We start from the raw sequence: 480,463 nt of genomic DNA on the forward strand, positions 1-480,463 counted from the left end.
CCACATCCAGGATGGTTAACTCTTCACAGCCCAGAAACATCACTGTGTCTGTCAAAAAACCCAAGACCTCAAATGTCAAAGTGTTTTTTTTGTAATAACTTCTCATTGTATCGTGTTAAATGATGTAAAGACAGTGACTATTTATCCTAAACTCCCATACTGTATATCAAAGTGCTGCTTGCAGAAGTCTGTCTAATTCAGAAAGTTTTAAGACGAATATGGTGAACTCTGATTAATCAATGTTTTGGCTAATTGTGTGTCCGTGACTATTTACATTTTCAACCCATCCATTCCTCCTGCCTGCTCTGTTATAGTTCTCTTTCTGCTGCTTATTTAAATTCTTTGTCTCCTTCTCATAGTAAAATTCAACATTTCCTGTACTTTATCTCCACCTTTCTATTCTCGGTATTTCTCTGTCTTTCTCTTCTCTCCATACCTCTATCTCAATCTTTCTAGGGATGGCTATGTCTTTCATCCCACTACATATTGCTTTCTGTCTTTCTGCATCTTTCTACCTCTCCCCCAGTCTCTCTCTCTGTTAGCTGTCTGTCTGTCTGTCTCTCTCTCTCTCTCTGTCTCTTGTTCTGTCCCAGTTGAAATGAAGATTCCTGTGCTGTGCCAATAAGCTGCAATGCTTCCCTTGTGTAACACCCCTACCCCCTACCCTTCTCCAGAGATGTCCTTATTCCCCATTATTCTGATTCCCCATGTCCCCTATCCACTATACCTGTCTCTTTAATGTCCCAATCCCCTCAATGCCCCAAAACCCCAATACTCTGAGTCCCCCAGTGAGCCATTCCCACAATTCCCTGTCCTCATTCTCTGCAATGCTTTTCTATTCTTTCCATTGTCCCTCAATCCCCACATTCCCTTCTCACTCTCCCAGTGCTGTCCCCAGCCACAGTGTTGGATTTGACAGAGATATTTGGCAGGGCAGAGAGAAAAGCTGCAGATAAACACCTGAAAACTGTTTCCTCATGATCTCAACATCTGTCAGAACAACATTTGAAAAATACAAGCTTCAAATTCCCATGTTTTCCACGAAAGATTTCAGAATTGAAAGTTTGTGGTTAGATTTGTAGCTTGGGTGCTCGTTGTTGTGGTTCTGTTCGCCAAGCTTGGAATTTGTGTTGCAGATGTTTCGTATCCTGTCTAGGTGACATCCTCAGTGCTTGGGAGCCTCCTGTGAAGCGCTTCTGTGATGTTTCCTCCGGCATTTATAGTGGTTTGTCTCTGCCGCTTCCGGTTGTCAGTTCCAGCTGTCCGCTGTAGTGGCCGGTATGTTGGGTCCAGGTCGATGTGTTTGTTGATAGAATCTGTGGATGAGTGCCATGCCTCTAGGAATTCCCTGGCTGTTCTCTGTTTGGCTTGCCCTATAATGGTAGTGTTGTTGTCCCAGTCGAACTCATGTTGCCTGTCATATGCGTGCGTGGCTACTAAGGATAGCTGGTCGTGTCATTTCGTGGCTAGTTGGTGTTCATGAATACGGATCATTAGCTGTCTGCCTGTTTGTCCTATGTAGTGTTTGTACAGTCCTTGCATGGGATTTTGTAGAGTACACGACCAGCTATCCTTAGTAGCCACACATGCAGATGACAAGCAACATGAGTGCGACTGGGACAACACTACTATTATAGGACAAGCCAAACAGAGAACAGCCAGGGAATTCCTAGAGGCATGGCACTCATCCACAGACTCTATCAACAAACACATCGACCTGGACCCAATATACCGGCCACTGTAGCGGACAGCTGGAACTGACAACCGGAAGTGGCAGAGACAGGCCACTATAAATGCCGGAGGAAACATCACAGAAGTGCTTCACAGGAGGCTCCCAAGCACTGAGGATGTCAAGTAGATAGGGGACAAAACATCTGCAAAACAAATTCCCAGCTCGGTGAACAGAACCACAACAAGATTTCAGAATCTTTTAAAATAGGCAATAGGCCTTTTTTTGAAAAATTAAATAAATGGTATATTTTCAAACACAAAGCATGATAACCTTATCACCAGCCAGAAGGAGCTGAGAGTGACAGGAAATAACATCCCACATTTCCTGCTCTTCATCTCTACCTTCCTCACACCCTCACCCCTCCCATACATCCTCACCCCGCCCTCACACCCTCATTGTACCCTCACACCCCTCACCTCTCCGTCACACCCTCACCCCTCCCTCAAACCCCTCACACATCCCTCACACCCTCACCCATCCCTCGCACCCTCACACCTCATCCCTCCTTCACACCCCTCATCACTCCCTCACACATCACCCCTCCCATATACTCTCACCCCTCCCACTCATCCTTATCCCTCCCTCACACCCTCATCGCACCCTCACACCCCTCACCTCTCCCTCACACACTCATCCCTCCTTCAAACACCTCATACATCCCTCACACCCTCACCCATCCCTCGCACCCTCACCCAACCCTCACACCCTCATCCCTCCTTCACACCCCTCACCTGTCCCTCACAGCCTCACCCCTCCCTCAAACCCTTCACACATCCCCCAGACCCTCACCCCTCCCTCAAATGCCTCACACATCCCTTACACCCTCACCCCTCCATCACACCCCTCACCACTCCCTCACACTCTCACCCTTCCTCACATCCCACACTCTTCCTTCACAACCTCATCCATCCATCGCACCCTCACTGCTCCCTCATACTCTCATCCCTCCCTCATACTCTCATCCCTCCCTCACACCCCTCACACCCTCACACATCCCTCACACCCTCACCCATCTCTCACACCCACACTGCTCCCTCACCCCCTTATCCCTCCCTCACACCCCTCACACATCCCTCACGCCCTTGCCCCTCCCACACACCCTCACCCCTCCCTCACACCCTCATTCCTACCTCACACCCTCATCCCTTCCTCACACCCCTCACTTCTGCAGTTTTTTGTCTCTGCCTTCACTCCCAGTCACATCTCCCTGCCTGCCCTCCAAACCCACCCCGCTTCATCCCCTAAATTGTTTGTTGCAATTATACAACAGCAAAGTCCCTTTAAATGTGTCACTCTGTTTGCTCTATGTGAGAGTTTGTTAATGACTCCCTAGTCACTGTGGAATGATCCAATGGATCCAAGGTTCTGGAGCTGTCTGCCTTTTGTGTTGAGAGAAACACTGTGAAAGCAGCGAGATGTGAAGGAAAGACAGCATGGCACTTAATAGACCTCATAATTCAACACTGAGTTCAACAACTTCAGAGCAATGAACATTGTCCTCCATTTTGATTACAACACGTACATGGGTTTCCTCTCAGCAGAAGTGACCAAGCTTCTACTCTTCATGCCTATCATTAACACCTATTCTGTGTCTATATAACTCCTTTGCTACCATCACCACTCCCTTTGCCTTTTGGTCTGGCACCTTTGCTGTCATTTCCACTTGACCTGCCTCTTCCTCATTAACAGCACTAAAACCATTATCTTGCAGATCCCTTTGCTTCCAAAGAAGAGTAATATTAAATATGAAAGACTATCGCTGTCTCTCTCTCTCTCTCTCTCTAGTTGCTGCCAGACTTGCCAAATTTCTGCAACAGTTTCTGCTTCTATCTAAGTAGTCAAGGGAGATGGAAATGAAGATTGAGGAGCAAGGAGTAGAAAAAGCAACTTTAGCACTGAGGCAACACCATTCCCAATCCATACCTTCATTAATGATTCACATGTACACTGTTTTAATCAGACACAATCCACTCACTAATTGCATTACAAAAACTGACCCTATTCCAAAGGGGTAGAACTTTATTTCATTCTCTTGCAATAAGATGCTGAACATCAGAGTGAAGAATAGATCTATGTTAATATTATATAGAACATAGAAGAAAACAGCGCAGTACAGGCCCTTTGGTCCTCGATGTTGCGCCGATCCAATCCGATATTAGAAGGAAGAATCTTCTAAATGAACATTTTGAAATGTTGTTGAAGATGGAAAATGTGTCTGTTGAAATTCAGTCTCAAAATTGAATCAATTACAGAGCTCACCCATTTTTATTCATTTTAAGGGAAAGTACATATCAGGGCTAACACATTTATTGCTGTAGCAGATATTTCACAGGAAACTGCATGGGGGAGTGATACCACCAACTGATTTCATAGGGACTTACTTAACAATATATCTTGCTGTAAGAAAAAATCATATTCTAGATCATATTCAAGTCCCGCTGGAAGCTGCATGCATTTCAATGTGTTTATTTGTTTCTCAGTTAAAAGGACAGTGAAATGTCGCAGGCTGTGACAGCAGGTCTTTAGAGAATGTACACAGGACCTTTTAGCAGTTTGTAAAAGCCACTGATGCTTGGTTATGAATTCAAAGAAGAGTTTAATCTCTTGAGTTTTATTTTCACATTGCATAATTATCCTTAACAGCAATAGATTTAAAATATCCTTTGTCTGCATCTACTTATCGAAAATCAGAAGGAGGTGTTTCTATGAAGAAGGCCAGTTACATTTATATAGTGCCCACAGGACATGCCAAAGCACTTTACAAGCAAAGAAGTGCAAAGTCGTGACTGGAGTGATGTTGGAAATGTGACATGCAATTGGCACATAGCAAGATCCCACATCCTCCAATGTGATAACAACTAGATATTCTGAGTTCTTAAATAAAGCAAGGAATACATTGAACAACAGTGAGAACCAAATAGTTTTGGCAAACTCGTTCGAAAGAGTCAAAGAAAGTGCTACACTTTCAAAGTAAAGAAAAATTATGTAAAATAAAACGCAAAACTGGAAATTCTGGAAACAAAAACAGAAATTGCTGGAGGAACTCAGCAGGTCTGGCAGCATCTGCGGAGAGAGAAAGTAGAGTCAACGTTTCAGCTCCAGTCACCCTTAATCAAAGAAACAATGAGGCATTTTGTCCACACTCTGCTTTACACAGAGTAATTAATTCGCCAACAGTTCAAGAAGGCAGCCCTGCACCACCTTTCCCAGGACAATTAGGGATGGCCAATAAATGCTGGATGCCCACATCCCATAAATTAATTTTTAAAAAATCATTAACTTGTGCAGTCTCCGTGGCAACACCTCTAAAGGATCCAGTTGCAAGCCAATCAATGCTCGCTTCCCATTCAGTATAAATGTTGCTTTCTGTTCTAGTTAGTATTTTTTGTGTATTGTCCTAATGACTGCAAACTTTGACAAAATGTGTTTTTTACTCAACAATAATTCCATTTTCTCAATGGAATAGATTATACATGAAAGTCTTTTGTTGTAGAATGACATTGTTACAGAAAAGAACACAACGTGGACTGCGTCTTCAAAATACCTTATGATTGTTATAAATTAGAGAATAAAAGGAAAAGGCTGATTTATGATGGGATGGAAACCATTAATCATGTTAATGTGAAGAATGAGTATACTTCATAAGCATATTGGGTATACCAGCTGTCCTGCATATTACAGGTCAGTGCTGCACTTCTGCACACACTTCCAGTCCTAATGTGCGCCTTATTCTGTTTCATCAAAACCATCTGTGGAGATTTGAGTCCTCATGTCAGCTCCATTTTGCCACATCTCTGAGATGTCTGTATTAATTGCATGAAATCAGCACATATCATCTCACATCAACCAGCCTTCATCTATTTAAACCACACATGGGAATGGCAATAAATTTCATGCTGAACCAAGCACAATAAAAGCTAGGGCAAAGTGAAAAGATCATGCAAACAAAATGCAATAAACCGCTGTTGGTGAGAATCAGAAAATAAAATGATCAGTCAGCAGTAACGTAGAGGACACATGCATTAGCCCATGCTGCTGGCAGCAGACCTGATAGCTGTTTTTTATGGGATGATAGTGTCACTGGCTAGGCCAGCATTTAATGCTCATATCAAATTGACCTAGTGAAGGTTGTAGTGAGGTGAGGTGCTGCAGAGCATATGATGTGCGATACATTCACAATGTTGCTTGGGTGTAATAGCAGGATCTTGAGCCAGCGATATATTTCCAAGTCAAGATGGTGTGCGGCTTGAAGGGGAACTTGCAAAGAGTGGTATTCCCATGTCTCTGCTACCTATAACTTTCTAAGTGATAACGGTTGTGGATTTGGAAAGGGCTGTCAAAGTAAGTTGTTGGAGTGTGTCTCGTAGTTTGTGTTCACTGCAACAACTGTGTGTCAGTGATGAAGGGAGTGAATGTTAAGGGTCGATGGGATGTCAACCAAATGGTCTGCTGTATCCCGAATGGTTTAAAACTTCATGTGTTTTCTGGGAGCTGCATTCATCCCCATCACACTCCTGACTTGTGCTTCTTTGGTGGTGGATAGCTTTGGGAAGTTAGTGGGGGGAGGTTACTCAGTTCTGAATTCTGAGCCTCTGACCTGCTCTTGTACCCACAGTATTTTATACTGCTGCAGTTGAGTTTTCTTGTCTCTGTACAGATGCTGCCGAAAAATTGGCCCATAGTAAAAAACCCAAGCTGGTGATAGCCCAAATGAATGTTTATAAATCTCTAGAGTTGCACTCATGAGCCTCTGACTGAAAACACACACTTATGTTAATTGCCTAACAATCAGGAAAGTCTTTCAGATGCCAACAGACATTTACAAGTGGCAGCAGCACTTTATTGCATTTCTGACATTTAGACTTGTGATGTGGACATTCCAATATGTCACGGACATGCACTGAGAAAAGATTCAGTTAGATTGATAATCCATAATCTGTTCATGTTTTCTGTTGCTGAAAAATCAGCTCTTCTCCAGAGGAACACGTTCTAAAGTCGTACCATACCAACTCGCGATAACCCAGGGAAAGCAAATAAGCAATACAAGAATGCAAAATTCTGAGTAGTTTGTGTCAGACATGATGTTGGAGCAGGTCTGACCCTCTAGGCGTGATTCAATCTATACACATGTTGAGTGCCACTTTAACTGGTGCCAATTTTACAGCAGTAACGATTCTGCAGTTGGGCGATGGTGTTGTTTGGATGACCATCCATAATCAGCTGAATATCCTCCAACGTATTCACTAACCAAGAGATCAAATGACTCCTGCTGCTCTTCACACCTACACACAAATTCATACAAGCAATGGAGAAGGCGCACAATGAGAAAACAGGTCATCAGCTGTAGATAGTGGCTGCGACCTTCACTTTAATGCAGGGCTGCAGAAGGTGTTTTTATTTCACATGAACCAAAGGCCTCAGATAGACCTGAATGATCCCATCACACTATTAGAAGAATAGTATGGGAGTTTTTTTTTTCTATATTCATCCCAAGGGATGAGGGTACCAACAGCTAAGCAGCATTTATTGCCAATCCCTAATTCCCCAGAGGGCCGTTCAGAGTCAATCATATTGCTGTGGATCTGGAGTCACGTTTAGGCCAGACTGGGTATGGATGGCAGTTTCCTTCCCTAAAGTACATTAGTGAACCAGATGGGTTTTTCCAGCAATCAACAATGACTTCATGGTTGTCATTTGATTCTTAATTTTCTTTTTTTATTGAATTCAACTTCCACCATCTGCCGAACTCAGGTCCCCAGAACATTCGCTGAGGCTCTGGATTAACAGTCCAGCAATAATAAGACTAGGCCATCACCTCGCCCTAAACAAATCATCAAAGTATATTACCTTGTGATTTATTTCTCTGCTGTTGGAGCTGGCCGTGCACAAATTGGTTGATGAATTTCCCACAGTACACTGTTAATGACTCTTCAAAAAAAGGCACTTGATTAGCATCGACCATCCTTTGGCACTCTGGAGTTGTGAGAGTTGACATGGAGCCAGACTTTAGAAAATGGGAGGGCCTATCAGAACCCGGGCAGATCCTGTGGAGGGGAATTGATGTAGGTGAGAATGGGGTGTTGAGATTGACAGGACAGGAGAAGGGAAAATACAGAATTCGGAATACCTTGGGTTCGGAGCAGGCTTTCCACGTGTCACAAGGGTTCAGTTCCTCCTCTTTCCCAGGAATTAGCAAAGCTGAAGCAAGGGTAGGCATTAAGAATGGTGACCCTGAAGGCAATTTGCAAAGCTAAGCTCCAAGCATTTCTTTCCTTTTGTGACAATTATTCTTGATCATTTTTTAATTCTACAAGGATTAATCCTTGCATTTCTCTGAAAAGCAACAAGTTAATGTCCTGATTCTTTCCTTCTCCTAGTTTATTTTTAATATGCTCTGTCCTAATCAGGTTGCTAAATTAATTCCAACCAGTACCAATTTTATTTCAGTATTGTAATCACTGAGCATCATTTATCTGGGGACGGGATGCCCTCTTATTGTCCTTACAAAACTGTGATCATCATATTGACTTCTCTCTTATATCTGTAATTAGGAGTTGGCATAAATCAATTACAACAGATCAAGATGAAGACTTCTACTGGGACAGACGAGGTCACTTTTCCAGGTCAATTCTGCTCTTTCATAGTATTACATGGTTTTTTTTTAAAATTCCCAATTTCTTCCTGATTTGTCTCCCTGAAGAAATTGCAAGTCTCTGTAAAAATACCAATGGAAGTAAAGTTAAAGGATATCCCTACCATTTGTAGTTCAGGGTTGGAAAATCAAGCCATAAGCCCTTGATCAGTAAATATACTTTCAATCATTTATGAATTTTGTTACTACATACTCGGAATATTCTGAACCATATTCTTAACGATGGCAAATGTGTTAAATTAGTTATGTTGTTGTTGTCCCAATTCAGAGAAATTATTGGATCTAGCATTAGTGCAGAGCTTCTTTTCCCAGTTTCTACTGTTTACCTCTCTCACATCAACACTTTGTGGAGGGACAAATTTTCAACTTGCTACTGACTGATTTAAATGGATAGGAAATGTGGCCATTCCCATAATGCCCTCTGCACTGGTAATATCAGTTTTATATTGAATAATAAGTTGAAAATGACCCCATGTTGATATTTTCTCATCAACTTGCTCAAGGATGTTATTACATACTTGGCCTCTTGGCTCAGAGATAGGGATAATACCATTCTACCACAAGAGACTGATTATCTCATGTCTTCCTGCATTAAGTAGTGTGCTAATTTACATTCATTGCCAATGGAAACCAGATTATCTTGTCGAATATCAAGTAAAATGCAAATATGGGTAGTCAGTTGTTCAGAACTATTCCCAGTGATGAAGGTTTAAGGTGCAGAATAGGTTTACCAGAATTACAGGCCATGAGCTCTAGGAGAGAGTAGAAAAGCTCAGTTGGTTTTCTCTGGAGCAGCAGAGGCTAAGGGATGACTTGATAGAAGTCTATAAAATTATGAGATGTATAGCTAGGGTTGACAGTCAGAATCTTTAAGGTAAAAACAATGACTGCAGATGCTGAAAATCAAATACTGGATTAGTGGTGCTGGAAGAGCACAGCAGTTCAGGCCTGAATGAAGGGCTTTTGCCCGAAACGTTGATTTCGCTGCTCGTTGGATGCTGCCTGAACTGCTGTGCTCTTCCAGCACCACTAATCCAGTCAGAATCTTTAGCCCTGAGTTGAAATATTTAATATTAGGGGGCATGCATTTAAGGTGAGAGGGGGAAAGTTCAAAGGAGATGTGAGGGGCAAGTTTATTTTACACAGCAAGTGGAAGGTGTCTGGAATGTGCTGCCAGGGGTGATGATGGAGGTAAATAGGATAGGGGCCTTTAAGGGGCTTTTATTTAAGTACATGAATATGGAAGGAATGGAGGGAAATGGATGAAGGACAGACAGAAGGGATTAGTTTAATTTAGCATCATGTTCAGTACAACATCACAGGCCGAAGGGTCCGTTCCTGTGCTGTACTGTCCTATATTATATGATGGAAGGTGATTAACCAAGAAACAGTCCCTGCTTTAACCCATCGCCCAGTGGGACAACTTATTTCCGTGTGGCAGCCCATCCCAAACTTCCCAAAGTCATGGTAACAGGTTGGATTATTGCAGCTCCCACATCAGAGGAAGCCAAGCAATTATCAGATTGAGTCAGATGTAGCTCAAAACAAAGCTGTTACCATTGCAAAAATCTGCAGAATGAAAGATCAAAATGGCTGTTTTCTTTGACCTAGCAATGGAATCGAACAGTGAAGTCTGAAGCAAGTGTAAATTGTAAATCCTGCTTCTTTGGCACATCGGGCATTTCTGTTGATGAAGAAATGCGTGTTACCTGCAGATTTAACTACAGGGAGCTACTGCAAAAAGAAAACTCTGGACTTAGACAAAAGCAATTATGATTTGACTTGCCCACGGGGACTAGAACGCAGTTCACAGAAATCCCATCCTGTGAGTGATTTGAGAATGTGAGATGATTTAATTCTCACTTCACATCACAGTGTCGGTAGATTTAACTTGGAACCATCATGGTTTCCTTTATATCTGTGTTAGTGTCAAACCAAACTCCTTGAAAATCTTTCTCAAGGTCATATGGAAGGAGAAAGTGAGGACTGCAGATGCTGGAGATCAGAGTTGAGAATGTGGTGCTTGAAAAGTACAGCAGGTCAGGCAGCATCCAAGGAATAGGAGAATCAACGTTCTGGGTATAAGCCCTTCATCAGGAATCCTGATGAAGGGCTTGTGCCCGAAACATTGATTTTCCTACTCCTCGGATGCTGCCTGACCTGCTGTGCTTTTCCAGGACCACACTTTCAACTCAATGTCATATGGGTTTTGTTGAAAGATCATTGACCTGAAACATTATCTTATTTCTCTCTTTCTGTCTGTCTTTCTGAGACATTTATTTTCAGAATCCAAAGAACAAAAAGAATGATGATGTCCATTCTAATCAAACTCCGAATAGTGTGCAGCCAGCAATTAATAGGATTCATGTAAAACTGTATTAGAGATTAGTGAGTACCTGAAAAGAAATGTTAATGTTAAGAATATATTAAAAATATTCAAAATGGCGTTCAACAATAAAGAAACACCACAAAAAGATTGAGACTCATTAAAGGGGTAGGGATGGTAATGTGATGCTAATCCCCACTTCTCACAATATCGGATCTAAGTCAGAGACCCAGTTGAGTACAATGCAACACAATGCAGTCAGACAGTGTGAAGGACGTTAATAGCCTGTGTTCAAACTGTGTGAATGACTCATTCATTAAACTGTGAGTGGTATTGAGGGGGGTCTCCCTGTCATGTGACTGAAGCATTGCAGCTGGAAGGGGATCTCTGACTTTGGGGGCAGCACAGTGACTCAGTGGTAAGTGCTGCTGCCTCACAGCACCAGGGACCCAGGGTCGAATCCTGCCTTGGACGACTGTCTGTGTGGAGTTTGCACGTTTTCCCTGTGTCTACATGGGTTTTCTCCAGGTGCTCTGGTTTCCTCCCACAATCCAAAGATGTGCAGGTCAGGTGAATTGGCCATGCTAAATTTCCTATAGTGTAGGTTATTAGTCAGGGATAAATGTAAGGGAATGGGTCTGGGTGGGTTACTCTTCAAAGGATTGGTGTGGATTTGTAGATCTGAAGGGCCTGTTTCCACACTGTAGGGAATCTAATTAATTTTAAAAAAAGACTCTTTCATTCGCAGCCAGTTCAGGTCTTTACAGCTAACAAACCTAAACGCTAGCTTTACATCAGTGCTGAATACGTGGGATGCCAATGTCCCATTATACCCAGTAGTTTAATCAACCACGACTGCTAAAGTCAAATTCTCAATTTCATCTCATTTTTTGTGCGCAAATAATTAACATGGTTCCATAATTTGCTGGAGTAAGGATCTTACAGTGTTTCCAATTCATAATCATTTTTATTTTTCTTATCCTTTAGGTTTTTGGCTCCTCAAATTTCACAAAGGGTGGAATCCAAAGCACCTGAGACCTGGGTGAACATCAGGACCAACAACCTATCTCCTCAATTAACAAGATTTACACAGTGAGATGGCAACAAAGCAAGATAGAGAAGAAAATGAGGTGAATTAGACTCAAATCAGAGCAGGGAGAGATATTAAAAGTAGTAAATAAATATTGGATCAAGCGAAGTTGGTGAGGGATCAAAAGGAAAAGTAAGAAGTAATTTTTATAGTTATTTTATCATTCAGAAAGAAATCTCTACAAACAATTTACAACCTGTATAAGTGAGTCTCTACACACATCTAAATAAAAACTGAAAGAACTGCGGATGCTGTAAATCAGAATCGAAAATAGAAGCTGCTGGAAATACTCAGCAGGTCTGGCAGCATCTGTGGAGAGAAATCAGAGTTAACATTATGGATTGAGTGACCCTTCCTCAGAACTGCTCTGAGAAATGTTAACCCAAAACGTTAACTCTGATTTCTCTCCAGGGATGCTGCCAGACCTGCTGAGCTTTTCCAGCAATTTCCACTTTTGTCTCTACATTTATCGTCTCCCATGCAAGTGTTCTAAAGATCTTAACCACCAGTAGTACATTTTTTGAGTTCAATGTTGTTGGCTGGGAAAGTGAGCAATGTCTTGAAACTAACAAGAAAGTTGTCAGCATTTTATGAGACCAATACCAACCACAGTGGAGCGAATCAATGTGAAATTTTTGGCGATTTGTCACTCCAGTAATATCTCTTCCTCACAGCAATTTGCAGGGTTATTTACACATGGATAACAATTCATATAATAAATTCATCGCAATTTTCCTAGTACATTCTGGCCTTATTTTAACAATTACTGTAGTCAGTACTCTGTATTGTCTGTTTCACTCGAGAACAGGAACATAAAGACAGGATGAGTTTTATATATTTAACACCATTCTCTCCTGATACCATCTCTACGCTTAGAGACTATTCATTTTAGCAACCTAATGTAAAATACTTGAAAGTTTGAAAGTTCCTGAGGTAACAGCACCTCCAGCACATGTTGAGAAATAATGGCTAAAATTTTGATCTGTGAATATCTTATGAAACCAAGGGATAGTATGGAATTGCATAGAGTTATTAATTATTTTATTTGTTTTACTTCCTCTAATTTGGGTCCTGGGATTATATTTTTTACAATCCCTCATTTCGCAAAATTGTTAAACAGAGCTATCAATGTCGTGTCTCTGACCTACAAGTGCAAATCTTTTCTGATTTCCTCCTGAGCTTCAGGATTGACAATTCCAACATCCTTCTGCCTCCTCCCAATTCCCTCTGCTGCATTCAAGGTTTGTTGCACTTCAATAATACTTTAAAACTGGATAAAGCCATCTGGTGGTTATAAAGACCACATCCTCAACGAACAAGCCTGACATTTTCAATAAACATTTGAAATGAGCTTCAGTGGGTCACCTGACAATTGCTGTCAAAGAGGTCACAAACCTTCAGATGGTGTTGGAACTATAATTAATGGAAAATTTAACAAACTTCAAACTAAAGGTAGATCAGAATGGAGGGACAGCATTTAAATGTAGGTACGCGTGGTAAGAGAGATGTAGAACATAGAACATAGAACATAGAACAATACAGCACAGAACAGGCCCTTCGGCCCACGATGTTGTTCTATCCTAGATTAAGCACCTATCCATGTACCTATCCAAATGCTGCTTAAAGGTCGCCAATGATTCTGACTCTACCACTCCCATAGCAGCGCATTCCATGTCCCCACCACTCTCTGGGTAAAGAACCCACCCCTGACATCTCCCCTATACCTTCCTCCCTTCACCTTAAATTTATGTCCCCTTGTAACACTCTGTTGTACCCGGGGAAAAAGTTTCTGACTGTCTACTCTATCTATTCCCCTGATCATCTTATAAACCTTTATCAAGTCACCCCTCATCCTTCGCCGTTCCAACGAGAAAAGACCGAGAACTCTCAACCTATCCTCGTACGACCTATTCTCCATTCCAGGCAACATCCTGGTAAATCTTCTCTGCACCCTCTCCAAAGCTTCCACATCTTTCCTAAAGTGAGGCGACCAGAACTGCACACAGTACTCCAAATGTGGCCTAACCAAAGTCCTGTACAGCTGCAACATCACTTCACGACTCTTGAATTCAATCCCTCTGCTAATGAACGATAATACACCATAGGCCTTCTTACAAACTCTATCCACCCGAGTGGCAACTTTCAAAGATCTATGTACATAGACCCCAAGATCCCTCTGTTCCTCCACCTGACTAAGAACCCTACCATTAACCCTGTATTCCACATTCTTATTTGTTCTTCCAAAATGGACAACCTCACACTTGGCAGGGTTGCCATCTGCCACTCCTCAGCCCAGCTCTGCATCATATCTAAGTCCCTTTGCAAATGACAAATGCCCTCCTCACTGTCCACAACTCCACCTATCTTCGTATCATCTGCAAATTTACTGACCCACCCTTCGACTCCCTCATCCAAGTCATTAATAAAAATTACAAACAGCCGAGGACCCAGAACTGATCCCTGCGGAACTCCACTTGTAACTGGGCTCCGGCTGAATATTTACCATCTACCACCACTCTCTGACTTCGACCGGTTAGCCAATTTTCTATCCAATTGGCCAAATTTCCCTCTATCCCATGCCTCCTGACTTTCCACATAAGCCTACCATGGGGAACCTTATCAAATGCCTTACTAAAATCCATGTACACTTCATCCACTGCTCTACCCTCATCCACATGCTTGGTCACCTCCTCGAAGAATTCAATAAGACTTGTAAGGCAAGACCTACCCTTCACAAATCCGTGCTGGCTGTCCCTAATCAAGCAGTGTCTTTCCAGATACTCGGAAATCCTATCCCTCAGTACCCTTTCCATTACTTTGCCTACCACAGAAGTAAGACTAACTGGCCTGTAATTCCCAGGGTTATCCCTATTCCCTTTTTTGAACAGGGGCACAACATTCGCTACTCTCCAGTCCCCTGGTATCACCCCCGTTGACAGTGAAGATGAGAAGATCATTGCCAACGGTACTGCAATTTCCTCTCGACATGTACAGTCGACACGTGTGAGGCAAGGAAGAAATTTTTTTAAATCGATGAACAGGATACGGGGAACACTGGCTAGGCCAGCATTTATTGCCCATCCCTAATTGCACAGAGAGCAGTTAAGAGTCAACCACATAGCTATGGGTCTGAAGTCATATGTAGGCCAGACCAGGTAAGGATGGCAGTTTCCTTCCCTAAAGGACATCAGTGAACCAGATGGATTGTCTCCCAACAATATTAGAAGAATTAGACTCTTAATTCTAGATTTTTAAAATTGGGTTCACGTTCCACCATCTGTCATGGCAGGATTCAAACCCGAGCCCCCAGACCATTACCTGGCTCTCTAGATTAATACTCTATCTCTAGGCCATTCCGCAAGACAATGTGTATGAAATGTTTCTGAATGCCGAATGTGAGGATGCAGCTGAAGTTATTGCTGAAAAGGTCTGACATAATAGAAGAACATGTAGTTAAAAAAAACTATCTGCATATCATCACATTTTAAAATAATTTCTAAATAAGACATTGGATGGAATCTTATGGGATATGGAGAGAAGTGTGGCAAATTGTACAAGGAGCCCATCTCTGTGACAGGAGCATCTTGGTCCATTTTTTATGCTTTTAACAAGTGAAGCAGCAAGTTTCCCCCCGAGGCAGCAGTGAGTTGCCAATTAAGGGGGATTATTGTTTGTTAAATGCCTTACTAACTGCCCAACTCACCTCACTATTAAACTTGTCAAACAAGTTAGATGTCGGGAAAACCCAGCACGGAAACCAGAGTAGGTACGTGGCGAACTTTGCTTGCTGCCTACCCTTCCAAGGCATATTCCAAAATAACTACCATGGTAACACTCCAACACACTGGCAGGGCACTCTGGGAGCACGAGCTTGCATTGCAGGACACATCAATAACTGGTATTGGAAGACTGTAGCAGGGACACATTGTATATATGGTCAGAGACCCAGCTCATGGATTGAACCAGGCTGCATCTCAGCTTCTTGCTTGCTCTGTTAGTGCCCTATCACTCACACCACCCATGCTTTACATTGCCTTGCCCATTACTTTGCCAATTAGCACAGCCACACACAACTAAGCAGCATGCCTTGCTGTACAGCTGTCCTCAGTCAAGTGGGTGTGCATCTTTCTGAACAGCAGTGTGTTATGTCAATCTCACATCTGTAACATGCACTGACAACTTACACAGCAAGCACATGGTATGTTCAGCAGCTGTGTCTCAAATGTCTTAGGGAGGTATCCCTCACCCAAGTCCATACAGGCACCAATCAGTCAGCTGTTGTTGGAGGATCAGGGCCCTAGATGTCTCCGCAGCACCCATTATTCTCTGTACACCTTGTTCCTTGTGTTTCCAGATGATGTAGCAAGCTCTCACCTCCTCCTCCGTCCATGGGACATGCCATGTGGCCATGAATGTATGCTTCCCACAGGATCAAGGACATTTGGGGCGACCCAGGGAGACAAGCATCCACGGAGACAATGACACTTACAAAAATGTGAAAATACAATCTACTACATTGACACCCATGACACCAAAGTGCCCTCAATAAGTTTCCTTCTTCCTCTCCCTCCCATTATGTACTACAGGGTTCTCTAGCTGGGGTGAAGCCAAACCATTGGCAGTCCCCAGTGTGGGCTGGAGATTGGGGGGAGGGGTATCCAAACTGGGCCTCAGGCCAGATTCCAATTAATCCTCCATCCTCCCCAATGTAAACGTCCAAACGTTGGAAAAGGGCAACAAGTTGGAGTTGGAGGGCTCGGCCATCTCTGGACTGTCCTGAGAGGGGTGGTTCCTCCTCCAGCTCGGTGCCCTTTGGCACTGCCCTGTCTCCCACTGAGGAAGGAGCGCCTAGAGTTTGCACCAGGTTCCCCATCCACCTGCCACCATTCCCTAGTCCTGAGGACCAGTAGCTAAGGTGTCGAAATGTAGGTGTGTGCACCTCTGCACCAGACCCTGTGGTTGCTGGACCTGTGTCTCCATGGCACTGCCAACCTGTTCATGGAGACAGCCAGTGCACTACCGGCCAATGAGGGGCATTGCATACCAGATGCCTGTCTGCTGCTCCAGTTCATCCCTGTGCGTGTGGATGAAGTACCTCATTGGCAATCCCTCTCCTGCCTGGGGCTGGGCAGGTGCCTGGTCTCCAACAGTGTTACGAACACCAGGAACCTGGGGAGTTTGTTCCTCACCCAGCCTCACTGGCACAGTGAGCTCCTCACCAGACTGTCCTCCCAAACTATCTCAGCCTGACTGAGCTGCCTGTACTTAATCTGGTAGCGGGTATAGGAGGCAGCCTTGTTATTGATAACTCGGAGACCTCAGCACTCTCATCCTCAAACGTGGAGGAGATGGTTTCTGGGGAGAGTTAGTGGGGAAATTGGCGGTACATGCAAGAAACAAAAGAGAAAAGATAACCCAGCAAGTAATTAGAAATGGCATGCAATCAGTGAGACTGACAGTAAGGTTACTGGGTGATTGAGAACAACGGTGCTGACTCTGTTGGTAGGACATAGACGTCTCACAGGACCAGCCCTGGGAGTCTCCAGTGAGGGACAGGTGTCTACTGACACCAATGATACAATGATAAATGCTGCTCACCTCCATCCTTTCAGGCCACACACATAAAATGTAAAGCAGATTTATTAGATATGATTCAATTCGATTCCCTACAATGTGGAAATAGGCCATTCGGCCCGACACCGACCCTCCAAAGAGTAACCCATCTCCCTACATTTATCCTTGACTCATGCACCTAACATTATGGGCAATTTAGCATGGCCAATTCACCTGACCTGCACATCTTTGGATTGTGGGAGGACACTGAGCACCCAGAAGAAACCCACACAGACACGGGGAGAATGTGCAAACTCCACACAGACAGTCACCCGAGGCGGGAATTGAACCCAGGTTCCTGGTGCTGTGAGGCAGCAGGGCTAACCACAGAGCCACCATACCACCCTATCTTTTATCTTATTAAATTCTACTTTATTAGTATTTTTTCACTTCAATTTACACTGTCTTTTTGTTTTACATTTTTAGGTGTTTAACAATCCTTATTTCAATTTAATTCAGTGATTTCGCTGTGACTGCTCGTACTTCTGTGTGTCAGCAAACACAGCTTTCTCTCCCTGTATGGGGTGAGGAGTCTATTGGCGGGCTCACTCTGCCCCTGCTTTTTGCTGTTTTCTCCTGGAATGAGAGAAAAGGAGGGATTGAGTTAGTCAGAAGGAGGTGTTGGTGTAGGTGGGAGAAAGATGGTGAGGTGCCCTGTATAGTGAGGGAACAGCACAGAGGGCCTGCAGAGTTAGCGATGTCGGGTGTGGGTGACAATGAGTGAGGGAAGACAGTGAATGCACCAGTGAGAGTGGCATAGCATGAGTCTTGGTAGCTGATGGGTGCAATCACAGTGATAGAGTGTGAGGTAGCCGAGAGAGAGGGAGAGAGAGAGAGAGAGAGAAAGAGAGGGAGAGCGACATTGAACTTTGCAGAGCAGTGAGGGTCATTACTTTTCTAATGATACTATTGACCAGTCCTCTGCATCCTGGAGTTGGCATGAACTCAGACCAAGATGGCAGAGTCTGACAGTCTCCTCTAACAGTCCCCAGGAAGCGAACACCCCTACTTTGCAATTACCCAGTTCACTAGGAATTCCAGGTTCGTGATGCCATCTTCCCATTCTCCAACATCTTGGATTCTGTCTGATAACAAACAGGGTGGTTTCAGATTGAGTGCCTTTGTGCACAGTGACCTTTTAAAGATGGCATGGCCGCAGGTAATTTCTGGGATATCCGTTGAATGTTGAGTTGTTCCGAGAATAAGGTGTTTTAAAGATGGGATTAGAATCTGATGACAGGAGAGGTAGTTAATGAGGTGAGTTTGGTAAAATATTTGAGAAAACTCATGACCTCACAATGGGAATCCTTCTAAAAACCCAGATGCATCTGGGACTCGTCTGAAAAAACATAAGATTCAGCACATGGTTAAATTTGTGATAGATCTGTGAAAAAGGAGAGACCTTGAAAGTTTAACAAAGTCATCAACAAACCAGTTAAATAACAGTTCTGCTTTGTATAACCAACAATCGTATTCAAATCAAATCATTCCCTGAAAAGAATGCATGGAGGGATATTTTTTACAAGGGGACATTGAGTAGATTTGGACCTGCACTCATTGGAACTTGGAAGCAGGAGAGGAGACCTTACTGAAACATGGAAGATAAAGATAGCCTCCCACTCTAGGGCCAGAGAGCATCATATCAGAATAAGGACTAACCTATGTAAGACAGAGATAAGAAGGACTTTCTCCTCTCAGACGGTGAAGAGCCTGTGGAAATCTTTACCAGGAAGGGTTGTGAAAACTGGGTTGTTCAAAGTTTATTTAAGACTGAGATAGATATGTTTCTAATCAGTAAGGGAATCAAAGGTTGTAGGGATGAAACAGGAATGTGGAGTTAGGGATTATCAGGTCGGTCATGATTACATTGAATGGTGGAACAGATTGGATGGGCCAATCCTCCTACATCTTAAGGTAGTAAATGTGGATCCTAGCTGTGTTCAAGAAGGCAAAAGCGAGATTAGAAACGAGAGTGTGGTCCTTGAAATGTCACAGGTTGGAAATACTCGCACTGGGCTGAATTTTCCCACTGTTTTGGCAAAGTATTTTTCTCAAGTGATATTCAAGATAGCCAGTCTGCCACGGACTGTCTTGACTTTTCTCAAGTAATCCCCCACTCTTCATCTCATTAATTATACATTCTGCCTTTTCGGAGCCTGTCTTGTGGCAGAGGTAAGGGGGAGGTGCTGGTCTTTTCCAGGATCCCACGTTGCTATCCCAAAAGAAATGGATCAGAAATTGAAGTTAGCTCCTCAGATTTCCCACAGGGACCTGTAGATGTCAGTGGTGGGAAGGAGGGGAGAATGAGGGCAGTGCAGTTTCCTGCTGATTGACAAAGATGGGCATGGACCAAGTTAGAGGCCAGGGTCAGCGTAGTGTCCTGGGTGAAACACAATGTACAGCAGCATGGGGAGAAGGTTAACATCCTTCCTACACTCTATAAGAGGGACATGTCACCACCTTCTCTCTGTTACTTCACACTCATCATCCAAGAACATTGAGGAGATGAGGCTGAAGAGTCAAAATCGGATTGAGTGTTGGCTTTGTGAGTCCTCTCCATCACCCTCACCCAGCCCATCCTCCCAAACTGCTGATCCTTGCTCATCTCTACAATTAATACTCACTCAAAGGGGACAGCTCAGCACCTCTCTTGCTCATGCAGCAGCAGTAACTGTTCTTCCATCACACTGATTATCTCCCTTTGTCTCTCACTGCAAGACAAGGTGGCCCAGCTTCTGGACTGATGCCTCCACACCATTCTGACTGACAGACCTCTAACCCCCAGACTGGATCTGACCTGAAGGACTTGCATTGGAGTTAGACAAACCACTTGCCTGACAGTCACAGCACCCTCTGTCTGCCCATAGTTCCCCACAACAGCACTAAGGACTGATCCTCACTGACTTTCAGAAATGGCCATTTGATTGAAGTACATGCAGTGTGTTGGTTAGATAAGCTGCTAACGCTTTCTGCAGGTACAACATTGACATAGCACAGTGCTGTACAGCAATACAGCACTTCCTTCACTATTCAGTATACAACACACTGCCTGCATTTCCCTTTGTGTTAGAAACCAATGTCTGCTATAAATGTCAGTGCGAGTGAGTGAGAGTTAGGAAAGTGAGCTAACAGCCGTGAGATGCATGGGATGCAGGTGTGGCCCCTGCACACAAAGTGACCTGTCAGAAGCATGCAAAGCTTAAGTGTTTCTCAGCTACAAAGTGAAGAACCTATGAGCTGGTCTGATAGTAACCTTATTTGAGGAAAGATGTAGTGGCATTGAAGGCAGTTCACTAGATTGATCCCAGAGATGAGGGGTTTGTCATATGAAGAGATATTGAACAGTTTAGTCCTTTATTCTGTGGAATTTAGAAGAATGAGGGGAGATCACATTGAGATATTCAAGATGGTCAAAGGTGGGGATAAAATAGATGTGGAGTGAATGCTTCCTCTTGTGGGACATTCTCCGACAAGAGGTCATTGCCTTAGGATGAGAGGTAGCAAATTTAAAACAGAGTTAAGGAGAAACTAATTCTCCCGATGGGTTGTGAATCTGTGGAATTCGCTGTCCCAAAGAGCAATGGATGCTGGGGCAGTAGTAAATTTAAGGAGGAGTTAGACCGATTTTTAACTGATAATGGGTTGAAGGATGTGGAGAGAAAGCAGGAAAATGGGGGTGAGAAGCATATCAGCCATGTTTGAATGGGCCGAATGGCATAATTCTGCTCCTATATCTTATGAAATACAAGGCTGATAATTTGGGGATACCCACAACCATGACCAAGGAGGAAGAAGATGCTGACAGTGGGGCATGAAAGTGGTGACATTGGAGTTGGATAAAGACCTGGAGAAACAAGTGGCGAGCTCTGACAGCAGGTACCCGCTCTGACTTCCAGCTCGGAAACTGACACTATCTAGTTTCTTGGGGAAGGAGAAGAAAGTTAGGAGCTGTGTAGAAATGAGGTGAGATAAGCTCATACTGAGATGCAAATGTTTGGGAACAAATTAGTCACCATTCATTAGCGAGATTCAGAGCTTGTTGTTTAAACCCTAACGGGGATATCAGAATTCTTTTCCTCAATACCAAGAATCTGGTTTTTCTCTTTTGCTGCATTTTCCCAACTTTCTTGCCAATGCCCACGCTGCCAATGGCACTGGAACATTCTGCCTCTCCACAGATGCTATCTGTCTGATTATTCCTGTTTTTAGTGCAGATTTTCGTCATCCACAATATTTTGCTTTTGTCTTGATTTAAAATTCTTTGAGTTGAATGAAAAGTTGATGGTCAGAAAATACAGCAAAATCACACAGCCTTGAGAACCTTCTAACATTGTTAACTGAAAGCATTTTCTTAACATTCATGATTGAAACATTTAACAATCGCTATTTCTAAACCTCACTAGCTCTGTTGGTCACAGAACAAAACACTGTGGAGACCTGACAATTCGCCCTAATCCAGCCATTCAAAATTACGTAGAGGGTAATGGTATGAAAACTAACCTGAAACTGTTCTCTCACCAGCTGAAATAGGATTAGTGACAGTATCCAAAAGCTCACAATTCCTAAACAACTGCTCATCAATGGGTTCTTACTTCAAGATGAAACCTGTACATACTCCTCAAGGGGATACCATTCCTCTTAACTGAAATTTAACTTGTTAAAACAGGTTTAGGTCGTCTATTCTTTGGGGAATATAATCAGTGGGCACTATTGAATGGGAGTTATATCATCAACTCAGGACTGAGATGCATTATCATTTTTCTTTGGAAACAATATCAACCTGAGTTTCTTAACATAAGCTCAATTTTAGGATGAAGGCATGGATGAATCATCAGGAAGACTGCAGAGTTTTCATTCACTTCTTCAAAAGACTATGACTCACCTAGGAAGTTCTGTACAGACAGTGCAGTGTTCTCTGGAGGAGATTCTGTAAGGACTGCAGAAACTATCTCTATAGATGTTCCAAATCTTTGTGTACAAGAAGGCAATATGTGGTAAAGATAGAGTCACAGAGTCATAGAGTTGTACGGCCGTAAAGCAGACCCTTCAGCCCAACTCGTTCATGATGATAAGATATCCCAACTTCATCTAGTCCTATTTGCCAGCATTTGCCTCATATCCCTCCAAACCCTTCCTATTAAAATACCCATCCAGGTGCCTTCTAAATGCTGTCATTGTACCAGCCTCCACCACTTCCTCTGGCAGCTGATTCCATAAACACAGCACCCTCTGTGTGAAAATGTTGCCCCTAGGTCTCTTTTAAATCTTTCCCCTCTCACCTTAAACCTATGCCTTCTAGGTTTGGACTTGTCTACCCTGGGGAAAAGACCTTGTCTATTTATCTTATCCATATCCCTCCTGATTTTATAAACCTGTACAAGGTCACCCCTCAACCTCTCATGCTGTAGGAAAAAAAGCCCCAGTCTATTCAGCCTCTCGCTATAGCTCAAGCCCGCCAACCCTGGCAACATCCTTGTAAATCTCTTCTGTACCCTTTAGAGTTTAACAACATCTGTTCTATGGCAGGGAGACCAAAATTGAATACGATATCCAAAAGTGGCCCAACCAATGAACTGTACAGTTGCAACATGACCTCCCACCTTCAATGAGAAAGTGAGTACTGCAGATGCTAGAGATTAGTCAAGAGTGTGGTGCTGGAAAAGCACAGCATGTCAGGCAGTATCTGAGGAGCAGGAAAATCGGCATTTCATCAAGGGTTTTTACCCGAAATGTTGATTTTTCTGCTCCTCGGATGCTGCCTGACCTGCTGTGCTTTTCCACCACCACACTCTTCACTCCCAACTTCTATACTCAATGCACTGACCAACAAAGGCAAGCATACCAACAGCCTTCTTCACCATCCTGTCTACCTGGGATTCCATTTACAAGGAACTATGTACACCTCTGAAACCTAGATGAGAACAAAGAATCTTCTGGACTCCCAATTCCAAAGTGGGAGAAGTTCCTATTATAGATGGATGCCTCTCCTGCATGAGCAGAACATGCTGCTCCCTGTGAGCCTGTGAACTTTACTTGAGCCTGCTTCAGGGTCAAACTACTCATTGCCTGTTGAATGATCATTGTGAACCTTTTGTACAACTGAAGAGTTGAGCACTTTGAGCACAACTTCTGTCACTGTTGCTGCATCCAGGAGAGACCTAAGATTGTTCCTTAGTGGAGGCAGTGCTGTTTGTTCAAGATTCTCACTGTGGGACTTCACAGCCCTTTGGCAGCACAGTCAGGGTGTAGTCAGGTAGGAACAGATCTGCGGAAAGCTAACATGCTGTCTGTTTGCAGGAGACCTCCCTTTCCACCTTCAATGATATCCTCAATTTTTCTAGAGTTTGCTGAAGAATTTCTTTCCTCATGAGTCCAAAGAGTCTTCTCAGGATTTTTACCTTGTGGTTGCTCAGTGATGCCTCATAGTCATTCCAAGGTTGTTTGGAAAACATCACTTATACAGGATGTGTGTCTCCAATTTTATCACCATGTTTTAGTGTGGGTTTCATGGATCTTCACACATGCTCAGGCTTCATAAATCTTACAGGACAGAAGAGGCTCTTCAGCCCATCAAGTCTGTACTGCTGAAAATATGCTACAATCCTAGACTCACCCACTTTCCCACACTAGCCCATAACCTTGGATGTCATGACACTTCAACTGCTCCACAAAGTAGGTTTTAAAAGTTGTGAGGTTTTTTCCCCCTCAATTACCCTCCCAGGCAGTACGTATCAGACCCCTCCCACCCCATCTTCTGGGTGAAAAATGTATTTTCTCAAATCCCCTCTAAACCTCCTGCCTTTCACTTTACGCCCCCCCTTGTTATTGACCCTTTGACGAAGGGGAACAACTGCTTTTTATTGAACCCGTCCACTCATCTTATACACCCCTTGTCAGGTTCCCCACGATCTCTCTCCTCCAAAGCAAACAACCCAAGTTTATCCATCCTCTCTCCACCGCTGAAATGCTCTATCCTAGGCGACGGTCTGGTGAATCTCGTCCGCACCTCCTCCAGAGCAATCACATCCTTCCTGTTGTAGTGGCGACCAGATCTGTACACACTACACCAGCTGTGACAGAACCAACATTCTTTACAGCTCCAACATAACCTCCCTGCTCTTATAATCTATGCCTTGATGAATAACATCCATCATCTTGTATGCATTCCTAACCTATCCTGTCACCTTCAGAGATCTGAAACTTGTCTTTACTGCTGGGAACAACCTGAGGGCAAAATTATTAAGATATGACTCCTGAGGTTACACCATTGCTTCCCTCAAAGTTTATCCACATATTTATCAAAACTTATCATTGCACAAGTCACAAATGAGAAACCGGAACTTTTAATAATTAAATACCAAACAACTCACTTGATATCCGCTTGTTCTCTCCCACACTCTTCATAAAGTCCCCCAATTTCCAAAACTCTGCCAAGTCCTAATTAAATAAGACATAAATTAACATTTCAGCAAGCAAATAAGAGATTGTAATGTTGTTGGCTCAGCCAGCCTAACAAAACATATGTTGGTAAATGTATAATAAATTCACTAAGAAACATAATAAAGGCAAAAATAGTGAGGATGCCGAGAATCCGAAACAAGCACAGAGAATGCTGGAGAAGTTCAGCAGGTCTGACAGCATCTGTGAAAAGAGAAACAGAGTTCAAATATGGTCTATGACTCCTTTACAGAATGGAATTGGACAGGAAGTGAAAGATTCATAAGGAGAATAAGGTTTGGTTTGCTTAAGGCCAAACAAGCTAATACCCTCCGTGAACCACAGAAGCACAGTAAGGAACAGACAATGGAAATACTGGCAGACAGAGGTTTATAACCACTTGCGGGGTGTGGGTATCACTGGCTGGGCCAGCATTTATTGCCGGCCTCTAGTTGCCCCTGGGAAGGTGGTAGTGAGCTGCACTCTTGAACCATTGCAATCCACCTGCTGTGAGTTGACCCACACTGCCACTGGGAAGGGAATTCCAGGATTTTGACCCTGTGACAGTGAAGGAATGGCAATATATTTCCAAGTCAGGATGGTGAGTGGCTTAGAAAGGAACTTGAAGGTGGTGGCATTCCCATGCAACAATTGCCCTTATCCTTCTAAATCGAAGTAGTCATGGCTTCGGAAAGTGCTGTCTGGGAATCTTTGGAGAATTTCTGCAATGCATCTTGTAGATAGAAATGGTGTGGAGGTGCTGAAGTGGACAAAGTTAAAAATCACACAACACTAAGTTATAGTCCAACAGGTTTATTTGGGAGCACTAGCTTTCGGAGCACTGCTCCTTCATCAGGTATCGAATGGGGCAGGATCATAAGACACAGAATTTATAGCAAAAGATCACAGTGTCATACAATTAAAATGATATATTGTTTTAATTGCATGGCACTGTGATCTCTTGCTAGAAATTCTGTGTCTTATGATCCTGCCCCACTAGTTACATGATGAAGGAACAGTGCTCCGAAAGCGAGTACCTCCAAATAAACCTGTTGGTCTATAACCTAGTGTTGCATGATTTTTAACTTTGCAGACTGCCGCTATTGAGCATCAATAGTGGAGGGATTGGATGCTTGTGGGTGTAGTGCTATTCAAGTATGAATAAATATACTTGAATTTTATTAAATAAAATAAACACATGCATTTATATAGCATCTTTCAGAACCTTTAACATTAAAGGAATTTCACAGTATCTCTTAATAGTAAACAACAACTGGGCAAGACTGAGCACTTCATTGTTTACAATGTCTGCTAGGAGGAGTTATAAAGTGTGAGTATCTGAACAATATTAATGATAAACAGTTTTTGCTGCATAGAAGCCACAATACTATGAACCATTTTGGCCCTAATGGAGGCAGTACAGAGACGGTTCACTTGGTTAATTCCAGGAGTGGAGGGATTTCTTACGAGGAGAGGCTGAGTAAAATAGACCTATATTCACTGGAGTTCAGAACAATAAGATGTGACTTCATGGAAACATATAAGGTTCTTAGGAAGCTTGACAGGCTGAATGTGGAGAGGTTGCTTCCCCTTGTTAGAGAATCTAGGATCAAATAGGATAATCTCACACTAAAGGGTCACCACTAAAAACACAATTGAGGAGAAATTTCTTCTCTCAGAATGTAATGAAGCTATGGAATCTTTAACCACAGATTTTCAGGGCTGGGTCATTATGAATATTCACAACTGAGATAGATTTTTAATCAGTGAGGGAATCAAAGGTGTGAGGGAAAGGATGGAAAGTGGAGTTGAGGATTATCAGATCAAACAGCACTCCATTGAATGATTCAGCCGACTTAATAAGCTAAATGACCACATTCTACTCCGACATCTTACGGGCTACTAAGTAATGAAAAAAACAAAAGAACATTAATGGTCTGCTAACAATTTCTGCACACTAAAATTTTGATTGCACTTCCATTGGGAAAGGTTCCTAACTCAAAGCAAAATATTGGAAAACTATTTTGTTTTAAGTTTCATGAATCATGAGAAGTAGGATTGAATTCTGGGTTTCAGAGAAAAAAATGCAACATTTCCTGAAAGAATTATGTAATGACAAAGAACTGAAATAACCATTGAAAGTAAGCATACAGGTGCAGAAAGCAGCGAAGAAGGCTAATGGCATTTTGGCCTTTATAGTTGCAGCATTCAGTTCAGGAGCAGGGATGTCTGCTGCAATTCTACAGGGCTTTGGTGAGACCATGCATGCAGTATTGTGTGAAGTTTTGGTCTCCTTATCTGAGGAAGGATGTTCTAGCTACGGAGGGAGTGCAAATGAAAGTTTGTCAGACTGATTGCTGGGACAGGTGGACGGATGTATGAACAGAGGCTGGATTGGTTAGGACTACATTTGCTGAAGTTTAGAGGAAGGGTGTGGGATTTCATAGAAACCCATAAACTTTTAATGGGACTAGATGGCTAAATGCAGGAAGGCTGTTACTGACGACTGGGAGGGACCAGAACCAGTTTTAATCTAAGGATGTGGGGTAAGTCATTTAGGTCACTGAGATAAGGAGAAATTTCTTCACTCAGACAGTGGGGAGCCTGCAGAATTCTCTGCTACAGAAAGCAGTTGAGGCCAAAACATTGGACGCTTTCATTGAGGAATTGGATATAGTTCCTAGAGCTAAAGGGACCAAAGGATGTGGGGAAAAAATAGGAACATTGTCCTGAGTTGGATGATCACATTGAATGGCAGAACCAGGCTTGAAGGGCTGAATGGCCTACAAATACTCCTATTTTTCATGATTCTAACAGAGAGAGCCATTGGGTTGGTTGTGCTGTGTGAGCTCTCTGAACGAGCTCTGCGATTAGACCACTATTATTGACAACAATGTGTCCATTAGCTTCAGAATGGGATAAAAAGGAAGCTCATACAGATACCATTACACTTCACAAGTCAACCTCACTATCAAATCAGCTCTGAAATGACAGCCCATTATTCAAAGCAATTTAATTTTCTCTTCAGATAAAGGAATTAAATGTGAAAAAAATGGCTGAATTGCTGTTGTTACTTTATACGAGGAAAGAGGGCCTTATAATCACAATCATAATTTATAGAAGACCTTATGACTGTTTGAAAATTTATGTAATTATTTGTCATCAAATATTTATTGTATCCAGAAGCGCATTAGTGCTTGCTTATTCATTAATACAATTTTGTTCTGCTTATTTATGGCATAGAATTAACTGTTGGATGAAATATGGCAAGACTTTTAGTTTCACTTTGCGATAGGTGCCATGGGAAGGAGCGAGTAGAGGAAAGCACACAACAATCAGCTTTCAGATTTGTCAGGACAATGATTTGGAGATGATGGTGTTGGACTGGGGTGTACAAAGCTAAAACTCACACAACACCAGGTTATAGTCCAACAGGTTTAATTGGAAGCACTGGCTTTCGGAGCACTGCTCCTTCATCATCACCTGATAAAGGAGCAGCGCTGCAAGAGCCAGTGCTTCCAATTAAACCTGTTGGACTATAACCTGGTGTTGTGTGATTTTCAGCTTTATCAGGGCAACATTTGCAACTTGCAAAATCAAATGCAATACTATTTCTCCTTACAATAGGATTTCATAGCACGCAGACCTGACACAGTTACATTTCTATCACAAACAGCTTCAATTCCCCCCACCACCACCTTGATGCTGCATTCGCTGACCTCAAACAGTGCAACACGTTGGGTAGAACTGGCCAAGGATTTCCTGAGGTAAAAACAATGAGGTAAAAACAATGACTGCAGGTGCTGGAAAGCAAATACTGGATTAGTGGTGCTGGAAGAGCACAGCAGTTCAGGCAGCATCCAACGAGCAGCGAAATCGATGTTTCGGGCAAAAGCCCTTCATCAGGAAGGATTTCCTGAGTCTGGGCAAGGGAAATTGGCTGAGATTTTCACCCTGATTGCAATATGAAGGAAAATGCCTTATGAGAAATACATGACAGCCACGCTGTCTTTCACAGTGGAGTTAACTGATGGCACTCCCTGCCAAGGCTCACATATAGAAATGACAATTCGGGCAAGATTTCAGGGGGCCACTGATACTGACAATTCTATGTCATTGTAGTACAAACACCTTGAGTCAGAGAAGGCAGTGACGGAAGTTGAATAAAAGAAAATGAAGGAGCAGTTGGAAATTAACAAGTCACTGCCAATTACCCATTTAAATCAGAATGCTTCCCAACAATTTGATTTTTGATACAAGCAAGCAAATGAAGAGAGATGTTTAATTTACAGAGTTTTGGAAGAGCACAGGAGTTGAAAAAACAATTTAGAACAATTTAAAGGTAATCACCAGTAAAAATCATATCAGTAATGGGCAGCATGGTTTTGTGCGGGGAAGGTCATGTCTTACAAACCTAATAGAATTCTTTCAGGAGGTGACAAAGTTGATTGATGGAGAAAGGGCTGTAGATGTTATACACGTGGACTTTAATAAGGCATTTGTTAAGGTTCCAAATGGTAAGCTGACGGAGAAGGTGAAGTCACATCAGATCCAGGATGTTCTAGCTAGATGGATAGAGAATTGGCTGGGCAAAAGGAGACAGAGAGTATTGTGGAAGGGAGTTTCTCAAAATGGAGACCTGAGACCAGTGGCGTTCCACAGGGATCCGTGCTGGGACCACTGTTGTACAAGTTTGCAGATGACAGTAAGATTGGTGGAGTAGCAGATAGTGAAGGGGACTGTCAGAGAATACAGCAGATTATAGATAGATTGGAGAGATGGGCAGAGAAATGGCAGATGGAGTTCAATCCAGGCAAATGTGAGTGATACATTTTGGAAGATCCTATCCAAGAGTGAACTGTACAGTAAATGGAAAAGTCCTGGGGAAAATTGACGTGCAGGTATTCAGGTGCATTGTTCCCTGAACAAGGTGGTAATGCAGGTCAGTGAAGTGGTCAAGAAAGCAAATGTCATGCTTTCTTTCATTGGACAGGGTATTGAGTACAAGAATTGGCAGGTCATGTCACAGTTGTATAAGACTTTGGTTCAGCCGCATTTGGAATACTGAGTACAGTTCTGGTCGCCACATTACCAAAAGGATGTGGATGCTTTGGAGAGGATGCAGAGGAGGTTCACCAGGATGTTGCCTGGTATGGAGAGAGATATACAGCATGGAAACACACCCTCTGGTCCAACCCGTCCATGCAGACCAGATATTCCAACCCAATCTAGTTCCACTTGCCAGCACCCGGCCCAGATCCCTCCAAACCTTTCCTATTCATATACCTATGAAGGGAGATTGAAAAGATTAGGATTATTTTCATTAGAAAGATGGAAGTTGAGGGGTCCTGACTGAGGTCTACAAACTCATGAGAGGCATAGACAGGGTGGATAGCAAGAAGCTTTTTCCCAGAGTGAGAGGGGAAAGGTTTAGGGGAGATATGCGTGGAAATTCTTTACGCAGAGGGTGGTGGGGGCCAGGCATTGCCAGCGGAGGTGGTAGAGGCAGGGACAATAGTGTCATTTAAGATGTATCTAGACAGATACATGAATGGGCAGGGAGCAAAGGGATACAGATCTTTAGAAAATAGGCGACAGATTTAGATAGAGGATCTGGATCAACCCAGGCTTGGAGGGCTCAAGGGCCTGTTCCTGTGCTGTCATTTTCTTTGTTCTTTGTTGTTTTCTTCCAACTTGTTCCTGTTTATATTCAATATTTCCTTTGGAAGAAAACTTCAGGAGGATTGTTTGAATTCTCAAAGAAGACTCATTAGTATTTTGGATGGTTTATGTTGTCAATGTTTTACTAATTTAAAGTAATACTTTGACAGTATTTTGGGATCAGTCATAGTTCTCAAAAACCTTAAGTTCCCATTCAATTTCAGTGCCAGGCCCAGGTAAAACGGGCATCCATATAAGAAAACCATACAATCATATAAACGCAGGTCAGGTAAAATGTGATACAGCAAAATTACAAAAAATCGAAACCTCCTAAACAGAATTGTTCAGATCAGAATGCAGCATCAAGACACGTTGTATAGTTCTGTCTGTAACATACATACACTTGGCACTAGTGACAGCTTCCTCTCTTGCTGTATCCAGCATCAACAGATTTCCTTCAACATACTTAACAGGCATAAAGACTTGACGGCCAGGATGAACTTTAGTTTTACAATACATACTACATACTTGCTCGAATCACATAGTGGACTCTATTCAAAACAAATAGAGTCATAGAGTCAGAGAGATATACAGCACGGAAACACACCCTTCGGTCCAACCCGTCTATGCCGACCAGATATTCCAACCCAATCTCGTCCCACCTGCCAGCACCCGGCCCATATCCCTCCAAACCTTTCCGATTCATATATCCATCCAAGTGCCTTTTAAAAGTTGCAATTGTACCAGCCTCCTCCACGTCCTCTGGTAGCTCATTCCATATATGTACTACCCTCTGCGTGAAAAAGTTGCCCCTTAGGTCCCTTTTATATCTTTCCCCTCTCACCCTAAACCTATGCCCTCTAGTTCTGGACTCCCCCAACCCCAGGGAAAAGACTTTGTCTATTTATCCTATCCATGCCCCTCATAATTTTGTAAACCTGCATAAGGTCACCCCTTAGCCTCCAACACTCCAGGGAAAACAGCCCCAGCCTGTTCAGCCTCTCCCTATAGCTCAAATCCTCCAACCTTGGCAACATCCTTGTAAAGCTTTTCTGAACCCTTTCAAGTTTCACAACATCTTTCCAATAGGAAGGAGACCAAAATTGCACACAATATTCCAACAGTGGCCTAACCAATGTCCTGTACAGCCATAACATGACCTCCCAACTCCTGTACTCAATACTCTGTCCGCTAAAGGAAAGCATACCAAACGCCTTCTTCACTATCCTATCTACATGCGACTCCACTTTCAAGGAGTTATGAACCCACACTCCAAGGTCACTTTGTTCAGCAACACTCCCTAGGACCTTACCATTAAGTGTATACGTTCTGCCAAGATTTGCTTTCCCAAAATGCAGCACCTCGCATTTATCTGAATTAAACTCCATTTGCCACTTCTCAACCCATTGGCCCATCTGATCAAGATCCTGTTGTAATCTGACGTAATCTTCTTCACAGTCCACTACACCTCCAATTTTGGTGTCATCTGCAAACTTACTAACTGCTCGCATCCAAATCATTTATATAAATGATGAAAAGTAGAGGACTAGCACCGATCCTTGTGGCACTCCACTGGTCACAGGCCTCCAATTTGGAAAAAAACCCTCCACCACCACCCTCCGTCTTCTACATTTGAGCCAGTTCTGTATCCAATTGGCTAGATCTCCCTGTATTCCATGAGATCTAACCTTGCTAACCAGTCTCCCATGGGAAACCTTGTCGAACACCTGACTGAAGTCCATATAGATCACATCTACTGCTCTGCCCTCATCAATCCTTTCTGTTCCTTCTTCAAAAAACTCAATCAAGTTTGTGAGACATTATTTCCCACGCACAAAGCCATGTTGACTATCCCGAATCAGTCCTTGCCTTTCCAAATACATGTACATCCTGTCTCTCAGGATTCCCTCCAACAACATGCCCACCACTGACATCAGGCTCACTGGTCTACAGTTCCCTGGCTTGTCCTTATCACCTTTCTTAAACAGTGGCACCGCATTAGCCAACCTCCAGTCTTCCGGTACCTTAGCTGTGACTATCAATGATACAAATATCTCAGCATGAGGCCCAGCAATCACTTCTCTAGCTTCCCACAGAGTTCTCGGGTACACCTGATCAGGTCCTGGGGATTTATCCACATTTATGCATTTCAAGACATCCATCACTTCCTCCTCTGTAATCTGAACATTTTTCAAGATGTCACCATCTATTTCCCTACAGTCTATATCTTCCATATACTTTTCCACAGTAAATACTGATACAAAATACTCGTTTAGTATCTTCCCCATTTTCTGCGGCTCCACACAAAGGCTGCCGTGCTGATCTTTGAGGGGCCCTATTCTCTCCCTAGTTACCCTTTTGTCCTTAATGTCTTTGTAAAACCCTTTGGATTCTCCTTAATTCTATTTGCCAAAGCTATCTCATGTCCCCTTTTTGCCCTCCTGATTTCCCTCTTAAGTATACTCCTACTGCCTTTTGTACTCTTCTAAGGATTCACTCAATGCATCCTGTCTATACCTGACATATGCTTCCTTCTTTTTCTTAACCAAACCCTCAATTCCTTAGGTCATCCAGTATTCCCTATACCTACCAGCCTTCCCTTTCACCCTGACAGGAATATACTTTCTCTGGACTCTCGTTATCTCATTTCTGAAGGCTTCCCATTTTCCAGCCGTCCCTTTACCTGTGAACATCTGCCTCCAATCGGCTTTTGAAAGTTCTTGCCTAATACCATCAAAATTGGCCTTTCTCCAATTTAGAACTTCAACTTTTAGATCTGGTTTATCCTTTTCCATCACTATTTTAAATTTAATAGAATTATGGTCGCTGGCCCCAAAGTGCTCCCGAACTGACACCTCAGTCACCTGCCTGCCTTATTTCCCAAGAGTAGGCCAAGTTTTGTACATTCTCTAGTAGGTACATCCACATACTGAATCAGAAAATTTTCTTGTACACACTTAACAAATTCCTCTCCATCTAAACCCTTAACACTATGTAGTCCCAGTCTATGTTTGGAAAGTTAAAATCCCCTACCATAACCACCCTATTAATCTTACGGATAGCTGAGATCACCTTACAAATTTATTTCTCAATTTCCCTTTGACTATTAGGGGGTGTATAATACAATCCCAATAAGATGATCATTCCTTCGTTATTTCTCAGTTCCACCCAAGTAACTTCCCTGGATGTATTTCCGGGAATATCCTCCCTCTGTACAGCTGTAATGCTATCCCTTATCAAAAATGTCACTCCCCCTCCTCTTTTGCCTCCCTTTCTATCCTTCTGTAGCATTTGTATCCTGGAACATTGAACTGCAAATCCTGTCCATCCCTGAGCCATGTTTCTGTAATTGTATGATATCCCAGTCCCATGTTCCTAACCATGCCCTGAGTTTATCTTCTTCCCTGTTAGGCCCTCGCATTGAAATAAATGCAGTTTAATTTATTAGTCCTACCTTGTCCCTGCCTGCCCTTACTGTTTGACTCATTTCTGTTCTCAACTGTACCCATCTCAGATTGATCTCTTTCCTCACTATCTCCCTGGGTCCCACCCCCACCCCCCCACCTTACTAGTTTAAATCCTCCCGAGCAGCTCTCGTAAATTTCCCTGCCAGTATATTAGTCCCCTTCCAATTTAGGTGCAATCCGTCCTTCTTGTACAGGTCACTTCTACACCAAAAGAAATTCCAATGATCCAAAAATGTGAATCCTTCTCCCATACACCAGCTCCTCAGCTATGCATTCATCTGCTCTATCCTCCTATTCCTGCCCGCACTAGCTCGTAGCACCAGGAGTAATCCAGATATTACTACTCTGGATTTTTAAAATTCCTGCTTAACTCTCTGTCATCTCCCTTCAGAATTTCAACCTTTTCCCTTCCTATGTCTTTGGTTCCAATGTGGACAATGACCTCTTGTTGGCCCCTCTCCCCCGTGAGAACATTCTGCACCCTCTCTGAGACACCCTTGATCCTGGCACCAGGGAAGCAACATACCATTTTGATTTCTCGCTGCTGACCACAGAAACGTCTGTCTGTACCTCGGACTAGAGAGTCCCCTAATGCAATTGATCTCTTGGAATCCAACGTACCCCTCATTGCATTACAGCCAGTCTCAATACCAGAAACCTGGCTGTCCATGCTACGTTCCCCTGAGAATCCATCACCCCCTACATTTTCCAAAACAGCGTACTTGTTTGAAATGGGGATAGCCACAGAAGACACCTGCACTAACTGCCTACTTCTCTTACCTTTCCTGGAGTTAACCCATCTATGTGACTGTATCTGCGACTTTTCCCCCTTCCTATAACTGTCATTCATCACATACAATTGCTGTTGTAAATTCTTTATTGCCTCTAAATGTTTCTCCAACCGATCTATTCAATCTGATCGGATTTGCAACTAACAGCACTTATTGCAGATATAATTCACAGTAATCCGTAAACTCACCTTAAACTTCCACATCTGACAAGAAGTGCATATCACTCTACGAAAGGCCATTTTTGCCCCTTCATAATCTACAGACCCAGAAAATAATACCATCCTATTCCTCTACAAAACACTGCTCCAGATTAAATTAATACTTATGGCTTATATTTTCAGGTTAATCAAGAGACCTATCACAAAAAACATATAATCAAGAAAGAACCCACTCTACTCACTACTGCAGAATTTCTGTAGGTCATAATTAAAACTATTCACTTATCTGATTCTGTGCTGTGATTTCACCCAAATAGTTCCTCCATGATCAGTTGTGAAGTTCATTGTTTTTTAATTTTTGCAGATGCACTCTGATGTCCAGCGATACATGAATTCAAACAGCAAAGTCAGTAACTGTACAGGTTCAGTGAGGTGTCAGTTTCTTTCTCTCTCTCTCTCTCTCTCTCTCCTGTGCTGACTTCACTATGTGCTTCCTTTGTCTGTTCTTCTCCCTTTTTAAACTGCTGTGTTTTGACTTTTTTTTCCAAAGTTCCAAAGCAATGCAACGGCATATAAAACAGTAATTGCTTCTCCTGAAATTCGAGGAAATCACCTCCAACACCTAAAATACCTCAAAAAAGGAGCAACGGTTACAGCCAGAAATTTTTCCCATCCTCCATCTTGGATTATCCAGAATATGTTTTCCACAGACACTCATTAAGAACTTCTTTTGAAAATGCCCAGGAGAATGTTCACTGTTCTGATCATCATTGTCAGAATTTGCTGGTAAGAACTATAATGTTTAGAAATCAACAATTGACTAGGATGTTATGGTTGTGACGTCTGCTCACATGACATTGATAGGATACAAAACCAGAAATTGCTGGAAAAGCTCAACAGGTCTGGCAACATCTTGGAGAGATAGTAGAGTCAATGTTTCACATCCAGTGACTCTTCTTCAGAACACTTATATTTTGAGTCTGAAACAACTTCTTCAGAACAGAAAGATGTTGTAAACCAAATATTTTGTCAAAAGTATAATGTACAAAAAAGAATCTGTTTTCTATCCCCTTTCAGATTCAAAGAAAAGTCATTTCAGACTTGAAACGTTAACTCTGTTTCTCTCTCCACACATGCTGCCAGACCTATTGAGTTTCTCCAGCATTCTCTGTATTTGTTTCAAATTTCCAGTCTCTGCAGTATTTTGCAGAGAATTGATTCTTTTCCAGGATTTTTTTTTGCAAAGTGGCTATTTTATTCCCTTTATTGGTGACCACTGTGAGAGCACAATCACCACAATCAACCTTAGTGTTTCAAAGAAGCCAGCATTAGCATCTCGAGGCATCGAGGAATGGGCAACTGTAAGGTTTTTCCAGCATTACCTATATCCTGGGAACAACAAAAATCAAAAACAAAGACTAAATAATTACTGTAAATTCAAACTGTACACCAGTACAGTGACTCAGTGGTTAGCACTGCTGCCTCATAGCGTTAGGAACCCAGATTTGATTCCAGTCTCAGGTGACTGTCTGTGTGGAGGTTACTTGTTCTCCCGTGTCTGCGTGCGCTTCCTCCAAATGCTCCAATTTCCTCCCATAGTCCATAGATATGCAGGTTAGGTGGATTGGCCATGCTAACTTGCCCTGTAAGGTCCAGGGATTTGCAGGTGGAATAGCTATGGGAAATGCAGGTGTAGAGTAGGGGGGTGAGGTTGGGTTAGATGCTCTTCAGTCCAACCAGTCTACGCGGACCATGTAAACTAGTGCATGGTCCATATCCATCCAAACCTTTCCTATTTATGCACTTATCCAAATGCCTTTTAAACATTGTAGCTGTACCTGCATCCACCATTTTTTCTGACAGCTCATTCCAAATACGAAACACTGTCCGTGTAAAAACATTGCCCCTTGTGTCCTTTTTAAAGCTTTCTCCTCTCACCTTAAAAATATGACTCTAGTTTTGAAGCCCACACCCTAGGGAAAAGACCCCAATTATTCACCTTGTCCATGCCCCTCATGATTCTATAAAACCTCAATACAGGCACTCCCCAACTTCCTATACTCCAGCGAAAAAAGTCCAAGCCTTTCCAGTCTATCCCAAACCCTCTATTCCTAGAAACATCCTGGTAAGTCTTTTCTGAGCCCTCTCCAGCTTAATGATATCCTTCCCATAACAGGGAGACTACAAATGGACACTCCAGAGGAGGCCTCACCAACATCCTCAGGCCTGAAGGGTTACATCCGAAATGCTGACTTCTCCACCTCCTGCTGCTGCCTGACTTGCTGTGTTCTTCCAACCTCCTGCTTGTCTACTTTGGATTCCAGCATCTCCAGTTTTTTTTTGTCTCTTCTTGACCACCCTATCTACCTGTAATGCAAATTTCAAAGAATTATATACCTGTGCCCCTAGATTTCTCTATTCAATAACACTATGCAAGGCCCTCCTATTAATTGTATAAGCCTTGTTTTTGTTTATATTCCCAAAATTTAATACCCCGCACTTATCCAAATTAAACTCCATCTGCCAATCCTCAGCCCCATTGACCCAATTGATTAAGATCTCTTTGGGGTTTAGTGGCTAGCTAGTGTTTGTGGATGCGGATTGCCAGTTGTCTGCCTGTTTGTCCTACATAGTGTTATGTGCAGTCTTTGCATGGAATCTTGCAAATTACATTAGCCACTAAACGCCATGACCAGCTGCCCCTAGTAGCCACACAAACAGGTGACAAGGGCCACAAATTTGACTGGGACAACACAACGATCATAGGACAAGCCAACCATAGGACAGTCAGAGAATTCCTAGAAGCACGGCACTCATCCACAGACTCCATCAACAAACACATTGACCTCGACCCAATATAGCGGCCACTACACCGAACAACCGGAACCAGCAACCAGAAGCAGCAGAAATGCAACCAAATAAATTCCAGAAGACACAATACAGTAGGAAGCTCCAAAGCACTGAAGATGTCACCTAGACAGGGGACAAAACGCCTGCAAATCAACTTCCCAGCTCGACGAACATACCCACAACTATGACACAAAACCCATTTTGGATCCATTTGGCAAGTTCTCCCTGAATCCTATGTGATCCAGTTTTACTCATTAGTCTATCACGCAGAACCTGTTCAAAGTAGCTTGGTAACCACCTTTCAGTATACATCAGACACCTTACACCCCCGGAGAATAATAACCAGCACTGCCTTCATAAGATCCTGCAAATACTAACAGAATAGGCATCTTCTCCCAGGTCAGTTTCCCCGCAGAGTCAATGATCACACACAGTGATGGGTGGGCCACATTGCCCACATGCCTGACCCCAGACTCACTACAGCAAGTGTTCTATTCTGATCTCCACAATGGCAAGTGATCACTAGGAGGGCAGAAGAAATACTACAAGGACACCATGACAGCATCTTTGAACAAATGCAGCACCCCCAGTGGTATGTGGGAGTGCTTGCACGGGAGAAGTGTCCATTTCAAGCATCACCAAGTGGAGCCAGTGGAGGACAAGCACAAGATTGCACAGAACCCAGAGCGTTCCAACCAACCGTCTTTCAAATACAACCAGCCCCACCCGTGGCCTCGTCTGTGGCTCCAGGAGTATGGTCACCTGGAGTTCACAACACTCCGGACAGCTCAGCACCTGCCTGCTAACTTTGAGGAATTCAAAACATTCACTGTCACCCATCTTGCACTAAAGCCAAAGACCAATTTTATTGCCAGCAAAATGAAGAACTTGTATTTATCATAGAATCATAGAATCCTTACAGTGTGGAAGCTGGCCACTTGGCCGAACAAGTTCACAATGACTCTCTGAAGAGTAACACACCCAGGCACATTCCTCTACCCTATTACTCTAACGTTTACCCCTGACTAGTGCATCTAACCTACACATCTCTGAACACTGTGGGCAATTTAGCATGGCCAATTCACCTAACCTGCACATCTTTAGATTTATACAGCAACTTGTATGATCTTAGACTATTCCAAAGCTTCAGAAACATTAAAACACCTTTAAACATTAGAGTTGTTGAATAGGTGATAAATGCAGAGAGAATATGAACTGGAGCAAGCCCTCACACACAGCAATGGGGTATTCTATGAGTAGGGTTTCCATTCATGACCTCCCTGTCCCATTCCTCGCTGAAAAATGCAAAGGTTCTGTGAAATTTTAATTAAACATAAGACAGACCATCTTCCTACGGACAAATAGGATGATGCTGAGGTCGCAGAGTGAGCTATTCCCTGACGTTAACAGCAGAAACCATCTAAGAATGTGAAAGAAACACGTTCTTCGCCCAGCAGAGGCTGAACACTGCAATTGCTGACGTGTGTGCAATGGGGAGGGGGTAAAACGTGCAGACGCTGAATTCGACTACCTTGTGTAAAAAAAACAAATTCTACGAACAGTGAAGAGTGTAGTGCATCGGGATAACAAATTAAAAGATGGTTAAAGTTTGATAACTACTACTGGAAATGAAAATTCTGACACCAAGCAGTGAAAGAGAAGCTGACGCGTTCACTCACAGCAATCAGAGCTTAGGTAATATTTTTAACTCTCAATCGGCTTGAAAATCGAGACTGCTGTTCATCATTTGATATTTAACTTGAGTTGTCCTGATTTTGGCTCCATGTTATCATTGCCAGTTTGAATGTGAAAGCAGAGAGAGAGAGAGAGAGAGAAAAGGAGTCAGAGAAAGTTGCATACGTCATTCATCGCCAATTTCCTCGTCAGAATAGTGAGCAGTGGGGGCAAAGGGCTGGATGGTGCAGTATTGACAACCCCCTATATAAGGAGCAGGAGGAACAGGCATTGCACAGTGTTGCAGGCAGAACTGACAGCAGCAAGATGAACTTCAGCTGGGATTCTGTGGGGATGTCCCCCCATCGGAAGGTGTACACAGACCCTCAGGCTCGGACCCTGAGTTACTCCGTCCCTCCCTTGCGCGCCCAGAACTGGTCCAGGACAAGCGGCCGCGTTAGCTCCGCCGGCAAGGGGGCGAGTGGCCGGGGCTTCAGCTCGGCAGCTCACAGATCCTCGGAGGCGCTGGAACTCAGTCAGACTCCCCTGTTCGCGAGTGAAGGCAAGGCGCGGGGCGCCAATGAGAAGGAGCAGATGCAGGGGCTGAATGACCGCTTCGCCGGCTACATCGACAAGGTCCGCCAGCTGGAACAGCACAACAAGGGTCTGGAGGCGGAAATCACCGAGTTGAGGCAAAGGCAGACCTCCTCCAGCCGCCTGGCCAGCATCTACGAGCCGGAGATCAGGGAACTCCGCCAGCTCATCCAGGAGATAGAGAACCAGAAGGGCCAGGTCCTGCTGGAGAGGGAGCACCTGGGGGAAGACCTGCAGCAGCTGCAGGCCAAGCTAGAGGAGGAGACGCGGGTTCGAGACGAGCTCCAGGCTAGCATCGACATGTGCAAGAAAGACACGGACGCTGCTCACTTGGTCAAACTGGAGCTGGAGAAGAAAGCCCAGGCTCTGGCGGATGAGATCGAGTTCCTGAAGAGCAACCACGAGGAAGAGGTGGCCGAGCTCTTCGCTCAGATCCAAGCCTCCCAGGTCGGGCTGGAAATGAAAGATTTCCTGAAGCCGGACCTGACTGGGGCCCTGAGAGAGATCCGGGCGCAGCTGGAAGGCTACACCAATGTCAACCTGCAGCAGGCAGAGCAGTGGTTCCGCTCCAAAGTGGCTAAACTCAACCAAGCCGCAGAAATGAATAATGAGGCCATCCAGACTACCAGGCAAGAGATTAATGAGTACCGCAAGCAGCTCCAAACCAAGAGCATTGAGCTGGAGACGGTCAGGGGCACCAAAGAATCCCTGGAAAAGCAGCTCAGCGACATTGAGGAAAGGCACGATGCAGAGTTAGTTCACTACCAGGTAAGGAGCCTATCAGTGCGGCCCCGCTGTGCGTTCCCCTTGTAATCTCTGAAAGTACAGGGTTTTTTTTTGTCTTTTTTTTAAAAAAAACAGGATACCATTCAACAATTGGAAAACGAGCTGAGAAACACCAAGTGGGAGATGAGTCTCCACCTGAGGGAATATGAAGATTTGCTGAATGTCAAAATGGCTTTGGATGTGGAGATCGCCTCCTACAGGTAAGGCGGTTTATAACATGCAGCATCACCTTCCCTGGGACTCAACAGAGTTGGGACCTTGAGGACGTCACACATTGCGTGGTCGCAGAATTCAAAGGGTGAATATTAAAACCTTAGAAGATCAAACATTTTTATTTCTCTTTGAAAACGTGCATGGTAAGCTGTCGCAAGGGTTAAATTCTTTGTGTCAGTGACTGGGTACCTCTGCTAGCCCCACTCAATTCGTTCAAGGATGTTATTGCACACATCTGGAGAGGTTGGAATAAAGCCCACAGCCTCCTAGCTTAAAGGGAGGACACTACCACTGCACCATTGCTGTGCATGATCAGACTGACATTAACACTGCAAAGTTCACTCACGGCAGTGGCCTCAACACGTGTAGTGAGCAGTAAAGAATGAATATTTTTCAGGGCTGATTGTTGATCTGTCTGGCCAGGAAAACTGAACAACTCGTTTTCCCGGTAAATGTCTACATTTTTTGGACATGAATCCCACTAAAATAATGGGAATATGAAAAGGCGTTCAAACTGCAGTAATCCTGAGAGGGAAAACAAACTCGAGAGCAAAACTGTACATCATTCACGTCAAATACCTTTAATACCCCTCAACAAATCAGTGGAGAACCAAGCTGTGAGAATATTTCACTTGGGTAGTCCTGCACCAAAAATCACAGCAAGATCTTTTGTACCAAGAACCATGTCGATGAAGTCTCACACAGGTTTGTAATTATGAAATATCCCGCATGCAGATTATTCCCATAACAGCGTCTCTATTGATATTCTCAAAGTCACAAAGGACAGTCAGCGCTGAAGGGGTTAAAGGAGATGTCTAAAGATGTTCGCATCTCAGTCAATTAATCATTCCAACTTTGATGACCCTAGGCTGATACCCGGGCGCTGTAAGAGACAGGCAGGTTGCAAATGTCTTGCGAGGCAAGGCTGTCTGAAAGAAAATGATAATCAAAGGAAAACAATATAGTATCAGAGAGTGCTGGAGGAACTCAGCAAGTCTTTCTGTGAGTGGCTGGAGAGAGAGAAAAACTGAGCGTAAGCTGATAGTATTAAAGGAGCGCCTTGTTTCTTCACTGTAACCTTGACAGGTGACTGTGAGCTGTGCAGGGGAAAACACGATGCGGTGCTGGGATGCTGCAGTTTGGGAGGGGGAGGGGAGGACCAGGCTGAGGGCAGAATAGCAGTAAACTGTGGTTAGCGCTAGCGCGCCTTCTACTGGCGACGCTGTGCAGTGTTCTATAGCCCAGTCTGCACCAATTTGACATGATCAGTCCCTCAGAAACATGGTGGGGCGAGGGAAGGTAACATTTTCTTTAAATATTCACTTCCAATCCTCACGTTCGGCTTTCCACGGAAAGAATCCGGGAAGTGATTGGGAGAGGTAGGTGAAATCTTTTGATGCATTTTAGATTTACTTCAGTTGTATTAGAACACAAACCTTTTCTTCAAATTCAAGAAGTTTTATAATTCTTCTAAGAAATGTCAAAGTGAGATTGAATTTTCTTAATCTCACTACTGCAACCCCCATCAAAAATATAACAAGAACAAAAGCCACATTACTGAGGGTGTTCTACATTTTTGTAGGTATGTGTGAGCCGTGCCCATTGCCAATGGAGGTTAATTGATCAATTCACAATATAGTCCAACTAAGAAAACCCTCGAGTAATTAATAGGAAATGCTGAAGAATTTAGCAGGTCTGGCCACATGTATGATTTTGACTCTAATATGGTTCTCCTTTGCAATTAAAACAAATTGGATTACAATCATCTGCAATTAAACTGCACTTGTATTTTATGTTGTATTCTGTATTCAGTATCAAAATGTACAGATATCTGAAGGAAGTCCGTCAGGTTGCTATGTTACATTAATTCATTCACATTTTAAAATAAAGTGTTTCAAGGTCAGTGCAACAGGGCTTTCTCAAATAAATGAGTTAATGTAATGAGATTTTAAAATATCTTAATCTGGAGCTGACTGCAGCTGAAGAACATCTGGACTCTGGTCGGCTTGGATTTTTCTATGATTCCACTTTCAATCAAATAGTTTGTTTTGTGCCCTTCAGACCCTCTAACCTTCTCTACCAGTCACCTAGATCAGGATTTATCTGCACTTCACTCCCACACCCCCTCTAAAAAGACTTGCATTTATATAGCATTCTTCACAATCGCAAAAGCACTTGACACCAAATTTAAATGCTCTTTTGAGCATTGTTGCTAATGGTACACTAATGGTGCTAATGGTGTACTATTGTTAGAATTCAGCAAACTCCCACAAATAACAGTGTGATCCATCTTCTCAAGGGTACTGAAAGATGGGCAATATACAATGACCTTGCCAGAACCATGCATGTCCCAAGAACAAATAAGAAGAAAACAGGTTTTTAGGGTGGTGTTGTGGGGCAAATGCCAGGCAATTCACCAGAGTTAACTCTTCTCCATGTAGTGTCAGGGGCTCTTTTATGTTCACCTGAGAGAGCAAACATGGCAGCAGTTTAATGCATCATCTGAAAAACAGTATCTCTGTCTTGGTGCCATGCTAAAATGTTAGCTCTGATATTTGTCTTTAGTTGGTGAGGTAGGACCTGAATCCATAACATTGGGACTTAGAGACAAGAACACTACCAACTGGGAATAGAAGTGATAGACTTTTAAATTTCAGATTTGAGTCGATTATTCTTCATAGAACTCCACAGCATGGAAGCAGGCCATTCAGCCCATCAAGTCCACACTGACCTGCTGAGCATCCCACCCAGACTCACCTCATTCCTGTAGCCATGCATTTCCCATGGTTCTTCCACCTAACCTATGCATCCCTGGGCACTACAAACAAGTTAGCATGGCCAATCCACCTAACCTGCAAACCTTTGTAGGAGGAAACCAGAGCTCCCCTGAGGAAACCCATGCAGACACAGGGAGAATGTGCAAACTCAAGGCAGATAGTTGCCCAAGGGTAGAATTGAACCCAGGTTCCTGGCACTGTGAGGCAGCAGTGCTAACCACTGAGCCATCCATGTTACACACAACTGACCACAGTGATATTGTTGAGGGGAATCTCCATGTATTGTGCAAAGGCCTAATGCTTTTATAAAATTAGGATAAGGAAAAGGAGACCGAGCCACTCCATATTACTTTCCTTCATGGACACCGAGCATGTGCAGCAAGGACAAGAGTCATGGGGCAGATCACTAGCTCGACTTGATGGTGCTTAGTGTGAAGGATGTACAGACAGGGAGTAATACTAACTTGGTAAAAGTGAGAGAAAAGGAAATCATTTATTCATACCAAACTATCCACTGCACCATTAGCATCATCAAGCATTGTTTAATTTGTGCACTCAGTAGTGTCATTCATCTTATAAGCACATAACGATGTTCCCTTTTCTTTAATCAGGAAACTGCTTGAAGGTGAAGAGACGAGATTTGGCTCAATTACAGGTAGCTACACTCCTCCTTCATATGCGTACAGACAAGTACAACCCATGGCACATTCAGTTTATGTTACAACAAAGGGCAAAGGCACCCCCACAAAGGCTGCCCCTCAATACAAATTTGTGGAAGAAATTATAAGTGAAACAACAAAGGAGGTTGACATAGCTGAGCTGGAAGACACCATCCAAACAGCTATCTCTGACGATGGTTCCGGTGAAAAATTTGACGAGGATGATCAAACCAAGCAGGAAGATGAAGAAGACAAAGATGAAGCAACAACAGCTGAAGCTTCAGATGAAGAGGAGGCTGAGAGGGAGAGCGAAACTAAAGAAGAGAGTGCAGAGGAAGAAGCTATAGAGGGCAAAGAAACTGAAGAGGATGGAACAATGACAACAGAAGAATCTGAAGAGAAAGAAAGTGCTGAAACAAAAGAAAGTAATGGAGAAGAGACAACAGAAATAAAAGGTAAAGATGAATCTACAAAAACAAAAGAAACTGAAGGGCAAGATGCTGCTGAAATGAAAGATAATGTTGAAGAAGAAACTGCCGATTCTAGAGACGAGGAAGAGAATACAGAAGCAAATGAACCTGAAGAACCAGAAACTACAGAAACAAAAGGCAAGGCTGGGCAGCAAGAAGTTAAAGACATTGCAGAGGAAAAAGCTCCTGAAAGAAAACAGGGCAAAGAAGACAGCACAGAGAGAAAAGAGTCTGCAACACAAGCAATAGCAGAAACGAAAGCAGATGCTGAACAGGAAAAAACTGCCGGTACAAAAGAGAAAGCCGAAAATGAGAAGCAAGCAGCTACTGAGGAAGATCAGACTGAACCAAGTGATGCCACAGACAAAAGAAATGGCAAGGAAAAGGAGGAAGACCATGTGACTCAGCAAAAGGAGGAGTCAAAAGGAACAACCACAAATCAAAAAGATGAGCCCCACCCTGTGGCTGAAGAAATTGCAGAAGAAAGTAAAGATACAAAGAAACCAGATAAACCAGAGCTAGAGTCAGATAAAGTAAAAGAAAAGGCAAAAACAGATGCAAAAGAAGCTGCTTTTCAGGAATTAGCAAAAGAAAGTGAAAAACAGACAGTTAAAGTTGAGAAAGTGCAAGTAAGTGAAGTAACAAAGGTGTCAGAAACTTCAGAGCAAACAAAAAAGTCTATAGAACAACCAAAGGAAGAAAAAGTCAAAGACAAAACAACTGATGTCCCTAAGAAGGAGGAGAAAGAAACAAGCAAAGACAACACTGTAACATTGGAAGAAATGCAAACTGACAAAGATAGCAGCAAAAAGCAGTCTAGTAAGGAAACTGAAGAAAAAATGGTGAAAGCCTCAGAAGCAGAGAAAGTGCAAGAAAAAGTTGCAAGTGACACTTCTGAAAGCAAGAGCACACAATCTATAGACAGAACAGCAGAGGCCATCATAAATGGCTTGGATATCAAAATAGATAAAGAAGATATAGAAGTTGAAACTGATAAGAAAACTACAAAAGTCTCAACACAGGTTGTGCAGAAAGTTGCAGAGGAAACCATTAAAAGCAAAGAAGAGATTGTGAAAATCACAATGACCAGCACAATGAAAAAAGAAGTGATTGATGAAACAAAAAAGGAAGAAAAATCCATGTCAGCTTCATCATATACTCAAAGTGAAGCCAAAGGAAGTATATGAGTGCCAGAAATAGTGATAGATCAGACAGTTAAAAAATGCATGTTACATAGTAAAGGTCTGGCACTTCAGCAATTTAAGAACATAGAAATGAAATGTATGTTTCTGCAATAGGAAGTATGGGATTTTCTCAGGGGAATAATTTCAATTTTAATTTGTTGCTGCATGAATAATTGCACAATTAAACATTGCCATTGCCATGGGGTGCTTAATCTTTGACTTTGAGAAATAGTTTTGATGTCAATGGAATCAATACAACAGAAAAAGCCTTAATTTTCCTGTTGATTTTAATATATTTAAATACATGCGCATTGCGTTTTAAAATTCAGACATTTTTGAGTCCTCAATGACACTTGTAATTGCTACGAGCATAATCAACTAACAAGTAGCAATCAATATACCATTCACAAATAAATGCACTTTGTCAAAGAATCTGTGTCAATACAAATTTATTTTGGGATGTTTTGTCTGCTTAGAAAAACTTGGGACTTATATTGTACATCTAAAACATTTTCCAAAGTATGACAAGCCAGCCAATTTTTTTTTTAAGTGTGGCCAATGCTAAAGCAAAAACAGCAGACAATTTGCTACAGCAAACTCTCTTAGACTCAGTGTGAGTGATTCTTCCTCCTCCTCCTCCTCCTCCATGATGCTGAGATTCTGCAGATCACAAACATTTGGACATCAAAATGATGCTTAATGCATTTCTAATTTCAAAATATATTTGCTTAGCTCAAGTACCATTAAACACCAACAATCAGCCTAAAAAAAAGACTCAGAAGATAAGAAGGAATGGAATGATATAGAATGAAGCTAATTTCCACCAGAGACAAAGTCACATAGTCATACAGCATGAAAACAGACCCTTCGGTCCAACTGTTCCATGCTGAACATAATCCCAAACTAAACCAGTCCCACCTGACTGCTCCTGACCCATATCCCTCCAAACCTTTCCTATTCCTGTACTGATTTAACACATAATCTATTCCATTAGGAGTTTATTCCATTAGGAGTCTATTCATTTACTGAATCATTTGAAGAAAAGAACAGAGAAACAAAATGTGTCCCTTTAAACATTCGATTTTATTAAGGGAATTTATTTCTTTGATCACTGGCCACAATCCAACTTCAAATCCAACACCTGAAATTCCTTTGCGAAGAACAATTTGTCCATTTTTAAATTTACTTGCTGACTCTCAGATGAGACAGTAAATGCTGCAACTTAAGGCACTTATTGAAAGAAAAGTGGGTTAGATGTCACCTTAAAGACTTCATCCCCACTTGTCTGAAAGTAAATTGTAAGATGCTACTTTTGAGCAACTGTAGTTTAATTCCTGCCTTAATGACATAAAATTAGCAGAATAACTCCAGAACATGGTTCTAAGCTGAAGTCTAAGGAGAACGCTGTGGGAATACCCTAAGCAGGTGCACCCCATTCCTCTCAGACTCGACAATACAGGAATATTGATTGTCCTCTGGCTAATGCCTTGGAGTCAAGGTTAATGCAACAACTTCCTACTCATCTGTGTCTGATGGACATTTTCTGAGTGCTCAGAATATCCTGAAACCTCCAATCTTTAAACAACATGAATGGCACATCAAACTGCCTGAAACTCAAATAATGACAACCTGGGTGACGGTTATATCCAAAGGGATCCCTCAGTGAGGCAGTCACCTAGAGAAAGTTGGGTCAGGAAGGAAGGGGGGATGGCCCATTCAGCATGGATGTGCAGGTTCATGAAAGGAGGCTGTTAGCTGTTAGCTATCAGACCTGCCACAAGAGAGGGTTTCATTTAGTGTAACACACAGGAGTAATGGAAAGGAGGTTTTCTGCTAATGGTTGGCATTGAAAATTCAGGTCAGAGCAAAGACATGAGCTGAACCCTGAAATGCATCTGGTTCCTGCAATGGCCCTGCATACTGCACACATTCACTGGTTAGCACTGTAGTTATGCACAGAGGTATATAGAAAAGAGGGCTCCCTAAAGTATGAAAACTGCTTTTACAGTCAGGCAGTGTAAGAACAGCTTGTTCTGTTGGCTTCAAATCAAACCAGTACTCTCCCTGACATCTGTAAATGGTGACCACCCAATACTTTGCAGCCAATATCCTAATTTGCATCAAGCCCCATGTTCATTGGCTCACACAAGCTCCTGGTTCAGCTGTTTTTCAAATTCTCACCCTGATCTTCAAACCCCTGTCCTTGAATCTTACTGTGTGGCTCATTGCTAAATCTTACTTAGCAATGCTTATGCAGCAGCTTGCATTTACCATGATAAAGATTACATATAAATTTAAGTTGTTGTTCAAGATGCACTAACCTGAGATATGCCAGCCAGAATACAGTACAGTGGTGTGAAGCTGTATTTGATGAGATTTTGTCAGGTGCTTTGCCGCCATCACCCAGTGTGTGGCCTTTCCATTACTGAAAGCAGCACTGTAATAAAGAGCAGGGCAGCTGTCCAAGAGTGTGGTGCTGGAAAAGCACAGCAGGTCAGGCAGCATCGGAGGAGCAGAAGAGTCAACATTTCGAGCATAAGCTCTTCATCAGGAATGTCAATGTTTCGAGCATGAGTTCACCTGCTCCCTGGATGTTGCCTGACCGGCCGTGCTTTCTCAGCACCACACACTTCGAGTCTGATCTCCAGCATCTGCAGTCCTCACGTTTTCCACAGGGCAGATATGACAAAACACTGGCCTCCTCACCAGCCAGTCTTCCTGAATTTGCCAGATTCTGGGCCTTCAGCTCATGGTACAGAAACATTGTAAAACTTACCTGTCCCTCAGAACCACAAGAGCCCACTGTACAAACTGGGCTTCATTTAGCGATTGCCAGCTAAGTGCAAGTGGGGACAACATCTGATCACCATCAACCTCAGACAGCACACCTTAAGAAGATGCATATTTTATTGGTATAAACTCTAGTGCATTTTTGAATGTGTGGACTTCGCCTTTAATTCTGAATTCATTACCGCCCAGGTTTTGTTTTCTCTTCGCTTTCCGTCAATGCTTGCTGCACCATGACTCAGCAGTTAAAGATGTTTGAACCCAATTTGTATTCCACAGCACCATCTACTGACAAGAACCCCAAGTATCATTCTAAGCATTTATTGTGATCACTGAACATGCACAACAGTTTTAATAATAAATTACTGTTGCCAAACATTCCACATTCACAGTTATCTGATATCTGTAACAGAGTTGTCCGAGACACAATTAGAATGAGGCGACAGCATGACTGACTTCACAAGTTGATCGCTTAAGTGAGGTCTTTGCTGACAGAAACTAAAGGATGCTGGTGGCTGATTAACAGAAGGGCAGCATGATCTGAATGTAACTGAACTGCAGCACATATGACCTTGACAAAACCTAGTGACTAAACTAATGTCTGTCTTTCTCTGAATTCAAATATATGCAACATATCATTTGAGACAATGGCCCTGATTTTAACTCAATCCTCTGGGTTGGAGCAGGATATGCAATTAAAATTGCAAACATGGGTTGACTGCCTCAAACACCCTTTAACCAATATTTTAAAGCCAGAGTGGGTTTACTTGGGCTTGTTCTGGCTGACTTTGGCATTGCATCAACCATCTTCTGTTATTACTTGTCCCAAATAGACAAAGTTATTGGCTCATTTTACCATAACTACTGTTTTAGACTTTTTGATGTTCATATGAACATAATTGAAGTGAATGGTGTGACATTGGAACAAGCCAATAACTTTGTCTATTTAGAATAAATGATAACAGAAATTGGCAGAGATGCTGCTGAATTTAAAGTAGGGGTAGCATCATCCAGAAATTATTTTGTGAGGACAAATTTTGTGCTAACAAACTAAAAAGCCCAACCTTGTGATAAAGAAAAGCTTCATTTTATGCGACATGATATCCATTTTCTTGCATTCCTCAGAAACCTGGACAATTACCAAAGGGCTGTGGAAGAAACTTAATGCTAAGAATGCTGAGTTTTTTGAATGCCGTCATGGGAAATAGAAATTTACTGTAAATCTTGTAGCCATGAACTTGTGTGGTAAGAATCTGGCTGTCGTGCCTCTGAGTCGAGAGTGTGGTGCTGGGAAAGCACAGCAGGTCAGGCAGCATCCGAGGAGCAGGAGTATCAACGCTTTGGGCAAAAGCCCTTCATCAGGAATGAGGCTATGGCCCGAGGAGGTAGTGAGATAAATGGGGGGGGGAGGTGGGGCAGGGGGGAGGTAGCTTAGAGTGTGATAGGTAAATGAAGGTGGGGGTAATGGTGATAGGTTGGTATAGGAGATTGAATTGGATAGATGGGAAGGAAGATGGATAGGTGGGACAGGTCATGAGGATGGTGCCGAGTTGGAAGGTTGGATCTGGGATAAGGTGGCGGGAGGGAAAATGAGAAAACTGGTGAAATCCACATTGATGCCCTGGAGTTGGAGGGTCCCAAGGTGAAAGATGAAGCATTCTTCGTCCAGGCATCAGGTAGTGAGGGAGTGGCGGTGGAGGAGGCCCAGGACCTACATATCCTTGGTGGAGTGGGAGGTGAAGTTGAAGTGTTCGGCTACGGGGCAAGTGTGGTTGGTTGGTGCGGGTGTCCCGAAGATCTTCTCTGAAGCATTCTGTAAGTAGGCGCTCTTCCTCCCCCAGTGTAGAGGATACCGCATCGGGAGCAACAGATACAGTAAATGACATGTGTGGAAGTGCAGGTAAAACTCTGATGCTAGCCTCTGAGGTTACCCACGTTCTCCAAGTAAACCTCATTGTGCCTTGTCCTGAGAAACCACTCCAGGAGGCTTGGGGTCTTATTGCAAATAATTGCTGAGTGGACAGGCAGGAGGCTGGAAGAACACAGCAAGCCATGCAGCATCAGAAGGCGGAGAAGTCAACATTTCAGGTGTAACCCTTCTTCAGGACTGCCAGGATTTACAGACTCCTGTCTACCTTGGAATCCAGCATCTGCAGTTTTCTTGTCTCTAACTAATAATTGCTAGACAAGCTTCCTTCTATATTGATATGTTGACATGAAAAGTACACTCTCAGAAATACTTCAGGCCTTCACACCAATTTCACACAAATCTTACAGAGTGTAAGTTTCAAGTATCGAATGATACTTTTACTGTATTGGAATCTGCAACTGCAACTCTAAACACCTTAACACACCTTATTGGACTATATCCTTCATTCAAATTCACTTACAAATGAAGCAGTCAAACAAGCATTTTCTTGACATATTATTTGAGAAATCTGCTAATGGGTTCACTGCTACTGAACACTACACTCCCAATGGTCAATACACATGTCGGGATTCCTACAATTCCATGCACTGTGGGATTGATCTTATTGGCAACATGATCAGCCACCTCATAAACAGGATCAAGTCATTTGTTGACCACTTGTTCACAATTTGCTCATATTACATGATTGATGCCGAAGTATGGTATGAGACAATGGTAATCCAAGCCAGATCATTTTTCGATGTATGTTGTGTCAACTCCTTCAGAAGGGACAGCGAAGTCAAAACATTCACTTTTTCCCCTCCACAGATGTTGCCAGACCTTCTGAATTTCTCCAGCAATTTCTGTTTAAGTATGTTTCAAAGCTTGCGGTCTTAGAGGTATAGGGAGACAGGCTGACTCTAACCACTGCCATAAGCTGAGAAAGCAGCATTTAGCATTTACAGTGGGATCAAGTCACAAGAAAATAAAAGGCTTTTCTTAGCAGTTTTTACATAGGTATGATGGATTCTTCTTCTGAAGAAGACTCGTCTAATCCTAACCATGTATTGTAAATTTCAAAACAAGTCTGAACTGTCAAGAGGCACTTATTGTGCAGTGTGCAGTCCATACCTTTGGTCAAGATACTTAGATGATCAGTAAAGTGGCCCAAGCTGTACCTCATTGGAACCAATTCTGGAAAATGTTCCTGTTCTCTTAAGAGACTGAACTCAGAGCAATCACCAGAAGTTTGGAATAAATTTCAACACAGTCACAGTTTTGAGTAATAGCCTAAGGTTATCTTAGGCCTATACATTATAATAGATACTACAGCCTTGTAGATCCAGAGCTGTTCCAGACACAACAAGAGTAATGCACAGAATCACATTATTACAGTGCAGAAGAAAGCTATTCAGCCCACTATGTACGCACTATCTCTCTGAATGAGCTTCATGGCTTAGAGTCATCCTTACACTTTTGATCCGTAATCCTATACATTATTTATAATTAAATAATCATCTTCAAAGTCCTTCTGAAAGATTCAATTGAACCCATCTCCATGTCACAATTGGGCAGTGCATTCCAGACCAGAACCACATTTGTTTTCACATATGTGAAGATGTGGTCACTTTAAAAAGGTTATTTGGCCCTTGGTTTTTATTTTGAAGAGAGATCATAATGGCAGAGATGCTGAAGGGCCTAGTTTAACAATGCAAAGGGAGTGGCCAGTTCTCCTAGTTCTGGATTTTTCTAGTTTGTTTTTAGCTGTAGCAGTCACAAGATATGAGAGTCCAGGGGAGTTCTAAGCTTCAGTAAAGAATTTCTCTGACTTTTTTCTGAAATCTCTCTTTGGATGTTGTCCCCTTCTGCCCGTAAGAATCTGTGTTTGAATATACCTTTATGGGATGTTACTGTATTGGAACAGTTAGTTAGCAATAGTTACTGTATCAGGTTGGTTAAGTTTTCTAATAGTTAAGTGATTTTAAATTCTGTTTTCTTTTGTTTATGTTTTAAATGTAGTGTTTAAATAAATTCTGCTTTGCTGAAAGCGGAGTGATTTGACAAGTTGCATCACACCTGGAACATTCATTCACATCTGCCTTTAAAATAAGAAAATGTTAGTATCTAGGCTACCTTCTTTAATTATTTTGAGGGGTTCTGGCCTGGACCATAACACATAACATTAACTTATTTTGAAAATCACCTTAAATCCATGCCTTCTTGTTCTCGAACAATTCTGAGAGAGAACAGTTTCTCCATATCTACTCTGTCATATTTGAAAGCTTTAACCTCCTCTTCCCTCCAAAGTAAAAGGTCCCAGCTTCTCAAATCTATCCTCATGACTGAAGGGATTCATTTTTCTTCTAAATCTTTTCTGCACGTTCTCTAATGCATTCACAAGCTTCTTTTAGAGTGGTGCCCAGAACTATACGCCATACTCGAACTGAGATCCAACTGGTTATAGAATCATAGAGTCATACAGCACTGAAACAGGCCCTTTGGTCCAACCATGCCAAACATAAGCCCAAACTAAGCTAATCCCACCTGCCTGCTCCTGGCCCATTTCCCTCCATACCTTTCCTATTTCTGCACTTAACCAAATGTTATTTAAATGTTGTAATTGTGCCCACATCCATCACTTCCTCAGGATGTTCATTCCAGCCTCTGTGTAAAGCATTTGCACCTCATGTCTCTCTTCTCTCACCTTAGAAATATGCCCCCAATCTTGAAATTCCCCATCCTAGGGGAAAGACAACTGCCATTAACCCATTCTATACCCCTCATGATTTTATAAACTTCAATAAGGCCACCTCTCAACCTCCTATGCTTCAGTGAAAAATGTCCCAGCTCTCTTTATCATTCAAACCCTCCATACCCAGCAACATTCTGGTAAGTCTCTTCTAAGCCCATTCCAGCTTAATATCCTTCCTATAGCTGGGTGACCAGAACTGGCCTGTCCTATGCAGGTTCATCATAATCTCTTTGCTCTTTACTAGGATAATCTCTTTACTAGGATACAGTATCCTAGTAATGAAGCCTAGGATACTGTTCACTTCACTGACTGGTCTCTCTACACCTGTCCGGCCACCTTTAATAACTTTAATGGCATGTTTGACCAGAAGTATCACCTCACACTTTACAACATTGAACTTCATCCGTAAGCTACCTACTCACTCCCACTGGTTTTTTAACATCCTTGTGAAGTTCTCAAATCTCATCCTTACTACAGCCCTTCTAAGTTTTCTATCAAATGCAAACTTTGAAATTGCCCCTGCATATTAAGGTCTAGGTTATTTATGTGTATCAGAAAAGCGGGGGTGCTAGTACTGACCCCTAAAGATAAAAACAGAACATGGCAGAGAAACTCAGCAGATCTTGTAGCATCTGTGGAGAGAGAAACAGAATTAATACATTGAGTCCAAAGATGGCTTCTCATTCCAATGCTGCTGAGTTTCCCCAGCACTTTGTCTCAGGTTTCCGCATCGATAGTATTTTGCAGCTATCTGACTCCTGAGAAACTCAACTACAAACTTTCTTCAGCCCAATAAGTATCCATTACCCATTTTTCACTGTTTCTTATCAGTCAGCAAATCTCGTACCCACGTGTCCTCTTTATTCCACGTGTTATATCATTTTTCACAAGTCTGTTTTGTGATACAACTTTTGGAAGCACAGGTACACAACACCAACAGCATTAACATCATTAACCGTCTCTGTTACCTCTTCACAGAACTCCAGCATGACATAAAGGGTAATTGTTTTACACAGAGACTGGCTCATGCGTGGAATGAACTTCCAGAGGAAGAGGCAGATGCAGGTACAGTTACAATGTTTAAAATATATTTAGATAGGTAAATGAATGTTTGGAGGGATATGGGCCAAGTGCAGGCGGGGGGGACTAGTTTAGTTTGGGATTATGGTCAACATGGACTGATTGGACCGAAGGCTCTGCTTCTGCTTCTCTGCTATGACTCTATATTCATTAAACCTGATTTCTCCTTAAGAAATCCTTGCTGGCTCTCCCTACCAGATTTATGGTCTGAACCTGTGATTAGTAATTCTAACTCAAATTATTGCTTCTGGAAGTTTCCCAATACCAAAGTGAAACTGTGTCAGTAATTTCTGGGCTCATTCTTACAACCCTTTGTGAACAAGAGGGTAAATATCCTGGAAGGGTATTCAGCATTTATAAATTGGAGAATTGTTTTCTGCAAAAGTATTTTTATTGAAAACCAATAATATTGATGTTTTTCCTAATTGAATCACACTGTTACCAAAGCAAAGAAACCAAATTTATCGAGACATTTAGCGTCACTCTTTGAATTGCTGAGCAGAATTGGAGTACAGCATTAACATTCCCCTTCAGTAAGCGAAGCAACGATTTTGCACAGTCACCAGCAGCTCTCCTTATATAAGGCAGTGAGCGACTGAGAGCTGTAGCTGTCCTCTGGCGCTGTCCAGCTGCTGAAAGATGAGTTCGAGCAGGCAGTCTGTGAGCAGCTCTCCTTTTAGGAGAGTGTACTCAATCACCTCTCGGAGATCGAGTCGGAGTCTGGCCTCTCAGATCCCAACATTCAGCTCCCGGGAGTGGTCCAGAGACACTTCCCACAGACAGGGAGGTCTGGCGGCGAGCCGAGACACCAGGCTGCGGGGAAATGTTGGGATCAGCCTGGGATTTGACCAAGTGCTGGGCGCCAACGAGAAGGAGCTGCTGCAGGGGCTCAATGACCGCTTCGCCAGCTTCATCGACAAGGTCCGTCATCTGGAACAAAGCAACAAGGCTCTAGAGGCAGAAATCACCGAGTTAAGGGCCAGCCAAATCTCCCAAACTGACCTCGCTAATGTCTATGAGCCAGAAATGACCGAGCTCCGGAACCTCATCCAAGAAAGTGAGAAGCAGAAGCTGGGTTTCCACTTGGACCGGGATCACCTGGAGGAAGATCTCCGCCGGTTGCAGAGGAAATACGAGGAAGAGAGACAGATCCGACAAGAGGCTGAAGCCACTCTCCAGGCTTTGAAGAAAGACACAGAGAGTGTGCTCATGACCAAACTGGAGCTGGAGAAGAAAGCCCAGGCTCTGGCGGATGAGATCGAGTTCCTGAAGAGCAACCACGAGGAAGAGGTGGCCGAGCTCTTCTCTCAGATCCAAGCCTCCCAGGTCGGGGTGGAAATGAAAGATTTCCTGAAGCCGGACCTGACTGGGGCCCTGAGAGAGATCCGGGCGCAGCTGGAAGGCTGTACCAATGTCAACCTGCAGCAGGCAGAGCAGTGGTTCACAGCGAGAGTGGCCAAGCTCAATGATGCAGCAGCGAGCAACAGGGAGACTCTGCAGAAGACACGGCAGGACATCAGTGAGTACAATCGCCAGCTCCAGTCCAAGAACCTGCAGCTGGAGACAGTCAGAGGAAGGAAGGAGTCTTTGGAGAAACAGTTGGATGAGGTTGGAAGCAGACACCGCGCTGAATTAATGCGGTACCAGGTGAGGATACCATAGGAAGCTAATGGACTCTGTCCCACTGACTCTATTATTTAGTTATAATGTGTGTGTATGATTTGTTGTTTGTTTTCCAGAACACCGTTCAACAATTAGAGAACGAGCTGAGACACACCAAACAGGAGATGGCTCATCAGCTCAGGGAATATCAAGATCTGCTCAATGTCAAACTGGCCCTAGATGTGGAGATCACCTCCTACAGGTGAGTTCCCCAGGGTCGCTGTACCGGCTTTGAGTTGTGGCTAACACTTCAAAAGCATTCGATTGCGGTCATTAAGCCCGTGCAGCTTAAATATTTCTTTTTGAACATTTAGACAATACTAATTGATATAATCAAGTTCATGTGACTCTTCTAATGACATCGAGCTGATTAAACATTGTAGAAGTGTTTGAAATTAATGAAAGGTTTAACATAGTCCCGACCAATAGAGCGTCAGATTGCTAGATGTTGCTAAGCAGAATTATGTGAACTGAAAGCTTTAAATTTTTCTTTCAGTTATTCCCCAGATCAACGTTGAAGAGAGTAATCTCCTTCCAAAAGCCAGTTATTTATCAATGATATTTCCAAAGAAGAAAGTGTTTATGTCTTACTGTTCACGTCCCTGGGGCATTTCCACAGCCAACAGGACATGTTAGAACATATAGATAGAACATAGAACATTACAGCGCAGTACAGGCCCTTCAGCCCTCGATGTTACACTGACCTAAGAAACCAATCTGAAGCCCATCTAACCTACACTATTCCATGTACATCCATATGCCTTGTCCAATGAGGACTAAAATGTCCTTCAAGTTGGCGAATCTACTACCATTGCAGGCAAAGCATTCTACTCTCTGAGTAAAGAAACTACCTCTGACATCTGTCCTATACCTATCCTCCTCAATTTAAAGCTATGCCCCCTTGTGCTCGCCATCACCATATTTGGAAAAAGGCTCTCCCTGTCCACCCTATCTAACCCTCTGATTATCTTCTATGTCTCAACCTTCTTCTTTCTAACAAAAACAGCCTCAAGTCCCTCAGCCTTTCCTCATAGACCTTCCCTCCATACCAGGCAACATCCTAGTAAATTTCCTCTGCACCCTTTCCAAAGCTTCCACATCCTTCTTATAATGTGGTTACCAGAACTGTACACAATACTCCAAGTGCGGCCGCACCAGAGTTTTGTACAGCTGCAGCATAACCTCATGGTTCTGGAATCGATCCCTCTATTAATAAAAGCTAAAACACTGTATGCCTTCTTAACAACCCTGTCAACCTGGGTGGCAACTTTCAAGGATCTGTGTACATGGACACCGAGATCTCTCTGCTCATCCACACTACCAAGAATCTTACCATTAGCCCAGTACTTTGCATTCCGGTTACTCCGACCAAAGTGAATCACCTCACACTTGTCCGCATTAAACTCCATTTGCCACCTCTCAGCCCAGCTCTGCAGCTTATCTATGTCTCTCTGTAACCTACAACATCCTTCGTCACTATCCACAACTTAATGTATTATGGTTGTCACTGCTGTAATGTTGCTTGCCTGTATGAGTGCAAGTTTAACAACACTCAAGAAGTGTGACATCATCACAGGACAAAGCAGCCTGCTTGCCTGACACCACATCTACAAACATTCACTCCTTCTACAACTGTCCCATCTACAAGCTGCACTGCAGAACTTCACCAAGGTTCTGTACACAGCATCTTCCACACCCATGCCCACTGTCATCTAGCAGGACAAGGGCAGCGGATACATGAAAACGCTACTACCTGCAAGTTCCCCTCCAAGCCACTCACCACCCTGACTTGGAGATGTATCATAGTTCTTTCAATATCACTGGGTCAAAACCCTGGAATTCTTTCCCATTGGTATTATGGGTCTACCTACAAGGAAAGGACAACAGTGATTCAAGAAGGCAGCTTGCCACCACCTTCCCAGGGGCAACTAGTGACAGGGAATAAATGCTGGTCAGCCAGTGACACCCACATTCCATGGATTAATTTTTTAAAAGGCAGTTAACCTGTGCATAGCAATATCCAATTAATGTCAATGATACAAATAATGGAAACATCAGTTGGTTGAGGAATAGATATTGCCCAGGACACCTCTGGCTGGGAAATGGTTAAAGCTCCAATCTTTCTAAAATAGCTGCATGGTTACCTTTTTAATTTATTTGAACAGTTCCAACGTATCACAGTAACACACCAGCAAACAATCAGGCCGTGATCATATATTTTATCTGTCTTACCAATAAAAATCTATTTGCATTTGTTCTGATGCAGTGCTGTGCTGCTGCAGTCATCCTGCAGTGGGCAGGCACATCCAGCAATACACCAGACTGGTATGGGCAATGGATCCTTCCTTTTTTGCTAATTTCATTGAAACAGGAGTAGCTCATTCCGGAGCATTCCGTCACCGCCGCTCCCTCACCACCAGACGCCTGGAGGAAGAACGCTTCATCTTCCGCCTCGGAACACTTCAACCCCAGGGCATCAATGTGGACTTCAACAGTTTCCTCATTTCCCCTTCCCCCACCTCACCCTAGTTCTAAACTTCCAGATCAGTAACTGTCCCCATGACTTGTCCGGACTTGTCCTACCTGCCTATCTCCTTTTCCACCTATCCACTCCACCCTCTCCTCCTTGACCTATCACCTTCATTCCCTCCCCCACTCACCCATTGTACTCTATGCCACTTTCTCCCCACCCCCACCCTCCTCTATCTTATCTCTCCACGCTTCAGGCTCACTGCCTTTATTCCTGATGATTTCGAAGCTACTTGGATGCTGCCTGAACTGCTGTGCTCTTCCAGCACCACTAATCCAGAATCTGGTTTCCAGTATCTGCAGTCATTGTTTTTACCTAATTACATCATGGCTGTTCTATATTCTAATCCCATCCATCTGCCTTTGATCAAGAATTTCTTAATAATCTTGCCTCTTTATTTCAGTTTCACACTTCCAGTTGACCTTCAAGCCTCTTTGTGGAAGAAAGTTCTGGACCCACATGAACTTTGCACATGAAAGAAGTCTTTGTTATTTCTAGATTAACATATTTAGGATCTGAAAATTGGCCTGAAATGCTGACCTTCTGTTCTCTCCACAGATACTGCTATGATGGAGTAATTTTTGATTCAAGTTTCTGATTACCAATATCCGCAACACTTTATAGTTGAGAATTTAATTTTCCATTAGCCATTTTAGTAGTAGCCACTAATATCCATACATAAGCTTTCACAGTGAAAAGTCAGCTGACTATACCAATTGTCAGGACAAAACAGACACTATAATTGCCCAAGTATGTCTGCATGAGGTTATATCTCCTACTTTCCAGTCCAATGAACCTTTCCTGAATCAAGGGAATTTCAAAACATTAACGCCAATGCTTCTACTAGCCAATGAGCAACCTCTTTTAAGAGCCTGGGATGAAACCCATCCGGACCCCAAGAGTTGTCAGCCCACAACTCCATCAGTTGCTCAGCACTACCTCTCTCATGTCTGTAATTTCATTAAGTTCCTCTATCCTTTCCATATTCAAGTTCAAACCTGAGCGTTAAGCAGGGTATTCCAGTTGGAGTTCTCACATCCATCACTTCTCTACTGGAAAGCACTTGTACTTTATGGAGACATTGCATGAATACAATGGGAGAACTCTCCATGATTCTGCTACAATCACCATCTAGCATCCTACATGAACAGCAATCAAATTGTCTGAGATATAGAAGGACCTTTAGCATCTGTGAATCCCACGGAAATCACAAGGTGACAAAAGAAGTTTATGGAGGCCTAGTCCTGCATTGTACCTCAAATGATGATAGTGTATCATTCCCAGTTACTTCAAAACATTTGCCTGCAAAATTTATATCCACTGCTGTTTCAGTAGACAATGTCTAAAGACAAGTGGAATCCAAAATAACAGCACTTTTTGTTGCAGAGCATTTAAACGGTAATGATTGGCTCTTACTGCTTGCAACTGTATGAAGAGAATCTCCAATACAACTATTGTGATGAATCCCATCTCACACACTTGCCTTTTTGATTTTTTTAAGGGGAAACACAGAAAACTACTGACCCCACCCCCCTCCAGTGCAGCCTGTCCAAACTTTCTCCATAAGAAAACCCACTCATTCCAGGTATCAATTGAAAAAACTTCCTCCAAAGCAATTACATCCTTCCTTAAATAAGAAAACCAAACATGTACACTGTATTCTAAATGTGGTCTCACCAATCCCCTAGCAGAAACTAAAGCAAAACATTCTTTCTTTTTATGTTCAATTCCTCTTGTAATACAGGATAGCATCCTACTACCCTTCTTGATTACATGTGCCTGCAAGTTAATGGTTTGTGACTCATACTAGAACACCTAAATCCTTCTGCATCTTGGAATTCTGCAGTGGTTTTCCATTTAAGTAACACTCTACATTTTTAATCTTCTTGCTAATTTGAACACCTTCACATTTTCACACATTGTACTCCATCTGTCAGATTGGTGCACACTCGTTCAACCTCTCCAAATCTGTGACTTCTTTATGTCTTTCTCATAACATACATTCTTACAGATCTTCATGTCATTTGCAAATTTAATGACAATGCTTTGGATCCCCGCATCTAAATCAATGATGTAAATTATAACAAGTTGAGGCCTCAGTACAGACCCTGGTGGGATTCATTGTCACATCTTGCCAATCAGATAAAAGTCCATTTATGCATACCAGCTGTTTTCTGGCAGCTAGCAAATCTTCTGTCCACACTAATATGTTACTCTCTATGTTACTCTCTATTCATTCCTCACAATAGCCTTTCACATGATATCTTATCAAATGTCATCCAGATATCCATGTATTTTAGGCTTCCCTTTATCCACAGCACATGTTAATCGTTGAAAGAATTCCAATAGATTGGTTAAATATGATTATCCTTTGCTGAAACCATGTTGATTCTTCCCAATTAACTTGTGTTTTTCTAAATGCACAGTTATAATCTCTTTAATAATCAATTTTAACTCACTCCCCTCAGTAGACATCAAGCTCCTCACTGGCCGATAAGTTCCTGTTTCCTGCCTCCCTTTTGAATTGAGAGGTTATTTGTCCAACATTCTGGTCCAATGAACCTTTCCTGAATCAAGAGAATTTCAGAACATTAACACCAATGCTTCTACTACCCAATGAGCAAACTCTTTTAAGAGCCTGGGATGAAATCCATCTGGACCCAGAGAGTTGTCAGCCCACAATTCCATCAGTTGCTCAGCATCAATTCTCTCATGTCTGTAATTTTGCTAAGTTCCTCTCTCCCTTGTATATACAAATTTAAATCTATTACTGAAATGATTTTGTATCCTCTATAGTGAAGACCATTTCTTCATTTCATCTGTCTTTTTTAAATTCACTCATGGGATGTAGGCATTGCTGGCTGGGCCTAATTGACCTTGAGAAGGTGGTGGTAAGCTGCTTTCTTGAACTGCTGCAGTCCATGTGCTGTAAGTAGACCCACAATGCCATTTGGGAGAGAATTCCAAAATTTCAACCTAGTGATAGTGAAGGGATCAAGTCAGGGTGATGAGTGTCTTGGAGGGGAGTTTGCAGGTCATGGTATTCCCATATATGTGCTACCGTTTCCAGATGAAAATTGGCATGGGCTTGGAAGGTGCATCTATGGATCTTGGGTGAACTTTGGAGACGCATCATGTAGATAGTACACAACATGCACTGCATAAATTTGCCAAAGGTCCTTAGGCAGCACCTTCCAAAATGAGATTGCCTTAATATATACTAATAACTCTCCATTCTCACACAATGGAGGACTAACACTTACCTTACTTAGTCTGTTTCTTTGAAAATATCTGTAGAAATCTTTGCTCTCCATTTTTTACATTCCTGGCTAGCTTCCTTACATATACTAATTCTTCCTGCTGATTAACTTTTCAGTCATTTTCTGCTATTCTTTAGATTTGGACCAATCATCTGACCTGCCATTCATCTTTGTGCAGTCATATGTTTTTACCTTGAGTCCACAGCTTTCGCTAATGACTTTAGCTAATAATAGATAGTAAGTCCTACCTTTAGACATTTTCCTTTATTAGTAGGATATACTTATTGAGTATTTTGAAATATCCCCTTACATGTCTGTCTCTGCATCTTCATTGATCTATTTCTTAGCCTAGTATGCCAATTCACTTCAGCTAGCTCACTTTCCGCATACATGCCTTTATTTAGGTTTGAAAAATTAGCCCTAGACCTAGTCATCTTCCTGGATTTAAAATTGAACAAGCCAGTGTGTAAGACGTTGGAGAAGAACCACCTTGATGCAATGAAGGAACAGATTAGGGTATTGGCAACAGCGAGAGACCTAGGCAAGAAAACAAACAGTTCCCTTAAAAGGAAATATCTTTTTCATTGATATGATCTCAGCTCAGCAATGAACACAACCGCATCTTGGATTAGACCTCTGAATCAAAGGATCAATATGTAGCGTACATATCTGACTGGAGCAAGTAAAGTTACTTCCAGTGCAGTTAGGCCACAGGAAATATCAATGGATTCCACTGACGCATTTAGTAAATGCTAGAGTCAATGAGAACAGACGCTGAAAATATAATGCACTCTTGAAATAAGACAATAATTGGATCATTGAAATGAAAGCTAGGTCATAATTGTTACTTGGGTATTGAGGAATCTTCGGATCAGTTGGAATAAAATTCTCTCACTCAATTGATATCTTGAGAAAGTGGTGCAAAAGGGATAAACACATTTGGTGAGGGTGAAATTGACCAACAGTGACAATGTGTATTGGGCTGGTAATGGATCAGCAGCCTGTTAAACATCGAAGCAGTTTTTCCAAAATATTACCAGGACTTTAGTGAACAGAAAAGTGATAGTGAGATTAGAAAAGTGAGTCCAAAAAAAATTTGAACTCTTATTCTATGCACCTCAGTGGAAAGAATAGATGTGGTAAGTAAATTAGTTGTCAATTTGCTACACATCCATTTTGTCCTCTTAATAAAGACCAGTTTCATTTTCTTTGTCTTCCCTAATCAATGATTTCAATAGCATCCAATGTAATACATTTATATTATCTTACTTTGCAACACTTGTGGAAATTCATTTAGAAATAATTTTGTTAATCTTACTTTAAAGAAATGTCTATTTGGGAAATTTATCTTGGCGTTTAATCATTTTTTAATGAAATGACAGATAAAAATTGCTTCTTTTATAGTATCTATTGTTCTCTGTTTCCGTGGGACAATCTTAAAATTGAGACTAATCATACTTTTCTTTGTTCAGGAAACTCTTGGAAGGTGAGGAGGCAAGATTTGGTTCAGATACTGATCACTTCAGTCTGTTATCCTCGACATGCAAGGAACCTCAAAGTATGACGCAATTGTTTCATGTCTCAACTAAGACAAAGGCTACCCCTGAGTTCAGGTTTGTTGAAGAGATTGTAAGTGAGGCGGCAAAGGAAATTGACCTGGCAGAGCTTGAAGATGCTTATATGAAAATGAAACCTGGCCAACTCTACAATGAAGGATTTGAGGAAAATAAATCAACGACAGAAGAGGAGGCAGGAGAAAGTGAAGAAGGGTTATCAGCTCCAGACATAGGTGTGGGAAGAACCACTGATACAAAAGACAAGGCAGGAGGAGAATCAAAAGGACTTAAAGAAACGTCAACCACTGAAGCAAAGGATGAAGAGAAAGGGGTTGAGGCCAAAGAAGGAGAAGAAGGTACTGAAGCCAAAAAGAAGGAAGAACTAAAGGATGTTGTTCAGGCAAAAGAAAAAGCTAGTGAAGGAGAGACTGTTCAGGCAAAAGCAGAAGCTGTGAAAGGAGCAGCTGCTACAGCCAAAGAGGAAGACATTGGGGAGAAAGGTGTTGAGTCAAAACCAAGTGAAATGGAAGGAAAAGCTGGTGAGACAAAGGAAGAGGCTGTGGAGGAAGGAACCATGAAGGCTGGTGGTAATAAAGAAGCACAACTTCAGGAACAGACAAAAGGCCACAAAGCTTTGAAGACAAAAGAAAAAGAAAGTAAGAAAGATGAAGAAAAGGAAAGCAAAGAAAATGAAAAATGAATTACATTCTTTAAGAGAAAGATAATTAAAGAATTTCTGTAAATGAAGGAAGAAAATGAAACCAATCATCCAGTCCACTGATCCAAACAAACTCTGAAGCCATTATGAATGGTTTGATCATAAATTGAATGAAATAAATTGAAACTGAAGGAAAATTCAGACAGCCTTCCTGCCAAATAATGTTGAAAGTCTGTTGTAATGATGGTGACAAGAGAAAACAAGACACAATGGCAATGCATGGTGAAAAACAAAGCAAAAATACAAACTGGCCATTACCATAAGACCAGGCAGAGACAAAATGATAAATGAATGAGAATGCTTAATAATGTTGAGAAGACAAGCTGTAGCCAGTTGTCTATGTATCTTGTCATCAGCATGGGAATGGGTTCTGACCCTCAAAATGAACCAAGCCTGAGACTAGAGTGAGTGACTGCTGGCCAATCCACCCCATTGGTTAGAGGAGTGTGTTAAAATCTGCTCTAAGCTATGTAAATGTGTGGTAATACAGAAAAGGTAATCAGACTACTAAGTAGGTAATTCAGTAATTGTCTTCCAGATGCAAAGTCAATAATCTAATTTCTTGTTCACAATTAAAATCACTGTTAAAAGGAAATCTGTTCAGCTGCCAATTATTTTAAATTGTTTCAAGTTATTTACTCTAAAGACTTTGAAATATATCAAATTGTGTCACACAATAAGCTATCCCCATAGCTTTTTAAGGCAATCATTTTCATGTAGTAAACAAGAGATTCTAATGAATCCTCTATCACCACAACCAAGCAAGTGACTCATTATCTGATGTTCAACCACAAGAGTCATCACAGCCCTACCCATATCTATGTTCATCCAACATGCACAATCCACCACATCTCAACAATATTTTACCATCCTTCTCCAGAGACAGAAAGGATAATTCGGGGTCTAAATGATTTGGATTTGCTTCCTGATACTGGAATTGTGAATAGTCCCACTCACCACTGGCGGCCTGACTCTCTCTGACTTGAATATACTGTATCATTCTTTATTTCAGATTGGGTTGAACATAGACTATTATCATAATCTCTAATCATTCAACCAAATCTAAAGCTGTGTTGGATTCAAAGAAACTTTCAATAAATTCTGTGAGTAGCAGCTGATGTGTTATTCCTATATATTCTGTTAAATATCCATGAAAGCGTTCCATTTATCTCCAGTATGGACCATTCAAAATAAATGTCCTGCTCTTTAGGTATGAGATATGACACACACACACACACACACTCCGAAGTGAAGGTAACAGAGTGGGAGCAACTCCAACAAACACCAAGAAACTCCCAGTTATGTTTCCTGGTGGAGCAAGGAGTCACCTAGTATTTTGTCAGTGCGCTGTGAGTGGATAAGAGATGTGTCACAAGAACACTTAGAGGTTGGCACTTGTTAAGATGCCAATGTTCATATACATGGGGCTTAAGTGTATAGTGCCCATGGAGCATTCTTTGAGATGTTGGTGCCTGGTGACCAAAATGGAAGCCCTTTAGAGCAAGCAGCTGAAATCATCAGGTGCCTGTTCCGATTGCCTTGTTAAGAATTCTAGACGTTGAGCTTGAACAGTGCAGTCGGTAAAAAAGGAAACTGAATATTGATGAACCAAGTTGTGGTGTTAATGCAGCATTGAACAAGCTACAATCCCCCTTGATCGGCAGCCCATTGCTGCTAAGTGACAATCTCACAGCCGTTTGGCAGATGTATAGAAGGATGCAGTGTGTTACTACTAACATTGAGATAAGCTTCACTAGACTTCGAGGGGTTATTTTTCTTGGAGCATTGGAGGCTGAGGGGCAGCCTTTTTGAGGTTTATAAAATCATGAGAGTCATGGATAGGGTGACTAGCCAAAGTCTTTTTCCCAGGATAGGGGAGTCCAGAACTAGAGGGCATAGGTTTAAGGTGAGAGGGGAAAGATTTAAAAGGGACCTAAGGGGCAACTTTTTCATGCAGAGGGTGGTCCGTATATGGAATGAGCTGCTCAAAGGAGGTGATGGGCTGGTACAATTAAAATATTTCAAAGGCATCTGGATGAATAGGAAGGGTTTAGATTAGTTTCCCTACAGTATGGAACAGGCCCTTCAGCTCAACAATTCCCCACTGACCCTCTAAAGAGTAACCCACTCAGATCCATTCCCCTACATATACCGCTGACTAATGCACCTAACCTACACATCCTTGAACACTATGGGTACTTTAGCATGGCCAATTCACCTGACCTGCACATCTTTGGTTTGGGAGGAAGCCTACACAAACACAGGGAAAATGTGCAAACCCCACACAGACAGTCACCAGAGGCTGGAATCAAACCCGGCTCACTGGTGCTGTGAGGCAGCAGTGCTAACCACTGAGCCACCGGGCTACCCTAAAGGGATAAGGGCCAAATGCTGGCAAATGGGACTAGATTAATGTAGGATATCTGGCCAGCATGGACAAGTTGCAATGAAGAGTCTGTTTCCATGCTGCACATCTCTATGACTCTATGACTCTAAATCTCATATCATTCAGATCCCTATTGGATTGAGCCTATAGATTTCACCTTACTTTGGCTATGGATGGATACAGTGTGAAATTTCCTTAGTAAATGTCATAGCTTCACCAACATCTGTCTTTAATGGGTCCACATCGCCCCTTTACCACCTTCCGTTAATTTACTATTAATAAAAATATGAACTTTGCTCTTCCATCTTTTTTTCAATTTTGCACTTTGCATTTGTCAGTGCTTTCCTTTGGTGCTTTGTGTTTGGTTTCTCCAGTTTACTGGGTTCTGACAAACAGTAATTGCTGGAGAAGTCAGCAGGTCTGGCTGCATCTGTGGAGAGTTAATGTTTCAAGTCCAGTGACCCATCTTAGGAACTCTTGTATCTCCCCAGTTTTATAACACAAATGTCCTTTTGCAGATATTCTCATCTTATTGTTTTATGTGGAACTTATTTTATAACAGTTAGACTCCTCATGACCTTCCTGACCCCATTTACAGTTTAGCCGATTCCAGATTTTATGGTTCTTTCCGGGTCTGAAAGTTGACTTTGCAATGCCTTTTATTGGCATCAATGTCAAGTCATTTATTCAGTGACCTTAGCTCCAAGTAGATTGAATTATCAAACTGCAACACCATCTATTGGCTCAAACTGTCATTAAATCAATCCTTTGAATCACTGAGGCACAATATCATCTGTTAGCTATTTACAGTGATGGATGAATAAGATTTCGAGTATATTCCATTCTGCAAATTTCTGATGTGGAATATTATACAATGCTGCAAGTGTGTGCCCTGGGCAGCCAAAGTTAAAGAGGATTTCTGATTTGATGTCTGGATCTAATCTGATAAAAATCTGGAAGTGATCCAGTTTCTTGAAACACTCTAAAATAGAAAATCGCTTTATTTTTATTACCGTCTCTCTATATTGTTGGCAGATGTCTTTCTGGCCTGTCTGAATTAGTCATGCAGATAAAACCTAAGAAGTGCCCCTTATCAAACAGTGACAGATACTAATGGAATAGGGTCTTCATTGGTTACAGATTTCGAAAGACCTTTTCTGTGTATCAAATGTTAGCTATATCACCATCATAGATAGTTTGCATCGTACAATTTAACATATTCATGTTTTTTTATGAGTGATCTGCAATATTTTGTTCTAAATGCAATTTATGTCAATCAATGTGGCCTGTTTGTGGATTATTTTAACATTTCTGTGATCCCTGCTGACTCCCCATATTAAAAACTTGCAATGACATTTAGTCACGAAAGCTCAGCATTCCTTTCACAATTAATGAGTTGCATTTTCCTGTTGTGTCATCTACATTCCAAGACTGGGAATTCTGACAGGCATCCCATTTAAATTTATATCTAGATTTTCTTTTAAGGCACTGGACGCAGAATCCTTAAATAATTTTAAGACAGAGATAGGTAGATTCATGATTATCAAAGCAATGAAAGGTTGTCAGGAAAATGCAGGAATGTAGAGTTGAGGTTAAAATCCAATCAGCTTTGACCTTATTGAATGATGGAGCAGGCTCAGAAGGCCAAGAGGCTTCCTCTTGTTCCTTGTTCGTATTTCCCCTTTGATTTCCCCTGCCTGTGTGCATTCTGCTTGTATGCCAATGTCACTATGATAATGGATGATAAAAGGAACTTTTCGATCCTGCTTGGGACAGTGAGCTCAGCCAGCTAGGCTGAGTGAGAAGGAAAGCTTTGTGTGCAGTGAATGCTTAAAGGGGCAAAGGCTCATTTGTCTTTGAGGTTTCATTGCATACAGTGGCTTTTTGGAGCACTGTACTGTTACATGGAACAGTCAGCCTGACATAACTGTGGGTCTTCTGATCGGCCATCCTTAATAGGGCAGAGACTGCAGAAGCAGCAATGTAGGAGGCTGCCTCCCAGACAGTTGGGCCACGGGGTCTATAGTGATTGAAACAAGGTCAGCTAGGTGGACCTCATAGAATCTGAGTTCCCTGATTGGGGCTGTTAACCTGGTCCAATCAGGGAGCCCTGGCTGACAGATATAAACAGGAGTGCCCCAGGTTCGATTCCAGCCTAGGGCGACTGTCTATATGGAGTTTCCACGTTCTCCCCGTGTCTGCGTGGGTTCCCTCCAGGTGCTCTGGTTTCCTCACACAGTCCAAAAATGTGCAGGTCACGTGAATTGGCCATACTAAATTGTCCATAGTGTTGGGTGCATTAGTCAGAGGGAAATGGGTCTGGGTGGGTTGCTCTTCAGAGAGTCGGTGTGGAGTTATGAAAATAAAAAAAAGAAAAAGAAAAAAAAGGAATGTCAGGGGTTCTAGCAATGAGGAGAAAGTAAGGGCTGCAGATGCTGAAGAATCAGAGTTGAAAAGCATAATGCTGCAAAAGCACAGCAGGTCAGGCAGTATCCGAGGAGCAGGAGACTCAACGTTTTGGGCATAAGCTCTTAATCAGGAATTTTGGGGAGTGGAAAGGGGGCTGAGAGATAAATACAAGTGGGGTTGGGCTGGGGGGAAGGTGGCTGGGAAGGTCGTAGGTAGATGCAGGTGGGAGTGATGGTGATAGGTTGGAGTGGAGGGTGGAGGGGATAGGTGGAAAGGAAGATGGACAAGTGGGACAGTTCAAGAGGGCAGTGCTTAGTTGGAGGGTTGGATCTGGGATAAGGTGGGAAGAGGGGAGATGATGAAACTGGTGAAATCAACATCGATGCCATGTGGTTGGAGGGTCCCAAGGCAAAAGATGAGGTAGTTTTCCTCCAGGCATTGGGTAGCTAGGATTTGGCGGTGGAGGCGGCCCAGGACTTGCATGTCCTTGGCGGAGTGGGACAGGAGTTGAAGTGGTCAGCCACAGGGCGGTGGGGCTGTTTGGTGCCTGTGTCCCAGAGATATTCTCTGAAACATCCTGCAAGTTGGCATCCTGTCTCCCCATTGTAGAGGAGACCACATTGTCAGCAGTGGACACAGCAGATGAGGTGTTTGAATGTGCAGGAAAATCTCTACCGGATGTGGAAGGATCCTGTGGTGCCTTGGATGGAGGGAGGGAGGTGTGGGCACAGATTTTACACCTGTCAGAGATTCTGTTCACTCGCTGAGCTGCCTCTGAGGAAGCTGGGCCGGTGTCAAGTTCTATGCATGTGTAAATAAAGGGTGACTTTAGTGATGGGATACCAGCCTCAGTGGGAGTTTTTCCAGGGTGCTTGGCTGGCCAAGTGGCATGGGCAAGCTTGGGAGTCCCACACATGCCAATGTTGGGATTTGGTCAGCCAGGAGTATTGGCAGCATGGCAGTTATATTACTGCCCAGTAATTGAGAGAAATGGATTTAAAGAAAAATACTTCAAATCCCTCCAAAGCAGCTATTCAATCTAAATCCAATTGATTTGATAAATCTGGAATTAAATGAAATCAAAATAAAAGCTACCATTTTGTGAAGATCTGCCTGATTGATAGCGTTTTGTTTTGGGAAAGAAATGTTTAACTCCATATTTAACTGCAGACCACAGCAATGCAGTTAACTCTTAACTACATTCTGAAGTGACCTCGAAAACCACTCAGATATATTCAAGGAGGCAGCTCCCCATCACCTTCTCAAGGATAATTCATGGTGGGTAAAATGCAGTTTCCTCATCTGAGCAACTAATCCAATCAAATAATCTGTGCTGTTTTCTCTGTTGATGGTTTCAAGAGTTTTCCCATCAGCACCATCCAATCCAGATTATGCATTCATCCATTTTTCTAAATATATTCTCAAATGGTATATGTTCTCAAAAGATATGTTAACATAAATGTTTTTAAATTATCTTTACAAGAAGATAATCTTCCATTACTCTGCATGTGGATATTGTAATATGGAGATGTATGGATTGATGTATGACATACTTTGACAAGACAAAGTTGATGATAGAATTGTAGTACAGCCGAAAAGCAGGTTCTTTACCTACTAGAGAATCATGCTGGCTCTCCACGCAAGCAATTTAGCTTCTCCTATTCCTTTCCCAATAACCTTGTAACTTTATTTCTTCTGATGCTAATTGCATTCCGTTTTGTAACCATCATTGCATAAAAAAAGTTTTCTCCTTTGTTTTTGGCTGTTTTTCGCTAAGTACGAGATCATTCATTATATTCTATATCTCCCTTTTTTTACCGGCAGTATGAAGGGAAGACCTTCCCAAATGTCACAATGGCGGCTGGGTCTTTAACACAATGATTTCAAATGAATGCCCAGCAGATGAAAAAAGGCAGCATATGGAGCTACTTCACAATGTCTCTGATTGGATGGACAACGGAATCTTCTGTCAACAGTGGAGATTGTAAGGAAGATGAGGATATTTAACAGAGAGACAGACAAAGCAGACTGGCCGACTTGCATGTTGCAATATCGCTGCAGCTAAATGAGAAGAACACAGAACGAGCGAGGTCTAGGTGGCATTTCTTTAATTTTCTCATCAGCTTGTTTAGAAATATTATTACACACCTCCCAAGCAGGTAGGACTTGAACCCAGGCCTGCTGCTCAGAGATAGCAATATTACTACTGCATCACAACAGCCCTTAGGTAGGCATTGTGACTCAGCTATATTTGCCAATCAGTTTCATTGAGAGGCTGAACTGGAAGGCAGGCACCACTGAGATTGCTTTAAAAAGGAGGTTGATGGTGTGTACTGCCCCAGGAGGTGAAAACACAGAAGTCAATAGATCAAAGTTCTAACAAAACAGTCGACTGCAATCTTGCAGAAACATCACCAATATAATGAAATACCTGAATTTAATCTAGACAAAAGCAATTTTCCAAAGTTTCTATGTTTATATTCTATTATGTTCTTAAATTGATGTGTTAAGAAAAAAATCTTAGTATAAAGTCATTTTTAGAAATTTTTACAGAAAGACAATGGCCATTTAATCAAAAACAATTATTTAAGTGACTGCTTTGTGAAACTTATACTGATATAAATGCAAATTAACTGCTCCGTTTCTAATGCACCAGTTACTGTGGTCTAGCAACAATAAAACTGTTGGCTTTAACACAACAGGAACCACAATCCATTTTTTCTCAAATATGTGTAAAAAAAGTCCTAAGATTCTACAACTCAGTTACAACATTAATTTGCCCCATAGATCATTTAATCACACACCAAGGAAATTTGAAAACACTTGCCTTCCCTCCAAAACTTAGATCTGTGACTGGACCCAGAATAACAATTAATGAAATTTGAGATTTCCCCTCATTATTGTCTAGAACAGTTGTTACCAATACAAACCCTGAAGTCACATAGTCATAAAAAGGTATGGAAACAGACCATTTGGTCCAAATATTCCCTACTTGCGGAACAGTTGGCCTGGGTTGAAGTCTCAGTCTACCTTAGAGGAATGTATTAACCTCTCTGACCAGGGTTGGTTAGAAAATATCTAAGCCTTGCTTTTATGAACCTGTTCAGAGATGCTACGACACTCCTCTAAGGAATCATCACAAGTTAAAATCACTAAACAAATATCCTTTCCTTAGAATTTAGCATGGTCCCAATGTTTATTTCTGCCACCAATAATTTAACTTCTGAATAACAAAACAAACTGTCAGAAAGAATTTGGAGGTGCCGGTGTAGGTTTGGGGTGGGCAGGATTAAAAATCAGACAACACAAGATTATAGTCCAACCGGTTTATTTGGAAGTACTAGCTATCAGAGCACCATTCCTTGAATGAGCAGTGCTCCGAAAGCTAGTGCTTCCAAATAAACCTGTTGGACTATAACCTAGTATTGTATGATGTTTGACCTTGTCAGGAATAATGTATATCATAAGGCCACACTGAGGTAATGCTTATTTCAGTCTGTGACGTGAGAAAATCAATTCAATGGAATGTCTGTCCAAGGTTTAAGGACAACTTAGTGCACGTTTGTTTTTGCAACCACACTAAAGCCATTCTAATAGTTTTTAAAAACAATGTATCTCTGTCCTCATCGTTAGTTGTCACTAACCATTGATTATAGTGTGTGTGTGTATGTGTGTGTGTGTGTGAGAGAGAGAGAGAGAGAGAGGGGGGGGGTGTGGGTGTTGATGGCTTAATGGTAATATCATTGGACTAGTAATATAGAACCCCATGCTAATATTCTGGGGAGCAAGTTACTGCAGATGCTGGAGTCTGTACTGAAAACAGAAAATGCTGGAAATCACAGCAGGCAGCATCCATGGAGAGAGAGAGTGAGACAGTGAGAGAGAGAGAGAGAGAGACCATTTTGAGTCTAGATGACACTTCAGAGCTAACATGAAGTGAATATTCTGTACACATGTACTCAAATCCCACCCATAACAGCTAATAAGGTGATTTTTAAAATGAAAAATCTGGAATCCAGAGCTAGTCTAAGGGCAGATAGTCACTGTTGATTGTTGTAAAAACACCCATCTGATTCACTAATGCATTTTAGAGAAGGAAGCCTCCCCTTCATTCTCAAGATCCACAGCAATACTATTGATTCTTAGGGATGGGCAATAAATGCTGGCCTAGCCAGAGATATCCACTTCAATTTTTAAAAAGCAGCTAGAATTTATTTCAAGTGTATAATGTTGTAGCAAAGGCTATTTAAGACACTTCACGTCAGCATAAATAAAAAAAGAATAGATGACAAAAGAAGAGATATTCATGAAGATTATGAGTGCTTAGTTTTATGGAGCCTCTGAGAGAAGTGTTTTGAAATGTTTAGACAGACTATTCCAGTGCTTAGGCCCATCAGATTTGAAGGTATGGCCACCAATGGTGAAATGAAAGAGGTAAGAGGTATCAGTAAAATGGATTGCAACACCAAATTACTTAATTTAACTACAATTTGGGCTTTTTAAAAGAAAGGCATACAGGCGAGAAGATAGCTGATGTTGTAAATTCACTGATTGTCTAAAATCTCTTCCCAACAAGCACACACCAGAGGAAAGGATGATAACTCAGTGTCCAGCAGGTAGGCATATTGGCGGATGGCTATAAAACCCCAGTTTCAGAAGAGACCCTTCCCTAGTCACCCCCAACCCAGTGGAAAAGATTGAGATGGAGAGAGCGATGGGAGACTGAGCACCTGAGTCTAAGACCGGGGAAAGAGAGGGATGCTGGGAGCCCTCCCCAGGATACAAATGATGGTGTTCAGAAAAGTGAAGCCAAGTAACTGTGTGTTTACACAGCTGAAAGGAAGGGCATGTGCTGGAGGCTTCAGGATAAGCCAGTGTGATTTATTGAAGCCCGTACAGTAGACAATGGGAGACATTCAGAGGGTTTAGCAGACCAGGCTAAGGCTCTGACTGCAATTGTGAATCCCTGAGAGTATAGATGAAGTTAAACAAATACCGAAAGGATTTTGTATCTAAAGGAAGGATGGCCACAATCTCCAAAAGTGATGCACGGAAGACTGCAGTGATACTGAGGGGTATTAGGGCCAGGAAAACTCGAACGCTGGGAAAAGTGTAATCTCCCCCAGAGAGTGCGGTAAGTGCAAAGATGCTGAGAGAAAGAATTAAGGATGTTACATGCCCATTCCCCTTTACCAGTTTAATCTGAAGTGCAGCCTTGTATCAGGATGAGTAACAGTTGAGTTGTCCCTTGTTTACCTGTTCCTCAGCAATAATCTGGCAAGATCAACAATAATAACAGTCCAGTGAGGTCAGGGTAAGCAAATAGCCGCAGGAGAAAGTATGTGGCATTTTCCTGACTATGGCCAAAGTGGAGGCTGAGGTGGTACCAAAAACAAGGGACACTCTGGTCTAGTAATCAGAAACCTTTTACAGAAGTCTAGAAAACCCACAGGACATCATAAATACATTTCCCTTGGTAGTGGCCCAACAAGCTGTCCTGCTGTTAACAACATTAGCTCAGGTGTCACACACTGACTGAAGTAGTCCCTGACCACTACTACATTAAAGATGAGGTGATGTTGAGGAAATGGAGACCCATTCACTGACTGCAATCTCAGGTTGCACAGGTAGGGGCGCCACTGAGTACCATAAGGAAATGTTATTGCTCAGTCAAAAAATCCCGATAAAACCAAAAGAACTGAGGATGCTGGAAATCAGAAACAAAAACAGAAATTGCTGGAAAAGCTCAACAGCAATGTGGGCGGCACGGTGGCACAGTGGTTAGCACTGCTGCCTCACAGCGCCAGAGACCGGGGTTCAATTCCCGCCTCAGGCGACCGACTGTGTGGAGTTTGCACGTTCTCCCCGTGTCTGCGTGGGTTTCCTCTGGGTGCTCCGGTTTCCTCCCACAGTCCAAAGACGTGCAGGTCAGGTGAATTGGCCATGCTAAATTGCCCGTAGTGTTAGGTAAGGGGTAGATGTAGGGGTATGGATGGGTTGCGCTTTGGCGGGGCGGTGTGGACTTGTTGAGCCGAAGGGCCTGTTTCCACACTGTAAGTAATCTAATCTAATCTAATCATCTAATCTAATCTAAGCAACTGTGGAGAGAAATCAGAGTTAACATTTCGGATTCAGTGACCCTTCCTCAGAACAAAATTCCAATGGCTAGGCATGTTGTTACTTGCCCACAGCACTCAACACTTTTTACAAGCCACACACATCCATAACTGCTAGACTCTGGGAAAACCCCAAACACCATAAGATCAGCACACTATACATTACCTCCAGGGAATGTTTCAGCAAGACCCTTGTGGACTATGTGAGTCCTCTGACTGAATCAAAAGGGGGTTACCAGAATATCTCTTTACCATCATGGATGTGGCTTCTTGCTTCCCAGAATCTGTTTCCTGGAAAACCAGATCTGCCGTGATAATGGTGGGGAATTGACCCAGTTCTTCAGCAGGTCTGGCCTGGCTACAGAAATCCAATTGGATCAGGGCTCAAATTTGAGGTATAAAATATTTCAGCAAGTCATGTTTAACCTGGAAGGGAACCAGCTCAACTCTTCAACATACTACCTTTAGGTGGAGAGAGCACTAGAATGGTATGCCACCTCATGCTCCCATGAATATCCTCATGACTGAGATAAAGCACTAGACTTTCTTCTGTTTGCCAATAGGAAAGGGTTTCAAAAAAATTTATAAGGATATTGCCGGGGTTGGAGAATTTGAGCATAAGGCGAAGTGAATAGGCTGGGGCTGTTTTCCCTGGAGCATCGGAGGCTGAGGGGTGGCCTTATAGAGGTTTATAACATCATGAGAAGCATGGATAGGATAAATAGACAAAGTCTTTTCCCTGGGGTGGCAGAGTCCAGAACTAGAGGGCATAGGTTTAGTGAGAGGGGAAAGACATAAAAGGGACTGAAAGGACAGATTTTTCATACAGAGGGTGGTGCGTGTATGGAATGAGCTGCCACAGGAAGTGGTGGAGACTGGTTCAATTGCAGCATTTAAAAGGCATCTGGATGGGTATATGAATAGGAAGTGTTGAAGGGATGTGGGCCAAGTGCTGGCAGGTGGGACTAGATTGGATTAGGAGATCTGGTCTGTATGGACGAGTTGGGCCGAAGAGTCTGTTTCCGTGCTGAACATTTCAATGACTCTATGAACTCACCCATGAGTCTTCCAGTTTGACTCCATTTGAATGACCTTACAGGCAGCAACTGTGAGGGCTGCTAAAACTAATCAAGGAGAGGTGTTTAGAACAGAATGAGGAAGTCTCCACGCTCAACCACATGGCAGAGTTCCAAAAATGCCCCAGGAGAACCTCATGTGGCCCAAAAGCAGTTGAAAATATTTCAGGCTATTAGAAAACAAGCCAACAAACATGCAGAGCCTTCAACTTTCAGACAAGAGACAATGTATTTGTGCTCCTACTGTAACCAAGTGAACCCTTAGACATCTAGTTAGTGGCCTGTAAAGAGTAACAAAATAGTTTATGCAATTTGAGACACCAGAGCAGAGGAAAAGCAGCAGCTGTATCATGTCAACACGATAAAACAGGACCATGGCCAGGGAAGGGAGAAGCAGCTGCCCCGTTCTTACCCATTTGAAGCAGCAAGGATGAAGCAGAGGGAAATGTGGGTGAGGCCCACATCGATCCCTGGCTATCCAAATAACCAACACTGAGATACTCACAAACCGTGACTCCTCACTCACCCAGCTAGGTGCAGAACAGTGAGTGGATGTAACGAGGCTATATATAAGGCTTGTGCAGAGACGTGCCAGGATCCACCATCCTCACCCAACATGAAATAGATGTGGGAGAAGCGACATTGCAATCCAAAAGGTTCTGCATTGATGCCCTAGAAGTTAATGCAGTGACCCAGACCCCTCTCCTACCTGATACCCCAGCTGGGAAATGGTGTAGATAGAGTTAGTAAAGCACTCTGCTTCTCAAAGATCAACTTACTCAATTAGTATTGGCTGGTTTCCTTAAAGAAACTTTAACTTTCATAACACTGGGAAGTTTATACCAATGTCAAACCGTACCATTTGGACTCTGAAATGCCCTAGCCACCTTCACTCATGACGAACAAGATAGTGGCTGGCTTGTTTAATCATGTGGTGTACCTAGATGATCTTCTGTTGTACAGCAACTGGGAAACACACTTCGAGTAACTGAGGATCTCACTAAGAGCAAATTTGCAAAAGCTCATGTGATCAATCCAGGAGATATAGTGGGTCAAGGACTAGTAACTGCTGAGGCCTTCAAAGGTACAAGTGGTATCACATTTACAATCCTCACAAAAACACAGGAAATCACCATGTTCTTGGGAAGTGTGGAATCCACTGAAAATGTGTCCCAAATGTCAGTAAAACAACTGCCTTACTGAGAAAGCTGTTCGAGAAAAAAGCAAAGGTAGTATGGACTGAGAAATGCCTGAAAGGATGTTGAAAGGATGAAGGTCATTTTAATAAGAGAGCTTGTGCTTGCAGCTCTAAACTTTAACCAAACATTTAAACAAGCCAAGAGTGGAAGGAACGTCAGGAGTGGGGCTGTCCTTGTTCAAGAGGAAGAAACTGGAATGGAGAGACCAATAGGAACTTTCTCCAAAAATCTAAACAATCATCAGAAATGGTGCCGGCTCTCAAAGACTTTGAGGTAAATCTCTGAAATGGACACAGAGAAACCACAGTCTATATTGTCAACCATTTGTTAACTTCTACAGAAAAGTTAAAGGCCCAGAATGTTAAATTATTCCCTTGGAGTTTGTTCCTCCAACCATACCACCTAAAAATCAGCCACATTGATGGGAAGTTAAACGTAATGGCAGAAACCCTGTTGAGAACTACAAGAGACCCAGCTAGAGCTGAAAAGGTAAGACTGGAAGACTGCGCCACACAATAGCGCTACCTTGTATATCACAATGTATAAACTCTCAACACTACCCAAAAAATGTGATCTCCTGGGTGAGGCAAAAAATACAGGCCAATTAGGGAGAAAAGAAATCTGGAAAATTCTTCCTTGTCACTACACCTCACCCTCCTCTCCAATGCAATGGACACTGGTCCATGAGATTGCTCTAGCCCTGATGATTCCCTGTCAAACCTATTTCTTGTATGAGGTGATATCTGGCCAAGCCAAAAACAGGCTTAAATGTCTCTTGAAGAAATTCAATGAAATAGTGTTCAACCATACAAGTCAGTATCTTGCTACAGAAGTCTAGTATTCACTGGAGATTCCTGCTGGTCCTTTAGAGCCTATCTCATGGGAAGAAAATGTCACTTCAAATACAACCAATTCCATTAACAATCTTGCAAATTTCTATTAGATCATCTAAATCTAAAGTTTCTCTAAAGTGTAGAGTCCCAACTTTGTCTATAGAGTCATAGAGTTATTTGAAACATATCCTTCAATTCAGTTAATCCACACGAACCATTTTTCCATTGGTCTGCATTTTGCCCACATCCTTCCAAATCTTTCTTATTCATGTACTTACTCAAATCTCTTTTAAGTGTTGTTACTATATCTGCATCCATCACTTCCTCTGGCAGTTCATTCCACATTCGAACCACTGTCTGTGTAAAAAAGACCTCATCTGTTTTTTAAAATCTTTCTTCTTTCACCTTCATTTTGAACTCCCCCACCCTAGGTAAAAGACTCTTGCTTTTCACCTTATCAATGCCCCTCATGACTTTGGCAACCTCCATAAAGTCACCCCTCAACTTTCTAAGCTCCATTGAAAAATGTCTCAACCTCTCCAACCAATCTTTATTACTCGAACTTGCCAACAACATCCTGGTAAATCTTGCTGAACCCTCTACAGTTTAATATCCTTCCTAAACTAGGAATTAGTCTAGTAACTCTCAACACTACCCAAAAAATGTGATCTCCTGGGTGAGGCAAAAAATACAGGCCAATTAGGGAGAAAAGAAATCTGGAAAATTCTTCCTTGTCACTACACCTCACCCTCCTCTCCAATGCAATGGAATTTGGCTGCACCCTTTTCAATCCTCAATATCACCCACCATGTATTGAGATGAAATTTGAACACTTCATTCCAAATGAGGCCTGACCAAGACCTTCGGTGCTTTGTTTCATGTTCAGTTAACTTATAAATACACACCTATACCCTGTTTACTCAAGTTATCATTTTATGGAAATGTTCACAAGTCTTTCGGGATGCAAGCATTAGAACACCCAGATCAATTTCTTTTTCAACCATCTTTAATGGGTTTCTTTTCAGGATGCATGTCTATTGAGCATGCAATCTGCTCACATGTCTAATGCCTCACTTTTCCAAATTCAACACCATCTGCTGGTCACAAGCCTACTTTGTATGAGGAACTGACTATAAAGTCAAACATTCGCCAAAGGCTTTATATACCCACACAGAGTTAGAACCAGCTGCAAATTTGCAGATTGTGTTCAACATACCAACATCTGATCATCAACAATGTATTAAAGTCCAATGGTTCCAACACCAATCCCTGTTGAACATCATTTGTAATTGGACTTCAAGTAATCATATACTAGTTCCCTCATGATTTCCTTAAACATCATTCCTATAATTGACATCACATGCACGAGTATATAATAAACTCGGTCAATCATGTCTCCTTTTTCAGACATCAGGTGATTGTTAGCATTGAAAGGAGAGAATTGAGTTGAACAAACCTGGTATTTTCTTAAGCGCACTTCCACTTTTACTTTTAAGACTGGAGGCCCTGTTGTGTTCTGCAGGGACAGGTGCTGGGTTCACTTTTGTTTGTCATTTATATAAATGATTTAGATGAGAATATAGAAGGCATAGTTATTAAGTTTGTGGATAACACTAAAATTGGTGTTATCGTGGACAGTGAAGAAGGTTATCTAAGATTACAAAGAGATCTTGACCAATTAGGACAATGAGCAGAGGAGTGGCAGATGGAGTTTAATTTGGATAAGTGTGTGATATTGCATTTTGGTAAAACAAGCAAAGGCAGGACTTACACAATTAATGGTAGGGCCTTGGATAGTGCTGTAGAATGGAGAAACCTAGGGGTTCAGGTACATAATTCTTTGATGCCTGCATCATATGTCGATAGGTTGATTAAGAAGGTGTTTAGCACACTTGCCTTCATTGCTCAGACCTCTGGGTATAGGAGTTGGGATATCATGTTGAGGTTGTACAATTACAACACTTAAAAGACATTTGGATAAGTACATGAATAAAAAAATGTTTGTAGAGATATGGGCCACATGTAGACAGATGGGACGGGTTTAATTTGGGATTATGGTCAGCCTATCTGGTTGGATCAAAGGGTTTGTTTCTGTGCTGTATGATTGTATGACTCAATGACACTACTACCTTGCTTGTAAAGAAATTGAGTACTTCTAATGTTTGTCTCTATAGTCAGCAATTTCTGTCTCTTTTTTTCTTCCTCTTTCACTTTTTGTCTCGTTATTACTGGATATCTGATTTCTGCTTGCCTTGCTGTTTTTGTCATTGCATTTCACTATCCTTTTTCTATTCACTTTTTACATGTTGAACAACCCTTGGTTCAAACTGCACATTGCTATAATTTTATTTTCTGTTTGCTACAGCTCTTGTTAGCTGTTCCTCAGCCACACAAGCATAAACTACTGCTCAATCTGAGGCTCTGTTGGATTTGTGCCACTGGGCAAGTTGTCAATCAGGAACAAAAATGCTGAGTCCTATGTGTCAGTATTGAGCAGTCATAGATCAATTGAAATGTTAGCACAACGCACATTTTAGATATCTCTTAATATAATAGTGAAAATCTCCTTTAAAGAATGGCTATCTCTCCCAGTTCCACAGAATGAACGTAATGTATCTACTCTTCAAAGTCTCTCTAGGCTTTCCATGATCTGTCAGGACTAGAATACATGCATTATTCCAATCAGCATAATAGTTGCTCTTGGAAAGCTTACTTCTTACTTCTAAACCTCTGTGCAAACTCTGATTGGTCAAATACAAATCTATTAACTGATTGTATAGAGTGTTTCTTGATTGGCTATGTTTGTCCTCCCTTTGTCACTGTGTAGAAATTCCTTCACTGTGTAGAAATGTCTGAAGTAAATATTTTCACTGGAGTGCTGAGACACATACAGTCAATTAGACACTTCACAAAGACTGCAGGAGGAAACTTGCATATGCCCATATTCCAGAAAGCTTCAATTGTAATTTGGCTACTGAGAAAGAAATATATCAAGATAAAGGAAAATGAAATAAATATTTGAAAGTATTTTTTTACCTCCAAGGGAGAGGCATGAATAGGGTAAATAGACAAAGTCTTTTCTCCAGGGTGGGGGAGTCCAGAACTAGAAGGCATAGTTTAGGGTGAGAGGGCAACTTCTACACACAGAGGATTGTGTGTATATAGAATGAGCTGCCTGAGGAAGTGGTGGAGGCTGGTACAGTTACAGCATTTGAAAGGCATCTGGATGGATATATGAATAGGAAAGTTTAGAGGGATATGGGCCAAATGCTGGAAAGGGGGATTAGATTAATTTAGGATATCTGGTCAGCATGGACGAGTTGGACCGAAGGGTCTGTTTCTGTACTGTATATCTCTATAACTCTAAATATGTAAATGTAGTAATGAAGATAATCAAAATCTCATAAAGCAGACTTAAAGTGATTAGTTTTCCCCACACAATTTCTATCCAAATAATCATCTGTTTCCCTGTTGAATGCCTCAATTGTGGGAAGACAATGGCTTTGTGGTATTATCACTAGAAGATTATTAATCCAGAGACCCAGGTAATGCCCTGGAGACCTGGGATCAAATCCTGCCATGGTGGAATTTGAGTTCAATTAAAAGAAATCTGGAATTAAGGGTTTAGTGATGAACAGGTAGAAAGTGAGAACTGCAGATGCTGGAGATCAGAGTCGAGAGTGTGGTGCTGGAAAAGCACAACCAGTCAGGCAGCATCTGAGGAGCAGGAGAGTCAACATTTCGGGCATAAGCCCTTCATCAGGAATGAGGCTTGTGGGTCGGGGGGCTCAGGGAGGGAGTGGCCAAGATGGTTCAGGTGAATTAGAGGTTGGAGTGAAAGGTGTTGGTGAAGCTGATGAACTGGGAGCACGAGGTGGCGCCGATGCAGGTTGGGGGGTGGTGCTGGTATAACTGCGGAAGATGGACTTTTCCACATACCTGACAAAAAGGCAGGCATAGCTGGGTCCATGTGGTGCCCATGGCTACTCCTTTGGTTTGGAGGAAGTGAGAGGATTGGAAGGAGAAGTTATTAAGGGTGAGGACCAGTTCAGCCAGGCAGATGAGGGTGTCAGTATCAGGCTACTGGCTGGGACAGTGTGAGAGGAAGAAACGGAGGGCTTGGAGACCTTTGTTGTGATGGATCGATGTGTACAGGGACTGGATGTCTGTGGTGAAGATGAGGCACTGGGGGCCGGGAAAACAAAAATCGTGGAGGAGATGAAGGGTAGTAGTAGTCCTGAACATATGTGGGGAGTTCCTAGACTAAGAGGGACAGGACGGTGTCAAGGTATGTAGAGATGAGTTCAGTGGGACAGAAGCAGGCTGAGACAATGGGTTGACCAGGGAGTCAGGTTTGGTAGGAGGTAAAAATGGGTGATGTGGGGTTCACGGACAATGGGGTTGGAGGCTGTGGATGGGAGATCCCAGAAGTAATGAGGTTGTGGATGGTCTGGGAGATGATAGTTGGTAATGGGGGCAGTAGGAGGAAGTGTCTGTGAGTTGCCGTTTTGCTTCAGCGTTGCAGAGGCCAGTGTGCCAAACTACCACTGCGCCCCCTTGTCTGCAGGTTTGATGGTGAGGTTGGGGTTGGAGCTGAGGGTGTGGAGGGCTGCGTTTTGTGAGGGTGGGAGTTGGAGTGGGTGAGAGGGCAGGACAGGTTGAGGCGTTTGATGTCCCGGTGGCATTAGAAATAAAGAGATTGAGGGCAGTTAACAGGATAGTACAGGGTGCCCAGGAGGATGGGGTGTGTTGGAGGCAAGAGAAGGGGTTCTCGGTGGATGGGCGGGAGTCTTGGTTGAAAAAGTGGGCTGGGAGTTGGAGGTGGAGGTGGCAGAAATGTTCAAGGTGGCGATGTTGTTGAACTTATCAATCTGGGAGTGTTGGGGGGGCGGTGAAGGTGAGGCCTTTGCTGAGGAGGGTTCGTCCTCAGTGATGTGGAGGCCTGGGGGAATAGTAAACACATGGCAGGGTTGGGAGCTGGATGGAGCAGGAGCTTGGCTGAACTGGTCCTCACCCTCAACAACTCCTCCTTCCAATCCTCCCACTTCCTCCAAACCATGGGCACCCACATGGGACCCAGCTATGCCTGCCTCTTTGTCAGGTACATGGAACAGTCCATGTTCCACAATTACACCAGCACTAACCCCCACCTGTTCCTCCGCTACATCAATAACTGTATTGGCACCACCTCCTGCTCCCAAGGGGGATTGAACAGTTCATCAACTTCACCAATACCATTCACCCCAACCTCAAATTCACCTAGAACATCTTGGACTCCTCCGTCTCCTTCCTGGAGTTCTCCATCTCCATCTCCGGTGACCAACTAACCACAGACATCTTCTACAAACCCAATGACTCCCATCACTACCTGGACTACACCTCCTCCCACCCTACCCCCTTTAAAAATGCCATCCCTTATTCTCAATACCTTCGCCACATCTGTTCCCAGGAAGACCAATTCCAACGTAGAAAATCCCAGATGGCTCCTTCTTCCAAGATTGAAATTTGCCTTCCCATGTGGTCAAGGCATCTCCGTCACTTCCTGCACCACCACCCTTGAACCCCACCCCTCCCAACACAACAAAGACAGAACCCCCCCCCAGTCCTCCCCTTCCACCCCACAAAGCTCCGCACACATCGCATTATCCTCCGCCACTACCACCACCTACAAACAGACTCCACCACCAGAGATATATTTCCCTCCCCATCCCAAGCAGCATTCCAGAGAGATCATTCCCTCTCCGACTCCCTCGTCAGGTCCACACCCCCCACCAGATCACACCTCATTCCCAGCATCTTTTCCCTGCCACTGCAGGAAGTGTAAAACCTGCGCCCACACCACTCCCCTCACCTCCGTCCAAGGCCCTAAAATGTCCTTCCACACTGGATAGAAATTTACCTGTACTTCCACACATGTCATCTACTGCATCTGTTGCACCCGATGTAGTCCCCTCTACATTGGGGAGACAGGATGCCAATTTGCAGATCGTTTCAGAGAACATCTCTGAGACACCTGCACCAACTAACCCCACTGCCCCGTGGCTAAACACTTCAACTCCCTTTCCCACTCCATCTAGGACATGCGGATCCTGGGCCACCTCCATCGCTAGACCCTTGCTACCCAACGCCTGGAGGAAGCACGCCTCACATTTCTGAGTTGGGATCCTGCAACCACACGGGATCAATGTGGATTTCACCAGTTTCCTCATTTCCCCTCCCCTCAACATTATCCCAATCCCAAGCCTCCAACTCAGCACTGCCCTCCTGACCTGTCCATCACCTTTCCCATCTAACTGCTCCACCCCCTTCCCTGACCTATCATCTTCTCCCTCACCTTCATCTGCCTATCACATTCCCAGCTACCTTCCCTCCCCCAACTCCACCCCCCCTTCCCATTTATGTCTCAGCACCTCCTGGCACACAAGCCTCATTCCTGATGAAGGGCTTATGCCCGAAACATCGATTCTCCTGCTCCTTGAATACTGCCTGACTTGCTGTGCTGTCACAGTGCCACACTCTCAATTTTAGTGATGAACATCCAACTATTGCTGATTATTGAGAAAAATCCATCTGGTTGACTAATGTCTTCAGGGAAGGTAATCTGCCATCCTCACCTGATCTGACCTACTTGTGACTCCAGACCACAGTAATGTGGTCAACTCTTAACTATTTGAGGACAGTAAATACTGGCCCGGCTGTCAAAGTCCACATTCTGTGAATGAATAAATTTAAAAATTGAACATACCCCCCATCACATTTCCAGGCAGTGCATTCCACACCCTAAGTACCCACTGTTTCAAAAGGTTTCTTTCCTTCATATCATCTTTGCTTCATTTGCCAATTACTTTACATCAACAGCCTCTCATTGTTGTTCCTTTAATGACCAGAACACACAGAGATAAGATGGTGAAAAGCAACTCATCACTCATTGTGATATCCGTCTGACCTTGCAGCAATGAGAGTTATGCCAAAAACTACCTGTCTCAGTCCCAGGACTGTTGCATTGATGCGATTTGGAAATACAAGTCCTGTGCTTCCATAAGGGAACCCAATAGCATTGCAACCTGGATGAAGGCGATTCTCCAATTCATTCCTGTCTTAAAATAAATTTCTCCGTCTCATCAGCAATCATAAAAACACCCTGACAGATATGTTGGTGTTAGTCTGTGGGCATTATTGTCTAGCCCATCATCTGCAAGTAACAAAACAAATGCCTCATGCTTCTGCAAACATCTGCTCCTTTCTGTCTAACAGAATGCGTTTTTAACCTTTTATTTGATTACATTCATTTTACTTAATTTATCAGTATTCTGTAAATACACAAGCATGTAAATGTAGCAAAACTGGCTTCCAGTGTTTCACCAACTCTGCTGCTCAGACACACAATTCCAGCTCCTGCTGCAAAAGATGCCGATGGTAGGAGAATGAGAACTGCATATGACTCAGCAAGGCAGACATCCATCTCATCAATGCAGTAAGGGAAGATTGAGTTATTCTATCTCAAGAGCTCTTAAAGGGGATAGGCTTCCTCTGCTTTCCTGATTGCTTAATTCATTTCCTCACAATAATGAAATTAATGGTTCATAATTGGTCTGCAAAATGCCGTAAAAACACAAGAAGCTCCCTAAAATGTTCTGAAGTAATGTCCAACCTCATGTTAAAGTACATTAATAGGGTCAAGGGAAGTAGGGTGGGTGGACACAAGAGTGGGCTAAAACACCCATCATTGACCATTTGGGTAAAGTAGCCTATTTCAATAACCCATCTATAGACAATCCATCATCACCCCATAACTGCTCAGAAGCTGCCTCTTTTTAATGCTATTTCAAAATGTTTCCTTAATCAACGTAATCTTGCTTTTGATCAGGAATTAGATGTGTTTTCTCATTGAGGTCTGTAACATGACTGTGGCTAAATTGTCCTGCCCCTTGGAGAACCTGATGCCTAAAAATGCCCGAACAGCAAATGGTCTCAGTAGATCCTGAGGTCAATCTTGAGTTTAATTGCTATTTGGTGAAGAGGTTAAAAGATTGCCAACAGCTTGTCCATTTCTGTCTTTTCCTCAATGTCCAATAAATTCCACATTTAGGAAAGTCTTTTTCACTTTGGGATGAGATTTGACAGAGGTTCTGAAAATGTTTCTTTTTCCCCATAAGTAGATTTTTGAATTCAATTTGTCGAGAACAGTATAAGAAGTCGATCTGATTCTCTGGTGTGAATAAGTATCTTCTCTGGTCAGCCCCTAGGGAGGGAGAGGGAACCCTGTATTAATCCACCTCCAGGCTCTTAACTGCAAGGAATTATGAGGCACATTGCCTCCTCAATAAGACAGACTTCAGGACATGACCACAGTGTTACTCTGGCCTGCATCTGTCCACTCTCTGTGTCAGCTTGGATCCCTGGGACACTATAAATACTTCCCTTGTCAACATACTCAGTGATGTTATCCAACATGAAAAAAAACAGAGCTTGCTGGAGAAACCCAGCAGGTCTGGCACTTTCTGTATTCTGAAGAAAGGTTGTTGGACCCTGAATGGTAACTCTGCCTCTTGTCCACAGATGTTGCCAGACTTTCTGAATTTCACCAGCAATTTCTAGTTTTGTTTCCGATCAGCAGCATTTTCACACTACTTTGTTCCCCGGAGATGCTTTTAAATACCTCTGGGTCTTGAACCCGGGTTTCCTGGCTCAGAGGTAGGGACCCTACCACTGTAACTCACCACACTATGACTCTTAGTGATGCCCTGGTAACACACAGGCTAATCCATAATGGGATTGACCAAAAATTAATTCCACTCTCATGTGACCGTGCAGAGTTTGCACATTCTCCCTGTGTCTGTGTGGGTTTCCTCCTGGTGCTCAAGTTTCCTCCCACAGTCCAACGATGTGCAGGTGGATTGGCCATGGGAAATGGGGGGGTTACAGGGATAGGGTGGGAGCGCGCTTAGTTTGGGCGTGATGCTCTTCGGAGGATCAGCGTGGTACTTGATGGGCTGAATGGCCTAATTCCACACTGTAGAAAGAAGGCAGTTTCGGTCGGTAAGAACACTGAAGATGTGTTAAAACAGGAAAATAAATTTGAAAGACAATAATTTGCTGCAAATACCGCTTGAACTCTGTTGTAACTTGAGTCTTTGAACCGGTATGGAGGGGTGGGAACAAATGCATGCAACACATCAAACGTGCATTGCCAATTTAAATGCAAAGCATCACAATTTTTTTTCTTGGGAGAATCAAATTAGCAGCGTCAGCAGCCGGTTTCCCAATAAAAGGCTGGGAGACCGAAGAGGCTGCTCACTGTTTCAGACAGTCCTGCAGCAGTAGAGATGAATTACACCTGGGATATACACGATGCCTTTTCCCCCAGGAAGCTTCGCTCGGACCCTTCCAGGAATCTGACCCAGGACATGGTCTTTCGTACCCCCAGCTGGTCCAGGGGAACTGCCTCTTCTGTCAAGCACAGCAGCCTGTCTGTGAGCCGGGGCTACAGCTCCCCCGCTCTCAGATCCTCAGACAGTGTGCAGTTCTACCAGTCCGGAGTTTTCAATGGTGACACTAAAGCCAACGAGAAGGAGCTGCTGCAGGGGCTCAATGACCGCTTCGCCAGCTTCATCGACAAGGTCCGTCATCTGGAACAAAGCAACAAGGCTCTAGAGGCAGAAATCACCGAGTTAAGGGCCAGCCAAATCTCCCAAACTGACCTCGCTAATGTCTATGAGCCAGAAATGACCGAGCTCCGGAACCTCATCCAAGAAAGTGAGAAGCAGAAGCTGGGTTTCCACTTGGACCGGGATCACCTGGAGGAAGATCTCCGCCGGTTGCAGAGGAAATACGAGGAAGAGAGACAGATCCGACAAGAGGCTGAAGCCACTCTCCAGGCTTTGAAGAAAGACACAGAGAGTGTGCTCATGACCAAACTGGAGCTGGAGAAGAAAGCCCAGGCTCTGGCGGATGAGATCGAGTTCCTGAAGAGCAACCACGAGGAAGAGGTGGCCGAGCTCTTCTCTCAGATCCAAGCCTCCCAGGTCGGGGTGGAAATGAAAGATTTCCTGAAGCCGGACCTGACTGGGGCCCTGAGAGAGATCCGGGCGCAGCTGGAAGGCTGTACCAATGTCAACCTGCAGCAGGCAGAGCAGTGGTTCACAGCGAGAGTGGCCAAGCTCAATGATGCAGCAGCGAGCAACAGGGAGACTCTGCAGAAGACACGGCAGGACATCAGTGAGTACAATCGCCAGCTCCAGTCCAAGAACCTGCAGCTGGAGACAGTCAGAGGGAGGAAGGAGTCTTTGGAGAAACAGTTGGATGAGGTTGGAAGCAGACACCGTGCTGAATTAATGCGGTACCAGGTGAGGACACCATAGGAAGCTAATGGACTCTGTCCCACTGACTCTATTATTTAGTTATAATGTGTGTGTATGATTTGTTGTTTGTTTTCCAGGACACCGTTCAACAATTAGAGAACGAGCTGAGACACACCAAACAGGAGATGGCTCATCAGCTCAGGGAATATCAAGATCTGCTCAATGTCAAACTGGCCCTAGATGTGGAGATCACCTCCTACAGGTGAGTTCAGTTGGCTTGACTTTCAAGTCAGAGTGATCGAATCTTTCCAATGTAACACGTTATCTAAAATGAACACTATTATGGTTGCAAGAAAATTGTGTGACATACTCCATCAGAATCTAATAACTGACATAAAGCGCTTAATTCCTGTGTTGGAAGCAGTTTTAATGCATTTTGTGTTACACCCTGACTGAAAAGATTTAATTGAAGCCTCGATCATAATCTTATCTACTGCAGTGAACTAGGTCATAGAATCAGTGAAATCATTAGAATCCTGCAGCATGGAAAGAGCTATCCAACCTTTCATACCCTCCCATACTTGTCATCCACTTCCCAGCTGTCAATCTGTGTCCTGGTCAATTACAGCACCAAGTACAGCTACCTTTTATACATTTAGAGGCTTCCTGCCTCTACTGCTCTTTCAGACAATGTTCCAGAATCTCATAATTGACTTGGTAAAACCACCGCCTCCTCTGACCGAAGTCGATGCCCCTTATTGTGCATTCTTATATCGAGGTGAATAGAACCTTCTAGTTCACTCCAACCCAAATCATCATTATTCCAGACACTTGTTAGTTCTCCTCAGTTGTTCCAAAGAAAATAGCCCTGACCTATTCAATCTTCTCTCCTTACTAAAATTCTCCAGTCCAAGATATAAAGCAAACTGTTATAAAAGCAGAAACTACTGGAGAAACACATCCAATCTGGTAGTATTGGTGGAGAGAAAAAGGTTTAACATTTTGAGCCCAGTGACTCTTCAGAACAGAGGAGATATTTATATATTTGAGTCGAGTTAATACTGAGATACATTTATTGAGCATAATGTAATGTTGCTTTATGATTATCACCTTTTGGTCAATGACTGTCATGCCCTGTCTGCATGGGCTAAAACATGGCTGATCATTTTGTTGGGTAATTACAATTGCACCAATTCCAAATTAAGAAATTTTGTCCAAAATCCCCTGATTGTTAGTGCCAAAGATAGATCCTGCGCACACTCACCTCCCCCAGAGTTTGCAAAGTCAATTAGGGGCCAATTTCTTCATCTGGAAACACTAGATATAGGTGCTAATTTCAGTGTACCTCCATTGGCTGTTTGTACTGACTCAGACATCAAAACTTCACCCCAGATCAGACCCTCCTTGCTCCATACACCTCGCACCACCAACCCCACCCCCTCAACCACTCCCCACCCACTCCTGGCAAAATCACCTCAGTAACCATTACCTCAGCTTCTTGCTAAGGGGGCAATCAATCAAAAGAAATTTACCGTCAACGTGTGAAGACTTTCCTTGTTAGACAGGCTCCTGAACGAGCTAAAGAGCAGAGGTTCTCTCAGTAAAGAATCCCTGCCTGTGGCCACGTGGACAAGATGAAAGGAGGTTCCTTCATTTCAAACATTATGTTTAGGGCAACTGGTGTAAACTGCAGAGATCTGGATTTCCCAGCAACCCCTAAGGTTCTTACCAGTCTCCCATCAAACCTTTTTTTACCCACTCATGAGGTGCTATGGTTGCTGACAATGCCATTTTTGTCATCCCCAATTGCCCTTAAGAAGGTGGTGGTGAGCAGCCTTCCTGAACTACTGCAATCCCTGTGGTGTGGGCAGATATAACCACAGTGCTGTTAGGTAGGGAGTTCCAGGATTCCGACGCAGTGACAACCTAAATGATATAGTTCCAGATTGTGAATGGTTTGCAAAGGTAACTCGCAAGTGACAGTATTTGAAAGCGTCTGCTGCCTTTGTCTATCTAGGTTGCAGATGTTACAGGTGTGAAAGGAAGAAAGAGCCATGGCAAGTTGCTGCAGTGCAGCTTGTATATGGTTCACACTGCAGCCACTGTATGCCAGTAACAGAGAATGTTACTGCTAGAAACCATCAATAAACCCCTCTCCCCACCAGTTTAAAAACCTCTTCAATACCCCTTGAAAAGGGTTAAAATTGCAGTATTCCCAAACACTATCTTCCCTTGCTCTTTAAGGGACACACATATAATTGTGAAGGAGAATCAATAAATTAACTCCCTGCCAAATGAAATGACTGCAGAAATAATTTATCTTGGAAAGCTGCAGTGGAGCTGCAGGAAAGTGAGCACGTCAGCAGAAAAAACAGTTTTGCTTAGATTAGTGTGGTTTCAGCTTTTGTTCAGCCCTGCTGAGGTTTATTTAGATTACCTCCATTTAATTTAACTCTGCTCCATTTAATTTAGTGAGTTTATATGTAAGAAGGTATCCTATGATGCTGTTAGCTTAACGAATGTTAACCAACACTCTATATACTAAATTAGAAATGCATAGATAATTATTGCTTTTTGCTAATTTTATTTAATTTATATGATGCATTTTGAAATCTGAAACCGCAACTGATATTGAAACAAAAGGAAATTAATATATCAAAAAAGAAAAGTAAACAGAACAATGCAGAGGATTAATATGATCTAGTCCCACTTTTTTTGCAAATATAGTATAAATGTTTGCAAGGAATTAGAGTCATACAGCACTGAAACAGACCCTTCAGTCTCACCCATCCATGCTGACCAGATATACTAAATGAATCTAACTTATTTGGCCCATATTCCTCTAAACCCTTCCTATTCATGTACCCATCCAGATGCCTGTTAAATACTGTAAATGTACCAGCCTCCTCCATTTTCTCTGGCAATTCATTCCATACACACACCACCCTCTGCGTAAAAAAGATGCCCCTCCGGTGCCTTTTAAATCTTTCCCTGCTCACCTTAAACCTATACTCTCTAGTTTTGGACACCCTTACCCTGGGGAAAAATAGCTTGGCTGGTCACCCTATCCATGCCCCTCAGATTTTATAAAACCTCTAAAAAGGTCACCACTCCAGGGAAAATAGCCTATTCAGCCTCTCCTTATAGCTCAAACCTTCCAACCCCAGCAACATCCTTTTCTGCACCCTTTCAAGTTTAAAGACTACTTTCCTATGGCAGGGAGTCCAGAATTGAACACAGTATTCAAAATTACTGAATTATTTAAATTGAAATATAAATCCGCAATCTGTCCAATTCACATAGCACAGAATGTTCTAATGCAAATAACCCAACAACACAAATGAATTGAAGACCTATTACCAATATTGTGTCCTCCATTTGTTGACAAATTGACAAAGTGATCTGGCATCATTTCGATCTCGGTAAGGAATGTTGAAAATCCAGTGTTGGTTGGAGAGGGAGAAGGCGGAGGTGTGTGGGTAGCAGGGGGTTCAGGGACAGGGTGACCTTTGCTTCAAGAATAGCTTTCAGAGCACAACAAAACTTCACACACATTTACATTCTCATGTATTGCTGAATGAATTATAAGCACAGCCAAGAGCAGGAATTCAACACCACTGCTCTTTGGCCTCATACCTGACCTGTGTTGAATCCATTGAACATGGATAGGCAATACTGGGGCACCATATTTGGCTTCAGTAAATGTGGCCTAAACATAACGGGGAAGAAAACATGGTCAAGTTAACGCGGCAAATTTGGATAATTCTCCTTGGAACACAGAATGTTAAGAGTAGGTTTATCAGGGTATAAAAATCATGAAGGGTTTAGCTACAGTAAATATAAACTGTTTCCAATGGCAATAATCAGGGGCCACAGATACAAGAGTGGTAAAAGAACTAATGATATCTTTTTTGTATTCTGAATAGTTGGTTTTTAGAATACAAAGGCTGTTAGGATGGTGAATACAGATTCAGTGCTAACTTTCCAAAAGAAAATTTAGCTGACTACCTGAAAGAGAAAGTATTGCAGGGACATGAGAAAGAGCAGAGGGGAGTGGAGCTAACTGGATTATTCATTGAAAGAGCTGTCACAGGCTTGTGGGTCCAGTGGATTCTGTTTATGTTGCATTATTCTATGGCTCTACAGTCACAACCCAGTAACTCCTGTTGTAAATTACACCAGACAACCATTATTGCTTTTCTGCCTTCCGTGCTTGAGATTTTTGTGCTTTATGTTCATCTTCCAGACAATCCTTATTTACTTAAAGCTGGCAGCATCCCCACTAGTTTCAGTAACTAGGGAATCTGCTGCAATACACTCAGGATATTGAACAGGATAAAACCCTTGCTAAGGTTTGTATTAGCTACTAGAATAAACCTGTCATTTGCAAGAATTAGTTTCTTGCATTCAGGAAGTAATGGGGTATCACAGCATCAGACGTCAAGTATATCAGCAATACAAAATGTCTATGCTTACAGTGGAATATTTAGCTCCTGAAAATGAATTTAGTTTTATACTTTTTAAGCATGTCAGAACTTGATTCTCACAAAGTTCTAAGTGAATTTGTTCTGCATTTCTGTGGAGCCCAATGTAACATAAATATTTCTCCAACTAGTATGGTTTGAACCACCAATATTCACACTCAGACAGAATGGGGAATATCTCAGTGAATCAGTTGGGTTTCTCACCTCCAATCTAATGTTTGAAAACCAATTTGATCAGTCCTTGCAATATGTGTATGAATTCAGACTGCATTCTAACTGCAGCTGGATGAAACCCCTTTCATGTGTTGTGTGTGCACTTAGTGAGATAGTCAGTCGTCCACAACCAGTCAAATATAGTTTGTCACAACTGAGATCAGGATCTGCTCCAGTCCAGATGAAATAGCTCTGCTGGACAGCCTTTAGCGGATTTGCCTTTTTACTTCTCCTTGTTTGAAATGAATACGGCACAAGGAAATTCTGATGGGCAACTGCACAGCTGGACAAAGCCTGACAGATATTTCATCCATTCATTTAACGCAGAGACAGGGTGAAATAAAACAATACGCACCTCCAAATTGCCCGTAGTGTTAGGTGCATTAGTCAGGGATAAATGTAGGGGAATAGGTCTAGTTGGTTTGCTCTTCAGAGGGTCGGTGTAGACTTGTTGGGCCAAAGGGCCTGCTTCCACACTAAGGAATCTAATCTAATCCAATCTATGTTGATCCCATCAAGTGTGGGTCAAATTTTCCAATCCAGGATTTCAATCTAATTACTTAAACCAACAATTCATAAAGTGAATGTGTAATGATTAGAAAATCAATTGGCAAAGACTGGACATTTAAATACAACTGCTTTGTATTGACAGCTTTAGCTGGTTGATACCACTTCACAATCTAGCAATGTTACAAGTGTCACTTTACCTGTAGACTTATTGCTCTGCAGTGGAGCATGTTTGTTAGTTATACATTGCAGCATGTAGCACAGTTCAAGGGTATTAGTTGATGCACTGAATTAGCACATGGTCCTGTTACTCCTGGAAACTAGACTAATTCATCCTAGCTTAATAAGCTAGACATTCTTCTTTGTTAACTGCAAGCATTTTGTCTTGAATATAAAGACTGAACCAAGCATATAGAATACACAATACATAATCACCTATAATTTGCAGTTTCTGCATTGGAGACATTAAGAATGGCTAGTTTGAGGACCACAAAAACAGCCTTTCTTTTGAAAGGAGTTTAGTGGAAGGAAAAATTAATCACTGTGCAGTTGAAGTGTAAATTGAACAGTATAGCAATTTATAAGTGCTTGACACTTGTATTTTATTCCATATGTCAGGACAGTGAGAAATAAGCCAGAATTTCTTGATCTGAACATGAGATGACAAAATTGGACAAATGAGCCTATTCCCTTGCACCTACACCCTTTACCTCAATGAACACAAAAACCATTCATCATAATCAAAAATAAAGTGTTGGATCAGAATATATGAAGCAATAGTTTGCCTGTTTTCACTAAGATATTTGGAACATTTTTCTGCCATCCATAATGCTCTCTTCCTCTCAGGCAATTCTTAATTCCCTATTGCTTTGGCAGCATCTTGTTGTTAGTTTTTTTTTCCCAGTCTCAGCCACAGAGTGGGATCTTGCCAACATTAGATTTGAACATGAATTGGGACAAATCCTCTATGGTCCACTCTCCTGTTCAGTCCTTCTTGGAGACAGCCATTTATAATGTTACCTCCAAGCAGAAGCAACCTTTGAAGACTATAAAAGAGTATGGCCACAGCTACCAGGACCTTTATAAGGAATGGGATGCTCCTGATTGTGACCCACTGCTGGATCAGCTCAGGGGTGGAGAATGGGAGGTAAAGGAGACCTTTCTGGCTCCTGGGCCTGCTGCAGAGAGTCTTCAATCTCGCCTGGGCACCATTCTGGCAGTGTCAGTAAAACTGTACCCCCAAGTGCCTATTTAATTGCCATAAATAGCTGCCCATTGCTGCTGGGTGGGTTGCCAGTCCAGCATGACCTTGCCATCTGCAAGTAGGATTGTGTCAGGGAGCTATCTATTCCTTCTCCTTTCTCATCTCCTGCCAGCCATCCCCTAAACCATCTCTGCATGGCCAGTGGTGAGGTTTCTCCTGGCCTTATTTCAATTAGGAGCCTTAGAACAGCCAGAAAAAGGAGTCTACAACCCAACAGAGATTGCTGTGATTCCCATTTCACAAAGGCGGAAGGGCAGGAGGATGATATATTGCATTAACAGTATTACATGAAAATGATCATCATTCAGTTGGTTCAATGAAGCAAGTAACTGATTTATTTCACCTGAATTTAATATTAATCTTAATTACAAACATAAATTCATGATTATAGACTTTCATAATTCTGCATATCCCTTGATTCATTAACATATCAATAGTATGTATTTTAACAAAGTGCTAATGTTATTTACATTCTATTCAAAGGAAACTCCTTGAAGGTGAAGAAACAAGATTTGGTGGCTTTGATTCCCTGTCACTTTCATACAAACCACAGCCTTTAGTAAGTGCAACCTCTGCGATAACTGAGACCAAAGCCATCCCTACAAAGGTGATGCCTCAGTATAGGTTTGTAGAAGAAATTATCAGTGCAACGACAAAGGAAGTTGATATGGCAGAGCTGGAAGCTCCTGAAAAGGAAGAAGAGGCTGTAGAGAAAGAAGAGGCGGAGGAGGAGGAGGAGGAGGAGGAGAAAGCAGAAGAGGAAGAGGCTGCTGAATCCCAAGAGGCAGAAGAGAAGGAGGAAGAGAAGGTAGAAGAAGAGGAGAAGGAGGAAGAAGAGAAAGCTGAGGAGGAGGCTGCTGAACCTCAAGAGGTGGAAGAGGGAAAGGTAGAGGAGGAGAAGGTGGAAGAGGAGAAGGTAGAAGAGAAAGCTGAAGAGGCTGCTGAACCTCAAGAGGCAGAGGAAGAGAAGGTGGAGGAAGAGAAGGTGGAGGAGAAGGTGGAGGAAGAGAAGGTGGAAGAGGAGGAAGAGAAGGTGGAAGAGGAAAAAGCAGAAGAGAAAAAGGAAGAGAAAGCTGAGGAGGAGGGAGCTGCTGAACCTGAAGAGGAGAAGAAGGAAGAGGAAAAGGAGAAGGAAACTGCTGAGTCACAAGAGGCTGAAGAGAAGGCAGTTCCTGAATCAGAGGAAAAAGTTGAAGAGAAAGATGTTCCTAAACTAGAAAAGAAGGATGAAGAAGAGAAGGATGAAGAGAAGGAGGTTCCTAAATCTGAAGAGGCTGAAAAGGATGAAGAGAAGGTGGAAGAACAAAAGACTAAGGAAGAAAAGGCTGGAGAAAAAGAAACTGTCCAACCTCAAGAGGCTGAAGAAAAAAAGGATAAAGAGGTCAAAAAAACAGAATCACAAGAAGCTGAAGGGAAACCAGTTGTAGAAAAGAAGGCTGAAGAGAAGGAAGTTCCTAAATCGGAAGAGGCTGCCGAAAAGAAAGCAGCTGAACCAAAGGGGACCTCCGAGGAGAAGGCTGCTGATGCAAAGGTAGAGGATAAGAAACAAGATGTGGCCGAGGGAAAAGAAAAGGGGGAAGAGTTAAAAACCACTGGAACAAAAAAGGTTGAAAAGGAAGTTGCTGAGAAAACCGAAACTGGCACTGCAGAGAAGGAGCCAAAATAAAGGAAAAGGAAAGTTATGAAAGTGAACTTCAACCAGCAGCGAAAGCCGAGCCGTAAAGATAATCAGCTATTGGCTAAGCAAGAGAAAGGCTAGCTGCAAATATTGCCAAATGTCGAATAAGAATAATCATTGAACGGTATAATGAGAAATGCATGTTAATGGTCCATAAGGTCTGTGACTTCAGCAGTCTGAGAGATTAATGATAAAAGTATCTGTTTACAAAATAGAAAATGAGGTATTCTCAGGGCAATAATTTGTTGCTGCATGTACAATTGCACTATTAAATACTGCAGGCGTAAACAAACAGCATATGTTTGACTGTGAACTGAAATATCCCAAGATTCAATGTATATAATACATGCTAATAAAATAAACTTCAATCCATTATTTTGCTCACAGGTTAATTTTGAAATTTTCATGTTTAGCAAACAAATATATCATTTCTCAAAACAGCAGCAATTACTTGCATTTACATGGTGCCTTTGGTGTAAAGAATGGTCCTAAATTGTTTCACCACAAGGTAATGAATACAGATTTCAAAGAGCAATTTGAACAGGACCAAAAGGTTGAGACATATTTAAAACAAGGCAAAAATGAAAGGATAAAAAAATCAGAGATTTAAGGGGGTAAGTAAGATGTCTTTGAGTCAATTAGGGAAGAGGAGGAAAACATAAATCTCCTCTACACATGGATTCCATGAGCAAAGAGGAGGTGTACATGGAAGTTGGTTAGGAAATGCAAAATTGGGTGAATGAGCAATTCTTGGATGGTCATTCATGGCACTGAAGGGAGTTTGATGCAGTAAAAGAGAGCAGAATCTAGGTGGAATTTAAATACTTATTCCTTGCCAAACAGTACACAACAAGAAATCTCATTGTTTAGAGGACTTGTTGCAGCTGGTGGATAGAAGGAACCCAAAAGTCCTCCTGAGTGAAGGGCCTCATCAGTTTGAAAGACATTCAAACTGTACAGTTTGAGGTAGTGGTGCAACTCAATGCAATATTCCATCCCATCATTCCAGGAAGAAAATTACATGGTATTGGAATTGCTAAGGTAAGGGTACCCACATCTCCACTCTAATGGCTAATCGAGTATCAATATCAGTTTCTGTGCTGCAAAATAAGAAGGGGAGAGTGCCACATTTTTGTTGAAAGTAAAGGGAGCAAAAGTGAAAGTACACACTAACAAGGAGCACATATTGGTTAAAATGGTTTTGTCACAAAAACATACATGTCACAATAACAAACAAAATGCACAATCATCATTGCTACTATATCTCCATTGCTCATCAAGTGCAATTTTGCGTCCATATATAGTTCCTCAAATATATCAACTGTCTGTGTGGAGTTTGCTCATTCACCCAGTGTCTGTGTGGGTTTCCTCTGGCTGCTCCAGTTTCCTCCCACAATCCAAAGATGTGCAGATTAGGTGAATTGGCCATTGCCTGTCGTGTTCAGGGACGTGTAGGTTAGGTGCATTAGTCAGGGATACATAGAGTAATGGGTTTGGGTGGGAGACTGTTCGGAGGGTCAGTGTCGACTCATTGGGCCGAAGGGCCTGTTTCGACACTATAGGGATTCTAAGATGCATTTCCATGTCAACCCAAATCGTTATTGAGCTTGTGCCTGATGATGTCACTTCCCTGTTAAAAGATGTCGCCCTGTTAAAATGACCATTCACTATTTCCATTGGACAAGGGAATGATTTAGTTACATGTGGAGAAACAGTTAATTTAATCAGCAGTTCAATCAGAGTCTAAGAGTATCAGTGTTTAAGATTGTACAAGACTACAGCCTTGCTGAAAAATTCTGTGTTGTAAAAATTTGAGTTTATAACAGTTATTACATAACAACATAGTTCAAATGTAATGCAATTAATGTACATAACATTTCAAATCATGAAAAGGGATTTGAAGAATAGTTCACACAGAGCTGCTTTAATCCTTTTGATCTTGTTTTCAGAAAATACTAGTATTCCACTCACACAGTGCACATTTTAACAGCAGCCTACCACATTGACATGATTTCAAAACAAGGTATCTTACCCCCTGAAATCTGGCCGTATTCTAAAATATTAGAAGATCTGCTGTGATCTTCTGAATAATGGGCAGCACGGTGGCACAGTGGTTAGCACGGCTGCCTCACAGCGCCAGAGACCAGGGTTCAATTCCTGCCTCAAGACGACTCTCTGTGTGGAGTTTGCACATTGTCTGCGTGGGTTTCTTCCGGGTGCTCCGGTTTCCTCCCACAATCCAAAAATGTGCAGGCTAGGTGAATTGGCTGTGCTAACTTTCCCGTAGTGTTAGGTGAAGGGGTAAATGTAAGGGAATGAGTCTGGGTGGGTTACGCTTCAGTCGGTCGGTGTGGACTTGTTGGGCCGAAGGGCCTGTTTTCACAGTCTAAGTAATCTAATGCGAGACAAACCCCTTAATCACACACCACTTATCACAATTTGAAGTAGTTGGCATACGCACAATCATTCAGTTATTTTTTTCACCAGACTCGGTGTTGAAATGATATACAAATCAAAACTGCAGTTAAACAAAATCTAGTAAATGTCCTCCAGTCCATTTTTAAGTTAAAAAATATTCACGTATACTTAACATCAGAGAAACTTCATCTCCATTAAACAACAGCCTCTGAGAGTGAAGGTACCTGCATATACCTCATGGTCTAAGCTGGAGATAATAAGGATTCAGCAAATTCACACTCATTGTTGGTTAAAGTATGAAAGGGGAAAATATTCTAAGAAAAATGGTTGGCCGTGAGCAGGAATATTTCAAATATGGATATTATAATTTTACTAGCTAGTATCGCCTTAACAATATGCAATTCAAAGGCCCCACTTCCTGCCAGTAGACTCACTGCAGTAATGCATATGCCTCAGACTCAGGAGTAATTGTCAAAAAGGAAGGGAAAAGCATTGTACTAACACAAGACAAGAATAATGTCAGAATACCTGAAATAAAGTCTATGATACTAATTTAAAGACAAACTAAGTAAACTCCTCTAAGTAAGCAAAGGGGGCAATTGAAAGTGTCATTTCTGATCTCCTCCACATCCATAATATGTAGCTGCATGTATTTTCCCTACTGGCAGTGCTGCAGCCTGGTGAACTGCAGCTAGAATTCAAGATTTCAGGAACAGCTCACTGCCTTCACTTGGACTAACACACCAGACTGAAATACTTTGAAAAGCAAATGCCTCCAACATGCTCGGGGGGTGGGGGGGTGATTGCCATCTGCAGAGATTTTAAAGTCAGCTTAATTCATAAACTTCAGCAACTGCACAAGAACCTCGAAACAGAGAGCAGAACACGAAGTCAAAAACAAAGTTCTCTCCCCTCCGAGTTCAGACGCCATGAAGCCAGAAATGGCCAATCTGCAGGGTTATCTTTATTCACACGGAGGATGTGGGTGAAGAAGTATTTATTGCCCGTCCCTAACTGCATTTGAGAAGGTGGTGGTGAGTTACCTTCTTGAACAGCGACAGGCCTTTTGGTGTAGGTTGACCCACAATATTTTAAGATACCTAGAGACACTGAAAGAATGGCGATATATTTCCAAGTCAAAATGGTGAGTGGCATGGAGGTATACTTGAGGGTGGTGGTTTTCCAATGTAACCACCACCCCCTGTCCTAAAGATGGCAGTGGTATGGAAGTTGAATCTCTGCAGTGCATCCTATAGAAGATTATATATTATCTTATTTGAAAAGCTTTTGGTCCAGAAAAAAACCTCAAGTGAAAGAATGAAAGGAAATGCACTGCACCTGAGAGTCAGAAATTTTTAAAAAACATACAAATTATGGGAAATACTCATCATTCTCGGAGGGTTGGTGTGGACTTGTTGGGCCAAAAAGCCTGTTTCCACACTGTAGGGAATCTAGTCTAATCTAAAATTGAGCTTGAGAGATTGGCACACGTAGCTCAATTCATATTTCCTATATAGTTATAGGGAAGCCTGGCTGTTGGGTTCTCTCACATCCAGACTTCCCAGGTTAATGTTGAAATGAAAGATTTCATGGAGCCTGATCTGGCAGCATCTCTGGAGAAGAAATAATAATTAATGTTTCGAGCTGATGACCTCTTGTTATCTCCAGACAATCTCCAATAACTGAGGAAGTTCTCCAGTTGAGAGTGAAGCAACTATCATTAGACCATACTCAAAATGATTCAACAGGTTCGATTCCAGTCTCAAGTGACTGTCTGTGTGGAGTTTTCACATTCTCCCTGTGTTTGCGTTGGTTTCCTCTGTGTGCTCCGGTTTCCTCCCACAGTCCAAAGATATGTAAGTTAGGTGAATTGGCCATGCTATTTGTCCATAGTGTTAGGTGCATTAGTTGGAGGGAAATGGGTCTGGGTGGGTTACTCTTCGGAGGGTTGGTGTGGACTTGTTGGGCCAAAGGGCCTGTTTCCACACTGTAGGGAATCTAATCTAATCTAATCTAAACTTGAGCTTGAAAGATTGGCACACATACATCAATTCATATTTCTTATATAGTTATAGGGAAGCCTGGCTGATGGGTTCTCTCACATCCAGACTTGCCAGGTTAATGTTGAAATGAAAGATTTCATGAAGCCTGATATGACAGAGATTTGAGGTTAGGTGCAAGGTTCCACCCATGTTAATATGAAGCAAGCAGAGAAATGCTTCACACGGGGTGTCCAAACTAAAGAAATCCACATATTCAACAGCTTTCATGTCAAAGTAACCAGAAGTTAGAAAAACAATTTTTTGTTTGTTCAATGGGATGCACATCTGGCTAGCAAGACCAGCATTTGTTGCCCATTCCTAATTACTCTTGAACATTTAAGAGGGAGGTTAAGAGTCATTCACATTGTTATGGGACCAGAGTCACGTACAGACCACATCAGGTAAGGATGACAGATTTCCTTCAGTCATAAAGACAGTTTTTTAAAATTCTTCTGCACATGCAGTTCCAGGATTCTGGAGTCTGTTCACAAGTTTATTTGTCTGCAAGTCAGAATACAGTGCAGGACAACGTAAAGGAGCATTTCATAAATACAAGAAATGTTCATATGTCAGGTCTTTAAAATTGTGCCCTGGTATGAGATTCCGTTTGTAACTACATGCGTTCATAAGTAGGATGTTTATAATTTCAGGACTCCCTGTATTTTTGATTGTGGACTGAAATTAATCCCGTTTTCAAAACCAAGGACTGTGGAAATGATGACTAAATATTTAAAAAGCAAGTAACCTGACGCTTGTAACTTAATAGTGCTGCTTGTTCAAGTAGTGGGGAAGGTTACTCCAGATGAGCTGGAACTAGTGGGTGTGTATAGAGGGAGATGTGGCCAGCAACAAATAGCTAATTGGTCTCAGTAAAAGTGACCCATTGTTGATGGCAAGGGTATTCTATGCCAACAATATGTCAAAACCCTTGTTTTATTTATGAATATGAGAAGCTCCCAAGGCCAAGATTGTCAAACAATGTAAATTTCCATCCATTCATATACTTTGTGTACCATTGTAACTTCTTGCTATCTACATCTTCACATTAGTCTTCCTTCTAATAAATGGATCAGGGGCAATGAATCAGATGACTGTCTATTCATATTTGAATTCCGAACTCATAATCATACATGGCAATCCATACAACATGGTAACTTTGAGGTAATGGCCTCATAAGGATAACCCTCTTAAGAATCCAGTTAAATACATGAATCTTATCCCAGGTCTGTAATTACACTGTTTATTTTTATTCATTCACAGGAGGAGAGGTGATAGGGATATTGTTGCTGGTTTAGTAATCCAGATAGCCAGGTGACCCAGAAGAACCTAAATGGTCGAGTTCATGAGTCACAAAATGTTAATGTACAGGTACAGCACATAATCAGGAAGGCTAATGGGATGCTAGCATTTGTGACAAGAAAAATTAAGCATAAAAGTAAGAATCTAAAACAGAAAAGCTCAGTAGGTCTGGCAGGTAAGATGGTAAGCTTTTCCAGAAATTTCTACTTTTGTTTCTGAATTACAGCATTCGCAGTCCTTCCAATTTTTAAAGAAGATGTTATGCTTCAGTTACACAGGGCATTGGTTAAAAATCACAGTTCAAGTATGGTGTATAGTTTTGGTCTTCTTATTTAAAGAAGATGCAAATGCATTGAAGGTGGTTCAGAGGAGGTTTATTTGATTGACAAAGGAATGATCAGGTTGTCTTAAGATAGAAGAAGATTGGTCTTGTTTCCACTCGAACACCAGAAGAGCAAAGCGTGATTTGCTTGAAGTCTATAGATCCTGAATAGTCTTGACAAGGCAGACATGGAAAGCATGATCAGGATCTTGTGAGCAAATGCAGAACTAGAAGGCACTGTTTTAAAATTATGTGATGTCTTTTTAGGACAGAGATAATGGGAAATTTCTCCTAGAGTGTTGTATGACTTTGAAACTCCACCTCAGTGGAAGCAGGATCATTAATTATTTTAAAGTTGAAGTAGGTAGGTTCTTGTTAGACACAGGAATCAAAGACTATCAGGGATAAATGGGATGTGAAATTTGGAACATAAAGTGATCAGCTATGATCTTACTGAATGGTGAAGCAGACTTGAAGGACCTATTTTGGCTTTTAGTCTTTATTAAAGTTGGTAGGTTTCCTTCCCTAAAGGACATTAATGAACTACTGAAAAGAAAAGAATTTGCATTTCTATACTTTATTTATATATTATACACGTTTCATGATGTTTCAAAACATTTCAGTCTTTTGAAACGTATTTGCTGTTTTAACATCAGAAGGTCAGTAGCCAATTTTGAGTAAGCAGACTCCCATGAAAAGTAATGTACCGGTGAATCTATTCTTGTGATATTGATTGTGTGATAACTCCTCTGTTCTTCACAATAGTGCCTTGGGATTATTTTCATATGCACCCAAGCTACCAAATGGGTCCTAGGTTTAACGATGATAGGTGCCTCCAATTGTCCAGCGCTTCCTCAGAATCAGCAGAGACTTTTGTGCTCAAGTTCTGCGGTGAGTAGATTTTAATTCATTTACTACTCTTTTTTTAAGCTTATTGATATTTACTTGGTCCTTTACAGATTCTTAAATTCGAACATACTGTATAGTAATTCCTGTTATGTTTAGTTGTTCCTGTTGGAAATCCAGTCATGTGTGTGAGGTGATGTTTTATGTAAAATGGTTAAATGCATTACCTTATAAGGCACCAAACCTTGAGACTCCGTTTAATGCCCTTCTGAGCTGCTGGAAGGGCAACTTTCACGTAGAACTATTGCAACTCACCACTGAGGAGTGGTCTGAAGTGTCAGCGAGCACTGGGATTCTCACTGTCTAATAGAGGATCTCATGGATGTAAAAAGATAGAGAGCAACTAATTCATATAAGAATGATTTCCCTTCTTAAAACTAAATCAATTGACTGCAAGAAAAGCGATTGTTGCACTAAATGTAAAAAAAAATCCAGTAATACAGCTTTTAGTCGACTGGTACATTTCTAGAGAGATTTTATTATGCACTTACTTATAGATCAAAGAACCAGATATATTGCAGCAAAGAATAGCTCATTTGATTGTTCATGTCTGTGCCAGCTGTTATGGACCAGGCGAGACCACCTCAAAACTTTTCAATAAAGTAGCCTGGACCCGAAATTTGCTATTTGTTTCAAGTAGGTGTATGGCGGATATTCCAGGAGTGATGCAGCTGGCCCAACGACTTAGTTTCAAACAAAACAGAATTTATTTGCAAGATTACCGAATGAAACACAAACAAAAGAGAACCGAATATAGAATAACTTAACCGATCCTAAAAACCCAGCAGATTATCCCAACTTAATGATGTTGTTCCAAATTCCTGCAACAATACTCATAAGCACCCCTTGGAAAAGAAAGCAAAATCAAACACATGGTTTTACAGGAGTGATGTCAGAGAGAGAGAGATGGCAGAGAGATTCAGCATGGAACACCTTCTTCCATGTAACTGTTTCTCTGACCAGCAGCCTCAAAACTAACTGACTGCTTGCTCTGAACAGCCAGGCTGCTCAAACCAAACTAAACTAGAGAAAAGCTGATCTGGAAGAACTAGCTGCTCCATTTCCATTGTACAAAAGTGTTTGATTTTAACTTAAAAGCTTCTTCAAGTAGATCAAGACAGACATTTCAGCAATCTCTGCTTCATGCAACACTTTTGAAAAACAAAACAAGGACAACACAACCTTGTTAAAGGAGCAGCATCGTCACACAGCTCTTTACTAGAAAAACCCAAGATTAATTTCACTGTCTTGCACAGAGGTAAGAGCTGCAGCTCCACAGGCCTATTGTAACTAAAGGCATTTGAACATCAGACATGGTTAGAGACTAAGAATCTGTCCTGAGGAAGGGTTAATACCCAAAACATTGACTACTCCACCTCCTGATGCTGCCTGGCTTGCTGTCTTCTTCCAGCCTCCTGTTTGTCTACTTTGAATCTCAGACTTGAGCGACTGTGGCAAAAATATTTCCATTATGCCTGCCAACAACGTTGAGTGACAGAACTGCTTCTCAAAGTGAAGCATGCAGCAGTCACTACTAATGTACTGCATCACAATATTCTGGACCTCATATGACCTTTAGCATCTAAGAAGCCTGCAGCAGCTCCCCGGCGTCATCTCTACCATCAGGATCATCGTACCTATAGTAATCTGAGTCTCATTGACTTGGCCTGACCACTCAATAAGAGCACAGTGGGCACTCCAAGATGGACAAAAGAACAAATTGCACAAGAAAGACAAAATATACACAAGCATGAGTGCATTTCATGTAACGAATGCGATTGTTTAACATCTGTTTTCTTGGTTTCATGCATTTTCTTTAATTATTATCCAATCCCTAGTGATTATTTTCTCACCTGTAACATAATTACAGTTTCGCTCCAAACCTTCCCTTCTCATTCAATTCCCTACAACTTGGCTTCCTGTTCATCAATGGTATTGAGATTACACTGATCACGCTCCCAAACAGGACTTTGTGTCATTGAAATTATGGCTCATTGCATCGAATCATTCTCTTGGATACCTCTATCATTGACACTTCTCTGACCTCCAATAAAGTAATGCCTGCCTCCAACCAAACAGTTCGATCTCCTGACCTCCCATATCAATTACAAGGTCAGCTGCCTGTTTACCTACCCTCTGGAGGCCCCAAACCATTCCTGTGACTCCTACTACGAGCTCTTTTCATCCAGCTATGTATCCATCAATTTTCCCAGTTGTCACCTTTGACAGATAATGGGAGGTGTTTTCAAACCTCCTGTTTGTTCTGCTTCATTACCCATATCGGACTCATTACAATCTCTTCATATCAGCTAACATTGCCCATATTTTTGTCTCACTGATTCCAAAACCTTGATTTATCTGTTGTGACAGTACTGTGCTTTTAAGAGAGATGTGTTCTGTGTTGTTTGTCTTACAGCGGGGGTTGCCACAGTTAGCGGAAATATCTCCTTGAGACAGGCAGTTGGTAAACAGCTTTTTGAAGAATTATGAATGGGTGAGGTCAGGGTTAACACAGTCCCAGGAAGGCTTTTAGTTTTGCTTTCAGTCAGTTGAGAAGGTTTCTGCTGACTGCTGAGCTGAAAGCATGAGTTCCCAGCTGGGACAGTGAAGTCTTAGACTGCAAGGCTTCCTCTTTGAAATCCAAAGGGTAGATTGTTTCTTTCTTCTGGTCTAGAGAGAGACCACAGATGAGAATCAGAACTGTTTGCCAAAGGGTGTGTGGGATGCTGCCTATACTGAAACAGTTATGCAACTGTGGTTACATAATTTTAACTCTATTGAAATACTTAACAAGTATTATGTCTTTTTTTGCATTTTAACTGTGTCCTAAGAATAAAGTGTGTCTTGATTAAAGCCTAATGGTGGACCCATCAAATCACATATGGAACACAATACCTTATACTTGCCTTTAAATAAGTATAAAAGTTAGGGTCTAGGCTATCTCCTTACAATAACTTGCAGGCAGATCTTGTCCATAACACAGTTTATCTCCTTGAGGTGTTACCCTAACTATCAGAAATTATAATTCATTCAGAATGCTTTAACAAGCATTCTCACACACATTAAGCCCCATGGACTTCCCATTGCCACTCATTTCACTTGCTGCAGTAAAACTTCATTAACTTCAAACAACCTCAAGGCTCATCTATGCCAACTGATGAAATTCATCCAGCTGTATATCCAGGTGCAAAGTCTCATTCACTGATTCACTAACAATTGTTCTCCCACACAATATGAAACTATCATTTGGAAGGACTGATCAGCCCTCTCTTCAAGACTGCTTTCACTTTGTTCCACCTCCACTCTGCTTGGTCTGTACCTTCCCCTTAGTCTCTGCGTTTGGACTTCGATGTTGTGGTCTTTTCAGAGACATGGAAAAAGCAGTGATCGGAATGGTTGCTGCAAGTTCCAGGGTTTAGATGTTTCAGTAAGAACAGAAAAGTGGTAAGAGAGGGGGAGGTGTGACATTGTTAGTCAAGGACAGTATTACAGTGGCAGAAAGGACTTTTATTGAGGACTCATCTACTGAGGTGGCTTGGACTGAGGTTAGACATAGGAAAGGAGAGGTTACCCTGTTGGGAGTTTTCTACAGGCCTCCGAAACGTTCCACAGATGGAGAGGGAGGATTGCAAAGATGATTCTGGATAGGAGCGAAAGTAATAGGGTAATTGTTATGGGGGACCTTAACTTTCTAAATATTGACTGGAAATGCTATAGTTTGAGTATATTAGATGGGTCAGTTTTTGTCCTATGAGTGCAGGAGGGTTTCCTGACACAGTATGTAGACAGGCCAACAACAGGCGAGACCACATTGGATTTGGTACTGGGTAATGAACCAGTGTTAGATTTGGAGATAGATGAGCACTTTAGTGATGGAAAGGGACAGGTATATACTGCAGGGCAAAAGTTATAGCTGGGGGAAAGTAAATCATGATGTGATTAGGCAAGATTTAGAATGCATAGGATGGGGGAGGAAAACTGCAGAAGATGGGCACAGTTGAAATGTGGAGCTTATTCAAGCAATAGCTACTGTGCGTTCTTGATAAGTATGTACCTGTCAGGCAGGGGGGGGGGGGGGTGGAGCGGAAAGTGGTCAAGCGAGGGAACTGTAGTTTACTAAAGAAGCTAGATCTCCTGTCAATAGGAAGAAGGAGGCTTATATAAAGATGAGACATGAAGGCTCAGTTCAGGCGCTTGTTACAAGTTAGCCAGGAAAGACTAAAGAGAGAGCTAAGAGGTGCCAGGAGGGGATCAAGAAAAGCCCTAAGGCTTTCTATAGGTATGTCAAGAATGAAAGAATGATTAGAGTAAGAGTAGGGTCTGTCAAGGACAGTATTGGGAAGTTGTGCGTGGAGTCCAAAGAGATAGGAGAGGCACTAAATGAATATTTTTCATCAGTAATCACACAGAAAAAAAGGTAATGTTGAGGAGAATACTGAGATACAGGCTAAGGAGGAGGTGTTAGCAATTCTGGAGTGTGAGCAAATAGAGAATTTCCCTGGACTGGATGGGATTTATCCTATGATTCTCTAGGAATCTAGGGAGGAGATTATAAGACCATAAGACATAGGAGTGGAAGTAAGGCCATTCGGCCCATCAAGTCCACTCCGCCATTCAATCATGGCTGATGGACATTTCAGCTCCACTTACCAGCGTTCTCCCCGTAGCCCTTAATTCCTCTAGACAACAAGAATCTATCAATCTCGGCCTTGAAGACATTTAGCGTCCCGGCTTCCACTGCACTCCGTGGCAATGAATTCCACAGGCCCACCACTCTCTGGCTGAAGAAATGTCTCCGCATTTCTGTTCTGAAATGACCACCTCTAATTGCAGAGCCTTTGGCTTTAATCTATATGTTATTATTGTCTACAGGAATAGTGCCAGAAGACTGGGGGATAGCAAATGTCCCCTTGTTCAAGAAGGGGAGTAGAGACACCCCTGGCAATTATAGACCAATAAGCCTTACTTCGGCTGGGGTTAAAGTGTTGGAAAGGATTATAACAGATAGGATTCATAATCATTCTGAAAGGAATATTTTGTTTAGGGATAGTTAACACGGTTTTATGAAGGGTAGGTCGTGCCTCACAAACCTTACTGAGTTCTTTGAGAAGGTGATGTAACAGGTGGATGAGGGTAAAGCGGTTGGTGTGGTGTATATGGATTTCAGTAAAACATTTGGATAAGGTTCCCCACGGTAGGCTGTTGCAGAAAATATGGAGGAATGGCAGTGAGGGCGATTTAGCAGTTTGGATCAGAAATTGGCTAGCTGAAAGAAGACATAGGGTGGTGGTTGATGGGGAATGTTCATCCTAGATTTCAGTTGCGAGTGGTGTACCACAAAGATCAGTTTTGGGGCCACTGCTATTTGTCATTTTTATGAGCTGGATGAGGGCGTAGAAGGATGGGTTAGTAAATTGAATGTAGGTTTGCTCGCTGAGCTGCAAGGTTCATTTCCAGGCATTTCATTATCTTACTAGGTAACAGCTTCAGTGAGCTTGAGGCGAAGCAATGCTGAAAATTCAATATGATCATGGCTGATCATCCTTAATCAGTATCCTGTTCCTGCCTTATCGCCATAACCCTTGATTCCACTATCCTTGAGAGCTCTATCCAACTCTTTCTTAAATGAATCCAGAGACTGGGCCGCCACTGCCCTCTGGGGCAGAACATTCCACACAGCCACCACTTTCTGGGTGAAGAAGTTTCTCCTCATCTCTGTCATAAATGGTCTACCCCATAAGAGTAACAGGAAGAGAGAGTACTGGGCTCATGGTAAGATTCTTGGTAGCGTGGATGAACAGAGATCTCTGTGTTTGTGTGTATAGATCCCTGAAAGCTGCTACCTAGGTTGATATGGTTGTTAAGAAGGGATTGAGTTTCTGAGGTCATGTTACAGCTGTACAAAACTGGTGCAGCTACACTTGGGAGTATTGCATATAGTTCTAGTCACCAGATTATAGGAAGGACATGGAAGCATTGGAAAGGATGCAGATATTTCCCAGAATGTTGCCTGGTCTGTTGGGAAGGCTGAGGGATTTGAGGCTATTTTCATTTGAGAGAAGGCTAAAAGGTGACTTAGAGACATACAAGATGATCAGAGGATTAGATAGGCTCTCACTGTCCACCCTTTCTCCTCAGATGGCGATAGCTAGCATAACAGGACATAGTTATAGGACAGATGTCAGAGGTAGGTTCTTTACTCAGTACTAAGAGTATGGAAGTGTTGCCTGCAACAATAGTAGGCTCACCAACTTTAAAAGGTCATTGGATAAATATATGGATGATAATGGAATAGTGTAGGTTAGATGGATTTTCAGATTGATTTTACAGATCAGTACAATAGAGGGTCAAAAGGGCCTATACAGCACTATAATCTGCTATGTTCTATTCTTCTGACCTTGAACCACCTATGTAACAAATGTATATATTCATATAGGGGCAAAAGTTAACATAATTGATGAAAGAATTGGATACATTTAATTATGGCTAATCATTTTCTGTATCACAAAACTAATTGTTACACAAAGCTAGATTGCTTTCAGTGCCTGTGAACCCAAGATTTAGTGATTTGTGTATGCAAGGGAAGTTCTGAATGGAGTTGCAGTACCTAGTTCAGAACTAGAGTGTAACAGGTCCATAAGCCTCAAGAAAACAAAACAAACCAAACACTATTTAAATAGATCGTCAGTCAATGTCAAACTGCTGTGGGAGTTAGCTTTACTGGTGCTTTGCCAAGTAATATTAATTTATTTGTTCAGAGAATGGGAAGCATTGGCAAGGTCAGCATTTGTTACCAGTCCCCTAAAGTGTTGGTGGTTGGGAGCTGCTTATTTAAACCAGAGGAATCCATCTGGTTAAGGCACATCAATAGTGCTATTAGGAAGTTCCAATGTTTTGACCCAGAGACAAAATGAACACTTCGAAATATATTTCCAAGTCAGCCAGCATCACAGAGAGGTAGGCAAAAGAAGGACCAAACACAGACAGAAACATCACCTAAAAGGAGATGATAGAAGGTCCAAGACAGGGTTTTGCGTGGCCATAATACAGACTTGTGCCTTGTAGACAGTGACAGACCTGAGGGATATCAGATGACTTACCACAGAATTCTCAGCCATTAGCCTTCTCACGTAGCCACTTGTACTGCAGTTAAGTTGCTGGTCAATGGTAGACCAAGATGGCGGCAGCAAGAAACTCAACCATGGTAAAGCAATTACATGTCAAGGGCAGATGGTTAGGTACATCAGTCTCCCAGCTTGACAGCAATGATAGTGAGGTTATGTGCTGGTCATGTTAAGCTTGCGGCAGAACGATTTCATTGTCAACAATCAACAGGACACCATGCATATGCAGTGATCACCTTTTAGATCCACCACAAATCTACCCCTTGTATCATGGTGATAGTCCCACACAATACAATCAAGAGTGCCATTGTGAAGACAGGGCTACATCTCCACGAAGACTCAGTCACATCCAACAACATGATCACAGACAGATGCATGTCAGGGTGAGATTCAAGACAACATCACATTCTTTTGTTGATTCCATCAGCACCAGTCACATGCCAACTGCAACACTTGTACAGTGTGTTCAACAGAGGAGCACTAATTTAATCAGCTGAAGATTGCAGATAGCAAGCAACATCGTGAAAAGTGAATGCACAAATGATATCTACTACTGAATTTCCACCATCTGGTGAGTCAAATACACATGAGTGACTTTCAGCAGCATGTTGCCTGATCTGACCACAGTTAAGTCTTGCTGTTATTTCAAAATATGAAATTTTGTTTGGGATTTTATTTTTTCCACTTCACAATAGCACTGAATATTCATTGAAAAACTGGATTTCTATCATTCCTGATACCTAAACTTCAAGAAAAAATCCTGATCTTTCAGATGACACATTAAACCAAAACTTTCAGATCCCAGACTTCACAGTACTGCTGAAGAACAAAACGCATCCTGGCAACATTAAATTTTGCTGAGGTGTACATCAAATCAAATGCAGAGGTAATTAGTTTTATGAAAATGTGAACTGCGCAGGTTTTCTAGTATAATTAAAATTCAGATAGAAGCATGCAAAAGGTGTTCAAACTTTAATTATTCTGCTTAAACTTTAACTCCAAGTGTATTTATCTTACTGGAATAAAACCCTAATTATACTATCTAACACACTTGACAAGATGCAGTGCAATAGATTTCATAACTTTATTGGCATGTTTGTTCCACAGAAATCCAAAACCATGTTATCTTGCACATTAAGCACATAGCATTATATGCATACTTCAGGCTTATTACATTCATCCATTTCAACTGAAAGTTCAAATCAGACAAGTCTGTGGATTCCTGCAGATATCACACCACCCAGTGATGCTTTGCTAGGTTGCTCCTGTGGGGCACAGTGATCCAAGAGCTTCAACTTTTAAAATGGCACTTCACATCAACAACTCCCATCTAAGTCTAGGGCTAGACTTACTTCATCACTTAAGAGTACTTCTAAGTGAGAGAATAAAGTTTAGCTTTAAGATCTCTCAATAGGAGTCCCTTTAGTACTAGGAAGGTCAGGTAATTCATAAAGGGGGTTAAACATCTAAAAACAAGAAATATTCCTAAAGCACAAGACAGTCACATAATTAGAAGTATCTAACATTAAAATAGTCCATCCTGAAATGAAAAGACAGGTTTTTCGGCTCTTCCTCAGTATTGCTCTCCCTTGCTGTCACACATTGCATCAAAATGATTAAAACAGTTTTCAAAATATTCAATCACATCTTGATATGAAATAATTGCTATCTTGCACCATCATCCCAATTCCACATTCATAACCATTGTGGGGATTTAAATATATTTCCATTAAACATGTGCACAATCAACATGTGCAAGTAACAGTTTAAACTAAATTTAAATTATCCTTTCTGGTTTTATTATTCAAATTTCAATTCAGAGATGGAGATGGAACAATTAAATCTGATTTTAGGGCCATTTATCTGGAGTCAAAATTGATGCTGATAAGATTTGCATTTTCTGCTGTAGGTGAATCAAGACAAGCACAATTCTTTTGAAGTTTCTGTCTAGCATTAAAGACTACCAAAATGCAGCCAAATTAGATCTTCAGAATACCAAAATGTAAATTTACAAAATTTAAATAGCCTGGAATTTTTTTAAAATAACCCCTGGCTGTCACGTTGCTTCACACAAGGGGATGCATCCATTTTACCCACCTGCTTGGAATCCAAGATGAGATGGGATAGACAAAAATAGTAAGGATCACATTTTAAAAAAAAAGAGAAAAATGATATAAGGAGGACTACCGTTATCTACCAAAATGTTAGGATTGGAATCACTGCTGACATGCATGAAAGTGGAGAAATGCAGTTGAAGGAGCACGTGAATTGTATGACTTTTAGAAATTAACCCAAGAACAAAACTTACTGTATCACATGACAGAATGAAACATGTCACGGTTTTGATTGGTTTGTCACTGAACGCTACATCACACTAGCAAGGCACCCTATTCAACAAATTTTAAAACTACAAATTCTAAATAACTGATCTTTCAGCTCTGAAAATATTCACCAATTTATTACCATTCCTAAGTTACTTAAGGTAGGAGGGTGTAGCTACACTACAACCTCAAAAAGATAAATAATTACAGCAGTTGTAAAATTGAGCACCTGAACGCAATGTCTATTACCTACTGCCTATTTCAAAATAAAGTTACCACCTCCCTTAAATGATGGGATCAGAAATGGAACAAAAAGTCAAATTAGGATTAAAAAAGTAAAATCAATACCAGGCAAGTAATAGTTTTCATTTGATATTGCCATATCTTTTCTATTTCATGACGACTCAGCTTAACCACTAATCATTGTTATAGAACCTTATCCCACTGATCTAGAATCTTGAACCCAACAATTTTTTTAAAAACGTGACTTTGTAAAACTCATCCACCTAAGTATAGCAGTCATAATGAGTTATCATAAAATTATGTCCAGGCATTGAGTCTCAAGTTATGCAATTAAGCGAAGACAATCCAATTTCCTCAACTTAGTGAAGTGATAAAATTCAGTTAAACCTTCATTAAAGTTTGCACATACCTGGAATAGTGTAGGAGGGATGGGCTTCAGATTAGTATGACAGGGCGGTGCAACATAGAGGGCCGAAGGGCCTGTACTGCGCTGCAATGTTCTATGCACCCAGTTAACACACCAAGAAAGATGTCTGACACCAGAATGCTAAAACTAATTTGACCAGTTTCTCCTCTTAAACTTAAAGCCAGTGCAGATTAGAAGACACAAATGATGCATGTTAAAAAAGGTTATCTGCACATTTATCACTTCAGTTTTCTGACCCTGGCCTAAGTGTACCTCTGAAAAATGTGTTGCTGGAATAACGCAGCAACACATTTTTCAGCTGATCTCCAGCATCTGCAGTCCTCACTTTCTCCTAGGTGTACCTCTCCCACACTATTGGTGAAACAGTCTTCAGTAGTCAGCCATACACAGAACTTTCAGTCCAGAGTTATCAAGTCTTTTAAAAACCTCTCCCAGATTCCTAGTTATTTCTTAACATGCCTCAATTCCTGACAAATCCTGAAGCATCTGAAAATGCTTTTCTATATAAAAGCAAGATATTGCTGCATTTGTAGTGTCCATTCTATTCAGACAATATAATCTTGCACCGGTCCCCTAGAAACAATAGAGATGCCAGGCAGTCTGTGTGTAAGTGTGACATGCACTCAGGTAAGCAAAAGCAAAAAAGGAAAATAAAACCCAAGTCCACAAATGCTGGCCATCTTTTACAGCCACCATGAAGTTCACCAGCTAACCATTGCTCCTTTCCAGGAGAAGCATGCATGATGGTACCAAATTCAACATGTCACAAAGAGGAAAGGGATAAAACAACACACTGTAATTGAGATTTTTATTCAGCATTAAGTTTATGGGTTTGGGATAACGAAAATAGTTGAGTTTTTTTGCTATACACAGATTCCATAAAATTTAATTGCAACTTGGATAATTTCAATTTATCCAAACTTTTGGCGAACTGACACAGCACAACGTCTCAAAATAGACATTAAACCGGGAAACATGCAGTCACGGCTTAAGTTTTGTAAAGGCCTATCCCATTATTAGGACTGCTGTAATAACAGTTAAATACATTTTTAATTTATGTATAAATGAGTGACATATGACTTCTGTATCACCTAGATAACCAATTGCACTCAAAAAAACAATTACAGTTTTGAAGTACTAAAAATACAGGTACGTGGTTGATTTGAAACTTCCTTTCCAGAAAAGCCCACTGGTCAAGTTGGAATTAAACGTAATGGCCAAATGCTGCTTTCTTCCGAAATCCCTTTGTTGTTGAAGATAAAAAGGTGCACATTTTAAGCTTCCAATTCAAGACCTAGGCCAAGTTTGTGACCGCCAGAATTGATGCTCTTTCCATCAATTAGGGTACACAGAGTGAGTTTGATACCTGTAGGATGATTAAACCATGTGGTTACAAAAAAGGTCATACAGGATTTCCTATATCTTAACATGCAATTTTAGCAAAAATCAAATCACCAGTAGAATTTTAAGCAGGAACCAGAGTAAAATCAGTGACAGATTTAGAACAGGGTCTTAAATGGTTTTAAAATTGACAATTAATACAAAATCTGAAAGCAGTTAAATTTTGATCAGGCCAATGAAGCACCTGAAAACATAGTAATAATCTGGTTTGAGCCCTTCTCCAATCTTTTTCTACTTTAAAGGGCAAATTCAAAATGAGGCAGCGACCAACTACTTTTACTTTTGTCCAGCAGCACAGCGACAGGGACTCTTGCCTGGCCTCCAGGCCTGTGGCAGAGCACTTAACATAGAAACATGGAAAATAGGTGCAGGCCTTCAAGCCTACACCACTATTCAATACGACCACAGTTGATCATGCAATTTCAGTAGCCTATTCCTGTTTTCTCTCCACACATCTTGATCCCTTTAGCTGCAAGTGTCAAGTCCAGCTCCCTCTTTAATATATCTAACAAACTGGCCCAACAACTTCATGTTGTAGAGAATGCCACTGGTTCACAGGTCTAGTGAACAAATTCATCATTTCAGTCCTAAGTGGCTTACCCCTTGTTCTTAGACTGTGACCCCTAGGTCTGGGCTTCCCCCAACGTCAGGAACATTCTTCTCCCATCCAGCCTGTCTAGTCCTATCAGCATTTGATAGGTCTTTGAGATTCTCCCCCTCATTTCTTCTAAAATTCCAGTGAGTACAAGCTCAGCTGATCCAGTCCTTCATATGTCAGTCCTGCCATCCCAGAAACCAGTCTGGTTACCGGACTATAAAGTTGAACACTTGTTCTGTATTTCTTCATTTTTCTGCCTTTATTCTCTTTTGGCTTTTTGTGTTTTAACACTGTGCCAGAGTAACAACACTAAACACTTTTCACTGTATTTTGTTACAAAATACATATGACAAAATGAAATCAAAATTAAATATACAAAACAAATCTGAATTCATAGGTTATAGTAGATATCAACAGTTGGAAACATGGAACTACAGCATCTGGGATGAGTCTTTTGCTGTTTAGTAGTCTCATTTAATCACAACCAGATACAACTGCGGCACAAATGTTTCCTTTTCAATTTGAAATATCCAGTGATATTCAGAACCCAGATTTCTGAAAAAGTAGCATTCTATTGTAGTAAAACCTTAGCTGATTCAGGGACATTGCATATACAAAGCTGTAGGCAACAATTTTCCTGCTATCAGCCAAACTCAAATGTTTAGATTGCGAAGTTTAATTCCACAAACTAGAAACACCCACTTTTACATAAGTCTTGCAAGGAGTCAGATTTCCCAGCTCTGCTTCTGCCTAATGTCAGATTAATAGTGGCATTGGGATGAGAAATATAAACTGGGGAGCACAATATCACAATCTAAAAGAGAACCTATATTCGGAGTCTAGTAGAAAATGTAAGGTTTCAATCAGCGTCAAACGAAATTCTACACCAGTTCATATTCGAATTAACTATCAAAGTGTTTAAATAAGGAAACAAACAGAAACGTACCTGGCCTAAGAATCTGGCTGTAACCTATTCCAATTAGGCTGGAGTTATTGACTTTTGCCTGAAACACATTTGTAGACATCAGTAACAAGGAAACAAAGAAAAATTAAACATGTAGAAACAGAACAGAGCAAAGAAAAATCATACTTACAGAAATGGAAGCAGTAGAGTCAAGCTGGTACTTCGCAGCAATGCCAAAGCGAGTACTATTGTTACCTGCAGTCCAGGCAAGATTTACAGCAGTATCCAGGTTATCGCTCACCTTCTGGTAAATGGAACCTCCAAATTCCGCACCATCATTACTACACAGATTTAAACCACAAAATTAAAATAAACATTCGGTTTCGGTGCCTCAAGACAACAGCCTGATCCAAACCAGTGAAATAAAAATTCTCAACTACAGGTAGTTGTTCTATAATGTGATGATTGTATTCTTGTGCAACCCCACATTACAGAACAAAAAAACACCACACTTTAGAAACAGCGCTCAGAGTGCTGGCAATCTATTTGAGTTACAGCCAAGTCTTAAAAGTTTGCATTTTCCAAAGTATCCCCAATTCAAATGTATGACAGCGAAGACACATTGACAAAACATGCATTACAGCAGAATGACCTGCATTAGAAGTGTATCTGTTACACAGCCGAAGCCTATTGATTACTTCTAATACGAGCTTTAGTGCTATACAAGGGAAAATAAACCAACTTAATAAGCAAGAGGTTGCGAGCTCATAGTAAAAGCAGAACTTACACATTAGTGTGCAACTGGAAATCACCAGTTTTGTAGCCGACTGCAAAATTGTTCTGGGTCAGCTTTGACTTGGCTGTGTCAAAGGACATTTGATAACCAGCAAGCCATCCTTCATAACCAGCAACAGCTGATGCATGAATCGCAGGGCCTGCAAAGTCAAAATCTACATCACAGCCCAGGTTGATATATTCACGCTTGTAGGCAGTCTTTACTCTGCCACTCTTCTTGCTGAAGACAGAAAATTGGGAGAATTTAGTATCTAATACACAAGACAACTCAGTAAAAAAAAACTGCCCCGTATTTAATTACTATAATTACCCAGTGTTAGGTGAAAAGGTGGTGTCAAATGTCAACTTCAGACCTTTGGCAAGCTAGTAAAAGGAAAAAGATAATGGTGTTTCAATACATTATTCTATACTAAAGATGCTATTCCTTTCAGAGTTAAGGTAACCACATCAAATTCTTATTCTCATTTAACATAAAAGTTGCTTTAAAAAAAAACTAAAGGCAGATTGTTGTGCAATTTTTCACTTGGGACAATCGAACACCGACACCTAGAAGAGCCATAATGCTGATTTGCACATTGGCACAAGATATTTTCACAACCTTGCTTTCCTCATCTGTTTCCACCACAAACCAGCATAAACTAAAGCCAACACTAGATTTAGATCGTTCGCTCAAGTTGTTACCTGGTCTTCAATTGCGATCTCTGTGCCCAAAGTGTTGTCAGTGTTCCATTTCTCTGTAAACGTGAGGCCATATTCAGACCATTTATACTTTGTTTCCAAGCTTCCAGATACTTTACCACTTTCAGTGTTGGATGAACCCGAAGTTGTAAATTCCTGCCAATTTAGTTGAGAAGCAAAAGAGTGAGAGAGAAAATTAGTCCTCTATTTACCGGTCAATGTAAATAGTGATCTAGTCACCTTTAAACAGACCAATATAACAAAGATTATAAATAGATATAATTTTATCATTTATAGCTAGCTATTAGGTACAGAGCCAGTTATTTTTGTAATAAATTCACATCTGGTTATGCAATAAAATAATTGCCCTGGGGACAAATACTGACTTTTATTCAATGCAACACCTCAACATATGTAACATTCCAAAGCAGTTTGGAAAAACAAATTGGGAAGGCCCTTATCTCGGCTATGTTCACCAATCTTAGCTTGGAGAGCTTCAGGAACATGTCAATCAGATGGTACCTTCAGGTGGTTGGATGACAGGGCCCCCAAATTGTGGCTCCCAAAGCCTGCCCAGTCCAATGACATCTACAATATGTCTATGAACAGGAGTCACTACTTCAAAAATGGTTGGCATACACAGCAACTGGAAGCACATGTGTCACCAACGTTGGGAGACAGGATGTAAAGTGTGATGGAGAAAAACAACCTGAGAGTACAATAACTAAAGGCCAAAACCAGTTCCAGAAGGTTCCATACATCTTACTCAATATTTCAATAGGTAAGTACTATTAGGAGTAAATTCTATCACAGCCCCAAAAATTCCATTCAATTCAATATTGCAAAGCACAACTTTCAAAAATTCCATCTCTTTTCTAGTATTTTAGACTCATTATTTTGATAGGCTGAGAGGGGGGGGGGGGGGGGGGGGGGGGGGGGGGAAGTATGATGACTGGACTCAGCTTTTTAAAAAATTCACCTGTGGAATGTGGGCATAACTGGCTGGGAAAGCATTTACTGCCTGTCCCACGCCACCTTTGAGGGGGTGGGGATGGTGAGTTTGGTAGACATATTAAGCCTGAATGGCCTTATTTGGTGACATAAAACTACGGATTTCTATGAAAGAGAGGGACATCAATGAAGAAAGTGGTTGAAAACTGCAAGAATCTTGATTTATAGAGTATGGCAAGGTCCAAGCAATTTCTATAAACTATGAATTCAAGGCAAGATAAACAGGGGGCACGCACAGACCAGAGGGACCTGGGTATATGTGCACAGATTGCTTAAGGTGACAGTTTTATTAATAGGGGTATAGAATACAAGAGCAAGGATGTGATATTGAACATGCACAAGATATCTGTCAGGCCTCAGCTAGAGTATTGTGCACAATTATGGGTGCTAGATTATCAAGGAAGATGTGAACTGCATTGGAGTGTATGCAGAAGCAGTTTTTAATGAATGATCCCAAGGATAAGGAACTTCAGTTATGAAGATAGACTGGAGGTGGGGACTATTCTCTTTGAACAAAGGCAGCTAAAGGGAGATCTGATAAAAGGTTTTCAAAGTCATGAACAAGCTAAATAGTAGACAGGAATAGTGCCTTAAAAGGAACAAGAGCAACAGCACAGATGTGAAAGGATTTGCAAAGAAAGCAAGAAAAAAAAAACTCTCACTCTGAACAATTAGGGTATGGAATGCATTGTCTGGAAGTGTAGTGGAGGTATGTTCAATTGAGGTATTCAAGAGGGCACCGGACAATAATGTGAATAAAAATAAAGTGCAAGGGTATGGGAAGAAGACAGAATTTCAGCACAGGGCAATGATGACCACTTTAACAAGCCAGTACTGGCACAATGGGCTGAATGGCCATTTCTTGCAACTGTAACTGATTCTGACCAGCTTCAACTAGGTGAAAACGGTATCACAGATTAGACAAAGAATCCATCATGATTGAAAATGTAGTCATTTAAAGCATCTCAGTCTGCATACCTCCTTCCAACATTGAGGAATAGACAGAAACATCAAGTATTAAAAGTATAAACATCAAATACATACACACTTTAATATTATCACAATTGCCCTGAACCAGCCTACAAAAAGTATTTGTTCAAAGGACGTTGGCATCATTCCCTGGGCTAGAATTTACTGCCCATCCCTAATCACTCGAGGTGGTTGTGGCAGTGAGCTGCCTTCTTGAAGGGGTGAGAGGGCACCTGCACTGCTTTGAGTGGAGGTCAAAAATTTTAACTTGGCTACAACAAAGGAACCACTACACAGTTCCAAGTCAGGATGGTGAGTGGCTTGCCTTGTGAGGAAATGTGTTTAAAAGAGTAAGAAACAACTTCAATGAAACGTACAAGATCCTGAGGGGAGTTCACAGGGTCCACAAGGAAAGGACATTTCCTATTGTGGGAAGATATGAAACTAGGAGTCACTGTTTTAAAAATAAGTGATTACTCATTTAAAACAGAGACAGATTTCGCCCTCAGAGGGTAAAGATCTTTGGAATTCTGCTTCCACCACCTTTTGAATATTTCACGCAAAGGCGGATAGATTCTTGTAATTAAGGGAGTGAAAGGTTCTCAGAGATAGACTTAATGTGGAGTCATCAGTTCAGCTGTGATATTACTGAATGGCAACGCAGGCTTGAGGAATACTCTCAAACTGTACATTTGTATGTTAACCACCTTAAATGTGTGTTCGCTGGCTTTCCACCTTTCCACTAATGAGAATGGTTTCTCATTACTCATTCTGTCCAGATCCCTTGGTATTCAAAGCACACCTGCTGAACAGTACCTCTGGATGTGGTTCAGCAAAATATCCACAGTATGGATCAACAGTATTGATCCATTAAAACTGCATGGAAAACATATGAAATGGAGTACAAATAAAAGTGAACTGATCTTACCACTCCACTTTGTGATTTGGTTTTCACTTCAAGCTTTATCAAACCAAAACCTGGAAAACAGAAGAATCACATCACCAAGGTCACTGAAATTCTAAGGTACATCTGCACTCTGTAGAGCAGATCAGTCATCAGTTGAAATTAACAAATTCTTTACACAGTGGTATTGTGAGTAGCACTGGTGCCTGACAATGCCAGGTACCCAGGTTAGATTCCAGCCTCTGGTGAGTGCACATTCTCTGTATCGGCATGCGTTTCCTCCAGGTGCTCCGGTTTCCTCCCACAATCCAAAGACGTGCAGGTTAGATGGATTGGCCAAGCTAAATTTCCCCATGTTGTCCAGGGATGTGCAGGCTCGATGGGTTAGCCATGGGAAATGCAAGATCGCAGAGTTAGGGTAGAGTGTAGATCTGGATGGAATGCTCGGAGAGTCAGCATTGACTCAATGGGCCAAATAGCTTGCTTCCACACTGTCGGGATTCTATTCTAAAATAATAAATTTTTAAAAAATCATTTATGCATGTGGACATTGCTGGCTGGACCAACATTTGCCATCAAGGTGGTGGCAGCGAGCTGCCTTCTGAACTTTACAGTACATTTAGTGTAAGTAAATGTAAAACATCATTAAGACAAGAGTCCCAGGGTTTTGAATTAGTGGTGCTGGAAGAGCACAGCAGTTCAGGCAGCATCCAAGTAGCTGCCTGAACTGCTGTGCTCTTCCAGCACCACTAATCCAGAATTTGGTTTCCAGCATCTGCAGTCATTGTTTTTACCCCAGGGTTTTGAGCCAACAACGCTGAAGGAATGGAGATATACTCAGGATGGTCAAAAGCTTGGTGGGGAATTTGCAGGTAATGGTGTTGCAAATCTCTGCTGCACTTGTCCTTTCAGATGTATGCAGTCACATGACCTGGAGGATTTATGCCCAAAATGTCAACTCTCCTGCTCCTCATGATGCCTGACCCACTGTGTTTTTCCTAGTGCCACACTTTGACTCTATGTGGTCATGGGTTTGGAAAAGTGCTACTGAAGCAGCTTTCATGAATTTCTGCGGTCTGTATAGATGGTACATACTGCTGTTACTGTGCTTATTGGTGGAGGTGGGAGTGAATATTTGATAACGCGGCGCCAAGACAGTTGCTATGTCCTGACTGTGATAAGTCTGTCAAGTGTTGGAGCTGCATCCATCTGGGCAAGTGGGAATATTTCATATCATCTCTGACTGGTGCTTTAAAGAGTTAACTGCTGCAAGATTCCTAGCTTGTAATCTGCTCTTGTAGCCAGAATATTTATGAAGATATTAGGTAAATGCTAATTTTAATTCACAGTAGCAGCTTTAACACCAAGTATAAATGATTCAAGTAAAAAAAACAGAAACTTTAAATCTGGAATGGACCAAAACTGAAAGCTTGTATCATTGTCATGCTGCTCAAATAACCAGCTTTGAGACATACAACATTAAATGCCAGCTTGATTATCAATTCCAGGTGTCTCAGAATTACATTGTCCAATAAGCAATATTTTTAATCTGATATCAGTCTGTCCACTTACCAGTGGTTACTTCTTCCATGTTACAAATTCCAGAAGTGTGGTTTCAGTAAAATGGCAGGCTGATTGCATATGAGGGACTAAACAAGCCTATGAATCAGCCATTAGCTGGCTGGCAGACAGCACTGTTCCACTAGTATACATGTGGAGAATGACCAACTGTTATGTTGTCAGAACTGCTAGTCTGGGTTTGTCAGTGACTAAAGACTAGTAAAAGCTTTAATGCTGGATGCACAATTGCATCACCAGCCGTCCCCCTTCATCTTTTCTGGTGTATACAGACAATAATTCTGCAGTGTAAATTAAGTGCCATGGTCCAGGCAGATGCTGAAGACAATATTTTTTTGTGGAAATCTGGTATCTAACTGAAATTTGACTCCAGACGTACATAATTTAGTAGATAAGTGTGTGATCTGCCAGTTGGTGCAGCCTTTACTTGTCCAGTAATGTGCTAGTCATTTCTAACTCTCTAGTTTCACCATTTTAGGCAAAGGTACTAATTTTAACAATACATCTTTCTTACACTTACAATACAGGGCAATACTGCACTTGTACATATTTAAACATTTAGCACAAGGAAGCAAAACAAAAAAAGAATAAGTTGAAGTTATCATCTCAACAAAAAAAACCCCATAAACATTCATGTTTGTATGTGAGAATTCATCGCAAATTCCCAAAGTCAACATCCGGATGTGACCAACATATTGAAAACTGATCTTGCAGTACAAAGTCCACACTATTCAAGTCCCACAACTTCACTTTTGTTCTGATCAAAACATGGTAAAGTTGAGACCTTAATTCTACTATTAATAGAATAGTTCTTTGTCAATTTCATTGTGCCAAAAGCAGTGAACAAGTTAGTCACTTCTGACTCAAAGCCAACCACTCTTCATATCGGCAGAGTCAAAACCAGCAAAAAACATAAGATCGATCCTAACCAAATAAGAGAACAAAAAACCAAGTTATGAAGAAAAGCTTGAAATATATGGAGTTTGGGTGCAGAATTGTAAAAGTAAATTCAAAATGATTGAGAGGATAAATAACCTTAGACTGCTTTTTCACTGTAACAAGCAACTTGTAAAAGCAAAATACAAGAATTCCTGAACATCTGGAAAGTTGAGAAAAATGAGTACTATGGAATATTTTACCCGAAGTGGCTGAGAGACAGAGACACCGAAATTGTACAATACATCCAATTTCTTTCTAAAATACAAAGTGGAAACTGGTACAAAAATAAATTACAATCAAAAAGTCAGAGATAGATTTCACATCAGCTAGTGACACTGTAGCTTTAACTGGACACCATAAAAAATGGCAATAAGGAGAAAGCTAGAAATTAAGCTAATATTTTGTAAATATGCCAAATATAAAAATATCATACCATAGCCTTTGTTGAAAATATCTCTGGCTGCCTTGCCAAGGTCTGCATATGATGGAGGTACAGCCATTCTACCTGAAGAGAAAAATGGAATAAATTGACTGAAGTGTCACAGGGCTTCAATTTGTCCTCTCCAACCCCTCTTCCCCTTTACACTTCCTCAAAACCTCCTTTTCCATCTTCAGCTTTTTCCAGTTGTCAGCAAAGGTATCTGATCTGAAATGTCAACTGTTTCACTCTTCACAAACGTGGCCAACTTAGCTGATTTCCAGACTCCTGTTTTAAGCCAAATGATTTACCACCCAAAAACAAACTACGTGATTACTGACCTGAACAGCCCTGTTTAGGAACTCCCCCAGGAAATTACTCAGATTGTAACTACTACTTCAATTCATACGACTGTAATGAGACTGCTCCAAAGTTGAAAACTAAGCCTTGCATTAGGTGACTATGTGCAATCAACAACGGTTTAACTGCACAACCTGAAAAGGAAAAGCACAACAGGCATCTGGAGGGTTACGCAGGGGTGCGTAGATCAGGCATCTATTCTCTAAGACAGAAGATTCAAGGGTCATCTAATGGAGATTTTTATGATTGAATTTTTCTCCAATGACAGCCCAGAACAAGGAAAATAAAATCAGAGGTAGGCCATTCAAAAGATCAACATCAGGAAGCCCTTAATATAAAAAAAAGCCAAATGCAAACAAAGGGGAGGCACAAATCATCTATTTAAAAGAACAAGTTCACATAGCTGAATGGCCTAGCCCTAGTCCTAAGGCCCTATCTACAGCAGAGAGTTTGAAAACAACTTCTACAATTGGGAATGCAGCAAATAGCGGCAACACAAGAACTTTAAACATTAGGTTTATTCGTTGAAAATAGCTCTTAAATCAGTTTAACTATTTAGAGGAAATTAGTGATAGTTACATGGGATTAGTTTAGATAAACCTAAACAAAAGGGCCAAATTGTTTCCATTAACATTTGAAACATTTCTAATCTAAGGAAAACACTGTCTGCTTATAAGCACTATATTACATATCCAGTGAATAAAACTCAGCACCACCCATAACCAAAATTTTAAAAAAGGCGTAAAAGCCAAACCTAACTCCGAAACTAGTTGGGGCAAAGTAGAAAGATCCATTAGGATTAAGTGATAAACCTTTCAAGTTCAATGAGGATTATCAGCAAGAAAACTGTCAACATTCCCTGCAATGCAAGAAATTAAGTTCTATGTGAAATAAAGTGGCCTAATGTTAGCTATTTAAATTTTGACCAAATGATACCGGAGATTTCCTGCAGAAAGTATCTACCAGTAGCTCAATGCACTAAAATACTGTCCTTCAACCATTAAGCAGTAGCATAAAGCTATACAGTGCAATTCTATTATGTCTCATCACTAGGCAAATAACATTGAAATATGTAATCCAGTCATACAGCCTTAAAGGCAATTAGTAATTGGATCATAAACCCTCTAGTCACAAGGCTTCATAAACACTTACATGCTTGATATAAAACCAACAGCATACACCCCTACAAGACTTTTGGTCAAAAAGGACAGATAGATGATCAAACCTCAATCACCAGGCCAGAATTAAATAGTACTTACTTTAAAATTTTAAAAACCCACAACGGTTTCTAATTTCTCTATCAATCCAAGTTTGTTGTTGCAGGCAGTGGGATCCTGGTCTGTCAAAGGATAAATATTGAAAGCTTGCCAGGTACCCCTAAATATTTCACCATATTATTCTGCAATGCTCATTGGCTTTATTTGAAAATATTGCTGAAAAAGGACTTAACGTTCCCTGCAATCTCATCTATTCCGTTCTTCAGAGCCATCCCTCCCCCAAATAAGGTAAATCACATGCTACTTAAAAACATTGCAAGGGGGAGATGGCCTACTTCAGTTCTCCTCACTTGAGCCAGCTACTCCAAGGATCACAACAGTGTGAAGCAGTTTAATTCATTTCAGCAACCTCGCTGAACTTAAATATAGTACATGGAAATAAACGCAGCAATGCACAAATAGTGCACTGATTCTGGTTACTGACAATGAATAGACACATTCATTCAATCTTAAATAAATATCCTTGCCCTTCACTACACAGCAAGAACACACTTGTCAATTCTGCTTATGATCTTGAAATACATTAAAAATTTCAGCAAGTGCATCTTTCAGCAAATATCAAAGGACTTAGAAAGTGTGTGTTCTCTTCCTCCTCCCCTCTCCAATTCCTATATCCCCACCCCAGTTTTTTCAGTTGTAGACATTTATCAAAAAACATCTAAAACAGGGAAGATCGATTATATTTCATGAAATCTGTCATTTTATAATGCTTTCCTTCAGCTGTGCATGACCCCAGCAATGGAGCAAGGCAATCCCAGACACAGGCGACAGGAGTGAGAACACAGAGGTTAAACCATCCAGGGAGATGAGGGCCATAAACAGAAGGGATGAGAATGGGTGAAAACGCCAGGATTGAAATTAAGGAACCTCCAACATTTAGCAGGACTGTGGTGATATGGGTAAAGTTAAACAATGCACTAAGTCTTCACTTGTAAACCAGATCAAAAAAATGACAAGGTATTTAAAACAAATATGATCTTGAAACTGGTTCCCTGGAGTTCAGTTGCCACGAACATTGCAAAAGCAAGAATGTAGAATAAGATATACTGACCAAGCTAATCTATTGTGATAAACGATACCACTGACAAACGAAAGTAGAATATTTTCTGAAAGATGTACCAGATTTTGCTTTCAGTAAAGATCCTATCTTCTCAGACAGGATAAAGTAAATGCTTCGCTTGATAGCCAAGTTTTCTGGCACTAGTGCCATAAGCATTTTATTTCTTCTTTCCTCCCCACACAACCTCGTTTGTTTCTAATTTAATTATGTGGCCTATGCTAATCTGAGTTTAAATTCACAAGAAATTCCAATTTTACCATTCTGCACCTGTTATCCAGACATCAATACCACGTCCTCTCCCCTAGATTAGATGTACTTACTTTCCTCAGTTGTCCTTCCTGAACACACCTCAAGCTTTTAAATCTCAAAGCTGGCACTGCCCAGTTATTTGCACCCACCCCCCCAACTGTCCTGCATTATGCTTCCCAACTAACTCACATCAAGAATGATTCAGCTAATACAACATAGTAGGTAACAGAAAATTAAAGATACTTGCTACATTTGCAAAATATAGAAAGAGAAAACACAGCAGCAAGTCTTTACATTTACCGTACGCTAATCTCAAGAGATTTACAGCATGGAAACAGACCCTTTGGTCCAACTCATCCACGGACCAGATATCGTAAACTAATCGAGGCCCAAATCACTCCAAGCCCTTCCTATTTGTATACCCATCCAGATGCCTTTTGAAATGTTTAATTGTACCACCCTCCTCTGGCAGCTCATTTCATACATGCACCACCCTCCAAGTGAAAATGTTGTCCCATTAGGTCCCTCTTAAATCTTTCCCCCTCACCCTAAACCTAAGCGCTCTTGTTCTGAACTCCCAACCCAGGGAAAAGACCCTATCTATAATCCATGCCCCCCCCATGATTTTATAAACCTCTAAGGTCACTCCACAGCCTCTGACGCTCCAAGGAAAACAGCCCCAGTCTATTCAGCCTCTGCCTATAGTTCAAACCCTTCAACCCTGGCAACATCTATGATAATATTGACTGAAATCATTGCAGCTTCAACACGGATGGCAAATCTAAGCAGCTTAAGAAAGAATATTGCCAAGAGCATCACATGCTGAAATGTGAGTATTGTTATTTTGCATTTGGTGTCAATTACACAAGATCACACTTTTGTGCAATGCTAGTAGTCTTCTAGTTTAGGGATGACAGATTTGAAAAGTACTCACATGGGTTATCATTTAACTGTGGTGCAGCTATGACATCATTGGTGGAAACTAATTTTTAAAACCTGATCACAGTAGTTAGACAGAGTACCAAACATGGATTTATCTGCCAATGACATCCTTCAGAATAGCAACACTCTTGCTGGTTGCACCATATCTTTCTACCCAACCCCTATCCCCACCACCAACTCAGAACAAACTACTTTGGCCTCACAGCTTCCATTCTTGGTCATTAATAATGAGTAAAAAGAGAATCAGAGGATAAACTGGAAATATTATTTGTCACAAGAAAATGTAATTAGACCAATAACATTTTTGTTTTCAAAATTGTAATACCCTGTACTTGGCTTATGCCACAATGGTATTTGCAAGATGCATGATGTGAAAATAGAATTTTTTGAATGCAAAGATTAAGGACACTGTCTGTTATATGACATCAAAATCAAGAGTTTAGATGCTTCTTTCATAGTGGCAAGTGTGACTTATTGCTTCATTTAAGCAATACTAAAATGCCAGCCATGCAAACACAGGAAATGCGAAAAGGAGCCATTCAACACAATCGCCCAACTCAGCACCCTTTTACTGTTTTCACCAACTACCCTTTAATTCCACCCCACCCCCCAAAGTGACATCGAACTACTTTATGTTTCAGCTTCAACTACTCACCACTCAAAAAATTTGTCCTCAAAATGAACCCTAAATGTCATATCCTTAGACTATGATCACTAACTCTGTACTCCCTACTTATCAGAGCATACTTCCTGCATTTCCCCTGTCTAAACCGGTTAGAATTAGACAGATACCACCTCATTTTTCTTAACTCCAGTGAATATAATCTTAATTGATCTACAGTCTCTTCATAGGTCAGTCTTGCCATCCCATGAATCATTACGGTAAATCTTAGCTAAACCTTCTATGGTCAGAACACCCTCTCTCACGAGAAGATCAAAACACCATGTAACATGCCAGATGTGGTCTCACCAAGGCCCAGTACAACTGCTGCCAGACATCCCTGCTCCTGTACTCAAAGCTTATTGACTTGAAGGTCACCAGCTATAACTGCACACTCACTTTCAGCAACTGGTGTACAAAGTATCAGGTAGTATTGCATCCAGACCCCCTTTTCCAATCACAATTCAGACAATCGTCAATCTTCAATCTTCCTGTTTTTACTACCAAAGAGGATAACCTTATATTTAACCCACATTATGTTCATTTGCCATGCCCTTAGAATCATAGAGATGTACAGCACCGAACCAGACCCTTCGGTCCAACTTGTCCATGCCAACCAGATATCCCAACCCAATCTAGTCCTACCTGACAGCTCCCAGCTCATATCTCTCCAAATCCTTCCTCTTCATATACCCATCCAAATGCCTTTTAAACGTTGCAATTGTACAAGCCTTCACCACTTCATCTGGCAGCCCACTCCACACATGCACCACCTTCTGCTTGAAAAATTTGCCCCTTAAGTCTCTTTTCTATGTTTCCCCTCTCGCCCTAAATCTATGCCTTCTAGTTCTAGACTCCCCACCCCAGGGAAAAGACCTTGGCTATTTATCCTATCCATGCCCCACATGATTTCATAAACTTCTACAAGAGTACCCCTCAGCCTCCAACACTCCAGGGAAAATAGCCCAGCCTGTTCAAACTCTCCCTATATCCTCCAACCCTGGCAACATCCATGTAAATCTTTTCTGAAGCCTTTCAAGTTTCACAATATCCTTCCGAAAGGCAGGAAACCAGAATTGCAGGCAATATTCCAAAAGTGGCCTAACCAATGCCCTGTACAGCCACAATATGACCTCCCAACTCCTGTGCTCAATACTCTGACTGATAGAGAGCATAACAAACACCATCTTCACTATCCGAGCTACCTGCAACTCTACTTTCAAGGAGCTATGGACCTGCACACCAAGGTCTCTTTATTCAACAACACTCCCTAGGACCTGATCATTAAGTGTATAAGTTCTGCTAAGATTTGCTTTCCCAAAATGCAGCACCTTGCATTTATCGAAATTAAACTCCATCTGCCACTCCTCAGCCCATTGGCCCAACTGATCAAGATCCCATTGTAATTAGAGGTATCCTTATTCGCTGTCCACTACGTCTCCAATTTGATGTCATTGACAAACTTACTAACTATACCTCTTAAGCTCACATTCAAATCATTCATACAAGTGACAAAAATAGTGGATCCAGCACCGATCCTTGTGGCACTCCACTGGTCACAGGCCTCCGGTCTAAAGAACAACCCTCCACCACCACCACCCTCTGTCTTCTACCTTTGAGCCAGCTCTTTATCTAAATGGCTAGTTCTTCCTGTATTCTATGAGCTCTAACCTTGCGCACTAGGCTCCCACAGGGAAACTTGAACACCTTACTGATTGCTCACTCAAGTTATCTAAACCATATTGATGCACCTTCCTCTCAGCTCACCCTCCCAAATAGCTTCGCTTCCCAATTTGGAGACATTACATTTTGTTCCTGTAGTGTATTTACATGTTGCAAATAGCTAGTGTCCAAGCACTGACTGCAACATACCATACTAACCATTGTCTGCCACTCAAAAAAGAACCTTTTATTTCTTCTTTGTTCCTGTATGCCAACCAGCTTTCTATCCATGTCAGCACACCAGCACCAATCCCAGGTGATTTAATTGTACATGCTAATCTTTTATATGGAACTAAATCAAAAGCCTTAACTTCCAGGTAAACGACATCCCCCTTATCAACTCTACAGTTACAACATTGGAAACTTCCAGCAGATTAGTCAAGTTTTGTAAGTCAATGCTGACTTAGTCCAATCCTGTCACTGCCTTCAAAGTCTTCCGCTGTCAAATTTTATTCATAATGAACTCTAGCATTTTTTCGATTACTGCTCTCAGGCATACCAGTCTACGATTCCGTTTCCTCTATCTCCTTTTTATAAGAAGTTGGGTTACGTTAGCTACCTTCCAATCCATAACTGTTCCAAAGTCTATAACATCTTGAAAAATAACCAATGCATCAACTACTTCGAGGGCCATTTCCCAAACTCTAGAAAGTAGATTACCAGTCTCTGGATATTTATTGATGTTATTCCAATCAATTTCACCAACCTTTGTTGCCCACTAATACTGATTTCCTTCAATTCTTCCATCTCAATATGGCCTGTGTTTTGGGATGTATTTGTGCCCTTCTTTGTGAAGGAGGAACTAAAACATTCATTTTATTAGTCTACCATCTTTGCTCCATATTAAAAGTGCCAGTTTCTGACTGCAAGATACCTACATCTGTCTTCCGTAATTCTTTCCCTTCACATACCTGTGGAAGATTTTACAATTAGTTTCTATGTTCCCTGCAAACTTAGTTTCAGAGTCTATTTCCACCTCTTAAATCAACTCCTTTTCTGAAATCTAATTTGCTCCCAAATCCTTGAGTCTGTTGCTTTTCTTGACCATTTTGTACACTGTTACATGGATCTAAAACTCTAATTTCAAATCAGGCCACCTTTCCAGTTTTAATTTTGCATCTGATAATTTCTATCAATTACTGTAGTTCTTCCATGCACTCTTCAATCCTTCCTTTTTTGTATTCAAATTTTGATAACACTACATACTTAATGGGTTGCCACTTTTTGTTTTACACTTAGAAATCATTGAAATAAAAGTGTAAAAGTATCAATTAAATACATAAAAACAATGAAATCTTAACTTACAGCACTTATAGCAGGTCATTCAACTCAATAGTTTGCTAGTTAAAAATGTCACTTGATCAGCAATAACTGTCAATATAATTCACCTTTCACAACAAGTGATTTTTGTAGCTAAAGCTTTACCCATTGACTCATTAAAACAGGACCTAGTTCGCAAAGTTATATGCCAAAGGATCAGCATTTCCTTATTATAAATAAGTGATTTCAGAACCTTTAAATTAACATTTTAAAAATTATCCACAATTTTGAAACAAAACCAGCTGCTTCAAAAATCAAAGGTTTTACCAAAGAGAAATTGAATTAATTTGGCTACAGCTAATGGAAATACTTCTAAAGGGCTGGGTTGATTCCAGGGCAGATAAATTCCAGTGAAGGGAATGAGACACATTCAAGTTAAATCAAAATATGGACATGAATTTAAATTTAGTTTATCCCATTTCCCAACCCCTAGACTATGTACATACACAATCCATGCAAAAAAAAAATTCATATGAATTCAGTATCTAAATTTGAGATGAAAGCTACACAGATTATGCAGCCATCGTAAATAACCAGATAAGACTGACATGAACATGCTCAAAGGCATACCTACATAGTCATCTCCAGCAGCCTGTAAAACAAGTACTGTGAGCTAACAAATTCTTGATCTTTAGAAATGGAAGTAGAACTCGCAATTTTAGACTAATTTATTCTCAAGTAAATACATTAGGATTGGTGACAAAAATAGAAATTGCTGGAAAAACTCAGATCAGGCTGCATCTGCTGAGAGAAGTAGTTAACGCTTCAGTGGAGTGACCCTTCCTCAGTTCTGCCAGATGCTACCAGACCTGCTGAGCTTTTCCAGCTATTTCTATTTTTGTCTCTGATTTGCAACCGCCACAGTCATTTTGGTTTTTTATATTAGTGCCGGTGCTCGCTTTTAAATAGAATGGCAACTGGAGTGAAAAACGTTACCAATTCAACGAAAAAGCTTAAATATTTACTCTAGTCCCACTGCCTAATAACGAAACTGAAACAGCATGTTCATTTTTTTGTAAAGAAAGTCACTAGCACACTGTTAATGTAACAGAGACAAATCCAATGGACTGTGCAAGACAGACATCACCACATCATCGACGTAAAGGCGTGACCCAATAGAAACGCATGACATTCAGCCTCCCAAACGCACATGTCATCCTACCTTGCAATGCAGCAATATTACAATATTAACCCCTTAGGGAAAAATACCTCATTCTTGGGATTTTCCAGGCTTGATAGCGAGGCGAACATTCGGCACGTGGCAAAATTAAATATTACACGGAGGACAATGCAAATTCGGTGAGAGAGTGGTGTGGGTGGGGAAGAAGGTTTAATTGAAATCCAAAGGATGAAATACCCAGACATTGATCGTCAGGCCCAGTAGGATGCTGCTGAGGTCAAAGCGATCACCTTGACTCAATGGGAGGCGGCTGCTACTACTCTGGGCCCTGCAAACAGCAGCAGCAGGATATCGGCCTGGAAAGACCTCAGTTCCGTCCACCCCATTCCTGGCCCTGACAACCCAAACCAGGCGCCCAGACACAGCCACCGGCGCCATCTTATATGCTTGAGTTTTTAAACCGGAGTCCGGACTCCTCCCCGCCTGGTTAAGGTGCCGATCGCCAAAATACCCCCGCCCTCCCAAAGGATCCTTGGTATCGAGACTGCACTCCCCTGCCCGGAAACAACAATCACTGTGGGGTTTACTCACGCTTGCGGCATGTATTACCTGGCTCTTTGCTGGGCCTCTAGAGCTCTCACCGGCTTTAAGGGCGAAGTGAAGGAGACAGCGCCCGCGCCTGCGCACTGTCAAATAGTCTGTGCGGGAGGTGGGGCTGGAGCGACCGCGCCTGCGCGTCGCCAAAGTGCCCATTGGGAAGCGGGTGGGGCAAAAGCTTTTGCGTCTGCGCACTGTTAAAGTGCCGCGAGTTGGGGGGGGCAGAAAACTCCCGCGCCTGCGTATTGTCGAAGAGTCGCGGAGAGAGGCGGAATCAGTTCGGCGCCTGCGCAGTGCCAAAATGCCGTGAGAGGCGGTGTGGCCACGCCGGCGCCTGCGCATTGTCAAAACGCCGGTTTGGGTGGTAGGGGGATTGTTCCAGCGCCTGCACCTTGCCAATGTGCTGGTTAGGGCAGCAGGGAATACCCAGAGAGGGGTGGGGCGGCGTAAAGGAGAGCTTTAAAAATACAGTAACCGAATCTATGCACTGTTCACTAGCGGACGGGGCTGTCAAGTTACAAAACCTGTCTTCGTGTACCATAGGTGGATGAACCAAATCAACAACCTCAATGTCAAAAATAATACATCGCGATTGCTCCTTTCCCTTTAAGTGCATACCAGAATTTCAGGGTGTGGAGGACTTAGCCATCACTCAGGTGGCGTTGGGGAAGCTGAATCATCTGAAGGTGGTTAACTCACCCAGACCAGATAGATTAACACCACAGAGTTCTGAAGCAGATAGCTCAGAAGATTGTGGAGGCATCTTTCAGGAATTACTCGATTCAGGGAGGGTTCCAGAGGACTGGAAAATAGCTAATGCAACACTCCTGTTTAAGAAGGGAGGGAGGCAGAAGATAGGAAGCGAGAACTTAATTTGACTACATCGTTAGTAAGATTTCAGAGTCCATTATTAAAGATAAGTTACAGAATAATTGCAAGTCCATCGTAAATCATGCTGAATCAGCATGACTCTAACAAAGAGAAGCTATGTCTGAATTCTTTGAGGTTGTAATGAGCACATTAGACAAAGAAGGCAGTGGATATATTATTTGGATTTCCAGGTGAGGCACCACCGAGGAGGCTGCTAAATAAGATAAGAGCCCATGGTTAGGGGGAAAAGTACTGGTACAGATAGAGGATTAGCTAAGCTGCAGAAGACAGACAGTAGGGATAAAGGGGTCCTTTTCAGGATGATGACTAGTGAAGTTCCACAGGCATCAGTGTTGCGACAACTATTCATCTTCTACATCAACAATCTAGCCGAAGGAATTGAGGGCATTGTGTCATTTGCAAATTTAGCAGCAAAGATAAGTGGAGGAGCCTATAGTATTGAGAAAGCAGGGAAGCTGCAGAAGGAATCAGACAGGTAAAAGTGGGCAAAGTAGTGGCAGATGAAATGTAATAAAGTATGAAGTTATGCACTTTTGGTAGGAAGAATAGAGCCTATTCCTTAGTAGGGAAAGTCTTTGGAAAGCTGAAGCACAAGGGACTTGGGAGTCCTACGTCAGGATTCTCTTAACTGACAATGGAACCTGAATGTTATCCTTAAGAAGACAAAATGCAATGTTTAGAGGGCTAGAATTTAAAAGTTGAAATGCACGGCTAAGGCAGTATACGGTTCTGGTCAGACCATGTTTGGAAATATTGTGAGCAGTTTTATTCAAGGAAGGATGAGCTGCTGCTGGAGGGATTACAGAGGTTCATAATAATGATCCATGGGATGAAGGGCTTATTGTATGTAATGAGAGGACCCTATGTATGTACTCAGTGGAGTTTAGAAGGATGAGGGGGGGGGGGGTATCTAATTGAAACTTACCGCTAACCGAGAGGCTAAAATAGAGTGAACATGGAGAAGTCTCCACCAGTAGAAGAAACTGGGACCTGAGCATAGACCTCAGTGTGGAGAGAAAATCCTTTAGAACTTAGATGAGGAGGATTTGTTCCAGCTAGAAGGTGGTTAATCATTGCCATAAATAATTGAGTGTATTTGAGATAGGGAGAGAAGTTCTTGACTGGCAAATGAATCATGGGTTACAGGGAGAAGGCAGGAAAATGAAGTTGGGAAACATATCTGCAATGATCAAAAGAGAAGTCTCATTGGGCCAAATGGACTAATTCTGCTCCCTTGTTTGATGGTCTTATGCTAAAGTAATAGCCCAGATTGTGAAGGAAGGAAGCAACAACCCAGAGGTCACCTTGCTTGAAGATACCCAGAGATTTGTTGCTGAGAATTGTCAAAAAATAATTTACATTTATATAGCAATTTTCATGATCCCGAGCCTCCTCAAAGCACTATACTATTGAAGCTTTTTTCAAGTGTAATCACTGGTTGTAATGTAGGAAGCACAAATGCAAAATCGCACAGTGATGTGGCAACAAACTGATAATAATTCAAATGGTCAATTACTTACCATATTTTGTGTACCAAATTGGTTCTCTGCCTAACTACATATTAAGTTCAAAATTTTTCTCATTGCATTCAAGCTTCTCAATGTACTTGTCAGTTGTCCCGAAATTCGAGTTTGCAATTTTCTGCCACAGGTCTAGTGATTGATCAGGCCAACTTTTAATCAACAGATCTTAGGACCTGTGAGGCAGGACATCAAACGAGGTAGTGAGATCCAGAGTGGAGGAATTGCTTCTTATTTCCTTCTCTTCCACTGTACTGAATCATTAAAATGTTGGGAATCAAAATATGATGAAGATTGATGGGCAGCTGCTGAGCTTCAGAATATCTTTGAAGCACTTTATTTTTCCTCCCTTGGAACACTGGCCATTTGCGAGTTGACAGCACAGGACCTAACTGGAATGATGGATTTCAAACCCGTGGACCAATCTATCAAAGATGATTATGCAGGAATTTTGCCTGAATGTTTGTTGACCTGGCTATAGACAATACATAAGCATTTAATTCAGTTGCAGAATGAAAGGATCATTTGAGATGTCATACAGATCTCAGAATGAAATATTTGTATTGCAAGACATCTTTCACAATTCAATCTTATTTAATGTGCTATCTATTCTCATCATTTTTGCTATTATTTTATTGATATCTATTAAAAATACTCTTACATTATGTAAATTTGACAGAATATACAGAAAGTAAATATTATTTGTCCAGTAAAATATCAAAGCTCCAAAATAATGCTCTGTATGGGACCACTTCCAAAGCAAATAGATTTAAGTGTGGACTCTTTTATGTAGCCAGATATGACAGCCAATTTGCACACAATGGGTTGAATTTTCTCAACCCCTGAATGGTGAGGGAATAGCAAGTCAGTTGGAAAAAATTGTGACTTTGATTCTAGGACTTAATGGAAAAAAAATGTCACACCCTACAAAGTTTTCATTGGCAAGCTGAGACTCTTGCTAATGTTCAGTGAGAATCTAATTTACAAGTATTTTTGTGTTATTTGTATCTAATCTCATTGATATGCAGTTTCCATGCACCAGAGAGAAACTAAACAGCAACAAGTCCCAAAATCAAAAGTCAAAGATGGTACCTGGCAGCTCCAGCTCACTGTTGTTCCTCAGTGAGCAATTAAGGAAATGGACATTACTGTATGGCACCATTTTACAAAGTTCCACTCACACGATGTGCTTCCACTTTATGACTAAGGGGAGTAGTCCTCAGCTAAATCAAGGGTGGATTGTCATCAGTCAGGAGGTTCTGCCACATCTAGTTAAGCCTAGTGTCTGATCTGAGTCAAAGAGCTTGAACATAGTCTGTCAGCTACTTGAGGCAGTCAGGATTTGGGATTCTGTATCTCTATAATCCAGGGAATGGGGCATGGTCAGTCCTGAGGGTCTACTCAGTAAAAGTTATCAGGGAGTTTATCAGAAGCCACTGCTGTCATAAGGAACTTGGGGAAGTCAAATTGTGAGGATTGGAAGCACTCTCAGCCTAGTTAGGACAGGTAAGAGGAATGGAAGAGAGATAAAACAAAAATATTGATAATCATCAAGTAGAGAACAAATTTATTCAAAGTTGAACTCAAAAACATTATGGATTCTTACTAAATGCCAGAAAGAAAAGACACCAGTATAGAGATATAACCACACTGAGCTGATGCACAGGAATCTGCAAAACATTAGTTTCATTTAGTTCACTTTATTAATTTTAGTAGGACAAACAATGTAAATGTAAACATTACATACCTCTGATCTGAACTTGTTAAATAACATTTAATACTGAACAGCATTTAAACTCAAATGAAAACAGCCTATTAAGTTACTTTACATTTAGTGTTTCATTTTAAATATATACCTGTATAGTTTATAAAAATGAAAATAATTGGGTGCTTGGGACAAATAATGTACAGACAAATTTTGTTTCTTTTATAATGTTGTCGTTGGTTCACATAAAATACTTCTGTATTGCACAATCATACACAAGACCCAAAGACCAGCTAAATTGAACTTTTTTTTGGAATTTTTGACATTGAATACTTATTTTAAAAATTTATAATCTTATAATGAAGATAATTTAGGGCATGCAGGAAGACCAACTTTCCACTCTGCCTCACATAACTATCCATGTCCTTGCAGCACCAAGTTCAGATTCACTCAGAATAAGTGCTACATAAGCTTGTGTTTTGCACAAATATAAATAGCTTTTGTTGTTGTATTGGCACAGTTCCTTTGCTTCAATCCTCTTAGGTTTATTTATCCCTTTTTTCCCAGGTTGCATCAACAATTCCTACAATGAATTCATGCAAAAATAACATCGCAAGATGATGTCCCATTCAGGATTATGGAGTGTGGGTTTTGTGAGTTGAGAAAAGGTACCGAAAGTACCAAGGTACAAAGCACGAGTAGTCACCAAAACCCAAGTAATAAAGATTGGAAAATAATGTTTATCGTTTTAGAATAATTCATATAATTTTCAAACTTTCCCATTTTGAATTTTATCGACACTAATGATTCCTGTTTTCCTTGGTAATTATTATGACTCAATCTTTTGGTGTGCAATGGCATCAAGGTGCTATCTGGTAGAAGTTAATATGCCATGAAACTATTTTCCAACAAAACGTACTCTGGCCTTTTCTAGTTGCTCAGATTACTAGAGAAAGAAAGTTCCTGTGGCAATGTGGTCCTCCATTACACTCCTAAAGGTACAAAATTTATTAAGCTGCCTTAACTTTGGAAATGGCTGATGTGGTGTATTGCTACAGATTCACACACTCAATCAATCTTTTCACTGGGTGAATGACCATAATGAACTAGTCAGAATACACCCATGCCATTAGCAGCTCTAAGATCCAACTCAGTAAGATCATTGGGAAAGGCTTGGGAACAGTTTAGTAGCTCATTATCTTGAAATGGAGATGGCACATAACACAAGGCAGGAGGAAAAAAAATTTGGTTGGATAAAAGTAATGCATGCAATATCATTGCAACAATATTAGAACCCGACAAACTTGTGAATACCACAAACATTACAAAGTTCAAGGGAACCCCAAGAATATGCACAAAACATTATAACAGATTTTAAAAGGTCACTGACCCTCTCAGCACTTTTTTCCTGCAAGACAACAAGCAACAGATATTCTGCGTAATAGTCTGTTCTGCATTTCAATTTGATTCTTGTAGCATTGTGGAGTTAATTGTGAGCAGCAGTGCCCAGCCACAATATCCTCGTGTGCAGATTTACCTGCATTACATGCAGAAAATGGGCATAAAGACTTCTACCCAATAAATATCAGTCACTAATACATAATTCAAGAAAAGAATAAATCAGGATTGAGTGAAAAATAAGCTTATCTCTGGATTCCACGACCTGCAAACATTTCCTGACCTAACCCTTTCCTGGCAATAGTTGTCACAGCTTTTCAAGCAATTGCAAGTTTCTAATGCTTACAATTATAGAACTAAAGGAAATAAAACAGCCAATTTTACCCATAACCATTTGGAATTTGGCGATGCATGAGAAACTGGGGCTGGTCACTTTATTCTTTCACAATTAAACCAAAAATTTATGTCTATTTCACATAGGGATTGTTACTTAAACATTGCATCAGACATGCCTGTTGTGACAAGGCAACGACAATGTGAAATTTTTGATAAAAATAGTTAATGAGTGAAAGGCACTTAATGGAACAACATAGGATAAAAGTGAAACAATTCTTTCCAAAAATGGTCATTATCAGACTGTCTGCAACTCTGCTTTGAAAACGAGTTTAAAAATTAGCTGCAGAAAGGGGTGCATGAAACAGGCAATTTTGCAATGTCAGTCAAGAACTTCAAAATATTACTTACCATTTTGCAATATACAGGGAGGAAATATGATTTATCCCTTGCAAAGCCATAGAGACCTTCATTTTTGAATTTAACTTGGAAACTGAAATTGTTGATTCAGGAAGACCAGGAAAATAACATTCAATATCAAAAATATTTAGCAGGGTTTGGAGATGACCACAGACATTTTTGTTAGTCTAGCCATGTGATAACACAACTTTTTATTAAGAATTTGCCTTTTTATGTCTGTTGTCTTCAAGAATATTATTTTTTCCAAAATGTTTTCAGTGCATGCAAAAAACATTCATTCATATATATCTCATCATTTTAAAGCTAAAATTCTGGTAGATCTGCTATAAAGATTTGTTACATATAGTTCAGGGGAATAACATTAAAGTTGAGTAGAATTGAATTCGCATCATTAAACAGCTATCAATTAACAGGAATGGAATGTAAACAATCAATTACTGACAACTAGTTGTGAGCATGGGAGAATCACTTCATTCAGATTCAGTGCTATAGGTCATTTTTTCATATACAGGAGATGTATACAAGAAATCATACATGCAGTGAAATGCTTCACTTTTCAGTTTAATACCGAGGTAACTGGCATATGCTCTGGACAAACGCAGCCAAATCTGTACATGCTGATGTTGTTGAGTATAAAGGTAACATATTACTGTGTGAGACACCCATATTTAAACAGGCAGTGATAAATTCTTGGTGACAATTTAGAGAATGAACATTTGAACAAAAGAACTGCAAAACACTTCAAATAACAACCTAATATTGGCAGGTGTTGCCTCAATGTCAACTAATATTGATTTTAGTTATTACTCACTGCAAGACATAAATTAGAATACTTTAAACTAATTGTGATTTCCAACCAGTGAACAAAACACTTCAAGGAGCTGCAGAGCCAGTGATGAGCAGTTCCCATGAAAGGTTTTAATTGGTCATTTGCATTGCTGATGCCACTCAGTTTCCAACAAAATAACGATCAGCACCAAGAGACATACATGTGCTTAAAAAAAATCTATAAGTGACAAAAAGAACTTGACAAATATATAAAATGTCAGCCACTTATGTCTAAATCTGTAAACTCTCCCAATAGCTGTTCAAAGGTTGTTTTCTGATAATTATCAGAGGGTAATTATTTGCACTGAAATACAGTGGAATTCTGCTGAAGATATACATTATAACTGTCTGTTTCAATTATACATTGATAACGGCTAATTGAAGAAAACTAAAATCATAATGCTATTTTAATTTCTTTATGTAAGTGTCGAAATATATTCACTCATTTTTAGATCAGTAATGTGTGCCTGGTGTCTTTTAACCACTAAGGTATGACTCCACAAAAGTTTTAAACCCAGGCAAAATAAATCAAGTCAATATGTAAAAGGCTCTCATGACAGGCCATTAGACCATCACAATACCTACAACATTACAGAAGAAATTCTACGGACCAGAAATAAATTCTGCACTATTCACTGGTATCAATGCGAAATACCATTTAAAAATTAACTACTTAACTTTATAGAATTGTGCCTAATTATATCTTAATCATTCAAACAGTTGTTCATTGCAAATAGTGTAATCTAATAAATTCTAGGTACCTATGTAAACAGATTATAAGAGGTTCTTTGAGTTTTTGTCTACACATGCATTGTAAGGACCAATTTCCAGGAGTTACATTACACAGTTAACAGTGCATGTAAAGATTTCAGCTCTGTAAAGAGACGAAGTGAAGCTATAACTAACAGCTAAACGCCTTAAAACAAAAATGATTAAGACTAATATCAGATGTATCCCACAAAGGGACAGAATCGAACAAAAATTTTTTTATTGCTTGAAGAACAGATACCTCGAGTAATTTTTGGTTAAATGCCCACGTGGTATTCAAGAGGATACTGACAATGCCACATAATGAAAACACTTTCATTGGCTTTTTATACTTTTTTTTCAGGTTTCTGTTATGCTTTTGTAGTGTTTCCTTTAGCAAGTATGAAAGCACATTTCCCTGAAATAAAACATTAGGAAAAAAACTCCAAAAGTGGATTCTTCTTAAAGGAAATATTCTTAAAAACTTGCCACTATGAAAAATTCTTTCAAACATGTCAGATGTCAACTCTCTGAAAAATCCCAGAGTCTCACTGACTTAAAAAAGGTTAACCTTCCTCTTCAGGATAACACAACTTTTTTTGTAGCCTTACTCTATGGGATTCCACTGCGTTTTCATTACCAAAACCAAGGCTGGATATTTCATGGTCCATCAGGTACACTGTTGCTCCTGGGTGAAATGTTTGCCTGTTCAAAACGCACACGTTGCATAAGGCCAACAAATGGAGCAAGAATTCCCAAGTTAAGACACTTTGATTTATTTGGGGGGGATAAAAAGTATATTTCCAATTTGGTGGACTAATCATGAATCAATCTAACCACCAATTAATTTGTATCAAAGTCTCCTTTCCCTTTCATGTTCACACCTGGCTTAATACAAGCCATCGTAGTAACCTTGGGTGTAAAACCAACTATTGCCCCATTAATAATGTCTTTGTCCAACAAATGTAAGATAACTCATTTGTGTGGACTACATCTTATCCAATTAGGGCTTTCAACAATCTCGGTCTAGAAAGTGGCCAACTATATTCATTTGGTACAGGGCCATTGACATTACATTCAAAGAATGAAAACATTGGGAACCAAATCCGTGCTCTTCGGCTTTGCTGATAGGCTCGAGTATTGGCTAGTGTGTGGTAATACAAAAAGAGTCTCGTGGTAATATAAAATGCGATGAAGACATCAATTGAATAATGTTCATGTGCAGCAAGGATAAAGAAGATCCCGAACAGGTTCAACACCCAAGACAAGGTGTGCAAGAAGTTCCAGCTTCTTGGAGTATCTAATTCACAGTTTGAAAAAGAACACAAAGAATTATATTCACATTTCTATTTCAGCCCAGTTACCAACACAAGCATAAAATGAAAACAAGAATAGAATTAAAAAGTATCATAGAATCCCTACAATGAAGAGAGAGATCATTTGGCCCTTTGAGTCTGCACCAACACCCTGAACAGCATCACACTCAGCCCCCTACTCCATCCGTGTAATCCTATATTTACCATAGCTAATCCACCTAGCTTGTAAATCCCTAGTCAATACAGACAATTTAGCATGGTCAATCCACCTAACCTGCATATATTTGGACAATGGGAGAAAACCGGAGCTCCATGTGGAAATGCATGCAGACATGGGGAGAATGTGCAGACTCCACACAGAAGTCACCCAAGGTTGGAATTGAACCAATGTCCCTGGAGCTGAGAGGCAGCAGCTAACCACTATACCATTATGGGCCCCGATGCAAGATTGATCTTGAGCAATCATATTACAGCCAAAATCTGCTGCCATTATCTTTACCTAGATTCTCAGAACAGCAGAGAAAGATTTAGCTTGTACCTTATCTTTGAAGTAGCCTTCCAATTAGACTCAATTCCTTACCCTGGAAATCTTTCCCTTTCGACTATGTGCTCAATTTCTTTTTGAAAGTGGTTATTGAATCTGCTCCATAAAAAGTTTATTTAATAGATTCAAACACACCAAATAAGAGCATGAGTAAGTCATTCAGCTATCAAGCCTGTTCCACCTCAACTTCACTTTCCTGCTTACCCACTTTGTTTGTCTTGTTAGTAAACCATTTGTCTGCCTCTGCTTTCATATATTCAATTACCATGCCTCCAGCTTATCCACTGTTATTTTTTGTCGATACTTTAAAATTTGTGTTTTCTGGTTATTGACCTTTCTGTTCAACTGCTCCATCAAACTGGTTCATAGCTTTGAGCACCTCTATTACGTTTGCCTATAACTTTTTCTTTTCGAAAGATAATATCCCATTTTCTCTAGTCACTCTACAAAAACAAGGTTCTACGTCTCTTGTGTCCAGTTGAGTCCAATATCAAACATAGTCACTCATCCATCACTCTTGTAGAACACTATCACGATAGAATCAAGAAAAATCCCTGCAAGTATATGCAGACCCAAATGTATTAAATGAAGAACAAATAAATTGCAGTTTTAAGTTAAAGCCTAATTTGAATTTATAGTCTCAAGAGTTAATGCATGGTCCTTAACACTATAACTAAAAGTTGCTATTCTGGTTTAGAGATGCAGAACGTTCTTTGTATGTAAATTATTACTGATAACAAATTTAAGGACAGATCCAACTCAAATGGAAACCACTAAAATCAATTTGTTCCTTAATGATCAATTAAGCTAAAGGGGTTTTGCAATTCGGAGAAATTGAGTTTTTTGAAGTAGTAACAAAGAAGATTGACGAGGACAGAGCGGTAGATGTGATCTACATGGACTTCAGTAAGGCATTTGACAAGGTACCCCACGGGACACTAATTAGCAAGGTTAGATCTCATGAAATACAGGGAGAACTAGCCATTTGGATACAGAACTGGCTCAAAGGTAGAAGACAGAGGGTGGTGGTGGAGGGTTGTTTTTCAGACTGGAAGCCGGTGACCAGTGGAGTGCCACAAGGATCGGTGCTGGGTCCTCTACTTTTTGTCATTTACATAAATGATTTGGATGCGAGCATAAGAGGTACAGTTAGTAAGTTTGCAGATGACACCAAAATTGGAGGTGTCGTGGACAGCGAACAGGGTTACCTCAGATTACAACAGGATCTGGACCAGATGGGACAATGGGCTGAGAAGTGGCAGATGGAGTTTAATTCAGATAAACGCGAGGTGCTGCATTTTGGGAAAGCAAATCTTAGCAGGACGTATACACTTAATGGTAAGGTCCTAGGGAGAGTTGCTGAACAAGGAGACCTTGGAGTGCAGGTTCACAGTTCCTTGAAAGTGGAATCACAGGTAGATAGGATAGTGAAGGCAGCATTTGGTATGCTTTCACTTATTGGTCAGAGTATTGAGTACAGGAGTTGGGAGGTCATGTTACAGCTGTACAGGACATTGGTTAGGCCACTGTTGGAATATTGCATGCAATTCTGGTCTCCTGCCTATCAGAAAGATGTTGTGAAACTTGAAAGGGTTCAGAAAAGATTTACAAGTATGTTGCCAGGATTGGAGGATTTGAGCTATAGTAAGAGGCTGAATAGGCCGGGGCTGTTTTCCCTGGAGCGTCGGAGGCTGAGGGGTGACCTTATAGAAGTTTACAAAATTATGAGGGGCATGGATAGGGTAAATAGGCAAAATCATTTCCCTGGGATGGGGGAGTCCAGAATTAGAGGGCATAGGTTTAGGGTGAGAGGGGAAAGATATAAAAGAGACCTACAGGGCAACTTTTTTACAGAGATTGGTACGTGTATGGAATGAGCTGCCAGAGGACGTGGTGGAGGCTGGCACAACTGCATCAGTTAAGAGGCATTTGGATGGGTATATGAATAGGAAGGGTTTGGAGGGATATGGGCCGGGTGCTGGCAGGTGGGACTAGATTGGGTTGGGATATCTGGTCGGCATGGACAGAAGGGTCTGTTTCCATGCTGAGCATCTCTATGACTCTACAACACTTCTTCCCTATGACTCTATAACATCTCTATCCTGTACATTTTCTGTGGCTCAGGCCAAGGCTGGTCAAGTGCTGATTGGTGTCTAGGTTATGAATGGCTGAATGCCCTGAAAGTCTGCAAAATCTGACAGAGATATGGAGATTCTCATGCTGGATACTGTCCATGATAACATCCATACTAGAGAGTAATGGATGGGCACAGAAACAGTTTCTGCATCATAATTTGAGGAAAGAGAAAAAAAGTATTTCCATTTATATAGTGTTTTTCACAACTACCAGATATTTCAAAGCATTTTACAGAGCTTAGACAGTGAAGTGATTACGTTAAAGCTCTGTGCAGAGGCTGTGTGTTATGGGCAGTGTTAGGAAAATTGGTGAAGTTCTTTATTTTCTTTCGATCAAACAAACTCAAACTTAATTTTAAAATCTTTGCTTCTGTCCATTTATATTTACAACAGCCTACATCAGAAAAATGTTTTATACCAAATAAGTGCAAGACTTATAAATCAACTATTTACAGGTAACAGTGAAAGTATTACCTTTAATATTTTCCTATTTGCCTTTGAATCTACTTTTAGTGCAAAGTTTGTGTACTTGTCAAATACGTAAGCTTTTAAACTGAAACCATTGGCTTACAGGCTCAGTTCATTAAGAAGGTAAGATCTCATAGGAGAGACTGAGATCAGCTGGGCTGGCAGAAAGCCTGGGAAGGACAGGGTACAGGAACCACCCCATGAGCAGCTGAGATCCATAAGACCATAAGACATAGGAGTGGAAGTAAGGCCATTCAGCCCATCGAGTCCACTCCGCCATTCAATCATGGCTGCTGGGCACTTCAACTCCACTTACCCGCATTCTCCCCGTAGCCCTTAATTCCCCGAGACAACAAGAATCTATCAATCTCTGCCTTGAAGACATTTAGCGTCCCGGCCTCCACTGCACTCTGCGGCAATGAATTCCACAGGCCCACTACTCTCTGGCTGAAGAAATGTCTCCGCATTTCTGTTCTGAATTTACCCCCTCTAATTCTAAGGCTGAGTCCACGGATCCTAGTCTCCTCACCTAACAGAAACAATTTCCTAGCATCCACCTTTTCCAAGCCATGTATTATCTTGTATGTCTCTATTAAGTCTCCCCTTAATCTTCTAAACTCCAATGAATACAATCCCAGGATCCTCAGCTGTTCCTCATATGTTAGACCTACCATTCCAGGGATCATCCGTGTGAATCTCCGCTGGACACGTTCCAGTGCCAGTATGTCCTTCCTGAGGTGTGGGGACCAAAACTGGACACAGTACTCCAAATGGAGCCTAACCATCTGGAGGGGAATGACTATCAGTGATGCAGTAGATCAGAAGACAAACTCAATGAACAAGGGATGATCCTCACTGTTATGGGGATGAGCAACCATGATATCAACCACCATTCCAAATGGTTAGTGAGAGACAGGCATTAATTTTGAAGGTGTATATATTTAAATATAGGATGTGATCTTGTGTGAAGTGTATTAAAGACACTATGTTAAGACATTGAAGCTCACAAACAAGGCTTAGACTTGAAATATGTGTAGTTGGCTGAGGTACCTAGGCAATTATCCTCATGAAGAAAGTGAGGACTGCAGATGCTGGAAATCAGAGCTGAAAATGTGTCATCTCTGCATACCTCAACACGGTCCTGTCCCCCTTAGTCCAAGAACTCCCCACCTACACCACCCACGCCCTCCACTTCCTCCATGATTTTCGCTTCTCCGGTCCCCAACACCTTATCTTCACCATGGACATCCAGTCCCTGTACACCTCCATCCCCCATCACAAAGGACTCAAAGCCCTCCGCTTCTTCCTTTCCCACTGTACCAACCAGTACCCTTCCACGGACACCCTCCTTCGACAGACTGAACTGATCCTCACTCTAAACAACTTCTCTTTCCAATCCTCCCACTTCCTCCAAACCAAAGGAGTAGCCATGGGCACCCGTATAGGCCCCAGCTATGCCTGCCTCTTCGTAGGATATGTGGAACAGGCCATCGTCCGCAGCTACACTGGCACCACCCCCCAACTTTTCCTCCGCTACATCGATGACTGTATCGGCGCTGCCTCGTGCTCCCAAAAGGAGGTTGAACAGTTCATCCACTTTACCAACACCTTCCAACCCGACCTCAAATTTACCTGGACCGTCTCAGACTCCTCCCTCCCCTTCCTAGACCTCTCCATTTCTATCTCGGGTGACCGGATCAACACGGACATTTGCTATAAACCAACCGACTCCCACAGCTACCTCGACTACAACTCCTCCCACCCTGCTCCCTGTAAAAACGCCATCCCATATTCCCAATTCCTTCGTCTCCGCCGCATCTGCTCCCAGGAGGACCAGTTGCAATACCGAACAACCCAGATGGCCTCCTTCTTCAAAGACCGCAATTTCCCCCCAGACGTGGTCGACGATATTCTCCACCGCATCTCCTCCACTTCCCGCTCCTCCGCCCTTGAGCCCCGCCCCTCCAATCGCCACCAGGACAGAACCCCATTGGTCCTCACCTACCACCCCAACAACCTCCATATACATCGTATCATCCATCATCATTTCCGCCACCTCCAAATAGACCCCACCACCAGGGATATATTTCCCTCCCCTCCCCTATCAGCGTTCTGAAAAGACCACTCCCTCAGTGACTCCCTTGTCAGGTCCACACCCCCCACCAACCCAACGTCCACTCCTGGCACCTTCCCCTGCAACCGCAAGAAATGCAAAACTTGCGCCCACACCTCCCCCCTTACTTCCCTCCAAGGCCCCAAGGGATCCTGCACCTGCACCTCCACACACATCATTTACTGCATCCGCTGCACCCGATGTGGCCTCCTCTATATTGGGGAGACAGGCCGCCTACTTGCGGAACGTTTCAGAGAACACCTCTGGGACACCTGGACAAACCAACCCAACCACCCCATGGCTCAACACTTCAACTCCCCCTCACTCCACCAAGGACATGCAAGTCCTTGGACTCCTCCATCGCCAGACCATAGCAACACGACGTCTGGAGGAAGAGCGCCTCATCTTCCGCCTAGGAACCCTCCAACCAGAAGGGATGAACTCAGATTTCTCCAGTTTCATTTCCCCTCCCCCCACCTTGTCTCAGTCCCAACCCTCGAACTCAGCACCACCTTCCTAACCTGCAATCTTCTCTCTGACCTCTCCACCCCCACCCCCACTCCGGCCTATCACCCTCACCTTGACCTCCTTCCACCTATCGCATTTTCAACGCCCCTCCCCCAAGTCCCTCCTCCCTACCTTTTATCTTAGCCTGCCTGGCACACCTTCCTCATTCCTGAAGAAAGGCTCATGCCCGAAACGTCAATTCTCCTGCTCCTTGGATGCTGCCTGACCTGATGCGCTTTTCCAGCAACACATTTTCAGCACTTATCCTCATGGAACCATACTCAAACGATCACTATCCAAACAAGAGTTGGGACTTTATTATTTAGAAATGGGACATGGATTTCACTGGCTGGGCCAGCAAGCCTAGCTGTCCTTGAGAAGATTGTGATGGGTTGCATTCATTTGGCACAGGTACACCAATAATGCTGTAAGGGAGCGAATTCCAGAACTTTTACCCAGCCACACTGAAGGAAAGGTGCTATAATTCCAAGTCAGCATGATGACTAACAGATATGGGAGCAAATACAAATTCAAATAATCTGCATCAAAGAATGGGGGAACTCTCGGAAAATCCAGATTATGTGTGAAACAAATATTCGAAACAATATTTTACCTGTGGGGAAGCTTACAGTTAAAGCATCTGTCGCAGGAACCTCTCTATTCTCCATAGTAATTGCCTAACCTGTTGAGCGCCTTCAGCATTTTGCTGCACTTCAGATTACTAGCTTCATAAAGACCAGGACACAGCCCTGCAAACGAGTCGACGTCTTTCTCAAATTTAACAACAGTTGACAGCGACTAGCTTCAGCAGTTATTCTGGTTTTTGTTTACATCAGAGGGCGCTCTTGTGTCAGAGCTCCGGCAGTACAAGACTAGTTTCCGAAATTATTTCACGGTACTTTCATTAGGTTTCGTGATGATTTCAGTCAGTTTTTGACATGAAAGACAGATACAAATTCAGGAATGCTAGTTTGTGCGCTCATGCATTTACACTGCAACTTCGCAATCACTGCACTTTCCACTCTACAACGCAAAGACTAGAACCAAATCCAGGTCTGACACCAGCGGCACAGGGAGACACATATTTCTCAATGTCTCACTGCTGGGTTAGGCACCGCACAAAATATAATTGCAGGGCAGTGTCACATTTGGGCGTTAAAACGTATGCTGTACACACCCCTCCTGACATTCTGTGCTATCAACTTAATTATTGGGTGCAGAGTTGAACTCACTGATGGGTTTTCATCGACTTTGTGATCAAGAATATTTGATGTTTGTCAGTTTAAGGATTAAAGATGCCTTAATGAAACTGGATTGTTCAAATAAGTTGGAACAAAATAATCTTACTACTGCAAAATCTAAATTACATGCAGGTCATAATACAGAAATACATCATTCTAGTTCAACTGGTCTACGTACTGAGCCCCACCCACTTCTACTTCATCTCACCCTATCAATGTATCTAATCCTCTCTTGTACATACTGTACTTACCTGGAACCTCAGAAAACAAAAATAGTTTGTTAGGAGTTAACAGTAAGAAATTAATCTAATAAACATATCTAACACAATCATATTTTTGTTTGGACATCAGAAGACATTTTTCCTTCAAAACGAAACAAAATCAAGTTACTTAAAATGCCTGACCTACATGTGACTTCAGACAACAACAGCAATATGGGGACCCTAGACCATGCTTGGAAATGGCCCAATAAGCTTCTCAGTTCAAGAGAAACTAGGGATGGACAACAAATGCTGGCCTTTCCAGTGATACCCACGTCCCAAGAAAGAAGAAATGGTATTCAACAATTGTATCAGGCCTTCTTTAAATATGAGACTCAAATAGGAACATTTGATATTTACTGATTCACAATAAATCCATTTTATGAATCTTCAAACAATGAAACCCTTCAAATATTTATTTCCAAGATCTGACTCACCAAACACATTTGTTTGAGTCACTGCATTAACATCATCATTGCTGGCAAGTCAATGCCTTTTCTTAATAAAGGTCAATACCCCATTATGGTACTAATGACAGACAAGTGTGTTTTATACCTACATTCTGTGACAAAGAAGTTAAGCATGGTAATAACAACTGTGTGGCCACTGAACATGTAGTCTCCACAAGTATGCACGCCTGTTAGAGTCATTCCAAAACCACTCCAAATTGCAAGTGCCCGTTGAAACTTGGCCCATACATCTCCATACAACTGAAAAAGAAAATATACATTGTTGAGTAACTACTCCACAGTTTTTTATTGAGACATCTAGTTGTTGATTTACAACTTCTTCAAAACTGCAGGAGATTAGACAATGCTTGTATTATTACGATATGGACGGCGCCTGTCTGGGCTCGGGTGACCCTACACAATGCTTTAAAAAATTCAAGTGAATTCTCACAGTGTTCCATTTACTGATACAATAAGTTGCTTTGTATCTTTGTCACTGCAAGGTTGACTATAAAGGGCAAAGTTTGTGTATTTGAACCTGAAATGGTGTAGAAATTTGATGTGGTCACTTTTCTTTTAATAACTTATCATCTCAAACTAAACTTGTGCAAACTAAAGGCCAATTATTTAATTAACCATGAAGAACTCTTGCAATAAATTTATTTTTAACATTACAACCATGAGCCATCTTATTGTCCAACTAATTGTTTGCTCAGCATGGTTTAGACAAACTTACTTTTCCAGAACACTGCAGATGATGGCCAGGCACAGAAAGTGAGGTAACAAACATAGTAACACAACGCAATAGGAACACTGTTCCCATCAGGCTGCACATGCGACGAAATAAGATAGACCTATAGTGTCATGAAGAAAAACAGCCAAAAATACAGTTAATAAGCAATGCAGTTCAGTCCACAATTCTAACTTCACTAATATTCATTTTTATCATTACATTCAAAACATATTTATATTTCCCTGATGAAATCCAAAATCCACAATCACCTGATGAAGGAGCGTCACTCCGAAAGCTAGTGTGTTTCCAATTAAACCTGTTGGACTACAACCTGGTGTTGTGTGATTTTTAACTTTGTACACCCCAATCCAACACCAGCATCTCCAAATTACATTTCCCAATCCTCTCAGAAGAGACTCACTTTCCCTTGACCTGCTACCAAAACACTGAATACTATTGATTTTATGCATTGTTCCTGTCCAGTTTTACTGGTAGTATTGATCACAGTAGATCCTCAGCATCAATAACATCACCTAACTTTTTTAAAAAATATTAAAATATGTTGTCTTTAAAGCTGTTTCCCCATCTGTGGTGGTCTCTCTCTATCCTATTAACTAAGAGTAAGTTAGTTTGCAACTCATGAAGACCCTGCATACTCTATCAGAACATAAATGATACCTCCCAATTTGAAAATATTTATTTGAATACATCATTAATTTGGCACTGCAGCACAGGCAAGGTCACAAGCTCACTCCAACTGCAGGTGTGAACTCATAACAGGATAGCTAATATCAGAGCATTTAATTTTCTTTTCCCTGAACTAGAAAACCTAAGAAGTTTAACAAATTCTTTCAAAACTATCGGATTTTTGCTTTTGATTGTTGATTTCTTTTGGGGAATGAAAGTGAGATGGGTAAATTATTTCACTTTTGATGTTATCACTGAACAGATGGGGAGCAAAGATCCCCTCTGTGGCTCCAATAAACTTGTCAAAAATCAACTGAAAAGCATTCCTACTTCCGTTTCCTTTACTGGTCAGCCTCATGATCAGGATAAGGAGTTGTCCATTTAAAACAGACATTAGGAGTTTTTTTTTCTGAGGTTTACGGGTCTTTGGAATTTTTTCCTTGGAAAGGTGGTAGAAGAAGAATCCTTGAACATTTTTAAGGCAGAGGTTGTTAAATTCTTGCTATGCAAGAGGGTGAAAGGTTATCAAGGATAGGCAGGAATGTAAAGTTGACATTACATTCAGATCAGCCATTATTGTACTGAACAGCATAGTAAACTAAAGGGACTGAATGGCCTACTCCTGCTTCCAATTCGCATGTCTGTAACACTAAGTAAGTTTCTATAGTATTTCTGCAGCCAAATAGAAGTTTCAGTGAAACATTAGTCTAATTATGGTATCAGTAATGGTTGCTGATTGCAAATCCATACATTATGCAAGTAACCATTTTCAAAATGTTCACATTCTTGTTCCAACTGAATGATTATGATGCAATTTATTCCAGAGTAAGCCAACTTAGGCTGTTACTTCCCGCACAGTATATTCTCAACTCAGTCATATGTTTCTCCCACAGAATTAAATCAGATTGACTGCTTTTATTTAGAAATTCAATATTCCAGCTGAGATGCTTTGAAACTTTGGATTATCCAGGTGATAAAGAAGTCAGCAGTTGCGCAGAGAACTGAGATAGCCAAGCATCTGTCACCCAGGGAGAACGCATGCAAATAGCTTTCGTAACACATCAGTTCATCATATAATGTCTACCGAAATATGGGGCATAAAAGTCATTATGCTATATTCCTGGAAGGACATCATATGAATTAAAACACCATGTGCACTTCTCTTGACGTTTTAACATCTTATCTTATAAACTGCTCCTTTTTACTTCAATCACTCTCCCAAAAAATGAATGACTTCTAAAATGTGAGAGCTTAAAGGCAAAGTCTTCACATACAAGCTACATAGTTGGAGTTACTAGTGATGAAGGTGATATGATGGGGAGTGGAAACAATAGAACTATAATCCTAATGTAAATCCCAACATGTTTTCACTCCATGTTCACACACTGAAGCCACTCCAATGGAAAGACATTAGTATGGGATGCCTCATAATTTAATACTAATAATTACTAACTGCCATGCATGGCTTGAACCTATTTAGTTTATGATAGGGAATCAAATTGGGACCTTCCTGATTTGGCTGGTCATTGCCACATCACAAGATCAAATTTGTTTTTCTTTCAGGCAAAAGATTAGCTTTAAACTATTACAGCTATAATATAAATACTGTATTAACTACTGTCCATTCTAAAATTGTATTTTTCAAAAGTTAATTGTTGAAATTATTTTACATATTTTAAAACTATTTCAAAATACTAATCTGTCAGTTGTGATTTCATGCTTCATTGTTTGGCAGCAAAGAATATTTTTAAAAATACAGATTGACATATTGTTGAATACTTTGGAAGGAAACTAATCTGACCATGAAACTGAAAAAAAAAATTACCTGCTGAGAAGGGCAATTTGGAAAGGTTACAGACAGTAACTTGCAATTTAAAAAGTGCTCACCAATCCTATTGCAAGTTCTGAGAAAAAGTTTATTTTCTCCAATTTTGCAGAGCAGGTAAAGATCATGAAAGATCATTGCACTAAACTAGCAAATGGCAACAATTTTCAGGAAAGGGGTGTAGGACTCAATTTTTCAGAACATAGCTTTGTTGTCTTTTTAACAAATACAATGGATTGCTTCAGAAAGAATTATTGATGTATCTTAAACATCCTGAGTCTCAAAAAGCAATTAAACACAGATTTGCATGGTCAATTCCTCACAGTTAATCACCTGCATTGGTATGCTTTCAGAATGGAACGAGAAGTTCTTTGACATGCTTTTCTCCTACTTCTCTGCTTTTTCTTTGGCCAGCTCCGAAGATCCACAGTAAAAATCAAGATTTCAACATTTAAGTTGAAAAACATGCTTGTAATAATCAAAACCCAATATAAGGAAGCCTGAAACTTACCGATGCTTATGAAGCAGCAACAGCAACAACCAAATGGTGCAGAGCACAACACCGCAGACTTCAGCCATTGCGAAAGCCCAGGGTATTCTAGGGACACTGCCAACAAAAACAGCAAAATAAAAATAATGTATATTTGGGAATATATTTAATTTAGGAAAGTATTTTCTTTTATTTTTAGGAATTGATAAATTGCATGGTATGATCAGTCTCAACAAAAACAAATTTTAGAAGTTTAAAGACCATTCAACATAAAGGGTTATTCACCATCATTCTCCATTTTTCCACCAGTAATCAGTACAAAAATGTAAGACAAGAGAAGCTCAGAACATAACTCTATTTTGTCAGAGAAACAGTTGCTTCAATTAAATAGAAGCATGATTTGCAGCAGAAGCGGCACAGTGGCACAGTAGTTATCACTGCTGCCTCACAGCGCCAGAGACCCAGGTTCAATTCCTGCCTCAGGCGACTGACTGTGTGGAGTTTGCACATTCTCCCTGTGTCTGCGTGGGTTTCCTCCCACAGTCCAAAGATGTGCAGGTCAGGTGAAATGGCCATGCTAAATTGTCCCTAGTGTTAGGTAAGGGGTAAATGTAGGGTTATGGGTGGGTTGCGCTTCGGCGGGTCGGTGTGGACTTGTTGGGCCGAAGGGCCTGTTTCCACACTGTAAAGTAATCTAATCTAATCTAAAAGCCAAATGAAGCAGAAGCACTATCTTGACTTCAGGATCTTAGGTAATGGTCTGCCTAAAACCAGTTGAAATTTACCTTAAAAACGTTCATTTGCTTGTATTCATGACCGCTAAGAATGGTGATCAAATTCTACAATGAAATTTGGAATTTTTAAGGCATTGTTCCTAAATATAGCAAATTCATCTTGCTTCTGACTCATGATTAATATAAAACAGTCAATAGTTTGTGTCCATCTAGGAAATAGCATTAGGACAAAAGATTAAAATAAATATTTTCTCAATTAACTTGTATTAAAAATGGAGCCCCTTGAAAGCAGAAACAAATTCCACCAACAGCAAAATTTATTACCAACTAAAGGAAGAAAATTATACAAGAAAAACATTATTGCTACATTAACTGAAGATGCCCAGTAACTGGAGAATTTATTGGAGAGAGGGGCACACCATTCTACTGAAATAAATGCCACGGCCTCTGCTTTGTTTATGGAATGAACTATTAAATCATCATCAACAAAGGTCAAGTACTTTTACAGTTGAGTATATCAACAACTTTTATTTATATAATACCAACATGGGAGGAAAAAAAATCTCATGACATTTCAGGGACAACTGTACTACAAAAAGAGGTGAATGCTCAGACAAAAATCAACACTAAGCCAAAAAACACTCTTGATTACGACATCTGGAATTGGCTGAAAGAAGTGGCCTTTACAGAGGGCCTTATAAAAAAATAAGAGAGGCAAAAATATTTCCAAGTTTAAGACTGGATTGTTGAACACAGCATTGAGGTTCAGTCAAAGCAGCCACAGATGCAAAAGAGAGCAGGTTTGGAGGATCACTAAGTACTTGGAGAATTATCAGATGAGGGAAGGTTATAGATATGAGAAATGGCCACATAGCACGTTTAGTAACCACAGTAAGATCAAAGGTAGACTGTGAATCACAGGTGAAAAGTAACCTTCATGGTCAAATAAAATCTGGTCATTTTCTATCCAGCTGGTCAAGAAAAGTTCAAGCAATGACTGCTTCATTGCATCTTTATTGGTTCACTGATTATGTTCCCCCAGATGGATTTAACATTTCAGTCTTAGCACTTTGAACAAAATTCACTGATTGATGGAAAATAGCTCTCACTGTCAACTAAGATTGTTCTGGTCAAACTTTAATAATATTGAGTGATAACCTGCCTCCATTCACACCTGAAATGTTTTGTCATTTTAGTGATAATATCAATAAGTCAGAGAGAAAGTTTCAACAGGCAACAGATTGGAATTTGTGGAAGTGAAAAATGAACAGTCTCCCTCTCATCTCTTCAGTATGAAACCAATTCCCTCGTGAAAATGAGGGAACGCTTGCAAATGCTGAAGACTGAGCTCTTCATTCAGATTAGAATCAGTGTTCACATTTTATTTTTGCTATACATTGTCCCAACATATTTGTTTTTTTATAGAATGGACACACAAAACCCTTCACTTACCTTTACAATACTTTTCAATAATACTTTTGGAACCCTAATATTTAAATAAATCATAGTTCACATTGCTTATAATCCAAAATATGACCGAGTCTCTTTTTGCTTGCAAGCTTGAATGCCCAAGTAAGTCTTAAAAACCATTAAAGCAAATTCACAGAAGCAGGCAATTCAAATGAAAGAGTCCACCATAACCCATGCTAGGTAGCATGAATCTTAAATAGACTGCAAGCAAATAATATATTCTCTGTCATACAAGTAACAGCATTGAATTCAAACAAAGCCTGCAAAAAATGAAGAATTTTATTTTGCCCTAGGGCAAGGTTGGCTCAATAATAGACCCAAATGTTTCCCAAATCTAAAGATGATGCAACTTGAATGCCTACAGTGTGAAAACAGGCCCTTCGGCCCAACTGTCGTCCTGTTTCTCCCCTCAGTCGAAGCAAAATGCTCAGAGACACAGTATAGTTTTACCTCCTTCATCTTTATTCTGGGCCCTGGAGGGAGAGAGAACAATCACCCATGTGTACAGAGACATGAGTTCTCAGTCTTCTCTCTCAAGCAGCAGTTTCTCAATGAATTATGTAGTGATTTTACAAGGAAAAGCATCCAGATAAGGCAACATACATATTGATTGGATGACTGTTACAATCAGTGAGTGTCAATAATAATGATTAAGCCATATAATGCTACACAATGAATAATTGGCTTCACAAAATGAAGGCTTTTCACCTTTTTAAACTGACCTTACATACTGAATGCTTCTAATATTGTTAAATATCTCTACATAATGAATGATTTCCCACCTTGTTAACCTATTACCCTTGCCTCCATCACCTCATTGTTAACTGCCATTTCTTATCTGATCTGAGTCATGCTCAGCTGAATCTCTTGTTTCACAAAACTCAGAACTTGCTGAGATATTTGTATCATCCACAGTCACAGGTGAGGTGCCAGAAGACTGGAGGTTGCCAAATGTGGTGCCACTATTTAAGAAGGGTGGTAAGGACAAGCCAGGGAATTATAGACCAGTGAGCCTGACGTCGGTGGTGGGCAAGTTGTTGGAGGAATCCCGAGGGACAGGATTTACATGTGTTTGGAAAGGCAAGGACTGATTATGGATAGTCAACATGGCTTTGTGTGTGGGAAATCACGTCTCTCAAACTTGATTGAGTTTTTTGAAGTACCAAGGAGGATTGATGAGGACAGAGCGGTAGATGTGATCTATATGGACTTCAGTAAGGCGTTCAACAAGGTTCCCCATGGGAGACTGATTAGCAAGGTTAGATCTCATGGAATACAGGGAGAACTAGCCATTTGGATACAGAACTGGCTCAAAGGTAGAAGACAGAGGGTGGTGGTGGACGGTTGTTTTTCAGACTGGAGGCCTGTGACCAGTGGAGTGCCACAAGGATCGGTGCTGGGTCCTCTACTTTTTGTCATTTACATAAATGATTTGAATGCGAGCATAAGAGGTACAGTTAGTAAGTTTGCAGATGACACCAAATTGGAGGTGTTGTGGACAGCGAACAGGGTTACCTCAGATTACAACAGGATCTTGACCAGATGGGCCAATTGGCTGAGGAGTTGCAGATGGAGTTTAATTCAGATAAGTGTGAGGTGCTACATTTTGGGAAAGCAAATCTTAGAAGGACGTATACACTTAACGGTAAGGTCCTAGGGTGTGTTGCTGAACAAAGAGACCTTGGAGTGCAGGTTCACAGTTCCTTGAAAGTGGAGTCGCAGGTAGATAGGATAGTGAAAGCGGCATTTGGTATGCTTTCCTTTATTGGTCAGAGTACTGAGTACAGGAATTGGGAGGTCATGCTGCGGCTGTACATGACATAGGTTAAGCCACTGTTGGAATATTGTGTGCAATTCTGGTCTCCTTCCTATCGGAAAGATGTTGTGAAACTTGAAAGGGTTCAGAAAAGATTTACAAGGATGTTGCCAGGGTTGGAGGATTTGAGCTGTAGGGAGAGGCTGAACAGGCTGGAGCTGTTTTCCCTGGAGTGTCGGAGGCTGAGGGGTGACCTTATAGAGGTTTACAAAATTATGAGGGGCATGGATTGGGTAAATAGGCAAAGTATTTTCCATGGAGTGGGGGAGTCCAGAACTAGAGGGCATAGGTTTAGGGTGAAAGGGGAAAGATATAAAAGAGACCTAAGGAGCTACATTTTCAGACAGAGGGTGGTACGTGTATGAATGAGCTGCCAGAGGAAGTGGTGGAGGCTGGTACAATTGCAACAGTTAAAAGGCATTTGGATGGGTATATGAATAGGAAGGGTTTGGAGGGAAATGGCCGGGTGCTGGCAGGTGGGACTAGATTGGGTTGGGATATCTGGTCGGCATGGACGAGTTGGACTGAAGGGTCTGTTTCCACGCTGTACATCTCTAGGACTCTATAACTTAACTCTTTTCCTACCTGCTTATACCCTATATACACATTCTCACAACAAGTCCACACCGACCCTCCGAAGAGTAAACCACCCAGACCCATTCCTCTATTCTATATTTTTACCCCTGAACACTATGGGCAATTTAGCATGGCCAATTCACCTAACCCGCACATCTTTAGAATGTGGGAGGAAACCGGAGCACTTGGAGGAAACCCACGCAGACACGGGGAGAATGTGCAAACTCCACATAGACAGTCGCCCGAGGCTGGAATCGAACCCAGGTCCATGGCGCTGGGAGGCAGCAGTACTAAGCACTGAGCCACCGTGCCGCTTGATTAAAAATGGAAAACCAAAAATGAAATTAAATTCAGAACTTGTCACTAATTATATCCATCAATTTTGTGCCAATTCTAAATAAGTAATCAAAATAGACAAGAGTGAAAAATCTACTTTAATTCACTGTGGAGATGTGGGCTTTGCTGGCTGGCTGATCATTGCTCTTTAGATAGTGGCGAACTGCCTTTCTGAGCTGCGGCAGTCCATTTGATGGAGGCATATCACAGTGCTGTTAGGGAGCGAGCTCCAGGATTTTGACCCAGAGATACAGAGAACGTTAAGTCAGGGTAATAAATGGCTTGGAGAGGAACTTGCCATGTATGTGGTGCTCTTGTCTTTAGTGATCACAGTGCTAACAGGTTTGTATGTTGCTGTTTAAGGAGGCTTAGTGAATTTCCAAAGTGCATTTTGTAGATGGTTCACAATGTTGCTACTGAGCACTGATCATGGCAGGAATAAATATTTGTAGAAGTGGTGCGAATCAAGTGGGCTACTTTGTCCTGGATGGTGTCAAACTTCGAGTGCTGTTGGAGCTGCACTAAACCAGGCAAGTGGAGAGTATTCCATCACATTCCTGATCTGTGCCTTGTAAATGGTGGATATGTTTGGGGGAGTCATTCATTGCAGGATTCATAGCCTCTGACCTCCTCTTGCAGCCACAGTATTTATACAGTTCAGTTTTTGTGAATGTTAACACTGTGTTGACAGTGGGGGATTCACAGTGGTAATGCAAGGGGCAATAGTTAGCTTATCTCCGTTGAAGATGGTCATTGCCTGACACTTGTGTTAGCATTAATATTATTTGCCATTTGTCAACCCAAGTCTGGATACTGCCCAGGTCTTCTGCACTTGAGCAGAGTCTGCTTCAGATCTGAGGAGTCGCAAATGGTGCTGAATATTGTGCAATCATCAGTGAACATCCCCACTTTTGACCTTATGACAGAGGAGGAAGGAGCTGAAGATGGCTGGGCCAGTGTCATTACCCTGAGGAACTCCTGCAGCGATATCTTGGAGCTAAGATGGCTGACTCCCAAAAACTACAACCAACTTCCTTTGTGCTGGGTACGATTCCAACTGACATGATGCATTGTAAAATTGCACCTTGTTTTTGTTCAAATCCTTTCCTCATTCTCTGGCTTCTTGTATATTCTGAAATCCTTTGTCTTGATTCAAAACCTCCGAGTTGGAACAGCAGAAGTGAAAATCAACATACGTAAAAAAAAATTCACTTACAATATAGGGAAATGGCCCAAGATACTTCATGTCAACAATTATGTACAAACATTTCTCCTCAAGCCTAATATGAGAATGTTAGGACTAAAACCTTCAACAAATAGGCAGGTTTTAAGGCAGGACTTACTGGAAGGGAGCAAGGTAAAAAGATAGAGGTGTTCAGGTAGGGAATTCTAGGGCTTAGAATTTAGGCAACTGAGGACACACTGTCAATGTTAGAGCAATTACATTTAGAAGATGGGCAAAGAGCCAGAATGGAAGACTGCAGAGATCTCAAAAGTTTATATTGCTACAGGAAGATACAGACATAAGAAGTGAGGCCATGGGAGCATTTAAAAATTGATATGAGCATTTTTTAAAAATTGACACAATGTCAGCACAAAATCTATTGCAGTTGAGTGAAAACAGAATATTGGGTGAACAGAACTTGGTGCTAGTCAGGATATGCAGAGTTTTGGAGAAGGTCTCATTTATAGAGGGTGGAAGATGTGAGGTGGTCAATTCTCAACGTAAAAAAAGCATGGATGAGGATTTTAACTTTTGCAGGGATGGAATCAAGTGGTGTTGTGGAAGTGAAAGTAGGTGGTCCTGATGCTGGAACAGACATAAGATTGAAAGCTCACTTTCACACTAAAAATAACAGGCTGACAAATGACCCGGTTCAGCTTCAGACAGCTTTCAGGGGCACTAAAGGATTTGATGTTTTTCAACAGTGTGATAATCACAGACAGTGGAGAAGCCACAAATGGTTTTGAGGTTTAGCTGAGTTTTGTCAATGTATACATGCAACCCAACATTGTGTTGACAAGTGATATCATAAAAGGGGTAGATAATAGATGAGAGAAACAGGGAGATGGCAATATACATCTTCCGATCTTGAGTAACAGCAGCAGGAATAGAAGTCATTGCAGCCGAGTCCCTATTTCAAACATAGAAGAAAGGATAGAATCTGGTAAGGAAAATCCTATAGAGATGGCCAATGGACCGGCACCTTCATACAATGGAGGAAAATTATTCAAAAATAGTCAATGTTGTCAAAGGCACAGAGTGTGTTAGAAGGACAAGCAGGCATACTTTATCATGGTTACATGGGATGTCATTTATGACTTTGAGAAGACATGTTTCAGTATAGTGATAGCATAGAGTGATTTAAATATAAAACTCTGAGAAAGCTGAATATTGATTTGGGAGGTAACAAATATTCACAGACTTTGGAGAGGAACAGGAAGTTGGACATCAACATGTTGTAATTTAAAGGACAGTGGTAACCAGGGTGGTGTTTTTATTTTTGAAAAGGGGTAGAAACAATTGATTGAAGGATGGGGACAACTAGCTCTAAAGAGGAAACCATTAACCGCCAGGAAAGGGAAGCTAACATGGTCAGCAATTTCGTAGGATTAGGGATAGAGGGTGCCAATTTTAGTGGATAGATGAGTTTTAAGAGGACATGGGGAAATAGGAGTTAACTGAGAAAAATACAAGCTCAGCTCTTGGGCAGAGGAAAACCTTTGCAGGACTCTGGCCCAACGAGATAGGATATGTAGGAAGCAGCAGAGGGATCTAAGTGAATTAAATGACCTGGACCACATCAATGATTACTCAGTCCTCCTCCCATCTTTCTAAATTACTCATTCATCCACACCATCCTGGAGTGTAATGATAACTCCTGACTTCTCTTTTCGCTGCAAACTATGAAAGTCAGCCCATCGTCCCTGGCTGCTCCATCTTCACCACCCACAAGAAACGGTGTTCATGGATGACTGCATCACAAAGTTGGATAGACGAGTTACAGTGGGATACAATATTCCTCAGCAGCTTCAACCAGCCAGCTGGATGCTTTCCAGTCCTGTACACTTCCATCCCAAACCAGCGCTTTACTGTTCTCAGCACAGAACTGTATAGAGACTAAAACTGATTTGATAACCACAAACATTTTCTAGATATTCACCCTCTCCACACCTCTTCATAATGGACTCATGCAATACTATTCTGAGTGTTTAGCAAGAACAATACTAACATTTGGAAACAAGGTGCAGAGTTTTGCTAGAGTTATGGAAAATATTTGCAAAGCCCATCATCATAGGCTTAAGGTACAAAATTATGAAGTGACACTTCAGGTAAGACCTTTCTAGCTTACATTTTCACTTGGCAAGATGTTAAGGTGTGTGGCACAAAGTAGAGTTGGGAGAATAAAGAGAGAAAAAGAATACAGATGATGCTTATTCCTTAAGCAGAATGCATGGTTCAAAACAGAATTCACAGCTGCATATACTGAACGCTGAACCTTTCATTTGCATTCAGGTCATCTGAGATTTCAACTATGCGTAATTGTCAATCTCACACACACACAAACTATTTAAAATGATACGGTCAGCTTCACTCTTGAGACCCTTGTCAAATGATCATCCAAGGTAATGGGAAAAGCTCTCCATTGACAGGTCTGAAAAAATCCAATAGTCAAGAATCACAAGAAAAAAATGTTGTGAAGACCCCAGGCTTCAAACTTTAGTCAACTAGCAATAGATATACCGTAGGAGCAAAATACTGCAGATGCTGGAATCTGTACGGAAAACAAAAAAATAAGTGCTGGAAATCACAGCGAGTCAGGCAGCATCCATGGAGAAAACAAGCTAACGTTTGAAGTTTAGATGACTCCTAGAGCTGAGCTTGTATTTTTCTCAGTTATCTTCTATTTCCCTTATGTCCTCTTAAAACTCATCTATCCACTGTAAGCAGCACCCTCCATCCCTAATCCTCCGAAATCGCTGACCATTTTAGCTTCCCTTCCTGGCCTGCACATAAGTTCAGACTTGGTCAATGAAAAGTTGACTCAAATGCCAGACAATGGCCATCTCTTATAATAAATTAACTATCACACCCTTAACATTCAAGGCATTTATAATTGCTGAATCCCACACTCTCGACATTCCAGGGTTACTGTTCACCAGAAACTGGACTAGCCATATAAATGATCTGGCTGTATGAGTAGTTCAGAGGTGCGAAATCCTGCAGCAAGTGACTCACCTCCTGACTATCCAAAGCCTGTCCATTATTAACAAGACACAAGTCAGGAGTGTGATGGAATACCTCCCATTGGTCTGGATGAGTGGAATGATTTGCCACCATGAGAACAAAGCAACCTGATTGACTGGCACCTCATTCACTTCGTCCCTCACTGTCACTCTGGAACAGCAGTGTGTACCATCCGCAACATGCACTACAGACATTCACCAAGAATCCTTCACAGCACCTTCCAAACACTCAACCATTCGATTGAGAAGGCAAAGGCAGCAGATACATGCCAACACCACATGCAAGTTTCCTCCAAGTCACTCACCAACCAGCCCTGAAAATATATCACTGTTTTTTTCAGTGTCACTGGGTCAAAATCCTGGACCTCCCTCCATAACAGCATTACCTATACCAGATGGACTGCAGTGGTTCAAGAAGGCAGCTCACCACTAATGTCTTATGGAAACCAAGGATGGGCAATAAATTTTGATCTCTCCAGAAATGCCCACATCTAAGAATGATTAAAACTTTTACACTGTCTACATTTGCAAACTCAGGATAATCCCAAACCGGATATGAAACTACAAGCAAGAATGAGCTTTTCTGCACATATCAAATCTCCATGAAAATAACTAACCATTTTAAAAAAAAAGAGATGTGTTTTCTTCAAGTACAATTTAATCCAAATGAATTTCAAATTGGATACTTTTCACTAATAAGTACACACTGTACATAGCCAAGAAAGACCCCAATCATATCCAACACATCCATATTCTACTAAATTTACGTGGCTGAGGTGAGGGTGGAATTAGAGATCATGCAAATAGTAAATAGTAAAAACAAAGTTCAGAGCAAAGCTGGGTAGCAAAAGAAAGAATTACCAATATCTATGGTCTTCTCCACTATGATCACTCTCACTCAATGTTCAAATTTATTAAATTCTGTGTGGGGACAATATTTATTTTAACAGAATTGGTAATTGCCTATTTTATTCCAGTTTATCGCTTGAATCTGGGATAAACAACTGGTTATCACTTTGACACCACTCTTTTCACAGACTAAGTCTGTGTCAAATAATCAACTTATACCACATGTGGATATGTGAGAATTTGCTTTACAAAATTGCTTTCAGAATGTTGCACTGTACTTAGTACTTCTAAAAGTATTTCTTTCTAACTGCAGTGTGGGCCAAAATTTAAAGTGAAGACAACTTCAAGATCGATTGGACTCATTTCCTGATCAGAGATTTTAGTCATATTTTGAAAGTCTCTCCTTCTAGTCAGCAATTAAGCATTTGGACCTGACTACCGTGCCCTTTCTAGTTACAGAAGTAGAAACAACTTGACATTACAGTAGAAATCCAAAATTGCAACACTTTATCGCTCTCAATCTGTTTGCACTTGACTGAATTTAAGTGTGTACAGTGCTTAAATTTCCAAACTATAATTAAATCTTTGAAAAGGTATTTTATAACACTATTGAACAGCAGATTGTTTATGGTTTCAGAGATTTTAAAAACTGCATTTAGGAGAATCATACTAATATATGTACAAACACATTACATCAGCATAGGAACTCAGACAGTCTTGTACCAGACTGTGAAACAGAAGAAGAAAAGTGATAGCAGTGAAGAAGAATTCGGTGGATGCTCCACATGAACATGATGTTACGGTTTCAGTTTGCAAATTAATTTCTTTTATAAAGTATTGTTTACAATGTTTGCAAACATAACAGACCAGCTAATACTACTTCTGATGTTGTTAATTATTGGTCAGGACATGAAGCAAATCCCTGATCATATTTGAAAAATGCCTTGTGATCTTTTACTTCCAGATACGATTTGATCAATACTGATAGCAATAGTAAACAAATTGTGGTGAATATAGTTGAAGATGATGCAAAAGCCCACAAAGCCATATAATAAGCATTGAAAGAATAATGGCCATAATTCAGTGTCTTCCTTGACATTGTCACAATTCATCTGTAAGTTGTATCCTAGTCACAAACAATGTTGATTCAAAACAATTAAATGACTTACAGGAATGTAATTACTTTCGTCTTTAAACAACAGATCATAAATACCGAGTTTAATTCAAAAGTCTTCATTTGGTAAGCATTAATTGGTAATTTTTTCAATTATAATTTTTAAAAGTTAGGTGTTATAGAGTAGATGAAAGAAGCCTGACCAGAATTGAATGCAGAATTCCAAAAGTGACCTAACCAACGTCCTGTACAGTTGCAACATGACAACCAGTAATCAAAAAAGGAAGAGAAATTACCTGGAAAGTCTCACACAAGTTCACAGTATGCATTATTCAGAGAACCACTTTTTGGCTTACAAAACAATTCTGTCCATTATGAACAGAGCTGAAGAGGAATAATACAATTTATCCAAAACTTTTAAAAACTACTGAAGCCTGCATATTCAAATAATGCTTTTTGTCTGAGTAAATACTAGTAAAAAGTTATGACATTAATTAAATTTCCATCTCCTGAATGATAAATAATAATTGAAGATAGGAGGTGATACAAGATGATGTAATTTGTACATTTTATTGCTTATTTTAGAATTTATATTTTGAACTAGTGGTATATGGGTTTTGGTCTGTGTATGAGGAGGTTTAATGATTAACCTGTAAGTATTTTTGGAACCATAATTTTTTTAAAATGAATATGAGGGATATGATGGTGGAAATTGTTTGCATTGGAACTGTTTTACAAGCAGACAGCATAAACATTGAAGAGTATTAGAATATTAAAGGCTTTGGGAGTGATAATTGACAGAAGTTTGCCCACAGTATTGCAGATGTCAGAACTCTGAAATAAAAGCAGAAGATTGGGGGTAGATGTTCACAGGTAAAGGGACAGCTGGAAAATGGGAAGACTTCAAAAATGAGATAATGAGAGTCCAGAGACAGTATATTCCTATTAGGGTGAAAGGAAACACTGGTAAGTGTAGGGAAAGCTGGATGACTATTCAGGTTGATGAGAAATTGAGGTATTGGTTAAGACAAAGAAGCAAGCATATATCTGGGATAGACAGTAGAGATCAAATGAATTCTTAGAAGTGTATAAAGGTAGTAGGAGTATACATAAGAGGGAAATCAGGAGGGCAAAAAGAGGACATGAGATAGCTTTGGCAAATAGAGTTAAGAAGAATCCAAAGGGTTTTATAAATACATTAAGGACAAAAGGGTAACTAGGGAGCAAATAGTGCCCCTCTAAGACCAGCAAGGCAGCCCATGTGTGGAGCTGCAGGAGATGGGGAGATACTAAACAACTATTTTGCATCAGTGTTTACTGTGGAGAAGGACGTGAAAGATATAGAATTTGGGGAAATAGATGGTGACATCTTGAAAAATGTACATATTACAAAGGAGGTGGTGCTGGATGTCCTGAAACGCATAAAAGTGGATAAATTCCCACAGCCTGGTCAGGTGGGAAGAATTCTGTGGGAAGCTAGGGAAATGATTGCTGGGCCCCTTGCTGAGATATTTGTATCAGTGATAATCACAGGTGAGGTGCCAGAAGACTGGAGATTGGCTAATGTGGTGCCACTATTTAAGAAAGGTAGTAAGGAAAAGCCAAGGAATTATAGACCAGTGAGCCTGACATTGGTGGTGGGCAAGGTGCTGGACGGAATCCTGAGGGACAGGATTTACATATATTTGGAAAGGCAAGGACTGATTAGGTATAGTCAACATAGCTTTGTGTTTGGGAAATCAGGTCTCACAAACTTGGTTGAGTTTTTTGAAGAAGTAACAAAGAGGATTGATGAGGGCAGAGTGGTAGATATGATCTACCACTCAGTGAGGCATTCGGCAAGGTTATTCATGGGAGTCTGGTTAGCAAGGTTAGATCTCATGGAATACAGGGAGAACTAGCCTTTTGGATACAGAACTGACTCAAAGGTACAAAACAGCGGATGGTGATGGAGGGTTTTATTTCAGACTGGAGGCCTGTGACCAGTGGTGTATCACAAGGATAAATGCCGAGTCCACTACTTTTCGTCTTTTACATAAACGATTTGGATGTGAACATTGGAGATAAAGTTAGTAAGTTGGCAGATGACACCAAAATTAGAGGTGTAGTGGACTCGGAAGAAGGTTACCTCAGAGTACAATGGGATCTTGAACAGATGGGCCAAGAGGCTGCGGAGTGGCAGACAGAGTTTAATTTAGATAAATGCGAGGTACTGTATTTTGGAAAAGCAAATCAGACCAGGACATATACACTTAATGGTAAGGTGCTGGGGAGTGTTGCTGAACATAGAAAACTTAGAGTGCAGGAAGATAGGATAGTGAAGTAGGTGTTTGGTATGTTTTCCTTTATTGGTCAGAGCATTGAGTATAGGCGATGGGAGGTCATGTTGTGGCTGTACAGGACATTGGTTAGGCCACTTTTGGAATATTGCACGCAATTCTGGTTTCCTTCCTATCTGATGGATGTTGTGAAACTTGAAATGGTTCAGAAAAGATTTACAAGGATGTCGCCAGGATTGGAGGATTTGAGCTATAGGGAGAGGATGAATAGGCTGGGGCTGTTTCCCCTGGAGCATCGGAGGCTGAGGGGTGATCTTATAGAGATTTATAAAATCATGAGGGGCATGGATAGGATAAATAGACAAGGCTAATTCCCTGGGGTATGGGAGTCCAGAATTGGAGGGCATAGGTGAGACGGGATAGATGTAAAAGGGACCTAAGGGGCAACGCTTTCACACAGAGCGTGCTAAGTGTATGGAATGAGCTGCCAAAGGAAGTGGTGGAGGCTGGTGCAATTACCGCATTTAAAAGCCATCTGGATGGGTACATGGACCAAAGTGTTGGCAAATGGGACTAGATTAGTTTAGGATATCTGGTCAGTGTGGATGAGTTGACCGAAGGGTCTGTTTCCATGCTATACACCTCTATGACTCTATGATTCTATGTTGGAAACTCAGCAGGTTTGGCAGCATCTATGGAAAGTGAAACACGAAAGGCCGCAAACCTGAAACGTTAACTCTCTTTTGTCACTGATGCTACCAGACTGCTCAGTGTCTCCTGAGAACTGCCCTGGACAGTTCAGAAGAGTAGACCAACACAAATTAGAGTTACAAAAATAGTTTCACAGGTTTGAAAAAGCAGCTGCACCCCAATGTCTCTAAACTCTAAAGTCAAAATACTTTCAAAATAGAAAATAAAACCATGTTATCTTAGTACTTACCTATCCAGGAATATGTCTGGTAGGGGTGGGTACGTTTGCATGTCAGGCACACGTTCATGAACTACTACCATGACAATCGATGTAAACCCAAAGACTATGAATACATAAACAGAACTCAGAGCTGTCTTCCAAAACTCTGGGTCAAGTCTTCGTGTTTGATATTTGAAGTATTTGCCATTCTGATATTGTTCAACCCTTAAGTCTCCACCAGAAACACTAGTGTCCCTGGAATGTTCCACACCATTACACTGACAGTCTCTGCTTTGTGATGAGTTACTAGCATGTGCAACAGTGCCAGCAAGGCATTCATCGCTGGCATAGCCCATCTCTACCAAAATGTCTTTGTGCTGCTTTTGTAGCTTCCGAATAGATACCATAAGCCTTTTAATATCACCCAACACTTTTAGTTCTAAAGGTGGGCAACGTAAATCATATTCAGTCAAAGTTAACAAGGCAATACCATCTAGTCTGTGCTTATTACAAAGAAGATCAACATATTCACTGAAGCCTTCATCCTTTAGCCACTTGGCCACGTGTTTGCTGGTCCAGCGCCTGATATTAAATTGGCTTCCCATCGTATTTCAACTGCAAAATAAAAACACAGAAAAAGTCATATCACTGGGTGAAACTACATATTTTATTCGGCATAATATCAGGTCCTGTATAAAACATTTTACTGTTGTACTGGAGAACATTTCTATGAATGAAGTATCCTCACTTTATTTGGGCATTTCAATGCAAGATATTTCCTGCTCCAAAATTCTACACCACTCAAAGTCAGAAAACCCTATAACAAACCAAAAAAAAAACTGTAGATACCATTCCTTGGGCCAAGAAACAAGTAAATATAAAGGGTCTGTAAGTCAGTTTTTTCTTGTACGGATTTTGATGCAGGCTTCAAGCCCATCAATTCAGATGTCCCTCAAAGCAAAATCCAAACAGAAATTCATTAACATTCAGAAATGTTTTTAATCCAAGTCCAAAATTTCATTGGAATTAGTGAAACCATTCTTATTACAGAAAAATACTAGATGGAGTTAACAATACACAACTGTGTTTCACTGAACATTTTACATAGAGCCATAGAATCATAGAGCTGTACAGCATGGAAACAGACCCTCAGTCCAACTCATCCATGCTGACCAGATATCCTAAATTAATCTAGTCCCATTTGCTAGCATTTGGCCCTGATCCTTCGAAGCTCTTCCTATTCATATCTGGCAGCTCATTCTGTACACGCACCAGCTGCCCATTAGGTCCCTTTTAAATCTTTCCCGTCTCACCTTAAACCTATGCCCTCTACTTTTAGACTCCTCTAATCTTGGGCAAAGACCTGGCCATTCATCCTATCCATGCCCCTCATGATTTTATAAACCTCTAATAAGGTCACCCCTCGGTCTCTGACAGTCCAGGCAAAATAGCCCTGGCCTATTCTGCCTCTCCCAATAGCTCAAATCCTCCAACCCTGGCAACATCTTTGTAAATCTTCTCTGAACCCTTTCAAGTTTCAAAAAATCCTTCCTATATTAGGGAGACCAGGATTCCAAAAAAGGCCTAACCAACCTTCCATCCCCGATACTCAATGCACTGACCAATCAAGGCAAACGTACGATGTTTACTGTGACTCCACTTTCAAGGAACTATGAACCTGCACCCCAAGGTTGAAATTTACTTTTGGACATAATCTTTTTTTGTTAGGAACATAACTGAGTTGAAAGTGGTTAACCATGCACAAAAATATCCCAAGAGACCAAATGATTAAGCTTGTCAAAGGTTAATGGTAAACTTCCACATCTGAGTACATTGCACAAGAGTATCAACCTCTTGGATTGTTGTTTTTGCTCATTGTGACTCACACTTTCAGCCCAAGTCTGCATGATAAGCAAACCCTGGATACAAAATATACAAGAAGTATTTCAAATATTGTTACTAATGCTGAATAAGTGCCTTAAAGTTTTCATTTCAATCTTGGTGTTATCCTGTCACCACAGGAGATGTAAAAGAGCATGAGAAGAGCTCATCAAACAATTAAGTGTGCTCCAGGATATTCAAGAGACAATTTAAAGCAGGGAAGGAAGCCAAATCTGTCACATCAAATTGCAACAAATATCCTTCCACAAGTAACATAAGGTGCTGGGATTATCAATATAACACTATTAACAGGGTTAAAAATAATTCTTTACCTTTATGTGTGCTTTTAAGTTCAATACTACATTTGATTTATTCCACAGGCATCCAATATATCTAACTTGAGAGATAATTAAAACTCCACTTTTCAAAAAAAAAGTGCAAAAGGTGTACATGTTGGAGTTTGGAATGGGGTGATCTCACGAAAGATAGAAGATTCTTAAGGGAGGCTTGACAGGGTCTTGACCTCACCTCCCATCACCAAACCATCATCTCCCAGACAGTGCACAACCTCATCATTTCAGGCGATCTCCCTCCCACAGCCTCCAACCACCTACCCAAACTTCACAAACCTGACTGCCCCAGCCGACTGATCGTCTCGGCCTGCTCCTGTCCCACTGAACTCATCTCCACATACCTTGATACAGTCCTATTCCAGGTCCAAGAACACCCCACCTACGTTCAGGACAACACCCAAATCCTCCATCTCTTCCATTTTAATTCTCTGACCCCCAATGCCTTACCTTCACCTTGGACATCCAGTCCCTATACACATCTATCCACCATAACGAAGGCCTCCAAGCCTTCTGTTTCTTCCTTTCCTGTTGTCCCCACCAGTACCCTTCCAGTGACATTCTCATTCGTTGGGCTGAACAGGTCCTCACCATTGATAATTTCTTCTTTGAATCCTCCCACTTATTCCAGACCAAAGGGGTAGCCCATGGGCACATGCATGGGCCCCAGCTATGCCTGTCTCTTCGGGTACATGGAACAGTCCAGCTTCCACAGCTACACCGGCACTATTCCCCACCTTTGCCTCTGCTACACTGATTACTGTATCAGTGCCATCTCGCGCTCCCACGAGGAGTTTGAACAGCTCATAAACTTCACCAACACGTTCCACCCCAACCATAAGTTCACCTGGACCACCTCAGACACTTCCCTCCCCTTTCCCAGACTTCTCCATCTCCAATAACGGTGACCGACTCAACACTGGCATCTATTACAAACCCACTGACTCCCACAACTACCTCCTCCCATCCTACCTCCTGTAAAAGCACTATCCCTCCTTCCCTCTGCCTCTGCCGCATCTGCTCCCAGGAGGACCAATTCCATCACAGAACATACCAGATGGTCTCCTTCTTCAAAAACTGTAATTTTCCCTCCTATGTGATCAATGATGCCCTCCAGCGCATCTTGTCCACTTCTCGCACCTCCACCCTCCGACCCCATCCCTCCAAGTAAAACAAAGGCAGAATCACCCTGGCCCTCACCTTCTATGCACCAACCTCAGGATACATCGCATCACCCTCCGCAGTTTCCGCTACCTACAAACAGCGGCCACCACCAGGGATATATTTCCCTCCCCACTCCTATCCGCATTCCGTAAAGACCATTCCCTCCTCGACTCTCTTGTCAGGTCCGCACCCCCCACCAGCTCACCCACCACTCCCAGCACCTTCTTCTGCCATTGCAAGAATTGCAAAACCTGCACCCACACCTCCCTGCTTACCTCCGTCCCGAAAGAAGCCTTCCACATCCGTCAGAGATTTGCACAAGTCATTTACTGTATCCATTGGTCCTAAGGTGATCTCCTCTACACTGGGGAGACAGGACGCCTACTTGCACAACACTTCAAAGAACATCTCTGGAATACATGCATGAAACAACCCCACCACCCCGTGGTTAAACATTAACTCCGTCTCCCACTCCCCCAAGGATATGCAGGTCTTAAGGCCTCCTCCATTGCCAAACCCTTTCCACCTGACCCCTGGAGGAAGAACCCCTCATCTTCTACCTTGGCACCTTCCAACCACATGGGATCAATGTGGATTTCACTAGTTTCGTCATTTCCCCTCCACCCCACACCACCTTATCCCAGATCCAAACTTCCAACTCGGCAGTGCCCTCTTGACCTGTCCTACTTGTCCATCTTCCTTCCCACCTCTCCATTCCACCTTCATCTACTTATCGCAATCTCGGTTACCATCCCCTCCCACAACACCCGCAGCCCCAGCCGCAACGCCTCACATTTTCTCTCAATCCCCTTGGGCCATTAGCTTCATTCCTGATGAAGGGCTTATGCCCGAAACATTGATTCTCCTGCTCCTCAGCTGCTGCCTGACCTGCTGTGCTTTTCCAGCACCACACTCTCGACTCGGATCTCCAACATCTGCAATCCTCACTTCCTCCTAGTGGATTAGCAATGTGTCTATCTACTTCTGAAGCACTTTTTCTACAACATGGGGACTAGATAAATACTAATTATTGTTCCTAAGAATAAAGAATCATTAATTTAACCAACACAAACAGAATAAATTTAGCACAATTACAACAAACATGTTCAACACAACACAGCATAAGCTAATGCACTACAGCCCTACTGGAATACAGAGAATATAGCGCTGTGGTAATATTTTTAGCTTATATAATCAGTAGTTAAATTGAACTAATTATCCTCTTCAAGTTTACGTTTTTACCTCCCAAATAATCAGATTGCCACATGAAAATATGTTAAATTCATGCTGCAATACATGGTCCCAGCCTCTCTTGTCTCATGATGCACTGTTTCTGGGATCCAAGTAATGTAATCAGGACTTTTTAACCTGATTTTAGCAACGTACTCTGAACGTCCTTGAAGGTGAGGATAGTGTATTTGTAGCTATCATAATTATCAAACATAATCGGTCGGTCAACCTTGTCATGAGCACAATCTAACTATTCTGCAGGAATCTGACTTTGACAAAATTCTTCTGAATTAATATTAATTGAAAATTCAACTGAAACTCAAAACCATATGGCTCTCCTTCACAATAGTTGTTGTGATATGTAATCCATGGTTGATACCCTTTGGCAATAAAACAACATCCAACAAAGTAATAGATTTACAGTCACTGTGATTCTTAATCTTCTGTGACATATAATGTCTTCTTTTATAACAATAACCAAGTCTCAGGGAAGCAAGTATGTTGCCTTCCCCTTCATCTGCTCAGAGTAGAGACATTCTGTGTAAACAAGCTACAGAATGTGTTGTGTATGTGCAAACCAGCTGTGTCACATCATTTTCAAATAGCATATTTGCAAGTTGATTTCATGGTACTACATCATGACAACATTACAGGGAGTCAAATGGTTGTCAATACAATTTACAGAAGAACAGCAGACTTGCAGCGGTGGTGAATTTCAGTCTAAAAGTAAAAAGAGATTTACATCCTCAATCTTAAATCTGCCCAGTGTACTTTCTGCTGGTTGCACAAGACAAGCAAACCAGCAGTCAGCATCACAAGGGCAAGATAAAAGCAGCTTAATGTTTCAACATCTCAACAAAAATGTTCTACTGATTTGCAGATGATGATGCAAGCCTTTTATTTCAGTGCTTGAATGACTAATCAATAATAAATGACATGAATAAACTGTGAGAATGTTAAGGTACATGACAGAACTTTCACTGCAGGAAATTTACTTTCATTTTGAGAACCAATTTACATTATGTTCTCCATTAACAGTCAAGCAATTGCAAGCAGTAAGAAAATGTCCTCTCCTCATGGCTTTAGATGTTCGAAGTGAGCTTATACAGCATTCACTACTTTGCTTTTGGAAAGTACTCATCTCCTGTACAAAAAAGTTCTGTATTTCTTTCGAACATTTTGGCCTCAATAGTATTTACTCAGCAAGCAAAAATGAGGACTGCAGATGCTGGAAACCAGAGTTTAGATCAGAGTGGTGCTGGAAAAGCACAGCAGGTCAGGCAGCATCCGAGGAGCAGGAAAATTGACGTTTCGGGCAAAAGCCCTTCATCAGGAATGAAGGGGGGAGGAATAAGCAAATCCAAACATAAATCCTGAAGTGACTCCAGAGATAACATCCCAGGGAAGGAAGAGACTTGTTGCTTGTGACAATGGTCTCACTTTACAAAGGTTTTTTTTGGAGAGGGGTTTGCAAGGTAGAGGTGCCAAAGGCTCTAGGTTTTAGGAGATCTTTGTATTTTTTTTAAACAGTTTAACAATGGAAGTTCTCCCAGTTCAGGCTTTGTGGTTTTTTGTTTAGCTGTAGCAATTACAAGATGTGTGAGCCCAGAAGAGTTGCAAGCTTCAGTAAAGAATTACACTGACATTCTCTGAAATCTCTCTCTGGATGTTGCTCCCTCCTGCATGTAAGAACCTGTGTTTCAATTTACTTTTTTGCCAAGGGATGTGTTTATGGGATCGTGATTTGGAGATGCTGGTGTTGGACTAGGGTGTCCAAAGTTGAAAATCACAATACACCAGGTTATAGTCCAACAGGTTTAATTGGAAGCACTAGCTTTCGGAGTGCTGCTCCTTTATCAGGTGGTTGTGCAACATGGTGTTGTGTGATTTTTAACTATGTTTATGGGATGCTGTTGTATTGGAACAGTTAATTAGGAATAGTTACTGTATTGCATCAATTAATTTTTCCAATAGTTAAGTTACTCTAAATTCCATTTTCCTTTGTTCGTGTTTCAACTGTAGCGTTTAAACAAATTCTGTTTTGCTTAAAGTCGTGCGCTTTGACCAGCAGCATCACACCTGGAATACCCACTTCACACGTGCCTTTAAAATAAGAAAAAATTAGGGCTAGGCTACCTTGGTGAAATTTTTGAGGGGAGTCTGGTCTGATCCATAACATGCTTGAATAGGCAAAGTTGTAACAGACTGCACTCGAAGAGCATGAATATACAAGGCTATAGCGGAGGTCAATGGAAGCTTTGATTCAGAACTTTTCAGTTTTGTAACAGAAACAATAAAACTGGTTGAAGAGTTTCATTTGTGATTCATCGTCCAACCCAACTGTTGCTCAAGTAAAAGCTCTTTTTCTCCAGCTACTGTCCCATGACTCAAAACGTACTTCTCCCAGAATAATCTTAGAGCTACATATTTAACTTTTTACTCTTACTTAACTTTGGCCAATTTATTCATGGCCCAAGTAGTAATTCAGAGATTGTTACTTTTAAGGTTCTGCTTTTTAATTTGTCCCTAGCTGCTCAGACTCCCTCAGCAGAGCCTCTTGCTTAGTCTTACCTTGCTTGCACCCACATGGTTCACATCAACTGTAATGTTCCACTCCTTCTCCAAGGATCTCACCAGCCCTGAGATGTTCTTTACCTCGTCACAGGCAGGCACAAAGCCTTCTGGACTTGTGAGCTCCGATGCAGAAGAAAAAGTGACGATTGCCTTAACTATATCTGTTCCCTACTACTACATTCCTTTCTGCTCCCTCCATCTCAATGAATGGGGGGGGGGGGGGGGGGGGGGCAGAGTAGGCTATGATCAGCTTGCTCTTCCTTACTGCAGTCCCTGCTCTTCCATACAAAAGCTGGAAGTAGTTTCAATTCTGCTGGACAATTGCAAAGGGTGAGTCTCTTCCATTGCTACCTTCTGCAACTCCATATCTTACTATCTCACCCTCATATCCATGAACTCAGATCAGATCTGATATACATAGCCCAAGGGGTAAAGTGCCTTCTTGAATGGAGTGTCCAGATAATTTGCCCCCTACTCAACGCATTGCAGAGTCTAAAGATTATTCAGGCTCGTTAATACTGAGATGAAGTTCCTCAAGCTGCAAACTTACTGTTGATAAAATGGCTGTGAAATATACTCGTGTTCATCAGTTTCCTTGCACTACAGCTGCAACACATCACCTGTACTGGTAACTCTAGTTAGGTAGCACTTAACTAATTTGATTTTAAGCTTAGAATACCACTTAACAGTTATTTGTAATCATGTTTTGAGAAGTTCAGATTGAGGTTCTGGATAGGTTTGCTTGCTCAGCTGGAAGGTTCATTTTCAGATGTTTCGTCACCATACGAGGTAACAGCATCAGTGAGCCTCCAGATGAAGCACTGGTGTCATGGCCCACTTTCTACTTATGTGTTTAGGTTTCCCTGGGTTGGTGATGTCATTTCCTGTTCTTTTTCTCAGGGTATGGTAAATGGTATCCAAGTCAATGTGTTTGTTGATAGAGTTCTGGTTGGAATGCCATGCTTCTAGGAATTCTCGTGCGTGTCTTTGTTTGGCTTGTCCTAGGATGGATGTGTTGTCCCAGTCGAAGTGGTGTCCTTCCTCATCTGTATGTAAGGATACTAGTGAGAGTGGACCATGTGGATAGAATAAATAGACAAACTCTTTTCCCTGGGGTTGGGGAGTCCAGAACTAGAGGACATAGGTTTAGAATGAGAGGGGAAAGATATAAAAGGGTCCTAAGGGACAATTTTTTCACACAGAGGGTGGTATGTGCAAGAATGAGCTGCCAGAGGAAGTGGTGGAGGCTGGTACAATTACAACATTTAAAAGGCATTTGGATGGGTATATGAATAGGAAAGACTAAAACACTTGATAGTAGACTCACGCCACTCCATCCACTCGACCCAAGAATTCCTGAAGGCCATCAAGGACACCAAGATAGAAGAGGATGAAATACTGGTCTCCTTTGACATAACAGCCCTGTTCACATCCATCAACATTAACCTGGCCAAGGAAACACTGTCTACACTATTAGAAGAAGCAAAGACACATCCACCAAATGCCACCAACTTCATCAGCAAGGATAATGTCATCAAGCTAGTGGACCTATGTCTTACCACCCACTTCACCTTCAACAACAAAAGCTACAGACAAACCAACGGAACACACATGGGATCTCAGATATCAGATTTCATTGCAGAGGCAGTAATGCATAGCCACGGACAGACAGCTCTGCCAACCATCCAACCCAAACGTTGGGTCCGCTACGTGGATGACACCTTTGTCATCACTAAACAAGTTAGAGGAAACCTTCAAGACCATCAATAATACCCTTACTGGCATAAAATTCACTAAAGAGGAGGAAAACAACAACAAACTGCCATTCCTAGATGCCATAGCAGAGCGAACAGCCAATGGGGAACTTCAAATCTGCATCTACAGAAAAACACATATGGACCAAATACTGAACTACAGAAGCAATCATCCCAATACTCACAAACAAAGCTGCATCAGAACATTATTTCAACGAGCCACATCACACTGCAGCACAGAGGAACTATACAGAGCAAAGTCAACCATATAGTGTATTCAAAAAAGAACGGGTACCCAATGAACACAGTCCACCAATTTCTCAGCAACAAACCCCAAAGAGCAGTCAAAACACATTCAGAAACCCTAGCCACTCTCCCCTACATCAAAGCCATCTCAGAAATGACGGCCAGACTACTCAGACCTCTTGGCATCATGGTAGCCCACAAACCTACCAACACATTAAAACGGCAGCTAATGAACTTGAAAGACCCTATACAGACACAAGCAAAACTTATGTCATTTACAAAATACCTTGCAAGAACTGTAACAAACAGTGCATTGGACAAACAGGCAGAAAACGAACCACCAGGATACATGAACATCAACTAGCCACAAAAAGACATGACCCACCCTCATAGTATCCTTACATACAGATGAGGAAGGACACCACTTCGACTGGGACAACACACCCATCAGACAAGCCAAACAGAGACATGCACGAGAATTCCTAGAAGCATTGCATTCTAATTGGAACTCTTACACAAACACATTGACTTGGATACCATTTACTACCCTCGAAAAAAGAACAGGAAATGACATCACCAACCCAAGGAAACCTAAACACATAAATAGAAAGTGGGCCATGCCACCAGTACTTCATCCGGAGCCTCATTGATGATGTTACCTAGTATGATGATGAAACGTCTGAAAATGAACCTTGCAGCTCAGCGAGCAAACCTTCATCCAGTTATTCGTATTTTTATTGTTAAGTACAACTAGTTATGCTATAAATTTAATAAATTACCTATACCTCCCCAGTTTGGAAGGTAAAATTTAAAACTCACCAGTCACCCAGCTGCACACCAAAATCATCCGCCTTTGCTTCAGCTTTCAGTCTCAATCTCTCTGGCTCCCTCTTTTTAGGCAACAAATCCCCTGACTTTTGAAATTTCTGGACTTAAGCGATCATTCTCACAGCACTCAGTCCAATGGCATCTTTCTGTGACTTATTCTGGTTCTTGATGCTTCCGCCATTGGAATAGTTTTCCTCTATCTATTTTGTCCAGATCCTTCAGGGTTTGAATACCTCCACCACATCTCTTCTCACTTACTATTGTCCAGAACAATACTCCAGCTACACAACTGAACACCCTCATCAGAAAAGAGGACAAAGGAAAACAGGAGAGAAACTGGAGAAAGACAAAGGCTTAAGGAAATTCCTTGAAGTTGGTTGATACATTGGGCAAGGAATAACAGAGCTACAGTGGAGGAAATGAACAGATAATCTTGATAAACAAAAAAATGCACATGAGCTCTTTGCATACGAGGGTGCGGAAGAAGTATAAATTTGACAGACAGATAAAGAAAAGTTAGAGACTATCCTTACTCTTCATGATGGTCCTAGAATACTGATCGATTTGGCCAATGCATGAATATGCCTACTGCAGCCAAAATCAACATTCATGAACTACAAACACTGTGTTCACAACACTAAACCATCAGAATTCCACAAGTAGTTGGGAAGGGCGTCAGTTTTTACTGTGGAGAAAGAAATAGAGACTAAAGAACTCAAGGAAATAAATATTGATGTTTTGAAAACAATTCACAATACAAAAAAGAGGAAGTGCTGACGGTCGTAGAAAATATAAAGGTGGATAAATCTCTGAGACCTGATCTAACGGATCCCAGGACATTGTGGGAAGTCATGGAGGAAATTGTGGGGCCCCTTGCAGAAATATTTGTACCATCTATAACTACGGATAAGGTGCCAGATGACTGGAGAGTGGCTAATGTTGTGCCTTTGTTTAAGAAGTGGTGTAAGGAATAGCCTGGAGACAGAGTCTGACCTTGGTTGTGGGTAAGTTGTTGGAGGGGATTCTGAAAGACAGGATTTATATGCAGTTTGACAGGCAAAAGATGATTAGGGATAATCAACAGGGCTTTGTGTAAAGAAAATCGTATCTCACAAATTTGATTGTGTTTTTTGAGGAAGCAACCAAGACGACTGATGAGGGTAGAGTTGTTTACCTGGACTTTAGTAAAGCATTTGACAAGATTCCATATTGTAGACAAATTAGTAAAATTAGATCACATGAGGTTCAGGGAGAGCTTGCCAATTGGATACAAAGTTGGCTTAATGGTAGGAGATAGGGATTGATGGTGATGGGTAGCTTTTTGGACTTGAGGCCTGTGACCTGTGGTGTTTCACAGAGATCGGTGTTGGGTCCACTTTTGTTAGTTATTTATATAGGAGAAAATGAGGACTGCAGATGCTGGAGATCAGAGCTGAAAAATGTGTTGCTGGAAAAGCGCAGCAGGTCAGGCAGCATCCAAGGAGCAGGAGAATCGACGTTTCGGGCATGAGCCCTCTTCAGGAATGAGGAAAGGGTGCCAAGCAGGCTAAGATAAAAGGTAGGGAGGAGGGACTTGGGGGAGGGGCGTTGGGAATGCGATAGGTGGAAGGAGGTTAAGGTGAGGGTGATAGGCCGGAGAGGGGGTGGGGGCGGAGAGGTCAGGAAGATGATTGCAGGTCAAGAAGGCGGTGCTGAGTCCGACTCAACCGCCCCGTGGCTGAACACTTTAACTCCCCCTCCCACTCAACCAAGGACATGCAGGTCCTTTGCCTCCTCCATCGCCAGACCATGGCAACACGACGCCTCGAGGAAGAGCGCCTCATCTTCCATCTAGGAACCCTCCAACCACAAGGGATGAATGCAGATTTCTCTAGCTTCCGCATTTCCCCTCCCCCCACCTTATCTCAGTCCCAACCCCAGGACTCAGCACCGCCTTCTTGACCTGCAATCTTCTTCCTGACCTCTCTGCCCCCACCCCCTCTCCGGCCTATCACCCTCACCTTAACCTCCTTTCATCTATCACATTCCCAACGCCCCTCCCCCAAGTTCCTCCTCCCTACCTTTTATCTTAGCTTGCTTGGCACACCTTCCTCATTCCTGAAGAAGGGCTTATACCCGAAACGTCGATTCTCCTGCGCCTTGGATGCTGCCTGACCTGCTGCGCTTTTCCAGCAACACATTTTTCAGCTTTGTTATTTATACAAATGATTTAGAGGAGAGTAGGGATAGCATGGTTAGTAAGTTTGCGAATGATGCTAAAGTTGATGGTTATAGTGGATAGTGAAGAAGGTTATCTATAATTACAAGAAGATCTTGATCAATTGGGATAATGGGCTGCACAGTGACAGATGGGAACTTAATTTGGATAAATGTGAGCTACTGCATTCTGGTAAGACACACAAGCACAGGACATATACAATTAAAAATTAGGGCCTTGGGTAATGTCGTAGAACAGACAAGGACCCCTTCCTCATTCCTGAAGAGGTTTGTGTCACATATAGATAGAGGAGTTAAGAAGCATGCTTGCCTTCAGTGCTCACACCTCGAGTATAAGGAGTTGGGACATTATATTGAGGTTGCATAGGATATTGGCGAGGCCTCTTCTGAAGTATTGTATTCAGTCTAGGTGCCGTGTTATAGGAAGGATACTATTAAGCTGGAGAGGGTTCAGAAGAGATTTACCAGGATGTTGCTGGGAATAGAGGGTTTAAGTTAAAAAGGAGACGCTGAGACTTTTTCACTGGAGCATAGGAGATTGAGGGGCGATCTTATACAGGTTGATAAACTCATGAGGGGTTTAGACAAGATGAAAGGTAGGTGTCCTTTCCCTAGATTTCAAGACTGGGGGCATATTTTTAAGGTGAGAGGAGAAAGATTTTTAAAAGATTATGGGGGAAATTTTTTTTAAAAACACAGAGTGGTGGATGTTTGGAATGAACTTCCAGAGGATGCAGGAACAGTTACAACATTTAAAAGACATTTGGGTAAGTTCATGATTAAGAAATATTTTGAGGGATATGGGCCAAGAACAGGTAGATGTGCTAGTTTAGTTTGGGATTATGGTCGGCATAATTGGACTGAAGGGTCTGATTCTGTGCTGTGATTCCATGACTTGACAACACAACAGGGATAAATTGCAGGTTGAAGCCACTAGCCTTATTTTATTAGGTCTCACAGAGTGGAATTCCACACATTTTGTACTAACAGTATATTAACACAATAAATCACTTTAAGAAGGTGAACCAGCAACTCTGATGACAGCTCTTTGCTCTAATTTTAAAGATTGAACAAAAGCACTTCTAATTTGTTCCATTTTTATGATTTTGGAACGTGCCGTTCAACATATGCCATGTTGGCAGAGTTATCCAAAGACTTTCTAGTTGAATTTGTACATTACTTATAGGATTTGACATTTCAAAGTTAGCTTAAATTGGTACAGAGTCACAACTTTGGCAAATATCGTATTTAATTTTTTTTCAAATTAGAGTTACTGTAACTTCCCAAAGCATTTACTAACAGCCTCACAACTTGCTTCACTGGACACAGTCAGAACTTGAAGCCTTGCTAATAGGTAATGGTTGCTATTGATTAATAATGGTAAATCAAAAGGATTAGGAGCAGGCGTATGTTATTTAGCCTGTTAATAAGATTATGGCTAATCTGGTTGCAGCCTTAGTTTCACTATCCTGTCTGTTCCTCACATCGCTGAACTTCCTTGCAGATGAAAATATTGTCGAACTTAACTTTGAATGTATTAAATGATCCTGCCTCTACCACTCTCTGTAGAAAAGAATTCCTAACATGAACAACCTTGAGAGAAGAAATTTCTCCCGATCTTCTTATTTTTCAATGGTGACCCGAAGTTCTAGATTTCCCATGAGGGAAGATCCTCTCAGGATCTACCTAGTCAAGCTTCCTGAGAATCTCACATGTTTCAATAAAATCACCTCTCATTCTTCTGTACTCTAATGATTATAGACTCAATGTGCTTAACCTCTCCTTTCAAAACAATACCTCCATCCCAAGAATCACCCGAGTGTGCTGGTACACAGACTTGCACAGAAGTAGAACTAGTACAATATATCATAGTCCACAACAATTATTATTTCTGCACTAAGCATAAACTAAAACACAAAAGGAAAGCATTAATTTCCTCGACTCAACAGTATTGATCTGCTTGTACTGCATGCAAAACGTTTTCACTGTATCTAGGTACATGTGACAATAATAAATCAAATCAATCAAATTTAAACAGGCACAGGCAGCAGGTATAATTTAGCAATAATTGTTTATTTTCAAACAATATTGACATTCACATATATATATTTCTGTATACAAAAAGCTATCACACTAAATTGCTTTCTATAGACTCATGAGATCACAGCTAAACAAGTTCATGTGTCTGTAATGAAGTGACTACACCTTAAGTTACAAAAACATGTTTTAAAGTATAACAAATACCTTGGGTATTGTTTTAGAACAGAGGGAGCTAAGGGTGCAAGTAAATACTTCTTCGAAATTTGCGTCACATATAGACAGGGTGGTTAAAAAGGCGTTTGGCATGCTTGCCTTCATTGCTCAATCCTTTGAGATGTCAAGTTGAGGTTGTATAGGACATTGGTGAGGCCTTTTCTGGAATACTGTGTCTAGTTCTGGTCGCCCTTTTATAGGAAGGATATTATTAAGCTGGAGAGGGTTCAGCAGAGACTTACCAGGATGTTGCCAGGTGTGCAAGGTTTGAATTATAACGAAAGGCTGGATAGGCTGGGAGTTTTGTCACTGGAGCGCAGGATGTTGAGAGGTGACCTGATAGAAGTTTATAAAATAATGAGGGGTTGTCTTTTCCTTAGGATGGGGGACTTCGAGACTTGGGAGCACACTTTTAAGGTGAGAGAGACATTTTAAAAAAAAGAGATGAGGGGCAAATTATTTTTACACAGAGGATGGTTTGCATGTGGAATGAACTTCCTGAGCAAGTGGTGGATTTGGATACAATTACAATGTTTAAAAGACAACTGGATAGGTACATGAATAGGAAAGGTTTGGAGGGATGTGGGCCTGGAGCAGGCAGATGGGACTAGTTTTGTTTGGGATTACATTCGGCATGGACTTGTTGGACTAAAGAGTCTGTCTCCATGCTGTATGACTCTATGATTCTATGTTAGGTGCCATGCTAAATTGCCTGTAGCATCCAGGGATGTGCTGGCTAGGTGAATTAGCCACGGAAAATGCAGGATTACAGGGATAGGATAGGGTGTGGGTCTGGATAGGATGCTCTTCAGAGGATTGGTGTGAACTCAATGAGCGGAATGACCTGCTTCCACAATGTAGGGATTCTATGGTACTAAGAATCTTCTGTCTGCCGCTTCCAGTGAATGTATATCCCTTTTTAAGTAAGGAGATTGACGATGCACAATACTCTAGTTCTGATCTCACTGATGCTTAGCATAGCTGCAGCAAAACTTCCCTACTTTTGCACTACATCCTACTCTAATGAATGCCAACATCCCATTTTCCTTCCAAATTATTTCAGTACCTATTCTAATCTTTTTGAGATTGATTAAAGTAACATACTTTTAATATGTCCAAGAACAAAACCATGGAACGCTTGTATAGATTAAAAAAAAGACTGCACTTCCTTTAATTAAAAGGAAATGCCTTTAAAAAATATTACTTTACTTGCCAATCCCTTTTCATGTGCAACCATGCATTTCAAGATAGATACTGCTCTGTACCTAGAACTAACAGCATTTCATCAAACAAAAAAGCATATTGTACAGGTTGTATTTCCTCTTCTCAAACACTGGAGCTCTTCATGACAGCTGACTGCTCAAGTAAATTTAAACAGTATTTAACTAATTAATTTAAAAACACAACCTCTGGCTATTAGTTCGTAAAGGATTTAAACCCTCAGGCAAAAGAGGAGTTTGTTGTTCTCTTGGTCGCAGGCCCAGGTTGACATAGTGGATTATAATAATTTTTTTTTAATACAGTGTACAGTGTATATGACTGGAAAAGGTTGATAAAGGTTGATGAACGCAGGTCACTTTGACCAAACATTTACCGCAAACATTAGGAATTTAACAGAAACACAAGACTCTTTCCTTGGCAAACAACCAAATGGACTTGACTTAAAATCTTTCAGGCCCAATGTATACACAATATCCGACTACATTGGCTTTTCCAACACACTTACCCAGCAATAATTTTTCACAAAAAATGAATGTATTCAGAAATAACATTCTACGCATACTCCATTCACCTCTCAAGATAAGCTTTAAGGAAACCCCAAAGATGGAAGAGGATTTTGAAATCCTTGTTTCAAAATAACTTCAATTTTCTCCAACTTACAGCCAAGCACAAACCTTCTGCCTAACAATTCCCGATTCACAGATCACTTGTGCCCTCTCTAGTACTGGTTAATGAGCTCCACCACATCACTAAGCATAGAATGGGTACAAGCCATCAATACAAGTTATGGTAGCTTCAATTAACACCTTAAAGAGTGATTGGACACCAGTCTTCAACAAGAGAAATGGGTCCAGCTATTCCAGTTCTGGAAGGTGCTCACATCATCAATTAATAAAAATATGGACACATTCCATTCCGTACAGGTGTAATGTCGACATTCATAAAGATTTTAAGAAACTAGATTAATCACAAACATCACAAGGATTTGGTTCAGTGAAATTAGCTAAGCATCTAATCACAAACATCACAAGTCCAAATAAATCAATTTTGCAACAGAACAAATTACCCTCATTGTGACATTGCTGATTACCTATCTCAATAATGTCTCCTGGAGTGTAAGTCAGTACTTTGACAGTCACACCTGTTCCAGGGGTGTGTCATAACATGTATGAACAGGTATATGAATATCTATAGTGCAGACAGTGCATGGCATTAAGGAAGGAAAAAGTTACCTGATTACTTCAATGCAGGTGCCAGTCACTCCCCTGAGTCAAGTGCTGATGGAGCAGGTACATTAGAATGTGACTGAGAATCATGCTGATAGGGAAATCTCAGGTACAATGCTAGAGAACCCTCAGCAGTTGCCTTTATTCAATAGGTATAAGATTCTTACTACCTGCACAGATCAGGGAAAAATCTGAAGGATGGATGACAGAATGGCCATGTGGTGAAGAAGGCCATACATGGAGTGAAAAGGAATGTGTTACGCTAGGAGACCGCAAGGTCAAGGGAATAGTTACAGTATTCTGCCATGATTGAACAGTTCTCAGGGTTGCGTAGTCTGTCCAGTCTCAGGACCAAGAACATCTCCTCGTGGATGAAATATTTGAAGAGAGACAGGAAGGATTCAGTTCTCAAGACCCAAGCAGGAGGCAATGACAGTGAGTAGAAAAAGGTCTCTGAAGTTGTGTCAAAATTAAAGCAAAGAACCTCACAGGTAATAATCTTTAAAATGTTACCTAAACCATGTGCAAACTAGCAAAGATTCAGTTTAATGTGGTTCACAGGATTTTCAAATCCTGCTGAACTGAGGAAAGATTAATCTGTTCAATTAATATGGACCACTTAAACTGGAATGGCATCAAAGAAGGGGTAATGGAGTATTCAAGAAGGGCAAATTCAAAATGCTGAGAGAAATGTCAAGGCAACAGGGCAGAGTTATGGTTTTGTTAAATATAAACAATAGGTCAGGAAGCTGAACAAAGGTAATAATGGTACTAGCAATGAAGGTGACATCATGGGAAAACAAAAAAATTTAAGTTAACAGTGCCATACGCATTGCACGAAGCACTCAAAATAAAAGAATCAAGAGCACAGATAGAAGTAAAAGGATTTAATCTGTTCATTGTTTCAGAGACATGGTTTTAGAATGAGTGCTGATTAGTGTTAAATATTCAAGTCAAAAAGTGTGGTGCTGGAAAAGCACAGCCACTCAAGCAGCATCTGAGGAGCAGGATAATCAAGGTTTCAGGCATGAGTTCTTCATAAGGCTCATTACTGATTGAAGAGATCATGGTCGAAATGTCATCTCCCCTGCTCCTCAGATGCTGCCTGATCGGCTGTGCTTTTCCAGCACCACATTTTTCGACTCTGATGTCCAGCACCTGCAGTCCTCATTTTCTCCTGTTAAATATTGCCGGAAACTTATTTTTTGTAAAAGGAGGGATAGGTAAAACTGGCGAAGTAACAATGAGGGTAGCCTGATAATAAAAGATAATCTTAGCTTTGTAAAACAAAATGTAGAATCAATTTGAGGTGGTATTGAGAGAGAAAACAAGTGCCAGAAAGCACTATTGGAAGTAGTCCAAAAGCACCCCAACAATAGTTTTAGGTCAGCTAAAGCATAAATTGGAAAATTGAGATGCGTGTATCAGACATTACACTGTACAGTAATCATGAACATATTTAATTTTTATACAGATTCAACAAAATAGAAGTTTATTGTGCAAACAAAATCAAAATAAGCTTTCTCAATATAAAACAGGTTGAGAGATTTTGAAGCACAGAGCAAAGCATAATCCCATATATTCCCCAATATCATCACTTTCCAGTTACTCAAAGCAGAGACACTTTTCCCCATCAAATCTATAGAATTTAACTGCTTCTTTTCAGTTCCAGTCCTGTGGGTTATTTCTTTTGGCAAGTGACATCAGACTTTGACTTTCTTAGTCTTTTCATAATCTGCAGAGATCTAACTAAATAGTTCTGGCACAAAAGTTTCAAAACCTCATCCTTTCACTGAAGTACCTTATTTAATTAATTACTCTGCACAGTCTCCTTTTCTAGGAGAGATTATACTTGCATCAGACATTTTTTATTCTTTCTTAGGATGCGAATGTCACTTGCAGAACCAGCATTTATTGCCCATCCCTAAGTGCCCTGCAGAAGAGGAGGTCAACTGTCTTCTTGAATGGCTGGAGTTCACTTGCCGTCAGTACCTCTAGAATGCTGTTAGGGAGGGAAGTCCAGCATTTTAATAACAATGAAAGAATGGCAATATATTTCCAAGTCAGAATAGCGACTGGCTTGGAAAGGAGCTTGCAGATGATGGTGTTCCGATGTATCTGAAGCCCTTGCCGTTCTACACAGCAGTGGTTATGGGTTTGGAATTCGCTGTTGAAGCGGCTCTAATGAATTCCTGCTGTGTATCTTGTAAATGTACAAGCTGCTACTGAGCACTGGTCATAGAAGGAGTGAGTGTTTGTGATGGTGGTGCCAATCAAGGGGGTTGTTTTGTTCTGGATGGTGTCAAGTTGCAACTGTTGAAGCTGCACCCATCCAGACAAGTGGGGAACATTCAATCATACTCCTGACTTGTATCTTGTGGATGATTACTCAATGAAGGATTTCTAGCCTTTGACCTGCTTTGCAGGTGGGTTTTTACAATAACTGACAATAGTTTCATAGTCATCATTAGAATTTTAATTCCAGATTTCATTGCATTCGAATGACATCATATACTGCAGTGGGATTTGAACCCAGGTTCCTAGAATATTACTTGAAACATTCCATCTAAGAAGCCAGGAGGCTCCATGCACCAATTGCAGTCACATAAGGACTTCAGAGGTCTGCATAGCAGAAAAGAAATTAAAGGGAATGTTGATTGCCCAAGTATCTGGTGACCTTGTCCAATATCACTATGCCATTTCATCTCCACCATGAGGTCTCACTCAGGTCCCACTGAACTACCCAAAAGGTTTTGAACTATTTCTTTTAGAACTTGCTCATTCTCACATCTGCCAAGGTCTTAATATTTTCTCTCTCCAGTCAAACTCCCACAGTTCAAAAAAATCCCACATTGCGTACAAACTTCCTTTAACACTCCAGGAGTCATGGTTCCATAAAGTCTGACCTAATTATATTTTAAACCCCTTCATAAAAACAGAAGAACACTCATATGCCATTCGTCTGAAATCTGAACCATTAAAAAAGTCTAATATAAATCTCTCACATCTTTCATTACAATATCAAGGCAGAGATAGATTGAATTAAGTTTAAGGCTAAGGTCTTAAATCAGAAAAAATGGAAACAATGTAGGTAGAAAGGACAGGTCAGCTACAACAGCTTGGGAAACATTTGCAGGGCTTGGGTGTCACTGGCTGGCTAGCATTGATAGCTCATTCCCTATTTTCCCTTGAGAAGTGGTGGTGAGCTGCCTTCTTGAATCATTGCAGTCCACTTGCTGTGTGGTTATCCACAATGCCAGTAGGAAGGGAATTCCAGGATTTTGAGCCAACAACTGTGAAGGAATTGCAGTATATGTCCAAGTCAGGACGGTGAGTGGCTTGGAGGGGAACTTGCTGGTGGTGGTGTTCCCAAGTACCTGCTGCACCTGTCTTTCTAGATGGAAGTGATCATGGGTTTGGAAAGTGCTGTCAAAGGATCTTTGGTGAATTTCTGCAATACATCTTGTAGATAGTACACACAGCTACTACTGAGCGCCAGTGGTGGAGGGATTGAATATTTGTAGATGTGGTGCTGGTTAAGCAGGTAGCTTTGTCCTGGATGGTGTCAAGCTCCTTGAGTGTTGTTGGAGCTGCACCCATCAAGGCAAATGCTAGTATTCCATCTGACTCCTGACTTGTGCCTTGTAGATGGTGGACAGACTTTGGGGCGTCAGGAGGTGAGCTACTCACCGCAGTATCCCTAGTGTCTGACCTGCTCTTGTAGACACTGTGTTTATGTGGTAAGTCTAGTTGAATGTCTAATCAATGGTAACCCCAAGGATGTTGACAGTGGGGGATTCAGTGATCGCAATACCGCTGAATGTTAAGGGGCGGTGGTTCGAGTGTCTCTGGTCATTGTCTGGCGTTTGTGTGGCACCAATGTTACTTACCACTTGTCAGCCCAAATCCTGGATATTGTCCAGATCTTGTTGGATTTGATATACGGACTGCTTCAGTATCTGAGAAGTCGCAAATGGTGTTGAACACTGTACAATCATCAGCGAACATCCCCACTTCTGATCTTATGACAGAGGGAGGTCATTGATAAAGCAGCTGAAGTTGTTGTGCCTAGGACACTACCCCCAAGGGACTCCTGCAGAGATGTCCTGGAGCCGAGATGACTGACCATCTACAACCACAACCACTTCCTTTGTGCCAGATATGACTCTAACCAGTGCAGTGTTTGCCCCCATTGATTCCAGTTTTGCCAGAGCTCCTTGATGCCATACTCAGTCAATTGTCCAGGGATGTCACTCTCACCTCACCTCTGGAATTCAGCTCTTTTGTCCAGTTAAAGAAATAATTTAATATTTACAATGAACTTACATACAATTAATGAATAAAATCCCTTCAGTCAAAAAGTGATTCAACTGTGGCCGAAAACCTAAGATAGCAATATTATAAGGAAAAGCTTTGCAATATTATCAGAAAAATAATAAACTTAAGGATTTAGAGAATTCCAGAATTCAGCAATAAATTGATTAAAAGAAACAAATATGAGTAAACTAGTGAGAGACAAAGAAAATTATGATAGCTTGTGTAAGCATATTAAAAAGGTATAGATCAGCAAAAGTAACCATGTGTCCCCTATAAGGAAAGTGAGGAGAAATCAGAACGGAAATAAAGAAAGAACAGAGACATTAGGCATACACTTTGCACGCAACTTCACAGTAAAAATCCGAATATGATAGAGCCATTGATTCTCCTCTGTCTGTCCTCTAATTACAAGCTCAGAAACCTCAAGTTGATCGGTCAAACACCATTTCAACATTCTAGAAAAGTGGGAACCAAGAGTCAGGTGAGAATGAGGAACTGACAGAATTAATATTAGAACAAAGTAAGTATTGGAGAAATTAATTGGACTAAAATCAACTGGATCTCTGATTGCCTTTATCCTACAATTTTAAAAGAAATGGCTACACAGAGTGGATGCAGTAGTCTTGATCATTGAGCATTCACCGAATTTTATAATAGGCTAAGTTAACTGTAACTAGTCACTCACAGTAGAAGAGACCATACAGTTCATGAACCCTCACACATTACATACCTAGAGTTTGCCTTACATACTCAATATCTTTCCACCCATGGATAGAAAGGTAGCAAGCCTAAGAACAGATAGAAAATAGGGAGCTATAGATCAATTGGTATGACATAAGTAACAGGGAAAATACTAGTCGCTATTATGAATAAGGAAGGCACTTATAAAATCATAAATCTGCTACAGCCTACATGGACTTATTATAAGAAAATCATGCTTGAGGAATTTGAGTGAGGCTGTGACATTTTAATTAGCAGAATGGATGAAGGAGAACCAATGAATTTTGATTTTTAGAAAGTGCTTGAAAAGGTACCAAACAACTTGTACTTCTATAGCGCATTCAATATAGTCCAACATCCCAATGTGTTTCTCTGGAGAATAAGAATCATTTGAACTGAGTCACATACTCCTGTTGTAAGCTGCAATTCCACCATAGCTCAAGGTGGAATTCAGTACAATTGCAAGATGGTGAGTGCATTCAGGGCATTGCTAAAACTTTTGACGACAAATTTCAGTATCAACAATATTTAGCAATCTGGTCCAAAGTCCCTGGAAGAGTCCTCTAATCTCCCAAATGTTGACTTCCATTTTCAAAAGTTCAACTGAACAGAACAAAGAAGTAACAATCTTTCCATTCCACAAATCAAATTGTACAAGTTGGACTTATTGAACCTCTTAGCTAATTAATAAAAGTTCTATAGTATAACTTAGCCTGTGAAGTAGTTTACATCAGTAAAGCCTATCAGACTATTTGGAGATCTGCCCATTCTCTCTCTTTGCCTTTGACTGGATTCAGTTACTGCAATCTGTGGAAATAGTGCAAATTTATTAACAGGCTAAGTTAACTGTAACTAGTCACTCACAGCAGAAGAGACCATACTGTTCACAAGCCCTCACACATTACATACCTAGAGTTTGCCTTTACATACTCAATATCTGAGTCACTAAGTCCAGCAATAAACAAATTTGTGTACTTTGACTTCTAATAATTCCTTGCCTGAGAAATGACAAAGTTAAAAATGTAGTTACCGTATTGATTTATTAACAGATTATTGTTTATTACAATTAGAAAAGTACACAGAAGCAAATGATAATTAGATACACAGAATTTAGCTTCTACATCTTAGAATACAGGTATAAAGAATACACTACACTAACTGTAATAAAATGTTACATTCAGGCGCAGCAAACTATTAGGAATATTTAACAGGGGATACAATTTAACAGGGGATACAATTTAAAAATAAATGAACCTTACCATTATTTTATTTGAGGAGAACAGGATCTTGCTGACTTTTGCTTTGTCTTTCTGCTAGCTCTAGAACAATAGCTGAATTGGATATACTTTTCAATTTCAATCATATTTTCTAATCACTTTGAAGCTCACCAAGCAAGCATTAAGTATTTCCCCTGTTTGCATCAAGCTCCCCTAACATCCACAGGTCAACAGGTAATATCTGTATTCTCGGAAAATGTCTGCAAGGTGCTAACTCAGGAAGTTCAAATGGCTTCTTCCTGTGCAATTGCAACTGAACAGCTGGACTGTTACTTAGTTGCTCCAGGTCTTTGGAACTAATAGGACATCAATCTTGAACCTTTACTCTTTCGTCCCCTGTAATTCTGTACAGCAACAAACACAAGGTATGCCTGCATTTTAATTGATAATAAATGTTTTGTTTTTATTTATAAACAATATATTTTTCCCAGGAGTAACAGTTCAAATCTACTACTAGTGTGGCTGAGCAGTCTAAGGTTCAGTGACTCATTGACAAGGACATCCTTTGTACTTTCCAACCTTTAACCATTTAAGAAGTACTCTGCATATCTGTTTCTCCTACCAAAGTGGATAACTACCCTATTGATCTCTGCCTGAGCTTCTCATCTGTGATGTGACCAGTTACCTATCTGTAGAGCTGTCTTCCTTGTGGATGTATAATAGTGACTCCAGTTGCTGTTCAAGTTGGTTTCAGGTTCCAGTGTTTTTGGAGGCATGGGTTTGAATGCCATTTTGCTAGTAGACTGTCATTCATTGGCCTTCTCGTCTTGCTGAGTAAGCTGCACAGAGTGAGGGAGACTTCACTGGAGTGGGACTGAGACAGATCGCCAGAGCGAGATGTGAGCAGCAGGGGAAATAAAGCATTGATCAAGAGGTTTACCTGTACTGAGATCAATGGTGGTGTGACCTAACGAATGCAGAGAAATCAATTGATTGGAGAATAGATTTGGTCAATAGCTCCCATCTTTAAAGTAAAAGTTGGGTATTTAGTGTGTCTTTAAGTTTGTAGACTTTTTCTGTTTTTTGGAGAAATTGCTTGTTGAATTTTCATAATAAGTCTATACTTCCTTGAAAGGCAACAATTAGTTTTTTTTAAGATTTGCAAGATGGCAGGTCAGAAGAGCCAAGTAGAGAGCATATCCTGCGGTACGTTTGAAGTCAAGGACATTCTATGCGCCCCAGACAAACAAATCTGCAGGAAGTGTCACCAGACACATGAGCTTAAGCTCCAGGTTTCAGAGCTTGAACAGCAACTGGAGTCACTATTATACATCCACAAGGAAGACAGCTATACAGATAGAGAACTGGTCACATCACAGATGAGAAGCTCAGGCAGAGATCAATAGGGTAGTTATCCACTTTGGTAGGAGAAACAGATATGCAGAGTACGTCTTAAATGGTAAAAGGTTGGAAAGTACATCTGTACAAAGGATGTCCTTGTCAATGAGTCACAGAAAGCGAACATTCAGGTGCAGCAAGCTATTAGGAATACTTAATAGAGGGTACAATTTAAAAATAAAGAGAATGCCATTTGGTCCAAGATGAGGAATTATTTTTAAACTCAGAGTTGCAAATCTTTGGAATTCTCTAGCACAGAGGATTATGGAAGCTCAGTCCTTCAGTATGTTTAAGGTAGAGATCATTAGCTTTCTGATTACCAGTGGTGTGCAGAGTTACGGGAATGGAGTGGGTAAAAGGCACTGAAGTGTTTGACTAGCCATATTGTATTGAATAGCAAGACAGGCTCAATGACCTACTCCTGTTCCTATATTCCTAAAACAAAATATTAAACAATGAGAACCAATTTGAAGTAATTGAAGGAAACTGAACTTTATTTTTAAAGGACCACACAGGATAAAAGAACTCTGGAGTAAATGATAAATCAGTCCCCAGTCAAGGTTATAGTGCAGTGAATTTCCCCAGCTCCCCACCCTAATCTTGTCATTCGTCCTTATCACTCAACGAAAAATCCCTCAAAATCTTATTTATAGTCTTCATAAAATTCCTATTTTCTGAATGTGAAAACTGGAAGAAATTGAAATAAGCACTAAATTAGTTAAATAAAAGCAAAATACTGCAGATGCTAGATATGGAGTCATAGAGTCATAGAGATGTACAGCATGGAAACAGACCCTTTGGTCCAACTCTCTGAAACAAACAGAGAGCTGGTGAAACTCAGCAGATTAAGAGTCATCATACCAGACTTGAAATGTTAACCATTACTTTCGCCATAAATGCTGCCAAACCGGAGTTTCTCTAGCATTCTTTCTCTTTGTTTAATCATATCAAAGAATCTCTCCAGTATGGAAGCAGGCCATTCGGCCCACTGAGACCACATTAACCCTCCAAAAAGCATCCCACTCAGACCCATCCTTCTCCCCTATTCCTCCAACCTTACATTTCTCATGGCTAATCCAACTAGCTTTGCACATCAATGGACTCAATGGGCAATTTAGCATGGCCAATCAACCTAAACTGCACATCAATGGACTAAGTTAAAAATCACACAACACCAGGTTATGGTCCAACAGCTTTATATGGAAGACCTAGTTTTCGGAACACTGCTCCTTCATCAGGTAGCTCATGGGGCAGGATCATAAGACACAGAACTAATAGCACAAGATCATAGTGTGTCAAGCAACTGATACAATATGTTGAATAAACCTAGATTGCTGTTAAGACTTTTAATCTTTTAAAATGGGTTACAGGTTTCAATGAGAGGAAGCCGGAGCACCCAGAGGAAACCCTTGCGGACGTGAGTAGAATATGCAAACTCCACACAGTCACCCAAGGTGGAATCAAACCCAGATCCCTGGCACTGCCAAGCAGCAGCACTAACCACTGAGCCATTGTACTGCCCAAAGTTAATTAACTATTTGTAACAGACACCATTTCGCATAAGCATGACTGAGAAGGCTGGAGAAAGCACAGCAAAGTTTGTTAGACTGATTCACAGAGTAACAGGGTTCTGATGGTGGAAGTTTGAGTAAACTAGGTCTATATTTTCAGAAGTGAGAAGAGTGTAAAGCTCATTCAAAGATTTGACAGGGAAAGAATCAAAGACACTGAAAGGTTATTTCCTGTACTGTGGAAATTGGAAAGGGGACACAGATTGAGGATAAGGAACTGAGATAAAGAGATTTTTTTTCACTCAAAGGATGGTGATTTTATTATAATTCCCAGCCCCAGGGACTTGACGATGCTCTATTGTTAAACTGTGCTCAGTTTTGAAGGAAGATCACTGAACCTGAAACATTAACTCTGTTTTCTCTCCATAGATGCTGCCAGATGTGTTCAGTCTTCCAGCAATTTCTGTTTGTGTTTCAGTCCACTGAGTACAGTTTTGGTCTCCTTATTTAAGGAAGAATTGGAAGCAATTCAGAAGAGGTATATTAGATTGATAAATGGATTATCTTATGAGGAAAGGTTTTAAAGACTGCTACTTTCACTGGAGTGTAGAAGAGTGAGGGGATGACTTAATTGAATTACATAAGATCCAAATCAGTCTTGACAAGGAGACATGGAACTGCTGAAAACTAATGGTCCTCTTTAAGAGCTAGGGTCAGGAGAATTTTATTCTTTCAGAGGTTTGTGCACTTTGGAAATCTCTGCATCAAGTTTTTTTATTCTGGCCAGGCCAGTATTATTTCCAACTATATTTGTGAAAAGAGTATTGTTATGGGTCTGGAGTCACATGTAGGCCAGACCTGATGAGGATGTCAGTTTCCATCCCAAAAGGACATTAGTGAACCAGACAGGTTTTTCTGAAAATCAACAATTGTTTCATGTCATCATTAGACCCTAATTCCAGATTTTATTTGCTGAAAGCCCAATTTTAATAAGTGTATATCTTTACAACATGCTCAAAAGATTATTTTATGTGGATAAACGCACTTAGACAAATAGAACATGGAATGGAGGTAGCCATGGAGTTGTGCAGTCTTCTTAATAATAGGCAGAATTTCTGTCTTCTGGACTTTCGTCCACTATTGCGTTCATTGACATTTCTCTTTCTCAGTATTAAAAAGGCCACCCTCCTAGTGTTTGGGTCTATGCAGCTGCTTCTTCTTGAAGTAGGAGTTAGTCAGGTGTGTGGAAATTTTTACTCCTGACAGTTGAATCTTTATAGATGTTGCAATGACAAATTTCTAGTGAACTCTCTGCAGTGGGGCATGGTTGAGAGCCAGAGGACCAGTAACAAGCAATAGGGCACAATTAAACTGCTTCAGAAAAATCACTCACTTGCACCTATGGAAAGCAGTAAGCATACAGTCCCTGGATGACGGATACATGAAGGTGCCTTTCGTGCTGTCTGAAAGGTTTGTTATCATAGCTACTCCTTTTGTAAAGGACATCTTCAGAGTGGTTACGGTGTGGCATTTTGACGATTTTCATGACATGATTACCTCCATTTTTGGTAATGTACAAGCTTGGTAATTGAAAAAGGGGTATTTTCCTTCAACATCTTCTCACTGACCTAGGAGCTCTGTATTTTTACTTGGGCATGGCTCTCCTTGCATACACGGCAGAGTGGAAATATCTACCATGGTCCTAAGCCACAGGGTGACTTGGTTTCTTTCGTTTCTTTGTCTTTTCCACCAGCGGTTCCTTCTCTCCTTCACCTGTCACTGAATTCAAATTCCACTAACTCCCATGGTGGGATTCAAATCCAGGTACCCAGAACATTCCCTGGGTCTCTGGTGTTGAAAACAGCGTCATTGAATGTTTTCAAAACAGAAGTATATCCTCGGCATGGACGAAGTGGACCAAGAGGTCTGCTTCTGTGCTGTACATCGCTATGACTCTGTCTTGTGAGGTAAGTGATTCAAAAGTAATTTGGGGGTGCACAGGAATATGGAATCCCAAATGCAAACAGATCAGCCATAATTTTCTGAATAGCAGGGTGGCAGGGTCAAGGGACCAAATAGCCTACATCTTCTTCCAACTTCTATGTCTGTGTCTATTTAATGCTAGTGGGAATATCTACCATGGTCCCATGGTACCATGTCTATTTAATGCTAGATAGACAGATTAATGTCTGTTAGGGAATTAAGGAACACGGAGAGTGGACAAGAAACTGGAGTTGAAGTTGAAGGTCACCTATAATCAGAGAGTCATAGCATCATAGAGATGTACAGCACGGAAACAGACCCTTTGGTCCAACTCATCCATGCCAACCAGATATCCCAACCTAATCCATTTGCCAGCACTTGGTGCATATCCCTCTAAACCGTTCCTATCCATACACCCATCCAGACACCTTTTAAATGTTGTAATTGTACCAGCCTCTACAACTTCCTCTGGCAGCTCATTCCATAAATGTACTACCCTCTAGTGAAAAGGTTGCTCCTTAGGTCCCTTTTATATCTTTCCCCTCTCACCCTAAACCTATGCCCTCTCCTTCTGGATTCCCCCATCCCAGGGAAAAGACATTGTCTATTTATCCTATCCATGCCCCTCACGATTTTATAAACTTCAATGAGGTCAGCCCTCAGCCTTTGATGCTCCAGGGAAAACAGTCCCAGTCTATTCAGCCCCTCCTTATAGCTCAAATCCTCCAACCCTGGCAACATCTTTGTAAATATTTTTGGAACCCTTTCAGGTTTCACAACATTGGCGACCAGAATTGCACGCAATATTCCAACATGAACTCCCAACTCCTACACTCAATGCTCTGACCAATAAAGGAAAGCATACCAAACGCCGCCTTCACTATCCTATCTACCTGTAACTCTGCTTTCAAGGAGCTATGAACCTGCACTCCAAGGTCTCTTTGTTCAGCAACACTCCCTAGGACCTTATCATTAAGTGTGTAAGTCCTGCTAAGATTTGCTTTCCCAAAATGTACCACCTTGCGTTTATCTGAATTAAACTCCATCTGCCACTCCTCAGCCCATTGGCCCATCTGATCAAGATCCCATTGTACTCTGAAGTAACTTTCTTCCCTGTCCACCACACCTCCAATTTTAGTATCCTCTGCAAACTTACTAACTATACCTCCTTTGTTCACATCCAAATCATTTATATAAATGATAAACAGTAGTGGACCCAGAGTGATCCTTGTGGCACACCACTGGTCACAGGCCTCCAGTCTGAAAAGCAACCCTCCACCATCCTCTGCCTTCTACCTTTGAGCCAGCTCTGTAACCAAATGGCTAGTTCTCCCTGTATTCCATGAGATCTAACCTTGCCAACCAGTCTTCCATGGGGAACCTTGTTGACCGTCTTACTAAAGTTTCATATAGATCATACCCACTGCTCTGCCCTCATCAATCCTTTTTGTTACTTTTTCAAAAAACTCAATCAAGTTCGTGAGACATGATTTCCCACACACAAAGCCATGTTGACTGTCTCTAAGTCCTTGCCTTTCCAAAAAGGTGTAAAACCTGTCCCTCAGGACTCCCTCCAACAACTTGCCCACCATCGACATCAGGCTCACCAGTCTATAGTTCCCTGGCTTGTCCTTACCACCATTCTTAAATAATGGTATCACATTAGCAAACCTCCAGTCTTCTGGCACCTCACCTGTGACTATCGATGATACAAATGTCTCAGCAAGAGGCCCAGCAATCACTTCCCTAGCTTCCCACAAAATTCTGGGTTACACTTGATCAGGTCCTGGGGATTTATCCATCTTTATGCGTTTCAAGACATCCAGCATTTCCTCCTCTGTAATATGGACATTTTTCAAGACGTCACCATTTATTTCCCTGCATTCTATATCTTCCATGTCCTTCTCCACAGTAAACACTGATGCAAAATACTTATTTAGTATTTCCCCATCTCCTGTGGCTCCACACAAAGGTCGCCTTGCTGATCTTTGAGGGGTCTTATTCTCTCCCTCGTTACCCTTTTGTCCTTAGTGTATTTATAAAAACCCTGTGGATTGTCCTTAACCCTATTTGCCAAAGCTATCGCATATCCCCTTTTTGCTGTCCTGATTTCCCTCTTACATATACTCCTACTTCCTTTATACTCTAAGGATTCACTCTATCTATTCTGTCTATACCTGACATTGCCTTCTTCTTTTTCTTAACCAAACCCTCAATTTCTTCAGTCATCCAGCATTCCCTATACCTATCAAACTTACCTTTCACCCTAAAAGGAACATACTGTCTCTGGACTCTTGTTATCTCATTTCTGAAGGCTTCCCATTTTCCAGCCATCTCTTTACCTGCGAACATCTGCCCCCAATCAGCTTTTGAAAGTTCTTGTGTAATACTGTCAAAATTAGCCTTCCTCCAATTTAGAACTTCAACTGTTCGATCTGGTCTATCCTTTTCCATCATTATTTTAAAACTAATAGAATTACGGTCGCTGGCCCCAAAGTGCTTCCCCACTAACACCTCAGTCACCTGCCCTGCCTCATTTTCCAAGAGTATGTCAAGTTTTGCACCTTCTATAGTAAGTATATGCACATACTGAATCAGAAAATTTTCTTGTGCACGCTTAACAAATTCCTCTCCGTTTAAACCCTTAACACTATGGCAGTCCCAGTCTATCTTTCAAAAGTTAAAATCCCCTACCATAACCACCCTTTTATTCTTACAGATAACTGAAATCTCCTTAAAAATTTGTTTCTCAATTTCCCACTGACTATAAGGGGGACTATAATACAATCCCAATAAGGTGATCATCCCTTTCTTATTTCTCCGTTTCACTCAAATAACTTCCCTGGATGTATTCTGGGAATATCCTCCCTCATTACTGCTGTAATACTATCCCTTATCAAAAACACCACTTCCCCATATGTCTTGCCTCCCTTTCTATCCCTCTTATAGCATTTGTATCCCGGAACATGAGACTGCTAGTCCTGTCCATCCCTGAGCCATATTTCTATAATTGCTATGATATTGCAGTGCCATGTTCCTAACCATGCCCTCTCTGTTAGGCCTCATGCATTGAAATAAATGCAGTTTAATTTATCAGTCCTACCTTGATCTCTGCTTTGTTCTTGCCTGCCCTGACTGTTTGACTCTTTTCTTTTCTCAACTGTACCAGACTCAGATTGATCTCTTTCCTCAGTATCTCGCTGGGTCCCACCCCTCCTCCTTACTAGTTTAAATCCTCCTGAGCAGTTCTAGCAAATCTCCCTGCCAGTATATTAGTCCCCTTCCAATTCAAGTACAATCCGTCCTTCTGTACAGGTCACTTCTACCCCAAAAGAGATTCCAATGATCCAAAAATGTGAATCCTTCTCCCATACACCAGCTCTTCAGCCATGCATTCATCTGCTCTACCCTCCTATTCCTATTCTCACTAGCTCACAGCACCGGGAGTAATCCAGCTATTTCAATCCTCGAGGACCTCCTTTTTAAAATTCCTACTTAACTCTCTACATTCTCCCTTCAGAATCTCATCCATTTCCTTTCCTATGTCGTTGGTTCCAATGTGTACAATGACGTCCTGCTGGCCCCTCTCCCCTTTGAGAAAAGTTTGCACCCTCTCTGAGACATCCTTGATCCTGGCACCAGGGAGGCAACACACCATTCTGATTTTTCGCTGCTGGCCACAGAAATGTCTGTCTGTACTTTGGACTAGAGAGTTCCCTATCACAATCGATCGCTTGCAACCCGATATACCCGATGTACATTAGAGCCAGTCTTGATACCAGAAATTTGATTGTTTGTGCTACATTCCCCTAAAAGTCCATCACCCCCTACATTTTCCAAATCAACATACTTGTTTGAAATGGAGAAAGACACAGAAGACTCCTGTACTACCCTCCTACCTTTCTTGAAGGTAACCCATCTACCTAACTGTATCGGCAGCTTTTCTCCCTTCCTATAACTGCTATCCATCACACTCCCAGCTCTTGTAAATTCCTTATTGCCTCTAATTGTCGTTCTAACCGATATTGAATAGCAAATAGGCAGATTGTCTTCTCCTGCTCCTCTTATTTCTTATATTATTGTACTTCTTATTTTCTTATATATTATTGTACATTCAAAATCAATCCCAAAATCAGCAGTAAGTTCACTCCCTATTTATTTTGCTTCACTGTTTCTAGTTCTTTGTATCCAATTTAATTATTCCTATGGAGCTCCCACTAATTGACAAATTACAGACAAAAAACACATGACAGTAAGATGCAATTATTGGTAATGTTGCTCCTAAACTAATAAGTGTTTTATTACAGATTTCTCTTGTTCAAATGCATGTTTTGCAAACAATCAAAATATGGCACTGTCTTCGCCATTCTTGTTTCGCTCCTGGTGCTCACTATTTTAGAAGTCCAGAATCAATTGTTTTTAGAATATCCCATCAATTGGAGGAAACTTTGTTACATTTATTCATTTACACAGCAGGACTGGAAAGTGTAAATTAAGAATATAAAGTACAAGTTGTGCAACCTCTCGGCATTCTACCTGCCCATGGCGTACACATCTCTGCAAGTAATTTTGGAGAGCCGGGATGTAAGAAAGGTTAGAGAAGCAAGAGAGAATGGAGTGTTTTCTTCAATGATCTGTCACATTTGCATACATGCAGCTAGTTCACTTTCAATATGGTACTAGCTTAATCGCTCCAGAGTCAACTGACAAAGGAAGCTTAGTACAAACTTCTTGCAGCTGCTGAGATTGATTCATTGCTTTGCAACTTCAGGAAATTATTTTTCAAAAATATTATTTCTCAAAGCTGTAAAATGTCTCAACAATATTTTCATAATACTGGTCAGCTTGGGTAGAGACAGCCACATTTGGTTGTGGCCAATCTACTCGAGTACATGATCATGATGAAAGATCTAAAGTAAGTATGTCATTCACACATCACAAGCCTTAAGTCATGATCATGAGTCAGAATGAGGAAGCTCATGACGAGGCTTCTTTAGGAATGAAACACACCATTACTTGACATTGATCAAAATGTTGGGCCTCCACTGCCTAAGAACCCTGGCCAATTTGCTGATAAAATGGTATTATGATGCTGGTTCTCTGTTTGTCATAACTCTACTGTTGAATCTTTTTTTTCAATGATAGACTGTTAACACGAATATATATTAGCAACTCTAAATTACTGCATCATAAAGTTAGTCATTCTATAGGGCATTCAAGTTTTTTTGTCCTTGTAGGTGACTGAGATTTGTACCTTTTGAGCATCATGTCCCAACGATTAAATGGCTTAAAAGTGCAACTTTAGAGAAACTGAGTGAACTTTCCCAGTGTGGTGGCCCAATCAGACTTACCCCTGACTCCAGCTCATTTTGTGATTTCAGCACACGTACATTATTGTGACAAGTGTGTCTGCCTGAAGTAAGGTAGAGATTGGAGATCTCCAGTAGTCTTACAGTATAACACTGTGAGAAACCTCAGCAGGATGGGCTGCATAATTCAAGAGGGCTGAATGAATATCTGAATAGGGACGTAACACCTGTTGTGACATATAGTGTTTCCTGTATTCCATGATTAGTCAGATAGACTGCATTGGTCTTGTTCATTCTGATGTAAACTAAGAACCGTACCAGAATCCTTCCAACAGACTGTATTGTTAGGCCCAGGAAGAAATAGAAAATATAAAAAATACCTGGATTTGACCACATGAGAGTTTACCCATGTCATATTTAAGTACTGTTGGAATATGAATTTCAGTAAGAAATGCTCAAATAGTCTACGAAATGGGGATTGGTCACAAACAATAAAGTGAAATCTAACACTGGAAAATGTGAACTTTCTGACATTACACAACTTCATATGATTTAATTTTCAAAAGTGTGTCTGTAAGTGACTCTGCCAATCCAATTCAAATCAAAAACCAAACTTGCCAAACACTATTAAGAACTGCCTGATCTAGGCTACTGCATTGTAACAATAACAAAGCTACCATTTCACACAATACACAATTAGATTGCTTTTTATGTCTGGCATATGAGAGAGAGAGAGATGGATCAATTCAGATCCAGAAATCCATCTACTGTCTGGAACCAGATCAAATGGGAACAGATCCTAAAACTTGTTTGCTCATCGGTGTAGTATTTTATCTGTTAGGTTTCACTGATCTTCAGCTAGATATATTCAACGGAATCAACTGTCCTGATCTCTCAGTGATCTATTTCCCATAGAACATAAAGTGGGGTTTTTTTTTCGGTAAAGGTTTGTCAGCAAACAGACAGTATCATTCAGGGGGAACAGTACAGACAGCGATGGAGCTCTGGCTCTGGGGTCTGGGGTCTGGCTGTAGCCCTGAGGACCCTCACAGCTGGGCCTTGATAACAGTCCCACTCACACCGGCTTAAAACACAGCTGTTACTTACCCCCACAGACACGCTCCGTGTCAGGAGCATATACTGCTTCTTCTGTTAATGCCGGAGCCCGGCCCCCATGTCAGATGAACACCAAGAGAAAAACTCCACCTCATCGTCGGCTTCCCACACACACAACATTACACAGCGTCCCCTGCAGCCCCGCTCAACTCGGAGAGTGGACTCCACGCACACTGCCACCTGCAGCAGTGGAGGGACATGACACACCGCACAACAACCCAGCGTGAACTCCACACACACTGCCACCTGCAGCAGCGGAGGGACATTAAACACCGCACAACACCCAGAGTGAACTCCACACACACTGCCAGCTACAGCAGCGGAGGGACATTAAACACCGCACAACACCGAGTGTGAACTCCACACACACTGCCACCTACAGCAGCGGAGGGACATTAAACACCGCGCAACACCCAGAGTGAACTCCACACACACTGCCACCTACAGCAGCGGAGGGACATTAAACACCGCGCAACACCCAGAGTGAACTCCACACACACTGCCACCTACAGCGGCGGAGGGACATTAAACACCGCACAACAACCCAGCGTGAACTCCACACACACTGCCACCTACAGCAGCGGAGGGACATTAAACACCGCACAACACCTAGTGTGAACTCCACACACACTGCCACCTACAGCAGCGGAGGGACATTAAACACCGCACAACACCCAGAGTGAACTCCACGCACATTGCCACCTACAGCAGCGGAGGGACATTAAACACCGCACAACACCCAGTGTGAACCCCACATACAGCGCCACCTGCAGCATTGCAGGGACAACAAGTCCCACACAGCGCGAATCACGGAATTCCAGTCGCAGCGCCACCTGCAGAACCGAAGGGACAACAAACCCTGAGAGAGCTGCAAGTTTAACAGAAGTACGTACACATTGACAAGTTAAGCCGATGATCAGGAGTTTGATTGCAAAGTTGTGTTACCTCGTGTGTTTTGCAGTAACCGTAGGACCACCGAGGGAGCTGCGAGAGGAGAGTTTGAATGACAAAGGGGTTAGTTTTACAGAGCCAAAGGGAAAGGTGATGCAGAAAGAAAAGAAACAGAGACTAGTAATCAGCAAGTGATCTTTGCTCTTCTTCAAATCGTGTATAAAAGTACCTAATATCCAGCCACTTAAAAAGCAAAGAAGCTTCAGGTTGTAACTGAAGGAGTACCACTTTACAGTGTGAGCTTGCATTGCATTCCGTTGGAAGGCAGGATTTCCCTGTAAGTATATATTATGCAAAATGGTGGGGATTGAGGGTTGCCAGTGTAATATCACTGATTCAGATAGGAGGTGGGGATAAACTGCCTAACTAGAAATAGTTATTTGTGGCAGACTGTCAGACACCAAATTTAACCCTGTCTTATTGAATAGAGTTAAAAATCAAACAATATTTGGAAATACGAGCTTTCGGAGCACTGTCAAAAGGATAATGGAATCTTGTCTAGAAAGTTGTCAGTGAGCAAGCTGTGATGTTGTCATTGAAGGAATAAAACATTGATCTTGCACCCAAAAAAATGATGGGAAAGGGTTTCAGTCCAGAAACATGGAATTCTTCAGATGCTGTGTGGTCTAACAATGCAGAATAAGGCTTATTGTTCTGATAGGATCTGTCCTAAAGAAAACCAGATCAATAGACTTGGCTTCCAGTCAAGATCAGAGTGGTGCTGGAAAAGCACATCAGGTCAGGCAGCATCCGAGGAACAGGAAAATCGACGTTTCGGGCAAAAGCCTTTCATCAGGAATGAGGCTGGGAGCCTCCGGGATGAAGAGATAAATGCGAGGGGGGTAGGGGTGGGGCTGGGGAGAAGGTAGCTAAGAAGATAGGTGGATGGAGGTAGGGTTGGAGGTGATAGGTCGGAGAGGATAGGTGGGAAGGAAGATTGGCAGGTAGGACAGATCATGAGGATGGTGCTGAGTTGCTGTGTTGGAACTGGGGTAAGGTGGGCAGAGGGGAAATGAGGAAACTGGTGAAGTCCACATTGATGCCCTGGATTGAAGTGTTCCAAGACAGAAAATGAGGCGTTCTTCCTCCAGGTGGTGAGGGAGTGGCAGTGGAGGAGGCCCAGGACCTGCATGTCCTCGGCAAAATGGGAGGGGGAGTTGAAATGTTTGGCCACGGGGAGGTGTGGTTGGTTGGGGCGGGTGTCCCGGAGATGTTCCCTAAAGCGCTCTGTGAGAAAGCGTCCAGTCTCCCCAATGTAAAGGAGACCACATCGGGTGCAACGGGCATAATAAATAACATTTGTGAATGTGCAGACTTGGCTTCCATTCAGATGGAGGGGGCAGGACAGAGCTGCAAGTAGAGAGTCTGCAGTTCATAGTTACTTTGAGCCAACTGCATGCTCTATTTATGGCCTGAGAGAGGGCCTGATCCAATTTGGGATGTGTCTGATCTCTGAACTACAGAGGAGGGAAATGTTGTAAGATTAATATTCGTTCACCATATATTTGCTGCCACGATCCTGTTTTCTGGTAGGAATCAACGGAGCCTGTTTGGTTGAATGAGAAGAGCCTTTTGTCATATGCAAGGTATAGTTTATTTCATAATAGCAGCTTAGTACAAGTTACATTGGTATTCTTACTGAGTGTATGAGAGGGATCTCAATGTTAGGTCTTACTCCTTCAAAATCCAAAGTTGATCCCCTGCCTGCATCCATGTGACATCATATTGGGCGTTGCTTAATGTGTATCTCAGCATTAACCTATCCAGACATTTACACCTTTGCACAACATTTCCCCCAAGACTTTCCCCTGTATACATTATATTATACATTTGTGCACACATTATATTTAGTTCTACTGTTTCTCCTCTCAACTCTCTGACTTCACAAAATCAGGTGATCTGCAAGTTACATCATTCTGCCAGAATGCATTCTCCTTGACTCAGACAATTGGTAGGCCTCTGGATTAAAAACTGTTATCTTTGATTCTGTTCTTAGTGTGGGGTTTGTAACTCCCTTTACACTGGAAGACATTTTCATAGAATACCTACAGTGTGGAAGCAGGCCATTTGGACCAACGAATCCACATTGACCCTCCAAACAGCATCCCACCCAGACCCAAGCCTCTACCGTATCGCTGTAACCCTGCATTTGCCATGGCTAATCCACCTAGCCTGTACGTCCTTGGACTCTTTGAACACTTTATCTCTTGGATTCCCTTCACTCAGGACATCTTGTTTGCTGAAACACGAGTTGCTCTTATAATGATTGTAATGAAGTTGGCCAGGTGGATCTCATAGAATATGAGTTCCTTGATTGTTGCTGTTATTCTGGTCCAATCGGGGAGCCTTGGCTGGCAGACAATAGCAAGAGTGTCAGACATCCAGCTCACTCTGAGAGCTGGCTCTGATGGAGCTGGATCAGTGTCAAGGACTCTCCACAAATAAGTAAAGGGTGACTTGGTGACAGGATACTCACCTCTGTGGAGTTATTTAAGCTTCATAGTAATATATAGAAGATATTTAATCACATGATTTCCTTTGCAGAGGACAACTGTCCAGTTCAAACAGGTTCTTTCTTTTTTGCAATATCTTGGATCTCTGAACTAAATACTTTTCATTTTTTGATAGTATCCTGGTTCTCTGAACCAAGCAATTTCTTTTGACCATGTCCTACATCTGTGGGTGTTGGTTATCTGATCTCAGTGGAAACTTCCATGAAATTGTATACACCACCTCTTCAATCTGTCTTTTTAAAATTCATTTATGGTATATGGGCATCATTGGCTAGGTCAGCATTAATTTCCCATTCCTAATTGCCCAGAGGGCAGTTAAGAGTCAACCACATTACTGTGGGTTTGGAGTCACTTGTAAGCCAGACCAGGTAAGGACAGCAGATTTCCTTCCCTCAAGGACATTAGTGAACCAGTTGGGTTTTTCTAGCAATCAACAATGGATTCATGGTCATCATGAGACTCTTAACTCCACATTTTCATTACATTCAAATTCCACCTCCTGTCATGGCGGGATTCAAATCCAAATTCCCAGTACATTACCTGGTCTCTAGATTCAGTGATTCAGTTCAGTGATAATATCACTTGGCCATCACCTTCCCTGTGTGTGCCAACGTTTATTCACAATTTGCCAGTAAATCTGTGTTGAAATTTATAGACTTTTTACTTCAACTGAGAATTAGCTTGGACACTTTTGTTGACTTACAGTAATTGCATTTCTGGTGAAACCAACATTTGTTTTTCAGTCATACTCCTTGAGGATTATTTCTTGCTTGGCATGATGTCTGTCACAGGTACTAAGCATTTTTCCTAGGAAGTGACAGGAATAAAATGTTTTTTTTATTTTAGATTCCCTACAGTGTGGAAACAGGCCCTTCGGCCCAACAAGTCCACACCGACCCTCCAAAGAATAACCCACCCAGTCCCATTTCCCTTTGACTAATTACCTAACACTGTGGTCAATTCACCTGACCTGCACATCTTTGGACTGTGGAAGGAAACCGGAGTACACAGAGGAAACCCACGCAGGCATGGGGAGAATGTGCAAACTCCACACAGACAGTCACTCAAGGCTGGATTCGAACCTGGGACCCTGCTACTGTGAGGCAACAGTGCTAACCACTGAGCCACCGTGGCACCCACATTTGCTTGAACTTGCATCTTCTCAGCATCTGACGCAAGGTTCACGTCAGTCATCACTATATCTGTTGCAGTCTGAATAATACCAGTTGAGGAATCATGAATGAGCTCAGTGGTGTAGACTGCTGTTTTATTATCTCATCATTTGTGCATCAAGACGTAGCTTGGCTGGTGATGAGAGTGGCATTACCTGTGAGATCCTTCATGTACGCCCGGACTCTCTGTGCCACTACACTTTGCCCTTGAAGTGGCAGGGACGTTGATGATGGAGAGAGTGTCACACATCTCCTTCTGAAATGTCCCTATGCAAAAAAGGTCTCGAGAGATGCATTGGATTTAGTCAAGGTTTGTCCCAAGCAATGCCATGCCTCAGGACTCTGTGTTCTACAGTCTGTTCCCCAAGACTGTACTTGGCTGACCATCAACTTGGTGAAAGACACTCTTTGGTCTGCCTAGAACTTGCTTGTCTTCCAAAACAAGGAGTTGACCTCCACCGAGTGTTGTAGACTAGCACATTCCAAGGTGCAAGACTACATGTTGAGGGATGCACTAAAGCTTGGAGTAGCTGGCGGGAAAGATCCTTCTGCCAAAATACATCAAAGTTTGTTCAGTTATCTGACCCTCTTTTTGCCTTAAATGTATGTAAGTAGTGCCTGTGCGTGTAGGAAATGCTGAAGACAAATGTCAAATTACAATCCTTTTTCTTTACATGCAAAGACTATACAGAACTGCTTTCGTACCTGTGTATGTACAGAAAGATAATTTTTATGAATAAAATATGTTTTTGCAATACAAAACATTTGTGTTTCTTCACAAGCTTTGCTGATTAAATGTTGCCTTATTCAAGTGGGCAGAAGATTACTGGACACCTCAGCACCATGGGTGCATGTCAGGGGACATTTGCACAGATCCAGACATTTGATTGGCTTCTATGCCAGTATTTAGTTGTGCATACTCAGGAGAACTCAACATAATAAAAATTTCTTGATTGGATCCTGGGCAAATGGCTATTGTTTTGTTTGGACAATACAGCAGTAACAGCCAGCCCACGATGCAGAAAACATCTCTCTGTCTCCCTTTAGAGTCAGAGAGATGTCAGCATGGAAACAGGCCTTTCGGTCCAACCTGTCAATGCTGACCAGATATCCCAACCCAATCTACTCCCACCTGCCAGCAACCGGCCCATATCCCTACAAACCCTTCCTATTCATTAACTCATCTAAATGCCTCTTAAATGTTGCAGTTTTATCAGCCTACACCAAATCCTCTGGCAGCTTATTCCATACACTTACCACCCTCTGTGAGAAAATGTTGCCCTTTAGGTCTCTTTTATATCTTTCCCTTTTCACCCTAAACCCTCTAGTTCTGGACATCCCCACCCCCAGGAAAAGACTTTGTCTATTTATCCTATCCATGCCCCTCATAATTTTGGAAACTTCTATCAGCCTCCAATGTTCCAGGGAAAACAGCCCCAGCCTGTTCAGCCTTTCCCTATAGCTCAAATCCTCCAGCCCTGGCAACATCCTTGTAAATCTTTTCTGAATCCTTTCAAGTTTCCGATCTTTCCGATAGGAAGGAGACCAGAATTGCACACACTATTCCAACAGTGGCCTGACCAATGTCCTGTTATAGCTGCAAACATGACCTCCCAACTCCTGTACTCAGTACTCTGACCAATAAAATAAAGCATACCAATGCCTTCCTCACTATCCTATCTACCTGCGACTCCACTTTCAAGGAGCTATGAACCTGCACTCCAAGGTCTCTTTGTTCAGCAACACCCTTGGACCTTACCATTCAGTGTATATGTCCTGCTAAGATTTGCTTTCCCAAAATACAGCACCTCGCATTTATCTGAATTAAACTCTATCTGCAACTTCTCAGCCCATTGGCCTATCTGGTCAAGATCCTGTTGTAATCTGAGGTAACCCTCTTCGTTGTCCACTACACCTCCAAGTTTGGTGTCATCTGCAAACTTACTAACTGTACCTCTTATGCCCGCATCCATATCATTTATGTAAATGACAAAAAGTAGAGGATCCTGCACTGATCCTTATGGCACTCCACTGGTCACAGGCCTCCAGTCTGAAAAACAACCCTCCACCACCACCCATTGTCTTCTACCTTTGAGCCAGTTCTGTATCCAAATGGCTAGTTCTCCCTGTATTCCATGAGATCTAACCTTGCTAATCAGTCTCCCATAAGGAACCTTGTCGAACACCTTACTGAAGTCCATATAGATTACATCTACCACTCTGTCCTCATCAATCCTCTTTGTTACTTCTTCAAAAAACTCAATCAAGTTTGTGAGACATGATTTCCCACACACAAAGCCATGTTCACTATCCCGAATCAGTCCTTGCCTTTCCAAATACATGTATATCCTGTCCCTCAGGATTCCCTCCAACAACTTGCCCACCACCGACGTCAGGCTCACTGGTCTATAGTTCCCTGGCTTGTCCTTACCACCCTTCTTAAACAGTGGCACCACGTTTGCCAACCTCCAGTCTTCTGGCACTTCACCTGTGACTATCGATGATATATATATCTCAGCAAGAGGCCCAGCAATCACTTCTCTAGTTTCCCACAGAGTTCTAGGGTACACCTGATCAGGTCCTGGGGATTTATCCAACTTTATGCATTTCAAGACATCCAGCACTTCCTCCTCTGTAATTTGTGCATTTTGCAAGGTGTCGCCATCTATTTCCCTACAGTCTATATCTTCCATATCTTTTTCCACAGTAAATACTGATGCAAAATACTCGTTTAGTATCTTTCCCATTTTCTGCGGCTCCACACAGAGGCTGCCTTGCTGATCTTTGAGGGGCCCTGTTCTCTCCCTAGTTACCCTTTTGTCCTTAATGTATTTGTAAATTCTCCTTAATTCTATTTGCCAAAGCTATCTCATGCCCCCTTTTTGCCCTCCTGATTTCCCTCTTTAGTATACTCCTACTGCCTTTATACTCTAAGGATTCCCTCGATCCATCCTGTCTATACCTTACATATACTTCCTTCTTTTTCTTAACCAAACTCTCAATTTCTTTAGTCATCTAGCATTCCCTATACCTACCAGCCTTCCCTTTCACCCTGACAGGAATATACTTTCTCTGGATTCTCGTTATCTCATTTCTGAAGGCTTCCCATTTCCAGCCGTCCCTTTACCTGCGAACATTTGTCCCCAATCAGCTTTTGAAATTTCTTGCCTAATTGGCCTTTCTCCAATTTAGAACTTCAACTTTTAGATCTGGTCTATCCTTTTCCATCACTATTTTAAATCTAATGGAATTATGTTCGCTGGCCCCAAAGTGCTCCCCCACTGACACCTCAGTCACCTGCCCTGTCTTATTTCCCAAGAATAGGTCAAGTTTTGCATCCTCTCTAGTAGGTACGTCCACATACTGAAACAGAAAATTTTCTTGTACACACTTAAGAAATTCCTCTCCATCTAAACTCTTAACACTATGGCAGTCCCAGTGTGTTTGGAAAGTTAAAATCCCCTACCATAATCACCCTATTCTTACAGATAACTGAGATCTCCTTACAAATTTGTTTCTCAATTTCCCTCTGACTATTAGGAGGTCTATAATACAATCCCAATAATGTGATCATCCCTTTCTTGTTTCTCAGCTCCACCCAAATAACTTCCCTGGATGTATTTCCAGGAGTATCCTCCCTCAGCACAGCTATAATGCTATCCCTTATCAAAAATGTCATTTCCCCTCCTCTCTTGCCTCCCTTTCTATCCTTTCTATAGCAGTTATATTCTGGAACATTAAACTGCCAGTCCTGCCTATCCCTGAACCATGTTTCCATTATTGCTATGATATCCCAGTCCCATGTTCCTAACCATGCCCTGAGTTCATCTGCCTTCCCTGCTGGGCCCCTTGCATTGAAATAAATGCAGTTTAATTTATTAGTCCTACCTTGTCCCTGCCTGCCCTGACTGTTTGACTCGCTTCTGTTCTTAACTGTATTAGTCTCAGATTGACCTCTTTCCTTACACCCCCCCCCCCCCACCTTACTAGTTTAAATCCTCCTAAGCAGTTCTAGCAAATTTCCCTGCCAATATATCAGTCCCCTTCAATTTAGGTGCAATCCCTCCTTCTTGTACAGGTCACTTCTACCCCAGAAGAGATTCCAAATATCCAAAAATATGAATCCTTCTCCAATATACCAGCTCTTCAGCCATGCATTCATCTGCTCTATCCTTCTATTCCTGCCCTCACTAGCTCGTAGCACCGGGAGTAATCCAGATATTACTACCCTTGAGGACCTCCTTTTTAAATTCCTGTCTAACTCTCTGTAATCTCCCTTCAGACTCTCAACCTTTTCCCTTCCTATATTGTTGGTTCGAATGTGAACAATGACCTCCTGCTGGTCCCTCTCCCCCATGAGAACATTCTGCACCCTCTCTGAGACATCCTTGATCCTGGCACCAGGGAAGCAACACACCATTCTGCTTTTTCACTGCTGGCCACAGAAACATCTGTCTATACCTCAGGCTAGAGAATCCCCGAACACAATTGATCTCTTTGAACCCGACGTACCCCCCCGTTGCATTAAAGCCAGTCTCAATACCAGAAACTTGGCTATTCGTGCTACGTTCCCCTGAGAATCCATCACCCCCTACATTTTCCAAAACAGCATACTTGTTTGAAATGGGTATATCCACAAACTAGCTGCCTACCTCACCTACCTTTCCTGGAGTTAACCCATCTATGTGACTGTATCTGAAACTTCCCCCTTTTTTATAACTGCTATCCATCACATACTGTTGTTGCAAATTCCTCATTGCTTCTAACTGTCTCTCCAACTGATTCATTCAATCTGATAAGATTTGCAACCAACAGCATTTATGGCAGATATAATCCGCTGCAACCCTTAAACTCTCTTTAAACTCCCACATCTGACAAGAAGTGCATATCACTCTACTAAAGGCCATTTTTGCTTTTTCACAACCTACAGACCCAGAAAATAATATTGCTTATTCCTCTACAAACACTGCCCCAGGTTAAATTAATAGTTAGGGCTTATATTTTAAGTTTAATCAAGAGACATATCTCCAAAAACATATAATCAAGAAAGAACCCAGACTACTCACTACTGCAGACTTTCCGTAGGTCACACTTAAAACAATAATACACTTATCTGCTTCTGTGCTGTGAACTTCACCCAACGGTTCCTCCAAGATCAGTTGTGAATTTCACTGTTTGTTAATTTTCCCAGACGCACTCCGATGTCCAGCGATACGTGAATTCAAACAGCAAAGGCAGTGTCAGTTTCTTTCTTTCTTTCTCTCTCTCCTGCACTGACCTAACCATGTGCTTTCTTTGTCTGTTCTTCTCCCTTTTAAAACTGCTGTTGCTTTGACTTTTTTTTCCCGAAGTTCCAAAACAATGCAACAGTATATAAAACAGTAATTGCTGCTCCTGGAATGCGAGGAAATCACCTCCAACACCTAAAATACCTCAAAAAATGAGCAGCTGTTACTGCCAAAAAAGTTTCCCGTCCTCCATCTTGGATTACCCAGAATCCTTTCTTTTCTCTGAGTGGAGAAATGAAAAAAAACATTCCAAGCAGGTAGCTAATCTTGTTTTTCTTACAAATTAGCCTCTTGAAAGCAAAAGGGGAAAAAAAAAACTTCAGGGATTCTGAGAGGGTAAATCCTTAATGGCAAGTTGAAAATAATGGTGTTCTCAACCCCATGTTGAGTTGAAAGGAACCAAAAGGAAATTGAAGGAAAACATCTCAGTGATACCTGGAATCTGGTCTGGTACCAGATCTATATCTAACATCTTCCCCACCTGAAATATTTCTGTCTTGTATGTGTGCAGGTGTGAATGAAATGGCTGCTGCAATCACCAGAGGCTGAGGAATGATGAGTGACTCTGGTCAAGTCACGACAAGGTTTTCACAGGGTGAGAGTCACGGGGATTGGGGTTGTGTCATGGTCGGCTCTCATCTGTCCCATCACCCCACCCTCACTTCTTGATAGTGGGCCCCCTCAATCAGTCAGTGGGTACCTTTGATGAGCAAGTCCGCCAGGTATCACAGGCACCTTGCACAGTTTTTCTAGTTGTGCATGCCACATTGCGGGATGCCAACTTGCTACTGGATAAATACCAGCAGCAGTATAGCAATAAGGCCCTTACAGTGCTCATTAATTGTTGACTTAACAGTCCCATTTGGCAGTCATTGGGAATTCCGATGACAGGCTTTCCTGATGCAAATTTCATTTTGATGGAAGTGGGAACTCACAGGGAAGCTGATTAAATCCCTGCCTCCAAACATGCCACCAGAATGCAATTCCTTTCCCTAGATCTCAGAGTACTTTGCACCAATGTTTTATAATATGGGAAATACAAGCTTCTTGTTAAAAATTGTAGACTTCAATTTGACTTTCATTGTCTTCTCAGTGGTGTTTTACTTTGGTACCTGTAAGATCGGTTGAGCTACTGAATTAAAATATATCATTGCTCAGCGGAATTGGTATGTGCACCTGCTCTTAGGCGTCACACCATCTGGAGATGGTCCAAAAACTTGGCAGGGAGTGACTCCACACAGTCAACCGGGAGTAGTCTTTCAGAACTACAGAGGTAACTATTCAATCTGATATCGTAATGTCAAAGGAGGCAACTCAATCCAGTGGCAATCCCAATTTTTCTATAAATTCCAGCGCAAATGCCAACACACCCACAGTCATGGAGCTGGAGGAAATCTTACGTCAGAACAGGGTTCCGCTCAGTCGGATTGACGAGGTCTGGCCTAACCTATACATAGGAGATATGTAAGTACTCCTTCAAACAGCAGAACTACTGATGGCAAGGTCAGTAGCATTGATTATACAAAGATATGTGAGGTGGGCAGGAGAAAGAAGTTAAAATCACTCCAGCTTGACAAGTCTTTCATTAAGCTGTTTGGTTGTATTCTGGGGGAGGGGGGTGTCATTTAAGTTCTCTTGAGGTTTCTGAGTTCTCACCGTGGGGCTGACGTAATCTTGTAGTAAATTGTCCAATCCTCACACAAGCTTTTTATGAACTTTTATTGCGGGCTAAAACGGAATGCAAACAAAAGATTTTAAAACTTCATCACTTCAAATAAGCTCTGATGAAAAGTCATTCCAGCACGGAAACAGACCCTTTGGTCCAACTTGTCCATTCAACCAGATATCCTGAATTAATCTCGTTCCATTTCCCAGCATTAGGCCCATATCCCTCTAAAGCCTTCCTCTTCATATACCCATTGTTACGACATGGAGGTGAACCCCTCTGTTACTTAAACCAAACACCCAGAAGAGCTCACCTTGTCTCATAACCTGTTAAAATATGAGTGACAGAGAACTCCTAAATTCCACTATTTAAAGAAAATAACATCAATTTATTCTTTAACCCTCAAAGTGAACATTAAACAACAACTATTCACAACTTTAAGATGCCCTTTCTCTTGAACTGCTTATTACCTGCTCCAACGCTGTTCCAAAAAGAGATTTACTAAAATCACATCAATTTAGTTTCAAAATCACACAGCAGTTATTGTCTGCGGTGTCTTTCTTCTTCCGGCTGAAGATCTCCCTGGGTCATCTTCTTTCTTTTTACTGCGAATATGTTTCATACGAAAACGTGCCTTTGATAGAGAATGTTCCCTAAATTCATGGGTCTCTCTCTCGATGGCAGTTGCTCTGTCTCCAGTTTTCAAAATGTCTGCATTTTTATATCCCTAATGTCAGATCGTCTCATTGGTTCAATGTTGGCAAAACAATACATTCAAATTTGATTGGGTTTGAGTATCCTAGGGCATAAATTAAACTGATTGGTTAAATTCGAATTGTTGTCAAAACAGCAACTAACTCAAGTATCCATTTCACAGACAAATGTTACATATTTTTAATTTTCCAATATACTCTGTGACTGCCATCTAGTCATATCACACGGGCGCTTGTAATCTCTCAGTTGAGAACAGTGTTTACATTCTCTTAAAGGTACAGTACACACCTTCAACTTCATCACACCCATCCAGGTGCCATTTAACTGTAATTGTACCAGCCTCTACCACTTCCTCTGTCAGCTCATTCCATACATGCTCCACCCTCTGCATGAAAAAGTTGCCTCTTAGATCCCTTTTAAATCTTTGCCCTCTCAATTTAAACCTATGCCCTCTAGTTTTAGATTCCCCATAATGGGGAAAAGACCTTTTCTATTTACCCTATCCATCCCCCTCATGATTTTATAAACCTCTATAAGGCCACCTCTCAGCCTCCGATGCTCCAGGGGAAACAGCCCCAGCCTATTCAGTCTCTTCCATAGCTCAAATCCTCTAATCCTGGCAACATGCTTGTAAATCTTTTCTGAACCCTTTCAAGTTTCATAACATCCTTCCTATAACAGATAGACAAGAATTGCATGCAGAAAATGCATCCAGCAAAAGGCATGACAGGAATGTAGAGGTTATTTAGGGAGTGCTGGCTGACGGTGCTGGATAGATTTGTCGAACTGAGGCAAGGAAGAGGTGGTCTGGTGAAGGAATATTGGGTGACAAGGGGAATAATGAAGCTTACTTAAGTTTGAGGAGGCAAGGATCAGACAGTGCTCTAAAGGATTACATGGTAGCCTGGAAGGAACTGAAAAATGTACTTAGGAGAGCTAGAAGGGGGCATGAAAAGCTTTAGTGGGTAGGATTAAGAAAAATCCTAAGGCATTCTGTACTTATGTAAGGAACAAGAGGATGGCCAGAGTGGGATGAGGGCCAATCAGGTATAGTGGAGGGAATTTGTGCTTGAAGTCAGAGGAGATAGGGAAGGTCCTCAATGAATACATTGCTTCAGTACTCACTACTGAGAGGAACCTTGTCATTTGTGAGGACAGCATGAAACAGGCTGTTACGCTCAAACAGGTTGACGATAAGAAAGAGGATGTGCTAAAAAATTTGAAAAACCTAAGAATAGATAAGCCCCTTGAGACAGATGGGATATACCTAAGGTTTGCAGAGGAAGTCATGGAAGAGTTTGCTGCACCTTTGGCAATGATCTTTGCATCCTCAATGTTCACTGGAGTAGGCCAGATGATTGGAAGGTGGCAAATGTTATTCCATAAAGAAAGGCATAGGGATAATCCTGGGAATTATAGACTAGTCAGTCTTACATCTGTGTTGCGCAAATTATTGGAGAGGATTCTGAAAGAGAGGATTTATAATTAGTTGGAAAACCATAGTTTGATTAGAGATAGTCTGCATGGCTTTGTGAAGAGCAGGTCATGCCTCACAAGCATTGTTGAATGATTTGAGGATGTGACGTAACACATTAATGAAGGTAGAGAAGTGAATGTGGTGTACATGGATTGTAGCAAGACATTTAATAAGGTTCCGAATTGAGAGTGTGGTGCTGGAAAAGCACAGCAGGTTAGGCAGCATCCAAGGAGCAGGAGAATCAACGTTTCGGGCATAAGCCCTTCATCAGGAATGCCCGAAACATCAACTCTCCCCTCCTTGGATGCTGCCTGACCTGCTGTGCTTTTCCAGCACCACACTCTCAACTCTGATCTCCAGCATTTGCAGTCATCACTTTCTCCTAGTTTGATAATGTTCCCTGGTACACTCATTCAGAAAGTAAGGAGGCACAGGATACAGGCAAAGCTGGATGTCTGGAAACAGAGTTGTCTGGCCCATAGAAGACAAAGGGTGGTAGTGAATGGAAAGTATTCAGCCTGGAGCTCAGTGACCATGGTATTCTACAGGAGTCTGTTCTGGGACCTCTGATATCTGTGATTTTTATGAATGACTTGGATGAGGAAGTGAAAAGGTGGTTTAGTAAATTTGCTGATAATGTGAAGGTTGGTTGAGTGGTGGATAGTGTGGAGGGCTGTTGTAGGTTGTAGGATGTAGAACTGGGCTGATAAGTGGCTAATGGAGTTCACCTGGAAAAGTGTGAAATTATTCATTTCGGAAGGTCGAATTTGAATGCTAAATACAGGGTTAAAGGCATTTGCTGTGTGGAGTAACTGAGAGATCTTGGGTTGCATGTCCATAGAATCCCCAAAGTTGCCACCCACATTGATAGGGTTGTTAAGAAGGCATGTAGTGTGTTGGCTTTCATAAGCAGTGGGATTGAGTTAAGGAGTCGAGGGGTTATGGACTGGAGGGCATGTCTTATGAAGAAATGCTGAGGGAGCTAAGCTTTACTCATTGGAGCGAAGAAGGATGAGAGGTGACTTGATTGAGGTGTACAATATGATGAAAGGCTTAGACAGAGTGGATAGTCAGAGACTTTTTCCCTGAGGGAAAATGATCATCACAATGAGGCATAATTTTAAGGTAATTGGAGGAAGGTTTAGGGAGATGTCAGAGGTCAGTTCTTTACACAGAGAGTGGTAGATGCATAGAATGCATTGCCAGTGGTAGTAGTAGAGACAGATATATTAGGGACAGTTAAGTGATTCCTATCATAGATGATAATAAATTGAAGAGTATCTAGGTTAGTTTGATCTTAGAGTAGGATAAAAGGTCGGCACAACATCAATGACCGAAGGGCCTGTACTGTGCTGTACTGTTCTATGTTCTATGTTCTAGTATTCCAAAAGTGGCCTAACCAATGTCCTGTATGCCATAATATGACATCTCAACTCCTATACTCAATGCACTGACCAATAAATACAAGCATACCAAACCCCTTCTTCACTATCCTATCTACCTGTGATTCCGTTTTCAAAGAACTATGAACCTGCACTCCAAGGTCTCTTTGTTCAGCAACATCCAGCACCTTACCATTAAGTGTGTAAGTCTGCCCTGATTTGCCTTTCCAAAATGCAACACCTCACATTTACTTGAATTAAACTCCATCTGCCACTCTTCAGCCCATCTGATCAAGATCCTTTGAGGTAACCTTCTTTGCTAACCACTACACCTCCAATTTTGGTGTTATCTGCAAACTTACTAACCATGCCTCCTATTTTCACATCCAAATCATTTCTATAAATGACAAAAAGCAATGGACCCAGCACCAATTCTTGTGACACACCGCTGGTCACAGCCTCCACTTTGCAGAGCAACCCCCCACCACCACCCTCTGTCTTCCAACTTCAAGCCAATGCTGTGTTCAAATAGCTAGTTCTCCCTGGATTCCATGTGGTCTAACTCTGCTAACCAGTCTATCATGAGGAACTTTGTCGAACGCCTTACTGAAGTCCATATAGATCACATCCACATCTCTGCCTTCATCAATCCTCTTTGCTACTTCTTGAAAATAATCAAGCTCATGAGACACAATTTTCCATACACAAAGCCATGTTGCCTATCCTTAATCAGTTCTTGCCTTTCCAAATACATGTAAATCATTTCCCTCAGGATTCCCTCCCACAACCTGCCTATCACTGATGTCATCCAGACTCAAAATGTTAGCTTGCTCTCTCTCTGTAGGTGGGGCGAAAGGGTGCTGCCTGACCCATTGTGATTTCCAGCATTTTTTGGTTTCAGTACAGATTCCAGCATCTACTGTAATTTGATGCTAAAAGATTTTAAGATCCGTTTCTGTTCAGCTTAATGTGATGGCCAGAGTGGCTTTCCATAGGGGGCCCCAGTTACAAGGCAATCATTTTCCTGCCAACATTTTAACATCACATGGTCTGCAGAGTACCTCAGCTGCTGGTTCAATCAATGCATTCAAAATCAGAGATGGCAAGAATGGAATAAGGAGTGAAACCTTCCCATTTTACCTACCCAGCAAATCCCTTCCCACTCGCAGGGCAAGTTAAACACCCTTTCGCCCCACCTACAGAATCAGATGATCAGCTGAAGCTGGTAGGATGAAGGAAGAAAAAAGATGAGGTGAGGATGTGACCAAACATTTTTGTATAACTCTCAATGTTATCTGTGTGCTTCAATGGAGTTACATTTCAGGATTTTTGTTTCTTAACCAGGAGTCTGAGAGATAAGTTGATTAATGATTCCCCGAGGTTCCTCAAGTAATTACTAGCGTGTTGTTATAATTAATGTATGTCAAAAAGAGTAAGGGAACACAGGCTATGAAAGTAACAATAAATACAATGACAGATGGGAAGTGTCTGGTTTGCTGCTTAACCAATGAACCACAACCTGCAAACTTATGTTTCAACAAAGTAGCAGTACCATGGGTTATAGAGATCTGAAACATTACACAAAACACTTTGAATCATATATTGGGCATGAGAACAAACTAGGACAGTTGTTTTAGCTCCAAGACTTGAATTGATTCAAACTAGATTGATGTGTTGATAGCTTGACATTTTTAAAATGGTTCCCTTTTGGATGTGGAGACTTTAAAACCAGTTGACATTCCTTCAAAGAGTCTGCAAAAATGATGATACAGAAATATACAGTTATTACAGCACAGAAAGATGCCATTGGGCCCATCTAGTCTATGCAAGCTTTCCATACAACAATCCAGTAGGTTCCATTCCTCATTCCATCCCTGTAGCGAATTCCCTTCAAGAGCCCATCCAACTTCCTTTTATAATCATTTGTCATCTCTGCTCATGGATCGCAAGTTCCAGGCTATTACACTGACTGAGTAAAAAGAGTTTTTCCTTACCTCCCTCCCCACACAAAACATTTAACCTGTAACCCATTGTCCTTGCATCATCATTGCAGGAATGGTCTTCCTTGTCTACCTTATCTAAGCCTGTAATCATCTCTGGACACCATTGTCAAAGAACTTGTCCACAGCATATCTTTTATCTTTTGTGCACCACGCAGAACAATCTCACCTTCTCTAATCTCACCTCCATTCAAGCTAAAACCTCTCACTGTAAAGTCATTCTGGTAAATCTCCACTTCATCCTCAGAAAAATCCTGAGGTACACAAAAGAATGTTTTGTATTGTGGTCTAGTGAGAATAAAAGGAATATTATTTTTGGAAATACCATACCTGCCTGTTTGATGCTGACACTATTGTGTCAAAATTGGGAAAACTGAACCATTTTCATAAGTGGCTTCCCTCACCTTGACAAGTACAATTCTTCACTGACTGTTCAGAAAAGGATACTCTAATAACATTGTAAACATGTTTGTGCATTCTTGAAGTATTTTCTAATATCTCTTGCTTCATTAGGACAATAGCTCATGACAGATTTCGCCTTTGGAAGTTGGGTATCACTCATGTGTTAAACACTGCACACAAGATGGTTGCGTCTAGTGGATGCCAAGATTTCTATGGTACCAGTATGGATTATTATGGTATAGCTGCTCATGACGTACCAAATTTTGACATTGCTGCCTATTTCTATTCTGCAAGTGACTATATACATAAGGCACTGGATATATTGGGAGGTAAGAGACCATTCTCACATGTCAAATAGTCCTAAAAGCTGTCTTCATTCTGAATTACATTACAAAGATAAAAGATATGCTGTGGATAATGATCTTCAGTAATTCAGCTGATTAAGTTACTCGAGTCATAGAGTTCATAGAACAAAGTAAAAACAATTGACATTGATTTTGCAGTAACCAACTCTCAGAGTTTTGTCAGATGGCACCAGGAATGAAATTTGCTCATAGCCTCTTTTGTGTATCTCACTCAAAAGTAATGTGTAAATCAAACAGGGTTAACACCAACCAGGCATAGTGTCCTTGGTTGAAAACATTTCTTCTCTCAATAGTGAGCTGAATAAGCCACCCATAGATATTCTTCTCATGCCATCACCCATAGATGGACAATGAATGACCATTTAAGGGCTGCCAGAGGTATTAACCTAGTTGCTGTGAAACCAACGTGTTACCTCCTTGGTGCGATGCAGTGGTTATAAATCAAAGGCACTTAGTGCCATTAGGCTAGGGGGCACCTGCAGAGAGCTCCATTTCCTTTGGGTTTTTTGGGGTTTTTTTACCCCCACACTACCACCTAACTGCGGTAGTGCTTATTTTTTTCACCAGCACCTATGTTGTGTGTGCACGCAGGTGTGAGACACAGTGAAAGACACAAGGTGACCATTCCCTTTGTTAATATAAGCAAATATTTAAGCAGCTGATTGGGGTTAATTGATTAATTGACTGGGTCAACTGAAGGAGGAACTGATGGGATTGGAAGGAGCTGTAAGAGTGAGTAGTTAGTAAGCTCTATCCACAAAGCAAAGTGGCCTGGGTCTCACCAACTGGCCTGGGTCCATTTGGACATTTGGCAGCAGGGGATAATTAACAAAAGAAGAAGATTGGAAACCAGGAGTTCTTTTCAGACAGAGTATCATAATTGGAGTTTCTTTTAAGAAGAATGGCTGAAACCAAATGTAAAATGATGGGATATACTTACCCAGTATGTGAAGATGAACCTTAGGATCAATGGAAAAGGAAGTGGATAAATTTACATGGGTTATATATTCTTATAAAAGAAACAAATGAGGTCTGGCCTTGCCACTGTGATTTCCTACTAGTATTCTCAGAGCTAGGGGCTCAAGAATTGGACACTGAGGAAGGTTTAGATAATCTATTAACATTTAAGGACTAAATCTATATGCAAGATGATCTGTTAAATGCATGGTCAGACGTTGATTAATTTAGATTAATATATAATCGACTATATTCAAGATTGGAAAACTTTATTTAGAGATTAACAACTAAGTGTTTTTCTTTAAATTGTTGGACTGTGCTAAGACATCAAACATTGATAGACTTAGGAATAGCTGAAGTTAGATTTCCAGAAAGAAACGCACCTTCAGGGCAGATGTCAGAAGCCTTAAAAAGATTCCCAGGAAAACATTAATTCCCAGTGTTCTTCATGTCTCTAAGGGAATTCAGCAACAACAGAAAGAACAAACAATCCAATGGTAATGGAATTGAAAGATAATCCAGGTACAGGCAGGCAACATCAATGCAAAAGGAGAATGATAAATAAAAGAAACAAGGATGGAGATACCTCTGACAGTTCTAACAGGAAACAGCAGCTGGAGAACTAAACAGACAACTGAATATCAGGAATTGCAGGGGTATGGTCAGGTGGAATGGATTGGAAAAAATGTTCCCTAGATTCTTTTAAGACCAAAGACTGAAGTAAGGTTAACAAATTTGAGAACTTTACTTACTTCAAGTTTGGGAAGAGCAACGTCCTGAAATGACTAAAAGGATTGGTGATTCCTTGTCACATCGCTGGAGTAAACCACTTTATCAGGACAGGCACAGTGTATCAAGTGTCAGGAAACAAAGTTGGGTCAGATGGTGTAGAATCTGTGTGGATAGAATTGAGGAATCGCAAAGGTAAAAAAAAAACATAGTTGGAGTTATGTACAGGCCTCCAAATAGTAGTCAGAAGTTAAGCACAAAATACACCAGGAGATAGAGATCATGTGTTAGAAAGACAGTTACAGTGATAATGGGAGATTTCAATATTCAGGTGGACTAGGAAAATCACATTGGTAGTGGATTGCAAGAAAAGGAATTTATGGAATGTCTACAATATGGCTTTTTAGAGCAACTTGTAGTGGAGCCCACTAGGAAACAGGCAATACTGGATTTAGTGATGTGCAATGAAGCAGACTTGATAATGAAACTTAAGGTGAAGGAACTCTGAGGAGGCTGTGATCATAATATGATTGAATTCACTCTGCAATTTGAGAGGGAGAATCAGAGGTAATGGTATTACATCTGTATAAATGCAACTACAGAGGCATAAGGGAGGAGCTGGGTAGAATTGACTGGGAGAGGAGCCTAGCAGGAAAGACAGTGGAACAGCAATGGCAGGAGTTTCTGGGAGTAATTCAGGAGACACAGCAGAGATTCATCCTAAGGAAAACGAAGCATGGTACAGAGGGGGGATGAGGCAACCATGGCTGACTAGGGAAGTCAGGATAGCATAAAAACAAAAGAGAAAACATATAATGTGGTGAAAGGCATTGGGAAGCTTTCAAAGACCAATAGAGGGCAACAAAAAATGAAATAAGAAGGGAGAAAATGAAATATGAAGGTAAGCTAGCCATTAATATAAAGGAAGACTGCTGGAAAATGACACGGGAGAGCTGGTAGTGGGAGCAAGGAAATGGCTGAGGAACTGAATAATTACTCTACATCAGTCATCACGGTGGAAGATATGAGCAATATCCCAAAAATTCAGGAGTGAGGGGACAGAGCTGAGTATGGTGGCCATCACCTAGGAGAAGGTGCGAGAAAAACTGAACGGCCTGAAGGTAGATAAGTCATCTGGACCAGATGGACTACACCCCAGAGTTCTAAGAGAGTTAGCTGAAGAGATAGTGGAGGCGTTAGCGATGATCTTTCAGGAATCCCTAGAATCAGGGAGGGTCTCAGAGGACTGGAAAATCACTAACATAACACCCCGGTTAAAAGGGGAGTAATGCAAAAATGGAAAATTACAGATTGATTAGCCTAACCCCGGTTGTGAGTAAGATCCTGGAATCTATTGTGACGGATGAGATTTCCGAATACTTGGAAGTATATGGTAAAATAGGGCAAAGTCAGCATGGTTTCATCAAGGGGAGATCATGCCTGTCAAAACTGCTGGGATTCTTTGAGGAAGTAACAAGCAGGTTAGACCAAGGGGAGCCAATGGATGTCACCTACCTGGACTTCAAGAAGGCCTTTGACTAGATGCTGCACATGAGGCTACTGAGTAAGATTAGGACCCATGGTGTCAGAGATAAGGTGCTAGCATGGATAGAAGTTTGGCTGTCTGGCAGAAAGCAGAGAGTGGGGATAAAAGGGTCCTTCTCAGGATGGCAGCTGATGACATGTGATGTTCTGCAAAGCTCAGTGTTGGGACCATATCTTTTCACTTTATACATTAACAATCTAGATGAAGGAACAGAGACCATTCTGGCTAAGTTTGCAGATGATACAAAGCTAGGTAAAGGACCAGTTAGCATGAGAAGGTGGGGGGAGGCTGCAGAAGGATTTGTACAGGTTAGGAGAGCAGGCAAAGAAGTGGCAGATGGAATACAATGTAGAAAAGAGTGAGGTCATGCACTTTGGTAGGAAGAATAGAAGCATTGACTATTTTCTAAATGGGGAGAAATTTCAGTGGTCTGAAATGCAAAGGGACTTAGGAGGTTCTAGTCCAGGATTCTCTCAAAGTAAACTTGCAGATTGAGTCAATAGTTAGGAAGGCAAATGTAATAATGATATTAATTTTGACAGGACTTGAATATAAAAGCAGAGGTGTCCTTCTGAGGCTCAATAATGCTCTGATCAGATCACATGGAGTATTGGAAGGGAGGAGTCAGAGATGGATCAGATGGAAGTCCATTTCATCTGGTAATCTCTATACTGCTTGCTTCTACCTCCTTCCGAAAATCCACAAACAGGACTGCCCCAGTAGACCCATCATTTCTGCCTGCCCCTGCCCCAGAACTTATCTCTTCCTACCTTGACATGGTCTTTTCTCCCCTGATCCAGTCCCTGCCTACTTACACCTGCGATTCCACTGATGCTTTACGCCAGTTTCAGAATTTCCAGTGTGCAGGCTGCAGCCACCTCCTTTTAACAATCCCTTTACACATCCATCCCCATCAAAATGGTCTAAAGGCTCTCCAATTCTTCCTGGAACAAAGGCCTAAACTGTCCCAGCCTACCACTACCCTCTTCCTCCTGGCTGAGTTCATCCTCATCCTCAACAACTTTTCTTTTATCTCTTCTCATTTTCTTCAGGGCAGAGGGTTGGCCGTGGGGACCCTAGTTATGCCTGTCTCTTTGTGGGCTACATGGAACGTTACTTGTTCCAGTCCTATCCCAGCCCCCACTCACAACTCTTTCTCCGATATATTGATGATACCATTGGTGCTGCTTCCCTCTCTTATCCAGAATTGAAAAGGTTCATCAATTTCGCTTCCAATTTTCACCTCACCCTCACTTTCACCTGGTCCATCTCTGACTTTTCCCTTCCCTTCCTCGACATCTCTATTTCTATTTCTGGGCATAGACTGGCCATTAATATCCACCATAAACCCACTGAGTCCCACACTTACCTAAACTATACATTCTCACACCTGCTTCCTGTATAGACTCTATTCTCCTAGTTCCTCCGTCTCCATTGCATATGTTCCAATGAGGCCACCTTCAACAAGGGAACCTCTGAAATGCCCACCTTCTTCCTCAATTGAGCGTTCCCCAGCACCGTTGTTGACAGGGCCCTCAACCAGGTCTGACTGATCTCCTGGCCTCACCCCTTCTCATCCTTCCTGCAACAGCACTAGGGTGCCCCTTGTCCTTACCTACCATCCCACCAGCATCCACATCCAGAAGATCATTAGCCACCATTTCCACTACCTCCAGCAAGATACCGCCACCAGACACATATTCTCCTATCCTACCTTGTCCACCTTCTGCAGAGACCATTCCCTCCAGGGCACCTTGGTCCACTCTTCCTTCACTCCCAACACACCCCACAGCCCCATGGCACCTCCCCCTGCAATCACTGACAGTGTAAAACCTGCCCATTTACTTTTCCTCTCCTCCATGTCCAAGGGCCCAAATATACCTTCCAGGTGAAGCAGCACTTTACCTGCATTTCTCATAATCTAGTCTACTGCATTTGCTGCTCACAATGTGGTCTCCACTACATTGGGGAATCTAAGTGTCAACTGGGTGACCACTTCACAGAACATCTATGTTCTGTCTGCAAAAATGACCTTGAGCTTCCAGTTACCTGCCACTTCAACACACCACCCTGTTCCCTGAGGGTGATTTAAGAAATAGATAAGACTGAGTAGTGAATAAACTTTATCTACCAAAACAGCTGCCTTGGTTTCTCTCTCTCCTGCAGGCCTGGATACATGTTGACATTGCAGCAGATCCATCTGAACCCTTTTGCTTGTGAGCTCCACACCACAAACCCCGCCCCCCGACCCCAGTATTTCAAAAGAGCTGCCAGTCCCTGACTAACTGGTGACCCTCAGTAGGTAAGACTTTCACCCCCAAGGGGGTGCCTTCCACTGCTTAATTGTCTGTAGTTTGGTGAACCTTCCCAAATAGAGACAGTGTGAGTCTCCAGCTGGCATGCAAAATCCTGAACATCTCAACAAGATTCCGCCTGCTATTTAGTTTTTTTGGAGTTTATTTCAAGCTACAAAAGCTAATATTAACAAATGTATTTTAATTTTAACAGGAGCTTTGTTAATCTCAGCAGACTCTGTTTTGATTCAATGAACAGAAAGAAATGTATAAACTTCACAAAAGATCAAGTAATACACTCACAACTAATTAATCAAAGCTGCATAATTCTACATACAAAGTTAAAAAGTCAAGTTTGTGTTTTATCCGTGGGATTAAACCTTACTCTCTGTAGAATGAGCTGGTTGTGAATTTTAGTGCAGCGATGCAAATGGTGAAGCTGTGACATTTAAGATTGTGAGTGTAGGCATTACACATTGTTAAGCTACAGCATTTACAAAGGTTTTGGGATGTGTCAATCTCGCTGCACTATTATCTATTCGGTAGGTATCACAGCTCCAAAAAGGGAACGGTATTAATAAAGGAAATAAAATAGTTATTCTGCCTAGAAAGTTCCACCCAAAAGACCACAGCATCAAACTGATTTTAGTAACCAGTAAATTAGATCCCAAAACAAACCTGACTCCTGCAGTTGAAGGTATGATTAACAACAATCAAATCTAATGGCTTTCAGGAAGGGTCAGCAATTAGTTGTTGTGTATTTCCAGGAACACTCAGGTTTTGTTTTAAAATGTTTGACTACTCTTGTCGTAAGGCACAAAGTAGCCGACCTCTCCTAGTGAAATTGTGAGACTTGAATATAGTCTCATTCTGAACTAGAAAACAGTGCACAACAGGGTCAACAAAGGGCAGATGGGAGTGCAGGATGGAAGTGAAGTTCTATCCACCAAGGAAGATGAAAAAGCCCCAAAAAATTAAACCATTGTCTGTCAAAATTAACAACATGAACGGCAATTTCAGAGGGGACTTTTTTAGGAAATATATTAAATTAAGGTTCACCTGCCTGTTCAGGGATAAAAGATCACATGGCTCAAATTGAAAAAAAGAGAACAGACATTCTCCCAGTATCCCACAACAACCTCAACGTTTCTCAGTTACAGTGAATCCATAAAGTGCTGAATCTGTGGAATTCCCAACAAAGGGAATCCCAACCCACAAGACCACCCAGAAGATTTGACTCTACTTTGGGATTGTTGTGGAAGAATCACTCAATATTCTGTAGGATTTTACATGCAGATCCTGGCCTAGATACAGCTATCGTGTCGCACTTGTATGTCAGAATAATCATGATTTTCAGGACCAAACTTTTAAAAACATATATTGATCACTAAAGGTTCGAAGTACGGTAATTGAAATGTGACTGTTAATCAACCAATGGTCAGCAGGGGGAGTACTAAAGCAACATTCACAGAATTTCACAGACGAGATCCTGATCCAATATAATGAAACTCAGGGCTATAAATTGTTGGAAATCTGAAACAAAAACAGAAGTTGCTAGAAAAACTCAGTCGGTCTCACTGTATCTGTCAGGGGAAAACCCTCTGCTGAGGTTTTCCAGCAATTTCTGTTTTTGCTTCAGATCCTGATCCACTTCCGTGTAATCTTTCCCCAACTCCATTCTTTCCCTCCTCTGACCGGGCATAGTTTCACAAGTGCCAGCTGCTCCTGGTATGTTGTCCATATGGCCATTCCTAATGGGCGAGTCCTGGAGCTGGAGGAAGGAAAGCAAAGTTAACTGCCCCTTTGCTGTTTCAAGTGTGAGCTGGTAATTTAGGGAGGAGCTGGTGTCGCGGTAATGTTGTTGGACATATAATCCAGAATCCTAAACTAATGTCCAAGGGAGGTGGGCTCAGTCACAGCAGATATTTGAGTTGAATGAAATGATCTGTAGGTTTTTTTTAAAACTAGCCCAATGGCAATCACATAACCAGAGTCAGTTGGTTGGTAAAAACTCATCTGGTTCCCTAATACTATTTAGGGAATGGAAATAGGCCATCCTTACCTGGTCTGGCCTATGTGTGATTCCTGACCCACAGCAATGTGGTTGACTCTTAACTGTCCTCTTGGCAATTAGGGATGGGCAATAATTGCTACCCCAGCCAGCAATACCCACATCCTACAAACAGGTTTAAAAAAACTGTGTCCACTGGTTATATTCACCCAGGCTGTTCCATTTATAAAGCAGTTCACTGGGCACATACCGCCTGAATTTAATGGGTCAATCTACAGGAAGTATTCAATTTCGAGCCATATAACTGCAAGTTGATCTTCTGTATTTTAAACATTGGAGAGAGTGAGGATTGCAGATGCTGAAGATCACAGTCAAAAGGTGTGATGCTGGAAAAGCACAGCCAGTCAGGCAGCATTCGAGGAGTAGGAGAGTCGACATTTTGAGCATTAGCTCTTCCTGATGAAGAGCTTACGCTCGAAACGTTGACTCTCCCGCTCCTCGGATGCTGCCTGACCAGCTGTGCTTTTCCAACACCACACCTTTTGACTCTGTAATTTAAACATTGTCACTTATGTAACGAAACCAAATGAAAATCATGAGACATATTCCATCTGTTGAGATTGGTTAACAGTGCCCGTGGCTTGCCTACATCAATGTCTAATTACCAAGTGGTTTTGTTCCGTCATTTTCAAGATTGTACACAGTGTTACAAATGACAAAAGACAATGTGCAAAATGATGCATTATGTCCAGTCAGTTAAAACAGTGTTTTGTTGCTTTCTCGTCCTCAGGGAAGATCTTTGTCCACTGTGCTTTTGGATACAGCAGGTCAGCCTCCTTAGTACTGGCCTACCTAATGATTTATCATCACCTTTCTCTGCTCGATGCAGTGAAAACAGTAGCTTCTCGACGACAGATATTTCCCAATCGAGGTTTTTTAAAGCAGTTATGGAGGTTCGACATAAAATTACAGCAAGAAAGAAATGTTTGAGTTTTTTCCATCTATTGAAACCGAAATGTGGCTTTTTTGATAATGATAATATTTATCAATATCTTTGTACAGTATGGTTCACGCTCACTATTATAACCCTGATTTGTGCACCAGCAGCTAGAAGAGTTTGAAATCACACCACATTATCGGCAAAGATACCACAATTAGATTCTTATCTCAGTCAAAATGAACTTGTAACTGATTTGTAAATGTTTCTGCTTTTTATTTCATCACTACCTGAGCAACACAACACAAAATGGCCTGTGTCAACATCAATTTTGCAGCATTATCATATCCAAGACCTTTTAGTTATACAGGCCCCCATCATAAACTGATTCTTTAATATTCTATTTGAATGTAATCAGCGATTTTCTATTGCTTTTCAAAAAAAGATAAATAAATATTCAACTTATCATATGGACTGTCACATTCTATTTGGGATATTGCCATTCATAGTAATGAAGCTAGGTTACTTGGTGAATGTTTTATGTGTTTAATCCAGTGGCTCAATTTCACAATGGTTTGTTGTCACCTTGTGATTCAAACCATTTGTTTTAATTAAGACCTTTCTTTAAGGCTCAGACACTGACCTAATGACCTAAAGTCTTTGAGGGTTGACTTGAAAGCTTGTGGGCGCAACATTCATCTTAAAGACTCAAGCACTTCACCTATTCCTTCCCTGTAATTAATTAAACATTTAATTTTCAGTTGAAAATAAAAGATCTTGTGGCCCTATCAAAGAGGGCAGAGGAGTTTCACTGATGGGCAACATTTATCCCTCGGTAAAAACAAGGACTGCAGATACACATTTATCCCTCACCTAATGACATAGTCCATGTATCTCATAGCTGTTTGTCGGGATCTTTGGGTGCAAATTCATTGACGTGTTTGTCTATATATGTGATAGTGACTGGACTTCCAAAGTGATTCATTGCTTTGAAGCCCATTCTGAGAAAAGGAAGTGGGGGGGAGCCTGGATGGGCCGTTTGCTCTCCCAGGAGCTGGGACACTATTACCATTTTAGGCCACAGCTGAGCCCTGATCCTCTTTTATTTGGGTTTTGTTTTCTGCCAATTTTTAAATGGACCAGACCAACCGATCCACGTCAGGTGCCATATGACTTGCCCTTCATCTCTCCCTAGAACATCTTGACACCAAGAACAGCCATGTTGAAGGCTGACTACAGTTCAGACTTCAACACTATTATCCCATCGAGACTGATTACTAAACTTAGAGATCTCAGACTAAGCCCCACTGTATGCAACTGGATCCTCAGTTTCCTGACCCACAGGCCACAATCAGGGAAGATTGGGGACAATATTTCATCCTCACTAACACTCAACACTGGAGCACCCTAGGGGGTGCATACTCAGCCCCAACTGTACTCACTGTGCACCCATGACTGGGTCACCAAATACCAGACTAATGCCATTTACAAGTTCGCTGATGACACCACCATAGTCGGTTGAATCTCCAATGGTGATGAAACAGACTACAGACAGGAGGTGGAAGAGCTGGAAAAACGCTGTACAGAGAGCAACCTAGTTCTCAAAGCCGGCAAAACCAAGGAACTCATTATTGACTTTCGGCGGGATGTTACTCATGCCCTCCCTACACATTAACAGCACAGAGGTGAAACGAGTGGAGAGTGTCAAGCTCCTGGGAATGGTTATTCACAACAAGCTTTCTTGGATTCTTCATGTGAACACACTGGCTACAAAGGCCCAACAATGTCTCGTCTTCTTCAGGCACCTGAGGAAATTTGGCATGATGGCAAATACACTTGCCAACTTTTATTAATGCGTCTTCGAGAGCATTCTTTCTGGATGTATCACTACCTATGGCAACTGTACCACTCAAGATGAGACGGTTATGGAGAGTGGTGAACTCGGCCCAGACAATCGCAAAGGCCAACCTCCCATCTATAGAATCTATCTACCAGGCCCGCTGTCAAGGAAAGGCCACCAGCATTCTCAAAGATCCATCCTACCCTGGCAATGTTTTTCTACAACCTCTACCATTGGAGTTTGCACATTCTCCCTGTGTCTGTGTGCATTTCCTCCGGGTGCTCTGGTTTCCTCCTGCAGTCCAAAGATGTGCAAGTTAGGTGAATTGGCCTTGCTAAATTGCCTATAGTGCTAAGTACATTTGACAGAGGGAAATGGGTCTGGGTAGGTTACTCTTCAGAGGGTCGGTATGGATTGGTTGGCCAAAGGGCCTGTTTCCACACTGTAGGGAATCTAATCTAATCTAATCTAATCAATTCTAATCTAATCAGGGAGAAGGTACAGAAGCCTGAACACACGCACCAGCTGGTTTCGTAACAGTTTCTACCCTACTGTTGTTAGAATACTGAATGTACCCACAAACTCTTAACATTCACCTGTACCTGTGTTTTTGTCTTTGCCACTGTTTACTTATTATTTACTTATCTATACTACTTAACTCTGTGATTTGCCTGTATTGCTCGCAAGACAAAGCTTTTTGCTGTGCCTCAGTACACGTGACAATAAATTAAATTAAATTCAAATGGTTCTGCCACTATAGGTGCTCAGAATCTCTTTGTCTTCAGTTAAGACTTGAAACAAGTCCTTGGGTGGATTCATAAGATCCTGTGGCACTCATTCCACTAAAGAGTAGTGTGGAGTTCTGGTGCATATTTATTCTTCAACGAATATGACTAAAAACAAAAATTAAAGAGTTTGAAAACACATTGAAATGCATGATACTTCCTCCATTGATGTATTTTGAATTGGAGACAGCCATTCCAATTAAGCTATTGCCATCAAAGACAAACTCAGTTCCTGTTGAAGTATTGTTAAAGTGGCTGTACAGATAATCTAACATCTGCACACATCAGCAATTCCTCTACCACTATCTAGCAGAGCAGAGATTGAGAATAAAGGATTTTCCTTTATTCTTCCAAGAAATGTGAATGTCATAGGCAAGACCAGCATTATGTGCCCTTTGCTAATAGCTGAGTGGCTTGCTAGACCATATCTGGAGGCAGTTTAATAGTTACCTATGTTGCCCACACATAGGCTAGACCAGGTAAGGATGCCAGATTAGTGAACTAAATAAAAATCTAAAGAACTGTGAATGCTGAAAATCAGAAACAGGAACAGAAGTTGCTGGAAAAACTCAGCAGGTCTGGCAGCATCTGTGCAGAGAAATCAAAGTTAATGTTTTGTCTGGTGACTTTTCCTCAGAACTAGGATAATGTTGGTTTACATGCAAAAGATAGGGTGGGGGAGGGGGTAAGGAGTGAATGATTGGTAGAGATTGAGCCCAAAGAGAGAGAGGAACAGTTGGACAGACAAAGGAGTCAATAATGATCTAGCTGGGAGAGTGAACAGCTGTTAATGGAGACTAATAGTGGTTAACAATAAATAGTGTGTACTGGCAGACTATATGATAACAAGGCCTGATGTGTGGGGATGGGGGCTAGGACATGGGGAAGTTCAGGCCCTAAAATTGTTGAACTCGATATTGTGTCCAGATGTGGTGTTCTTCCAGCTTGCACTGAGCTTTGCTGGAGCACTGCAGAAAGCCTGAGACACAGATGTTGACCAGGGAACAGGGTGGTGTGTTAAAGTGGCAGGCAACTGGAAGCTCAGGGTCTTTGCAGGCAGAAAGTAGATGTTCCGTGGAGCGCTCACCCAGCCTACACTTCATTTCCCCACACTGTGAGCAGAGAATCCGGTCGACTAGAAAGTAGGATGTGCAGGTAAAGTGTTGCTTCACATGGAAGGTATGTTCAGACCCTTGGATACTGAGGAGGGAGAAGGTAAATGGGCAGCTGTTACACTTTCAGCGGTTTCAGGGGAAGGTGCCTGGGGCTGTGGGGAGGGGAGGTGGCGGGATGTTGGGAGTGAAGGAAGAGTGGTCCAGGGTGTCCTGGAGGGAACGGTTCCTGCGGAAGACAGACAATGGAGAGTGGGGAATATGTGTCTAGTAGTGGTATCTTGCAGGAGGTTGCACAAATGGCAACTGATGATCTTCTGGATGTAGTTGCTGGTGGGATGGTAGGTAAGGACAAGGGGAACCCTATCACTGTTGCCAGAGAGAAAAGAGGGGGTGAGGACAGAAGTGTGGGAGATGGGTCAGATTAGCTACCATCAGTTGTGAGGGAGGGTCAGAATCCAAAACATTAACTTTGATTTCTCTTCACAGATGCTGCCAGACGTGCTGAGCTTTTCCAGCAACTTCTGCTTTTGTTTTACGTTAATGAACTGTATCGGTTTTTACAACAAGCAATAATAATTGTTGTGCCATCATTACTGAGAAAGGTTTTATATTCCAGATTTATTAATCAAACTAAAACTGGCCATGTTGGGAGTTGAATCCATATCCGTAGAGCATTAACTTGAACCACTAAATGACTAACCCAGCAACATGACTACTTCACCCACATCTCTCCCAGAGGGTGGGGTGTAGGTCAATTAACCTCTTGAGCCTGGTCCCTTATTCAATAAAAGCATGGCTGATCTGATGTGGTCTTAACTCCACTTTCCTGCTTGCTTCTTATAGCCTTGATTCCCTTGTAGATCAAATATCAATCTAACTTGACTTTGGACACATTCAATGACCAAGTTTTCACTGCTGGCTAAGGTCAGAGATCACAAACACTACCAACTTTCTGAGGGAACTTTCTCCTTGTCTCCGACCTGTGTATTGCTCAATGCTGTTGTTAGTTGTTGGTTCAAGACTCAAGGCAACTCCAGAGTTTCAGGTCCTCATCGAAATTTCCTTCAAGTTTCTCAAGATACATCTATGAGGCACTGGACTTTAATTTCACACATCTCAAGAAAATGTTTATTAACTGTGGCATACTCATTTTCTGCTGACGCAAGATAATTTATTCCCACAGGTGTACCTTCTGTCTAGAATCTGCAATCTCCGTATCTCACTCCAATCGGGTTTCATTAAAATGCGCATTATATATTAAATACATAATTAGAGACAACATTTCCTAAAGCACCACTGCCAGTTTGTCTAATTACTGGCACTGCTCTGGGCAGCTGGCACTTCACAACTCAAAGAGAAAAGCTTTGACTCAAATTACTTTTTCCCTTCATAAACAATGACATGCAAACCAGCCCCTCTGCCACCATGATTCAGTCTCCTGCAGCCTAGCCTTCACGTGAAGTCTGCTTTTAACTACAGAATCTCTCCACTGTACATCATACTGAGGTTACCTTTCATTTCTCTGCCTTATCAAAGACAAACGCATGCACCGAGGCAGACAACAAACCCAATCTAGAGAAACATTTCCTTTCTGCCTCTAAGGCAGAAAGAAAGCAGAAACAATAGCTTAAAGCCCATAAATATATTCAATCCATAAACAAAACCTATAAACTACTTTAAATGTGGGTTTTGTTTTAAAATAGCAAACTAAATACATATTAATTTCGAAAAAGGCTTTTTCCATTCGTGAGAAGAGTAGAGCCATTACATCAAAGCAAATCATTTAATATAAAACCTTAAAATGTAAATGATAGGTAATAATAATTAATTAAAAGATTGCAGGTATCCCCTGTCAATCAAGGTACACCCATATTCAATCACAGATATACCTGATATCTTGTATTTTGCCTCATGTTCTCATCCACACAGTGTCAAGGAACACAATGCAATGTGGATTATGTTGCAAACACACACACACACACTGGCTTTACCCGCAGGACAGATTGCAGTTGACAATGTCATGAGATCACTGGCACTTCCACTTCATACACCCTCCAATGGACCATTTTGCCCAGAGCTAAGTGCTGAGGGGGCAAGAATCTCACCAATGCCATCCTGCCCAATTATTTTCCTTTCTCAATCATCAACCACCCACCACCCCCCCAAACTCATTCTCTCATCATCCCCATCACCTCTAGGGAGGATGAAACGTCACCCAAATATTTTGGTTTTCCCAACTTTTAATTGCAAGAAATTTCTGCCTATCCAATACTGGATGAAAGCTGAATGACAAAGCAGAGACTGTAGTCAGGCTGAGAGGTGCTGGTAAGTAGGAGAATCCAGCAAACTACAACTGAAGACTGTTAAAGTAAGTATAGACATGGATGCTCAAAAACTGGAGAGAATACAATGGAATTTGCGATGCTTGGAAATCAATACCCATCGACAGCATGTCAAAGATGTAAAAGTCAAGGATGTAAGGAGTGAGGATGTGCAGTCTAGGTAACTGTAGGAGTCGGCGCATTTGTATTGGATATTGATGGCCAGCCTAACCCCCGGAAATGCAAACAGAGATGTGGAGGAAGGGAAGAGTCAGAGATGGACCAGGTGAAGGTGAGAGCAGTGCGGAAATTGGAAGTGCTTTCACGCAGAAGGTGGTTCGTGTATGGAATGAGCTGTCAGAGGAAGCAATAGAGGCTGGTGCAGTTACAACATTTAAAAGGCATCTGGATGTGTATATGAATAGGAAGGGTTTAGAGGGATATGGACCAAATGCTGGCAAATGGGACTAGATTAATTTAGGATATCTGGACAACATGGATGAGTTGGACCAGAGGGTCTGTTTCCATGATGTACAGCTCTATGATTCAAACTGAGGGAAGCAGCACCAATTATGACATCGAAATATTGGTGAAAGAGCAGTGAGCGGGGGCCAGAGTAGGGCTGGAACAAGGAATGTTCTACATACCCCACAAAGAGACAGGTATAATTGGGGCCCATGTGGGCACCCATGATCACCCCTCTGACCTGAAGAAAGTGGAAGGAGTTAAAGGGGACGTTTTTCAAAGTGAGGATGGCCTCGGCCAGGTGGAGGAGGTTGGGGGAGAATGGGGCTGGTTCAGGCCATTTTCCCAGGAATAAGCAAAGCCCCCAGAAATCATCCTGATGGGGAATGGACGTGCAAAGGGATTGCACATCCATACTGAAGAGGAGGCAGCTGGAGCGCACAAACTGGAAAATCCAAAAGTGACTTAAAGCATCAGAAGAATCATGGATGTAAATGGGCAAAAAATTTGTGTTGAGTTAGGAAGAAACAGGTGAAAGCTGCATCCTCTATTGGGGCTGGTCCTATTCAGGATGATCGGTTGAGGATAGTTTCTGAGATATGATTACACACCTTTGGAGCAGGTGGGATTTGAACCAAGGCCTCCTTGCCTCAGAGGCAGTGTCACTATTACTGCAACACACAAACTTTCACAGTCATGCAGCACGCAGCTAACATCATCCCACCAGTTCTAAATTATACAATAATGAAATGAATTTAAGTCTCCTGTATTATGCGCTGTGTTTAAAAGCTAAATTTAAAAGCTGTTCTGCATAAAATGGAGTCTGCTGTATATATAAAAAATGGCATGAAATGGAGAAGGGAATCACAGCTGTTTGCAAATGTCAGAGGGAGATCAACACTGTTTCATTTGCAGTCAGAATCATTTCAACAGAGAATGTTGGGAAGGGCTGGTGAGACTTCAAAAGCAATATTTCCGGAGAAACTGTCCCCATGTCAGCAACAGAATCTTTATTGGGAGATGGTCCTGATCCCTCCACTGACAACACAATCCATGATCTAAAATCACCTTCTGTTGCAGAACTGGAGATGACCCTGGAGAGCAGCAAAGCCCAGCTAAACCATATCGACGAAGTGTGGCCTAACCTCTACATTGGGGATTTGTAAGTACTCACACATGTCACAGAGATAGTACACTTATAGCAAACACCACTTAGGATGAGTAACTCACTACAGATTTATGTTTTTAAACATATTCATTGGCACTGAAAATTGGCACAAATTAAACTTGGTTTATTACTTTCTTTTAAGTTGTTTGCTGTGGAGGAAACAATTGGTGGTAGCTCTGTCTAGGCTTAAAACAAAACAAATTAAGAAAAAATTCTAAATCTCCCATAGGTCATGCAAGGGTGGCCTGGTGGTTCAGTGGTTAGCTCTGCTGCCTCACAGTGCCAGGGACCTAGGTTCAACTCCAGCCTCAAGCAACTGCCTGAGAGGAGTTTGCACGTTCTCCCCGTGTCTGTGTAGGTTTCCCTTGGGTGCTCTGGTTTTCTCCCACAGTCCAAAGATGTGCAGGATAGATGGAACGGCTGTGCTAAATTGCCCATAGTGTTTAGGAATGTGTAGGCTAGATGGATTAGCCATGGAAAATATGGGCTCATAGGGATTAGCTGGGATGCTCTTTGGAGAGGCAGTGTGGACTGAATGGCCTGCTCCCACACTGTAGGGATTCTATGACTGCAGTCTGTGCTAGAAATAACTTCTCAAATTTATATAATTGCGTGTCCAGTATTTCCAAAATGCGTGATCTGTGCTAAAAGGAGAGGAAAATGGCCTGCTTCGCGTGAGGACAGTGAAGTTTTTGATTAATGTTTTATTCATTGTGGAATAACAAGGCACTCTTAAGTAATGATCTATCAAATGGACTACACGGTTCTATCCTACAGAAACAGTTTCTACCCTACTGTTGTTAGAATACAGAATGGACTCACAAACTCTTAATATTCGCCCGTACCTATGTTTTTGCTTTTGTCGCTGTTACCTATTATTTACTATCTATGCTACTTAACTCTATGATCTGCCTGTATTGCTCACAAGACAAAACTTTTCACTGTGCCTCGATACACATGACAATAAATTCTATTCAACTCAATAGATGAGAACCATCACAGCTCTCCCATGATGTTCGCTAAATCTATGAATGCTAGTACTTGAATCCTCAATTGTGTCTCAGAAACATAGGAACAGGAAGTGCCCATGCTGCCTGGGGAGCTTGATCAATCATTCAGTCAGATTAGAGGTCACTGTCTGAGGTGAGATGAGAGAATAACTCCCAATATGTTCATCATAATTGCTTCAACAGTGAGATACTCTCAGCCATGACTGGACCTGCCTCTGTGTCACTCAGTTGAAATTCAAACAGGTGCTTCCATTTGCTTAATTACCGACAATTTGGAACATAAACATATACATTTGATGCTAAAAATATGACATATTTACTCCATTTTCTCCATACCTGAAAGATCAACAAACAGGCAATTCTTCAATAACTCATTGAACAACCAATAGCTCAGACAGAAAGTGAGACACTTTGACCTCAGTCTATCCAATGTTCCTCCTTACTAAAGTTCTCATGTCCAGGCAACGTCCTCATACACTTCTCTTGTTCTGTCTCTCTACTGCAAACACAGCTTTCCATCGAATGGTGACCAGAAATTCATGCTGTAGTCTGGGTGTGACCTCACCCTTGTTTGCTATTAAATTCCAAGTTCTTATACTCCAGCTAATGAAGCTAGTAAGAGTAAATATCCCACTTGCCTGGATGAATGCAGCCCCAAGAACACTCAAGAAGCTTTACACTATCCAGGGCAAAACAACCCATTTGATTGGCATCACATCCACAAACATCCGCTCCCTCCACAACCAATGTTCAGTTGATAGCAAGGTATGCTATCTACAAGATGCACTGCAGAAATTCACTGAAGATCCTTGGACAGCACCTTCCAAACCCACCACCAGTTCCATCTGGAAGGACAAGGGCAGCATATACAAGGGAACCCACCATTTTCAATTTCTCCTCGAAGCCACTCACCATCCTGGCTTGGAAATATACCACCATTGTCGTTGGGTCAAAATCCTCCCTAATGGAATTGTAGGTTAACCCACAGCAGGTGGACTGCAGCAATTCAAGGAGGCAGCATGACACCACCTTCTCAAGGGCAATTAGGGATAGGCAATAAATGCTGGCCAGCCAGTGACACCCACACTGCAAAAATGAATAAATAAAAATACTTTATCTTCTGATCTAGTCACCTTTGAGGATCTGTAGACCATTAGTCGATGATTTCTCTGCTTTTCTACACTTCATCAGTATGCTTTTGGGTGTTCCTTTACCTTGTTAGCTTGGATTGAACTCCATTTGCCACTGTCTATTGATATTTTCCTGCAGTCTAATTCTTGCTTCTTCATTATCAACCACACAGTCAATATTGTATTGCCTGCAAACTTCTCAATTTACCCCCTGACGTATAGGTCCAAACCAATGGTATATTCCATAATATATCAAGCTACCAAGTATGGAGCCCTGCAGACGTATCACTGACTGAGCTATTGACTAACTCAATGCACAATAGAGATTGTGCCACAGGCTCTCCTAATCTTTACAGTAAATAGTGCAACATCACACTGTTGTCTTACATGATCATTTTGTTCTCGTTATAGGGTGATAGCCCATGACAAGAAACAATTAAGGAAGATGGGGATCACTCATGTGTTAAATGCTGCACATTTCAAATCGGGCAGTGTGGGAGATCAAATCTTCTACGGCAAGAAAATAAATTACTATGGTATAGCGGCTGATGATTCCCCAGAATTTGACCTGAGTGCATACTTCTACACTGCAGCTGAACAGATACATCAAACACTGAACACTCCGAATGGTAAGGCCTGTTTTAGCATTCATTATATTTGAATGTACTAACTGGACAATGTCATTGTGGGTAAATCTGCTCATTGTATGGAAATACTCAATTAGAGTAGACGAGGAGGATTTTATAAGATGTTGACCCTTTCATCGTATTAGTCACCACATTACTGTGCTGAAAAGGGACAGTCACATGGTGCATTCCATTGGCAAATCAGGGATGAGCATAGAGTGACAGGGAGACCCTGCGTCTGCATCCAAAACTTCTGATTTGAAAGGGGTGGGACCAAGAAAAGGTGAAATGTTCAGTTACAATTAAAAATCACACAACACCAGTTTATAGTCCAACAGGTTTAATTGGAAACACTAGCTTGCGGAGTGCCGCTCCTTCATCAGGTGGAGCTAGAGTAGGCAATTCAGCCCCTTGAGCCTGCTCTACCATTCAGTAAGGTTGTCTGACCTGATTGTAAACCCCTAATCCCACCTTCCTACCTACCCAGATAACCCTTCAGCCTCTTCCTTAACAAAATTGTATATCTATTCATAATCAGCTACAGCAATGGATTGAAACATGACAACATTTAGTGAGGTCAGTAATCACCCTTCACGCAGTGAATTTATTCTAGGGTCCAGCAGAAGCATAAGCTTCATTCTTGCGCACATAGACAATACCCACACATGCTAAAGATTAAAACCACAAATTGTTCACTAAACCGACAGTAATTAGGTTGGAAGCGCAATATGGATAAATATTAATGAAAGATACTTTAATGTAAGGCAAATAGTGGCAGTTGTATTGTCACTGTTTTAGTAATCCAGAGACACAGACTAATGCTTTGAGGACATGGCAGTTGCTGGGATTTAAATTCAAGTAATAAGTCTGAAATTAACAGCAACTCTTAATGGTTGCTGACCATGAATCTATTGCTGACTGTTGCAAAGGCCTATGTGGTTCACTAATGCTCTTTAGAGAAGGAAATCGGTCAACCTAACTTGATCTGGCCTACACATGACTACAGACCCACAGTGCTTGACTGTTAAATAACCTCTGATTAAGCCTAGTAAACTGCTCAGTTCAAGGCCAATCACAGACAGGCGACAATTTGCCAGTGACACGTGAAAGAATAAGCATTACAAAAATATTCACAGAATTCTTAGCTTAGCGTCAGTGCTCCGCACTGTGCTGTGTGACCATTCAGCCTGCAAATTTCCACACAGGCCACTTACAAAGTTATCGCCTGCTCACAAATAAATTAAGCAGACCAGAAACACATATAGAAAAAATTGAGAGGCCAAAGTGCACAGCATTTTGTATTAACTGGCATCTGCACCAGACACACTCTCTACTGGAATTTCCACGTCATTTTTTTTTGCAGACTCACCACCAAATTAACTAATTTAAACAATCAAATATGTTACAACTACTATCCACAGCCCACCAGCAGCTGCCTAAGTCAATTATTAATTTTTAAAGCAACCCCACTCAGACATAATGTGACATGTCAGGTGTTGCTGGGATTTAAACTGAGATTTTCTACATCAGAGTTATGGACACTACCACAAAAGCCCACCCTAAGGTGGCTGTTGCTTATTTCTTTCTTATTGGGATCAAGATTTCATAATCAATAAAGGCCAAAGACAAATAAAAAGCCAGATTTTACTATCCCTGTAAACTGACTGCCGGCAATTGTGTGCTTTTGAACAAGATAGAATGTATCTGCAAATACAAATCTGAAAATGCAAATTCACACAATCAAAAAGCATATGATTTGTTGGCAGTCAGTCCATGTGACATGTGACAAAATCCTACTTTGGAAATAGAACCAGTCTGAATCAAGGTTGGAATACACACAGACTCTAACCTCACACCTTTAATGCATTGTCTGAACTGAGATGTCACCTTATTTTAAATAAAACCTTAAGTTATCTTGGGAATGTGACTTGAAAGAAGTTCTGAGATTTACATATTAATGAATCGAAACCTCAACCCATTCTAAGTTATTAGAGATTTAACAGCAATCTAAGTTTGTTCAATACATGGCATCAGTTGTATAACACTTTGATCTTTTGCTATAAATTCCGTGTCCTATGATCCTGCCTCACTAGCTACCTGATGAAGGAGCAGTGCTCCAAAAGCATGTACTCCCAAATAAACCTGTTGGACAATAACCTGGTGTTGTGTGATTTTTTAATGAGTTAATGTAGATAGAGTCATAGGCATTTTAATTACTCTAGCTAATAATTCAAACTTTCAGGAAAAATGCTGGGACCTTGAGGAGGAGGTGGAGGGGGGAGGCCGAGTAAGTACTGATATAATCACTGTTGCCCCCAGAGATGGGAGCCTGATGGAAGTGCGGTGAGTGGAGTAATGTAATATAGTACAGTGTAGTGTAATTTAATTTAATGTTATCTTATTTAATTTGAGTTTGTGTTAATTTGGATTAAGTTAAGTAAATAAGAGTCGACTACAATCTGGAGAGTAGTAGGCAGTTTATTGTTAACATTATTGTAATATAACATAATAGTGCGATATTATTCCTACTTTTCTGTACTTTTGTACTTTTATAACTTTGTTTTGCTTTTTTTCTTTCGGTTTGTGTTTTTTTGTAAAAAAAAAGTTTTTTTCAATAAATATATACATAAACAAAAAGGAAGGATACTTAAGCCTTGGAGAGAGTGCAAAGGAGATTCACAAGAATGATACAGGAATGAGGAATTTTAAATGCAAGGACAGATTAGAGAAATTGGACTTATTTTCCTTGGAGTAAGAGGTGATATGAGTGAGGTGCTCAAAATTATGAGCAATTTTGACAGGGTAAAGAAGGATATTCTGTTTCCACAGGCTGGTATGTCAGTTAAGTAGGGGGTCACAATTTCAAGTTTGTCAGCAAGAGAGTTTGGAGTGAGATGAAGAGAAACGTCTTTACTCAGAGTTGTTAGGATTTGGAATGTGCTGCCTAGGAGAGTGATGGAAGCAGATTCCAAAGAAGGTTTCATAAAAGAGTTGGTAATGTATTCGCAAGTGATGTACTTAGAGGGCTGGCGAATGGGACTAGCTTGCTAGCTCTTTCGGGAGTCAGTACAGACATGATGGGTCAAATGGCCTCCTCTGATACTGTAAAATTCTATGATTCTAATTCCCTGAAGATAATTCAATGGTGATGTCATCTGTTTTGAACAAAACTATTTGATAAAAAGTGAATAATAGGAAATTCACAGTGTCATTTGGATAGAATGTTTAGTCTCTCTCTTTTCCTCGGTTTTCTGGCACGAAGGCATTGCCCCCTGATGTCATCAGTTTTCTGTACCTTCACCCACTCATTGGATGTTTGGTTCACGAGAAGGTGAAATCCTAGTGGATTGACCCACTAGGAGGTTGATCTACTTCAGCCAAAACCTAGTTCCCACATCATGTCAACACATATCAATCTGCTCCTATGAGACTTTGGATAGTAACTGAGGTTAAGAACCCCCACCGATCTTTGCCTTCTAAAGCCCTGGTGTAATATGGTAAAACATTAACACCTTGACCAAACTTAACCAACGCTGCATGAGTTGGACCTTGACAATTGACTCTAGCTCAGTTCCAGTCTCTTATTCACACAGTCACTGGGGAGTCCTCTTTTTCCACATTTGGAATTTAGAATGCAACAATTATGTGACTGGCTGTCACTCACGATCCAAACACTCAACTGTTCTCTCTTTCTCCACAGCAAAACTCCTGGTGCATTGCGTTCTTGGGATGAGCAGATCAGCCTCCCTGGTACTGGCCTACCTTATGATTTATCACAACCGCTCACTGCTCGATGCAGTAAACCGACTCATTTTATACAGGCCTGTTTCACCCAACTGGGGATTTCTGGAACAATTACGCAAATTGGATATAAAGCTAAATGAAGAGAAGAAACTACAGCTGACCAAAGATGCCACATTTCGCTGAGGGTCAATCAGCCGCTGCGTCTTGGTCAAAGTTTGAAATGTTTCTTATCAGTGGAGGGATACTTCAATCCTTTCAGGCAGTTTACAGACTGAAGTAATGCAACAGCTTACTCCAACAATATTATTTGCATCCCTTTGCACTGTGAATGTGATTGACTACAATAAAGAGATCATATGGTCCCTCTGATCTATCATTGAGTCATAGAGATGTACAGCACAGAAACAGATCCTTCGGTCCAACTTGTCCGTGCCGACCAGACATCCCAACCCAATCTAGTCCCACTTGCCAGCACCAGGCCCATATATGTTTAAACCCTTCCTATTCATATACCCCTCCAAACGTCTTTTAAATGTTGCAATTGTACTATCCCTCACCACTTCCTCTGGCAGCTCATTCCACACACCCACTGCTTGAAAATGTTGCCCCGTAGGTCCCTCTCATCCTAAACCTATGCCTTCCAGTTCTGGACTCCCCCACTCCAGGGAAAAGACTTTGTCTATTTATCCTATCCATGCCCTTCATGATTTTATAAATCTCTATAAAGTCACCCCTCAGCCTCCAACACTCCAGGGAAAACAGCCCTAGCCTATTCAACCTCTCCCATAACTCTAAATCCTCCAACCCTGGCAACGTCTTTGCAAATCTTTCCTTTTGAAATATGCATTGATCCACAATGCTCGCAGCTCTTATTTCTTATTCCCTGACACCGGACAGAGTCCACCAGGAAATGATACACAGCTCTACAACTAACTAGACAACATTTGGATCCTGATTTCAGGCTTTCTTCAATTCAAAGTGAGAATTGACTGCAGTAACTTGTCTGATTGTTTCTTCTTCACTACTGGACTTCAGAACCACCCCGTAATATCCATTTGGGGCAAAGGGTTTAGAGCTGGTTGTGTTTTTTTTAAACAATCAAAACTGAAATACAATTTATTGTCAATTATTCTGTGTGTAGTGACACCACAATATTAAAGAAAGGATCCGAAATGAGGGAATAATTGCACTATTTGGATAGCAGCTACCATTAATCCAAGTGAATGGACATATTAATTGTTTATTAAGAAAATCTGTCTGAAGAATAGTTTGTGATTTTACATCACAATACTTTCTCTAATTCTAACCCTTCCATAATATTTAAGACTTTAAAAAATTGTTTGTAACTCACAACATAACAGAATAAAGAATATCATTCTGTCACTTGTTTTTTGTGCCTTTATTATGAAAATGAGGTATCTCTTCTGCCTCTGTGTGATCCATGAAGAAAGTTTTTCTAACACTTTTTTTCTCCCCATCTTCTAACATAATGGAACTTTGAAGAAATGCAATGGGAGGGAATTGTTAAATCTCCCCAGTATTTGCCAGCCTGGGGTAATCAGCCATTGGCCATGTTTTCTGGCAGTAACCCAGGCTGACATCTGGCAGCAATCTGAGAAGTTGCGCGGTTTAGGAGGTGACATTGCACACAGACACTGAGTCATATGTTTTGCTGAGTAAACTGATAGGGGAGAAGGGCACAGAGCATCGCTTAGTAACTGGGGAATGGAGTAGGGACAGGAAGGAAGAGCCGTGAAACAAATTCACAGTAAGAATTAAAGACGGTAAGTTCCACAAACTGCATATTGGGGAGAGAGACAATGCTCATATCAGCTTAACAGCTTTTGTTGGCTCAGAGGAATGGTTCAGAAGCTGACAGTTATATTTACTCGAACAAACGTTTGATAGTCTGCAGCCAGGAATCTAAGTACAGTTCATCTTTTCCAAGTTTGGCCAAAGGCTGCTCCTTGTTATTGCTCTTAACAGGCAATGAGCTAAATTATCTTTTGATAGACAGTCATTGTTGCTAAATGGTCAAATCTGGCAGTTAACGTGTGGCACTACAAAAAAAAAGAAAGTAAGTTAGTAAACGCTGAGTGGTGCATGGTTTAATGTAATGATGGGCTATCACAAGGCATTAGAATACAGATTTCTATCTCGTGGATGTCTAGATATAACTGGGCCATCAACAGATGATAGTTCACTGGACAAGAAGTAATATAAAAGTTAATGTCTGCATATTCAACCAAATAAACACAGAACATATCTGCAGGCAGAGAAGAAAGTAACTCCAATGTTTCAGTAATTTTATTAGCTGTTTAACCACCCTAAATGCATGATAGAGTTTAAAGAAAATGACTGATATAAGCAAATAGTCAGTTTGGTAAACTTTATTAATAGACAAATAACTGGTAAGGTTTCCACAATTTCTCCTTTGATACTTTTTAATATTGCTCAAACTTTACTCAACGGAAAGGCCCGGAAAAATGAGCATTGATTCCTAGTGGTGGGTTTATTTTATACGTGTGGAATAAAGTAAGGATGGGAATTGCTGCAACTGACTACAGTTACATGTATTGGCTTCAAAAGTTGAACATGCAGTAAATAGAAGCCAGTTGTAGTTAAGAAATTTTGCAATGTAGTTTGAGGATGCATCTCTGAAGTTACACTCTTGGTCTTCCCTGATGATGGGTAGATGTTCTATTCTTAAAAATGTGTTGCTCGAAAAGTGCAGCAGGTCAGGCAGCATCAAAGGAACAGGAGAATCGACGTTTCGGGCATAAGCCCTTCTTCAGGCTCTGATCTCCAGCATCTGCAGTCCTCACTTTCTCCTAGATGTTCTGTTCTGACAAATACTTGCCCAGCTTTCAATGAAGGTGTTCCATCAAGAGGATTCATATTTGCAGCCGGAGTAACTCAACTATTAGGGTACCATATCCAGTAAGAGATGCTTCTGGGAGAACAAGATTAAATTCCCTACAGTGTGGAAACAGGCCCTTCGGCCCAACAAGTCCACACCGACCCTCCGAACAGTAAACCACCCAGTCCTATTTCCCCTTGACTAATGCACCTAACACTATGGGCAATTTAGCATGGCCAATTCACCTGACCTGACTGTGGGAGGAAACCGGAGCACCCGGAGGAACCCACACAGACACGGGGAGAACGTGCAAACTCCACACAGACAGTCACCCGAGGCTGGAATCAAACCTGGGATCCTGGTGCTGTGAGGCAGCAGTGCTAACCACTGAGCCACCGTGCCGCCAAACAACATTAAACGTCTGTTCAAAAACAAAAACTCAGCAGGTCTGGCCACATCTGTGGAGAGAAAGCTGAGTTAATGTTTCGGGTCCAGTGACCGTTCTTCAGGACCTGGAGTTGAAATGTTAAAACTGCTGACCTGCTGAGTTTTTCCAACAATTTTTGTTTTTGTTTCTGACTTCCAGCATCCGCAGTTCTTTGGTTTATCTTGTTAAAGTTCTGTTCAACGGTTTCCACAATAACGAATGTACTTTAATAACAAAAGTTGCATGAACTAAATAATCTGATATTGATAGTTTAGTTCATTAAGAACTGGGGGAACCTTGTTCACACAAAGGATCTAAACATAAGGCTATTGGTTCATGTCCTCATTGATCTTCAAGGTAGTGAAAGGTCAAGACAAATGGATTTGACCTCATTATGCTTTAATTACCATTACTGCTACCCAATAGCAGGGCAACAATGGCAGACATGATGGAATACCTTGTATCCCAGCTTGTCTCTTTCTTCAATCTGTGGGTGTGAATGACTGAGAAAGAGGAAAAACATGAAAGAACTAGAGCTCAGGCTGAAATAAAGGAACTTGATGCAGACTTTTCTGCTGGCCTGCATGAATCAAATACTGTGTCAGAAGCTGGATCATTGTCCGTATAAATAAGGCAGTGAGGTATTAAAAGATGTGAAAAATCCTTTGGGTCAAGACTTGCTCCAGTGGAGAGAGAAGCCTCTGTGTGGTGAGAGCGTTTTAGGGTAGAATCTTAGAATCCCTACAGTGTGGAAACAGGCCATTCGGCCCATTGAGTCCACACCGACTGTCTGAAGAGCATTCCACCCAGACTCAGCTCCTGATCCAATCTCCATAACCCTGCATTTATCACAGCTAATCCACCCCACCTTCACACCCCTGGACACTATGGGCAATTTAGCATGGCCAATTCTCCTAGCCTGCACATCGTTGGACTGTGGGAGGAAAACAGAGCACCTGGAGGAAACCCACGCAGACACAGGGAGAATGTGCAAACTCCACACTGTCCCCTGAGGGTGGAATTGAACCCAGATCCCTGGTGCTGTGAGGCAGCAGTGCTAATACTTGAGCCACCGACCAGTTGGGTACAGCACAACTATAGCTCCTGCCACAGAGTAAGATGACACGATCTCAAAATAAAATCAAGGTCAGTGTGGACTGATATTAGGAAAAGTATTTTTGATACAAAAAGCAATGGAAATCTGGAACTCTGTCCCCCAAAAGGCAAGGAAGGATGCTGAGTGAACTGAATTTCCAAGACCAAGATTGGTGGATATATGTTAGATACAGGAATCAAAGGTTATGAAACAAAGATGTGGGAATAGAGATTAGGTGTAGGTCAGCTGTGCTATATTAGGAAGTGACAAAACCAGCTCAATGGCTAACTCTTGTCTTTATGTTCTGTCTTATGACAGAAGCCAGATCTGGTAGGGTCAGAGAATTGATAAAGCAGAATTGGTGCACAATTGTGGACTTAGAAAAGGGCAAATAAAATGTTTTACTAATTACTGCTTGCTAATTAACAAAGTCAATTCAAAACCAGGATGGATGTTACTCTGGTCACACAACACTAGCACGCAGTGGAATAGGAATTACCTTTGCCATAGTTGGCAGTGCCCTAACAGCACAGTGGTCACTGCTAGGATTACAGCCAGATCCCAACAAGGTGGACGTTATGGAAGTTACACTGAAGCTAATAGATAAGAAACTCTGGGCGTTGAGGGTGGGGAGTTTGACTTCAATGGAAGCAGAGAACCTACCAGAGGAAGGCCCTACTCCCTGTTCTTCTTTTAACCAGTAAAATCTGTCAGGCTATCCCTCTAGGCAGATAAAATAATAGAGGAAGTTGGTTCAAGGCCAGTAATTTTCTACTTCAGGGTCTCTTAAGCTCCAGGGAGGATCTCAGTGCCTCCACCCCTCAGTAAAAGGGAAGATGTCAGTGAGCAAACCCAGTTCTGAAGAAGAATCACTGAACTCGAAATATTAACTCTAATTTTTCTCTCCACAAATGCGGCCAGACCTGATGAGTTTCTCCAGCGATTTCTACTTTTGGGCAGGTCATATGCTGCATTTAGTGAGCCACCTCCCACTCATGCCTTCAAACTCACCAGCAGATTTTGAGATTTTAAAATCCAGCCCCTTATATCCCTGGGTTTTACAATGTTCACACGGTGTGGGATATCCAAAGGATGAATGGTAAATATCCACAGACTGTCAGCAAAGGACTCCCAAAACTTTAGCCCAAAATATTTAACACCCTGACTATTTAGCCTTAATCAAGAGGATGCATCAATAAGAAAACTGAGAGTCTGATTCTGCAGTGTCACATCTGTCGCAGAATTTGCACAGCAAATTTAAAACAAATTATAGTAAGTTAAAAATACGAGGACTCTCAAACTGACTCAACCACTCATTTCAGTTTCTAGCCTGAATACAATCATTAAGCTTTAAAAACAGTGAAAAGAAGAGTCGATAGCAACACATATGTACAACTTCTAAAAAGAATAATCATAATAAACCTTGCGTTTCAGAAATGGACACACTTGTATCACGGTCTGGTTTAACACGGAGGAAGGAGGAGTATGAGCCTCCGACTATATCAGAGCTCAACCGGCTTCTGTGGACCAAAGCAGGAGGAAGTGGCCATGTGGATCACGTTTGGCCAAACCTACACCTGGGAGATGCGTAAGAGCACTGCCTGAAAAAAATTACTCAACTAACAGCCTTTGTTGCATTGTGAAATGGAGGGTGGGTTTTAAAAAAGAGCAGTAAGCCAATGGGAATAGGCTCCAGTGAGTTTATTTCTTATTCAACAGACAGTCTGATGATTTCAACCATTTGGACTCATTGACATTAAATTACCAACAAGGGTTAATGGGGTGGCCCAAGCCTCTCAGTGATTGTAGGTAGTTGCTGCATAGCAGGGACTATGGACAGAAAGGTGAGAGCTGGGTGTGTGAGGAGACTGGGGCAGGTGGCATCCCCTGTAGGGTCAACATTGTGCTCCTCCGGGCCCCAATATAGGAGGGTTGAAACCTGCCTCCCAGGCTAGAGGCCTGATGTCATTGTTGTCTCCAGTAGCAGGTTAAGGCTGAATGTAATGATCAAGCTCTCACTAGCTTTAACAGAATCACAGAATTATCACAGGGCACAAGGAGGCCATTTGGTCCACTGTGACTGTGCTGTATGTGAATGAATATTCCACTTAGTGTCATTCTCCTTTGCTCTGTAACCCTGCACTTAGTTCCTTTTCAATAACAGCCTAACTTCCTTTTGAACACATAGACCTTTCTCCACCACACTTTAGGTGACTATGTAAAGCACCCACACAACCTTCATCTGTTAAAACTGAAACTGGTGGTTAGTGGTCATGGACAAGTAAGCAATCTGTTCACTCTAACTGCTCACCAGAATAGTATAAATGTTCATTGAAATGTTACGGATACTTGCAGGAGGATTTGAGCTAAAGGGAGAGGCTGAACAGGCTGGGGCTGTTTTCCCTGGAGCATCGGAGGCTGAGGGGTGACCTTATAGAGGTTTACAAAATTGTGAGGGGCATGGATAGAGTAAATAGGCAAAGTCTTTTCCCTGGAGTCGGGGAGTCCAAAACTAGAGGGCACAGGTTTAGGGTGAGAGGAGAAAGACCTACGGGGCAACATTTTCACGCAGTGAGTGGTACATGTATGGAATGAGCTGCCAGAGGATGTGGTGGAGGCTGGTACAATTGCAACATTTAAGAGGCGTTTGGATGGGTATATGAATAGGAAGGGTTTGGAGGGATATGGGCTGGGTACTGGCAGGTGGGACGAGGTTGGGTTGGGATATCTGATCGGCATGGACAGGTTGGACCGAAGGGTCTGTTTCCATGCTGTACATCTCTATGACTCTATATTATTTTCATTTTATAACTTCATTTTAGCTCAGGTGCATGGAGTTAGTATCATGTTCTACAGAAATTATGGGCTTAAAGCACATCTACCACTGTATTGGCTCAGGCAATATTCAGGGCTAAGGTTAGAGTGGTGCTGGAAAAGCCCATCCTGATGAAGGGCTCCTGCCTGAATCATCGATTTTCCTGCTCCTCAGATGTTGCCTGACCTGCTGTGCTTTTCCAGAACCACTCTAATCTTGACTCTAAGCTCCAGCAATTGCAGTCCTCACTTTCACCCAATATTCAGGGCTGCCTTAAATGGGTGTGGTGTTAGGACCTTTGCTAAAAAAAGGTGGTAAAACAGACTAGTTTATCAGTAGAAGACAAGGCAAGGACATCGTTCTCTCAGTGCATGTGTGGAGTGGTGGCAGTGATTAGTGTTGGCTCTCCATGACTATGAACAATGAGAATCTGAACATCAAGACCCTACAGGAGACCTCTGTCAGTATCAGGGCTGGAAGTGGAGGCTCAGCTGGTGATCTGCACTGAGACATGAGCTGTGAGGTTTAGATTAGATTAGATTAGATTACAGTGTGGAAACAGGCCCTTCGGCCCAACAATTCCACACCGACCCGCCCAAGCGCAACCCACCCATACTCCTACATTTACCCCTTACCTAACACTACGTGGCCTGTTTCAGCAAATTTTGGGTTAATGTCTGTGTGCATGTGAGGGCAGTGAAATTGCCAATCATCATAGCTATAACCAGATGCCGTAGCCAGTTTTAAATAATTATTTAATGTTCTCCAGGTGGACTGCTCGAGACAAGGGAACCCTAAGGAGACTGAGGATTACACATGTCCTCAATGCTGCTGATGGGAAGTACAATATTAACACTGGAGCCACATATTATAAGGACATGGGAATACATTACTATGGAGTAGAGGCATTTGATGACCCAAACTTCAATCTTAGTCCTTTCTTTTACCCAGCTGCTAAATTCATCAGAGCTGGACTGAACACACTTGGTGGTAAGTGAATGTCCAAGGTAATTTGAAAATAAAGTCAGGCCTATTGTTTCAAGTGGTTGCTTCCCTAGCTGCCTTACAGATTTCATCATATTTCCAAATAGAGTCATAGAGATGTACAGCATGGAAACAGACCCTTCGGTCCAACCTGTCCATGCCGACCAGATATCCCAACGCAATCTAGTCCCACCTGCCAGCACCCAGCCCATATCCCTCCAAACCCTTCCTATTCATATACCCATCCAAATACCTCTTAAATGTTGCAATTGTACCAGCCTCCACCACATCCTCTGGCAGCTCATTCCATACACGTACCACCCTCTGCGTGAAAAAGTTACCCCTTAGGTCTCTTTTGTATCTTTCCCCTCTTACCCTAAAGCTATGCCCTCTAGTTCTGGACTCCCCGACCCCAGGGAAAAGACTTTGCCTATTTATCCTATCCATGCCCCAATGCAGTGGGATAAATAAAAAAAGAGGGAATATTTTAGGTCCTTTGGAAGAAGTGGTCCTTTTCATATCTGGAACCAAGTTGGAATTTTACTGGGTATGAGCAGACTGAGAGCTCTCTGTGTTTGTGGTGTGTTACACAAGTCCTGATTCTTTAGTGCAGCTGTGAATGTAGCCCACTGGAATACTTAGCTAAAAAATGTGTTGCTGGAAAAGCGCAGCAGGTCAGGCAGCATCAAAGGAGCAGGAGAATCGACGTTTCGAGCATAAGCATAAGGTGGAGAAATCTGCATTCTCCACCTTCCTCATTTCCCCTCCCCCCCACATTTTCTCAGTCCCAACCCTCGGACTCTGCACGGCCTTCTTGACCTGCAATCTTTTTCCCAACCTCTCTGCCCCCACCCCCCTCTCTGGCCTATCACCCTCACCTTAACCTCCTTCCACCTATCGCATTCCCAACGCCCCTCCCCCAAGTCCCTCCTCCCTACCTTTTATCTTAGCCTGCTTGGCACCCTTTCCTCATTCCTGAAGAAGGGCTTATGCCCGAAATGTCGATTCTCCTTCTCCTTTGATGCTGCCTGACCTGCTGCGCTTTGCCAGCAACACATTTTTCAGCTCTGATCTCCAGCATCTGCAGTCCTCACTTTCTCCCACTGGAATACTTATCCAGACAATTGTTCCCAGTCAAAAATAGAAATTGCTGGAAAAACTCAGCAGGTCTGGCAGCATCTGTGGAGAGAAATCAGAGTTAACATTTTGGGTCCAGTGACCCTTCTTCAGACAAAGGCTGTATTTATCTGAAATAGCTCATCTGTGTGTCAGAGTCCTTTTAAAGACCATATCAAATGGGAAATTCAAACCCCAGTTGTCCTGTCCAGATAGTCAATAATCAGTTAAATGTACATTGTCCCAAAGAGAACAATTATCCACTTAACACTCCATGGGCAAACTTTTGTCAGAATGTCCTTTGTGTTGGATTTCCTTTAGAAATTTGGAAATTTGTCTGTACTTATCGCCTCTACTTGCACCAATGTCTCGGAAACTTTTAACTAAACTGTTTATTTGTGTGGTTTCCAAGGCCATTGGATGATATTTGTTATCCTTTTCCAATAAGTGTCTGATAAACCCTGCTGTGCTTCATTAGATCTTGAATATTAGCATATGTAGCACCACTCAAAAGGACGAACTTCATTTATTACAGCTTACTGTGTTAGCAGGTAGAAAACGAGGCCAGCAATTCCCAGAATTGTCATAGAAGTTAGACTTCACAAAAGTATGCAAAATTTCACAACTTACCTGCCTGTTAGACCCAGGTTGATTGGAAGCACAGACCAGTACTTAGCAAGAATTACTATTTAATGCAAATGAATTGTTTCTAGCTCCAGTTTATGAATCATTGATATATTACTCTACTAATGAAAGTTCTAATACCTTTATGAAATACTCCCTCCACACACACACACACACACAAATGGTGTTCTAGGTAAGGGAAAGACCAGGAACACAGTTCAATGGTCCCTGTACATCTAATTTGCTGAGGTTATCTGTTTGGCTTGTCAGGACCTGCTGCTCTTCAACCAACCAGTGGGAGAGTTTGCCCCTGATACCCAACGATTCCAGTTTAACTTAGATCACATAGGATCCAGGGAGAGCTAGCCAGGTAGATACAAAATTGGCTTGATAGTAGGAGACAGAGGGTGGTGGAAGAGGGTTGGTTTTTAGGACTGGAGTCCTGTGACCAGGGGTGTTCTGCAGAGATTGGTGCTGGGTCCACTGTTGTTTGTCATTTATATAGTGATTGGGATGAGAATGTAGAAAGCATGGTTAGTAAGCTTGCAGATGACACCAAAATTGGTGGCACCATGAACAGTGAAGAAGATTATCTCAGAGTATAATGGGATCTTGACCAGCTTGGCCAATGGGCTGAGGAGTGGCAGATGGTGTTTAATTTAGATAAATATGAGGTATTGCATTTCGATCCGACAAACCAAGGCAGGACTTACACAATTAATGGTAGGGCCTTGGGGAGTGTTGTCCAACAGAGAGATCTAGGGGTTTAGGTACATAGATAGACAGAGTGGTGAAGAAGGCATTTGGAACACTTGCCTCAATGGTCAGAGCCTTGAGTCTGGGAGTTAGGATGTCACGTTACAGCTGTACAGGACATTGAGGCCATTTTTGGAGTACTGCGTACTGTTTTGGTCATCCTGCTATAGAAAGTACACTATTACTACTGAGAGGGAGCAGAAAAGATTTACAAGGCCATTACAGAGACTGCATGGTTTGAGTTTTAAGGAGAGGCTGGAACAGTTTTTCCTGCAGCATAAGAGGTTGAGGGGTAACCTTATAAGGTGAATAGTCAAGGTCTTTTCCGTAGGATGATGGAGTTCAAATCAAGAGGGCATATTTTTAAGGTGAGAGGAGAAAGATATAAAAGGGACCTGAGGGGCAACATGCTCACACAGTGGGTGCTTCGTGTGTGGAACGAACTGCCAGAGGAAGTGTAGATGAAGGTATAGTCACAACATTGAAAAGACATTTAGACAGATACATGAATAGGAAACATTTAGGGCTGAATGGAAAGGAATGGGCCAAACACAGACAAAGGGGACTAGTTTAATTTGGGAAAACTGATCAGCATGGACAAGTTGGACCAAAGGGTCTGTTTCCATGCTGTGTAACTATGACCCTCTGAAAGGTTATTCATTTGTTAATCTATCCTTGAATGTGAAATCTTGTCAAATGTAGACTGAGTGATTGTATCAGGAGAAAGTGAGGACTGCAGATGCTGGAGATCAGAGCTGAAAATGTGTTGCTGGAAAAGCACAGCAGGTCAGGCAGCATCCAAGGAGAAGGAGAATCGACGTTTCGGGCATGAGCCCTTCTTCAGGAATGATTGTATCATTCTTCATCCTGACGAGAGCCGCTGAGTTAGAAAGCTGGGTCCCCAGAACATTACAGGAGCCTCTGGATTAATACTCTAATGATAAAACCACTAGACAATCACCTCCCCATGATCTGCTAAAGGGTGTTGGGACCAGCTACATTGTATTCATTCCATTTGTGTACTGACCCAAAAAACAAATACAACCCAAACTAAAAGTATACATTATTACATCACTGGAACATTTTCATATTTAAGACCAACTCTTCCTGTGATCAGTGAGTGAGGTAATCCATTCACTGTCATGGTATTGTTTTAAAGCTGTTCATGGGATGTGGGTATCTCTGACCAGATTAGCCCTTAATGCCCATCCCTAATTGCCCAGACAATGACATGAGTCTATGACAAATTGCATCTGGATTGAGACAGTACAAGCTGACATCATTCAGGATCCACAGAGAAAATTAAAGATTGTGGGCTTGATGCAAACCCTGATCAGCATCATTGTACCATTCAGATTCCCTTTGTCTATTAACACTATAAAAAATAATTGAAAGAGAGTCTTCAGTAGGATCCACTAAAGAGCGGACATTATATGACAGTGTGGTGTAACAATCTCAAGTCATAGGTAATCACAGTTACTCCTACATACAGCAAACTAGGCACATTGTGTGTTGTTACCAGTATTTATCTCCTTTGCAGGTAAAGTGTTTGTCCATTGTGCTATGGGAATCAGCCGAGCAGCCACCCTAGTCCTTGCGTATTTAATGATCTGTGAAAAGATGACTCTGGTTGACGCTATTAAAACAGTGAGTGCTCATCGGAATATCTCGCCCAACAATGGTTTCCTCTCCCAACTCCAAGAACTTGACAGAGCCCTCATGAAAGAAAGGAGAGGCTGATTGGACCTTGAATACTTGACACGTGGTGACCTCATGACAAGGCTTCATTTACAAAATATCTCAATGGAAAATAATACACTGAAAGTAGATGGGGATTTTATGAACTTTATGCTTTCAATTTAGTTCAGCATCTTCTTGGATACACGAGAGATGATTGTCTGTTGTTTAATGGGTTAACACAGCTTTATTGGCACTAAAGAACACTGTTTTTATCACTTGTATACTAAAAGGAAATGTAGTAACAATGGTCAGGATTCTGTGAATTCAACCATAGTTCCTGTGCAATGATGGAATGAAATAAAGAGTTTAGAAATTAGTGGTTTATTGCATCCAAGGCTGTCATCCTTGTTATGATGTCTTGGAGAATTAATAAAGAAACAAAAACTTGCATTTCTGAAGCACCTTTTATGACCAAAGAGTCTCAGAGCTTTGTGCAGGCAATGGCATACTTTTTTGAAGTGTAATCACTGTGGCAATGTAGGAGATGCAGCAGTCAATGTGTGCACACTGTCCTGACTATAACCCAGCCCCAAGCCCCTGGACCCATTCAATCACATCTTCTGCAGCATTACTGTCCAACTCCACCATGGCCCTGGTAGAGGCTTCGGTAGCATTAACCTGCGCTCTCTATCAGTCAGGGGGTAGCATGAGCCCTGGTCACAGTGGGTAATGCTTGCTATCCAGTCACCAGCCTTGTAAGGCATCCTCATTCTCAAATGCATCAGGTACACAGGAGTGCTCCAGGATGTAGGAGCTGTGGCAGCTGCCAGGATAATAGGCACATCGCCTACATTAACAATGCTGTTACTTACTGGATTCCCACAGCAGTAAGGCCTAGCCCTCTAAGTGCCACCTGTTTATGGTCAATGGCACCTGGGAGAAGCCAGCTACCTTCCTGAATCCTACTGCCCAGGCTGCAGCACTCATCCCAGCATGGAGGTGGGGATGAAATGAATTGTGGAGATCTTGCATAGTCACCGTCCTGTTGCATTTGTGGGAACACGACGGAGAGATCCCATGCAGGTCACCCACTGCTTCTCAGAAAGAAGCAGTTGCACAGGGGTTCAGAGTGGCTGCTAGGTCCACAGCCCCTGGAAGAAGATGGCTCCACTCCCCCATCGTCCCTAAGTCTCACTATATCATCTGGCCTTGTTCTGTCAAAGTCCTAGGCCATTCGGAGCCAGCCTCAGATGGACATAGAGCCTCACTCAGTGCCAGGAATTGGAGTCGGGGCCATAAACCTGTGCATCCCACACATGATGAGGAGCCCTGAGGCTTTAGAGCTAACATGGGAATGGGGCTTGAATGGCTACCCTTTGCGCTATGTATTTCCTGTGATTCCTCAGGCTACATTACACATTGACCACTACATGTCTAGGATGATTAGCCTATGGCTTCCTGCCTGCATTCAGAGCTGGAATGTGGGCCCAAGGTTAGGATTTCAGGCTCCAGTTAAAAATAGGCTAACCACCTGTGCAATGGTGACCCTGCCTCGGCTTAGAGCCCAGGCTCAGGCGAAGGTCAAAGTTAGCAACACCCAAACTAAATATACAGAGGCGAGAGAGATCGAGGAACAGAGGATGAAAACGATAGAAGGAGAGAAGAACTTTGATTCTATGTTGGTCTTGGGCCTTACCTCAGGTCTGCCTAATCTCACTGTGTACGATCTGTAAGTAACTGTGACAGATATTATTTTTGCCTATGTTCTAACACATATTTCATTGAAACCATATTCTTCATCTTATTTGGTCCCGTTTTAAATTTTAACGAAATCAAATTGCCATCATTAGCTATTAGCTAAAATCTGTTGAGTGCATTCTTTTCATATTTAATTTTAAACAAATATTGTGCTTCAATGTTTCAAAATCAATAAGTGACATTTCATTAATGCTGATTGCTTTATGAAGACGTGGGTTACAGAATAAGAACACAGTGTCACTTAAGAGTGGTCAGGGGACAAGACAAAACTTTTTAATATAGAGCTTGAAATTTGAAACTCACCTTATTTTAAAACTTCAGTTAGATCTTTTGTAAAATGAAAAAGCTTCACTTTCTCCACATTTTTCCCATAACAAGCTCCCATGGAAAATGCTAGAATCTATAACAAAAAATGTGATGACAGGATATTTAGAAAATAGTGGTAGGATTAGCTGAATTGAGATCACAGCACATAAACAGCTAACAGCATCAGCCTTGGCTCACTGTCCACTTTGAGAAAAAACTTAATGGCGTGATCTAGGTTTGTACTTTGTTGCAGTACTGAGGGAGTGCTGAATTGTCAAAATACTGCCTTTTAGATGTGACAGTAAATCAAAATCCCAAATGCCTTTCCAGCTGACAATGAGAGAGTCTGAGGCATAATGGTTTACTCCACATCCTTCCCTAAACTGACATCTGTAAATAGTTATCTCAGTGCTCCAGTGGGGTAATTGTGGTGTTGCCTCTATGCTTGCCAACCTCAATGACTGTACATTGGAAGTACTCAATGGCTGTCCCAGGGACTTTGTTTTGTTTCTTTCTATTCTTCCATTTGGTGATCAGTGCTTCCAACTGGCTTGACTTTGCATTGCCCAACTTTAAGTGGATTTTCAGTTTTAGTCACATTTCAGTGGAAGTGACAATCTGCAAATGATGAATATTGAATTTTGAAAAATGGTTTGTGATTTAAAAGCTAGATTATTTTCTAAATATTCTGTTTCCACTTGAACTTCCTATATTCCTTTATCAGAGCCTTCTCACATCCTCTTCATAACTTCCTTTCCTACCTTACCTATTAGCAGCAAATTTAGCAATCATACTTTCAAGTCCTTCATCAAAATAATTGATTATAAACTGTAAACAGTTGAGGTCCCAGGTCTTGAACATATTCAATGACTGAGGCTCACTAGCCCATTCGAGAACTCCAAAGATTCACCATCCTCGAAAGAAATTCTTCTTCATCTCAGTCCTAAATGGCCCCTTATTCTGAGACACTGTGTCCTTTTTGATGCCAACCTTCTGCCAGATGAAACATCCTTCCTTCATCTAGTCTGTCAATCCTTTCAGGAACTTTATTAATTTGGATGAGACAACCTCTCACCTTTGACCCAGCACAACATGCCATTGGAAAATGACCTGTTCATTCCTACTCTTTTTTTCTGTCCATTACTAGTTATCAATTCCTGGTAGGATATTCTTCCAAATCCCATGTACTTTCTTGACCAACGTTTTTATGTGAGACTTTATCAAAAGCATTCTGAAAATCTAAGCATACCACATCCATTGTTTCCCCCTTGTCTGTTCTGCTAGATACATCCTCAAAAAACTCAAACACCTTTGTTAATTATGATGTTCCTTTCTTCAATCCATGCCAACCTATCATGCAAAGGCAAGCTAGTTTGGAGGCACTGATCCAATGGAAGAATAGAAAGAAACAAAACAAAGACATTGCAAACATGGGACATCCCAAAACTCTTTACAGTCATCGAGTACTTCCATTGGCAAGCACAGAAACATCACCACAATTACCCCACTGGAGCACTGAGGTAACTGTTTACAGATGTCAGTTTAGGCAAGGATGTTGAAATAACCAATAAGCCTCGGAGTCTCTCATTGTCAGCTTGAAAGGATTTTGATTTACTGTCACATAAAAGGGCAGTACTTTTGACAATTCAGCACTCCCTCAGTACTGCAAATTGCAAACCTAGATCTCACCATCAAGTTCCTGCTCAAAGTGGACAGTGAGCAAAGGCTGATGCTATCAGCTGTTTGTGTGTTGTGATCTCAGTTCAGCTGTAGTGCCAATCAATGGAAGAATGACTCTCTGACCCTTTTCTGCTTGGTTTGAAGTGCAGTCACGGTAGGACTCTGTCTCACATGTCTTCATGACCAATTGAAGTAGACCAATGGCAAAAGTTTGGTCATCTGGTCCCACTTTGTGTTGGAGAGCAGAGCTTTCAGGTTTATTCTCTATCTAAATGAACTCTGAGGTGTATACAACAGTAAAGGGAGTTACATTAATAAAACACAGATTTGAGTAACACATTATACCTCGTTTACATTACTTAAACATTGTTGTGCTTCTTGAAGGAATATTATGAGAATGTTTCACAGATTGTTTAACAAATGTAAATACTTTGGAGCCTTTTGAAGACAAATACAGGATGTGAATTGCAGGGTCAGTTGCTCCTTGTGTTCTTTACATAAGGAAATATTCAATGTATTCTCCTTAACCTTATTGCACAGAGGAAGTCTATCCTGGGATTGGTAAATACACTAATTGTGTAATCCTATTAGAAACCTTCTTTACAATCAGTACTGTAATTACAGAAATAATTTTAAATAATAATGCCGTTTGGTGGTAGCTGGCCCTTTCAAGAAATCAGATTTTCAGTCTGTCATTCTAACATTTCTAAACAGTACGTTGTATCCAACACACAGGTCAGTGATACTTTGAGAAGTTTGCTCCATCAGGAACATTACAGTGACAGCATGTCCTCTGGAGATACAAGGATCTGGAAGAAGAAAAATGCCTATGCAGCTGTGAAAGTGGATCCTGATGATGATTATGTTACTCCAGGGGCATTTGAACTGGAGCGACTCTTTTGGAAAGGCACTGCTAAATTTGCTCATGCTAACGAAGTTTGGCCAGATATTTACATAGGAGATGAGTAAGTTCAAATTGTACTGTAAAATCCAACCAGACTAAGGCTGTATAAAATATAAATTTTATATAACATCTGTCTTGTACTAAGAGACTGAAGTAAAATAATCTTCACTATTACAAACCTTTCTAAATCATACAACTTAAATCCTAACATTTAAATGGGCCAGAGTGAACACTGGGTGCAGCACGGTGGCTCAGTGGTTAGCACGACTGTCTCACAGCACCAGGGTCCCAGGTTCAATTCCACCCTCAGGCGACTGTCTGTGTGGAGTTTGCACATTCACCTGGTGTCTACGTGGATCCCCTCTGGGTGCTCCAGCTTCCTCCCACGATCCAAAGATGTGCAGATCAGGTGGATTGGCCATGCTTAATTGCCCATAGTGTTAGATGCATCATTCAAAGGGAAATGGGTCTGGGTGGGTTACTCTTCGGAGGGTCGGTGTGGACTGGTTGGGCCGAAAGGCCTGTTTCCACACGGTAGGGAATCTAATCTATTCTACTCCAGACATGGCATGATAAGAAATTGTTTAGAACTAAATGGGAAAATTAGAAAAACGTGCCTTAGCATATAGTTTAGTATCATAAGCTACTGTTAAAGTTCAATTTAAATTCTTTTAAGAAGAACTAGAGGATTAATTAAAGGAATCAGTTATCATAAGAAGAGGTAATGGTATGGAAGTTAGAGGTGGAGTAGGAATGGATGGATTAGCATGTGAGAAAACATACAGATTTCAGGGCTAATGTTTAGTTTCTGCAGTTCTTTGTGCAAAGAAAGAAATAAAAGTACGTGGATAAAGCAAAATTTAGTCCCTATCAAAGTGGACAGTCACATGATATAACTAGGCACCAGCAAAGATTGCTAATGATACCTCTCCAACACTTCGGGGTTTCCGTTACCTTTCTTATTCCCGTCCACAATCTTCTTTTTTAAACGATTTACGTGGCTGTTCCCTGTGGGAACTCATACCTTGCTCTCTGTACTCGTTGTTGGCTAGACACCTCCTGCAAAGCACATTTCACTTGCTTACAACATGCTAAATGCATGCAGACAATCTGTCCTGGTCCTGCCAACTGACCTTCAACATGAATAACACATTACAACATGTATAACACATAACAAAAATATGCAGTCACTACTCTCGGGTAAGAACAGATTCAAAACCTAGATTCCAACTCTCTGGATACACAACATTCCTTGAAGCACAATCTCACTGTTATATCTGGATAATCACAAATACCAGCATTGATGACAGTCATTAGCTCCTCCACTGATTGCGAAAGGATGCTTACATAGTCTCTTGGTAGTTTTGTGCCTTTGTTCTGTAGGAAGTGTCAAGTTGAATCTCAAAAATATAAATCTGTGTTGAAATGATCAGAAGCCATATCCAACTAATTATTTAAAAAAAATTGGGTAGAGCTTTTGCGTGACTAAAAATGATCCCACACCTTATTAAGAGTATTCAGAGGAAATATAGAGTGAAATGCAGAAGATTGAATCAATTTAGGAACCAATTGTAAGAATGATCTATATTCTACTGATTAAATATAAATCTGAAGAATCCCATCATTTAATAGAATTGCAAAGTACAGCAGGAGAGGCCATTTATTCCTTTGGGTTTGTCCTAACCATTTGAAAGATCTATCCATTTACTGCCCTGACAACTGTTTATTCTTTTCTGTAAAAAACACTGCTTCGTCCCCAAAATGTAATACTTTCCAAAAAGAAAATTAATTTTGGGCATAAAAGCACCTTGACTTTGAGCATTTTGATGGGACTAGTAAGAAGGTACAGAATGTATATGAAGCAGCTCCTGATGTAAGCGGAATAAGATTTGGTTGCTCTCTGCACATGCTCTTAATTAGTTATGGAGTGACACTAGCAGGGATTTGAGACCAACCATACACATGCCCAGATGGTATGTCCAGAAGAAATGGTCAAGAAAGTGAAGATAATATATTCTCCAAAACTTTGCTGGAGTGAAGAGAAACATATTTTCAAAGTATGAATACTTGCCGTTAACTGAGCAGTTTGCAAGTCAACTAAATTAACATACTCTGTATATTTTATTATAGAGTAACAGCATTAGATCGGTATATGGTCGAAAAGATGGGTTTCACTCATATACTAAATGCAGCCCATGGTCGCTGGAATGTGGACACAGGAGATGAATACTATAGGAATATGCCTATCGATTATTATGGTGTGGAGGCTGAAGATGTGCCAACGTTTAATTTAAGTGAATTCTTCTATCCAGCTGCCCAATACATTGACAATGCACTAAGCACACCAGGGGGTAAGTCATAATGCACACTCTAACCAATATCACTACAGGCTAAAATCCCACAGAGATGCAGGAATGTGCTCCCATAATTGCTGAGAATGTGGTGCTGGAAAAACACAGCATCCGAGGACCAAGAGAATCGAAGCGCTTATGCCCAAAACATCGTATCTCCTGCTCCTTGGATGCTGCCTTGTCTGCTGTGTTTTTCCAGCACCACAATCTCAACTCTGATCTCCAGCATCTGTAATCCCCACTTTCTCGCATCAATTGGTCGCTACTAACAACTTTTATGAATCTACAACCAAAGATGACTCAAAAGTAACAAAATTACAAAAGCAAATATTTTCAAACAAGTTTAAAAGGTTGATTGATATACCTTAAATGTGGCTTAAAATTACATTTTTCATATATGGTGCTCTAAACATATAAAAAAACCTGCCTTTTTAGTGTTCCTTAAGGGTATCCTGCCCATTGTGTTATGTCTATTCTGAACTTTTAGAGTTCAAGAAATTATTTCTTGCCAAGAAGAAGCTAATCTTTCACAGGTAGAAAAGAGTGTAAGCATTTAACATCTGTGTTTCTTTTATTTGTTTGTTGTGACAAGTAGAGAAACTGGGATTGTTCTCCATTGAGCCATGAAGATTAAGATTAGATTTTCTTTCTTCACTCTTGATACATGGGTGTCATTGTCTGGGACCCCATTTATTGCCCATCCCTAGTTGCGCTTGAGAAGATGGTGGTGAACTGCCTTCTGGAATCACTACAGCCTATGTCCATATTCACTTAGCAGTGGTGTACAAATGATCAAAGAAGTTGTTATCAATAATAGGAATGGACAGATATTGGCAAAAGAAACTGAGTAAAGATGAGATTACTTTTCAATGAAGAAAGTTCTTCTGAATTGGAAGAGATTGGCTCAAAGGTAACTTCTGTTGTGTAAGGTCATGGCTCTGTAAGCGTTAGTGTTGGGTGCTGCATGAGACTTAACCAATCTTATGGTGTCATACCATTTTGGGTGGAGACATAAGGAGTCTAATGCTAGATCCTGATGTGTCAGACACATCATCCTGCCTCTTGATGGTCTTGGTAGCTATGTCTAAGTAGCTAAATCATCATGCACTTATTGCTGTTGAGGAAATGATTGTTGAGCCAAGTGTTTCTTTTTGTTAAGATAAAGCATTAAACAGGCCCCGGGGCCCAGTTTCAAAAGGATTGCTGCCAGCACTCTACCACAACCAATAATCAGTAATGGCTGGTTCCACAGATACACAGTAACTTCACTTGGGAATTGGGTTGCTGTTTGAAAAGGAATGTTTTGTAGGGTAATAGGTAAGAGCAAGGGAGTGGCAACACCAGTTTCTGTTCTGCACGATTTTAATCTTGTGTTTAACAACCTCCTCAAACAGGACTTGGCAAAACTCAAGAATACCATATTGAGACTGCAATAAAATGGTTTTGAGTTGACTCTAAAATTAGGTTCAATTTTCATGCTAGAGTTATGTAAGGAGGTATTAGTTGTCCTGGATTAAAATCTTCAGCAGCATTCTTCAGTAACAACGTTAGACGTAACTCAAAGCCCTGTGTTAGTTCGATAGTTTTAATCTGATGTGTTTCAACTCTGTGTAACATTATTCCATTAATTTTCACAAAATTAGTCAGGCTATAAATAATAGTCATTAAATGGTTTTTTTTTAACAAGCTTCCATTTGCAAATGATACCCCCTCAGTGGCGAGCTTAGTTAGCAATATATTGCAGAGAATATGACGCTCACACACATCACTGAAAACCTGAAGTAGAACATGATTATTAATAGCAGCAATAAGCCATCAAGTACGTCAGAATTACCATTGGTGAAAGATATTTCAAAAGGTCTTCAGTTCCAAGTTACAATTGTAGCTGTTTCACTGATGTTCAGACATTTGCAATACCTTCCATCAGATGTAGGTGCACAAACAGAAATTTTAAGGTGAAGGTTATGTAAACATGCTTTGTTTTAAAGACTGCATTTCCTTCCAGATCACTGGGTTTCAAATGAATGTTTACACAGCATTATATTTTGGATTGAGTTTTAAGTTCAATTTAAAATTAGTTTTGCCAGCATTTTATTCTTTAAGAAACATACCATAGGGATATGTGACATTTCATTACATTTTGCTGTTTTCTTCTTTCAATCAAGGGCTTTCCCCTCACAGAGTATGTGTTTTAGATAATTATTCATTCAAAATTATTCAGAAAGTTCAATTTTGGCCTGGGGTCAGTGCAAGACCAACTACGTTCCCAAAGTGCTTTACATCAAAATAAAATACTGCAGATACCAACAATCTGAAATAAAAACAGAAACTGTTGGAAGCACTCAATGGAGAAGGCAGCATGTGCAGAGAAAGCAGCAGTAATTTCATATTATCTTTAAAATTAGCATGTTTAAAAGCTGTCATAAAAATTCTTTGCCGTGTTTGGATACCTAGAAAAATATCTAGTTCTTCTATATTTCCAGTGCTTCTTGTTTAGGATTTTTTTTGTTGCATGTAGTCTAGTGACTCTGATATTAGAGAAGTGATCCTCCTAACTTGCAATAAAGTGGACCAACTCATTCCATAATACATGTTGCTCTGCTTTTACAGCTAAGCTGTTAGTCCATTGTGCAAGGGGGCGGAGCCGATCAGCAACACTTGTCCTGGCTTATCTGATGATCTACAAAAATATGACAGTGGTGGATGCAGTTCAACAAGTAATAAAACACCGGTGTATTTTACCAAATCGTGGCTTTCTGAAGCAACTGAGAGCACTTGATATAGAACTGGCGATGGAGAGAAGTATTGCAAATAATGGCATCAACACAAGCGATGGAAAAGAAACTTGTTAACAATTCTTTTATTATACACAGACAATATAACATTTTTATATAGAAAACCACAATCAACTGTAAATATAGTTTTGGTATGTTCTGATATGCAAAGTTTTAATAAATTAACCACATACTACTTTCTGATATGGCATCCCATTGTCCCAAAGGTTTATATTATCTTATAATATGAATGAATTTTATGGAAACCTCAACAAAAAAAAATGTGATGTGATCCAGATGTGGATGTTCTTACTCAGAGCACAAAGTGTGTGAACAGAAGTAGGCCTCGGCCATTTTATCCCATCAAGTCTGCTCCACATTTCAATGAGATTGATCTATCTCATTCGAATAATTCTCAAATTCACGTTCTTGCAACCTACAACCCTTGATTCTCTTACTGATTAACAATCTATCTCAACAGCAAATATACTTAACAACCCAGCCTCAACAACCCTCTGCTGTAAAGAAGCCCAGATTCACTAACCTCTGAGAATAAAGTTCCTCCTCAATTTCTATGTTAAACGGGTGACCCCTTACTTTGATATTATGCTCTGTGGTCCTAGATTCTCCCACACTCTCTGCCTGCCAACGCCCCCTAAGAATCTCAGAGATTTCAATAAGATCACCTCTCATTCATCTAAACTCCAATAAGTATGGGCCCAACCTACTCAAACTCACCTCACAGGAAAATGACTCCATACCTGGGATCAACATTCTCTGATACTGGCAATGGAGGCAGCTATCTTTGCTTAGATAAAGGGACCAAAACTGTTTGCAGTATTCAAAGTGTGGTCTGATGACTGCCTTGTATAGTTTTAGCAAGATCACTACTATTTTATAAAAGTCAACAGTCCATTTGTATGTCTAATTACCGACTAAACTTGCCTGCTAGCATTTAGTGATTTATGCAAAGTATCTCCCAAATTGCTCTTTGCTGTGCCTTTCTGCAATTTTTCTCTATTTAAATAATATCCTGCTCTATTCTTTCTGCCAAAGAGCCTAAGCTCACATTTTTCTACATTATTCCATCTGCCAGATTTTGCTCACTCACATAGTCTACAGAGGAATATAGACAGGTTGAGTGTCATCCTTGTTCCTTGCCTCCCACCTATTTTTAGTGTCATTCATAAACTTGCCAATAGTGCACTCCCTTCAGTTATCCAAGTAATGAATATATGTTGTAAATGGTGTGACCCAACCAATAATTCCTGTTACACTCAGATTGCAGATTGCCATCCTGAAAATGCCCCCTTTAGCCCAACTCTCTGTTTTCTATTAGTTAGCTAATCCCCTAATCCATGGACTTGTCTTATTAAGTAGCATGACATATAATACCTTGTCAAATGCCTTTTGGAACTCCAATTATATTACATTTACAGGCTTTCCTTTATGTATCCTGCTTATTACTTCCTCAAAGAACTTTCATAAATGTGTGTCATGCATGATTTCCCCTTCATGAAGTTTTGCTAACTCTGCTTAGTTGTGTTATATATTTCAAAATGCTCTATTACCTGCTTTATAATGGACTCTAGCATTTCTCAGTGCCAGATATGAAGATAACTGGTGTATAGTTACCCGCTTTTTATCTCCTTCCTTTCTAAAATAAATACATTACATTGGCTGTTTTCCAATCTTCTGGGACTTTCCAGGGTTCTTGGAAGATTACAACCAGTGCACCTACTTTCTCTGTAGTTATTTTAAAGTCCTCAACACATCCCAACAAGCCCAGGAGACTCATTGGTCTTTAGCCCTATTAGTTTCCCTAGTACTTTTTCTCCAGGGACAGTTATTGTACTTATTTCCCCTCCCACCTTTAGCTCCTTGATTATGTAATGTTTTTGGGATGCTATTAGTGAAGACTGAAGCAAAGCATTTATTCAACTCTCCTACCACTTCCTTGTTCCCCATTAATAAACCAGTTGCCTCATTCTCCAAGGGACATATGTTCACTATGGTCTATCTCTTCCTTTTTATATATTTAAAGAAGTTTGGAATGTTACTTGCCAGTTTGCCCTCACAGCTTATTTCTTCCCTCTTTGTTAAACTTCTGGTCACCTTTTGTGGGTTATTAAAATTTTCCCTATCCTCGGATTTACCACTAATTTTTGCCATCTAGTGTGTCTTTCAATTCAATTTGGTAATATCCTTAACTTTCATGGTTAATCATGATTGGTTTATCCCTTGAGTTATTAAACATCTTAAATATTGGCCATTATCTTCAAGCCAAGATTAAGATACTGGCTTTTTAAAAATGTCTTCATTATCTCCCACTTTATTCTCTGTCCCAAAGAACAAATGCTATAGGGAGTCTGTAGACTATTCTCACCAGTATATTCTACCCATTATTATTTCTTACCTCCATTCACATGGTTTCTACCTCATTCAATCCAAATTCATTTCTTGCTACAGGAGTTATTCCATCTTGTACTAACAAAGCCACTCCATTATCTGTTTCCTTCACATACTCTGAATATTTAGTTCCAACTTTGACATCCTTGTAACAATGCTGGTGCAATGGATAGGTCATATGCATTAACCTCTATTTGTACCATTAATTCATTTATATTGTTCCAAATTTAACACACATTTGAACAGTCATTAATTTCACCTTTTTACTATTTCCCCTCCTTTGATGCTGTTGCCTTTTTTTTAAAAAAAGCTTGTATATTCTCTCTCTCCCTCCCTGTTCCACTCAATTGCCCTTCAATATTGCCAAATCCTTTTGCTTTGTAACTCTATGTATCCCTCTCCTAAACACCCCCTTTCCTTTAATTATTTTAAAGCTCTAATATTATCTCATTACAAGGGCTTAAAAGTAAATTGCTAGCTGTCTAATAAAGTGATCAACAAGACTATGAAAGAATTGGAGTAGCACAGACATCTCAGAGAACTGGAGGAGTTGAACTAAGACAGAGCAAGAACATGGAGGATCATGAGCTAACATTGGTCAGCAGGTAGAATGGTGGGTACAGAGTGTTAAGGGAGCTTAACTTTCTGGAGGGAAACTGGCCAGGCCAACATTTACAAATCAATCAACAAGAAGATAGATCATACCTATGATTGGTTGGTCTTTAAGCAAGTGCCAGCTCCAACAGAATACTTGATGTTGTTCCTCTAAATTAAGAGCATTACTATCTCCCATTTGCCTCAGAGAATGTCTAAGGCCCAGGATTTCTGCTTTCATGACTGTGACTGGCTGAAGTCTCATCATCACCACCAAGCAGGCTGAGACAATGGCATTATATGCTTTTGTTATACTAAACCAATGTGTTCAACCAGCATATTGCCTGCACACAACCATGGCTAACTATTATACAGCTTCATCAAAGTGCCCATAAGCTGTTAGTACGTTACAGCAGTTTAAGTTGACTGCCTCAGCTTATTTGGAGCATATCTCTGAAAGGGATGGAGTCCTGTCACCTCTGATATAATTACATTCCTTGGGCATATTCCCATTAATAGGAGGCAAGTTTGCCTCAAAACATTGGGTGTGTTTGCATGTACATGTTTGTTGGGAATCACTTTCAAAGTACCTAAAACAAATTATTCAGGATGATGGGGTAAAATACTAATTGAGATCTATCAGCCTTTCTTGGTTGAGCAAGAATGGAATGTGGACATATAAAAATCCTTATCTTCCTAGATCACATCCTCTTTTGTAAAACCTCAAATGTTGGACAGAAAGGCCTTATAAGCAGACCTTCAGGCCCCTGCATTAAAAAAAAGGGAAAAATATCAGGGAGATGGCCATTGTGACGTACAATGCACTTGATAGATAGCTTTTAGTGAACTCACTCTCAACTTACCACATCTCTGGGGGAAAAAAAAGTGTGCTGGCTGTGAAAACCAATGCCAGTGTTACTAATGCTCTAATATGATAATTGAACAGAATTAAAGTTGCTTTTGATTAATCAAATGACACAGAAGTTTAAAAAACTTGTAACAATTTTTCATTTCATACGCAAACTAAAGGAACTTGCAATTGTTAATTTAAGTATTTTACAATCCCAAAAGGGAAGGGAAATTTGTTTTGAATAAACATCACTTGGTAATCCTGTACATGGCTTTTGTGCAACTAGTTCATCTGAAAGACATATACCCTCAATTCCTCTTGCTCGTGGTGAAATATTGATTGAAGTCTTGTGCGAAAACCTCTTTCAGAATTATTTTGTCATTGGTACAAATACATAGGAGAGATCAGTTCATTAACTTTTACAGACAGACCAGTCTAACTCAGTTGTACATCTGGAGATCTAAGTGAATATAAAAATAATAAGAGCTGCTCAAATCCACCAAGTTTAACCCATTCAGTTTAAAGAGTGGATCTGGGATCCCCTCGGTGAATAAAATACATCAGTTTATAACTTGCTTTGGTAGCCTGTATAATTGAAAAGTGGGAGGGGGAGTTGAACCTTACTGCTAAGCCTCTTCCAAGGATGCCTACCTAAAGAAGCTCTCCTACTCTCTCAACAAGGATCTCAATGAGTCTCTAAACAACTCCCTGTCCCACTCCCCAAGGGCATGCAAGTTCAGGGCCTCCTCCACCACCAAATCCAAGCCACCCACCAACTGGAGGAAGAACACCTCCTTTTCAACCTTGGGACCCTTCACAGCATCAACATCGACTTCACTTAATTTCTAAATTTCCCCTTGCCCCTCATCCCAGATCCAACCCTCCAACTCAGCACTGCCCTCTTGACCTATCTGTCTTTCTTCCCACCTCTCTGTTCCACCCTCTCCACTGACCTATCACAATTACCCCTCACCTGCATTCACCTATCTCACACCCCCCCAAGCCCCAGCCTCCTATTTATCTCTCAGCCCTGTTCCCCTTCACATTCCTGACAAAGGGCCTTTGCCTGAAATGTCGAGTCTCCTGCTCCTCAATGTCGCCAGACCGGCTGTGCTTTTCCAGTGCCCCACACTTTTCAACTCTGACTCTCCAGCATCTGCAGTCCTCACTTTATCTCCTGAGATACTAAAAAACCTATGAAGCTTTTCAAGCTGTTTCTGTTTTTCTTTCAGACTTCCAGCATCTGTAATTTTTTTTGCTTTATCTTAGTTTTATTTCGGTTCTAAGTAAACAGTTGAATAATAGACTTACCTCTTACTAATAATGCCAAAAAGATACTTGGCGTTTTTGATTCTGTTAACTAGCCAAACTAGCATGTTGCTAGTTACTTCTCTGGATTGTACAAATACCTAAAAATAATGTTGCTGAACAAGCATTCAGCAGCACTGATGAAACATGCAGCAGGGAATCACAAGGGTAAATAAATGATACTTATTTCACAGGTAAACTTCAACAAGACTTTTAAACTGTGACAGAAGTAATTCTCAATGGTAAAAACTCAGTACAAATTTTGATTCATCTGCAATTTTAAAAATATGTCCAATTATAAATAGAAAAAAATGTTGGGTTGCAATGGAAAGTGGCATATTTTACATCATTGGCTACCAGGAAAAAGAGAACTTTCTACCAGGTTCATGTATAGCCATAATTAGTTAATTGAGGTGATGGTCAGTCATAATTATGTGTTTGGATGTAAATCTTGAGATTAATCTTTGTCCTTTTAGCAGTGGTAATTAACAAATGAAAGTTTTTTTAATAAAACAAATACAATGCCATTGATAATGTACCATTTGAACATGAACAGGAGTGTCACAGTGATTCCAGCAGGGAGAACAAATTGTTGGAAGCAAAGCCATTGTACAGCCAGGAATTCTCTTATACGCATTCAATAAAAGTACTGTTACCCGATAGATTTAGATACGTTCAACCAACCTGTTCAGGTATGTTATGACACATGTCTACAGCAGGTGGGACTTAACTCAAGACCCTCACACTCAGAGATAGGATCATTACTATTGAACTAAAAGAGTATACCCTGAGGTATACAGATCATAATTGAAGTGTTTAGATGCTGTTTTTTGGGACTGAATTATTTGCTGCCTATTTCAAATAAAATTTCATCATTACTCTGTAGTTATACACCCACTTGTCCCTATTATCCACCCTTTCCACAACTCAGAGACTGCATTGGTGATTGAAGCAAAGTCTTTTTTTTTGCGTGAGATCATACCTCCCAGTTTGTTTTCAAGTTTCTTTGACCTTTTAATTGCACTGACCACTTTAGCATTAATGCAACATAAGGAAGAAATAAATGGCAATTTTTGTTTCATAAATAGGGTTTAAAATAACAAGACTGCCAGCTTACTGTTTGCCCATACCCCACACTACTGCTTTTTCATAGTTCTCAAGCCAGCTCTTGCCTTCTATAATACTTTTACTTTCCATAATTACCGGTCATTCAGAATTCTTCAGTCCACATCTTTCCTGGGTTTCCAGCACTTTGCCAATTTAAATTAAAAGTATGTCCCATGTAAATCGGAGAAAATATTGGTTTGCAATGGAAAAGGGTATATTCTACATCATGAGCTACCAGGAAAAAGGCAACTTTCTGCTGTTTTAATATGCCAAAGAATTGATTTCAAGATTCTTGATTTTGCTTTATAATCCCCTCATCTGATCTCAGCTCCTCCATTTAGATATTGCCACTCACATTCTTCCCTGCTGACACACAATTTTACTCCACACTCACCACTCCAATTTCAATATCATCAGTTATTGCTCTCAGAATTTTGCCCACTTTTCCCCTTGAACATTTTCCAAAAATCTTGAAACCTATTCAGACATTTCCCTGCTTTTAATACCTCATGAAAGATCTTTATTTGATTATTCTGCGAGCTATTTCTCCTTTTCCTCCTTCACTCCTGCTTAATATTCACCAAGTAAAATGTTTTCAGATGTCCTCCATGAGGTGCATTTTCCCTTTTATTCTGTTAAGTGATGCATGTCTGTCAAAGCCAGCATTCAACGGCTTATGCCCGAAACGTCGATTCTCCTTCTCCTTGGATGCTGCCTGACCTGCTGCGCTTTTCCAGCAACACATTTTTAAGCCCATCTCCAAGTAGTGGCTTGCAAGGACATTTCAGAGGGTATTTAAGTCACATGTAGGCCAGACTGGATAGGGACTTTCTTCCCTAAAGGATACTAAAGAACCAGATGGGTTTTTAATGACAATAATAACAGCTGTCACAATCATTGTTACTGAGACTAGCTTTATATTCCAACTTTTAGTAATTGAAGTAAACATGAATCTGCAAAGAATGGAGGGATGCGAACCAAGGGTGGGCAGAAGAGATTAGTTTAATTTGACGTCATGTTTATAACAACATTGTGGGCCGAAGGGCCCATTCCTATGTTGTACTGTTCTGTGTTCTGATGCTGTGGTGGGATTTGAAGCCAGAACAGTTGCCTGGATCACTAGTCCAGTGATAGCTCTACTACGTCAATGTCTTCACCCAATGAGGTGTCTTCCATGAAGTGAAATTCTGATTGACAGGGAGTTCATAAACAAGCAACATGATTGAACTTACACTAATCATTTTAGGCACTTGAGTACTAGTTCCTCAACTAATAATACCAATCAATAAGAATTAAAACATGAAGTTAACAGAAGCTCTCTGAAATATAAAAGCACACAAAATCTGGAAATGGCTCAACATAATTTATTCCATGTTAAAATGTACAGCGTCCTTTGAAGTGACTGGCCAGAAGGATAACTGATAAATACAAGTGTTTCTCTCACTTGTCTGTGTCCTATTTTATACATGTATCCAGCTTTTTCCTCTCAGTCCTTACAGTCACCATGTACAAGTACAAAGGCTACAAAAAGTAAGCAATATAAACAGACACAAATACTTTTTACATGCGTTTTTAAGCTTATGTTGGTCTATTCACACACTACAGTTCTAATTTTTTTTAAAATATAACTTCAATATTCTCTAAAGATAGAAAAATCTACTGATGGAATGCCAATGAGTAGTTAAAGGTGTTATCATTGGGCCAACAGAACTGAACAGTTACTCGTAGACAGCATTTTTGTGGCTGACTGATATATTCAGGAAAAAAAAGCTACGCTTTATATGAAACCCACAGGTACAAATATTCAGATACGCTGTTAACAGAATGTGTCTTCATTTGTCCAACAGAGTACTTTGCATTTATAAAACAGAAAGCTGCCTCACCAAAGGAAAGAAATTAGTTACAAAAAGAAACATTTCAATTATACACTAAACATTTTTGCAAGTAACCCTTTCAAAACTGCCAAATGAAATCAAGGTCTCGCTTTTACATTTTTTTTTACAGTCTCAGAATTAACAAAAATATAGTTTTCATTTTACTTTGAAGCTAGTAAAACCTAATAAAGGCAAAACATAACAAATGGTTTGCTGTTAAACACAACACATATTTGTTTTACTAAAGGGCACACTGTCACAAACAAATTCTCCAATGATGTTCTGCTGCATGCTGAATTAGGCATCAGCTTCACAAAATCAAATATACATGTATTGTATAACAACAGAAGTCCAAGGAATAAAAGAATCCCCAGCTCCAGCCCCCGGTGTGATTTAGCTGTCTGCCATTTGGACTTTTATCTTCACTATTTTCTAACTTGCAAAATCCTTTCCAAGGGCAAATAGGCACATATAAAGTTTCTATTGCATGGCTGTACTACCTCAGTTTCCATACTTCTTTCGAAGATGTGCTCTCTCCAAGCCAAACTCAGAAAGGAAAAATACGAATGTACAAAGATGAAAACAATCCTTACCCAACTCGACTTAAAACAAAATAAATAAGGCTTCCTTCTGTCAACAGATTGAATGCAAAGTGCCACTTTTCTTCAGTATTATTTTATCATGACAGCTCAGCCAAATAGCCAGTCTTCAAAGTAGATAACCCTACAACCTATTCTTTATAAGTTGGATTTGATTCTAGGTATGCAGGTTTTCTTTTAGTACCTTAGATACTTGGCAAAATCTACCTCCTCATATAGGAGCCATTCAAAGGCTGTTTGGACATGCCAGTATTCATGTGACTGTAGTGGGCTGGTGGCGTGTACATCATATTACCATGTGGACTACTTTGCATTGGTTGCTGGGTATATGGCTGACTTCCCATCATGCTCATTTGCATTTGCATGGGGTACTGGGCAGTTTGATTCATGTAAGCAGGATTTCCATGGTAACCACTGTTCATCATGGACTGAGTCATCCTGTACCCATTCATAGCATTCAACGTATTCATATTCATGTTCATAGAGTTGACATTATAAGTTGGTGCTGGCATTAGGCCCATGTTCATGCCTCGTTGCATGGTCAGAGGTCGAGGTGTGGGCTGCATGGCCACAGATGGTGAGGCACGGCTATAGATTTGTTGCTGGTGTGCAGCAACAGGTGGTATGGACACAGACTTGGAACGTATGGCAACGTGGCCTTTGGCTGCCATTTGCGTTGGTAATCTTTGGGTATGAGGGATTCCAATATTTGGGGCTGCCATATTGTGCTGTAGAAGTGGTGAAGCCAGATTCATTGGTGGAGGGGTAAGATTAGGTGGGGGAGTCATTGTAGGTTGTGCTTGCACTCCCCCAGATATGGAATGAGGCGACTGTGGAAGTTGTACAAGGCCCGTATGTGGGGTGGTCAGGGAGACACTAGTTGCATAGGAAGTAACAGCAGCAGAATGGTTATAAGGCAATGGATGATCCATGATTGTGTTAGTTAGCTGTTGTAATTTGGCCAGGCTGAAATTGGCAGATGGCTGTGGATAACCCCCAGTTCCAAAATCACCCTGGCCCATCCTTTCGTAGATGCTGATGGTTGAGTTTCCAGTTTCTGGAATGTCTGTCATTTGTATTGCTGGTGTGAAACTGGTGGTCATGCTGCACTGTGACAGTTGTTGTTGATTGTTGCTAGGAGTTCTTTCAATTATACAATTCTGGGGAGATTTAACACTGCAGTTTGGTGGAGAGTTGATACTATTTTGCTGCATCATACTACAACTACCATTAATGTTAGTCATCTGCTGAGTCATTGCACAACTACTCTGAGTAAGGCTACTGGAAGAGATGTTATTGTAAGAGCAACTATTCTGTGTTGAGTTGTTGCCACAAATGCTGTTTCCCATAGTTGAATCATAGCTGCTTGGGTTCTCATAGTTTTCAGTTGTACTCTCAATGCTGCCTAGGTCACTGAAGCCACTGTCCACAACCTGTTGTGAATGGTCAGAAACTGAAGGAACATCCATCATTGGACTGGTCTCCACATTCTGTAACGATGGAGCAGAAATACCACTCTGATCGGGGCTGATCTGAGTATAATTGTTCTCAATGGGAGGTACACTGGGGCTGTTTACCGATCGAACTGATTGGCTAGGATGAGAGTGAACAGATGAAAGGGGACTGCTATGATCTGACTGATGGCAGTCATTCATTTGTGGGCTCTGTTCTGTATGAGCATAACTTTGCAGATTCCTACAGGCCTCCATAGTTTCTGCACAGTCTTGGTATGTACTCACTTGCTCACTATTTTCTTGATCACCATTTTCTTGTGTTAGTGACTGAACAGCTTGCACGGTTTCAGTGTCAGGTTCTACAGTTAAATTTTCCTCTCTAAATTCTGGGCTCTGCTTGCCATTGTCTGTATGATCTTGGTTATTGGTGCGATCATCATCTGAATCTGGCATATGATCTGAATTCCTTTCATTATCATTGTTCTGATCTTCATCAGAGTCAGGCACAGGGTCATCAATGTGATCCATCTCATCTTTTTGCTCAGTGTTATTGCTTGGAACATTTAACTCTAAGAATGGCTCTTGGCTTAGGGATTCTTCCTTAAATATTTCCTCTGGAGTTTCTTTTTGTACTTCAATACACTCCATGTGACTGTCATCTTCATCATCTGCATCATGATCCTCATTTTGATTCACTTCCTCTTCATCCTCTTCTTCCTCATGTTCATGATTACCAGTTTCATCCCCAGGGACATCACTGACATGATCATGCTCCTTCTCAGATGCCTCCTCCACAGATTCTTTCTCCTCTTTAGATATAGAGAGAGATTTACCTGTGGATTCCGGCTTTTCCTCATTTTCAACTTCATCCTCCTCTGTTATTGCAGGAGCTACATCATTGTGCTTTTCAATTACAACTTGCTGATCAGTTGCAACTCGCGGATCAGTCACAACTTGCCTCTCCTCTGTTATGACTGGCTGGTCAGGCTCCAGGGGAGTCTCTGGTGGCGTGTACAAGTTGAGTTTAAAACCAGTTTTATTTTCGGCTTTGCGTCTCCATTTAGCTGGACCACGCTTCACTCCTTTAGGCCAACCTTTTTTGCGTTTCACAACTCTTGCTATAGGCTCACAATCAACAGAGTTTTCCTCAGTGTTCTCTTTTGAAGAAGTATCAGTATTTGCTTTATCTGGGCAAGAAAAAAAGAAACTTGCTTTAAGTGTTTACTGCTACCCACTTGAACAACATTGGAGCTTAAAATATCTACAGTTCATTCTAAAGTTATAAGTTAAAATAAATAACTATTTGTAGAAATATCAAAGACATGCTCAGATAAAAGTAAACCATAACTCTGAGGTTTTATGATTCAGTTAGGAATAAACCTTTATATGCAATTTACATAAAATTGGACAGATGATTTAATTTAATAGAATAAACATTTAACAAACATCACAATGAATTCATGATGCTTCTCCTGTAGTTAAATGTTGCATTAATTAAAGGTGGAGTGAAATAATTAAAGCAATCTCCCATTTAATCCTCTTGAAATCTGTACATTTTAGTTATTAATTATGTTTTATGGACACACCATGGTAAAACAAATGCTCTGCTCAGCATCCCCGACTCAGTAAAGGGAAAAAAAAACTGTTCTTGTCACTAATTACTGCTGCTACACGTGACTGGATGTGGGTTAAGACAAACTATGGTTTGTTGTGATTCCCTCCATAATGGGTAGTTAGTCCGTTGACAGGTATTTGAGTGAGGTATGAGAAACCTCACCAACAGATTAAAATCTTCATGATAAATGGTGGGAGGGGAAAAGAAAACAGAAAAAATATTTTTACTCATTTGCATTAAATTATTCTGCCTGAGCTTCTGAAGGTCTTATTTTGCTGAGGTGAATACTTACATATAATTAACAGCACTGTACAAAATAATGTAGCTGCAAATTAGTATATTTTGTTAAATAGGACAAGATAAAAATAATTCAACACCAATTAGCAGTTGTTTGATTTGTTATGTGTAAGATAATGATTCTCTTTTAAGATGTACAAGTAGCCAATTATGCAAACTCTAATGTACAATATAAAATCATCCAAAAATATCATCCAACAGGAGTTGACATTGTACAAATTTCTTTATGTAAAGAATGTACAAAATCATGTGCTCAATTACAATTATTTTGTTTTCTCTGACTAAATAACACCCATGAGTTTATTTTTGATACATTTTGATTGCATGTCTTGTGAGTGGTTCAATCATTCTATATTCCTTGTTGAATTTAAGCTATCAAAAAAAATCTTTTGGCAAAGGTATGCATTCTTCTACTCTCTTTCCAGTCCTCAAGACTCCAGGGATCCATGCAGCTGGTGTGTCTGAGGATAGGGCCCAGATAATGTCATAAAACAAGATATTTCAAACAGTATATATTTGGATCTGGACTGGCATTGAAACTTTCTTTCACATTATACCATTGCTGTTTGAAACAGAACGTTTCTAATGCCTCTAAACTGGCCTGAAATTTGTAATAAATGTGGCTCACAAAAATTTACCCTCAATGTTTCCTTTTCCACTGGGAAGTGCTTTTCCTCTACTTCGCATCTTCCCACAGTGGCAAAACTAAGATTTAAAATTCAGATTGTGAGGAGACCATATATTTTTAAAAAAACTATCAGTGGATGCACTTTGTTCAGTTCCATCATGCACTAAAAATGCCAACATCAAACTGCTAGAGGTATATAAAAGGGAAAAATCAATGCTAGAAAGGAATGTTTTGAGGATATTTTTAAACAATGTATGTGGCTGCATTTCTTGCAGTTAACACTGCTCTCCAGATCATCATTTTAGCCATTACAAATGCCATAAATTTGTCAAATTGTAACCATTCTCAGTTACAATTCAGTCATACATGCATTTATACATTGTTAGCACAGTACAAACTTCCATACATATCTACATTGTAATCAGTATACATTATCATACATTTACATATGTTAGTACAATGCACATGGTCATACATTCAAACTATTAGCAGTGTGCACTGTCATACATTTATACATTATGAGTACAGTGTATACTGCATTTTTGCTTATACATTGTTAGTACAGTATTCACTCGGCATGTCAAGATGCACAGAAGCCTTACATAGTGGTTTATAGAAGACCAGGGGAAGTTTTGTTGAATGTGTTACTTTGGGGCACATTGCTCTGGCAGATAAGATAGTGAGCAGTGGACCATCTGCCTGAATCACTTTGGTTTATTAATTTCCATGAGTTGGTGGATTGGTGCATTTTCCTAATGGATTTTGCCTGGGCACATCAAATTCAATTTTGTGGGGACATTTACCCTTATTCAGTTCCAAGCAGACCACTTTGGCACAGCATAAGTGTTTTTGAAATAAAACAGAAAATGTTGGAAAAATTCAACAGGTCTGGCAGCATATGTGGAGAGAGAAACAGAGTTGAGAAAGAGTTAATATTTTGAATCCAATATGACTTGAGTCTGATATAATAAATGGGTCTTGAAGAAGTCATTTGACTTGAAAGATTAATTCTATTTCTGTATCCACAGATGCTGCCAGACCTGTTGAGTTTCTCCAGCATTTTATGCTTTTATTTCAGATTATCAGCATCTGCAATATTTTGCTTTTATCCGGTGCATACGTATTCCTCCAAATTATTGTTTGATGGATCTTTAGATTTCAAAAGGACTCGACGTACGTATACAGAGGAACCTCGATTGTCCGAACTAGATGGGTGGGCACTATTTCGTTCGGATAACTGATTATTTGGTTAATCAATTCAATGCCTTTCCTCTGGGGCTTGGGAGTTTTCTATTGAGTCTGCTTTGTTTTCAGGAGACGAGACAGCAGCATGTGAACCCCAACCCCGTCTGCCCCCACCCACTCTCCCAACCCTGCCCCCTGCTCCCCCCCCCCGATCTGAACCCATCCGCTCCCCCGCCCCGTCATAACCCCTCCGCCCCCCCTGCCGGCAGCTGGAGTGGACACCAACAGTAAGACTGCTGCTGCCTTTGTGAGGTAAGTCTCCAACTGAACGAACAAACGAACACACACACACACACTTACTGCGACTTTTTGACAAGTTTCATGTATGCCCCGTACAGGACAATGTTAGAGATAATATCTGAGGATGTGGATGGGTGGGGGGGGGTTTGGATTCACCCCTATGTTGAACTCCAGGGAGAAAGTGTGGGGAGAGAGAGAGAGGGCGGGAGGTCAGTCATTTGGAGACGGTGCCTGAAATGTCCAGGACCGTTCTCGGCAGTATTTCAGTGAGCCAAGATTGTTTTTAATCATTGTAAACAAAAGACGCGATCACGGTTGAAACAGCTCTTTGATGTAATATTTCTATCGAGACCTCGAGATCTCCTTCGGATAATGCAATATTCAGATAATTGATATTTGGATAGTCGAGGTTCCTCTGCAATCAGAAAATGTGAAAAAGAAATACATGCATTATCTGCAGAGGGTTCATAGTAATATTTGACTGATATTTGTTGTCCAGATGTGGATGGAAATAGCAATGGATTATTAACAGTAAAGGATAGCATAGCGTGTATATTTCAGTTAGTATAAAGGGTGTTTTTGATTATATCAAATTTAACCCAGGTATTGTCTCTGCATTCAGCTGGTATCGATTTTGACTGGATTATTTCCTAATTTTCCAGGACGAGATTGGATGCTGATGATATGTAGAATTCTACAGAGAGCTGCTTGCTGACATTGGCTAAACAATGAGACTCAAAATAATAGGTTTCTATACAGTTCAAAAACATAATTGAAAGTTAGAATGTTTTGCGAAGGTTTGCTTTAAACAATGTATTAATAATGGACATCTCTTCTTTCACCTTCCTCCTCATTTAAGTCCCAGACGTCAGACATTATCTGACCTTCCCAGCCCTGTCCTACAATGCCACAAGCTCCTGCAAAGCTTTCAAATTTTTTGATTAATCTAAAGTCTTTATTAATATTCCAATCATGGAGAATTATGTTAATATTTAGTCATGATAGTTTTGTACCTGTATGTTGTTCTTTCTCACGAGTTTCATCTGCACTTTTGCAGAGTTCGTCTCTCTCATCTGATTGATCCTTCTTTTTTAAGTCTAAGGTAGCACAGCGATGCCTGAAATAATTCTTTACTTCTTCATCATTTTCGTCATTCTCCTCCTCTTCACAAGTAGGTTCCAAACAAGGCATTTGACTCTCATTGTCAGAGTTCTCAAAGGCTTCATGCAGTACCTCAGTTGTTTCAGAAATAGTCTCAGTGGTAACACTGCTGTTATGCCTCCGACGTTTGCGGCCCCTCTTCTTTCTGTGCATGAGTGGCCTCTGAAAAAGTAAAATTAAATATCAAAATAATTTAATTTGTAGCATTTTCATATAGAAAACATGGTAAGCAAACACAGAAAACCTTAATGGCTGGGAATTTAACCTAGACAGATTTTGCATCGCTCAGTAATGTTTAAAAGAGTTTAAAATGTACTTGTTCCTGCTGACAGCAAGCCTGGAGCTATTTTAGCTCCTATCCATCATTATAACATGATATGTGTATTCCTGACTAAATTGGTCGGCAAAGACAAATTAAGTGAGTGGGAAAAGCTGTGAAAAATGGAGTTTCAAGTGGAAAAGTGCAATGTCATCTCCTTTGGATCTAAGACAGATGGAATGTAGTATTTTGTAAACAATGGAGGAATATGGGAATTAGTTGGCCATACAGATACATCTGTAAAAGTTAGCTAAATTAGGGGTGGGGGGTTATAAAACAATCGCAGAATCACAGCATTATTACAGCGCAGGAGGTGATTCTGTCCATTGTGCCCGCATCAGGTGTCTAAGCATTTTGACTTAGTGTCAATCCCTTGGCTTTTTGCCATAACCCTGCATATTATTTAAATAAAAATAATGATCTAATGACTTTTTGTATGTCTTGAATAACCCTGCCTCCACTGCATTTCCAGTGAGTGTATTCGAGATCCTAACTACTTGCTGTGTGAAAATGTGTTTTCTCACCTCTCATTTGTTCCTTTGCAAAAACACTTTAAACAACACCCTTTTGTTCTTGATTTTCTTATGAGCAGGAACTGTTTTTCCCTTATCTATTCCATCCAGACCCCTCACAATTTTGAATACTTCTATTAGGCTTCCCCTTTCCAAAGAAACCAAACCCAATTTATTCAGTTTAATATTATAGCTTAAGTTTCTCATCCATGGAACAATTCTCACTGTTTTGCCTTTTGTACTCTCTCCAATCCATTCGCTTCTTTCCTAAAGTATGGCGCCCAAAAGCCGAGATTTAACTTGTGCTTTATAAAGGTTCAACATAACCTCCCTCTACTTGAACTCTATGTCTCTATTTGTGAAGCCAAGAATACTGACTGCTTTCTTAATTGGTTTCTCTACATGCCCTGCCACTTACAATGACATATACTCGAGTATACCTAATCTGCTCCCCTTCAAGCATTGTGCCCTTTCTTTGTTACACACTGCCCTTGCTATTTGTACCATAAGATTTTATGATAAAGGAGCAGAAGCAGACCATTCAGTCCATGAAGTCTGCTCTGCCGGTCAATGAGATCATGGCTGATCTGATTATCCTCATCTCCACTTTCCTGCCTTTTCCTATAACTCTTACTTCCCTTTCTGATTAAACATCAGTATATCTTAGCCCTGAATATACTTAACCACCCAGTTTGACAACCCTCTGCAGTAAGGAATTTCATAGATTCACTACCCTCTCTGAGAAAAAAATCCTCCTCGGCTCTGTTTTAAAGGTATGACCCCTTCCTCTGAGTTTATGCCTTCTGGCCCTTTCTGCATCCAACCCATCAAATCCCCTAAGAATCCAAGGCCACCTCTCATTCTTCTAAATTCCAGTGAGTACGGGCCCAATCTACTCAATCTCTTCTCAAAAAGACATTCTCTCCATATGTGGTATCAGCCTAGTGAACCTTCTCTTTACCAAAATGTATATCTTCACTTCTTTGCACTGAGCTTCATCTGCCTCCTATTTGCCCACTCTGTGAACATCCTTTTGAAGCTCTTCGTCGTCCTTCTCATTGTTTATAATGGCCCCAGATTTTGTATTGTCCACAAACTTTGAAGCCCTTTGTATTTCAAGATCCAGATCATTTAAAAATGATAAAAAATAAAGACCCCAGATCTGTTCTTGAGCAACTCTGTTAAAAATCTTCCATCAGCCTGAAAAATACCCGTTATTCATTAGTCTTTGTTTCCTATCCCTCAGCCAATTTTGTAGCCACATTGCTGCAGTTCTTTTATTCCACGAACTATGATTTTTATCTCGAGGCTATTGTGAGACACTGCATTCAATGCCTTTTGGAAATTCATGCACACCACATCAATATTCCTGGTATATAAAGAGGAATAAGTTGTGCTTTAAGACCTTGGTAAGACTTCTTCCATTCTAATTTAAGATTCTAATTTAAGATTTAGCAAGGGCAGTGTGTAACAAAGAAAGGGCACAATGCTTGAAGGGTAGCAGACTGGGTATACTCGAGTATACGTCATTGTAAGTGGCAGGGCATGTAGAGAAACCAATTTAAGATTTTGGCATTACACTTCAAAAAATAATATATATACACAGTGCAGATTTATCACAGTGGTACAAGGGATTAGAGGGTTAAATTGCAAATACTACTTGTATGAACTCAGATTGTATTTTCTTGAGTGTGATTGAGAAATGACTTAATCAAAGTGTTAAGACAATTATCTCCAAAGATCCTTATCATTATCCCTAAAAATCCTTATCATTATCACCAAAGATCCTTAGGCAGCACCTTCGAAGCCCATGACCATTTCCATCCAGAAGAACAAGAGCAGCAGATACACTGAAACGACACCACCCGCAAATTTCCCTCCAAGACATTTGGAAATATATTGCCATCCCTTCATTATTGCTGGGTCAAAATCCTGGAATTTCCTCCCCATGCACAATGTGGGTACACTAACAGCACACAGACTGCATCAGGTCAAGGTGGCAGCTCACCAACAACTTCTCAAGGGCAACTAGGAATGGGCAATAAATACTGGCCCAGACAGTTACGCCCACATCCCACAAATGAATGAAGAAAAATTAAAGCATTTGATTGTATAGGTCAACATAAATGATTTCCACTAGACTAGGAATTTAGAATGGGAAAGCGTAAATCTTAAAATTAAGGTTACGTGATTTAGAATACATTCAGTCAGTCAAACATTTTTTCACATAAAAAAATCTTGAACTCCCTCAAATGCTTGTGGATTATTGGATCAGCATTCATGAGGTATGGATTTTTTTTCTTGAAAATAATTTTGTGCCCACCTGCTAATCACAAGAATTCCATGTTTTCTGAAATTAAAATCCATACACCAATTTTTAGAAAGGTGAGTTTCTGAAGTGCAACTTCTGAGATTTTGTTAACAAAAATTACCTTCCTTAACAAAAAAAGTGCAATGCCCAGGTCCTAATTGTTGTAAACTATACTCAGATTAACAGGAGTAAAATACACCAGAGGGCAGTATTGTATTGCTTCTGGAATTCTTGAAGTCAATGTGCCAATTCTTTTGATGGACAAAATTCAAAGAAAATTTCATTTAAATAGTGAAACGCGTAAAAAAACATTCAAACAAAGAATGGAGAAAAGTTATATTTTGTAGTTTCTTGTGACTATGCAAAGCATTGTGTGCATGGGTGTCTAGATTTATTTGAACCAAATTTTCTTTCAAACTTCTGTGAAGTATGTTAAGTTAAAGGTACTATACAAGTTATTACTATAGTAACAATACAATCTGCACATTATTCAGTCAACATTAGCACAGTACTGTCAATTCCTGAGTTTTTTCTTTATATTTTCACCATGTGATAAACTGCTCCATTAATATTACTCAATACTTGAGAGAGTTAATAAAAATTATATTTTCTGGAAGAAGAGTAAATGTCTTTCAATTCTAAACAAACATGCCTGAGTAAGACATATTAAAATTAACTTCTGAAAGCAGGACGGAGTCCATGTGAATCCAAGGTGTTTCAATATAGCTAGAAATAACATTCCAATCTTTTGAAACCTGAATGTGACTCCCAAAATATCTCCAAGTGTTTCACATATAAATAATTACTTCGAAGTGCAGTGATTTTGTTTTAATCAGTGAATACAGCTGCTTTTTGGCAGCCAGTAAGTTTCCATAGACAACAGAAAGATAAGCTTTCAATTAATACATTTTTGGCACTACTAGCGAAGTGAAGAATATTGCTCTGAGATTAGTGTTGTGCAATTTATGATGTGTAGCTGAATAGGTTTTAGTTTAACCTCTCACCTAAAAGAATGACACCTCTGATGCAACCACTGGAATATCTGCCAATCTATATGTTCAAATACACAAGCTTCCGACTCATGGCATAAAAATCCCAAAAGATCCATGTGTTTTTTTTTGGATTGAGACTCCTAAAACAATATTTGACACCATTTTGCTTGATCAGCTTTCAATCTTAAAATCAACATTTAGGCAAGTGCAACAACATCCATCAAATTTAGATTAATGGAAAATTAACTTCGCCATTTTAACTTACCTTCCTCTTAGACCCTCTTAACAGTGACTTTGCCGTGCCTGGAGATAAGGTTGGCTGTGTATCGTCATTCTCCTCTTCATTCTCTTCTTCACTCATTTCATATGCATTTTCCACTGTTGATTCGCTATTGGCAGGTAGACATTCAGATTGCATTAATCTATTTTTACATGCTGGACTAGCAACTGAATGCTTATTGGCCTGCATTTCAGCATACTGCTCTTGCTCTTTTTCCCAACAGCTAGCTTGCTCCATTAATTGCTCAGCCTAAAATTTTAAGCAGATAAACACAACATAAATTCAACAATTGTGAAACTAGACCTTTTACAAATTAATAGTTTAGTCAAATACAATTATCAACCATCTAATGAAATTGCTCCAAATGAATCATGTAGTAAGTAATTTATTCATAATAGTATGTAACCGAATAACTTTTTGAGAACTAACGATTATAAAGTGGACTTTTAATTGTTTTGCACGGTAGTACATGGTTCATTAACACGGACTAATATAGTATATTTCCTTAGAAGCATTCATTTAAAATTAGTCATTTTGCTTTTCATGGGTCACGTAAATATAGAAACATTACTGAAGCAGAATGTTATAGGTTCAAATTGCATGCCAAAGATGTGCAAAGAGAAGCCAGGGGATGCAAAAGAAATGGAGAAAAAGATATGAAATAGGAGTATACATAGACCATTCAGCCTTTTAAGCCTGTGCCACCATTCAATAAGATCATTGCTAAAATGTCTGTGTTTCAATTTCATATTCCTGTCTATCCCAACAACCACTGATTCCGAGGCTGGGCCTCACTGTCAGAGATGCCATCTCTGAAGTGAGATGTTGAACGGGCTCACATGCTTCTCCGGTAAATAGAAGATATCCCTGGCAGTAATCAGCATTGCCCGTGTCCTGACTAACATATATCGATCAACCAACTTATTAAAACAGATGATCTAATTGTTTATCTCACCACTGCTTGTGGCAGCTTGCTGCTTTGAAACTAACTGCTTTATTTTTCAATGTAGGAGCAAATTACTGAAGATGCTGGAATTTGAACTGAAAACAAAAATCCTGGAGATCACAGCGGGTCAGGCAGCATCGATGGAGAGAAGGCAAGCTAACATTTCCAGTCTAGATGACTCTTTATCAGCTCTGATGATTCGAAATGTTAGTTTATTTTATTTTCAGGGATGCTGCCTGGTCCACTGTGATTGCCAGCATTTTTTGTTTTCAGCTTTGCTATATTTTTCAACGTGATTTAAAAATGACTTGGAAAATACATCATTTGCTTTAACACACTTTGCAATGTTACTGAGCTTTAAATTGACCAAATGGCAAATTGGTTGGTGAGTGAGATAGAACTTTAATATCATATTCCAAGGAATATGTTGTGAGCTTATTATTAGCCTGATACTAATTTAAAAGGAACATTTCTGCCTTGATTTCTGGACAGCTGAAATTGATATAATTTTAAACGGAATTTCATTAAGTATAAAATGACACATCCAACTACATGAACAACGTTGTTGTCCAAAGGTTAACTGATAATCAAGTCTAGTTCAGTTTCTGGCTAACAGCAAACTCCAGGACGTTGATGGTGGGGAATTCAGTAATGGTTATTGCCTCACTGTCAAGAGGCAAAGTTTAGATTCATTCTTGTTGGAGATGCTTATTGCCTGGTACTTTGTGATTCAAATATTGTTTGCCACTTGTCAGCCCAGAGCTGATTATCATCCACATCTTGCTACATTTGGACATGGATTGCTTCAGTGCCCGAGTCATCACGAATTATGTTGAACATTGAGCAATCAGGCAGCATGCCCACTTCTGAGCTTTTGATAATAACAAAAATTACTGATGAAGCAGTTGAAAATACTTGGTCATTTGGTACTCCTGCACCGAAGTCCTGGAGCTAATGTGACAGACTATCAACAATCACGATCACCTTCCTTCGTGCTAAGTATGACTCCAACCAGCAGAGAGATTCCCCCTTGAATCCCACTGACTCTAGCTTTGTTGGAGCTTCTTGATGCCACACTCAGTCAAATGCTGCATTGATGTCAAGGTCAGTCACTCTCACCTCCTCTCAGGAGTTCAGCTCTTTTGTTCATGTTTGAATCAAACACAAACGAGTGATGGATAGACTCGGAGATTCCACATCAATGGATCAAATCCACACTCTGTAGTCATGCCACATCCAAGTTGGAATACTGCGACCACTAAAACAACTCATCTGAGGAGGAGCTCCATCCTCCATAATGGGGAAGCCAACACTTCAATGCAACAGGCTGAAACATTTGCAATAATCTTCAGCTGGCAGTGCTGATTATTGCTCAGCAGTTTTGCTTCATAGGACTGTTAAAGACCCCTTCAGAACTATACTGAAGGGGCTGTAATTAGCTTGGATTAAGTTTGTCCTGCTTTTTGTTTATTGGGTGCACTTGGGCAGTTTTCCACATTATCCAGTAAATGTGAAGGTGTACTAGAACAGTTTGACAAGCTGCACAGCAAGTTCCAGAACCCAAACCTTCAGTATGATTGCTGAAATGGTGTAAAGGACCATGGCACTAGGTACTGAAAAGGCCTTCAGCCATTTCTTGATATGACAGTGATAAAATTAAGGAGGAATTAGACAGATTTTTACTTGGTAATGGGTTGAAGGGATATGGAGAGAAGACAGGAAAATGGGGCTGAGGAGCATATCAGCCATGATTGAATGGCAGAGCAGACTCAGTGGGCTGAATGGTCTAATTCTGCTCCTATATCTTATGAACTTGATATCACAAGGCTGAAGGCTGGCATCTGTGATGGAATCCTTTGGAGGATGCAGAGGGAGATCACTCGCTCAGCACTGCTGGCTGAAGATTAGTGCAAATGTTTCAGCCTTTTCTCTTGCACTGAAATATTGGCTTCCTCATTATGGAGGATGGAGCTCCTCCTCCAAAAGAGTTGTTTAATTAGTTGCAGTATTAATGATTGGATGTGGCATGACTGCACAGTGTGGATTTGATCCACTGATGTGGAATCTCCTAGCCTGTCCATCGCTTGTTGCTGTTTGGCATGTAAGTCGTCCTATATTGTGGCTTCACTAAGTTGACACCTTATGTTTAAAGAAACGAGGTAAAAACAATGACTGCAGATGCTGGAAATCAGATTCTGGATTAGTGGTGCTGGAAGAGCACAGCAGTTCAGGCAGCATCCAAGTAGCTTCGAAATCAACGTTTCGGGCAAAAGCCCTTCATTCTTCCTGATGAAGGGCTTTTGCCCGAAACGTTGATTTCGAAGCTACTTGGATGCTGCCTGAACTGCTGTGCTCTTCCAGCACCACTAATCCAGAACCTTATATTTAACCTCCTGGTGTAGTGCCTGGCATGCCCTCCTGCACTCTTCATTGAGCCAGAGCTGACTTGATGGTAATGATAAAGTGAGGGATATGCCAGGCAATGAGATCGCAGAACAAGTACAATTCGTCTGCTGTTGATGGCCTTCAGTGTCTCAAAAGGTGCACAGTCTTGAACAGTTAGATCTATTCAAAAGCTACTCCATTTAGCATGGTGCTAGTATCATAGAACACAATGCAGGTATTCTTCATGTTTTTGTGTGGTTGTCATTCTTATCAATACCATGGAGACATGCTTATAATTATGCAGATTGGTGAGGAAGAAGTCAAGTATGTTTCTACCTCTTGTTGGTTACTTAACCTCATATTGCAGAGCTATGTCTGTTAGGACTTGACCAGCTTGGTCAGTATTGGCGCTATGATAGACATTAAAGTCCCTCACCCACAGTACATTCCTCATCCTTCTACCCTCAGTGTTTCCTTCAAGTCAGGTACCAAGTGGAGGAACATAGTGTAAGATGGCAGTGGAGTACCGGGGCTGTGTGCAGGCTCATACCAGGAACCCATCTCCTTTCCTTCTTTGTTTTACTTCTGCTTCTGCTCTTTCCTTTTGCTTTATTTTCAATTATTTTTGTTTTCTCTGGCAGGTTGGTCAGTAGCACCAGCCTGGCAGGAAAGTGGGCTACATGCATAATGGCGGACAAGACTTCTCACCAGCAATAGGAATAGCAGCAGGGAGGACGTTCTCTGGCAAAAATCCTGGTGTTTGGGGTCTGTGGCTGCAGCAGCAAGGTCATTCGCCAGCATTTGGGGTCAGTGTCTGCTGCAATGAGGTCATTCTCATGGCGTTCGAGGACGGTGGCAGCAAAACTCCTCCAGCGATCGGGGACAATGGCAGCGGAATCTTCAAATGGTGAATGAAGCCAGCAAGGAGCCATCTGCAGCCAACGCTGGAATGGTGGCCCAGCAGAGCCTGACCTGGCAGCAGGGTCAGAGATTCTTGGTTGCAGGCGAGTGTGGGCTCAGCTGCATCAGCAAAATGGGGCCAGCAGTGAAGAGATGGCGCCTAAAGTAGAATGACTCCAGGTTAGTGGTCTGGCGCCGGCGGTAAGGTGGTAGAGGTCTCCCTGTGGCTCGATGCTGGCATGGATGGGGTCAGAAAGACTGATAATCTGAATGTTTTACTTGTTTATTTTTCTAGCTGATTCCTATGACCAATAATGAGGGACTATTTATTCCTTCATTTTTCAATTATATTTGTTTTCTAACAACTTGATTTGCATTTGTATCTGTACCCAGGTACCTTTGAACCTAAGATGTCGCTGTAAGTGGCAACTGTAAATTTTTCATGGTACTCATAAGAGTATGTGACAAAAAAACAAATTCATTCATGGCCTGAAAGGTGGTGGTGCGGGTATGTGGTAACCAGCAAGTTTCCTTGTCCATTTTTGACCAGATACCATGAAACATGGGGTTAAGTGTCAATGTTGAAGATGCTCAGGACAAATCCTTCCAGACGAGAGACCACTGTGCTGCCACCTCTGCTGGATCTGTCCTTCTGTGGGACAGGATGGTAATTGAGTTGCCTGAGACACTATGTGTAAGATATGATTCCTTGAGTATTACGCTGTTGCCTGACTAGTCCCTGAGACAGCTCTTCTAATTATGGCACCAGCCCTCAGGTGTTTTAAAGGTGAATTTTACAGGGTCAACAGGACTTAATGTGTCATTCCTGGTGTCTCAGTCCATGCTAGTTGATCTGTCTGGTTTCATTCCTTTTTGGTAACTCTTTGTTGTTTGATACAGTTCAGTGGTTTACTAGGCCATTTCAGAGGATGGTTGAAAATCAACCATAATGTTATGGTTCTAGAGTCACATATGTGCCAGACCAAATGTAATCCTTCCCTAAAGGACATTGCTGAATGAGACAGGTTTTTATGCCAAACTATACAGTCACTAACTTTTTAAGTTAAGTTCAATATTTTGCCATCTACCATACCACTGCTTCTCCCTAGTAATACTTTTGAAATTAAATATGTGATGATTTACATGCTGCTTAAGGGTTAGCCTAGTTAAAGTTGACAATCTTAAATGGTTATACTGTTCACTGGAGATTATGAGAGATGTTAATGTTATCCTACTCCTCATGAAATGAAAAACTTGTGAAGGAGAAGACTGCTATTTACACAGGTTAAAGTCCTTGTCAGACCTATTCACAAATTATATAGGAACTCAAGAAGTTTAAATACACAACGAAATAGTCAATGCTCAAAAATACAATAAAATTAAAACCATCCAGAGGCAGTTTTTAGAACAACAAATCATGTAGAGCCAAACAGGAAACGTGGATGAAACAATCAGTTTTGTCTGTGGATAGACTTCTAAAGAAGTGTTACTTGGATGCTTAGAATTCCAATTCATCAATGGTGCTCAGATACCTTTGCCAATGTTAAAGCTTAGCAGTTGAGCCGTGATTTATACTGTGAGATTTCTTTCATGTTGTACCCATTTCTTTTCAAGTAAATAAACTGAATAATCAACAGCTTTGTCACTTTGGGAGGTGAGGTATTAATGTCTGGATATTGTCATTGCCCAAATGACATTTTGCTCCAATAATGAGTTCCTCTAATGGCTTAGTAAATCTTACAGAATAGAATAGTCTACTATATCACCATCATTCTGCATATATTAAGTATTTCAGAAAAGCAGTTCTAGCTACCAAAGCACTTTCGGCTTGATTGGTTTCTGAACAAAGAATTTACTGGTTTTCTAATGACAGTGCCTGCAGTCTTTACATTTTCAGTTTTGATCAAAGGAACCAGCTGCCATCTTAATTCCAGCTAAAAAAATTAACAAACAGAATGTTTCTGTCCTTTTCTCATAATCATAAAATCTATATTTGTTTCAGGATGCCTGACAGCTGGAATTACCATTCTGGGTGGATATAATACAACCAGGGACTGTACTAGTAAGATGCTAGTTGCTAACGCAGGTGTTACAGAAATAATCAAATTGATTGAAGTGTCTTCATATAATCTTACTTAGGCTTGACTACTTTTTAAATTTATTCACAGGATCACTTGCTAGGCCAGCATTTAGAGCTCATCATCAATTGCCTTGGAGAACATGGCGGCATTTTTATTTTAAGGGCAGCACGATAGCACAGTGGTTAGCACTGCTGCCTCACAGAGCCAGAGATCCGGGTTCAATTCCTGCCTCAGGCAACTGTCTGTGTGGAGTTTGCACATTCTCCCAGTGTCTGCGTGGGTTTCCTCCGGGTGCTCCGGTTTCCTCCCACAGTCCAAAAATGTGCAAGTTAGGTGAATTGGCTATGCTAAATTGCCCGTAGTGTTCGGTGAAGGGGTAAATGTAAGGGAATGGGTCTGGGTGAGTTGCTCTTTGGAGGGTTGGTGTGGACTTGTTGGGCCGAAGGGCCTGTTTCCACACTGTAAGTAATCTAATCTAAACTGACCTGGTGTTGTGTGATTTTTAACTGAGCTGTCTCTTGAACCATTCTGGTCGTTGGGGAAAAGGTACACCCACGTGCCATTAAGGATGGAGTTCTAGGATTTTGACTCAGAACAACAGTGATAGAAATCCAAGTCAGGGTGGCGTGTGACAGGATGGGGACTTTCAGCTGGTTGTATTCCCATGCATCTGCCGCTATTATCCTTACAGGTAGTAGGGGTAGCAATTTAGAATGTGCTGTTGGAGGAGCTTTGGAGAATTGCTGCAGTGCATCTCATAGTACACACTGCAATTACTATATTGGTGGTGAAGGTGTGTCAAATAATAGCCTGCTTTGTCCTGGATAGCTTTGGACTTCTTGAGGGCTGCTGCAGATTCACTCATTCAGACAAGTGGTGACTCACATCACACTCCTGTCTTGGGCCATGCCAGTGGAAAACAGGTTTAGGGAGTTAGGATCCGAATTACATAGATCTAATTGTTGATCGCCATGATCATCTATAGGCAATATCACCATCCTTTGATTTTTATAGAGAAATGGGCTAAATCAAATAAAGTCAGTAAAACATCAGTAAAATATTCAGTATACTAAGAAGGCATTTGACTGGTTCAATGCCATAAACCAACAGCCATAATTACAAATAGATAAAACTGCAGCATCTTATTGGATAAGATCAGCTAAAATCCCTGAATCTCATAATAAAAACGAAATTGAGTTATTTTCACCATAAATCACAAATTCTGCCTTCACTCTTCCTATTGTTGTTTGGTATAATAATGCATTTTATTCATCTGGGACAGACTAAGACTGTACAAAATATGTTTGTTTAAACAGCGCATGGGTGCATCTCTATATTGAGTTTGTGATGTCTCTTGGAAAATTCTTCCATTCTCTCTTGCTATTCAGCAGTTGGTATATGATCAACAACAACAATGAGCATTTAGATAGTACCATCATGTAATAAAACATCTAAGATGTTACCAAACACCATTTGACACTGAACTACATAAGGGCATAGGAGGACAGATGACCAATAGCTTCGCCAGCCAATTATGTTTTAAGAAGCTGCTTAAAAGGACTAACAGGAGGAATAGAAATATAAAAAGCAAATTCCAGAGTTCCTATTCAGCTTGATGAATGCACAGTCACTAACGGCAGAATGATCAAGGATGTCCAAGAGGGTGTGTAGAGCTGAAGGAGACTACAGAGATAGGGAGGCATTCAGACAATCAAGAATTTGAAATTGAAAGTGAGAACTTCTAAATCAAAATGCTGCATACCAAGAATAGAAGATAATATGATACAGATTTCATGGCAGAGTTTGAGATTCTTTTATTTACTCACAGGAAATGGACAGTTTTTCTGCACTAGGCAGTTGCACCACTCTTATACTAACATCAAATAATTTGGGTCCATCAGTGATGTGGTGAGACATTTAGACAGGGTATCCTGACTCAATTTTCATTTGCATATACATAGAAATTCAAATCTTGTTGTGAAATGACAGCAATCTGCTAGAGTGTTTGGAAATTAGAAAAATCCTTTAAAAAGCCAATGTTTGTAGCAGACAACAGCTTCAGATGAGGGTAGATGGAGGTTAAGTATAAATTTAGAATCATAAACAATCTGTCAGCTGGAGAGCTAACCAATTGACAAATCACCTCTGAAGTAGCAGATGCATTTTGCAGTTTTTCTTAACATTTCTATTAATTGCTGCCTGAAGAAGAAGAATTCAAAGTCATATAGTTGACAGTATGTCATCAATTCGGCAAAACTACCAGAAAACTTAACTTACATCACGCCTTCAATATAACAGTCTTAGATTTTGTAGAGGTATTATGGAACATTTGTTACTGAGCTCTCAACACCAGATCTAAACAAAAATCCCTGAAAAGGTTTCTTAAAGTGAAGCTCAGTTGTGAGGTAGCTAGAGGAAGAAGCTAGCACACTCCCAAGTTTAACAGCTGAAGTCAAAAGTGAGTTAAACCCACTAAGGTGTTACGTACAGAGACTAGTTTAACTAGTATATGAATCATGTTTTGGGAACTGTACCAAACAGTAGTGTCTTAGGTGCAGTACAAAAGCCACTTTATTTCTTTTCAAATTATACAGGAGCATTTTGGAATTACTGAGTGTTAAAAATTTTTCTATGTTCTTCCATTTTGTTAATAAAAGCAAAACCTGCAGCATTGTGCACTTATGCTTCAGTGAGAGACGTCTTTGTTAAAAGAAAAACAATAAAAATATGATCCATCAAGCCAGGTTCCTGACTAGAATTTAACTTGTACTGTAATAACACCTGTTGGGATCATAATCTAATGGCTGCCCTGCAATGTTGCCAAATCCTCTGTCTTTGTCAATTTAATGTTCCTCTTTTCCAGAACACCCCCACCATTTAGTTCTTTACACAGTCCGTTATTTTATTTGCTGTGACATGCTAGTCTTGCAGTTTCATCAGGTTGACACCTATATCCAGAGCTGTTCCTGGAACTGTCTTGCACTCTTCACTGAACTTGGGTTGATTCCTTGGATTAATGGTAATGGAAGAATAAGGAATATGTTGGGCCATGGCGTTACAGGATATGGTTGAAGACAATTCTACTGCTGCTGATAGCCACAACATTTTGTGGTGGCCAGATTTGAGCTGCTAGATCTATTCTATACCTACCTCACTGTGGTACTGCCACACAGAATAATTGAAAGTTTGCTCAATGCTAAGGTAGTACTTCATCTTAACAAGAACTGTACAGCTGTTAACTCTACCTTTCCTGTTATGGACAGACGCATCTGCAACAGGAAGCACAAGATCTAATAGGTTTGTTCCTATAGTTGGCTGCGAGCCCAATATGACAGATAAATTCAGGACTCGCCACATTGTTTAGTAATGCCTTTGAGTCAGTCACTTTTGATTATGGGCAGTAAAGTTCCCAGAATTGAAACTATGTCATAATCTTCCTCAATATTTTCACTATGTGGCGTTTAACCTGGACGAGTATTGTCTCAACAGTTGACAGAGGGCACTATCAGTTAGATGGTTTTCTTGTCTATGTTTCATCTGATGCTATGATATAATATTGAGGATTATCAGGACAACTCCCTCCCAACAGTATAACATCTGTGAAGAAAAAGTTGGGAAAGTTATCAAAAGCCACCAATCTTTTTACATATCTTAAATATGCTCTCAACTCCAACCACGTGAGACAGTGATACCGAAAGCAATTGGGTCTGGTACTATGATCACAATACTGGGGATTTGTGGAGAGATGGTGGTATAGCGGTAATGTCATTGGACTAGTGGCTGGGAAGTATAGATCAGTAAGCCTAACGTCTGTGGCAGGTAAGTTACTTGAGAAGATTCTGAGATAAGATATACATGCATTTGGAAAGACAGAATTTGATTAGGAGTAGTCGGCATGGCTTTGTGAGTGGGAGGTGATGCGTCACAAATTTGGTAGAGTTCTTTGATAATGTGACTAGGAAGGTTGACAGGGGCAGAATGGTAGATGTAGTCTATATGGATTTCAGTAAGGCCTTTGATAAGTTTCACATGGTAAGCTGTTCTGGAAGGTTAGTTTGCATGGAATCCTGGAGGGGCTGGCAATTTGGATACAAAATTGGCTTGATGTTAGGAAGCAGAGGGTGATAGTGGAAGGGTGCTATTGGACTGGAGGCCTGTGGCTAATGGAGTGCCTTAGGCGGCGGTGCTGGACCTATTACTGTTTGTTATCTATGTGAATCATTTGGATGAGAATGTACAAGGCATGACTAGTAAGTTTGCTGATGAGTCACCATTAGACTAGCTTTTAACACTTAACTATTTATTTAATTCAAATTTTATCATCACAATGTAGGATTCAATCCATGAACTCAAAACATTAGCCAGGAATTCTGGGCCACTCTAGTCATAAGAGTCCTACAGCACAGAGATATGCCCTTTGGCCCAAACTGGTCCATACCAACCAAAATGTCCCTCCACACTAACCCTATTTCCCTGCACTTGGCCTATATCCTTCTAATCTTTTCCTATCCATGTATTTGTCCAAATGCCTTTCAAATGTTGTTAGTGTATCTGCCTCAAACACTTCTGCTGGCAGCTCATTCCATATGAGGACCACTCTCTGTGTAAAAACGTTGTCCCTCAGGTTCCCTTTTATTCTTTCCTCTCTAACATTAAGCTGATGCCCTCTACTCCTCGATTCCCCGATTTTGGGAAGAAGACTGAGTGCATTCCCCTATGCATGCCTCTCATGATCTTCTATAAGATCCCCCTCGGTCTCCTACGCTCTAAAGAAAAATGTCCTATCTTGTCCAACCTCTCCCTGTAACTCAGACCATTGAGTCCAGGCAACATCCTTGTAAATTTCTTCTGTACTCTGTCCAGTTTAATAACATCCTTCCTATATCAAGGTAACCAAAACTGAACACAATACTCCAAGCGTGGCCTCACATCCTGTACAAACTGCAACATAACTTCCCAACTTCATCAGGGTGATTTGGAGATGCCGGTGTTGGACTGGGGTGTACGAAGTTAAAAATCACACAACAGCAGGTTATAGTCCAACAGGTTTAATTGGAAGCATACTAGCTTTTGGAGCAACGCTCCTTCATTAGGTGGTAGTGGAGGGCTCAATCCTAACACACACAATTTATAGTAAAAATTTACAGTGTGATGTAACTGAAATTATGCATTGAAAAATTGATTGTCTGTTAAGCCTTTCATCTGTTAGAATATAGTGATAGTTTCACTTCTTTCATGTGTAAATCACAAAACCTTTTTTTTAAAAAGTGCATTCTCGGGTTAGCTGTTAACAATGGTGATAGCTAGACAATATGTTGAAGGTGTTGGCCCCCTGTGTTCTCTGTCTATGCCATGATGTTTAGATTGATTCTAATCTAAAAAGTGAGACAACGGAGTTTTACATAAATTCATGCAATTTTTGAGCTCAGAGTTCTACATGAATGCATGCAGTTTTTGAACAAAGTACAATGTAACCCTGAAAGTACAAATTCACCCCACAATATATATGTGTTCATGTGACTCTTTGTCTGTCTGTGTTGTGAGTGTGAGAAAGTGTATGTGTGTGTGTGTAGTGAGTGCAAAGTGTCTTAAGTCTGTGAGGGCGTGCATGTGTGAGTGTGGGAGTGTGTGTGAGAGTGAGAGTGAGAGAGAGGAGTGAGAGTGTGTGTGTGTAGGAGTAGGAGTATATGTGTGTGTGTGTGTGTGTGTGTGTGTGTGTGTGTGTGTGTGTGTTTGTGTGTGTGTGTGTGGTGGTCACCTGTAATGTGACATGAACCCAAGGTCCTGGTTGAGGCCCTCCCTATGGGTACTGAACTTAGCTATCAGCCTCTGCTCGGTCACTTTTCTCTGCTGCCTGTCCTGAAGTCCACCTTGGAGGATGGTCACCCGAAGGTCCGAGGCTGAACGTCCTGGACCACTGAAATGTTCTCCAACTGGGAGGGAACCCTCCTGTCTGTTGATTGTCTTTGATCATCAGGGTGGGCATTGAGTATGGAAGGCCAGTGTGCCAAAAGCCTTCTTCACTGCCTTGTCTACCTGTGACTCCACTTTAAGAGAACTGTGCACCTGAACTCCAAGATCCCTCTGTTCCACTACACTCCTTAAGAGCCTACCATTCACCATTAAACTCCCACCATAGCTTTCCAAAATGCAAGATCTCACACTTATCTATGTCAAACTCCATTTGCTATTCCTTGGCCCATTTTCCCAGCTGATCAAGGTCCTGTTGCAATTTCTGATAACCTTCCTCACTGTCCACAATACCACCTATTTTAGTGTCATCAGCAAACTTCCTAATCATGCCTTGTACATTCTCATACAAATTATTGATACAGATAACAAACAGCAATGGGTCCAGCACTGACCCCTGACATACTCCACTAGTCACAGGCCTCCAGTCTGACAAGCATCCTTCCACTATTATCCTTTGCTTCCTACCATCAAGCCAATTTTGTATCCAATTTGCCAGCTTCTCCTGGATTCCATGCGGTTTAACCTTTCAGAGTAGCCTATCATGTGAAACCTTATCAAAGGCCTTACTGAAATCGATATACACTACGTCTACCGCCCTGCCCTCATCAACATTCCTAGTCACTCCATTAAAGAACTCTTACAAATTTGTGAGGCATGATCTCCCACTCAAAAAGCCATGCTGACTACTCTTAATCAAACCATGTCTTTCCAAATGCATGTATATCTTACACTCAGAATATTTTCAAATAATGTACAGATTTTAAGCTCTCTGGTCTATAGTTCCCAGGCTTTTCGTTGTAGACCTTTTGAATAGTGGCACAACATTCGTTACCCTCCAGTCTTCCAGAATCTCACCCGTGGCTAGTGATGCAAAATATGGTTAGGGCTTTTGTGGAGCACTGGTAGTGGCCCCCATCTCTGAGATAGGAGGTGTGGGTGGATGTCCCACCAGCTCCAAAGATGTGCAGTAACATCAATAAGTTTCTTAGAAAACATCACATAGAGGCACTATCACTGTCCCATAAGATTCCCCTCCAGAATATCTATAAATTAACGTTAGACATACAAGAAATGGAGCACAGATTGAATGATTGCTTGAGCAAAGGAGACACAGGGCCATGAGCTATGGAGAAAGTTGTTAGATCGGACTACCTCCCTTTTTTATGTGGCTGCACCTAAGCCTGGTTGTCCTTGGAAAGGGAGCTTACTATGTTCATTGGCAAGCTTGAGGCATTCCACAATTGGTGGGCACCACAGTGGCCTGGAGATATAGATATTTTTAGCCATGTTGTTCAGACATGTTATGATACACCTACAGGTCAGGCAGGACTTGAGTACAGTCCTTCAGAATCAGGAGGTAGGTACACTACCACTACACCACATGACTGGAACACTTGTGGCCTTTGTGACTGGTGCACCACTATCCAAACATTACTGTATGGTTCACACTGCGAATAAAACTAAAACTGAATGAAGACGGATTCTTGATCTCTGGTTTCCCTAAGTGACTGTCAGAAGTTTAACACTATCATGTTTGGGAAGTTAAAGGAATATGAAGATTGCTACATCCCCTGGTTTCACATCTAAGAAACTGGAGAAAGTCCTCCCACGTACAATAACTTGAAGTACAATACATTGTGCATAGCAAGGTAACACCAGCAGCAACGGGGTGAGTGGGAAAATAATCTTATTTCTGTGTGACTGCACAGAACTGCATAGGACACTGAACGAACTCACCAATCTTATCCAAATAGTGATCTTTAATATAGAACTGAACCAACATATATCAGGGGAACTCGATTTCACATCTCATTAAAAGGATCATACCTTTAGTGAATGAACATTCCCTGAAGTCTTAGAAATCCATTTTGCTAACAACAGGCAGATATTCTTGTAGACATGGCAAATGTTTGGTCATTCTGCTGAATTTTGACAATCTTTTAAACATTACTTATATATCAAACACTTTGATCTTGAGAACAATTAAGCGACTGTCAGACATCTACAAGTGTGAGACACAACTGAATTTTTAATATAATAATCTTTAATATAATAATATATAGCTTTCCTTGGAGGAGTACATGAAAATAGTGATGTATGAACAAATTTGTATAATGTGTCCTTTACCCACAAAAATAATGGAAACCATGTAGGAATACAGTGATCTCAAACCAGGTTTACTTTCATGATACTTGGATTGTCTAAGATTTTAAGATACAGTACAGAGAAATTCTTTCTCACGGGACATCTGCTTTTATCATACAAGCTCGAGGGGAAGAGTCTCAACATTAGATGGTAAGTGGGATATGTTCAATCCAGAAATCTTGCTTCCTCCTTCTCTACATTACAATTGCTTAGGCTAGCCATTAACCTGTTTGTTTTTAAATTCTACCTTTGAATTTTTGACATGTGAAGTCAGTTATTCTGGTTTCCTGGATGAAGATAAGGTCTTAGGACATTGGATTCCCCTGGTCCAATCGAATAAGGAACATTGCTACATTTTTGATGAATTATTGACCTGCAATTTAGGGCCCCACTTTAATTCTGCTTTTTTCCCTCAGATGTTGCCTGACCAAGTGAATATTTTCAGTGTTTTCTGCTTTTACTGACCTCTTCGTGTCTGCATCCAGACCTTGATACCATGCTCAACCATATATTTAATATTCATGATAGCCCACTGTTGCCAAAATATTATTCATATGGATTTTACTAAAAATATATTCTGCTGCAGAATATTAAAATGGTCAAGCAACCCTTTTTAATAGGTAATTGAAGAAAATTCTGAAGAAAAAGTTAAGTTAAAATTGTTCAAAATAGAACTAAACAAGAGGAGCAACCAAATCCATTTCAGTGAAAATACCCAAACTGTTAAAAACAATTACCTCTTTTTCAGCCTCCATTTCCTCTTCTGAAACAGCAGCACTGGACACTACCAATGGAGTCCACCGCAGGCTCTCTTGGTCCACTTCATTAACACGTGGATTGGAATGCAACTTTCCTACATGCTCCTGAATCAGTTTGTGCCTTCGAATTATAACAAATCTACAAAACAAAGGTGTATTTAGTTTGTGTTATTGCTGCTGGATTTGTTGATTCTTCAAAAGGATTCACCAAATACTTGTCTCATTTATGCTGCCAGCGCATGTGTTATCTGATCAAGGACTGCTTTTTGTAACAAGAAATGCCAGTAGTGAACATTTCACTCTATTCTCAAAATAGTAATCAGAATGACAGGCAATTACATTATTTCACATTCCTTAGCTCATATGCAAAAAATGAACATTCTTTTACAAAAGCAAAATACCCTGTTGTACTGAAATCTGAAGCAAAAACAGAAAATGCTGGAGAAACTCAGCAAGTCTGGCAGCATCTGTGGAGAGAGAAACAAAGTTAACGTTTCAAATCCAATGACTTCTTCAGAATTCGGTTCCCCTCCCTAGCTAAAACTACTGGGTTTCTCTTATATGCTTGAAATATTGAGATTGCAATATCATGACCTTGCACTGTCGGAGGTTCTGTGAAATAAGTTTTCTTTTAAGGTAACCAGTTAATCCTATGATGAACTATTGTAACCAAAAATTACTTTATATTTGAAATGTAATTTTACAATAATGGATGAACATTGTCACAAAGTAATTAAAACAGAAATTGCTAGCGACACTCAGATGGTCAGGCAGTATCTATGGAGACAGAAACACAACTAATGCTTCAAGTTGATGGCATTTCATCAGAATTCCATCAAATATGAAGAGCTTGCATATTAGGTTATAAAATGTTCACCTGGAACACCTAACTGCTACAGATGAGTCACATTATTAGGTATGTGGAGAAATTGCTTTGTCAATTCCTGCTGAAACACTTCAACAGACTTCACAGACAATGCTTTTATACTGCACTCAGGCTACGCTTTTTTTTTGCCATGTTGTTTGTGTGGCTTGAAGCTTAAGTTACCAAATATTATAAAACATCCTGTAAGTAAATTTGTTAGGACTCACTGAGGTTAATTTTTACAATATGAAATTTTGAGTAATTGTTCAAAACACTAAAATTGGCTGTTGAAAATTTCATCAGTAAAAATGTAAAATGTCAGTTCATTTGATATGTAATTGAGGTTACAGCATTTACCAAAAGGTACACCACTGAACAGCAAGTAATTCATAGAAATGAGATCAATTGATGGACCTAAAAAATGATTCTAGCAAATTGATACAATCATGCATAGTTTGTCAAAACTAATGTCTTGGCTTTATACTTTACACATGATACTTACTTGCAATGTCGCTTGTCAATCATCTTTAGCTGCTGCAGGGTCATTGCAATGTCATGTGGGCACATCCCCGTTTCTCTGCTAATACCCTTTATACTGATATGCTTGTCCTGATGCCGCTGTAGGTATTCTAGTATTACACTCTTCCAGTACGCCAGGTATGAAAGCCGTCCTAGGTCAGACAGGGGCTTTTCAGGTGAACCTGCCTGTCCTTCCTGCCTTGAAAGTAAGTAGCCTATATACAGATCAGAGAAAATGCTGTTAAAAAGAACAGAGAAATGAGAACATTTAATCTATTTTGTTATTTCGATCCATGTAGTGGATGAACTCAATTACTTTTTTCAGTTTGAGGTAACCTACACAGGCCATGTTATATTGTTTGTTACACCATATGTTGGATTTGACACCTTCAGGAAATGACTAAGTCTTTGGGCTCCTGTCCAGCAGAATGTTGCAGGTCCAAAAAAGTGTTGAGAAAAAAAATATTTAAAAGAAGATAGAAACAGAATTACTTAGAGTCATAGAGATGTACAGCACGGAAACAGAACCTTCAGTCCAACTCATCCATGCCGACCAGATACCCAACCCAATCTAGTCCCACCTGCCAGCACCCAGCTCATATCCCTCCAAACCCTTCCTATTCATATACCCATCCAGACATCTCCTAAGTGTTGCAATTGTACTAGCCCCCACCACTTCCTCTGGCAGCTCATTTCATACATGTACCACCCTCTTCGTGAAAATGTTGCCCCTTAGGTCTCTTTTATATCTTTCCCTTTATTTAATTAGATTAGATTACTTACAGTGTGGAAACAGGCCCTTCGGCCCAACAAGTCCACACCGCCCCGCCGAAGCGCAACCCACCCATACCCCTACGTCTATCCCTTACCTAACACTACGGGCAATTTAGCATGGTCAATTCACCTGACCTGCACATCTTTGGACTGTGGGAGGAAACCGGAGCACCCGGAGGAAACCCACGCAGACACGGGGAGAATGTGCAAACTCCACACAGTCAGTTGCCTGAGGCGGGAATTGAACCCAGGTCTCTGGCGCTGTGAGGTAGCAGTGCTAACCACTGTGCCACCGTGCCGCCCTTCTCACCCTAAACCTATGCCCGCTAGTTCTGGACCCCCCGACCCCAGGGAAAAGACTTGGTCTATTTATTCTATCCATGCCCCTCATGATTTTATAAACCTCTATAAGGTCACCCCTCAGCCTCCGAAGCGTCAGGGAAAACAGCCCCAGCCTGTTCAACCTCTCTCGATAGCTCAAATCCTCCAACACTGGCAACAGAAATCTTTTCTGAAGCCGTTCAATGTTCACAACATCTTTCCGATAGGAAGGAGACCAGAATTGCACGCAATATTCCAACAGTGGCCTAATTAATGTCCTGTACAGCCATAACATGACCTCCCAACTCCTGTACTCAATACTCTGATCAATAAAGGAAAGCAACCAAATGCCTTCTTCAGTATCCTATCTACCTGCGACTCCGCTTTCAAAGAGCTATGAACCTGCACTCCAAGGTCTCTTTGTGCAGCAACACTGCCAAGAATCTTACCATTAAGTGTATAAGTCCTGCGAAGATTTGCTTTCCCAAAATGCAGCACCTCGCATTTATCCGAATTAAACTTCATCTGCCACTTCTCAGCCATTGGCCCATCTGATTGGCCGTTGTAATCTGAGGTAACCTTCTTCATTGCCCACTATACCTCCAATTTTGGTGTCATCCAAACTATACCTCTTATGCTCGCATCCAAATCATTTATATAAATGATGAAAAGTAGTGGACCCAGCACCGATCTTGTGGCACTTCACTGGTCACAGGCCTCCAGTCTGAAAAACAACCCTCCACCACCACCCTGTCTTCTACCTTTGAGCCAGTTCTGTATCAAAATGGTTAGTTCTCCCTGTATTCCATAAGATCTAACCTTGTTTTACAAGTGCACATTCTTCTGTAGAACACACAGTGTACTTCCAGTTTTACTATGAACTATACATAGTCATTATTTAGCCTGATGGTTGATCATTCGCTGGCTTTTAATCACTTGAGGGAGTGCAGCGTAGGCTCATGAGGTTAATTCCCAGAATGGCGGGACTATCTTACGCTGAAAGATTGGAGCGACTGGGATTGTATAGCTTGAGTTTAGAAGGCTGAGAGGGGATCTGATTGAGACGTGTAAGATTATTAAAGGATTGGACACTCTGGAGGCAGGAAGCATGTTTCCGCTGAGTCCCAAACCAGAGGACACAGTTTAAAAATAAGGGGTAGGCCATTTAGAACAGAGTTGAGGAGAAACTTCTTCACTCAGAGTGGTGGGTGCATGGAATGCTCTGCCCCAGAAGGCTGTGTAGGCCAAGTCTCTGGATACTTTCAAGAAAGAGTTGGATAGAGCTCTTAAGGATAGTAGAATCAAGGGTTACTGGGATAAGGTAGGAACAGGATATTGATTGAGGATGATAAGCCATGATCATAATGAATGGTGATGCTGGCTCAAAAGGCAGAATGGCCTACTCCTGCACCTATTGTCTATAATTTGTGAACAGCAGTGATCAATGATATCAACTAGAGGAAAGATTGCAATGAGTCAATGTGGGGGATGAGGAAGGAGAACTGAAGGTGCTCTTACTATTAATTACTGCTGTAAGTGAATTAGCCCAGCAGGAGTGGGCAAGAGGAAGCAGTGAGAAACATAGACACGATTATTTTAAAGGAAACTAAAAGAAATTTGCTGGAAGATGTTCACTATAATTTAGAGATTCATAAGTAGCTCATAACTTTACCATAAGGCATGACTTAATCTTTTTAGACAGTTCACTGTGTAAGAGACACAGGACCTGCCTGTACATTACAATTAATAAAAATCCATTCTCGACAATTATTGGAAATTGGCATCTGTCACCATTTGGAAAATGCAAGAAATAACCAGTAGTAGCTTCCACTGACTAACCTTGTATATACATCAATGCCTCCGTAAATTGCAAAGTAATAGAACATTTTTAAAAACTTCAAAATATTTTGAATGTAGGAGGTAACAAGAGAATAAAATAAGGATATAAACAAACTGGTCAAAGGAGTCAGGCTCTCTATCCAACTTTCCAGATGCTACCAAGTCTAGGCATCATAAAATCTGGAGAGAAGCAGAAAACTGCAAAACAGTATAGATTGCTAGTGAGCAAAACTGTAAGAGTTCAATGAGGAGGGATGCAAAGTTATCTATTTTAGAACAGAAATAGGAAAATTGGAAACTTTTCTCACTAAGGAGAAACTAGGTGATTTTTGAAATTTATTTTCTGGATGCGGCTGTTGCTGGCAAGACCACCACTTTTTGTGTATCTTTAGTTGCCCTCAGTTAATGCAGGTGAGCCACCCCTGAATCAGTGCAGTCTGTATGGTGGAGGTACTAATTAATGATGTCAGGTTAGATATTCTAGGATTTTGACTCTGTGGCATATAAGATATGGCAGCGTAGGTCTAAATCAAATCAAGGTGTCTTACTAGGAAGGAGAACTTGAAGATGGTGCTCTTCACATGAACGTGCTCTTTCTATTCTTGAAGATTGTGGGTTTTGGGAAATACTAGAGAAGTCTGCATTTAATTTAACTTTCTCTTTCTACTTGATTCACTTTGTTTATCTAACCATAATCCTTTATTGTAAACATTTTTATTCTCCTTTATATGTTAATTTACTGTCTTTATGTTCTTCTTCCATTATCAGGATAGAAAATGATGTCGGGCATTATAGTATGGAACGAGGTAGAAATATTGTTGTGGGAACGAAAATATATTTTGGGGATGGGGAGCAGAGCAAGTAGCAGCTGGTTTCAGAATAGAAACATCTCTGATCATATTGTGAACTCAGCAAGTTGTTAGAGGATAAACAGAACTAAGATAATGAACATGACAATACTGCAACTGTTAGCAAGCAGAAATTGAAAGAATAGTGAGCAAACTATGAAATGCTAACAAATTTTGTGACCATTTAAAATCCGACTGCATTAATTCAAGAGATATTAGCTTGATTATGCTCTCACATGTCTATTTCTGAGAAGAAACAATTAGCTACACTGACTGACTTGGAATTGTGACCTTCATTTTAGGTTAAAATAATTGAAATTTGTTATTTTTTAAAACCTGTATTTGTTTTAGAAGCAGCTTTATTAAAGTGTACAGAAATGCAAGTAGTTGTTCATAGAGGAAAAGTATACTTTAGGAACTTGTCAATATTTCTATTAAAGTAAACAAAATAATGCATTAATTTCTGCAGTGCCAAATCACTCTTCCCTTGAGCAAATATAATTGTACTTACATCAACTTATGTTACAATGCACGGTATACATATAAATATACAATTCATTAATGCTGTATCAAAACTCTGACAATAGTCTTTTGTAAAGTGCTATTATACAAAGATTAAACATAATTCTGCCAATATTTAAGAAAAAGGTCACACAAAAAGTAAAATATAACCAACTGACAAGTTGATCCATAATTTATCGAAAGCATTATAAGGCCAGTACTCCTATTATAAATTTGAAACAAATATGTGGAACAAAGGAGCTTTTTATACCAGATTTATTACTGTAATTAGAAAATAATATATTACAATTAGCTTTTTAAATTTTCTGTCAGAGATCTCACATCCCAGGACAATGTCGTAAGCCTTCATAGACACAGTTACAAGAATACCAAATTCTGCAAAAAGGTAGGAAAGGCTTGACTAGAGTAAATCTCTCACAAAACGCTGGGCTCTTCCAACTGCAACTTAGGGTTATATTTCGGCAAAATAGTTCAGATTTATTGTACAAACCAAAATCCGAGAGTTCATATTAGCTTATTTCATGCATGATATGATATAAACAGTTAAATCTTTCTAGTCTCATTACCAAGCTGATATTCTAAGAGATAGATTCTGCTTGGTTGCAAGTCAAGTGACAGCAATGAAGAGGTCAGAGTTGGAATGTTTCTATCCAAATGTTTTGTGACCTCCTGCAGCCCTTCAGAAGCCCATGAGAATAACCCAGGAGTTCATAACAGAAGATCTTAGGTCACAAGTTGTTTTTCACTCCCCATTACTTTGTAATGGCCATACATATTTGCATGCTAAGTTATGTGTTCCTAGGACACAGATCAGGCAGCTTGGGAAGATGGCCAACATACATTGCATTTTTAATACCATTTTTTCAATCTTACAGAACTTGAGAATGCTTTGTGTATAATGCAAGGGGCATTCTATTCTTCCACAGAGATTTCAAAGGCAATCAATGCACATTTCTTAAAAGCATCAAAAGTAATTTTCAAAATGCATCATCTGTACTTCATTTAGTTTCCTATTGCTGAAACATAATTATTATATTTGCAAAAGCTTTTGAAATATTTTACAGGTTTCTTGTACCCAACTGTTTGATCTACAGTACATACTGATTAAACTGACTGCACTCTGTTTCATTTCAACCTTTAACAATTTGTTTCAGCCTACTGGCTTTGTGTGCTGGCATATGCTCTGACAGTTGTATTCTTTATTCAAGCTGAGAGGAATCAGAAGGGTAAAATTTCATACTTGACTGAGTATCAAGCCCTAAAATAAGTGACAATATTCTATTACTTAATGATGCACAAATCAAAGCAGTCATATCAAGATTAAAATGCATGCATTTACCAATTTCAGTAGCCCATTACTTTCAAGAACACCCCAATTCCCTGACAAGGATCACTGAAACATGGTTTCAAACAAAACAGAGCACTTACTGAAATCAATCAGGAACCTTCCAAAGCCTTGTCTTTGGTACTGGGGCATAATCATTATGCAGGATACATTGTACTTCTGTTGGCAAAGCTTTTCCTGAGGGAAGGAGAAATAGACCTAGTTTGTCAGTGATGATGCTGATGCAGACAACACATGTCACCTACCACTGTCCTTGCAAAATGTCACGCTAATCTAGGCGAACACCGATTGTTAATAACAATGACATATCACAATCTGTTACTGTGGTTTTCAATCAAACCCAAGTTGTCATCTCTGTTATTTGGCAAATTGCTAATGCACAAGGTTTATCCATGTCATAAAATCCATTCAACTTAATCTTTCAATATAACAATCTAAGATCAGACTGCTCAGAAAAGCCTGATGTGCATAGCAGCGCCCTCTGAAATGCACCTCTGGCACACTTTATATTTAAAATTTTTTAATGGATTATATTTTGTGAAGAAACATAACATGAATATATAATACAAATGAACATCGGATGTTTATGGGATCAATTTAAAGTATAAATATTGTGCTACTCTAGGAATAAGCAGATTTTAAACACAGAGCAGCAAAACGATTTAAAATGTAAAACCTATTTAATATGTTTTACATATAATCAATACACAGCAGAGAATTAAGAACTGTAGTGTTACATGAATTGCATTCCACTTCATTAGACTGACCCAAATTAAGACTTTGTTGCATCTGCATCAAATGGTGGAAGGAAAGATTACGTACCTTTATGTGCAGTCTTCATTTCCAAATGAAATTAATTTCCACGAGGTATGAATAAAGCCACCCTATCCACAGGAAAATCACTAGAAATCCCTAACCCTTCAACACACAACCCTCTTGTTGCAATGCATGATACCCAGCTTTGTTACCTTCAGGCATTATTATAGCAAGAGTCAAATTCAGACAATTAAACAAGGCAACCTGCCAGCCTGAACTTACACATGAACCAGTTTAGAAAAAAAAACTTACAAAATTACCTCAACGAGGAAAGGAAAACAATTAAGTTTTACAAAAATGCTGCAGCTAAAGATGGATAATGTTTCTTTGTGATTTGATATGCATGGCTTATGAAGGATAATATTACAAAGCAAGGAGGAGGTATACTGTATTTGCTTCCTATTAAAGCTAAAGAGTTGTCAAATTTTACAGCACAATATTAATAAAGTGAATCATTTCTGATAGAAGTTGGCTCGGAGAAAGTGAGGACTGCAGATGCTGGAGATCAGAGTTGAAGAGTATGGTGCTAGAAAAGCACAGCCAGTCAGGTAGCATCCAAAGAGCAGGAAAGTTGATGTTCTGGGCACAATTCCTGATGAAGGGCTTATGCCCGAAGTGTCAAATCTCCTGCTCCTCGGCTGCTGCGTGACCGGTCGCGCTTTTCCAGCACCACACTCTTCGAGATAGAAGTTGGCAACATGTTATCTAATGTAATAATTGGTTGCTAGTACACAGCTTGAATATTGCAGAAAAGGACACATTTTGTCAAAGCTTCTTGTCTTGTACTCATCTGGACAATCACAAGAATACCAGTGTAAAAAGGGAACAATATTTAATATCGAATGTAAAAAGTGATGAGTAGAAAGCAAGTAGACTCTAATTAATAGAAGTATTGGCCCAGAAAATGCACTAGTTAGATGATAACTGACAGTCAGCTGCCAAACTTGCTCCCAAAGTCCACTTGCCAACCAATCAGCATTCTCTTCTTATTCAGTAAGTATGTTCCCTCTGTACATGAGTATTCTTGCAAACGTCCTAATGAGTGCCACATAAAAAGCTTCAATAAAATGCATTCTTTGTCCAACACCACCAAAGTAATATTGTTGAAATTACCCTGCACCGAAGTCTCTGCTAAAATGGAATATTATTTGATATTGTTAATGATATTTTTACCAGTATCCATACAGATGATCAGCCTTGGTTCAGTGGTTCATTCTTACCTTTAAGTCTGTCTGATATTTTGTTTTCTAGTTGAAATATTAAATCAAGACTCTCTCTCCTTTTCCAGTTGATGTAAAACATCCTATTAAAACTAATTGAAGAGGAAGAGGGGAATTTTCCTTCGTGTCCCAAACAATAATAATTCTCCAACTAATATTACTAAAAAAAGCAGATTATCAGATCACATAGTTTAGTTGTTTGTTGGTCTTAATGTGAGAAATGCTGGCTACAGCAACATTCATTGTTGGTCAAGAGATGGTGGTGATGCACCGTCCATGTGCGGAAGGTAGATCCACAGCGCTTCTGTTCCTATAGCAGATTGAAACGAGCTCACTAGGCCACTTCAGAGTGTACCGCCATTCTTCTTCCAAAAGGAGATCAGTGAATTAGATAGGATTTCATGACACTCTGGTCACCTCATGATCATTAATTGAAATTATACTTCCCTGGGCTGCAATAGTTTAATCTCCACAGCATTAATTTGGGCCTCTGGATTGCTAACCCAGTGTTATTACTACGACACAACCATTCTCCAATTTATGCAAATTGGTTTCTGCATTTCCTAAACAGTGGGAACACTTCAAAGTTTGTGAGAAGCTTTGTAGCTCGGGTGCCCGTTGTTATGGTTCTGTTCGCCGAGCTGGGAATTTGTGTTGCAGACGTTTTGTCCCCCATCTAGGTGAAATCCTCAGTGCTTGGGAGCCTCCTGTGAAGCGCTTCTGTGAATGTTTCCTCCGGCATTTATAGTGGTTTGTCTCCTCTGCTTCCGGTTGTCAGTTCCAGCTGTCCGCTGCAGTGGCTGGTATATTGGGTTCAGGTCGATGTGTTTGTTGATAGAATCTGTGGATGAGTGCCTTGCCTCTAGGAATTCCCTGGCTGTTCTCTGTTTGGCTTGTCCTACAAGAGTAGTGTTGTCCCAGTCGCACTCATGTTGCTTGTCATCTACGTGTGTGGCTACTAAGGATAGCTGGTCATGTCGTTTCGTGGCTAGCTGGTGTTCATGGATACGGATCGTTAGCTGTCTTCCTGTTTGTCCTATGTAGTGTTTTGTGCAGTCCTTACATGGGATTTTGTACACTACGTTGATTTTGCTCATGCTGGGTATCGGGTCCTTTATCCTGGTGAGTTGTTGTCTGAGAGTGGCTGTTGGTTTGTGTGCTGTTATGAGTCCTAGTGGTCGTAGTAGTTTGGCTGTCAATTCAGAAATGTTCTTGACGTATGGTAACGTGGCTAGTCCTTTGGGTTGTGGCATGTCCTCATTCCATTGTCTTTCCCTTAGGCATCTGTTGATGAAATTGTGCGGGTATCCGTTTTTGGCAAATACATTGTAGAGGTATTCTTCTTCCTCTTTTTGCAGTTCTGGTGTGCTGCAGTATGTTGTGGCCCTTTTGAACAGTTGCATTAAGACACTCTTCAAAACCAACCAAGAGCAAAACCAACGTAGTGTACAAAATCCCATGCAAGAACTGCACAAAACACTACATAGGACAAACAGGAAAACAGCTAACGATCCGTATCTATGAACGCCAACTAGCCACGAAACGACACGACCAGCTATCCTTAGTAGCCACACACGCAGATGACAAGCAACATGAGTGCGACTGGGACAACACTACTATTATAGGACAAGCCAAACAGAACAGCCAGGGAATTCTTAGAGGCATGGCATTCATCCACAGATTCTATCAACAAACACATCGACCTGGACCCAATATACCGGCCACTGCAGCTGGAACTGACAACCGGAAGCGGAGGAGACAAACCACTATGAATGCCGGAGGAAACATCACAGAAGCGCTTCACAGGAGGCTCCCAAGCACTGAGGATTCACCTAGACAGGGGACAATACACAAATTCCCAGCTCGGCGAACAGAAACACAACAGTGGGAATATTTAAAAATCACTTGCAAAGCTCTTTGAAGTGCCTTAAGGTCATGAAAGGCACTATATAAATTCAATTTTTTTCCCCTCATTGGGCTTTTTACCCAACACTTCACTGAATTACATGAAAACTAGTTGGCATTCCAATTTGGAATTTCTCTGATGGGAAAGAAAGAGGTGATCCAAATATAGGACAGCATTTTGTTCTGGTATCATCTTAAACAGAAATATTGTGCATTGTCCTCGTGTTCAATGAAATAATGGAGATCCATGAGTATACAATCAATTCAGTCAAACTAGCTAAAATAACAATCAAAATGACAATTTTCCATGTAAGAAACTGCATTACAACTGTAGCCTCAGGCCCAGAAGAGCATATAGTATATTTCAGCCCAAGCAATGAGATTTAAATCCAATTCACATTTTCAGCAGTACTGCTGCATATGCAAAACAGGTTATTTTTCACAGCCCTATTCAAACCTCGAAAGTTCTGCAATGGTATCAAATTAAAGTTTTAACCAAAGATTTTTCAAAGTTGATCCTTATTTTGAATTATTACCAGTGCAGTTGCAGTGCTGACTCTGAAAGATGTGATTTTTAATTAGTGGTTAAGAATTCTACAAATGAAGGATATTATGTGTTGATACATTATCCTCTTTTCCTCTTTTTAAATTACTTAATTATTTTTGATTTCTATCATTGATGTAGGCACCGTGGTCGGGTGACTTACAAAGCTTTTCACTGTAATTTTCATGTAAAAGTACACATAACAATAAATTTCTATTCTATTCTATTTTCTGGAACCAGGATTAAAACTTCATATTTTTCATCAATTTCAGTAGTAATCTTAAATATTGGTAATTTTGGTAAAGAAAGAAGAAAAAACTTGCTTAGTTTTTTCACTTCCTCTGGAGATCCCAAAGTACTTTATAACCATTGAAGAAATTATGAGGTCAGTCAGCGTAATAATGGAGGAATACAGATGCAGTTAATTTACGCACTGAGCCAGGTTCCATAAATAGGAATAAAACAATGACGAGGTGATCTGCTTTTGTAACTTCGTTAGAAGGATTATATATTGGCTGCACACTGAAACACTCTTCTTTGTAATAGTGGCATAGGAGCTTTCATGTCCTCTCAAGATGTTAAATGACAGCTTGGCTACACACATACTGTACTCAGACTTTCAAAACAATTACCACAAATTGCATTGTTTTAAAGTGGTCTGGACTACTTGCATTAGGAAAAGATTATAAGAGTATAATAAACAGGATCATCAGAAAACCATAAGACTCAAACATGCTCACCCTTTCACCTCAGTTCTGAATTGCTAATCCTTTATCTCAAAACCATGTACTCTTCTTCTAGACTCATTAGCCAAGTCTCAGCTTCTCACCACCTATATTATCAAGTCCTCTGAATTGAATTAAAAAGGTAGAACAGGGTCCACAGTAATGTAGGCAGCATAAGACAGTTAGCAAGTTTCCAACTGGTGTAATCTAAAATTTTACAAAGTGTTCTTGATCAATTGGGTCAATGAGCTGAAGAGTGGCAGATTTAGATTAATTTGGATAAATACAAGGCATTGTACTTTAGTAAAACAAACAAGAGCAGGACTTGTACTATTAAAAGTAGGGCCATGGGTATTGTTTTAGAACAGATACACCTAAAGGTTCAGGTACATAATTCTTAGAAGTTTATGTCACATTAAATAGGGTGGTTAAGAAGGTGTTTAGCACGCTTGCCTTCATGATCAGACCTTTGAGAATAGCAGTTGGGACGTTATGTTGAGGTTCAACAAGATATTGGTGAAGACTCTTCCATAGTACTTTCTCTAGTTCTGACCATCTTGTTATACTAAGAATATTATTAAAGTGGTGAGGATTCAGAAAAGATTTACCAGGATGTTTCCAGGAATGGAGGGTTTGAATTATAAGGAGAAGCCTTTTTCACTATAGCGTGTTCATAAGACATTCAGATGCACACATGAAAGAGAAATGTTTGGAGGGATATGGGCCACGTACAGGAGGTGGGCTAGTTTAGATTGGGACTACAGTTGGCATGGACTGGTTGGACCAAAGGGTCTGATTCTATGCTGTAAGATTCCATATGCAGCAGTATGATCAAACTAGGTTCATTCAAGTTTCTTCAATTCTTCAAAAGGTTCCATGATATTTAAAAATTGTGTGTTTTTTTGGGCTCTAAGCAAATCTTCTTGAATTCTAATTTTTCTAATTCTTAGCAAAGTAGGCAATATTTATTTTAAGTATCATAACTTGAAACACATCAACACAAGCCATTTCAAATTTAAGTTTTTTTTAAAATTGCAGTAAGGAGGAGTTCTGAATTTTCCAAGCATACTAAATCGCAATTGTTTGATAAAGTTTATAGGCTGGTTACAGTTGGAGGAGGATGTGGCAACATCAAAACTTACTTCATATTCCTACACTGAAGTATCCAAATTAAATAATAGGCTTGCCTACAATTTTCTATAACTGACCTTGTAATAGTTGGTTTCAGATTGACTTGTCACATCTGCGCAAAAAAAAAAACTACAAAAAAAAACAATCTAAAAATTGCACATGAAAGCAGTTGCAATACAACCAGAGTCAAAAGTACATTGTTCCAGCCACCTCAATGTAATGGTTATAAGGTGACTGCCACAGGAACATTAAACTCAGAAATTTGTCATACCCCTACAAATATAAGTTGCGATATGTAGAGGTTATGACATCAAGGACTCATAGCACTGAAACAGACCCTTCAGTCCAACCAGTCTGTGCTGATCATACTCCCAAACTAAACTAGTCCCTCCTGCCTGTGCTTGACCCATACTCTCCAACATTTTTTATTCACATACTTATCCAAATGTCTTTTAAACATTGTAACCGTACCACATTCACCACTTCATCTGGAAGTTCGCCTTAACTTCCTTGGTTAGCCATGTTTAGTCTATCCTTCCCTTAGAATATTTTTCTCCTTACTGGTTATGTGAACTCAGCCATGAATTAAATGTTAAATAATGCAATGAAAATGCATCTCTTAGTATATTTCTGATAGTTTTCCAATTTAAATTTAAAATACCCATTTTGTTAAAAGTTATTCTGCCTTTTTGAGCTTTCAAACTGTCTTTATTATCTGCATCAGATCCCAAGTACAGAATATGATCAGCTTTCGTCAATGCTGCTTCCTCTTCCTCATCAATTCCACCTATCTCCCTTCCACTATTTTTAATATGATGTATAAGTAAATAGGATTGCTTTCATGAGATTTAAAAAAAACTCTGGGCTTGACAGTCAGTCATTTATTTGAAGATCGGTGCCCATTAGGTTTTGCAACATTTTGTTTCTGACCCTTCTTGAGCATGTTCTACACTGTCACTATGGTAAATCAACACAGTTGAGTCTCCCTCTGTGAGTGCAGCACAATCTCCCATCAGAAGCAATCTACTACCTGAATTGTTATAAACTACTATTAAATTGCACCATGTTATCACAGTCAATTAAACACCTGGATTTCTGCAGTCAACAAAAGCAACAGCATGATCAGCTGACCTTGACACAAATTCTCCAAAGACCGAGCAATTTCTGCAGTGTACTTTGCCTTTTTCAACACTAATTTGAATCAGGAGCCAAGGAAAGGGACTCTCCAGGTATCCAGCAACTGAAATATAATTTAACAAAATAAGCAGCCAATCCCAGTGAAGAATTCTCGCACAGCAAATCAGGAAGAAAAATACAACTCTACTTTGAGTCAAAGAACTGTACATCATGGAAAAAGACCCTTCAGTCCAACTTGTCCACGTCAACCAGATATCCCAAATTAATATTTGACAGCATTTGGCCCATAACCCTCTCAACCCTTCCTATTTATACACCCATCCAGATGACTTTTAAATGTTATAATTATATCAGCCTCCACCACCTTTTCTGGCAGCTCATTTCATACATGCACCTCTGCATGAAAAGGTTGCCCCTTAGGTCCCTTTTATATCATTCTCCTCTCAGTTTAAACCTATGCCCTCTAATTTTGGACTCCCCTACCCTGGGAAAAAGAAATCTTCACCCTATAGATGCCCCTCATGACTTTATAAACTTCTATAAGCTTTGTTTTGCTGTTTGTAAAATTATAAGAACCAGCCTAAAATAGTAAAATAGTAAAGTAAAATAGCCCCAGCCTATTTAGCCTCTCCATATACCTCAAACCCTCTAACCCTGGCAACATTCTTGTAAATATTTTCTGAACCCTTTCAAGTTTCACAACATCTTGCCTGTAAGCAGGAATTGAATGCAGTCTTCCAAAAGTGGCCTAACCAATGTCCTGCATCGACATGACCTCCCAATTCCTAACATCAATGTACTGACCAATAAAGGCAAGTGTATCAAACACTCCTTCACTACAATGTCTACCTGCGATTCCGCTTTCAAAGAACTATGAACCGGCAACCCAAGGTCTCTTTGTTCGGCAACACTCCCTCGGACCTTACCATTAAGTGTATAAGTCCTGCCCTGATATGCCCTATCAAAATGCAACACCTCATATTTATTGAAGTTAAACTCCATCTGGCACACCTCGGCCCATTGGCCCATCTGATCAAGGTCTTTATAATTTTAGAAACAGCATACCAAAGCTTAGAATATACATTTAAAAGCTGAAATATAAATTAAACTACACTTTTTAAAACAGATTGATCATAATACATTTCCTTTTCATTACATAAATGAAAAATTACTGTCTTTCACAATTAGAGAAGTTCTTGTTGTGATTTGGCATGCTGTTAAAATCCCAGCTACACCTCATTAACAACACAACCTTTTGGGAGACTATACAGTGATATCAAGCATAAAAAGGGAACTACTCATTTGCTCAGTGCTGTTTCATCAAGGGAGAGCTCAACATTGCTTCCTATGGAACCTGCAAATCTTATGGAGAAGGATAAAATCACTGACAACTGGATTTTGTATTTCCATGTTTTATTATGTTGTGGGGAAAATCACCAGTCTTGGAGTCAGAGTCGGGGTTCAACGACAGTGTTTATTGTACAAGGAAATACCAGAGCTCTGGGGAGAGAAAGACTCCTAACAGCACAGTGGTCAGCTGCAAGTCCTCTCTCAACCCGGAGCGCATGTCAACATACTTTTATACATTTTGTGATATAATAGGTCAGTGATGAGGTTATTGTCTTTGTAACATAGTTTATTTGTTGTCAACATTGCAGAATCGTTGATAGTTTCAATGCAGTCAATGTTAGTTCCAGTGCAGCCTTTGTTAGTTTCAGCGTGGTCATTGTCAGTTTCAGCGCAGACATTGTCAGTTTCAATGTCTGCGCGGAAGTCCATTGCTGTAGTAATGGGTGCTAATTGTTCTTCCTGAGAAGGACAATTACTGCAGCCCTGACTATTAGTACTTTGTATTGAGTCTGTATTAAACTGTTAGTATTTCTACCAAAGGTGTTGCCTGGACCCAGACATTTCAGCGGACATTATACGCTACTCATATATATTCTCTTCCCCCACCCGTCTTAAACTAATCAACTAGGATGGGAATGTATTGTGCTGGCATTCTGGTGGCCCCAGGCAGTATCTGTGTTTGCTCTGCTCTCTCTCTCTCTCTCTCTCTCTCTCTCCATATTGTGGTCCGATGGCCAGCTTGGGTGTCAAATGGTCAACTTATGGTTCAGTGTCCATCTGTGTGTCTGTGTGCAGAGTGTCCCCTGCCCAGTAACATATACCACTTCAACTATATTTATGGACTCCAGGAGTTACTGACAGTTTCAGGGGAGCAATGACAATAAATGTGGAAAGTTTTGTAGTTATAACAATCAAAAATCTAGAACATTGCATATGGGAATATAATTCATATATAAATATTGAAGGAAATTGGGAAAGAACTAAAGGACCAGTACCATAACAAGGCCAAAAACACGATTGTGAAAGTGTCACTATAAGGGTTTAAGAAAGATTTAAAGCTTGAATTTAGACATATCTATACATAAGGTGATATATTTATTACCGATTATTCACATAGATAATCTGGCAGTTATTCATAACTGAGTTAGGTTTGAAAAAGGTAAGTAAACCCTGTGGTGAGATCCTGTAGGTTAAAACATTTCTGAATAAATCACGTACAGTTATGCAATTCTGAACAAAACATTGCCTAGGGTACTTGAATTTACCAGAAAAACAATGTTTCAGCACTAGATAAAGAAAGGCGAAAAAGTGGATGCTAGCGTGAATAAATGTTCACTCAATTAAGGAAAATCATTGCGAATACATTGACATTTGTACAGTTGTCCATCCTGCTTATTAACAATTTTTACTTCCTTTTATACCTCCTTAGCGTCAACTCTTCCATAATTAATCAAGTGGTCCTGAAGGAAAGTGAATCCATACACTCTGATTCAATCACCAGTGCAAATTAACTATCCTCTCCATAACTGAACACTAAATGAATTTAATGGTTCACTCTGAAACTCGGAAAACATGAATACAAAACTAATTCCATATGCAGGGGACTAAAAAAAAGCACAATAAACATTTAATTGTGAATCTCATATGCAAATCAGTCATTCAAATAAAAAGAAAATCAAACCAGCATTCTGCATTTCATCAATTTAATATTTTGCTCTTGAAAGTGGAATAAACACTTCATAACGGATTTGTAGATTTTCAATTAATGTCAGTCGCCATATTGCAATTGACAGTCCACTTTGAAGCTGCCAAAAGCATTTTTTTTTGGATTCAAAGTATAATAGTGAACAGTCAATTCAACAATCAACACATTAACACAAATCCAATATGTTATTATCTTGCCCCAAGAGTGTTTTTACCAAATAATTTCCAAGTAATAACAAACTCTAGAATCAAAATACCTAATGGATATAGAGAAACTGAATACACAGATTTAGCTGCATTCACATTTGCAGGCATAGAGATCATGGAATACTTGCATAAAACCAAGCTGTAAAACTTGAGAACTTGGGAAAGATAATACAATAAATGTAATTAAAAAGAGACTAGATCAGCAATGGAAATGGAAAGTGTGATTAGAGTGGTCAGTTTCTTTAGAATTTTTAGAATTGTATAAATTGACTACCCAAACATTGTATTGATAGAACACCTACAATCATTCCTGAGAGTAGTATTTCTTGCATCAAATAAAGCTCACTCTTTTTGGACAAAACATTTGACGTTTGAGGTATTTTTGGGTACTGGGGCAAGCCCTCACTTTTACATGTGGGAACGTGGCTGGGGCATACCATGTAAGGACTGAGGAAGTGAGGAGACAGAAAAACAGTTATCTTTATTTTGCTCAGAAAGTGTCCTTACAGTTGCAGGACTGGCAATTAAAGTGTATCAAAGAACCACTGGCTGGTGATTTGAGTGCCAAGTGATCAAACTGAGCTCCAGGAGTAGTGACGAGTTGAGAGGAGTCATGCTGAAAGAGCCATAACAGCTAAGTGCTGTCTGGGTAGTTTTTTTAAAATTCACTCTTGGGATGGGAGTGTTGCTGGCTGGCCAGCATTTACTGCCCATCCCTAGCTGCACTTGAGAAGATGGTGCTTAAGCTGCGATAGTCCATATGCTGTTGGTAAACCCACAATGGCTTAAGAGTGGGAATTCCAGGATTTTGACCCAACAACAATGAAGTAACCGCAGCGTATTCCCAAGTCAGAATGGTAATATTGAAGTTAGATTAGATTAGATTACTTAGATTAGATTACTTACAGTGTGGAAACAGGCCCTTCGGCCCAACAAGTCCACACCGCCCCGCCGAAGCGTAACCCACCTATACCCCTACATCTATATCTACCCCTTACCTAACACTATGGGCAATTTAGCATGGCCAATTCACCTGACCTGCACATCTTTGGACTGTGGGAGGAAACCGGAGCACCCGGAGGAAACCCACGCAGACACGGGGAGAACGTGCAAACTCCACACAGTCAGTCGCCTGAGGCGGGAATTGAACCCGGGTCTCTGGCGCTGTGAGGCAGCAGTGCTAACCACTGTGCCACCGTGCCGCCCATAAGTTGTTGGGCAATAGGAGAGTCGAAATCAACAGGGGATCGGAGCTGTTGCGTGATAGAGATCAGAATCACCCGAGGGCAGGAGCTAAAGATGAAGAACGACTATAATAGGAGTATCTAAAGTGGAAATGTAGAGAACATGTCAGAAGCTGATATCTTAAATTGGGTATTCAATTTTTATGGTTGGCAAAAGAAAGACAGGAAGGATGAAGCAATAACTATAACTAACTTGACTCTGGTAACAAAGTCTGCAAACATATCATTAATTTGCTTCTGCTTTTAGATGAGTCCAGAAACAAGACCAGGGATAGAAATACATTCTACTGAAAAAGTTCAGTAAAATTACACTGAAAACTTCACAACAATTTGGAATTCTGTCAGAAAAGATAAAAAGAGTAACAGACTTGTTACTCTTTTAAGTCTGCTGTGTTTAAGTCTGCTGGAGTATTTATGTAACACTTTGCAAGCTAGTGAATGGTTTATGTGCGTGAAATGTCTCTGAACAAAGTTATGCTTTTCTCGTTATTTTATAAACATACATAAACATGAATGTGAGAGAGATAAATGGATTTTGAATTGTGACTTTATGATTTGGATCAAAGGGGAAGGATTTGAAGTGTTTGGAGTAATTCATTCTGAGTTGGATTGGATTGATAAAACCTACAGCAAACTTTTAAAGATTTGAGGATACTAGTGCCTGCCATTCACTAAAGACTAGGGTGAATCTATTTTAAATTTTGGATGTTGCTAACTGGGATATCGGAAAGAAACAATAGAGATGATCTAAATTCAAAGATAAATAAAAATATAAACCGTGAAGTATTGAGAGACCAGACAATTAATCCAAAATCTTGCAAGCTTCAGGGCTGAAGAAAATTTAAAATTACTGGGCAAGAGAAACTTTCAGTGTGACTTTAAAGATGGAGGAAGTGAGGACTGCAGATGCTGGAAAAGCACAGCAGATCAGGCAGCATCTGAGGAGCAGGAGAATTGATCTTTTGTGCATAAGCCATTCATCAGGAATGAGGCTCCTCATACCTGATGGAACACATTGACACCTCACCACCGTGGATGAAGCTCCAGTCATGTTAAAGTTTCAAATTTTCAAATCAAAGTTAAAGACGAATTCAAATGTGGTCAACTCCTTAAAAACCCAGCAACCCAAGATCCCAGAGATTCACAGACTGCTGATATGAAACAATTAACAAGGGTGGCCAAACAATGTCAGAATCACAGAACTGTTTCTGCGTGGAAAGGGGCCCTCAGCCACTTGTGCCTGTGTTAGTTGTATTAACCAGTGAGCAGTTTAGAGAAAATGATTACCCTGAACATTGTTTGGTCCCAGATAACGATTTTAAAAGTTAGTTGAAGTCAGATTGCAGAATTTGTAACATTAGCTAAATTCCTAAAACAGAAAGGTAGTGAATCAACACATAGTAGGGACAGTAGGTATGAATTTGGAGTAGTGTGAGATTATCCAATTACCTGAAGCAGGCAAGGATATATATTACCTCCGGGGAAATTATATACAACACAAAGTAATAATTAGAAATCTTGTAGGATAGCAGGATTACCAAAGGAACTTGCAGTAGTTAAAGCTAAATGTTCACTAGAAGATCCCAGTTCAGCGGGGAAATACAGGTGTGGCTAACCAGATAATCAGGTACACACATGTATCTGAGCATCCAAACAGAGAATTCAAGACAGAAGTGCGTGGTGACAGTTGGAAGAGTTCAACAATTGACACATTAAACACACGAGAGTCCAATGCATTGGATGTCATGAAAATTAAAGTGCACTTGAAGAACTAAGTATAGCATATCACAGGGCTCAACAAATTGGTTACAGGGTATATGAACGGAAACATAGCCAATGTACCATACAATCAGGAAAAACTGGATTGGGGAGGAGCCTAACACTGCAGTTGTTATGGATAAACATGAGAAATAGTTCATAAGGAATGGTGGGAGGGATGAAAGAAGATAATGGTGAGAATAGGGAAATATTTAGTTCCAGTTGCAATTGTATAAGGGGTGACAGTATAATTAAATAACCAGGAACTTGGTAACAACTAGAAGCCCAATTATTTTCTGTTTTCTGGATTATATTGCAGGATGCACCAATGAGCTTTGCCAATGTTCTTGAACAATTTCACCTCTACTGAAGGAAAGTGTTTAGATTATCTTACAAGCTGATGCATGGCAAGCATGAGGACACAAGTTCCGACAAAGAAATCTCAGAACCAGAGATACAGCAACTGCACTCAAGCGAGCATAGTGATTATGAGTAGCTACACATGCACTGAATGTCCCTACAGATACCACCTCCTGGCTGTGGAAGTTGGCACAGCTATGTGGATTATATGACACTGGAATTAGGGGAGTATCAAATATTAGGTGTGAAAAAATGCAACCAATATACTAAAAAGATACTGAAGGTTGGGTAACCTCTGAAGCTTTGGATTCTAATGCCAGGATAAGCTTCCACGTGTCATGTTGCAACGAGACCATCCAACAAGTCTGCTACCACACCTACTCTGGGGGGGAAAAAAACCCTGCTTTGTCCCGACAGAGGAACCCAAGCATGGATTTGTGTTGATAAGCAATCCTGTAATAGTAAAGTATACCATAGGATGGCACTTGCAGCGTTGAATATTTTAGACACAGCATTACCACTGTGGTGCTTGGGAAAAGACCACAGCATTACGTACTGCTTTAAGCAGATTAACGAAACAAACATCACAACTTAATGGGGACTGAAAACAAAAAAATGCTGGAAATCACACTGGGTCAGGCAGCTTCTATGGAGACAGAGCAAGCTAATGTTTCAAATCTAGAAGACTCTTCAGAGTGGGGCTCTGAATAAGAGTCATCTAGATTCTAAACTTTAGCTTGCTCTGTCTCCATGGATGCTGCCTGACCTGCTGTAATTTCAAGCACTTTTTTTGTTTTCAGTAGAGATTCAAGCATCTGCAATAATTTGCTCCTATAACTTAATGGGGATGGGTTACTAAATTAGGAAGACCAAGGGACCACAGTAAAATTGACACAAGTGTAGCTTGGACTTATATTAGCAGTTTTATCAACCTTGTGAAGAAAATTGGTCCAACATAACTAACTGTCAATTCAGGGATTAGAGTCCATGTATTTGACTAATTCTAACTATATTGTAAAAGAAAGAATGTTACTGGGATCAGTACAAACTATTCCATCCCATCTTGAGAGATTTTTCAAATAGAGAGCATAGGGTTCATTAAAAAGTGGTGTAGTGTTAGACACCACAGTACAATCCACATATGGTGAAATGTATTGACACCAAACTGAAAGGCTGTAAAACTGGTAATTATACAATAATGCTCTCATCTGACCTATGAGTCAGAGGAGATGAAATGCAGAGTTTATACTACAATCCACTGCACTACGAAGCAATGTTAACTAATACGGAACCAACTGCACAGCCTATGTTGTGACATGCAAGGTGAGTGATTTATATACATTTTAAATGTCATTCATTTTCAAGTTTCAATTTTGAACTAGTAGCATGAAGGTTTTAGTCTGTATCTATGATGATGCTGAACAATTTAGCTTGTAAGGCTTTTTGGAACCATGATTTCCTTTAAAAAAAAGTATGACAGAAATAGTTTCTGGGTGTCATGGGAATTTGTACAGGCACAATGTAAACAGTGAAGTGCAATAGGTTTTCAGTTAGAAGGACCTCGAATCATTTTTCTTTGTTTGCATAAAGGAAACACCCATAACTTGGAAACCTTTGGTTTCAGTTTGCAGAGGTCTTGGATGTTAGATATGTAAGGCAGTGCTAGAACTGTTAATAAATAGATTACCTCAGTGGAAGCATTTAGCGTGCAGAAGGATTATTTGGTGCGGAGACAGTCTAAGAATATTTGAGGAAGAGGCTATCAAATACAAACTGAGAATTGGAGCAACAGTTAAGTCAATCTATAGAGATGATGTGAAGGGGTAGTATTTGGATAAATGGGATTTTATTTTGCCACGTGCTTTGAAATCTTTAAAACTATTATATGTAAGTAGCTTGGTTCATTCTATTTTATCTTTATTTCTTTTGCACAGTTTTTATTTTGTTGTTAAAATCATATCTGAGGCATTGAATATTTGCATTCCAATAAATGACCACCTATTAAATCAATAAAATATGATTAATCAAGCCACCATTCAGTCAAGGATCTGACTTGTTCAATACAAAGAGGCCAGTAATGAGGTCACCACATCTGACGTTCTGGCATGGGTACACCCAGTGCCAGTCGGTAAGTTGAATTATCATGGCTGGAGGAAGTCGAACTTGTGGGCCTACACTAATGAGAAGCAGTCTGAATATCAACGAAGACAGAGTCAAACAAAATATATAAACAAAAGAAGATGAGATCATGATGGCGGTGGTGAAGAGACGGAGTTATTAAAAAACATATACAATCATAGAATAAGGTGGAATGACTGAATCAAAGATGAAGCAGCTGATCAAGTGAACTTTTTTGTAACTGAACAAATTAACTCCTCATACATTGTATTAGTACAATCCCTATGATCATTCAACAGAGTAAAAGTTTCCTTTGTTGCTCCGGTCTTTCACTTTGAACACAACTTAAAATTTTAAATATTTTTCAGGACAAACCCTTACCCGTACAAGATAAAACCAAATTATCACTGCCACAAAAAAAAGGTTTGAAACTATCCTCCATAATATGCAGACCTGTGAAAAACACTAGCAGGTACTTTTGTTGACTAACAAGAACAAGTTAGTAAAACTATTATTCAAAATACATTACTCATATTTATTTCCTTTGACTGAATACCACAGTTAACTCACTTTCTTCCTTATGTTCATACAAACACAAGTTAGGTAATCTTTTATAGTACTTAACCTATTGTTTTAGATTTTCCGTACACAATAAACTTCTGTTTCATTTGTGTCTCCTCCAGTTGTGATTGTGGAACCCTTCCCAACCACCTCATTTATATCGATACAGTTATACAGATCCCCTTACACAGGAACGAGAACAGTTTCTGATACAATTACGCAATACAAGAAAAAGAACATTTAAACAATTTCATCAGGGCCCTTATATTCATTTACATGATTTCCCAGATTTTCTGTTAATTAGTTTATTCAATAATTTTGTGAATCACTTAAGGTTTGGAACAAGATGGATTGCAGCACTGAAGTTGATCATATTCGAGGAGACAGTAGGTAGCAAATTTGAGAATAATAAGTACATGAGGTTTGCTGGCATGAGAGCACAAGGTGTGTTAGCACTTCAAATTATGGTTGTATCTTTTTCAGGAAACAACATGGCTGCCAAAAGAAAGACAAAATGTCTGACTGATTGGATTGGATTGTTTGTTTTACTGAAATTGCTAGTTCCTGTTTGATAGCTAAGAAAAAAAAGAGCAATTGTTAGTTTTGTGAAGTTTAGTGCTTCTTGATAGATATTCTTGCGTGTTCACTGGATGCGGATTGTTAGGATTTTCTTATCTTTGAACAAATTAACATGTGAAGGTAATAGTGACCTAATATTTGACCCATTCAGGTACGAGTGGTATTAACAGTATACATGCAATGCTTTTAAAACTGACATGTGTTATAGAATCATAGAATGCTACTGGATCCACTCTCCTGCCTTTTTCTCCAGGCCATGCAATTTTTTTTGCTTCAAATAACCACCCAATTCTTTTCTGGAGACCACAACTGAATCTGCCTCCACCATACCAAGGCAAAGCATTCTAGACCAAAACTACTCACTGTGTAAAAAATATTTACTTTATGTTATCATTGCTTCATTTGTTAATCGTCTTAAATCAGTATCTTCTGGTTATAATTTCCACTCACTACAGATGCACACTAGCTAAAAAACTGCCAATTATACTGTCAAAAACTGCCAATAAAAGTTTTGATCTACTACTGCACTGTTTTGCCACTGCATAACTAGTAAAACACTTTTTTCAATGACAGAACACTTTTTAAATACAGGTTAACTGACACTGGCTTTGAAAGTTAGAAGAAGAATTCTCTAGCTATGTGTCAATATTTACAGATGATTCCAAGGTAACCCCAACAACTCAGTTTCTCCCTTGAATATTAATGCTTGTAGCATGAAAGAAAGCATTGAAAATGACTGAATCTTAGACAGAGTGGTAATGCAAAATAACTGCTTTACCTATCACACAAGATTAAATGTTATCAATATTGGAGAGACACAATGCAGAATCACATCAGTCATTTGAGTAACATTGTATGGGTGCTCTTTTCAAGCAAATACAAAATCAGTAAGGAACAAAAGGTTGTTTTACTCTACGTTTCACAGCAGAAGTACTTACCTTGGAAAAATACCCAACAAGATGACAGCCCTTTTCATCATTTTTAGTCAACACGTAGAAAAGAAACGGTTCAACATCATAGTAAAGTGTTTTATGGTCCAGGAAAAGCTTGGCCAATAGACAGAGATTTTGGCAGTAGATCTTACTGATATTTCCATCAACCTGTGAACAGAATGAAGTGTAATGAACACATTCCCTTTCATATTCAATATGAAGGAGCTAGATCTTATTTAAGCGTAACTAAGCAAAACCTTCAATGGATATACACCATGGCACTCTTCTGCAGTCTTAAAATATCAAAGCTGCTACAATTATCACCACCCCATATAATTATCATTTTCACTGTCCACAGCAACTACCAGAACAAATTACCTCCCAATTCAGCATATGAAAACTGTTTTTGATGTTATTTAATTTATAGTTCACACAAATAAGACAGTTACACACAAACCATGTCAGTTAAACTACAAAACTAATTTAATGTTTTGAACAGCATAAACATAGCTCCATTACAAAGTCAATAAAATACCAAACAGTATTCAATGAAAGCTACCCTCAAAAAGTAAGGCCCAATTATAGCCTTTCACTGGATACAGGTCATTCTGCTATAACTTGACAGTTGTGTTCCTCTGCAACCTCACACTATAGAAAATCGTGCAATGGAAAACCGCTATAGAAAATTGTACTATAGAAGCTCGTTAATAGAAAATCACTATACCCGTTAAGTAGAAAGCTCACGTTAACCAAACAACGTCCACAATTCAATAATCGCGTTATGGCCAATTTGTGCTGATGAAACGCGTAGTTTCAAACAGTCTATACTCCTGGGGAACATCTACATTACAAACTCATTTGTACAGTCACTTTGAATCTGCGCTAGATTTTGTTAAGGAAGCCTGGAGTAAAGGCTTCATCTCATGTGACTCCAAAGCAAAGTGAGATAAAACTCCCTTCTTTGAGATGTCTACTCTGCAGAGTCAATTCGGGCTCCAACTTTACATTGCTTCTTTTCAACTTTGAAACAACACGAATAACAAGCATAACAAAGTCTTACTGAATGAATCAAATTCGATGGCCTTCAAACTGAAAAAGAATTTTGGTAACCATAACATTCTGATGCTGGAAGTAAATTATTGAATGTATTCCAAGTTTATTTTGATTAAGTGCTTCCTCATATGTGAAGTAAATTGACTAAGAATCAGATTGTATTTACATAGCTTCAGTGATAACCAAAATGCTATTCATACAGACGTACAACTAACCAACAGCAAACTTCCTTTTAGTTTCATACAGACAGTTCTCCTTTAAGGCCATAGTTGCGTTCCAGTGAACATCGCAATATAGAAATAAAGGGACCTATGGGCAAAGTGGGGTTGGGGTAGACAGCAAAAAAATCACTCACGATCGCTCTAAAATCTCCCAAAAGTCTAATGCAAAGTAAAGCACAGCCTGAACGAAATCATTTTTATTAATGAAACAAAAAGTAAATTTAACACAGTACATTATAAAAACATAGGAAAGCTGCTCTCTGTACAGTACCTGTCATAGAATGCTGCTCTGTCAGCAGCTGACATCAGCGCATGTGCAGTATGGCACAAAGATCGGCGCAGACATCGTGCATGAATAGAATGGTGCAGAGACTTCAGCGCTTACCTTGGCGCACGTTCAGAATGGCATGAAGACTGGCACCGACAATTCGCATGCGCAGATCGGCGCTTACCTCAGTGCATGCTCAGAGTGGCACATGTACAGGATGGCGTGGAGATTTGAGTGTGGACATCGGTGCATGCTCAGAACGACGAGGACATCAGCACATGCACAGAACAAAGTGTGCAAATTGATCCCCGCTGGAATTGTGCTATTGCAAATGGAGGCAAGCATTCTTGGAAATACTGTTCCTAATTCTTCAGTGACGTTATATTCAAATCATGCTGCCAAAACGCACATTATCCCATAACTACCTTTATTAGAATAGTTTGTCATACAATAAAAACTACAAATGGGAATAAGTGTGCAGCTTATTAAATTAACAGCAAGACAAAATTTAAGATCCACTCTACCTCAAAGACAGACAAGTCATTTTTTCGGTATATTTCATTAGCAGGGGGATGGTACCAGCCACACTTCTTTGTATGCCTCTGCAAAATGTTCCGGCTTTTCATGTACTTCAGACAAAATTCACACAGGTATAACTTTGGTAGCCTGCAAAAGTTATTTTTTAAAATTGTTGATATCTGTTTTTTAATCACGAAATCAACAAATACTGGCCAGCACAGTAACTCAGGTGGAGTGAGGGGTAAAACAAACAGAGAATGCTGAAAAAACTCAGCAAGTCTGGCAGCATCTGTGGAGAGAGAAACAGAGTTAATGTTTCAAGCTCTATGTGACTCTTCTTCAGAAATGGTTAAGGAGAGTTATACTGGGCTTGAAACATAAATTCTGTTTCTCCCTCCACAAATACTTCCAGACTTGCTGAGCTTTTCCAGCAATCTCAGTGTTGTTTCATATTTCCAGCATCTGCAGTATTAAATGTTCTCTGGAGTAAAAGGTGAGCAGACTGCAAACATTTTATAAGTTAGTTTCATTCTTAGTTTTTGAAAGACAGCACACAATATTGTGATACAGTTTCAACTTATTCTCATTATTCCAAAGCAAGAATAAGTTTTGACATGCAGAAATGATTGTTATTTATCTGAACACAACCCTTTACAAAATCAACATCTTCATCAGAACGTCTCCTCCCATATCAAAAACTTCAAATTTCTCTTCATAATCCTCTGCGATCATCCTGATGAATTTTTAAGCATGTATCACATTGAATAACTTTTATTAGATTTTTTTGGATGTTGAGCTAAGCAACGAAAATATAAGTTTTATGTTGTGATTGTCAATATCTGTTAATATCTTGTTAAACAAAAATTAAAGTAGATCAAGTCCTGTTTTCTACATCATCTGAAGTGCCCAGTTTAGGAAGGCAGCAGGCTTACCCATATACCACCTGTTCAAAAGACAAGTATTGACTCAAATTCAATTACCACCATTATCCTTTTCTAAAGAAACAAGTTTAAACTTGTGAAGTGGTGCATTAAGGCTGTTATCGCAAAATTTAAAGTATTAGTCTCTTCCATCATTTTATCATCTGTACTTATTTAAAAAAAGATTGGTCTCATACTATTTCCTTGAGTCAGGCTCTAAAAACGATTGCAATCTTCCATTGCACTAAATAGGGAAGAAAGTTCTCAGATAAAGAAATCTTTTACGAGGTAAAGGCCTTGCTCTGTGCTGGTGTTATTAAGACTCTGTGGTGTTTCTGAACTTTTGTTGCCCTTTCTACGCTTCCCAAAAGGCTAACTGTACTGTGCTAAGTTTTGGAGGATCTCACTTTCAATGAACAATTTTTTTTTGAAGAGGTCAAATTCCAGATGATAAATACTAAAATTAGCATGGTGTCTCCCTATTTTGCATAAGCAGTTGACACAATAGAAACTGCACCAGACGAATTGTCAAGTAGACTTGTGGAGATCTGTTTTTGAAGATCCTATAATTGTTGCTTCATAAATCTCTTAGCAGCATTTGAAGTCAAGATAGCGTAATCTCTATTATGCTTGCCTCGTTAAGTATTGGCAGACTATTCTATCAAGATCAACACATCTCATGAGTAGAGAGATCAGGAAGAGGAGAATGGTTTATTCTATATGTAATTCCAGGTCATGGGTATTCCCAGATACCGGAAAACAAATTTCAACTTGTTTTAAAAAAAGGTGTGGTGCAGTCCCTGTTCTTCATTTTAGAATTGTTCTTTGTACTCTGTTAACTGACCAAAATCTTCAACAGTTTAGAAAGCAAAATGCTGCAAACACCTAAATTTAGCTAGAAGACAGCACACATGGTGAGATTTTGAATATGCTACAAAATATAAGTCTGTCAGTCTCCAGACTTTTGATAAATATTATAATATATTGGTATTTTCCTATCATATCACCAAGTCAATAGAACTTCAGTCCAGTTTGGCAACTTCCTATTTGACTTCATTAAAGTACCAAAGCTGATTTACATTCAACTATTTCAGCACATTTGTGAAGTGAACATTATGTAAGTCAATCACACTTCAATAAAATGAACTGTATATTATTACAATGATATTATTGTGGACTCTGTATAAATGAAGAATTGGCATTATTTAAAGTATGTGTAATCGATGAAGTTCATTAGAAGCTGTACTGTGCATTTTGCTTTCTCAAGTAAATAAAGGTTGTATTAATAATCTGATGTCATCAACAATCAAATATCCAAAGGATAAACAACAGAATATATTCCTTGGAATATTACCTTGCATATTCTTGTGGGTATGGTGAAGAATACCAAGTATGGACTTCATATTTCCCAAATTCAATTACAGATGGGTATCGACCATGTGGATCGACTGAAGTGATAATTCCAGTTTTCTGTTGAATAAATAAATTAATTAATTAGTTGTAAAAAAAATCCAAAATGAGCCAATTTATCTCCAATGATTGTCTGACTTTTATAGAAACATTAATTCAAATGTGATGCAGAAAGTTTTATTTAACCAGTCCAAAAACAGCTACAATTCTTCCCTGAAATGCTAACCTTCCTGGTCAACATTATAAATCTATGCACATTATTTTTAATGTCAAACTCAGTCTGTACACAAATACAGTTTTGAAGTTTTAATTTTGGAGTGAAAATTTGAGTCTAAAATGCATTTTTTTCACTAAAGCAATAATCATAAGAGGTGGTTGTGGCTCCTCAGTGGTACTGGTATTTAAAGTATTTTCAGTACCATTAATAAATTGATATTAAAAATTCAATTTCAGAGCTTCAATTAAAACCAGTACTGTTGCCTCCTGAGCTAGAAAAACATGGTCACAATTTATCTTACGTAAGTGCTTGTTTGCTTTTTGTCCTGAAATTAGTCACAGTTCATTCTCCTGATTTATCATATGTTTAGCAATGCAAAGACAATAAAATGTCATGACCAATTCTGTTTATGTTGTAGCACAATATTTTCTCCAATAGTACACTAAAGAAAGATTGAAGATAGGAAGCAAGACCCCCTTTTTAATCTATTCTAAGCAGTTTCACTAGAAGGTAAAGACAAACTTTTATAATATTAGGATCAAAGAATGATTACACTTGTCTCTTTAAGTGTACAAAGAGGAATGAATCCATTATGCTAACAGCTTATCATCTGGGACCAATAACAGCAACACTGGCATCCGGTATGACCGAGAACTTGAAGAGAGTATCACATTGCTTGACAGAATGTAAGAACTGGCAGAAAAACATTAACACCAGAGTTGACACTCTGGATAAAGGTATGGAATGAAATAAGCCACAATTTTGTGGAGGATAAATGTAAACTGAAGCATTTCATATCGGAGAAAATACATTTTTGAAAGTACATTTCGATAGGCAAAGAAAACAATTAAAATCTGATAACATATTTTGCATTTAATTGGGATAAATGAAGTTTTATGCATTTGGGCTGGACCAACAACACATGTTACATTTTACAAGAGTACTATAGAGTAATCACAGAATAGAATCACAGAATCCCCACCATTTGGCCTGAGTCCATACCAACCTGCCAAAGAGCATTCAACCCACACCCATCTCATCCCTGTAATCCTGCATTTCCCATGGTTAATCCACCTAGCCTGCACATCCCTGGACACAATGGGCAATTTAGCATGACCAAACCACCTGATATACACATCCTTGGGAGGAATCTGGAGCACCTGGAATAAATCCATGCAGACACTGGAAGATGGACAAACTCCACGCAGAAAGTCGTCAGAGGGTGGAATCAAACCCAGGTCTCTGGAACTATTAGGCAGCACTGCTAACCACTGAGCCACCATGCCACAACATCTCCACAGATTTACAACCAATTCCAATTAAGCTTTTCGGTGTTATGAACAGACTATTGATTATAAAATGTAACATACGACTTTCTCCTTGTACGAATTCATGTGTTTTAAAGGTTATTTTCTTAATACCAAATAATTTTATAGTTGCTTGTGGAGAACCCATGTCTAACCACATTGCTTCAAGCATCAAGAATGTGTGGGACAGATTTGATGAACTACATGTTCTTTATTTGCATGCTACTTTCATATGTTTGTAAACTGAATTTTGGATGGAGTTAAGATTATTTTAAACACCGAAGTTAACAGTTTGATAATTTGATCAAAATCATATAAATAAAAGTTTATAATTTCAAAAGTTAAGCCAATACAAAATCTTCCACAAAATGTTTTCATATTGTTCAATACTGCAAAGTCCTCTGCTCCCATTTAAGTTAGATTTTGAAAAAATTGAATGCGAGAATATAATATCCCATTCATCCGCACATTATTGACATTGATGAATGATTCAATGGAAATTTAGCGTTTAATCAAAAAGATAAAATTGCTGACAACTTGTTCGGCAAATTTTTCATTAGCCTTTGTGAGCTTTGTTGTTATGGAATATCTAGCCTTTACAAATTAAAATGTTCTCCATTTAGAGCATGCACTCTTTATGCTTTCTCAGACAACATAAATATTGCAATTATTCTGAAAATACTTCTGAATAATTTATTCTCTAGACTAACTGAAAGTAAATCGCCTGGCCTGAAAAATTCACATTGCATAAATAATAAATCTCATTATAATACTGAAACAAAGTCGTGGTAATAATATTTTACTACATAAAGTCATTTCCAAAAACAGAACAGAGCAGTCATCCAGTAAATGCTGCAACCAATATTCGTGACTGACAGGACAAATGCATTCAATACAATGAAAGTAATAAATTTGAATCATGACAGAAATTTGTGTGTTTTAACTTCTCTGCAAGAAAAATTGATTGCTATGTATCACGTTTAGATTAACAGATAGGGAAGTAGGCAAAATGACTTGATCAATTCATAATACTGACTTTTAAGTCTTTAGCAGTTTCAGTCATTTTATTTCAATTGTGTTGTAAGTGCAGTCTTAACAGTTCCAAGTTTGTTTAATCTGAAAGCTTTGCTGCAATATCTAATATTATCATTAAAGAAACTGATGTTTTTGAACAAATCTATAATAGTAAATTATTTTGATGACAAAACCTTAAAATTGTTGGCTTTTGTTGCTTTGGAAACTAACACAATACTTTATTCAGATGCAGTGGATGTCACCACACTATGCTCCATACATGATGTGTAGATATATTGTGCATGTAGTAAATCTTTAAAACTCTACCTTTCCACAGAATATCTTTTCCACTTCTTTCTCAGAGCACATTCAGTCCATTCAACTAGAGGTCAGTCAGGTTAAGGCCATACTCAGGATTTTTTACTTGCAGTGTTTAACTAAAGTAAGTGAATGAGTGCTTGGGGAAAATTAGATTGTTAGCACGAGACAGCAAAATAAAAATAGCTCACTGTAAACAGAATTGTCCACTTCTAGGAATTAATAGAGTATTATATGAACCACCTGTACACAGTAATGCACTGGTATAGATAGTAAATCCAATAAATTCCTGGTGTTCATCCTCAATGCAAACCTGTTAATCCGTCTTTATCTAACCCAATTAATAAATCCTTCTATCCCTTTCTCCTACAAGGGTATGTCCAACTCCCTCTTAAATGCATCTGCCATATATTGTGGCACATAAAGTTCAAGTAAAAGACAACTTTTCCCATTTCCAAAGATCATGATTTTGAATAGTCTTGGTGAGTAAGCAGATTGTTTTCTCCCTGTTTCAGCCATGACATGGCGTTAACAGTCAGCCTTAATGCTTCTCAACACAAGTCAATGTTTTACCTTCTGGATTCAAGGTATAAAACAGGCAATATCGGCTATGTTACAAAGATGTTTGGCGTTCAAAAAAACATGCACACAGAGCAGACATGATGAATGACAAAGATGGCAACATCTCAATTCAGAAATGGGGGAAGGAAGCTTGGGGTGCAGAGAGTTTTACACTTGATGGATAAGTATATCCCCTATTTTGAGGGATTTTGAGGCTTCAAAGGTTGACCATCATACAGACTTGTGTAAAAGTTGGGTTTGTAAGACTACATTTTTTTCCTCAAAAAGGAGCAGATCAACCTTTCGATCAGTAACATTTTCCAGAGGTTGCAATCCACTCACTCCCAACAATTCATTGTCACAAAGTTTGCAGGTTGGGAAATGTTCCCACTCACCTCATCTCCCAAAAAAATTGTGCGAAGGAGCCAAAAATATAATTGCATTAAATTCTACACTAAATTCATTTATAAAACCACAGAAATTTATATAAATATTCAGTTTTGTCCATGGTATAAAAGGAATCCTACTGACAAAAGCAGGCACTGAACACATTAACAGCTTCTTGAATAATCTATCATTATGAGGATCAGCAACATTATCACATAATCAAGTTGTCATCAGCCACATCATCCCACAAATAATCACATTCTGTGCCATCAAATACATTACATGTTCCATAATTCTTGAATGATTTGACAATATTGATTCTGATTTCATCCCAAGCCTCTACAATCCATTCACAAAGGATGTTAATATCAAAACTTGTATTCAGTATGCCTTACTGAAGGTCTTTTTGCTCTGGTCATCCAGTCATTCCATTTCTATCTCATTCTATCCTTGAAGGATTTTTTTTCCAACTGAGACATCCAATGGTTATACAAGGCTGCTTAAAGCACAAGGAAATCACTCCAATACTATGGTTTTACAAACTAACTTCAGCAACAGCATTAATAATGCATGATATGAACATATACCAAATGTGAAGACCTTTTTTCCTTACATGATCTCCTGGTCCAAATCTCCAAACTTTTCAAAGATTTATTTGCAAGCCATCTCATCCATCCTTTATTATGAAATACTCCTTTGGGAAATGCTAATTTGGGAGGCTTTTTCTCCTGATTAGCATAATTCAGTGAAGCTTTGTTTCATCAGACATAAACAACAGTGCAACTATGAATCTATTCTTTTTATGGCCAGTAGCTTTCTCTAATATAGCTTTCTCTCCAACTATACTCACTGGTTGACAGGTTGGCATGTCAAAATTCAAGGAGGTTTCATCTACATTCCTAATAGAAGCAAATCAGTGTCCATTTGTTTGTTGAGCTTTGATTTTAAACTGAAGTATGATAAGCTTGTCTTCAAGTTCAGCTGGCAGACATTGTAAAATCTTGATCATTTGTCACAGTACAAATATGGCATCCAGGGCTGAATTTTAAATCTGGAATGTTTAATTTTCATGCTCGATTCAAGGCAAAGATTTTATAAATCTTGAGAATCTGATGTACCAGTTTTGTGATTTTCATCGATGCATTTTGAACTTTGACTTCCAATTTCAGCTACATGCCAGGCTTTCCTGGTCTTGGACACTTGTCTAAGCTGTGTAGAAATCTTCCTTTAATGTCTAAGTTCTTCTCCAATATCTTGACTCCTGCAGCTGTTGCATAATTACTTATCTGGTCTGCAATCTCACTGCCTTTAATGTGAACTGTGATATGTACCTATCATTATTTCTCAATAGTCTGTTACCATTTTAGGTGGAGGGATTAGCAGAAATGTAGCATGTACCAGTGGGTGTTAGCTCTGATATTACATGTTAACATATACCAACATATGGAGCTCAACAGTCACTTTCAAAATAGTGTGCTAATCTAAGATTCTATCAAGTCTGTACCATGGTAAGTTTGTACTTACCACCTACTCACTGCTAAAATCAAAGAGTTTGGATTTTTGATTAGAAGTCAAGATTGACTTTACAAGAAACTGACCGTTACTGAAGTATATACGGTATATGTCACCATCTATAATTTTTTAAAAAATTATCTCCAAGGCTTCTATGTCCTTTTTAAAATAAAGGAGCTCAGAAGTATTTACAATACTCTAAATTAAGCCAAATTAAGGTTTGGTACAAGTTTAATGAAATACTCCAGATCATTAGGTAGATGGCAGTGCTGCAGCTGTTCTGGAATAGCTCAGCTTGGTTATGGCAGGTTCTGGAGCACAAGGCTTCAGTAGTGTTGCCAGAATGCTCTGAGGGCCCATACTACCTGCAGTATCTGATGTCTGCAGCTATTTTTTAATATCATGTGCAGTAAATCAAATTGGTTGAAGACTGGCAACTGTGATGCTGAGGATACCAGGAGAGTGCAGAGGATGGATCATTACTTGGCACTTCTTGAAGAGAATGAATCCAAGTTTTTTGTACTGACGTGGTGGGCTTGCTCTTGTTTAGGATGAGGATATTTGAAGAGCCATTATGTCTTATTAGTTTTTTACTTGTCCACCACATTCATGACAGGACGGGGTAGGATTGCAGAGCTTAGATCTGATCAACTGGCTGTGAGATTACTTAGCCCCACCTATTGTTTGCATCTACCAGTGTTCAACATGCAGGGAGCCAGAGCTGGAGCTTCACGAGATTGACTCCTCATTTTTAGGTTTTTCTGGTGCTGCTCCAAGCATGCCCTCCTGAGTTACTTCTTAACTATAGCAGCACGGACTGCTACCTTCATGAATCTGTGGGCATTCATTCCTAGGACCTCATTTTCTCTATACCTTTGTACACTCCCAATTTATTGTTAAAAATCACACAACACTAGGTTATAGTCCAACAGGTTTAATTGGACTATAATCTAGTGTTGTGTGATTTTTAACTTTGTACACCCAACTCAAACACCGGCATCTCCAAACCAATTTTCTTTTGCCTCATTGGACATTCCCAGCTGCATCATCTCACGCTCCCCTGGTCAGTGGAGTGAAACTGACATTCATTAGCTTATATATAAAAAAAAGGAGTTGGCAATGCACAGAAAAGATGTTGTTATCATGCACTGAAACTATGACAAAGCAATTAACAGTGCTTGGAGCAACTCTTGCAACAGTACCAGGCTTACAAACTCACAAGCAGAAAACATGATCACTAAATCTATCAGTTTTCACGAAAGAAAATCAAAATACTTGCTGCAGTTACAGGGATTTATAGATGATAAAATGGTAGAATAATTTGCAGTCATTATATACTTGCTTAGTGTATAGAAACTGATGTGGCTTCAGCAGCAGTTTCACATCATGAATCAAAAAAACTACTGGATTAAAAGATCAACACACTGAATTGTACATAGCTATCTTTGGCAGAAGATTACTGGATATTTCATAAGGAGATTTGGGAGACTGCGTTGATTCTCAAGCCCCAATACTTCGGAGGTCACTCCAAAAGTTAATAATGTTATTAAATCATGCAAATGCCTCAATTTACTTGTCTGTTGGAATCAAGTTAACAGAAAATACTAACTAGATTCCTGTATTTAACAAGAACTTTTTTGAAAAAAGCACATTCTAATGACAAATAAACAGCAAATAACATAATGCTCTACTCATTAAAAATTTAATCCTTCATTTAAAACCTCGAGAGAGAGAGAGAGAGAGAGACACACACACACACACACACACACAGACAGACACAAAACCAACAAAGAACAAAACATTGGTTTTCTGAGTGGAAGGACAAAGCACCAGTCGAAAGAGTATGTTCAGTGATTCCCTTTCAGCTTCATTAGAGGCATGAATAGGGTGAATGCACTCAGTCTTTTTCCAAGTGTTGGGGAATCAATGACGAGAGGGCATCAGTTTAAGGTTAGAGGGGAAGGAATACAAGGGAATCTGAGAGGCAACTTTTTTTTATACAGAGAGTGGTACGTCTATGGAATGAGCTGCCAGCAAAAGTGGTTAACGTGGATACATTAACAACATCTAAAAGGCATTTAAACAATCACATGGATAGAAAAGGTTTAGAAGGATATGGGTCAAGTGCAGGGAAATGGGGTTAGCGTGGATGGACGTCTCGGTGGGCATGGGCTGGTTTGGGCCAAAGGGCCTGTCTCCGTGGTGTAGGACTCTATGACTTGCCAGGGTTTTCTGTCCTTTGTGTCCTCTTTCTTTAATTGTTTTGCTTCTTTAAAGGAGGCACAGGGTAATTGGTACACTAACTGCAAAAGTCTCTTCGATACTGGTTAAAGGCAACAGCTTACAGTAAATGGCTTTCGTCAGGCACCTTTATTGTTGAGACCAACCAATCAACCGACCGACTAACAACCTACTCTTTCAGCAGTCTGAAGACGTCTTCTGGTATCTTCACACACACAAGCTGCTCAGCTGTCTCTGGAAGCACTGAGTTGTCAGGGTAATAACCTTTGGCATCCATCATTGGTCAAGAGTGCACAAACCAATCAGCTACTTGCTGCAAGCCAAATCTCACTCTACACAAACTCCGCCATGCCATCTACAAACACCATCCTCCATGCTTGAACAAAACAGCAGTGTAACCACCTCACACAATGAGTTTCAGTAATTTGTTTTGTTAAAAGAAGTGAAGCAATTCCATCCAAAGTCCTTGGTTGTAAAGCAGACCATTTCCCCTTAAATCCATAATTAAAAATACAGAAAAAAGATGGCTTTATTTTTCTTCATAAAAATGGCTCAGAGTTTCTTTGTTGGGCATAACACAGACATTAAATATATCCAATGTTGTATCTATTTTGCCAATGTTACAGTATGCCCACTTATCCTCCCAATCTCATTTGACTGCACACAATATTCCAAAAGTGGCCTAGCCAACATACAGCCGCAACATGACCTCTCAACTCCTATACTCAGTGCTCTGACCAATAAAGGAAAGCATACCAAATGCCTTCTTCACTATCCTATCCACCTGCGACTCCACTTTCAAGGAATTATGAGCCTGCACACCAAGGTCTCTTTGTTCAGCAACACTCCCCAGGATCTCACCATTAAGTCTATAAGTCCTGCCCTGATTTGCTTTTCCAAAATGCAGCACCTCACATTTATCTAAATTAAACTCCATCTGTCATTCTTTGGCTCATTGGCCCATCTGATCAAGATCCCATTGTACTCTGAGGTAACCTTCTTCGATGTCCACTATCCCTCCAATTTTGTTGTCATCTGCAAACTTACTAACTATATATCTTACACTCACATCCAAATCACATTATATAAATGACAAAAAGCAGTGGACCTAGCACAGATCCTTATTACACACCACTGGTCACAGGCTTCCAGTCTGCAAAGCAACCCTCCATCACCACCCTGTCTTCTACCTTCAAGCCAGTTCTGTATCAAAATGGCTAGTTTTCCCTGTATTCCATGTGATCTCACCTTGCTAACCACTCAAGCATGAGGAAAGTTGTCGAATGCCTTACTGAAGTCCATACAGATAACGTCCACTACTCTGCCCTCATCAATCCTCTTCGGTACTTCTTCAAAAAAACTCAATCAACTTAGTGACTCATGATTTTCCAAGCACAAAGCCAAGTTGATTATCCCTACTCAGTCCTTACCTTTCCAAACACATGTAAATCTTGTCCCTCAGGATTCCTCCAACAATTTGTCCCCTACCGATGTCAGGCTCACCAGTCTATGGTTCCCTGGCTCTTCTTTACCACCTTTCTTACATAGTGGCACCACGTTAGCCAACTTCCAGTCTTCCAGCACCTCACCTGTGACTATCGATGATACAAATATCTCAGCAAGAGGCCTAGCAATTACTTCTCTAGCTTCCCACAGATTTCTAGGGTACACCCGATCAGGTCCTAGGAATTTAACCACCTTTACGCATTTTAAGACATCCAGCACCTCTTCCTCTGTAATATGGACATTTTTCAAGAGATCACCATCTATTTCCTCACATTCTAGATCTTTCATGTCCTTCTCCACATTAAACACTAATGCGAAATACTTGTTTAGTATCTCCCCCATCTCCTGTGGTTCCACACATAGGCTGCCTTGCTGATCTTGGAGAGGTCCTATTCCCTCCCTAGTTACCCTTTTGTGCTCAATGTATTTAAGGGATACACTTAGTGTCAGAAGTCTGGATGGGGTAGAATTTGTAAGAAGTGTCCAGGAGAGTTTTCTAGAGCAGTATGCCAATAGTCCGACGAGGGAGGGGGCCATATTGGACCTGGTACTGGGAAACGAGCCAGGACAAGTGGTAGAAGTTGTGGTGGGGGATTACTTTGGGAACAATGACCACAATTCTGTAAATTTTAGAATACTCGTAGATAAAGAAGAGTGGTCCTAAGGGCTAATTAGGCCAAGACCAATTATATCAAAATTAGGGAGGCGCCCTGAAATGTGGATTGGACACAGCTATTTGAAGGGAAGTCCACATTTGAGATGTGGGAGGCTTCCAAAGATAGATTAAAGATACTGCAGGATAGTCATGTCCCATTGAAGACAAAGGATAGGAAGGGCAAGATTCGTTAACCGTAGATGACAGGAGAAATTGTACGACTAGCCAACAGGAAAAGGGAAGCGTACATAAGGTCTAGGCAGCTAAGAACAGAACGGGCCCTGGAGGAATATCAGAAGATTAGGACAAGTCTTAAACAAGGAATCAAGCGGGCTAAAAGGGGTCATGAAATAGCTTTAGCAAGCAGAATTAAGGAGAATCCCAAAGCATTTTATTCTCATAAGAAGCAAGTGGATAACTAGGGAAAGGATTGGTCCACTAAAGGATAATGAAGGAAGGCTGTGTGTCAAACCTAAGAGAATGGGTGCGATTCTGAATGATTACTTTGCATCAGTGTTCACGGAGGAGAGGAACATGATGAATCTTGAGATTGGAGACAGAAGTTTGATTAGTCTGGATCACGTTGGCATAAGTAGGGAAGATGTGTTGGGTAGGCTAGAGGTTATTAAGGTGGACAAATCCCCTGGACCGGATGGGATCTATCCCAGGTTGTTGAGGGAGAAGAGAGAGGAAATAGCTGGGGCCCTAATAGATATCTTTGTGGCATCCTTAAATACAGGTGAGATGCCTGTATTTAGAAAAGAATGGGCTTATCAGTGATAGGCAACATGGTTTTGTGTGGGAGAGATCGTGCCTTACCAACTTAATAGAGTTCTTCGAGGAAGTGACCAAGTTGATAGATGAAGGAAGGACTGTTGATGTCATATACATGGACTTTAGTAAGGTGTTTGATAAGGTTCCCCATGGCAAACTAATGGAGAAAGTGAAGTCACATGGTGTGCAAGATGTTCTAGCTGGGTGGATAAAGAACTGGTTGAGCAACAGGAGACAGGGAGTAGTAGTTGAAGGGAGTTTCTCGAAATTGAGAAAGGTGACAAGTGGTGTTCCACAGGGGTCAGTGTTGGGGGCCACTGTTGTTTGTAATATACATAAATGATCTGGAAGAAGGCACTGTTGGTATGATCAGCATGTTTGCAGATGACACTAAGATTGGTGGAGTAGCAGAAAGCATAAGGGACTGTCAGAGAATACAGGAGGATATAGATAGACTGGAGAATTGGGCGGAAAAGTGGCAGATGGTTTTCAATCCAGACAAATGTGAGGTGATGCATTTAAGAAAGACTAATTCTAGAGCGAATTATACAATGAACAGAAGAGCCATTGGAAAAGTTGATGGGCAGAGAGATCAGGGAGTGCAGGTTCATTTTACTCTGAAGGTTGCTGCACAGGTGGATAGAGTGGTCAAGAAGGCATATAGTATGCTTGCCTGCATTGGATGGGGTAATGAGTATAAGAGCTGGCAAGTCATGTTAAAATTGTACAAGACATTGGTTTGACCGCATTTAGAATACTGTGTAGAGTTCTGGTTGCCACATTACCAAAAGGATGTGGAAGCTTTGGAGAGGGTGCAGAGAAGGTTTTATGAGGATGTTGCCTGGTATGGAAGGTGCTAGCTATGAAGAGAAGTTGAGTAGGTTAGGTTTATTTCCATTAGAAAAAAGGAGATTGAGGGGAGAGTCTGATTGAGGTTTACAAAATCATGAAGGGTATACACACAGGGTGGATAGAGACAAGCTTTTTCCCAGGGTGAAGGATTCAATTACGAGAGGTCACGCTTTCAAGGCGAGAGGTGGAAAGTTTAAGGGGGATACACGTGGCAAGTACTTCACACAGAGGGTGGTGGGCATTTGGAACGCGTTGCCAGCAGAGGTGGTACAGGCAGGCACAGTAGATTCATTTAAGATGCGTCTGGACAGATGCATCAGTAGGTGGGGAGCAGAGGGATACTGATGCATAGGAATTGACCAACAGGTTTAGACAGTACATTTGGATCTGCTCAGGCTTGGAGGGCCGAAGGGCTTCTTCCTGGGCTGTAAATTTTCTTTGTTCTATAAAATCCCTTTGGATTCTCCTTAACCCTATTTGCCAAAACTATCTTGTGTCCTCTTTTGCCCTCCTGATTTCTCTCTTATGTATAGTCCTACTGCCTGTATACTCTTCTAAAGATTCACTTGATCTCTGCTGTCTGTGCCTGACATGTTTCCTTTTTTTCTTGACCAAAACCTCAATTTCTCCAGTCATCTGGCATTCCCTACACCTACCAGCCTTATTTTCATCCTAACAGGAACAAACTGTCTCTGGACTCTGGTTATCTCATTTTGAAGACTTCCCATTTTCCAGCTGTCTCTTTACCTGCAAACATCCGCCCCAAACAACTTTTGAAAATTCTTGCCTAATACCATCAAAATTGGCCTTTCTCCAATTTAGAACTTTAATTTTTAGATCTGGTCTATCGTTTTCCATCCTCCCTCCTACAGGGAGGATGTTGAGAAACTTGAAAGGGTCAGAAAAGGTTTACAAGGATGTTTCCCAGATTTGGAGGATTTGAATAAGCTGGGGCAGTTTTCCCTGGAGCATCAGAGGCTGCGGGGTGACCTTATAGATGTTTATAAAATCATGAGGGGCATGATAAGGTAAATAGACAAGGTCTTTTCCCTGGGGTGGAGTAGTCCAGAACCAGAGGGGATAGGTTTAAGGTGAGAGAGGAAAGATTTAAAATGGACCTAAGAGAGTGGTGCATGTATAATGTGAGCTCCCAGGCCAAGTGGAGGAGGCCAGTCCAATTCAAACATTTAAAAGGTATCTGGATGAATATACGAATAGAAAGGGTTGAGAGAGATATGGGCTAAGTCCTGGCAAATGGGACTAGATTAGTTTAGGATATCTGGTCAGTGTGGTTGAATTGGACACAAGGGTCTGTTTCCGTGCTGTTCAGCTCTATGACTGTATTATTAAGCCAAAACTTAGAATGACTGAAATCAGCACAAACTTTGGAACCCAAGGAGACCACCAAAACACACAGTGCTTTTATAACTGAAGTAGAAAAATCAACTCATTTAATCTTTAGAAATTTTAACATTACTCAGAACTTTAAAATAAATTGAATGGTAACCACTTCTTTTAACATAGAGGAACTAAGGTGAAGGTTCAAGCCTAATGCAGAATATTGCCAGACTGAAAGAATTAAAAACAGGGTAAAAAAAACTGACGATTAAGTGAATTCAAATATATATTCCATAACTGGAAGATTGTGAGAAGAAGGAAATGTTAAGCTCAAAACTCTCTCAGTTTTGTGTAAATCTGCAAAATAAATAATTGGGAATTGCCTTAGCAATTCTTGATTTGAATGTATTCAAAGAACAGCAATGAACATGCACATTCCCTGACCTCAAAATATATTGATTACCCTTAAAGTTCTTTTATCAATGTTGTAAATGCAAGAAACACAGGATCTAAATTACACAAATCAAAGTCCAACAAAGAAGCATGTGAAAATGACAACACTATCTGTTTATTTGTAATGTTGATTCAGCTAACGATATTGGCCAAGAAACCAGAAATCTTTTCTCTTCTTCAAACAGTGCTATTGGACCTTACATATCCATCTAGAAAACCTAAGGTACCTCAGACAGTGCAGCATTCTCTAAAGAAATGCACTGCCACTTGCCCTGAAAATGTATGCCTATGTCTTTGATTAAGTTAAAAATCATATTAAATCAGGTTATAATCCGACAGTTTTACTTGGAAGCACTAGCTTCAGAACACTGCACCTTCATCAGGTGGTTGTGGTTCTCCACAACTACCTGATGAAGGAGCGGCGCTCCAAAAGCTGGTGCTTGTTGTATAATACTGATGGTGTTATAGTCCCACTTTCAAGTATAAACTCAGAAAGATCGGTCTCTGCTCCACCCTCTGTAACTAGATCCTTGATTTTCTGACCCACAGATCGCAATCAGTGAGACTTAGCAACAGCACTTCCTCCACGACAATATTCAATACGAGCACCCTACAAATCTGTGAGACCAAATTTTGTCCTAACTCCATCGACAAGTTTGCTGACAATACCACTGATGTAGTTCAGAAATCAAACAATGATGAGATGGAATATATGAAGTGACAGAGTGCTTGCTGGTGTGATGTGAAGTTAACAATCTCTCCCTCAACATCTACAAAACGAAAGAGCTGGTTATTGATTTCAGGAAGCAAGGTGGAGGTCATGCTCCTATCTAAATAAATGGAGCTGAAGTGGAGATGATAGAGAGTGTCAAGTTCCTAGGAGCGATGCACACCAACAATCTGCCTCGGTACACCCACGTTGATGTGACTGTCAAAAAAGCAAAATGCCTCTACTTCCTTAGGAGGCTAAGGAAATTTAGCATGTCTGAAAAGACTCTTACCAATTTTGCACCACTATCTAGATGTATGGTATGGCAACTGCTCTGTCCAGGGCCATAAGACACTACAGAGACTTGTGAACACAACCCAGTTCATCATACAAGCCAGCTATCCATCCACTGGCTCCACCTATACTTCTCGCTGTCTCGGAAATGCGGCTATCGTCATCAAAGATCACCTATTCCAGTTATATTCTGTTTGAACCGCCTAAACACATGTAGCTTCAAGAACATCTTCTTCCATGCTATTATTTGACTTCTGAATGGACCTCTCGAATTTAATGCTGACCTCGCTTTGTGCGCCTTCTGTGCAGCTGTAACATTGTAGTCCTCACTCTGTTCTATTACCCTTATGCACTTTGTACGGTATGATCTTCTTGCCCTGCTTGCGAAGCAACTTTTTTCACTCTACCTAGGTACATGTGACAACAATAAATCAAATCAAATCAAAACAGAAATTCAACAAGTCCCATACAGTTGAGAGGATTCTAAATATTTGCGAAGAAAGTGGAAGTGGAATACCCTGGAATCAGCCAAATGAGCGCAGAAATGGAAATTTCACAGAACTCACAGATGGCAGTAATGTTAATATTGGTACATGTAGAAGCAATTAGGAACAAAGAGACAGCAGCTCCTAGTTAGACTTGAAGTATCAAAAATAGCCATATCTTTGAGAAATTGAGAGAACCAGAGCTTTACTCCCACTTTAAAGTGAATTAGAATTTAGAGATTTTGTGACTGCACTTTCGAGAGGAGATTGCACACATTAGCATATATAATCTTAAAGAAAAATCCAATTATCAGGACAGGATAAGGTTGGTCAAAAAGTGGAAATCATTACTGAGAGGAATGGGTTAGGAAACAGTTCAGAGTCTTGGCAAATTTCATGGATGAAAGATAAACAAAGCATTTACAATTGACTATTTCTGTAGTTATTTGGACCTTGAAATATTCGATAGAATCAATATTGCTGACTCATTAGGCAAAACAATGTTCAATTAAATCTAACATCACAGTTGACTTCAGATGACAAGAAACTCAGGCCAGATCGGACTCATTTTCATCTGTTTAACTGCGCTTGTCAACATCTTTTGGAAGAGCCTGGAGAAACCACTTAACATCATTCCCTGTTTGTAATACCTTTCAGCTTGATGCAGGAAAAAAACTACATTAATTCAAAAGAAAATGAAATGCAAGAAAACTAACCCTGCAAAAAATAGGAATTCATAGCAAATGTACTTTACAAAGCACATAAGCTAAACTTCACAAAATGTACAGAGGGTAGAAGGATAAAACTTTAAGAATCATTAGTTGAATAATCAATTTAATTTATTAAATCACAAGACCATTGGGTGATTCTACTGACTGATTACTTTCTGTCCTGTGAATATCCAACTTGTTAGCTCCTAAGGAACCCCTTAACTATTCGCTACCTCTCTGCTCATTGCATCAATAACTGTCGCCATCTGTCTGGTTACCCTACTGTACAAAAGGCGCACTGGATTTAATTTTTGTTCTTGAAGCAAAATACAGTTGAGGTTTCATCACATTCTTCCAATGCTCAGTTCCATCTTTAATGGGCAAAAATGAGATGGTTCAGTGTGATCAAGCAATATTCCCTCAAAAGGGAAAAGGTAGGAGAAACAAATCCAGAGCTAGTTAGATGACAAAAGGGGAACTAAGTTTATGAAGAAAAACGTGTTAATGACAGGCAGTATATATGTTTGAGTATCAAAGTTCATAAATATGGTTCAAAAATCCCAAAGTCTCTCCAAGCATATCAATAGTAAAAAGAATAGGGTCAACTAGGGACCAAAATGGGTATTCACATTTTAAGACAAGAGGTACGGCTGAGATGATAAATGAATACTTTGCATCTGTCCTTACCTCTGGGGTCATGAACCTCGGACATGAAAAGTGCTTACAATTGATAAGCAGGTTTCGAACATACTGTTGGCACTTCAAGTTAATAAGGGAACTAGGAGCAGATGAAATGTATGCAAGGATATTGAAGGAAGTGAGAGTAGAATTTGCAGAGGCACTGAAATAATCTTCCATCCTTCCCAAGATTCAGGGGTAGTAGTGCAGGATTGGAGAATTGTGAATGTTATGATCTTTTTTGAACAAGGATGTACAGGCAGACTCCCAGCAGTTACAGATCAGTGCTTTTAACTTGGGTGCTGGGAAATGTTGAGAAATAATTATTTCAGAAGAGTCAATAGGATCTTTTAATAGCTTTTTGGAGGTTTTTGAAGAGATAACAGAAGGAGTTGATATGGGGAAGGCTGTTGATGTCATGTAGTGGACTTCCAAAAGGCATTCAATACAGTGCCACACAACAGACTTGTGAGGAGAATTAGAGATTATGGAATGAAAGGAACAGTAGCAAAATAAGTACAAAATTTAATGAGGGATAGGAAACCGAGAATAATGGTTAATGGGTATTTTCAGGCTGGAAGATGGTTTGTAGTGAAGTTCACCAGGTATCAGTATTAGGAACTTGGCTTTTCCTGCTATGTGTAACTGATCTAGATTTTCATGTGCAGGGGGAAATTTCCATGTTTTCAGATGAGACAAAGTCTGAGAGAATTGTAAACTACGAGAAGGATAGTATTGAAGTTCAAAGGACTTCAGCATGTTGGTCCAGTGGGCAGGTAGGTGGCAACTAAAGTTCAATGCAGACAAATGTGAGGTGACAGACCTTGGTAGAAAGAACATGGAGAAATAGTAGAAAATAAACAGTATCATTCTAAAGGGTGTGCACAAGCAGGAAGTCCTGGGTGTAAATATGTAAGAGACATCAGAGGTAACCTAGTAGGGTGACGAATCATCTGGAAATGAACCTCCCAGCTCAGCGAGCAAACCTACACCCAGAACTATTAATAGAACACGTTATATTCTAAGCTTCATTAACAGGAAAAGAGAGGATATGAGCAGGAGATTATGAAGAACTTATATATAACACTGATTCAGCTACAATGCCATGTACAGTTCTGGGTGCCACAATTTAGGAAATACGTGAATGTAGAAAGAATGCAAAAGATGAGAATGCTTTCAGAGATGAGATACTTCAGTTATGAAGGAAACTTGGAGAAACTGGGGCTGTTAATCTTGACTGGGGAGAAGGCAGAGGGGATTTGACAAAGTTTTCAATATCATGAGAGGTCTAGACGGAGCTGATAAAGAGAAACTATTCTCACATAAAAGGATCAAGAACCAGAGAGCTCATTTTTAAAATGTTTGCAAAAGAAGCAAACTCAAAGCGAGAAAAACTTTTTCACGCACTAAAAAGTTAGGGTTAAGAACACTGCTTGGATTTGTGCTTGAGCTAAGTTCAACTGAGGCATTCAACATGGCATTGGATGATTACTTAAACAGGAACAAGGTACAGGGCTACAGGAAAAAGCAAGAGTTGCCACTTAATTAAAATGGTCAGAGTCAGTGCAAACACGATGGGCCAAATGACTTTTTTTGCACTATAACATTGTTATAATTCTCACAGGGGTCACACATGTCATCATGCTCAAATTCCTTTCTCAGCTGCCACAGTTATAACCAGTTTGCCTTTCAGCAAAGTTCACTCAATGTTATTTCACTCAATATCGCAGAGTCATTAGGGACAGTTAAGCGACTACTGGACATGCACATGGAGAGCAGTGAGTTGAGGGGTGCGTAAGTCAAGTTATTTTATTTCACATTAGGATTAATCCTTGGCAAAACATTGTGGGCCGAAGGGCCTGTTCTGTGCTGTACTTTCCTATGTTCTATGTTATTTTCCTCAACTAAAATGTTTTAAGGTACTTAAACAAGAAGCTAAATCAGCTCACTTCACTACTGAACAAGGGTTCCTTATACTCATGTCTTCCATAGCCTTGCAGTATGTCTATCCCATTTGACACTTGAACAGGCTTTTGCTTTGAAGCAATTCAGGACTTCTCCCCAGAGCTGCACAGACTATTTTGAAGATGCTACTCTGAATGTGTGTGTGTGTGTGTGTGTGTGTGTGTATAGTGTAAAACTTAAGCCAGCAAACACTTTCAAAATCTCATCAGGATTTCTTGGAAATGTGGTTTTAGCTCACAGTTCAAAATTACTTTCTGACCTTTTGTAAAATTTAGGTCAGACATCAAAGAATGGAAAACTAACATCTATTCTTGTCTATTTTAGAACCTAAAGGCTGAATTTCTTCCCAGCCCTTGAACGAAAAGAGCAGTAGCATGTCAGTTGGGAAAATATGGCGAGATTGGAAATAAAGAAAACAAAATCTGATTTGCCACCCAGACTTAAAACGGCAAGATGCAAATATGCTTGTATGCAGTGAGAGGCCTATTTGTATGCATTAGTACCTAATCTCACTTCATTTCTGTGCTATTTCTTAGTCTCCCATGCAGCAGAGAGAAACTAGACAGTGGCAGCTCCTGACATAAAAAGTCAGGGCAGGTCCCGTTGTCCAGTTTTTCCTTCAGGCTTTAATCTTGGTCAGCAGTCTTCAACAGCTCAGGGTAGTCTCCACTGGCAGCAACTATTGGATCTCCATCCATGAAGGTCGACAGTAGACATGTTCCAGCTTCATGATAACAACGTGACACAAGATTTAATTGGAATACAGTTCTCCACTTTAATACTGCACTCTGCAGTGCAACAAAACTTTATTCAGAGGAATCTCGATGACCTGAATGAGATGGAAGGGCAGTATTTCGTTCGTAAAATTGATTATTCAGATAACTGATTCAATGCCTCTCCTTTTGGACTCGGAGTTTTCTGAAGTCTCCTTTTTCCTCACTCTTTCTGTTTTGCTTCCTTTCTCTGTCTCAGGATTTGTTTCTGAGCAGACACATGTGTGCTGAAGCCTCTCCCTGCCGCTGCTGGACTTAAATGGGATTGACAGAACGAGCACTTGCTAAGTCTACTCCCCGTTCAGGAGACTAGGCAGCAGCAGACCATGCGCATCTGCCCCCGCCCCCCCCCCCTCCCCCCTTCCAGCCAGCGGCCAGATGCCTCTTATCTCTTCTCCCCAATGGGACTCCAGAACAAAATGAATTAACGGAATGGAGGCAGCAACTGAACTGGACACTAACAGCAAGACTACTGCTGCCTTTAAGGGGGGGGAAGTCTCAAAATAGCATTCACACATGCAGCCACAACAAACGTTTTTCTGCAACATTTTGACAAGTTCCCACTCTGCCCTGCACAGGACAATGTTGGCTAGATTATCTGGGGAAGGGGGTTTAGGGTACATCCCTGTGTAGAACTCTAGGGAAAGTGTGGGGAGAGAGAGAGAGGGCAGGTCAGTCATTTGGAGACGGTGCCTGGGCTCCCAACGATGTCCAGGACTGTTCTTGGCAGCATTTCAGTAAGCCAAATTCACTTTTAAGCATCGTAAACAAAAGATCAGTGTTGGTAACACCTCTCTGATGTAATGTTTTTATCGGGACCTTGAGATCTTCTCCAGATAATCTGAAATTCAGATAATTGATATTCGGATAATCGAGGTTCCTCTGTATTGCTGCTCCCAGACTGCTTTGGATGCAGGGACAGGCATCAGAGCTCTTCACAGGCTCTCTTCATGCTAACTCACTTTGTGCCTACTCAGATGCTCACTGCATCTCTGCCTTGTTCTTTATGCTTTGCTGCCTCATTCAGGACTTAAAGGTTCACAATACTGTCTCTTGCCTTTTAGCCCAGACACAAAGCTAGGCAGCTTATGTGGTTGCCAGAATAATCAGTTAAGGGGGTGTACATATTGCTGTTGCACACCGCACGACATCAGAAAGATAGAAAATAAGACAGGAGTGGGTAATTTGACCTTTCAGTTATGCTCCATTATTAGTTAGTATCATGGCTGATCATCCAACTCACATCACAGTTCTTGCTTTCTCTTGATACCCTTTGATCTTTTCAGCTCTATGAACTACATCTATCTAACTCATTCTTGAAAGCATTCAATATTTTAGCCACAGGAAGCAGTTAAGGTTAAGAATTCCACAGGCTCACTGTGAAGAAATTTATCATTTCAGACCTAAATAGTTTGTATTGTCGGACTTTGTCACATAATGCCACAATACTTCACATGTTTGCTGCAAACATGGTAAACACACTGCATGTGCTTCAAGTAAGTTTCCATGCCTCAAGGTCTAAGGGCAATAATTCTTGAAGTCAAGGAGGGAGGGACTGTCATCACAGTTAGTCAAAGGCAATCCAGGGGTTTGGTCACAGTTAGTCAAACACCTATGGACGTCAGGATCGAGGGCTTCTATATCAACGTAGTATGGGGAATTGGGCACAGTCAGTTCTGTAGGTCCATTGAAACCAGACGGGGATCAGCAGGAAGTCAGTCAGGGAGGTGCACAGACATTAATCTTGGGTGATTTGGTTTGGGAGGGAGAGGGGAAGTTCAGCAGTCCTATTGCACTTACAATTTCCTACACTGTTTGTGCCATATGGCTTGTGCTGCGTACATCAGAATAAGATCCATTATGTTAAAGTTCCATGCAGAGGTGTTCTGTAGCTCTCCTTGACAAAGTTCTCCATGTCACGCTGTATCGAGGACTATGCTAATCTATAATTTGTGTGTGATGTGTATGCTGACTGCTTACATAAGGGTGTGTTCTGCTTCTGATATTGGGTAGCCATCAAGAAGGTGCTGTCAGAGATGCTGTAGAGCTGGGATAGTGGCAGCAGTCTTCTAAGGTGAAAGAGGAGGACATTGAGCATGGAGAACATCACCTTCAGCATGATAGAACGCTGCAGCATCAGACACAATAAACCGAACAGGACTTAACTGACACTTGATTCCAATTGACGTGGTCCAGGTAAAGTGATTGCTCATTGACTGTAAATTTGTTACTGCTCAAAAGGCAAACAACCTTGTTTGTGCACAAAAGCAAATGCAAATCTTGTTTGTTTTGTTCTTTGATTTTCTTGTTAATTAGAAGCTATAATAGGCAGAAAGGTAGTTTGTGAGAGGGATACAAACGGTTTACAGAGAGATATTGATAAGTTCAATAAGTAGGTAAAAAGCTGGCAAATGGAGTTGGCTATCTGGAGCACTGTGAGCAGTTTCGGTCCTCTTATTTTAGGAAAGATATCATTTTGTTGGAAGCAGTTCAGAGAAGGTTTACTAGGATGATCTAAGGCTTATGAACTCAGTACTTATGAACTAAGGCTTAACAAGTTGGCACTCTACTCATTGGAGTTTAGAAAAATGAGACATGATCTCATTGAAGTACATAGGATTCCTAAGGGGCTTGATGGGGAAAATGCATGGATATGTCCCCTCATAGGAGAGTCTAGGACCTGAGTGCACAGTCAAACAACAAAGAAATGCCAATTTAAGATGAAGATGAGCAGCAATTTCTTCTCTCAAATGGTTGAATGTCTTTGGAGTTCCTTACCACAGAGAACTGTAGGCGCAGAGCCTTTGTGTATATTTAAGGTTGAGATAGATAGATTTTTGATCAGTAAGGGAATCAAGGGTGAAGGGGAAAACATAGGAAAGTGGACAGGAGGAATGCTGGATCAGCCATGATTCTATTGAATGGTTAAGCTGGTTTAAAGGGCCGAATGGCCTACTCCTGTTCATATTTCTTATGATTCTTATTCTCAACTGTTTGATTAATTTCCAGCACATGATGCTCCCACATTGAACAATATGATGTAATACTATGTTAGAAATTAGACATGGTTCTAACATGGCATAGCACTCAGGACAGATAACCTGTGCAGCTTAATTCTTATAACTGTACTTACTATGATAGACAGTAGACCAGACAGATGATTTAAAATAACACATTATTATATATGAGTTTCTATTTCTACTGAAGAGTCACCCATGCCACCTACATGCTCTCAGAGGTTTCTTCTTTTGTTTCCCTCCCATTTCATGTACGGAGAAGGGCTATTCTTGGCTGGCAGTGACTGACATGGTGTACAGATGGGCTTTAAATACAGGCAGAAATCCTGGCAGTGAGTATTTCTGCTGCTGGTGAGTGTGTGACAGTGCAAGTGTGGTGATGTAAGTGCATGGTGCATACATGATGAGGCAAACAGCATAAAACTGCATAAGATAAACCGCTAGATCTCACGGAGAGAAATTCCCCTAAGAAACTGCATGAAATTGACACAATCACTTTCTGGTAAAATTCAGCCCAAGGTTCCCAAAAGTGCTTTCAGCACAATATTATGAAACTGCATCTACAAACAGACAACTTGACCCAAGTGATCCTGACCAGCGTTTATGTTTCTGACAAAGCTCCTTCTGCACTTCTTCCAATCCAACTACAACTTGAAGTTGAAGGACAGGAGTGAGGCAGAGGAAGAGAGTCCAGTGTCCAACCCTATATCCCTGGAACACTACTGAGCCAGATCTGTGCTGACTCCCTGATATGCTCTCTCAAAAAAAACCCCCAAAAAACGTAGAAGTTTAAAACTGTAGAAAATGGAAAACAAATTCAATCTCCATATCATTTTGGCAGGCAAGAAAAGAGCTAAACGCAATCAGTGCTAGTAATTACAGAAGGGTTTTTTGCCATCTGCTTCCACTCCTGAACTGAACCTTGATTATTAAAGATGACTTGATGGTTGCACAGTGTCCAGCACTATTTGCAGCTTATCAGATATTGAAGAAGTTCGTGTTCCTGTGCAGTAAAACATGGACAATATTCAGGCAATGGCCATCAACAACTGAAAAAAAAACTAACCATTTTTCCATGACATTGTCTGGCTGAGTCCCCTATCTTCAACATCCTCAGAATTACTACTGACCAGAAATGTAATTGGACACATACATACATTGTGACTACAAGAACAGGTCAGAGAATGAAAGTTCTGTCGGAAGTAACTCAGGAATGTGATGGAATACTTGCTTGGATGAGTAGAGCTATAGTAATGCTCAAGAAGCTCACATCACCAAGACAAAGCAACCTGCAGGGATAGCTAAACATCCAGAACCTTAACTGTTCATTCCTTCCAGCACTAATGCAGTGACAACAGCATATATTATATTCAAGATGCACTGCAGCAACTTGCCAAGGTTCCTTCAATGGTACCTTCCAAACTCACTTCTATCATCTAGAAACACAAGGGCAACAGTCACAAAGAATACTGTCACCTGCAAGTCCCCTCCAATCCACACACATCATGATCAGAAATTACATTGGTGCTCCTTCACTGTTGCTAGCTCAAAATTCTGGAATTCCCTTTCTGTGAGCACCTTGAGTGCACCTGCACCAGATGGACTGCAGCAGTTAAAGAATATAGCAACCCATCACCTTCTCAATAGCCATTAGGAATGCGAACAAGTTTGGCCTTGCTGGTTCATATCACATGCAAGTATGAAAAATTGGAATATGGTGACCTTGGAGTCAGCCAGCATTTTGAAATTTAATAATGTTCGTACTTTGAACCATAATGCTTGGAAGATAACTGCATTACATGCGCCTATAGTGTAATTGAAATAAGCAAGTAGAACGACAAATATTGTGTGCTGTTAACATTATTTCTGCTTAAATGACAACAATATAGAATCACCAAATATTGAATTTTGACATTCACCAGGTTTCAGGTGTTCTTTCTTTGATTCATTCATGATGTGAACATTGCCAGCCCACCTAGCATATTGCCCATTCCTAGATACCTTTGAGAAATTGTACGTGAGTTGTCTTCTTGAACTGCTGCAGTTCATTTGTTAGGTAGAAAGGAAAGTTCAAGGATTTTGACCCAGAGACACTAAAGGAACAGCGATAGGTTTCCAAGTCAAGGTGATGAGTGGCTTAGAGGGGTACTTGCAAGCTCCTGCTCAATGAATATATGAATAGGAAGTGTGTGAATTGCATATTTATTTATACATCCTAACTTGCCACACTATTTTTGTCACCTAATCTTTAATTGCTTCGTATAAAATTTTCTGTCAGAGAATATCTATTTGACGGTTCCATACATGATACCATGACTTAAGCCACAGGAATATTCCTTTTTCATTAGCAACCAATCAGCTAATGGCACCATCATAGGGAACACATTAACAAAGGGGAATTTAGAATAATTTAGACAACATTTGAGAAACTGATTCTGCAGCTTTTAAAATAAAATTTCAGCAATAAAATTATTAGCTGTTTGAACTAACAATCCAGTGTAGGATCAGGATGTTAACCTATTTTAACTATTTGTCACAACAATTTCCAGTGTCTGTCCAAGGCAATTGCTACATTGAGTAGTTCTGAAACTTCAGGTTTGATTACCAACTCAAAACAGTAAACAGGAGCGTTTGTAAAAATGGACAACCCAAGATGACTCTGACTCCAAATTAAATCCCACTGTAAAGTATTGAACCAAAAAGCAATTTGGGTGATACACTAATCCTTACCTCAGGCACAGATTCCCTGTAGCTCAGCCTCACTAATTCCTTGTTTCACCTGGCATCTGTGGAGAGGGCCAAGGCCGAAAACAAAGGGGAAATTAAATCAGTGCTCATTTGAGTCTGGGTTCCACAAACAAAAGGTGAAAAAAAAGCAAGGATTTATGACCTAGAGAAAAGGTCATACAGGAATAAACATGATTTTAATGATTTCCAGAGAGCACTAATTGAAAAGAAAAGCTCATCCCTTCAGCAATTACTGGCTGTTCTATTGGATCCTAATTAGCTGTTTATGAAAACTATGTGATTTCATTGTCAATAAGTGACAGCCTCCCCAAGCATTTTTACATCTGTAAACCCAGATTCCTGATTTCAGGGCAACATCGAAATTTTAAGTTTCATGTAGGAGATAGATACTGTACTATAGTATGAGTACTGCACTACGAGTCAAAATATCTGGATTAAACAAGGTTTTATGATTAAAGTTCAATGAGAAAGGAGGGCTTCTCCGAAAGTTTTAAAATGAGATTTCAATAACCAACAAATCAAAGTTCTTGTATTGAAAGATATGAGTTTTCTTGCTGCTTCAAAATCTGATGCATTCACTCAGCAGTAAGCAAATCATCAATGCAGGGAATGGTCAGCATTTTACTGGAATTGAATAAGGAAAAGAAAAATCAGCCAGCAAGGTTTAATTTCATTCAATCAAGTATCAACAAGAAAAGAACACTATATTCTCCTCCTGGGGAGAGAACTAATTTTGCCAACCAAAACTGGCAATTTGAAATGAATGACTTTCTCACAGAAAACATATCACCCCTTCACTACTTTGCGTTCCCCTTCTTATTTAAAAATACGTAAGTGGCAAGATGGTTTTAACTTGTTTAAAGGCATATTTTGTTCTATCTGCACTGATTATATGCCTACATTCCAAATAGGCAACTGCTTACATACTTATTCCCATCAAACAAATAAAGTTTAGCCACAATAGACATGACATTCCTCATTTCTTGAAGAACTGTGAACATTCACAAACAACTTGGTACCTCATGATTAAGATAGACTAATAATTAAGAGTTACTTTGAATACTGGAGGATAATCGTACCTTCTTTCCCTGTCAAGTCAGAGCAGATATTCAATGCATAGCACAGCCATGCTGCAAAACTTTTCAACGCTGAGGTAAATCACATTTTTATTTTTGACTTGGAGCTGACAATGTATTTCAAACAGCTTGATGTTCTACTCAAGTTTGAAAATCTTTCTCAGAAGTCCTTTGTAATTCTCAGCAAGTAGAGTCCTTTCCCAGAGTTTGGAGAAGGTTTTATATGAAAATCATACAAAGTCTCCAGGTAACATGAATGCTTTATGGATACTGACCATGAGGACAATTAGCATTATATAAGAGTAAGTTTTAGTCTATAACATTCAGTGAACACTATTGAAATTGAAGCCAACTTTGAATGAATGCATTATTGTTCATGATTACACGAATAACCCACAAGCAATTTTGAAAAGGTCTTTGCAGGATAAGTGAACAGAATATTACAGTCAGCATTATTTGATAGTTTAAAAGTAGTGCTACCAAAGCTGAGGCATACACCTACATGCGTCAGTTTAGAGAGTATCACCTAATCCAAAATGATAGCTCAATCATGGGAAATGTAAGATACAGCACAGCATATATTTATTCATCATTATACTGTTTGTGACCAGATTTTTAATTGATTCTTTTGTCTTCTATAGATCATATTTATTTTCAAATTGGTACCGAATAAGAGCTGAAAATGTGTTGCGGGAAAAGCGCAGCAGGTCAGGCAGCATCCAAGGAGGAGAATCGACGTTTCGGGCATGAGCCCTTCTTCAGGACCGGGCAGGGACAGTCTTGGACACCCCGTGCTGGCCTCTTACCTGCCCTCGATCTCTTCATAGCCAACTGCCGCCGCGACATTAACCGCCTCAACCTCTCCACCCCTCTCACCCACTCCAACTTCTCACCCTCGGAATGTGCAGCCCTCCATTCCCTCCATTCCAAAAACAATTAGACCTATTAAGAGCCGCTTGTTCAAGGCATGTATGTGGATGGGTAAAGGAACGCATAATGTTCTGTAAGCAAGAAAATTATTTAGCACCATAAATGTTAAATGAGCCTACATATTGCATCAGAAATAAGGCAGAGAGTCTGAAAGCAAGTTACGATGGCAAAGTAATAACCACTGTTAAAATAATATGTGAAAGTTGTACTACACAGTCAACAAGCCCAAGTCTAATAGCTCAGCACACAATCTATGTATTAAGATCAGCAAGTTTGAGATGACATACTGTACTGGGCCTGTTCTGCATGTTGAGATGGGTGGAAAAATAAGTCATGAGGCACTATTCAAAGAAAAAGGATCTTGCAAGTGCCTTTGCCTTCTTCTATCAACGAACATCACCTGAATCATTCTTCTTAATTCCTATACACAAACTGGCTGTTGTGTTTACAGTGGTGTATCAAAAATAATTAATTGATTGTAAAGTATTTTGAGATATCCCAACAGAATAAGAATTCTCTTTTTAAATGCTTCTTGTTGCGAAGTTGGGTAGAGTACTTGCAGATTGGGAGTTAAAACATTAGAATTTGTTGTTTGTGAAATTGTAAAATGGGCCCTTTAAAAGATTATGCTTTTTCTGTGCTTTGAGATTAAAATGGATGTCTTTGAGCAGCAGCTTGAGTTTGCAAGGACACATAGAATCTGAACTGAAACATCTGAATTGAAAGGCTGCACAGTTAGCAGGCCAAGCAGCAATTTTTACCAAGACAACAGGTTTTTGAATTTAGCTAATCAGAATGAACCAGGCACTTAGATACCAAAATTGAAAAATGTGGTGCTGGGAAAACACAGCAGGCCAAACAGCATCCGAGAAGCAAGAGAATCGACACTTCGGGCACAAGTCCTTCTTCAGGAATGAGGCTGGTGTGCCAGGCGGGCTGAGATAAAAGGTAGGGGGGAGGGAATTTGGGGGAGGGGCACTGGGAATACAATAGGTGGAAGGAGGTGAGGGTGAGGGTGATAGGCCGGAGAGGGGGTGGGGGTGGAGAGGTCGGGAAGAAGATTGCAGGTCAAGAAGGCGGTGCTGAATCCGAGGGTTGGGACTGAGATAAGTTGGGGGGAGGGGAAATGAGGAAGCTGGAGAAATCTACATTCATCCAGTGTGATTGGAGGGTTCCTAGATGGAAGTTGAGGTGCTCTTCCTACAGGCGTCGTGTGGCCAGGGTCTGGCGATGGAGGAGGCCAAGGACCTGCATGTCATTGGCAGAGTGGGAGGGGGAGCTAAAGTGTTCAGCCACGGGGCGGTTGGGTTGGTTGGTGCGGGTGTCCCAGAGGTGTTCCCTGAAATGTTCCGCAAGTAGGCGGCCTGTCTCCCCAATGTAGAGGAGACCACATCAGGTGCAGTGGATACAGTAAATGAGGAGTGTGGAGGTGCAGGTGAATTTGCGACGGATATAGAAGGATCCACTGGGGCCTTGGAGGGAGGTGAGGGGGGAGGTGTGGGCGCAGGTTTTGCACTTCGTGCGGTTGCAGGGGAAGGTGCCGGGAGTGGAGGTTGGGTTGGGGGGGGGGGGTGTGGCGGGTGTGGACCTGACAAGGGAGTCGTGGAGGGAGTGATCTCTCCTGAATGTTGATAGGGGTGAAGAGGGAAATACATCCCTGGTGGTGGGGTCTGTCTGGAGGTGGCAGAAATGATGGAGGATGATACGATGTATCTGGATGTTGGTGGGGTGGAAGGTGAGGACCAGTAGGGTTCTGTCCTGGTGGCGATTGGAGGGGTGGGTTTCAAGGGCGGAGCTGCGGGAAGTGGATGAGATGCGGTGGAGAGCGTCGTCGAACACTGAGAAAAAATTGCAGTCTTTGAACAAGGAAGCCATTTGAGTTGTTCGGTACTGGAATTGGTCCTCCTGGAAACTACAAACCGACCGACTCCCACAGCTACCTAGATTACACCTCCTTCCACCCTGCCCCCTGTAAAAAACGCCATCCCATAATCTCAATTCCTCCGCCTCCGCCGAATCTGCAGGGAACACCTCTGGGACACCTACACCAACCAACCCAACCACCCCGTGGTTGAATACTTTAACTCCCCCTCCCACTCCGCCAATGACATGCAGGTCCTTGGCCTCCTCCATCTCCAGACCCTGGCCACATGATGCCTGGAGGAAGAGCGCCTCATCTTCCATCTAGGAAACCTCCAACCACAGGGATGAATGTAGATTTCTCCAGCTTCCTCATTTCCCCTCCTTATCTCAGTCCCAACCCTTGGATTCAGCACCGCCCTCTTGACCTGCAATCTTCTTCCCGACCTCTCCACCCCCACCCCCTCTCCGGCCTATCACCCTCACCCTCACCCTCACCTCCTTCCACCTATCGTATTCCCAGCGCCCCTCCCCCCCTACCTTTTATCTCAGGCGGCTTGGGACACCAGCCTCATTCCTGAAGGCGGCTTGTGCCCGAAACGTCGATTCTCCTGCTCCTCGGATGCTGCCTGGCCTGCTGTGTTTTTCTAGCACCACATTTTTCAACTCTGGTACTCCAGCATCTGCAGTCCTCACTTTCTCCCACTTAGATACCAAAAACCTAGTAAATTTAAATCTGACGGTTGTGACAACATAGGACCAATCCTATTATAAGGAATATTGATACGTCATCATGGGTAAAAAAGAAGGGGACAATTAGACAAAGACCCCAGAGCTAACTGCCATTCGCCAGATCTAATAGCCCTCAGCTCTTGAAAGAGAAATTGGTTCTCAAAGTCATCTATATCTTAGAGAAAGCACCATTTAAATAATAAAGGCATTTCTGACAGGAGTATGACAAAAAAGGCACTTCTGACAGAAGATCAGTGAAGAAGGCACCCCTGATAGAAGAACTGGAGAAAAAGGCGTTTCTGACAGAAGAATTGATGGAGAACGCACAGAACATTCCAGAAGACATGTAACCTGGTTGTAATTTCAAGAGACTAAAATCAATTTTTTCATTACATGAGTGGGATCTGGATATATTGGAACAGCATACCATGAGAATATTGTTTTATTTGAGAAAAGTTAGTAGTTAGGAAGGATTTATTTGGTTTGTTAATAGTTTAGTTCATTTGTTCACTGCTAGAGTGAGATAAATAAATTGTTACTTGTTGATTTTGGAGCAAGTGTCACTTACTCTCTTTACAGGTTGTAGGACAAGGTGCTCCTCTTTGGGTGTTTCAGCTTTAGTTTGGGCAGATGGGGGAAAATGGGCAACCTTCGCTTCATAACATTACCTACAAATTAGTGAAACCCAAAGTTGCTGAAGAGGTTTAAACTGGCAATGAATGGAATTCTCAAATGATTAATCAAATTTCCAATTCATTATGATGAGAAGATGGGTGAATAGAAATTCAGGTAAGGTCAATATATTTCACCTTGTACAAAGCATAAGTGAAAATGGCACCTCATCGTGATCAGTCACTTCAACCACTGTCAAGGAGAAACAAGTTCATTTTGTTGAGAGATAGGCCTGCAGCTGGCACCTGGCTCTACTCGAATTTTCTTTGGATATTCCAGCAAAACCTCGTTTAATATAAATAATGGGGCCTATGGGAAAATGGGGATGGGGCAGACCAGCAAGAAATATCACTTGCAATTGTTCAAATGTCTAACACAAAGTATAGCACAGTCTGAATGAAGGTATAAATCATATTTATCAATGAAACAAAAGTAAAGTTAACAGTGTTTTAAGAAACATTGTTAATGCAGGGACAGACTCTCTCATTCTTGTTAAGCAAGCTATATCGCATATTCTCTTCTAACGCTCAAAACGCTTTATAATATCCAGCTTCTCTTCCAGTGTTACAGCCTTTCCTTTGCATTTACCAACCACAATTTTATCAGCAGGATGCTTCTTGCTAACAGTCTTGTCACAATACCCCTCCTTTTTTTGGCTAAAAAAGGGGTAATCTAGGAGTAGTGCACCTTTTCCAGGAAGCTGCTCAATGTATCTTTCAGAAAGCTGCTTTCAGCACAGTACCTCTCCCAAAAAGCTGCTCTGTCGGAAGCTGACATCGGCACTTGTGCAGAACAGCGCGCAGACTTTGGCACAGATCTCGGCGCACGCGCAGAACAAAGTGCACAAAACGATCACCACGATTGCAAACAGAGGCAAGTGTTCTTGAAACTCCCGTTCCTTAATTCCTCAGCAACATTACATGTGGATCACGCTGCTGGAACGCAAGTATTCGGAGAACTGCCTATATTACATAATAAAATAATTAGCATAACTCATTCATTAATTGTGACGTCTTGGGCACTTTAACTATATTTTTGTTCTTTTGTTCAAGGACAAATAAAATGCTGAGATTATTAGCAACTAAGTTCCGATGGTTACACGTGAATGGTCTTGCAAAGAAATCATGCAAGTCAAGCAAATAAAAATGTGCCCAATTAACGTACTCAAATTTGATGTCTTACAAATCAAGAAAACTTCTTAAGTCCAAACTACAAAATACGTACCCTATCTGAATAAATCCATTAAAAAAATCTTTCTAATTTAACACCTATAGTTATAAAAGTTGAATCAGACCAGGGCAGATGATATATTTCCGTGAGCAAGACAAGGAAAATACAGACATGGGATTTGGGACTGAGATAACAAGAACTATGCCACCTGTTTTTCTGAAAAAAACAATAGAATAAAATATATACAGCAACTTTCTGCCTGGAAGCAATTTCAACCTGGTACTGAAAGAAAATCTTTTGTTAAAACTGCCTTATTTTCAGATCATGCCTCTAAATAGATTGATTGCTTCCATGGATACATTATATGCTTAATATGAAATTCCTAAATATGAAAATATGAGGGGGATATTAACAAACAACAGAATGTTGGTAAATTTACTGACTGACTTCCACATAAAATCTGCAATGTTCATCCCACTAGATTTTAAATTTCAAGTATTATCATGTCAAGGGCAGTGTGTGAATTCAAGGAGATTTCAATGGCATTCTAACAATGAATAACATGACATATTCCTAATTAATGCCACAGCTAATCTATCAATTACAGAGAGAAGATGAGTTCAATTAATATCTGGAATTCAAAAATCAAGCTCTTGCAATCAATCTACAACTGAACAAGCTGCCATGATTCCTAGCTGACAAAGAACTTTGAGAAACATTAAAAATAGCTGAAATAACTTACAGGTAAGCTACAAAACATCTTGGAGGAATGTTCACATATCTCTAAGGATGCTCATTAATATTCTTATACTCAAGGTAGATAATACCCTATAAACATGGGTAGGATGCAACTTCTCAATATTGAAATAATAGTGATACTAGCCCTCTAGTAAAACTCTGTTACCAAGTTAGTAAACAAGTCAGGAGTAGTGAACAAAGCAACTAGCCTTTCATGGTTTCTTCAGGGAAAAAAAAGGAAAAAGAAATACAGCAAAGCTGGAAAAGTTAATCTGTAAGGTTAAACAGGAGTTCATAAAATTATGATTATTTTGAGAAATGCACTCCATTGAAACAGTGTCTTCATTAATCCATTATATTCTTAATGTAGTGGTCAGAGACCAATTAAAAGAGAACCATAAAGTTTGTCACCATCCTTTGCCTGCTCCATGACAACATGGAAGTTGTATTAATAACAAGTGGTTCCACCACTGAGCCACTCCCTGTTTGGACTGGTGTCAAGCAGGGATGTACCATCACCCCAACACTGTTCGCAATCTACCTCACTGCAGTGCTTTACCTCACTGCCAACAAGCTCCCCACTGGATTGGAGCTTACTTACAGTACCAGCGGGAAATCATTCAACCTCCGTCAAGCCAAAACCAGAGTCACCTCAACCAGTGTCAATGCCACTGAGCTGCATCATGCAGATGATGCTTGTGTATGTGCAATCTCAGAAGATGCACTCCAGACCATTGGTGGCACCTTTACAGAGGCACAGGAGAGCATGGGTCTCACTTTGAACATCATAAGTTTAAGGTCCTCAATCAACCAGGCCCAATCATCAAGGTCCATGGGGAGACCTGAGAAAACATTGACCTTGGCAGTGTCCTGTCACCCAAACCAGCGAATGATGAAGAGATCCAGCACCATCACCAGTATGCTAGCACAGCATTCGGCTGCCTGAGAAAATGGGTGTTCAAGGACAACATCAGATTCGACACTAAGATTATGATTTACAGATTGTGCTGGTTCCCACCCTCCTATGTGGCTCTAAAATGTGGAGTCACATAAGGCGCTGGAGCAGTACCACCAATATCACTTGCACAAGATCCTGCGAATCTACTGGGATGAAAGATGCATTGACATCAACGTCCTCGACCAACATCCCCAGCATTAAGGCACTGACCACCCTTGATGAGCTACAAATGGGGTGAGCACATTCCGCATGACTGATATGAGAATCCCCAAATGGTTGATCTACTCCTAGCTTCAAAACAGCTGGCGAGCCCAGGTGAACAGAGGAAGTGCTTCAGGAACACCCTCAAGGTCTCACTAGCAAAGTGTGGCATTCCCACAGACACCTGGGAATCGCTGGGCCAAAACCGTTTAAAGTGGAGAAAGAGCATCTGGGAAGGAGTAGAGCACTTACAGACTTGCCATTGCGAAAAAATGGAAGCCAGGTAAAAACAGCGCAAGGAGCATGCTGCCCACATTTGCACTCCACATACCCTTTCCAGCAACAACCTTCTGCCCTAAGTGCAACTGAAGCCACATCAGTCTGTACAGGCACTTATGGACTCACCTTGGGAGTGGAAGAGAGTGTGTTCAACTGCCAATGAAAAGAGAGCCCAAAAGTAATGCCTCATGACAGCTAAAATAGTATCATCTAAATTAAATGCCTCATGCTTGATGTAAGGTTCTGACAACTATTCTACCAAGAAGAAAACACAGTATTGAAGTGTATTATCGACTGGTCCTTCTCCAGATATGTTTGATGATTTAATTAGCAAACGGACCCAACAAGACTCATTCTATTAGACATCACAGGGTCCCAAAGGCTCAAACTGCCTTAATGGTGCACGTTTTAGAAATATTCTTGATTTCTATGGTTGCACTTCATAGGATTATGGTCAGCATATTATCACTTCTTCCTTCCTTATGTCCAGAACTCCTGCATGTTAATGCTTGTTAAACCTGGGGAAATTAGTAAAACAACAGTTTGACCAAAGAGATATGTTTTTGGATGTCAGTCAGAGTAACAGGTCATTTACTCTTCTTCATTGTTATTCACCCACTTTTTTGTATTTCTCTACATTATGTATGGCTCACAAATGGGTATCCTGATATCTGGCCATGTCATCTAAAACTAGCTAGAATGTATGAGAAACAAATTTGCTAATTTTCTATTTCCCCATTCTCATCATTACAATTCCAAAGGCAGCTGCAAACAACATCTCTACAGTTACCAAACAAGTCAGACTTGAAAATGATTAACCAGAACAACAGACAAAGTGATTAGTCACTGTGACCAGACAAGCTGAAATGATCATTTTTCTCATTCAATCTATGCAGAAATTGGATATGGTTCAATTCTTCTGAAATCTCCAGCTATAGGAGGTGGAGAAAAAGAACAGAACAAATTTGCTAGTTCTCACCAGCTCAATACTATGAATGAGTAGAGAATGCAGTTAAGTTTCATGCAATTGTTAGTGTTCTTAAAGTGCTGAGTTGGAATAATATCTAAGTTTGTTCTCAAAAAGGCATGTAGCTTGTGAGCTCAATATAGCATGCTCCACACTCTACACATGATATACCATATAAATTATTGAAATAAATCAGTGTTTTGGTTGAGGACTAGTAAAGTACCCATAGTAAGTCACCCTAATTGATCCGGTAGATAACTAGTACACAACGCAGAAAGTAGCAATGGAGTCAAAGTGACAAAAATATCCTTACCTCTTTAACAAAAATATGGACTAAAATTTCCCAGCCTCACAGCAAAATGACCAGCAATATAGCTGCTGCTGAGAATGTTCCCAGGATCTGCTGCCTGCTCACAGGAAGCAGGTAGCCGAATAATATTCTTAAAGAAAGAATTTGGTGCAATTTTATGGTCTCTCTGCCATTTTTCTGACAGTGGAAATAAGGGGGGCATCTTGTCAGCTCAATGGAGGGTGCCCCTGTTGGATGCTGGATGGAGTGATGCTAGCAGCAACCATCAAAACTGGATGCTCAATGCTACAAGGAAGAAGCTGCATTTGGGAAAGGTTTCAATCATGTCCAACACTGATCCAAAGGAGGTGTTTCTTCGCCAACTTAAGAGTCTAAATGTTAGCTTTTCAATGCTCTGTGTACAGTCCAGAGAGAGAGAGCTTGCCTAATGTTGAGATGTCCTTGCAGTCCCCAAATTGCCTTAGCAGCATTCAGCACTGACTGCAGGGCTACCGAGGCTCTACAGCATCTGGCCTCTGATTGGGCCATCTGCCTAATGCTACGTTATGACTAGTTGGCCTGAGTTCTAGATGATATTTAAACAATCCTAGAGACTCAGCCAATAGCTACAAGGTGCTCAAGTATAATACTTTATAAATCAACACAGACATTTATTGAACAATAAGTAGTATTTGTTGCTAATATATTGGTATAGTTTAGATCTGTGACATTGATTTAAGAATAAAGTACGCGACTGCAAATTAAGTTGAAATACCTATATATAGAGAACTTTTTTGAACAACACAAAGATTTGTCTTGCATTAACGAAACAAAATATGTAGCAAGTTGTTTTTCAGACCTTATTATCCTGAGGTCAGAAATATAAGAACAGATGAACATTGAGCACGTAGCTCCTTGCTGTAATAATAGTGATTGCTCATCTTCTCAGAATTTGTCAAGAGTATTACATTCTGAATATCAAGTGCTGTACTTCAACATACTGTCCTTTTGAGATTTCAGCTTTAAATAAATAATTACCAAATCAGTCAGATCTAAAAAAATCTATCCTGAAAATGTTTGTTACAGAAGCATATTTAACAGTCGTGCTAGATGCGGTGGTTGGATTCCAATGACAAGCTAAGATCGAGTCTCGTCCTATTGGGACACAATTAAGACTGATAAATTCTGAAGTCCATGGTATGCTTATGATCAGCAATGTTGCAACAGCATGATAAATAGGAGATGGAAACATTGAATATAGAGCAAAATTAGACCATTCAGCACTTCAAGCCTGCTCTGCTATTCAATATGATCATGGCTGGTTATTCATCTCAGTACCCTGTTCCTGCTTTCTGCCCATATCCCCTGATCAGTTTAGTCCTAAGAACTAATATCAACACCCTCTTGAAAGTCTTAACAAATCCTGTGGCAGAGAATTCCACAGACTCACTATTCTCTGGGTGAAGAAATTTTTCCTTTTCACCATCCTAAAAGCCCTGAAACTGTGATCCCTGGTTCTAGATTATCGAGTCATCAGGAATGTCCTTCCTGCATCGACCTTGTTTAATTCTGTTAGAACCTAAAAAGGTTTCAATGAGATCCTCCCTCATTCTTTTAAACTCCAGTGAATGAAGTCCTCACCGATCCAGTCCCTCTCTGTATGTCAATCCCACCATTCCAGGAATCAGTCCAGCAAACCTTCTTTGCATTCCTTCAACAGCTAGAACATCCTTCCTCAGATTAGAGACCAAGACTGCACATAATGAATATTTGCAGTTAGTATAAATGGAATTAACAACAGAACAAATATAGAAGTATTTTCCTCCCAGTGTAAAATCTAGACTCATTAATTTCTCCCTTTGTTCAGAACCTTTCTTGTGCCAATGTGAAATTTAGAAGGGAAATGTGGCTTCCCCCGATTCAAACATAATTTATTCTATATTTACTCCCAACTTTACCTTTTAAAAATTAAAGCTGGAAGGACAACGCTTGACCAGTTGCATGGCTGAGCTTTAAAGATGGCGCCGGTGCCAGGAATCCCAGGAGGTCCTGGCAGTGGCCAGTACGTCTGCCTGCAGTGAGTAGGAGAATATGATGAGTGGGGTGCATAGAGATGTAGTGCATAGTTAATGAGGTGAGTGTGGGAAGATAGTGCAAGCAAACCAGCTGGAGGTCGGAGAGAGAAACACCCCATGAAACTTGCCAAAAATGATACTTAGTTGATTTCTGTTAAGATTCAGCCCAACGTGTCTTTTTTCACCAATACTCAAGTTCTGTACTACTAAGTGACTGTGTGAAAAAATTAATTATATAACTTCATTTTACGATTAAACTTTCTAGTAGTTTTCTGATAGTGTTTGCATATGTCTCAGATACAACTTAAGATGACAAATATTCGTACAAGTATACTTCAAACCATTCAGTGGAGTCTAAATAGTCACAGAATTTAGTTCACTTTTATCTTCCACATTCTATGTTATTTCAACATTCCTTAAATAAAACATTTTGTTCTAAGTTCGGGTCTGGTTCGGTCCTCGTCATCTGTTTAATTGTGTATTCACTGATATGGCATACCGGGATGGCAATCCACAGATTCAGAAAATCCCATGAATTAGGAATAAAGAGAATAAAATCATCTTTTATGCTCCAGCACAGGTGATATATTGTATATCCAGAACAAAATCTTGACTGTTTTGAGAGTTTTTTTTAATCTCAAATGAAATTTCAACCTTACAGTTATGCAATTTTCCCCCATATTGGTAAATCGAAAAAATGTTATTATTTCACATATGCAGTACACTTATAAAGATATATATTGTATTCATAAGAACATATCATCTATTTCAAATTGAACTACTTTTAACCTTTTCATTCTCAAATGACATTAAAAAATGGTTAGCTCTTAGTTTATGTGTAGGCAAAGATTTGCCAACTCGATCAGAAATGAGAAGTTTAAATGAATATTGTAAATATAAGCACATTCACATTAGCACATTTCATTGTGCTAATCTTTGTAACACTGGAATGAAGATTTTTACTTTCAAAATGGAGGGGTCCAGGTGATACTCAGTAGCCAGGGTAAAACATTCTGGGAGATGGCAGCCTCTTTCTGGGACGATGTTAATAATATAGAGCTGCGATCAGTATGTCAAGGAAGCTGTTGAGGGTCCATTCTGTCTTTTAGGAAGTGAGGACTGTAGATGCTGGAGATCTGAGTCAAAAGGTATGGTGCTGAAAAAGCACGTCAGCCATCATCAAAGGAGCAGGAGAGTTGGCTTCAACTTTCCCTTCCACTCCATCAAGGACATGCAAGTTGTGGGCCTCCTCCACCAAAAATCCAGACCACCTGACGACTGGAGGAAGAATGCCTTATCTTCAGCCTTGGGACCCTCCAAACACATGGCATCAACATCGACTTCACCAGATTCGTCATCTTCCCTCCTCCCACCTCATCTCAGATCCAACCCTACAACTCGGCACCATCCTCTTGAACTGTCCTACCTGTTCATCTTTCTTCCCACCTATCCACTCCAGCAACCACCCCCCCACCCCCCCAATCGCCTTCCCAGCTACCTTCCACATGTCCCCACCCCACTAATTATCTCTCAGCCCCCTTCCGCTCCCCCCCACATTCCTGATGAAGGGCTTATGCCCGAAAAGTCGATTCTCCTGCTCCTCAGATGATGCCTGACCTGCTGTGCTTTTCCAGTGCCACACTTTTCGACTCCATTCTGTCTTTCCCAGTCTACCCTTCAGTGTGAAGTATGCCCATTCGATCATCGTGTCCATGCCCTGGGGTTCCAGCTTCATGTGTCCCAGTCTAGGTAAGGAAACAATGCTGGCTGCTTATGCACAGTTTAATTATCCTATCTACATACTTGCTGACCCATGTTGTCTCCCAGGCCCTTGTATGTCTCAATTTTTACTCACACTCACACATATTCACTCACTTACACATACAACAAACTTACATACACTTACAACACTCATACATACACTTACATCCCACTTCTGTAACACTCTGCAACTCCTCAACATGCATTTAATTCCAGCCTCTTATGCATCCATGTTTTTAATTCACTGCACATTTAAGAAGTCCTTGACATTCAATAGCATTGCCATTGCTAAATCCCTCCAATATCAACATCCTGGGGGTCACCACTGACCAGAGACCATCCGAAACAGCCCACTTAAACACAGTGGCTTCAAGAGCAGGTCAGAGCCTGGAGATTCTGTAGTGAATACCTCCTGTCTCCCAAAACCCATTCACCACACCTCAGATGGGGGAGGGTTGAGGGGGAAAGAGTCCTTTATAGTAACATCAACCATTTGTGGGAATTGAACCCATGCTGTTGGCATCACTTTGTGTCGCATATCAGCTGTATAGCCAACTAAGCTAACTGACCCCCACTGAAAATTTAAAATGGGGGTAGAAGTCAGCAGTTGCCTGGATGGGTGCAGCTTCGAAAATACTCAAGGAGGTCAACACCATTCAGGGACAAAGCAACCCAAGCTCGATTGGTATCACATTCACAAACATCTGATCCCTCCACCACTGATGCTCAGTCACAGCAGTGTATTGCAGACATTCACTGACGCACCTTAGACAGCACCTTCCAAACTCACACGCTCTACCATCTCGAAGGACAAGGGGCAGCAGATATATGGAACCACCACCCCCTGGAAGTTCTCCTCCAAGCCACTTGGAAAAATATCAGCCATTCCTTCAGTGTTGCTGGGTCAGAATCCTGAAATTCCCTCCCTAAGAGCATTGAGAGTCTACCTGCAGCACGTGAACTACAGCGGTTCAAGAAGGTGGGAGTGAGCTGCCTTCCCGATGGAGGTGCTGGCAACTAGGGACGGGCAACAAATGTTGGCCTCAGCCAGTGACACCCACTTTCAACGAAATAATTTTTTTAAAAAGCGCTCCTTAAAACTTGCCTCTTTCACAGAGCCTTTACCCTCCTGCTCTGTCTTCTAATACTTCTTGATGTCATATTTTATTTATCAATGTCACAGGAATTGCTGCGAGTTCGGACCTGGACAGCTGGGATTTGGATGAGCTGCAGGATTTTCTCCCTCAGGTGTTCCTTGTCTCGACAAATTTTAAAAATATTTTCACAGGGTTGGAGATTCAGGAGGGCATTGCTGGCTGGACCAACATTCCTTGTCATTGTCATTTGCCCTTGAGAAGATGGAAGTGGTCTAATTTCCTGAACTGCTACCATCCATGAGCAGGCAGCTTAAACCAGGTCAGTACGACTCACTGCACAAAAACAATTCTTCCTTGTATTCCCCCATCTGTCTGATGCCCAAAATCCACAGTGTGCTGCATTTGCTGACACAGGTACTGACATGTTGTATGCCACTGTAAATCAAATGTCTGTAGATTTGGGGGATGGGAGAATGGTGGTGGAGGAGTGGTGGTGAGACAGACTGGGAAAGGTACTGTGGAGAGATTGGGAGGAGCTGGGAAGGGAGCAGGTAGCATGAGAACCTGGATGGATGGCATCGGAACCGAAGAGGTGGGGTATGGGGAGATCCAGGCTGAGTGCAAAGGAATGAAGACAACAGAAGGGGAGAGAGCCTCCTGGGGCCTGAATCCTTCCTCTAGCCCCCTCCACTCCTGGTCCTGGGCCATTTGCTTTTCACACTCTATGGGTTACGCCGCTCCCCCCCACCCCTCACCCCCACCCCACTCCAGCCCCATTCCGGCATGATCTCCAGCCACCAATGAACCTTATTTCGAAACAGTGTACCCTTCACTGCACTTCCGGATGATGTTACACATAAAGTCCTGTTATAGGAAGTATATTATTAAATTAGAGAATGTTCAGAAAAGATTTATCAGGATACTACTGGGAATGGAGGGTTTCAGTTTAAATATAGGCTGAGATCTTTTCCACTGGAGTATAGGAGGTTGAGGGGTGACCTTACAGCATTGTAGATAAAGTGAATGGTGAAGGTCTTTTCTCTAGAGTGGGGAAGTTCAAAACTAAGGGATCATATTTTTAAGGTGAAGGAGAAACATTTAAAAAGGACACAAGATGCAGCTTTTTTTGTCCAGAGAATGGTTCACGTGTGGAATGAACTTCCAGTGGAAGTGGTGGATGAGAGTACAGTTCAAATATTTAAAAGACGTTTGGATGAGTACGTGAACAGGAAATGTTTTGAGGGGGATGAGCTAAAGTGCAGGCAGATGAGACTAGTTTAGTTTGGGAACATAGTTAGCATGGACTGGTTAGACTGAAGGGTCTGGCTCCATGCTGTATGGTTCTATGACTCTATGGCATGACTATAATTACAGACACAATAAACGTTTTAATTTTTTTAATAACAATTAAACTTTTGTTCTGTTTGTTGCTGACTCTTGAACTTATTGTTTCATAAGCATTACCAGCTCATATGCATAACAGGCAAGAAATTATTAAATTCTGCATGCTGAATATCTTAATTATATAACTAATTTTAAAGCACACAGTTATGTGAATCCACATGTGCAATGTGCAATACTGGTCACAGTTCTAGAATTTATTGCACTAATCAAATGAAGTACCTCACCTGGACTGAAAGATCCCGAGCTTGTCTGAACATTTCTAAATCCTCCTCTGTCACATTGTCCTGGTGGAAAGCTACACCTCCATCTGCAATATCCTTTTTGATATTTTTCATAATTTCTTCATTGTCTGCAGTTTACCAAAGTAACAGGAAAAATATTCATGTCCAAGAGCAAGATTGACTATCATATGAATGCCATTATATACTCCATTAAAAGCTCCATAACATGATCACAACTCATTTGGCTGCTTTATTACTCAAGTGAGGTAAATTAGCATTCTTCAGCTAACAATTTGAATACTAATAGTCACAAGACCAATCAAGACATGGCAATGGAGGCAGGCAACTGGCACAAAGTAATTCAACAACAGCATTTGCTTTGTCCAGCAAGGTTGATATTAGTGTATGCAAAGAAATGAAGGAGGAAAAACAATTAATAAAATGTAGAATAGAAATATCTACTGTTAACATATCTGCCATTTCTCTCTATCAATGCTGAAAGCAACAACCACAATGGCTGCATCACAGTTCAAAAAGGAACAGTAAGGTGAGATGAACAATGTGGCAATTTGGATGGTCATGCGTTTCTACAAAGTTGTAATTAGTGCTATGCAGGCATTTGGGACTCTTAGTACTACAACAGATGCAAATTAAACAAGATGTTTCATCGGTGATGCAAGTTTCTATGAAAAAATGTTAAGATATTTAGTTAGCTTCAGAAAAAGGGACAAAATATTTTGTTTACATTGGAGAAGGAACAAAAGAAGCTAAGGGCTATGTGATAATTAGAGAAAACTTTCAGTGAACAGGACGCAGGTTGGTTTGGACCTTTGCTTACCATCGTCCCGATCCTGTTTAATCCTTCCGTGTGCCATGTTCCCCATCCCTGCTGAGGGGGTCCCCATTTGAGGGGTCAATCTATACGTTAATCTGCCTAATATTTTGTGCTTTACAAAGAAGGAGCTTTGTCTGAAATGAGCAAATGATTTCAATGAGCATGTCCTGGAATCCCTCCATCCATGAGAAAAGGCAGGTAACATGAAGCTACTAATATCTTTCTTTTGTCCGATTGGAGGGTAGATTTTTGATGTGGGAACCAATTCAGGCTTATGCTGCATATGTCTAAGTGTTGCATAATTGGGATTCCCCTTTTTACGAGACTTTCTGTGAATGGTATAAATATGAGATAACCCATCAAAGAGTCCCTTTATACGGTTGCTGTTAGGAAGTTTACTATGAGAAAGAACACTTGATTGGCTGGAAGAACTTTGAGGGGCATTAGCAGAAGTGAAGGTGCTGGATTTGCGAGAGTTGGGGCTGTGACTAGGAAGTGAGGATTGACAGAATGGGAATAACTTTTGAGCAAAGCTTGTCGACCATGTTCTGGAGTTAGAAGTACGTGACTGTTTCAAAGTGCAGTTTTTTTTAAACAAATAGCATTTTGGAAAATCTATTATTTCACCTCGTGTCTTTCGACCATTAGGTGAAGGTGTAAAGAATTTAGTTAGGCCATCAACAAGGCCAAAGGTTGTTTGGTTAACTGTGAGTTTGGTAGTACCAGCCATGGTTTGGTCTGTATCAGCCAATCTGCTGCTCGAATGTTTCAGAAATGCAGCATGATGAAATGTTGTAGAGATTTGAGTCTTTTGACCCCTACCAGGTGACCCCCTTCCTGTGTCCATTGTCATGGATCCTTCATCATTGTCTGCAGATCTGTGGAAAAGTGCAAAACATAACATTACCACTAAAAAACGAACTTACAACGTTTCTAAGAGTGTTTCGAAAATTACAACTATATAAAGAGAAAAACAATGGGGAGGAAAATCAGATGCACAAATGAAGAATTCACAACCTTCAGTGTATGATTACATTTCTACTTGTTTATATTTTCATGACCATTTTTCATGTTTTGCTCCATGTCATCTGGAGTTATTTCCATCACATCATTTACATTCCCGCAATGTAAAACCATTCATCTCAAACCATTCTACAGTAAAAGGGATAAAGCAATTAAATTGGTTCTAAGTCACTGCTGATGTAATTAAACACTATAAAGCAAATAAACTTTTTTAGATAGACATGTCCTCTCTCAAGGAAATGCCCTTTTTCTAATCATACACCTCCTCCAAATAGGTCAGCGAAAATGGACCTTGATTATATGCAAAACTGCATTCTACTTTGCTGTGACAGTGTGCATCAACTTATCAATAAGTGATGTTACTACATAAAATGCTTCAATGTGGGCTTTGTGACCATCCATCATGAGCAGATAATTTACTGAACGAATATAAAAGGAAATCTTCAAGAAGTTATCTAACTGACATCTTTACAATTGTTCCTACATTCCTTTCAGAACTATCTTTTGTGTACTTTGTATTAAATCACCCAAGAGCCTTTGGAATACATAGCTTCGGTTCGGTATGATTTACAAAAGGCAGTATTAAGTTATGAAGTAAATCAAATGCCTCATAAATATAAATGCTTATAACATGACTTTGTTGATGGATATTGCCAAATTTCAATTATATATTCTTCAAAAACCATTTAAACAACTGCCTCACGAGGGGCTGTATTGCAACAGTCAGCTCCTGTAAGTTGAAGTGAACTAGGGATATTGACTGGAATAAATTGTGAATAAAAACCTACATATAATTAATTATTCAAGCTGACAGAATGAATCATATGCTTTGAAGTACACGCCCTTAGATTAAACTTAAAACAGAACACAACAGATAAATTCAAATTATTAAACTAAATTTACATACCACAAGGACACAGATGTATGTCAACAAAGGGCATAATTTTCATAAAAATTTTGATAACCTTTCCAAAGTCTGCAATTGGAACAACATTGTACTTAATACGGCTAAATGAGAAGCGAAGGAGATTTAGGATAGCAAAATAAATGGTCACATTTTGATAACAGTGAAACAGGGCGATGACTTGGCAGCAGTCGAAACAGCTGCAGTGTCAGATGGAGAGGAACTAAAGACAAACAGAATGGTCAGGCACTTTGGGAGGAGCAAGGAGTTGAAGTCTGAAGTCAGATGAGAATAAAATTCTGAGTTTGATCATCGGCTTTTCAAAGGAATACTATGCAATTGGAAAGAACACACAGTATTGACACAAAGAATTAAGGCAAGGGTAGTATGAGCGAATCAAGATTGTTTCCTTGAACCAAATTATTGTGAGTGAAAATGTCAGTTCTAGTCAGTAACAGTGAACTATTTTGGAATGCAGCACATGAGGCCATGCCTTCAATTGAGTAAGTGGATAGTTATAAGAAATTACATGCATAATGCCTTAAAATTGTCAAATAATGACTATTCTGTTGAGTTCACTTCTACCACAGTATTTGCCAGCTGATTGCCTATTCATATAATACCAATAAGTGTAGAACAATATGGTGATGGACAGGCTTGGGAATTGGAGACTGTCAAACAAGAGAAACATGTTCAATGTGTCCATTCAATAAATGAAATGCTTTAACTTAAGCTGAATCACCTTTTCACATTTCACAAACTACCTTCCCATAACTTCTATTGATCATAAAATCCCGAAAGTGTGGAAGCAGGCCATTCAGCCAATCAAGTCAACACCAACCTTGTGTGGTGAAAAGCATCAAAAACAAAATCATATTGTCAAATTACAAAAACATTCCAATTACCAATTACAAATAACTACAAACATCCTCAACTGCTTTCCAAACAATAACTTTTTAAAAAACTTAGCAATAGGTGATATCATAGTTAAACAGAAACATCATTGGAGTGGAGACTGATAAAATAAATCAAAATCATGAGCTGCTGTCTTTGTACAGCATTGTTCCTCTCAGTTTCATATCCTCCTTTGCACTACATTTGGTTTATCCTCAAAAGCAGTCTTCAATGATATACAGTTTTGTCCCCTCCAAATCCCTCATGACTTCAATCCTCCATCACTGGCATTTCATACAAAATGACTTCCTTAATACCATCATTGGTGGCAGAACCTTAAGCCATTTTGAAATTTCCTTTGTCTCAACACCCTTAAAAGAAATTTTGATACTCATCTTCTCAACTACTTGGTTAGTTACTTCACCCATATTTCCTTCAGGTTCAGTCTTTGTTCTTTCATACTGTATATAACTTATCCCTACTGTCACATTAACTTGGGAATACATGGGTAGCTCAATAATTCAATCTATGAATAATGAGAACTGATTTTTCTGTTTGCCAAATGAAGAACTTTCAAACTGGCTTTTCTCTCGGAATGACAGTGCACTCCTGCAAATGGCAACAGATGTGGTTCTGAAATCCAGATCATTACACTGGTTGGTTAAATGACATTGCCTCAAAAATGTGTTGGATATGATTAAGTATTCTTACAAGCAGCATATTAGAAACAGATATTTTATGTAATGACAGTCTTCTGTCATGGTTCACAACATTGCACGATGTGAACATGATGTGCTCTTATGCTGCATTCAAAGAAACGTCTAGCTCAAAACACTGACTTTCTAACTTATGGGAAAATAATTCTAGCCAAAATATGGAGTAATTTGCTCAATGCTCCTGGCAGTATTTGGATACACAATTAGAAGATATATTCCTGTCAGACTGATACACAGAATCATATTTCTCAAACAGATATATTGAAGATCTAAATGAATGGAACTGCACAGAAACCAGCTGTGAAAGATTAAGTTTTAAAACAATAAATGTAAGGAATTAAACATTTTAAATAGAATTAGTAGGAATGTGTATGTACATGGGAATTCATTTCCTTTACTCTTGACATCCAAAATAGAGTGTCACCTTACGTGGAAGTCATTTGTATTGAATTCAGAGTTCAGTTCAGTTGAAAGATGATGAACTTGCAATGATTGTGGATGGCAGTGACAGACTTCTTGTTGAAAATGTGTCATGAAGGAGAAGTGAACACTAGAATAGTATTTGCTTTAGCTACAAAAAGTCAACATCCATCAACTTTAACATGAATTTATATTTTTTCAGGTCTCTTTACCCAGTTTGACAGTTGTTGAAGATTGGAAGAGAAGCTGTTTGTACTCAATTACTTTACTGACAAAGCAACAATGAAGATTTTGAGGGCAGTTGCCACTCAATAGACCTTTCAATACAATAAGACTGCAAGGTTTCCTGAGCCTCTAAATAAAAATCTGTTTTAATGGACTGGATACTTGTTTTAGAATTAAAAATACAAAATCAAGATCAATTTTCCTCTGCAGATTTTTAAAATTGGAATTACATTAATAATTCAGAATCAAAGGGAAACACTACAGGTCTTTACTTAATTGTTGCTTACGCATTTGATTTAGCATAAGGGGTATCCCCATCAGTTTAAAAAAAAGCAATCCATTCTTGGACCATGAGCAACTGAAAGGAACTTGCAGCTTTTCTGTACTAATGAACAAATACACTACTCAATGTGGTAATGAACCAATAAAAAGGATGATCTTAGTTTTAATTCTTGGCTTATGCTGAGTTATCAAGAGAATAACAGGGGTATAAATGATTTGGGTCTTACATACTTGGGATAGAAAGGAAAAATAAGAAATCCACTGATGTTCTTATTCTTTTGTATTCAGCAAATTGTTGAATTGTATTGGTCAATGAATACTAAGGCTGTGCTCAGTTCCAAATTAAATGATTCTGATTACAAAATTACAAATGACTAACTGATTGATTCAGAAGTTTCGTTTCCAATTTTTTTTTAAAAAGGTGGTGAGGCAGAAGAAATTTCAAAATGGCTCAAGGTTCTCCCCGCAATGGTGGTTTGAAGGAGATGGTTATGTATAAAATGCTGGAGGACTCGAGTCATGAAGGATTTGAAGAAGAGGACAAAAAATATACGTCAGTGAAGACAATTATGCTGGACAAACAAAACCTACATGAAGATCAAAGAATGTTATTAAGATCTGGCAAAATATGAAAAGCACAAAAAGATACATCATTGTGTTTTTTAGGGGCACATGAAAGTATAAGTATCAATGAAAGCGAAGGCAAAGAAACCAATGGATAATAGCAGATTGGTGTGCATTCAGCTCCAAGATTAGGAGCCAAATTTAAAGGTAGTTGTAGATTTCTAACTTAGGAGCATGACATATATTTAAGGGTTTTGAGATAAACAAGAATAAGTACAGAACTTTTCAACTTACATAAAATAACAAGTTGAAAATCTTATTTTAAAAATCTTGAAATAATTACAGTTAAATTCCATTGGTTGATGGGAAAATAATTTGAAACGTCAAGCACTAAGTTGAGTGGCTACCTATTTTCATATAAAATTGAAGAACACAAATGAATTTCACCACAGTTATGACAGCTTTCTGTATTTAGGCACTGTAATAATACATATATATATAACAATCTGTGCCTTAGTGAGAAATAAAATTCCTGTTAACTGACAGTTTTCAACAAGTTAACATTACATAAGAACATAAGAAATAAGAGCAAGAGCATTTTTTTAAACTCAACCTTTGAGCGACTATGATGTTCAATTAAGGCTGACCTTCTATCTCAGTTACACCTTCCTGCACAATCACCATATTGCTTAGTTTCTTTTGTGCCAAAAGCATAATTCAGCCTCACATGTACACTCACTGAAAATAGCAAAATATATTTCCCAGACATCGATCTGGTTTTCATGTCCAAAATACTTCATCAGTTTGACTTCAATTGAGGTATAGGAGGTTTGAATAATAATGTAGACAATTTAATTTTTGTCACTGTTTAATATTTATTGATAATGTGATTTTCTTTTAAATGGAGCATCAATTTTCAAAAGCTACATTATTAATTTAAACAACTTTGTGTCTAGTCTGCCTTTCAATCTAGGGGGCAGCATTTTGGTTTGAAGGCATGGTAATTAGAAGGAAATTTATCAGGGTTACTTCTTTCAAATATTGCACTGCAAATATCTTTAAACATTTGTTATACTTGTTTCAAATAATACACATACATGGTTCTTTGCTTTAGTTTATTTTTGGGACGTCCTACTGGTTTCGCATAACGACGTTTGATCTGTGCGGCTTTCTCATGAAGTAGCTTTCTTCCCTTTTTCTTTGGTCTGCAGATTTGACAGATCCACATTCCTATCATAAAGGATACAGCCATTAGCTTTCTCAACAAAGTTTCCAATCTGTGCCAATCTATTTATAATTTACAAATCATGTGAAGCTTTAATTCCACTCCTGCTATGAAAATATGTAAGTCAGAAAACATTACAGGAAATGAGGATTTTGTTAATTTGCACATTAGATAACTCACAATTAGAAACAGAATTCAGAAGCAATAATTTAACAACACTGTTGGCACACTTACAGAAGAGATTCCATGATATCATCAGAGCTCAAAAGGTTCCTTCTCCTACAAATACCACTTCACAGTCATGAAACTCAAATCAATGGAAGATTTTTCTAAACCCACTTGATGAATAGAAGATTCTTTAACTAGAACAATAATTAGCTTTCACTGAAATATGGGAAATAAATCTCATTGAATAATATGGAGCTTGTATGTGAAGGAGAGAGCAGTACAGAAAGAATACCAAAAAACAGATGGGACTGGAGATTAAAAGATAACAATGATTTAATTGCAAGCTAATGAGGTGTAATTTGAAATTATCACACATTAAGGTAGTATGTGATGAAATTCTACAGCACAATCACAAATTACGAGAATGCTAGAGACTCAGATATTTTCTGTTTCCTCTGACCCTCATGCATTACTAGCAAAAACATAATAAAAAATGATAAAATGGCCACAAGTCAAATGGAAAATTTGTTCACAAAAACATATACCCACTTTTATAAAATGTGGCTCTGATTATATGTTGGAACTAAGATTACAGGAAATTTTACCATAATAGACAAGTAAAGACAGGTTGAGGAATGACAATAACTTGAAAAAGGTGTAAATAAGAAAATAAATGGAGGGAACAAAAGCAATCAGGATGGTAATAAGCAATATACGACAGTAACAACAATGTAGTAATTTAAACTGATACCTACCAACCGCTCAAGCATAGGTCAGTAGATAAGACTTATTTGAGCAAGAATAAAAATCAAGAATTCAGAATGTTGACAACTGAAGGATTTCAATGTTCAGAAATAAAGTGGTTAGATGAGAAAAGACAGAAAAGAACTGTGAATGAAAGGCAATTTCACAGAAATGTCACATTTCAGAAAATTCTAAGCATCTTAAGTAGATTAGATGCTTAGCAGTTTACTAGAACTGATGATATCAAAGCAGTGTAGAAATAGGGTGGGACTTGGGCACTAAGCGATATAGTTACGTTCAAAAAATTATTGAAAGGGTTAAGGTCACAATGGCTCAGCTGCATAAGCCAATCTGCAACTATGATACACAGGCCAGGATAGTCCAAACACAAGAATGATACCTGGATGTCAGAAGTTAAGTCATGAGGCAAGATTAAACAAAACTGACATGTTTTCTCGAGATTTTAGAATGTTAAGGGGTGAACTAATCAAAGTCTTCAGGAAAAGACTGGGTAGATAAAGTTAAACTAGTTGGAGATTTAGTCTGAGATTTATAGCTGGACTGTTCAGGAGAGATGTTAGGAAACGCTTCCATATACAAAGGATGGTTGAGGTTTGGAACCCTCTTACACAAATGCAGAAGATGCAAGATCAGGTGATAATTTTAAATCTGAGATTTAAATCTCATGATTTTATAAACCTCTACATTTTAGTGAAAAAAGTCCCAGTCCACCTCGCCTCCCTTTGTTACTCAGACCCTCAATTCCCAGCAATTAGATTTGATTAGATTACTTACAGTGTGGAAACAGGCCCTTCAGCCCAACAAGTCCACACCGACCCTCCGAAGAGCAACCCACCCAGACCCATTCCCCTACATTTACCCCTTCACCTAACACTACAGGCAATTTAGCTTAGTCAATTCACCTAACCTGCACATTTTTGGACTGTGGGAGGAAACCGGAGCACCCAGAGGAAACTCACGCAGACACCGACAGTTGCCTGAGGTGGGAATTGAACTCGAGTCTCTGGCACTGTGAGGCAGCAGTGCTAACCACTGTGCCACCGTACCGCCAATATCCTGGTAAATCTCTCCTGAACCCTCTGCAGCTTAATAATAGTCTTTCTATAACAGGGAGACCAGAACTGGACACAGTACTTCAGAAGAGGCCTCAACAATGTCCAGTATAGTCTCAACAATGTACTGTACAACTTCAACATAACATTCCCAACTCCTATACTCAAAAGGTCTGATTAAAGGCAAGCATATTAAATTCCTTCTTAACCACCTGACACAAACTTCAAACAATTACGTAACTGAACCTTAGGTGTCTCTATTTTTAACAGCCCTTCTTTCAATTGTACAGTCCTGCTCCCTTGTTTGTTTTACCGAAATAAAATACCTCCCATTTATCCAAATTAAACTCTAACTGTTGCCCTTCAGCCCATTGACCCAACTGATCAAGATCTCTTTGTAATCTTAGGTAACCTTCTTCACTATTCACCATACAACCAATTTTGGTGTCATCCGCAAACTTACTAACTATGCAGTTTATATTCTCATCGAAATCATTTATATAAATGACAAACAAAAACTGACCCAACACCAACCTCTTTGGAACATCACTGGTCACAGGCCTCCAGTCCAAAAACCAACGCTCCACCATCACTCAGATTCCTGTCATTAAGCCATTTTTGATATCAATTGGCAAGCTCACCCTGAATCTCATGTGATCTAACTTTACTAATCAGTCTACCATACAGAATCTTATTAAAGGCTTTACTAAAATCCAAGTAAACAATGTCTACTGCTCTGCCCTCATCAATCTGCTTGGTTAGTTTCTCAAAAAATTCAATCAAGTTTGTGAGGCATGATTTCCCTCGCACAAACCCTTGCTGGCTATCCCTCTTCATTCCTTGCCTCTCAGAACCACTTCCAACAACCTAAGTACTACTAACGTCAGACTCAGGTCTATAGTTCCCAGCATTCTCCTTACGTCCCTTCTTAAACAAAGGCACAACATTAGCCACTCTCTAGTCACCCAACATCTCACCCACACTTATAGATTATAGAAATATCTCTGCAAGAAGCCCTGCAATTTCTTCCCTAACTTCCCATAATATCCTGCGATACACTAGGTTAAGTCTTGGAGATTCATCCACCTTTATATTATCCAAGATCTCCATCCTCTTCTGTAATGCAAACTGTTTTTGAAATATCAGTATTTAATTCCGAGTTCTCTAGCCTACATTTTTTTCTCCACATTAAAAATCGATGCAAAATATTCTTTTAATATCTCTCCCATCTCCTGAGGTTCAACAAAAAGATGACCTCTTTGGTCTTTAAGGGGCCCTATTCTCTCTAGTTGCTCTCTTTTCCTTAATGTACTTGCAGAATCTCTCCTCAACCTTATTTGCCAAGGCTACCTTGTATCCGCTCTTTGTCTTTTTGAACTCTCTCTTAAGAATAACCCTACATACATTATACTTTTCACGAAATTAATTTGAACCCAGTTGTCAATATCAAATGTATGATTCTTTTTTATTCTTGACTGGAATCTTTATTCGTTTGTTGTTCTCTAATCCTAAGAGCCTTGCATTACCTTTCACTCTGACAGGAACATTACAGCTCTGAACTCTCATTATCACACCTTTGAAAGCATCCCACTTATCAGACATCCCTTTACCTGCAAACAGTCTACTCCAATCAATTTTTGGAAGGTTCTTATCTCATACCATAAAAATTTGCCTTACTCTAATTAAATGTACGCAAACAGGAGGTTGGAGAAGAACACAGGAAGCCATGCAGCACCAGGACGTGAAGAAGTCAATATTTTGGGTGTAATCTTTCTTCAAGCCAGGAGGTGGGTATAAGGGGAGCTACAGATAAAAGGGGGAGTGAAGGAGGTTGTTGGATGGGGAAAAAGGGCGGAGTGGTGAGGAAAGGATACGTGAACACAGGTAGAGGGTATGACCTGGTTGGTCAATGGGAGGAGTGAATCCAGTTGGTCAGCGGAAGAGAAGGGATGGGGTGGGTCTGGAAAGGGAGTCGGGGGATGGGAAGAGAGGTTATTTGAAATTGGAGAACTTAATGTTGAGTCCTTCGGGCTGTAGGCTGCCTAGGCGGAAGATGTGGTATTGTTCCTCCAATGCATGGTCTGATTCGCAATGGCAATGGATGAGGCCTAAGATAGTCATGTTGGAAAGGGAATCGAAAGGGAACTGAAAATGGGCAGTGACTGCGAGGTCACCCCTGTGGGCCCAGCTGAGATGCTTGGCAAAACATACCCTAAGTTTACATCTGGTCTCACAGATATACAGAAGACCACATCGGAAGCACTAGATACATTAAACTAGTTTGGAGGAGAGGCAGGTGAACCTCTGTCTCACCTGAAAGAACTGTTTAGGGCCCTGGATAGAGGGGAGGAAGGTGGTGTGCTGGCAGGTTTTGCATCTTTTACAGTTGCAGGGGAAGCTATCAGGAGGTTTGTGGAGGTTGGTGGGGAGAGTGGCGGGAACCAAGGAGTAGTGAAGAGAATGGTCCTTGTGGAAGGCAGAGAGGGGTGGGGAGGGGAAGATGATCTTGGTGGTGGTGTCTAATTGGAGTTAGTGCAAGTGTTTAAGGATGATATGTTGGATGCGAAGACTGGTGGGGTGGTATGTCAGGACAAGGGGGACCTTGTATTTATTGCATTTGAGGGAGTTTAGTGCAGTGCAGCAGGGAATGGAGGAGGTGCACTGGAGGGCTATCTGGATGACAGAGTGGGGAAAAGCACGTTGTTCAAATTAGTTAGACATCTGGGATGCTTGGGAGTGGAATGTCTCCTTGTCCGAGTAAATGTGATGGAGGTGGAGGTATTGGGAAATGAGATGGAGTTCTTGTAGGATACTGGGTGGGGGGAGATGTAGTCCAGGTAGTTATGGGAGTCTGTGGGTTTATAATAAGTGCCCATCTGTGGACGGTCACTATAGATGGAAACGAAGAGGTCAAGAAAACAATGCGAGGTATCCAAGATAGGCCAAGTGAATTTAAGGATGGGGTGGAAATTGTGGGTGAAGTCAATGAACTGCTCCAGTTCAGCCTGGGTGCAGGATGCAGGATTAATCTCTTCAGGTGTGTAAACTTATATCTTCAGATCATTAGTCCTCTTGTACACAAACCCAAAGCTAGTATCTCTCTATTTGTAATTATAGTAAAGTACATTTTGAAAATAACAAATAAGTCTCCAATACATCAGCCTCAGTGATACCTTTTGGCATTTTGGAGAGTGGTGGGTCACAGCATTCCATGTGAAATCCTCGATCACAGGAATCACAAAAAAGCATGTTATCCTAGAGAAAGAAAAATTGCAGAGTATTTCAATACATAAAGTCACTTGTGTGTTTAAATTGTACTAAACTGTAAGCAAATGTTAAAATTACTAAGTAACTATAGTATTATGAACCTGTTTCTGGTTTAATATACATTAATGATAATATTTATTATGGGATCCTGTTCTCAGGTGGACAAATTGGTGTTCCTTTTCCAAGCCTGACTTCATGTCTCCTTTTAGCTTTGGTATAATTATTCCAATAACAATAATTGCTTCAATACAATAATTATTTCTTTTCAAGAATACCTCAAAGGTGCAAAGTAAAAAGGCACAGCAACCAATGGTGGACCTAGGAAGACATTCTGGGAGAAAGTGAGGACTTCAGATGCTGAATATCAGAGTAAAGAGTGTGGTGCTGGAAAAACACAGCAGGTCAGGCAGCATCTGAGGAGCAAGAAAATCGATGTCTCGGGCATAAACCCTTCATCAGGAATGAGGCTTGTGAGCCCATGGCGACCTGGGGGGGGGGGTAGTTGACAGTACAGAAGACAGAAGTGGGAGTAAAAGTGATAGATCGGAGAGGAGGGTAGAGTGGATCGGTGGGAAGGAAGATGGACAGTTCATGAGGGCGTTGCAAAGTTGAAAGGTTGGATCTGGGTTACCCCCCCCCCCCCGCCCCCCGCACAGCAACAAAACTATCTTGTGCTGGCAAAAGCACCTTACTTAGTTGGCATCCTGTGCATCATGCTCAACACACACACCTCGACCTTCAGTACGTTGTGATTGAAATGTACGCCTTATTTTTGAGATGCGTTGCAGCAGTTCGGCAAAGTGCTTCACAGCATCTTCCAATTCCCTGATCTCTAGAGCTTAGTAGAACAAAAGGTATGTGGCAACATCAGCATCTGAAAATTTCAATTCACACTCAATCCTGACTTGGAATTATATCACTGTCCCTTCATCATTACCAGGTCAATATCTTGGACCTCACAACTTTGAAATACTCTGCATGTACCGAACCAACACTGGCCACAGTGATTCAAGAAGACAGCTCACAAATACCTTTTCAAGAGCAACTGGTGCGTGCCTCATCAACCTTGATGTCACATAAACAAATTAAAATCATAGGACATAGAACAGTACATTAACCTAACCTACATGCCCCTCAATTTCCTGCCGCCCATGTGCTTGTCCAGTAGCTGCTTAAACATCCCAAACTCTACTACCACCGCTGGCAGTGCATTCCATGCACCCACTACTCTCAGTATAAAGAAACTATCTCTGACAGCTCTCCTACACCTTCCTCCAGTCACCTTAAAATTATGACTTCTTGTGAGAGCCATTCCTGTCCTAGGGAAAGGTCTCTCGCTATTTATCTATGCTTCTCATTACCTTGTATATCTCTATCAAGTCACCTCTCTTCTTTCTTCTCTCCAGTTTGAAAAGTCCTAGCTCACGCAACCTCTCTTCATAAGATAAACCCTCCAATCCAGGCAGCATCCTGCTAAATCTCCTCTGCACCCTGTTCAAACAATCCACATCCTTCCTATAATGAAGTGACCAGAACTGGACACAATATTCCAAGTGTGATCTAACCAAGGTTTTATAGAGCTGCAGCAAACCCTTGTGGATCTCAAACTTGATCACCTTGTTAATGAAAGCCAAAACACCATATGCCTTCTTTACAACCCTATCAACTCAGGTGGCAACTTTGAGGAATCTACGTATGTGGACCCCAAGATCCCCCTGTTCCTCCACACTGCCAAAAATCCTGCCTTTAACCCTATATTCAGTATTAAAATTCAACCTTCCAAAATGAGTCACTTCGCACTTATCCAGATTGAACTCCATCTGCCACTTCTCAGCCAGGCTCTGCATCCTGTCAAATGTCTTGTTGTAGTCTGCAACAGCCCTCGATACTATCTACAATACTACCGACCTTTGTGCCATCTGCAAACTTACTAACCAAGTCATTTCTTTATCCAAGTCGTTTATAAAAATTACAACAAGCAGAAGCCCAAGAACAGATCTCTGCAGGACTCCACTGGTTGGTGACCTCCAGACAGAATACTTTCTATCGCTGTCTTCTATCGGCCAGCCAATTCTGTATCCAGACAGCCAAATTTCCCTGCATCCCATACTGCCTAACTTCCTGAATGAGCCTACCTTATGGGAACCTTATCAAATACCTTTCTGAAATCCATATACACCACATCCACTGCTTGGCCATCGTCAGCATGTCTCGCTACATCCTCAAAGAACTCAATAAGGCTTGTGAGGCATGACCTGCTCCTCACAAAGCCATGCTATCTTTAATCAAAATATGTTTTTCCAAGTCATCATAAATCCTATCTCTCAGGATCCTTTACATACCTTGCTTACCACAGATGTAAGACTGACTTGTTCTACAATTCCCAGGGAATTCCTTTTCCCTTTCTTGAACAGAAGAACAACATTCACTTCCCTGCAATTATGTGGTACTATCCCTGAGGAGAGTGAGGATGCAAAGATTATCACTAGAGGCACAGCAATCTCATTCCTCACTTCCCGTAGTAATCTTGGATATATCTGGTCTGGCCCTGGGAACTTATCTACCTTGATGCTTCCCAGAATTTCCAGCACATCCACTTTTTTTACTACCAATCTGTTCAAACCTATTAACCTGGTCCATGGTGTTTTTTTTTAGATTAGATTACTTACAGTGTGGAAACAGGCCCTTCGGCCCAACAAGTCCACACCGCCCCGCCGAAGCGTAACCCACCCATACCCCTACATCTACATCTACCCCTTACCTAACACTATGGGCAATTTAGCATGGCCAATTCACCTGACCTGCACATTTTTTGGACCGTGGGAGGAAACCGGAGCACCCGGAGGAAACCCACGCAGACACGGGGAGAACGTGCAAACTCCACACAGTCAGTCGCCTGAGGCGGGAATTGAACCCGGATCTCCGGCGCTGTGAGGCAGCAGTGCTAACCACTGTGCCACCGTGCCGCCCGTGTTCTCACTATCAACAAAGTCCCTCACGCTCTAAAAATATTTCCATTTTAAAATTCATACAAACTAGAGAGTCTCCAAAAATAGTTTGGTCACTTGGCAACAAGTTTCATTGCTTCTGATGTACAAAGGTACCTTACAGAAAGCAAGTACTAATTTTGCACTACTGATAATAGATTCATAAATAAAGAGGAAACTGACCATTCTTCAGAGATTAAAACCAATGGTGAGCAAATTGAGGGTGCAAAGAACAACTGAAGGAAGAGAAACAAAGCATGGGAAGGGAAGCATCAAAGTAAAGGAGGAAGGGATCAGAAATAGAAAGATGGAAAGAACAAAGGAAGAGAGAGAAAAGGGAAAGAGAGAGAGAAGGGGAAGGGAGAGTGAGGAGGGGGACAGTAAAGGAGGGGAAGCAGGGACGTGAGAAGTAAGAGAATGGGATGGGGTGAGAGGGTAGGAGTTAGTGAATAAATACTTACAGCATTTTTTCCTTGATCTCGACAAGCACTGCAGGTCTTGCACTCAATACACTGCCATCTTAAGGTTTTCACATGGGCAGTTAACTCTGGAGAGAACTTTAAACATGATGGATGCCCTTCAAACAAGAAAAACAATTTCAACTGCTCATTTTAATGCTGAGATTTCTGTAGTCAGTGTCATCATAATAAACTTTTCATGATAGTTCATTCTGCAAATGCACCGAAGGATAGAGTATTAAATTATCTAAAATATTCCCAAATTCAATGCCTCATCTCTGCTGTCTCAGCTACAGCAGCAATAACATAAGTGGCCTGTAAAAAAAGAAAATCAGAGAAGATTTACTTTATATGAACTTTTATACATGGGATAATGCCAAGAACAGGACTCTTGTTTACTTACAATCCTGTTAACTATCCAGCACCTTAACTATGACCAACCTTACCTATGAACAGCCATATAGGAAAGTCTGTTACATTTTATGGTCAAATTTAAAAGAAAGATAACCTCAAATGTACAAGAGGCATGCTTAACCTTTGATAAGTTTGGAAAAGAGGATGGATATTCTGTAGAAGAATATATAATGGGATTTGATAGTCTATTTTCAAGATTGTAAACATTTTATTTAAAGATTCCTAATTATGTGCTTACCTTTAAACTATTGGACTATGCCAAGATGTCCAAAATGACAAGACCAGTTTCAGAAAGAAACACACTTTTGAAGCAGGTGTCAGAAGCTTTAAAAAAAGTGCCTTAAATAACATTCATTCACAGTGGCTTTCGTAGCTCAAATGGGGCATTCGGCAATAACGTAAATAACAAAAAGCCAATGGTAGCAGAAATGAAAGACAGCCCAAATACAGGCTGACAGTATCAATATGAAATGAAAATCATAATTAAAATGAGAGATGTAGAGGTGCATCCTGCAATTATAACAGGCAACAGCAACTGGGTAACTTTAACAGAAGTACGAATCTCAGGAATTGCAGAAGCATGGTTAACAGATGTTTCAGATGGGATACAAAATATCATTATGTATTGAATTATCCTAAATGGCAGTCAAGTCGCCACAGTCTTACCAGACCATACAGCTGCTCTCTCAGAGAGAGACAACAAGTAGTAATTTAACTGGAGGGTCACCATACCTCAAGTAAGGGGCAAGGTGGAGAGTGAGAGTCTTTCATGGTAACCTCAGCCGGTGTAGGGATCGAACCCTTACTATTGGCATCACATTGCTTTGTCCAGCCAATTGTGCTAAACTGACCCTCAGCAAGATTTTCAAATTGCCTGCCACACAGAAGGCTTGGAAGGAGAAAACAATGATATTGATCAGACAGAAAGTGTACAGTTACAAGAAGCCGCAGCCTAGTTGTGAATATTTTAGGTCCAGAGTTAATTCAGCTGCATGGCGTTGGGACATACAATGTGTGCAGCGGATTGATTAAGAAGTTACCTAAATTCTTGAAAGAACAAGGACTGGAAGTAGAGTTAACAACTTTGAGAGTTCTACGAATTTCAGGTATGCGAGGGAAACATGCTAGAATCACTAAAGAGGGTGATGACTCCGTATAACATAACTGGGCTAAACCATTTTAACAACACCCAATATCAAATGAAATACTTTTATTGTTGAGCAGGCTGCCTGAGGAAAAACCTCAAATCAAACTGGATATAAATCATTACAAGGTCATTGTTATTGGGAAATCAGTGGATTTATTCTTCACAGAATCTGGATATTAATGTACTTATTTAATGAGGTCCAACTTCTCTAATTAAAATATTCAACAAGTGTTAATGCCATCAGATGATAGGAGTTCAACAGAAAAAGGCTAACTAACATAAAACCAAAACAGATGTTTGCTTATCAATATTCACACTCTTTCAAACTCTTTCCAAGGACACAGGAGTAATGGATGTTGAGTACCCCTATAAAAGGGATCAATGATAAGTGTGATATTTAAAAAAAATACGGAAGATATCACAGCCCATGGCAAGAGACTTTAACAAAGTTGCAGCAATGGACTTGCAAGTATGGGATAAGCAGAAAAACACTTTCATCTTGAATTTCGTAGTCACGACAACTAGATTTAAGCAGTCTGCAATAATATATAAGAGTAAGAAGCAATAGTAGTCAAGGTATTAGTGAAATGGGTAGGAATTGGATTGAAATACAAGCTAAATTCCTAATAGACAATTGGGGAATAGGTGAAAACAGACAAAAATTGCTAATGATGAATTTAGAGATAAGTGGGAAAATAAAGTGCTATGGCAATAAACACAGCAGCAGAGGGGACTTATAGTAATGGCGTGTCAGAAAGAAATCAAGCAGTAATACATGAGATGCTTTACAAACTCCGAATCGAACAACCAACTTGCACATTAAAATCTGCCCTGCCATGGGCAGTCATTGCGAACATTTCACTGCAAATAGTTGGGGACCACAGTGCACATTGATTGGTTTTTGGAAGAAATCCAAAAATTGCTTCAATAATAAGTATGCACCACCCCGGCTTGGGAAGGGACTGTAATTAACTCCACTTTTTCTGTGCACTTGAGTGCCCTGCATGTAAGGAGAAAAGCCTTCAATAAAGCTGAGATTTCAAAGAAACTTTTATGAGTCTCACAGCATCGTATAAGACCATCGGAAAAAGTTAAAGACAAGGATAGAAAATTCAAGAAGGTACAGATGGAAAAACTAATTTCACAGCATGGCAACCAAACTATTAGTGAGCATTGCTAGAGTTTAATAGCCAATAATTACATATTTGCAAGTCATAGAAACTAATGAGACACCATACTTCATGTACATATATACTGGAAAATTATGAAGACCATGTTAGGGCTGACTCCATACAGACTAATTGATGTAAAGAAGCAGGACAAGGTATTTGCCTGACAGACAACATAGAAGTTAAGACTGAAGTATCATATTTGCCAGAAGAGGCCTGTAAATGGAAGATGCCACCACTACAGAGAGAATAATGAAAACTGCTGGTAAATACAAACAATGCGGAAGATGAGAGTTGGGGGTAGGGTTGATGGTTTGGCAAAATCAGATAAAGAGATGGAAGACCAGAAAATGCAGTCCAAGTTTTGAAAGTGGACCTGAAATTGAATGTAACCCTTGGACATTGCTTCCTAAATATTTTCCCTCTGCAATCCCATTTGCAGCTCAAAAATTGTTGTCCTTACATAAGAGCTGGACTATAACTGTAGGTCAGAGCTCTGTGGCAGTCATTGCTGGAAAAGCGCAGCATCCGAGGAGCAGGAAAATCGACGTTTCGGGCAGGAGCCCTTTATCACCCTCCACTCCTGACACCTTCCCCTGCCACCGCAGGAATTATAAAACCTGCGCCCACACCTTCCCTCTTCACCTCCATCCAAGGCCCCAAAGGTGCCTTCCATATCCATCAAAGTTTCACCTGTACTTCCACATATATCATTTATTGCATCCGTTGCTCTGGCTAGACTGCAGAGCCGAGATCTGATCAGTCTGTTGTGTAATCGCTTAGCTCTGTCGGTCAATCTCCTTTACACTGAAGCGCGCTTCAGGGAACATCTCCGGGACACCCGCACCAATCAACCCCACCACCCCATGGCTGAACAGTTCAACTCCCCCTCCCACTCTGCCGCGGATATGCAGGTCCAGGGCCTCCACCATTGCCACTCCCTCACCACTCGACGCCTGGCAGAAGAACATCTTATCTTTCACCTCGGAATCCTTCACCCCAGGGCATCAATGTGGACTTCCCCAGTTTCCTCATTTCCCCTTACCCAGTTCCAAACTTCCAGCTCAGCAACATCGTCATGACCTGCTCCACCTGTCAATCCTCCTTCCCACCTATCCACTCCACCGTCCTGTGACCTATCACCTTTACCCAGTCCTCCATCCACCCATTTCACTTTCAACGATCTTCTCCCCAGCCCCACCCCCTCCCTTTTATCTCTCCACTCCGCGAGGCTTCCTCATTCCAACTATGTTAACGGCTTTATCCTGGATAATGCCACACATCTTGAGTGTTGTTGGAGCTGCACTTATCCAGCAGAGCCCTGAATTGTGCCTTGCAATGGGTTATTCACTCCAGGATTCTCAGCCTCTGGCCTGCACTTCTAGCCATGATATTTATAAAGATAAGCCAGTTCAGTTTCTGGTTAATGGCAACCCTAGAATGTTGATAGTGCAGTTTCAACGATAACAATACCATTTTATGTCAAGGCTAGGTGGTTAGAATCTCTCTTGCTGGAGATAGTCACTGACTGGCACAAATGTTTCTTGCCACTTGTCAGCCTGAACCTGGATATTGTCCAGTCTTGCTGCATTTAGACAGAGACTGCTTCAGTATCTGAGGAGTCACAAATATTGATGAATATTGTGCAACTGTCAGCCACTATTTCCACTTTTGAACTTATGTTGGAGGAAAGGTTATTGATGAAGCAGCTGAGGATGGTTAGACCGAGGATACTCCCCTGCCACGATGTTCTAGAACTGAGATAACTATCCTCCAAAGACCGCAATGATCTTCCTTTGTGCCAGGTATGACTGCAAATACCAGAGAGTTTTCCTCATTTTGCATTAACTCCATTTTTGCTCAGGCTTCTGATACCATACCTGGTTAATTGCAACCTTGATGTCAAGACATTCACGTTGCCCCCTCCTCTGGAATTCAATCTTTTGTCAATATTTGGACCAAGGCTGTAATGACGTCTGGAGTTCAGTGGCTGTACCAAACTCAAACTGAATATCAGTGAGCAAGTGTTGTTTGACAGCATTGTGAAATGACACTTTTATTGCTTTATTGATATTTGAAAGTAGATTGATGGGGCAGTAATTGGTCAAGTTGGATGTGTCATACTTTTTCTGAACAGGACATGCCTGGACAATTTTCCACACTATTGCACAGACTGCAATATTGTAGCTGGACTTGAACAGCTTGGCTAGGGGCTCAACTAGTTCCAGAGACCAACTTCAGTATTATTGCCAGAATATTGTCAGGACCTCTAGCCTTTGTAGGGTTCAATGATTTTAAACTTTTCTTGATTGCACATTAAATGAAATTGGTTGAAGACTTGCATCTGTGATGCTAGTGACCTCAGAGGAGGGCAGCACTCAGCACCTATGGCTGAAGATCAATGCAAGTTCTACAGCCTTGATCTTTGCACTGATGAGTTGGTTGCCTCCATCATTTGGAAGGGAGCATTTATTAAGGCCCCGAATCCTTTTAGTTGTTTAATTGTCCATCATCATTCATGACTAGATGTGGCTGGACTGCAGAGCTGAGATCTGATCAGTCTGTTGTGGAATCGCTTATCTCTGTCTGTCAGGTGCTGTTTGGCATGTAGGAATGTACAGTGGTCACTCTTACTGATGAGGTCATTGACAGATGCATCTGAAGCATAAATATTGGTGAGGATCACTCGTTCCTTTGCCATCAGCTACTCAATAGCTACAATACTGTCCTTTAGATCTTGACCAGCTGCCAGTAGTTATGCAGCTATGTCATTCTTTGTGAAGGACATTGAAGTCGCTCATCCAGAGTACAGTTTTGTGCTCTTGTCGCTCTCAATAATTTCTTTGTCCATAGTGTTCAACATGGAGGATACTCTGGGTGGAAGGGGTGTGGGAACAGTCATGGTAATTAGCAGGAGGCTTTCTTCTCTATGTTCCACCTAATGCTTTAAGTCTTACTTGGGCCAGACATCAATGTTGAGAGCTCCCTGGCTAAGTACCGTGTGAGTATATATTACTATGCAGCTATCTATGCTGGGTTTGTCCTGACACAGGCCTCTCGTGCAAAAAGCAACCCTCTCCCACTACCTCTGTCCCCTATCAACAAGCCAATTTTGTATCCAAATGGCTAGGTCTTTCTGGATCCCAAATCATTAAATTTAAATTGGAATGACTAGGCAGCAGGGGCAAATTCTCTTGCTGGTCAGATGACCAACAGCAGGTCCTGACGAGCCAAACAGATGATCTCAGCAAATTCCATGTACTGCCTTCCTTTTTCTTACCCATAACACCAATATGTGTGTGTGTGTGTCTAGGAAGTATTTTATAAAGGGATTAGAGTTTTTATTAGTCAGGTTATAGATCAATGATTCATAATTATTTACCTGGAGCTTGAAACTATTAATTTGCAATAAATAGTAATTCTTGCTAAGTACTGGTCCGTGCTTCCTATCAACTTGGGTCTAACAGGCAAGTAAATTGTGAAATGTTGCATACTTTTATAAAATCTAACTTCTGTGCCAACTCTGGGAATTGCTGGCCTCGTTTTCTACCTGCTAACACAGTAAGATATAACAATATGAAGTTCGTCCTCTTCAGTGGTGATTCATATGCTGATGTTCAGGATCTATTTGAGTCTAGCAGGCATTTATCAGACATTTACTGGAAAAAGATAATAAAAATCATCTAATGGCCTGGGAAACCACTCTTAGTTAAAAGCTTCTGAAATATTGGTGGAAGTAGAGGCTATAAATACGGGCATGTATTTATCCAAAATTCTAAAGGAAATCCAATACAATGGATAGCCTGACAAAAGTTTGCCCATGGAGTGTAGTGAATAACTCTTTGGGACAACATACACTTGACTGGTGTCAAATGACTAAGAATTGAATGTTCTAGCTGAACAAAAATTAGAAAGACAACATTTGCCTTGAAACAATTCAGCAATTGTCAGAAATTTTCAGAAATGAAAGATGCTTTCACTAAGTGGAGATGTTTAAACAATGACACCTGATGGTGTGACGAAGGAGTCATAAGAACATTTTAAAATTAATTTTTGTTTACAATCAATTACAATTTATTGTGTTTAAAGAAAGAGGATTAATGTAAAGTTGTATATTATCAAAACATCAAAAAAGAATTCAGTTCTTGATCGGTTGTATTTTAAGCAGGTATAAAATGGAAAATAATGATTTTGTTCAGTTTTAATTAGTTTTGTTCAAAGATTGTAGATTGTTTGTATATGTCTTTTCTTATTTAAAGAGGGGAATCTGTTAATGCACAAAGCAGTTAAAAGCTTAATGATTAGGGTTAACTAATTATTTGATTAAATGAATAGATATAATAGGGAAACAAGTGGGACTGCTGTGTGTAAGTAGCTGAAGGCCCGAGTAGTCCCTTAACTGGTTTTGTATGTAAATTAATCAATTGGAACATGGTGATTTAGTGCTGGTGGTTCAAATCCCACCTACACCAGAGATGTCTAACAACAACTCTGAACTGGTTGATTATATAGAAAGCCTGGGAGACTCTTATGCATAGTGGGGATATCACTTCCTCTGAGGCAGGACACCTAGTATCAAGTCCCACTTGCTCCAAAGGTACATCTCTGAACAGGTTAATCCACATCAATAAATATGTCTGTTTCAGGATTGATTTCTCACTTGTGTCCAGGTTTGTACAAAACAAAATATCACATTTAAAAATGTTACATTCTTTTTGATTCAACTGACTGTGATTTTGACTTTGTGCTTCCTTCCTTCTGTACCACAATTTCTGGCAATACCATCAGTCAGTCCTGCCCTACATTGTGGAATTTCTTCCCTAAACCTCTCTTTCTCAAACATTCCACCTTCTTCTCTTTGCTGAAAATCCTCCTTAAAATACACTTCTTCTCAGATATAGCCATCCATTCTCTTATGGTGCAGTGGTGACCCTATTTCTGAGCCAAGAGGTCTAGGTTCGAGACCCACCTGCTCTAGAAGTTGCAATGACAGCTCTGAACAGAGTGACTAGAAAATATCTACGTAGCATTAACTGAGAAATTAAGTGTTGCAAAGGTTTCCTATAAATCAAACCTTAAGTTTCAGATGTATGAAAAAATATACCATTCAGTTGAGTACTTAATTTTCTGTTACACCAACAACAAAATGAAACAAATTAAAATTTAATGCTTTATGTAGAATACACTGTCAAAATAAAAGGTGATAAGTTCTGCAAAGAAAATCAAGCACATTTAAGTTCACAATTGACTTTGTTGAGAAATACAGACTTATCTGCCTCTCATGGGTGAGGCATAAGCATTGGCCAAAACTTCAATTCCTGGCATGTCCTGGTAGTCCCAAGGCATGAACAAAATGGGATAGGCTGCAGATGCTCAGTCCAGTGCTCCAGGTTCTTTGGTGGCTGTTGCAGAGAGTTTAGTGATGGTGGTGTGAAAACCTGATCACTGGACACAGAATGGCAGGAAAAAAGTCAACGACGACTGCATGGTGGTTTAAAAGGGGTAAGTAGCAGCAGGTAGCAGAGGTGCTGGGATGGCAGTCCTAAGGTAGTCAGGGCTCAGAAAAAGTCTGGATATAAGTTCGTGGTCAAAAGGTTGCTGGCTTTGTGTTGGAGAGATAACAGGTCTCCATAAAGCCAAACTGTTGCAGTTGCCTCTGAAGAGCTTGGGGCATCATTGTAATTGCAGGAGGCATTTGGTCACCAACAGTGGAGATGAAATAAGCCCACAAAGAGTACTTATTTGGTGCAACTCAGAAATACTGGAGCGCAGAGAAACGTAGGACAGTGGAAACCTAGTGAAGTTAGATGTTTGCAAAAGAGCTGGAACTTAGCTGTAGTCTCAGGAACCCAGTGGAAAGCAGTCTGAATTGGAGATGAGATACTAGGGCATAGGCAGCCATTGAGCAGTCCACGACAGAGTATCTGCAGAGGGAGTTCCAGGACTAAACTTTTGGAATTCAAGAATTGGAATACTTTGCAAAGGAGACCAAACTATAGAGAGATTTGGTGACATAGTTCATTAAGTCCTATGGGAGGGCGTGGATGGCTGACAATCTGTGGGATCTGTCTTGCCCTCATCAACAATTTGACAGATGCTGTGGGATTTTCCACCACAGTTTAATGACTCTCATTCACGTTATGTTTACCAAGGAACCTTGTGACTCTGTTCTCTTAGTCGTTACCTGGGATCTCAAATTCCTCTACATCAAACAAAACAATGTTTCAGGTCCCTAACCAGAATGTATCATAATTTGCAGTCTTATGAGGGATCATAATAACAAAGATATAACAGACCTAGTACTGAAATTCCAAAAAGACATAATTACAAGTAATATAGAAAACTGTTGCTGATTTTTGAGATGAGGGATGAAGAAACAATTGATACACTACTCACATTTTCAGTGAGCAGAGAGAACTATCATTAATACATGCATTGTCATGCTATATGTTTTTACTTTATGTCAGAAAGCATTTTATGACAATGAAAAAACAGAAAATTGGAGTTATATATGAGAATGTTATTTTTTGGACATATTTTAATCAATATTTATGACAATTAGGAATAGGATTTTATTGTAGTTCTAAATATCAAACTAAAATATTCTTATTTCATGTTTTCATGCGTAATATTGTAACAGCTAAAAACATCAACAAGATTTCCAGTCCATGAAACACAGTATTGTACTGTATACAGATACAATGCATTGTATATTAAAAGTAACAAAATGATCACACAGTTCTGCATAAACCACCTCCACTTCCTGTCTTGTGAAGAATTTTATGAATACTTTGTAACAGCTGAACCATAACTATTAAACTTCATTAAATCTCTCCTTTACTGAGAAAAGCTATTATTGGAAAAAAACGCTCAAATTCTGTTAGTCAGGTATAATGGATTACCATGTCTTATCAATGCACCTCTGTATTTCAGTATGCTTGCTGCAACTACAGCATCACCCAATACATCTGTGCAGCTAATTAAAGATAATTTGATCCTAATGAGGCAGAACGAGTATCAGCATTAATTTAAATACAAGTCGATCCATGAAAGTCATATAATGATTTGCCTACAAAAATCTCCCATCTTCTCTCATAACTTTTGGAGATCTATGTTATATAATTAATTCTCAACTCCAGCTCATGCAGTTACAACTTTGCAAAAATATATTGAGAGTCAAGGCTGACTATTTGGTTATGAGCAATAAATGGAAAAAAGTCAAACAATCATCATTTGTTATCAGTGTTTTGGACTATAAACAACTGATGTGACAGCCAATTTATGTTCCAGTCTAACTGAAGTTCTTTGATGAATCACAGGAAAATATGAAATGTAAATTTTTTTTATGCTTGTTTCGATTTGTTTTAATATTATGAAAAAGTGGACCCTTTAATATTCATTTCCAACAAGAATATTCTCCTTTCATATTTCCTAATTTTGTTCAACTACCAGTCTCACATGTTCTTAAATTCATACACATGGAAAAAAATTATACTATAGAAGAATCAGCTCCATAAAACATTGACCAGAAATAAGAGTGAAACATCTATGAAATTAATATCTGCAGCAATACATTTATGAATTTCGAACAATAGCAAAGAGAGCAGTTTCTGCAAGACACTACCAATGTCAGTCTTCGTTGTGCCATCAGGAAGTGTGGAACAGCCACTCTCATGACCCACTGTCTTAAAAAATCCATCTCTGAGGAAGTATCTCACCTTGCAACGTTTCTCTGCTTACAGAACAACCTCGGTTATCTGAACGTCAATTATCCAAATTTCAGATTATCAAGATCTCAAGGTCCCTGTACTTGCATTTCAATTGAAGTAAGAAAATTCTACTCCTCACCCAATTAATGCTTCATTTTGTAAATTTGAACAGCAAATTAGATGCAAGTATGTTTTAATAAATAATTAACTTCAAAGATATACTCAACACGTGACATCAGAGTTAAGTCTGACACTTTTTATAAAAAGGCCCTCCGATACTTATTCTCCCCGAGGACAAAGGTTTGTGATTGTGAACACACAAGAATAATGTATGTGCAAGCCCAAGCTTTGAGCTCGAACAGCAAGATTCCCTCTCAACATTGACTCACACATTGGAGTTAAGGCAAAAAGTGCACTTGCACTTATCGTTTTCGTTGCTTTTTCCTCCTGTTATCGCATGACAACTCTTTTTCCAAACAAAATGCTTTCAATATCTTTCAGCTGATAAGAAAATTTAATGCACCATTTTTTTGATAGAGGAGAGCAAATCGTAGTGAGATCGCACACATGAAAATAAACAGGAGAAAAACATTACCCCCTAAAAATAAATTGATGAGAAGACGGAAAATGAAGTCAGCAAAAAAAATGTTCCCTCTCTCGTGTTCCCCCTGTATTTTGCATCTCTCTCTCTCTCTCTCTCTCTCTCTAAGGGCTCGACAGTTAATGAGGAGGGAGAGACAACACTTGGTTAGTCTTGATGGCAGGACAACACTGAACAGAAAGATGCCAGCTGCTGTTGAGGACCGGGATAAAACAGAGGAAAAAGGTCAGTGAAAAATTTCACAGACTTCAGTCAAACTCGAGCCAAAAAGTGTTTTTATTTGTAAAATATCATGAATGCTTAAGTAATATGCAGTGTTTGTACATATTTTATTGATTGAATGAAATAAAAACTCTGTAAACATGCTTTTTTATGCAATTATGTTCAGTATGGCTTCTTTTGTTTATGATCAGATCAGTTATCCGAACATCAGTTAATGGAACAAAATACTCCCTGCCCGTCTCGTTCAGATAATCAAGGTTGTTCTGTACACAGCCAGAATTTCCCATATGAAACAGGCAAACAAATCTTACTGGTTTTTGCACATGAAAATCAAGTTTTATCACTGTTGTCACGTGTAATTATTTCATTTTTGGCTTATTTTTTAATTTTAGTTGCTATGTTTGTGAAATGACTAACATAAAAAGAATTTTTCAGATTGTTTTACAATTGCTTTGTTATACTGTATTTTATTTACTCTCTTACTTTCTATGAAAAATAAAACTAACCCTCTCCAACATCTCAAATGAACTGTAAAAATACATGACACAGGTTTTCAGCTTCATTTTGATTTTTGCTATTTCACTACAGATTTCATACCTTATCATAATTGATTTACCTTAAGATAATTTGGTGAGGCAAATAGGAAAAAACCTATTTGTCAGAAACTCAGCAGCTTTTCCCCTTTCACCTCACCTCTACTTTCCTGAAAGACATGTAAAACACTCCAAAGAGCAGAGGCCTGTTCAACCAAATTTGTTATGGAAAAAGAGTACTACATTACAACATATTTCAATACACATCCAATTCATCTGCCAAATTTAAACCTCTAGTAATGTCATTTACATATTCCAATTACAAAGTGTGACTCAACACAATGGAAAACAATTCTCTCAAATGCAAAATCTTGATGACAATTCAGAGCATGCCAAAATGGCTGCATGGAATTTTACTACAATAAATTTATGAAGGTTGGGGTTTTGAGCCACATTTCTTCGCACAGTTATAATTACCAGTTTGTTTAATTTTGCCATCAATTATCAGGATTAAACTTCAGTAAGAATCTTTGCTTGTTCTCTATATTTCTATACAGCTTTAGGTAGTCAATGAATGTTAATGAATAGATGGTTGTGTTGTCAAATCATGCTCATTAAATATTAGACCAAGACTGATGAAACCTGTGGGACTCTTTCAGAGGACTGGAGCCTATAATCTCTTCATTTTAGATTGGATATGAATCTAGTAATAAGTCCCAAAACATTTCATATGATGAAACAGGTAACAACTAATGATAATGAGAGGAACTATAAAGCATTAAACTGGGGTAAAATTTGGTGACAGAGAATGTCAGGGAAAGAGTTTTAGTCTGTGGGGTTGAGATAACAGGTGATATTCCTGCTGAGGGTTAATGAATACTTGGAAACAAGAGGTCTAAAGAGAAAAGTTTTGTGCTGTAGAAAAAAAGCAAATAATGTGTTCCAGACAGTCCTAATTTACTGATCTTTTTCTTTTTCATCCATCATTCATTTTATCTTCTGGTTCTCATCTACGATCCTCAGTTATTATGTAGTAAGTTATCTAGGTTATATATGCATATTTCATATACCTTCAAATAACTTTCCTATCTCAATGAACATATGCTTCGTAACGAAGTATTTCTGGCTCTCACAGCTTGCAACATTATTTGAGCCACTCTTGAATGATTCAATTATTTTAATTCTTCCCATAGTGAATACTTGCAAATTGGCTTGTCACATGGCTGACCCTTCTCATTAGAGACCATTAAAAAAAACCAGAATGGAAAATCTAGCAGAGAGGACCATAATTCCGTGGCATGGTGGCTCAGTGGTTAGCATTGCTGCCTCACAGAGGCAGTGACCTGGGTTCAATTCCAGCCTCGGGCAACTGTCTGTATGGAGTTTGCACATTCTCCCAGTGTCTATGTGGGTTTGCTCCAGGTGCTCCAGTTTCCTTCCACAGTCCAAAGATGTGCATGTGAATTGGCCATGCTAAATTGCCCATAGTGCTCTGCGATGTGTAGGCTAGGTGTATTAGTCAGGGGAAACGTAGAGTGATTGGGTAGGGAAATGGTTCTGGGTGGGATACTCTTCGGAGGATTGGTATGGATTCATTGGGCCCAATGGCATGTTTCCACACTGCAGGGATTCAAAAGGATTTTATGATATTCTATCAAAATTATTCTGATTTTGTTTCCACAAAATTGAATGCAAAAAGACCAGACTTTTTTTTTCCCCAATGGACAAGCATTCCTCTACTTTACCACTTTGCACTTTACCAGACTTTGGTTAATCCGGAGTCAGTGGATCTCACTCAATCGCTTAGATGTGTTTGAAACAGATACTCAAATGACTCAAGATATTAAGAACATTTCTTACCATGAAATGATAGGAGTTTCTATCTGAACATGCAACCACATATTTATTTCTAGGCACTTTGTCCCAAGTGCTCCCTTCACCAATTATTCTGCATGCTCACATTTGTTTTTATTTTTCATCTTGGGAAAATTTTACATTGTGCTTAGTCAGTTTCTTCCTCCTTCCTAGGCAATGAGGCACATAACCTGAAAATCTCTGGCATATTTCTTAATTTCCACATCTCAGAGTCACAGAGACATAACCCCAAACTAAACAAGTTTCACCTGCCTACTCTTGGTCCACATCCCTCTAAACCTTTCCTATTCACGTGTCTTTTAAACATTGTAATTATGCCCACATCAATACTTCCTCAGAAAGTTCATTCCACACACAAACCATCCTGTGTGTAAAACATTTGCCCCTCATGTCTTTTTATAATCTCTTTCCTCTCACCTTAAAAATCTGCCCAAGGACGTTCCAGGACTGCTAACTTCCAATTCCGTTAAAATCAGCTCAAGTCTCTCATTGCTGAACATGGTCATATTCTCATCAATATCTTCACCATCGCCAGCCTTTATTTCTCAAAAACGTTTCCTCACTAATACATCTTTACCTAAGCCCTTCCTTTCTTTCTATATATTCTAATTGAATGTTGGATTTATCTGACAGCACCTTCTATCATTGCCCCTAACTTCCCACATATAACCTGCTCAGGCTCCCTGATGTTCTGTATAAGGATTTCTGAATGAAAAGCTGCAAACGGTTGTTGTATCTAAGACAATTGTTCAATTACTTTAAATATAGTTCCCAAGTCCGCAGCTTTTACACATTGACGCAGATGTGGATTGTTAATATTTAATAATTACAGACATGGAAAACTGACACTTACATAGATACAATATTAGTGATTTTTGATAAGATTTGTAGCTCAGGTTGATAAGTCTAAGTTTGCTCACTGAGTTTGATGGTTTGTTTTCAGACATTTTGTCACCCTAGTTTGTAACATCATCAGTGAGAGTATCCAGTGAAGCACTGGTGGTATGTTCTGTCTCTCTATTTATAGGTCTTGGTTTCTTAAGGTGGGTGATGTCATTTCCAGTTTTTTTTCCCAAGGGTAGATAGGATCTAAATCAATAGGTTTATTGATGGAGTTCTGGTTAGAATGCCATGCCTCTCAGAATTCTCTTGCGTGTCTTTGTTTCAGCTGTCCTAGGATGTGTGTTGTCCCAGTCAAAGTGGTGTCCTTCTTTGTCTGTGTATATAAAAACCTGTGATAGTGGGTCATGTCTTTTGGTAGCCAATTGGTGTTCATGTATCCCCGTGGCAAGTTTTCTGATAGTTTGTCCTGCTAGTGTTTTTTTTAAACAGTTCTTGGATTTTGGAAATGGCGTTCATTTTGCTGGTGGTGCCTAATGGATCGTTTAGGTTCATTCATCGCTGTTAATATGTTTATAGGTTTGTGGGCTACCAGGATGCCAAGGGATCGGAGTAGTCTGGAAGTCATCTCTGAGAAGTCTTTGCTGTAAGGTAGTGTGGCTCTACATGTTGGTTGCATTGTGTCTGCTTGTTTATGTTTGTTTCTGAGGAATCAGCGGATTGTGTTTAGTGGATTCCTGCTTTTCTTGAAAACATTGTATAGATATTTTCCTTCTTTTTTTGTAGTTCTTGGGTGCTGCAGTGTGACGTAGCTCCTTCAAATAGCGTCTCGATGCAGCTCCATTTGTGTTTGTTGGGATGATTGCTTCTGAAGTTAAGTATTTGGTCTGTGTGGGAGTTGTTTCTCTGTAGTCGCTGGTTTGAAACTCTCTACTAACTGTATGTTCAACTGTCATGTCTAGGAATGGGAGTCTGTTGTTGTTCTCCTCCTCTGGTGAATTTTAAACCTATCAGGATATTGTTGATGGTGTTGTAGGTTTCCTCTAATTTGTTCAGTTTTGTGATGACAAAGGTGTCATTTGCGTAGCGGACCCAAAGTTTGGGTTGGATAGATGGGAGGGCAGCTTGTTCAAGTCTCTGCATTACTGCTTCCACTAGGAGTTCTGATATTGGTGATCCCATAGGTGTTCCGTTGACTTATTGTTATTGAATGTGAAGTGGGTGGTGAGGCACAGGTGCACTAGCTTGAGGATGTTGTCTTTGCTGATGAAGTTGGTTTTGTCTGGTGTTTGCGGTCCTGGTTTTCCTCCTAGTGATGCTAGTGTTTCTTTAGCGAGATCAATGTTAACCAGATCAAAAGGCTGTAACGTCAAAGGAGACCATTATTCCGTCTGCTTCTACCTTGGTGTCTTTGATGGTGTTCAGGAATTCTTGGGTGGAGTGAATGGAGTGGCATGAATCTTCAATTAGGTGTTTTGGCCACCGAAAGACACAACCCACTATCACTAGTTTCTATACATACAGACAAAGAAGGACACCACTTTGACTGGAACAACATAAACATCCTAGGTCAGGTGAAACAAAGACACACATGAGAATTCTTAAAGGCATAGCATCACCCACCTTAAGAAACCAAGACCTATAAACAGAGAGGAGAGACATACCACCAGCGCTTCACTGGAGACTCACTGATGATGTTACCTAGGATGGTGACAAAACTTCTGAAAACAAACCTTCCAGCTCAGCAGGCTCTTTTACAGACTTACAGATACAATATAACTAGTGGTAGGAACAAGAAATTAACATTAACATATTTAAGACGCATAAGTAAATTCTGTAATATTCTCGTATAAAGCTGGCAGTGTACGTGAGTAAGGATGGGTAGGGGAGTCAAATTTCAGCTTTTTCTCTTCCTCTAAAACTAGTTCTTAAAAGTGTCTATTTTCATGATTTCTTCCACACTACCACGCAAAACCAGAGTGAAAAGAACTGTGTTAAGGAAGGTTTCCAAGCCTGAAATGAAGCAAATGCCTGCTGAGTATCGCAACAGGTTGCCTATTTGAACAGTACTTAAAATGCTACATGTTAATGTGGAAAATAATCTTACAATGAATGCTGCTGGAAAATGAAATTCCTGAACATAAAAAAGTCCTGTTTTATTTGTTCCATTACTGATGTATAAATGATGCAACTCACCACTGCTACCACAGTCTGCGCAGGAGATGAGATCTTCTGGGTTTTTTTCACGATTATATTCCTTTGTCCCCAAGCAGAAACTGCAGATTGGAAAGGGATTTGCACGGGGCTAGAAATAAGAAGTTTTCTTCATTTAATTTTTTTAAGTGTACAAATGTCACTATCAATCTAATGTAGCAAAGTTAAAAAAAGTGTATTCAAAGTGTTTTTATTATAAATCACGAAGTATAAACATTCAACCATTATATGACATACATTTAAAAATGTATCTCATAAGTAATTGATTTAACTAATTCATTTTGGTACACTGAAAAATAATTTGTTTTTTTAAATCTTACTGTACTCAGTAATGCACAGTGCTCAATATTCTGTAATGCACTGTTCAAGCAGACTGCAAAATAATTTAATCAATTTAGGCTACATTTTAAATTATCTTCTACATGATTTAACAGTGTGCTCAATTTCTCGAACTAAAATATCAGTGTTTCCAACTGCAAACATAATATACAGGAATATCTATACAAGGATAGCAGTGAAGAAATTTAGTTTGATAAGCACAATTGATTATTCCACTTTGAAAGATAACAATGTAAAACATAGTAGGAATAGGGTGGGAAGCCATAAAACATCAGAATAGATCTTCTACCTCAGCAACACCTTCCCCATTATCTTAACGTCTTTGATTCACTCTGCATTTAAAGTTGTAACAATCTTCAATTTCAATATACTCAATGACCACATAACTAGCTTTCTATGTTTTAGAATTCCAAGGCTTCAGTCTGGTCTCCTTCACATAGGAAGGATATTGTTAACTTTATCCCATGGAGATTGCACCTTCTAATTATAATCGATGACCTTTCCTTCCAACTAAAATGTAAAATGTTAGCAAGACTACAACAATCATCTCCAAATGATCTAATAGCACCACATTTCATTGTTTGCATGGGTTTTCCAAAGTTGCCAAAGGAAGACGACATGATCAGCATGCAGAACAATCTTATAAACTAACCTAATAAGGCTAATATACCATACTTTCTAACCTCACTTGGGTGGACAGTGTAATTCATCTATAAGAGTAAGAAAGCCCTGTCTCTCAGCCTGGGCCAATTTCTTCTAACATCGTCTTGACACTCAGACCTTCCATCAGGGTATATGCCAACTTTCCAAGAGGAACTGATGAATCTGATGGTTAACTGACTGCTGCAACAAATGAATTCAGATAAATCTCTACGGAGAACTTTAGCTCAAATGATCCAAGTCTCTTGAATTTGTCAGAAAAGTGCTAAGCAACAAAAACCTGTATTTGTGTTTATTCTCATATTTGCCCTCGAGATAATAATTTCAGCATTGTCGTCAAAAACCCATGAGTCTCTTCAACAGCTTTAGGACCTTCAACAATCACAAAACATTTTAGCAAAATCGCTTCAATATGTCTGCCATCTTGGTCTTTTCGTCTCCCAAACAAACTGTTGTATTTGAATTTCTAGGAAGAATTTTTCGACAGTTATGCCTGCTGCGAGTCTGACACACCAACCTGTACACCAAGTAAAAGTTAAAGTTCATCAGCACTTCCCTCCTTGCAAAAAGTTCAATCTTTTGCCATCACAAATGAGTTTCAAAGTTTTTCCAAGACCTCATACATGGGTCAAAAGGAATCAGCTCAAAGTCTTGGATTGCGAATAAAAGCTATGTATATGTATTTGCCCTCAAAAATGGGGCATACGGTGATCTTGCACAAATCAGCAGTTAATCTGTGCACACCACATAATAGAAAGGACAGCCTATTCTTTTATTATTAGAAAATAGGTATCCAGCACATCTTGAAATAACCATATACAAAAAAAAACTATCCTGACAGTAATACCATGAGTAAAAGTGTGGAATAGTTTCTGGAAAGAGTTGAAACAGTGAAAGGGAAATTCCCAGTTCAACATGGAGCAGAGGACTATACTGGATGTTAGGTAAAAGATGAAGAATGTAGGTTTGCGGAATGTAGTCTAAGAAGGCAAGTTAAACTGGCTGAATTATATTCATAAATATACAAATTAGAGAAGCAGGCTATTTGACCTCTCAAGCCTATTCTGCCATTTGGTAAGATCATTAGCTGATTTGGCCTCAATTTTGTCTATGCACTATACCCTTTGACCAGCTGATCGATCAAGAATCTATATAGCTTAGACTTAAAAATATTCATTGGCTTTATCTTCACAGTATTTGGGAAGAGAATTCAACAGACTAAAGACTCTCCGAGAAAAAAAATGGCTGCACCTTAGTTTAAAATGGAAGACCTCTTATTTTTAAACTGTATCTACTAGTTGTAATTTCTACATAAATAGAAAACATTCTCAAAGCAACCTCAGTGTCAATTCTCCCATAATCTTATGTTTCAATAAGATCGCCTCTCATTCTTCTAAAATGAAATGAATACAGACCAACATGTGGAACTGTTCTTCACAATGCCTTCATTCCAGGAATGAATCAAGTGAGCTGACTTTGAACGGCTTCTAGTGATATTATATCCTTTCTGAAGTAAGGAGACCCAAATCATAGAGTCCTTCAGTTGTATATCCTCTCTTTATATTCCAATTCATTGCAATAAACGCAACTCCATTTTCTGTGCCTGCGTACTAACTTTTTGTCATTAATGTAACAGGACACTCTGTGCCACTGAGCTTTTTGCCATCTTTTTCCATTTAATAACCTACTAGTTTCTATTCTTCCAGATTCCAGTCTTAGTCTTAGTCCTAGTCCACATAATGAGGAACAGGACCAAAAGTTTAATTTGTTAAAAACAGGTCGATGATGATCTGATTACAGTGCTTAAACAATATAACAGTTACAGTTAACTAAAATATAGGTATTAAAACAAATATTGGTATGCCATATTGCATTAGGATGCCAATTAATGACCAAGTTCAGACTGATCTCTTATAAACTTAGCTCTCACAAAGGACTATCGCTGGCTGGAAGACTAAAATCAAAATAATTCACAGCTGGTTATTACTACCAACATAATTCTAGGGTCACTTAGAGGTGCAGTCTCACGGCGTATAAAGGGCTGAGCACCTGCAAAATGAGCATGACAGTGATACTAGATCATGTGGAACCACAAGCCAAAGTCTTTATTCCCATTCCTTGTAAATAAATATGTTTAGTAAAGTCTGTAAGAACGTGGACCTCACTATTTTCTAATTAATTTAGGCCTGTGAGCTTTGTGGCTGCGCCAGGATTTATTGCCCTAGAAAAGGTCACAGTGGGATGTCTTCTTGAATCACTGCAGTCCATTTAATGTAGCTACACTCAATGCTGTTAGGAACAGAGTTCCAGCAACAGATATATTTCTAATTCAAGACTGTTAACTGACTTGAAGGAGAATCTGTAAGTCATAACGTTCCTATATACCTCATCCCTTGTCCTTCTCACGGTAATGGTTGTAGGTTTGGAAGGTCCTGTCTAAGAAGCCTTGGCAAATTTTTGCAGTGAATCTTGGAGATGGTACACACTGCTGCAGTGGTGGAGTGAATATTTGCAAATGTTGTGCCAATTAAGTGTGCTGCTGGGTCCTGGATGGTTTCAAGCTTTGAGTGTTTTTGGAACTGCACTCATTTAGACAAGTGAGGAGTATTCCATTACATTCCAGGTTTGTATGTTGTACAGCTCATTCTGTTATAATGTGTGTTTCGTTAACATGAATTTGCTGTAACACAACAGACAAATTCTAAAACATAAACTTTAAAAATGTATGTTGGCTGTAACACGATTATATTGCCAACACTTTAAGCACAGTTTCTAAAGCGCGATTTTTCTTTAATGCAGGGTTGCACAAGAAAGCAACTGTCGCGTAAAAGAAGAACTACCTGTACATGGTAGATGGGCTTTTTCAGGGGGTGAGTTACTTGCTACAGGATTTCTAGCTTCTGACCTGCTCTTGTTGCCAAAGTATTTATTTGGCTAGTCAAGTTCAGTTTGTGTTCAATGGTAACCCACAGGCTGTTGATAGTAGTGGAGTCAAGGGCAGACGGTGAGATTCTCTCTTATTCGAGACAGTGTTTGCCTTGAACTTCTGTGGCACGACTGCCACTTGCCTAAATTTAGACATTTGCCAGCCCTGATGCCCGAAACGTCAATTCTCCTGTTCCTTGGTTGCTGCCTGACCTGCTGCGCTTTTCCAGCAACACATTTTCAGCTTTAATCTCCAGCATCTGCAGTCCTCACTTTCTCCTCAGTATCTGAGGAGTCATGAATGCGTACCAATCATGCTTTTGTTATGCTTCTAGCTTTTGTTAAGCTAGAAGTGGGGATAGTTATGAAAGAATCTACACATAAAACTAAAAGAAAAATAAACAGCAGAGGGCGGCTGAAGTAGTCTTTATTTTAATGTCATGATAACAAAATTTTGAATTGTCTCAAATAACAGAAAAGGTATACAAATGTTTGATCACAGGACTTTTATGATGCCAATCATTACAATGCATGTCTCTGATATGATTTCCAGGTTTGAACTTTTTTTTGGTGCAGGTGGAAAAATGTTTAAGGGGGTCAGGTGCCGTATCGGTTTCCCTGGTTAATATGAGCAGCAGGGTAGAATCAAATGTATCTGAATTGGAGGCAAAACCAAACATTTGATTTGATTTGCAAACAATACATCAAATGTATTGTTTCCCTTCTACGGAACAAGGTTGTTTCAAAAGTTGAATTCTTATTGATCAATGGAATTTTACAATTTATTTTAACTCTTCCATGCTCAAGGATACTGAAGTCAACAAGTTGTAACATTACCATACATTGCAGGGAATGCAGCTAAACACTGGTAAGCTGTATAACCTAATTTGAATGGAAGCTAAAGTTAATTGATAAAAACAAGGTTTGGTGGCCTATTGTTCCTCAGTTGAGAGTTTTTAGCATACAGTTCCTTAAATCTTAAAACTCAAATTTTAGGTGAAGTGTGACTACTTTGAAGTCCTTCACCAATAAGTCAGAAGGGTCTATTTTAGGTGACAGATATTGGTTATACTTGCTAAACTTTCCTTGAATATCAACTTGGCTCAGTTGGTAATGTTTTCCCTTCTGAGCCACAAGACTGTATACTTAAATTTATGCCAGGAACCCAGCACTTAAGTCAGGTTAATGCCTAGGATGCCTCAACAGCCTGTTAAGGGAGCCTGTTAAGGGAGATTTTATATCAAAGAACAGGGATTTCCCAGTTTCATTCTTCAACAAACACTTTTGGAATATGGTTCTGGTTGCTATTCTCATTTATTCTTTGTAGACTCAGCTATGTATAAATTGACAGACTTGTTTCTTCATAAAGCAAAAATAGCTAGCCACCAATGTAATTATTTGGTTGCAAAGTACTTTGGGCTCATGACAAGCGCCACATAAAGCAAAATCCTTCCCACCTTTCTTACTCACTGGTTAAATGGGATTTGCTACATTGTACAAAATAGTATCTGCATACAAAACCATTTGAGAATCTGCTGGGCAGGAATATTAAATCACTCGTGCGTGATTGGACAACAACAATTTGATAATGTATAACAATATTCAATCAAAATTAAAAGCCCAAATAGCTGAATTGAATACAATGAATCCTTAGTATCATGGCTTGAGTAGATACCAAGGATTCACTCTACTTGTAATGCAACAGAAATAAACATTACATTTAATATAGTATCTTTAAAGTAACGAAACACCTCAAAATAATTCAGAAGGCTGATATATTAAAAATACAAAGCCACATCAGAGAATATATAAGGCAGGTGGTGAAAAACCTGGTCAAAGAGGGATTTAAAAAACTAGAGATGATCTAGGGGTAGAATTCCAGAGCTTAAGGCCTTGGATTACTGAATGCTTAGCTACAAGATGTGCCAGAGGCCAGAATTAGACAAGCCACAAACCATCTCGGAGGATTGAGACTGAACAAGATTAAAGATAGGGAGAGACAAGTTCGCAAATTGGTCTAAAAACAAGAATTTGAAATTTTAAAATGAAGGCAATCCTTGAGAGGGAACTACTGCAATTCAGCAAGCACCTTGGTGATGGGAAATGTATTTTGAGGATACTGGCAGTGGAGTTTGGGGTGAGATCAAGTTTATAGAGGATAGAATGTGAAAGGACAGGTAGAAGTAGCCAAGTTCAGAGATAAGGAAGGCATGAATGAGGGTTTCAGCTGAAGCATGGGCAAATTGGTTGATGTTATGGAAGTGAAAAAGGGATTCTTAACGATAGCACAAATGTGCAGCTGGAAACTCATCTTGGTTTGAATCATAACCCTCTGGTTTAATATCAGACTGTTGCCAGGGAGAGAAATAGATTCAGTAGCTGGTGATCAAAGTTGGGAGCGTGCATAAAGGAAAAGGTTCCAGCCTACCAAAAATTTAATTGGAGAAAAATAGATCAGAGTATCTTCAAAAATTCAGAACATCACAAATTTTATGACTTTCATTCTTGGTAACAATACTATATTTCAAATCGAGATAATTCCACTTTAATATCAGCCGAATCAAAAATGTGGTGACTCTTTAAAAAAAACTTACAAAATAGTATGTTGTTAACAAAATTCCCTATTGCCAAGTTTATAACATGGTAGGTTTCAAAATATAGCTCTAAATTTAACCCTCATGGCAGGAACAGCATCTTATTGAGCTGATCAGATAAAATGCATAGCTAATCTAACAAAATATTAGTAAGAAAGACAATGTCAAAGATATACATTTTAAAGGAGGGAGTTAAAAAGAAGCAGAGATTTATGAAGGGAATTCAAGAACATAGAGTCATAGAGATGTACAGCACGGAAACAGATCCTTCGGTCCAACTCGTCCAACCCACCTGCCAGCACTCGGCCCATACTCCTCCAAACCCATCCAAATGCCTTTACAATTGTACTAGCCTCCACCACTTCCTCTGGTAGCCCATTCCATACATGCACCAGCCTTTGAGTAAAAAATTGCCCCTTAGGTCACTCTTATATCTTTCCCCTTTCACTCTAAACCTATACCCTCGAGTTCTGGACTTCCCCATCCCAGGGAAAAGAACCTGTCTATCTAAAAGTGGCTGAAGTCACAGCAGCAATTCTTGCAAAGGATAAAGCTACAACAACAGAAGGATAAGGCTAGGAAGGGATTGCAGCATAATGCCAGGAGAGGTTCAATTGTCAATACCAGACCATTTCCAATAGAGTTACTCCAGTTCTTTTATTTTTTCCATTGCCAATACGGACACAACTAAAACTTGAAGCATGCACATTGGAGACATACACAATCATGCAGCATGAGTTCCTGTCATGTTCAAACCTATCAGTTAACAATACTGAAGCCATGAGTGGGCTATAAAGTGACTTCCTGCTCAAAACAAGGTAAGCTTTTCAAAAACAAACTTTCCTGGCCAACTTCATTGCCCTTAATGTAAAAGTTGAGGGCCCAAAGGTGGCACATCAGTGATTTTCAAAACTAAATTTCACTTATAAATATTGCATATTACACTGGTTTCACTTTTTCATACGTACATCATCATGGTTGAACTTTCAAGCTCAGTTAGCACTCTCTCCTATATATTCTCAAGGATTGGTCTGTTTACGCTACACTTCTGCTCATCACACACAGGATCCCAAGCCCTGCCACTTCATCCCTCTCGTATCCCAACCTCATCATCTGTCCTTAACTGAAGCACTCTTTCACTCCTCTAGCCCCACTCCACACCCTCACCACTGACTTATCATTGACGGTCCCAAGCATCCATGCAAGCTAACATGATCCTGCTCCCTTCCCTTGTGCTACAGAGTTAAACAAGGAGACACAATGCTTTTACACATAACTGCACAAAGCAAAGATTGGTGCATGGCATCTTTAAGTAAACATGAATTTGGTGTCTCAAGCTTTTTGAGCACTACAGACTTTATCTTGAAGGCAAGACAGGTCAAATGCGTGAATGGCACTTACTGAAGAATAAAACTGTTCGATAAATTCAAGTTTATCGAGTGGATGAGACACTCGTCAGTTAAGCATATGAAGTGTCATGTTTGAAAATAACAGTCATAATTGAGCATTTTATAGCAGAGGTGGATATTTTTATAGATGACGAATTGAACTGTCTTTATGGAAGGTGTATATGATTAGATGTTCAACTTGGGTCAGAAAAGAGGCCAAAGTTGTGTACACAATCTTCTTCAACTCTCATGTCACATTCATTCATTATCCCTTTGTGGAGGTGCTGGCCTAGTGGCATTAGCTGAATTTTGGGATTGCTAGTCCCAGCAATTCTCAGCAACTGGGTTTGAATCCCACCATGGCAGATGGTGGAATGTGAATTCAATTTTTAAAAATCTGGAATGAAGAATCTATTGATGACCACAAAACTATCGTGAATTGTCAGAAAACCTCATCTGGTTCACTCATCCTCACCTTGTCTGGCCTACATGTGACTCCAGATTCTCAGTAATGTGGTTAACTCTCAACTTCCCTCTGAAATGACCTAGCAAGCCATTCAGTTGTACCAATTACTTCAAAGTCTCAAAGAAATGAAATTGGACTGATCACCTGGTATCGACCTTGGCACCAGCAAAGACAAAAGCAGAAACAGCCCTGTTGACCCTGCGAAGTCCCCCTCACTAACATATGGTGGCTAATGCCAAAATTGGGAGAGCTGCCAATCAGAGTAGTCAAGCAACAGCCTGACACAGAAATCATACCTTATTCACCATGTCCCAGACATCACTGGATATGTTGTGTCTCACTGGCAGAACAGACCCAGCAGAGGTAGCAGCCCAATGGTATACAGAGTTGCCCTGCAAGCCTTCAACATTAACTCACGATGTCATGAAGAATTGTGGTTTCAGGTTAAATATGGGCAAGGAAATCTCCTGCTGATTACGAATAGAGTCATAGAGATATACAGCACGAAACAGACCCTTTGGTCCAACTCGACGATGCTGACCAGATGTCCCACCTGCCAGCACTTGGCCCATATCTCTCCAAACCCTTCCTGTTCATATACCCATCCAGATGCCTTTTAAAGGTTGCAATTGTACCAGCCTCCACCACTTCTGGCAGTCCATTCTACACATGCACCACCCTGAAAATGTTGCCCGTTAGGTCTCTTTTATATCTTTCCCCTCTCACCCTAAGCCTATACCCTCAAGTTCTGGATTCCCCCACCCCAGAGAAAAGACCTTGTTTATTTACCCTATCCATGCCCCTCATGATTTTATAAACTTCTATAAGGTCACCCCTCAGCCTCTGACATTCTGGGGAAAACAAGCCCAGCCTATTCAACCTCTCTCTATAGCTCAAATCCTCCAACCCTGACAACATCCTTGCAAATCTTTTCTGAACCCTTTCACGTTTCACAGCATCTTTCCAATAGGAAGGAGACCAGAATGGCACAATTCGCAACTCCTCTGATACTGAAGCAATCCATGTTCCAATTCAACAATATCCAGGCTGGGGCTGACAAGTAACATTTGTACCACACAAATGTCATACTATGACCATCTAACTACCATCCCTTGACATTCAATGCGCTACTATCACTACATTCTCCACCATCAATATCTTGGGATATAACATTGACCAGAAACTCAACTGGTCAACTCAACTGCTATATAAACATAGTGGCTACAAGAGCAGGTCAGAGTCTCGGAATACTATGGCAAGTAACTCACCTCCTGACTGCCCAAAGACAGTCCATCATCAACAAGGCACAAGTCAAGAGTATGATGGAATACTTTCCACGTGGAGAAAGTGGGGGCTGCAGATGCTGGATACCAGACTCGAGAGTGTGTTGCTGGAAAAACACAGCAGGTCAAGCAGCATCCAAGGAGCAGGAGAATCGATGTTTCAGGCATAAACCCTTCATCAGGATTCCTGATGAAGGGCTTAAGTCCGAAACAAATACTTTCCACTTGCCTGGATGAGTGCAGCTCCATCAATACGAAAGACGCTTGATACCATCTATGACAAAGTAGACTACTTGATTTGGCACTACATCCACATGTAGCTACTCCCCCCCCACCACCAATACACAAACAGCAGTATGTAGTACCTTCAAGACGCACTGCAGAAATTCACCAAAGATCCTCAGACAGCACCTTCTAAACCCATAGCCACTTACATCTAGAAGGACATGGGCAGGAGATACATGGGAACACCATCACCTTCAAGTTCCCCTCCAAGCCACTCATCATCCTGATTTGGAAATATATTGCCGTTCCTTCAGTATCACTGGGTCAAAATCCTGGAATTCCCTCCCCAATGGCATCGTGGGTCAACCCACAGCAGGTGCACTGCAGTCGTTCAAGAAGGCAGCTCATCACTACCTTCGCAAAAGCAACTAGGGACAATAAAATGCTGGCCAGCCAGTGGCGCCCACATCCCACAAATGAAAAAAAAATGAGTCCAAACATTATCCTGTGCAATAGTCTGTGCTGGTTCTCGTCCATCACTACCTTCTAGGTTAAAGTCTTCATCCTGGTCATCTAATCACTCCATAGCTTCACCCCACCCCATGTTTGTAACTTGCTCCAACTCCAATCTTTAGTTCCCCAGTCTCCTGCAATTCTGGCTACTCTTACATCCTCATTTTTAATTGTACCACCATTAGCAACCATACCTTTTATTGCCTCAGCCGGTGCTTCCCAAACTGCTTCAGCCTGTGGCACACTTCCAATGTCCCAAACTTTTTCACGGTACACCAAATATTTTTTAAATAATCAGGACTAATATTGCAAGAAATTAGTTTGATAGAAAGTAAATTTGAACTGAAACACAAACAGCCTACAATTTTAACTTCACTTTTGTTAACTAGAATTGCAAAATTAACAATGAGACTGATTCTATGAATATAAATATTTGGTTCAATGCTGGAAAAGCTACCTGAAGTCCTGATCTATACTTTTTCAATATGATCCCTTCTCATTCTTGAGAAGTGACAGGGAAGAGAAGCTAAGTTTACAAAGAGGTCGTTGGTTGAAAAAGAACTATTGCTTGATTTCAGATAAGCTCTCTGAATTTGAGCTCAAAGATGTAAGGACTTCTAAGAACCAGGAATTCTTATCTTTATTCAAAGAGAAACGCAGAGCTGATCCTTCTGAAGATGCTGCAAATAGATTTTGAATCCAATTAAACTGCTCTGTCCCAGATGATCTGAAATAATGTGCAAGCTGACCTTGAAGTGAGCATAAATGTTGATCCACAATTGAGAGTAGCCTTTCAGCAGATTTGAGCTAAAAGCTTGCTTGAACATTAGAAGTGAACCATGCTTACCTCTCTTCTCCAAAGTTGAAGTTTAATTTCAACTCATTTAATTTTTTTGTGTATATCAGTATAGTTTCATTGTATCTTTGCAGCCTCTGAGTCTAAAAATTAGGGCCAGGCTGTTCAGGAAAGATGTTTGGAAGCACTTCTACACACAAAAGGTGATAGAAGTTTGGAACTCTCTCTCACAAACAGCAGTTTGCGCTTGATCAGTTGTTAATTTTAAATCTGAGGAAGATAAATGTTTGTTATGCAAAGTTATGAAAGGAAATGAGCCAAAGGCTGGTATATGGAGTTCGGTCACAGATCAACCATGATCTCATTGAACGGTGGAACAGAATGAAGGAGCTGAATGGTCTACTCCTGTTCCTATGTTTATTCAAGTACATTAGCCAATTTGGCCAGTTTTTCCACCCAGTATTTATTCTGCAACAGATTGGCATGTTAAGACTCATTATGCATGAATTATTTACATTCTTCCTTTGTTCACAAACTCTTGACAGAATTCTGCTTCTTGAGAGCTAGCAAACTTCAATATGAAAAGGAATTGATGTTTAGCTTCCATTTCTTCTCAAAGAACTGAAAAAGGCAGAAATCATCTGGAATTGATGAAGTTGACAAAATTTTCACAGTCGCATTTAGTGCAGATGTCAGCTCAGATGACAAACTATGTGATATGAGAGCCTCCATATGAAGAAAACAATCAATCAATGATTTGGGTCTCTGGGTTTCCACATTGTACTCTGGGCACAAAGCCTTTGACATTTCCAGAAAATTCAAGGGTTAGGCAGGTTTTCCCATTCTGAGGAAGGGTCACTGGACCCCAATGTTTACTTCGATTTCTCTTCACAGATGCTGCCAGACCTGCTGAGCTTTACAAGCAACTTTTATTTTTGTTTCTGATTTACAACATCTGCAGCCTCACCATCACTGCATATGCTTGTACATTTCTGCCATGGCATTCTATTTGTTTTGAAATACTCATTAATCTCAATATTCTGTTACTTGCTGTAGAAGTTCCTTACAACATAATTTATGCACTTTCAAACTGTCCTCCTCGGCAAGCTGAACAATTGTAATCCGCTTTGCTCAACTGTCAATGTCTAGATTCATCAATCAGTAGGGAAAACTTAATAAAAAAGCCAAAAGAATTACGGATGTTGTAAATCAGAAACAAAAATAAAAGTTGCTTGTAAAGCTCAGCAGGTCTGGCAGCAGCTGTGAAGAGAAATCAAAGTTAACATTGGGGTCCAGTGACCCCTCCTCAGAATGGGAAAACCTGCCTAACCCTTGAATTTTCTGGAAAAACGCTGCTTCCATGTCCTATGATACATATTCAATGTGTCTAATAATGATATTATTTGAAAGTGGAACTGTTGGCACCTTTTACTGCTTCAGGGTTCCATTTCCTGGCAAGCTGACAGAGGATCAGCAACTGACCATGAGGCTTTTGCCAGTGACAATCAATTGGGCAACATTTCAGCTAGTCTCGTGCATGATCTAATAATTTGATCAATAACCAAATGTCAGATAATCATCAGGGCACTGTATTTTTTAGACCTCGCTGCTGACTCATTACCTTTGTTGAACTGCAAACCCATCAGCTCGCCTTTTCAAAGATTGCTCATGATTATTGATTAATTTCTGCAAAACTATCACATTCTAAAGAGGAGGGCAAGTAACAGATAAAATTTATGGTATTGTGGTAAATGGGATGGAGCCTTTATGGACAGCCATCTGCATATGAAACACAAAATCAGCATAATTATTTAAATCAGGACTGTCCAATTTATGGTCCAACAACATTCTCCACAGCTGTCATTAACAGTTCCCTTTAGCAGGGTTTTACAAGAGTCTGGACAAGACACCATCTCTCTGATCAAGATGACATATGAAATGTTGAGTTTGTTTGACATATAGTTGCAAACAAACTTCTTCTATATTGTAGTTAAGCATGAATCACCTTGTTTAAGCAAAGCCCATCTTGGTGACATTCTGCAGCTCATAACTGTAAATCTCAAACCTGATATCTCTCAGATATTGAAGTCCAAGGTTCAGCTGCACACTCCACAATAAACACACTGCATCCAATATTCCATGCGAGTAACTGGTTCATGGTTTTCACAAGTTGTTTGTTAACACTTACATACGTTTTACAACTTGCAATTCAACTTGATGCAATGTAGCTTAAATTGTGTTGTGCATCACTTGTTGCTTGTTAGTTAACGAGGTCCTCCAAAATGCACTTCTCTAATTTAAGCAGTAACTGCTATCTTACACATTATTAACTCAGCTATCTTTTTGAAAAAATAGTAAACTTGTGTACTTTGACATAAAAATTCATTTTGCTAGCCAGGCTAACATCAACAACACAGGCTATTAATAAGCCTAAGACAAACAACTTCCAGTTCTGGTAATGGAAACCAAAAACTGGAAATGCACAAGAATACATGATTGGAACTACCGAATACTATCACTTTTGATAAGTTGAGGGTGATGTTGTACTCACGTATTAAGCTGGCAAATGATTTTTACCAATGGCAACATCTAACAATACAGCACAGATCTTCCAGAAAATCATGTAGCAATATAAATAAGACCATATGGTAGCCATAGTGATACCCCCTGACAATGATGGCCAAAAATTTCACTTATTCTATATCATGAAGAAAATAAATCAAAATTTGATTTTATAGATTTGTAAAATCCTATGATAAATTCACATCACTAAGTAAAAATTACTCCAATTCAAAAATTCAGCAGCACAACTGACAATCTTCTGTAGCGCAGTTGTGCCATGTGGCCAAATGCTCTGGATTTCATTCCTTAAAAGTTCCCTTCTTTGCAGCTTCTCCTCCCTTGTTGAATATGCTGCTTAAAACTTACCTCTTCCACCAAGATGTGGACATCCACCCTAATTATGTGGCTTTGGCGTCATCTAGTCATCAATTGTTTAGCATCAAGTTGATTTTTTTCTTAAACGGACTTTTTCCTAACAGACCTTGGCAGCTTTGTGAATTTGAAGCTCAAAAAATAATAACAGCACATTTAATCATTGACAAAAGCTTAGACTGTTCCGACCAGCTTGACATTTCCCTACTTTAACTTGGAATTAATATATCTAATCTTATGTTATCCTAAACTTGTGGACACAAAGAGTAAAGAACAATGGTTAACAACAACGAGGATCTAGAACAGTTCGATTACAGAAGAGGATGGAGATCTTGGAAAATATAAAGATGGATGAATCTCCAAGACTTAACCTAGTGTATCGCAGAATATTGTGGGAAGTTAGGGAAGAAATTGCAGGGCTTCTTGCAGAAATACTTCTATAATCTATAAGTGTGGGTGAGATGTTGGGTGACTGGAGAGTGGCTAATGTTGTGCCTTTGTTTAAGAAGGGACGTAAGGAGAATGCTGGGAGCTTTAGACTTGAGTCTGACGTTAGCAGTACTTAAGTTGTTGGAAGTGGTTCTGAAAGATAGGATTTATATGCCTTTGGAGAGGCAAGGAATGATGAGGGATAGCCAGCAAGGGTTTGTGCGAGGGAAATCTTGATTGAATTTTTTGAGAAACTAACCAAGCAGATTGATGAGGGCAGAGCAGTAGACATTGTTTACTTGGATTTTAGTAAAGCCTTTAATAAGATTCTGTATGGTAGACTGATTAGTAAAGTTAGATCACATGAGATTCAGGGTGAGCTTGCCAATTGATATCAAAAATGGCTTAATGACAGGAATCTGAGTGATGGTGGAGCGTTGGTTTTTGGACTGGAGGCCTGTGACCAGTGATGTTCCAAAGAGGTTGGTGTTGGGTCAGTTTTTGTTTGTCATTTATATAAATGATTTCGATGAGAATATAAACTGCATAGTTAGTAAGTTTGCGGATGACACCAAAATTGGTTGTATGGTGAATAGTGAAGAAGGTTACCTAAGATTACAAAGAGATCTTGATCAGTTGGGTCAATGGGCTGAAGGGCAACAGTTAGAGTTTAATTTGGATAAATGGGAGGTATTTTATTTCGGTAAAACAAACAAGGGAGCAGGACTGTACAATTGAAAGAAGGGCTGTTAAAAATAGAGACACCTAAGGTTCAGTTACGTAATTGTTTGAAGTTTGTGTCAGGTGGTTAAGAAGGAATTTAATATGCTTGCCTTTAATCAGACCTTTTGAGTATAGGAGTTGGGAATGTTATGTTGAAGTTGTACAGGACATTGTTGAGACTATACTGGACATTGTTGAGGCCTCTTCTGAAGTACTGTGTCCAGTTCTGGTCTCCCTGTTATAGAAAGACTATTATTAAGCTGCAGAGGGTTCAGGAGAGATTTACCAGGATATTGGGCGGCACGGTGACACAGTGGTTAGCACTGCTGCCTCACAGTGCCAGAGACTCAGGTTCAATTCCCGCCTCAGGCGACTGTCGGTGTGGAGTTTGCACATTCTCCCCGTGTCTGTGTGGGTTTCCTCCCACAGTCCAAAAATGTGCAGGTTAGGTGAATTGACTAAGCTAAATTGCCTGTAGTGTTAGGTGAAGGGGTAAATGTAGGGGAATGGGTCTGGGTGGGTGGCTCGTCGGAGGGTTGGCGTAGACTTGTTGGGCTGAAGGGCCTGTTTCCATACTGTAAGTAATCTAAGTGACCTAAGTGACGTTTAACACACACAATACACAATCCTCAAGTCACCAGTTCAGTAGTTTATTATAGAGAATTGCTTTTAACCTCTTCAGTGTTTCATGGACTGGAACAAATGTTTATCATCCTAAGAAACAACAGATCAAGTGTCTGATGTCTGTAGTCAATAGATAATCCAATAAATATCACATTTAGAAAAGGGAAAATTTAAAAAGAATGCTAAAATCAAATTTTATTTTAATTCACTTTAAAAGATCCAGCATTTAGCAGCTACTACACCAATACTTATTTTGATGACATAACTTTTAATTTCCTTTCCAATTCATCCCAAAAAGAAGACTGCAGTGTGAAATGTGTGCGTACTGTATACTTTCCAATGAAGGGCTTAATCCTAAAACATGGATTGTCCTGCTCCTCTGATGCTACCTGACCTGCTGTGTTTTTCCAGCACCACACTCTCGACTCTGATCTCCAACAACTGCAGTCCTCACTTTCTCCTATATTGCATACTTGGTATACTTAGAAGGAATACTTGTGCTCCAGAAGTATTTGTGCCCACAGTCGGTCAATCTGTTACAGTGCAATTGATAATGTGGAAAACTGCCCAGGTATAGTTTGAGCAGAAAAAGCAGGATAAATCCAGTTCAGCCAATTATGGCCAATCAGTCTACTCATGACCATCAGCAAAGTGATGGAAAGAGTCATCAACAATGCTATCAAGCTTCTCTTAGTAAAGAATAACCCAGTCACTGATACTCAGCTTGGTTTCCATAGGAGTCACTTGGCAAAACAAGGTCTCTGTCATTCATAATTGTCTTTAGTCCATAGACCAATTAACTCAATGTTGCCAACAAAAACTGTATCTGTATAGTCCCTTGACTCAAAATCATCTGCAACATAAATTTTAGTTAGCACTTGTGTAAACGATCTCTTCAATGGGTGTCAAGTTACTTGCTTTCCAAACATAGAACCAACCTTTCAAATACTGACTCTAAAATAGTTCTTTCACATTTCAGTCCTCAGTTAAAAAAAAGACACAAAACAAAAGATATTATTCTTATAACTGCAGTAACCATATAAATACCGTAATTACAAGAACAGATCAGAGGCTAGGAACCCTGCAGTGAGTAATTCATGTCCTGACTCCCCAGGGCCTGTCCACCATTGGCTAGGTGCAAGTCAGGACCACAATGAAATTCAGCCCAATTGCCTGAATGAGCGCAGCTCCAACAACACTCATGTGGATTGACATAATTCTAGAATAAATAGCCCATTTCATTGACACCACATCTACAAAAAAACTCACCCCTCCCTTGCAAAATACAAGATGCTCTGCAGAAATTTACCAACACTCCTTCAGCTGTACTTTCCAAATCCACAACCACAAAGGACAAGGGCAGCAGATGCATGAAAACACAAAATATTCTCCAAGTAACACACTGTCCAGACTTGGAACCATATCACCACTCCTTCATTGTCACTAGTCAAAATTTTAGAAGTCCCTTTTTAACAGCATTATGGGTTTACCAAAATGGCACCTTAGCAAGACTTTCTCAAATGCAATACGAATGGGTAAAAAATGCTGGCCCAGCCAGTGAAGCTCATATCCTCTAAGCAAACGAAAAGTTATGCGTGATGTCCTCTGAAGGTAATTATAACCATTGAAGATTAGAAAAAAAGAAAAGGCAATTTTCTAATAAGTTACCTTCCAATATCTTTAAACATAATTTAAATCATAGTTAATGTTTCAAAAAAATAATAAAACCATGATGCACAGCTGTGAAAATTTGGAAGCAGCTGCTGGCAAGATGAATAAATTTCTCTTTTCAGATGTCAGTTAACACTGAATGAGTTACAAAAAGACTAATTGATTAAACAAAGTACATGTGAAATTACGGCACACTGACTGAATGACTACATTTTGCTTTTTGTTTCATATACATAAGTAAAATGTGTTAATTGTGCTATAATGTAGCTTAGTTTCGTGAAAAAGTCTATCAGCATAAAAAAAAAATCAGCTAACCAGCAACAAAATTAGCTTAGTGATGTAATCAAACCAAACTGCTCTGGGAATCAAAAGGAAAAATGTTTAGGAGGAAGCAGAATTAAAAAGGTAGGAATCACAATGAGGGTTTTGGATGGCAAAGGAGAATAGATAAATAGAAATGGAGATGCAAAGCAATAAGGAAATTAATCATAGCGCAGAACGTTATAAACAGAAAACATTAGAATATTTGATGCAAGCCGCTGGGGTAAACAAGAGTTGAACATGTAAACCACCTGGGCCCTCCAGCCTGCTCTGCCATTCAACAGGATCAAGGCTGATCCAGTTAAGGCCTCAATTCCACACTCCTGCCAAACACTAATAGCTCCCTTGTTAGTCAAGAATCTTTGCACCTTCGCCTTAACAGTATTCAGTGACTCTGCTTCCATTGGTCTCTAGGGAAGACCCAATATGGTCAGAAAAGAAAATTCTCATGTCCATTTTAAAAGAAAAACCTCTTCTTTTTAAGCTATGTCCCCTAATTCCAGTCTCTTCCAGAAGAGAAAAACATCTTCATATCACTCAACCTGTCAAGTACTGTGAAATCTTGTATGTCTCAGTAAGATCTCCTTTAATTTTTCGGAATGTACGGATACAGAGCAAGTGATAGAATCTGATACGGTAGTGCTTCCCTCGTATCAAAAAAAAATGCCTGGCCCAGATATCAGTCAAGTAAACTTCCTTGGAACCAATTCTAACATTTTTATGTTCTTTCTTAAATATGACGATGAAGAGCACACAGGGCTCCATATGCGATTTGACCAACGCCCTGGACGACTATAAATTATTTGATGTATCTTGCAACAATTGACAGGATTCTATCTGCCTTCTTAATCACTGGGTTGTACCTGTGTCTAACTTTATATCATCATGTCGCAGGACTCAGAAATATAAAATATAAAAACAGACATTACATGTTTCTATAACTACTTAAGAAAAATAAAGGTGCAGTAAGTACTGATAAGTAGAAAGTGTGTCTGGAGGATTAACAATGGAAAATAAAGACATGGCAAATTAATTAACAGTCTACAATGCAAACTGATGTAACAGGTTCAACTCCTGCATTGTGAAGATTTTCATGTTGGACTCTCCTTTTCAACTATTCCCCTCATCTGAGGTGTCGTGACCCTTAGGTTAAACCACCATCAGTCATCACTTTCTGATGAAAGAGCAACCTTGTGGTCCAGTAGGGCTAATGGCAACTTTACATTTACCTTCAATTGTTTTAATCTGTTCCCTTATTTTCACCTCCAACTCACAATTATTTCTGGCTTGTTTTTAATATCCTCTTCTGAGAGATGCAAAATATCTGTTCATCTGTTATTTCTATATTTTCCAATATTAATTTCACAGACTTATCTCTAAAGAATCAATACTCAATTTTCTTACTGTTTTCTAAAGACCTGTTGGAACACTTACTGTGTGTTTATATTTCTAGTTATACTTGCACTCTAAATGTATCTCTCCTTATTAATATTTTAGTCAGTCTTTGCCACTCTGTCATATTAGGAACAGGAATAAGCTCTCCAGTCTATTGCGTAACTTCACTATTTAATATGAGCAAGGCTGATCAAACACTTCTATGCCTTTTACCCACAGTATCCCCATAACTCTTTATGCCATTGGTAATTAGAAATCTACTTAACTCTTGAATCATTCTCCAAATATCTCAAACAAGCTCATTAAACATGATCAGAAGAGAGGGAGAGGGGACATCTCAGAAAAACCTATACAATTCTAACAGGACTAGATAGGGTGGATGCAGTGGGCTCTCAATGACAGGGAAGTTCAGAACCAGGGGTCATAGTCTAAGGATATGGGATAAACTATTTAGGACTGAGATGAGGAGAAATTTCTTCACCTAAAGAGTAGTGAGCCTGTGGAATTCATTAACATAGGAAGCAGTTGAAGCCAAAACATTTATAATTTCAAGAAGGAGTTGGATACATCACTTAATTCTAAAAGGATCAACAGATACAGGGGAAAAGCAGGACCAGGCTATTAAGTTAGATGATCAGCCATGATTGTAATGAACGGCAGAGCAAGCTTGAAGGGCCAGATGGTCTTCTCCTAATTTCTATGTTTCAAGGATTTTCTATTCACAAGTTAATGCGGTCTAAGCCCAAGCAAATTATTTCATAGAAACCCCTGATTTATGAACATCCAACTTATAAATGCTTACACTTACGAATGTGATCACACACAGGTGTATAATTTTAAAGATCTGAGATACAAACATTTCTTGTACTTATGAGCTTTACATCGTCCTGCATTGTGTTCCGACTTGCATACAAATTGCAAACAGACATCAGAAGGGAACTCATTCATAACCCAGGTACTGTTTTTACCTAAGTGTCCATTTATTTTGATGGATTCTGGCATTCTCTCTACTACTGATGTCAGGTTAACAGGTCTTGCATTCCCAATTTTCTCTCTTGCTACTTTCTTAAATTAAACGGAGTGACATTTACTGGCTTCCAACTGGATTCCAAGGAATCATTGCAGAATCAATGGAATTTCGAAAGATGATCACCAATACATCAATTGGTTCAAGAGCCACCTTCTTCAACGCCCTGCCAAGTAGACTATCAAGTCCTGGGGACTGAGTCACTTTCAGCCCCATTTATTCCTCCAATACAATCTAATTAATAATTGTCCCCAACTTTCATTTTCTGTAATCGCTTAGACATCCAAGTCCAGGAGATGTCTAGTTCCTTCCTCAGAGATAACTGACACATAGGATTACATCTCACCTTTTTGCCCAAACGTGAGTTTCATTTAGTTTTCTGCATAGTTTTTTGCCACATCTTATCCAATTCTCATTTATTACCTACCTCAGTCTTGTGCCTCATGATCCATTCCTTCTCCATTTTATTGTGAACCACTCATCAAAAGACCCATGCTACATTTAAAAGGCTGCTAAGCACCCTTATGAGCTAAGGCTCTCCAGAACTATCCTATGTGGTAACTGACACGGTGTGAAGATGTCGGAGAAAGGGAAAATGGCACAGTGATTCTCCAACAGGGATCTGTAGATCCTAGTGGTTTAGGAGTGGAAACAAGGGGTGTTCTCTACCTGGAGTATTGGCAGAGGAGAGCATGCCAATAGATCCTGGCAACCTGGAGTGAGGTAGCCAGCTGGATTAGTGGGGTCTCAATAATGCAGAGGAACAGCCAGCAATACTGTAAGATCTACAAGGGTAAGTAGCACATTTTTCTCTCTGCTGCCTCATATTCCAGACAAAAGTCAGGTCTGCAGATGCTGGAGATTAAAGTCAAGTTCCAAACTTGCAGCTCAGCAACGTACTCATGACCTGTCCCACCTGTCAATCTTCCTTCCCACCTATCCTCTACAACTATCACCTTTACCTCCTTCCTCCATCCACCTACTGCACTCTCTACTGCCTTCGCCCCAGCCCCACCCTCTCCCATTTATCTCTTCAGTCCCGAGGCTTCCAGCCTCATTCCTGATGAAGGGCTCCTGCCCAAAAAGTTGATTTTCCTGCTCCTCGGATGGTGCCTGACCTGCTGTGCTTTTCCAGCACCACTCTAATCCTTCCTCAGACTCTGTCTAGCTCTGCTATTGCACCCACCTCCTCATAAGGCTTATACATTGCCACCTACAACATTTCCCCTTACTCGCTCTCCAGGCCCCAAACATTTATTCCACCAACCCTTACTGGTCTCTTGCGCTGCTTAATCACTCAATTGGATCACCTCACCAGTGTTCCCACCTGCACCACCATTAACAGTATGTCACCTCCTTTCAGCTTATTCAATCCCTCCCTTTCTCTCATTCCAGCAGAAGACAGCCAACAATAGAGTAGAAAAGCCCTGCACAGATGGAGTACCACCCAACATTTGACTCCTCAGCCCCTATGAGTATCCTCAGAGGAAAAGACTGGGACTGCCCCTGTGAGGATGCCAAGACATCCATGTCCTGCCAACTAAGTAACATTCTTCATTCAATCGCAATTCTTACATTAACCCTAATGTCAAGGTTATTCAATGCATGCTACTTTCAACAATTGGCCACTGAGCCTTTTCTCTCTTTTGTCTTGCAAGTACAAGGGGAACATCCACCACTTCTGCAGAGAAATGGCTGGTTCTGGTAAAAGCTACCTGGTCAACCTCAGAACGAAGGTACCAAGATCCCAGAGGAAACATCAGTAAGACTACATCCTGCACACGCTAACAGCTCAGACTCCAACACCTTGGTGGGGATGTTTGCTTTAGACAGTTTGGGAGCACATGCTAGTAAGAATATCACTGAGACAGTTCTACAGCTGACCAAGGAAAAAATGTTCCTGGCTGTTGGTATGGAGGACTGTGGGAGACCTCACCAACCAGAGGCTGTAGGAGTGCACTTAAGTATGGGGACAAAGCTACCTCAAGCTTTCAACCAGATTACCTCCATGGACAGTTGGCAGCTGCCCCGGAGAGCCAGGTCCAGCACATTTAGCATATGCTGGAGAGGCGCATGCATCTGCACTCAATTGCTCTAGCCACTGGGTGTGTCAACATAAAGCATGGTAACAGGAATATGGGGAACCTGGCACATACTTCAAGTGGGCCTTCTTCACAAGGCAACAAGTCAGTGCTAGGAGGCACCCAACCAAAGGTGGAATCTCACGTAGACTCCTCAAAAGTCACCTCAGGTTACTGCAGACGTACCTGGTCCTTCTATTTCTGCCTTCCCTCAGCTTTAAAGCTCTGTCAAGATGACTCTCGGTATGCGTTGGTCATCCAGCTGCACTCATCTACGGAGTCACCTGATCAAAACTACAGTGCCAATGGACTCCATTGCTCTGCAAATTTCTTAACATCCTAGCTGTGAAACCTCAGACACCACTAAAATGTAATGGGAGGGAGAGAACAAAGAAAACCTATTGAGGGCATATTGGTGACAGGGGTGACATTGTACTATATATGAAGTATTATATTTACATAAATGTGACTAATTAATTATTTATATCTATTTAAGTTATTCAAATTTACATCTGCTTATCTGACTCTGTGTCCCCAAATATAGCTGGCCAGCATAACGCCTAACTGCATGTCCACATATGGTGCACAATGGATTAATGTCTGTGTTGAGAGGCTGTCCATCTTGCTTCCACATGCAGCAACAAAGTGTAAGTAAGCCTCGAGGTTATGCTGATATCATAGTCCCTCATCCTAAAACATCCCTTATGTTTTTCCTGACCTCTGTGTCCAAAAGTGCTGTTGGAAATGATGTGATCAGTGATACTGGGGAAGGTAAATGTACAGACGATAGGGAGCATAGAAGGGTCATTATAGACTAGGGACTCCAAAACGATGTGTCCTGTATAGTACAGGAGTCAGTGCGTAATATTGTTTCCCGATAAAGAGCCTCACAATTGGTGGGTTCTGACGCCTCCTCTCTTACAGGTTGAGATAGTTACCTTGGCCACCCAGGGTTTGTTTGCAGCTATTTCCCTTAGCGTCGTAATCTTGGTATTCCAGAATGATGGAAAGTGACAGTGAGTGCTCTTTGGACAATGGATTCCAGCCTCAGCATGTGAGGCCCCAAACATCCAGCTCCCTTTCTTGACTGCCCTCTCCATGAATCCTATTTTCTTTGTAGATCCCATGTACCTATGCAACTCATTCATCTGAGCATTCATAGAGTAATAGAGATGTACAGCATGGACAAAGTTTCCTCTGCAGTCCTGGCATAAGAAGTGACCATGCCTGGTAAAGTTATACAATCGCTGCCCACTCCTCCACCCACCACCCTTTGGATCCAGGGGCTAACCGTGGATGAATACCCCTCCCACATTAATCCATTCCTACCCACGCTAGGACCAACCATGGCCCACATTCCTGAATTCAGAGACACGCACCATGCCCAACAGCACTCCAACCAGACACTCCAAAAGAGAGCAAGCGTACTTTGTGGGTTGCATCCCGGTCCAATCCATGAACTGATTGCCTGTCCCTGTGTGCTAAGTGACCTTGTAGCAGCCTTTCAATTATAATTGTTGGTGCATCCTGCAATGCATGTCAATACATCCTAAGTGACCCACAAATGGACCACATGATGGTCATGAAGGTTTGGTAAATATCTTCAGTGAGACATGAGTGTGGCAGAGGACTATCCATCATGTCTTGAGATTCTATTGGCACTGAGCAATATGAGAGGGTCCTCATAGCCAATAGCAAGCTGAAGTCACCAGGCACCCACTTGGATGTCCACCTTAACTGGCAAATTGCCACTGCCTATCAAGAAACTCTCCGATGGGATCTTGATCAAATGGGCCAATGGGCTGAGGAGTGGCATATGGAGTTTAACTTAGACAAATGTGAGGTGCTGCATTTTGGGAAAGCAAATCAGAGCAGGATTTATACACTTATGGGTAAGGTCCTAGGGAATGTTGCTGAACAAAGAGACCATGGAGTACAGGTTCATAGCTCCTTGAAAGTAGAGCCTCAGGTAGGTAGAATAGCGAAGAAGGCATTTAGCATGCTTTCCTTCGTTGGTCAGAACATTGAGTTGGGAGGTCATGTTGCGGCTGTACAGGACAATGGTTAGGCCACTTTTGGAATATTGCGTTCAATTCTGGTCTCCTTTCTATCGGAACAATGATGTGAAACTTGAAATGGTTCAGAAAAGATTTGCAAGGCTGTTGCCAGGGTTGGAGGATTTGAGCTATAGGGAGAGGCTGAATAGACTGGGGCTGTTTTCCCTGGAGCATCAGAGGCTAAGGGGTGACCTTACAGAGCTTTATAAAATCTTGAGGTGCATGAATAGCATAAACAGACAAAGTCTTTTCCCTGGGTGGAGGATTCCAGAACTAATAGGTTCAGGATGAGAGGGAAATATATAAAAGGGACCTTCGGCGCAGCTTTTTCATACAAAGGGTGGTGTGTATATGAAATGAGCTGCCAGAAGAAGTGGTGGAGGTTGGTACAACTATAGCATTTAAAAGGCATCTGGATGGGTATATGAATAGCAAGTGTTTAGAGGGAAATGGGCCAAATGCTGGCAAATGGGACTAGATTAGGTTAGGATGACTGGTCAGCATAGACAAGTTGGACCGAAAGGTCTGTCTTCATACTGTATATCCCTATGACTCTATAAATACTTAAAGGATGCAGTGAGCTGTTCCCAGTGTTGAGGCTTCAACAAACGTCTCATCTGATACTGCCACAAACCCTACCATAGTCCACATAGCTCAGGCCGCTGTAAGGTTCTGCCCAAAGTAATCGTTTAATTTCTCAGCCAGTTTTCTATTCCCCACGAAAAATTCAATTCTGCCTGTAGTGGACCCACGTTCACCTTTAACAAACATTTCCTTTCACGCTCCTATATAAGCTTGATCAGTCCATTTTTATGTATTTTGCTAGATTGAATCCATATTCTTTTCTTCCTTTTATCATGTTTCTTTGTCCTCCTTTGCTGTGTTCTACCAGATCTATTACTATTTTTCACTATTTTATATACCTTTTATTTTAATATTGTCTAATCCTCAACTTCCTTTGTCCACCACAGCTGACTGACCTTTTCTTTTGTGAGTTTTGCACTTTGACTGAATATATAAGCCATGTCCATTGCCTATGTAAGACATAGACTATTCGGCCCATTGAGTCTGCTCAGCCATTTAATCATGGCTGATAAGTTTCTCAACCCCATTCTTCAACCTTTTCGCATAATATTTAATCCTCCTAACAATCAAGATCCACCTAGCTCTGTCTCAAGATGACTCAATGGCCTGGCCTCCACAGCCTTCTGCAGCAATGAATTCCATAGACTCACCCATTCTCTGGCTGAAGAAGTTTCTCTTCACCTCCATTATTAAAGGTCTTTCCATTCGTCTAAGGCTATGCCCTCAGTTCCAAGTCTCGCCTGCTCAAGAAAACATCTTTTCAATGTCCACGCTGTCAAGTATTCTAAGTTTCAATCAGATCCCCCCCCCGTATCCTTCTAAACTCCATCGAGTATAGACCCAGAGTCGTCAAATGTTTCTCATATGTTAAGCCTTTTATGTCTGAGATTATTCTCATGTACAGTCTCTGGACACACTCCATGTCCAGTACATCCTTCTGGAAGTTTGGGGCCCAAAATTGATCATGATCTAAATGTGGTCTGACCAGAATCTTATAAAGCCTCAGAAATACATCCCTGGACGAAGACTCCCAAGTCCCTTTGCACTTCAGACTTCTGAAGTTTCTCCCCATTTAGAAGATAGTCTATACGTCTATTCTTCCTACCAAAGTGCATGACCTCACATTGTATTCCATCTGCCACTTCTTTGCCCACTGTCCTAAACGGTCCAAATCATTCTGCAGTCTCCTTGCCTCCTCTATACTACCTGTCACTCCACCTATCTTTGCATCATCTGCAAACTTTGCCAGAATGCCCTCAGTCCCTTCATCTAGATTCTTAAATGTATAAAATGAAAAGTGCAGAATACCACAAGTCACCGGCTGCCATTCTGAGAAGGACCCTTTCTCCCCCGTTGTGTTTTCTGCCAGGCAGCCAATCTTCCATCCATGCTAATACCTTGCTTCTAACACCATTGACTCTTATCCTACTCAGCAGTCTCCTGTGTGGTACCTTGTCAAAGTCCAGATAGATAATATCCTTGGTCTAAACTATTTCTTATCTCCTCAAAAGAATTCTAACAGATTTATCAGGCATGACCTCCCCTGAATGAAATAATGCTTACTTTGCTCTATTTTACCATGCACTTCCAAGTATTGAAAAATCTCATCCTTCACAATGGATTCCAAAATGTTATCAACTGCCAAGGCCAGGCTAATTGGCCTGTATTTTCCCATCTTTTACCTGACTCTCTTCTTAAATAGGGGTGGGTTCATTAGCAGTTTTCCAGTCCCTCCCCAACTCCAGTGATTCCTGAAAGATCATCATCTATGCCTCCATTATCTCTTCAGCTGTCTCCTTCAGATTAGTGTAGTCCATCTGATCCAGGTGATTTATCCTTGGTGATGGCCATCATATTCACCTCTGCCCCCTGACTCTCTTGAATTTTTGGAATGTTACTCATATCTCCACTACGAAGACTGACGCAAAGTACTTATTCGGTTTTTCTGCCACTTCTCCATTACTACTTTTCCAGTGGCCCACTTTCGCACTTTATATATCTAAGGAAACTTTTGCAATTTTCTTTTATATTACTGATTCCCTTACCCTCATATTTAATCTTCTCCCTCCTCATTTTTTTAATTGTCCTCTGTTGGTCTTTCTAAGCTTCCCAATGCCCTATGCCGCATTACAGAAGAACCTTGATTATCCGAATACCAATTACCCAAAAATCAGATTATCCGATGGAGATCTAGAGGTCCCAACGGAAACATGATATCAAAGACATGTTTCCAACAGTGATCACATTTTTGGTGTACAGGGATTAAAAAGGCACTATTTCCAAATGACTGACCTCCCAACCTCTCTCTCTCTCCCCACACGTAACCGGTCAAAAAGGTGTGTGTGTGTGTGGGGGGTACAACGGCAGTGGGCAGTGTTGGACGGGATTGGGGGCTGGTGCTCGCGCTATGTGCTTCTGCAGTCTCCTGAACGGGGAGAAGACTTTAAAAACTCCCAGCTCCAGAGGAAAGGCTTTAATCGATGAACCGAATAAATCGATTATCTGAACAAAATCACATTCAGATAATCGAGGTTCCCCATACATGCTTTCTCTTTTGCTTTTATGCTGTCCCTGACTTCCTTCGTCAGCCATGATTGCCACACGCTCCCTTAGGAAGCTTCTTTTACCGAGGAATGAATTTTTGCTGTGTCTCCCAAATTACTCCCAGCAGCTCCTGCCATTGCTGTTCCACTGCCTTTCCTGCTCAGGTCCTCTCCCAGTCAATTCTACCAAGTTCTTCCCTCATGTCTCTGTAGTTGCCTTTATTCAACTGTAATACCATGGCATCTGATTCCAGCTTCTCCCTCTCAAGTTGCAGAGTAAATGCTATCATATTATGGTCATTTTCATCCTAAACTGAATGAACCCTTATCAAGTTTGCCTCACTGCACGTCACTAAATCTAGAACTGTCTGTTCCCAAGCGTATTCCACCACAAGCTGTTACAAAAGGCCATCTCATAGACATTCCTTTTTGCAATCCACTATCAACCTGATTTTTCCCTTCCACCTGCATATTGAAATCCCCCTATAACCTTGCTTTTCATACACACCTTTTCTATCTCCTGGTGTATCTTGTGCCCCATGTCCTGACAATTGTTTGGAGGCCTGTATATAACTCCCATTATGGTTTTTTACCTTTGGAGTTCCTTAACTCCATGCACAGAGATTCTACATCATCTGACCCTAGTTTGTTTATTGCTATTGTTTTAATTTCATTTCTTATTAATAAGGTAGGAGCTCTTATTATAAATTCTGTGTCCTATGTCCTGCCCCACTAGCTACCTTACGAAAGTGCAGCGCTCCGAAAGCTAGTATTTGCAAATAAATCTATTGGATTATAACCTGGTGTTGTGTGATTTTACTGGAATAATTTAATGTAATTAATGTCCCACATTATTTGATAAGTGCATAAGAAACAAAATAATGAATCTACACAAGACATAAAGCTTGGTCAAGGCAGTGTATTTTTAGAACAGATTAAAATCAAGCAAGTTAGGTCAAGACAAGACATTTGGAGGAGGAATTCCAGAGATCAGCTAAAGGCACGGCCACCAATGGCTAAAATCAACAATGTTCAAAAGGTCAGAATCAGAGGTGTAAGATCTGAGAGGGTAGTAGGGCTAGAAAAGATTAGAGATGGAAAGGGGTAAGGCCATGGAAGAGATTTAAAAACAAGCATTAGAATTTAAAATTAAGGCATTGCCTAGCCTGAACTCAATTAGCAAGCACAAGAATGATTGGTGAATGGGTCTGAATAACACGTTTGGTGTTGAAACTTGATGAAGTCGCTGGGTCATCAGTCAAGACCTGTTAATATCAATTGTTTGCAAAAATAAATGAGAAAATGGGTTTATTTCATAACCTGAGGGCTCTATGGTACACAATATTTTTGTAGATGGCAAGCAGCATGGACATATTTGCCTCAGAGACAAATATCTAAATAAACACCTCAAAAATACAGAAAGTCGGGTAACACTGACATCTTGCAACCTGCTTTCGATGTTTTGTGGTCTGAATGCAAGGACGGGGGGAAAAGAAAAAAAAAGTTTCACATAGCCACAAGCCAGTGCCAAATCCTGTGGAATTTCAATGTGGGATTGGATAATAAGATAAAGTTCTGTGATTCCATGAAATAAGTAATAATAGATAAAAGAGCAAATCATCTCCGATCCAAAACTCATTTGGGTAACATGCCCCAGCAGTCTTTTTTAGTGGAATTTGGTGGGAAGATGGATTCTTTGAGAACATCTACATCCAACATTTATTTATTCTGCCACTGGTTTATTAAACAGTTAAATTTCCATACACAGGTCTATAGTTTCCATGCAATACATTTCAAGAAAGAAGTAACTATACTAAAGCAAACGATCTCAAAGGAGATCACAAGCTGGATATTCTGGGCAAGTAACTGGCAATGTTAACAATGTTCAGGAGGCTTTGAGTGCAGAAGTAATATTCCTATTCTGAACAGGAAGCTCTGGGTTCAAGTTCCACTCAAGGAAGTCATGTCATGGAAACTATGCTCAGAATACAGCCAAACAGGTTGCTCAACCACCTACAAGTCCTTCCAATATGCCAATGACAGGCAGTAAGAGTAGGCATCTCCTGATTAGTCATGCTTAACATGGAGTGGTGGCCCTCAAGCTGCAGGTCTCGTGATAGGATGGTGACCTGTTGCAAGGCAAATTACAGGCATAAGCATACTTTATATGTCACATGCATCAATAGATGCGGAATGCATTTAAGTCTAACAGTGTTCACAGCTATCAAAGTGTAATTTAGACAGCAAAGTCCATCAACCACACAAGCAGTTAAATGTGAAAATTAAAACCTACACCTGAGCCACTTGGCATTGAACTATATTAATCAGAATGAAGTTGCGATGACCAGACTCTCAAAATTAGAACAGGTCTATTGCAGTGCAAGTAAATTTTTAATAGAGTAAAAAGTCTTTCTATCTGAAAAACAATCCTAATCCAGTACTCATTACTCACAAATATACTTTGACAACAGATCCCAAACATTTATTTGATGAATTTATACATTATCTCATCCAAATGCTCACACCTTTATCAATCTGGCTTGAATGATCTGTCTTGAATGTAATGTTAGAAAAATGGATCCTGAATTGTTTTTACCAAAAAAAAGAGGAACTGACTTATTGAGCTGCATTCAGCAGTTAATGAACAGCAACAGCAGTTCATTATACATGCACATTTCACACAGACTTTGTCTGAGATTTTGGACAGAAAGTTACTTTAAATTAGACGCAAATAATAACCATGAGGTTAAGGGATAAAGGATAGCTGGCACTCATAAATATATCTCAGCAAGAAATCAATGCTCTCATGAAAGAATTAAAGGGATAAAAAAAGGAAGGAAAAAAAAATACTCAACCTCATCTGCAATTCCACAAATACTCTTTGTACAAAAGGCAATATATGCATCTTGTGTGCACTCCCTAGTTAATAATGCTGTCACGGATCTAGCAAATGTAGCCACAATTCAAAACCCCTAAAGTATTATTGCTGCCATATAGGAATAAATAACTCCAAGTTTATTTGATTTCATTCCACCAATATCTTACTTGACATCCATTCATCTTCAAGATTATCACATAACTACCAGTTTTAAGACTAAATCAATGTTTCTCACTCCACTGAACAACCCAATCAATAGCAACAAGGACATGCTGCTGTCAAAAGCTAACTGCTGCTCATGCCGGTAAATCCCCTCTGGACCTTGGTAGGATAGAACTAAGCTGGATGGAAACCACCTGCTGGGTAAAATATGACGGCTCTCTTTAGTTAGTGCAAAATATACAGCTTTTCAGTCATTTTAAATGAGTTACACCTCTAGTCTACATTTAAAAAATAAAGTTTCAGCAAGAACAAAAACAGATCAATGGCACATAAATTTACAGAGAATATTTCTGTAAATTTTGAGTTCCCATGGTAAAATTCTCATTGTACTTACAAGCTAATATGATCCTCCTTTAAATTCATTGATCTTGTCTACAATATTCACAGTTTTTCAAAAACGCTGACACTTTGACACACAGAAAAAAAGGACTGAATATAATTGCTGGTCACAGAAGATCATGAGTATTCAAAGTTTTCTTCCTACTTATTGGAGAAAATATTTCTGAAACAAAATAGGTAAAACTAAATGTTAAAGAATTCCCAAACACCATCAAGAGCATTTTCATATGTGCAGCTAAATAATTTGACTGCTCTCATATACATGGAGGCCAGGGCTGCTAAATTTAAAATTCAATAGAATTGATTGCATTTTTAAGAAAGATCAGCGGTTGAGCTGGCACCTTCAAGCAACTATTAAGGCAGCATTTGGAAGAAAAATGCTCTCAAGCAATTCAAATAATAATTACCTGTATCACAAAAAACGTTAGCTTCTATGTGCCAGCACTCCGAACAGATCTCAGACTAGTTAGTATTCAGAGTACTGAAAATGGCCTCGTATTTCTCATACGGAGACAGTGATTCTGGCAATATTTACAAATTTTCTCTTATCTACTCTACTGCTTGTACATTGACAAATATACCATTAACTATGTCGACCCTGTAGCTCTGGAATTCCTTACTTAAACTTGTTCACTCTGTTGATCTCTATTCCGTAAGAATTTCCCTAAAACATACCAGTCCCAAATATTCTTTCTTGACATTACACAGATTTTTTTTGCCAGTTTACCAGTATATGAGACACCATGGGATATTTTATAGGGTACTATATAGATACAAGTTTTGGTATAACATTAAATAAATAGATAAATTTCAGTCCAATATTCAGTGATTGAGAAGCACAGCAGGTCAGGCAGCATCCGAGAAGCAGGACAATCGACATTTCGTGCATAAAGAATGAGGCTTGTGGGCCAGGGCTGAGAGATAAATGGGAAGGGGGCGGGGAGGTAGCTGAGAAAGCATTAGTAGATAAAGGTGAGGGAGAAGGTAATAAGTCAGATGGGGGAATGATGGACAGGTCTGGAGGGTGGTGCCCAGTTGGAGGCTTGGGGCTGAGATAATATGGGGAGAGGGAAATGAGGAAGCTGTTGAAATCCATACTTATCCCGAGTGGTTGCAGGGTCCCAATCCGACGGGCAGTGCCAAGTTGCTGTGGATTTCAACAGCTTCCTTATTTCCCCTCTCCCCGCATTATCCCAGTCCCAAGCCTCCAATTCAGCACTGCCCTCCGGACCTGTCCATCACTCTCCTTGCCCCTGACCTGTCCATCACTCCTTCCTTTGACCTATCACCTTCATCCACCAGCTACCTTACCCCACAACCCCACCTTATATCTCAGCTCCAGCCCACAAGCCTCATTCCTGATGAAGGGCTTATGCCCGAAACATCGATTCTCCTGCTCCTCGGATGCTACCTGTCCTGCTGTGCTTTTCCAGCAACACACTCTCAACTCTGATCTCCAGCATCTGCAGTCCTCACTTTTTCCAAAATTCAGTGATGTAGACTTTTGTTTAAAAAGTAAAGGAAACAAAGTCTCAGACGTTGGCCAAGTAAGTAATAAGTAATATTCATGCTACAAAAAAATCCCATGATGTGGAGGTACTGGTGTTGGACTGGGGTGGACAAAGTCAGAAGTCACATGACACCAGTTTATAATACAAGTTTACAGAGAAACCTAGATTATCCGGCATTTGATTATCCGAAATTCAGATTATCCGAACAAGATTGCAAGGTCCCAATGCATGGCTAAACTATGCTATCTGGCATTCAATTATCCGGCATTCGACTAACTGAATGAAATACTCCCCACCCATGGCCTTCAGATAATCGAGGTTCCTCATTTGAAATCACAAGCTGTCAGAGCACTGCTCCTTTGTCAAGTAAAATCACTTCACCTGACGGAGGAGTATCACTCCGAAAGCTTGTGATGTCAAATAAATCTGTTGGACTATAATCTGGTGTCGTGTGACTTCTGACAAATATCTCAAGCAATGAGAATCCGTTCATCTCCTCTTAACATTCAATGCATTATTCCTGAACCCCCACATCCCTCGGGATCAGCAATGAAATGCACCACCATTATAAATACTGTGTTTACAAGAACAGGACAGAGACTGAGAATTGTGCATGGTGTAATTTCACCCTCAGATTCCCAGAAGCGTGTCCATTTTCTACAACGTATGAGTCAGGAACTCATCGAAATACTTTCTACTTATTTAGATGAACATAGCTCCAACAGCTCTTAACTGGTCCAACATCATCCAAGACAAAGCATTCTACTACTACCATAAACATTCCATCACCAGTGGTACACAATAGCAGCAGTGTGTATCAACCTCAAGATGCACTTTATTAACGTAACAGGATTCCGTAGAGGGCAGATTCCAAACCCATAACCTCTACAGACTAAAATGGACAACCGGTAGAAGACACACAAGAACCCCACCACCACGTTCCCCTCCAATTGGCTCATTATCCTGACATAAAACTATATTATTGCTCCTTCACTGTCACTGGGTTGAAATCCTAAACTGTCATTCCTAACAGAACTGTTGGTGTAACTACAAAGGGAGTGCAAGAGAGTTAAATGCTTCACTTCATTTGCAGCAGTTAATTAATTTATGGTTTGTCCACTTTATCTCCAGAATTCTGAAATTCATAGCAATCAAACACAACTGAAGCCATCATTCGTTAGTCTGAGGACCTCAAATTATACGCTTAATGTTTTACCCTCTATTTAAAAAAAGTAATATACTGCAGCTTTAAGTAGAGAACATGCAGACCATGTTTCTAGCAATTCAGTGCATAAACAGGTTTTTTTCTAAAAAATGTAAACCTTTGCATTTAAACAGCTTAAAATTTAGTTTTTCTTGTGCTAAGTAGGTAAAATGGCTGTTCAAAGACCCTTTTTCCTGATAATTTGGTTGTTTTTGAAGTCTTTTTTTAGATGTCCATAGACTTGAGTTTTAGTGAATATAAAAATAGCATTTGCATTTGAAAGGAGTGAGGGAAATTCAAGCCTATTCAACATATACATGGTTTTCCCAAAATCCAAGATATTTCCCTATTGTTAACAGATGACATATGCCAAATGCAAACATTTTAATTTCATTCTTGTTGAAATTTCAACTTTTTAATTCTAGACTAGTTGATGTTGTATTTTCCTGGGGTATAGAGCACAGTTGTTCAAGACATAAGAACATATGAACATAAGATTTCTGAGCAGGAGTGGCCCTTCAAACCTGCTCTGCCATTCAATAAGATCATGGCTGATCTTTTCATGGACTTGGATTCACCTACCCACACTCTCACTGTATTCCTTTATTGTTAAAAAAAAATTGATCATACCTTTTAAAAACGTCAACTACTTCACTGGGCAAGGAATTCCACAGATTCACAACCCTCTGGGTGAAGAAGTTCCTTCTCAATTCAATCCTAAATCTACTCCCCCTAATCTTGAGGCTATGTCCTCTTGTCCAAGTTTCACCTGCCAGTGGAAACATCCTCTCTACTCCCTTCATAACTTTTCTATATTTCTATAAGATTCCCCCTCATTCTTTGAATTCCAACAAATATAATCCCAGTCTAATCAGTCTCTACCCATAAGCCACCACTCTCAACTCCGGAATCAACCTAGTGAACCTCCTCTGCACCCCATCCAGTGCCAGTACATCCTTTCTCAAGTGAGGAGACGAAAACTGCGCACAGTATTCCAGGTGTGGCCTCACCAGCATCCTGTACAACTGTAACATAACCTCCCTGCTTTTAAACTCAATCCCTTAGCAATGAAGGACCAAATTCCATTTGCCTTCCTAACTACTTGTTGTATCTGCAAACCAACCTTCTGTGATTCACGCACAAGGACACCAGGTTCCTCTACAGAGCAGCATGCTGCAACTTTTCACCATTCAAATAATAATCCTTCTGACTGCTACTCGTACCAAAATGGATGACTTCACGTTTATTAACATGGTATTCCATCAGCCAGACTTTTGCCCACTCACTCAAAGTATCCATGTTCCACTGCAAAGTTTCAGAATCCTCTGCACACTTTGCTCTGTCACTCATCTTAGGGTCATCTGCAAACTTTGACATACTGCACATGGTCCCCAACTCCAAATCATCTCTATAAATTGTGAATAATTGCGGTCCCAACACAGATTCCTGAGGCACATTATCAGTCATTCATTACCAGCCAGAATAGCACTCACATATCCCAACTCTTTGTTTCCTGTTAGTCAACCAATCCTCTGTCCATGCTAATACTTTACCCATAACACCATGCATCCTTATCTTGTGCAGCTGGAAGAGAAAATTCCAAATCAATGATGTTCAATGAAAAGAAATGGGCACAATTCAAAATAAAAAAAGATGGACAGCACCCAGTCATTTGACACTTTATTCTTCCCCAATTATTCACTCACACACTTGAAAAGTGTTGACTTCTCTATGATATAACAAGAGTCAGCAGCCTTCAGTAAATAATCAAAAAGACCATTTATCACATTTGAAACTGGACAATAATGAAATTTAGTAACTTTATTTTTGTGGTCTTCACAACTGAAGTTTCATCCAAAATTATCACTATGCTGTGATCAAAAAAACCTAAAGCGAAAAATTAGTGGTCAACTGATTAGTGGCTGAGTAAATCAGTTCGGACAGACGATGAAATCAATACCTTTTTGGTATTTATACTTCAGTTGTATATGGCAGAGAAACACTTGAGGTGCAGTAGGTAACATTCCTCCCCCTGCGCTAGAAACTCAAGATTTGAGTCTCATTCCATGACTCCATATACAAAGACAAGATCTTAACGCAGGTAACAGGGTTTATTGTTAACTCACAAATCCTTCCAACAAGTTCCAGGCCTAGCTTTCAGAGGCAAAGTGCATATGTTTTAACAGCACAAATGCAGAATTTCTTGAAATTCACAGGGATGTTTAGAGTGAGCTCTGGTTTCTGCAAGGCTAACAGCAGAGTAACAGTACTCATCCAGCAACTTATAGCCATTTGGAGATCATAGGATATCTAGTCCTCATCACAAATTAGTGCATTATTTACAGATGAATAGCAGCACGTGCAATTAACCAACCATATTTTCCCAGCAAATCTGGACCTCAAAGTTTTGTTTAAAATATGCAGCATGCAAACAGAAAAGAACAGCTAAATTCTATTCAAGGAAGAACAGACACAAAAAGCAGGAAACCACAAGCTTAGCATTTGTTGTATGGAAAATGCTGGAATCTATTATTAAGGTTATGCCATCGTACTTTTAAAAATTGTCAGGTAAAATCAACATGGTTTTATGAAAGAGAAATCATGTTTGTACATTTTATTAGAGTTCTCGGAGGAATAAGGTCTTTTCCTTAGGGTGAGGGAGTCCAGAACAAGAGGGCATAGATTTAAGGTGGGAGGGGAAAGAATTAAAAATAAACTAAGGGCAACATTTTCACGCAGAGGGTGGTGCGTGTGTGAAATGAGCTGCCAGACTGGTACAGGCTGGTATAAATACAGCATTTAAAAAGCATCTGGATGGGTATATGAATAGGAAGGGTTGAGAAGGATATCGGCCAAATTCTGGCAAATGGGACTAGATTAATTTAGGATATCTATTGGCATGGACAAGTTGGACCGAAAGGTCTTGTTTCCATGCTCTATATCTCTTTGATACTATGATTCTAAGTAAAAAGCAACATGGATAAAGGGGAAATCTATAGATGTGCTATTTTTCCAAAATGTATTTGGTAAGAATCCTCATCAAACATTATGACACAAAATCAGACCGTGAGGTACTGGAGGTAACATGGAAGTATGGATAGAAGATTAGTTAGATAATAGGAGACCGAAAGAAGGCATAAATGGGTCTAATAATCATAAAAATCCAAGTGATTCACCAATGTCCTTCAAGGAAGGAAGACTACTGATCTTACTTGGTCTGACCAACAAGTAACTCCAGACCAACAGCAACATTCTTGACCTTTGACTGTCCACTGAAATTTAATCCATTCAGTTCAACAGAAATTAGTTTTGGTAACAGCAATACCCACATCACAAAAATAAAAATGTTGATGACTACTTGGTTTGACATCTAAAGGTTAGCTCATTTTATCATGGAAACTGTTTTTGGAGAATGAAAAACGATACCCATAAAAAGGAACTATAGTAAATCTAGAGACGTTACAATCCCAGAGCAAACCACCAAATTTATGCTATGATCTGGCCAGGGACTAAAGTAGACAAAGTGCAAGATCAAGGAGTCTTACTAAGACAATAAAGCCACAAGATTCCACAGCTTTGAACAAAACAGTAATAAGCTTAACTAATGCTCATAGAACTCACTGGTAACAACCAGATTTGGTAAATCTTTCAAACCCCTCACAGCTTCTTCTAACACTAAAGTTATAAACCTTCAAAGTTTCCCACCTCCTCATGGCTTCCTTAGCTATTACTCCAAAACATACAGGTTTACTAATTTCTAGAATTTGTCCCTGAATTCTAACAACATGATGCCATACAACTGCTCTTGATGTCTCTTCAAGTCCCATACACAGAACCTGGTATTTCAATTGCCTTCCCAGCTAACTGCAACACTCCAAGCACAGAATCTGCTTCAGTTTCTGTCTCTTTTTCAAGCTAACTATAATCATTCGAATTGCTCTTCAGGGACCTCAGATTCCTGAAGGACCAATTGAAAACCTTGCTAAAAGCCCCTCCCTATTGCTGCGCAATATTGAATGCTGACACCTAGCAACTCTTGCACCATAAATGGCAATCAACATGAAATACTGGCTTGTTCAGTACAAAACAAAAAAATGACACAAACAGAGGATTTCATTACAGATGTTAAAATGAGGTCCCTTTTGCCTACTCAAGTAAAAGATGCCACAACAGAATAGGACCTAACGTCCTACCGATATGTATCCCTCAAATCAACTTCATGAAAACAGATTATTTGGTCATTATTACATGATTTTTTTTATTGGAGTTTGCTGTCACAAACCAACTGTTGCATTTTCTATATTTTAACAGTGGCTTACAATCAGCATAGACAGCTTGGAGATGCCTCATGGTTATTAAGAGGGATACAGAAATGTAAGTCTTTCTTTCTTGAATAAAAGCTGATCTGAAAAAGGTTCAATGGAAACAAGCTTATTGTTTCCCAGTACATCTCTGATAAACCCTGCTGTACTCAAATAGATTAGATTAGATTAGATTCCCTAGTGTGGAAACAGGCCCTTCGGCCCAACAAGTCTACACCGACCCTTCGAAGAATAACCCACCCAGACCCATTTCCCTCTGACTAATGCATCTAACACTTTGGGCAATTTGGCATGGACAATATGAAACACCACTAAAAAGGACAAACTTCATTTTGTTCCACCTTGCTGTGTTAGCAGGTAGAAAGCCCAGGCCAGCAACTGCCAAAGTTGTCACAGATGTTAAAGATTTTACAAAAGTAGACAAAATTCCATAATTTACCTGCCTGTTAGACCCAAGTTGATAGAAAGCACAGACCAATTCTTAGCAAGAATTACTATTTATTGCAAATGAATTGTCTCTAGCTCCAGGTGAACAGTTATGAATCATTGTTATGTAACTCTACTAATGAAACCTCTAATCCCTTTACAAAATATTACACACACACACACACACACACAAATGGTGTTATAGGTAAGGGAAAGACCAGGAACACAGTTCAATAGTCCCTGTACATCTAATTTGCTGAGGTAATCTGTTTAGCTTGTCAGGACCTGCTGCTCTTCAACCAACCAGTGGGAGAGTTTGCCCCTGATACCCATCGATTCCAGTTTAACTTAGATCACATAGGATCCAGGGAGAGCTAGCCAGGTAGATACAAAATTGGCTTGATAGTAGGAGACAGCCAAAGGTGGAGGAGGGATGTTTTTCACACTGGAGGTCTCTGTGTCCAGGGGTGTTCCGCAGGGATTGGTGCTGGGTTCTTCATTGTTTGCCATGTAAAAATCTTTGGGATGAGAATGTAGTAAGCATGGTTAATAAGTTTGCGTGGCTACATGGCTAGCGAAGAAGATTATCTAAAAGGATCTTGATCAGCTGGGCCAATGGGCTGAGGAGTGGCAGATGGAGTTTAATATAGATAAATGTGAGGTATTGCATTTTGCCAAGACAAACCAGGGCAGGCCTTACACAGTGAATGGTAGAGCCCTGGGGAGTGCTGTCAAATAGACAGCATCACAATTAGGCTGATGAAGAAGGCACTTGGAATCCTTGCCTTCATTGCTCAGAGCACTGAATCTATGAGTTGGGACGATATGTTGTGGCTCTACAGGACTTTGGTAAGGCCACTTTTGGAGTACTGTATACAGTTCTAGTCACTCTGCTATAGGAGGAAATTATTTAATTTGAAAGGGAACAAAAAATTTTCAATTCTAATACCAGGACTAAAGTGTTTGAGTTATAAGGAGAGGCTGGATAGGCTGGGACATTTTAACCTAGAGCACAGGAGTATGAGGGATGACCTTATAAAAAGGTTAATAAAATCATGAGGGGCTTAGATAAGGTGAATAGCAAAGTCTTTTCCCAATGGTGAGGGCGTTCAAAAGTAGGGGACATATTTTATGGTCAGATGAGGAAGCTTTAAAAGGGACTTGAGGGGCAACTTGTTCACACAGAGGATGGGTGTGTATCTGAAACGAACTGCCAGAGGAATGGTAGATGCAGGTACAGTTACAACATTTAAGAGATAACTTGGACAGATACATGAAGGTGTGGAGGGATATGGGCCAAACACAGGCAAATGAGACTCGTTTATTACGGGAAATCCAGTTAGCATGGACAAATTGGACCAAAGGGGCTGTTTTCTATGCTGTATGAACATGACTCTTTCAGCTTTTGACAGATTTCAGAGCATCAAGACAAAAATATGAAGTAATAGAGATATTTATTAAAAGGTAGACACTCTTTTTAAATGAATTGAAAAGATCGAGATCAGCTACGACAGATCAACCTGATCAAAAAATTAAGGAAATTTCATCGCTGATGTGCCTCCTAAAAGTTAATTTAAAATCATACATGACTCACACTTCAAGAAACCAGAAATGTTTTACACCATGAGAGCATAAGCATTTAACTTTAATTGAAACCTTGTTTATCCATCACTATTTTAGAACAAAAGTTACATCCTGCATTACCAACTTCGCAAACAACTAACTGGAGCCACTAAAAGCATTCACCCTCTCCATTTGGCCATACAATTGTTGAAGTATAGACGTTTTGAACAAAGTAAACTATTAAGGCCCCAATTTCAGATGTCAGGTAAACTTACAAAAGTCAAAGAGATACTTTGGGCTATTTTCAATAACTAAACAGGATCATATGCATCAGTTAGTATAGAAGAATAAGAGTATTCTGGATAATTGCTGACAGTTCAATTAATGCGTTCAATATCAAGCTGAATGGAAAGGTAGTGAGTTTTAAAAAGATTTGTAGCTCAGGCTGAGGTTCTGGATGTAAGTTTGCACGCTGAGCTGCAAGGTTTATTTTCAGACGTTTCATCACCATACTAGGTAACATCACCAGTGAGCCTCCGGTGAAGCAGTGGTCGCGAAACCCGCTTTTTATTTATATGTTTAGGTTTCCTTGCATTGGTGGTGTCATTCCTGCAGTGATGTCATTTCCCATGGTGATGTCTTCTTCTTTTTCTCAGCAGTTGGTAAATGGGATGCAAGTCAATGTGTTTGTTGATAGAGTTCCAGTTGGAATGCCATGCTTCTAGGGATTCTCATACGTGTCGGTGTGTGTGGCCTCTTGGCGTCATGGTAGCCCACAAACCCACCAACACACTAAAACAGCAGCTAATGAACTTGTAAGACCCTATACAGACAATTAACAAAACTAATATCATTTACAAAATACCTTGCAAGAACTGTAATAAACACTACATTGGACAAACAGGCAGAAAACTAGCCACCAGGATACATGAACATCAACTAGCTACAAAAAGACTTGACCCACTCTCACTAGCATCTTTACATACAGATGAGGAAGGACACCACTTCAAATGGGACAACACATCAATCCTAGGACAAGACAAACAGAGACACCCATGAGAATTCCTAGAAGCATGACATTCCAACCAGAACTCTATCAACAAACACATTGACTTGGATCCCATTTACCACCCCCGAAAGAAAAAAAAGAACAGGAAATGGCATTACCACAGGAAATGACATCACTGACCCAAGGAAACCTAAACACACAAATAAAAAGCCAGTCATACCACCACTACTTCACTGGAGGCTGACTGATGATGTTACCTAGTATGGTGATGAAATGTCCAAAAACAAACTTTCCAGCTCAGCAAGCAAACTTACATCCTGGATAGTGAAGGTTTTTTTTCACTACCTATCAGTACTTATATAGAGAGTGTCCAGTGGAATGGATGCAATTAAATCAAGTTTTAATCACTTGTCGTTCAAGTGATTCTTCATAAGAAACATGAACAATTCCCATAGTCTGTTCAGCATCCTTATGATCTGTTCATTTTTAATCATGGTCATGTCTAAAACTGACATAACTGATAGGTTTATCATTTAAACACTTCCTGTGTTGGGCTGAATATTCCCAAACTGAAAAGGGTGTCAATAATAAAGGGTGTCAGTAACTAAAAAAGTTGTTACTCATGATATAAAATGTCCAAGTTTGTTCTTTGATTAAGTGTGATTACAAAATATTTTTAAAAATAGGGATTTACACAGATGCCTCTCACTTTCCATTTCTGTGAAATGATTTGAACTCACAAACATGAAAAATGTCAAAGTTGCTGAGACAAATTAAGGACATGGCATGCTACAAGAAATGTGTGCAAATCCAGGATATCAAAAAGGCTCACAGAGATATATTTAATGTTGTGGAATGCACAGCAGCATACTTTGAGAAAAAAACAGCAAAAAAAAATCAATTATTTCATTAACATTCATAGATGCTCGAATCGAAGACAAAAAGAATTAGAATGCACATATGTATATCTTAAAAAATTCCAATACAGATGGAAAAAGCAACAAAAAAGTGATATCCTGTGTTTTAGACACGGGAATAGTTCATATAAAAACATGGAAGTGATGTTTCAATTATTCAAGACATTGTACATAATGCTCCAACTGTGGCTAACCAATCCCTTTTTATGAGAATTTTGAAACCAGGGAAATGGCAGAGTGAAGATACAAAAATGAGCTGATTGTTCATAAAGGCTTTAAAGAAATTGAGAAGAAAACAAAATCACCCTAAAGCAGGTCAGGCAACATCCACTTCAAAAACACAAATCAATTGAAGTATAAGTTGTAATTTTATCTCATTAAATTCAGATGATACCTACAAAAGACCATATTTTTCTTTCCTTTTTAGTCTATAACCTGAAATGGGATTTGGGCTGCTGTGTCGCTGCAAATAGTTTTGTAACTTGGAAAAATTAAGTGGTGCATATTTTTAGTTGTGAGAGAATGTTGCTTTCCAAAGCAGTAATGGAGAATACTTTGAGGCAGAGTGATATCGAGAGTCAAATTATAGAATGGGAGAGAGTGGTGTAATGATGAAATAATCCAGAAATGGAGGTACTGTTCTGGGATACAGCACAACAGATCGTCAAATATGAAATAAATAAATCTGGAATTAACAGTTAGTTAATGATGATCATTGAACCCATTATGGATTGTCTTTACAAAAAAAAAAGTTTTTTTAAGGAAGGAAAACTGCCATCCTTATCTTGTTTGGCCGACAGATATTTCACTCCTTGTGGCTGACTCTTAACAGCCTCTCAAATGACCTCACAAGCCATTCAGCTGTATCAATTGGTAAAATGTCCCTAAGAAAAAGAGATGAAACTGAACGGTCTGTCTGGCATTGAGCTCGGTACTAAAGAAAATGGTAAACCTAACCCTGTGAACCTGACAAATTCCTCCTTAATCAACGTGCGAGATGCTAGTGTTAAAATGGAGAGAGATGTCTCATAGTTTAGTCAGACAACATCATCACGATCTCAGAATATGTCTTGTCCCACCAACAGGAAATATCAAGCAGAGATGGTGGCACAGTGGTCTACAGTTATAGAGTCATAGAGATGCACAGCATGGAAACAGACCCTTTGGTCCAACTCTTCCATGCCAATCAGATATCTCAACCTAATCTAGTCCCATTTTCCATCATTGGTCCATATCCCTTGAAGCCCTTTCTCTTCATATACCCATCCAGATGCCTTTTAAATGTAGTAATTGCACCAGTCTCCACCACTTCCTCTGGTAGCTCATTCCATACATGCACCACCTTCTGCAGTTGGCCTCAAGACAAAGGAAGCACATGGTGAGGACAGTGCAGGATACAGAGAGAGAGAGAGAGAGAGAGAGGAGAGAAGAACCTGCACAGTCTGAATTCGTGTATCGCTGGATATCGGAGTGCATCTGGGAAAATTAACAAACAGTGAAATTCACACCTAATCTTGGAGGAACTGTTGGGCGAAGTTCACAGCACAGAATCAAATAAGTTAATTGTTGTTTTAAGTCTGTCCAAGAGAAAGGCTGCAGTAGTGAGTATAGTGGATTCTTTCTTGATTATATGTTTTTGGAGATAAGTCTCTTGATTAAAATTAAAGTATAAGTCATAGCTATCAATTTAACCTGGGGCAGTTTTTGTAGAGGAATAAGATGGTGTTATTTTCTGGGTCTGTCGATTATGAAGGAGCAAAAATGGCCTTTGCAGTGATATGTACTTCTTGTCAGATGTGGGAGTTTAAGGGTTATATCTGCCATTAATGCTGTTGGATGCGAACCTTATCAGATCGAGTGGATCGGTTGGAGAGACAGATAGAAGCGATGAAGAATTTGCAACAGCAACAGTGTATGATGGATGGCAGTTATAGGACGGGGGGAAAAGTCTCAGATACAGTCATATAGATGGGTTAACTCCTGGAAGGGTGAGAGAGGTCGGCACCTAGGGCAGGAGTCTTTTGTGGATATACCCATTTCAACAGGTATTTGGAAAATGTAGGGGGGTGATGGATTCTCAGGGGAATGTAGCACGAACAGCGAAGTTTCTGGTATTGAGACTGGCTCTAATGCAACGAAGGGTACAATCGGCTTCCAAGAGATCAATTGTGTTAGGGGATTCTATAGTCAGAGGTACAGACAGACGTTTCTGTGGCCAGCAGAGAAAAAAACAGAATGGTGTGTTGCTTCCCTGATGCCAGGATCAAAGATGTCTCAGAGAGTGCGCAGAATGTTCTCACGGAGGAGAGGGGCCAGCAGGAGGTCATTGTCCACATTGGAACCATGACATTGGAAAGGAAAAGATTGAGACTCTGAAAGGAGATTACAGAGAGTTAGGCAGAAATTTAAAAAGCAGGTTCTCAAGGGTAGTAATATCTGGATTACTCCCAGTGCTACGAGCTAGTGAGGGCAGGAATAGGAGGATAGAGCAGATGAATGCATAGCTGAGGAGCTGGTGTATGGGAGAAGGATTCACATTTTTGGATCATTGGAATCTCTTTTGGGGTAGAAGTGACCTGTACAAGAAGGGCGGATTGCACCTAAATTGGAAGGGGATTAATATACTGGCAGGGAAATTTGCTAGAACTGCGTGGGGGGGATATAAACTAGTAAGGTGGGGGGTTGGGGAGATAGTGAGGAAAGAGATCAATCTGAGACGGGTACAGCTGAGAACAGAAGTGGATCAAACAGTCAGGGCAGGTAGGGACAAGGTAGGACTAATAAATAAAACTGCATTTATTTCGATGCAAGGGGCCTAACAGGGAAGGCAGATGAACTCAGGGCATGGTTAGGAACATGGGACTGGGATATCATTGCAATTACAGAAACATGGCTCAGGGATGGGCAGGACTGGCAGTTTAATGTTCCAGGACACAAATGTTACAGAAGGATAGAAAGGGAGGCGAGAGAGGAGGGGGAGTGGCATTTTTGATAAGGGATAGCACTACAGCTGTGCTGAGGGAGGATATTCCCAGAAATACATCCAGGGAAGTTATTTAGGTACATCTGAGAAATAAGAAAGGGATGATCACCTTATTGGGATTGTATGATAGACCCCCCCCCCACCCCAATAGTCAGAGGGAAATGGAGAAACAAACTTGTAAGGAGATCTCAGCGATCTGGAAGAATAATAGGGTAGTTTTGGTAGGGGATTTTAACTTTCCAAACATCGACTGGGACTGCCATAGTGTTAAAGGTTTAGATGGAGAGGAATTTGTTAAGTGTGTACAAGACAATTTTCTGATTCAGTATGTGGACGTACCTACTAGAGAAGGTGCAAAACTTGACCTACTCTTGGGAAATAAGGCAGGGCAGGTGACTGAGGTGTCAGTGGGGGAGCACTTTGGGGCCAGCGACCATAATCCTATTAAATTTAAAATAGTGATGGAAAAGGATAGACCAGATCTAAAAGTTGAAATTCTAAATTGGAGAAAGGTCAATTTTGACGGTGTTCGGCAAAAACCTTCGAAAGCTGATTGGAGGCAGATTTTCGCAGGTAAAGGGACGCCTGGAAAATGGAAAGCCTTCAGAAATGAGATAACAAGAATCCAGAGAAAGTATATTCCTGTCAAGGTGAAAGGGAAGGCTGGTAGGTATAGGGAATGCTAGATGACTAAAGAAATTGAGGGTTTGGTTAAGGAAAAGAAGGAAGCATATGTCATGTACAGACAGGATAGATCGAGTGAATCCTGAGAAGAGTATAAAGGCAGTAGGAGTATACTTAAGAGGGAAACCAGGAGGGCAAAACGGGGACATGAAATAGCTTTGGCAAATAGAATTAAGGAGAATTCAAAGGGTTTTTACAAATATATTAAGGAGAAAAGGGTAACTAGGGAGAGAATAGGGCCCCTCAAAGATCAGCAAGGCGGCCTTTGTGTGGAGCCACAGAAAATGGGGGAGACACTAAATGAATATTTTGCATCAGTATTTACTGTGGAAAAGGTTATGGAAGATTTAGACTGGAGGGAAATAGATGGTGACATCTTGCAAAATGTCCAGATTACAGAGGAGGAAGTGCTGGATGTCTTGAAACGTTTAAAAGTTGGATAAATCCCCAGGACCTGATCAGGTGTACCCGAGAACTCTGTGGGAAGCTAGAGAAGTGATTGCTGGGCCTCTTGCTGAGATATGTGTATCATCGATAGTCACAGGTGAAGTGCTAGAAGACTGGAGGTTGCCAAACGTGGTGCCACTGTTTAAGAAGGCAGTAAAGACAAGCCAGGGAACTATAGACCGGTGAGCCTGACCTCAGTGGTGGGCAAGTTGTTGGAGGGAATCCTGAGGGACAGGACGTGCATGTATTTGGAAAGGCAAGGACAGATTAGGGATAGTCAACATGGCTTTGTGCGTGGGAAATCATGTCTCACAAACTTGATAGAGTTTTTTGAAGCAGTAACAAAGAAGATTGATGAGGGCAGAGCAGTAGATGTGATCTATATGAACTTCAGTAAGACGTTCGACAAGGTTCCCCATGGGAGACTGATTAGCAACATTAGATCGCATGGAATACAGGGAGAACTAGCCATTTGGATACAGAACTGGCTCAAAGGTAGAAGACAGAGGGTGGTGGTGGAGGGTTGTTTTTCAGACTGGAGGCCTGAGACCAGTGGAGTGCCACAAGGATCGGTGCTGGGCTCTCTACGTTTTGTTATTTACATAAATGATTTGGATGCGAGCATAAGAGGTACAAGTTAGTAAGTTTGCAGATGACACCAAAATTGGAGGTGTAGTGGACAGCGTAGAGGGTTACCTCAGATTACAACAGGACATGGACCAGATGGGCCAATGGGCTGAGAAGTGGCAGATGGAGTTTAATTCAGATAAATGCAAGGTGCTGCATTTTGGGAAAGCACATCTTAGCAGGACTTATACACTTAATGGTAAGGTCCTAGGGAGTGTTGCTGAACAAAGAGACCTTGGAGTGCAGGTTCATAGCTCCTTGAAAGTGGAGTCACAGGTACATAGGATAGTGAAGGCGGCATTTAGTATGCTTTCTTTTATTGGTCAGGATTTGGGAGGCCATGTTGCAGCTGAACAGGACATTGGTTAGGCCACTGTTGGAATATTGCATGCAATGCTGGTCTCCTTCCTATCAGAAAGATGTTGTGAAACTTGAAAGGGTTTAGAAAAGATTTACAAGGATGTTGCCAGGGTTGGAGGATCTGAGCTATAGGGAGAGGCTGAATAGGCTGGGGCTGTTTTCCCTGGAGCATCGGAGGCTGAGGGGTGACCTTATACAGGTTTACAAAATTATGAGGGTCATGGATAGGATAAATAGACAAAGTCTTTTCCCTGGTGTGGGGGAGTCCAGAACTAGAGGGCATAGGTTTAGAGTGAGAGGGGAAAGATATAAAAGAAACCTAAGGGGCAACTTTTTCACCACCCTCTGCATATGTGTATGGAATGAGCTGCCAGAGGATGTGGTGGAGGCTGGTACAATTGCAATATTTAAGAGGCATTTGGATGGGTATACGAATAGGAAGGGTTGAGGGATATGGGCCACGTACTGGCAGGTGGGACTAGATTGGGTTGGGATATCTGGTAGGCATGGTCGGGTTGGACTGAAGGGTCTGTTTCCATGCTGTACACCTCTATGACTCTATCATGAAGTTCAACCTCTATGAATTGGGTCCAACATGGACAAGGAAACCTCATACTGATTATCAAATACAGCCTCCCCTTGGCTGATAAATCAGTATTCCATGTTGTGCATCACTTTGAAGCCAGGAGGGTGGCATATGCAGACAGATCTTTATATAGAGGACTTCAACATGGAAGCAAGTTTACTCATTGAGCTGGAAGGTTCGTTTTCAGAAGTTTCGTCAGCATACTAGGTAACATCATTAGTGAGCTTCCAATGATGCACCAGTGCTATGATCCGCTTTCTATTTGTGTGTTTCGCTTTCTTTGGGTTGGTGATGTCATTTCCTGTGGTGATGCCATTTCCTGTTCTTTTTCTCAGAGGGTGGTAAATAGGGTCCAAGACGATGTGTTTGTTGATAGGATTTCAATATTCATCATGAAGAGATGCCCAGCAAAACTGACAGAACTAGTCAAGTTCTTAAGAATACAGACTGGGTCTATGTTTACTGAATTTGCTGCAGGTTGTGAAGGAACCAATGAGGGGAAAGCATAATTGACCTTATTCTCACCAATCTCCTGCCACAGATGCATGTACCTATGGCAGTATTAGTAACAGTGATCATCTCCACAAGGATTGGGTGTTGAGATCCCACCTTCATATTGAGGATAACTTCGATTGCATTATGGTACTATCACCGTGCTAAATGGAATAAAATTTGAAGAACTCCAGACTGGCCATCTCGGAGTCAATGGGCAGCAGGAGAACTCTACTCAAACACAATCCGCAACCTCATGGTTCAATATATCCCTTTCACTACCAATACTGTTAAACCAGGGGATTAACCCTAGATCGATTAATAGGGCAGGAGGCCATGCCCCAAGCAGAACAAAGCATAAAATGAAGCATCAACTTGATAAAACTACAACACACTGCCTGCATGCCAAACGGCATAAGCAGCAAGTAGTAAAAGCAAATTACTGCGGATGCTAGAATCTGAAACCAAGAGAGAAAATGCTGGAAAATCTCAGCAGGTCTGGCAGCATCTGTAAGGAGAGAAAAGAGCTGATGTTTTGAGTCTAACTGAGCTTTGACAAAGGGTCAGTTAGAAAAGAGCTTTTGGTGACATAAGCAGCAAGTTATGGACGCAGCTAAACTGTTCCACAGATAACAGATCTGAATTCCAAACATAAACTGTGAATGGTGGTGGAAAAAAAAGCTTGCTGGAAGAAGAGGATCCACAAACATCCGCATCCTCAAGGATGGAGAAGCCCAGCACCACTGCTGAAGAAATGGCTGAAATAGCTGCAACGGTGGCACGGTGGTTAGCACTGCTGCCTCACAGCGCCAGAGATCCGGGTTCAATTCCTGCCTCAGGCAACTCTCTGTGTGGAGTTTGCATGTTCTCCCCGTGTCTGCGTGGGTTTCCTCAGGGTGCTCCGGTTTCCTCCCACAGTCCAAAAATGTGCAAGTTAGGTGAATTGACCATGCTAAATTGCCCGTAGTGTTAGGTAAGGGGTAGATGTAGGGGTATGGGTGGGTTGCGCTTCGGCGGGTGCGGTGTGGACTTGTTGGGCCGAAGGGCCTGTATCCACACTGTATCATATCTAATCTAATCTAATCTAATCTTCAGGCAGAAATACAGAGTGGCCTCCTCCAGAGTTCCTAAACTTTGCAGATGCTCGTCAATCAATTTGATTCACTCCACATAATCTCAAGAAATGGCTGGTGACACTAGAGACACAAAGGCTATGGGTCTCATCAGTTTTGGCAACAGTACTGAAGTTGTGTGATCTCAAACTTGCCAAGATGTTCCAGTACAGTAATAACATTGGCTTCTGGATTAGTGGTGCTGGAAGAGCACAGCAGTTCAGGCAGCATCCAAGGAGCAGCGAAATCGACATTTCGGGCAAAAGCCCTTCATCAGGAATAAAGGGTGAGAGCCTGAAGCATGGAGAGCTAAGCTAGAAGGGGGTGGGGGTGGGGAGAAAGTAGCAGAGTGGGGGAGGGGATGAAGGTGATAGGTCAGGGAGGAGAGGGTGGAGTGGATAGGTGGAAAAGGAGATAGGCAGGTAGGACAAGTGCGGACAAGTCATGGGGACAGTGCTGAGCTGGAAGTTTGGAACTAGGGTGAGGTGGGGGAAGGGGAAATGAGGAAACTGTTGAAGTTCACACTGATGCCTTGGGGTTGAAGTATTCCGAGGCAGAAGATGAAGCGTTTTTCCTCCAGGTGTCTGGTGGTGAGGGAGCGGTGGTGAAGGAGGCCCACGACCTCCATGTCCTCGACAGAGTGGGAGGGGGAGTTGAAATGTTGGGCCACGGGGCGGTGTGGTTGATTGGTGCAGGTGTCCCGAGATGTTCCCTAAAGTGCTCTGCTCGGAGTTTCCCCAATGTAGAGGAGACCGCATCGGGAGCAACGGATACAATAAATGGTATTAGTGGATGTGCAAGTAAAACTTTGATGGATGTGGAAGGCTCCTTTAGGGCCTTGGATAGAGGTGAGGGAGGAGGAGTGGGCGCAGGTTTTACAGTTCCTGCGGTGGCAGGGGAAGGTGCCAGGATGGGAGGGTGGGTTGTAGGGGGGCGTGGACCTGACCAGGTCTTTGCAGAAGGCGGAAAGGGGTGGGGAGGAAAATATATCCCTGGTGGTGGGGTCTTTTTGGAGGTGGTGGAAATGTCGGCGGATGATTTGGTGTATGCGAAGGTTGGTAGGGTGGAAGGTGAGCACCAGGAGCGTTCTGTCCTTGTTACGGTTGGAGGGGTGGGGTCTGAGGGCGGAGGTGAGGGATGTGGACGAGATGCGTTGGAGGGCATCTTTAACCATGTGGGAAGGGAAATTGCGGTCTCTAAAGAAGGAGGCCATCTGATGTGGTCTGTGGTGGAACTGGTCCTCCTGGGAGCAGATACAGCGGAGGCGGAGGAATTGGGAATATGGAATGGCATTTTTGCAGGAGGTGGGGTGGGAAGAGGTGTAATCCAGGTAGCTGTGGGAATCGATGGGTTTGTAAAAATGTCAGTGTCAAATTGGTCGTCGTTAATGGAGATGGAGAGGTCCAGGAAGGGGAGGGAGGTGTCAGAGATGGTCCAGGTAAATTTAAGGTCAGGGGTGGAACGTGTTGGTAGAGTTGATGAATTGCTCAACCTCCTCGCGGGAGCACGAGGTGGCGACAATGTAGCGGAGGAAGAGGTGGGGAGTGGTGCTGGTGTAATTACAGAAGATCGACTGTTCTACATAGCCAACAAAGAGACAGGCATAGCTGGGGCCCATACGTGTGCCCATGGCTACCCCTTTGGTCTGGAGGAAGTGGGAGGATTCGAAGGAGAAATTAAGGGTGAGGACCAGTTCGGCCAAACGAATGAGAGTGTCTGTGGAAGGGTACAGTCTGGAGAGGAAAAAACGGAGGGTTTGGAGGCCCTGGTCATGGCGGATGGAGGTGTAGAGGGATTGGATATCCATGGTGAAGAGGATGCTTTGGGGGTCGGGGAAACGGAAGTCTTGGAGGAGGTGGAGGGTGTAGGTGGTGTCTCGAAAGTATGTGGGGAGTTCCTGGACTAGGGGGGGAATAGGACAGTGTCAAGGTAGGTAAAGGTGAGTTCAGTGGGGCAGGAGCATGCTGAGACAATGGGTCGGCCAGGGTGGTCAGGCTTGTGGATCTTGGGAAGGAGGTAGAACCGGGCAGTGCGGGGTTCCCGGACTATGAGGTTGGAAGCTGTGGGTGGGAGATCTCCTGAGGTGATGAGGTTCTGTATGGTCTGGGAGATGATGGTTTGCTGATGGGGGGGTGGGGTCATGGTCGAGGGGGCAGTAGGAAGAGGTGTCCTCGAGTTGGTGTTTGGCTTCAGCGGTATAGAGGTCAGTGCACCAGACTACCACTGCGCCCCCTTTATCCGCTGGCTTGAGGTTGGGATTGGAGGGCTGCGCATTGTGAGGGTGAGAGGTTGGAATGGGGGATTTGGGTAGACAGGTTGAGGCGGTAATAACATTGGCGTCTATCCAACAATGTGGAAAATTGTCCAGCTCTGCCCCATATACAAAAAGCATGACAAATCCCATCATTCAACTCTCCATTAAAAGAGATGGTATCATCAATAGTATTTCCTTAGAACGAACCTGCTCACTAACACTTAGCTAGGGTTCTGCCAGAACAACTCAGCTCTTGAATTCATTACAGCTTTGATTCAAGCATGGATAAAAGTGCTGAATTCCATAGATGAGGGATGAGTGACTATCCTTCATATCAAGGTCACTTTTAGTATGTGGCACATAGTATCAAGGAGCCTTTGCAAAGCTGGGGACAATGGGAAACAGGGGAAAAACTCTGTTGGGTGAAGGCATCTTTAGCACAAAGGAAAATGGCTGTACTTCTTAGAGGTCAGTCATCCCAAGAAAAGAATCTCTTTGTACAGGTTCCTCAGTGTACTGACCTAGGTCCAAACACCTCCAGCTGCTCCATCAATGATCTTCCATCCATCATATAGGTCAGAAATGGGGATGTTCACTGATGACTGCAATTACCAGTAGTCTACTCTTGATTATCAGTGAAGTGATGGAAGGTGTCATCAACAGTGCTATCAAGCAGCACTTGTTCAGTAATAATCTGCTCACTGACACCCAGTTTGAGTTCTGACAGAGCCACTCAGCTCCTCACTTCATTACATCCTCAGTTCAAACACAGGCAAAAGAGCTGAATTCCAGGAGTGAGCTGACAGTGACGGCCCTTGACAACAAGGCCATATCGACAGAGTGTTGCCTCAAGGAGCCTAAGCAAAACTGGAATGAATGGGAATCAGAGGGCAAACGTTGTTGACTAGAGCAACTGGCATATAGGAAGATGATTGCGGTTGTTGGATGTCAGGCATCTCGGTTTAAGGACCCCTCTGCAAGAACTCCTCAGAGTTCCTCCAACATAAAGGTTAGGATGTTAGCCAGTGATTTCACAATGCTCAGCACCATCTGTGACTCCTCAAATGCTCAAGTAATCCATATCAAAATGCAACAAGGCCTGAACAATATCCAGCCTTAGGCTGAAAAGTGCTAAATAACATTCATACCAGATAAATGCCAGGCAATAACTGACAGACAATCTAATCAATACCCCTTAACACTGAATGGTGTCCCTCACTTAATCCCCCATTAACAACATCCTGGGGGGGTACTATCAACCAGAAACTGAACTGGATTCTCCATGTACAGTGGTGAGGAATCCTGCAACAGGTAACTCACCTCCTGATTCCGCAAGCCTGTCCACCATCCACCAGGCAGAACTCAGGAGCGTGCCAGAATATCCCCAATTTGCCTGGATCAGTGCAGCTCTAAAACAAATCAAAGCTTGACACAGTTTAGGACAAAACAGCCCGATAACTGACACAACATTCACAAACAAATAAACAAACAAGTCAGTCAGTTCACCACTAATGCTCAGTAGCAGTACTATGTAACATTTAAAAGATACATTGCAGAAATTCGCCACAGATCCTTAGTTAGCCACAGATCCTTCCAAACCCAAGACCATTATGACCGACAAGGAGGGCAGCGAATATAAGAGAACACCACCTGGTGCTAGTTCAGTTACAGCAAGTTCCTCTCTCAAGTCACTCACCATCCTGACTTGGAAAGTTTGCCTTGGAGTGTTGTTGGATCAAAATCCTGGAATTCTATCCTCAATGGCATTGTCGGTCTACCTACAGAATATAGACTGCAGCACTTCAAGAAGACAACTCACCAACCACTTTCAATGGCAATAAATGCTGGCACAGCCAGAAACACCCAAGTTACATGAGTGAATATGGAGGTGTGATATGATGGATATGCCCATGTTATAATCAAGAACACCATTTTAAAATCATTTAGAAGGAAGGGAAAAAAAATTGGAAAATAAACAGAATCTTTCAGTATCTTAAATTATTTAATTCAAAGGGAAATTATTGTAGTAAACTAAGCAGGATGTAAAGTCAATGAATTTGTTTCAGTTGCTGACAGAGACCAAATGGGAGTTTATCGCTAAAGGAAATTAATCATTATCAGCACTTTTACTCCAATGAACACTGTCTGATTTTAAGATAGTTATGGTTGTCTAGTTCAGTACTCCATATCCAATGCAGGCGTCGCTCTAACTGAACTGGGAGAACTGAAACTAAATCTGCTCCAGCGAGGAAATCTATGAACAGATTACTTAATGATATTCAAGCACAAACCAATTTAAAAATGTACCTAAAAAAGGTTAGTTACTACATGTTTCATGCTGAAATTTCCAGAAAAGTTTGAATCTATAAATCAATAAAAAGCATAATGGCTTCACATAAGTCCAAGCCAGCAATTCAACCATCAAATCATGTAAACATATTATAGATAAGATGCAAATTGTTGTGTGTTTTGGTATTAGGAAATATAGTGAAAAGCCGCATCTGTTACAAGCTTTGGGGCTGAACCATTGCTGTCAGGAAATTCCCAAGTTCAACAACAATCTGTATTAACCATGGCTGTCAGGAAATTCCCAAGTTCAACAACAATCTGTATTAACTTAGACAGTTATGCCAGAACCACGTGTTGTAACTCTTTTTAAAAAAGCCACAAAAACTGTACACATCAAGTCGAAGTTTCATGCTGTTTGCTCAATCTGAGGAACTTGATAACGTTAATGCCCCAACTTCTCTACAATGTGTTGAAAACTATATGTAGAGTTAACTTTCTCAACCAGGATTAGCTGGAACTCCAAGATATAGAGGACATTAGCAACAACAGTCACATTTGTTCATAAAATGTTCTAGCTCCTGTGGTCTTTGGCCTTTGCCATGTCCTAACTTGTGTCCAAGAGATGCAAGGCTCAGTAAGTGTTCAGCTTATTAACTTTCTCACTAAGACAGCAATGTATTCCAGACATTGCAACAAGTTTGTGTAAATTGTAACGTTTCTTTCCCCCACCCTGACTTCAACACTGGTAAAATTCTCAATAATAAATGTTAAATTGTGTGTGTTTTTCTTTATCTTTGTGAGGCAGCAAACATTTTACTTTGTCACAGAAGCTATCAAAATGGAAATTCTATGTTTACATATGTGTACACAAGCTCAAAAATTGTGAAATATTTGAAATTCTACCCCAAATACTTCCACTATTGAAAGTGGTCATTACAGCAACTAAAACATTTTTTGAGTAAATAAGTTTAAAAATGATCATGTTCATAGCTTCCTGGCAGGTATAATCACTTCAATTATATTGAATAAAATGGCAAAAGGATTTGCAAATAAGGAAGCAAAACTAAGGACAAATTCAAGTCAAAATGGAATGTACCACTAAATAAAAAAGGACTTCAGATGCAGTAAATCAAACTCTTGAGGAAAGGTCACTGGACCCGAAATATTAATTCTGATTTCTCTGCACGGATGCTGCCAGACCGGCTGAGCTTTTCCTGCAGCTGATGTTTTTGAATATACCACTGCTGGCTCTTCAAATCATCTTAAAAAGAGAGTGTTCTGATTGGAACCTCAGGTTTAGCCTTCAGCACATTAATTTTCTGCACTAAATAATTAAAAGATACACTTTTCACAATGGCAACATAATAGAAGTGATTACTTTCCAAGTTCAACATTTAGTCAAACACTTGTAATGCTGTATATACTCAAATAACAATCAAAGTAGATTCCCTGTTTTTGGCCAAAAAAATCTGGAATTTTCCATATATCTCATGTAGAAGTTGACCCTAGTTGTTCACAGATAATAGATCAACATTTAAGAGTCAAGGTATGATCTGTACATAAATGCTATGATGAGGAAATGAATTTTTTTTTCAGGCTATGTGATTTGATGTATAATTCACACCAATTTGACGTGAAAGTTTAAGAGGCATCAGATCAGTCAGCTGACAATCAACTTGGAATACAGTCATATACCTAGTTGAGGTTTTCAAATTTCTTAAATCATTGTGTAAAAATGCCCTCCAGAAAAAAATCAAAAAATATACCGCAGTGTTTAAACTAAAAGGTTATTGAAGTTGCAGAGAAGACAAATAACTGTAGCAGCAACAGACTTTTGTGTTTTGGAGAAACTTGTGAGAGCTTTTGGAGGAAGATACTGAACCAATTTCAGACAATGCTAAAACAAATGTTTGCCTCAGGTAAACCTAGCAAGTGGCTACAATTACTCAGTGGGTACTTGAAAATCATCAAAATGGAAAATGATTTTGCAGGATTTTAATGAACATCTGTATTTGATACATTTAGTTTAAGATGTACCATGTAATTGTGATTTAAAGCCATATTATATTTCTACTTCATTTTTTGTATGTATAACTAAAAGCTTACTAATTCATTTTTGTTCTGATTGTTTAATCTGGTAAGAACTGTAGTGTATTTCATTGTGTTTAGAGATCAATTGGGTTTCTGCTAATAATATGGTATTTTGGACTGTAGCATGAGGTTCAGCCTGTCAAAAGTAATATCTATATAATAGTCGACTCCATAAGTTTAACCTTGAAAAAGACAGTCTAAAAAATTTGACTTTTACACAAACATATATGGTACTTTAAAATCAAAAGTTCATTATATACCATTTGCAAATTCCAAACGTCATCCCTGACGTAACAATATCTACAGAGATTCAAAACTGTTATTTTTTAACAAACTATGTCATTTAGCAAATCACAAATAAGCATAATACGGATTTTCTGCAAGTTGTTTCCTTTCACTTGTCATTGCCAGCCATTTAGTATGTGTGACCATTAACAGATTCAAGGGAGAAGTAACAGAATTTAATGCAAGGACTACAAAATAAATTATTGAACGGTTATAAATTCTGGTCCAACATACTCATCGTTGTTCTAAAATAACCTATTTATTCCTCCTGAAATGATGTTTTTTAAAAATGTTAATGGCACCTAAACAGATTACATAATTTTAGCATCTCATCTGCAATTTATTTTTGACAGAAAACAAAGAAATATTCAGTACTATAATACGGGGTTGGAAGTCTATGCCTTGGTTTCAGCAAAGCGAATTGAACTGGATGATTCATTGGACAAAAGCAATAATAAATAGTCAACGTGTAAAGAAATGATATAATATATATTATACACACACACACATATATACATATGTATTTATTGCAAATCACAAATTTATTGAAAATACATGTCTTACATAAAAATCCTCAATTGTTAAAACTAATTAAAAAGCAAAATACTGCTGTTACTATGATTTGAAATAAAATTAAAGTGAAACTCAGCAGATTTGACAGCATTTGTGAAGGGAGAAACAAAATTAAACATTTTGAGACTGAAGATGCGCTTCTTTGGAAACCTAACAGACTCAAAATGTTAGCCTCATTCCTCCCTCCCCAGATGCTGCCAGATTTGCTGGGTTTCTCCAGGACTTTTGGATTTTCTACTTATAAGCTATTGTCTTTGATTTATCTTTTAAATATAATGTATTCCATGCATTACAATGGACTTAAAATAAAGAAGCGTGATGAAGTAACAAACAACATATTCAAAATCAACACTAGCTGTAACATTACAAGGTTGTGGAACTTACCATCTATAGACTATTGCACTATTGGTAGCACACCCAAAATTTACCACTAAGCAACAGTCATTGCTTGTTTCCAGAGGACAACTCTATTAATCTAGTTCAGGCATTTTTGCATTGTTTGCTTCCTGATTTATCACTAAATACAACACAAAGGTGGATCATATTTTAAGTGAATGCGAAAAAGGCCAAGACAAATACATCCTCACTACAGTCAGCAATGCCAATTTGCAATCAATTAACATCACTCAAACTGATGAAAATCCAGAAAAGAATGCTACTCCTTCGACCTGTTCTGCCCAAATCAAAAAGAGAGCAACTTAAATCTCAGTGCACAGCTGCCGACACACTGATGGACCATGTAGCTCCCAGTTTTTCAGCTGAAATATAAAATTTAACTTACATACATTTAAACAATCTCAATAAATGAGGATCTGAAATAGAAAACTCCGAAACTAATAAGTTTGGATTACTGCTTCCATTTTTACCTTGGAATCAGAAGGCTAGGAGATCACGGTCAACTCAAAACTTGTGAGCACAATTTCAATTAATATTACACCGCAGCACAAAGAGTATGTACTGTTAGAGGTGCTCTGTTGAAAATTAAATGTTCATTAGCTTTGCTTTTATCCGATTGAAAATATTTCATAGCCTATTAATAAAACAGTAGACTTCCAGTTCCCAGCCCAACATTAACACTTCAACCACATCACTGCCCATTTATCTCACTGCTGTTTGTACCATCGTGCTGTGTGTAAATTGGCTGATACATTTTCCTGCACTGGGGGTAATGACTACACTTCAAAAAAGACTTTAATTGATGGTGAAGTGATTTGGGACGTCCTGAAATCATAAAAGACTAATTATAAATGCAAGTTTTTTGGCACTCAGGAAATCTATTATAATCACAGCTTTAAGTCAAATGCCTAACCAAGTGCTCTCAAATTTAACATTGAAATCATTCCTGGTTTAGAGTGAAAATGGGTGCATGACTTTTCAGATTATCTACTGAACTACTATATGTGGAAATTATTGCAACAGTTTGTAAACCTTGCATGTAAAAAGCTGCTTACATGTTCAGGTACAATTCTTCTTTATGCATCATAAGTGTCGAAACATGTCCACTAAGTGACAACTGCAAAAAGGAATTTCTATTTTCAGTCTTTCATCATTATGCTGCTTTCCTTCAGGATCTAAATTGCAACCTTTGATATTGTCACTACCTATAAATTATGCTAATTTAATGTTTCAGAAAAGAATATGCCTTTGCATTTTGCCAAAGATCAGCAGCAGGGTTATGAAAAGATCTGAAAGCATTACTTTCTAACTTTGGACAATCGAAAATCTGAATAGATCAGTTTAGAAGTAAAATAGACTGCTCTAACTTCAGTCCTTTCAAGCTTTCTTGTTCGGACTTGCTTGATATCACAGCTGTTTTTCCTCATTGACTTGTCTAGTTTATGGATATCCCATTAACAATGACACTGTATTTGTGCAATATGGTCACTCAATTAAAAACAGTTAGATGTATTCAATCCAGCACAATAATTTAAAGGTAATTGATAGGCTGGTGACTTGAATTTCCAGTCAGACTGCAATGCACTGCTAAACTAAGAACAATATGAAATCACACCAGATGCCATAGAAACCCAAAGTAGGTAAACAGGCAGTACAACTTACGAAAGCTGTTTAAAAACAAGGAAAAAGAGGCAGAAATCTGTTATAGTCCAATGAAATTTGATTATGCTTATACAGTTGGACTCTATATGTGTGACTTTATTTCTGCCAAGACACATTTTCCTGTGCTATCAAATAAGTTGGTAACAACTTTGAGAAAGAAACTAGTGGAAGAAGTTATGAGTTAACTCAGTTGGCTAGATAGCTAGAGTGTGGCTCATTATAATACCAAAAGTACTGATTCAATTTCCATTCTGGCTGAGGTGGTCCTTACCTAGAAAGTGAAAGGGAATAGGGAACCACCACTGACAGAATTTGCCAAGAAAGAAAATTGGCTTAGAATGGTGTGGCAGTAGATAATGAGCTGTTTTTGGGCAGAGCATACATGACATGACATGACATGACACAACAAAACTTTAGAATTAGTTTTGATGAATTACAGAATACTGAAGAGGCATATGGTTGACAAATCTATGACTGGTAAGACTTGATATCCATCTAATAACAAATGAATATTATGCTAGGGAAAAAAAAAGCAATAGGAGTTCAGACTATTAAAAGGAACATCTTGAGGTATGACCCCTACTAGTAAGTTCCATGCCTGCTATTCTACTATCTTCCTAACTTTGAGAGTCTAAGATTTAATCCCCAAAGAGTTTTGAATTTGTTTACAAAACAGGAGGCATTTTTGGATCAGAAAGCTGTAACCACTGGAATGCTACAGGGATCAGTGTTGATGGCTCAATTGTTTAATCTATAGCAATGACTTGGATGAAAGGTGTGAATACGTAGTTATTAAATTTGCTGATGACACAAAGATAGATGAGAAAATAAGTTGTGAATAAAGAATGTGCAAGAGGTTATAGATAAGTAAATGAAGTTGAAACAAATGACAGAAAGAATACAAAGTAGGACAATGTGAATTTGGTGATGACAGGAAGAATAGAAAAAGGTCAGGAGTATTTAAATGGAGAGACACTGCAGAACTCTGTGTCCTGTTACATGCATCACATAAAGTTTGCAAGTAGCTAGAGAACGTGTATATTTTGCTGCAGTTTTATACTGTATTGATGAGATTACATATATAGTACTATGTGCGGTATTGGTTTCCTTACTTCATAATGGCATTCGAACCAAACAAATACATTACGTTTATCTTATAATCATAAAAATTCAATCAGATTTACTGATGTCCCATAAGGAAGGAAATCTACTGCCATTACACAGCCTGGCTTACATGAGATGCCAGAAATATGGCTGACTCTAAACTGCCTTCTGAACTGGAATGAGACAAAAAAAGCTGCAGATGCTGGAATCCAAGCAGGAGGCTGGAAGAACACAGCAAGCCAAGTGGCATCATGAGGGACAGGGTTGTGTGGTAGGGATAGGGAATAGGTAATCACAGGTAGAGGGTATGACCTGGATGGTCAATGGGGGGAGTGAATCTGTTTGGTAGCTGGAAGGAAGGGTCGATGAGAGGAATGGAAAGGAGGGGGAGGGGCTGGGAAGGGAGTCAAGGGATTGGAAGGGAGGTTATTTGAAATTGGAGAACTCAATATTGAGTCCTCCGGACTGTAGGCTGCCCAGATAGTAGATGAGGTATTCTTCCACCAGTTGATTCACTGTGGCAATGGAGGAGGGTCCAGATGTGGCATTGGAATAGCACAGCAGGTCAGGCAGCATCCGAGGAGCAGCGGAATCGACGTTTCAGGCATAAGCCCTTCATCAGGAATGAGGAACCTCATTCTTGATGAAGGGCTTATGCCCGAAACGTCGATTCTCCTACTCCTTGGATGCAGCCTGACCTGCTGTGCTTTCCCAGTGCCACATTATCAACTCTGATCTCCAGCGCATGCAGTCTTCACATTCTCCTAGGCAGTGGAGAAGGCCAAGGATGGTCATGTTGGAAAGGAAGTGGGAAGGGGAATCAAAATAGGAGGTGACTAGGAGGTCAAGTCGGCCCCTGTGAGCCCAGTTGAGGTGCTCGGCAAAACATGCCCTAGGATTACGTTTGGTCTCACTTATGTAGGGAAGACCACATTGGGAGCACCGATACAGTAAACATGTTTGGAGGAGAGGCAGGTGAACCATTAACTCACCTGGAAGGACTGTTTTGGGCTCTGGATGGAGGTGGGAGGTGAGGGGGGGGGGGTGGGTGGGAATGACATGTGGGCAGTTTTTACATCTTTTATGATTGCAGGGGAAGGTGCCTGGGAGCTGGGAGGTGTTGGTGGGAAGAGTGGCACAAACTAAGGATTGACAAAGGGAACGGTCCTTGCAGAAGGCAGAGAGGGGTGGGAAGGGGAAGATGTTCTTGTTGGTGGGGTCTAATTGGAGTTGGTATAAGTGTTTCAGGATGATGCGCTGGATGCAGAGACTAGTGGGGTGGTAGGTGAAGACAAGGGGGACCCTGTCTTTATTGCGTAGTGTTGAAGGGGGGGGGGGGGGGGGAATGGAATGGAGTTCTTGTCGGATACTGGGTGGGAGGAGGTGTAGTCCAGATGGTTATGGAGAGTCTGTGGGTTTATAATAAATGTTCAGCTGGAGACTGTCGCCAGAGATACAATTAGAGAGGTCTAGAAAGGGGAGGGACGTGTCCAAGTGAGTTTGAGGGTGGAGTGGAAGTTGTGGGTGAAGTCGATGAAGTGGAGTAGCAGGTCACTTAGTTCAAGCATAACTCGGGAGGGACAACAAATGTCAGTCTTGCTACTGACAGCTACATCCCATGCAAGATTGACTTCTGTGGTTCTGGGAAGGAGATATATTACATGAAAAAAGGTCAGGCTTGTATCTTTTGGAATTCAAAAAAATGAGAAGAAATTTAATTGAAACATAACATTTTGCGGGGACTGAATATTTCACCTTACGGGAGAGACTAAAATTAGGGGCACAGTTTAAAAATAATGGGTCTTAAATTTAAGATGGAGATTTCAGAAAATTTTGTTTCTCAGAGGATCATTAGTCTGCAGAATTCTTTTCCCTAGACAGCAGTACAATTTCATATTTTTAAGAATACGTTTGAGATTCTTTCTTGACAAAGGAGTCAAAAGGTATAGGAGATAGGCAGGAAAGTATAGTTTCGTTTATAATACATCAACTATAATCTTCATGGCAGAACAAATTCAAGAGCTTGCTCTCCTGCTCTCCACCTACATGTTGGTAAATATGTAAACCATTCATCTCATGAGTTAGCTTTTGTGAACCTTCTCAGAATTATTAATCATGCAATATGTCTATCCTTACATAGGGAAAGCATAACTGTACACAGGTATAGTCCACTGTACTCCAGGTACAGTCTCACCAATGGAGTGAACAGCTGCAATTAAATTTCCCCAATCTCTTACTGCATTGGTGTTGAACAATGACAGTGCCTGTCACTCACTCACTCTGTTCCCCCACCCTTTCTACCCACTCTACTAGTCATACAGTCACAGAGATGTACAGCATGGAAACAGACCCTACAGTCCAACTTGTCCATGCCAACCAGATACCCCAACCTAATCTAGTTTCACTTGCCAGCACCCAGCCCATATTCCTCCAAACCCTTCCTATTCATATACCCATCCAGATGCCTTTTAAATGTTGCAATTGTACTAGCCAACACCACGCCCTCTGGCAGCACATTCCATACACGCACCACCCTCTGCGTGAAAACTTTGCCCCTTAGGTCTCTTTTATATCTTTCCCCTCTCACCTTAAATCTATGCTCTCTAGTTCTGGACCCTCTCACTCCAAGGAAAAGACTTTGTCTATTTATCCTATCCATGCCCCTTGTGATTTTATAAACCTTTCCAAGGTCACCCCTCAGCCTTTGACACTCCAGGGAAAACAGCCCCAGCCTATTCAGCCTCTCCCTATAGCTCAAATCCTCCAACCTTGGCAACATGCTTGGAAATCTTTTCTGAACCCTTTCAAGTTTCAACCCAGCCTTCCGATAGGAAAGAGGCCAAAATTGCACGCAATATTCCAAAGATGTCCTGTATAACTGCAACAGGACCTTCCAACCACTGTACTCAATACTCTGACCAATAAAAGGAAAGCATACCAAACACCTTCTTCACTATCCGATCTACCTGCGACTCGATTTTCAAGGAGTATGAACCTGCACTCCAAGGTCTCTTTGCTCAGCAACGCTCGCTCAGACCTTATCGTTAAGTGCAGTCACACATGCACAACAAATAATATTGAGAAAAAATAGAAGCCCAGAATAGAATCTTTTTATTCTACAAGTAGAATAAAATTTTCTCTATTTACCTGGCATTCAAATTGGTGAATTTTGCAGTTTTTACAACCTGGTACCCTAGATGACTATGTTGTCTGTCTAATGGTCAGGTCTTCGCGGCTCATACTTGATTTGTCTTACAACAACGACCACCATTTCACTTGCCTTCTTAATTAGTTCCAGATCTTTTCATGATCATAGAAAATGACATTCAAATCTCACCACTCCATCTTCCATTTCTTTCTCCACTCACTTAACTTATTTATACCTTTTTGATAGGTTGTGAGGAGGTTACTAAACTTTTTTTTATTATCAGCAAATTTGATTACAGTACAAACAGTCCCTTCAGCAACTGAATACATGGCTGGAAAGCCAGTGTAGGAGGAAGGGCATCAAATTCCTGAGGCATTGGAACCAGTTCTGCAGAAGGTGACACAAACACAAGTCAGATGGTCTCAAACCGAACAGGACTGGATGAATATTCTTGCAACATTTGCCCATACTGTTGGGGACGGTTTAAAATAGATTGCCAGAAGTATGGGGAGTACAGGGCAAATTCAGATTGGACAAATCCACAGCAGGGAACGGAGACAGAAAATTAGGCAAGTGGCTCTGAATGATGAAAGCAAAGGTTAAAAAGTGTATGGCACAGGAAATTGGCAGTGTTAAAAAATATACACACAAATGCAAGGCTATAGCAAGTAAAACCAATCAGTTGAGGGCACAGATTGATATATAGAAGTGTGATATCATTGCAATAACACAAACTTGCTTGTAAAAGGCAGAAATGGCAGCTCAACACTCCTGCATATGGAATTTCCAGGCAAGATAGAAAGGAGGATTAAGAAGGAGATGATGCAGCATTGTTGGTGAAGGGATCAATTACATTTGAGAGTGTAGTGTACTAAATGAATCATTACATGGGAATACATGGTTTGAGCTCAAACAAATGTGGCAGCCACATCACTAGAGGTGCACTATAGGGCACCCCCAAATAGTACGAGGGAGATGGAGGAGCAAATATGTTGACAAGTTTCTGACTGCCAGAACCAGAATAATAGTTGCAGTCTTCAACTATCTTGATATCAACTGGGATACAAAGAGTGTGAAAGGCACAGAGATCATAATGTTCTTGAACAGCATTCCAGAGAACTTATTTAACAAGCACATAAGTCCAACGAGAGTGGGTGCAATTCTAGATTGGTTTTATGAAATCAAGCAACACAACTGAACGAAATAGCAGTTGGTAACCATTTTTGAGATAATGACCCTAAAAAAAGCTAGAATCACCATCATTATGGAAAAAGGACAAAAATAGTACAGGAGTAAAAGTTGTAAACTGGGGAAAACAACTTTTTGAAGTAGAGAGGTGGTCTTGCAAATGCAGACTGAATGCAACTTCATGAAGGAAAGGTCAGTGAGAAATCAGCTGGAGACATTCAAAACGAGATTATCCAGCACCATGCAAACATGTTCGTACAAAGAAAAAAGTTATCCAGTGCAGGGTATAATAAAGCAGAAAAAGAAAGGTCAACACAGTTGAAAAACACTTAATACTGTAAAATTATTCAAGGAGTGTAGAAAGAACCGGATGAAGTTAAAAAAAGGAATTTAGGAATGCAAAGAGATGTGAAAAAAAAAAATTGGCAGTTAAAAATAAAAAGCTAAAAGAGGTTTCATTTCAATAAAATTAAGAACAAGAAGATAACACAGGAAAGGATAGAACCTATCATCAATTATATACAGGTAACTTGCATAGATATGGAAAATGTGGGCTGGGTTCTTAATCTCAGTCTTCATAGAGGAGAGGAATGATGCAGACACTTTCATTAAAGTAGACTTTGATATATTAGATGCAATAAGCATAATGCAAGAGCAAGTACTGGAGGGACTGACATCTCTGAAAATAAATAAATTACCAGAGCTGGATAGGTTGTATCTAGGCTGTTAAAAGGAAAACAGGGAGAAAACAACAAATGCTCATAGATTCATTTTTCAATGCTCACTAGATAAAGACAAGGTACTAGAGGATTGGAGGTCTGCAAATATTATACCAAAAAGGGTTTAAAAAGGGTGCGAGAGGTAGGCCAAAAGAAAGGTAGGAGAAACTGTTACAGATTAATCAGGAATAGATATTTTTGTTAAGGAAAAGTCTTGCTAATTTAATTGGCTTGTTTAAGGAAATAACAAGGAAGATTGATGAGGATAGTGTAGTGGACGTTATCTACATAGACTTTAATAAAGCAAGGGGAGGTATTGGCATAGTGGTAATACCACTGGACTGGTAATCCTGAAACCCTAACTGATATTCTGGGGCTAAGCATTCAATTTCATCATTGCCAAAGGTAACATTTGCATTCAAATTTTTCAAAAATCTGGAATTTATGAAAAAAAACCAGCCTAATGGCTACCATGTGATCACTGTTGACTGTCATGAAAGAAACATCTGATTCACTAACGTCCTTGGGGGAAGGAAATCTGCCATTCTTAACCAGTTTGGCCGAGATAGGTCTCCAGATACACAGCAGTGTACTTTACTCTTAACCGCCCTCTGAAAAAAAAAAATCAGGGATGGGCAATAAACCTCATCACACCCACGAACTAAAAAAAATTGACAAGGTCCACACTGCAGACAGATCAGAAAATAAAATTCCATGGGATGCAGGAAAATGTAGCTCAAAATTTGGATTGAAATTTGGCTCAGCGATAGGAAGGGTAATGGTAAATGGATGTTTTCGCAAATGAAAAGTGGTTTGCAACAGCATTCCAAAGGGCTCAGTATTTGTTGTATGTGCTAATAATCTAAATATTGAAGATATAACTGGAAAATTTGCAGATGTCAAAAATATTGGCCACGTAGTCAATAGTGAAAGGGATCGCTATTGTTTCAAACATCATAAATGGGCAGAAAAATGTAGTTCAATTCAGAGAAATGTGAGGCAATGTGTTTGTTTATCTTCACCAAAGTGAGGGAATACTTAAAAAAAAGGGTATTGAGACATGTTGAGGAAGTGAGAGGCCTCAGAGTACATGTCTGAAGGACCGTGAAGATAGCAGGACTGGTAGGTAAAGAGAGCATACGGAATGCTTTCCTTTACTGGGCAAGATGTAAGCATGGATGTAATGCTGGAACCCCACAAAACGTTGGTTTGGCCGCAGCTGGAAATTCATATACAGTTCTGGTTACCCCATTACAGGAAAGATAGGACAGCTAGGGTTGTTTTCCTTAGAACAAAAGAGGAGACTGAGGTGTACCATAAGTCAGGCATACAAAATTTTTAAAGATTTAATAAGATTTAAATCAAGAAAGAACAGTTTCTCCTAGTGTAGAGGCCAATTACTGGACAGCACAGATCTTATGGTGGAAAGGTTAAATGGGATATGAAGGAAAAGTTTTTCAACCAATGGATGATGGATGTCGCGAATTTGCAGCCCAGTTTGGTAGTGGAGGCAGAAATCCTCAACTTGTTTACAAAGATATCCAGATCTACATCTAAAGTCCTGTAAGGCTATGGACCAGGTGCTAGAAGTTGGGATTAAAAGGGGCAGCTAGTTTTTTTTACTCCTCTAACGTTGTTTACACGATAGCTATTTCTGTGCCATAACCTTTCCATGGTTCCATCCAAGTCATTAACATAGATTATACTATAGAATATTTCAGGTGCCAACACTGATCCCTGCAGCACATCATTAGTTATAGCTTGCCATGTGTACAAGACCCATTTATGCCTATTCTGTTTACCTGTTAGTTTTCCAATTCATTGTCTAATGATGCTATTATATCACCTCAATTACCATATAGCAATTTATCAAATGATTTCCAGAAGTCCAAATAAAATGCATTTATTTTAAAATCAGTAGGTTAAGAATTATGAGAATTTCTGACTAGTTTTGGAACCTGTATAAAAATACATACACTGGCTACTCTTTAACTACCCTACTTGTCAAATACAAGTGCCCCTCCATTTAACCATTAGGCAGTTGACTCTGCCTGATTATGTTATGATTTTCTAAATATCATGCTGTTACCCTCTTAATAATAAATTCCAACATTTTATCAATGACACAAATGGTGAGTATTCATTACAGTACCTGTGATAATCTCACTGACAAAAACTGTATATCTCCAAATCAATAAATGCCTGATATAGACTCTATGTAGCTTTTCCAGGTGATCAATAAAGTCGGATTCCCACCACTATTGTTTTGAATCTTACTGCAGGCTCCATAACAAAATCAGAAATTGGTCAGAATTCTGAACTACTGATTTAAAAATACTCTTAGTGAGTAAGAGAAAACAATATATGATCAAAAACATCTGAAATATTCAGCATTACTTTCTAAAAAAATTTATCTGGTTTGAAATACTAAAAATTATTTATAAGGCAGCATTAAAACTCCACATCTTGTATAATTGTCCCATGGTAACTCAGAAAAGTACATTTTCCTAATTTAATCTAAAAATAAAAGTTCTGCATCAGTTTAGAACAACAGTCATTAAAGACAAGATAATAAGTGGCTGTCACACTGAATATTCCATTAGAGAACAACGTTAAGGAAGGAAATTAAGGCTCACCTCTAAAATATGGAATATTACAATGCAATGGTTTCAACAATTGGAACATTAATAGTTTTATAATGATAAATTGAATTTATATAGTGGCTTCAATATAGGAAAGGCATCTCACCTTGTTCCACACTTCTCACTCTAAAGTAACTTCTTTGCTGGCCACCATACCACAAACATTTTTTCAATGAAAAATATCTTCACTGCTTTTCTCTTAGCCTGCACCAAATGCTTTTCTCTTTTGTGCTCCAAACATGAGTTAAATTAGGCCATTCAACCCATGGAGCCTGTTCCACCACTTAACACAATCATGGCTGATTTGATTGAAGCCTCAACTCCAGTTTCCCATTTACTCCCGATTTTGAATTCACCCCAATTTAACTCTTTAAAGCTCACTGTTCTCTCACTGTCCCCGAAACCTGCCTCCAAGTCATTCTACAACTCTTATTCATGGCTGCATGTCGAAATTGTCTTCACATGCTCTTATAAATCCTGTTGTAATGATTACAGGCAAGACCACTTCTGATCTCTTTCATATGTCACTCACCCCCACTTCCCTCACCGACACCCAGCCCACCCTCCTTTGTACCCAGAAATGCAAAAAAAACCATTCCTCATTTCAATACCAACACATTCAAAATCTGGCTTTTGGCTTTCTGTTCAGCATGACATTTCTGCAGTTATTGCAGATTTGCTCAACCCCACCCTAACCTACTCCTTTGATATCACAGTCCCCAGTAAAATAATTACTTTCTCAGTGTGCCCTCTTCCCTTAGACATGCCTCATTTCAGCTCCCAAGTCCATGCAAAGCACATTTGGAAAGAAATGGCAGATAACGGATTTAGTCACCCACCACCAGATATGGTTGGACAAAATAAGCTCAATTTGGTATTGTTCTTGTCTACTAAAATTGTTCACTGGTTCAAGCACCAACCGTGGCTGCAAAGAGAATCACAAGCTTCTTTTCTCTCCTGCAAACTACCTTCTTTAACCTTTTTCCCCATCCAATGACAGGTGCAAGGACTTCGTAAATATTTGTCACTAAGATCAAGACTATCAATCAGCTGCCTTTCTGATATCGTAGTCATAAAGTTGTACAGCATGGACCTTCAGTCCAACATCGACCATATATCCTAAATTAATTTAGTCCCATTTGCTAGCATTTGGACCAAAATCCGCTGAAGCTATTGATGTACCTATCCAGATGCCTTTTAAATGTTGTAATTATACTTATTTTCACTACTTCCTCTGGCAATTCATTCCATTCACGTATCATCCTCTGCATGAAAAAGTTGCCTCTCAAGTTCCTTTTATATATCTTTCTCCTCTCACCATAAACCTACACCCTTAAGTTATGGACTCCCCTACCCTGGAAAAAAAAACATGGCTATTCACCCTATCCAGGCACCTCATGATTATATAAACCAATGATACAAATATCTCAGCAAGGGGCACAACAATCACTTCCCTAGCTACCCACGAGGTTCTAGGATATACCTGATCATGTCTACCATTAGCTCACCTAGCTAAAAACTTCCATGATATTCCTCTGCCCTAACTCTGAATTTAATCTTCCTCCCGTTTCTCTCTCACCTCCCCTCTACTGTCTCTAAGCACATTCTATCTACAGTGTTTACCTTTTCCTCCCTCAATTCTATTTCGACTGAACTCCAACATCAACTTACTTCCTAGTCCCCATGTTACTGTTATTGTAAATGGTTGTCTCTCTCTCTCTCTTCAGGTGTTGCTACTCTTTCCTTGTTTTCATCACTATCACCACCCCTTCCTTAAGGAAAAATCCCTCAACTCTATCGTCTTTGCAAATTACCAGCCCATTTTCAACCTCCCTTTCGTCTCCAAAGTCCTTTGAAGTATTGTTGCCTCGCTAATCTTTGTCCATCTTTCCCAGTACTAATTGGGCAAATTTAAACATAAACATTTCAACCTGTCACAGTACTAAAATAGCTCTCAATAATGATATACTTCCTCATTTCAATTTCGTCACACCTTCCCTCCTTATCCTTCTCAGCCTGTCTGCAGTTTTGACACAGTTAATCACATTAACCACCTCCAACGCCTCTTCACTGTCATTTCTGGAATCCCCAAGAATCTCTCCTGGGCCTTTTATTTACATGCTGGCCCTCAGTAATTTGTGTGAAAGGTCAGCTTTAATTTTTATGTATGTGGATCATAGCCAAATCTACCTCACCACCACTCACTTGTAGATTATATTAATTACTGACAGTGTGGAAACAGGCCCTTCGGGCCAACAAGTCCACACCGACCCTGCGAAGATCGACCCACCCAGACCCATTCCACCACATTTACCCCTTCACCTAACACTATAGGCAATTTAGCATGGCCAATTCACCTAACCTGCACATTTTTCGAAACCGGAGCACCCGGAGGAAACCCACGCAGACACAGGGAGAATGTGCAAACTCCACACAGACTAAGGCGGGAATTGAACCTGGGTCTCTGGCGCTGTGAGGCTAACCACTGTGCCACTGTGTCACCCGTAACTCTTCCACTGTTGATGAAATTATCACACTGCTGATCAGACATCCAATAATGGAGGAACAGAAATTCCCTCTATTTAAATATTAAGAAGGAAGCCATTGTTTCAGTCCCTACTCCAAACTTTGTTCCCTAATTACTGAGTCCATCCCTAACCGTGTCAAGTTTGAGATTAAGCAAGTCTGTTTGCAGTCTTGATGTCACATTTGATTCCAAAAGACTTGACTACATTCAATAAACCTTGGGCCATTCAAAACTTCACTGCTCATGTCATAATCTGCACCAAATCTTGTTCAACTATCTGCACTGTGCTTGCTAACAGACACTGGGTCTTGGTCAAGCAACATTTTGATTTTAAAATTCTCATCCTCATTTTCATACATCTTCATGGCCTCACACCACCCAATCTGTAGCCTTTTCAGCACTCCAGGACATCTACATTCTTTTCATTCTGGTCTCTTGGGCAAATCAGAGATGCACATCACAGACAGCCATGGCTTCCGTTTCCTAGTCCTCAAGTTCCTTCTACTTCTCTTTTTCTTAAAGGCACTCTTTAAAAGCCTCTTTCACTTCGGTTTACAACATCTGGCCTAATGTCTGCTTTTGTGACTTTTTTTTATAATGGTCCTGTGAAGCTACTTGGAATAATTTATTTCGTTAAACATGCTGGATATATACAAGTTGTTATTGTTGAAAATATCCCAAGACAGTTCTCACAAGCATAAACAGAAATACCTCAGTGACTGAAGGAATAGCAATCAGTAATGGCACAAGACAGGTGGTGCAAAAGGGGAACAGGAACAAACAGTTACACAAGGATAAGCCTGATGGGATATAGCAACGGGTACTGGATTAGTGGTGCTGGAAGAGCACAGCAGTTCAGGCAGCATCCAAGTAGCTTCAAAATCGATGTTTCGGGCAAAAGAAGGGCTTTTGCCCAAAATGTCGATTTTGAAGCTACTTGGATGCTGTCTGAACTGCTGTGCTCTTCCAGCACCACTAATCCAGAATCTGGTTTCCAGCATCTGCAGTCATTGTTTTTACCTTTATAGCAACAGGTAAGCTGCTATTTCTGATAATAGAGCAGGTGAGGAATTCAGCAGCAAATGGACTGAGGTTGAGCAAATGAAGAAAGTTTGAGGTGGAGGAAGTTTAAGAAGCTTGTTATGGGGCATTACATAGTTAGAATTAAGAAGTGAAATTCTTCATTTTTTCCACAGTTGTTTTAATATGACAATGCATCTAGAAGCTTACAAATGAATAATGAATGGACTGTTTCAACTTGTCTTATTCAACTTATTCTTGACCTTACAGCACATTGAGCTTGCACAGCCATACAATGTGATCATGGGTGATCTGGAGCTTCAACTCCACTTTTCCATTCACTGTAAAAATCATTGTGATTTTTGGCAACTCAGGGAACAGCCTTAAACATTTATTCAAAGATCGAGTATCCACAGCTCTCTGGTGTACACAATACCAAACAATTCACAACTGTAAAGAGACATCTCTTCAGCTCATTCTTAAATGACCAGGCCCTTGTCCTAAACCACGTCATTGATCTAGATTTCCCAGCCAAAGGAATCAACATTTCAATATCTACTTACCTCCTGTCAAGTCCTTTCAGAACATAAATATTTCAATGCGATCATCATCTCTCGTTATTCTAAACTCCTAAAATTATAGATCTAATTTATTCAGCATCTCATTGTAGGGACCAAAACAATTAAATTTCACTACATTGCCTCCAATTGAAATATATCCTTTCTTACATACAGACATAAAATTGCACAGTATCCCTGCTAATGAATTCTGACCAGAACTCAGTACAACTGTAACAAGTCCCCTATAATAAAAGCCAGCATGTCCTTACTGCTTGTGGTACCTATATGCTAACCTTTTTCAGGAAAACATACAGGCCTCACTGAAAGTTTACAAGTTTCATATCTTTTCTAAAAAATTCTGCTTTGCTGTTCTTATAACCCAAAAGTAAATAACCTCACACTTCCCCACATTATACTCCACATTGGTTAAGTGAGTGGTTGACAATCTAAATGTCTCTGTAGCATCAGCATCCTCCTCACAGCTTGCAATCCCATTTAGATTGTCAGCATCTTAGATAAAAGAGACAGCGAGTAATGTATCCAAGTCATTAATAAAGTGTAAATAGCAAACATCCTTGTGGGATTCCAATGGTCATAGGCTGACAATTTAAATGCATTTTTTAATCCTAACTTTCTGTTTCGTGTCTGTTCACCAATCTTCTATACTTCTTCCATTAAACAGTGGCAAATAATTTCCAAACTATTATATAAAACAAAGATAATAGTAAAAGGTCTATACATTCACCATTTCTGATCAAGTTTCCAATTATTTTGCCTTCTACCTGGGACTCTGACTGTTGCCCTTACAAATAGCCCTTTAAAAATAAATGTAAATACCTACCCTGCCAATTCCTTGACTAATGGTTCCAAAAGTCCAGACTGGCTAGCTGTTAATCTCGTTACTATCTGTAGTATGTTACTGGCAAATACTGTTGTTGTTTTTGGTTATATTACAGTTCTTACACTTGGAAAAATACACTTGTGAAAAGTAAAACTATATGTAGCTTGACCAGGAGTGTTCTCCCAGTCTTGGCTGATACTTATTCCTGAACCAACACAAATAGAATTTAGTTGATAATTGATCAGTGTTGTTAGTGCTCCTTGCTGTGAATAAACTACTTGCCATAACTTCCAATGTTATGACAGCGATTCCATTCAAGAGTACAGTATATTATTAGTTGGAAAACACTTTCAGTTAGAGATTCTAACATGCACGAATATAATTGTAAGTTCTTCCCTTCTCTTCTCCACTGATAACAAAGCAATCTGAAGCTAGAATAGTCCACAACGAGGAAAGATAGTGAAATACAAGGTCACTCTACTCATTTGGGGCATACTTAACATTTGACCTTCAGGGCCAGTCACACATCATGTCAGAATAGGTGAAAGCAGCAAACAACCAATTATAATTAGTCATAGGCCTCTTAGGTACACAGAGAAGACTACTTCTGTAGGAGCTTAAAGTGATGAATGCACCCTCCGCACTCGATCAAATCATTTAAACATAATCTATTAAATGCCTCTTTAGATCTCAGCGTCATCACGGAGATCATTACATCATTATTCAAGGGTTGAATCTTATATTATTGAGTAAGCTGCTATTTCAAGGATTCACCATTACTAAGAAGTTCCCTATTCCAAGGGTATGACATCAACCCGTTGATCTGGACTCAACTTTTTAATTACATAACTTTAGCTGAATTATAAATACAATTTTGCATGTTCAAATAGCTTTGCAATTTGTTTCACTTGGCAAAATCGTTAATTTCACTCCAAACAGTTCCCTTAAACTTGACAGTTTAATAAATCCATTTCTTAATATCAACACTTCATTAATCGTCCAAAATTAAATAATTAAACATTTCAGGATGTTTGGCACGAATTTTCTTTTATCCATTATTATATCAGTTGTAAACTTACCTTTTCTTTTTCATGAGGAAGATGGGTAACTGGTAGGAGAGATGAAGGGGAAGAATTATTGTATTTTGTGGCTCCCCTACCTCCTGCATTTCCATAATTCACTCTGTAAAGAGGTCCATCCTTTAATATTCTCCCATTATTCACGGCACGTTTGGTAGCTAGTCTAAGCCTCTGCTGAAACGTGGAACTGCTGGTAATAGTAGCCAAATCGCTTTGGCTTCTCAAATATTTCTCTATGTTCTTGAGTGACGAACCATTTGGTTCTGCCAATCCTTCAACTGCTCTCTTGAGTATTTTATTCCAGTCCACATTAACAATGTCAATGCAGTTTCTCGATGTACATCCTTGTGTGGATTTTGAAAGATTGCACGGCTTTATGGATGCAAAGCGTCCAGGTTTCTCTGGATCCTTGTATGATGAAAGCCCCTTATTTGTAACTTTAAGTATAGTACCATCTTTCACACTAAGTTCCAACTGTTCTAGGACAGTCTTCCTATCCAATCCATGTGAAGAGGACACTGCATGGCAAATCCTCTCCTCTGATGGCCTTTGCTTTTGCTTTTTCACTTTCTGAATAGCTTCTAGAATCCATTCAGTGTATAGTGGGTTTGCAAGCTTTACCATGGTTGACCATTCATATGTTGTTCAATCCCAATGATAGGCATAGAAATTACTCCTCTTCCATGTGTTTGAACAATCCCATGCCAGGTACTGAAAGGCCTACCTGAGAAAATAAAGAATTCTTTGAAGTGAGGACTACACCATGCCTTAACTTCAGCACTTGTAACATGTTTGCGAGTCAAAACTATCCATCAAAACTGCACTGAGCCCAATTAGCCTTTCAAGACAGTAGATAAACAAGATAATCTTCAGAAGATTGAACCAACAGGTTTCCAAAAGACTCCCCCGTGGACTGGTTGTAAATGTAAGAATGAGCCCTGAAAGGCAAAAGGTAAACAATGTCAAACACGTCCTCTGAAAAATACACTGCAGTCAGAGAAAGAAAATCCCACAAAACCAGGAACTTGTTTGCTATAATAAAATGTAGTATACATCTGCATGTTATGATCAGTTTGTTCAGATTGCCAATTTCAAATTCCTCATGTTTACATCAGGATGTCACCATTGTAAATACACGTGCAATATAGCAAGTTCTCCCAATCTCGCCATGAATCTTGGTACAAATATATAGATGATATCTCATTCCCCTTCGATAACAAAAATCAATAAAGTAGGAAAAACTCGGTTGCATCACGTCTCAGTGATATATTTTCAGGGGAGCAACTTTCGAAAGCGTTGTTTTCTCTCCTATCCATTTAACAGTGACTTTAACTCACGCCGCGTTTCTTGCTTTCTTCTGCTAAGGAGCTTTTTTTAATGAAAAAAAAAGAAAATGCAGATATAATCGTCATCAACAAATGCACAATCCACTGGTGACCAAAGCTCTGCAATCATTTAAAGTCCTCGACCTGCTGGCAGCAGCGTACTGTCTGTCTGAATCGGTCTCAATACCGCATCATCAGCATTCAGGGTCACACCAGGAATTGCTGGAGAACCACTGCGTTAAAGCCCAATGAGAATCCCTTTTTTTTATATATATAAAAGACATCTCATCATTAACCATGATCACAGCAGTCGATAGCCTTCCGCATTATTCTCTTCGGGGAGCACACAATGCAGAGGTCTCTTGCTCTATAAAGGTTTTGCTTCGAAACAAAACAGGTTTGGAAAAACAGATCACGCACCTTGCTTCACACTTGAGCGCAGAATCGGCTGATACCTAGCAGAGCAGACGCCATTTTGTTCCAATGTTTGAACACCGGAGTTTACATGAAAGCGACATGACACTGATTACAGCCGAATGGAGTCCCATTATACCCTAGCGCGCAACCTAACACCAGCCTGGAAGTCCCGCCTCTCAAAGCTCGACCATTGGCCAGAATCCCCACCATTCACCAGCAGCACGCACCATAGCGTGTCATGATTGGGCGGCGGCCCTGTCAATCAACACAAGCTCCCTTTCCACCTGCCCCTCCCCATTTCAAACAGGTTCGGTTGCCCCACAGTATTTATGTCATTTGCGCACTGGGCAAAGCCGGAGCTAAATTTTAAGTTTAACGCGCTACCTCCCACATTTATTTCGTCCTCCCTCCTCGGTCTGTCACACAGCTTCAATCAATTTTGTTTTCCTCCACCAGGTTGCGATTGCCGCAACTGAGGAGCTGTCAAGTTTATCAGAACAGTGACCGAAATTAAAACTATTTTTGAGTTCTTCACTAGTCGATAACTAAACATGACGTTCCTTCTTTATTCGAAAAGTGCCCATCAAGGTAGGTATCGACGGCGGTCGTTTTAAACGCACCCTCCCATATTTGTATTATTTTCGCATACTATCCGTCAAACTATAGATCGATTTTGGATGAACCATTTGGATCAGTGTCTAATGCAGTGCTGCCCTCACTGATACCAGCAACCACCCTGTATTGCTTAATGCAAAGGGGAAAAGACAACAAAGTGGGCCATTTCACAATTTTTCGCCCTCCCTTTCCTTGCAAATTAATATTTATCAGAGGAGGCTTGTCGGGTGCTCTGCTCGCGCTGTTTTTGAAAATTCAAATAGGATTGCGAGCTGCGCGAGCGGCAAGTTTCTCCGTTCTTTTTAAAAAAATAATCTCTCTAAAAGGAAGCAACATGGCGCTTAGATTTATAGTATTTTATTTTTGAAAAACACCCGGAAAAGGCAAGTTCTTTTTCTAACTACATCTTATTTGTGCTCATTTTGAGCCTTTCTACCCTTTTGAGAATAACTTGTGAAGAAAAGGTATCTAATTTGTCTCAGTTGGAATTTTCTGGAAGGTGCTCAGTTCTCAGTCTACTCCGACCCCCCCGGAAAAAATATAACGTCCAACGTTCGCTCGTTTACCACGGGCGGAGGAGGGGGAGGGGGAGGGTCAAGAGGCTGCTAACTGCCGCTCACGAGACAGGCTCTCCCGCAGCCGCCTGATAACCACCAACTCC

The 480,463-nt window shown here is 40.5% G+C and overlaps 10 protein-coding genes and 1 pseudogene across 14 annotated transcripts; 7 read left to right on the forward strand and 4 right to left on the reverse strand.

Annotated features, from left to right (window-relative positions):
• The first annotated feature begins 39,628 nt into the window (after window positions 1-39,628).
• Window positions 39,629-46,566, forward strand: LOC140484665 (uncharacterized). The gene is made up of 3 exons (XM_072583253.1): window positions 39,629-40,813; window positions 40,907-41,031; window positions 44,433-46,566. The coding sequence occupies exons 1-3, from the start codon at window positions 39,779-39,781 to the stop codon at window positions 46,135-46,137; spliced, it is 2,865 nt and encodes a 954-aa protein (XP_072439354.1). The 5' UTR covers window positions 39,629-39,778; the 3' UTR covers window positions 46,138-46,566.
• Window positions 46,567-55,266: 8,700 nt separating this feature from the next.
• LOC140484664 (glial fibrillary acidic protein-like) lies at window positions 55,267-64,983 on the forward strand. The gene is made up of 3 exons (XM_072583252.1): window positions 55,267-56,309; window positions 56,402-56,526; window positions 63,587-64,983. The coding sequence occupies exons 1-3, from the start codon at window positions 55,302-55,304 to the stop codon at window positions 64,368-64,370; spliced, it is 1,917 nt and encodes a 638-aa protein (XP_072439353.1). The 5' UTR covers window positions 55,267-55,301; the 3' UTR covers window positions 64,371-64,983.
• Window positions 64,984-87,693: 22,710 nt separating this feature from the next.
• LOC140484667 (alpha-internexin-like) lies at window positions 87,694-97,226 on the forward strand. 2 transcript variants are annotated; one of them, XM_072583255.1, is made up of 4 exons: window positions 87,694-88,753; window positions 88,846-88,970; window positions 95,660-96,146; window positions 96,189-97,226. In XM_072583255.1, exons 1-4 carry the CDS (start codon window positions 87,734-87,736, stop codon window positions 96,840-96,842), a joined length of 2,286 nt encoding a protein of 761 aa, XP_072439356.1. In that variant the 5' UTR covers window positions 87,694-87,733; the 3' UTR covers window positions 96,843-97,226. The 2 variants fall into 2 exon arrangements, with proteins under 2 accessions (XP_072439356.1, XP_072439355.1); XM_072583254.1 differs by having other exon boundaries at window positions 95,660-97,226.
• A 17,524-nt stretch (window positions 97,227-114,750) lies between these two features.
• On the reverse strand, window positions 114,751-133,610 carry vdac2 (voltage-dependent anion channel 2). The gene is made up of 9 exons (XM_072583256.1): window positions 133,472-133,610; window positions 124,167-124,238; window positions 121,241-121,290; window positions 118,336-118,488; window positions 117,965-118,017; window positions 117,647-117,874; window positions 117,050-117,200; window positions 116,902-116,959; window positions 114,751-115,322 (listed from the first exon to the last, which is right to left on the reverse strand). Exons 2-9 carry the CDS (start codon window positions 124,231-124,233, stop codon window positions 115,231-115,233), a joined length of 852 nt encoding a protein of 283 aa, XP_072439357.1. The 5' UTR covers window positions 124,234-124,238; window positions 133,472-133,610; the 3' UTR covers window positions 114,751-115,230.
• A 3,800-nt stretch (window positions 133,611-137,410) lies between these two features.
• On the reverse strand, window positions 137,411-203,066 carry samd8 (sterile alpha motif domain containing 8). Its single transcript, XM_072583257.1, has 6 exons — window positions 202,908-203,066; window positions 168,432-169,016; window positions 154,091-154,186; window positions 151,071-151,188; window positions 150,445-150,595; window positions 137,411-142,601 (listed from the first exon to the last, which is right to left on the reverse strand). Exons 2-6 carry the CDS (start codon window positions 169,004-169,006, stop codon window positions 142,297-142,299), a joined length of 1,245 nt encoding a protein of 414 aa, XP_072439358.1. The 5' UTR covers window positions 169,007-169,016; window positions 202,908-203,066; the 3' UTR covers window positions 137,411-142,296.
• Window positions 195,523-207,723, reverse strand: LOC140484478 (large ribosomal subunit protein eL6-like; annotated as a pseudogene).
• A 6,380-nt stretch (window positions 207,724-214,103) lies between these two features.
• On the forward strand, window positions 214,104-229,690 carry LOC140484673 (dual specificity protein phosphatase 13A-like). Its single transcript, XM_072583265.1, has 3 exons — window positions 214,104-214,304; window positions 220,593-220,810; window positions 229,174-229,690. The coding sequence occupies exons 1-3, from the start codon at window positions 214,138-214,140 to the stop codon at window positions 229,371-229,373; spliced, it is 585 nt and encodes a 194-aa protein (XP_072439366.1). The 5' UTR covers window positions 214,104-214,137; the 3' UTR covers window positions 229,374-229,690.
• A 7,097-nt stretch (window positions 229,691-236,787) lies between these two features.
• On the forward strand, window positions 236,788-244,843 carry LOC140484672 (dual specificity protein phosphatase 13A-like). The gene is made up of 3 exons (XM_072583264.1): window positions 236,788-237,008; window positions 239,566-239,783; window positions 243,481-244,843. Exons 1-3 carry the CDS (start codon window positions 236,839-236,841, stop codon window positions 243,705-243,707), a joined length of 615 nt encoding a protein of 204 aa, XP_072439365.1. The 5' UTR covers window positions 236,788-236,838; the 3' UTR covers window positions 243,708-244,843.
• A 351-nt stretch (window positions 244,844-245,194) lies between these two features.
• On the forward strand, window positions 245,195-256,258 carry dusp13a (dual specificity phosphatase 13a). Its single transcript, XM_072583267.1, has 4 exons — window positions 245,195-245,308; window positions 249,342-249,495; window positions 251,492-251,712; window positions 255,743-256,258. Exons 2-4 carry the CDS (start codon window positions 249,344-249,346, stop codon window positions 255,940-255,942), a joined length of 573 nt encoding a protein of 190 aa, XP_072439368.1. The 5' UTR covers window positions 245,195-245,308; window positions 249,342-249,343; the 3' UTR covers window positions 255,943-256,258.
• A 1,251-nt stretch (window positions 256,259-257,509) lies between these two features.
• LOC140484671 (dual specificity phosphatase 29-like) lies at window positions 257,510-265,855 on the forward strand. Of its 2 annotated transcripts, none has more exons than XM_072583262.1 (4): window positions 257,510-257,611; window positions 260,362-260,591; window positions 262,661-262,881; window positions 265,492-265,853. In XM_072583262.1, the coding sequence occupies exons 2-4, from the start codon at window positions 260,413-260,415 to the stop codon at window positions 265,731-265,733; spliced, it is 642 nt and encodes a 213-aa protein (XP_072439363.1). In that variant the 5' UTR covers window positions 257,510-257,611; window positions 260,362-260,412; the 3' UTR covers window positions 265,734-265,853. The 2 variants fall into 2 exon arrangements, with proteins under 2 accessions (XP_072439363.1, XP_072439364.1); XM_072583263.1 differs by having other exon boundaries at window positions 257,540-257,583; window positions 265,492-265,855.
• A 7,416-nt stretch (window positions 265,856-273,271) lies between these two features.
• kat6b (K(lysine) acetyltransferase 6B) lies at window positions 273,272-479,335 on the reverse strand. 3 transcript variants are annotated; one of them, XM_072583260.1, is made up of 17 exons: window positions 479,191-479,335; window positions 477,446-478,169; window positions 403,789-403,897; window positions 387,086-387,201; window positions 383,544-383,625; window positions 378,258-378,390; window positions 372,136-373,010; window positions 371,301-371,425; window positions 330,298-330,413; window positions 328,029-328,170; window positions 325,969-326,130; window positions 307,755-307,848; window positions 302,006-302,237; window positions 300,618-300,777; window positions 285,436-285,699; window positions 280,889-281,198; window positions 273,272-277,037 (listed from the first exon to the last, which is right to left on the reverse strand). In XM_072583260.1, the coding sequence occupies exons 2-17, from the start codon at window positions 478,067-478,069 to the stop codon at window positions 274,600-274,602; spliced, it is 5,982 nt and encodes a 1,993-aa protein (XP_072439361.1). In that variant the 5' UTR covers window positions 478,070-478,169; window positions 479,191-479,335; the 3' UTR covers window positions 273,272-274,599. The 3 variants fall into 3 exon arrangements, with proteins under 3 accessions (XP_072439361.1, XP_072439362.1, XP_072439360.1); XM_072583261.1 differs by having other exon boundaries at window positions 372,955-373,010; window positions 477,446-478,383; XM_072583259.1 differs by having other exon boundaries at window positions 477,446-478,383.
• Window positions 479,336-480,463: the final 1,128 nt, after the last annotated feature.

Source organism: Chiloscyllium punctatum, chromosome 13 (assembly GCF_047496795.1).
Source record: "Chiloscyllium punctatum isolate Juve2018m chromosome 13, sChiPun1.3, whole genome shotgun sequence".
NCBI lineage: Eukaryota > Metazoa > Chordata > Chondrichthyes > Orectolobiformes > Hemiscylliidae > Chiloscyllium > Chiloscyllium punctatum.

Bases quoted from the DNA above. Each gene is read 5' to 3' on its own strand.
- LOC140484672 (XM_072583264.1), top strand. From the start codon at position 236,839: ATGTCAGCAACAGAATCTTTATTGGGAGATGGTCCTGATCCCTCCACT. The intron at 237,009-239,565 runs GTAAGTACTCAC...TTCTCGTTATAG, and splicing joins AACCTCTACATTGGGGATTT to GGTGATAGCCCATGACAAGA. The intron at 239,784-243,480 runs GTAAGGCCTGTT...CTTTCTCCACAG, and splicing joins AACACTGAACACTCCGAATG to CAAAACTCCTGGTGCATTGC.
- LOC140484667 (XM_072583254.1), top strand. From the start codon at position 87,734: ATGAATTACACCTGGGATATACACGATGCCTTTTCCCCCAGGAAGCTT. The intron at 88,754-88,845 runs GTGAGGACACCA...TTTGTTTTCCAG, and splicing joins CTGAATTAATGCGGTACCAG to GACACCGTTCAACAATTAGA. The intron at 88,971-95,659 runs GTGAGTTCAGTT...TTCTATTCAAAG, and splicing joins GTGGAGATCACCTCCTACAG to GAAACTCCTTGAAGGTGAAG.
- LOC140484671 (XM_072583262.1), top strand. From the start codon at position 260,413: ATGTCCTCTGGAGATACAAGGATCTGGAAGAAGAAAAATGCCTATGCA. The intron at 260,592-262,660 runs GTAAGTTCAAAT...ATTTTATTATAG, and splicing joins GATATTTACATAGGAGATGA to AGTAACAGCATTAGATCGGT. The intron at 262,882-265,491 runs GTAAGTCATAAT...CTGCTTTTACAG, and splicing joins TGCACTAAGCACACCAGGGG to CTAAGCTGTTAGTCCATTGT.
- kat6b (XM_072583260.1), bottom strand. From the start codon at position 478,069: ATGGTAAAGCTTGCAAACCCACTATACACTGAATGGATTCTAGAAGCT. The intron at 328,171-330,297 runs GTAATATTCCAA...TAACTTTTGCAG, and splicing joins TACCCACAAGAATATGCAAG to GCTACCAAAGTTATACCTGT. The intron at 307,849-325,968 runs GTAAGTACTTCT...TCCTTCCCTCAG, and splicing joins TTGTTGGGTATTTTTCCAAG to GAAAAGCTTTGCCAACAGAA.
- LOC140484673 (XM_072583265.1), top strand. From the start codon at position 214,138: ATGTCAAAGGAGGCAACTCAATCCAGTGGCAATCCCAATTTTTCTATA. The intron at 214,305-220,592 runs GTAAGTACTCCT...TTGCTTCATTAG, and splicing joins AACCTATACATAGGAGATAT to GACAATAGCTCATGACAGAT. The intron at 220,811-229,173 runs GTAAGAGACCAT...TCTCGTCCTCAG, and splicing joins GGCACTGGATATATTGGGAG to GGAAGATCTTTGTCCACTGT.
- samd8 (XM_072583257.1), bottom strand. From the start codon at position 169,006: ATGGGAAGCCAATTTAATATCAGGCGCTGGACCAGCAAACACGTGGCC. The intron at 150,596-151,070 runs GTAAGTTTGTCT...TTTCTTTTTCAG, and splicing joins ATCTGCAGTGTTCTGGAAAA to TTGTATGGAGATGTATGGGC. The intron at 142,602-150,444 runs GTAGGTATAAAA...ACTGTGAATTAG, and splicing joins TAACTTCTTTGTCACAGAAT to ATACTCCAAGAAGCTGGAAC.
- dusp13a (XM_072583267.1), top strand. From the start codon at position 249,344: ATGGACACACTTGTATCACGGTCTGGTTTAACACGGAGGAAGGAGGAG. The intron at 249,496-251,491 runs GTAAGAGCACTG...AATGTTCTCCAG, and splicing joins AACCTACACCTGGGAGATGC to GTGGACTGCTCGAGACAAGG. The intron at 251,713-255,742 runs GTAAGTGAATGT...TCTCCTTTGCAG, and splicing joins TGGACTGAACACACTTGGTG to GTAAAGTGTTTGTCCATTGT.
- vdac2 (XM_072583256.1), bottom strand. From the start codon at position 124,233: ATGGCTGTACCTCCATCATATGCAGACCTTGGCAAGGCAGCCAGAGAT. The intron at 118,018-118,335 runs GTAACAACTTGA...TCCTTTTACTAG, and splicing joins AGATCGCAATTGAAGACCAG to CTTGCCAAAGGTCTGAAGTT. The intron at 115,323-116,901 runs GTACGTTTCTGT...ATCATCCTACAG, and splicing joins CAGCCAGATTCTTAGGCCAG to GTATCAAACTCACTCTGTGT.
- LOC140484665 (XM_072583253.1), top strand. From the start codon at position 39,779: ATGAACTTCAGCTGGGATTCTGTGGGGATGTCCCCCCATCGGAAGGTG. The intron at 40,814-40,906 runs GTAAGGAGCCTA...TAAAAAAAACAG, and splicing joins CAGAGTTAGTTCACTACCAG to GATACCATTCAACAATTGGA. The intron at 41,032-44,432 runs GTAAGGCGGTTT...TTCTTTAATCAG, and splicing joins GTGGAGATCGCCTCCTACAG to GAAACTGCTTGAAGGTGAAG.
- LOC140484664 (XM_072583252.1), top strand. From the start codon at position 55,302: ATGAGTTCGAGCAGGCAGTCTGTGAGCAGCTCTCCTTTTAGGAGAGTG. The intron at 56,310-56,401 runs GTGAGGATACCA...TTTGTTTTCCAG, and splicing joins CTGAATTAATGCGGTACCAG to AACACCGTTCAACAATTAGA. The intron at 56,527-63,586 runs GTGAGTTCCCCA...TTCTTTGTTCAG, and splicing joins GTGGAGATCACCTCCTACAG to GAAACTCTTGGAAGGTGAGG.